The sequence below is a fragment of the Taudactylus pleione genome, unplaced genomic scaffold (genome assembly GCF_031769625.1).
Source record: "Taudactylus pleione unplaced genomic scaffold, aTauple2 ptg000092l, whole genome shotgun sequence".
Lineage (NCBI taxonomy): Eukaryota > Metazoa > Chordata > Amphibia > Anura > Myobatrachidae > Taudactylus > Taudactylus pleione.
This window is the reverse complement of record NW_028284494.1, coordinates 17,903,811-18,340,580: the sequence shown is the minus strand read 5'-3', so window position 1 is coordinate 18,340,580 and position 436,770 is coordinate 17,903,811. Positions and strand designations below refer to the sequence as shown.

The 436,770-nt window shown below is 45.6% G+C and overlaps 1 protein-coding gene across 1 annotated transcript; it reads left to right on the top strand.

Moving 5' to 3' along the window:
• The first annotated feature begins 47,950 nt into the window (after positions 1-47,950).
• GHR (growth hormone receptor) lies at positions 47,951-390,089 on the top strand. The gene is made up of 16 exons (XM_088469447.1): positions 47,951-48,032; positions 133,550-133,622; positions 218,978-219,044; positions 275,257-275,337; positions 354,973-355,096; positions 356,356-356,513; positions 360,366-360,535; positions 361,271-361,418; positions 365,009-365,095; positions 367,180-367,303; positions 373,002-373,159; positions 375,888-376,066; positions 376,762-376,909; positions 380,711-380,801; positions 381,150-381,219; positions 381,376-390,089. Exons 4-16 carry the CDS (start codon positions 275,268-275,270, stop codon positions 382,324-382,326), a joined length of 2,478 nt encoding a protein of 825 aa, XP_088325573.1. The 5' UTR covers positions 47,951-48,032; positions 133,550-133,622; positions 218,978-219,044; positions 275,257-275,267; the 3' UTR covers positions 382,327-390,089.
• The last annotated feature ends 46,681 nt before the right edge of the window (positions 390,090-436,770 follow it).

Genomic DNA, 436,770 nt, shown 5'->3' with positions numbered 1-436,770 from the left:
CTCCCTCTCCCTCCCTCTCTCTCTCTCTCTCTCTCTCTCTCTCTCTCTCTCTCTCTCTCTCTCTCTGTCTGTTACGTGTTTCCTTCTGCTTACACACAGTTAGACAGATCAGGATGCCGTACTGTATATATATAATATTTATCAAGGTGATTTGTCAAAATGGGACTTGAATAGTGTATGTTTTTAAATAGACAAGGGCTTGATTATAGTAGCAGTTTATGTGACTTGTGTGTTTTAGTTCACATTTTTGCTGACTGATTTTCACTTCAGTACAGATGACTGTATAGTTTGTTTGGTGGTCTGTAAGGCTACTTAATGGTGAAGACAGTGATGTATCTCTTACAGAACCGAGGAGTAAACAAATATTTACACAACCAATATCTTTCCTGTTAGCTAGTATTTGCAGAGTAATCAATATTTACACTACATTTGTAATGTTGCAAAGGATATTTATGAACTAACTGTTCATTAACAGGTAGCCTGTTATGTTTGTACTATACTTTTGTATGCACTTCATGACCTATTATTAGTGTTCACTCTAGGGCAGGGCGCCGGACCTAGAGAAAGGGCACTCCGACGCGCGCACCCAGAAAGGGGGCATGGTCACGAGAAAAAGGGCTTGTCTTTAAGATACGCCCCCCCTATTCACCACTCTTGGGGGCGTATAATAAACAAAAGAAGGACATGCGCTCCTCATTGAGAAAACGTGAACAAAAATAGTCCCATGCAGGTAGAAAACATTTCCCACAGTTCCGATTTCATGAACTAAACAAATCCAATAATAGCAAAGTATTCATCATCCAATGTTTTTTCTCTGTCAGTGTAGTAGATCTTGAAACCTAAAAAAAAAAATAACCACAGAAAAGGTGCTTCTCATAGCATAAAATCCTTTAATCACCATACATATAAACAATACCTGTGCTAACAACGGTGAGCTGTACTGCGTACCAGAAAAGAGTGATAAACAGGCATATCATAAGTAAATTGTATTCTTTGATGTCCAGCCTAGGCATGAGTACCTATACTTGGAATGTCCTTCAGACCACCCTTGTCCGATTACAGTGTAGCTCCTATCCACCACCGACGCCTTTCTCAAGGTGATGTTGTATCTTCTCCCTACCCCATTAAATACCCATAGTCCATCAGGAAGTAATGGAAGGGGGTTCCCCTCCACACTAATACAGCAAAATAGTAAGCTCCCTATTCGACACGTGTAGATAATGTTTCTTAGGTGGAACATAGACTGGGCTCTTGGATTTTGCGCTAAAGAGACAATACTGTTCTGTGTATACTCTTGGGGGGATGCCCGGCACTGACGGACATGCTAGACTACCCCCAAGCATTGCTGTCTCTGTTAATAGAAGCCGGACGCATGCTCCCAGCATCTATTCACTGGCAGTAATCGGTATACCGCAATTTTCCTCACCTGCGGGACACTGCGGCCTGTGGATGGGGACGGCCCCGGCAGGCTGTTTTAGTGGGGCACTGCCAAGGGGTGCAGGGCGCCCCACTAAAACAGGCTAGCGGGAATGCTATATAATGTTTCTACTATACTTTTGTATGCACTTTAAGACCTATTATGGTGGTACTGTATTTTTGTTTGCACTTTGTGGCCTATTAGGTTGGTACCATACTTTTGTGTGCACCATACTTTTGTATGCACTTTATGTCCTATTATGTTGCTACTGTACTTTAATATGCATTTTATGTCCTATCATGTTGGTACTGTACTTTTGTATGCACATTTTACGGCACAATGAACCCCTTGTGGCACCCTATAAAAAAGGATAATAGTAACTATTAACAAATCTGGTCTCTCAATGTTTGTTGGTGTACCCGACAACATATATTTCATCCTAACTATAAGAGTTGCCCGGCTTTGTACAGTGCTTCAGGATATGTTAAAGAACTTTTAAAACCAAGATTTGTTTTCAGGTTTTCTGTGTAGAAATATTTCAGGCATGAAATCCTAGCAGTGGACAAGTTTGCATTTTAAATTATTTCCAGTGTCATTTTGGATCATATTTTGCAGGATGCGGAAAGGGACTTATATACAGTAAATGAAAATCAGTCTGAACATCTTTAAGAGAATAAATGTTGAATGTACTGTGTGCACCCTCTTTTATGTAGGGTGTTCCAGGTTTGTCTTGCTTGAAAGAAGACCTCTGCCCAAGAGCTAAAATGTAATTTTACAGTGTATGTAGTTTATCATGGTAAGATAACATTCGGAGTTACCTTACATCCTTCTTGCACCCATACTGCTAGTATTTAAGCCTCCTGTGTTCTCTGTGATGTGCCTTTGTAGATTAGCACTTGTCTGATACTATGGGCTCGATTCAATTCCTGTTAGGTCGGGGAATGCCCGTTCTCCATCCCCTCGCACCTTAAACAGGGTTTTTAGTCGCGAGAACGGCCATTCTCTGACTAAACTCTCGGCGCGATTCTGGTTGCGCCGCACTAAGGGCAGAAAATAGCATCGCGCCTGTACCTTTGTCATATTTCTGCTCGCATCCCATGAGGGATACGAGAAGAAATCCTTAGTTGGGCTTAGCAGCGTGCTGAATTGAATAGCTGAATTGAGGAGCTCATTCCCGGCGCTATTCAATTCTCGTTGAATTGAATCGAGCCCTATTAGGCTGTAGCAATTGTTGACACTTCTTCCTAAAGGGACAGAGGCCCTGATTCAGAGCCGGACGCTCTGACAGAGCGCTCGCTCTGAATCAGGGCCGTCCTTCTTAATTTTTAGAGCGGCCTCCTGGCCCCTCGTATAGCTGTGGGTGACCACCCACAGCTATAGCGAGCGGTCAGGAAGATGGTCACGATGGTCAAGACCATCGCGACCATCTGGCTTGCGACAAGACCTTTGTGGTAGGGTCTCGTTGCCGCAAGCCCTGGAGTGCTTTCGGCTCTATCAGAGCCGAGAGCACTCCCACTAACATCACTTGTGATGTCAGTGGAGCCGGCCCCAGACGGTAGGCGTTCCCATGAGAACGCCTCCGTCTGGGCAGCCACGCCCACCAAGGGGGCGTGCTGTAACTCACCATCGACAGCACACCCCCTTTGTAGCGAGACCTGGAGCGACGGCTTGCCCGTCACTATCCGTGTCTCGCGAATGCGCATGGCGGAGCCGCCTCCATCGTGCGCATGCGCACTGGCCCAACATCGACCTGCTTGCGAGCTCTCAGCGCTCGCGAGCGGGTCTGAATTAGGCCCAGAGACTGTAATCTGTGTGAAAAGGCAATAGACGGAGATCCGATACGAGTGAGCCGCGCCATGCCTCACACCACGCATCGTGCTTAATATACGACTTTATAACGGTTCCAATGAAATAAAAATACTAATCCTATGTACCTAGGACACTACAGTGTAAGTTACTTTGTATGCGGCAACAATGCTAATAAGACACTAGATTTAGCAAAATATAAAGTCTGGGAATTGATCCTTGTGGAAGAGCATCTAATTTATGCCCAGCGTCTCGTGCTATGTGGCATATAAAATAGTGTTCCCTCTAGGCTGTTCCAGCGGGGCGCTGCGCCCTACCCAATTTGGAAGTACTTGAAATGCGCCCTGCCCTTATGGAGGCGCCCCACCGAAACAGCCATCCACACCCGCAGGCTGCAGTGTCCCGCATGGGGGAAGTTATGTGTTAGAAGTGGAAACACAGAGGGAGTGGTTGGAAAGGTAAAGAGGTGACCCAGGGGTATCCTGTGAGGGCCAGAGGAGTGACGTGTAAGCAGGACGTGTAAGGTTTGCTTCTGGTTTTGAAGTGATAGAGAGGCCCAGTATGGTGAAGTGTCCCCTGTGTATTAGCTGCAAGTAGCCCATTGGTCACTTTAGTGAGTGCAGTCTTTTTGGAGGGTTGAGGGCAGAAGTTGTTTGAGAAGTGTTTAGAGACAGAAGGAAATGATTGCAGAGGGATAATTTGAAGATGTACGGTCAAGCACAGAGGAAGGAGCATAGGCTAATAGATAGACCTCGTAATTGGAAAATGGGGAGAATTAACTGTGAATGAAATGGGCTTGTAAAAGAAGGTCGGCGTGACATGCAGGATGGAGAAGAGCTGTAATGGATGAAGTGGGTGGTGGTGCGGAAGGGAGATTATTATTATTATTACCAGTTACTTGTATAGCACACACAGGGCCTGATTCAGAGCCGGACGCTCTGACCAGAGCGCTCACTCTGAATCAAGGCTCTCCTACCTCAACTTGGAGTGGCCTCTTGGACGCTCGCATAGCTGTGGGTTACCACCCACAGCTTATGCGAGCATCGATGATGATGGCCGCGATGGTCAAGACCATCGCGACCATCGGGCTTGTGACGAGACCCTGCGGTAGGGTCTCGCTGCCGCAAGCCCTGGAGTGCTTTTGGCTCTATCAGAGCCAAAATCACTGCCACTGACATCACTACGGATGTCAGTGGGGCCGGACCCAGACGGTAGGCGTTCCCATGGGAACGCCTCCGTCTGGAAGCCACGCCCCGGCACGCCCACCAAAGGGGGCGTGCTGTCAGTCACCATCGACAGCATGCCCCCTTTCGTGCGAGACCCCGAGCGACGGCTACCCCGTCGCTCGCCGTGTCTCGCGCATGACGGAGCTCCCTCCGTCGTGCGCATGCGCATTAGGGCACCATTGACACGCTTGCGAGCGTCCTGCGCTCGTGAGCAGGTCCGAATTAGGCCCACAGATTTCGCAGCGCTTTACAGAGAATATCTGGATTCACATCAATCCCTGCCCCAGTGGAGCTTACACTCTATGGACCTCATTCAGAGTCGGTCGTAAGTGGCCACTCGGTCGTACACATCCGATGTTTCCAAACCACGCATGCGTACGGTTAGTTGTGCGCATGTGCGTACGAGACCTTGCGATCCAAAATGCTGTTGATCGTACGGCTTACGAGCAGGAAGTGGCTTCCGACAGATGATTGACATGAAAGGCCGTTTGTGGGTGTTGACGGGGGTGGTGGTCTGAAAACGCAGGCGTGCCTCACCGTTTTCAGGGCTTTTTAGGGGCGTATATAAATTACCTGCTACGACCGACATAGAAGGCCGGAAGTAGTAAAACGTCACTCTGCGAGCAGGTTAGAGGCCTGGCTGATCGTACAGCTTGAGGTTGGGTACGTGCTCTCGGAAGCCCTAGAGTACAATCGATACTATCGAATGTTGTTGATGTTAGGATTGATGTTTCTATTTTGAGCCACACAATGCAAGCAGCTAATAATCGTTTGTTGTAGCTAATAACACTGCTAATTGGCTTGTAATTGATTCAGTTGCGTTTGCATTAGCGAATAATAAGAATAAATACATTTCTGGGGTTGGCTTATTCTATGCGTTTTTTTGTTAATTTTTGGTGTAATTTGCACACAACACAAGCGGCCGCAACCATCAGAAGAAAATTAACATACAGCGACTGACTCGATCGCTAGCTGCTATCACTCGCTAGAGGAGGTGCATTGTTCACGTATGGGCGTCACTTTGGTTGCGACCGACCGATTGCTTCCTTTTTCAGTTTTGCGGTCGTTAGGCATACGACCAACTCTGAATAAGGTCCTATGTTCCTTATCACATGCACACACACATACTAGGGTTAATTTATGTTTGGAGCCAATTAACCTACCAGTATATTTTTGGAGTGTGGGAGGAAACCCACGCAAGCACAGGGAGAATATACAAACTCCACACAGTTAGGGACGTGGTGGGTATCGAACCCACAACCTCAGTGCTGTGCGGCAGTAACGCTAACCATTACACCGTCTGTGCTGCCTGAGCTGTGCTGAGCTAGTTAAGCATGGAAAAGATTTCCTCTAGTCAGGGACGCAGCCAGAGGGGAGTACAGGCAGGTCACATGTCACTGTCGGGCCTTGCCCAGGACTCTCCGATATGCTGGGCTGCTCCCAGGCTCCACCTACCCTTTGAATAGATGCCGTGCGCATGCGCACAGCATCTATTCTCCTGCTGCTTACCCACTGCTCTGCTCTTCCAGCAACTCCCCCTTCCCTCCCCCCGCGGTGACACTGCGGCCCATGGGTGGGACAACGGGACAGTCCCAGATAAACAAGACTGTCCGGCTGAATGCTGAACAGTTGGGAGGTATGCATAAGCCATTAGAATGGGTCACAAATGTCCCCATGTACAGCAGCTGAAAGCAGTGCCCATTATCCACCGCTTCCTTCTTTGTTATGGCCCGTGTAGCCAATTAACCGGGACTCATTATAGTACTGCAGATGGCTCAGACGGCAGCGGGACCCTATGTAGTGCATCGGCTGCATCACCGGTAGTTCCGCCCCTGATCGTGTTTGATTTCGAAACGTAATCATTGGGCATTTCTGAAACGATTTATGCTCTAAATCACAAATTTACCTATTAGCGTATTTGTCTATTGAGATGAGATGGTGATACTGAGCGATTTCTGGCTCGTACGAGATCAGTCGATTTGCTTGTTTACAATAGACTCTTCTGATAAATCGAAGCATGAATCCGCTGAGTGTCAGCATCTGATTCAAAGGTCTGTGCAAGCTTAAGGGGTCTATTTTCTAAGCAGTGTTAGGAGACAGAGTGAAAAGTGATAAGGTGCCAGCCAATCAGCTCCCAGCTGTCATTTTTCAAACACAGCCTGTGAGATGACAGTTGGGAGCTGATTGGCTGGCACCTTATTACTTTCTTATCACTTTTCACTCTGTTTCCTAACACTGCTTAGTAAATAGACCCCTTTGTCTTTAAAAGAGTATATAAAGCGTAACCAAACATTGTGTCCATTACATGGACTTGTATACATATTACAGATTTACTAAGAATCATGTTGTCAAACATGATCAAAATCACACCAAAATCGCAGCACAATGCACAAAATCAATAGACCTGCCTGTGAGCGGTGCACAGATCACACAGGCTTTTTGTGTTTAAAAGAGTAAATAAATGGTTAATTTGATAAAAAAATATTGTGTGTTGTCCCCTGCCCCCAAAAGCAGTACTGGACCTCTGAGCCTGGTCTGGTACTGGAAAATTGTGGAGGCGCGGGGTCCCCCCGTTTTTCCCATAAACAGCACTGGGCTGAGCCAAGGAGACGCACAGCATGGGGTCCCCCAGCCAAAAATGTAAAACCAGCTCCAAACTGGTCAGCCCAGGGCTGGAAATCTTCTTAAAAAAAAAAAAAAAAATAGGCTCCCTCTCCCAAGGATCAACCAGCACCCAGAGCGCTTCCCTACACACCTGGAGGTGGTGAGCACGGGGGTAATGTGTTAAAGATGTAATATTGTTCTTTACAGTAGAACTACAGATCCTAGCAGGCCTTCCCCAGGATGCAGGCACTTGGAGAACCACAAGTGCCAGCATGCCCGAACATTAAGGGCGCTCTGGCACCTATAGTTCTACTGTAAAGAAAATTATTCAAAAACGACGAGACACGCGCACACAGAATGTTTTAAACCTTGATTACACCCACTTACACACGGTTTCTATCTCAGCATCCGCTGATTGGCCGAGAGCGTCCAACTGTACTATACGATGTTTGGTCCAATGGTGTATTGCGCCGAATTGGTGTGTTAAGTCATGTTTCACCTGTGATTTGCCGTTTGCCATTTATTATTAAATCTCTGATTTGCAAAATCCCCCCCCAAAAAACAACAAATCGACCAAAAATGAATCTCAGTAAAGTTAATCCTTAAGGGTAAATTAACTAAAGTGAGAACTTTTAGAATTGGAGATGTTGCTCATAGCAACCAATCAGATTCTACATAACATTTAACTAGCACCTTCTAGAAGATAATAGCTAGAATCTGATTGGTTGCTATGGGCAACATCTTCACTTCTAAAAACTCTCACTTTAGTAAATTTACCACTTAGGTATTCAGTTGGGTGTGAAAAGTCAGTTTCTGCGAAAAAGTTTCGCTGGTGACGTCATTTCGCAAGTGAAAACTTTTACCCGTATTCAATTCCAAAGACTTTTCGCTGGTGCGGAAAGTCAATGCATTGGAATAGGCGAAAAAAAAGATTTGCCTATGAAACCTGTCAAAAAAAGTACAGAATTGGAGTTTTGGGGTGCAAACTTGTGGATACCACCCAGCACCCTTGGGACAGCCCCCCAAAGGTAAGCTGTGTCAAAAAAGTAAAAAAACCCCCAAAACTTAAGAACACCCCAAAAAAATACTTTCATTTTGGGGAGTGGAAAAAAGCCAAAGTTGGGGGACAAACTTAAAATCTAGCAAAATATACTCCAGAGGGGTCCCCAAGTATGCCCCAGGTGTTTTTAACATTGCAGGTGTTTGCGGCAGGTGGATTTTTAAAGTTTTTTAAAACTTCACTTTAGCATCTTCAAAATATGCTAGCACCCATTTTCATGTACCCCAAATTTGCTGAGACTACTTATTTCCTGCAAAAACACTGCTAAATGCTATTCTTCACCACGTATGCAAAGACGCTAATTACCCCAAATACCTTCAGTAGGGCTATTCGGGGTTATCTATAGTGATCCCCAATGACAGTGCATCTTTTAGGGGGTGTCAGGCTGATTTCCCCAAAACCTGAACGGACTTTTCGCTAGTTTTGAATTCGCCGGGTTCCCTCTTCGCTGTTTTGAAATTAAATAGGGGGATAAGCGTGTAAGAGCGCGATACTTTTCCGCATACAAAACCAGCGATGCCGGCGGAAACTCTGGCAAGCGAAAGTCCGGGACTTTTCGCGCTTAATAGAATACCCCCCCTTAGAGTTGGGGTTTGGATCGCTGAGACTTTGTGTGGTGGCTAGAACAGCCTTATCTAAGTCAGAGGTTAGAGTGCTGTGCTAGAAAGAGACAGCTAGGACAGGACAAGGTAGTTACAGTAGAGAGGAGTGGGATTACAATCCAATGCTCAATAGAATCGAAGCGAGGACATTTACCGTAGATGTCGCTGTCTTCTTGTGGCTTTTGCTGTTAAAAATATAATAAATTTGATGAGTACGTATGAAATATTTATAATGTATAAGGAAGTCACTATTTTTGAATTCTGTGGAATCATCACACATATTAAAATACTTGCACCAATAATCAATGAATGTACCCGTCACCGAAACATACAATAGTAGGAGCAGATATGTTATGAACAGATGCCTCATGCCCAGGGCTGGCCCTAGCCCAAATTTTTTGGTAAGTGAGTTTTTTGGCGCCCCCCCTATGCAGTGCCCGCGGTAGTGGTCCCCCCTGTGCAGTGCCCCTTGTGCCCCCATTAGAAAGCTTATATAGTGCCCCCAGTAGTGGTCCCCCCTTGTAGTGCCCCTAGTAGTAATCCCCCCTCTTGTAGTGCCCCTGGTAGCCCCCCCTTGTAGTAGTCCCCCCATTGTTCTGCCCCCAGTGGAGGTTCCCCCCCATGTAGTGCCTCCAGTAGTAATCCCCCTTCAAGTGCCCCCAGTAGTAATCCTCCCTTCAAGTACCCCCAGTAGTAATCCCCCCTTCAAGAACCCCCAGTAGTAATCACCCCTTCAAGTACCCCCAGTAGTAATCCCCCCTTCAAGTACCCCCAGTAGTAATCCCCCTTCAAGTACCCCCAGTAGTAATCACCCCTTCAAGTACCCCCAGTAGTAATCTCCCCTTCAAGTGCCCCCAGTAGTAATCACCCCTTGTAGCCCCCCCAGTAGAGAGACACGTAATAAAAAAAAAACACTTACTGCTCCCGCCGCCGCTATCAGCTACTCCCGACCATTCTCCAGGGCCGCTTTGCATTATGGAAGAGACTTCAGGACGTCATGAAGTCTCTCCCATTACCCACTGCGGGAGCCGGAAGATGGCTCCCGCAGTGGGAGCAGCAGCAGCCGATGAGAGTCTGACAGACTCTGCTCAGCTGCTGAAACAGACACACAGCTGCCGGCACCGGCGGCTGTGTGTTTGGCACTGTGTAGCGCTGACCGAACTCCGTCCGGTCAGCGCTACACGCGCGCTGCAGCTGTGTCACAGAGACACAGTCTGCACCGCGGTAAGCCACTGATAAATCTGCATGGTCGCGGCCGTGGCGCCCTTCACTATGTGGCGCCTTACGCGGCCACGTACCACGCGTAACCATAGAACCGGCCCTGCTCATGCCTCAGTGAGATCTCTGGTTCTCAGTGAATAGATAGTTGGAATTCTAATTAATATTGGTTCAGCACACACAGTCCTGCTGCCTCTGTGTAAGCGATAAGAGCACTCTTACAGATTTCCATCAGGATCACTGTAGCGTGTAACTGATCACTATGTAGCTGAGAGTTCACCTGTTAAAGTGACAACTAGATGGGTCTGTTATTGGTCTGTGCACTGTTTCAAAGCGAGTGTAGTAGGTATTAATGGCCAGCGATTCAAATCCCAGCAGCGGCAGCCCGGCAAGGGTGAAGATCCTGATCGTCCAAGGTAAGTATTCTCTAACCTAATTTTACCCCCTAACCCTCCCTTAGCGGTGCCTAACCCTAGCCTCCCCCCTAAGTGCCTAACCCTAATCCCCCCTCTAAGTTCCTAAACCTAACCCCCCTTCCCCGCTGCCTAAACCTAAGTCCCCCGGGGGGGTGCCTAACCCTAACCTCCCCCGGGGCTGCCTAACCCTAACCTCCCCCCGGGGGTGCCTAACCCTAAACCCCTTCCCCTAGCCTAAACCTAACCCTCCCGGGGGGGTACCTACCCCTAAGTCCCCCCGGGAGCCCTAAACCTAACCCTCCCCCCCCCGCGGCTGTCCGCGCCCGGCTTACCTTCATTCGGTATGCCGGGCATCGGTCTTTCGGCTTATGGTTAATGACAGGCATCAAGTTTTCGATGCCTGTCATTAGTACCACGCCGGGATTAGAGAGTCTAGAAGCCGGCGGTTGGCATTTAGACCGTCGGCTTCCAGACTACATCCCTTTCAAATCATTTCTGCCGCCTGTTTCTATGGCATTTAGTTTCACGTACTTCCAATTTGGCTGTGTTTAGCTATTCTGCTAAGTGATGACATATGTTAGAGGGCTGTTATTGCAGAATAAACATGGTGTTATGTAGAAAGGCTTGCAGTATATACATTCAAGTAAGGCAGGAGCTTTGTCCCGTAAAATAAGATCGTTATCTCTGTAAGCCTTTAGGTAATGAAAATACCAGCTCTTGTATTGGGGACTTGGTATGTCTTGGTGGCGCTATCTAGGCTTACACTTACAATAAATGTCTAGTTAACAGAATTCTTTTTTTATTGCTTGATATAGAGTGTATCAGTCAAGCTGGCCTTGTAAATTGCTGTATCTCTGAATTCATCTGAACAATCCTTTCACAGTCTCATATTCTTGAAGCACGCACTATTGACTTTCAGGTGCTGAGCTTTTCACATATACTTACAGTATCTAGCGATCCATCTGACAGGTCGTAGACATTTTCGAAGGGGTCTTTTATTTAAAATATGCTCGCGGCTTTTCAGTTTTGCGTTGATATAGTCATAATATGTTCTTTGTTATTTAATACATTGGCAGGATTAACCTCTTTTTGACCACAATATTTTTTTTACTTAGACTTACTACTACCTAGGAAAATATATTCCTAGGGTGCCCCTTCTGACTATCCAGACAAAACTGGGAAATTAATAAAGCTCACAATCTTACAATGGCGGGGGAGGAGGGACATAAGCGGTTGAAAGACGCAATCTCTGTGTGATTTATACTTTGGCTATAACTTATCTTATAGATACAACCAGAAACTAGGGTCTCCCTGATTGGCTGTGTCTTATCTTGGAGATAAGACGCAAGCCCTTATTGGCTGTCCAGATGTTAACTAGCCAACCTTTCCTAACTTTAATTGATTGTGTTGCTGGTGCTCTTTGGAGCAAGTCCTGTAAAATGTATTATTTAATTTTTTTTATTTTTTTTTCAATTTGTACATTATCAAGCCAGGAATGAGGGAACATAAGTGTTAAGTTAGGCATTTTCTTGTCTGGTGGGATATATTTTAATATACAAAAAATGGGCAATATTTTTTAAGATATGATTAATGTAATATAATGTAATTTTATTTGAAAGGGGAAATATTTTATTATTATTTAGGAATAAGGCACTAATTAATACCTAATATAATAATTAATATTATAAGAGGGCACAATATGGATTATTATTACTTTGGTGCTCACAGCTGCCCTGCTACCCCCTTGAGGACTGAGGGCCTGATTCAGCAAGGAACGCACGTTAGCAGACGCACGCACCTGTCCGCTGCGAGAATATGCTAATCAATGCATACGCACGGAGACCGCAGCACAAGATGCAGGCGCCCAGCCCCATATTAAGCCGCCCATCTCCCTTTACTCACAGCCTGATCAGTACGCAAGATAGCGTAAACATCGGTAACATCGAGAACCATCGGAGACATTAGCATAATAGTGGTTGACCTGACCTGCCGCAGGATTGTGGGCGCTTCCTGTGTACAATATATAGATAAAAAGAGAGCGCTTGAAATAATCAATATTTAATAAAGCATATAATAATTTAAACAACCATCAGTTGTAAAAAATACAATACATATGGCCAATACAACACAATAGAAAAGTTGTATTGGCCATATGTATTGTATTTTTTACAACTGGTGGTTGTTTAAATTATTATATGCTTTATTAAATATTGATTATTTCAAGCGCTCTCTTTTTATCTATATATTGTTTCATCATTTGTTGTGTGGGGTGCTTCCAAACACCCCTTTTTGAGGGTATACAATCGGGAAACTGGCTGCCTTAATACCTCAGGCGGCTTCCCGAGTGTCATATCCCGGCGAGGGTGAAATGCTGGGCGTCTAGATGTAGACACCTGACATTTCCCCGACGCCGGGAGATAGGCGCCCGGCATCCCGATCAAAGGGATGCCGGGCGCCGCGAGCGGACAGCCGCAGGGGGAAGGGTTAGGTTTAGGGCACCCGAGGGGGACTTAGGGTTAGGCACCCACCGGGAGGGTTAGGCTAGGGGGAGGGAGGGTTAGGCACCCTCGGGGGAGACTTAGGGTTAAGCACCCCCCAGGGGACTTAGGTTTAGGCTGCGGAGAAGGGGGGGGTTAGGGTTAGGCACTTAGAGGGGGGATTAGGGTTAGGCACATGGGGGGGAGGTTAGGGTTAGGCACCCCTAAGGAGGGTTAGGCTGTTAGGTTAGTTTATACTTACCTTAGGGACGATCGGGATTTCCAGCGCTGTTGGGCTTCCGCTGCCGGGCTCTGCTCATCTGACGGCCAGGCGCTGCCGGGAATCGAATCAATTCCCTTTTGAGAGCTGCTATATGGCTGTTTATAGGAATTTATGGTGCGCCTGATATATGCTTTTTGGAGTATTTTTTGGTTTCCTGTGTACAGCTTACGGTATTGCTGCGTATGCCGCCACACTGCCTTAGTTATGCACGCCCCTATAACGGCATTATAACACCTGTGTTCGCCTGACCACCCCCTGTCACCACCCACAAATGGCACTTCCTGTCAGTCAATATCGGTAGGTTCTGCGTACATACTGCGTGTAATCTGTGTACCTTAACCCAATCACACTGGCTAGTTTGCGCACGACCAAGTGCGTCTGTTCTCTCCTGTGCGTTCCTTGCTGAATCAGGACCTGAATCCGATGCTGGATTTCAGGATCCATTAGTTATTGTTTTTTTTTTTTTGTTTGTTTTTCACAAGTTGACAGGCCAAGTACCTGTCATTTTTTTATTATATTCAGTGACTTGTATTCGAAACATTAGAAAAATTGGTACGGCAACTTGCAGTGACTCGTGTTTAAAATGGCGGTTTTCCATTAATTTTGTCTGCATCATATACGGCGAATCGCATATCACTGGAAAATCACTAGAAAACTTAAGTGTATCCAAAATGTGAGGTTATTACATTCCACCCTTGGTATACTCTACAATGTTCTGTTCCATCATGGGTAACACAGCTTCCATATTGAGAAATGGGCGGATGGTTTTGGGCATTCGGCCATAGCATTTATTTAATCAACACCGCCAGATTTGTGAGAACCTGGACTGCATGTTGTGTAGGCGGATATTGATGTAGGAACAGGTCTATTACGATGATCTGGTGATGAAACCGTGAGTTCACAGAGTCAACTAAAATCTGACTTGTGCATACCTAGTAAAATATGAGATTTAAAGACCAGAACGTATAGGGAGTGACATGATATCACCAGATCAGATACCTAACAGCTGAGCTCTAACCCAACCTAGTCTGTTCTGGAGATGACCGGAAAGCACAGGTGGACAGGACATATCCCAGCATTCCTTCCCATCGTTGTCTGTCCAGAACATCGATTGAGAGATTTTTCAGAAGCCACACAAGTTAGAATGGGTTAGGTACACACAATGCCGGCAGTCAGAATCGATGGTGGAAATCCTGATGCTTGCAAGTAATTTAACCCTTCTCCTAACCCACCTTTCCCGCAGCCTAAGCCTAAAGGCCCCCATACACGGTGCGATTCAAAGTTGGTAAGATGAGTTGTACGATTGCCCTTGAAATTCTTCCCTTGAAATTTTTCATAAGATGTGGTCAAATGGTGTGCGATTGATCGTTCCGATCATAGGATAAGATGCATAGAAGTGTATCACATTGTACTCAAAACTATCTGATCTGCGATACAACTAGAGGACGGCGGGGACGCGCATCAGGGTCGCAGAACACACAAAATACACCTATTTTCACACGATTGGTCTGTCCAACCTGTCGTAACTGGCCATATTGTGGAAGACATTGTCCCGTGTATGGGCACCTTAACCCTCCCCTCCTGCAGCCTAACCCTAACCCTCTCCCTAGTACCTAACCCCAACCCTAATACTTACTGTCGAGATCGCAGCCGTCAGGATTCTGGAATCTGGCATCAGGATTCTGAGCGCTGGGATGCAGACTACATCTGGTCAGAATGGCACCTGGGATAGGTGTAGTGCAGGAATGGCCACTCTAGACCAGAATGCCAACCTAAGCTTCTTTTGGGAATCTCCTAAAAAAAAGAACAGAAGGGACAGACAGGAAAGGGTGCCCGCTCCAGCTGATCAGCAGCCTATTCCATCATCGCACCAGATTCCCCAGTCCCTACAGCTTAAGGCCCCCATACATCAGCAATTGATTGCAGCAATCGTGCAATTTGCAATCGATTGTGTATAAAAATCTTTCCCTTTTTCAATCGATTGCAGATTGCAGATTTGCCACAATCGATTGAAACAGGGATTTTTATACACAATCGATTGCAAATTGCACGATTGCTGCAATCAATTGCTGATGTATGGGGGCCTTTACTAGTGAAATATTCCTGCTTCTTCCTGCAGCAACTAATAAGCAACACCTGTTGTCTGGGCTTTAAGAGACTGGCTCTCCCTGCAATCAGTGCCAGATGATTAATGAGCTTCATGCTACACATATACAGTTCTAGTGATCCACAGACCCAGTCGGCTCCTGTTATTTTGCAATTCTTGGTGCTGGACCCTGCTTGTCTGCACTTTGTGTTCTCCATATCAGATCCTGTGTTACTGTGACCTTGCATCCAGTGTTCAGCAAGTTCCCGATGTCTTCCTGAATTTCCTGGCATAGCTTTTCTCCTCCGTTCCTGGATTCAGTCCTTATCAACAGACCTGTCATTTGCCTGAACTGCTTCCAGTCTCCCGCCTACATCAACTGCTGCTGTTTACAGTCATTCCATTCTAGTTTCTACATTACTTGTTGATCACCTGTTGCCACTGTCCTGGGCTGCTTGGCCATTCCTGATTCCTTCCTAGTTCCTGCTGGAATTCCCATATGGGGTCATGGCCAGTGGCACCCTATTATAAATGTATTCCCAGTTCTCACTTCTGCTTCTACAATAGACTCCAATTTTGATTTACCACTCTGGTCTGAGAACTCCTCAACCACTGTCAACCTCCTCAACCCCCATCCAGGACCTAAATTCAAATAGTTTTTCCTCTGAGACTCCTCGTGGAGGCAGACAGCGAACCTTCCTTATAAGTTTACATTGATGCCTGTCAAGGTCATCTTTGTTTCTGTCATAGTGGTTTTGTCTTATCCCAGTGGGTCTACTCACAACCTTTTATTTTCCCATCAGTCCTTTCCTTGAGTGTGCAGTTTGCCCCGAGTCATGCTGGTTGTACGCACTGGGAGGCTTCTAAGATAAATGTCTCCTCTTAGGAACTGTCTATGGTAGACAGGAGGATTATCAGACCTTCTAAAGAGGACATAATGTTAAAAGATTTAAGGGGTGAATCATCTTTGCAAGTTTTCCCAGGTATTTGGGAGTCAAAGAAGCATATCCGCACGAGTTCATTATTGCTGGAAATATATTTTAAAGCAGATGGGACTCCTAAATTATATCCATCCCTCGCTTCTCGTAATGGCAGACTTTAAAATCAGAATGCCCTATGAAAAAAACAAAGTCAGGACTATGGTTGAATAATACGGATGTGCCCACATACATCTATCCTCTGTGTGATACAAGTCGCGCCACACATAACGCGGGAGCTCAGTGTGACTCGGTAGCGCCAAGCGTCTTTTCGTTCATCTTTTTACCTTCAAATGTGTCTTATTCATACAAAGATGCGAATAGGTAGCACAAGCAGTTTCTGCTGATTAAAATCATGTATCTGCCTGCGAAACGCTATCTTACAGTGTCAGCGGCTGTAACACGGCAGCGTAGTGTTTAGCATGCAGATACACCCGCAGACGCACAGAGAAAAAGTGTGGGTTTTTAGAAGTGGAGATGTTGCCTATAGCAACCAATCAGATTTTACTTTTAATTTATCTAGTATCTTCTAGAAGATAACAGCTAGAATCTGATTGGTTGCTATGGGCAACATCTCCACTTCTAAAAACCCGCACTTTAGTAAATATACCCCAAGGTGGTTATCCTGGTTACACATATGCAGGTCCCCTGAAACACTGTCCGGAATATCAGTAATATAGCCCTTCTTGTTAAGCTGCCTTGGCAATATTCTATTGATAATTTTTTACGATAGGTGACTTTAAAAACTCTGCCATATTCCCATCTTAATAAATGGGCCCCTATTTCTTCAAAAAGGTATGTTTTTGTAATATTATCTACTGTATATCATCAAAAAGACTGTTATTTTATCATGATCATTTGATTATTAACCCGTGTTTTACCACTGTTCGGATACACATACAGATGCCATTTTCAATGCATAATTTTATTTACTTTTATTATACTTTTGGTTTTCAGACTGTCACTTTTTACAAATATAAAATGAGGGGAATAGAAAAGGAAGCGCGTTGGGGCCAGGAGGGTCACCAGGGAGATACATAAAAGCCATAAACCTAGTTTACCTGTATACATTAACATATACCTCCTAACTGTCCCGAATCCAGCGGGCCGCAGTGTTCCCGCGGTGGGGGGGAGTTGGGGAGAGCACAAACCGCTTCTCTGCATAGCAGAGCAACGGGTGTGCAGAAGGAGAGCATCTGTTCTCATGTGTAAGGACTGCCTGGGGGCATCCCAGCATCTCGGAGAGTGCTGGGCACGCCCCAAAGTGACGAAAACGGGGGAAGCCACGAGGCTTTGCCCCGTTTTCCATAGGCTACGCCCACTTTCCCCATAAGCCACGCCCCTTTTCGGCCTCCTTGAGGTCTGGAAATGTTGGGAGGTATGCATTAAGGAGTCTATTTACTAAGCTGCCATTTATCGCGGTGAGAAGGGCCCTCCTGCTTCACCTGCTAACACTGCGAAGCAGGAGCTGGCTACCGCAGTTATTACCAATAATAGACCCGCCGAGGAGGGTGAATGATGAGTCACCCCCTCGGCGGTGTAAGCAGCACAGTAAATGTCTCCGGAGTCCCGACTCGAGCAGCAGGAAGCAGAGAGGAGTTTTTTTCTTTTCTTTTTTTTCAACAAACTTTAATATCTAACGGCCAGAGTAACACAGCTCAAGTCCTGCTTCGCCAGTGAGGAGAAGCAGATACCGGCAGCTCCAGGAGACGATATCAGCGCTGGAGAAGACACCCTACGGTAAGTGCCCTCTCCCCTTAGTAATAGCTGTTGTAGGCTGCACTTAGCCTTGGCAGGCTGCAGGCAGAGAGAATCCCTTTAGTACATACTGAGAAGCGGTATGCACAGAGATCTTCTCTGCCTTTAGTGTTTTTACCCCCTTTTCTCCTCTTAGTAAATAGACCCCTAAGGCCTATCATTCACTAAGAACCAGTGATATTACTAAGGGGGAGATGTATCAAACCTTGGAGAGAGATAAAGAACCAACCAACCAGCTTCTAACAAATTTTTCAAACTAAGGGGTAGCTGTACTAATCCTTGGGGAGAGATGTATCAAATGTCCGTGAGAGATAAATTGGAGAGAGGTAAAGGGCCCGTTTCAGACCCAGTCACAAGGCTGCGTTCGCACGCAGCCTGTCGAGGCGAAAGTATGCTAATGATCCCCATAAGCAATGTAACAGCAGCACAAAAAGTAGACACCCAACACTACATTATGCCGCGACTTCCCTTTACTTAAGTTCTCGCAAGACAGCGAAAACATCAGTAACATCGAGAACCATCGGACCCACACGCACAAGTTGTGGTTGACCTGACCCTACCTCAGACATTGTTAATGTTTGTGTGTGTAACTAGACGTTAGGATGAGCCGGTTTGTGTACGCGCAAGGCGATGCATGCGCAGAATGCATACATCGACAAGCTGCGTGCGAATGGAGCCTTGCAACTGGGTCTGAATCAGGCCCAAAGTACTAACTAATCAGCTCCTAACTGTTAGTTTACAGGATGTGTTTGATAATGACAGGAGCTGATTGATTGGTACTTTATCTCTCTGCACTTTTTCTCTCTCCAAGGCTTAGTACATCTACACAATCTGTAAAGTGGCCGGTAGAAGTTGATTGGTAGGTACCTTATCTCCAAGCTTTGATACATTTCCCACTAAGGGGGGTATTCAAGTCGGCTGCGAAAAGCCGTTATCATCGATAATTTATCGCTGATGACGTAATTTTCGCATGTTTCAATTATCGCCATATTCAATTTCAAAGACTTCGCATGTGCGAAAAGTCTTTGTTAAAAAACGGGGATAAGTTTGCACCATTTTTGGGGTATAAAGTAATAAAAAGTAGCCTGCACACCTTGTAATGCCCCCCAAAGGTTTTCTATGTCAAAAAAATGTATGCGGCAGGTGTTTTCTAGCATGCGGGCGGTAGCGGCAGGTGCATTTTTGAAGAGATTAAAAAAAAATGATTTTAGGGACTTAAAAAAATGCTTGCACCCTTTTTCATGTACCCCAAATTTGATGGGACTAGTTATTCCCCCCCCCCCAAAAAAAAGCCTAATTGCTATTCTTCATCACTTCTTCTAAAGCCGCATTTATGCACCTGCCGCGGCTATTAAAAACCCTGACTACTTTCAGCAGCCCAAATCGGGGGTACCCATAGTGATCCCCCATGTCAGGACATCATTTGGGGGGTGACGGCATGATTTCCCAAAAAAACTGCCATGACTTTTCGAAACTTACCTTTCCGCCAGGTCCCGCTTTCGCCGAATTCTAATTGAATGCGGGGATAAGCAAGCACAAGCCCGATACTTTATCCCTGCAAAAAACATCGATGAGGGTGAAAAGTCTGACCTCTGACTTTTCGCCCCATATTGAATATGGCCCTTTGTCATGCTGTGGCCTTATTGATGTCTCTGATTCCTGATACTTTAGCTGGCTTCATTTGCTTGTATAAGGTATATCCTCTATACTGGGCCTCAGGGACATAACTGAATTCTAGAATGCTTTGGGGGAAATGTATCAAACGGAGAAGATGCCACCAGCAACCAATCAGCTTCTACCTATCATTTTCTAGAATGTACTTAATACATTCTAGCTAGAATCTGATTGGTTGCTATGGGTAGCTACTTCTCCACTGTTTAAGAGTCTCCCCTTTGTGTTGTATATCGGGGAAGTACCCCAGTAATGTCACCGCTATAGGGCCGAATTCAATCAGAGGCGAAAAGTCCAGTTTTGCGAAAAGTGCCTGTTTGGACGTGATGTTTTCTCGATGCTTGTCCCCGATTTTCACCCTATTCAATTCAAAAACAGGCGAAAACTGCAGATATTCGAGTATAGTGAATAGCGAAACTAGCGAAAAATGGGGAAATCAGTCTGTACCCCATAAAAACTGACCCTGGGAATCAATATAGAAGAGTATTATTAGCCCTAATAAAAGTATTAATACCCTTTTCAGACAGAAAATGGCAAAAAATACGGATTTTTCCTGACTTTTGCATACCGGGTTGTTTTGCCATTCTTTGTCTGTACCCCCCTTCAGACAGAACCCCCCTTAAGACAGAAGAGCAAATTACCGGGTCTAAAATTTCAACCCGGTAATTTGCTGATTTACACGTGTATTTCTTCTGTCTGAAAAGATCAACCCGGGTCTAAATTCCCGTGTCTCCGACCCTGGTAAATTCCTGGGTCGAAGTCCCGGGAATTTAGACCCGGGTGTACCCTTTCATACAGAAAAAGGTCCTGTGTAAATCACCAAATGACTGGGTTGAAATGTTTAACCCGGTAATTTGGAGTTCTGTCTGAAAGGGGTATTAATGATCTTATATTGAGTCAAAGGGCTGTTATATGTATATTTGCATAAGTGTGGAAAAATTATATAAAGCAATGTTTTTCAAGAAAAATTAGTACCGTAGTTAATTTTGGGGTACATGTAAATGGGTGCTAGTATATTTTGGTGTCTCAAAAGTAAAGATTTAAAAAATCTAAAAAATACACCTGCTGCAGCCTCCTGCAATCTTAAAAACACCTGTCTCAACCAAAATACCAGGCCCACTACTTTTTACCCATTTACCAACACTTTTTACATTTTTGCCCCAAAAATGACAAGCCGTTTTTAGGGTGTTTTATTTTTTTTTATTTTTTTGCCTAATTAGTTATTGGGAGGGTTGTCCAAAGGGTTCTGAATCAAGTCCCCACATTTGTACCCCAAAATACAGATTTTTCCATCTAATTTCGCCTGCCTCTGGGTGGAGAAACTTATTTTTTCATTTATTATTTGTCTATTTTTGCCTATGGAGTTTTCGCGCAGGCGAAAACGTCCTGGAATTGAATAGGACGATTCTTTGGAAACAGGCGAAAACCGTGCAGCTTTTTGCCTCTAATTGAATGCGCCCCTTATAGTGGTCTGCATTTGGATTGAGCATGTCGGGAAAAGATACACTTTCATTTCAGTTTTCATTTACATTTGAGTTCATTTTTTTACTTTTTGCATCAGTTTTACTCCTTCATACTATGTGATAATATATTCATATGCAAATATATGTTTATGACAGAAATAGATTCCATTATTTTATGCATAAAGTATGATTTTATTTTTGCTCCACTCAGTGTTGTCATGGAATAAATCAAAGAAAAAATAGATTATCAGCAGCTAGAATTGAGTGTACAGACATGGCAAAAATGGCCAAAAGTTTTGAGAATGACACAAGTGTTGGTTTTCACAAAGTGTGCTGCTTCAATTTTTATGATGGCAATTTGCATATACCCCAGAATATCATGAAGAGTGATCAGATCAATTGCAATTAATTTCAAAGTCCCTCTTTGCGATGACAATGAACTTAGAGCCTGATTCAGACCCGCTCGCCCGATGCGTTCGCTCGCCTGATGCGTACGCAAATTCAGCAGGGCAGGCAATCGCACGGCAAGGCATGCCACTATGTCTTGGCGTACGATCGCTTTGTGTATGCCGACGCCTACCAGTCAGTCTAAAGACGCCCACTTGACGTCATCTCCAGGAAGTGTATGCAGGCATCGGGTACCATCGGATGCGATCGCAGCTCTTGTGGCTGACCATACCCTACCGGAAGCACTGCGAGCACTTCAGTGTAAAAACCAGCGAGGTGACGTGTACTATGACGCTGCCTCTAAATTATGCACGCCTCTGAAACGGCGTTGAGATGCTCAGGCACATCTGTATTCACATCTGCACTCCCCCGTTTCTACCAGCCAGCCCGTCACCACCCACAAATGGCTTCTCCTGTCACTCACTCTGCTAGGCAGTCTGTGCGCAGCAAGTGAACGCTACCCGATCTCTGGCACTGGTACGCGCACTGCGATGTGTACGCATGCGCACAAGGCAAAATATGGCTGGCTGCGGGCGAACGCTTCCTAGCGAGCGGGTCTGAATCGGGCCCTTAATCCCAAAAACAACATATCCACTGCATTTCAGCCATGTCACAAAAGGACCAGCTGACATCATGTCAGTGATTCTCTCGTTAACACAGGTGAGAGTGTTGATGATTATAAGGCTGGAGATCACCCTGTCATGCTGATTGAGTTAGAATAACAGACTTGAAGCTTTAAAAGGAGGGTGGTGCTTGAAATCATTGTTTTTCCTCTGTTAACCGGTTACCTGCAAGGAAACACGTGCAGTCATCATTGCTTGCACAAAAAGGGCTTCACAGGCAAGGATATTGCTGCTAGTAAGATTGCACCTAAATCAACCATTTATCAGATCATCAAGAACCTCAAGGAGAGAGGTTCAATAGTTGTGAAGAAGGCTTCAGGGCGCCCAAGAATGTCCAACAAACGCCAGAACCGTCTCCTAAAGTTGATTCAGCTGCGGGATCGGGGCTCCACCAGTGCAAAGCTTGTTCAGTGAATGGCAGTAGGCAGGTGTGAGTGCATCTGCACGCACAGTGAGGCGAAGACTTTTGGAGGATGGCCTGGTGTCAAGAAGGGCAGCAAAGACGCCACTTATCTCCTGCAAAAACATCAGGGACAGACTGATATTCTGCAAAAGGTACAGGGATTGGACTGCAGAGGACTGGGGTAAAGTTATTTTCTCTGAAGTATCCCCTTTCAGATTGTTTGGAGCATCTGGAAAAACACTTGTCCGGAGAAGGAAAGGTGAGCGCTACGATCAGTCCTGTGTCATGCCAACAGTAAAGCATCCTGAGACCATTCATGTGTGGGGTTGCTTCTCAGCCAAGAGAGTGGGCTCACTCACAATTTTGCCTAAGAACACAGCCATGAATTAAGAATGGTATCAAAACCTCCTACAAGATCAACTTTTCCGAAACATCTAAGAACAGTTTGGTGGTGAACAGTGCCTTTTCCAGCATGATAGAGCACCTTGCCATAAGGCAAAAGTGATAACTAAGTGGCTCGGGGAACAAAACATCAAAATTTTGGGTCCATGGCCAGGAAACTCCCCAGACCTTAATTCCATTGAGAACTTGTGGTAAATCCTCAAGAGGTGGATGGACAAACAAAAACCCACAAATTCTGACAAACTTCAAGCATTGATTAGGCAAGAATGGGCGGCCATCAGTCAGTATGTGGCCCAGAAGATGATTGACAGCATGCCAGGGAGAATTGCAGAGGTCTTGAAAAAGAAGGGTCAACACTGCAAATTTTGACACTTTGCATAAACTTAATGTAATTGTCAATAAAATCATTTGACACTTATGAAATGCCTGTAATTTTACTTCAGTATACCATAGTAACATCTGACAAAAAGGTCTAAAAACACTGAAGCAGAAAAACTTTGTGAAAACCAATACTTGTGTCATTCTCAAAACTTTTGGCCATAGCTGTAGAGGGTAAATTTTCTCTCAGAGAATAGTCATGTCATATTTCATATACAGTAGACTGTTGTTTATTATAATAAATCTAACATCTTGCTGCGAGACGCTGTACAAGTATGCTTTCCATTCTTTAAAAGGATGGTTATATAATGTAGAAAAAAATAAATTACTGAAATACCGTAAAACTAATATTTTAGTTGTGTTTATTTTGAGACTGTGTATTATATAAACTGAAAACCATTTAGAGGTTGTGTAATTGCAGGTTATAAGATTACAGCATTTTACTTAAATATGTATTTTGTACAGTATAAACAGCTGAAACACTACATGGGAACGGTTGGAAGAAATATATATATATATATATATATAGATATATGTCAGGCTTAATCCACGGTACTCAACCATCTGGGGTGCCCTTGGTATGTGACGACACCATCTACATAAAAAGTATCATACAAACTCGGCACTCAGTTGCTTTTCAAACTGCAACTCCTTTGAATACAGGGAATGTTGGTTCCAAAATATTGCAATAAGCCAGGACTCATATTCATGTTTAAAATGTATGCAAGCTTGAGCCAAAGGTGGCAGACCAAGATCATTTATCTGAGGATCAGTGTAGGGACTGGCCAGATGGGAATGACCGTGAAGTGGTGGTCAGCTTAACAAATTATTGCAATATTTTGGAACCAACATTTCCTGTATTCAAAGGAGTTGCAGTTTGAAAAGCAAGTGAGTGCCGAGTTTGTATGATATATTTATATATATATATAATATATATATATATATATATATATGTATATATAATAATCTTGTTCACTCTAGGTTTGGCGTGGGGCAGGGCGCCGGACTGTAGTGGGCTTTAGCGTGCCCCAAGGTGTGTGTGGCTGAGAAGGGGCTGTGGCCACGAGAAAAGGGGGGCATTTCTTTAAGGTACGCCACCTTTTCATCACTTTTGGGGACGCGCCCGTCACTTACGAACGTGCCGGGCTGCCCCCAAACTCTCCCCTATCTGTGAATATGTGCACTGCATCTATTCATTGGCGGTGAGCACTGCAACACAATTTTTCCCACCCGGCATGTTGTTTGACCATATGATGTCAGATAAAATATATATAACATTAACGCTAGGCTAATTTAGCGGGACGCCGCGCCCTGCCCAATTTCAAAAGGGCAGGATGCGTCCTGCCCTTTTGGAGGCGCCCAGCTAAAACAGCCTAGCAGGAACGCTATATATATTTTGTCGGGCATCATATGGTCGAACTGTGGGGCTGATGTAGGCTACTGTAGAATCGGACTCAAGTTATATAAAAACACAGACATAAATTACGTCCTGAAAAAAATATGCATTTTGTGTGGAATCGGTATTTGATGCCGGTGGCTGAATAGCCGCCAAATCAAATACCAACAGCGGAACACCGATGGAGCTAATTCCTGACTGGTGCTGGTAAGTACCCTAACCCACCCCTAACCCTCCCTTAGTGGTGCCTAACCCTAACCTCCCCTCGTTAGTGTCTAAACCTAACCCCCCTCCTCGCACCCTAAACCTAACCCTCCCGGGAGGTGCCTATCCCTATCCCCCCCTTTCCCTACCCGAACCCTAAGTCCCCCCGGGGGTCCCTAAACCTAACCCTCTGCCCCCCCCTCTCCCCGCGGCTAGACGCTAAGAAACCCGGCATAGCTTCGTTCGATATGCCGGGTGTTGGGTTTTTCTATTGGGGCTAAAATCCTGACGCCTATCTTTAGTCCCATGTCAGGGTGTCAGTGCCGGTATCCTGACTGCATCCCTTTTGTGTAATATGTAAGATGTCTGTATCTGTGCATATTATGTAACATGCATATTATTCGCAATATATGCTAATCTCATAAGATATCCTAAAAATGTAAGATACCTTTTAAGCATGTGAATGCTATTGGCATATCATTTCCCATGTCTCACTTCAGGCTGCGGAAAATCCCTGCTGTACAAATGAAATTATACGCCTCTTCTACTTTATGTGCCGCCACCATATGACACAAGTCCTCAAAGTTCAGTTAGGCTTTTTTGTTTATTTCTATTTTATTTGCTACCGGGGCCGATGAGGATTCCTCCTGCACCACAGCTGCTAGATGAATGAGGATTGCCTGCGTAAAGAGTATTTGTACATAGGTGTGTGGGGTTTATGGAGCTCATTCAGAGTCGGTCATGAGCGCTGAGCGCTCACGACCGACTCGATGTTGCCCCACAGCGCAAGCGCATGACGGAGCCGGCTCCGTCGTGCGCATGCGCGAGACCCGGCTAACGAAGGGTGATCCGTCATTAGGGGTCACGCCGTAGACGGGGCGAGCTGTCGCTGTTGAGTGACAGCTCGCCCCATTTTCTGGGCGGGCCAGAGGCGTGCCTGGCCAAACGGAGGCGTTCCAGTAGGAACGCTTGCCGTTTGGGGGCGGCCCCACTGACGACATCAGTGATGTCAGTGGGGAGCTTCCTGCTCGATCAGAGCAGGAAGCTCCCTGGGGCTTAAGGTTGATGAGACCCTACCTTAGGGTCTCGTCGTAAGCCCCGATGGTCGCGATGGTCTTGACCATCACGACCATCACCCTTGTCGGTCGTTAGAGCTGTGGGTGTTAACCCACAGCCTAACGACCGTCATGGAGGTGGCCGTTCAGGATGCAAGCGGCCGCCCTGTTTCAGAACGACCGCTTGCATCCGACGACCGCCTCTGAATGAGGCCCTATGTTTTTTACAGAATTTGTCCATGCTTCATAAGCAAGCCCTAAGAGTCATACTGTACTGGTATTTGTCGTTCTGACAACCATGGGTATACTGACATTTGAGGTACTACAACCAAGCGCCAGGCCAGCATATCAAAACACTTTAAGGTTTCCAGGGCGTGCTGGGATCAGTAGTGCAACATGAAAAATACTACAGTATGTATCCTAATTTAACCCACTCCACCGCACCAGGGGGAGAAGATAGCCCTAGTGCTTTCAGTAAGGGGCTGTTTTTCTTTCTAGGGGGTTCTCATTATTTTGAGGAGCCAATCCTCGCTAGGGAATATAAATCCATGCTGGCCAGCAAAGGGATTGCTGGCACTATGGATCTGTTTCAGAAATAGACACAATGCCAATATTTTTGCAGTTCAGTCGGTAATCTTCACATGCGTATGCGTCAAGTAAGGATTTAATCACAAATTGATTGACAGACAGGGACAGTTTGTGGGCGTCAATGGGAGGTGGTGGCGATTCAAATGCAGGCGTGTCGCAACTGTTTACGGGTTATGTCTCAGCCTGTGACTGTGATCCTGAAGGCAGTAAAAATGGCTCTGGCATCTCACTTCCTGCGAGCATGGCATTATTTAGAAGGACAGTAATCAACTGATCTGCGACTAATGCTGAGTCTTTGTATGCAGTCACTTGGATTTGCAATGCCGACAACAGGCGCTTTAATGCAAATCCAGGCGGCTGTGACATTTGCATATTTTCGCACAGCCGCTGTAGCCGTATTTGCTCATATCTGCACGGCTGGCAGCCTAGCATTGTTTTTACTATTTTTTTGGGTTTTGTGATTTATTTATATTTCAATTTATGTATTGATTTTGTTATCTTTTTAGGCCGGTGTTATGCCGCGTATCCACTAGGCAATTTAAATGAGCAATTGAATGATTACGACATCATAATCGTTCAATCGCTCATTAATCGTGCGTTAACCATGCACTATAATGTCGGAAACTACCAGCGATGCGCTCTCCCGCTGGTCGTTTCCGACATCAATCATCGCCTGAACATGCAGGTCAATCTGCCGATGACGACAGATTGGGTATGTTCGGGGATGCGGGAGGGTGCTTGCACTGAACTACATATCGTTCAGTGTAGGCACTGCACATTATGAGGAACGACTGTACGATTGCAATGTTGTAATCCTACTGTCGTTCCTCTATCTGCTAGTGGATACGCACCTTTAGGTCCGTGCTGATGATCATAATCATCAGACTGTATCTTGAGCCCGCACAGAAGCAGCGGCAACAGATACGACTCCTAAGAGGCATGTCTGCGCATCCTTTTAACCCTGCAAAGTACCCTCACATTGCTTATAAAGTACGCAGAACATCCTTATTGTACTCGGCTACACTAGCCCGCCCCTTCCCACAAAAGTTCCGCCCCTCTAAGCATGAGTATGGAAAAGCACATTTTGCATTTAGAAGACATACATCCAACTCAGCGTCATCACCTACTGTATACCTCTCCAGCTTGAAGAGCACGGTGTTTTGAAGTAGTGAATGGGAAACACAGTGGGACTAAGTTGCGTTAAAAGATTGGTCCCATTTAACCACCTCCCCCTGCTCTGCCCCTGCTGGTAGTTTCTTGGTGGACAACTGACAGATCCTCGGGATAAATGACGACATGGAGCAGCAGCTGGGGCACTGGCTACATGACTGCATTAACCAGTCGCCGGGGCTCTGGCTATTTCTGCAAACTTCCATTCCTCTCCTCCTGCATTGCAAAGCCAGCATTGCCGATGTTTACGGAGTTGAGCGACTATCGGAAAAATCGTTGCACATTATCGATGCCGCTCGCAGTGAGAATTTCATTTGTAAGTGTGGCGCAACCGCTTCAGGGGTGTGTTACTAGCTGTGCCTGCCCTCCTTTATGCTCCGGCGCCTTAGTTTCCGCGGTCATTCTGCGCGACCCAAGGGTTATATGGTAGGCCGATTACCAAAGGATCTGCGACCGATGCAACGCCTTTGTGCGCTGTCACTTGGATCTGCTAAACTGTTCGTGGGCGTCTCAATACATCTCCTGGCGTCTGTGGCATTTGCGTATTTTCGCACAGGAGATGCGTACCAATTCGCGGCTGCGGTGACATGAGCGTACAACGCTGAATGAGGCCCCATGTCCCCATATTTATAAACAGGGAGATAAAACAGATTTGATAAATTCATACTTTGTGTAATAAGAAGTAATTGAGCATCGCAGCGCTGTACAGCTCATAGCCCTCTGATCCGAGCAGCAAATTAAAAGCAGATGACGACGCCTCACCAGATAACTCTAGACACCAAGATCTCTCTTGTAATGTGCCAGCGCAATCAATTAAAAATTCATTATAGTCTAATCAACGCGAATAAAACTAGAACACAATTTATTACTCTGTTTTTTTTTTTTTTTAAATTACAGTCTTTATTGTAGTATAATTAGGTGCGTTATGTTAATTTTATACTATAATTGCCTTTTTGAAAGAAGACTATATAATTTGCCCGAGCACCAGTAATTGTCACCAGGCGGTGGGGAGGGAAGGCTGCCTGCCCAAACCCTTCCCTTCCCTCCTGGTACCAATAAAATCTAAATAATATTTTACTGTAATGTCAAAATGACTTGGCAACAGGACAAAAATCTACACTAAGGTAATAAAAAGCTTCCACAGTGGTGTATTTATCAGATGCTACTAATCAGAAAGAGTTACGGCATCCTATAACTGAATATATTGTACTGAGATATCGGTCAGTAACACAGTATCCCCCCGTCTGAGAGATTATTTAAAATGTATCGCTCGGAAACAGCATGAGGCAATATCTCGTTTTCCATGGTAATCTGACCCTTGAATGGAACCATTCTGCCTTTGTTATTAAAGAGAGGTTTATAGAGAAGCAAGGATTTCAATGCACGATTTATTGACCTTTTGTCGGACAATTGAAGAAGACGTGCAATTATTAGGCTGCATGAATGGATCGCTGTTTCGATGTGTCCATTTGTGTGTGTTACACCTAGCAATGCCATTGTATTTATAGCCCTGCTAATTGTTTTCCTGAACAGGAAGCTCAGCATGAATAACATGGGGAAGCGTTGTAGGTGGGGGACACAGTTCGAATTCCTTAGAGGATAATGGACCCATTAGTGTTTATCTCCGCTGCATCCCTGGCAGCTACAGCCATGGATTCCTCTTGTACAATGAACTGTATTAGTCGCAGCGTACATCATCTATGGTTTGACATTTCATGTCAAATCAAAGCTCTAGATGTCTATTAGAGCATAGTGGGATGACGTGAGCAGACCTGTTATTGTGGCTTGATTGGATAATGTCACCACTAAGTACGGGGAGGTAACAGTTTGCATCAGGGGTATTAACATGCCGCCCTCCAGCTGATGTGGAACTACACATCCCAGCATGCCTTAATAGCAGAACTGTGGCAGGGCATGCTGGGGTGTGTAGTTACACAGCAGCTGGAGGACTGCATGATGAATACCCCTTGTTTACTTCATTCCAGGTTATATTAAAGGAAACAATCACTATACAAATGCAAAAAATTGTACCTTTTTTTAGTACTTGAGATGCTTTTGCTGTTTACTGTTGTGTTGCAATAAACACAAGTAGTGTAAAAGTGTGGTATGAAACTTTAACCCTTTAATGACTATGGGAGAATAAAAGAGGGTAATTCCCCTCACAGGGATGTGGTCCTTATGTAGACAATCACAATGTCGACAGTCAAAAGGTCAACACCAGAATGTCAACATGGTTAAAATGTCAACACTCACAAAATGGTGACATGTAAAATGTTGACGCAGTCAAAATGTTAACAGTAAACATTTTAGGGTTTAGGATGACATTTTTGTTCGACATTATGTACCTGTTGGCATTTTGAACATGTAGCTATTTTGTCAGTGTCAACATTTTGCAAGTCGACATTATGACCGACGACATTTTGAATGTTAACAAATGAATGACCAGCTGGAGGGGTCAATACAAACAATAACAGATAGGGACTTACCTTCTCCAAGATCCTACCTGGTTGGGGTGATCTGCGGACTGTGCACCTCCTATCCCGCCAGAATCCAACATCATGGTGTTGGCGTGTGTGGTACGACCTCCATCTTACTGGAGTGGCCTAGCTGATATCCTGGGGCTTCCTTCAGCACCTTCTGCTATCACCTCCACTGAGGGCTCTTGACAGATGCTACTGCAGTTGGGCATGTCCTCCGGAGTCTGGGTGCTCCGCTCTGCTCCCCACTAACCACTCTGCTTCCTGTCTAGGACTGTTTTCAGACTGCTATTACCATTACCTGCTGTGGGTTCCTCTTTTGCCACGCCGGCTGGTGTGTCCTGGTGTGCCTCCTACTCTGCAACCCCATGGCAGAGGCTGCTTGACTGGACTGGTCCCAGGTGTTTCTCTTCAGCTCTGGAGACCCCTGAATGTCTGGGCTGCCTGCCCTGCTTAGACTCTCCTCATGTGCTCCTCACCTGCTCGTGAGATGCCCTTGGGTTGCTGCCTGGACTTCTACAGTGATCTGCTGTCTCCTTGTGTCCCAGGTACTGTTCATTCCCCCGGAGTGCTTTGGTGCAGTACACTTGAACCCTTGGCTGTAGGGGATCCTTTGCACAGGGTTTCCTCACTCTGCCGGCGCTCTGCACTTGGACCCTGGGGTGCTACCCCTCATTTTCTACGGCCCTGTACTTTCCCCATACTTTCCTGTCCAAGTGACCGTGCCTGTGTTGAATTTGCGGCTTCTCCAACACTAGGTGACCTTTGCTACTAGTGGGGTGTTGGCCCCCCTTTTCCACACTCCATGTATCTGTTAGAGTGCCTGCTGGATGTTATCTGTACAGCCTGGTAGAATGCGTCTGGATATTCCCTCGGAGTCCCTACCCCCACGGCTCTCGCCGTTACCTCTCCCCGCTTCCTTTTAGGTGCTCTAATGTTTCTCTATTGTTAAACCTGTCTTCACAGTGTATGTGTATTATTCTGTGTGTCTCTATGCCTGATATGTAACATTAATCTGTTTCGGGGGCCTTTCCATATATCCTACCCCTGAACATGGACAAATATATGGGCAAGACCCCTGTGGGGAGGGTGGGTAATGGAGCTGCGGCCAAACCCCAAGACCCGCTGACTGTTCCTGAGTCTCCCCCTCCCCTCTTTTTACCGGATTCTCTTGTCCCAGCTTCAGTAGACTCCCTGGTCATCCGTATGGCTGAGGAGAACGCCAGAGTAACTTCCCTCATGATGAAGCCTCAAATTGAGCAGAAGTTTGATGGTATTCAGGCAGCTATTGCCACTGCCATGGCAAAGTTGCATTCTAATAATAAACATATTGTCTCCCTTGAGTCTGTGATGAGTGACCTGGAGGACTGTAATGTCTCCCATCGAAACACAGTTGCTTCCCAGGGACAGCTTGTTGCCTCTCTAACTGGTAAACTAGACCATTTGGTAAATCCTAATAGATCAACAACTTGCAGTATATTAGTATACCTGAATCTATTAAGGGGCCGGATCATGCCTCTGTACTTGTGTCTGTTCAGTTACCTATTTAAATACTGAGTGGAAAGAGTTTGTTTATGATAATTTTTATCATTGGGACGACTCTGTACTATTTTGGGAAACTTTTAAGGCCATAATGCGGCCTAAATACATGGCCATATATTGGCTTATCAGTCCATGAGGAAGCGTGACTTTCAGGTTGCTGGGGCAATAAGGCAGGCAGAGTTTTAGCTAATGTCGCCAAGGCCTTTCGTCTTAGGTCTTATGTTCAATCTATAATAGACCCCTGTGTACTACAGGCGTGCAATATCTGACGCCTTCTACAATCCTTGCCCAATATCATTCTCACTATCAGACATTGTACATGGTCAGTCCTGAATGCTCTGCCCTTTGCTGTTCTCTACTGCAGGAGGCATGTCTCTCAAAGCTCACTAGTTCCCAGCCTGACATCTTGTAAGTGGAGGTTGCCTCAATAATAAAGCCCCGGGTCCTGAAAGTTTTGGATGGAGTACTTTAAAATCTGGAAACCTCACCTTGTTCCTCTCTAATCTATGTGTTAAATTACATAAGGATTTGCTTCCCTTCCCGTGGTTTAATGAGAACTAAAGTATCCTGCTGCCAACCCAATAAGAACCCTGACTGGATTTCCTCCTACCATCCCATCACCTTATTGAACCATGATTTAAAAAATGTGGCTAAAATTATTGCAAAGTATATTGCCGCATCTCCTCAAGTGCCACCAGTTGGGCTTCACCCGTGGTAGGCCTTCAAAGGGGGTCGGGCTGGGCTTGCAGCTACTGTATATTGGCCGCCTCATCCTGCTGAAAGGAAATATCTGATAGGCTTCTCAGCTTAGAAGCAAAAAAAGTATTTATGCTCCCAGTCAGCGTGCATACATGTGTCTGATCCTGACAATTTGCTGCATGCCCCTTTGATGATAATGAAGAGATTTTAATAATTATTTCAAATTACAGTACAGAATGTTTTTGTTTTTTTGAACTATAAAGGTTTATGTTTTTCCTGCCAGACTGTTTCACAGGCACAGCCTGTGCTAATTTGACTGCTAATTTTGACTGTGTTTGTGCGTTATATGTGTTCGGCTTTTATTAAATAATGCAAACCAGTTTGTTTCTGTTTTTACTAAAATAGTGTAATAAATCAGATTAGTGGTTCTTCAGATTGATCATGTAGCCGGCTTCACAAATCCAAATGTCTGAGTGCTGCGGATATCTGCCAGTGCCGGAGAGCCAGATCAGCTGTTCTGTGCGCAATTGTTATATGTAAATGGGGCTTATTTAGACTTGACGTACGTCAATTTGTTTTATATTGCTTTGTGTGCATAAGATATGCAGATCCCAACAGGCTGTGCATACCAAAAATGTGCCCTTAATAATATATAATTATATATATATAGTATATGAACATCCATGGGCCAGGAGTGGACAAGCAGTGGCGTATCTATAATGAGTGCAGGGTGCACACAGGCATCTGGGTCTAGGGAAGCCCAAACCACATAATGTTTTTAATACTTTTTAAAATACTTACCCACACGTGGTCCCGCGGCAGCAGCAGGGGGCTGCATATGGGCCCCCTCCTCACTTAGGGGTCTATTTACTAAGGGGCATTTTAGCGTGGTGTAAAAGCCGCTCCTGCTTCGCCTGCATACCGCTGCAAAGCAGGAGCTGGTTACCAGCGTTGTTACTAATAATAGACTTACCGAGGAGGGTGACCGTTAAGTCGCCCCCTCGGCGGTGTAAGCAGCATAGTAGAGACACAGGACTCACCAGGTCTCCGGAGTTCCATGAAGAGGAAGCAGAGGGCCTGATTCAGAGCCGCTCGTAAGTGGCCGCTCGTTCGCTCCGAGCGCTGTTCGCACATCTGCGCATGCGTATGGGTCGTAATAATGCGCATGCACCAACCAGTCATTGCGGTCAGAAATCGAGCGCTCGCAAAATAGCGAGTGCCTGCTAATTTGAGTGACAGGATGAGGCGTTTGTGGGTGGTAACAGGGGAAGGTGCTTGAAAACGGGGAGTGGTGATCCGAACACAGGCGTGCCAAAAGGTCAAAACGGGCGTTTTAAGGGTGTGCATAATTAACAAAGCAACGTCATCGACCACGTCACTTGGTTGTTTCTTAGCCTGAACTGTTCGCATGATTGCGGTAGGAAAATCCTACCACAAGCACTGCGAGCAGTTCAGATGCCTTTCGATGTACTCGATTAATCAAATAAATAGCGGAGATGACGTAGGATGCGAGCGGCCAGGGGGCGTCTTTACAAAATAGCGAGCGCATGTTTCGTTCGCTCGCTCAGACATAGAGGCGTCAACAGACTGCAAAGAGCGAGCACTCAGTTTAAATAGCCGGCCCCTTTTTCTGAACGAGCGAGCGCAAATAGCGTCCGGCTCTGAATCAGGCCCAGAGATCCTTTTTTTTTTCCAACAAACTTTGTTGACAAATGTCCAAAATTACGCAGCTCAAGTCCTGCTTCTACAGGAGGCGGTATCAGCGCCGGAGCAGACACCCGACGGTAATGGCCCTCTCCTCTTAGTAACGCCTGGGACACTTAGCGCTGCCATATGTGTCTATGGCAGCGCTAAGTGACCCAGGTTCAATGCGAAATTGTAGGCTGCACTTAGCACTGGTAGGCTGCATGCAATGAAGGTGTGTTCATGTAATTGCAACATCATTGGATCTTATTTATAGGGTCTATGTACTAAGCCTTGGATAGAGATAAAGTATCAACCAATCAGCTCCTAACTGTCACTTTACTGACTGTGTCTAAAAAAAAATTACTCGGGACTCTTCAAGGAGACAGGGAGATTGCTGCTATTTCATGGAGTCTCCCTGACAATCAGGGAGAGTTGGCAAGTATCCGCTGCTGCGCGCTTCACTTCTGTTCTGGTTGCTAGGCAACGGCTTCTCCTCTGTGACAGGAAATAGCAAAGGGACTGCCTCTTTGATCATGTGATTTAGGGGACAGAACCTCTAGACTCTCTCCTATTGGTTCTCCAAGTTTTAAAAAAATCGATGGAGGTAATTAGGTTTAGAACTTGCATGGAATTCTATCTAATTCATCATTCCTCCTCTCCATCAGTTTCTATTCTGAAAAGCTGTCAATTTTGAGAAGACAGCTTTTCAGAAAATAGATATTTTTCCCTATCTACTCTAACTTACCGCAGCTGTAATCAGTGCTGCGCATGTATCGTTACATTCACAAGAGTGGCACATGCGCAGCACTGATTCTAGCTGCGGCAATTCTGTCCCACCCCCCCTCTTCGCTCCTCTCTCCCACCTACCTGTCCGCCTGTCACAGGCTGCAGCCGCGGACACCGAACCGCCCGTCTGAGGATTTTTTTTTTTTTTTAACTTTGCTGTGTTCTGCCGGGTGAACACACAGTCTGTGTCAGAGCAGCAGCAGGAGCCGGAGGAGGGATCAGGCAGCGACGGAGGGAGCCGAGGAGGACCTGCTCACGCTGAAAGCAGGTTAATATAACCCGCTATACACCACCTGAGAGTGGCGTACAGTAACACCATCAAATTCCGAAAATACATAATTTTCAAAATTTGATGAATAGATTTCCATATATCTGCCTCCAGCCATATACGTCATCTACTCCGTAGTACCCAGAGACAACTAGGGCCTGATTCTGAGGTGCTCGCAGTACTTATGTTTGCGCAGTTGAGAGATCATTGGCTACTACTCATGTGCGAAGTCTAAAAAACCCTTATAGCGCACCCGTGACGCAATGTGTGCGATAATGTATGCGTTTGCGTACAACGTCACTATGAGAGGGTGTCTACGATCCATGGGCGTCTCAGGGTGGAGACTTGGAGGTGACCTAAAGTAATAGCAAAAAGAGACGGTGGCATGGGCGTGTTATGGCAGTGTTATGGGCGTTTCGGTGTGCATCTGCGTTCTCTTTCGTAGCACCTCTTAGTTACAAGGGAGGCTGTGCGCCAGGCAGATCCGGTTTATAATGGGGGCGACAAGGGCTGTCGTCCTTGGGCCCCCACACATAGAGGGCCCCCACACAGTGATCCCAAAGAGTACATTAATGGAGGGCAGGACAGCATTTCGCTGCCTGCGCTCCAGTTCACCTCCGTGGCTCAGTAGTTTGGTGCGCCGGTCCCTGCCCCCGTCTTCAGCTGCAGCGGCCAGAGAGCATATCGTCAGAGAGGCCACAGCAGCACACACCCCTTCACAGACTCCGAGCTCTGGGATGGCCGCAGTTCTTGCCGCTCGGGGCTGATGACAGAAGTGCCCCTAGGCTCTGAAGTGCTTCTGCCACTGCTGCTGCTCTACTTCAGTGGTCAGGTGCCGGGCTCGGCGGAGGAAATGGACTTGCTGGACTGATGAAGAAGAGGAGATGGAGATCCTCTGCAGTGCTCCACCCACTAACCAGTAAGTACACTGACATATCGGGGCAGTGCCTGCTGCAGCTCTCCTGCATACAGACCCCCAGCCAGACTCACCACACTGGGGGCCCCCACAAGTTTGTTGTTGCCCTGGGCCCCCACAAACCTCAGTCCGGCCCTGGCGCCAGGCACTTAGGGAATCGATGTTGCACTTATGGTGGAGTGATCAGTTCCACCAACGCAGTTGGGCATTGCTAAGATATGCAAAGTGGGCGCCGTTGGCTTACCACAGTTCATCACATGGAAGTACACAAGAGTAATGCTCAAGCTGACATTCGTATATTTTTGCTCTTGCTTGAGAAATCGCAGCTGCGCATGAGCTGCTCGCACCTCTGGATCAGACCTAAAGGTGCGTATACACGGTGCTATTTTTTAAATGATATTGCCGTTTTCGACGGATTGGAATGACAAATAATTTCAAAAGTGGCGTGTCTAGACACGATGCCGATGCGATTGGTCGTTGGTCATGGGCTGTGATCTATTGAACATGCAGAAAGAGCACGACCAGTCTTTCACGATTTGGCACACATCGTTCTGGGTATACGCATGATGAACGATTTCACGGATGACAAACGATTTGACGTCCGTTTTCATGGACCTGTGAGTTTGTTTGCGACCCATTTATATCGTTTGATCATTTGTACAATCGCTCCATACTGTATTTCTGCACAATATCGTTTGTCCGGGGGTGTTCAGGAGTTCAAGGGAAATCGTTAACAAGATCTTATCATGGCCTAAATGTGTACGTAGCTTAAGGGTACATATACACCAGGACGATATCGGCACGACAAATCGTGTATATCGCCTATTGTGCATGCACAATTGCTCGCTCCCACTGGTTGCATGCGTTATCGTGTGATTGGTTGTGCTGCAATACATATTAATGAAGGACGCAACAAGTAATCGTTCCATCGTTCATTAAATTGTGCAGTGTGTACCGGCAATTATGCGATGTCCAAGGTGAAGGCATATCGCCCTGAACATCGGCATGATTGCCGTTCGTTAGGTGTGTACCCAGCCTCTCTACTACTAGGAGCTGAAGATCTGTGGTTATCCCTGAAGATCTGGGGCTATCCAGGCAGGGGCAGAACTATGGGAGACAATGGAGGCGCCTGCCGCCGGGCTCCAGCTCTGAATGGGCACCTCCTCCATTGCCCACAATATATTCACCCCACTTAGGGCTGTAACTATGTACCCGGAGTGTACTGTCTCAGCTGCTGCCTTCATCTATCTATAGACTGCATGCAAATTGCTACATTACAGTGTCAGCGGCTGTGACAGAGGTGGGGGGGGGCACCAGACTATAACTTGCCTCCGGGCATCTGGGATGAATTTACTCCACTGTATCCGGGGGTTATCTGGAGTTGTCCGGGGGGGTTATCTGGGGTATCTGTAAGCATACAGCGCTCTATGGGAAGGACAGGGACCTCATGCTGCTGCTGAGGGTTTATTTAGCTTGCTCAATTTAAAGTTAATTCATAACAGAATTTTACTGTATTTAGGAATTTATATGTATGATTATTATATTTCTATACCAGTGGTTTCCATTCTTTTTTCATGCCACTGTCCCCAGTCCCACTGAGGAACATAATAATAACACAAAACAGTAATGATTAATTTAAAATGATTCAAAATCCAATCCACGGCATTGGTAAAGAGGATTTACCACCCACTGTGGGAACTACTGCTCTATATCCAGCACTTCTATGAACAGGTAAATTAACAAGCCTGTCTTATTAACATTAACACATGTACTCTCAGGGGAGCACCACCACATGAGTGACTATTCTCTATGCACAGGGCCGAAACTAGGGTTTTAGTCAGACAGTAATTTGGCTCCACCCCCCCCGGTAAGTCCCCCATAGTAATGCCCCCTGCAGCAGTGCCCCCATTGTAATGCCCCCTTCAGCAGTGCACCTATAGTAATGCCCCTGTACTAGTGGCCATATGGTATGTCCCCATAGTAATGCCCCTGTAGAGCCCCCTGGTAAAGCCACCTGTAGTGCCCCCTGGTAATGCCCCTGTAGGTAATGCCACTGTAGTCCCCCTGTAGAGCCCCCTGGTAATGCCACCTGTAGTGCCTCCTGATGATGCCCCTGTTGAGCCACCTGGTAATGCCCCTGTAGAGCCCCATGGTAATGCCCCTGTGGAGCCCCCTGGTAATGTCCCTTTAGAGCCCCCTGGTGATGTCCCTGTAGTGCCCCCTGGTAATGCCCCTGTAGAGCCCCCTGGTAATGCCCCTGTAGGTAATGCCACTGTAGTCCTCCTGTAGTGCCCCCTGTTAATGCCCTCGTAGTGCCACATACACACACACAAAAAAAATACTTACCTTAAACCCCGCTCCTGTGACTGCCGCCGTCGGGTCCGCCCGGCTGCTTCTCGGAACTATGGGAGAGACGTCATTACATTTCTCCCATAGTGCCTGTGGGGAGAGCCGGAAGCTGGAGTTCAGGAGAGAACTCCAGCCTCCGGCTAGCACGGCGCTGCAGAGAAGGAGCGGGGTGCCTGCTGGTAATAACATCTCAGCGGGTATCCGGCTTGGAGTCTCCCTGCGGCGCTGGGCTGGAGGACACTGACACCCCGGGTGCAGCGACGCACCCGGTGCACGTGCACCTCCAGCCCCCCCCCCCCTAGTTGCGGCCCATTTATGCATAATAGTAATTTCCACTGCAATTGTGGATAACTATTGCACTATTATATATACATTGCTATACATTTCGGATCAGTTCCAAACCACCTGTGCTCAGGTCTCCCAGCTTTTCCCTGATTTCCTTGTAAACCTAAAATTTAGTCAGGGCTTGACAAATGTTTCTAAAATCTAGGAGCCAGGATGAAAGTGTAGGAGCCATACCCGGGCACCTAACCCCCATGGTCACACCACTAACAGGGTACCCCAGGTAAACCACCCTCCCACAGCCACATTACTGAGCAGCTAACCCCCTCTCCAGGCAACCAACCCCCAGAAAAACCACCCCTCCACAGCCAAAAAACCCCAGGCAAGCAAAGCCACCGCTGGAAGTGGCCGAACTAGAGAGTGGTGGGCCCAGGTGCAACAATATGCTTTGGGCCCCATATACAGTGCCCCATTAACTGCCCCTTATACAGTGCCCCCAGAAGTGGTTCCCCCCTATGCATTGCCCCCAGTACTAGTCCCCAATATGCATTGCCCCCAGTAGTAGTCCCCCCTATACAGTGCCCCCAGTAGTAGTCCCCACTATGCATTGCCACTAGTAGCGCCCCCCCTATAAAGTGCCCTAGTTCTCACCTCAAGAATCAGGATGATGATCGATGACTGTCTTGACAGTCACACAAAGCCAGGAGGAGCAGCCGCTGCCCAGCCAGCCCTGCATCACCGAGCCGGCTCCCACGCGCCCGCTGCCCGCCTGACAGTGACTCCAGCTCCACTCCAGTCTCTGGCGCAGGCACAGCAGTCAGCGCAGCTGCCTCTCTCCCCTCACGTCTTTGACACCGGTGCCGCCCTTGTTCAGCGCCGTCCCCAAGCCACCGTGGGGGCTGCAGGGACAGTAGTTACGCTACTGGGCGGCAGGGGGTTGCTGAAAATCTGGTCGCCATGGCCACCTGGCCCCCGGGTTTTGTCGAGCCCTGCTGTAAGTGCCTGTATACAGACTGCTAATATGCATAATAATGTAAATTAGGGGGGCACTATTATTTATAAACACTTTTTTTCCTCATGCAGACTGAAGTGATGAACGCAGAACTCACTATTTGTTATAATATAATATTATTGTTCAGAGATTATCCCAATATGAGCATTGTGTGAAACCTATGGACATTCTCTAGTTATACTATATAGATAGGGCCTAATTCTGAAAGTGGCCTCAATTCCAGTCGCTTTTCTCGTACGTAAATAAATGTGTATTTCCGTCTGTCGCAAAATCACCCCATCTCTCCACGAAAACAGTCTTCACCATCATGAACACACATTTGCGCCCGCCCTATCGTTGTTGCAGGAGGTACGATGAAAAGCTCCATGATCTCTGCATTACGCTTATCTCTGTACAGCCCGCAATTCCGTCAGCGCGCCCACCACATGCCCATAACACAGTGTTTATAATGATAAATTTTGCAGGAGTTATCGCATTTACTAGATTCGCTTCTGATCTATATATGGATCGTTAATGCTTTTAAATCTCAAGACCATAAATCTCTTTACTTGCAAATTGTTATCTTCACTTGCAGCCTACAATACAATATACTCTGCACAGCACTGTAATTCTGCGAACAGTAATTGTCTCACTTACCCTGTATCACACACCTGCAACGATTCTATTTAATCCTGATTGGATAAGTACATACTGCAGATAGAGAATGCATCGTGAATTCCTCTCCATCGTGTAGAAATGCTTTCTTTTCTGTAATATACAATACAGCTGCCGGTGGTACCATTATCAACCTCTACTTTGCTCATTTATTGGATCATTGTTATTGCAAATGTTTATGATATATATGCTATGCGGCCAAATTTGCTATTATACAAAAAAAGGCTTGTGGGGGCCAGACGGAGCCTAAACCACACACACACAAGCTACATGGAGCATATCCACCCCTTCTCTGTGTTCAGCACAATCCATGCTGCTGCATACAGCGCAGAGCAGCTCCCAAGGCCACACATCAGTGATCAGGACGTGATATGTCACGTGACGCTGATATGGGGACTCGTTACCGCACTGCACCGTGGGCCTCATTCAGACCCGCTCGCAAGCGGGTCGATGGTGGGGCATTGCGCACGTGCCGCGCGTGTGCGCAAGCCCCGTAGCGAGTGAGAAATTCACTCGCTCCGGGGCTCGCTACAAACGGGGCGGCTGTCAATGTTGATCAACAGCTCGCCCCGTTTTGTGTAGGCGGGGAGGGGGGGTGGCTGGTCAAACGGAGGCGTTCCTGAAGGAACGCCTGCCATTTGTGGGCGGCCCTACTGACATCACGAGTGATGTCAGTAGTGAGCTTCCCTGCTCTATTTGAGCAGGAAGCTCACTGGGGCTTGCGGCAGACGAGACCCTACCACAAGGGATAATCGCGACCATCACCTGGCCGCTCGCAAAAGCTGTGGGTAGTCACCCACAGCTTAGCGAGCGGCCAGGAGGCCGGGTTGAAAAAAAAAAAAGGGGCTGCCCTGACTCAGAGCGGGCTGAATGAGGTCCTGTATTCAGCAACACTGACTGTGCTGCCACATTCAGAACACAGAGCCGCAGCAGCTGAGCCCCCATCCGGGAACAGGTGCCCCTGGACACTTGTTCTCGGCGGGGTTCACACCGACCCTGTGTGGGGGCCCCTCTGTTTGGAGGAGCCTGGGGCAACCTCCCCCGTCGCCCTGCTCTTAATCTGGCCCTGCCCTCCCCAGACTATTGCAGGTAATGCATAGCTATGATACAGTAGCAGCTTACTTCCTGGAAGAGAGGACAATTCTCCCAGAAATGCATTTGCATGGAGACAAAGTGGGGACAGATACAGTACATGGACGAAGGATGAGACAGAAATGGGAAGGAGGGGTCAGTGGAGTGAGGGGTGGGCAAGAGAGGAGTTGGGACCCTTCTTACATTATGCGGGGGGCCAGGAACTGTGGAGGAAGGAGGAGGGGGGGCTGCACACGTTAAGCAGTGCAGCCTGTGTAAATAATCACTTGCTGCCTCTCTAACGATATAGGCAGCGCGCCTTTCATTTGATTATAAGGACTCACTAGCAGAAAAATTTTCTTTGAGTGGCGGAAATAAAAGTCGATCTAATGTGGACTCCTCTCATATTAAGAATCTGCGGTTCGGTGCAATCTACATAAGTACTTTCTTAATTAAGTTTTGGGGTTTATTTAATTTGTAATTTATTCTCCTGTTCTCTTGGGATGATTAAGGGTTTTTTTATAATTCAGAGCATAATGCATTCAGGGGTCTAGTTACTAAGCAATGTTAGGAGACAGAGTGAAAAGTGATAAGGTGCCAGCCAATCAGCTCCTAACTGCCATCTCACGGGCTGTGTTTGAAAAATGACAGTTGGGAGCTGATTGTCTGGCACCTTATCACTTTTAACTCTGTCTCCTAACACTGCTTAGTAACTAGACCCCAAAATCTTGGTGATCTTATCTGTGTTTATGACAAGAATCATAAAAATAAAAAATAATACATATATATTAAACAAACAATAGAGGTGCTAAAAGTGCAAAAAGGAAAATGTGTTTATAATGCGATGCCCTGAGCCACCCAACCAAAGCAATCCAGGGGACCCACGCCCCAAAAACTCTATTGTTTGTTTAATATATATGTATTATTTTGAAACCTATTTTTCACCTTCTTATATATGCAGCAGCAGCTGCTCTTATCTATCTTACACTTCACCTTCTCTCATTAGAGTGATGCCCTGGGGTGGCTCAGCTGGACCTGTTTGGGGGTTTCCTGCGCTCTGGATTTCAACCCTAGTATGTTAGGGCATACTTGCCTACCTTTGAAAAAGCATTTCAGGCAGATTGGGAAAGCACCACCTATGAGCGTGGCGTTAAAGTGGACTTGTACTGATACATCTGAGAAGCGTGTCATAACATTGATTTACATCCAAATGTAAATGAGCCCCAAAGCAGTTAGTAAGATCTACATGTTGATGAAAACACACTGATACTTTTCAGAAAATGCATGTAGCTATAGGGATCATTGTGCCTTATAACCACTACAGGGAAATGATACTAATGATCACATTTGAATGTATATATCTTTGTGTTTTTTTTATATAACAGCTTCATAATGAGGGTAAGGTGCAATCAGGGAGATTGCTAGACTCTTCAGGGAGACAGGGAGATTGCTACTATTTCAGGGAGTCTCCCTGACAATCAGGGAGAGTTGGCAAGTATGTGTTAGGGACCTACCCTCAGAGGTTACCTGGGCGCGGTGGGTAGGCCCATAACCATGGCCATGATTATGCTAAAACCTCTATGTATTGCTAAATTCTATTGCATAATGTATTATATATAATTAGTAATGTTGGAGTTGTGCACCTGTACTTTTTCTTCTTGTGTTTTCAACATTTACAGCAGGTCTGACCAGCCGCAGACTCTGCAAGAGCTCTCAAGCTGCGTTTGCAATCGCAGTAGCTAATTTATGCACGAGCAGTCTGCGTTTCTCTGACCACTCCCCTGTCACCTCCCCCGAAACGCTGACATCCTGTCACTCACTCTGCGATGGGTTCCTCTGTGCATTCGTAATCGCAGTGAGATCACTGCGCACGTACAGTATGGCTCAAGGCCCCCATACATCAGAGATTGATTGCAGCAATCGTGCAATTTGCAATCGATTGTGTATAAAAATCTTTCCCTTTTTCAATCGATTGTGGCAAGTCTGCAATCTGTAATCGATTGAAAAAGGGAAAGCTGGCTGACAGGGTACAATGGCAAGGGCAAGCTGGCTGACAGGGTACAATGGCAAGCTGGCTGACAGGGTACAATGGTACAATTGTTAATGCCTTAAGATACACAGCAGATATCTGGCCAGGTATTGCAGACATCCCTGAGGTAATGCAGCGGCATGTCCTCATTACTTGCTGTAGAAGCCATTCACAAGGCACCAGCACGGTCACACGTGTACACATTCAGGTGATAAGGAATGGACTTTGGAATTTACTTGCTAAGCATTCCCTTTTTGCAAGCTGGCTCTTTTGCCACTGACAGGAATCCTTAAATAAATAATCACATGTGAAATTTGACTTTACATAATGGTAATCAGTGTAAATGTCTGTGATTATACTGAAACAGCACTGTCGTTATAGTAATGAGTTCCTCTACTTTGCATTCTGTGTTTCCATTTCACATTTAGACCTAACTATACTATAAGATCTACATTGGTTCATTGGCTTCAAACCTTAACAACCTACTTAACTTAAACTACAAATAAAGACACAGACACCATAGCTTGGCTAAAAAGGTCACAGCTTTTATTTAATGATTAAATTAATTAACCTAACCAGGGTGCAAATAGACGCTGCAATCTAAGTTCTAGCTTTCACCTCGCTCACATACTCGGGGGACGACTAACACTCCCCCCTCTAGGCGCACTAACGATATGAGGGTCCCACTTCCTTCCTGGGCCAATCCGAGGCGCTTCCGTACAAAAGCGCCCGGGTCCCCTTGCACGGAGCAGGACAAATTCACAAAGGACATCGAGGGCAAGTGCCCCCACAAAGTTATCTTGCGCCACATAAAGCCACTGAGCTGCAACTTACTCTTGCCAGTCTGCGACTTCCCTATGGGAAAAATCAAGGTTAATGTGACACAACAGAACAAAAGGGTGGGATGGTGGGTTGTCAGAATCTTGCAAAAGAGGCTGATTAATGCAAAACAGGCCAATATATACTGGCTATCTAGCCACTCCCACCAGTCCTATCATTGACCCCTGTAACCAGCTGACTCAATCTCCCAACTACCCTAAGTTACCCAGCAACAAGGCTGTCATCAAAACAGCCAATCGGCAAAAAAACAGTATTCTTACATATGCTTAAACCTATTCAGCTTTTGTCTATTATTACCATGCCACTCCATTCACTGTTAGAGTGTCAGTTTCCAATGACCATAGAGGTCAACTTTTAAAAAATTTCTCCTGTTGATTCCCGTGTCCGAGATGTGTGGGTATCACTGGGGGCATGATGCTGTAATTGTGTCATGCTATTCAAAGCCACGGTTTGTGGCATTGCTCTCTGGAGGGTGAGGCCATGTGATTAGTGTGAATCACATCATCAAACCCCAGGCTGCTCCCTTATCTTAGGAAGTAGTGGCATGCGGGAGTCTGGGAGAGCTCCTCAAAATTTGTGACTTTCCCTTTGATGTGTGAGCTCAACTGCTAGGTGCAGACCACCGCCGTGACCCTAGGTGTCGAACTGCAGGGCGGCTGTAAGTTTCTATACAATGAGGTGCTGCCACAAGTAAGGGGATGTAGTCAGCATCTCGGCGTGCGGAATACAGATGGGCGAAATACCGGCGCCGAAATCCTGACAGCTTCGTGATCCTGGCACCAGAATCCCAACCAACGGTATCCCGAAGGTAAGTATCGGGCATTAAGGGGAGGGTTAGACACTAGGGGGGAGGGTTAGGTTCAGAGTGCGGGGAGTGGGAGGTTAGGTTTACCCACTAGGGGGGAGGTTAGGTTTAGACATCGGGGAGGGAGTGTTAGGTTTAGTGTGTGGGGAGGGGGAGGTTAGGTTTAGGCACTAGGGGGGAGGTAAAGGTTAGGGGTGAGGGTTAGTCTTACTTCTTTCCTTATGGGTGTCAGGATGCCGCTGTCGGTATTCTGACCAGGGGCATACCGACCACCTGGATCTCATCCCCAGCCCCATGTAAGAGTGCAGATCCTCCCTCTAGGAGAACTATGATCGCGGTGTGCTGCCCAGACACTGCCTGTTCAGCTGTCAGCGCTTCCACATTAGTGGAAGTGAAAGCCACCTAACACCAAAGTGCTGATAGCTGAACAGGCAGTGGCCGGGTAGATCCAATCGTGGGTGGCCTATGGGTATTACAGAGACGGAGAAAAAATTGGTCCATCAGGAAGGGGTTTCTGGGTACTCAGAAACCCCCCTGCTTGCGCCACTGTACAGTTCTATGGAACCCTTGTATGGTGTTTGAAAAATGACAGTTAGGAGCTACATGGTTAGAGCACCATTTAAAATGAGTAACAAGTGAGAATATCACTCGTTGATAAATCTGCGCTTATGTTCCATGAATTGACACTGGAAATGCTATAGATTAAAGGGGTTTATACTTTTCCCCTTTTTGAGCTGCTGGTGGCTGTTTTTTTTATTTTTATAGAGACTTATGGGTGATGTTTTCTGACATGTCTACGGTATGTGTGCTTTACAATGCCTGCGGTTAGAGACGTTTTTTAATTCTTGCCTTAGTCATGTATCTGCAATGCACGTAGTTAATGTCAGGTGTATGATTTATGTGAACACTAAAAATGTATACAAAATATTGACTTACATGTGTATGGTATGTCCGATTACTCTAAAAAATTGTAAATGTACAATAGATTTAGTGGCATTTAAAAAAAAATCTAGTACAGTACATAGCACAGTACAGGTCAGATAAGTGCAATGAGATGTATTAAAAGGGTATTGATTAGTAGGGATTGCAGCATAGGGATACACATGAATCAGACGCCCAGGTCTTGATTGTAACCCCTCAGGCCACGTCTTAGATATACGGTATAAAATAATTAAATGCATTCTTCAGGTAATTACAAACTATGGACCTCATTCAGACCCGCTCGCCAGATGCGATCGCTCGCATCCAGCGTATGCAAATTTGTCAAAGTGACGCCATGGGAAGCGATCGCTCACCAAGGCATAAGCACACCCACTTTGGCTGTGCAAGCGATCGCTCTGTGTATGCAGACACCCATTAGCATATGTAGAGACGCCCACTAGTGCACATCATCTCCAGGAAGTGTATTAAAACATTGGTACATCGAAGAACATCGGTAGTGGTCGCAGCGCTTGTGGTTGCCTTACCCTACCGCAAGCACTGCGAGGACTTCAGTGTAAAAAACAGGCATGTGACGTGTACTAAAACGCTGCCTGTTAATTATGCACGCCTTAAAAACGGCGTTGAAACACTCGGGCACGCCTGCGTTCACACCTCCACTCCCCCGTTATTAGTGTCCTGCCCCTGTTACCACCCACAAACGGCCTCTCCTGTCACTCATTACACTGGGCTGTCTTTGCTTGGCGAGTGAGCGGGCTGTGATCGCACAGAGTAGTTCGTGCACGTGCAGAACGAAGCATGCGCGTTCGCAAAACCATCGGGCCGCTTGCGAGCGCACAGCGCTCGCGAGCGGCTCTGAATGAGGTCCTATGGCTGGTTCTATTATGCTGCTTATCCTTTGCTGGAGGTTATGTGACCCTAAACACACCCTCACTTCCAACATCAGCACAGACACAAATAAGTAGGGAAGAACCTACCTGTCCCCTGTTCAATACAGCCATCTTTGGCTTAAGGGAACGTGGCTTATCCACAAGTGCCTCCCTGTGCAGCACTGAATCACTTCCTGCCTTCTGACTACTGCTGAACGGTGTTTTACAAACCGCAGGAATCAGGGGTTGGAACAGTGGGCCTGATACAGCAAGGAACGTAATATAGCGTATGCACGCAGTTCAATGCAATAGTATACTAATCCATAGCGATCGCAGTGCCACCACAGCACTACATAAGGACTCCCACTTTACTTTACACGCACATCCGTAATGGCTAGCAAGACTGCAAAAAACATCGGTACAATTGAGTACCATCGGACCCATACTTTCTTAGTTCAGCGCAGAGCTATGAGACCTCAGGCTGCGTATGGTATCGCAATGGATCATTTATGCACGCCCATGCAGCGGCGTTGAAATGCACTGTCACGCCTGCGTTCGGCCAACCACCCCCCCCGTCACCACCCACAAACGGCACTTCCTGTCAATCACTCTGCGATGTGCCTGTCTGCGATGTGCCTGTGTCCCGATCGCAATGACTGGTTCGCACACGTGCACTGTGATGCGTGCGCAGAATGCAACAATTACATGCCTATAAGCAACTGCGTTCCTTGCTTAATCAGGCCCAATGTCCTGAATGGGATTTTTGATTTTCTTGAACAACCCTGGGCAATGTTGTTTTTATGTTGTATGAATTGTATTTATCTATATAATGGAAAGCATTCTGTGTCTAAATGTAATTATAAATGTTATTTTGCTCAGCTTTCTGTAAACTATTGTGTCTGCAAGTGGCTGGTAGAAGTGCTCTCACCAATCTCTCATCGCTGCTCCCCAGTCATGTGAAGTAAGTGAACTGATTCGTTTAATTCCTGTTTTACAGAACAATCACTGGTTTGAGCTTGTCCTGAAGGAGTAACATAAATGACACCGGCAAGTGCGGGTGAAACGGAGCCCGGCTGCAGTATGTACAGTCCAGTCACTTTCTTCTTTTCCTCTGCCGTAGATTCCTCTCATCAGAAATGCTATGTAATGTCTTATATGTTAGTTTGTTGTCTGTTAGACTAAAGACCAATGGCCTAAAACAGAGGTGGGCAACCTGTCTTCATGTGGTTGCGATAATAGCACCAAAGCTTCATCTCCCCGTCTACCTTGTGGCAGGTTAATGATTATTCTCTTTACTACGGGAATTCTTAAACATCCTGGGCCGCATTCAGAGTTGCACGCTATCGCAGTTGCGACTGCAACTTCTTGCGTAGTTGCAGCGACGGTAATATGCGAATGGTAGTTTCAACCTTCCCCTAGTGTACTAGTGATCACCGTAGAGTTCGAGCACTGAGACGCCCACTTTCAATGCCCGTGGACGGTACAGCTCCTCCAGTGGTTCAGTACTATCCACAATCGGCGCACCATGGCATGCATTAGCGCGTGCATAATCATCGACACTTGCATCTGCCTGTGGCAGGCGCAGGGTCTCCTTCTGAACTCTGTATAAACATGGCCTCTTCGGCAGCGTCTCTGCGACAGAGAACACATCCACGTTCACTGACACCCCCATAGCGCGTCCCTGAGATGGGCTTTTTTTGCACACACTTCATGCCAGCTCCAAGTCACCACACAGGAACGCCCAGAGCTTTGCCTCGCTGTTCCTGATGTCAGCGATCCGCTACGTAACAGCACATTTGTGCATACACAAAGGGTAGCGCATGCACGCAAGGGTTTGCAGTATTTTTCATGCATGCGCAGTAGCAAATAATAATCGCTCGAATTCGCCAATATCGGCATTGCGTTAAGTTTGCGTTCACCTCAGAATGAGGCCCTATGTAAGAGTAGGCAACTGTGATATAAAACAGGTTTAGACTTAATTACAGCATGTTCTGCCAATCACACATTCTTAAAGATATGGCAATGGACAGTAAGTAACCTCTAGATAGAGTTGTTAGCAATTTCAACGTGAAGACAATAGTTGTAGAACATTTCCGTTTTTCGGCAGGTTGGCATGTTAGGAGGGAGGTGCTTCTCTACCTGACAACTTAGTAGCTTTGATGTGTGCTTCATGCAAAATGGGTGGTGCCATTGATGTCACAGTAGCTCAAATGACTGCATTCTCAGCTTTTTCACCAGATAACATCAGGTCATAGTGATGAACATTTGGGAGGAGCTACAGCTCTCTATAATGTAGGGGGGAGGTAATGATTTTTTTATGTATTGAACCTTCATAGCCCATATGTGAAAATTTAAATTTTGAGGCTTAGGGTGTTATTTAGAGAGGCATGAAAATCCCGGTGCGACCACCATCTCAAACTCATCGCTTTGTGTGCGCAGTGCAGCTTTGGCGCATGTGCAGTAGCCATTAATCGCTCCACTGCATCTGACATCAACCTCAGAATCAGGTTGTTTGTGATCTGCTGTACAATTCAGTTCCATTGTTATTGATGTAGTGCTCGGTCTAGCAGTAACTTTTGTACCATTTGGTCATTTGCATACAGATGTGTATAAGAAAATGTCTTAAGGGTGGACATACGCTGTGATTTTCTGTCCCTCAATATATCAGTCAGGTAGTAGTTCCTCTGACCTAAAACCCTTAACAGCTTCCATATCAGGAGCGTAGAAGTAACCTGCGGCTTGTCACGGGAGTGCTCTAATTATTCTAAGGCTGTTTAACACACTGTACCCATGGAACCACTATTGGGATATATGGCCTGATTCAGAGGTTGCAAAGCCGTTCCCTGGTGTACATCCGTGAGTATGAAGGACTGAGACGCCCACTATGGGATTAATACAGCGCTATGACAGGTGCAGGTTTTCCATCTGCGCATGGACGGACCATCTCTGCGTGTGCGCAAAGCCTTCTCCCTGTCACCGCCCTGCACTTTTCCAAAATAATTCTATTACTGTGCATCGCAAGAGCGCCTTAAAGCACTCTGTGTAACACATGTGACGTAGAAGTTTTTAGGGATTTTCACGCACGCATAAGAGCAATAAGTTGCACAACTCCATGAACATCTGCTTTGAATCAGGACCATGATATCCAATTGATTGATGAGGAAGTCCTGTTTAGCCAGAATTAGGGCCTGTTTTTGTATCGATCTTGCTAAATATTATTGGCAGTGATCTGAGAATGGGGAAGCCTATTTATCAAGCATCGAGGTGGCACAAGTACCATCTCAAGATGAATTTAACAGATTTTTAGTTGCAGGTCGCTCTATAATGGATAGGGCTATTGCCGTGCCTCTGAGATAAGACATATTGGGGAATTCAATTCAGGGCGATGATGAATAGCCGCGGGAGGGAGCTCCCACAGCTATTCAGTTCAATGCGCTGTGTGCCTTGTCGGGAAGCAGGTAAGTCAGAGAATGCCAGTTCTCGCGACTTAACCTGTGTGTTAAGACGCAGTAACCAGTATTCTTCAACTAAAGTGCCGGGCGCACGGCTGTTAGCGCCGCACTAAGCTGGCAAACAGCTGCACGCCCGGCACTTTTGTCGGACCTCTCCTCACATCCCCAGGGAGGGTGCGAGAGGAAATCCTTCAGCCGCCCAAACAGCGCGGTATATTGAATAGCTGCGGGAGCTCCTTCCCGCGGCTATTCTACATCACACTGAATTGAATTCCCCCCATTGAGGTCTATGTATCAAGCAGTGAAAAGCATGGAGAAGTGGACCAGTGGAGACGTTGCCCATAGCAACCAATCAGCTCCTACCTATTATTTTATAGACTGTACTTGATAAATGCTACTTCAAAGCTGATTGGTTGCTATGGGGAACTTCTCCACTGGTTCACTTTTCCTCGCTTTTCACTGCTTGATAGATAAACCCCATAATTTCCTATGGAGAAAAAAAACTGGTAGATATAGCATATATTCTATCTGCTGCTATAAATGTTTAATCCTTGATTTGATTTTGGTTGTATTAGCAGTGAGCATTTTGTAACCTCAGAGAACAGGGTAATCCAGAGGGATAAGTACTGTAATACCCCTTTTACACCTAAATTCCGGGTCTGACCCGGAGTTGGAACAGGGTTCCAATCCGGATCAGATTCGGAATTTAACAGGCGCCGACCCAGGACATTCCCGAGTCAGTGCCATTCACACCGGAGTCGGGTCTGCATAGAGCCGGCTTTTCCGGCGTTGAAGTGGACGCTTGGAGATGACGCCATCTCCGAGCGCCACTGAAGCCGGATCAATCGGCCGGCATGCGGCGCGGTCCAGGTCATCGTGACCCGGAGTGCGCTGTTCACACTGCAGGGTTTAACGGGTTACTCCCGTGTTAAACCCTGCAAGTTACCTGGGTTGGATTGCCGAGTCACTACCCGGCGAACCAACCCCCTCCGGGCTAACCCTGCAATAACCCGGGTTTTAGCTCCGGTGTAAAAAGGGGTATAACTCTTGTCACTATGGGTAGCGTTTGATGTGGCAGCTGAGAGATATTGTTGCTAAATCTTGTCCAAGTCATTGTTATCTAGCAGAGACATAAGATGCCACTTACTGCTGCGATAATGTTCTTTTGAATAACTCTACCCCATAGAGATCGTTTTCAAACAGCACCTAGGCATGATAAAGATTACAGCCAGCCAACTAATTATCTGGTTTCAGACACCGCAGGGTGTTTACATAGTAATTGAGTTTGCTCTTGAAACAATTGTATTGCATCTTTACAAAGAGATAAAATCCCTTTACAGCATTAATAGAATACAGGCTGACTTGTTTGTATATAACCATGTAGTGGGTAATAGGGCTTGAATGTGGTGAATCCTGTGTTGTCTGATTCATATTTTCATGCTACAGTATATGCTAGTAAAGAGTATACAATGTTGAGCACTGCTCCATTATTAAGGGTTAAAGGTTAACTCCACACTGTAAATGCATATATATATATATATATTTATCCCTATCCACCTTTGCAGTGCAGCAGCCGCTCCATATCTGTATGCTTAGGCTTGGTGGTCCTCATCATCATTAATCAATGTGCCCTTGCACCACCATATGCTGATAGGTATATACCCGCTCATCTACACTTCTGCCCTCCTCTGCATCTCATTAGTAACCTACTGTTTGTACTTATTTTCTCTTAACCTAATTTGTGTTACTCTGGTTACAAATTGAAAATTCTAATTGGATGTTTATGTCCAGGCGATTAAATTTTTGGATGCTAGTGCTAATAGTATCTAAGTAATCTTGTGGCGCCCTGAGTGTTGGTTTATTTAGATATTCTGTCTCTTTTGTGTGTTCGTTATTATTTGAGGTTTTTCATTCATTAACAAACTAATGTCAATAAATATATTCTGAGAAACTAGATTGTCTGTGTAGTAGGACTTGACTTGAGTGTAGCAATTGCTCATTTGCAGTAGATCCTTGGTTATAGGCCTAAATGGCCTGATTCACAGGTGGAAGCTAATTCAGCAGCGTCTGCAGGAAATATGTTACTTGTGCAAAGTTTTTTCTCTTTGACTTCTCGGTAATTAAAAGCTAGATTTAGGTTTAGGCGTCCCGGTGGGAGTTAATGTTAGGCCTCGGCCAGGGGGGAGGTTAGGGTTAGGCTTCGGGCAGAGGGGGGTAGGTTCAGGCTTGGGGGGGGTTAGGGTTAGGCACTAAGGGGGGAGGGTTAGGGTTAGGCACTAAGGGGGGAGGGTTAGGGTTAGGCACTAAGGGGGGAGGGTTAGGTTTAGGCACTTACAGGGAGGGTTAGGGTCAAGGGGTAAATAGGACAGGGGAACATCACTTACCGTTCCCCTGTCGGGATTTGAAGCATTGAGATGCCGCTGTCAATGTACTGACAGACGGCATACCGTCCATTGGTACTTCATACCGATTCCTCCTAGACAACATATAGGATTGGGCCCCCCTTTCCCTCTAAACTGGTCAAAAAGAGCACTTAACAACTGATTACTGTAATCCAGGCCCCTGCCAAAGATCAGTGTCCAGGAAAACCCTTTTTGACCCTCTATTACAGTGGTGTCAAACTCGGGCCTTTCAGCTTTTGTGGGACTACATGTCCCAGCATGCCCTGCCACAGTTTAAGCATGCCCTAATAGCAAAACTGTGGCACAGCATGCTGGGATGTGTAGTTCCACTGCAGCTGGAGGGCCCAAGTTTGATACCACTGCTCTATGACATCATTGTGTCACTCCTGAGGTTAGGAATCGGTAGGAACAGGCGCGAGAGGCTGAAGAGGAGACTTGAGAGGCGTGGATGAAACTGGGTGGCTTGAGCCAGGACTTCCTCATGTATGATGTGAAGAGTTATATGAACTGTAGAGGATGATGGGTTCAAAGGCGAGGATGGTAAAGTAAATGTCTTTATTGAATAGCAGGTTGGAATGGGAACAGGATATATGAAGAGATAGGAAGTTGGTTGGTTAGGATGCGCATCGTGGTGGAGTGGGGTAAGGGGATGTGTGGTTGGGAACATCTGGGGTGGGGGGAGGAGGGACGGGGGCTGGTGCTGCAACGTGCAAGTAGGGAACCTGGTCCTACTATAGGTTGGCTATATATGAAATGGTTGACGTGTGCTCCTGGGTAATGTGTAGGGAGGGGGAGGAGGGGATGGGGAGAGGGAAATGGTGGGGGGAGGATTGGGCAGTCGGTGTGTATTGTGGTGGATGTTTTGTGGTGGGTTGTGCATGACAACAGAATCCTGGGTGAGTGGGTATAGGTGATATATTTATTACATTTGTGTTTAATTGTGTGGACACAAGTTCCTTCCTTTTTCTGGAGACACAGTGCTCCTCGCGAATTCGTTGTCTCTGGATAGTTCGTGGGGGCGTGTGCTGCCCGATGGTGGTGATCTGGTGCAATCCACAGTATGGGGGTTGGGTGGACTCTTTGAGGGGGCTCCTTACCATGCTGTCCTTACTACTGCATGTACCCCTGCTGGACCTATGGTCTATAGTCTTGTGAACTGGGATGCTCTATTGTTGGTGGTTGGGGGGTGTCCCCAATGGCGATGTCCCGCACTGTTACGGTGAGGTAGTTGGTACCTACCGATAGGTGCTCGTCTTCTGTGGCAGGGAGCGGCTTCCTCAAAGTCCAGTTGGGGCCAGATGTTCTGTTGGGCTGACGTGGGCTGTCCACGTGCCCGTGGGTGCAGGGCAGGGGTGACCCGCTGGCTGTATGTACCAGTAGGTGCTCAACTTCTGTGGCAGGGAGCGGCTTCTTCTAAGTCCATTTGGGGCCAGATGTTCTGTTGGGCTGACGTGGGTGCAGGGCAGGGGTGACCCACTGGCTGTATGCATTCGCACTGTGTAGGTGCCATGGCGGTAGCTGCGGCGTCATGGGTGCCGGCTGTGTGTGGCGAACTCGACCCAGCACTGGTTGGGGACTTGCCCATGCTGATGCTGGCACGGCTACGTGGGTTGCACGCTGATGAGGGTGCAGCCGTGTGTGAGAGGTGCCAGTGTCCGTGGAGGTGTGCCGCTGTTGCTGCTTGCGATGTGAGTGACCCGGAAGTAATTCTGGGTGCCGCTGGTGAGGTGCGCGAGCAGGCGGGTGATGTGTGGAACAAAGTTCAAGAGTTCAGTGGTAAGTATTCTTTGGTGCAGGTGTGGAATTCTCCGATGCGTTGCAGCCCTTTGGCCTTTCTCAAGGAGTTACTGAGCTGTTCTGAGGGTTGGCTATTTAACAGCAGAGTCCTGGACTGTGGATTGGTCAGCTGTCGTCTTTGGGCCAATCAGAGGTGTGTGGGAGTGTTGAGTTTGGCAGTGTGGATTGGTGTGGGTGGCAGATGTCTAATCAGGTGGTGTGGATGTGTGGGCATGTGCGGGGCTGCTTGAGGACTGTGGATTCAATCATAAGTGTAGGTGTGGGTGACTATTCTCGAATCGGGAAGTGTGGATATGTGTGTGTGGAGCTGATGGGGGCCATGGATGGTGTAACGTGTGTAGGGGCGTGTCTGAACGATAACATGGGTTGGCATGCAGTGGTATGTGTCGGAGTAAGGAGAAGCCGATGGGGGCCATGGGTGGTGTCACGTTTGTGGGGGCGTGTCTGAGCGGTGACGTAGGTTGGCATGTCGTGGTGTGTGTCGGGGTAAGGGGAAGTGTTGGTGTGCTTGGTTGCGGGGCTGTGGGTTACGACGGGTATGTGGAGATTGTGATAGTGCCATGAATCGGGTGGCTTTGATGGCGGGTATGTGCCAGGTGGGCGGAGTGGTCGGTGGGCGGCGGTGTCGCTAGGGCGACTGGCATGGTGTGAGTTGATATGTATGTGGGCGTGGGGTTTTATTGTGGTGGTTGCTTTAGGTGTGTGACGTGTTTAAGGAGACGTGGTGGCGGGTTTGTCCGTGCTGTTGGGGGTTCGTATGTGTGCCCTATCGGTGTCTATGTGGAGTATGCTGCCAGGTGGTATCTGTCGTTTGTGATGGAATATGGGCATGCTTGTTTCGTCTGTTATGTGGGTCTAGTTGTATTGTGTCTGTAGTGGTGGTGTACAATTGGGGTTCAGGTGGTGTCTGTGGTTGTGACTGATCGTGTGTTTGCGTGGTGTGCTGAGCTGTGATGGTTAAATAGTCTGTATGGTGGCTGTTCTGGGGTGCTTGGGATCATTGGTGTAGTGTCTGGGTTTGGTTGTGGTATCTTAATGTGTGGAGTGGTGTTGCCAGGGTTGTGGGAGGTTATGTGGTGCCCTGGGGGTAGTGGTGTTAGTGGTGGTGGTTAGTCACGGGGTGTGCTGATTGTGAGTGAGTGGTGTGTTTGGTGATGGTGTGTCTGGTGGTGTGGTTGGTGATGGCGGCTGGTGGTGTTGGTGATGGTGGGTGGCAGGTGTTGTGTTCCTCTGGATCGATGTGTTGTTGATGATAACAAGTGGAGGGTTTGTGGTGTGTTTATTTGGAGATGACTGACTGGATTTCATTATCAATGTTAAGGCCGTGTGGTGTGAAAGTGCGCAATGTGAACATCCACTTAAGTTCTTCTTTGTTGAGTAGTTTGATAATGTCGCCTCCTCTCCAGCTTTTTTTTATGGTTTTGATGCCTGTGAATTTTAAATCTTTTGGGTTGCTCTGGTGTTTATCCTGGAAGTGTATTGGGACGTTGTGGTTGTCGGATTTGTTTGAAATGTTCCTGAGGTGTTCTGCAACTCTGTTTTTCAGTGGCCTAATTGTCCTGCCTACATATTGTCGGTTGCATGTGCATTGTAGTTCATGTGGCTGGTGTTGCAGAAGATGTGTTCTTGGATAGTGTATTCTTTGCCTGTGTTAGTTGAAGTGAAGGTGATGGTTGGTTGGTGCTTCTGTACCCTAGAGTTCGGCAAGTGCTGCAGGTGCCGCAGTGTTAGAATCCCTTGTTCACAGATTGGTTACTTAATGTCATTTGCTTGAGGGTGGGCGGAGGGATGTGGAGTGAGACTAGTTTGTTTTTATGTCTGGTGCCTTTCTGTAGATTATTTTGGGTCGTGATGGTAGTGTTTCTGCAAGTATGTCGTCTTTTAGGAGTATGTTCCAATGTTTGTGTATGATTTGTTTGATTCGTGTTGCGCTGGTGTTGTACTGTGTGATGAAGGGGATTGTATCTGTCATGTGGTCATCTTTGTTTATTTTGTATGTGAGTAGTGGTTTTCTGTCCTCATTCCCTATCTTTTGTAGTGTGTTCTGCAACGAGTCTGTGTCATATTTTTTCTCTGTGAATTGTTGTTTCAGTATTTCCCCTTGTTCGTAGTAGTCTGCAAGTTTTGTGCAGTTCCGTCTTATGCTTTGAAGTGACCTAGTGGTATGTTGCGGAGCCAGTTGGGGTGGTGACCACTGTCAGACAAGATGAAGCTCTTGACGTCAACTTGCTTGTGGTATGTTTATGTTTGGATCTGTTGTTATTCGATGAAGATATGTAGGTCGAGGAAGTTGACGTCTGATTGGCTGTATTGAGATGTGAATTTGAGATTTCTGTCATTGTTGTTGATGTATGTTAGAAAGTCTTTGAGGGTGTCTAAGAGTCCTTGCCAGATGTAGAAAATGTTGTCTATGTACCTTGTCCATAGTACTAGATGTGCTTCCCAGTTATGTCCCGACCAGATGTGTGAGTATTCCCATCTGCTCATGAAGAGGGTGGCATAACTGGGGGCAAATCTAGTCCCCATCACTGTCCCAGTCTTCTGTCTGTAGTAGTCACCGTCGAATCAGAATAATTGTGTGTTAGTATGTAGTTTATACTTGTCAGGATGAATTGGGTCTGTCGGGGGTCTAGTGTGTGGTCTTTGTTTAGGAAGTGTTGTATGCTTTCAAGTCCCTGTGCGTGGTCGATGATGGTGTATAGTGATGTGACGTCGCTGGTTACCAGCCAGTGGTCATCACCCCAAGTGACTCCTTCCAGTGTTTTGAGTATGTGTGTAGTGTCTTGTAAGTATGATTGTTGTTTTTTGATGTATGGTTGTAGTATGTGGTCTATGTACTGTGAAAGATTAGCTGTCATGAAGTTGATGCCGGATATGATGGGTCTGCCGGGGGGGTTGGTGGTGTCTTTGTGTATTTTGGGGAATGATGGGGTGTGGGTTGTGTATGAAATCGTGTTCTTGTTTTCTCAGAATGCCGTCTCTGAGGCCTGTTTGGAGTATGTTGTTGAGTCTGTTGTGAAATATATGGGTTGGGTCCTGTTTCAGTGTCTCGTATGTTTGTTCGTCTTGTAGTAGTCTCTGTGAATTCGCAATGTAGTCTGCTTAGTTGAGCAGGACTATTCCTCCGCCATTGTCTGCTGGTTTGATTATGAGGTCCTGGTTTTGTTGTCGTTTTTTCAGTGCCTTTTGTTCGTCTGTGATCAAGTTTTTGATGTGGTTCTTCTTCGGTGTGGGTATCTTATTGATATCGTCCATGACTAGTGTTTCGAAGGTGTGGATTAGGTAGCTTTTCAGGTGGCTGGGGTAGAATTTGGATGGTGGTTTTAGCTGGGTGTGTTTGTAGCTGTCAGGTGTGGGTGGTGGCTTGGTGGCTGGGTGTGACATGAAGTATTTCTTGAGTGTTAGTCGTCTTATGAACCTGTCTACGTCAAGGTATGCTTCGAATTTATCCAGTTCTTTGTGGGGGGCAAATTTTAGTCCTTTGTTGAGCAGTGATAAGCCAGCAACACCACTCCACACAATAAGACACCATGACCAAACCCAGACACTACACCAATGATCCCAAGCACCCGAGATCAGCCACCATACAGACTATTTAACCAACACAACTCAGCACACCATGCAAACATGTGATCAGTCACAACCACAGTCACCACCTGAACCCCAATTGTATACCACCACTACAGACACAACACATCACAGACGACAGACACCACCTGGCAGCACACTCCACATAGACACTGATAGGGCACACATACGACCCAACTGCACTGACAAACCCGCCACCATGTCTCCTTAAACACGTCACACACCTAAAGCAACCCCCACAATAAAACCCCACACCCACATACATATGAACTCACACCATGCCAGTCGCCTTAGCGACACCGCCGCCCACCGACCACTCCGCCCACCTAGCACATACCCGCCATCAAAGCCACCCGATTCATGGCACTATCACAATGCCCATATACCCGTCGTAACCCACAGCCCTGCAACCAAGCACACCAACACTTCCCCTTACCCCAACAAACACACCACGACATGCCAACCTACATCACCGCTCAGACATGCCCCACAAACGTCACACCACCCATGGCCCCCATCGGCTTCCCCTTACTCCGACACATACCACTACATGCCAATCCACGTTATCGTTCAGACACGCCCCCACGCACGTTACACCATCCATGGACCCCATCAGCTCCACACACACATATCCACACTTCCCGATCCGAGAGCAGTCACCCACACCTACACTTATGATTGAATCCACAGTCCTCAAGCAGCCCCGCACACGCCCACACATCCACACCGCCTGATTGGACATCTGCCACCCACACCAATCCACACAAATTAACTCAACACTCCCACACGCCTCTGATTGGCCCAAAGACGACAGCTGACCAATCAACAGCCCAGAACTCTGCTGTTAAATAGCCAGCCCTCAGAACAGCTCAGTAACTCCTTGAGAAAGGCCAACGGGCTGCAACGTGTCGGAGACTTCCACACCTGCACCAAAGAATACTTACCTCTGAACTCTTGAACTTTGTTCCACGCATCACCCGCCTGCTCGCGCACCTCACCAGCGGCACCCAGAATTACTTCCAGGTCCCTCACACCCGCGAGCAGCAGCAGCGGCACACCCCCACGGACACCGGCACCTCTCACACACGGCTGCACCCCCACCAGCGTACAACCCAAGCAGCCGTGCCAGCATCAGCGCGTGCAACACCCCAAACCAGTGGTGGGTCGAGTTCGCCACACACAGCCGGCACCCATGATGCCGCAGCTACCGTCGTGGCACCTACACAGGGCGAACACATACAGCCAGCGGGTCACAAACTATCCAGAGACAACGAATTCCCGAGGAGCACTGTGCCTCCAGACAAAGGAAGGAACTTGTGTCCACACAATTAAACCCGAATTGAATAAATATATCACCTATACCCACTCACCTAGCGTTCTATTGTCATTCGCACCCCACCACAAAACATCCACCACAATACACACTGACTGCCCAACCCTCCCCCCACCATTTCCCTCTCCCTATCCCCTCCTCCCCCTCCCTACACATTACCCAGGAGCGCACGTCAACCATTCCATATATGAAAATATAGGCAGAATTGGAGTGGGACCGATGATGCTGTATTGAGAGCTGGATCGGTTTGAGACCGATATTGATGAATTGAAGAACTTGATCGGTTTGAGACAGATATTGATGAATTGAAGAACTTGATCGGTTTGAGACTGATGTTGATGAATTCAAGAGTTGATCGGTTTCAGACCGATGTTGATGAATTGAAGAACTTGATCTGAGACCGATGTTGAATATATATCGGATGAGATCGATGTTTGAGGATATTGGATGGAACCGGTATTTGGAGATATCAGATGGGCCGATGTTTGGAGATATCGGATGGGACCAGTATTTGGAGATATCGTTTATAACTGCTGGAGGAATAATAGAAACAAGTCTCTGTGGTAAACCAGACTGGAGTGTTAGATAGAATGAAGACTTGTAACCAGACTTGGAACTGGAATCACACGGACTGGAACCGTTCAGACACAATGTGGTACCGGGGAGCTCAGCACTGAGCTGTAACTTCAGCAGAAATGACGTTGTACTGGCAACAGAGGCCAGTCAGGAAATGGAATTTATAGGGGAGGATCCCCAGGGATTGGATGCTGTGATCAGCTGGTCTGGGAGCAGCACTCTGAGGGGTAAATTTATTAAGAATCAAGATGTCTCGATTTTCAAAGTGATTTATCTCGCTGGTACTCGCCAAAATTCGGGTAATTTAATCCCTTTTTTTTTTTTGCAAATTTACCAACAAGCGATTTGAGGCTTAACGAGTTGGCCAATGGTGAAGCAGAACGAGATATCTCTCCCGAGTAACTCGTTTTGCAGGAGATTACTCACCCGAGATTACAGTGTTTTCTCTCTGCAAATCTCTCCCAAGCTAAGCAGCCTGTACATATCAGTGAGATATGTAAATTTGCAAGCAGGAAAAAAAATCAATAAATCACCCGAGATGGTCATCTCGACCTATCTCGATTCTTAGTAAATTTACCCCTGAGTGTAAGAAGAGCATCAGGTGACGGCCTGATTCACTACGGATCGCTACTGGGATCACGGCTGCTATTATGCACGCAGTCTGGCTGCGATGATATGCTAATCCATTGCGATCGCTATGACGTCGCAGCACTACATAGGGACGCCCACCTTACTTTACACATATCCGTAATGTTTAGCAAGACTACGAAACCTTCGGTAACATCGAGTACCATCGCAGCCTGACGCACACTTGCACAAGCTCTGACCGTACTCAGAAATTGCTAACCTCATTGCACGCATTGAGCACTTGAGCTGTGAATGGCATCGCAGTGGTTAATTTATGCATGCCACTGCAACGGCGTTCAAACGCACTGGCACGCTTGCATTTCGACGACCACCCCGCCCTTCACCTCCCCTAAACAGCACTTCCTGTCAATCACTCTGCGATGCTCTGTGTAGTCTCTCTGCGATTGCAATCCCGATCACAGTGGCTAGTTTACGCACGCGCACTGTGATGCATACACACGTGCAGAACGCAACAATCAACGATTGCGTGTGTAATCGCAGTTGCGATCCGTAATGAATCAGGCTCAGAGTCCAACATAGTTGCGCCCATACTGTTGTTTAGGAGGAAACTCTGGCATGCAGCTTGTATACCATCATGCTGGGAAGACACGTTGTGAGCAAGGGACTGTGGAGAGCCATCTCCATGCTCAGTGACAGAACACTGAGCGGACGGGCTAAGAATAGATCTTAGCACCAGCCAGGAGCGATGTGCAGCGTGAGCAGACCTCTGTGCTATCCGGGAGTGATGCACAGTGCGAGCGGACCTCAGCGCTAGCCTGGACAGGCACCGGAGAAGTAAGAAAATGGTTTTTAGGGCCGTACACACAGAGTGGACCACAGTGATGGGTGCTTTCAGGTGCCAAATGGCAACAGATGGTATTACTACAGATTGGTCCAGTCCAGTGACCAACCTAATGCACTGATTGGCTACATGTTGGTAAAGTCCTGTTTCCATCCAAATGCATTGATTGGCTACAAGTTGGTTCAATGCTGTGTCCATCTTAATGCACTGATTGTCTACAGGTTGGTCCGGTCCTGTGACCATCCTAATATACTGATTGGCTACTGGTTGGTAAAGTCCTGTTACCATCCTAATGCACTGATTGGCTACAGGTAAGCACTCCTCCTATACACAGATGGTGTAATGGTTAGCGTTACTGCCTCACAGCAATAAGGTCATGGGTTCAATTCCCACCATGGCCCTAACTGTGTGGAGTTTGTATATTCTCCCTGTGCTTGTGTGGGTTTCCGGTTTCCTCCCACACTCCAAAAATATACTGGTAGGTTTATTGGCTCCCAACAAAATTAACTCTAGTGTGTGGGCATGTGATAGGGAACATTGAGCCTGATTCAGAGCCGGACGCTCTGAAAGAGCGCTCGCTCTGAAAACCAGAGCGATTTTTTGTGCAGCCTCCCGGCCGCTCGCTTAGCTGTGGGTGACCACCCACAGCTATTGCGAGCGGCCAGGTGATGGTCGCGATGGTCTCGTCCATCGCGACCATCGGGGCTTGCGACGAGACCCTTCTGGTAGGGTCTCGTTCCCTCAAGCCCTAGTGAGCTTTCGGCTCTATCAGAGCCGGATGCTCACCCACTGACATCACTCGTGATGTCAGTGGGGCCGCCCCCAAACGGCAGGCGTTCCTTTGGGAATGCCTCCGTTTGGCCAGCCACCCCTCCTGCCCACCTCCAAAACGGGGCAAGCTGTCAATCAAAATCGACAGCTGCCCCGCTTTGGTGCAAGACCCGTAGCGACTGAGCGCCCGTCGCTAGCCGGGTCTCACGCATGCGCACGTCGGAGCTGGCTCCGGCGTGCGCATGCGCAGTGGCCAAACATCGACCCACTCGCAAGCGCCTTCGCGCTTGCGAGCAGGTCTAAAGCAGGCCCATAGATTGTAAGCTCCACTGGGGCAGGGATTGATGTGAATGGCCAAATATTCTCTCTCTAAAGTGCTGCAGAATATGTGTGCGCTATATAAATAATAAATAAATAAATAATAAGTACACTATACAGCTAAAGGTGGCATGCAAGTTTAGGGATCTATTTAATGAGTAGCAAACTGTCTTGCTGCAGGATTTAGAGTGACAATTTTATTAATGGCAGTCCAGTCCAGTGACCAACCTAATGCACTGATTGTCTACAGGTTGGTAAAGTCCTGTGACCATCCTAATGCACTAATTGGCTACAAGTTGGTTCAGTACTGTGACCATCCTAATGTATTGATTGGCTACATGTTGGTTAAATCCTGTTTCCATCTGGATGCACTGATTGTCTAGAGCAGGGGTGGCCAACCCGCGGCTCCAATCCTGCTCGCGGCTCGGCAGACCCCTAGTAGTATTGAGAATGCTGGTCTCTGAAGCGATCAGAGACTAAAGAAGCCTCTGATCGCTACAGAGGCTAGCGTTCCCAGTAATGCAGTGCGCGAGTGACGTCATCCAGTTAGATCCAGCAGGCAGCGAAATCGACAGCAGAAGCGGCGGCGGGACTCGGGAGCCCTGACGACGTGGAGCGTTGCCTGCATGAAGACAGGCAAGTTTCTTCATAGGGGTGTGGGCGGGAAGGGGGAGCTAGTACAGGGGGGCACTACATTAGGTGGCACAACTACAAGGAGCATTACAGAAGGGGCACAACCATTGGGGGCATTGCTTAATGGGCACAGCTACAGGGGGCATTTCAGAAGTGGCACAACTACTGGAGGACATTGCATAATGAGCACAGCTGCAGGGGGTATTGCATAAGATCCACTACTACTGGGGGCATTGCTTGATGGGCATAACTACAAGGGGCATTGCAGAAGGGGCACAACTACTGGGGGCATTGCCTAATGGGCACAGCTACAGGGGGCATTGCATAAGGGCCACAACTACTGGGGGCACTGCTTAATGGGCACAATTAGGGGGCATTGCAGAAAGGGAGAAACTACTGGGGGCATTGCATAATGGGCACAGCTACAGGGGGCATTGCATAAGGGTCACAACTACAGGGGGCATTGCATAATGGGCACAGTTACGGGGTGCATTGCATAAGGGTCACGACTACTGGGGGCATTGCATAATGGGCACAACAACAGGGGACAATGCATAATGGCCACAACTACTGGGGCATTGCTTAATGGGCACTGCTACAAGGGGCATTGCATAAGGGGCACAACTACAGGGGGAATTGCATAAGGGCCACAACTACTGGGGGCATTGCTTAATGGGCACAACTACAGGGGGCATTGCATAAGGGCCACAACTACTGGGGGCATTGCTTAATGGGCACAACTACAGGGGGCATTGCTTAATGGGCACAACTACAGGAGGACATTGCTTAATGGGCACAACTACAGGAGGACATTGCTTAATGGGCACAACTACAGGAGGCACTGCATATGGGGCACAACTACAGGGGGCATTGCTTAATGGGCACAACTACAGGGGGCACTGCATGTGGGGCACAACTACAGGGAGCATTGCTTAATGGACACAACTACAGGGGGGCACTGCATATGGGGCACAACTGCAGGGGACATTGCATATGGGGCCTTTCTCAATGCATTTTATGTGGTTCTGGATTGTTTCTGTGTATTTTAAGTGTATTTTATGTGGATCTGGCTTGTTTCTGTGTATTTTATGTGAACGTGGCTATTTCAATGTTTTCTATGTTGCTCTGGCTTTTTCTTTCACTTCAACAGTGAAAAAATTATATTGGGCACTTTATGTAAATTGTGTATTTTCAATGTGCTGTGCTCGCCCATCAGCGTGACTAAAACTGGGGTGTGACACAAGGTTATTTTTTCTGCAAATGTCATATCAAAGGCATGCGCACAAAAATGGGGCGTGGCCTTGTGACAGCTAGACCACGCCCCATTTTTGTCAGCGTGCTTGCGATCGGCTCCTTAACTTGACCACAGACATTTTTTGGCTCTTTGCCTCTGACTGGTTGGCCACCCCTGGCCTAGAGGTTGGTCCAGTGCTGTGACCATCCTAATGTTAATGTACTGATTGGCTTCATGTTGGTAAAGTCCTGTGACCATCCTAATGCACTGATTGTCTACAGCAGGGACGGGGAACCTCAGGCACGGGGGCCGTATAAGGCCCCCGAAATCATTTGGTCTGGACCTCTGAGCTTTTTTCTGTTAGCCTCATCTGGCTAGCAGGGTGTCTATGATGGCACCCTGCAGCCAGAATCTATGCTGCAGTGCCGCCTGGAGAGTCCTAATGACACTTCAGACGGTCATACCGCTGCCCTTACATTGCTGTAATCACCGTTGATTGTGGCCCCGCCCACGTGTGACATCACACTGAGGGGGCATGGCCTGCATCGGGCCCACAAATAATGTTATTATTATTATTATTATTATTATCCTTTATTTATATGGCTCCACAAAGGTTCCGCAGCGCCTTACACAGTACATAAATGAGCACACAAGAAAAACAGTTAATAGTAATACAAAACAATGCAGGACAAGGACATGGTTTATAAACATAGCTGCATTACACAAGCAACAGGGGCTCAGCAACCAAGTGTTAGGTGCCAATTAGGGAGTTAGGAGCAAATGAAACTATAAGTAGTGATAGGAGAAGCACATGAGGGATGAGGGCCCTGCTCGTGAGAGCTTATATTCTAAAGGTGAGGGGCAGACAGACAGGGGCGACACAGATGGGGTAGAAAGTGAGGAAGGAGCATGGAGCAGTAGGTTAGGATATGTGCTACATTGAAATAGCCATGTTCACATAAAATACACAGAAATATATCAAAATGACCCTCGGCAGAAAAAAAAGGTTCCCCACCCCTGGTCTACAGGTTGGTCCAGTGCTGTGACCATCCTAATGTTAATTTACTGATTGTCTACATGTTGGTAAAGTCCTGTGACCATCCTAATGCACTGATTGGCTACAGGTTGGTCCAGTACCATGACCATCCTAATGTACTGATTGGCTACATATTGGTAAACTCCTGTGACCATTCTAATGCACTGATTGGCTACAGGTATGCACTCCCCCTATACACTATACAGCTAAAGGTGGCATGCAAATGTAGGGATCTATTAAACGCTCTATGGTCAGATCACCCAACACACTCATCACACACACCAGGTCATATCCTATAGCTAAAAATAAAGAGACAGACACAGTGCATTGCCGGGAACGGTTCAGCTTTTTATTGTAACTAACAATAAGAACCTAATTAAATGAAAATAACTTTTTATTTAACTAATGAAAATACTTATCCTTCTAAAGATAAAATGGTGGCAGGGATCTGAACGGCCTAGCACAGTGGTGTCAAACTCGGGCCCTTCAGCTTTTGTGGGACTACATATCCCAGCATGCCCTAATAGCAAAACTGTGGCACTGCATGCTGGGATGTGTAGTTCCAATGCAGCTGGAGGGCCCAAGTTTGACACCACTGGCCTAGCACATGGCAAATCTTGGAAAATAAATACATTTACTGAAAAATAACAAAAAACGGGCCTAATTCAGCCCGACATAACTTAGACTCCCGGGACCCACTGGCCCCTTCCAGTGCAAGTCGCAGAGGTCTTCGGCCTCCTGCTCGACCTTGCGGGGACTACAACTTGGGGAGCCACCTCTGCAGCCAAGAATGACAGGGCCCACCTGGACCGTTGGTTATCCCAAATCCTCCTCAAGTCGTCGTCGCACCAACCCAGCTGCACAGGTAACACCCCAGGGCATGAAAACACACATAACCACACTACATAACCCAAAGGCCGTTCAGAACCAGGCCACCCAAACTTAACGCTGAAACCAAACCAAAATTAAACTAGGGTGGGAGGGTGGGCAAATTCCAGAAAAAGAGAGTCTCTTCACACAGAAACAGGGCTGCCATCAGAGATTATTGGGCCCGGGACTCACACAATAAGCAGGCTCCCCCCCCTGAGTCCACCCCCCCCCCTTCCCCGGGCAGTTTGTCAGAGGTGGGTGTTGTTGTGGATAATGTACATAAACCAGTTTAAAAAATATATCAAAGTTTGGGCAGTGGGGGTGGGTGTTAACATGTCAATCTATAGTATACAATAGAAGTGATGGTGATAGGGCATGGTGAGGGTGGGAGAGCAGGGTGAGGGTGGGAGAGAGGGTGAGAAAGCAGGGTGAGGGTGGGAGAGCAAGGTGAGGGTGGGAGAGCACGGTGAGAGTGGGAAAACACGTGGGAGAGAAGGTGGGAGAGCAGGGTGAGGGTGGGAGAGCAGGGTAAGGGTGGGAGAGCAGGGTGAGGGTGGGAGAGCAGGGTGTAGGTGGGAGAGCAGGGTGAGGGTGGGAGTGCAGGGTGAGGGTGGGAGAGCAGGTGAGAGAGCAGGGTGAGGGTGGTGGAGCAGGGTGGGAGAGCAGGGTGAGGGTGGGAGAGTAGGGTGAAGGTGGGAGAGCAGGGTGAGGGTGGGAGAGCAGGGTGTAGGTGGGAGAGCAGGGTGAGGGTGGGAGAGCAGGGTGTTGGTGGGAGAGCTGGGTGTAGGTGGGAGAGCAGGGTGAGGGTGGGAGAGCAGGGTGTAGGTGGGAGAGCAGGGTGAGGGTGGGAGAGCAGGGTGTAGGTGGCAGAGCAGGGTGAGGATGGGAGAGCAGGGTGAAGGTGGGAGAGCTGGGTGAGGGTGGGAAAGCAGGGTGAGGGTGGGAGAGCAGGATGAGGGTGGGAGAGCTGGGTGTAGGTGGGAGAGCAGAGTGAGGGTGGGAGAGCAGGGTGTAAGTGGGAGAGCTGGGTGAGGGTGGGAAAGCAGGGTGAAGGTGGGAGACCAGGAGGCTCTGTACCTGGTCTGTCTATACCACAGGAATAGCTGGATATGAAGTGGGATCCCCCGCAGCCTTTCCTGCCCATCTGAGCTCTTCACCATCACGCGGCAGCGGATGCAGACTGATTCTCCCCCTGTCACTTCTGCTCTCTCCCCAGCCACTGCTGCTGCTGTTCCTCCCTCTCCCCTGGCTGTTCTCTTCCCGGAAGGCTGCCCTCTCTCAGCTGGCTGGCGGTTGCCAGACTGCGGCTTCTGTTTAAAGCTCTCTGCTGCCGCTAACACTCTCTCCTGGACAGAGAGAGGGGCCTGGGTAACAGCAGTATTTTGAATTCGAAGCCGGCCGCTACTGCGGCGGCTCCTGATTTGCTTGCGGCACCACTTACCATATACCGTCGGCGCTTATCAACTCTGCTACCTTCCGGGCCTCCTTTCTGCCCAGCCCGGGACTTTAGGCCCGGCAGTCCCCCCCTGATGGCGGCCCTGCACAGAACTACCCATAAAACCTGTAAAATCCACCCACTCATTCCAAATCTAGCAACTCATTGGCCCATGCTCTCACCAAAACCACTCCCCCTTAACACACTACCCTTAATGTTCCCTGAGTGTGCTGAGTGACAGACCAGAGGTTTATGTCACTCCCATCATATAAGATGCCTAATGAGTAGCAAATGATCTTGCTGCAGGATTTAGAGCGCTGATTTTATTAAATGCAGAGCCAGCAATGTTTTGTTTTTAATAAAATCACCGCATTAAGGGCCTGATTCAGAGCCGGACGCTATTTGCAGTCGTTTGTTCTGAAAAAAGGGGTGGCTATTCAAATGAACCGTTCGCTCTTTGCGGTCTGTTCACGCCTCTATGTCTGAACGAGCGAACAAAACTTGCGGTCGTTTTTTTGGAAACTACGCCCCCTGGCCGCTCGCATCCTACTTCATGTCCGCTATTTATTAGATTAATCGAGTACATCGGCCAGCGTATGAACTGCTCGCTATTCTTGTGGTTGTTTTTTCCTACCGCAATCTTGCGAGCAGTTCTGACTGTAAAATAACCCAGTGACGTGGTCAATGACGCTGCTGTATTAATTATGCACACCCATAAAACGCCCGTTTTGACCTTTAAGCACGCCTGCGTTCTGATCTCCACTCCCTGTTTTCAAGCACCTTCCCCTGTTACCACCCACATACGCCTCCTCCTGGCACTCAAAATAGCAGGCATTCGCTATTTAGCGAACAAACGATTTTCGGCCGCACTGGTTCGCGCATGCGTATTACGATCCGTATGCATGCGCAGTTGGGCAAACATCGCTCGGAACGAATGAGCGGCCGCTTACGAGCGGCTCTGAATCAGGCCCTAAATCCTGCTGCAAAAATCACAGTAAATTCTGTGATTTTGACAAATTGCATCTCATTAAATAAACTCCTATATTTTTGAAACCCAATTACTTTAGTGATCATTCTTAGAAATATGTAATTAAATATAGAACATATATGTTATCCCTTTGGGAAAGCAATTAATGTACATCATGTGCTGTCAATAGCGTATAAAACTAGATTGTCACGGACAGCTTCCCCGCAACCCCATTTGAACTGCGCTGGAATATTTAGCTTGGGTAAACTCACTTTGGCTTGGAAGTGGATCTACATTTTCCCTGCATAACCGCACTCTTCTTTCTTGGACTGTGCAAAGCCTCCATTCTGGTGGGATTATTAAATATGGTTTTGTTCTATGCCCAGTTCCAAGATGTGAAAGAACTCTCTCAAGCAGAAATATTATCTTTTCCATGGTTAGAAGTGGAATAAAATCTTTTCTGTACACTTCAGGTCTCATCTAGTAACTTTGTTCAATCATGTTTCAAAGCAGCCAGTATCTGATAATTAAGTGTTTAGTTATAATACATTAGGCGCCATTACGGAGCTACTTTTGTTACTGCGCGCTCACCACGATTTAGTAGTTACAATTAGATTTTACCTCTCTATTGTGACAGTCGGCAGGAGGTAATTTACAATGTGGTCCTTTTGTATTTATGTAACATTGTAGCTGTAATTGGGTTTGTTCACATTTTCTCAATATTGTGGGAGAATTTGTTTTATTCAGAACCTACTGATGAAAGCGATGATGTTGTGAAAAATACATTTGGGAGACAATCTCACTCATTGCTAAAATATTTATGTTCACATTTACGGAAATATAATTATTAACTAAGAAATGTTTATAATAAAATATAAAAAATTTTTTTTCATGACTCAGGCAATATTTGATATCTAGAATTGTTTTGGAAATTGCAAACTTTTAATTTATGGGGGGATTTTCTTTTTCCCCCTCTAAATCAGGGGTGAGGAGCCTTTTTTCTGCCGAGGGCCATTTTGATATATATAAGATTATTCACGGGCCTGGTGCAGACCATACCCCCTCTCCACATGATGTTACAAGGGGCGGCACCACAATCACTGGTGATTACAGCAATGCCCGGAGCATCCCGAGGATGCTCCGGGGAGCTGTAAGGGCAGATGTGTGACCATCTGAAGCATTCTAAGGCAGCACTGCTGCATAGATTCTGGCTGCAGGGTGCCACTCTAGGCACCCTGCTAGCCAGATGAGGCTAGCAGAGAAAAGCTCACAGGGCCAGACCAAATGACTCCATGGGCCTTATACGGCCCCCAAGCAGGAGGTTCCCCATCCCTGATCTAAAGCATGAAGGTTGCTTTAACATAGTATGGTTTGCTTAAAGGTACATCTCCACTTAGTAGATCGTTCTATTAAGCTTCTCATTCCTTCACTTCCAAGAGGAAAGAAAGAAATAAAAAGACATATATAAATATATATATATATATATATATATACGCCATTGTGGGTGGCACTCACATGTAGTAGAAAAACGGCAGGTGCCCTCCGGAGAAGCTCCGCTGCGGGGGCTCCAATATACGTACGTACCGGCGGCACTCGGTGCAGATAAATAGCCACTCAGACAGCAGATATATGAATCAACGTTTCGATGTTACACCATCGTCATCAGGATATCAAAAAGACATGAAACAGTGCACTTACTTATACCCCCACCACCTAACACGCCTGGAAGCAGCTTCCGGGTCCGTCCCGGTGGCGCCCACAGATGACGTCACCAACGCGACCCGTTACCATAGGTTCTAAGCAATAAACAAACACATACATATATTCATGGTTATGGACAAGGAGGCTAATACATGGTTACTGGTATCATAATAACGATATACCGATCTCATCAAAGATGCAAAAAACTTTACACCATACTTGAAAACAATATTAGCTAAACATAGTACATTGAATATCGTAATAATCGTAACCCGATGTCAGCATTAAACCCAGAGCATGCATATTGGATGAATTTCTTATAGTCCTGGTTAAAATTAACATATTCCAAAGACAAACATTTATAACAGACAAAGACACAAGTACTGTAAAAGCCAATCGAAAATTAGTATCAATTAGCATCACCTATGAAGAGTCCACTGCAGAATAGTAAAAAGTCAACTCTGTAGCCAATCGGAATCTAAACGTGCCAAGTACAAAATTGCTAATAAGCATAAACAGCAAGGCATTGAAAACATATGTCAAAACTAGTTATAAAGCAAATGACCATATCTGTTATTGATAGACAGAATCTTAACGCTAATATCGTAATCCATAGCGTCTCACAGAAAACAATGTAAGCCCAGGTTGTCATTTAGCCCCTTAGGAGACAAAGTACCAAGTCTAAAAATCCACTGTGATTCACACTGCAACAGCCTCTTAGAACGATCTCCCCCACGAGTAAGAGGTGGGATATGATCTATTAAAATATAGCGCAATGCTGAAATATTGTGCCCAGCCTGTAAGAAGTGCCTAGCAACCGGTTGGTCGCTAGCGCCCGTACTGATGGCCGCTCGGATGGCTGACCTGTGCAATGCCATACGCTCACGTAGGGTTCTGTCAGTTTTGCCGACATACCCTAACCCACAAGGGCAGGTAATAAGGTAGATAACATATTTGGTCGTACAACCCAATCTGTATCTAATGCTATACCGTTTGCCACTATGTGGATTGACAAACGAATCCCCAGTTGTCAAATATCTACAAGTTAGGCAATTAAGACACTTGAAGCATCCATTTTTTAACCTCATGAAATTACGTTCATCGTTTTTCTTTCTGTCTGGGCCGCTGCCAACATCGCTTTTAACCACCCAATCATGGATATTCTTGCCACGTGTGTAGCAGGACATAATCATAGTATCAATAAGATTAAGGTCAGAATCATTCTGTACTATAGGCCAAAGCTGTTTTGACAGTCTGCTAATAATAGGGCTGAAAGTATTGTAATGATTGACCCAAGGCATATGTTTATTATGATTAGAGGTCGTTTTAGGACGCAATAACTGTTCGCGTGGAATACTCATGGCTTTGTCTTTGGCCACCAACAGGGAATCCTTATGGTAACCACGAGACAGAAACCTACTAACCATTTCATCCATTCTATTACTCGCTGTTTCAATGTCATTACAAATGCGTTTGGCTCTCACAAATTGTGAATAGGGCAGGCCATATTTTAAAGGTTTAGGGTGGAAACTATCGGCATGAAGCAAGGAATTTCTGTCAGTAGGTTTACTGTATAGAGATGTACCAACAATACCATCATGGTGATGCACCTCCACATCCAAAAAAGTGACACGTTCTGCTTGAATATTGTAAGTAAATTTAATAGGACTCTCACCATTATTGTGTCCCTCTATGAACTCAATAAATTTGTTGCGAGTACCCGTCCAAATTATGAATATGTCATCTATATATCGAGTATATAGGTGTATACGCTCCGAAATGAAAGGTAAGGAAAAGAAGATGTTACATTCTTCCATAAACATGTATGCATTGGCGTACGATGGGGCCACATTCGACCCCATCGCACATCCAATGCGTTGCAAATACAGTTTGCCCGCATAGGTAAAGTAGTTGCATGTAAGAATCATATTCAAAAGTTGGACTACCAATTCAATATCAGGACCACTATATAAGGGATTACCCTCAATTAGCTTACGTACTGCCTCAATGCCAGAATCGTTAGGTATGATCGTATAGAGGTTGGAAATATCTATACTACATAATAGGCTGTTAGATGGAATATCCCCAATGGCCAAAAGCTTGTTCAAAAAGGAGGTGGTGTTCATCAGGAAGTCTGGATGTCCAGTTACACAGGGTTGTAACAAGGTATCCAAGTATACGGAGACACATTGAAACAATGACCCCCGTGCCGAAATAATCGGCCGTCCGGGGGGATTGTCAAGGCTTTTATGTACCTTGGGTAATGTATACATAATCGGAATGATAGGATATTTAGGCACAAGAGAATCACAGAGTTCCTGAGAAATAATCCCACGATCAACAGCATGTTGCAGACACAATAACAATTCACCCCTAAATCGTACAGTTGGATCGGAATCTAGTGGCAAATATACATTAGAGTCACTGAGTTGTCTCACAATTTCAGCATGATACATAGCAACATCCTGTACCACTATCGACCCGCCTTTGTCGGCAGGTCGTATAACAATGTCATCATAATTCGATAGTGCCTTCAAAGCTCTAAATTCATTGGTGCTTAGATTATGGTGGATCCGAGCTTTAGAAGAGGACAGGGCCTTGTTAACCTCTTTATCGATCATATTGATGAAGGTTTTTATCGATGGATTATTAGAAAGGGGATCATAAGTGGATCTCTTGGATAATTTTTTCACTGACATAGGAATATCAGATGGTTCCACATCGATGGTTTGTTTTCTAGAGCCACTGTATTTCTCATGTAGCCGCAGTTTGCGGGATAATTTATATTTCTCCACTTCCCAAGAAAAATAGTCAAATTTGACCGTCGGCACAAAAGATAAGCCCCTTGACAGTACCTGAGTTTCTATGTCAGTCAAAGGATGGCTGGATAAGTTGAATATTACCGCTTCTTCAGAAGAGGGGGTCTCCCTGGACGTCTCCTTCCTCGACCATTGTCTTCCACGGCGTGTAAAGCGTCGGCGGGATCTCGCGGCTGCCTGCGGGTACGTACCCCTAAAGGGAGATGAGCAGAAGTGTTTGGTACACGGGGGCCAGTATCAGAATCACTGGTAGTGACGGCGTCCTGTGAAAGGTCAGAGTCAGGCAGAAAACGTCTTGGACCTCTTCGCCTAGGTCTTTCCAACTGTCGCTGTCCCCCACTAATCCAAAGGTACACACGATTCTGTTCATAATCATTGATAACTTTAGCCTTTTTTAATTTTTTGAACTGGATCAACTCCCTCCTATATGTACCTAACTGAGTGGTTAATTTATCATGCCAGTTAGTCCCATCATCCGTTTCAAGTGCATCCTTGTGGGCTATTTCAAAAGCAGATATTTTGTCACGGATAAGCTGTAACTCACGTGTAGCCTCCTCTATAACAAGCAATATTAAGTCAAAGCTGCACTTGTTCAAGATAGCAATCCAGCGTTTACAAAAAGATACATTATGGCGGCCGATGGTCGGGCAGTTCTTTACACGGAACCCACGTGGGATGTGTTTTTCTTTGTAATATTCACTGAGGGTGACACCATGATAAAAATAGTCAATTTCCCTCTGTTTCAGTTTAAGTAAATCACGATATAACTGATCAGGGGACTTAGTACTCAATTCATCAAATGGTTCTTTAAATAAAATAAATTCAGCTTCAGAGTCAGTGAAAGAAAGCACTTGGCCTTGTGTCAATACAGCCAGGTTTAAAGCCTCACATAATTCCTCGTCCATATTCAAACGACCTTCAGCCATGTTCAAAAATAAAAAGAACACAGCATGAAAAAAAGACATAAAACGGTGCAAGAGTAAATGGTCAATCGTAATGGGTGCCTGTTCCCTGAGTCAATCCCAATCTGCCACAAAGGAAGGACTCATACGTACGCCATTGTGGGTGGCACTCACATGTAGTGACAAGGATCTCATTAACCGGTGTAAAAGTTCCAAATGACAGGTTTATTTCTCCACAGCTTTCCAAGACATGCAGTTCTTAGCAGAATGTCAGGTTACAGGCAAGTCATAGGTTATACCAAAAAATATATACTTGTGGATACTTGTTAATGTATCTGTGCTGACATCTGGTGGAAAATAAGGACATATTAAACTTGGTTCTAGCATAGTTACTTGTGAGCTGGATATTTCAGCTGACAACGGTCAATTCAATTTGAATTCATAATAGTGGGAGCTCACACACCTGCCTCCCTCATATTCTCTGGGGAAAAAAGTAAATAATAATAATGCTTAAGTACAACCTTATTAAAAGTTCAGGAATAAATATTCATATTTAGGGTTCAGCATATATTTTCCCACCCAAAATCTTTAACTGACAATAGTCATATTTTATTCTTTTGATTATCACAAGTTAGCAGGTTGCTGTATGTGGAAGCATGTTCCTATACCTTTTTAATTATTTGGTACATGAAAGAAAACCATTAGGCCTGAGAAAACCTCAGGATATCCTGGAAATCATCACTACAAAATTGTGCAGAAAATTGCATTTGGTTGAATGAATTGCATGAGTGGCTTTTATCACTTATTATGTTTTCTTTAGTACAGGGACATTCAGCAGAGACGCCTGTATTCTCTCCCTACATTTGCTTATTGGGAGACCATGCAAATTTCTGCAGATAGACAAGTTGCACAATCATGCAAAACATTTATATGTGAAAAGCATAAATGGGAAATTGGAAGCAATTGGGGAGTTTAACACTGACACTGCTTTTATACCTAAATTCCGGGTCTGACCTGGAGGTTGGAACATGGTTCCAAACCGGATCAGACCCGGAGTTTAGCCGGCGCTGAACCAGGAAATTCCCAAGTCAGCGCCGTTCACACCGGAGCCGGATCTGCAGTGACCGGGCTCTTCTAGAGTGGAAGTGGACGGTTGGAGATAATGTTATCTACAAGCGCCACTGAAGCCGGCCAACGGTCGGTATGCGGCGCGCTCCAGGTCATCGTGACCCGGATTGCGCCGTTTACACTGCAGGGTTTCACGGGTCATTCCCTTGTTAAACCCTGCTAGTGACCTGGGTTGGATTGCCGGGTCACACCACCCGGGAATCCAACCCTGTCCTCTTTTACACCAAGGAGCTACCCGGGTTAACCCTGCAATAACCCGGGTTGGTTTTAGCTCTGGGGTAAAAGAAGTATGATATAGATCTAGGCCGTGTCAAGTTTTCCTCCAAAAAAGCAAATATGCCGCGGCCGCTCGGCACTGTGGGAGTGACGGAGTGTTGCGGAGGCCTGCCTCGGATCTGTGATCTGCATGCACAGTGCATACAGCACAGAGAGGCTCCCGAGTCCCCTCATCAGCGTCATGTGACACATCACATCCTGCGCTGTGCATGCAGACTACAGAGCCAGAAGGACCAGCCCCGGGTACCAAATATAATAGGTACACCACCGGCCTGCTGTACAGAGTAATTCACGTAAGACAGTCCTTGCAATTCTTATTGACATTGACATAGGAAGCGCATAGGAACCCCCCCGGGAGGGTTAGGGTTAGGCTAGGGGGAGGGAGGGTTAGGGTTAGGCACCCCCCCGGGGACTTAGGTTTAGGCAGCGGGGAAGAGGGGGTTAGGGTTAGGCACTTAGAGGGGGGATTAGGGTTAGGCACCCCTAAGGGAGGGTTAGGGTTCCGGGGGTTAGTTTATACTTACCTTAGCGATGATCGGGATTTCCAGCGCTGTCGGGCTTCCGCTGCCGGGAACTCTGCTTTTGTCGGCCATGCGCTGCCGGGAATCGAACCGCCGGCGGTATTTAATACCGATTCCGTTACATACACTCTTTTCTCAACTAGAATGGCATACAGATAGGAATATTTAAGTTCCCTAATGGATAAAGTCTGGCATGATAATCTTACCTAACTACTGTATACTACAAACCCTTCACTACAGGAACTGCGCTAAGTGATTTTAAAGCCATAGGTTCAGAACTTTCATTAGCACCACATGCTCTGTCCGGTCATATTGCTGTACTTCGGAAGCCCAAATTATCGCCCCATCATCCGGCTTAATGAAATCCTTAAGATCTATACCAAATTATTAACCAGTCGTTTACAACCCTTAATCCCTAGTTTAGCCCATGAAGATTAAGTGGGATTTGTTAAGGAACAGTCAGCATGAAATCACCATCAGCCCTGTATATTTATAAGACGCTACAGGTTCCGTTGCGCCAGACAGACAACTTACAGATTCAGAATACATGAAGACAATATATAGTAATAACAATATAATATCAGAGGCATTACAAGAATAATAAACAAGTAAGCATATTAAACTTAATCACCATGATGTTGAAGGCTCCGTTATGCGGGTGAAGTGGAGTCCGCAGTAGCTGTAATGGATGCACATCGCACAAATTAATAGACTTGGGGCAAAATATAATAGTCCGTGATTTGCAGGAGCTGTTGGGATTCTAACGGGGTAATTACTAGATTTAAAGTGCCAATTATTTTAAACGCAGACCCCCTATAAGGCTGTGAACAAAAATCATCAAGTCCGAGGTACCGGAAGTGCAGCATGTAGCCGCACTTATGCCGCGAGCCGACTTGCGTCTACCTGGATTCCCCCTATGTTTTCATCATTTTAATTATTTTATTTATTCTCGGTTAACAGAAAACAAAGCTCTGTTGACAGTTCAATGATGGCATACTACTTGAAAGAACACGACAATATTAAGTGAGTCACACCATAAAACTATTAAATCATTTTAAACACAACAACATAAAATGATTTATAATACAACCATATGTTCGGCTGAGAATATTGTCTTTCAGAGATCAGATTCTGTACTGCATTCACTTCACTTTTCGTGTATTTTTAGCCCCTGGTGACCGATTCGTCCATATAGACAATCATCAAGAAACACATAGGCTTCTACTGTTTATTGGGAATGAATTACAATGTAACACGATCAGCTTGTACTGCTGGCACTCAGTTCAGTGATGTGGTCATACAGCGCTGCTAAAGGTGTTTATTGCATGGACAAGGACTTTGTCCTTAAGTTATCTGTGCGTTCGGGTTAGCAAACACAAAGCTATAACCCACTGGCTTTATGATGTATTTGTGATGTGCCTGGTTTAGGAGACAGAACAGTTTTTCCAACTATAAGTTCAAGAAATAAAAACTGTGTTCCTGTCACCTACCTGCGTGCAGTCTAATCCATTCAATTCTCACTACCCAGTTTCTGATAGCTTGATGGAGCAGACGCCAAGCTCAGAATTCAGTAAAAAATTATCCCAGCTTAACTGAGGTTTAAATAAGGTTATACAGATGTTTCCTCACGCGTCCTTGCTGCAGTCTTTTTTGTGTGCTTACTTGATGAAGTGTGTCAAAGTGATAGTGCGATGCGACTAGGACGCCCCAGAAGACTGTGTTGATTAATTTGATATGTGACACTTGTATATCTGTGTGCGACTGAGTCTCTCATTCAGCATGCAATGTTCTACCATGCCAGTTCCGTTTTCAGTCTCAGTAGCACACAGATATACAAGTGTAACCATGTCAAATTAATCAGCACAGTCTGCTTGTGCATCCTAGTCGAATTGCATTGCGATTTAGACGCATTTTCAGTCAAAAAAGATGCCCAGTGTTAGCAGAGTAGCACAGGACCTGAAGTCGTGCTGCATGGCGTATTGAGACTAGGGGGGTCATTCAGACCCGTTCGTTAGCGCCGATGCGCTTGGACCGGGTCGATGGCCCCCCACAGAGCATGCACACAACGGCGCCAGCACCGTCGTGCGCATGTGTGAGACCCGCTACAACCGACAGCGCCGGTCGTAGCGGGTCTCGATCCAAAGGGGGCGAGCTGTCGATGTTGATTGACAGCTCGCCCCGTTTGGAAGGCGGGCCATGGGGGGGGGAATCCTCCCCCATTGGGGCGTTCCCATGGGAATGCCTACCATTTGGGGGCGACCCCACTGACATCACTAGTGATGTCAGTGGAGAGCTTCCGGCTCAGACAGAGCCGAAAGCTCTCCGGGGCTTACGACAAGGGAGACCCTACCCTAGGGTCTCGTCGTAAGCCCCGATGGTTGCGATGGTATTGCACCGTGTATGGGCCGCTTAAGTCCCAGCAATTCACAGATCTGTGCTAGAATCAAATTGTCCTCTCTGACATGTTTCCAGGTAATTTAGTCATACTGATGTTGTTTTTTTAAAACACAATATGGAGGTAGGTATTATTTTTTGTTAAGAAAGTATATATTTTTGTATTATGGGGGAAATTACAAAAGGTATTGTTGGAAAAAAATAACATTAAATGATGAACATGTGGGAGAGACCTGTGCAGTTTCCTTCATTCACCGTACAGGAAAATACAAACAATTTCTCTGCTTTGCACAATTTCATATATAATAATATCTCAATACGTCACGATCTTTCAGCGGGACAGTCCCAATTTTACTGTCTCCCCATCCCTCAATTATCACACTTGTCTCGATTTGCGGGATGTTGTGAGGTATTTTCCCTACCGCATGCAGTGGGCACAGCAATAAAATGTTGTTTTTGCTAAGTATGCCATTTGGGGATGGCCAAGGCCAGCGTGCCACAACCGTGCCATCTGTCCTGTTTAGGAATCTCCCAGTGTTGGAGGGCATGCATATTTCAAGAGATATATATTGGGCCTGATTCTGACGAAATCCAGATATTGACACAACAGGTCGGTATTAATTTCGTATGCGTCTAAGTAGCTAAAGAGCTGCACAGCGCAGAGAGTCACTGTACCGGTCTCAGAAATGTATTGGGTGGTGACTGGGAGGTGGCTATTTAGATGCACAGAGATACCGTCAAACGGACGTGTTATGGGAATGTTGCGGGTGTGTTGGACAACTGGTAGCTTACTTAATTGCTTACAGTACGTTGGAGGCCATTGGTGGTCATAGAATGTCTTTTGTCATCGTAAAATAAAAAAGAAACCCTTAGCACATATATTTTATGTATTGCACAGAATCCAAAAAGTTTGTTGATTTTGTGAATTCATTCATATTGTGTTGTAAATCAGTGCATGTGCTATGTGTATAGATTCTTTCATAGTGTTGTGTTTAAAGTATTTTATAGTGTTATGTTGTAAATCCTTCCATATGGTTGTATTATAAATCATTTTATGTTGTTGTGTTTAAATGATTTAATAGTTTTACGGTGTGAATCACTTAATATATATCGTATTCTTTCACATAGCATGCCTTCATTGAACTGTCTACTTAAAATAATTGCCGCTTTAAATCGAGCAATTACCCCGTTAGAATCCCACCAGCTCCTGCACATTATATTTTGTCCCAAGTCTTCAAATTTTTGCAATGTGCAACCATTACGGCCATTGCGGAACCCACTTCACCCACATCACTGTGATTGTGTTTCAAATTGTAACTCTTTTATAGCCACCACCACCACCCCCCCTTCCCCAGTTGCCTGGCACTAACGCATGGTATGCAATTGGAGTGCTTCACCTGTGTTCCCCGTTTGCATGGAGGAAGCCTGCTCTGCTGATGCGCAGAATGGATTTCCTGCTCCGGCCTCCTGGGAGTGACCGCCGACATCACTCTCCCAAGTCGTGCCATCAGAATTCTGGACGAACGGCACTCCGGGGCGCATGCGAATAAACCAAAAGTGCAAGGGGGGGGGGGCTTAGTTCCTATCCGAGCACAAATATTCTGATCTCTGCGTGTGCAGAGATCACCCGCAGCAGGGGGGGCTGATGATCAGTAGTATATACAGCGAGTCATGGGGATAGGGGGCACTAATACAGTGAGGGCCCATTGGCGCTGGGGGTGGGCTCTGCCACTGGGATCAATTACCAGTAGGGGGTGAGGGGTGATAATGCTGGGGATCTTTTGTCACTTGGGTAAGGGGGTAGTGGCTATTTCTACTGGGGGTGGAAAGTGATATAACAGTGGACACGGAATGGGGGAGGTTACAAAACACCCCTTAGGTTTGTTTGTTTTTTTAAATAAAATATTTTTCTATATTTTTTTAAATACATTTGCCACATTATTCAATAATAATAATAATCATAATAATAATATAATAATAATCATAATAATAATAATAATATAATAATAATAATAATCATAATAATATAATAATAATTATAATAATAATATAATAATAATAATAATAATAATAATAATAATAATAATAATAATAATAATAATAAAAAAAAAAAAGACAATATCTAACCGTTTTTTTGGTGAAACATTTTTTTGTCAGTTAAGTGGTAAAAGCATAGGGACTTAGACAACTGGAAAACAACAGCCTGCTTTAGCCTAAAATAATTCTTGGGTGTATTAGGTTCAGTTTTACAAGGTAACATTCTTATTGATGTTAAATGTAATGGAACAAAAGCTTTGTGCATAAACAAAGATCAGAAAATGACCGGCGTCACTTGTGTCTACTCCAAGTTACAAAGCTTACAGATGCAGAACGTGTCCAAATGTGTTCAACTATGTTTCAAGTAGTGTGGAAAATAAAACTGTCTAAACCCTGAAATCAGTCAGAGAACAAGGAGAATTAAAATTAAACACATAAGTGAAATGCACAGAAGCGAGTCCATTACGATTTCAAGTTCAGGAATAAAAGAATTTGTAATTTAAGATGTTTCTGAGTAAAGTATTCTAATGTGGACTCTTTGTTGCCTGAACAGTATGTTTGCAGGTTATATTCAAAATATATGTAATTATATATCATACAGTATATTATATATCATTATTTTACAGTAAATAGTTATCATTCCATGTTAAAATTACATAGAAATTATCCATCCTGCCCTTTAATTTTTGTCTTTGTTCTGCAGTCATTTATTTATCTATTTTTACCCCAAAACAACTTATTTTAATAACCTAGTGCAAACCAGATCTTCGTTTTCACATGTCTGATTAGACAAAAAATAAATGACATCTAATGGGTTGTTAATGGCTAATGTACATTTTTGATCTGTACAACTTATCATTAATTAAAACTACTTTATGTGAACGTGTGAGCTATTAAAAGATATGTTTTCAAAATGAATTCTTTTAATTTAATATTTACTTTTATAACTTAATGAGCATTATTTAACGCCTCGGCATTCTTCAGAGCCAAATTTATACTTGATCAGACGGGGTGTAGTAGGTATCGGCCGGCGGTTCAAATCCCGACAGCGGCAGCCCTACAATGGTCAAGGTCCTGATTGTCCCTAAGGTAAGTATCGCTAACTTAATTCCCCCCCCCTAACCCTAACCACCCCTTGGGGTGCCTAACCCTAACCTCCCCCCAAAGTGATTAACCCTAATCCCCCCTCTAAGTGCCTACACCTAACCTCCCCTTCCCCACAGCCTAAACCTAAATCCCCGTGGGGGTTGCCAAACCCTAACCTCCCCTTCCCCTAGCCTAAACCTAACCCTCCTGGGGGGGTGCCTAACCCTAAGTCCCCCCGGGAGCCCTAAACCTACCGCCCCCAGCGCGGCTGTCCGCGCCCGGCTTACCTTTGTTCGGTATGCCGGGCGTTGTTCTTCCGGCATATGGTTAATGACTGGCGTCGAGTTTTCAACGCCTGTCATTAGTACCACGTCGGGATTAGAAAGTCTGGAAGCCGGCGGTCGGCATTTAAACCATCGGCTTCCAGGCTACATCCCATCAGATGGTAAATGGTAACAGACCAGTTTACCCCCGAGTACGTGGTTTCAGGCATCAAGAGAAAAAAAAAATTGATGAGCCCTGGTATATGTCTTAATGTACAGTATATGGTGCTGGATAGGCTATTGTTTGCTATTCTAATTATGTTCTTTTGCCATGCATATCCTAACCTTGTTGTGCTAATGCCACACCTGCTCTAACCCTTTGCTTGTTGTACACTTGCTGTAACCTTATGTTAGTGGCACACCTGCTCTAACCAGGGGCGTTTCATGAGAGGAGGGAGCCCGTGTGCAGTCTCCGTCACAGGCCCCCTCCTCTCAGTCTGGCAGCTGGCATGCGCCGTACTGACAGTCTACAGTGCATGCTCAGGTCAACGGGAAAATAGCCAAAGCGGGCATTTTCCAGGCGCTTTTACAGAGCTCACACCGGCGCCGATGTGGGACTCCGGAGAGGTAAGTATAATTTAGGTGCAAGGCGTGCGGCGTTGGCCCCCCTGGTCCCAGGGGCACGTGTGCACCGCACACCCTGCACCCATTATAAATACTCCCCTGGCTCTAATCCTGTGCTTGTTCTGCACTTGCTCTAACCCTATGTTAGTGCCACACCTACCGTGCTAATTTTACACTTTAATCTTCTGCTAGTGCTACACCTACTCTTACCATGTGCTAGGGCACAGGTTCTCAAACTTTGTCTTCAGGACCCCAAATACTGCATACTTTCCAGGTCTCCTCACAGAATCACAAGTTAAATAATTAGCTCCGCCTGTGGTTCTTTTAAAATGTGTCAGTGAGTACTGACTACTCCTCTGCACCTGCTGGGTGACGTGGAACACATGACCTGTGTGGGGTCCTGAGGACGGAGTTTGAGAACCACTGCACTAGTTCTATGGTGACTCTAACTTGATGCTAGTTTTACACCTGTGCAGGAACTACACCCACTCTAACCCTGTGCTAGTGCTGTGCCTACTCTAACCCTGTGCTAGTGCTGTGCTTACTCTAACCCTGTGCTAGTGCTATGCCTACTCTAACCCTATGCTAGTGCTATGCCTACTCTTACACTTTGCTAATGCTACACCTACTCTAACCCTGTGCTAGTGCTATACCTACTCTTACACTCTGCTAGTGCTACACCTACTCTAACCCTGTGCTAGTGCTGTGCTTACTCTAACCCTGTGCTAGTGCTATGCCTACTCTAACCCTGTGCTAGTGCTATACCTACTCTTACACTCTGCTAGTGCTACACCTACTCTAACCCTGTGCTAGTGCTATACCTACTCTTACACTCTGCTAGTGCTACACCTACTCTAACTCTGTGCAGGTGCTATGATTATTCTAACGCTGTGCTAGTGCTATGCCTACTTTAACCCTAGGTTAGTGCTATGCCTACTCTAACCCTGCGCTAGTGCTATGCCTACTCTAACCCTGTGCAGGTGCTATGCCTACTCTTACACTCTGCTAGTGTTATGCCTACTCTAACAATGTGCTAGTGCTATGCCTACTCTAACCCTGTGCAGGTGCTATGCCTACTCTTACACTCTGCTAATTCTACACCTACTCTAACCCTGTGCTAGTGCTCTACCTACTCTTACACTCTGCTAGTGCTACACCTACTCTAGCCCTGTGCTAGTGCTATACCTACTCTTACACTCTGCTAGTGCTACACCTACTCTAACTCTGTGCAGGTGCTATGATTATTCTAACGCTGTGCTAGTGCTATGCCTACTTTAACCCTAGGTTAGTGCTATGCCTACTCTAACCCTGCACTAGTGCTATGCCTACTCTAACCCTGTGCAGGTGCTATGCCTACTCTTACACTCTGCTAGTGTTATGCCTACTCTAACAATGTGCTAGTGCTATGCCTACTCTAACCCTGTGCAGGTGCTATACCTACTCTTACACTCTGCTAGTGCTACACCTACTCTAACCCTGTGCTAGTGCTGTGCTTAATGTAACCCTGTGCTAGTGCTATGCCTACTCTAACCCTATGCTAGTGCTATGCCTACTCTTACACTCTGCTAATGCTACACCTACTCTAACCCTGTGCTAGTGCTATACCTACTCTTACACTCTGCTAGTGCTACACCTACTCTAACCCTGTGCAGGTGCTATGATTTCTAATGCTGTGCTAGTGCTATGCCTACTCTAACCCTGTGCTAGTGCTATGCCTACTCTAACACTGTGCAGGTGCTATGCCTACTCTTACACTCTGCTAGTGCTACACCTACTCTAACCCTGTGCAGGTGCTATGATTTCTAATGCTGTGCTAGTGCTGTGCCTACTCTAACCCTGTGCTAGTGCTATGCCTACTCTAACACTGTGCAGGTGCTATGCCTACTCTTACACTCTGCTAGTGCTACACCTACTCTAACCCTGTGCTAGTGCTGTGCTTACTCTAACCCTGTGCTAGTGCTATGCCTACTCTAACCCTGTGCTAGTGCTGTGCCTACTCTAACCCTGTGCTAGTGCTATACCTACTCTTACACTCTGCTAGTGCTACACCTACTCTAACTCTGTGCATTTGCTATGATTATTCTAACGCTGTGCTAGTGCTATGCCTACTCTAACCCTGTGCTAGTGCTATGCCTACTCTAACCCTGTGCCAGTGCTACACCTACTCTAACCCTGTGCTAGTGCTATGCCTACTCTAACCCTGTGCTAGTGCTATGCCTACTCTAACCCTGTGCTAGTGCTATGCCTACTCTAACCCTGTGCTAGTGCTGTGCCTACTCTAACCCTGTGCTAGTGCTATACCTACTCTTACACTCTGCTAGGGCTACACCTACTCTAACCCTGTGCTAGTGCTATACCTACTCTTACACTCTGCTAGTGCTACACCTACTCTAACCCTGTGCAGGTGCTATGATTATTCTAATGCTGTGCTAGTGCTATGCCTACTCTAACCCTGTGCTAGTGCTATGCCTACTCTAACACTGTGCAGGTGCTATGCCTACTCTTACACTCTGCTAGTGCTACACCTACTCTAACCCTGTGCAGGTGCTATGATTTCTAATGCTGTGCTAGTGCTATGCCTACTCTAACCCTGTGCTAGTGCTATGCCTACTCTAACCCTGTGCTAGTGCTGTGCCTACTCTAACCCTGTGCTAGTGCTATGCCTACTCTAACCCTGTGCAGGTGCTATGCCTACTCTTACACTCTGCTAGTGCTACACCTACTCTAACCCTGTGCTAGTGCTATACCTACTCTTACACTCTGCTAGTGCTACACCTACTCTAACCCTGTGCAGGTACTATGATTATTCTAACACTGTGCTAGTGCTATGCCTACTCTAACCCTGTGCTAGTGCTATGCCTACTCTAACCCTGTGCCAGTGCTACACCTACTCTAACCCTGTGTAGGTGCTATGATTATTCTAATGCTGTGCTAGTGTTATGCCTAATCTAACCCTGAGCAGGTGCTATGCCTACTCTAACCCTGTGCAGGTGCTATGATTATTCTAACGCTGTGCTAGTGCTATGCCTAATCTAACCCTGTGCTAGTGCTATGCCTACTCTAACCCTGTGCCAGTGCTACACCTACTCTAACCCTGTGCTAGTGCTATGCCTACTCTAACCCTGTGCTAGTGCTATGCCTACTCTAACCCTGTGCTAGTGCTATGCCTACTCTAACCCTGTGCTAGTGCTGTGCCTACTCTAACCCTGTGCTAGTGCTATACCTACTCTTACACTCTGCTAGTGCTACACCTACTCTAACCCTGTGCAGGTGCTATGATTATTCTAATGCTGTGCTAGTGCTATGCCTACTCTAACCCTGTGCTAGTGCTATGCCTACTCTAACCCTGTGCTAGTGCTGTGCCTACTCTAACCCTGTGCTAGTGCTATGCCTACTCTAACCCTGTGCAGGTGCTATGCCTACTCTTACACTCTGCTAGTGCTACACCTACTCTACCCTGTGCTTGTGTTATGCCTACTCTAACCATGTGCTAGTGCTATGCCTACTCTAACCCTGTGCAGCTGCTATGCCTACTCTTACACTCTGCTAGTGCTACACCTACTCTAACCCTGTGCTAGTGCTATACCTACTCTTACACTCTGCTAGTGCTACACCTACTCTAACCCTGTGCAGGTACTATGATTATTCTAACACTGTGCTAGTGCTATGCCTACTCTAACCCTGTGCTAGTGCTATGCCTACTCTAACCCTGTGCCAGTGCTACACCTACTCTAACCCTGTGTAGGTGCTATGATTATTCTAATGCTGTGCTAGTGCTATGCCTACTCTAACCCTATGCAGGTGCTATGATTATTCTAACGCTGTGCTAGTGTTATGCCTAATCTAACCCTGAGCAGGTGCTATGCCTACTCTAACCCTGTGCTTGTGCTGTGTTTACTCTAACCCTGTGATTGTGCTATGCCTAGTGTTGTGCCTACTCTAATCCTGTACTAGTGTTGTGCCTACTCTAACCCTGTGCTAGTGTTGTGCCTACTCTAGCCCATAATTGCCAATAATCTGGCTACCCCCTATGCCTACTCTATCCCTGTGCTAGAGCTATGCCTATTCTAACCCTGTACTAATGCTACATCTACTATAATAGTGTTCTAGTGCTAAACCAACTGTAACCTGTTCTAGCGCTATTCCTACTCTAATCCTGTTCTACTGCAACACCCAGGGGTGAATTAAACTGATATGGAGCAAATGGAAGTGTTTATATTATTTTCATTTGATCCAAAACAGGGACAGTGTATAAGGATGGTCATGGTAATTTTGGCATAAAGATCGGACATATGTTTTTAATTTAATATGAGAATAGAGCACAAATACACAAAAACATGTTATTGGCTAAGTCCCTTTCTGCGGCACTTGTCTGTATTCCCTCTACTCCAAATGTATATTGATTTATACCATATATTTATGCAGCTCTGAGGTTCAGCTCTTACCACTACCACCTAAGTACATTTCTTTATAATCTTTCCTAGTGTTAAAACAGTGAATTTTATCAAGTTATCATTATTAAAAATTGCAGTGTTATATTGGAGTCGTGGCTAGCAAAAATAAGATAATCTATGTAGCCTACATACACTGTGTGGCCACAATGAAAGTTTCCCTATGCATAGATGCCTGTAGCTCTAGTAAGTGGGATGCAGTGTATAAACCGGGGGACTAAATGCCGCCGGTCTATATCCTGACACAAGAAGCCCGACGGGGGACTTCAGATAGGCGAAGGACGACAGCCCAAATGAGGTAAGTCCGGGGCATTAGCCACGTAGGGGGAGGGTTAGGTTTAGGGAGTGTAGAGGGGTTAGGTTTTGGGGGTGAAGGTTAGGGGTAACCACCCCTATGAGGGAGGGTTAGGCACCCCTGGGGGTTGTTTAGGGTCAGGCACCCCCCCCCCGGGAGGGCTAGGTTTAGGGTGCGAGAAGGGGGGGTTAGGTTTAGGCACCCCCGGGAGTTTTAGGATTAGGCACCCCTAAGGGAGGGTTAGGTGGGAGAGGGGAGGGTTAGGGTACTTACCAGCCGGCGTCAGGATCTCCTGCTGTCAGGCTTCTCGTATCGGGATTTGAACCGCCGCCGGTATTACATACTGATTCCTAGTAAGTATACTGTGAAAGGGGATGTAGTTAGCAGACCGGTGGACGGGATGCCGCCGTTCTAAATCCCGACGGTGCAAGCCCGACGCGGGACTTAAGATAGGCATCGAAATACCGACGCCGGAATCTAGACAGACTACATCCCGATCAAGGTAAGCCGGGGCATCTTAGTTGTTAGTATAATTACCCAACTCCTGTCGGGAAAGTGAACTGACCTGAAATTATAATTGAAGAATCAAAAAAAGTGCGCACTGCACTTAGGAGAGCAAGAAATTTGCAGAAATCAATTTTGAAATGTAATTTTCGGTATCTCTTAGTTACTCATTTGTTGGTATCTTTTCGTGCATTTACATTGTAAAGTGCTGTATTTTCCCATATTTTAGAACAATTTCTTTTTCATCTTTATCCCAATGCCTTGAATAGTATACTTACAAAATTTGGTGGCATTCCGCCTATTACCTAGAGCTTTAGACAGCTCTGAATAGGCAAACTTGAATTATGGCCATGATGTACATGAATATGTATATGTACATATACAGTATATGTGTCTATCATCAAGTGGATGTCACATGGTTCTCTTATCAGCTCTTGTTATTACTCTCTGGTTCATAATCATTGTTAATTAAATATAATCCTATTGATTTCGCACCTTTGCCAAAGAGATGGGCAGCTTGTAGGTGCTTCATTTGCTATTCGAATTTAATCCGGCTGGGGCTGCAGCGGCTGGGCCCAGAGTCCACGGGGGCCCTGCTGCACTGCCAGTAGTTATGGCGCTGAATAGCGTGATTGTCATATGTTTATATTTAAACCAAATATTGGTGCATCTATGACGCTTTAAGTTGAATATTCATCAAATCTGATTTTCTCATTACATTTCTATAACACTGGTCATTGCATTATTCAAAAAAAAAAAAAGTGAATTTGAACAAGTTACCATGCTGATTCTGACGTTGCAGTCAGTGCTGTTTAATAGTGGGGACATGGTTAGCACAGAACAATATACTGTGTAAGTAATGTAGGACGGAGTGCATTTCATATGCAAGGAGTTCATTAAACAGCCGAGCCTGTGGGTGTCGGCCTCTGGTAAAGAAGGGGCTAGTTGTTTAGTGCGATAGTGTTGTGGGGTGGGGTTAGGTTTGGTTAGCCTATCGGATTGGGCAGGGGGCAGGGTTAGGTTTGGTCAGCCTATCGGATTAAGCAGGGGGTGGGTTTTTTCAGTGCTATTTCAGAGTTGCAGCTTGGCAGCCATTTTATACAAATGTCTCTGGTCGGCTGTTTCCCGCCCTCCCTCCCTAATTCATTGAGTTGTTTTGGTGTCGGCTTTTCTTGTGGCGGGAAAGAACGGTAGCAGTCGCCATCTGTCTTTGGAGCTTGAGGTGCTCTCCCTTCCGATACATGGCTTAGGCTGATTCTACCCTACTGGGGTCAGCGGCAACCTCCTAACCAGGTGGACCTCACGTTGTGTCATTGGGGTGCGAGGTGGATACCTTGGGCGTGGTAATGGGCTGGTTGCTCGTCTCCCATTTAGAAGATGGGTGTGAGTACGCAGTTGGTGATCTTGCATTGTGGGGCCGTTCTTTCTGCGCCTCCATACTTTGTCTGTCTTTCTTCTTCTATTAGTTAGTTCAGTTATAAATTAATTAAATAGTTTCATTAGTGTAAAAATAAATAAAGCTGACCTTCCTTTCCCCTTATACAAGTCTCTGTGTCATTATTTCATTATGATTATGGTTTATGGTTTACCCTGCACTGTTAGGAGGGAACACTCATCAGGCGATGGGGAGTTTAGTAGCCTGCATATGTCAATGTGAGATTAATGTACATACTGTACGTATGGCTGCATCCCTTCATGTGGATGTCATATGATTCGCAATCCGCGCTCTGTTCTCGTTTTCCTTTACTGTTTAAATAACTGGAAAATGAGTACAATTCTATTTATTTCATAGGTTTGTAAAGAACAGGGGTCAGCTGCTGCTCATCTTGAAGATCTTGTATGTACTGACTAAACAACTCCTGCTATAGAAGTCAATGTTATGCTGGCCTAGGGGTATATTTAGTATGAGTTTATAGAAGTGGAGCTGTTGCCCATAGCAACCAATCAGATTCTAGCTATTAACTTCTAGAAGGTGCTAGATAAATGGTAAGTAATTATTGCTTCCTATGGGCAACACCTCCACATCTAAAAACCGTCACTTTAGTAAGTATACCCCCTGGAGTGCTAATTAAAGGAATTAAAAATCTGTCTTTATTGAGTGCTGCCAACAGCTGGAATGGCAGGTAATACAGATATGACTGTGCATTAGCTGTGCAAAATATGAACAATAGAGATGACTCCTATGGTTTCAGATTAAAGTTTGGCTGACTGATGATCATTGATGTCTATTCAGGTGCGTAGCTGTCAGTTATTTAAGGGCTTACACATGGGGGTGATCTTCATGCGGCTGATTCTGAGTTTCATGCATCTGCAGCCACTTTAGCATTGGTTGGTCTGCAACTTTATGCTAATGCTATCAGCCCTTCCACTGGTGTACAGCCGTGCGTCTGACTGTGCAATGACTAAGGCACCCAGTTTGTGCGTCTTTAGAAGCTGTAATACTGCTTGGTACGCCACCATCAGTCGCACCATCAAATCTTGCACCAGCCCTGTGTTAGGCGTAGATTATCCATCTGAGCATGGTCTCTGATGTGGGCCATTAAGCGCCTGTGTACGCAACCACTTGAGTGGCACGACCATAACACGCCCTTAAGACGGACCATCTTTGTGCGTCTGAATAGCCACCGCCCAGGAGCGCCCAGCACATTTCCAATACATTTGTGATACCGTGCGTCTCAAACGCAACTGCGCCTCTGTTGGTAAACACTATGGGGCGCTTGCGCCGTATGAGTTATTTAAAGATTTTAGACCAGTAGCAAAAAAATTGCACAAACTCCGTAAACATCAGCCTGACGTGAGACTCCGAATCAGCCCCCTTGTGTCCTGCATGCACTACTTGGTGAATGCAGCTTTAACGCCACTTCAAATAGGGATCATTGATCCCTATGGAGAAGACGCTCACAGGACACAAGAGCATTCAGGGTGAACGGTGGATGGTGTGGAATTACACATCCCCGCATGCCATGCCACAGTTTGGAATGATTTAACGGCAAAGCTATAGCAGGGCATGCTGGAATATGTAGTACCACAGCAGCTCGAGTCTCACACATTGCATACCCCAGTTCTAATACTTTGCATCCATGAACTGTACTATAAGGGGTTCATTTACGAAGAATCGAGTTTGGGAGAGTTTGCAAACTCTGGAGAGTTTGGGCTTTTTTTCCCACTCTTACTAATGTCAAACTCGGGTGAAAGATCTCCTTTGCTACGGGAAAATACTGGAGAGTTAGCAAACTCTCTTCAATTCACCATCGGCTAAACTCGAGAACCTTTTCTCTAGTGAAGATAGGATTCGGGAATTTACCAAGCAGAGAGTTTCTAAATTCTTATGAGAAGGGAAAACTCTCCAGTAAAAACTTGTGAAAAAAATTCACCTGCCTGTGATCTGCGAGTTTGGCAGAAACATACACAGATCACTGTGATCCATGTATGTTTCTGCCAGTAAATAGGTTAGAAACGGGTTAAATGTTAATAAAAAAAATGACATAGGCTTTTTTACAGCATAGAACACAAGCAGCCTTCATATATCTCACTGATATGTGCAGGCTGCTTGCTCAGGAGAGTTAGGAAGAGAGAAGACACTGCAATCTAATTTCCTGCAAAACCTGCTACTCGGGGGAGAAATCTCGTTCTACTTCACCATCGGCCATCTCACTCTCAGCTAAACTCACTTCTTGGTAAATTTGAGAGTTTCAGGAGCCTCAGATCACCAGAGTTTCAGTGAAGCTAATCGAGTAATAAAAAAAGCCAACTCTCCAAGACTCGATTCTTAGTAAATTTACCCCTAAGTGTATTCTCTATGGGCTCTATTTATTAACATTATTTTTACTAAAATAAAGTGAAAAGGGGTGTTTTCACACCCGTTTCACATTATTTTAGTTTCACCTGTAGTTATTACAGGGCAATTGGAGTAGAATTAGTAAAATTCTACTCCAACCCCTAGTATCACTTATTTTTAGTAAAGCAGATCGCATTTCCCATAATTGTAATGGGAAATGTGATCCGACCATAGTTACTAAAAATAAATTGTAAAAAAATACCGGGGGAAGCCTTGTGATAATAACGCCACCTGGAGGTGGCGTTATCCAGGGTCTCCCCCTGATACCGGGCTCCCACTCTGCTCTAACGGGGAGAGCTGAGGCGGGAGCCGGTACCAGTAATCAGCTATGTGGTCTAAACAGACCGCAAGCTGATTGCTGTAAAAAAAAGAAAAAAAAAATTGAAACATTTTTTTTTTACTTACCTGACCCCAGGGACCGGTGATCGGGCCTCCGGTGATGGCTCCTCTCCGGTCAGCTGGTCTCCCATAGTGCCCTGCTGCCCGGTCATCAGGTGATCGGGTCCCAGTGCAGTATGGGAGATCACCTGATCGGGAAGCCCGGAGAAGATCACCGGAGGCCAGGAGGATGCAGGTAAGTGTAATGAAGGGAGGGGGGGGGTCGCGGGGGGGGAGGGGGGGTCGCGGTGCTCCGCGATCGTGGGGGGGCGGGGCTTAGCGTCGGTAGGGGTAGCAGCGACGGTGGGTCGGCGCATGCGCGGGCTCTTAGTCGCGGTATTTTTTCCGAAAATACCGTGACTAGTGTGCGGATGGGATCCGCACGGACAGAGCTTTATCGCAAGCTCTGTCCCTGCAAGGGATTTATAGTAAATCCCTGTGATATTGCCTGAATTCGCAATGCAAATCCACTCGGTAATATCACACTACAATCCGCATTCAATATGCGGATTGTAGTAAATAGAGCCCTATATCACTCAGAAAATCCTATTTGAACAGTCGGTTAAGTTGCGTTCGCCGTGCAGAGAATACGGTTGTGACTGATCATACCATGCGCAGGTATCCTAAGGCAGCAGGTAAGTTTCTTGCTACATAGGTATTATTTTTACCTTTGTGGTAGATCTTCTAGTGATGAGCGTTATAGTATATATGTTGTATTGTTTATGTTTAGGCTGAGTTGTGTAAGGGGTGAGAAATGCTGAATGCTACTGGATCAGATAATGGATGTGAGATCGTAAAGGGAAGTTTCAGTGATGAATGGATCTGTACAGAAGCACTGTACTAAAGTGGATTTGGTTTTCCTTACTACAGTGATGTGAATGTGTAATTCCACACTCTGTCCTTTATGAATAAATGCAGTGTACAGATAGGCTGAGTAACTATGTGCTTCTTCACCTCCCCTGGGATCTGTTTCAGATGTACCACGGTCTTGGCATCCATTCAGGTTTGGAATTTTTGCTGAACAAAATTGATTTATGGTCACCCATTCCGAGTATCCCAATGTGACATCTGGTTACACAAGGGCACGGCTGTCCTGCTGATCTCTTCTACTTTGGATACGTTTCATGATCCTTTGCACAGTTATTGTTCTGCTCTTTCCTTGTACTGTACATATATTCTTGGAAATGAGAGCATCCGGGTGCCACAATAGCTGGGGCAAAGATACATTGATCAATCTGCCCAATATAAGCCTCCTGCCCCATCAGTACTGTGTCACACGTAGCTGCACTTCTCCTGGTGTTCTGGTTTTCTCATTTTATGCCTCTGCTTGTCCATCTGGTTTTGAGGATTCTTCTCATTTTTGCATTGACAGCTTAATGTGTTGCGTTGACGTTAGTGCAATTTGCCGCACTGTATCTTTCGTCTGGTAATATACTTCCCGCTCAGTGTATCAAATACTCACGAAAGACCCATGAAAAAAAAAAAATGCGAGGTTTGATTTGTTTTTGTACATTTTTAGCTGTCTTTCATTGTATTTAAAAACATTAAACTCATTTATGCGATAGAACTAGAATGGCAGGTTTAAAAACATCGTATGGGGGGAGTTACCAAAACTTGGAGAGTGATAAAATGGAGAGAGATAAAGTTCCAACCAATCCGCTCCTGACTGTCACTTTACAGGCTACGGAGCCTATTTATCAACGAGCTTTATCATACACAGTGAGTTTTAAAACTCATTGAGCCGTATTCAGTTTGAGCCAAGCCGCGATACTTTTTCACGGCCCAGACTTTTTGCCTGTTTTGTAGGCGGAAAAGTATCGCGTGCGTGCCCGCTTTACCCCGTATTCAATTTGAAAGTACGCGAAAACGGGACCCGGCGAAACTTGAACAGGTGGAAAGTACTGTCAGAATTGGGGAAGTCAGCCTGACACCCCCCAAAAGATGCTCTGACATGGGGGTTTACTATGGTACCCCCCGATTTCGCTTGTTGAAGGTATTTGGTGTTTTTAAACGGGCTCAATAGCTGCTAAATAGCATTTTTCTATTCAGGAGTATTTTTTGCAGAAAATAACTTTTCCCAGCAAATTTGGGGTACTTGAAAATGGGGGTCAGCATATTTAAAAGTTGCTAAAGTGAAGTTGAAAAAATCGTGAAAAATCCACCTGCCGCAAACACCTACAATCCAATAAACAATTGGGGCATACTTGGGGACCCCCACAGAGTCAAGTTTGCTAGTTTTTAACTTTGCACCCCAACTTTTTTTTTTCGCCCCCTTTTTCAAAGTAATTTTTTGAGCTGTTCTTAAGTTTTTTGTTTTTTTTTTGACACAGTTTACCTTTGGGGGACTGTCTGAAGGCTGCACAGGGGTTCCTGCAATGTTGCACCCCAAAACCCCAATTCTGCACTTTTTTCCACCTGCTATTCATACTTTTTTCATACTACAAAACTTTTTCGCCTACTACATTGCATTGACTTTTCGCCTAGGCGGAAAGTCTTTCAAATTGAATACGGGGTAAAAGCAAAACAGGCGAAAATGTATCGCGGATCCAGACTTTTCGCCTCAAATTGAATACGGGCCATTGCGTATGATGAATGGTGCTCAAACCAATCAGCTCCCATCTGATTTTTTTCAAACAGATGACAGGAGGAGCTGATTGGCTGGAGCACCAGCCGTTTCTGGAGAGTAGACAGGTATGGTACGAGGAGACATCTGTAACAACAATGCTTTCTTTCTACTTCAGGGTCCATAGGGTATCCACAGGATACCTTGGGGTATAGGTGTGACGTCAGTCGCAGGGCACCAAAGAGTTAAGCTTTCAGCCTCCCAGGATGCACTAGGTCCCCCTCCTATACCCCGCCCCCGAGCCAAGGCACCTCAGTTTAGTTTGGTGCCCGGCCGGAGTCGGGTGCACCTGTTGGAGTGGGGGCTAGAAGAGCCCCTGAAGCTTATTCTTCATGCAGCTGTGGCTGCACAACTGGATGAACAGCATGGACAGTCAGTCCTGACGTCCATGCTGTCTTCCCTACACCCCGCCGGTACCAGAACGGTACTGATCCGGGGATGCTGGTGGGCGTCTGGGGTCACAGCTAGCGGTGACCCCAGATGCTCCGGACCATGGCCGGATTCAAGGGGGACAGAGGTAAGCAGCGGGGTCCCGCGGTGGGTCCCCGCTGATCACATGGTCCTAAGTCCCCAGGCAGGGGGCTCCCTGGGGACTGGCTGCAGCGTGGAGCCAGGCGACCAACCTGCGCTTCCACTACCCCCTGGGACAGCGGACCGCAGCAGAGCGGTAGCGCTGCGGCGTCCCAGGGGTTAAATGCATGCCAGGGGAGCGCGCCTTCCCTGTCTCACAGCCGGCGCCTCCCCCGCTGCACACAGCCCTCTCTGCATGCTGCCGACTGGTCCTGTGGCAGCGCTCCTCCCCCAGGCCAGCCTCCTCTCTGCTCCTCGGCGGCCATCTTCTCCAGAACGCATGGTGAACGCTGCTGGAAGCGCTGGAAGGAAGCATCGTGGTCTGGGTCCCCCCGCATACCTCTCCTCCGCTGTGGTCAGGTCTGTGTATGCAGCGCTGTGTCCTACCAGGCCCTGTGTCTGTGTAGTTGAGTGATCAGCGCTGTTAGTGCAGGAATTGTTATTTTTCTGCATTGTATGTGACTGTGCTAGCGCTGCTGCCTGTAATCTTTTCTTCTCTAAACTGTCAGCTTTATTACTGTCCCTGTTCTTTCTGCTAAAGCCCTTGCGGTGCGGTGCTGCAGGGTGGTCTCTCGCCTATTTAATACTTAATTGGTGAGAGAGGTCACATACGTGGTGCCATCATGTCTGAAAGTGATTTTCCCCTCCGGCTACAGTGTACCACGTGCAAAGTACCGTTAGCGGAGGGGGAGGGTAGCGCGGAGGGCCTTTGCCAGCAGTGTTTGTCCATGGCGCGGCCTATTACGGTTACAGCACCGGTACAGGAGCCGCCCTGGGCTTGTTTCGCTCAGGCGTTAACAGCTTTAGTGGGCCAGTTAGCTCCGCAGCCCGCGTTTACTCCGATGGGTTTGTCCCAGCAGTCTGTGGTGTCGTCACCCATGCAGGGGTTCCCACGACAATTGGTGGTACCCCACAGTCTCCCTATTTCCCCGCTCCCGGGTTCTCAGGAGCCAGCGTGGGTTAACTCCCTGACGAGTTCTGTACAGCACTTGTCGGATGTGTTGCAAGGGGGGTCTGTGATGCGGTCTCATAAAAGGCCGGTGGCGTCTCTGTCCGCTCCTTATGAGGATGACGAAGGGACGTCTGATGATGGGGAGATTCTAGATCCTTACGATCAGGAACCTCTCCATACTAAGGACGCTGATGCTAAGTCCAAAGTATATATTCCTGGACTTATTCGGGCGGTCCGCACAGCCTTGGTGATTGAGGACGAAGTTCCCCCAGCGGCTAAATCTAAGTATGCCTTTTTCAAAGATGTGAAGGGCGATGCCACAGTCTTTCCTCTTTCGGGTCAGTTGGTGGACCATTTAGAGGAGGCGTGGAAACAACCTGGCAAAAGATACCAGCCGCAGAGACGCCTGGCGGTGGCTTATCCGTTCGCGGATAATTATTTTGCGAAGTGGGAATCCCCTCCACAGGTGGATTCTCACGTGACCCGTCTTGTCCGTAGTGCCACATTGCCGATGCCATCCATGTCCTCCCTTAAGGATGCTACGGACCGCAAGGTAGAAATCTGCCTGAAGTCCGCTTATTCCCTTGCAGGGGGGGCAGCACGGCCGGCTATGGCCATTTGCTGGGTTGCCAGAGCGATGGAGCGCTGGGCGGATTCATTAGAGGCTTCTTTTGAATCCGACTGTCCGGCCGATCAGGCGGAGTTGATTGGCAATCTCCGTGATTCGGCCACCTACATCAACGAGGCGGCTCTAGACATTAGTACTCTGGTGTCTAGAATTTCTTCAGCAGCGGTAGCTGCTCGTCGCACCTTGTGGCTGCGATCCTGGAAGGCGGACGCAGATTCCAAGAAAGGTCTGGAAGCGTTGCCGTTTACCGGAGAAGTTCTCTTCGGTCCGGATCTGGATAAGATTGTGGCCACGCTGGCGGCAGCCAAATCTGCCTGTCTCCCGTCGGCCGCTGCTCCTTCTGGTTCGGGACCATCGTCCTTTCGGTCATCTAGGGCCCAGGGCAGGCCCAAACCACAGTCGTTTCCTCGACAGGCTGGCCCTAAGAAATCGGTCAAGCCCCGGAAGCAGGCATGGAGTACCAGACGTCCGGCCCCCAAGCCAGATGACAAGCCTGCGGCCTGACGGTCCGGGCCTCCCTTTGGGGGATCCCAGGGTGGGAGGCCGCCTGCTACAGTTCGCCCAGTGTTGGTCGACCACTACGACAGACACTTGGGTTCTGGAGGTGGTTTCCCACGGATACGCCCTCTCCTTCCGGCACAGACCCCCGGCTCGCTTCTTCACCACGGGTCTCCCATCAGACCGGAACAAGGCTACGGAGCTGTGGAAGGTATTGCACACTATGCTCCAGGCTGGAGTTATAGTGGCGGTTCCATTCTCCCAGAGGGGCCAGGGTTTCTATTCAAATCTATTTTTGGTACAGAAACCCAATGGGTCATATCGTCCGATTCTCAACCTCAAAGCACTCAACAAGTCTTTGCGGGTCCCGAAGTTTCGGATGGAGACCCTACGGTCCATCATTCTGGCGCTGGAACCTGGGGACTACTTGGTGTCATTGGACATACAGGACGCTTACCTGCATGTCCCTATTCTTTGGCGCCATCAACAGTTCCTCAGGTTTGCAATCAGCAGCGACCACTTCCAGTTTCGGGCGTTACCTTTTGGCCTGGCAACAGCACCACGTGTTTTCACCAAGGTGATGGCGGTCATGGCGGCTTCTCTGCGGCTGCAGGGAGTCCGCATGTTGCCGTATTTGGACGACCTGTTATTGGTGGCAGGATCTCTAGAGCTCCTGTTACGCCACTTGGACCTGACCATTGCACTGCTGCAACGGCACGGCTGGCTAATCAACTGGCAGAAGTCCACTCTAATCCCGTCTCGGAGGATTCTGCATCTTGGAGCCTTATTGGACTCAGGACAGCAAAGGATCTTCGTGACGGAGGACAAGATCTCTGCTTTACAGTCAAGGGTGCGCAGTTGTCTGCACAGCCGCCGGGTGTCCTTACACTCGGCGATGAGGTTACTGGGCTCCATGGTGTCGGTGTTCGACATGGTGGAATACGCCCAGTTTCACTCCAGACCTCTGCAGAACCTGATCCTGTCCAAGTGGAACGGGCTGACTCAGTCTCTGAAGTCCCAGACGATTGTGCTCACCCAGGAGGTTCGCCTGTCCCTTACGTGGTGGTTACAGACGACCCACCTCAACAAGGGACGTCCGTTCTGGGTTCCAAATTGGGTCCTGTTGACAACGGACGCCAGTCTTCGGGGCTGGGGAGCAGTTTCGGGTCCACACTTGTTCCAGGGCAGGTGGACGCCGACAGAAGCGGAGCTTCCAATAAATATCTTGGAACTCCGTGCGGTCTTCAATGCTCTCCAGCAGGCACAGCGGTTTCTCCAGGGTCGCCCGGTGCAGGTCCAGTCGGACAACGCTACCACCGTGGCCTACATAAACAGGCAAGGAGGAACTCGCAGTCGGGCGGCTCTCGTAGAGGTCTCTCGGATCCTGGTTTGGGCGGAGCGCAATCTTCCGGCCATATCAGCGGTCTTCATCCCGGGAGTGCTCAACTGGGAGGCGGACTTTCTAAGTCGCCAGGACGTTCATCCGGGGGAATGGTCCCTGCACCCGGACGTTTTTCAACTACTGGTGGACAGGTGGGGTCTTCCAGAAATCGACCTCATGGCGTCCCGGCACAACAACAAGTTGCCGGTGTACGGGTCTCGCACAAGAGACGAAGGGGCGTCTCTGGTGGATGCTCTGTCCGTCCGGTGGACGTTCCGGTTCGCATACCTGTTCCCTCCGGTCTCCCTTCTTCCACGGGTAATCCGGAAATTCAAACAGGAAGGAGGGACGCTCCTGTTGATAGCTCCCGCGTGGCCCAGACGGCACTGGTTCTCAGACCTTCAGGGTCTGTCCGTGGACATTCCTCTGCGGTTGCCGCTACGACCGGACCTTCTGTCTCAGGGTCCTTGCCTTCACCCGGACCTGACTTGGCTGTCTTTGACGGCGTGGCTGTTGAGATGGCCATGCTGAGGTCCCGGGGGTTTTCCAGCTCTGTGGTGCGTACCATGTTGCGAGCTCGGAAACCGTCTTCCGCGAGGATATACCATCGCGTGTGGCATACGTTCTTCCAGTGGTGTCGACCGAGAGGTTATGCACCACGGGAGTTTCGTCTGTCTCGGATTCTCGCCTTCCTGCAAGCGGGACTAGATCATGGGCTTCGCCTTGCTTCTTTGAAGGTACAGGTTTCGGCCCTATCTGTCTGGTTTCACCGTAGGATTGCTACAATCCCGGATGTGCGCACCTTTATGCAGGGTGTTCTCCGCATTCAGCCGCCCTTTGTTCCACCTGTGGCGCCTTGGGATTTGGCTGTGGTCCTGAGGGCTCTCCAAGGACCGCCGTTTGAACCACTGGGCTCAGTGGATCTTAAATGGCTAACAGCTAAGACTGTTTTCCTTCTGGCCATTGCTTCGGCCAGACGTGTTTCTGAGTTAGGGGCTCTTTCTTGTAGACCCCCTTTCTTGTTTTTTTATGGGAACAGGGCAGTGCTCCGCACTCGGCCCGAGTTTCTTCCCAAAGTTGTTTCCCAGTTTCATATTAACGAGGAAATAGTTGTTCCGGCCTTTAACTCACCGGGTCTTTCCGTGGGTGAGGCCTCTTTGGATGTTGTGCGGGCCTTAAGGACTTATGTTGACCGCACTTCTTCGTTTAGGAAGTCGGACGCTTTGTTTGTCCTCTTTGGCTTCCGTAAAAAGGGTTGGCCTGCTTCAAAGCAAACTTTGGCAGCCTGGATCCGTATGGCTATTTCTGAATCTTATCTTCATGAAGGCCTACCGGTCCCTCCTTCTCTGAAGGCTCATTCCACTAGGTCTGTGGGTCCTTCGTGGGCAGCTCGACGTGGTGCCTCGGCAGTTCAGATCTGCAAGGCTGCTACGTGGTCTTCTGTCCATACCTTCGTGAGGTATTACAGGTTTGACACCTTCGCCTCTCAGGATGCTTCCTTCGGGCGGCGGATTCTCCTTTCTGCACAGGAGCGTCCCCACCCTTAAAGGATACTGCTTTGGGACATCCCCAAGGTATCCTGTGGATACCCTATGGACCCTGAAGTAGAAAATATGAGATATGGTAAGAACTTACCCTTGTTATCTCTATTTCTACGAAGTCCATAGGGTTCCACAGGACTCCCGCCCTGTCGCACCTGTGCTGCAGATGGGCTTTGCTCTGGTCACCGGTTTTCCGTCTCCCTCTGGTGAGAATGTGATTCTTGTATGTGTCCAGATCTTTGTTCTCTCTCTTCCTTCTCCTCCTCCGGCCTATGGCTTGTTAATTAACTGAGGTGCCTTGGCTCGGGGGCGGGGTATAGGAGGGGGACCTAGTGCATCCTGGGAGGCTGAAAGCTTAACTCTTTGGTGCCCTGCGACTGACGTCACACCTATACCCCAAGGTATCCTGTGGAACCCTATGGACTTCGTAGAAATAGAGATAACAAGGGTAAGTTCTTACCATATCTCATATTTTTCTGGTTCCAGTACATCTAAAGGTGCGTACACACTGTACGAGATCTATGAATGATACGATATCGTTCAAAGCAATCATTTTTATGTGCAGTGAACGACCAACGATGCGCGCTCCTGCTTGAACGATAACGATATCTACGATCGTCCATACATGCAGGCCAACTTGCACGCTATTGTCAACTTTGCATGTTCAGAGATGTGGCAGGATGACTTCACTGAAAGATATCTTGCAAGTGGTTGGTGGTACAGATCGTACATTGTGTATGCAGCTTAACTGTGGCTTTCCTGTGGATCATCAGCAGAAGTCAGGGAGAGAACCCCATGAAGAGACATTTAGGGATTACTTTACCCTTCGCTCAGGTGGCAGTGTTCAATCTAGGATTTTTTTTTTGGAGAAGGGGGGTGCAGATCACTGAAAAGGGCACATTTAAAGTTTGCGTTGCTGAAGCTGAAAAATACAGTTCTAGTATTACTGTATGTATATGTAATATTTTAACTCTTCCTTTCAACTTTCTCGTTCTATACTCATTTATTGATGTATGTTTGTGTTTTTCCCATAAGAAACTATAAGAAGTCAATTAAGCACCATGTATGTAATTTAAGCGGTTTTCTTTAGGCTACATACGATTTAGGGAAATTCTACAAAATATAGTTTTATTTTTATTTTTTTGTAAGAACTACTTTTTTTAACAGCAAATCCTACTAATTATACAAAATGACAGGCAAGCCCCAAATAACTTGTCCTAATTGTATAAGCTTTACGGTTACAATGAAATAGCGATTTAAATGCTGTGTTGCACAGAACTGCCCGCAATTCTAACATGCCCTACAGGAGTTCCACCAATGAATATTACGCCACACACTACTGCCCACAGCTTATAATATGCCAGCAAACGTTATTAATCCTACAGTAAAGGCCAAGCATCTGTCACAAGCTGCTTATCATAAGAAGTAAAACAAAGTTTTACCTAACACCCTGTCCCCAGAGCAGCTGAAGGTGGCACTGAGAGAAACCAGAGGAGGGAAGAATAACGGGAGAAAGAGCAGGTAATAGGGATAGACAGAGAAGAGGAAACATTGGGGGACAACAGGGAACATAGAGGGGAAGATGCAGAAAACAGAGCGAGATAGAAGGTAATTCAGTGGGGAAGAGCAGAGACAAGGCGGGATGAGGGCAGGTCAGAAGAAAACATGGTGCATACACACGGGACGATCCACCGCAAGTATTCAAGTGTGCTTAGGGAATTATCTGGCAATACACCTGACTCCTCCACAGATGCCTTCACACACAGAACATCACCATGCCAAGCCACACCCTACGCGTTTCGACATACAGACTTTGTCAGGGGGATGGCTTGGCGTCATCAAAAGATTGTTTAAATAGTTCCAGGCGGCCGATCGATAACTTTTCTCACGTCTCATTATGCAGCAATACCAGCCTTTTGCATAATCAAACCCGGCTCGTGCAATCATGATTATCTTGCACTCTGAACATACTAATTCGTACAATATCTCACAATGCTATATATATATCAATGTGTATCACATATCAATAACTATTTACATTTCAAGGATGCAATACTAAGGGCTAAATGTAATAGCCTGCGAGCTTGAGCCGCTGCCGGAATACATGCGAGTATGCCCTTATTTTTAAAACAGCAAGCATGCTAAAGGCCAAACAAAGCTGGTTTAGCCTTTAACATGCTTGCTGCTTTAAAATAGTGGCATACTCGCATGTATTCCCGCAGCGGCGCCGGATCGCTGGCTATTACTTATAGCCCCAAGTCTCTTATATTAAAACACATCATGTACATAAGACACATAAATAAATTTTTGCAAAAATAACAATACATTCTTAAAAGTCTGAAAAAAAAGAGAACAATTGTTACTTTATAGTATATAAAGAAAGTGTATAATCTTCCCACTTCCCTGCAATAAACAAAAAAAACATTAAAAAATTTAAAAGAATCTTAAAAAAGTCTCAGATGATACTCGCTGGAAGTAACAGGTAAAAATTAACCATTTAGCGACTAATAAAACAGCAATGTCTAACTTATATATTTCTAAAATTATCTAAGCTATCTATTATATGTATATTAGTCCTGCATGGTTGTTACTTGGAGACATTTTTGCATTCTCTTCTTATGAAATTATTTTGGCTGATGAACAATTGTACACACATAGGGCCTGATTCAGAGCCACTCGTAAGCGGCCGCTCGTTCGTTCCGAGCGATGTTAGCCCAACTGCGCATGCGTACGGATCGTTATACGCATGCGCGAACCAGTCAGTGCGGCCGAAATTCATGTGCTCGCAAAATAGCGAATGCCTGCTATTTTGAGTGACAGAAAGAGGCGTATGTGGGTGGTAACAGGGGAAGGTGCTTGAAAATGGGGAGTGGAAATCAGAACGCAGGCGTGCTTAAAGGTTAAAACGGGCGTTTTATGGGTGTGTCATTGACCACGTCACTGGGTTATTTTATAGTCAGAACTGCTCGCAAAATTGTGGTAGCAAACACCAACCACAAGAATAGCGAGCAGTTCATACCCTTGTCGATGTACTCGATTAATCTAATAAATAGCGGACATGACGTAGGATGCGAGCGGCCAGGGGGCGTATTTTTCCAAAAAACTAACGCAAGTTTTGCTCGCTCGTTCAGACATAGAGGCGTGAACAGACCGCAAACAGCGAATGGTTCATTTGAATAGCCACCCCTTGTTTTAGAACGAACAACCGCAAATAGCGAGTGGCTCTGAATGAGGGCCATAATCTGCTCTGGAATTCTTTTGGTTTCAGAACAAAATAATCTGGATCTTTTGGAAAACCTAATTTCACCCAGCTTTTAGAAGTGTACAGTGCAGTCAAAATCTTGATGCTGTAGTGATCCTTCTTATTTATAATTACAATGTGACACTCATTCATTCATACTAACATATCATTGGTTTGCTGGCAGCAGGGGAGGGCAGGAAAATGACGGGACGGAAACTAAGAAAAGTGGCTAAATGGCAAAGGCCCTAATATGTAGTTTCAGCTATTTTATTTTTTACTAGCACCAGGATGTGTAAAATACACCTCAACGTCACATAAAAGAAAATTAATATACACACAGCAAATTACAGTTGACCACAGTAGGCTTTTTAGGTCTTAAAGTTTGTACCAGCATGTACAGAAGTGTCCTCCTAAATCCGTCCTCAATACGACATGCCTGGCGTGAGTAAGACGCCAGGTCCTGGGCAACTCAGCTAGTGTTGGGCGTCTTTATTTGCAGAAAATGCGTCTTAGGCCCGTATTCAATTAGTTTTGCATCTGCGATACAGTTTCGCCTGCGCGACTTTCCACCTACATCGCGTGTTTTGGATGCGGAAACTTACTGTGCGCACCCCCGCTATTCGCAGTATTCAATTCCAAACCACGCGAAAACGGCAAGCTGCGAAGTCAGAACAGGCGGAAAGTGCTGTCAGAATTGGGGAAATCAGTCTGGACCCCACAAAAATATGCACTAACATTGGGGATCAATGTAGATGTGCCCGAATAGCCCTATTAAAACTGTTTGGTGTAGGTAAGTTGTTTCAATAGCTTCTTATTAGCTTCTTTGCACAAGTGGTGAAGAACGGCATTATGCAGTATTTTTTGTTGAAAATAAGTAGTCCTGTCAAATTTGGGGTACTTGAAAATGGGTGCAGGCATATTTTAAAGTCCCTAAAGTGAAGTAAAAAAAAAAGTGAAAAATGCACCTGTTGCAAGCGCCTGCAATCAAAGAAACACTTGGTCCATCCTTGCAGACCCCCCAAAAGTCTATTTCGCTAGTTTTTATGCTTATCCCCCCACTTTGTACTTTTTTCGCTCCCAAAAAGAAAGTACTTTTTTGGGGTGTTCTTAACTTTTTATTTTTTAGGGATTTTTTGACGCAGTTGTCATTTGGGGGCTGTCCCAAGGGTTCTGGGTAGTTTCCCCACCTTTGCACCCCACAATAAAAATGTTGCTCTTCTTTTCTCCTGCTATTCAGAGGCGAATCTTTTTCGCCTATTACATTGCATTGAGTTTTGGAGTGCGCAAAAACCATTTGGAATCGAATACGGAGGTAAGTTTCCGACATGCGAAAAGCCGAGATCGGCGATACTTTTCCGTGGATCTCAGCTTTTCGCTTCTAATTGAATACGGGCCTTAGTTGCAATGCGGTGCAATGAGGACGCACCAGGAGACTGTGCTGATTCATTTGATATGCGACACTTGTATATCTGTGTGCGAGTGAGTCTGTAAAGGGAACTTGGTCTGGAAAAAATTAGCATCGTAGCACTTCGCATGCTGATTAAGAGACTCAGGTGCACACTGAGGGTCTCATTCAGACCCACTCGCAAGCGCCTGAGTGCTCGCAAGCGGGTCGATGTTTGGCTGTGCGCATGCGCAGCGGCCGCACTGCGTGTGCGCAAGCCCCAGAGCGAGAGAGAAATTCTCTCACTCCATGGCTCACTACAAAAGGGGCGGCTGTCGATGTTGATCGGCAGCTTGACCCATTTTGTAGGCATGGCAGTGGGGGTGGTTCACAAACGGAGGCGTTCCCAAGCGAACGTATTAGAGCCGAAAGCTCTTTGGGGCTTGCGGCAAACGAGACCCTACCACAAGGGTGTCGTCGCAAGCCCCGATAGTCGCGATGGTCTTGACCATCGCGACCATCATCCTGGCTGCTCGTTAAGGCTGTGGGTGGTAACCCACAGCCTAGCGAGCGGCCAGGAGGCTGGATAATTTTTTAGATGCGACCGCCCTCATTCAGAGCGAGCACTCACATTTTGCGAGCGGCTCTGAATGAGGTCCTGAGTCTTTGCTACCGACTGTGCAGAGGAGGTGCCATATTTCCGCCCCTCTCTTTGGAGGGGGTCAGTGCCAGAGTCGCAGAACATTTGCTGCACAAATGAAATGAAAGGAAACACATCTTTTACAAATCAGAGACTTTGGCATAGAAAGTGTTATTTTGATTTAGTCATGATGCATAGTAGATAACTTTTTCAAAATGACCGTAGAGCTCTTAATTACTCCCCTTAAATGAAATAAAGGCACATATAGAGCATACTGGGCTGCCGCTTCAGGCCACCATGTTGGCGATGTGGGGTGTGTGGCCCGGCCAAGTGGGTGACGCAGGGGGTGTGATGGTACAATTGTACAATTGCACCATGGTGGGCCGCTACATCTGTACAATGTCTCATTTACCGGCATTGTAAAGTGGGGGTGACTCAGCACGAATTGCGTCAACAAGCTGATCGGGACACACAGATTATGTGGGAGGCGTCGGGCGGTCACAGGCAATCGGTGGGGGGACTTGACTACACCAAGATTTGAGAGCTTCCCTGATTTTACGGGAGTGTAGGCAAGAATGACGTACTGTACATGGACAGTGGGAGCACAAATATTGGGGGTGCTAGAGCAGCCACAAAGCTAGCTCCTATGCCATGATGATAACGCATGGTTCCCTGACCAACTACAAAGAGAGCACAGGAAATATGATGCTGACACATGCGTGGGACATGGCACCTAATATTTATGCTTTTTATTTTTACTTAATAGAGAAACTCAAGGTACCTGCATGTTGACCCCCTGGGCATCTCCCCGATCAAACTATACCCCAAACCATTACTTATTACAGAATCTGAGTAATAGCAGAGTACAGCATGATCATTTATATCAGAGACATGTAAATACTTTCCGTTTTAGAACCATATGTTTGATTTCTTTGTGGACAACCCAGCCTTAGTGGTTCCACTACAAGTCTTTGTCAGAGAAGCCACTATTCCTTGTCTTGCACAAATGAGAGCTTACAAGCACAAAACATCTGTGTGCAGCTACTGTAGGTGTATGGCATTGGGTATCTGGATGTACAATTTCTATTAAGCAGGAGTTGCTGGATACATATATGCCCAACATGGACATATACGGAACAACTTGCCAGCCTTTGCCTAAAGTAAAGTAATTGAGACAAAACGTCACTATCTCTATATATAAAATAAAATCCCTGGTTTAGGGGTCTGCCTGTTCATTCGGGATAATCTCTTGAACCACTGGACAGATTTTGATGGAGTTTTCACTATTCTATACAGCATTTGGTCGAGAAAGGTTTAGGTGTATGACCATTCATCTGTGACAAATGGGAGCCGAGCAGTGATGATATTAGTGAAGCAAAGTCACAGAAACAAATCTTGCACCAAGCTGCTGTATAGAAGCCGGACAGGGTGCTGAAACAGCAAAACAGCATCTGAAACTTAGGCTTGGAATGAAGCAAGTCACAGAAAAATCTGTTGTGCTGCAGGGCCAAGGACTGCGCTCTGATTGGCTCTCTGAGACAGAGCCAATCAGAGATAGCAATGTGCCCTGTTACTTAACAGCAGCCTAGAAAGGGGAGGGAGACAGAGAGTGAGAGACAGCCTCCAACAAACCCATGAAGATGCCCTGATGCAGACACAGTAGCCAAGAAGAAGCCAGGGGAGGCATAGCTGTCAGGAATCTAGAAAAAAAAACAGCCATCAGAACACCGTAGTATGATTTCCATTAGATGATGGAAAATATCGGGCCTCCACCATCAAGTGATAAAAACATTGATGGTTAGTAGCCATCGGATTCCAATGTTCATTCCTATGCTGAACCTGCTGACGGACTCCGGCCACCACTCCTCCCCCATGAAGTGCTCCCTCTCCAGTGTGATGTCCCAGTTCAGCCACATGCCCTCGGTAAACAGGAGGCACCTCCGATGGAAGTCAGTGCTGTTCTCGGACAGGGGCCACCATGGTGAGGAAGCTCAACAGGAAGCCCAGGTAATACAGGGTACAAATAGGACATTGCTCATCGCCATGTTTGGCAGTTGGGGAGGGGTGCGCATGGAGGCTGCTGAAATATGCACAGGTGCCCCAGCCCCGGGAACATGCTGCTGATGATGCTTATGGTAGCCTCAATACAAATCTCTTATTCATTAGCCTCCTGCCCTTCACAGCAAGTCCCGAGTGGCCGAGCTCCAGCCAGCTGCAGGGAGGTGACTCTGGTGAGATGCAGGATGTTGTGGTGAGACGCAGGGGACTGTGGTGACATGACGTAGGTTGTTATGACATGCAGGAGGTTTGGCAAGATGAAATTGCTCCCATGCAAAGCCGGGGCAGGTCGCTAGTTTGGTAATAATACATTTGAAATAACTGAAGTTTTTGCTTACCTAGATATGTGCATTATACTTTCCTTTACCTTTTTACAACAAGGCACCATGCTGGTAGGTGCATTTCTTACAGAGCAGTCAGACGTGTACACTTGGCCTGCATAAATGCTCTCTGCAGAATGGTGGATTTATGTTAGGGGCAGGGCCAGTGATGTCACAGCTCCTAAACTGCAGAGTCAACTTTCTCTTTTAAGATGATCATTGAGCTGTTTCAGAGTCGTACACAAGTCGGCCGCATTAGTGTTCAAGAAATTTAAATGCAACACCTGTGTGGCTCCTCCGCTAACCTATAAATCCGCTTGTGAAAGTATCCGTCATCACTATCATTGTGGATTTGCACCAGCCCTGGTCGGTGCAAGAGAACCATCTGAGATCCGACAAGTCTCTGTTTATGATCCGCTATGAATAGTCCCCAATCTGGACTACATGGCCCCGGACACGCCCTCAGAACACATAGCAGGCGCAGTCTGAAAACAGTCCACAAAACACCCACACTAGGCACCCGTAGACTAAAGTCCACTGGTCCAAGTATATTCCATTCTTATGTATATGCATGAGAATATTTGCTGAATGTATGCCAGACTCTTAATACAACACAAAGTGGAATGTTTGCAGATTTACATCAGCTGACAGATAGCTCGTGATTCTGGGCTGTAGTCCAGTGCTAAACCGACTTTTATATCATCATGAACAGTTTAAACCGAAAACATACTAATAAATATTATATGGAAAGATGACTTTACGAGATTCCTGATTGGTTAGTGTTAAAATGTGGTTGTGTTTGGTGTTTCGTGAAATCATAGTCAAGTTCTCAACTCAACAACTGCTTATCCCGTGTCATAAGGACTGTACATTACTATACATTACCTTCTACATTTATAACCTATAAGGGGAAAAAATAAATTACTAGCAATTTTCTTTCTATTATTCTTTGGGAAATGGTCACGCATGTGAGATTTTCTTGTGGTATACTTACAATTTTTGAGCACATCCTGTCCAAAAATAGCCCAGTTAGAACCACACTTAACACATTAAGTGCTCAGGATTATACATATTTACCCCTCTCCAAAATGTGAGTTCTCTTGTATGCCATAATATCTTAGTTAATGTCACCTATAAAATATATTTAAAAACCATAACCATTACTGTATAGTGTGTCCATACACAGGAAGTTGTCGGTAAAATTATACCCAATTACTGTTTAGTAGGTCGTTTGTTAGTAAGCATAAAGCTAATAAGCAGTCATAACTTTTCTGTTAGTTCACCGTACACATAAATCCTTTTATTATAACACACCTCAAGGGGTGTCCTATGTTGGATGCTTACCACTCTGGATATATAAAAAGCAGCTGTATAAGTGAAGGGTGTGAACCTTCTAGGTATAAAAAAAGATAAAAACAAACTAAAGAATACAGCGCTCAAACTACAGAAAATACATACGACTTTGTAAGCATAAAAAACATATATTTAATGAGACTAAAAAAGTATAAGACTATCTTGTAAACATATTACAAATACCTGAAAATACAACAAGTACAATCTCGCACCAAAAATAAATATATCAGTATATAAGTTACATATACATATGCGTTTTGCCGATAGCTGCTTTATCAAGTCAGTGACAAATCAAGGCCTTGATAAAGCAGCTATCGGCGAAACGCGCGTCGGCATCCACGCTGTCGCCGGTCTGAGGCACAATTGAATGCCAAACACGTTACAAGCACTAAATATTATGCATATGTAAAACCCAGCATTTGGGAATTGTTTGTTTTGGGGAATGAGCGCTACAGCCCTGTGGCTTCAATAGTAAGCTGAGGTGACATAACGAAACACTGTATGCCCATGGGGAGTTGGTGAAGACATGAGTGTGTATATGATAACACAGACTATATGTATTTAACAGCCAATACTATAGCACTAAATACTGAGACTGATAAATGAATACTTAATCTGTGGGAAAGTTCACTATTGGACTACATAGTATCTGCAATGTATCTTTATTGAGGAATGTTGCTCCCTTGTTGCAAGTATAAAAAACAACAAATGCCAGCAGCTTGAGAACGCTGATACTCAGAATTCACATTACATGTGCATGTACATTGTATGTACTGATTGCTGGATGAAAGCTAATTCATATTGGGATTATTAATAATACCAATATAACACTGCAGAACCTGAGAAAACATACCAATAGTAAATTATAAACTATTTTTCTCACACACATCTCATAAAATAGGAACCAAATAAATATATGTTGGTATCATATTAACAGTATTTCCTATACACACTACCCAAGTTATAACTATTGTTTAGGTGCAGCCATATGTCACATAAACATACTGCAGTAATATTGATACAGCGATTATTTTTAACAAGCTACACATTATAAGCATTGGGTATTATACTAAATACGTGTAAACGACCGACGACAGGTGGTATTTTAAATCACTTTATATCATTTTATTACATATGTATACACACCTTCTTTATACTCTTTTATTTTAATCATATTTTGCCTTTATTTTTGGACCTAGCTACTATTTTAATAAATAAGAATAAAAGTTATATTTTAATTATATGAACCCAAAGTTACGAAAGGATATCAGGGTATTTAAATCCCATTAGTGCACCAGATAAAATCTTATCTTTTCTTGTGTTTTTTCAATATTACAAATACCGATTGAAAGGGTTGGAATAGCAGCAATATTTGTTAATGAATATCCCAGGGTGGAGTCCCAAATATAAGTCTCCAGGTTATTGTCCTTACGTACCTCTAAGGAGTTAAGTATAAGTATAGCCAGACCAAAAGAAAATGGAGATGGTTTACCAGCCCATAGTAGGTCTCATCAGGTTTTAGCAAGATGTCCTTGCAGAGGGTTGTATTGTTATCCTGGAGCCCTGGGCTGGATAGGAGCACTTGAAAAGCGAATAGGTCTTGGCTGTTTTAAAGTGCAGTGCAGGGATATCCAATCCTGGTGGCTGGCTGGGTATTGTAGTCTTTGCTTAACGCGTTTCGCTGAGTAGCTCTGAATTTCCCAAAACGGGGGCATGTCGTCGCCGTTGCTGGGGAGAGAAGAAGCCAGGATCTCCGTTAGCTGACGGAGATTTCCTGGCCTCTTCCTCTAAACTTTGGCGGACGCCTGCGGGACCACATGGGTCACCGCCGCGGGCCCATGGTACGCAGATTAACTGTTGCTGTGTTGGACAACGCTAAGTAATGCACAGGAGGTGTGATGCCTCCTGCTGCATTACCATATCTGCAAGGATCACAATTGCAAAGCTGCCTGGGTGCATACATCATATATCTATAGCCTGCGTGCACACATCATATATCTATAGCCTGCATGCATACATCATATATCTATAGCCTGCATGCATACATCATATATCTATAGCCTGCCTGCATACATTATATATCTATAGCCTGCCTGCATACATCATATATCTATAGCCTGCCTGCATACATAATATATCTATAGCCTGCCTGCATGCATCATATATCTATAGCCTGCGTGCACACATCATATATCTATAGCCTGCTTGTATACATCATATATCTATAGCCTGCTTGCATACATCATATATCTATAGCTTGCGTGCATACATCATATATCTATAGCCTGCGTGCACACATCATATATCTATAGCCTGCGTGCACACATTATATATCTATAGCCTGTGTGCATACATCATATATCTATAGCTTGCATGCAGCTTTGCAATTACGATTCTTGCAGAATCCGGCCCAATGCCTTTCCGACGGGACCGACATAATATGTGCAGCACACACTATTCCGGGAGCCAATCAGATGGGTTTTAGACGGACCACTGGTCCCTGGTGCTGCATACACACTGCACAATTATCGTCCCTATCTTATAGATATAACCATGTAGGGACGAGTATCGCATAGTGTGTATACCCACCTTAAGAGATATGAGATTGTTTCCACAGCTGCTTAAAGGACTATTCGTTCAAAAGCGCAACGGAATTTGCTGCGCTATATAAGAAACTTAATAAATAAATTAAATAAATAAATAAAACACAATTTGCATTATTTGAAAGTTCTTTTTGAGAACCCTCTATCACAACATGGTAGAAACTGTGTCATTTTATTAATTGGACGACATCAGGGATATTTGCAGTTTCACTTTCATATCAGCCAAAAATCAATGCCAGGATACATGTTGTACTGGCTCACGTAATAACACTTAGAATCGATATCACTGTTTTGTCTGTTTATTATTTACCCCCCTGCTACAATTATTCATTGATAAAAAAAATTATAATTATTAAATGAAAAACGTGTTGTTCTTGGTACTGAGCTAATGAGCATAATATCTTGCTCGTAATATTTAATTACCTTGTTTGTTCATTGTTCAGATAAATTCAACTACTGTACAAAAGGTCAGATAAGTTTTCCAACAACATATTACTCATATTCTAATATATACCGTAGATACTCATTCCGTAGATGAATCGATCTTTGAAGAACCCGTAAAGTATATATGTAAAATCAAGTAAATAATAAATAAGTAAAAAGAAATCTAAATCAAACAGCATTACTCTTAGTTGTGTCTCTGACTATTTCGGCTTTGGGTGTACGATATGCCTCTTTTCTGTCTGATGTGTTTTCCACAAAGAGCCTTAACCGTCATAATATTGGGGAAGTATGTCTGTCACTGAAAGTGCTTTGAAGCCGAAGGGCATCCCAGTAATAATATTATATAAAATAGACAATTCTGTTTCTTCCTGCCAGCAATCTCCAGCTATGTGCCCTCTCACCCCGTCCACCCCACTGGTCATATGGGAGAATTCTTAGGGCGGCCGGGCATTACCTACAACCCGACACGACTTCTCCCAGTAGCCCTCAAATGTTCTCTGGACAATATCAGTAATGATACAACATAACCCTGTGTGTATGAGTTTTACTGATGTATGGTGTTTGTAGCTTTGTATTATACACTGATATTTATGTTCAGACTCCCATATATGTTTTGAGTGTAAGATAGTATAAAGTTTCCTCTTTAATAATTTTGAAATGTTCTGATTTCCACTCACTGGGTTAGATCTGCTAAAACAAACATGTAATAATAGGCATTTTTACATAAATGGAAATTATCGGATGCCACTATATTTGCATAAAAGTATATGTTTCCTACATCTCTGATTCATTTTATTAAAGAATAATGCTTCAAGTTCATAGAGATAGTTTAGGTCAGGAGATTAGCACAAAACGGACCTTGGATATTGAAAAGAAAAAGATGAGTAATTATTAAGCAAGTAATAAATTAGTCAGCGTTAAGAGCAGAGGGACTTGTCTGTGTGTGAGATTAAGGGGCCTATTTACTAAGCAGTGTTAGGAGACAGCGTGAAAAGTGATAAGAAAGTGATAAAGTGCCAGCCAATCAGCTCCCAACTGTCATCTCACAGGCTGTGTTTGAAAAATGACAGTTGGGAGCTGATTGGCTGGAACCTTATCACTTTCTTATCACTTTTCACTCTGTCTCCTAACACTGCTTAGTAAACAGACCCCTAAATCTCAGGTACTAAGAGTACTTAGCACAAATACCTGCTCTGAGTACTGAACATGCCTCGGCCCAACACAAATGTATTTAGATTTAAATATCAAACGACAGAATGAATGCTGTGATAACTGGCAGTTGTCATTTTTCTCTGTTTGTACAGGTTTCTGAATGTGGGAATAGGGACAGCTGTTTTGAGTTTGCTCCTAGGCCAACATTCACATGAATGAGACAGAATACTATTTCATGAATCCCTGTTTGACAAAAACCACAACAATTGGTAGTTGTTAATTTTGTGGAACCTTTTCTGTATTCCAGTCGCAAGCAATATATCTTTCCCTTTGCGCATGCGTCCCGATGGTTATCGCCTGGGCACCCAGACTGAAATTGCCTGGAGATCCATGCAAGTTTGATGGGAGTTTCTGGGGGTGTAACTGAGGGATGGCTAACAGGCATGGGCATGTTGCAGGCATGATAGTGCCAGAGACTGTGTCTAAAGAAACAGGAGTCCATTGTCTCTCAGACATTCAATGACTGCCATATGCAGGTGCAATGTCCGATGATCAACCGATAGTGCGTCTTTGTATGCACATCAGCAAATTTGTGCCGCAGACGATCAAAAGTCACAGCCACTAATGCAACTGCATAAACCTCTGAATTACCCCGACATTGTTTTGCTAATTTTATTGATTTCACTTTAATTTATTTTAACAGATTTTTATTTATTGTCATAGATATGAATTTATTTAAACATTCCTGTTAAGTACTTTGATTTTATGTATGGAAATATTTGTTAAGCTCTGTGCCTTTAGAGAGTGATGGCTTCTGCGCCATCTGCAAGTGCCCATTGTGGTACTCTCCATTACTGCTGAAGCTTCCGTGTGGGCGTGATGATTAATTAGAGGCACGATGTGCAGTACATACATTATACTTCCCTCTCCGGAGTCCGACACTGCACGAATCACTGGGAGATTGGCGCAGGCGCAATGTTCCCAAAGACCTGTGCACAGTACCAAAGTCTACTCTGCAACTGTGCCAGCGAGAGAGGGGTCGGTAGAGGGTCCTATACGGAGACTACACAAAGGCCCCCTCCTCTCTAGAACCGCCCCTGCCACATGGCAAAATGTGGTGGGTTTTTTGCATTTTTTAAAACAAGTTAAGTGCCATAGGGTCCCTTGTCACTACTGTTGGCAATGTTAACTACCTTGGCCCCTTTGCTGACCACTTTATTTTCCTGCCTGCCTGCTACTTTATTTGTGAATATCAGGGGTATGCACTTAAGACCTGCCACAAACCGAATACTGGTGCTTACTTTATTATATAAGGTTTTATTAGGTGTGGGAACCATACTGGCAGCACCCAGGTGTTCAAGAGTGGGTTACTGGTTCTGGGTGTTAACATTTGTTTGTGTAGACATCTACACATTTGGAGATTCTCAGCGATGGATCGAAATGAGATGTACATTGTCATCAGCAGCACCGTGCACCATTTGTGATGGCTCTGTGTGATGGCTCTGTGTGATGACTATGTGTGATGGCCATGTGTGATGGCCATGTGTGATGGCCATGTGTGATGGCTCTGTGTGATGGCTCTGTGTGATGGCTATGTGTGATGGCTCTGTGTGATGACTAAGTGTGATGGCTATGTGTGATGGCTATGTGTGATGGCTATGTGTGATGGCTATGTGTGATGGCTATGTGTGATGGCCACGTGTGATGGCCACGTGTGATGGCCACGTGTGATGGCTCTGTGTGATGGCCATGTGTGATGGCCATGTGTGATGGCCATGTGTGATGGCTATGTGTGATGGCTATGTGTGATGGCCCTGTGTGATGACCCTGTGTGATGACCCTGTGTGATGACCCTGTGTGATGGCTCTGTGTGATGACCCTGTGTGATGACCCTGTGTGATGGCTATGTGTGATGGCTATGTGTGATGGCTATGTGTGATGGCCATGTGTGATGACCATGTGTGATGGCTCTGTGTGATGGCTCTGTGTGATGACTATGTGTGATGGCTATGTGTGATGGCCATGTGTGATGGCCATGTGTGATGGCCATGTGTGATGGCCATGTCTGATGACTATGTGTGATGACTATGTGTGATGGCTATGTGTGATGGCTCTGTGTGATGGGCTCTGTGTGATGGCCACGTGTGATGGCCCTGTGTGATGGCTCTGTGTGATGGCTATGTGTGATGGCTCTGTGTGATGACTAAGTGTGATGGCTATGTGTGATGGCTATGTGTGATGGCTATGTGTGATGGCTATGTGTGATGGCCACGTGTGATGGCCACGTGTGATGGCCACGTGTGATGGCTCTGTGTGATGGCTCTGTGTGATGGCTCTGTGTGATGGCTATGTGTGATGGCTATGTGTGATGGCTATGCGATGCCATTTTTAATCTATGAAGGGCTGTGAAAATGTGTCCAAATGAAGAACAACTGGCAGGGTGTATCTCCTTCCATGAGCATTACTTTTAATGACCATCGCTCAAGCACTACAAGACTTCCAAGCTGGAATGCTAGTAATACCTACATGCAAAATGTAGCACTAACATTCCACTCAGATGTATGGACAAATGACATACCAGAGTTAATATCACTGTAGAACTACAAAGAAACAGTTTCAGACTTTGACCTGTAACTCTTATAGCATTTACTAAAGATTGGTTTGACCTTCAAAAAAAGAGTCTGCCGTTGGTTTCTAAACTCCTATCCCCCCAATGAACCATCTCCAGTTTTAATGCAAGGATCTGTTTTAAAGTTAGGGATTTCATGAGGCTTCTATAGTTTAAAAAATATGGGACTGTTTTGACTGGTCAGAGCATGAGAGCTGCTGCATTCTGACCAATCAGAGTGGTCCTATTCATTCTTATGAGAGTGTCTGCAAATTAACTTTCAGGCCCCAATGAAGAACGAGCCCTGGCGGCAAATGGTCTGAGGCTGGTTTGAAACCATAGTAGAGGTCCCCCCCCCCCCTTACTGCTGTTCTCCCCATTCTGATTCCACCAGCCCTCGCCAGTGGAATCGGTATGAAATTCCCGGCAACGCCTGGCCGACAGATGAGCAGAGCCCGGCAGCGGAAGCCCGACAGCGCTGGAAATCCTGATCGTCCCTAAGGTAAGTATAAACTAACCTAACCCCCTAACCCTCCTTAGGGGTGCCTAACCCTAACCTCCCCCCCAAGTGCCTAAGCCTAACCCCCCCTTCCCCGCTGCCTAAACCTAAGTTCCCTGGGGGGTGTCTAACCCTAAGCCCCCCCCGGGGGTGCCTAACCCTCCCTCCCCCTAGCCTAACCCTAACACTCCCAGGGGGGTGCCTAACCCTAAGTCCCCCCCGGGTGCCCTAAACCTAACCCTCCCCCCCCCGCGGCTGTCCACTCGCGGCGCCTGGCATCCCTTCGATCGGGGTGCCGGGCGCCGGTCTCCCGGCGTCAGGGAAATGTCAGGCGTCTACATCTAGACGCCCGGCATTTCACCCTCGCCGGGATATGACAGTCGGGAAGCCAGCTGCCGGTATTAAGGCAGCCGGTTTCCCGATTGTATACCGGCTAGTCAAGTCTAGTCCTGCTGTTGTACCCCTACATTTTTCTACTACCATCCTTAGCTTTAAGGTTTAAGGCTGCTTATACAAACACATCTGCCTGAGGCAGATCATTCATTTGGGATGGGTTCTAAACCCGCCCCATAGTAAATCAGGGTTTTCTATAACAGGGAAAACATTTTGATATATATAACGTTATTTTTGGGCCTGGTGCAGGCCACACCCCCTCTGTGTGATGTCACACATGGGTGGGGTCACAATCGCCAGTGATTACAGCAATCCCCGGAGCATTCTGAGGATGCTACGGGGAGCTGTAAGGGCAGCGGTGTGACCGTCTGAAGCGTCCTAAGGACGCTCCAGGCGGCTCTGTTGCATAGATTCTGGCTGCAGGGTGTCATTCTTGGCATCCTGCTAGCCAAATGAGGCTAGCAGAAAAAAGCTCCGAGGGCCAGACCAAATGATTCCGGGGGCCTTATACGGCCCACGGGCCTGAGGTTCCCCATCCCTGCTTTAAAGGTTGATTACATTTTATGTGATAAGTGGTATTGTTATCCTTATGCAAAAATAGTTCACCATTTTGCACTCAAAGTTGCGGCTAAATATATGAAAGTGCCTCATGCCTACAGGAAAATCATTGGACACTAGCAAACGTTTTGCGGGCAGCATTGAGCACAGCTGAGTCCCCAGCTGTTATTTTGGAAACTACTGACAGCTATTGTGGAACCGCGTGTTGCAGCATACCCAGGCTGGCTTTCACTCAGAGTGCATGCTGGCACTTGTTGTACCACAGTTCATTGCACATGAGCAAAACTAACTTGCGTAATAAATTGTTTGTTTGATGGGTAAATATATCGTAAGCACGAAAAGTCCTCCCTTTGGTTTCCGTAGCATGAAAAGCTGAAGATTCATATGGTGTGAGGCTAAAAATGGGTCCAGTTTTCATCTGAAGCCTTATCATGCTGGAAAATTGGGATGTGAGTAGACCCCGATAATTAGACGTTTCTAGCTGCAATGCAAAAATAGAAATAAATGTAAACAACATTAAAATAAATATAGACTGCGCACTTAAGTAAAAAAAAAAAAATACTGTCACACGAGAAGTACAATGGAGAGAGATCTAGAATTCAGTAAGAAGGTAAGTTCAGTAGTTCAATGCTCTGCAGAGACTGCAAGAAAATAGTACGCGTAGGATCAGTCAAGGATGTACTCTGCTGTCTGAGTCAGAAATAACTTGCTAATGCAGAAGGCAGATGAAGGGTGACACGAATGTTACATGGCAGTCAGTCATATCATGGCACGACAAATAGTGGTATGCCAACAGGTGTATCAGAGCACAGAGCCCCCACCTGACAGTGTCACAGAAGGGATTTAGAAGAAGACAACAAGTCTCTGCTATCCATTACGAGCAACCAGCAAAGCTTATAGGCGGCACAGGAACACAAACACTGGTCAGGTGAGGGGTGGAAAAGGAAGGGGGGTCCAGTCTGACATCTTCCTCTTTGTTTATGGGATGTCTCAAAATCAGCTTGAGCTATTACATACAACTTGAATATTAGGACGGAGTGCATTTCATATGCAAGGAGTTAAAAGTAAACACCCGAGCCTTTGGGTGTCGGCCTCTAGACAAGAAGGGGCTAGTTGTTTAGTGAGGCAGTGTTGTGGGGTGGGGTTAGGTATGGTCAGCCTATAGGATTGGCAGAGGGTGGGTCAGTGCTATTTCAGAGTTGCAGCTTGGCAGCCATTTTATAGAAATGTCTCTGGTCGGCTGTTTCCCGCCCTCCCTCCCTTATTCATTGAGTTGTTTGGTGTCGGCTTTTCTTGTGGCGGGAAAGAACGGTAGCAGTCGCCATCTGTCTTTGGAGCTTGAAGTGCTCTCCCTTCCAATACATGGCTTAGGCTGATTCTACCCTACTGGGGTCAGCAGCAACCACCTAACCAGGTGGGCCTCACGTCGTGTCATTGGGGTGGGAGGTGGATACCTTGGGCGTGGTAATGGGCTGGTTGCTCGTCTCCCATGTAGAAGATGGGTGTGAGTACGCAGTTGGTGATCTTGCATTGTGGGGCCGTTCTTTCTGCGTCACCATACTTTGTCTGTCTTTCTTTATTCTTCCATTAGTTAGTTCAGTTATACATTAAATAGTTTAATTAGTTTAAAATTATATACTGTAAGTCTCTGTGTCATTATTTCATTATGACTATGGTTGATAATTTAACCTGCACTGTTAGGAGAGAACACTCATCAGGCGATGGGGAGTTTATTGGTGGTAACATAGGACACCACTGTGTGAGTTCAGGTTATACAACTGCTTGTGGTTGTATTTGCACCAGTTACCTGGCACACGTTGTCCTAAATTAGTCCTGTCAGTGACTGGGGTGGGGAGTATGGATCAAACCTTTTGAAGAGGACAAATGGAGAAGTTCTCCTTAGCAACCAACTTCTATCTATCTATCTAATATCTATCTATCTATCTATCTATCTATCTATCTATCTATCTTATATCTATCTTTCTACTTCAGGGTCCATAGGGTATCCACAGGATACCTTGGGGTATAGGTGTGACGTCAGTCGCAGGGCACCAAAGAGTTAAGCTTTCAGCCTCCCAGGATGCACTAGGTCCCCCTCCTATACCCCGCCCCCGGGCCAAGGCACCTCAGTTTAGTTTGGTGCCCGGCCGGAGTCGGGTGCACCTGTTGGAGTGGGGGCTAGAAGAGCCCCTGAAGCTTATTCTTCATGCAGCTGTGGCTGCACAACTGGATGAACAGCATGGACAGTCAGTCCTGACGTCCATGCTGTCTTCCCTACACCCCGCCGGTACCAGAACGCCGGTACTGATCCGGGGATGCTGGTGGGCGTCTGGGGTCACAGCTAGCGGTGACCCCAGATGCTCCGGACCATGGCCGGATTCAAGGGGGACAGAGGTAAGCAGCGGGGTCCCGCGGTGGGTCCCCGCTGATCACATGGTCCTAAGTCCCCAGGCAGGGGGCTCCCTGGGGACTGGCTGCAGCGTGGAGCCAGGCGACCAACCTGCGCTTCCACTACCCCCTGGGACAGCGGACCGCAGCAGAGCGGTAGCGCTGCGGCGTCCCAGGGGTTAAATGCATGCCAGGGGAGCGCGCCTTCCCTGTCTCACAGCCGGCGCCTCCCCCGCTGCACACAGCCCTCTCTGCATGCTGCCGACTGGTCCTGTGGCAGCGCTCCTCCCCCAGGCCAGCCTCCTCTCTGCTCCTCGGCGGCCATCTTCTCCAGAACGCATGGTGAACGCTGCTGGAAGCGCTGGACGGAAGCATCGTGGTCTGGGTCCCCCCGCATACCTCTCCTCCGCTGTGGTCAGGTCTGTGTATGCAGCGCTGTGTCCTACCAGGCCCTGTGTCTGTGTAGTTGAGTGATCAGCGCTGTTAGTGCAGGAATTGTTATTTTTCTGCATTGTATGTGACTGTGCTAGCGCTGCTGCCTGTAATCTTTTCTTCTCTAAACTGTCAGCTTTATTACTGTCCCTGTTCTTTCTGCTAAAGCCCTTGCGGTGCGGTGCTGCAGGGTGGTCTCTCGCCTATTTAATACTTAATTGGTGAGAGAGGTCACATACGTGGTGCCATCATGTCTGAAAGTGATTTTCCCCTCCGGCTACAGTGTACCACGTGCAAAGTACCGTTAGCTGAGGGGGAGGGTAGCGCGGAGGGCCTTTGCCGGCAGTGTTTGTCCATGGCGCGGCCTATTACGGTTACAGCACCGGTACAGGAGCCGCCCTGGGCTTGTTTCGCTCAGGCGTTAACAGCTTTAGTGGGCCAGTTAGCTCCGCAGCCCGCGTTTACTCCGATGGGTTTGTCCCAGCAGTCTGTGGTGTCGTCACCCATGCAGGGGTTCCCACGACAATTGGTGGTACCCCACAGTCTCCCTATTTCCCCGCTCCCGGGTTCTCAGGAGCCAGCGTGGGTTAACTCCCTGACGAGTTCTGTACAGCACTTGTCGGATGTGTTGCAAGGGGAGTCTGTGATGCGGTCTCATAAAAGGCCGGTGGCGTCTCTGTCCGCTCCTTATGAGGATGACGAAGGGACGTCTGATGATGGGGAGATTCTAGATCCTTACGATCAGGAACCTCTCCATACTAAGGACGCTGATGCTAAGTCCAAAGTATATATTCCTGGACTTATTCGGGCGGTCCGCACAGCCTTGGTGATTGAGGACGAAGTTCCCCCAGCGGCTAAATCTAAGTATGCCTTTTTCAAAGAAGTGAAGGGCGATGCCACAGTCTTTCCTCTTTCGGGTCAGTTGGTGGACCATTTAGAGGAGGCGTGGAAACAACCTGGCAAAAGATACCAGCCGCAGAGACGCCTGGCGGTGGCTTATCCGTTCGCGGATAATTATTTTGCGAAGTGGGAATCCCCTCCACAGGTGGATTCTCACGTGACCCATCTTGTCCGTAGTGCCACATTGCCGATGCCATCCATGTCCTCCCTTAAGGATGCTACGGACCGCAAGGTAGAAATCTGCCTGAAATCCGCTTATTCCCTTGCAGGGGGGGCAGCACGGCCGGCTATGGCCATTTGCTGGGTTGCCAGAGCGATGGAGCGCTGGGCGGATTCATTAGAGGCTTCTTTTGAATCCGACTGTCCGGCCGATCAGGCGGAGTTGATTGGCAATCTCCGTGATTCGGCCACCTACATCAACGAGGCGGCTCTAGACATTAGTACTCTGGTGTCTAGAATTTCTTCAGCAGCGGTAGCTGCTCGTCGCACCTTGTGGCTGCGATCCTGGAAGGCGGACGCAGATTCCAAGAAAGGTCTGGAAGCGTTGCCGTTTACCGGAGAAGTTCTCTTCGGTCCGGATCTGGATAAGATTGTGGCCACGCTGGCGGCAGCCAAATCTGCCTGTCTCCCGTCGGCCGCTGCTCCTTCTGGTTCGGGACCATCGTCCTTTCGGTCATCTAGGGCCCAGGGCAGGCCCAAACCACAGTCGTTTCCTCGACAGGCTGGCCCTAAGAAATCGGTCAAGCCCCGGAAGCAGGCATGGAGTACCAGACGTCCGGCCCCCAAGCCAGATGACAAGCCTGCGGCCTGACGGTCCGGGCCTCCCTTTGGGGGATCCCAGGGTGGGAGGCCGCCTGCTACAGTTCGCCCAGTGTTGGTCGACCACTACGACAGACACTTGGGTTCTGGAGGTGGTTTCCCACGGATACGCCCTCTCCTTCCGGCACAGACCCCCGGCTCGCTTCTTCACCACGGGTCTCCCATCAGACCGGAACAAGGCTACGGAGCTGCGGAAGGTATTGCACACTATGCTCCAGGCTGGAGTTATAGTGGCGGTTCCATTCTCCCAGAGGGGCCAGGGTTTCTATTCAAATCTATTTTTGGTACAGAAACCCAATGGGTCATATCGTCCGATTCTCAACCTCAAAGCACTCAACAAGTCTTTGCGGGTCCCGAAGTTTCGGATGGAGACCCTACGGTCCATCATTCTGGCGCTGGAACCTGGGGACTACTTGGTGTCATTGGACATACAGGACGCTTACCTGCATGTCCCTATTCTTTGGCGCCATCAACAGTTCCTCAGGTTTGCAATCAGCAGCGACCACTTCCAGTTTCGGGCGTTACCTTTTGGCCTGGCAACAGCACCACGTGTTTTCACCAAGGTGATGGCGGTCATGGCGGCTTCTCTGCGGCTGCAGGGAGTCCGCATGTTGCCGTATTTGGACGACCTGTTATTGGTGGCAGGATCTCTAGAGCTCCTGTTACGCCACTTGGACCTGACCATTGCACTGCTGCAACGGCACGGCTGGCTAATCAACTGGCAGAAGTCCACTCTAATCCCGTCTCGGAGGATTCTGCATCTTGGAGCCTTATTGGACTCAGGACAGCAAAGGATCTTCGTGACGGAGGACAAGATCTCTGCTTTACAGTCAAGGGTGCGCAGTTGTCTGCACAGCCGCCGGGTGTCCTTACACTCGGCGATGAGGTTACTGGGCTCCATGGTGTCGGTGTTCGACATGGTGGAATACGCCCAGTTTCACTCCAGACCTCTGCAGCACCTGATCCTGTCCAAGTGGAACGGGCTGACTCAGTCTCTGAAGTCCCAGACGATTGTGCTCACCCAGGAGGTTCGCCTGTCCCTTACGTGGTGGTTACAGACGACCCACCTCAACAAGGGACGTCCGTTCTGGGTTCCAAATTGGGTCCTGTTGACAACGGACGCCAGTCTTCGGGGCTGGGGAGCAGTTTCGGGTCCACACTTGTTCCAGGGCAGGTGGACGCCGACAGAAGCGGAGCTTCCAATAAATATCTTGGAACTCCGTGCGGTCTTCAATGCTCTCCAGCAGGCACAGCGGTTTCTCCAGGGTCGCCCGGTGCAGGTCCAGTCGGACAACGCTACCACCGTGGCCTACATAAACAGGCAAGGAGGAACTCGCAGTCGGGCGGCTCTCGTAGAGGTCTCTCGGATCCTGGTTTGGGCGGAGCGCAATCTTCCGGCCATATCAGCGGTCGTCATCCCGGGAGTGCTCAACTGGGAGGCGGACTTTCTAAGTCGCCAGGACGTTCATCCGGGGGAATGGTCCCTGCACCCGGACGTTTTTCAACTACTGGTGGACAGGTGGGGTCTTCCAGAAATCGACCTCATGGCGTCCCGGCACAACAACAAGTTGCCGGTGTACGGGTCTCGCACAAGAGACGAAGGGGCGTCTCTGGTGGATGCTCTGTCCGTCCGGTGGACGTTCCGGTTCGCATACCTGTTCCCTCCGGTCTCCCTTCTTCCACGGGTAATCCGGAAATTCAAACAGGAAGGAGGGACGCTCCTGTTGATAGCTCCCGCGTGGCCCAGACGGCACTGGTTCTCAGACCTTCAGGGTCTGTCCGTGGACATTCCTCTGCGGTTGCCGCTACGACCGGACCTTCTGTCTCGGGGTCCTTGCCTTCACCCGGACCTGACTCGGCTGTCTTTGACGGCGTGGCTGTTGAGATGGCCATGCTGAGGTCCCGGGGGTTTTCCAGCTCTGTGGTGCGTACCATGTTGCGAGCTCGGAATCCGTCTTCCGCGAGGATATACCATCGCGTGTGGCATACGTTCTTCCAGTGGTGTCGACCGAGAGGTTATGCACCACGGGAGTTTCGTCTGTCTCGGATTCTCGCCTTCCTGCAAGCGGGACTAGATCATGGGCTTCGCCTTGCTTCTTTGAAGGTACAGGTTTCGGCCCTATCTGTCTGGTTTCACCGTAGGATTGCTACAATCCCGGATGTGCGCACCTTTATGCAGGGTGTTCTCCGCATTCAGCCGCCCTTTGTTCCACCTGTGGCGCCTTGGGATTTGGCTGTGGTCCTGAGGGCTCTCCAAGGACCGCCGTTTGAACCACTGGGCTCAGTGGATCTTAAATGGCTAACAGCTAAGACTGTTTTCCTTCTGGCCATTGCTTCGGCCAGACGTGTTTCTGAGTTAGGGGCTCTTTCTTGTAGACCCCCTTTCTTGGTTTCTTATGGGAACAGGGCAGTGCTCCGCACTCGGCCCGAGTTTCTTCCCAAAGTTGTTTCCCAGTTTCATATTAACGAGGAAATAGTTGTTCCGGCCTTTAACTCACCGGGTCTTTCCGTGGGTGAGGCCTCTTTGGATGTTGTGCGGGCCTTAAGGACTTATGTTGACCGCACTTCTTCGTTTAGGAAGTCGGACGCTTTGTTTGTCCTCTTTGGCTTCCGTAAAAAGGGTTGGCCTGCTTCAAAGCAAACTTTGGCAGCCTGGATCCGTATGGCTATTTCTGAAGCTTATCTTCATGAAGGCCTACTGGTCCCTCCTTCTCTGAAGGCTCATTCCACTAGGTCTGTGGGTCCTTCGTGGGCAGCTCGACGTGGTGCCTCGGCAGTTCAGATCTGCAAGGCTGCTACGTGGTCTTCTGTCCATACCTTCGTGAGGTATTACAGGTTTGACACCTTCGCCTCTCAGGATGCTTCCTTCGGGCGGCGGATTCTCCTTTCTGCACAGGAGCGTCCCCACCCTTAAAGGATACTGCTTTGGGACATCCCCAAGGTATCCTGTGGATACCCTATGGACCCTGAAGTAGAAAATATGAGATATGGTAAGAACTTACCCTTGTTATCTCTATTTCTACGAAGTCCATAGGGTTCCACAGGACTCCCGCCCTGTCGCACCTGTGCTGCAGATGGGCTTTGCTCTGGTCACCGGTTTTCCGTCTCCCTCTGGTGAGAATGTGATTCTTGTATGTGTCCAGATCTTTGTTCTCTCTCTTCCTTCTCCTCCTCCGGCCTATGGCTTGGTAACTAACTGAGGTGCCTTGGCCCGGGGGCGGGGTATAGGAGGGGGACCTAGTGCATCCTGGGAGGCTGAAAGCTTAACTCTTTGGTGCCCTGCGACTGACGTCACACCTATACCCCAAGGTATCCTGTGGAACCCTATGGACTTCGTAGAAATAGAGATAACAAGGGTAAGTTCTTACCATATCTCATATTATTTATCTATCTATGGCCCGTATTCAATTGTAGCCGAGCCGCGTTAAGTTACTTAACGCCGACTTTGCCTGTTTTGTAGGCGTTAAAGTATCGCGTGCGTGCACGCTTTACTCCATATTCAATTTCAAAGTACGCGTAAACGGCACCCGGAGATACTGTAACAAGCGGAAAGTACTGTCATTTTTGGGGAAATCAGCCTGTCACCCCCCAAATGATGCTTTGACGTGGGGGTTCACTATGGTACCCCCCGATTTGGCTTGCTGAAGGTATTTGGTGTTTTTAAATGGCCTCAATAGCTGCTAAATAGCGTTTTTCTATACCTGATGCAGAATAGTTAGTAGGAGTATTTTTTCCAAAAAATAAGTTATCCCAGCAAATTTGGGGTACTTGAAAATGGGGTCTGCATATTTAAAGTTGCTAAAGTAAAGTTGAAATAATCGTGAAAAATCCACCTGCCGCAAACATCTGCAATCAAAAAAACACCTGGAGCATACTTGGGGACCCCCCCAGAGTCAAGTTCGCTAGTTTTTAACTTTGTACCCCAATATTTTTTTTTTGCGCCTCTTTTTTCAAAGTAAATTTTTGGGGTGTCCTTAAGTTTTTTGAAATTTTTTTTTTACACAGACTACCTTTGGGAGACTGTCTGAAGGCTGCACGGGCGCTCCCGAAACGTTGCACCCCAAAACCCCAATTCTGCACTTTTTTCCACCTGCCATTCATAGGCGATACTCTACCGCCTATTACATTGCATTTACTTTCCGCCTGGGCGGAAAGTCTTTGAAATTGAACACGGGGTAAAGCAAAGCAGGCGATAATGACGTCATTGGCGGTAACTTAACGCGGATCCGGACTTAACGCTTCAAATTGAATATGTCACTATCTATCTATATTATCTAGTTATCTATCTATCTCATATCTAACTATCTATCTGTCTATCTATCTATCTATCTATCTATCTATCTATCTATCTATCTATCATTTATCTAGTACAATCTATAAAATGATCGCTAGCAGCTGATTGGATGCTATGGGAAACTTCCCCTAAAAGGTATGATACATCTCCCTCAAAGTCTTCTTTGTCCCCAGATCTCAGACCCAGCAGCAGTTCTAGAAAATGCTAAGCCCAGGTGCAAAAATACATCTTCCCCCGCTACCTCACCTCCATGCCAAAGCAGATTCCCAGGTCATATAAACAAGAAATCTGACCAATGATCTCTGCAAGAGTCCCCAGGCTGCAGGACAGCAGATGGGACGATGCAATAACGACCGTGGGGAAGAACGAATCGGGCATACACACTATATGATGTGTATGATATATAGTTATGATCCTTGTCAAAATGATATATTATATGATACATCGTCAGGGCCGGTTCTAGACACTGTGGAGCCCAGGGCGAAAGTCCCAGTTGTGCCCCTCCAGCCAAAAAAAAAAAGTTTTATCGATTGTGTTCCTGTGGTTTCCCGGAAGGGGGGTGTGACCAATCATGGAGGGAGCGTGTCCTTGCGAAACACCCCCAATTTATCACACTTAGGTACACAAATGTCTAGAAACAAAAACAAGATACACATACTTACTGTTGGTACATATATAAACAGAGACACGCTCATATACAGATACCAGATACACATATACATAGCTAAATATATACATACACTCATATCCATAGGTATACATATATTCATATACAGTTACAGATTTGCACAACAACACATACCACAGTCTCACAATGCCCATTCCGGGCTGTCTTTTCAATCCCAGGATTGAGTTGGTCAATAAAAATATTTTTTTCCTACGTGCCTGTGCTGGGCCATGAATGTTATTTTATTTCTGTGGTGTTAGGGCTCAGCCGGGGCCTCCCAATACCACTGGTGCTAAAAAAAAAAAATATCATTCATGGCCCAGCACAGGCCTACAGGAAAAAAATAAATCTTTAATGGCCCCTGGCCGGGCCTCAACAGTCCGCAACAGGAATAAATGAACATTTGTGGCCAACCCTGGCTCCAGGGCTTCCAGCCCCCCCTTTCCCCATACCACAGCACAGGAGGCCCATGATGAATTTGCAAATATAATATACATCATCCTCAGAGAGAAGACTTACCCAGGCCAGTACTGTATGTACGACTCGTCTCACTCTCCAGTCCACTCTAGACCAGTCTCCTCCAAACCAGCAGCCAGGCAGCAAGGGGTGCTCCAGCCAGACTGACAGTCAGTCACTGTGTGGGGGTGCAGCAGCAGGGCTCCTTCCTTGGGGGTGGTCCAGCAGAAGCAGGGCTACTTCCCTCCCTCCCTTCTCCCGAACAGTTTGTCACTGGCTGCCTGACGCCGCACTACCCCCCACAGCCATGCCGTTCAGTCCTCCTCTGCTTAAGACTCTGCACGCCTGTGTCAGCACTCCACTGTCCAGTGGCGTATCTATAATGGGTGCAGTGTGTGCGGGGCACACGGCCACCCCGGGTCCATGGGGGCCCCGCACCGCACACACTGCACCCATTATTTTTTTAAACGTACCTGTCCGTGGTCCCGCGTCGGGTCTCAGCGCTGCTCAGAACACCAGAAAATGGCCGCCGGGGCCATTTTCCCAATGTTCTGCGCATGCACAATAAACTCCGGCCACGCTCTAGTGCACGGAGTCTACTAAGGCTCCGGTGGCTGGTCAGCCGCGTCAGTCGGCTGCCAGCCACCAGGGAGAGAGGAGAGGGCCCAGCACGGTGAGTGCACACGGGCCCCCTCCTCTCTTAAGACGCCCCTGCCGCTGTCTAATATGCAGCCTGCGGGTGGGCACCGGTGAAGGAGGACAGGCGACTTGGGGCTGCACTGTGAGACGCTGCGCGACCTCTGACGGCACGCCGCAGCGCCGCGCACAGCCGGGCAGCGTTTGAGCCGAGTGCTCACGAGTCAGGACTCAGCGCTGCCCGGCAATAAAGACATTCTTCTTTATTTTTTTTATATATTGGGACGCAGCGGCGCCCTCCAGGGGTCGACGCTCCAGGCAACGGCCCTGTTAGCCCGCCCCTAGAACCGTCCCTGTACATCGTATAGTGTGTACCAAGCTTTACTCTCTCACTCACTCTCGGCAGCCTTTCTAGATCTTGCGGTTGCATCATTGGCTACAATGTAGCGGTTCCCACCACAGACTTCAATGGAGATTTCCCACCATTGAAGTTTATGGGGAAGACAGGCTAACCACGCACAGCCAATCAGCGGGCAACTCCTACGGAGGCGCCCGCTGATTGGCTGGTGGCTCCTGCAATAACTGGGCACACGTGGGTCCCTGTCATTCGCGCGGAGGAAGGGTATGTGTTTCCTCCTGTTGGTTCTGATTTGGGACTTTGTGGTTTGTTATTTTTAACCCCCTGAATACCTGCATAGAACGAAGAGGACGTGATCCACGCATAGGAAATGATGAGCATGGATTTTTTTCAGGTATACGTGGAATTCTACATGGAGAAGTGGACGCAAATGGCTACAGGAATACTAGGTGAGTATGTGTGATAGTGAGTGTGTATGTGAGTGTGCATGTATGTTTAAATAAAATGGTACTGTCACGGTGTATGTGTCTTGTTTTTTAATATTTCTTTTGCAGTAGAACTACAGGAACCAGCGGGCCCATAATGCCCCACATGCTGGGCATCTTTGCGATTTCTCAGACAGTAATATGTGCGAGTGAAGCACTGGACCTCTATTACATTGCCCGAGTTCTATCTTTAGAATGGAAAATATATGTATGCGAGATGCTTTTTTGCAAGTTATAGTAAAGCCCGAAAAATGCGAGTGTTACTATAGTCGCACACTATTACATTTGCAAGTGAGTAAAAAAATAGAGTTTAGTGCTAAACTCGCATTTTTAACAAATTCGCACTCTATTACATTTGGTCCCTAGTGTCTATCCGCAATATGGCATGAGATGCCCGGCGCGACTGTGACGCTCCACAAGGAGTAGCGCACCATATATTTCTTTAAATGTTACTGTGCTGACTGGTTGGTGGGGTTCATGCCTTGTTATGGGGTTCATGCCTTGTTAGGCCTCATTCTCATTAGCTTCAATCCTGTGAGCGCTTTTTAACACGTATAATGCATGAAGCAGCCTTTTCCGTACAACAACGGTGTAACAGCATAAACATTAGTATCATCGACGCACATCGGGCAGTAACGCAGTATGTAAGTCAAGTCTGACCAGCTGCAAACACTGCAAGTCTACTGACATGCAGAGAGCTCTCATGCTACACAGGAGAGATCGCAGTGACTAATGTATGCACGCCTACAAAACAGCGTTTAACCGGCCAGACGCGCCTGCGTTTTTCTAACCCCCCCCCGTTTCCACCCCCAAACGCTGACTACCACTACCTGTCACTCACTTTGCGAGTGGGAACTCTGTGCATGCGTGAATTTGCCACACGTGCGCAGTGCAGCATTCACACATGCACATTAACCAACAGTCGCTCAATCTGCGTGAAAATCGCCATAGCGTCCGTCTCTGAATCTGTCCCTTTGACACATCCGATGGAAAGGAAAATTATTCAGTTAGAATTACAATTGTGTATAAAGCATGAATGCAGCTGAAATCCATAGATCCACAGGTAAAAAAAAATCCCTCTACGAGCTTTAAAAGCTTTTCTAGATATAAGACTCCACGTTGTAAGTGTTTTGCTTTGTGAAGTGCTGCTGGCATATTTCTCTGCTTTGTACCTTAGGATGTGCAGAAAAATAACCCTTCTAAGTATTTCAGTCTCTTTCTCATATAATATTCAGAAAACATTTGCTGGGAGTTTTATGACATGTCAGACATGTTAAGGTGAGGAGGCGTGTTACTATCACACTTGCTGTGACGCCACCGTAAATGTTTTCACTTGCACGGGGGGTTTGGAGAGAACTGCTGGGATTAGCAGAGTTGTTTTCATTATTCCGTGTATTTTGAAGGATACATGATGCAGCCGGAACAAGCGTGTTGTCTAGTATCTCATGATATAAACACGCTACTGGTTTATATTTCTTGGCTCTGTTTATTAGTATGCCTATAGCTTCAAGTTCAGTGTCAGTGTTTGTTTTTGTTTTTTTGTACAATGATGCCATTCAATCCAGAGGGCTGCCCTGAAGAATTATGAGCCCCCCTGAGATATTTTGATCCTTGGCCCCACCTCTTTGAGAGATATAAATATACGTCTGATTAATAAAATCAAGATTACAACTTTATTAAGGTTTTTAGGAGGAATAAAACGAACAAATGCAACAAAATATAACATTTTTAAACTATGGGGTCAATCCAATGGTTTGCGAAGGGTGCGATTTGCCGTTGCCACCGCGTTAAAACGCGGGCAATGGCACGGCATTTTGCGGCCTGCTCCGAGCCCGAATTTGCCGTGCGACAAGTGCGGCTGTTGTCGCGATGGCTCGCCCCCGCGAGATCATCACAGACAATTGGATTGAGCTCTGTGTGTTATTCTCACATGGGTGGTAAGATATGAGCTCGGCACTCCCAGTTACAGTAGGTCAGGAGATCCGCTGTACACTGTAGATAGAAGTGTGACGTTTTTTGTACCGTAAAAAAAAAAAGTTTATAGAAATTGTATGAAGTAGCAGAACTGTATATCTGTGGTGCGTTGGTGCAGTGATCTTTACAGGAGCCATGTGTAAATTATTCTGGGACCCAAAGAATATAACTATATCAACAGCCGCTGGGCCCTTTCAGGATCCCCTGACATGAATGCCCTCCCCCTAACCTCTCAGGGGGCCCTGACAGCCTACTCCAACCAGTTTTATATGATCATTCATTACTCCTCATACAATAATCAGCTGTTAGTTATACTGCTACAGTACATCATTTTACCATTATATTAATGGCTTTCAATAATTCTGGCTAAATAGGCACGCTTCCCCCTTTGTACTCTTTCTGATAGTTCCTGCTCTTCATAGAATTCCACCGTTACCAGATTACAGGATACTCTGAGCAGGGGAAAGAGCTGGTTAGCGAGAACTGTATGAGGGATTCAAGGCGGGATGTATATTGTATCGCATATTTTGTATCATACATCACGCCCCTTATTGCATGTATAGCGGCATTTATGCATGAATACTCTTCTGATAAGAGCTGCCTCTCGCGATGTGATGACGTCGAGCTTTATGACCCAGGAGTCATATTGTGCATGTGCATGGCAGTCGGCCAGCGCATATGTAAGCAGTGGGATTGGGGGGGCGGAGAGAGATCCCTCTTTGGGAACTTGTTGAGGAAAGAAAGAAGGCCACGGGCTTTCCGGAGCTTGACACATATGTGGATTGCGTCAGTCCTCCGAAAACGGCAGTTTTTGGAGGTGTGACCACATCTTAGTGTTAGTATATCCCGCCGATAAACTGACACTCAGGGAGATAGGTATCATGCCTTGGAGACTAATAAAGTGGAGAAGTTGCCCAAGGCAACCAATCAGCACAGTCTATGAAATGACAGTTAGAAGCTGATTGGCTGCTTTTGGCAACTGCTCTGCTTCATCTTTCTCCAAGGTGAGTCACTCTGCTAAAGATCCCCAGCACAGAACCAGCTAGAAGCGGGCAGCAGTCTCGTGAAACGTGTAGCAAAGTTTATGCAGTTTATCACATGCTGTACCGGACGATCAAGACACGTTTGTATTAATGCCATACTATGAATCTACAATAAATTATTTATTTCATAGAGGTGGTATAGACTATTCAATTGGGGGAACTTGCCCCGGAAAGGACATTGTTTGCATTTGGATTCTGTTGGAGAATCTTTGGAATGTTCTTCTACTTTCAAGGCAGCAGAAACCACCAATTGTTTGGACCTAATTCCCCAAGTGGGTAGGGCGTTGGTCCGCCTATTTCCACTTTTTGTTTATGGATAATATAAGAAAAATGGTCTCTAGTTTGTAAACTTTCACAAGCAGGGCCCTCACTACGCTCTGTCTTAAGTCTGCACCTTCTCCATAAAACTGCTATATCTTTGTTCTATTTCTCTATGTACGACTTGTTTTTCTACACCAAATTTGGCATGATGGTGTAGTTTGACCAGAATTAGGTTTTTGGCTATGTTTGAAGTTTATCAGGGCCATGGAGGTTTGTCATGTTGTGGAGTCTCTGATTTGAAATTTTGGTTTAAGCAATTTCGCTCAGGATGTCTTCCAGTGCCTAGATCTGCACTGATCTGAAGGCACTGTCTGATATGTACCAGTAGGGGGCAGGCAGAGCTCCAAAGGAAGAGTAGTGAGTCAGAGGATCAACTGTCACACTGCACCTGCACTGACAGTTACTCATTTCCTCCAAGCACATTTACATATGTCATGGTCTCCAATATTGATTTGCAATGTAAAAAATGAAGGCCGCATATGTACTTCAAGGTCTATTCTTTAACTCGAGCAAAGCCGGGTATCCCAGCTATTAAAAATAATTTCAATTCATTTTAGACAGATTTATATTGTCATATCCTATAAAACGATCTTGTCATCACATTTCGAAATACACTGTCTTACATTTGTTGAGAAGCATCATACAGTTTACAGATGTTATAGTTTGTTAAATGCCATATAATATGCTGGTACTATATAAGTAACAGTTAATAATAATAATAATTAATAATAAATAATAGACAAGTGGAGAAGCTCCCATAGCAGCCAATCATTTTCTTACTCTTATTTATCAATTACAGTGTATAAATGATAGCTATTAGCTGATTGGTTCCTTTGGTAAACTTCCCCCCTGAGTTTTATTTACAGGACAGTGCCACAGAGTGTAGGTGATATTGGGCTCTATTCATAAAGATGTGCGGTACAGATTTGTTACTTATTACTATAGATCACATCAGGGAAGGTTAGGATAAGGGAGAGGGGGAGAGTTAGCACACCGACCAACATGTGTCGGTATGCTAACCCTGTCCGGATATCGGAGTCGGGATTCTGACCACTGGGATCCTGCGCGCCGGCATCCCATACCCAACCCTGTTAGAACATATGGATGTTTAAAATTTGATTAAGATGATGCTTCTCTCTCAGCACAAAGAATATTGTGATATAAACCTCACAACTAGGAGTGTTTGCCTTGACTGAGAGTTATGTTTTCCATCATAGACAATCTGTGAAATACGGCATATGAAATATATCCATCTGACTATTTTTATGGCTCTATCTATTGGATATCTGTTACTGACTTTTATTTTCTCTCACTGCAGATTCTGACACTGTTCCTCAAAATACTTCCCCACATGTCTCCTGGAACCCTGTGTAGAGTCCAGAGAACTGGAGGTAAGATTTGTGCACAATACACCGTTTTGTCATTATAACTAATACTAATATAAATGGCGAGTAATGATGTCACTATTGACCACTGCACACTTTCCAAGTCCTGATTCTTGATAGTGGCCTTCAAAAGGTGCCACTCAAACTGGGCATGGTTTTGTCAGACAAGGCTGTGTAGATTCTAGTTTGTATTTCTATTATTAAGTAGCATCCATTGTTTTATAAAATACAACTATGGACCTGATTCAGAGTAAATCTCAGATGGTGGCCGATCGGCGCATGCACAGCCCCCCCTAAGCTGTAGCATGATTGACATGCTGTACAATGGTGTTGGGCCGGTGCTGCAGAGCAGCAAAACTCACTGGGAGTGATCCCATGCTGCGTCCTGGGAGTGATCCCATGCTGCGTCCTGGGAGTGGTCCCATGCTGCGTCCTCGAAGCGATCCCATGCTGCGTCCTGGGAGTGATCCCATGCTGCGTCCTTGGAGTGATCCCATGCTGCGTCCTTGGAGTGATCCCATGCTGCGTCCTGGGAGTGATCCCATGCTGCGTCCCTTGGAGTGATCCCATGATGCGTCCCTGGAGTGATCCCATGTTGCGTCCTGGGAGGGATCCCATGCTGCGTCCTGGGAGCGATCCCATACTGCGTCCTCGGAGCGATCCCATGCTGCGTCCTCGGAGCGATCCCATGTTGCGTCCTCGGAGCGATCCCATGTTGCGTCCTCGGAGCTATCCCATGCTGCGTCCTCGGAGCGATCCCATGTTGCGTCCTGGGAGCGATCCCATGCTGCGTCCTGGGAGCGATCCCATGCTGCGTCCTGGGAGTGATCCCATGCTGCGTCCTCGGAGTGATCCCATGCTGCGTCCCTGGAGTGATCCCATGCTACATTACTGTTTTGCTTGTGTTGTTTTGTTAATGCTTTATTCTATACAAATTATTCACAATAGGACAGTTGCACATATTTGAATAGTTAACCGACTATCATATTACACATGTGATGCCTATTTTATGTCATAGTTTAGCCTAATATGTGGGGCAACCTGAGATATTGCATATTTAACTTTAACACTGTGGTATCCTATGTGATAGTGTACGCCGAGACACCTGTGAACTTACATGTGCAATTTATGCATTCTATTGTTGAACTACAGTACAGGCTATTGAACCCAGGTCATATATTTCCTGTTGTACGAACATTTTTTTCCCCAAACGTCTCCTATCTATACTGCGAATGCACTAATGACAGGGAATAACCTATAATATACATCTGGGGCAGTGTTATCGATCCTGTGTACAGATTTATGCATTAATTACTACCCTAACCATTGATATAGGGGAATTTCTATTACTGTACTATATGATGGTTTATGCTTTAACATCTGCCTAAGCACTCTTTGGGCAAAATTTACTAAGCGTCGGGTTCTAAACCCAGGCGGTTTCATGGCGGGTTCTAAACTCCCGGTGGTTTAGTGGCGGTTTGACAGCGGTTTCTAAATGAAACCAAAATGACTGACTAGTAATTTATCCCTATCCCTGTTCTACTCTATGCTAAAATGTGTTTTGACGGCGATTGTGCAGTGGTTTTGGCCATAGTAAATCTGCGAATAGCAAAACTGCTGCCAAACCGCCACCAAACCGCCGGGGTTTAGAACCCGCCACTTAGTAAATTTCGCCCTTTGACTTAATATCATACCTGCCGACATTCTGGCTGCTCCTTCCGGGAGGGAGCAGCCAGATCGGCAGGACGGGGTGGGCGTGGCCGAGACAAGGGGGAGTGGCCGGTCGGGTGACGTCACTTGTGCGCGTGGCGGGGGCAGAGTCACGCGATCGCGTCAGTTTGGCCGCACCCCCGCTACACAATGCCGATAAAATAGGCATTGTGCAGCAGGGGGCGGGGCCAAAATGACGCGAATCACGTCACCGGCCTCCCCCGCTGTGGGGGTTACAGGGGTTATAGCGGGGGGGATAGGAGGGGTGAGCGGCAGCCGGGAGAATTGCCTGCCTTCCCGGGAGGTCGGGAGCGGCACCCGATTTTCGGGAGGCTCCCGACCAAATCGGGAGGGTAGGCAAGTATGCTTAATATATACAATCTTGTTTTTTAAGTGATTTACCTCTGATATCCACCCTGTGGGCCTGATTCTGAGATTTCCGCTAATGCATTCGCACCTGCGTCTCTCCTGACCTCTCATGCTGCGAAGGAGATTGCTATGGCTAATTTACACGCACCCATGATACGCCGTTTGAACGGTCAGACACGCTTGCGTTTCCATAGCCACCCCCCCTCCTTTACCTCCCCCAAATGCTTATTAGCTGTCACTCACTATGCGAGTGAAACCTCTGTGCGAGCATAGTCGCAGACCCTGCACGTGCGCAGTGTGGATTTCCCGCCAAAAAAATCACTGAATCGCTTATCAGTGTATAAACCAACAACAGTTCAACAGTTTGTTCTTTAAGCCTTTGACAGTGTTTTTGATCTCACACTCGTGTACAAATCACTATCTTTAACTAATGATTTTGTGGATCTAATGATACACCACCAAGTTAATTATGGCTATGGTGTGTTTCTTAAACCTTTGATCAATATAACAATACATACAGTTTGCAGGTATTTAGTAACAGTTTGTTACTTCATTGATTTTTTGATAGAGAACCTCTGGTCTAAAGCAGAACAATTTTGTTCTTTGTATTGTCAAATTATTTCTCATTGTATTGGAACGGATGATGCTTTTATTTTATAAACTGCCAACTATGGGGTTTATTTACTGAAAGTCGGTTTGGGATTTTTGGGTGATTTTCCGTCGGTTATGCAAACCGACCATTTACTAAAGGCAAAACCGTCAGAAAACCATCCAAAAGCCCAGCTTTAGGAGATCATCGCACTAACAATTGATTATTTAACATAGAGCAGAATATGATTATTTAACATAGAGCAGAAAAGGATCTGTAGGTTTTACAAACAACCAAAACCCAAGTGTAGAACGACGGAAAACCCGCCGTATCAAACAATAGACCTGCCTGAGGCAGGCGAGTTTGGGAGAAACACTGCACAAATGTTAAAATTTAAATAAAAAATCCATACCCCTTCCCCCCAAATCAGTTACCAGCCCCGAACCTTTCAGTCTGGGCTGGTACTGGAAAGGCAGGGCGTGGGGTTCCCAGCATTTTCCAATAACTAGCATCAGGCTGAACCAGCCAGGGGGATAATGCCATATCAGGGAGAACACACAGCATGGGGTCCCCCTGCCATCACATTAACCAGACCCAAACTGGTCAGCCCAGGGCTGGAATTCCTCAGAAAGCTGCACCCCCAAAATAAAATGGGGTTCCCCATCCTGAGGAAAAATCAGCCCTGGACTGAAAGCCCAAGGCTATTCCCCGCACCACTGATGGTGGTGGGCGCGGGATTAATTGTTAAATAAAAGATAATGTTATTGTCTGTTACAGGGGCCTGCCCTGGCATGCCGGAACTTGTGGAACAACAAATTACCAGCATGTTACCGGATATTAAGGGCCTGCTGGCACCTGTACTTCACCTTTCAAGAAAATATTAAAATAACCACTAGTCTTGGACACCGACTACTGTAATCTTTTATTACAGAAACACACACACATTCCAAATAAACCATTTACATACTTACCAAATCATAGGATGGTCTCCTCTTCGTTCTATGTAGACATCCAATGATCTTTGTAAAATAACAAAACAACAACTGTACCCCACGGACACGCACTGTACTCTGTCACTGGGGGACACTGTACACTGTCACACGGGTACAGTCTGGAAAGTGATCTGTGCAGTGCTTCTCCCAAATTCGCCTGCCTGAGGCCGGTCTGTTGTTTGGATTAGGATTGCCGTTGTTTTACGGTTGATTTTTTACTTCTATTTCTTCTTCGGGGTCCATGGGGTCCACAGCCATTACGTTGGGGTATGAATCCCGGTCACCAAACAGTTAATACAACCGAGCTCTCTGCTCCCAGGATGCACCGGGTCCCTCCTGATATACCCCACCCCCTGCCTCAGGCAGCCAGTTCTTCCTGTTTGGTGTGTACACCACATAGACAGTGGGACTGCAGGAGCAGTCCCGTAGACGAGTAAAAAAAAAGAGAGCGTTTTACTCTCCATCTATGCTGAGCTGTCCTGGAAGCAGCCTCGCGTCTGATTGGAGATGCACCGACCACCCGCTACAACTACCTCCTCCGACGCTGCACCGCTAGCCTTGGCAAGGTTAGGGCTTCGGCAGGGACTCTCATGCCCTGGACCGCATCCGGATCAAAGGGGATGGCAGGTAAGCGGGTGGTTGTGGCGGGTCACCGACGCCGGGACCACGTGGTGGTCCGGCCTCCGGTGGTGAGACTGGCCGGAGGTTAGCTGCAGTCAGGGGCAGAACAGCCTGTCGCCTACACTCAACCGCCGGGATGTGATGTTCCTGACAAGTCGGGGCTTGTGGCGGCGGCCATGTCAGTTTACCGAGCAGGTCCAAGCCGCATAGGGGAGGTCCGCTTCCTCAGCGGTCCCTCCCCCAATCCACACGCTAGTCCAGTCTACTGGCGCAGCACGGTGGGTTGCTCCTCCCAGCCTCCATATAGGACAGCCAGCATGTATGTCAGTTGCTTTCTGAACGCTGCTCCTTCAGGACGCTGGGCAGTCTCCCTGTATACCTTTCCGAGGGTCAGCCCTCGGCGAGATTTCCACCTAAAAAGGCGAGACCCAGAAAGCCCTGGCAGAACAAGCATCCAGGTTCGAGAGTCCAGGATTAACCAGTGGCCTGATGGGACGGGCCTCCCTCTGGGGGAATCCCAGGGTGGGGGGCCAACTGCTTCGGTTCTCAGAGCCCTGGCACCTCACGATGGAGGAAGCCTGGGTTCGAGGACTCATCTCCCGAGGGTACGTCTTGACGTTTTGGAGGACTCCTTCTCAGAGATTTTTTTGTATAAACCCACAGGAGGAGTCAGAAAGGGATTTGGCCCTTCAGAAGGCAATTCTTGCGTTACTAGCATTGGAGGTAGTGGTTCCGGTCCCAGAGAATCAGTTCTGAGAGGGGTTTTACTCCAATCTGTTCTTGGTTCAAAAACCGAACGGGTCATAACCGGCCCATTCTAAATTGAGATAGCTCAACAAATTTATTCGAGCCCCCGGTTTCAGGATGGAAACATTGCGATCGATTGTGTTGGCAATGGAGCAAGGGGACTATATGGTATCCTTGGATATACAGGATGCCTACCTCCACATACCAATCACACAGGCTCATCAAAAATGTCTTCGTTTTGCGGTGGGGGGGGAACATTTTCAGTTCCAGGCCCTACCTTTTGGCCTGTCCACAGCCCCTTGGGTGTTCACCAAGGTGATGGCGGTGATGATGGCATGCCTCAGACGCCAGGGCGTCAGAATCTTGCCTTACTTGGATGATCTCCTGTTGCTAGGGCAGTCCCCGCAGCAGTTACAGGATCATTTGGGACTGACAGTATCATGTCTGTACAGTCACGGCTGGATCATAAACTGGAAAAAGTCGTCACCCTGTCCGGTACAACAGATGTGTCACTTGGGAGCAAGATTGGACTCCTTGGTGCAGAATATATATCTGCCGGAGGAGAAGATTCTTGCCTTACAATCGGGAATACGCAGATTGCTCCGCAACACACCGATATCTGTTCTAGTGGCCATGCAGGTCCTGGGATCGATGGTGGCCACTTTCAGGATGGTGGAATACGCTCAAGTCCACTCCAGACCACTGCAGCAATTAATTTTGTCTAGCTGGAACAAGGATTACCGCACGATCAGGTCTCAGTTGCTGCGTCTCTCTCCAGAGATGCGTTTGTCCCTGTCCTGGTGGTTGTAGACAAAGCATCTTAGGCAGGGTCGTCCCTTTTGGGTGTTGGATTGGACGTTGCTCAAAACCGACGCCAGTCTTCAGGGTTGGGGGGCGATGACGGGGTCACACACTTTCCAAGGAAAGTGGTCAGTGGCGGAAAGCCGGCTACCGATAAACATCCTGGAACTAAGGGGGCCATTCAGACCCGCTCGCGAGCGGCAGTACGCTCGCAAGCGGGTCGATGTTCCCCACTGCGCATGCGCACGATGGAGGGAGCTCCGTCGTGCGCATGCGCAAGACCCGGGGAGCGACGGGCTTTCCATCGCTCCGGGTCTTGCACCAAAGGGGGCGTGCTGTCGATGTTGGTTGACAGCACGCCCCCTTTGGTGGGTGTGCCGGGGGCGTGCCTGCCAGATGGAGGCGTTCCCATGGGAACGCCTACCGTCTGAAGCCGGCCCCACTGACATCACTAGTGATGTCAGTGGGAGTGATTTTGGCTCTGATAGAGCCAAAATCACTCCAGGGCTTGTGGCAGAGAGACCATTGCGACCATCTTTTTGACCGCTCGCATATGCTGTGGGTGGTCACCCACAGCTATACGAGCGGCCAGGAGGCCGCTCCATTTTCATGGAGGAGGGCCCTGATTCAGAGCGAGCTATATTCAAAGCTTTAGTTCAGGCTCAGGAAATCCTAAAGGACAGGCCGGTGCAGATACAGTCAGACAATCGCACCGCAGTTGCCTACCTAAATCATCAGGGGGGCACATGGAGTCGGGCTGCATTGGCAGAGGTATCAAAAGTCCCGGTGTGGGCAGAGGGTCATCTTCCCAAGATATCTGCCGTGTTCATTCCGGGGGTCCTGAATTGAGAGGCCGACTTTCTCAGTCAGCAGGAGATAAATGCAGGAGAGTGGGCCCTACATCCACAGGTTTTTCGGAACCTCGTGGACAGGTGGGGTCTACCAGAAATAGAACTTATGGCGTCAAGAAGGAACAACAAGGTTCCCAGGTATGGATCCTGGACCAGAGGTCCTGATTCAGAGCCGGACGCTCTGACGAGAGCGCTCGCTCTGAATCAGGGCCATCCTATTTAAATTTGGAGCGGCCTTTTGGACGCTCGCATAGCTGTGGGTTACCACCCACAGCTTATGTGAGCGTCCATGATGATGGTCGCGATGGTCAAGACCATCGCGACCAACGGGCTTGCGACGAGACCCTGCGGTAGGGTCTCGGTGACCGCAAGCCCTGGAGTCATTTTGGCTCTATCAGAGCCAAAATCACTCCCACTGACATCACTAGTGATGTCAGTGGGGCCGGCCCCAGACGGTAGGCGTTCCCATGGGAACGCCTCCGTCTGGGCAGCCACGCCCCAGCACGCCCACCAAAGGGGGCGTGCTGTCAATCACCATCGACAGCACGCCCCCTTTGGTGCGAGACCCGGAGTGACAGCTTGGCTGTCGCTATCCGGGTCTCGTGCATGCGCACGACGGAGCTCCCTCCGTCGTGCGCATGCGCATTTGGGTACCATCGACCTGCTTGCGAGCGTCCTGCGCTCGTGAGCGGGTCTGATTGAGATCCGAGAGCCGAGTTTGTAGACGCACTGGCAGTAAAGTGGTGTTACAAGCTGGTATATCTATTCCCCCCGTTTGCTCTTCTTCCCAGAATCGTCAGAAAGACCAAACAAGAGGGCAGTACCGTAATATTAATAGCTCCAGCGTGGCCGAGACGGCACTGGTTCACAGATCTACAGTCTCTCTCCATAGACACTCCATGGCCTCTGCCTTTGAGACCGGATCTGTTGCTACAGGGTCCCTGCTGGTACCCGGATCTTCATTGGCTATCTTTTACGGCATGGCTCTTGAGGCCTCCGTCTTGAGGAAGAAGGGGTTTTCCGAGTCTGTTATACGGACGATGCTGAAGGCACAGAAACCATCCTCAGCTCGCATATACTATAGAATTTGGCATACTTTCTTTCAGTGGTGTGAACTGAAAAGGTATGACCCAGAGAAATTTCTGATCTCCAGAGTGCTTGATTTTCTTCAAAGCAGTCTGGAAAAGGGGTTCCGCCTGGCCTCTTTGAGGGTACAGGTGTCTGCTCTTTCGGTCTGGTTCCAACATAAAATTGCTCTGAGCCCAGATATAAGGGCCTTTTTTCAGGGGGTGTTGAGGATTGAGCCTCCCTTCGTTCCCCCGGTTGTTCCGGGGGTTTTACAGGCTCCTCCGTTCGAGCCTTTAAATTCAATAGACATCAAGTGGCTAACAGCGAAGACAGTATTTCTTCTTGCTATAGCATCTGCACGCAGAGTGTCGGATTTAGCTGCACTTTCCTTCCGTGCTCCGTTCTTGGTGTTTCATCAAAATAGAGCAGTACTACGTACTAGGGAGGGTTACCTTCCCAAAGTAGTGGCTAAATTTCATATTAATGAAGAAATAGTATTTCCAGCGTTTCAGGGCGCTAGTCTCTCAACATGAGAGGCTTCCCTGGATGTGGTCCGTGCATTGAGAATTTATGTGAAACGCACAAGAAAAAGAAGGACATCTGATTCACTCTTTGTGCTTTATGGTTGTCATAAGCGTGGCTGGCCAGCCAATAAACAGACACTGGCCAGGTGGATTCGCATGGCAATTTCATTGGCTTATACACAGGCTGTCATGCGGGTGCCAGATTCAGTAAAGGCACATTCTACTAGGGCGGTAGGTCCGTCGTTGGCGGCCCGTCGGGGTGCTTCTGCTGAGCAATTATGCAGGGCGGCCACATTGTCTTCCATCCATACCTTTTTCAAATTTTATGCCTTTGACACATTTGCCTCTCAGGATGCCTCCTTCGGGCGTAGGATTCTCCTCTCTTCTGAGAGTCAGAAGCGTCCCCGCCCGTAGGGTTAGTGCTTTGGGATATCCCCAAAGTAATGGCTGTGTACCCCATGGACCCCGAAGATGAAAATAAGAGTTATGGTATGACATACCTTTGTTAACTCTTTTTCTTCAAGGTCCATGGGGTCCGCAGGACACCCACCCAGACGCACCTATAGTTCCAGGGGGGGTTCCGGAAAATGTATTCTCTTGAGGTCTGGACTCTTGAGTATGGGTTTCTTCTTTCTTACCCTTTGTTTTGTCTCTGCCTGCTTGAGCTTGATAATGAACTGGCTACCTGAGGCAGGGGGTGGGGTATATGAGGAGGGACCCGGTGCATCCTGGGAGCAGAGAGCTTGTTTGTATTAACTGTTTGGTGACCGGGATTCATACCCCAACGTAATGGCTGTGGACCCCATGGACCTCGAAGAAAAAGAGTTAACAAAAGTATGTCATACCATAACTCTTTCTTTTGTCAGCAGACAAAAACTTGAGACCGAGATGTCAGGTTTCAACTGAGGCTGAAACCCGACATATGGTAAATACTTTTTTTTTTTTTTTAAGATAGCAACAGGTCATCGATAATGGTCGCTTTCCATCGGGTTTGGTTTAGAACCAAAACCGATGCTTAGTAAATTTACCCCTATATATACTGGTATATTGATGTAAACCAATTGACTGTTGTTTCCGTTGTAACACGGACAACATTATATGTTTACAATTTTTTAAGTATTTTATTAGGATTCTCCCTGGAAAGTAACTCTATATTTGGATACTTTTTAAAGCAGTCTTTAGGTTCAATACTACTGATGAAGCATATTAGCTGGCTAAGTGCTTGGTATTTACTATTATTGGGCCTGATTCAGTGTTGTACGAAACTCGATGGTTTGTGTATAATACTGACTGTGAGAGACCTGCGCATGCCTAGGATCTGTACTGTGCAATTGCAGATCTCCCTCTGCGAGATCGCTCACAGTTCCCCCAAGCCGAAGCTTGAACGTCAGGCTGCGACCTTTTGGGGACAGAGATTTTCTGGCCACAGCTACAGAGCTTTAAAGGACATTCTGAATAACCGCACAGCTCCTGAGGCTGCAAGGAAAAATCAGCGAAACGTGCAGAGTTGCAGGACCTAGTTGAATAGGTCTGGGCAGTCAATTAGCGGAGTGAGAAACCATCACTGAGGAGCTTAGAATAATTCCCTACTAGGCTCCTCAGTGATGTTCTGGTTCCTCACTCCATATATATCGGCAGATACTGGCAAATTACACTCTACACTCTATGGGGTCTATTTACTAAGCAGTGTTAGGCGACAGAGTGAAAAGTGATAAGGTGCCAGCCAATCATCTCCTAACTTCCATCTCACAGGCTGTGTTTGAAAAATGACAGTTGGGAGCTGATTGGCTAGCAACTTATCACTTTCTTATCACTTTTCACTCTTGTCTCCTAACACTGCTTAGTAAATAGACCCCTATATGTTAGCAATTAAATACTTTTCTAAGAAAATGAAACGTGCATGTGCACTTTACAGTATACTGTCTCCTCGGTGGTTATAAAATATGGCCCGGAGATTTGTTGCAATTTTGCTAAGCAATCTTCTAAGCACTACAGTATCTTCATTCATCTCTGTAAATGCAGGATAAGCAGGAGCGACTGGAAAATGTTTTTTTTTCCCTCTAAAAATCCCTCATGATGCAGGATAAGCCGCCAAAGACTTCCGCTGCACATTGTGAGGAGCACTGTAAGCCCTTTAGAGGGGTATTCAGTATGAAACGTAACCTTCGCTGTCGAAGTTTACGTTTCATATCGGGGCTTTTACCTGCGTTAAAGTATCGGGCGCGCGCCCGCTTATCCCCGTATTCAATATGAAACTAACGAAAATGGGAGCCTGCAAAGTGGGATTTGCGTAAAGTTACGAAATTTTCCTTAAAAAAATGGTAGGACCCCCCTAAAGTTGTAAAAACGTGGGGGATCACTATGGGTACACCCGTTTTAGCCTTTAAATGAAAGTCGGGGATTTAAATAGCCGTAGCAGGTGTTTTTTCCCGACATTGAAGAAGTGTTGCAGAAGAGCACTTAGGTTATTTTTTTCATTTTTTTAAGTGGTCCCATCAAATTTGGGGTACATGAAAATGGGTACTAGCATATTTTTATGTCCCTAAAGTAAGTTTTTAAAAATTCTGCAATTGTGCACCTGCTGCTATAAATCTATTCTAGAAAACACCTGCCGCATACTTGCAGAATAGCCCTGAACCTATTTCCCTATTGTTAAACACTTTTTTCCTGTTTGTTTTTTTTTCACCCCAATTTTTTAATTAATTTTTTGGGGTGTCCCTATTTTTTTTTAAAAAACTTTTTTTGACACAGTTCTTTTTTAAATGTCATTCCCATATTGAATACCCCTGTTAGTCTCCACATTCTGTTATACTGTCACTGATTTGTATAATGTAACAGTGCCGGACAGTGGGGGAGACGGAGCATGTGTAAAGCAGGGACATGCAAGCTAGACAAAATAAATGCAGACGTGAAAGCAAAGCACTGCTCACAAGACAACTTACAAAGTAGTGGGAAAGCACAGACAATGTAACTCACGATTCTGTCTGTTACTGACCTCGTGCACTAGATTAATGTGTCTTCTGTCTGTATAGACAGTTGAACAAACAATATAACTGTATTTTTTTGTGTGCTACAGGCAGTGCCGTAGCAGGGCACCAATGCGCTCTGGGCTCACCCTCCTGCCACACACAGACCACCCTGCACATGTGATACCATGAAGTCATGGAAGAGGGGCAGGGGACAGGAAACTGAGCCCCTGGTGCCTCCCATGCCAAAATCAGGTGCCACAGGGTGCCGCCTCCCCAGCCTTAGACCTTGTATGGCATGCTCGCACACCGCTAGTTACAGCCCTGGTTAAAGGTACAGATACGCCAGGCGTTGCAAGACATCCGGTGCGGCTGAGCCGCTCCTTGAGGAGTAGCGTTGCAATTTATTTTTTAATTTAGCTTTTTATTCGCATCACAGATGCAGCAGAACGCCACTCACGGCGCACTGGAGACGCCAGGCTGCGACTTTACCCGCACAGGAATTAGTTTTAAACACACAGAAAGGCCCGTATTCAATCAGTTTCGCGTACGCGATTAAGTTTCGCATGACAGACTTTTCGTCTACATCGCGTATTTTAGCCCGATGAAACTTATTGTGCGCGTACCTGCGGTTCGCCCTATTCAATTCCAAAAGATGCAAAAAACGGAGACACGCAAAGTCAGAACAGGCGAAAAGTGGTGTCAGAATCAGGGAAATCAGCCTGAACCCCCCAAAAATATGCAGAAACATTGGGGATCAATGTAGTGCCCGATTAGCCCTAATACAACTGTTTGGGGTACTTAAGTTCGCACAATTGCCACTAATTAGCGTATTTGCACAATTGGTGAAGAATGGCATAAAGCAGGACTTTTTGGAGAAATTAAGTAGTCCTGACAAATTTGGGGTACATGAAAATGGGTGCAGGCATATTTAAATGTCTCTAAAGTGCAGTTTTAATAATTCGAATTTACACCATCATAAAAGCACCTGCAATCCCCAAAAACACTTGACCCCCTTCTTAGAGCACCCCCAGAACCTTATTTCGCTAGCTTGCGAACTTGTCCCCCACTTTATGCTTTTTCGACTCCAAATTTAAAGTACTTTTTTTGGGGTGTTCCTCTTTTTTTTTTTTTTTTTTGACGCGGTTATGCGTTGGGGACTGCCCCAAGGGTGTTGAGTGGTTTCCCCACCGTTGTACCTCAAAACAAAAATGTTGCACTTATTTTCTCCTGCTATTCAGAGTTGAATTTTTTTCGCCTATTACATTGCATTCACTTTCCGCATACGCGAAAAGCGGATGGAATTGAATACGGAGATAAGTTTCCGTCTAGCGAAAAGTCGCAATCTGCGATACTTTTTCACGGATCTCGGCTTTTCGCTTCTAATTGAATAGGGCCCAAAGTCGCAGATAAAGACCAACAGAACTTGGCGTGAGAAAAAACTGCGTCTGCTGCATCGTAGCGCTTCGTATACCGATTTAGACTCGTTTGCACACAGAGGGGGAGATGGATGGCAGAGTGGACAGAAGGGGGAGATGGATGGCAGAGGACAGGAGGGGGAGATGGATGGCAGAGAGGACAGGAGGGGGAGATGGGTGGCAGAGAGGACAGGAGGGGGAGATGGGTGGCAGAGAGGACAGGAGGGGGAGATGGATGGTAGAGAGGACAGGAGGGGGAGATGGATGGCAAAGAGGACAGGAGGAGGAGATGGATGGCAGAGAGAACAGAAGGGGGAGATGGATGGCAGAGAGGACAGGAGGAGGAGATGGATGGCAGAGAGGACAGGAGGTGGAGATGGTTGGCAGAGAGGACAGGAGGGGGAGAAAGATGGCAGAGCGGACAGGAGGGGGAGATGGATGGCAGAGAGGACAGGAGGGGGAGATGGATGGCAGAGAGGGCAGGAGGGGAAGATGGGTGGCAGAGAGGACAGGAGGGGAAGATGGGTGGCAAAGAGGACAGGAGGGGGGAGATGGATGGCAGAGAGGACAGGAGGGGGAGATGGATGGCAGAGAGGACAGGAGGAGGAGAAAGCTGGCAGTGCATACAGGAGGGGGAGATGGGTGGCAAAGAGGACAGGAGGGAAGAGATGGGTGGCAGAGAGGACAGGAGGGGGAGATGGGTGGCAAAGAGGACAGGAGGGAGGAGATGGGTGGCAAAGAGGACAGGAGAGGGGAGATGGATGGCAGAGAGGACAGGAGGAGAAGATGGGTGGCAGAGAAGACAGGAGGGGGAGATGGGTGGCAGAGAGGACAGGAGGGGGAGAAAGATGGCAGAGCATACATTAGGGGGAGATGGGTGGCAAAGAGGACAGGAGGGAGGAGATGGGTGTCAGAGAGGACAGGAGGGGGAGATGGGTGGCAAAGAGGACAGGAGGAGGAGATGGGTGGCAGAGCGTATAGAAGGGGGAGATGGATTACAGAGCATAGAGGAGGGGAAGATGGGTGGCAGAGAGGACAGGAGGGGGAGATGGATGGCAGAGAGGACAGGAGGGGGAGATAGATGGCAGAGCGTACAGGAGGGGAAGATGGGTGGCAGAGAGGACAGGAGGGAGGAGATGGGTGGCAGAGAGGACAGGAGGGGGAGATGGGTGGCAAAGAGGACAGGAGGGAGGAGATGGGTGGCAAAGAGGACAGGAGGGAGGAGATGGGTGGCAAAGTGGACAGGAGGGGGAGATGGATGGCAGAGAGGACAGGAGGGGAATATGGGTGGCAGAGAAGACAGGAGGGGGAGATGGGTGGCAGAGAGGACAGGAGGGGGAGAAAGATGGCAGAGCATACAGGAGGGGGAGATGGGTGGCAAAGAGGACAGGAGGGAGGATATGGGTGGCAGAGAGGACAGGAGGGGGAGATGGGTGGCAAAGAGGACAGGAGGGGGAGATGGGTGGCAGAGCGGATAGAAGGGGGAGATGGATTACAGAGCGTAGAGGAGGGGACGATGGGTGGCAGAGAGGACAAGAGGGGAAGATGGATGGCAGAGAGGACAGGAGGGGGAGATGGATGGCAGAGAGGACAGGAGGGGGAGATAGATGGCAGAGCGTACAGGAGGGGAAGATAGCTGGCAGAGAGTACAGGAGGGGGAGATGGATGGCAGAGAGGACAGAAGGGGGAGATTAATGGCAAAGAGGACAGGAGGGGGAGATGGATGGCAGAGAGGACAGGAGGGGGAGATAGATGGCAGCACGTACAGGAGGGGAAGATGGGTGGCAGAGAGGACAGGAGGGGGAGATGGGTGGCAGAGAGGACAGGAGGGAGGAGATGGGTTGTAGAGAGGATAGAAGGGGGAGATGGATGACAGAGCGTAGAGGAGGGGAAGATGGGTGGCAGAGAGGAAAGAAGGGGGAGATTAATGGCAATTTTTTACTATATCGTCAGATTGGCCTGCATGTACGGACGACAAAAGACATTGTTAATGACCCACGGGAACGCACATCGTTGGTTGTTCATTGCATACACACTGAAAGATACGCACGATATATCGTTGAACGATATCGTTATCGTCCATATCGTTCATAAAAATTGTCTAGTGTGCATGTGGCTTTACACTTCCCGCTGGTGGGATTGGAGAGCTCTCAATACTTAAATACAATCAGGGTGCCGAGAGGTGGGAGCGGGTACTATTTACCCGGGCTTCCTGAGGGGCCCGGCGGATGCCCGGGTCCGGCGCCGCCCCCCTCCCCCCCCTCCCTCACAGCAGCCCAGCATACAAGGCTGCAGGCTTGTGTTAACCCTATAGTCACATAATAAATTCCTCAGGCATTAACTCCGAAGCAACAGGGACAAGATTGCATAAAATAGTACAGGGAGGCAGAGAGTTTATCAGCAGATGTACAGGAGCAATTACCATTACCTAAACTATGATTCCTCTGGGTCCAATACAACTGATACATTAAATGTAGCAGGTGGGGGAGTTTCTCTCTCTCTCTCTCTCTCTTATAGTAATTGACTGACGCACTGTACACTTACTATTCTGAATCATTCATCCACAGAAAAATAGATGGAGTTTAGGTTAATGGCTCTTCAGCTGTAGCAGTAGAGAAATGGGGACTTGTGCAGAGTTGGACCATTTTACATGAAAATACAGGCGTAAATTGTGTCTAGAAAAAAAAGTTACAATTATATTTGCTCTGCAGCAATAACATAGGCACCAGGAGAAAACCTGCAACATAGACACTAGGTGTACACCAGGAGGAAACAGTAACATAGGCACCAGGAGGACACAGTAACATAGGCACCAGGAGGACACAGTAACATAGGCACCAGGTGTACACTAGGAGGAAACAGTAACATAGGCACCAGGTGTACACCAGGAGGACACAGTAACATAGGCACCAGGTGTATACCAGGAGGAAACAGTAACATAGGCACCAGGTGTACACCAGGAGGACACAGTAACATAGGCATCAGGTGTATACCAGGAGGAAACAGTAACATAGGCACCAGGTGAACACCAGGAGGACACAGTAACATAGACACCAGGTGTATACCATGAGGAAACAGTAACATAGGCACCAGGTGTATACCATGAGGAAACAGTAACATAGGCACCAGGTGAACACTAGGAGGACACAGTAACATAGACACCAGGTGTACACCAGGAGGAAACAGTAACTTAGGCACCAGGTGTACACCAGGAGGACACAGTAACAGGCACCAGGTGTACACCAAAAGGACACAGTAACATAGGCACCAGGTGTACACTAGGAGGAAACAGTAACATAGGCACCAGGTGTACACCAGGAGGAAACAGTAACATAGGTACCAGGTGTATACCATGAGGAAACAGTAACATAGGCATCAGGTGTATACCATGAGGAAACAGTAACATAGACACCAGGTGTACACTAGGAGGAAACAGTAACATAGACACCAGGTGTATACCAGGAGGAAACAGTAACATAGGCACCAGGTGAACACCATGAGGAAACAGTAACATAGGCACCAGGTGTATACCATGAGGAAACAGTAACATAGGCACCAGGTGTACACTAGGAGGAAACAGTAACAGGCACCAAGTGTACACCAGGAGGACACAGTAACATAGGCAATAGGTGTATACCATGAGGAAACAGCAACATAGGCACCAGGTGTACACCAGGAGGAAACAGTGACATAGGCACCAGGAGGAAACAGTAACATAGGCACCAGGTGTACAGTAGGAGGAAACAGTAACATAGGCACCAGGTGTATACCATGAGGAAACAGTAACATAGGCACCTGGTGTATACCATGAGGAAAGAGTAACATAGGCACCAGGTGTACACCAGGAGGAAACAGTAACATAGGCACCAGGTGTACACCAGGAGGAAACAGTAACATAGGCACCAGGTGTACACCATGAGGAAACAGTAACATAGGCACCAGGTGTACAGCAAGAGGAAACAGTAACATAGGCACTAGGTGTACACTGGGAGGAAACAGTATCATATGCACTCCAGGAGGAAACAGTAACATAGGCACCAGGTGTACACTAGGAGGAAACAGCAACATAGGAACCAGGTCTATACCAAGAGGGAACAGTAAGATATGCACCAGGTGTACACCAGAAGGAAACCGTAACATAGGCACCAGGTGTACACCAGGAGGACACAGTAACATAGGCACTAGGTGTACACCAGGAGGAAACAGTAACATATGCACTCTGTGTATACCAGGAGGAAACAGTAACATAGGAACCAGGTCTATACCAAGAGGGAACAGTAAGATATGCACCAGGTGTACACCAGAAGGAAACCGTAACATAGGCACCAGGTGTACACCAGGAGGACACAGTAACATAGGCACTAGGTGTACACTGGTTGGAAACAGTAACATAGGCACCAGAGCCGTAACTAGACTTTTTGGTGCTCTGTGCCAGAAAGAGCATTGGCACCCCCTTCATTTTTCAAAGGGACATAATGCACCCAAAAAAGGGGAATGGACTCACGGGGAAGGGCCAGGGAAGAGATAGGGGAGGCCAGGAGATGCTGGGGATGAAATAATGGTTATCTACAAGTGAGAATGATAATAAACAGAAATTTGACAGGAGGAAACAGTAACATAGGCACCAGGTGTACACTAGGAGGAAACAGTAACATAGGCACTAGGTTTTACCATGAGGAAACAGTAGCATAGGCACCAGGTGTACACTAGGAGGAAACATTAACATAGGCACTAGGTGAACACCAGAAGGAAACAGTAACATAGGCACCAGGTGAACACCATGAGGAAACAGTACCATATGTACCAGGTGTACACCAGGAGGAAACAGTAACAAATGCACTGTGTGTATACCAGGAGGAAACAGTACCATAGGCACTCTGTGTATACCAGGAGGAAACAGTAACACCCCTTCCTTGCAATGGTATTCCCTGATTGAAAAAAATATTTTTTTTCCAAAAATGTCCTTACATTTTTTTTTCTAATTATAAATTATCAAATGATGTTAATAATAGCTATTTGTCCCTTATTCTTATATTTTTTATTAACAAATCTACGTATTTGTTAATAAAAAATATACTGAATTTGTTTTAAATAGCTATTATTGACATAATCTGATAATAAAAACATGACTTTATTGGAGGACTTTTTTGAATAAAAAAATATTAGCCAGTGGTTGAGAGTAGGGAGTCATAATATGTGCCTGAATCTGCATACGGATTTAAGTGTCTTATTTGTTCACATGTACAGTATATAAATGTGTATTTTTCACACAAAAAGCACATACGCCTACTTAAGCCATATGTTGTGTACTATGTACTTCCATATGTGAAAGGGAAATTTTACAAACCATGTTTCCCGTGAGAAATCTGCATTATCTTACTGGGAATACTTCTTGTAACATTTTTCATATTTTTTTGCAAAATTCCCAAAAAGCTTTACAATAAACATATGGGGGAGATGTATCAAACTGTGGAAACATGGGGCAGTGAAGACGTTGCCCATAGCAACCAATCAGCCTCTACCTATCATTTTATAGACTGTACTTTACTGCTAGTTGAAAGCTGATTGGTTGCTATGGGCAACTTCTCCACCTGGCCCAATTCTCCACTAGTTTTTACTGCTGGAGACATCAGCCCCAAGGTTTGAATGAAAGAGCTCGATATCACCACATGGTGGTTGTTGGTGGTACAGCAGTTTTTTTTTCAACCTTAAAGTATCATATTATCGACAAAATGACCATTCTAATTACATAATTGTAGTTTGAGGGTATATACTTTTTTGGAGAAGTGGATAACATTTGCATACAAATTATATACATCAAAAAAGTTTTCACCGTGACTTTTACTTTTCAACATATGGTTGATTTTGAAAAAAGGTCTTAAAGTGTAAGTAACACACAATTGGAGATTTTACAGTATATTGAACGTATTAGGGATTACAATATGTGTGACATACTGAATTGTTTAAGAAACTCTGTATAGTGTCCTATCTGTCCTAGTCCTATCTTGGCAGTTTCTATAATATAAGTGTTATGCAAAACTTCTCTACCACTTGCTGTAGAGTTTTATTACCATGCTCTTTCCCCTATACAGAGCCCTAGGAACTGCTTCATATGGCCAGTTTTCCCTATACCCTGTCATTTCTGATGTGGGTTTGCTGGTCAAAATTAATTTATTTTTATTTTTTAATAAAATCTGTGTCGAAGATTGTAGTGTGCCAATACATATGTAGATTCACAATTTTCCTATTTGATTCTGTCTGGATCTTTCATATTCTATTTGGCAACTATTTCAGACCACTATTCAACAATTAAACAATGTTGCAATATCCTGTGCTAACATTGTATTTTATTTTGTTGAACAATCCAGCCTCTTAACCTGCTGAAATTATATGCACTTTATTTCCTATACTAAAAGAACAAAGGTATATACTTCTTTTTGAATAAATTAATTTGATATGTAATTTAATAAAAGTTATATTTTAATTATATACAACATTTATATGATTTGTGCACCTTTACATTGTACTTTTTTGCTCATTTTTGGACACATGACTATGACTGTATGTCAGCATATGGGTGTAATTAGGTGGGTCCCCAGTCATGGACATATACAGTGTATTGTAAGTCGGATACTTCAGCATCCGTGTGTGTCTTTTGCCGGAATTATTTCTATAATATTATGCAAATACTGCTACACGCCCCTCCCTAGGTACATCCGTGCACCTGCATTTGCAGGAACTGAGACGCCCACTTGGTGCTTCTTTAGACTCCCAATACACTTTTTAAATGTCTCTGACACGGTGCACCTCTCATGCACCTGCATCACAACTCTGGCTCTTCGTGTACGGAATCTGGTCGCATGCGCAGTGCCAATGAGATGTATCGTTCCCGCTAGGCTGTATCAATGGGACACCGTGCCCTGCCGAAAGCACCCTGCCCTCCGGCAGGTCGCCCCGCTGAAACAGCCTGCGCGGGTTCTGTCCCCTCCCGCGGGCCGCATTGGGAAATCGGCGGTGCAGTAGTCCGTAGCGCTTGGGGGCTGCCCACTATGTCCGTAAGTGCCGGGCACGCCCCCAAGAGTGACGGAAAGGGGATGCGTCATAAAGACACGCCCCCTTTTCATTGGCCACATCCCCTTTTTGGGCGCACGGCAGAAGTGCCCTTTCTCTAAGTCCGGCGCACTATAGATGCATGCGCAGAACAAAAAAAACACGCCACAGAGTCCATCCTCGCCGATGCTTTCAAATCAGTCAGGCCCTTTATCTAGGAAAATGGCTACCGGCAGTCAGAGAGAAGGTGGCGGCTCTCACAGGTTGATACAATATTTATATCAGCTCCCATACTCTGGACAAGTCCTCAAACACTTATTTTATTCATTTCTGATTTAACTTAACTGATTTCTTCCTGTTTCTGGAACTAGTTATAAGTTTGAAAATGATACAAACAAAAAAAACATGCTGGTGCTGCGTACCGCTGACTGCCGCCAGGATAAACCGTACCGAATAGTTATTGTCCCTATTTCTGGTACCACCACCATTATCAAAAGCCCAACACCAGTCAGAATCCCGGCACCAGCATCCCGACAGTAAGTATTGGGGTGAAGGGGAGGCTTAGGGATTAGGGTTAGGCACTAGGGGGAGTGATAGGTTTAGGCTGCGAGGATAGGGGGTTTACGCTTAGGGTACCAGGGAAGGAGAGTTAGGTTTGGGTACTTACCGCCGGGTGTTGGTATCCTAACCCTGTCGGGATTCTGACCCCCCGGGATCCTGAGCACCGGGACTTCATACTCAATCTCCCCATTACAGTGGCCATTTCCTGTGTGCCCAAACCAAGTATCAGTCTGTCGATATATTGAAGTTGTCTTGCATACATTTTTTTTTTTTTTAGTTAGTTTATCCCAAATAAACTTTGCATGACTGCTGGTGTGTTTACCTACACTAAACACAAAATTACAACAAACAATTGCAAACGTTTTAGTTTATCTCAAACAAACTTTGCATGACTGCTGGTGTGTTTACCTACACTAAACACAAAATTAAAACAAACAATTGCAAACTTTGTTGGAGAAAAATGGTTCTGGGTAAATACATTGTCTCTGGGCAATGTTCACCACTTTAAAACAGCTGCAGAACAGGGGATGAGGGGTGGAGGAGGAGGTCCAGTGAGACGTCATAATATCTGCGATTGTGGCTTCTCATTGGTCTCCCAGCTCACCCTCCATTAAAATGTCACACTGCACCGGGTTTCAGTTGGGACCGTGAGCCTGGGGGACACAAAGCAGCACAGAGCCACTATAATTTCCTGTTCACACTCCCTAGGTGGTACTATAGCTTTAAAATAGTGTGCTGGCTCCTACAGATGTGTCCTCATACACCTCGCCTCAAAATGCCATGCAGCGCGAGACACCTGGCATGAGTGAGCCTCCAGGTCCCGTGCAATTCTACTTGCGCCCAGAGCCGTAACTACACTTTTTGGTGCCCTGTGCCAGAGAGAGCATTGGCCAAATAGGGACATACAGTAAGACAAAACATCCAAAAAAAGGGCCATGACCTCATGGGGAAGGGCCAAGGAAGAGATAGGGGAGGCCAGGACATGCTGGGGATAAATAGGGACATAATATAGTGCACCTGAGAGAGGGCCATGACCTCATGGGGAAGGGCAAGGGAAGAGATAGGGGAGGCCAGGAGATGCTGGGGATAAAAGAAGAGGAATCTACAAGTGAGAATGATAATTAACAGAAAATTGACAGGCCTGAACAGCGCCCCCTGCCCTGCGGTATGGCAGGTCGCACTACCCTAGTTACGGCCCTGCTTGCGCCGAGCAAGGACATACCAGAAGACTGCACTGATTCATTTGATATGTGACACTTGTATATCTCTGCACGTCTGAGGCTGTAAATTAAGCACAGTGAACTTGGGGCCTGATTCAGATCCGCTCGCAAGCGGCCGCTCGTTCGCTCCGAGCGATGTTCGCTCATCTGCGCATGCGTATGGGTTTTAGTATGCATGCGCGAACCAGTCAGTGCGGTCGAAAATCGTGTGCTCGCAAAATAGGGAATGCCTGCTAATTTGAGTGACAGGATGAGGCGTTTGTGGGTGGTAACAGGGGAAGGTGCTTGAAAACGGGGAGTGGAGATCCGAACGCAGGCGTGCCAAACGGTCAAAACGGGCGTTTAATGGGAGTGCATAATTAACAAAGCAGCGTCATTGACCACGTCACTTGGTTGTCTTTTAGCCTGAACTGCTCGCATGATTGCGGTAGGAAAATCCAACCACAAGCACTGCGAGCAGTTCATACGCCTTTCGATGTACTCGATTAATCAAATAAATAGCGGAGATGCCGTATGATGCGAGCGGCCAGGGGGCTTTTTTTCCAAAATAGTGAGCGCATGTTTTGTTTGCTCGTTCAGACATAGAGGCGTCAACAGACCGCAAAGAGCGAGCGCTTAATTTAAATAGCCAGACCCTTTTTTCTGAACGAGCGTCCGCAAATAGGTCCTTGGTGTGGAAAAAAAAGTCACATCCGTTGCTATTTAGCATTTCATATACAGATTCAAACTCCATTGCACACAGATAAACAAGTGTCACATATAAAATGAATCAGTGCAATCTCCTCGCATTTTGGGGCAAAAAAGACGCTCGGCGCAATCAGAGTCGCGCAGGACCTTGTGCGCTGAGAGGAGCTGTTTGTTGTGACTGCAGCGACAGTGTATGAGGACACCTCTGTAGGTTAGGTTGACTGGCTCCTAAATTCTACACTTTTCTCTTTTTTTACTGCTAGTTTAAATATTTTATTATTATTTATCACATTTAAATATAAAGACCCAAATGGAAAAAAAAAAACCTCTTTAAAAAACATAGGTTAGATACACTCATTACTCTAGACATAACTTTATATTTGTCGAAAAGGTGCCTGTGCTTTTGGGCAACTAAACGGAATTGTTAATATGTAACGGTTTGGGCTTTTTGTATTGATCAGTTCTGCAAGGTTCCATTGCAGTTGTGTTTTCAACAGATTGAGGCCGAAATATAAACTGAGCAGTTGGAAACTCATTCTACACATACTTAAATTGGAATATTTACTAAAGGGGGGGATTTTTAGAAGTGGAGATGTTGCCCATAACAGCCAATCAGATTCTTGCTATTATCTCCTAGAAGGTGCTAGATAAATGATAAGTAGAATCTGATTGGTTACTATGGGCAACATCTCCACTTCTAAAAACCCGCACTTTAGTAAATATACCCCATCAATGGAAAAGTAGGATAACCCATCCTCACGACCACATGGGTCACAATTCTTCTGTAGATTTGTACAGCTCTACGTTCATCAACAACTTTAACCAGGGCCATTACTAGGGATGCGCAACTGTTGCTGCTGCACCCGCCCCCTCAACGGAGCCACCTATCGTTGCCCCAGGGAACCAACGCCGCTGGACTTGGTAAGATGGAGCTGGGCTCTGGCGTAATGTGACATGCAGAATGTCGACATGTTGTCAGTCGACATACACTTTATAGACAAAAGTAATTGGACACTGACAGCAAATAGATCAACAAGATTTTAGTGATGTCGGTACTTTGTAGGCCCACCACGTGCAGTGATTACTGCAGACACTCTTCTTGGCAAACTGTCCACAAGGTCCTGGACAACAGCTGGTGGTATGTTTTTGCCTTAAGTACAGTGACCAACTTTGACACTGAGGAAGGTCGAGTTGGCCTAGAATACACCAGTTACAGAATTTTCTGTGTACCAGTCCAGCGTCACCCTGGAAACATGACAGGTGGCATTGTCATCCTGATAAAAACATTTGTTGTTTCCATACAACTGCAAGAACATGGGCCTCCCTATGTAGTGTTCTTGTCAAAACTGCTACATTAGTGGCCATTTGGAACTTGTGTGCAATGGTGTGCATGGGACCATTTCGCTTGAGCTGGGGTGTCCAATCACTTTTGTCTACATAGTTTTTTTACAGGGTCAATATAATATTGACATGGTGACTATCAACCCTCTATGCAGAACCCTGTACTTTTGGTATCTTTACTATGAAAAATTCTAAACTGTAACAAATATATATATATATATATATACATATATATATATATGTCAATGTAACAAACCCTCAATGTGCTAATGATCATACACTTATAGAAGAAATAACACTCAAATAAATATATCGCTGCTCCTCTTGTGCGATCCTTGCCAGCCAATGGATCTAAGGAAGATACAAACAACAAGAATTGAAGGCGCTGATAGTGTAGTAACCTGTTTGGTTATTATGGTAAGTATTGTGCGTACATTAAATAAGAATATTTAAGCTTATCTCAATTCCACTTTGATTGATGGTATGATGAATCAAGACCCAATACTTCTTTAAAGCCTCCAATATCGGAATGCAGCCCATCACCAAAAACAAGATCAGAAAAAACTGATATTAATGAAATAACGAGGGAATAGCTCACACCTGTCCATGAAATAGCTTTTGAGTTGATAGTTCCATTACTTTTGGCCCCTTAAAAAGTGGGAGGCACATATAGAAACCGTTGTAATACCTACACCGTTGATTTGGATGTAATTATTATTATTATTATTATTATTATTATTATTATCCTTTATTTATATGGCACCACAAGGGTTCCGCAGCGCCTTACATAGTACATAAACATAGTGCACAAACATAGTACATAAACATAGTACATAAACATAGTACATAAACGGTTGAGCAGAACAAGAAAACAGTGTCATACAGTTTAAGACACTACAAGACAAGTACATGGTATATAAACACTGCTGCAACAGAAGCAGGATGGCAAAAGTCACGGGTTAGGTGCTTTTGAGTATAGAGCAGATAATATAAGTAAAGAAAGGATAAGCACAAGAGGAAAGAGGGCCCTGCTCGTGAGAGCTTACATTCTAGAGGGGATGGGCAAACAGACAGGGGTGACACGGATGGGGTAGACAGTGAGCATGGGACAGAGGGTTAGGCTGACAGATGGCTGGATTCCTATTTTACAGTAGGTGTGGAAGTCATTTGAATTAAGATTTACGCCACTGACATTCTACTTTAAGAGGCAGTTTTTGTAGGTGTCTGTGGAAAGCCATGGCTGTTATATCAGTTTACGTGAAGTCTGACGGGTAGCTGAAGCCACTTCATGAAGGGCTATTTAGAGAGTTTGGTTAACGTGTGAACCAGCAGTCTCAGGTAAATGTAGAAATTGGTGAAAGTAGTTATTGTAAAGAGATGTTCAGATGTAAAATAATAAGTTGTGAATTCTATAAGGCACAATTACCCTCAAATTAAATCTGAAAGTCTGCAGTTAAAGCACATCTTGTTTGTTTCATTTCAAAGCCATTGTGGTGGTGAATAGAGGCCAAAATATTACAATTCTGTCAATGTCCCAATATTTATGCACCTGACTGTACATATTCACTAGTATATGAATTTGAATCAGGATGATTTTCTCAGAAGCCTCGTCCTGTGGCTGCATGTTCAAGTTGAGATATTTATTACATGTCTTAGTGTCAAATCAGTACATAATACGGTAGCCGATGTAGTTAGTGTTATGTATGAGGAAGATATGTTGCTGGTTCTTATTGTACACCACCTTAGAAAAAAGAGACAACACTTCAGGAAACCTTTCCGATGAGCCTCGAGTCCCATCCTTGTTGCTAATCTCCAGTAAGTGTGAATAGTAAGATCCCTCTCATAATCTCCTCACTTTAATATACGCGAGGCAGCTGGGGTTGTGATCACATAACCATAACTTGTAATGGCATCTACAGAACTGAGGGCTTGACGATTTTCAGTAATCAGAGCCAAGAACCATTACAGGGATCTGCTTTGTACAAATAAACAACACAGCTCATAAAAGAGTTCATATGCAGGCGTCTTACAGCGGATAGTAGCGTTTTCCCCTACATCACAGTATTAAAGAGCCATGCACACTAAGGAACATTAATCCATGTTTGATTCCTAATAAGCTCATAGACCTATTCTTGATTGTGGAGCAGTTAACTAAAATATAAATGTCGGAAAGGCGGATGGCACTAGAAAAAAAAACACGATGATGGTTGACAATGCTGAATGACTTCGATTTTATTCAACATTTACAATTATAAAGTAAAAATGGTCAATTTTTAATTTAATTTGTAAATGTTTAATACAATCAGGGTCCAATTCCCAATTATATTGTTGTAAATAAAAAAAGAATGTTTTATGTGGTAGCTGTGTATAAAACTTGTGGTAGTAGGAACTTTTGTGTGATTAGAAGAACCCAAACTCTAGGGGGACTATTTACTAAAGGTCAATTTTAACAACTTTAATAATTTTAAAATAGATCTAAATCAATCAATATCGATGTTGTTTTTATAAGGCTAAATCACACATTTACTAATACTTAAAAAAAAAAAAAATGTCTGTTAGTAAAAATATGTTATTTAGTCCCAGAAACACAATATAAATTTTGATCGATTTAGATCTGTTTTAAATTGATTAAATTTGACATTTAGTAAATATCTCTCTAATGTAGATTTACTATAAAATGAAACATTGAGGTATTGAGTTTGGGTTTACTAAGTAGATATGTGAGTCATGCTACCGATGTGTCCTCAATGACCTATCCCTTTTGGGCCATATGGCGCGAGACACCTAGCGCATTTCCCGTGTTGCATACTTTTTCCTCAATTTTGCTACTTTTTACTCAACTTTGCTATTTTTTCTTTAATGTTGCGTCTATAGCTGGGTACACATTATGTGATTTTGCCCAATGATGCTAATGTCTAGAATTAATCAGACCAACCAAAATGATCCTAAAAACGTCCGATATACAGAGTATACACTACCCAATAATAGTTTAGTTCCAAACAATCCTTTCTATTCCAAATCGTCTCGCCGATATAGTGTATCAGTGTACTATACACTAGCCATTGGCTGAGGTCCATACACTGGACGCGAGCAAAACTACGTGAACGACATAGTGAGTGCAGCCCTCAATCATCGGGAGCCGATACTACCACTTTTTGACTAACTACCTATCACAGAAGAAATATCAACTAAATGTAATTTATAAACCATTGTCTATTATTTAATGTACATATGAGCTTAAAATCATTTCAAATAGTTTTTTTATATATATATATTTTGTTACGATTTTGCTAACGTATAGTTGGTTCCACTAATCTTTAATATTGTATGTGCCACTGATCTGCAGCATGACCCACTGAGGTGTAGTATGACCCACTGCCCTGTAGTATGACCCACTGATCTGCTGTATGACCCACTGACCTGTAGCATGATCCACTGCCCTGTAGTATGATCCACGGACCTGTAGTATGACCCACTGCCCTCTAGTGTGACCCACTGACATGTAGTATGACCCACTGACATTTAGTATGAGCCATTGCCCTGTAGTATGATCCACTGCCCTGTAGTATGACCCACTGATCTGCTGTATGACCCACTGACCTGTAGTATGATCCACTGACCTGTAGTATGATCCACTGCCCTGTAGTATTACCCACTGATCTGCTGTATGACCCACTGACCTGTAGTATGTATCACTGTCCTGTAGTATGAACCACTGCCCTGTAGTATGACCCACTGATCTGCTGTATGACCCACTGATCTGCTGTATGACCCACTGAGGTGTAGTATGACCCACTGCCCTGTAGTATGACCCACTGATCTGCTGTATGACCCACTGACCTGTAGCATGATCCACTGACCTGTAGTATGACCCACTGCCCTCTAGTATGACCCACTGACATTTAGTATGAGCCATTGCCCTGTAGTATGATCCACTGCCCTGTAGTATGACCCACTGATCTGCTGTATGACCCACTGACCTGTAGTATGATCCACTGCCCTGTAGTATTACCCACTGATCTGCTGTATGACCCACTGACCTGTAGTATGTATCACTGTCCTGTAGTATGATCCACTGCCCTGTAGTATGACCCACTGATCTGCTGTATGATCCACTGCCCTGTAGTATGATCCACTGCCCTGTAGTGTGACCCACTAACCTGCAGTATGCCTCAGATGGAAAAGATTGAGTTCTGCGTTAATTGTATAGGCTGTCTAATTACTATATTTTATGGCACACATAACACTGTACAATAAATAAATTAGGGATGAGCGGGTTCGGTTCCCTGAGAACCGAACCCACCCGAACTTCGGGGATCCGGGGCGATCCGAGCCCAAGCTCGGATCTCCCTGTCTGCCCCGGATCCCTCTCCCGAGGCAAAACCTCGAGATCTGCTGTCGGATCTCGAGGTTTTGCCTCGAGCGGCCATTTAAAAAAAAATGCCTTTGCCTTTAATGGGCAAAGTGCTGATTGGCTGACAGAGCCGTCTGTCACGGCTCTCAGCCAATCAGCATTATGGTGCTCATTTGCATGTAGCACGGACTCGTGAGATCCGTGCTACATGCATCTGTGTGATTGACAGTGACACAGAGCACAGATGGGTCAGTGAGACCCGTCTGTGCTGCTGTGTATTTCAATGACACAGATGCACGCACGGACCAGGAGATCCGTGCTACTTGCATCTGTGTCATTGACACAGAGCACTAACGGGTCCGTGAGACCCGTCTGTGCTGCTGTGGTAAATAAAAAAAAAAAAACCTGTGTAAAAAGAGAAAAAAATGGCGTCCTCCCCCCCCAAAAAAGAGCAACCAGCCCCGGGCATTAGTGACCCAGTGCTGGGTGTGCTTAAATACAGGGGACAAACGACATAGGGGTCCCCTGTACTTAAACACAACCAGCACCGGGCTAGTCAGAACCAGAGCTGGTTGCCAAAATACGGGGGACAAACGACGTAGGGGTCCCCCGTATTCTGCGCAACCAGCTCTGGGCTCTGATCCGGTCCTGGTTCTGGAAATACAGGGGAAAAAAATGAGTAGGGTTCCCCTGTATGTTCCAGAACCAGCACTGGACTTTTTCTAGCGGGGGGCTGATGCCACAGCCAGGGGAGCCCTTTCACCGGGCCCCCCAGCCGCAGCATCAGCCCTGACCGCTAGTCAGCCCAGGCCGGGGATCCCTGGAGAGCTGGGGACCCCCCCAATAAAGGGGTCACCCTCTCCAGGGCACCCCAGGCCCAGGCTGATAGCCCGGGGCTATCCCCGCCACCCCTGGTGGCGGTGGGTGGCGGGTTGATTGTGTGGTGTGGTGTAAATAAAGAATATCAAACATTGTCTTTACAAGTAGAACTGCAAGTCCCAGCAAGCCTGCCCCGCATGCTGGTACTTGGAAAACCACAAGTACCAGCATGCAGGGCATTAAGGGCCCACTAGTACCTGTAGTTCACCTGTAAAAAAATGTTTAAAAAAAACACAGGACACACACACCGTGACAGTATAAGTTTATTAAACATACATACACACACACACACACACACACATGTACACATACTCACCTATGTAACCCTGTAGCATCGGTCCACTTGTCCGGTAAAGTATCCATAGGGGACCTGTGAAAAAAAACATACTCACCATCTCCTATGCGAGGTTCTGTCCTCTTCGTTCCAAAGTAGGCATCCCCGGACTTGGCAAAAAAAAAAAAACGAAAACGCGATCCACGAACTTAGTACCGTTCTATAGAACGGTACTTCCCGAATGAGAGCTTAGCGGCGGGGTATCACCATGGAAACCCCGCTGCTAAGCGTTCATTGGCTGAGAGAGGCCATCTCCCGTCTCTCAGCCAATGAACGGCTCCCTCCATTGTAGTCAATGCTGGGAGCCGCAAGGTTATTAAAGTTTACCCTGCGGTTCCCACCATTGACTACAATGGAGGGAGCCGTTCATTGGCTGAGAGACGGGAGATGACCTCTCTCAGCCAATGAACGCTTAGCAGCGGGGTTTCCATGGTGATACCCCGCCGCTAAGCTCTCATTCGGGAAGTACCGTTCTATAGAACGGTACTAAGTTCGTGGATCGCGTTTTCGTTTTTTTTTTTTGCCAAGTCCGGGGATGCCTACTTTGGAACGAAGAGGACAGAACCTCGCATAGGAGATGGTGAGTATGTTTTTTTTCACAGGTCCCCTAGGGATACTTTACCGGACAAGTGGACCGATGCTACAGGTTACATAGGTGAGTATGTGTACATGTGTGTGTGTGTATGTATGTTTAATAAACTTATACTGTCACGGTGTGTGTGTCCTGTGTTTTTTTAAACATTTTTTTTACAGGTGAACTACAGGTACTAGTGGGCCCTTAATGCCCTGCATGCTGGTACTTGTGGTTCTCCAAGTACCAGCATGCGGGGCAGGCTAGCTGGGACTTGCAGTTCTACTTGTAAAGACAATGTTTGATATTCTTTATTTACACCACACCACACAATCAACCCGCCACCCACCGCCACCAGGGGTGGCGGGGATAGCCCCGGGCTATCAGCCTGGGCCTGGGGTGCCCTGGAGAGGGTGACCCCTTTATTGGGGGGGTCCCCAGCTCTCCAGGGATCCCCGGCCTGGGCTGACTAGCGGTCAGGGTTGATGCTGCGGCTGGGGGGCCCGGTGAAAGGGCTCCCCTGGCTGTGGCATCAGCCCCCCGCTAGAAAAAGTCCAGTGCTGGTTCTGGAACATACAGGGGAACCCTACTCATTTTTTGTCCCCTATATTTCCAGAACCAGGACCGGATCAGAGCCCAGAGCTGGTTGCGCAGAATACAGGGGACCCCTACGTCGTTTGGCCCCCGTATTTTGGCAACCAGCGCTGGTTCTGACTAGCCCGGTACTGGTTGTGCTTAAGTACAGGGGACCCTTACGTCGTTTGTCCCCTGTATTTAAGCACACCCAGCACTGGGTTACTAATGCCCGGGGCTGGTTGCTCTTTTTTGGGGGGGTGCACGCCATTTTTTTCTTTTTTTACACAGGTTTTTTTTTTTTTTTTTTTACCACAGCAGCACAGACGGGTCTCACGGACCTGTCATTGCTCTGTGCCAATCACACAGATGCATGTAGCACGGATCTCCCGGGTTCGTGCTACATGCAAATGGGCACCATAACGCTGATTGGCTTCCTGTCTGCCACTGCAGTGCCACTCCTAGATGGGCCACGTGTTTGTGCCGCCCCCTTGTGTCGCTTAGCATAGTCATCCAGCTTCCTCGGTACAACCTTTTGGCCTAAAAACAATATTGTGAGGTGTGAGGTGTTCAGAATAGAGTGGAAATGAGTGGAAATTAATGTTATTGGGGTTATTAATAGCGTAGGAACAAAAAAAGGCCCATTTATGTGATTTTAGCGGGTTTTTTTTATTTTTTAAGAAAAAATCCAGATCCAAAACACAAAACCCAGAACCCAAAACACGGAAGGGTGGTTTTGGCAAAACCAATCCAGATCCAAAACACGAAGAAAGATCCAGATCCAAAACCAAAACACAAAACACGAAAAGTGTCCGGTGCACACCCCTAAAATAAATACTTTTAATTTGTTTCCTTTCTAAAAAAAAATAGTCATACTTTATTAATTTGAGGTCAAGAGAAATAAATATGACTTCTGAATGTTTTTATTAGCTCTAGTTTTTGAGCTGCACTACATTACTTGTGCGATATGTATTTCAGCAATATAGTCATAGTGAAAAGCAATTTTAAAATAATCTGATATTTTCTTGATACAACAAAAAAAAGATGTTCAAGTCAATCAATCGCAAATAAGAACACAAATCAATCCAACATACAGCAACAGAAAGTACTATCATACTGTATAGTGACCTATTTAGGAGGGTGTTTTCTCTTTGCTTGTCACTTGTCCTCTTCTTCTGGGACATCTCTTGTCACTGTCCAACAGTAGCCAGCAAGCATAGAAGTGATCGGCCTACACTGATATCTTCCTTCCATTGCTGACATGTCTTGGTGGAATCGCTCACCGTGCTCGTCACTCACTGCACCGCAGCTGTTAGGGAAGGAGTCCTGATGAGAGTCCAGAAAGTGGATTTTGAGTGACGTTGCAGCCTAATTGATGATACTTGTCTAGAAGGTTGTTCACAATCTCAACATAGTTTTCAGCTCTTCTGTTCCCCAAGAAGCCATGCACGACACTTATACAGGCTTCCCAAGCCGCTTTCTCATTAACCTGAAGTTTTCATCTTTAAGAAGTTGGTGAATTTGCAGACAAACAAAGATTCCTTCGTTAATTTAGTATCACTCAGAAGTGGAAATTTTCCTCTCAGGTACCTGAAAGCTTCTCCATCTTTGTTCATCCCTTTTACAAAGTTCTTCATAAGTCCGAGTTTGATGTGTTAAAGGAGGCAGAAGAATTTTGCTTTGTTCAACCAGAGGACTGCGATGGACATTTTTTTCCATGGTCTACAATGGTGACATAGCCTACAATGACTCAGCATTGCTGTATTCAGGTTTGCCACCTATATATTCTCTAAATGCCAAAATTCTCTAGTATTTAACAATATATCCCTACATCATCCATCATAAATGGGCTATCTCCCAACCGAGAGCTAAGAGTTTTAAATGTCATATTCGCTCTTCGTATTCTGCAATCAATTATTAGTAACTATTATCACCTCAGAAACATTTTCACTGTTGCACAGTGTAATTATTAACCTTTACATAGAGCTTTTCTATTACACAGTACATTACAGATACTAATAGGGCATGCGCAGAACTGCTGTCTGTTGTACTAGAGAGTTTTTAAGTTCTATTGAATCCTAATTGCAAATTTGTATTTTGCAAGTAAATCAAATGGTTACAGACATGGGTGTAGATATCCTGCTAACCCTACAGCAACCGAGGACCTCTCTTCCCAATCTCTTCCCAATCTCTTCAAAGTCATGGACCAGTATAGCTGCTTGTCTGGCTGTAATATCAATATTACTGGGGCAGGGAGTCCATGCTCGATGCGCCAGAGATCCAAAAAATGACCAGAAAAAGTAGGGCCGTATTATTTATAAGGCTGTCTAGGCTAAAGGCTAGGGGCTCCGCAGGCCGAGGGGCCCCGCAGGGGGAAGGTGTAATCAGCTGATGTTTGTTTTTGAGACAATGTGTGTGTTTCGCGGGAGAGACAGCGAACCAATAATGTGCTAGCTTCAGGGTTGTTGCGCCTCCATGAGAGGACACATGACCGCTGCCATCACTGCTGCTATTGCCGCCACTACCTGGAGGAAGTTTTCTCTCCTACTGCTCAGCACAAACAGGGACAGGGGATTCCGCAGGACTTGCAGGGATTCCAGCTGCCCACTAGAGAACCACCACCGAGCGCAGAGCAAGGACACCCCAGCATAGGGGAGGAGCAAACTGGATTGAAGATCCAGAGTGCACACACCAGAACGGACACTGCAGCCTACATAGTGCAAGAACACACACACATCCAAAACCCTGACGACCACCTTCAGAGGGAGACATATGGTGTGCATACCATATGGGAAGAGGCCTCCCCAACAAGGGTCATTTAACACATCCCATTCACAGCGTGTGACTGCACTCAGTAGATGCTACGCTGCAGACACTGCACAAGGAGATATCACCATTATTTGCAATATGGATGGTGGAATACCCTAAAGGAGCCAGCTTATCTCGCCAACAACCTCCCTGACAACGGTCTTTCCACAGTGGACATTATTCATAATTTAATGATAATTTAATGTACGTTTCAGTGGGATTGTCCGTTTTTAGTACTCTAATAAACAGAAACTCACTCTATACTGAATCAAGTCACTCTATTATTGCTATCACTTTCTGTATAATATTCTCAGACAACTCGTTCCTTTGCTTTCTCCGGTCCATGCTCAGTGTGGTGCACACCATGATACCAAAACAGCAGTGACTACTTTTCTCCATTTAAATAGGCTAAATGACAGATTAGAAGATTGAAGACACGTGATGCTAATTGAAGAATATGATCAGTTTGAACTGTCGCTATAATCCAATTCTTTATCTTTTTTAAGGGGTCCCAACAAATCTGTCCAGACCGATTTACAGTATATTTGGAGAATAAACAATAATTTCTCTCTTTTTACAGTCTCTTTGCTTTATTCTATGACATACCAAAGGCATGCAGGTATGCATGAAACAATAGCTTTTAATGTAATCACTTTTCAGGAGGAAATGAAGCATTGTTTCAATGGGGGCGATTCAAATAAGTTCACTGTTGATAGCGCCAGGAAGGAGTTCCCGAAGCTATTCAATTCAGTGATCTGTTCGGCCGACTAAAGGATTTCTTCTCGCACCCTCCTGAGGGTGCGAGCAGAAAACCGACTAAAGAGCCGGCCATGAGGCTATTTGCTGGGTTATTGTGGCGCTGTTCACCGCGCATTTAATGGAATCGCCCCAAATATGTGGTAAGGGAACCAACAAATTTGTCCACGTCTTTATATCCACATTGTTCAGCATTAAATTGGGATTCCACTAGTAACAAATAAACTTCCCATTCCATTATAGACAGCTCCAGCTCCTACCACACCTGAGAGGCGCTTGGTTATTTTGGGATTCTGATCTTTGTCCTCCATTATCATTTGCCAAAGGCGAGGTCTATCCTGAATATGGGTGGCGGCTTTTGAGTGGAAAGACCAATCGGAAGCCACAAGCACGGTCATTGCATCTTCTGATTGGTCATCCCACTAATCACACCCCCATCTGCAGCCATATTAAAGTGGTGAACGAAAGTATGCAACACTGTAGGCAGTAATACAGCTTTAAGTATAAACCCTTTAATTCTTCTATATAATTTCAGCTCAATAATAATATGAGATATGGTAAGAACTTACCCTTGTTATCTCTATTTCTACGAAGTCCATAGGGTTCCACAGGATACCTTGGGGTATAGGTGTGACGTCAGTCGCAGGGCACCAAAGAGTTAAGCTTTCAGCCTCCCAGGATGCACTAGGTCCCCCTCCTATACCCCGCCCCCGGGCCAAGGCACCTCAGTTAGTTACCAAGCCATAGGCCGGAGGAGGAGAAGGAAGAGAGAGAACAAAGATCTGGACACATACAAGAATCACATTCTCACCAGAGGGAGACGGAAAACCGGTGACCAGAGCAAAGCCCATCTGCAGCACAGGTGCGACAGGGCGGGAGTCCTGTGGAACCCTATGGACTTCGTAGAAATAGAGATAACAAGGGTAAGTTCTTACCATATCTCATATTTTCTACTTCAGGGTCCATAGGGTATCCACAGGATACCTTGGGGATGTCCCAAAGCAGTATCCTTTAAGGGTGGGGACGCTCCTGTGCAGAAAGGAGAATCCGCCGCCCGAAGGAAGCATCCTGAGAGGCGAAGGTGTCAAACCTGTAATACCTCACGAAGGTATGGACAGAAGACCACGTAGCAGCCTTGCAGATCTGAACTGCCGAGGCACCACGTCGAGCTGCCCACGAAGGACCCACAGACCTAGTGGAATGAGCCTTCAGAGAAGGAGGGACCGGTAGGCCTTCATGAAGATAAGCTTCAGAAATAGCCATACGGATCCAGGCTGCCAAAGTTTGCTTTGAAGCAGGCCAACCCTTTTTACGGAAGCCATAGAGGACAAACAAAGCGTCCGACTTCCTAAACGAAGAAGTGCGGTCAACATAAGTCCTTAAGGCCCGCACAACATCCAAAGAGGCCTCACCCACGGAAAGACCCGGTGAGTTAAAGGCCGGAACAACTATTTCCTCGTTAACATGAAACTGGGAAACAACTTTGGGAAGAAACTCGGGCCGAGTGCGGAGCACTGCCCTGTTCCCATAAAAAACCAAGAAAGGGGGTCTACAAGAAAGAGCCCCTAACTCAGAAACACGTCTGGCCGAAGCAATGGCCAGAAGGAAAACAGTCTTAGCTGGTAGCCATTTAAGATCCACTGAGCCCAGTGGTTCAAACGGCGGTCCTTGGAGAGCCCTCAGGACCACAGCCAAATCCCAAGGCGCCACAGGTGGAACAAAGGGCGGCTGAATGCGGAGAACACCCTGCATAAAGGTGCGCACATCCGGGATTGTAGCAATCCTACGGTGAAACCATACAGATAGGGCCGAAACCTGTACCTTCAAAGAAGCAAGGCGAAGCCCATGATCTAGTCCCGCTTGCAGGAAGGCGAGAATCCGAGACAGACGAAACTCCCGCGGTGCATAACCTCTCGGTCGACACCACTGGAAGAACGTATGCCACACGCGATGGTATATCCTCGCGGAAGACGGTTTCCGAGCTCGTAACATGGTACGCACCACAGAGCTGGAAAACCCCCGGGACCTCAGCATGGCCGTCTCAACAGCCACGCCGTCAAAGACAGCCGAGTCAGGTCCGGGTGAAGGCAAGGACCCTGAGACAGAAGGTCCGGTCGTAGCGGCAACCGCAGAGGAATGTCCACGGACAGACCCTGAAGGTCTGAGAACCAGTGCCGTCTGGGCCACGCGGGAGCTATCAACAGGAGCGTCCCTCCTTCCTGTTTGAATTTCCGGATTACCCGTGGAAGAAGGGAGACCGGAGGGAACAGGTATGCGAACCGGAACGTCCACCGGACGGACAGAGCATCCACCAGAGACGCCCCTTCGTCTCTTGTGCGAGACCCGTACACCGGCAACTTGTTGTTGTGCCGGGACGCCATGAGGTCGATTTCTGGAAGACCCCACCTGTCCACCAGTAGTTGAAAAACGTCCGGGTGCAGGGACCATTCCCCCGGATGAACGTCCTGGCGACTTAGAAAGTCCGCCTCCCAATTTAGCACTCCCGGGATGAAGACCGCTGATATGGCCGGAAGATTGCGCTCCGCCCAAACCAGGATCCGAGAGACCTCTACGAGAGCCGCCCGACTGCGAGTTCCTCCTTGCCTGTTTATGTAGGCCACGGTGGTAGCGTTGTCCGACTGGACCTGCACCGGGCGACCCTGGAGAAACCGCTGTGCCTGCTGGAGAGCATTGAAGACCGCACGGAGTTCCAAGATATTTATTGGAAGCTCCGCTTCTGTCGGCGTCCACCTGCCCTGGAACAAGTGTGGACCCGAAACTGCTCCCCAGCCCCGAAGACTGGCGTCCGTTTAGAGAAGAAAAGTTACAGGCAGCAGCGCTAGCACAGTCACATACAATGCAGAGAAATAACAATTCCTGCACTAACAGCGCTGATCACTCAACTACACAGACACAGGGCCTGGTAGGACACAGCGCTGCATACACAGACCTGACCACAGCGGAGGAGAGGTATGCGGGGGGACCCAGACCACGATGCTTCCGTCCAGCGCTTCCAGCAGCGTTCACCATGCGTTCTGGAGAAGATGGCCGCCGAGGAGCAGAGAGGAGGCTGGCCTGGGGGAGGAGCGCTGCCACAGGACCAGTCGGCAGCATGCAGAGAGGGCTGTGTGCAGCGGGGGAGGCGCCGGCTGTGAGACAGGGAAGGCGCGCTCCCCTGGCATGCATTTAACCCCTGGGACGCCGCAGCGCTACCGCTCTGCTGCGGTCCGCTGTCCCAGGGGGTAGTGGAAGCGCAGGTTGGTCGCCTGGCTCCACGCTGCAGCCAGTCCCCAGGGAGCCCCCTGCCTGGGGACTTAGGACCATGTGATCAGCGGGGACCCACCGCGGGACCCCGCTGCTTACCTCTGTCCCCCTTGAATCCGGCCATGGTCCGGAGCATCTGGGGTCACCGCTAGCTGTGACCCCAGACGCCCACCAGCATCCCCGGATCAGTACCGGCGTTCTGGTACCGGCGGGGTGTAGGGAAGACAGCATGGACGTCAGGACTGACTGTCCATGCTGTTCATCCAGATGTGCAGCCACAGCTGCATGAAGAATAAGCTTCAGGGGCTCTTCTAGCCCCCACTCCAACAGGTGCACCCGACTCCGGCCGGGCACCAAACTAAACTGAGGTGCCTTGGCCCGGGGGCGGGGTATAGGAGGGGGACCTAGTGCATCCTGGGAGGCTGAAAGCTTAACTCTTTGGTGCCCTGCGACTGACGTCACACCTATACCCCAAGGTATCCTGTGGATACCCTATGGACCCTGAAGTAGAAACACAGCCTTTGATAGATATTCACGTCATTTAATGATATTACTCACCCTTTAAGTTTACACCGTACCGGGCAACTGTGTAATATCGGTAGTTGTCAACTTTGAAAAACTGCAGTGATAATTTATTCTAATAACAGTATATTTCACACATGAAACAAGATTGATTTAATCAAAGTGAACATTATAACATTATAAACTGGTTCCACTGGTTGATCTGGTAAGACTACACTACTGGAATGTGTAATAATGTACATGTCATACATAACACTTTAGTAGTTGCGGAAGAAGCTCATTAAGGAAATTTTTCTCACAAATGCTTTGTGTGTTCAGGTAGTATTTTTTGGCAGGACGACAGTGAGTATTGTAAAACAGTATTGCTTCGGGCTAAGTATTAGCAATGCTATAAGAAAGAAAATAGTATGGCACTCAGTAAAACCGTCATTTAATAATATGGTTGAAACAACCATGAAATCCATAGTTTATTGTTATATAAGATATACTGTGGACTTTGTCATGATTGAATTAGTGGCATTATACATATATATTATATGCTGATATAAAGCACCCGTTATGTATTATTATTATTATTGTGAATCTTTCTGCATGTGCAAATGTTATGGTTGTTGCTTTTTTGGATTGATTTTTTTTTTTTTTATTTGTCAAAGGAATTAGGCCCTCATTCAGAGGCGGTCGGAGGATGCAAGCGGTCGCTCAGAAACTGGGCGGCCGCTTGCATCCTGACCGGCCGTCTCTGTTTCGGTCGTTAGGCTGTGGGTTAACACCCACAGCTCTAACGACCGCTAGGGTGATGGTCGCGATGGTCAAGGACCATCGCGACCATCGGGGCTTACGACGAGACCCTAGGGTAGGGTCTCACTTGTCGTAAGCCCCGGAGAGCTTCTGGCTCTGTCAGAGCCGGAAGCTCTCCACTGACATCACTAGTGCCACCCCCCCGGCCCGCCTTGCAAACGGGGCAAGCTGTCAATCAACATCGACAGCTCACCCCCTTTGGAAAGAGACCTGCTACGACCGGCGCTGTCGGTCGTAGCGGGTCTCACGCATGCGCACGAAGGAGCCGGCTTCCTGGTGCGCATGCGCACTAGACAAACATCGAGGCGGTCGTAGACCGTACGGCCGCCTCTGAATAAAGCCCTTAGTGTGGTTTTAATATAAGGTCCCCATATAGGGGAGGTGGCCAATTACCCCAATGGCCACTTTCACTTGTGTAGATGAAGGTGCCCATACATCAGCGACTGTTTGTCGCGATCCGGCGATGCAATGGGAAATGCCGGCATTTCCAGTTGGAAACATCGACCTCCCACCATCGATGTTCTGCGATCCGTCGCCAGATCGCAGACATTTGACATGTTAAATGTCCGCGATTTGACAATTGCAATAATTTTTTGATCGCGATCGTCAAATCGCCGAAATCCAACATGTTGGATTTCTGCGATCCTGCGATGCCGGTTGCAGCATCGCGATCGCGGCAATCCGTCGCAGATGTATGGGGCCCATTAGTCATGACAGTGACAGCCAATCCAGGCTTAGTTAACTTCTTGAACTGGTACTTTAGTGTCTTTCATGCCATTTGGAAAACATTCATGGTTCAGCCAAAGTTAACTGCTGTGTAAAGATAATAACCCGTCTTTTCTTCTTGAAAATCAGCTATAAAACGTTTGTTGTTCCTCTCCTTTGAAAAAGATACCCACCCAAAACTAACAGCATTGTTTTGGGCAGAGTACAAGGAGCTAAAATGAAACAGAGTTCTTACCGTTCTTAGGAGGATATGGATCAAGATACCGTATATACTCGAGTATAAGTCGACCCGAATATAAGCCGAGGTACCTAATTTTACCACAAAAAAACTGGGAAAACTTATTGACTCGAGTATAAGCCTAGGGTGGGAAATGCAGCAGCTACTGGTAGTAATCCCTCCCCTGGTAGTGCCCCCAGTAGCAATATCCCCCCTGGTAGTGCCCCCAGTATTAATCCCCCCCTGGTAGTGCCCCCAGTAGAATCCCCCCCTGGTACTGCCCCCAGTATTAATCCCCCCCTGGTACTACCCCAGTAGTAATACGCCCCTGGTACTGCCTCCAGTAGTAATATTCCCCCTCTGGTAGTGCCCCCAGTAGTAATACCCCCCCGGTAGTGCCCCTAATAGTAATACCCCCCCCTGGTAGTGCCCCCAGCAGCAATATCCCCCCTGGTAGTGCCCCCAGTATTAATACCCCACTGGTAGTGCCCCCAGTAGTAGCCCCCCCCTGGTACTGCCCCCAGTAGTAGCCCCCCCAGTAGAGAGAGATGTAATAAATAAATAAAAAACCACTTACCTGAAACCCCGCTCCTTGTCCCGACGCTGCTACTGGCTCCTCCGGCCGCTTTGCATTATGGGAGAGGCGTCGTCATGACGTCTCTCATCCGCTACATATTTGCTACAAATAAAATGTAAGAAACAGTTTCACCATAATTTTCACTTTTTTTTTCCGGTAATGAGTCACTTTCGTCATTTTTGTCGGAAGTTTTTATATTTCATGGGAAGTGAGAGGGAATTGTATATGTGTCATTCTCATATCGTGAAATTTACCTGATGTTTACCGTTTTATTTTTATTTTTAACGGCAGCTACTGCTGACGTTAATTGGATCAGACCTTCTATAATCTATCAGTAGACTGATGTTAATTTGTACATAATGAACAATCATATAATTAATAATAATGAAATGACCATTGTCTTGTAATATCTGATGAAAGAGTTCACAAAATATGAACTATGGGCCTGATTCAGAATCGGACGCAATTAGCGCTCGCTCGTCCTGAAAATAGGGGTGGCTATTCAAATGAACCGTTCGCTGTTTGCGGTCTGTGCACGCCTCTAAGTCTGAACGAGCGAACAAAACTTGCGGTCGTTTTTTTGGCAACTACGCCCCCTGGCCGCTCGCATCCTACGTCATGTCCGCTATTTATTAGATTAATCGAGTACATCGAACAGGGTATGAGCTGCTCGCTATTCTTGTGGTTGGTTTTTGCTACCACAATTTTGCGAGCAGTTCTGGCTTAAAAAAAACCAGTGACGTGGTCAATGACGCTGCTGTTTTAATTATGCACACCCATAAAACGCCCATTTTGACCTTTAAGCACGCCTGCGATCGGATCTCCACTCCCCGTTTTCAAGCACCTTCCCCTGTTACCACCCACATACGCATCATTCTGTCACTCAAATTAGCAGGCATTCGCTATTTTGCGAGCACATGAATTTCGGCCGCACTGACTCGTTCGCGCATGCGTATAACGATCCGTACACATGCGCAGTTGGGCAAACATGGCTCGGAGCAAACGAGCTGCCGCTTACGAGTGGCTCTGAATCAGGCCCTATGTTTCTATGGTGAAGTACATGTACTGCAGCATAAACCTTATTACCAGGAAGAGGGAGGGGACTAATGATCTAATAGAATTGGGATCATTAGTTCCCCCCCTTTCAGTGTCTTCTTGATTTTCCCTCCAATTTCCCATCTCCTCACTTCTCCTTGGTAACAAGGTATGTGCTGTATTTATTTCACCATGGAAACATCCTGCTTTCCCGCCTTATTCTACTGAAGATTATTCCGTCAGGAGGGGAAACCATCTGTCCAGTCTGCAGCATGCATAAAGGTGCGTATCCACTAGCAGATAGTGGAACGACAGTATGATTACAACATTGTAATCGTACAGTCGTTCCTCATCCCCTGTAGTGCCTACACAGAGCGATATGTCATTCAGTGTAGGCACCCTCCCTCATCCCTGAACATGGCCTATTTGTCGTTATCGGCAGATTGACCAGCAAGTACAGGCGATAATTGTTGTCAAAAACGACCGGCAGGAGTGCGTATCTCTGGTCGACATTTTCATGCCCGATTCATGCACGATTAATGAGCGATTGCACGATTACAATGTCGTAATCGTGCAATCGCTCATTAATATCTGCTAATGGATCCGCGACTTAAGACTCCAGCATCGATGCACCACGCATGTCCAATACACAGTCAGAGCATGCACAATTCATTTTTCTTTATCAGAATCTTAAAACTATACTGCGCAGTACTTTTTTCTTTATTGGAATCTTAAAACTAAACTGCGCAGTACTTTTTTCTTTATCGGATCTTAAAACTAAACTGCGCAGTACTTTTTTCTTTATCGGATCTTAAAACTAAACAGAGCAGTACTTTTATCTTTATTGAAATCTTAAAACTAAACTGCGCAGTACTTTTATCTTTATTGAAATCTTAAAACTAAACTGCGCAGTACTTTTTTCTTTATTGCAATCTTAAAACTAAACAGCGCAGTACTTTTTTCTTTATCGGATCTTAAAACTAAACTGCGCAGTACTTCTTTCTTTATCGGATCTTAAAACTATACTGCGCAGTACTTTTTTCTTTATTGAAATCTTAAAACTAAACTGCGCAGTACTTTTTTCTTTATCGGAATCTTAAAACTAAACTGCGCAGTACTTTTTTCTTTATTGAAATCTTAAAACTAAACAGCGCAGTACTTTTTTCTTTATTGAAATCTTAAAACTATACTGCGCAGTACTTTTTTCTTTATTGAAATCTTAAAACTAAACTGCGCAGTACTTTTTTCTTTATTGAAATCTTAAAACTAAACAGCGCAGTACTTTTTTCTTTATCGGAATCTTAAAACTAAACAGCGCAGTACTTTTTTCTTTATTGAAATCTTAAAACTAAACTGCGCAGTACTTTTTTCTTTATTGAAATCTTAAAACTAAACAGCGCAGTACTTTTTTCTTTATCGGATCTTAAAACTAAACTGCGCAGTACTTTTTTCTTTATTGAAATCTTAAAACTAAACTGCGCAGTAATTTTTTCTTTATTGGTATCTTAAAACTAAACTGCGCAGTACTTTTTTCTTTATTGGAATCTCAAAACTAAACAGCGCAGTACTTTTTTCTTTATCGGATCTTAAAACTAAACAGCGCAGTACTTTTTTCTTTATTGAAATCTTAAAACTAAACTGCGCAGTACTTTTTTCTTTATTGGAATCTTAAAACTATACTGCGCAGTACTTTTTATCGTATTTCAAGGTGTTTTTTGTGTTCTTATTCCCACCGAAATACATATACTTGATATATATGACAATCATTTTTACAAAATTTAGTCTAAATTTACACGATGTTTGGCGGAAAGAGTAGGGAATTCACCACATTTTTTGATACATATCCCCCTGACTATGATAAACTCAATTTGTCTAATAATTCTACATTGAATTGAAACAAGCGAGTTGTCGATGCCCCTCCCCTGTGCATTTACATTTATGTAAATAAGAATGATCATAGCAGGTGAGTTCAGGCTTTAGTTTGACTCTTTGTACTCCATTAATAAGTACATTTAAGTATTGCCTGTGAGCACCTAAACTGCAACCGCATAGATGCCCGAGATTTTACGGCTTTGTTGACAATATATAGGATTTTCACGATAATTAATATTCAAATATCTGTATTTGTCCAGAATCTGTAGTACATTTGTTTCATGCATAGCCATACAGTTGACATGTCCACTCTAAACAGTCATTACATATATAGAACCTCTTTAAAAGTAGCTTGTTGGCTGCCACTGACCCATACTAGTGAGACACTGAAGATTTCCTAACCAGCGTTGATATGTGCATGTGATCACAATCTCATAGAGGATGATCATTGTCCATTTCAGCATCTGATTGTTGGCTTAGGGCAACTCCTCCACTTTATCTCTCTCCAAGCTTATGGAGCATACACACGGTCACATTATGGAGCATACACACGGTCACATTATGGAGCATACACACGGTCAAATTATGGAGCATACACACGGTCACATTATGGTGCATACACACGGTCACATTATGGAGCATACACCCGGTCACATTATGGAGCATACACACGGTCACATTATGGAGCATACACACGGTCACATTATGGTGCATACACACGGTCACATTATGGAGCATACACACGGTCACATTATGGAGCATACACACGGTCACATTATGGAGCATACACACGGTCACATTATGGTGCATACACACGGTCACATTATGGTGCATACACACGGTCACATTATGGTGCATACACACGGTCAGATTTTTCTTCAGATCTGAACGATAACGATTTAAAAAATCGTTCAATCGTTCATATCTGAAGGAAAATCTGACATATCTGTCAGATGAACGATGTGCGTTACGATGGTCAGATAACGATATCTGACATCTGATGTGTTTGCAGTCAGACTTGGACGATTCCATTCATTTTGATGCAGTCAAAAATTGTTCAATCGTTCAAATCGTTCAAATCTTTGGTAAAATCGTTCAGATTGTTCAAATCGTTCAATCTTTTATCTGACAGATCTGTGAAATCTGACAAATCTGACCGTTGTATGCACCATTAGATACACCTCCCCCTTACAGTTCCTTCTGAACTGCAACTGCCAGTGTGCTAACCCAAATCACAAGCCTATCTGCCGACAGTTCAGATGGGCACAATTAAGCCACAACCTGGTCTGCCTAAAGCATGTCCTGATCCACCCATACTTTGCCTATATGATGCTGAAAATCAGGATTATGGGACCCATTTATCAACGAATGTTATCATACGTAACGAGTTTTAAAACTTGATGTCTATGATAAATGGTGCTCAAGCCAATCAGCTCCCAACTCTCATTTTGCAAACAGATGACAGTTAGGAGCTGAATGGCTGGAGCACCATTTATCATACACAACGAGTTTTAAAACTTTATTGCATATGATAAAACTCCCCAAACCTGGACAGTATGTTATCGAAAGGTGAACAAACTTGCTGTCACCCAACCAGTCAGAGTCTGCCATTTTTCTGGTGCAGGGCAGGACCATATTGCCAACTCTCCCTCCCTGAAATAGTAGCAATCTCCCTGACTCCCTGAAGAGTCTAGCAATCTCCCTGATTGCACCTTGCCCCCATTATGAAACTGTTATATTAAAAAAAAAAAATACAGAGATATATACATTCAAACGGGATCATTAGTATCATTTCCCTGTATTGGTTATAAGGCACAATGATCCCTATGGATCATTGCATTTTCTGAAAAGTATCAGTGTGTTTTCTTCAACACGTAGATCTTACGAACTGTTTTGGGGCTTGTTTACATTTGGATGTAAGTCAGTATTATGACACGCCTCTCAGATGTAGCAGGACACGCCCACTTTACCACCGTGCTCATAGGTGTTGCTGTCACAATCTCCCAGAAATGCTTTTTCAAAAGTAGGCAAGTATGGGTAGGACCTGGAGCATGATAGGCTGACATGTTTGTTCATGGGTTAGTTGCTTCCCAAAGTAGATTAGAATATTTTAAGCAGTGTAGAGAACCATGCCTATGCACAGAAGTGGTTTTGGATGGATGCACACATGCCACAAACCAAGGATTATGTCAGTAAAATGGTTTTAAGTAAATGGGAAAATTGGCAGATGAGAAAGAACTTTTATTCCACTTGACCTTCTAATTTTATGCTGCTCTCTTTATCCTGGTGTATTATTTATTCACCGTGTGTCACGATGAGATTTATGTATTGCAGAATATACTGTAGTCTAGTTTGTAATAAATTACACAGCACAGATCCAAGATGGTATAAAGTTTCCAAGGATATCAGTTGCCACGTAACATTCAGCTGAGCACATTTGATGCATTAAGAAATGCAATGCAAGGCTCAAGCCCACACATACCAGCCTTTATTATATTCTGATTCAAAAACACTATTTAGAAAAAAAAAACAAACAAACATATATATTATATGGGTCATTTCGACTTTTGGACATGTACTATTGTACGGTAGTGGTAGTCCACCACCATACTTTTAAGATGGTTCCTTTCTACTCTGGCTTCGTATTTTCTGCTTTTTAGACATCTCGCAGATGCCAGTTTTTTGGTTCTTACAATGACCTGGTTATAGAGTAATACGTGTCATCTCTAGGAAGCAGGCCCTCTGGGTCGTATAGTAGTATGTATTTCGCAGGATTTAGCAAAAGCTTTAATATTACTAAAATCTAGGATGATATTTTTTATGTAAAGGTAATGGAAAGCTATAAGCCCCTTAGCAAAATAAAATCCAAAAGCAAAAACATATACATTTATGCCTAAACTTTATTACTAATAAGTAGAGATATGGGTCGGGAAGTAACAGGGGTCCGAGTTTTTTCGCAACTACAAAATCACACCTTCTCACACATTTGGAAGGTGCGCGTTTGTCCCTAAACTCGCAATTGTAATAGGGTGCAAGTTTAAGAGTCTCAGTTTGACTGCAGGTAAACTCGCACCTTGTAATGCGACTTTCATTACAAGGTGCGAGTAAAAACGAAGCATGCACAGATCAGTGAGATCCGTGTATACTTCTTAATTGAAAAAAGCTAGCAAACTGTAAAAAAATATATATATTTTTTTTAAATAACGTGGGGTTGCCCCCTAAAAGCACAACCAGCACTGGGCTTTTCTAAGCTGGTCCGGATTGTGAAAATATGGTGGGGAACACGTAGAGGCCCCCCCCCTATTTTCATCAACCAGCACCAGGCTCAGTGAGCCAGTCCTGGTTGTGGAAATACAGGGGATAAAATAAGTAGAGGTCCCCCTGTATTAGTCACAACCAGCACCAGACTCTTTCTAGAGGGGGTGTAATGTCACAGCCGTGGCCCTAGCCAAAGTATTAGCACCCCACTCTCCCCGGCACCCCTTGGCGGTGGGAAAGTCATTATTCACCACAGTGATCTACTCACAATGATATGTAACCCACCTGTCTCTCCTAAATCTTTCCTGTTGTTGAACTTTAATATAAACTACTCCATATCGGTGGCGTTAAAATTAGCTGCTCCTGAGCCCATTGCCTACAGCCTGAAACTTGTGTTCCCATATACATGGCACACTTCCCAACGACAGTACCTGGGGCTTATCATGACTACAGATGTGCCCTCATACATCATTGCTGCAGCCGCGCCAACCAGCCCCTCTCCGCGCACCAGGTCCCATGCGACTCTTCAAGGCGTCTTTTTTTTTTTTTTCGGAAAATGCGATGCGACTAGTCAGAAGACTGCGCTGCTTCATTTAATATGTGACACTCTATCTAGTTATTATTTTTATAATAGTAATAATAATAATATATTTGTTCATTTAGTTTACTGCCAACATATATAAACTTTTTCCAATCTTTTTATTTGACTGTTGATTGTCCCAGCACGAAAAGCGGCTTAGTGCTGCCATGGTTGCTATGCAGTGTTGGGAAACAGTCCGAAAGGGTGTAAAACTTATGATTTATAGGGTGAGTCGCCAGTGAGCTGAAGACTATAATCTTTACAAGCTGTTTCACGCAAAAGCCATAAAATGTAAGTGAGGTTTTGCACTTAACATTTGACACTACTCAGATGCTGGATGAGGTAGCAGTATAAAGGTACACTTTCATTTTCATTTATTAGTATATTAAGAAGTTACTCGCAAGCCACATATTTGTGGATTCATGTATTTTATTTTATTAGTAGTTTTTATGTTACATTTCCTATGGTCTTGAAATACTATGTTATCATTACGTTATATATTGTCGCCGATGATTAGCGCTACTTCCGAGGCTGATGATGCTACAGCAATACATTTAGACCATGCACATATAGCTCCAATATTTAATTTCCCACTAAATAAATTGCTTTTTCCTTATTCTGAAAAGCAAATAGATTTTATTTTTAGCATAGCTACTTTTGTGCATTATTCTAGAACTGCAGACTGAGGTCCTGATTTAGAGATGCACGCTATTACAGCTGCCACTTTATGCTAATGCCGCAGCAGATGGAATTGACACAGAGACGCCCACCGGCTGTGGAGCTAATCCGCTGCAGTGCGCATTAAGACGCACCATCGGCCGCATATCGGTCCCACCATCGGAGATTGCACCAGCCCTGTGGAGGAGCATTATCTCCATCTGTACATGACTATAGGTATCAGTGCAAATGCGGCAAAAGGGTGACACGCCCACCACAGCCCTGCATCTGGTTAGCCACACCCCTGTTATTACAAGCCAAACTCGCACACTCAAATCACCCTGGGGGTGATGTATTATAGCTTCTTTATCGAGGCGAAGCAGGAAGCACTAACGATGAGATGTATGAACATCTCATCGGCCGGAGTGGGGGAGAGTTAACTCCCCCCTCCGGTGATCCCCGCTAGAGACCACAGCGCATCAGCCTAGACCTGGCCGGCTCCACTGAGCATGCGCTGTCCCTGCTGTAGGGATAGGCATACCTGCCGACATTCTGGCTGCTCCTTCCGGGAGGGAGCAGCCAGATCGGCAGGACGGGGTGGGCGTGGCCGAGACAAGGGGGAGTGGCCGGTCGGGTGACGGCACTTGTAGGCGTGGAGGGGCGGAGTCACGCGATCGCGGCAGTTTGGCCCCGCCCCCGCTACACAATGCCGATAAAATAGGCATTGTGCAGCAGGGGGCGGGGCCAAAATGACGCGAATCGCGTCACCGCCCCCCCCCCCCCGCTGCGGGGGTTGCAGGGGTTATAGCGGGGGGGATGGGAGGGGTGAGCGGCAGCTGGGAGAATTGCCTGCCTTCCCGGGAGGTCGGGAGCGGCACCTGATATTCGGGAGGCTCCCGACCAAATCGGGAGGGTAGGCAAGTATGGGGATAGGGCATCGCCAGGCTGTAGCTGTCGATAGCGACAGCTGCGGACAGAACGGTCAGGCGAACAGACCGTTCATACATTGCCCAGGCTATCTACAAGATAGCAGCGCCGATAATGACATGGCGCTGTAGATCATACATCGAGGAGAAGCGATATTAGTGCACATAACAGCCACTCAGCTCCCAACTGTTATTTTTCAAACACAGCCTGTGAGATGGCAGTTAGGAGCTGATTGGCTGGCACCTTGTCATTTTTCCGTCTCCTAACACTGCTTAGTAAATAGACCCCCTAGTATTGTATTTAGTGTAAAAGATAAACATTCTCTTTGAGATAAGACTGCTCTTGTTACTATGTATTCCTACATTTTCAACATTATTAATAATATATGATAGCATAGAATATCGATCTTAAGTTGTAAGGGTCACTGGCTTACTGTTCATACAACTAGGCATTTCAACGGCTGCACTTTTCATTTTGGCTGGAAGATTTTAAAGTTGCTTCTAATGTGCAGCAAATTCCTTAGTCTGCAAAAGTGGACAAATACTCCCTAATGATTTATGCAAGTTGATCACTAAAGGCCTGTGTCTGATTCAGATGCAAATCTAAATGTGGACTGATCTTGCAGCTATCAGAAAACTGCGCCTGAGCTGTAGAAGACAGTCGCAGATCGCACATGTGCCGCACACCGCATACAGAGCCATACACAGATGCAGACTGAATGGGTGGGCCCATCCATGGATCACTGATGGGCATTTCTGGGTGGCAGCTGGGCAGCTACCATGCGAGTGCACGGAACAGATGTCACTCATAGGAGTGTTTGGCAGTGTCGTAGGCATCTACACTGATTTTCGTGCTCGTTTTGCATCCAGCATGGAGTGGGCGTGTCCTGATACTAGTGGTGACGGACGGCTGTGGCCAGGAAAAGCAGTGGGAAGAGGTGGATTAACAATTGGGTGGACTGGGCTCCCACACACACTGGGGCCCCCTACACATAACTACATCACAACATGGGGGACACTGTTGCATATGGGTGTGATATAAGAGATAGACAGTAATTAGATAGACACCAGATGTTAGACAGTCAATAGTTAGACAGGGACAAAAGGTCGACATGGACAAAAGTCAGACACACTAAAGTTCGACATATAAGAAGGTCGACTGTACAAAAGGTCGACAGGGTCAAAAGTTCGACATGAAAATGTCCCTGTCTAACTATTGACTGTATAACATTTGGTGTCTATCTAGACATTGTCTCACTAATTACTGTCTGTCTATAGTCCGGAACACGTTGCATATGTGAACTGTGGTTTCTGTGTGGCATAATGTGAAGTTGACCAGTGTAATCTAGCAAAGTAGTTTTGTCGCTTCCAGTTGTATTATTTATGCAAATAAGATGCACATTTTGAGCTCGGGACCTGGCGCGCGGAGAGGGGCTGTTTGGCGTGACTGATGTCAGTCTAGAAACACGCATCTGTACATGTCTGAAACCACTGTCATTTCCAATCCAATCACATTTGTTTGCATTTAAGGGACTGCAAAATCTCCACTATAGAGTCTCCATATGAAATAGTGACTTACTGTATAGTATTCGGATCTGTTGAGTAATGTAAATATCCTTCAAGTGCGCAAATATCTCCTGTGTTATTAAACAAACCTGGAAATATTGCATAACACAGCTGGAACCATAGAACCCTGGGGTAACTGTGATGTTTTCGAAATGTAGTCCTGATGAAAAATGAACCAGTCACTATGGCAATGACAGAACAGTCGCTGGCAACCATGACTGTCCATCATCATTTATTGCTTCCTTGACTGGTTCTGGGAAAATCTTTTCCCCTTGAGCACTACTGTGGTCATCAGCCAGCTGGGAGTAGCTGTGTGTCTGGTATTTTTATATTTTATGGCATCATGCTCTCTGCTTTTCTGACATAGATAAATGAATGCATGGAGGTAAATTGAGTTTCCTTCATGGACACCCCTTGAGCTCAGGTGTAGCTACATACACACTGCATGGCAAACGCAGGGCCGTAACTAGGGTGGTGCGACATGTGCCATGGCGCAGGACAGGGGCCGCTGCTTGGGCCTGTCAATTTTCTGTTTATAATAATTCTCATTTATAGTTTCCGTTTCTTTTATACCCGGCATCTCCTGGCCGCCCCTATCTCCTCCCTGGCCGATTCTGTTTAGCCCCCGACCCAAGCACTTTCAGTCACATGCTCTTATTTAACACACAAATTTCAAAATACTGTAAAACCCAGGATTCAAACCTACCACCTTATACTTAGAGCTATTTGCCCCACCATTTTTGGTGGCGGTCCATGAGGCCACACCCCTTTTTCGGACGCGCGGCTTATGTCTATATTTGAAACTTAGGTTTGAGGGGCGCCAATGATCTTCCTTGCCCAGGACACCAAAATATCCAGTTACGGCTCTTGGCAAACGCATGTCACATGTACAGTAGTGGTACTGGCATTTTGGGCCTGATTCAGAGCCGGACGCTATTTGCGCTCGCTCGTTCAGAAAAAGGGGCTGGCTATTTAAATGAACCGTTCGCTCTTTGCGGTCTGTTCACGCCTCTATGTCTGAACGAACAAACAAAACTTGCGAACGTAATTTTGAAAAAAATGCCCCCTCGCCGCTCGCATCATACGTCATGTCTGCTATTTATTAGATTAATCGAGTACATCGAAAGGCGTCTGAACTGCTCGCTATTCTTGTGGTTGGTTTTTCCTACCACAATCTTGCGAGCAGTTCTGACTATAAAATAACCCAGTGACGTGGTCAATGACGCTGCTGTATTAATTATGCACACCCATAAAACGCCCGTTTTGACCTTTAAGCACGCCTGCGTTCGGATCTCCACTCCCCGTTTTCATGCACCTTCCCCTGTTACCACCCACATACGCCTCCTCCTGTCACTCAAAATAGCAGGCATTCGCTATTTAGCGAACAAACGATTTTCGGCCGCACTGACTGGTTCACGCATGCGTATTAAAATCCGTACGTATGCGCAGTTGGGCAAACATCGCTCGGAACGAACGAGCGGCCGCTTACGAGCGGCTCTGAATCAGGCCCTTTGTTAAAATCCTTAACTGACATAAAGGCAAGCAAACATTGTAACAAAACAATGAGGAAGGCAAGTCAGATGCTTGGCTGCATAGGGAGAGGAATCAGTAGCAGAAAGAAGTGATAATACCTCTGTATAGATCATTGGTACGTCCTCATCTCGAATACTGTGTTCAGTTCTGGAGGTAAATATCTCCAGAAGGATATTAATACATTAGAGACTGTACAAAGAAGGGCAACTAAAATTGTGCAAGGTCTACACCACAAAACATACCAGGAAAGACTAAAATATCTTAATATGTATAGTTTGGAGCAAAGAAGGGAAAGGGGGGACATGATAGAAACGTTCAAATATATAACACGGTAAAGGAAGGAGACATTCTTCAAAGATAGAGAAGTATTAGAACAAGAGGACATGCTCTGTAATTGGTAGGTTCAGGGGAAATTTGAGGAAAAATGACTTTACAGAAAGGGTAGTGGACAAGTGGAATAGCCTCCCATCAGAGGTGGTAGAGGCTAAGACAGTAGAGCAATTTAAACATGCATGGGATAGACATAAGGATATCCTTCAGAAGAAGTAAGGATCAATGAGGGTTGAGGTAACAATATGTTTAAAAATGGGGCAGACTAGCTGGGCCAAGTGGTTGTTATCTGCCGTTAATGCTATGTTTTTATGACATGACAGTCATTTGTATACAGTATTACACAATAATCAGGGGGGCTGATCATCGAACCATATTGCAAATGTTTCTTGCACAACATTAGTTGTTTTGCACAATACAAAACTGGCTGAACCCCAGATAGATGTTTACCTCAGTTTTCTGGGGAACTTTTGTACAGGAAGTGTAAACAGAAAAATGGCCATTAAGTCAATGAGGATATTTCATGAGGTAGAAAGTAACACGACATGACTCGTGTCTAAAAATGGAAACACTTTATATTATAAAGGTCTGTTAATTTGATTAAGTACATCTTTATTTTGTCTGTAGTCATATAACCTAATAAAAGGAGATTGGAAAGTATATGGTCAGTGGATGTTTTGGGTGTATTATATGTTAGATATTGGCTTTCAGTCATGTCTTTGGTAGGCTCAGCAACACCACAGTGTTTATTTAAGCAGAGGTTTGTAGGGAAGGTTTAATATCAAGGGCAGCTAAACGTGTGTGAGATTTTATGTTCCCTTTATGTGCTGTTTGTCTTTAGTCCTTAACATTGTGAGCCAGACAGTATATTGTTCTGATTTTATTTTGTGTACAAAGATGCCTCAATGTATATTAATGTCGAAGAATCATTCTTCGGGCCATTTACGGAGTATCTCAGGGTGCAGTTCAGAGTTGTACGCTATGCTGATGTTTTTCCATTTGCAGCGATTGCCAATAAGCTGCGCACGCGTCTCAGTCGGATGGCGCATGTTCCAAGGTACATTACTGTAGTTGCTCATTGCGTCTATTCAGTTGCTGTGTGATTTACAATCAGGAAGCTATTGGGGAAGGTTACAGGGAGTGGTGGCAAAGAAATGCGATGCCGTATGCAGTAAACATGGCTCCGGCGTCCCAGCACGCAGGGCCATTCAGCGCGTCCATAGGGTTACTCAGGAGGCCGATTATCGAAGGATCTGCGTCCGATGCTGCATCTCTGTACGCAGATGCTTGGATTTGTGAAGTCTCAGGTGGACGCCTCAATATATTCCTCAGCGTCTGCGACATTTGCATATTTTGGTACAGCAGCTGCGTACCTATGGCAGGTGCAGATTTTCCAGGGTATATGTAATAACCTGCGGGCTGCAGGCATCGACGAGACCCATGCAAGATTGCTCAATGTTTTAAAGTAGCGGGACTCTATCTCCGTGCAGTGGCGGTTCAAGGCACGGACTAGCAAGGCCGCCGCCCGGAGCGCCATAGCCTAAAGAGTGCAGCCCTGCCTGAACGAACCATCGCCTGGCTCTGGAAAATCCCGCCCCCCTCCCTCCCGTTGGTGATTGGGTATACCCTAGGGGAGGTAAAGGGCGCGGTAGGACGGCGCTGGGCATAGAGAAGCCTGGCCCCGGCCCTGTCTCTGTGCATCTGGTTAGCCACCTCCCAGCAACGCCCAGCACATTACCGTGTGTCTCAATCGCATAAGCGCCTTTATGCGTACAATCTATGTAATGCATGGGCCATTGGAGATTTTAGGGATTTTTACATGAGCAGTAGAAAAAAATTTTTTGACTGTGTGAACATGGGGGACTCTGTATCAGACCCATAGTGAGGACGGCATATACAAAAATAATACAGTACTGACGCACTCCATAAAATGGAGACTTGCCCCACACAGGTATAAATTAGATTAGAGGACCATGGGGACAGCGCTCGTCAGAGACAGTTTGCAGTTGACATACGCTGGGGCCGATACCAAAGTATCACTTATGCCTTTGGGTAGGTGAATCTTTTGTTGTGAGCGAATGTTTATATTTTGGCTGCTAAGTCCTCTGCAAAAGAAACGAAAAACACATGACATCTGTGTTACACATGGATGCTCTAAAAATGATTTATCATCGCTGTCACTTTTTATTTATTTTTGAAAAAAAAAAAAATCTCAACCTATTAATTGTCTAAGATGGCCAGAACTGTTCTGCTGCCCTTCGTTTACACTCAATATTGTTGTTTTTACTATTTCTCTTTCTTTTTCCCCACGCTGTGTCCAATCTAAACCCTGTCCAGCCCATAAGTAAAAAGCAGGCAGACAGTTCTGTTTAAATATAATGTTTCACTAAGTTTCATGACAGTAATGTGGAACTCTTGTTATCTGTTTACCTCATTGCATTGTTACGTTGATCTGGGTTGCCGCAGGGCAGACGGGCAAAGTCATGGCAACATCCGCGTTTACCTTAGATCCCCTGCTGTGGCAGACACTTATCAGATGGTACAGTTTGTCTGCTAATAGGTTCCTATGCCAAGTTCAAGGAGATCATTACATGCGGTGCCCTCTTGCTTTTTATTACGGCCACATTTGAACAAGGTTACCTGTGCTTGAAAGGCTTACACAACCAATGGTGACCAATTGTAACAGTTTGTTTGGTGTAGCAAAGTTAGTTAACTGCTTGTAAAGCATAAATAACTTAAAGGTGTGTACTTGTGTATGTAAAATGAAAGCATTAAATACAGGAGAGTCCTGGGAATGTAGGATATATAGGGGGAGTGGTATGATTCCTTCTAAAGAGAACAAGTAAAGGTGTTGCCCATAGCAACCAATCAGATTACAGCTGTCATTTTATAGAATGTACTAAATTATTACCAGAAACTGATTGGTGCTTTGGCCAGCACCTTCACTGTACCTCTTTAGAAAATTTGATACATCTCCCCCTTTATCCTTATCACTGGCATTAACAATCACATGATGTGGCAACAGGTATATGGTGGAGGGGTGAATATAGTGCACTCCACTGGCTTCACTTGCAGTGACTGTGAGTGAATGGAGCATTCAGCTGCCAAAAGACGCTGATGCACCACCTCCGAATCCAACCACAGGCACAAATGTAAGTGGGTTCCATGCACAAACCCCTTTTTGTATACTTTTACCAGCTTTAAAAACCACTAGTTACAGGCCCTTAGTTCACAGTGGGCCTGATGCTAAGCGCTCGCAAGCGGGTCGATGTTGCCCAAGTGCGCATGCGCACGAAGGAGGCGGCTCCGTCGTGCGCATTCGCGAGACCCGAATAACGACGGCCAAGCCACCGTTATGGGTCTCGCACCAAAGGGGGTGTGCTGTCGATGGTGATTGACGGCCCCACTGACATCACTAGTGATGTCAGTGGGAGTGCTTTTGGTTCTGATAGAGCCAAAAGCACTCCAGGGCTTGCGGCAGCGAGACCCTACCGCAAGGCTCTCGTCGCAAGCCCAATGGTCGCGATGGTCAAGACATCATTTTGGCCGCTCGCTATAGCTGCGGGTGGTCACCCACAGCTATGCGAGCGGCCAGGAGGCCGCTCCAAACAGTAAGAGGTACGGCCCTGATTCAGAGCGAGCGCTCTGTCAGAGCGTCCTGCTCTAAATCAGGGCCAGCGTGCTGTATTAGAGTTATCCTGGACTCCTCCTTCACCTTCAAACTACACATTCAGTCCCTCTTGCAGTCCTGCCGTTTCCATCTCAAAAATATTTCCAAGATCAGACCCTTTCTCACCCTGGATGCTACTAAAACTCTCATCCAACTCACTGTCATCTCCACATCTCCAGATTGGACTACTGTAACTTCCTCCTATCTGGCCTCCTAGACTCCCACCTCTCTCCAGTCCAATCTGTCCTCAATGCTGCTGCTCTGGCTCTGCTCATCTTCCTCTCCAAACATTCTACATCTACCTCCCCTCTCCTACAAGCCCTCCACTGGCTCCCCTTCCCCTTCAGAACCCAATTCAAGGTTCTTACTCTCACTTACTTCCGCCTGCCCACTTCGCTCAACAAATGCACGCCGCCTCTCCTGCCAACTAATTACTTCCTCCCACTCCCACCTCCGTGCTGCTCCCTACGGCTGGAACTCTCTCCTTCTCCCTATCAGTCTCTCCACCTCTCCTCTACAAATCTTCAAACAGGCTCTCAAGACCCACTTCTTCATCTTAGCCTTCCAGCTCTTATCCTAACCCACTGCTACATTCTCCTTCCTACCCTATCTGTGTCACGGCTGTTTGTCTGCCCCTCCCCTTTAGAATGTAAGCTCTCACGAGCAGGACCCTCTTCCCTCATGTGCTTCTCATTATTTATCCTTTCATCTACTCCTTACTCCCCACAAGGGCACCTAACACTTAGTTGCTTGCGCCCTGTTGCTTATATGAGAGTTATGATCGCAAATGCAGCAATGTGTATAAACCATGTTTTTGTCCTGCATTGTATTTTATTGCAAGTCATTCGTTTCTTGTTCACTTATTTGTTTATGTACTCTGTAAGGCACTGTGGAACATTTGTGGCACCATATAAATAAAGGATAATAATAATTACAGTTTCTAGGGGGTAGAGTCTGTGCCTCTTTAGATTCAGGAGGTAAAGGGACGTATGTACTTATTACAGTAATGTTATTACAGGGTAATGATAGGTTTACTCTAAGTAATACCATCTTTCTAGAGAGTGACAAATAAATAATTTTGTATTTGATGAATATTTATTTTTTCTAATGCAAATCCCTTGTGTACCCCCTGCTGTATGTCAAGGACAATACTTCGTAAACACAATTTTGTAAATCTATATACAGTACAGTATGGTATGTTCTCATTCCCTCTCCGTGACATTTCACCTATATTTACTGTATCATTCCTCGTGCCAGGGAGATCCTAAAGAAGTTATGCCTCATTTGGAAGTTGGTGGAAACTTTCATGATGTTTATCTCTATTAACCCTTTCATGATCTCAAGTACTTTCTAACCTAATGACAATTATGTTTTTGTGCTGCATTGGATTGTAGCAGACATGCCGACATCCTGTCTATCCCCCCTGACAGGGGCGTGGTGCAGCCAAGTGGGTGGTGGGGCACTGTGCCACAATTGCATGATCATGGCCCCCGCCTCAGCTTTTTGTGACCACAATACAGTACTGATTTTTTTTGTGACCTCCATATTATACTGTGTTTTTTTATCATCATACAATGTTGAGAGCATTTTTGTAACCTCCATACAACACTGAGAGCATTTTCTAGCTAACATAGAATACTGAGAACTTTTTTTGTGACCTCCATACTATACTGAGAGCTTTTTTTGTGACCGCCATACAATAAATACTGGGAGCAGTTTAGAGCCACAATATAATAAATGCTGAGCACTTTTTTTGTGACCTCCATCCTACACTGAGAGCTTTTTTGTACCACCATACAACACTGAGAGCATTTTCTGACTACCATAGAATACTGAGACCTTTTTTGTAACCACTAGACAATACTGAGCATTTTTTTGACAACCATACAATAAATACTGTGAGCATTTTTCTGACTGCCATACAATACTAAGAGCATTTTTCTGACCACCATACAATACTGAGAGCACTTTTCTGACTGCCATTGAATAAATACTGAGATTTTTGTGACTGCCATACAGTATATACTGAGAGTATTTTTGAGACTGTAATACAGTAAATACAGAAAGCATTTTTCAGACCGCCATACAATAAATACTGAGAGCATTTTTGTGACCGCCATACAATAAATACTGAGAGTATTTTTGTGACTGCCATACAATAAATACTGAGAGCCTTTTGGGGCCGCCATACAATAAATACTGTGGAGCATATTTCTGACCGCTGTACAATACCGAGCATTTTTCTGACCTCCATACAATACTGAGAGCATATTTGTGACCACAATACAACCTCACTATTAAAAAACCTCTAGCCCATGGCCTCATTACAGCACATTATGTGGTAGTCATGTGACTGTCTGTGCTGTGGCCAGCCTGCCCAGACCAGGAAGCTGGAGCAAAGTGCAGGGCTAGCGGTGGCTGCGGATGGTAAGATCATGTAGATGAAGAATTTTTCTGACCACCATAAAATACTGAGAGCATTTTTCTGACCACCATACAATACTGAGAGAATTTTTCTGACCACCATAAAATACTGAGAGCATTTTTCTGACCACCATACAATACTGAGAGAATTTTTCTAACCGCCATAGAATAAATAGTGAGAGCATTTTTGTGACCGCCATACAGTAAATACTGAGAGTATGAAGGATGTCTCTTTAATTTTGGTTGTAGACAAACCCAGTGGCGGTTGGGTTTATACAGCAAGTTTCATCTGTGCTCCCTTCAGCATTCACCCTACATTTTTCCCCATTTCCTAATGTGAACAGTTCTTGGGATCCTCATAGGGATCAATGGGCCTGATTCAGAGCCGGACGTTCTTTGAGAGCACTCTAAATCAGGGCGTCCCTGTTTTTTTTTTAAATATGGCCTCCTGGCCGCTCGCTAAGCTGTGGGTGACCACCCACAGCTTTAGCGAGCGGCCAGGTGATGGTCGCGATGGTCACGACCATCGCAACCATCGGGGCTTGCGACGAGTCCCTTGTGGTAGGGTCTCATTCCTGCAAGCCCCAGTGAACTTTCGGCTCTAATAGAGCCGAAAGTTCACCCACTGACATCACATGATGTCAGTGGGGCCACCCCCAAACGGCAGGCGTTCCTTCTAGAACACCTCCATTTGGCCAGCCACCCCCCCTGCCCGCCTCCAAAACGGGGCAAGCTGTCAATCACAATCGACAGCTGCCCCGCTTTGTTGCGAGACCCATAGTGACGGAGCGCCCATCGCTGGCCGGGTCTCGCGCATGCGCACGCCGGAGCTGGCTCCGGCGTGCGCATGCGCAGTGGGGGACCACCCACAGGTTTTGCGAGCGGCCAGGTGATGGTCGCAACCATCGGGCTTGCGATGAGACCCTTGTGGAAGGGTCTCGTTCCCGCAAGCCCCAGTCAGCTTCCTGTTCTATCACGAGTGATGTCAGTAGGGCCGCCCTCAAACGGCAGACGTTCCTTCAGGAACGCCTCCGTTTCACCAGTCACCCCCCCCTTTGCCCCCTACAAAACGGGGCAAGCTGTCGATCAACATCGTTTGTAGCGAGCCCCGGAGCGAGTGAATTTCTCACTCGCTCCGGGGCTTGCACATGCGCACTCCGCACGTGCGCAGTGCCCCACCATTGAGAGAGCTTGCGAGCGGGTCTGAATCAGGCCCAGAATTTACACTTCAGTGAAAAGATTAGAAGCTGAGATCTGTGTTATTTTTAATGCTTATTATGATAATGGTCTTTTTTTATTTTAATCATTTACTGTATTATAAAACTATCACATGAAAAAGGTTGGTTATTTTATTCTATGCACACACAGAACAACTTCACGTTTTCTAACTGAGGTGTCCTGGGAACGGTGGGGTTTATAGGTTGGCTCATAATTATGCAGCACAGTTAGCGCAATCATCTGATGGTTGCCAGGGCCATCAAGAAATACGGCGGGCAAAGGTCATAAGGAAGGGGCATGGCCAAATCCAGGAGGTGTGCTTATGCCCCCTCTGAAAACAACAACTAAAAATACTATACGCGCTGTCTCAAAGGGGGACATTTGGGCCTCCTAGCAAGCCCCTTGACAAGCTTAGGCCCGGGTAATTACAGTAGTACTCTCTCCCATCTCCTTCGGCCCCACTTATGGCTATAAATGCAGTAAGGTTCTGGTTAGCCCCTATCTGCATCCTCAGCCTGTCCCAATTGGCATCTAAACATTGTAAAGTTGAACCATAGAGGTAGTCAGTTTGTGGCTATTTATTCCTTTCTTCCCTTCCTACATTATTTAGGCAGTTAGGACTTTTGTCCTGATTGCCAAGGCTGTCATGGCAACATAGGGGTGATTTTAGGGAGGATTTGAGGGTTGAAGGTGATGTAACACCACTCGCAGCATGACCTTACTATGCCCTCCTTTCCTGGTACACAGCAGTGCACCCCCACTATCCCATTCTCCAACTTCGGTCAAATTGCGAGGGGTATTATAATACACTAATGTTGGAAATGTACTAATAGAATGTGAATAGAGCATTTATGGGTACTTTATATTCCCTTAATATTAGACGGCTGAACCTTTTTTGATTATATCTAGCAAAATCGGGTCTATTCAATTGAGCATATTCATGTACAGTATATTTATGATCAATCTACTGTAATTTCCATTGCTGAGCAGAGGACGGTAGCAGAAATACAGATGCATCAGTGTTTATTGTCACAAGATAAATTTTCAGAGTGGAAAAGCCACAAAGCATATTTGTTTAATGACCGTTCAACGGGAACCCAACCATTGAGTTCATAATTGTAGAGATCCCACTTTAATAATAAGAGCTTTGTGTTGCACAGCTGGACAAAAAATTAAAATTGTAGCCACCAGGAAAGTTGGTAAATCTCTGGCCTTAGGGGGTGAGTGATGTGCAGCATGTGTGCTGGGAAGACTGTGTTGCCTGTAATGTACATTATACTGTGTGCATTTTGGGAACCTACAGAGTCTCAGAATCCAGCACGTTTGCTCTGTGCTGCAGTTTGGAATAGCTGGAAATGGAAAATTAATATATTATTTCCAGTCTTATTTTGCTTGTTTTTGTTTTGTTTAAATAAAGTTCAATCGGAGGGAACATCATATGTATTGACTGATAACATTATCGTTCTGGAGTAGTTAGCACCCTTTAGCTTCTGTAATGCCACTTAAATAGAGCTTCTTCTCAACACCCTCTTATTCCTGTCGGCACCAGGGAACCTGAGCTGTGTAGGAATATATGGTATTAGGTGCCTTTCTTTATAATTGCATTAACCTTTCCCTCCCTTTGTGAAAGACTTAGGGGGTCATTCAGACCCACTCGCAAGCGGCAGTACGCTCGCAAGTGGGTCGATGTTCCCCACTGCGCATGCGCACGACGGAGGGAACTGCGTCGTGCGCATGCGCGAGACCCAGACTGCGACAGCCAAGCTGTCGCTCCAGGTCTCGCACCAAAGGGGGCGTGCTGTCGATGGTGACTGACAGCACGCCCCCTTTGGTGGGCGTGCCGGGGGCGTGCCTGCCAGACGGAGGCGTTCCCATGGGAACGCCTACCGTCTGAAGCCGGCTCCACTGACATCACTAGTGATGTCAGTGGGAGTGATTTTGGCTCTGATAGAGCCAAAATCACTCCAGGACTTGTGGCTGGGAAATCCTACCGCAGGGTTTCCGTCGCAAGTCCGAACATCTTTTTGGACGCTCGTATATGCTGTGGGTGGTCACCCACAGCTATACGAGCGTCCAGGAGGACGCTCCATTTTAATGGAGGAGGGCCCTGATTCAGAGCAAGCGCTCTGGTCAGAGCGTCCGGCTCTGAATCAGGCCCTTAGTTCATTTTGTCCAAACGAAGCCAGGATTCCACTTTCTGTGCAGTTTCTTTATTCTCAGCCGGTATATGTAATAAGAAAGATCATTCATTCATTATATGTGTATAACATAACAGGAAGCGATATTGCATGTCTCTAACATAGTAAATAGCTAATTCAGTTTAATTTAATTTCCTCCCACAAACCACAGTTCTACATAGGTGTGATGGTATTTATAGTCATATTTTCCATCTTGCAGTGCACTGGTGGTAATTACCCTTACTGCAGGGCGCAAGCAGGATTATATTCCACCTCTGCCATTACTGGGACCTGGTGGTTGCACACACATACTGTACACAGTGGTTATCTGGGCTCATCTTCCGACCGTATTTATTAACATGGCCTTTTATGGGAGGTAGTGGAAATCCCGACTGTCGGGATGCCGGTGCGGGAATCATGACACCAGTCAGAATCCCGGTGCCGGCATCCTGACAGAAAGTAGTGAGGTTAGGGGGAGGGTTAGGGTTAGACACTAGGGTGTGAGTGTTAGGGTTAGGCACTAGGGGGAGTGTTAGGGTTAGGCACTAGGGGGAGGGTTAGGGTTAGGCACTAGGGTGGGAGTGTTAGGCACTAGGGGGAGGCTTAGGGTTAGGCACTAGGGGGAGGGTTAGGGTTAGGCACTAGGTTGGGAGGGTTAGGCACTAGGGGGAGGGTTAGGCACTAGGTTGGGAGGGTTAGGGTTAGGCACTAGGTTGGGAGGGTTAGGGTTAGGCACTATGGGGAGTGTTAGGGTTAGGCACTAGGGGGAGTGTTAGGGTTAGGCACTAGGGGGAGGGTTAGGGTTAGGCACTAGGTTGGGAGGGTTAGGGTTAGGCACTATGGGGAGGGTTAGCGTTAGGCTCTAGGGTGGAAGTGTTAGGGTTAGGTACTAGGGGAAGGGTTAGGGTTAGGTACTACGGGGAGGGTTAAGGTTAGGCATTAGGGGGAGGGTTAGGGTTAGGCACTAGGGTGGGAGTGTTAGGGTTAGGCACTAGGGTTAGGGTTAGGCACTAGGGTGGGAGTGTTAGGGTTAGGCACTAGGGGGAGGGTTAGGGTTAGGCACTAGGGTGGGAGTGTTAGGGTTAGGCACTAGTGGCAGGGTTAGGGTTAGGCACTAGGGGGAATGTTAGGGTTAGGCACTAGGGGGAGGGTTAGGGTTAGACACTAGGGTGGGAGTGTTAGGGTTAGGCACTAGGGGGAGGGTTAGGGTTAGGCACTAGGGGGAGGGTTAGGGTTAGGCACTAGGGTGGGAGTGTTAGGGTTAGGCACTAGGGGGAGGGTTAGGGTTAGGCACTAGGTTGGGAGGGTTAGGGTTAGGCACTAGGGGGAGGGTTAGAGTTAGGCACTAGGTTGGGAGGGTTAGGGTTAGGCACTATGGGGAGTGTTAGGGTTAGGCACTAGGGGGAGTGTTAGGGTTAGGCACTAGGGGGAATGTTAGGGTTAGGCACTAGGGGGAGGGTTAGGGTTAGACACTAGGGTGGGAGTGTTAAGGTTAGGCACTAGGGGGAGGGTTAGGGTTAGGCACTAGGGGGAGGGTTAGGGTTAGGCACTAGGGTGGGAGTGTTAGGGTTAGGCACTAGGGGGAGGGTTAGGGTTAGGCACTAGGTTGGGAGGGTTAGGGTTAGGCACTAGGGGGAGGGTTAGAGTTAGGCACTAGGTTGGGAGGGTTAGGGTTAGGCACTATGGGGAGTGTTAGGGTTAGGCACTAGGGGGAGTGTTAGGGTTAGGCACTAGGGGGAGGGTTAGGCACTAGGTTGGGAGGGTTAGGGTTAGGCACTATGGGGAGGGTTAGCGTTAGGCTCTAGGGTGGAAGTGTTAGGGGTAGGTACTAGGGGAAGGGTTAGGGTTAGGTACAACGGGGAGGGTTAAGGTTAGGCATTAGGGGGAGAGTTAGGGCTAGGCACTAGGGTGGGAGTGTTAGGGTTAGGCACTAGGGGGAGGGTTAGGCACTAGGGGGAGGGTTAGGGTTAGGCACTAGGGTGGGAGTGTTAGGGTTAGGCACTAGGGGGAGGGTTAGGGTTAGGCACTAGGTTGGGAGGGTTAGGGTTAGGCACTATGGGGAGGGTTAGCGTTAGGCTCTAGGGTGGAAGTGTTAGGGTTAGGTACTAGGGGAAGCGTTAGGGTTAGGTACTACGGGGAGAGTTAAGGTTAGGCATTAGGGGGAGGGTTAAGGCTAGGCTCTAGGGTGGGAGTGTTAGGGTTAGGTACTAGGGGAAGGGTTAGGGTTAGTTACTACGGGCATGGTTAGGGTTAGGCACTAGGGGGAGGGTTAGGGTTAGGCACTAGGGTGGGAGTGTTAGGGTTAGGCACTAGGGGGAGGGTTAGGGTTAGGCACTAGGGGGAGTGTTAGGGTTAGGCACTAGGGGGAGGGTTAGGGTTAGGAACTAGGGTGGGAGTGTTAGGGTTAGGCACTAGGGGGAGGGTTAGGGTTAGGCACTAGGGTGGGAGTGTTAGGGTTAGGCACTAGGGGGAGGGTTAGGGTTAGGCACTAGGGGGAGGGTTAGGGTTAGACACTAGGGTGGGTGTGTTAGGGTTAGGCATTAGGAGGAGTGTTAGGGTTAGACACTAGGGGGTGAGAGGTTTAGGCATTAGGGGGGGAGGGTTAGATATAGCCACTAGGTGGGAGGATAAGTTTAGGTTGCAGGAAGGGAGGGTTCCCACACACTTAACGATATCGTTCAGTACCAAGACCCTCCCTTATCCCTGAACATATCGTCAGGTTGACCTGCATGAACGACATCTTCAACGACCCGCGGGAGCGCGCATCGTTGGACGTTCACCGCGTACACACTGTACGATATTAGATGCGCTTAACGATATCGTTCAAATCGTCCAACTTATCGTCTAGTGTGTACGCAGCTTTAGGCAAAATTCAGTATGTCAGTTTGCTTTAATATCAACTTATTATTGTGTCCTCATATATCTAGCCTCAATACGCCATGTGGCGCAAGACGCCTGGCGGGAGTGAGCCCCTAGGTGCCGTATGACTGTGCTAGCATAGGGCATCTTTTTCGCCTGAAATGCTTCTTCTTTGCAATGTGATGAAACTAGGATGCACTGGAGACTGAGCTGATTAATTTGATATGAGACATTTCTATATCTTTTTGCGACTGACTATATGAAGCAAAACGTAACTTGGTGTGGAAAAAAAACACAGCCGCTGCTTCGTAGCACTTTGTATACAGATTCAAACTCAGTCACACACAGATGTATAAGTGTCACATATCAAGTTAATCAGCACAGTCTTCTGGTGAATTCTAGTTGCAACTACTATAAGACACATTTTAGGGCGGGAAAAAACGGGTGCTAGCATAATCGCACGGGATCTGACGCCAAGAGAGGCTGTTTGGCGTGACTGCAGCTAAAATTTATTAGGACACATCTGTAGTTTCAGGTACCTGATACACTCTGTTTTTCTGCCAAACTATATAATATACACTAGTGGGTAAAGGTTCAACTTCCGTGAATCAGCGCAATCTTGATGATTTAAGGCTGAAGATTTAAAGAGGCAATAATTTAAAATGCAAAGCTTTAATCACCAAGATTGCACCGGTTGCCGGAACTCGTGTCCTATTACATATACCCCAAGGGGTCTATTACACGGGATGTAGTCAGGATGCCGACGGTTGACACGCCGACCGCCAGAATCCCTACACTGAAACCCCGGCATGGGACTAAAGTTAGGCGTCTAAATACCGACGCCTATCATTAGCTCCACATCGAAATCCCGACGCCCGGCATTCCAAATGTAGGCTAGCCACAATGGAGGGTTAGGGTTATGGGGGGGAAGAGGGGAGAGTTAAATATACTTACGAGCCTGCATTGGTATTTTCATCTGTCGGGCTTCTCTCATCGGGATTTGAACCAGCGGCTTGTAAGCTGTCGGTATTTCATACCCAACCCCTATTACACATTCATATGAAGAACAATGGTGACATATATTTTAGTTAAATATTTCACATTATATAGAACAGCAGTAAATAGACATAGTGATAATAAAATTGGGTTAAAGCTCATTAACAGTATTACAATGAACACAGTTATGCGTGCTGCTAAATTCCTTTTTCTTAGTCAGTAATACTTGGTTTCATCACTTCAGTGGCTATAGTGTAGATTGGACACTTTCCAGCTGTTTGTACCATTCTTTATGCATCTTTTATTCTATTTCCCATTTTATTAAGATTTTCGAATTAACTATAATAAGAGACAAGAAAGAAGACTTTGGCCCTGATTCAGACCCACTCGCGAGCGGCTGTCCGCTCGCAAGTGGGTCGATGTTATGCACTGAGCATGCGCACGATGGAGGGAGCTCCGTCGTGCGCATGCGCCAGACGCGACGAGCGAAGGAAAGTCCTTCGCTCGTTGTGTCTGATCAAAGGGGGCGTGCTGTTGATGTTGATTGACAGCACGCCCCCTTTGGTGGGCGTGCCGGGGGCGTGCCTCCCTGACGGGGGCGTTCCCACGGGAACGCCTCCCGTCAGAAGCCGGCCCACTGACATCACTAGTGATGTCAGTGGGAGTGATTTTGGCTCTGATAGAGCCAAAATCACTCCGGAGCTTGCGGTTGATGGTCCATCGCGGCCATCAAAATGCACGCTCGTATAGGCTGTGGGTGGTGACCCACAGCTATACGAGCGTCCAGGAGGACGCTCCATTTTCATGGAGGGCGGCCCTCATTCAGAGCGTGCGCTCTGCTCAGAGTGTACGGCTCTGAATGAGGGCCTCTATTTTATAATGAAGTGGGTAAGGAGGGTGGTTCAGGGGAGGGTGTAATTTATTTAAATAGACAAATGTTTTAACCTTTGCATTTGTGTCTATTAACTAATTTATATTATACTGTATGATAGTCAAGTGTCTTAAGTATCATTCATTATACAGTGGCCACTGAAATGGAATGACTGAGCCAGTACCCAGAGTCCAGGGAGCCGCCGTGCTATTTGTGGCAGAGATGGCGGTCTTTTTGGAGGTGGATTGTTTTATAACCATTATAAAGAATGGGGAAGCTCCATACATGCATTAAAGCTTTTTGTTTTCCCCACTCACCTCATTTTTATTAAGCTTCTGAGACCAGTAGGTTTACTTTTGGTGATTTTCATGGTCACTTACTAGCTTCACAATACCTGACACAGCAGAAATTATATACATGGTGATATCTGCATACAGTCAGGTGCATAAATATTGGGACATTGACAGAATTTACATATTTTGGCCTCTTCACCACCACAATGGCTTTGAGATTAAACAAACAAGATGTGCTTTAACTGCAGACTTTCCGATTTAATTTGAGGGTAATTACATCCAAATCAGGTGAACGGTGTAGGAATTCCAACGGTTTCTATATGTGCCTCCCACTTTTTAAGGGGCCAAAAGTAATGGGACTATCAACTCAAAAGCTATTTCATGGACAAGTGTGGGCTATTCCCTCATTATTTCATTATCAATTAAGCAGGTAAAAGATCTGGAGTTGATTCTAGGTGTGACATTTGCATTTGGAATCAGTTGCTGTCGACTCTCAATATGAGATCCAAAGAGCTGTCACTATCAGTGAAACAAGCCATCATTAGGCTGAAAAATCAAAACAAACCCATCAGAGAGATAGCAAAAACATTAGGTGTGGCCAAATCAACTGTTTGGAACATTCTTAAAAAGAAAGAACGCACCGGAGAGCTCAGCAACACCAAAAGACCCGGAAGACCACGGAAAACAACTGTGGTGGATGACAGAAGAATTATTTCCCTGGTGAAGAAAAACCCCTTCACAACAGTTGGCCAAATCAAGAACACTCTCCAGGAAGTAGGTGTATATGTGTCAAAGTCAACAATCAAGAGAAGACTTCACAAGAGTGAATATAGAGGGTTCACCACAAGATGTAAACCATTGGTGAGCCTCAAAAACAGGAAAACATGTAAAAAAAGCCATTACAGTTCTGGAACAACATCCTATGGACAGATGAGACAAAGATCAACTTGTACCAGAGTAATGCGAAGAGAAGAGTATGGAGAAGGAAAGGAACTGCTCATGATCCAAAACATACCACCTCATCAGTGAAGCATGGTGGTGGTAGTGTCATGGCATGGGCATGTATGGCTGCCAATGTAACTGGTTCCCTTGTATTTATTGATGATGTGACTGCTGACAAAAGCAGCAGAATGAATTCTGAAGTGTTTCGGGCAATATTATATGCTCATATTCAGTCAAATGCTTCAGAACTCATTGGACGGCGCTTCATAGTACAGATGGACAATGACCTGAAGCATACTGCAAAAGCAACTAAAGAGTTTTTTAAGGCTAAAAAGTGGAATGTTATGCAATGGACAAGTAAATCCCCTGACCTGAATCTGATTGAGCATGCATTTCACTTGATGAAGACAAAACTGAAGGGAAAATGTCCCAAGAACAAGCAGGAACTGAAGACATTTGCAGTAGAGGCCTGGCAGAACATCACCAGGGATGAAACCCAGCATCTGGTGATGTCTATGCGTTCCAGACTTCAGGCTGTAATTGCCTGCAAAGGATTTGCAACAAAGTATTAAAAAGTGAAAGTTAGATTTAGGATTGTTTGGTTTGTCCCATTACTTTTGGCCCCTTAAAAAGTGGGAGGCACATATAGAAACCATTGTAATTCCTACACCGTTCACCTGATTTGGATGTAATTACCCTCAAATTAAATCTGAAAGTCTGCAGTTAAAGCACATCTTGTTTGTTTCATTTCAAAGTCATTGTGGTGGTGAATAGAGGCCAAAATATGAAAATTCTGTCAATGTCCCAATATTTATGGACCTAACTGTATATCCCAAGATTATATTACTCCTTAATGACTACAGTTAGGTCTGATACTTTGTAACATCAAATGCTATAATGTGTGCAGAGAGCTGTGATTGTGAGAGGAACAAGGATTTGCCATATACTGACAGATTGTTGTTGCTATGATGTTAGAGAGCAGGCTCCATCAGAGAGGAATTCCCGCAGCGGAAGTACGTAATCAGGAATTTTGGGCACTCTGCCATTAACCATTTGTGCTCGCTATCCAGTATGATTTACAGATTGTGAGGACTCTGCAATGTAAGAGACAGTGGCCTTGGATTATAAAAAGAAAACTTTGTGTGTAGGTTGTAATGTACTGTAGCTGAGAGTGTTTTTAGAGATTTGTGTGGCATGAGGTTTTTGATGCTTAAGTTGCCCCCCCCCCCAAAAAAAAAGCAGAATGCATTACGCTTTTTCCATATACAGAGCTGTGTTTGACCACTCATTTGTTTTCTTACTGTCCATGCACCCTTGAAGTTCCCAGCAGTGTGTGGACACAATACAACAACATAGAGATTGGGGTGTACACTATAAGACATACAGATGAGGGGAAAGGGAAGGCACAATACCTGAGACGTGGGGATCTGACGGGCCTTAAAAGGGGCACATGAGAAACACCTGGGCCTGGGGAGCCTATTTTTACATGTTCTTCACCCCTCCTGTTAAAAGCTGGCTACTCCATGCTTGGTAGGGCCTTAACTAACTCTACACCTGTTGCTGTTAATTTGCCCCCAATCTTCTCCTCACATCAAGATGCTGATATATGCAGCCATATCCTCACTAACACCCGTGGGCTGGTCACTTCCTCTCACGAGATCAGCGCCTGTAATACTTCAGTATGTGCTTCTGTTAATATTATGGCCATTTAGTTGGCTACTGGCTAATATCTTAATGCTTAATATCATATTTTAGGGACCCGCGGACAAACAGGAGACGGAGAACAATTATAAAAGGTGTTTTGAGCCTAGCTACAGTAATGGAGTTGTAGTTTCAAAATCGAAAGTATAGGGAGATACAGTATTTTGCAGTGTATAACAAGGGCCATTTTTGGGTGTAAATGTCCTAAGTTTGATCTGATGTATGTGACGCTTTTATATGTAATGAGCAGGATAGTCCTGGTGAATGCATTCAAATGGTGTTACTGTATGTATGTTTTAGATGATCTGAGCAAGATGCCTGTCTATAACATGCCCCATGAAGTGGAGTACATACATCTATCTTATATATCAGTGGGCCTAGGCATGATTTATATGCTGCTGGTGTTTGGGTCGGAGAAGGGTGGCATTTCAGGAAATGGGGGGTGTTGGCCCCGTTTTCCAGGGTCTGCGTCCTTGAGCCATACTTGTCTACTTTTGAAAAAGCATTTCAGGGAGATTGTGAAAGCGTGTCATAAACCTGACTTACATCCACATTTAAACGAGCCCAAAAGCCTGGGGTTCCCAACCACGGTCCTCAAGGCACACTAACAGTCCAGGTTTTAAGGATAGCCATAGTTGAGCACAGGTGACTTAATTAGTACCTTAGTTATTTTGATTTAACCATCTGGTCTTAAGCATGGATATCACTAAAACCAGGACTGTTAGTGTGCCTTGAGGACCGAGGTTGGGAATCACTGCCAAAAGCAGTTAGTAAGATCTTTTTGTTGATGAAAACACACTGATGCATTTCAGAATATCTATGTAGCCATAGGGATCATTGTGCCTTATACCCAATGCAGGGAAATTATACTATTGATCCCATTTCAGTGTATATATCTATATTTTTTTATATGTATAACAGCTTCATAATAAGGCTAAGGTGCAATCAGGGTGATTACTAGAGTCTACAGGGAGTCAGGGAGATTGCTACTATGTCAGGGAGTCTCCCTGACAATCGGGGAGAGTTGGCAAGTTCACTGGCCCCGTCAGCGTGATTTTGCAGGACATCCTGATTAATGTCGGATGTCCAATGTTCACACAGATGATCCAGTGCTGCATTTTCAGATGCAGCAGCGATCAGAGAAGCTGGCAGTGGGCATCTTGTGTCCTGCGGCTATCGCGTAATTTCGACCTGCACGCAGTGGTGGCGAAATTAGCATACATCTCTGAATCAGGCCCTGTGCTCCTTGTGGCGCTCCGAAGTAAAGCCAGAGGACATTGAGCAATACTTAACAGACTGTAATTAATAATTCTCTGTTATACTATTAATTTGCACCAATCATGTGTTTTATTGTACTTTTTAATACGTTTTTAATTGTTTTGCTGAATATAACTGGTCTGTAAACAATATCTGATTTTATTATTCTCTCATTTTCTTTCTCGTTAACGCTATCGCTCTTACATGTGTTAAAAATATTACTAAAAAGTTGTCTGTCACACATTGGTTTGCTGCTTCTATTGGCCGTTAAATCCCTTGTTAAAGTGTCACCAGGGAGACCTTGGGAAGGTATATATACACAATACTGTGCAAACTTTTTGCCATGGTGTATGACCCATGACATGGAACTGTCTTCCACAACCTCACCTTTGTAGCAGAGTTTGGCTGTCCCTCACCCAGTTTTAAGCCTCCTACACAGCTGTTTCTGTTAATGATTGTGTTGCAAACTACATATGAAATAATGATCATTATCACCTGTGTTGTGTGATTGGTTAATCATATACACCTGACTATAATCCTACAAAATATCTGACTTTGTGTAAGCGTACCTAGAAGAATTGAGGTTCTTTTGAAGGCAAAGAGTGGTCACACCAAATATTGGTTTGATTTAGACTTATCTTCTGTTCAATCACTTTGTATTTTGATAATTGATAATATTAAACTATTAGCACCTATTTTTGAAAGCATTCTTACTTTGCAGCATTTTTCCACACCTTCCTAAAACTTTTGCATATATATATATATATATATATATATATATGAATTATTAATAATAATATGAATTATTGCTACTGAAGGCACCCTTGCTGTTGTATCATTCTGCGAGTGCCGATCCAGACACCTTCGACGCGTATATATATAATGCTTGTAGTTATGGACCCAGCATCTGTCGGGTCAAATTCTGCCGGCTGCTGCCCCCATCTCACTCACCACTTCCCAGCCCGCTCCACCCCACTCTCTGCCTGGTCTCCACCCTCTTCCTTCCGCCTTTCTCGCGTCCCACTCCCCGTTCCCTCTCATCCTGTTACTAATACTTCTCTCCCAGTGCGTGCATCCATGTCACATTTATTGTGCACTGTGCGCACACTGTGAGCTGAGTCGCACACTGTGCATGTTAGGTGTAAAGAGCAATCACCACGGCCATGGAAACATTCATGATGACCTAATTTAACTCAGGCACTAATTTTAAAATAATATATAACACAACTGGAATACAGCTGACAAGTCATACAGACAATTAGCCTATTCACTAACATTAATCGGCCCTGTGGAGAAATATAGATATTAAGGTCTTGAGAGTTATGTGTCATGTCGATATGTAAGTTATAAGTCTGCCTCACACCTATCTATAGAATGTTATTTCCACTATGATTTAGGAACTGTTTATAGATTAATTGATTACTGTGTACACAGATGAGTAGGAAGTTTCATTAGCATGCTAGTATGCTCATCAAGCCAGGATGCCCAATTTAAATGTACATTCACTTACGGTAACTTTGTCACCAGGACACTGCAATTATCTGACAAGACATGTAGATTGCATAGCCATCTGGCCACTTAGTTGTGATTTGATATAGGCAGGTCAAAAGCCTCATAATCTTTCATCTGGTTTATGACATAAAATTGATATTTCAATGATAGATGGAAGCTTGGAAAATCATATACGAATAGCTGAAATCAATACGCAGGCTGGGTGTAATTGGTAAATCACTCAGAAGTATAGGTTCAGAGAAGGGAGGGATCTAACCTTTCACCCATCACAGACGCATCATATTTACACTAATATTATAACTTAAATAAGAAAAATTAATGTGAACACCCTATATCTTAGGTAATAATTACACAGAAGAAGTTATGCCCAATTATTTGGATTTAGGTTAAAAGTGACTTGGGCAGTCCTGGGATGGTCACAGATTTAATTAGCCAGTCAGCAGATACTTGGTTATGACACCTCAAGGGTGGGGGCACAGGGGATAAAAGGTATTGGAGTTTTTTGTTCTGTGTTCAGACTGAGGGATCAATTTCTGCATTGAAGTTTGTTACCTGCATTTTCCTTCCATTCCTCTTAGACAGATTTATCTTCACTCTGTAAGTCTATTTCTATTTGAAATTGCAACAACCTGTAACTTTGTGACCGTTGTCTTAAAAATTTTTGATTTAAGCATTGTACGCCTTTTTGTAAATAAAGTAGAATTCTAATTCATATATGCTCCAAACCCCAGTCTGTGAGGAGGCTAATAGACTGTTACGCTATAACCGTTGTTAACTGCTAGAAGCATCGGGTAGACAAGCTAACTGCATGGTAGCCTGCGCAGTTATTATGCTGTAACTGTAATTCATTGCTAGCAAGGAGCTAACAACTAACTACGTGGGAGTTGTGTCGTTGAGCCTATGCAATTGTGTTGTAGAGTGTTTTGGGGACCTGCGGCTCTTTGTAATTGTCACAGACGGTGGCAGTAGAAGAAGTGTGATACCATTGACGTATTAAAATTATGGCGCTCTGGTCACAGTCAGATACTATTAGGGATACTTACTGGGGTCCCGGACAGGCCCACTATACATGCAGAAACGCTATTTTCTGCATGTTTTATGTAAAATGGTTATTTGTTAATAACTGAAAGTTTTTGAAGTTTGCTTTCCGAGAATCAACGCCACCTTCAGGTGGTGCTGATTGATGGTGCCCCCGCTCCTTCCAATGGGAAGAAGTTCTGGGGTTGCAAAGAGGGATCCGAGTGGATTCATCCACAGCCTCTGCACAATGCAACCGTTTGCTGTACGCATGCGTGAACTCAGGTCACACATGCACAGAAGGCCGGCACTGCTCACGTAAGAGGCCAGGGATCTGTGTCTGTCCACGTAGACCCTGGCCTCATGCATCCCGGAAAACGGGGGCGACGCGCCCCCGTTTCCGGGATCGGTGACCAGACACGCCCTCGCTCCGCCCCCCGAATGCCGCAGCATGCTTCAGCTTGGGGGGTCTTGTGAGCGAGATCGCAGGTCCTGCGCAGGCCCCTAACAATCGGAAATGTACGTTCATCGTTCAGATGAACGTACATCTCTGAATCAGGCCATAGTTATTTAATTAAACTGCATATGGCAAATACTGTGTTACTGTATCTATTTTTGGACAGTATTGCAATGGTGTTGCAGTGTTATTTGTTATATTAATAAATCTTGAAGGTGCATCTCAAACACCTGACTTGACTATTTTCTCCGTTGGCTGGCTACAGAAATGAACAGGTACTGACCATTGCTTTCCCCACTTAGAGCAAATGAAGTGTGATTATGTTACAATAAAGAAAAAAAAATCTGAGACTCCATTTGTAACAGATACTCACAGGGACACAAATATAAATAGGGCAGTTCCTGCAAGATGTTACACTTTAACACATGAATTGATTTATCTCTCTTACTTTTTAAAAGATTCATGAAACCACTAATACCGGGTAAGCAATGTCCGGTACTCCAGCTTCTGTTGAACTACATACCCCATCATGTCAATAGCTGTAGCATGTTTTAACAGCATAACTGTGGCAGGCCATGCTGGGATGTGTAGTTCCACTGCAGCTGGAGTGCCGCAAGTTGCCTACCCCTGCACTAACACAAGGATAGGTCTGTGTCAGGTTACTTTTGGAAGGGGAGGGATGGGGTTGGGAAGACCAGTTTACCACCAGCCCTCCCTGCTATACCCCTGGTCATTTACTCTGCATTATTTTTGTTTTAAACACTTCTCCTTTAAGAAAAAAAAAGTGTTTGAGATGCGCCTAAAAGATTTGTCTATTTTCTCATTTATTATCACGTACAGATATTTTATTAGTCTGCATTTTATGTGTACACGGTACACCCACGCATCTGCTGAATTCCACTTCACTGGTTATCAATACATATTACTGCTAACACAAATCTAATGAAATATGTGCATAACTTGGATTCTTTTGTATGCATTATTCAGATAAGGGAACCAAAGTAATATACAAATCAATTTACTTCTCTCATTATTTATTTCCATCATATAGATGTCTCTATACTTTAAGTACTTTTCCTGATTTTGTATGTTATCTGCATTCTAGCTGTATATAATTTCACTTATAGGGGCCTATTCATCATCAGTGGCCAGCCGATAATTAAGTATCCAACTCGCCGCAAGTTGCGGCGATGGATACTTAAGTACAGGAGCTATTCATTACTGCTCCGGTGCGGGGACGGCTGCACTGAAAAGTGCACAGTCAAAGGTTGCGATGAGGCGGCATAGAGATAGGCAGGAGCGAGGTGCCAGGAATCAGCGCCATCTAGAGATGGCATTGATTCTTGGAAGCAAACTCCGAAAATGTTCAGATTTCAGAGTTTGCTGAATATTAGGCGGCCCTATCGGGTCCCTAACAATGAATGGGCCCGTTAAATAAAACATGCGGAAACTAGCATTTCCGCACATGTAACGGGCCCATTATGGATTATGAATAGGCCCCATAGTGTACTATAGTAGGTCATTGGGATCAGTACAGTATTTTTGTTGCAGAGGAATTGTTGCGAGGCAAGGCATGGGTCACTCGTATATGTGACCTATGGGCCTCGCAATACCGATATTTCCGTAGATTGAGCGATTTCTAGCCATTGTGCATGCGTGAAACCTGTACTGCGCACGCGCATCGATTGGTATGCGATTACGCTCGCACAGAGGTTTCACTCTCAAAGTGAGCGACAGGAAGTCAGCGTTTTGAGGAGGTATCGGGGGTGAACAGGTAAACGCAGGCGTGTCTGACCATTTACACGCCATTCCATAAATTAACCATTGCGATCTTCTCAGAATTAAAGTTTTTTTTCAGTGTCTCAGGAGAGACGCAGTGTTTGTGGCTGGTCAGACTTTCTGCATGCTAGACCTGCGTCGATGTTCCTGATATTTGCGCTGTTCTGCGTCATCGGATGGATATGAGAAGGCAGCAGCGGGTGTCCCTATGCTCGGCCAAGCTTTGGAAGACATTAGCATATTTTCGCAATTGCGATCTATGAGAGGTTGTAGTTGCGATTGCATTAGCGTAAATCTCCGAATAGGGTCCCCTGTCTTTTGCCTTTTTACCCAGGTTAGTGTCTGAGTCACGCACAGAACTACATGAAATGCCAGCGTCCTTATTCAGGGAAGCTGTGCACTGTACTTTTGTCTCATTAGTGGTGTACATAAAATGCATGTTTTGTGAAGACATCTGTGGCGGGGCGCTCGGCTCAAGTGCACCAGCAAGGAAGCGCACATTTGCCGGTACCCTGATGATGATGGCTTGCCGTACACAGCTGTATACGCTGCCGGTGCAAAGGCATAAACATCTGAGCATGCGTACAGATCTTCTCACAAATACGCAATTTTTCCGTGTTTATTTCCCCAGTATTATACATTTCACTACAAACTCAGCATCAGCTGAAAAATGCACAATACTGTATGTAAGAAATCTTGTTAGTTACAAATAAAAGCCCATTATCTCCAGTGGAAAGATGAAGACAGTCAGTAACTCGCGTCTCTCAGGGGAACCAGAATGATACAGTGGCAGTAGGTTAATACTGCAATAAGGTTGGGGGCAATTCTGGAAGAACATCGGTAGTAAAGCTAGAATACCATTGGGGAAAATGCAGTGTGACATTAAGGGCAATGCTAGTATAACATTGGTGACAATGTTGATATAGCATTAGGACAATGCTAATTTATTACCAGTTATTTATATTGGCTGTGGCCTGAGGGCCGTAGAACAAGATGCGGCCTTTGGGCCGAGTAGCAACCTTGGCAGGCTGTGGTGGTCTGAAGATGGACCTGTGCCGCTGGGTTAACACAAGCAGTGGTACGCTGGATTGCGTACTTTGGATGCTGGATTGCGGCCTGTGCTGCCGGGTTGACACAAGCAGCTGGACGCAGAACTGCGCACTCTAGGACATTGAGTACAGTCTGTGCCACCTGGATGACACAAACGGCTGAGCGTGAATTTGCAGACACAAGCGACAGGTAGTAGATATGCAGACCGCGCCGCCTAGATGACACAAGCGGCAGGTAGTAGATATTCAGACCGTGCCGCCTAGATGACACAAGCGGCAGGTAGTAGATATGCGGACTGTGCCGCCTAGATGACACAAGCGGCAGGTAGTAGATATGCGGACTGTGCCGCCTAGATGACACAAGCGGCAGATAGTAGATATGTGGACTGTGCCGCATGGATGACACAAGCGGCAGGTAATAGATATGCGGACTGTGCCACCTAGATGACACAAGCGGCAGGTAGTAGATATGCGGACTGTGCCGCCTAGATGACACAAGCGGCAGGTAGTAGATATGCGGACTGTAACGCCTAGATGACACAAGCGGCAGGTAGTAGATATGCGGACTGTGCCGCCTAGATGACACAAGCGGCAGGTAGTAGATATGCGGACTGTGCCGCCTAGATGACACAAGCGACAGGTAGTAGATATGCGGACTGTGCCGCCTAGATGACACAAGCGGCAGGTAGTAGATATGCGGACTGTGCCGCCTAGATGACACAAGCGGCAGGTAGTAGATATGCGGACTGTGCCGCCTAGATGACACAAGCGGCAGGTAGTACATATGCGGACTGTGCCGCCTAGATGACACAAGCGACAGGTAGTAGATATGCGGACTGTGCCGCCTGGATGACACAAGCGGCAAGTAGTAGATATGTGGACTGTGCCGCCTGGATGACACAAGCGGCAGGTAGTAGATATGTGGACTGTGCCGCATGGATGACACAAGCGGCAGGTAATAGATATGCGGACTGTGCCACCTGGATGACACAAGCGGCAGGTAGTAGATATGCGGACTGTGCCGCCTGGATAACACAAGTGGCAGGTAGTAGATATGCGGACTGTGCCGCCTAGATGACACAAGTGGCAGGTAGTAGATATGCGGAGTGTGCCGCCTAGATGACACAAGCGGCAGGTAGTAGATATGCGGACTGTGCCGCCTAGATGACACAAGCGACAGGTAGTAGATATGCGGACTGTGCTGCCTGGATGACACAAGCGGCAGGTAGTAGATAAGTAGATATGTGGACTGTGCCGCCTAGATGACACAAGCGGCAGCTAGTAGATATGCTGACTGTGCCGCCTGGATGACACAATCGGCAGGTAGTAGATATGCTGACTGTGCCGCCTGGATGACACAAGCGGCAGGTAGTAGATATGCTGACTGTGCCGCCTGGATGACACAAGCGGCAGGTAATAGATATGCGGACTGTGCCACCTGGATGACACAATCGGCAGGTAGTAGATATGCGGTCTGTGCCGCCTAGATGACACAAGTGGCAGGTAGTAGATATGCAGACTGTGCCTCCTAGATGACACAAGCGGCAAGTAGTAGATATGCGGACTGTGCCGCCTAGATGACACAAGCGGCAGGTAGTAGATATGCGGACTGTGCCACCTGGATGACACAAACGGCAGGTAACAGAAGCAGACAGTAGGACTAGGTACTCAACTGCATTACAGGAAACAACACCAAAACCGGAAACACGTGAAACGCTATCACCAGCATCAGAGCAGCGTTCGCACCAGAAGGAAATAGATGCAGGAGTGACTCCAGAAAGATCCCGGAATGAAGGACAGGAGGTAGGAGGAGTTTCAGCGAACACACACCCGATGTTCGTCTTGTCCTGCATTCACAGTGCGGCGCTTGGGACAAAGGCACCCCAACAGTTCAGGTTTTACAGGTTTCCATGGTTAAGCTCAGGTGGTTAAATCAAATTGACTGAGGTACTAATTAAGTCACCTGTGACCAAGCATGGATATCCTTAAATCCTGGACTGTTATGGTGCCTTGAGTTTGGAAACCTCTGGTTTAGAGGCAAAGAACACCATGGTCCAAAGTTGGACAATGCTGGTATAACTTCTGGACAATGCTGGAATAACACTGCTCAATTATGAATCAAATAAGCAAAAATAACCTCATCTCATACAATACATCATCTATATTTTCCCTTTTAAACCTAAGTTACATTAATATGGTTCATACTTCAAGCAGAATAACTGGTTTTGTACACGACTTCATCAAGAGAAAAATGACTATTTATTCAACAAATTCTTAAGTCATGAATGTTTCTATAGAGGTGACATAAGCTTGTTGCCAAAACGCAGTCCTGAAGAGAACCCCTATAAGCAGGGAAGCTCAACTATGTAAACCGGAGTTGCCAGGGAAACCCCCTTATATTGCTGTTATTCAGAGGTGACAGAACAGCTGCGTAAATCACGTTTCATGTAAACACGTTTTTTCTTTCTTTGGAATTTTCCAACTTTGAAACTACAGGTATATATTACACCTCATGGGAGACGCTGATTCATACTTAAAGGCAGATATGAATACTGACTGTAAAACGATGGCAAACCCACCCAAATAATAGACCTGCCTGCTTCAGATGAGTTTGGGTAAAGCACTGCACAGATCACTATAATCTGTGGAGGCTTTGTTAAAAAATCAGTACAATATATTAGATGTTGATAAATGTATTAATAGGTGTTGATAAATGTATTAACAAATGAAATAACAGTATGGGACGTTTGTATGTGTATCTTATAATAAACAAAACGATATATTGAGCAACGTTTCGGGGTGCAACCGCCCTTTCTGAGAAAGGGGGTTGCACCCCGAAATGTTGCTCAATATATAATTTTGATTATTGCAAGCCTCCATGCGCTGTTCTTATTTGTGGCTGCATGATTCTTTGGACTAGAGCACCAGAGCCTGTTAACAACTATTGGGAGTGCCGACTGCATTACTATATATATATATATATATATATATATATATATATATATATATATATATATATAGTATATATTTATTTGAAATTTTATTAAATTTGATTTCAACGAGATATCAGCAGAGACAAGATCCTGAAGTGTCAAACTAGACCTCTCTGATATTAAGGGGCATATGTATCAAAGCTTGATGTGAGATAAAAATGTGAAATATATATCGCCAACCAATCAGCTCCAAACTATCATTTCTTAAACACAGCCTGCAAAATGTAAGTTAGAAGCTGATTGGTTGGTGATATATATCTCACAATTTTATTTCACATCAAGCTTTGATACATATGCCTCTAAGATATTAACTACATTATGAAAACATTGAAGCCTTTGACATCTCCCAATCGGCTGTGAGCCAGCATTGTACACGGTATACTGTACTACTAGGAGGGAGATCAGCCAGGAGACGTGTAGCTAGAAATGTGATACATCCTCCCAGTGTTTGGCAGCTGTTCACCTTTATGCTTTGTGTAATGCAGCAAGATAAATGCAGATATAACATTGGCATTCTACTATCTACTGGGTTAACTTTTTGCACTTACTAAATATAGAGCAATGTTATTATAACCTTATTATAAGTCATTCTCTGCAGCTTGAACTTACTTGGCAACAGAGTCAACACGTCTAATGAATGAATTCCGTGCTATTTGCCTCTGTCTGTTACATGTTTAGATTATAAACTGTGAAGGTTAGGAAGACCTTTCATCTGTATAACGAAGGAAACTTCCAATTATATTCTCAGTTTAACCCTCTGGATGAGAGCTAGCATTCACACTGAGCAGTATCCTTGTCCGTAGCTGGTGCCTGCAGTCTGATAGCGAGGCTAGCTTTGTCTATACATTGGGTATGAGTGCCAAGTGACTAGACCAGTTTCCAAATTGGCAACGCTTGGCTTTACGGCTGTATTCTAGGAGGCACAATTGGATTAGTCAGATGACGACTGCCAGGGCCGTAGCTAGGGTAGTGTGGCCGGTGCCATCGCACAGGGCACCACAGGTCAGAGAGGCGCCAATGCTCTTTCTGGCACAGGGCACCAAAAAGTCTAGTTACGGCTCTGACGACTGCATACAGTCGGATCACAGTCATCATCTGTCCGCATTTTCTACCAGTCGACTGTGATCAGATGTTCATCGGTGGAAATTGTTTTGGTCCCACATGCAATTATTACAACCTGAATTGGTTGCGAGGTTCAGAATACAAAGAGCTTGCTGACCCCGGGACACTTTAGTACTTTTTTCTCTGCTTCATTATGCTTTTTACTGTGAGGTGATCAGCCTCTCTCTCTCTCTAGGGTATATATATATATATTTATTAAACAACATTAAACATTATTTAAAAACAGCAGTATTCGGAGGATTTCCGCTATAATTATCAGAGGTTATGCATTTAAAGGGCATCCGCTGTGGTCTTTTCTATTGATCGCATGTGCCGTCCCCATAGGTTTGTATGAAGACTTCGATACAGATGTGTCCACATACATCTAGTCTCCTTGTGCGTTAAACAGCCCTTCTAGTCATGCCATGCTTAGGCGCAACTCAGTAGCGCCAAGCTTTTTTTCGTGCAACTTTTTAGCGTATTAATCACAAAGTGATGTGAATGGAACACATAAGCAGCTTATGCTGATTGAACGGATATGCGGCATGCCTATATTCTGTGTGCGACTTTGGGTGTATCTGCAGGCGAAACGCTACGTTACAGTGTCACAGCCACTGACACTATGACATAGCATTTCGCATTGCAGATACACCCGCAGTCGCGCACAGAATATAGGCATGCCGCATATCAGTTTAATCAGCAGAAGCTGCCTGTGCGTCCTTATATGCTTTGCGAATAAGACGTATTTGAAGGGAAAAAGTCGCTCGCGTGTAAAACGACTTGTAGCACTTGGAGGATAGTTGTATGTAGATACATCTGTTTGGCAAAATGTATCAAGCGAACTTGCTGCCAGATAACTGACACCAACTCATGATGGCAAAAGCATAGCCTATAAACTACAATATCACATTTTTTTAGGTTTGTGTGTGCGACTTTATGCTAAAGCCTCTACAAACCCTGCCTGTTGTACATCCTTGCGTCCACATGTGCAAAGACTGAGACGCCCACTTTCAGTGCCCGTAGACACTGAAATATCGCTTGGCGCATCGTTAAACGATAGCGTCAAAAGACACAAACATTGGCGCCACTTCATGGGACACATTCCTGTTGACCCTTTGACCTCATGGCTATAACTTAAAAAATGGTTGTGTGTCACTCATGTCCTGGGCCATACGACTGACTCATTTTTACAGTGTAACATCAACAATACAATTAACAGTAATCAAGAAATACAGATGCAACACATTTATTGGGGTTGGATGATACACTAGTGCTGGCAGAACACATTAATATTGAAAATTAATAACAGTTACAACTTAAATGAACAAATAAAGAGATTGGCTCTTAAGCTGGGTACACACTACGCGATCTTTTGCGCGATATATCGTTCCGACGTGGATGAGAACGATATATATCGTGCGGAACGCACAGTGCGTACGCCCGATGACGCGGGTCATTCAATGCATCATCTGTGCAGCACAGTAGATGGGACGATGCGATGCTGCTACATGCAGCATGTAACTACACATCGCGCCGTCATCCACCGTAGCTCCAATGTATGGTTAATTCATTCAAATTCAGCTGCTTATCTTATATCATGGGGTTTGTGAACACCCATTAAACAGACTAAGGGCCTGATTCAGACCCACTCACGAGCGGCTGTCCGCTCGCAAGTGGGTCGATGTTATGCACTGAGCATGCGCACGACGGAGGGAGCTCCGTCGTGCGCATGCGCCAGACGCGACGAGCGAAGGAAAGTCCTTCGCTCGTTGTGTCCGATCAAAGGGGGTGTGCTGTCAATGTTGATTGACAGCACGCCCCCTTTGGTGGGCGTGCCGGGGGGCGTGCCTCCCTGACGGGGGCGTTCCCACGGGAACGCCTCCCGTCAGAAGCCGGCCCACTGACATCACTAGTGATGTCAGTGGGAGTGATTTTGGCTCTGATAGAGCCAAAATCACTTCGGAGCTTGCGGTTGAAAACCTCAACCGCAGGCTCCGGCTCGCAATTTCGATGGTCGCGATGGTCTCGACCATCGTGGCCATCACAAAGCACGCTCGTATAGCCTGTGGGTGGTGACCCACAGCTATACGAGCGTCCAGGAGGACGCTCCATGAAAATGGAGCCCGGCCCTCATTCAGAGCGTGCGCTCTGCTCAGAGCGTACGGCTCTGAATGAGGGCCTAAATCAGGATAAACTCAATAAGACTTCGCTATTAATAAAACACCTCTAAAGTGTGAAGTGGCAGAAAATAAGTAGCAGTCAAGGCTCCGTTTATCATGTTTTATAATTAACGGAGCCGTGGCTGCTACTTATATTCTGCCACTTCAGAATTTAGAGGTTTTTTATTAATAGCGCAGTCTTACTGAGATTATCCTGATCGCATCGTACCATCCCTGGGAACACACATCGCGTAGTGTGTACCCAGTTTTACAATACAACTTTAACCAATTTAACGCTTCCATGAGACTAATCCACCACTAACTGCAATGCTCATTAAGTAGCTCTCTCTCCTACTAACCATTATACTGTATGTACTGTAATTAAAGGTAATTCCAGGTAATTACGACCTTAGGAAGTGGTAGAGCAGTAAAGCAGTGTTAGCGTCACAGGGATTTTATATTTGCTTTTTGTTTTCCACAAATCTGCCATTTGAGTTCCTCAATTTGCAAAGGGTCTACTAGCTGTAACAGTATGACCTGCAAGAAAATGAAATAGCCATAAAACTTGATATACTGTATAAATAAGCACTCGTGTTTCCCCAACCTGCCAGACCCCACACTTTTTTGCTTTGCGCCAGCATAAGTCACTGTGTTCTCTGGACAAATCTCTATATAGAGCGGTTTGTCCTGTTTGACTCCACAAGGTGGCCCCTTAGCAAAACTTCGCTATGGGCCCCATGCCCTTATTGCCACGCGGGCACCCACTGCCCAAGCGTCATTCAGAAGAGTATTCCACTCTGTTCTTTTAGGAGCGGTGCCCAGGTCTTTGGTGAAGGCTTGGGGCAACTTTGATGGAGGGAGTACCTGGCCACTGCCCCCTGCACTCACATTTGTTCCACCACTATGACTTCCCATCATCAGAGCCATGCTGGAGCATGGATAAAGCCGGATGAGGAATACTAGCTCCGATATTTTCACACTAGTGTTTAAAGTCTATTCAATTTTTTTCTTATGTTATAGCCATTACATGATTGGTCAAAGGGTTAGCAAGGATGTCTCCTCTGGGCATGCTTGAAATAATAGCTTGACCCTCGCCAGGTTCTCCCTGGCCACTGACTATGAGGGGTATATTTAATAAAGTGCAGGTTTTTAGAAGTGGAGATGTTGCCCATAGCAACCAATCGGATTCTAGCTATTATCTTCTAGAAGGTGCTAGATAAATGTTAAGTAGAATCTGATTGGTTGCTATGGGCAATATCTCCACTTCTAAAAACCCACATTTTAGCAAATATACCCCTGAGAGTGGGTTGGATCTAAAATGGACTGTGAGCGTTTTAAAACGAAGTGAAAACAGTGCTGAACTGCAGACCAACATTAGCGTTTGGTTACATTTTTGGGCTAACGTTAAAGTTGTTTTTACTTTCCACACGTGAGCTAGAGATTTCAGCTCACATGTATTAATTCAGTTATAAAAGATAGTATAGACCACAGGTTCTCGAACTCGGTCCTCAGGACCCCAAACAGTGCATGTTTTGCAGGTCTCCTCACATAATTACTAGTGAAATAGTGAGCTGCACCTGTAGATATTTTAAAATGTGTCAGTGAGTAATGAATACACCTGTGCACCTGCTGGGTGAGCTGTAAAACGTGAACTGCGTGGGGTCCTGAGGACCGAGTTTGAGAACCACTGGTATAGACTGTTAGTTTTATTTCTGCTCTTAATGCATGCAGTATGATTGTCTTCAGTGAAACAGCTTAGGTACTGTATGTAAGGAGAGAGTTGCAATAGTCAATGTACGCGAATATGGGCTGAATTCAATTAGCCGTTAGGACCAGCAAAATAACGTCTGTCAGCCTCGCGGGATGCGTATGGGGCTGATCTCTGCTTGCAGCCTATGGAGGTCCGAACAGTGACCAGCCTACCATAACTGCGCTTATAAGCCGGCAGCAGCGTCTAGTTGAATCGGCCACTATTAGTACAGAAATTAAGGTTTTTGCAGCGTCTTGTGTGAGATACTGGAGTGTTTCTTTTATGTATATAGTGGGATTTGGAAATAGAATGGATGTGGGTAGAAAAGCCTGAGGGGTTGGGTTTTTGTTGTTAGCAGAAATAGTGATGTAATGTACAGATGTGTCCTTATAAACTGTTGCTGTAGTCTCTGCAAATAGCCCCTCTGGGCACGCCAGGTCCCGGGTGAAGCGACCGCATTGAGCATCATGCTCAAAATGTGCATCTTATTAGCATACAGAAATAAACTGGGAGCAACAAAAGTTACATTGCTGGCTGGCACTGATCAATTTGATTTGCAGCATCTGTGTAGAAATGAGTCCAAATCTGTGTAAAGGCCTCCATACATCAGAGATTGATTGCAACAATCGTGCAATTTGCAATCGATTGTGTATAAAAATCTTTCCATTTTTCAATCGATTGTGGAAATTCTGCAATCGATTGAAAAAGGGAAAGATTTTTATACACAATCGATTGCAAATTGCACGATTGTTGCAATCAATCTCTGATGTATGGGGGCCTTAAGAAGAAGAAACAATGCCCCGTACTCCAGTTTCCTCACACTCTCCACAAAAATTATTGGTAGGTTAATTGGCTACCAACTAAAAAAAAAAATAACCCTAGTGTGTAAGCACATGTTGTAGGGAATATAGGGCCTGATTCAGAGCCGCTCGCAAAAAGCGAGCGCTCGCTCTGAATCAGGGCAGCCGCTTTGTTTTAAAAAACCCGGCCTCCTGGCTGCTCGCTAAGCGGTGGGTGACCACCCACAGCTTCAGCGAGCGGCCAGGTGATGGTTGCGACCATCGCGACCATCAGGGATTGCGACGAGACCCTTGTGGTAGAGTCTCGTCTGCCGCAAGCCCCAGTGAGCTTCCGGCTCTATTAGATGTCAGTAGGGCCGCCCACAAACGGCTGGCGTTCCTTCAGGAACGCTGGCGGCTGAATAGCCACCAGATCAAATACCGACAGCGGAACCCCGACGGACCTAATTCCCAACTGGGGCTGGTAGGTAAAGTTTGTGTTCAAGATTCATGACGTATCATTACTACGTAGATTATATCTTCTTTCTAGGATTGTGTGGTCCATTTTAGGAGATCTATTGCTTTGATCTCCTATATATCCCCCCCCCCCCCTCATCTATATAAAGTTCCCAGCTGTGCTGATGAGTTTTGTATCACGTAATGGGAAGATTATGTAATTTGCTTTTTTTTTTTTTTGTTCTTACAGGACAGTGATCTCGCCTTGAAAGTGCCAGACTATCCAAACAGTGTTATCTCCAGTCTGTGGATGTAGGGTAAGCATTACTTTTCACACATTGGCACATGTCTTGTGTGGTGAGTTAGCAAAAAGAAATTACCAAATAATTTGAGATGTACTTTGAATGTCTCATAGCACTGTATACTAGGGGAACACATGGGATATTTGTCAGCCTTGCGGATAACTACTGGGGAAGAATCTGTTATAGTGTCACCACATCCACAATGTAACTAATGAAAGTTTACATGGTTTATTAAAACTACAGAGGATTTAATTTTGTTCAATGGTAAAAATTCCTTAAAAAAAAAAGTAACGATTTCCAAAAGGGGTATACTTTTATAGCAACTATAATATATCGTGGCAAATTAAGGGACTTACCATGTGTATTTGGTAGAGGTTTTGGTCTCACTCCTGCTGGCTGATCTCAGGGAGGGGCTTCAATCAGACAACTCAAATAGCACACCTGGGCTGGTCAGCTTTATATAAGTAAAGGCCCCCATACATCAGAGATGGATTGCAGCAATCGTGCAATTTGCAATCGATCGTGTAGAAAAATCTTTCCCTTTTTCAATCGATTGTGGCTATTCTGCAATCTGAAATCGATTGAAAAAGGGAAAGATTTTTATATACAATCGATTGCAAATTGCACGATTGCTGCAATCCATCTCTGATGTATGGGGGCCTTTAGTAGGGAGCTGTCAACCTCATTGCGACAAATGCACGGGTTTATTATCAGTTACTTAGGTTAGAGCTGGAGTGGAGCTTAGGGTTTATAAAGCTGATATTGTACTGTGGGTGGGGCAATCAATGCTGGATAAGCTGGCCAACCTAAAAGAGAGGTGAGCGGTATTAGCTTAGTGCAAGGGATCGCCAAGGAGAAAATGTTTATTTTCCACAAATTGTTTGCCATCCTGACAAATAAAACAGACTCTTATAATAAAAAAATTACTTTGTAAGGGTCATCTTGAAGGTGTCAGTGTCACAGTATGTACAGTGGCTTGTAAAAATGGTCAACCCCCTAAAAAGTCAACAGATTTGTCTATATTACAAAGGACGCTTACATAGATTGTTCCAGACTATATTTTTATTGCGAACTAGTAGGCTCTTAATGTAAACTTTCAAACTCATATTTTGTTATTTTTCTGCTGGTTTAAAAACAAAAACTGAAAAAAAATGCTGCTTGCACAAGTATTCAATTAATGTGCTGTAGAAGCTTCAAGTTTATGCAAGATATTGCCCTAACAATTGGCTTTCAATTGGCCTCTAAGGGGTAAATTTACTAAGAATCGAGAATGGTTGAGTTTCGTTTTTTCTTAATCTCGATTAGCATAGCCGAATCTCGGGTGATTTTCCAGTTTTTCATCTCGCAGATTTACTAAGAAGTGAGTTTAGCTGAAAGTGAGTTGGCCGATGGTGAAGCAGATCGAGATATCTCCCCCGAGTTGCAAGTGAAGATGAGATTACTCACCTGAGATTGCAGTGTTTTCTCTCTGCAAATCTCTCCCAAGCTAGCATCCTGCACATATCACTGAGATATGTGCTGGCTGCTTGTTTGTGAGGACCTGTAAGAAACGGGTTAAATGTTATTACAAAAAAATTACATAGGGTCCCCCCCTAAAGCATAACCAGCCCGGACTTGCCAGCCAGTCCTGGTTCTTAAAATTACGGGGAACAAAATGTGTAGGGTTCCACAGTAATTTAAGAACCAGCACCAGGCAGCAGGGCCAGACCTGGTTTTAAATATAGGGTGAAAAAAATTTGCGTGAGGTTCCCCTTATATATAAAACCAGCTCCAGACCCTTTGTAGCGGGGGACTTATGCCACAGCCAGGGAGCCCTTTCATTGGGCCCCCAGCCGCAGCATCAGCCCTGACCGCTAGTCAGCCCAGGCCAGGGATCCCTGGGGAGTTGGGGACCCCCCCAATAAAGGGGTCCCCCTCTCCAGGGCACCCTTGGCCTAGGCTGCTAGCCCGGGGCTATCCCCGCCATCCCTGGGCGGTTGGTGGCAGGTTGATAGTGTAGGTGTAGTGTAATAATAGAGAAGTTTTTACATTGTCTTTACAGTAGAACTGCAGGTCCCAGCAAGCCTTCTCCGCATGCTGGTACTTGGAGAACCACAAGTACCAGCATGCAGGGCATTAAGGGCCCGCTGGTACGTGTAGTTCACCTGTAAAGAAATGTGTCAAAAAGCACAAGACACACACACAATGAAAATAAAGTTTTATTACATACATACATACACACTCACACATACTTACCTGCTGTCAGATGTTCACATCCCCTTGTCACCGTAAAGTATCCTATGGAAGTACCTGAAAGAAAGAACCAATACTCACCTTTTGTCCTACGTTTTTCTCCGCAGAAAACCAATAAGGCCCACGGACACACACTGTAACGACACGCTTCAGCATGTTGTTACAGTATGCGAAAGACAGCTCATGGGAATGAGCTGTCATTAGTACCGGGCCGCGAGCCAATCAGCGGCGGCTTCACATTAGCGGCCGCTCATTGGCTGAGACCCACGTGGGTCCCAGCCAATGAGCGGCTCCTCCATTGAAGTCAATGGTGGAAACCGCAAAGTAAACTTTAGTTACCCTGCAGCTCTCCATTGACTTCAATGGAGGAGCCGCTCATTGGCTGGGTTCACGTGGGTCCCAGCCAATGAGCGGCCGTACATTTAAAGCGGCCGCTGATTGGCCAGTGGGCCGTGAGAAAAAACAGATGATTACGATCATCTGTCAGTTCGCGTAGTGTAAGTATATTCAACAGCATATACTTACACATGTCCGCTCTGGTTCGGGTAAGTCGTTTTGTTTATTTTGCAAAGACCCTGGATGCTACAGAGACCAGCGCCAGGATGGAGGTGAGTATATGATATTTTTTTGCGGGCCATTCCACACGGATTCTACATTGGAGAAGAGGACAGACACATATGGTGGAAGGTAAGTATGTGTGATAGATGGATGTGTGTAATAAATCTATACTATCTATATATAAGGTGTGTATGTTGTGTTTTTTTTTACACATTTCCTTACAGGTGAACTACAGGTACCAGCGGGCCCTTAATGCCACGCATGCTGGTACTTGTGGTTCTCCAAGGACCAGCAAGCGGGGGAGGCTTGCTGGGACCTGTAGTTCCACTATAAAGACAATATTGTTAATTCTTATTTTTACACACTACATACACTATAAACCTGCCACCCACCGCCCAGAGGTAGCGGGGATAGCCCCGGGCTATCAGCCTGGGCCAGGGGTGCCCTGGAGAGGGGAACCCTTCATTGGGGGGTCCCCAACTCCCCAGGGATCTCTGGCCTGGGCTGACTAGCGGTCATGACTGATGCTGCGGCTGGGGAGCCCAGTGAAAGGGCTCCCCTGGCTGTGGCATCAGCCCCCCACTAGAAAGGGTCCGGTGCTGGTTTCAATTATATGGGGACACCTAAGCAATTTTTTCCCCCCTATAATTAAAACCAGGATTGGCCCTGCAGCCTGGTGCTGGTACCTAATTTACGGTGGAAACCTACTCGTTTTTCCCCCGTAATTTTAGGTACCAGGACAGGCTGACAAGTCCAGGGCTGGTTAGCCTTTTTTTGGGGGGGGGACCCTATGTCTTTTTTTTTTACATTTCCCCTATTTAAAACATTTACAGGCAGAAACATACACAAATCACAATGATTTGTGTATGTTTCACCCAAACTCGCAGCCTTGGAGGTGTTTAAAAATTCAATTTGTGGGAGAGTTCGCAGGCACTCACCCGAGATTGTCATCTCGATTCTTGGTAAATTTGCGAGCTGTATCTTTTAGGTGACAAGTACTTCCGAGTTTGCCCGATGGTGATAAGATTCGAGTTTGCTATCTCACCCGAGTTTTATGAGTGAGATGAGAGAAATCTCTCTCTAACTCACCCGACTTTGCATTTAGTCCATTTAAAAGTTGAAAATCATGCATAAACTCTCCTGAGATGATCATCTCGACTTAGCTCGATTCTTCATAAATTTACCCAAAACTGTGAATCATTACAAAAGGTAAACTTTTATGGATAAAGGTCTTCCTAATTCAGATAGCACTGATCATACTGATAATCTGAAGGAATGCTGTGAAAATGAAGACCAAAGAACATTCTAAGAAAATGAAAGATACAATTATAGACATGTACAAGATAGGAAAATGCTATCAAGTGAGCACTATTGGAGCAATTGTAATGAAGCTGCACCATATCACCCTGCCTAGCCAAGGCCGTTCTTCAAATCTCAGCATCAGAGCAAGAAGGAGCCATAGAGAGGCCAGCTATCATTTTGAAGTAGCTGCAGAGTTCAGTGGCTGAGACTGTAGTGAAAATACAAGTATGTCCTTATTTACTGTGGTTTCAGTCGCGCCAAATAGCCCCTCTCGGCGCACCAAGTCCCATGCAACTTGGCCGTACCAAGCATCTTTTTCACTCAAAATGTGCATCTTATTCACATCAATAAAACAACCGGAAGCAGCAGAACTGCGTGGCTAGCGTACATTGGGCCTGATTCAGCAAGGATCGCAACTGCGATTCCGCACGCAATTGGCCGATTGTTGCGTTTTGTGCATGCGTATGCATTGCAGTGCGTGTGCGCGAACACTGCACTGCGATTGGGACTGCGATTGCAGTGACTACGCAGACCCATCGCAGAGTGATTGACAGGAAGTACCGTTTGGAGGCGGTGACGGGGGTTGGTCGGCGAAATGCAGGCGCGGCAGTGCGTTTGAATGCCGTAGCATGGGCGTGCATACATTTTCCACTGCGATGCCTTATACAGCTTGTGTACTCACTGTGTGCGGCGAAGTTAGCAATTAATGAGTAAGGTCAGAGCTTGTGCAAGTGTGCGTGAGGCTGCGATGGTACTCAACGTTACCGATGGTTTCGCAGTCTTGCTAAACATTACGGATGTGTGTAAGGTAAAGTGGGCGTCCTTATGTTGTGCTGCAACAGCATAGCGATCGCAGTGGAGTAGCATATCTTCGCAGTGAGACTGCCTGCATAATCACAGCCGCGATCGCAGTTGCGATCCTTGCTGAATCAGGCCCTTTCACCACTATGGTGTGGGACATTTGTACAACTGTGTGTGATTGAGTCTGGATCTGCGTAAAAAAGGCTCCAAACAGTTGCAGCTCCTAAACTCATCCGCAGACGGTCCCGGCACCTGTGCAGTGGATCTGGCATGCGCAAGTCAGAGCGTCTCAGTCTTTTTGCCGTATGGCATGAAGACGCAGAGTGAATGAGAACACATCTGTACATCAGTTAACCCTATCAAGAGCTCTGCTGACAACTGGCAGGAGAGAATGCTAGACAACCTGCTCCAGTTGGCTAGAAGACTAAAGCTTGGGAGAAAGTTTACCTTTCGGCAGGACAATGATCCTAAGAGTAAGGCCAAAGCAACACTGACCTGGTTGAACAACAAAATGGCAAAAGTTCTACAATGGCCGTTTCAAAGTTCTGGGGCTATATTTACGAAGCAGTGGCTTACAAAAGTCGCCACTTTGTAAATATAGCCCCTAATCTCAATCCAATTGGGAATCTGTAGCACTATTTTAAAATTGCAGTCCACAAGTGTCATCCAACCAACCTGAAAAGCCTGGAGAGTATCTGCAAGGAAGAATGGGCAAAAATCACTCCCATAAAGTCTGCAAACCTGGTTGAAACTTACATTGACAAATTTAAAGCTGCTATGGCAGCAAAATGTGGTTCTACCAAGTATTAGACTGCAGGGTATCAATACTTATGCAAACATATTTGAAGTACTTTGAAAAAGTACCTTGAGAGCCTACTGGTTCACATACTGTTTGGAGCAATCAGCATGTTATTTATTATACATTCAAATCTGTTGACTTGTTTGGGGCTGAATACTTTTGCAAGACACTGTATTTATATTAGGGATGTGCAGGCTCGGTTTTACCCTTTCACTACATAGGTATATAAAACAGCCTTAATAGAACACTAGCTATATATACATATATATATATATAGAGAGAGAGAGAGAGAGAGAGAGAGAAGTACCTATTTATATTATTTATATCTTCTGAATCAGGAAGCTGCATTAGTTCTTGAGAATTGGGTAATTGTACACTTTTGGCTGCAAGTACTATTAACTTTTAATCAATGACAATTGGGGTTTGTGTACACTAATAACACCAGTGTAACACCAGTAAATAATTGTCTTGCGTTTTGAACGCTGTAGTTGTTGGTGTCTCAGAGATTGTGTCAACAGGAGCACTACATGGGAGCATTATATCCTTCTGGTATTCTGGCATGGTTGCCAAGACCAGAGGAAGCCTGTCATCAGTCATTGTGTGGATGGGTGGGGCTCTGAACTCTCCTTCCACCTGTCGCTCCATCTTAGCCAAATTATTGAAGGAAAGTGACTGCGCTAACCAGTATCTTCCTATTGATCCAATCGGTCACACTCCTACTAGGTTGCCTGCGCCAGGCTGGACTTGCATCATCAGCACTTTACAAAACTTCGTGTGCAGCCTAGGAGGGAAGGGCCACCAGGAATGGCCACAATGTGGCCCAGGTTTCTTCTCACCGTTCATGGGTTCAAGTGCTGCTGCTAACGGAGGTGGAATTTTACTCAACAATCTTTAACAAAACAGTCAGTTCTTTAATTTTCCCCATAAATTCTAGATTTATTTATGCCATGACTGCTCTCTTTGAGAATGATACCTTAAATCAGTGGTTCTCAAACTCGGTCCCCTCAGGACCCCACACAGGTCACGTTTTCCAGGTCACACAGCAGGTGCACAGGTGTATTCATTACTCACCGACCCATTTTAAAAGACCCACAGGTGGAGCTAATTATTCACTTGTGATTCTGTGAGGAGCCCTGGAAAACATGCACTGTTTGGGGTCCTGAGGACCGAGTTTGAGAACCTGTGCCTTAAATCATCGAAATGTTGCAGTACATGGACTCTGCAAATCTGACAACAATCTATAGATGTATTTCGGCAGTGGGCAAATAATGACTAGCCTGTATAATCTAGTACACCGTCAGAGTGTATACTGTACATTTCAGCTGCTGTACAGCTGGGTTGCAGCTATACAGTACCTAGTAAAGTAATATTTTGTCCTGAACTGGCGGCAGGGCAGTACTAAATTGCACAGCACGCTGTCACGCTGCACTTGCCTTAGATTCACACAGCGCTGATAAATGATGAGTCTGAGCAACAACAAACTATAATATGACAGAACAGTTACACTTCTTTATGGGTTTTATTTACAATGAGCCATAAACCTTTAGCACTCGCTAAGGAGGAACAATAAGAATTGCTTATTTCAACAAATTTCATTTAAACTGCAGCTGTTTAAGACTGAATAAAAGCGTAACTATTAGTACAAATCAGTCTGCATCTAAGGAGTTATGTGCTCCATTCTGTATTTAGGAAACAGCTCAGTTTACTGCTGTTTGTGACTGCATTGCTTACGCCATCAATAGATGCCATTAGCAGTACGGTCCCTATTGCAGGCAGTGGGTACCCATCGAAGCCTTCCAGGCTTTGCGGAGTCCCTACTGGGTAAAAGTGCAACGCACATGCGCAGATGGTCATCGCGATGCTTATTAGTCAGCAGCAGAGGCGTAACTAAGGGGAGTCGAGCAGGGCGTGTGCCCTGGGCGCCGTAGGACCAGAGCTAGGCTTCCCTGCACCCACCGCCAGTCCTTTGCTGCACAACTGAGACCTTCCCTCCCCCTGAGTGCTTACCCAATAGCGCCAGGAGGGGGGTGGGAGGCGGGCAGTCTCAGGCTGTGCAGTAACACACACATCGCCGCCAGTGAGGCAGCGATGTGTGTGTTAACCAGCAGCCATTGAGAGTCTAGGGGCACTAAATAGGGAGGAAAACTACAGGGGGCACTGGATAGGGGGCATCACTGCTGGGGGCCTGCATAAGGGGGACCACTACTGGGGGCACTGCATAGGGGGGGGGACTACTGCTGGGGGCAGTACATAAAGGAGCACTGCATAAGGGGGACCACTACTGGGTGCACTTAATAGGGGGGGGCACTACATAAGGGAGACCACTACTGGGGTACTGAATAAGGGGAACTAATGCGGGGCTGCATAAGAGGGACCACTACTGGGGGCATTGCATACTAGGGGTACTGTATAAGGGACACTACTGGGGTAAAGGTTGCATATGGAAAGGAAAGTTCAGAGTGATGATAAAGGGGTGTGTCATGTAGGGTCAGTAGGAGGAGACTGCTCCGGATTATGTCTCTGGGCGGAGGGCAGGGGGAAATGACCGAATCTTAAACTTCAGGACTTCGGGAGCAGTGGGCTGCACAGATGAAACACATCAGCAGGGGATAGCAGACAGCAGGTAATAAGGCGCCAACAAGAAGAGGCAGCTGAACATCTTACAACTTCTATCCTTCACACCGAAACTCCTGCTGCCTCTGGTTGTGATGCCGATCTCCCAGAGTGATGCCACTGTACTGAGCCGCCTGTGTCTTCCCACGGGGAGCATGCTCCTGTCTGGCTGTGAGAGGCAGCGAGCGCTCCCTCCCTGGTGCACATTTCTGTTGCAGTCTACCAGATATTTCACACAGCTGGACCCCCTTATATACCGTACAGTACACCAGCCCGGGGACCCTCTCGCACTTACTGGAGACCATGCAGCCCAGTACAGAGCAGCCTGCGGGACCGGGCGAGGAAAAGAGGTCTGAGCAGAAGATAGAGCTGCATAGATGGGATAAGAGTGGTGTGGATGGGGGAAGGAGACAGTGTGGTGTGGATGGGGGAGATAGAAAGGCGTGGAGAGGGGGGAAGATTAAACAGTACAGAGAGGGGGGGAGACAAGTGATGTAGATGAGTGGAAAACAGTGGTGCCGATAGGTGGGAGAAACAAAGTGATGCAGATGGGTGGAAAACAGTGGTGCGGATGGGGGGGAAACAACAGCACAAATAGGGGGGAAGACAGAGTGGCACGGTTTGAGGTGACAGAGTGACATGGATGGTGGGTACAGAGTTATGCTGGAAGACAGAGCAGCGCAGATGGGTAAAGATAGATTTGTGCGGATGAGAGAATACAGACTAGCATAAATGGGAGAACACAACAGTAGGGATCGGGAAGACATATTTGTGTGGATGGGGAGGAAGACAGTGGTAGGGGTTGGGGGGGAAGACAGTGTGGCATGGTTGGGGGGGGACAGAGCGGTGCAGAGTGTGGAAGAAAGAGTGGCACAGATGAGGGGAAGACAGAGCGGCGTGGTTGGGGAGAAGGCAATGGTGCAGATGGAAGGAAACAGAGTGGCACGGATGCAGGAAGACAGGGCTGCGTGGATGGGGAAAGACAGATTTGCGCATGTGGCGGGAGGAGACAGTGACACAGTTGGGGGGGGCAGAGTGGTGCAGATGAGGGAGAGAGATTGGCACAGACGAGGGGGAGACAGAGCGGCGTGGCTGGGGGGAAGGCAGTGGTGCAGATTGAAGGAAACAGAGTGGCATAGATGCTGGAAGACAGGGCGGCGAGGATGGGGAAAGACAGATTGGTGCAGATGAGGGCATGCAGACTAGCACAGTTGGGAGACCACACAGCAGTAGGGATTGGGGAAGTTATAGCAGCATGGAGGCGTATACGGGAAGAAAGTGTACATGCATAGACAGAGTATAATAGTTTTAGCAATTAGGGAGCTGAATGTGTATTCAGAATGAGATGGATGTACAGTATGAAGTGAGAAGGATGTTGGAACCCAGTGGGATTGTTGTCGTGACTGAATGGGAAGATTGTGGGCACCAAGTGGGATGTGTGTGCCACATAACGGCTTATACCTCCATCATTTTGTGAGTGACAGCAATCTCACTGTGAGAGTTAACCACAGGGTGTGATGGCACAGGGTGTGATGGAATCTGCAGTTAACTACAGGATGTGATGGCACACCATATCTGTATTGCACAAGGAACACCCCCATTAAGGCATCAACCTTAATGATCGGAATTTCATTGCTTTTTTGAGTTTGAGTGGCAGAAATTCAGTAGGTTTTGTGAAATTTCAGATCATGTCTAATGAAGCCTTAATAGGACATGTGAAACCGTAAAGTTTTTTGTATATGGAATTTGTTTATAATAAAACTGCTGCAGTCATACTCCAATGTCATGCAGTGTGTTTGGATGAGGGGGGGGGATTTTATCAGTTAAAAAATAAAATAAATGCAACTTCCCCAGTTATGTGCCTAGTATAACAGGTTGGGAACGGCATTCCAGCAGTCAGAATACCAACAGATATTTGTAATTATTATAACCATAATCCTCCCCTCCTGCAGCCTAACCCTAAATCTCCCCTCCCATAGCCTAAGCTAGCCTAACCCTCCACCTAGTGCCTAAGCCTAACCCTAATACTCACCGTCAGGGTGTCAGTGGTCGGGATTCTGGAGCCGGGATTCAGAATGCTGTAGGGATTGCGGCACTGAGCTTTGACCGCCGGCATCCCGACCGCTGGGATGCCGACTACATTCCGGTATAACTTATCTCCTTGACACCACTTCTTTCTCTTCATTTGCCGGATAAAGGCCCTCATTCAGAGCCGTACGCTCTGAGCAGAGCGCACGCTCTGAATGAGGGCCGCCCTCCATAATTATGGAGCGTCCTCCTGGACGCTCGTATAGCTGTGGGTCACCACCCACAGCCTATACGAGCGTGCAGTTTGATGGCCGCGATGGTCGTGACCATCGCGACCATCGAAACTGCGAACCGGAGCCTGCGGTTGAGGTTTTCAACCACAAGGCCCGGAGTGATTTTGGCTCTATCAGAGCCAAAATCACTCCCACTGACATCACTAGTGATGTCAGTGGGCCGGCTTCTGATGGTAGGCGTTCCCTTGGGAACGCCCCCGTCAGGGAGGCACGCCCCCGGCATGCCCACCAAAGGGGGCGTGCTGTCAATCAACATCGACAGCACGCCCCCTTTGATCAGACACAACGAGCGAAGGAAAGTCCTTCGCTCGTCGCGTCTGGCGCATGCGCATGACGGAGCTCCCTCCGTCGTGCGCATGCTCAGTGCAGACCATCGACCCACTTGCGAGCGGACAGCCGCTCGCGAGTGGGTCTGAATCAGGCCCAAAGTTCACAGTATGTGATACTAAAAGGGAGTTACAGTAGTAAAATGCAGTCGTATTCTACTACCATCATGTCTATGAGTAATGACTCGCACCCAGTGATCAGGGCATGTTGGGAAGGTTCTGCACTTGCCCATATTTAATAGAAAATTGATCCATCCTCGGCGATGTTGAATTTTGGGGGGAGGGACTATGTAGCAAAGATCATTTGTTGGGACATCAGCTGCGAAAAGAGGCTTTCCCGGTGACCATCTTGGAAGTGAAGTGGTAGCTATCGCTATAACTTAACAACATTTCTGGCAACTGTGCAGGGGAGTGTCATTTGACAAAAACCTATGTAGGATGACACAACTACGGGAGAAGGGATCAGAAGATCTCTGTCCTGGGGGCAATGCCTCCACAGGCACAAAGCAGATAACACCTATTACTGTATGAAATGTTATAGAATTGTATCATGATAATGTTCTATGCACAGGTTATGTTGGGGGTGTAGTGTCCTATGTCTGTATATAGTGTAATAGAACTGTATTATGATCATGGCCAGTAGTAAGGACATGTTGGTGGTGTAGTGTCCTATGCCTGTATAGAGTGTAATATAATAGTATTATGATCATGTACAATTGTCAGGTCATGTTGTGGGTGTAGTGTCCTATGCCTGTATAGAGTGTAATATAATAGTATTATGGTCATGTACAGTAGTCAGGCCATGTTGGGGGTGTAGTGTTCTATGCCTGTATAGTGTGTAATATAATAGTATTCTGATCATGTACAGTGGTCAGGTCATGTTAGGGGTGTAGTGTCCTATGCCTGTATAGAGTGTAATATAATAGTATTATGGTCATGTCCAGTGGTCAGGCCATGTTGGGGGTGTAGTGTCCTATGCCTGTATATACTGTAATAGAACTGTATTATGATCATGGCCAGTAGTCAGGACATGTTGGTGGTGTAGTGTCCTATGCCTGTATAGAGTGTAATATAATAGTATCATGGTCATGTACAGTGGTCAGGCCATGTTGGGTGTGTAGTGTCCTATGCCTGTATATAGTGTCATAGATGTGTATTATGATCATGTATAGTAGTCAGGACATGTTGGTGGTGTAGTGTCCTATGTCTGTATATAGTGTAATAGAACTGTATTGTTATCATGTCCAGTGGTCAGGCCATGTTGCGGGTGTAGAGTCCTATGCCTGTATAGAGTGTAATATAATAGTATTATTATCATGTCCAGTGGTCAGGCCAAGTTGGGGGTGTAGTGTCCTATGCCTGTATAGAGTGTAATATAATAGTATTATGGTCATGTGTAGTGGTCAGGTCATGTTGGGGGTGTAGTGTCCTATACCTGTATAGAGTGTAATATAATAGTATTATGGTCATGTCCAGTGGTCAGGCTATGTTGGGTAAGTGTAGTGTCCTATGCCTGTATATAGTGTAGTAGATGTGTATTATGATCATGTACAGTGGTCAGGTTATGTTGGGGGTGTAGTGTCCTATGCCTGTATAGAGTGTAATATAATAGTATTATGGTCATGTGTAGTGGTCAGGTCATGTTGGGGGTGTAGTGTCCTATACCTGTATAGAGTGTAATATAATAGTATTATGGTCATGTCCAGTGGTCAGGCTATGTTGGGTAAGTGTAGTGTCCTATGCCTGTATATAGTGTAGTAGATGTGTATTACGGTCATGTACAGTGGTCAGGCCATGTTGGGGGTGTAGTGTCCTATGCCTGTATAGAGTGTAATATAATAGTATTATGGTCATGTCCAGTGGTCAGGCTATGTTGGGTAAGTGTAGTGTCCTATGCCTGTATATAGTGTAGTAGATGTGTATTATGATCATGTACAGTGGTCAGGTTATGTTGGGGGTGTAGTGTCCTATGCCTGTATAGAGTGTAATATAATAGTATTATGGTCATGTGTAGTGGTCAGGTCATGTTGGGGGTGTAGTGTCCTATACCTGTATAGAGTGTAATATAATAGTATTATGGTCATGTCCAGTGGTCAGGCTATGTTGGGTAAGTGTAGTGTCCTATGCCTGTATATAGTGTAGTAGATGTGTATTACGGTCATGTACAGTGGTCAGGCCATGTTGGGGGTGTAGTGTCCTATGCCTGTATAGAGTGTAATATAATAGTATTATGGTCATGTCCAGTGGTCAGGCTATGTTGGGTAAGTGTAGTGTCCTATGCCTGTATATAGTGTAGTAGATGTGTATTATGATCATGTACAGTGGTCAGGTTATGTTGGGGGTGTAGTGTCCTATGCCTGTATAGAGTGTAATATAATAGTATTATGGTCATGTCCAGTGGTCAGGCTATGTTGGGTAAGTGTAGTGTCCTATACCTGTATAGAGTGTAGTAGATGTGTATTATGGTCATGTACAGTGGTCAGGCCATGTTGGGGGTGTAGTGTCCTATGCCTGTATAGAGTGTAATATAATAGTATTATGGTCATGTCCAGTGGTCAGGCTATGTTGGGTAAGTGTAGTGTCCTATGCCTGTATATAGTGTAGTAGATGTATATTATGATCATGTACAGTGGTCAGGTTATGTTGGGGGTGTAGTGTCCTATGCCTGTATAGAGTGTAATATAATAGTATTATGGTCATGTCCAGTGGTCAGGCTATGTTGGGTAAGTGTAGTGTCCTATGCCTGTATATAGTGTAGTAGATGTGTATTATGGTCATGTACAGTGGTCAGGCCATGTTGGGGGTGTAGTGTCCTATGCCTGTATAGAGTGTAATATAATAGTATTATGGTCATGTCCAGTGGTCAGGCTATGTTGGGTAAGTGTAGTGTCCTATGCCTGTATATAGTGTAGTAGATGTGTATTATGGTCATGTACAGTGGTCAGGCCATGTTGGGTAAGTGTAGTGTCCTACTGTATGTCTATTTACTGTGATACGCTCACATAACATGCGCTGTCACTTGTCCTGTCTAGATTCACATGTCTTTGAATTTAGTTATCAAATAATGTCAAGCAGTCTGCAGCTATGAATTATACTTAGTAAATCACCTTACACTACCTGTAACAATAAAATTACCAACTCTACTTTATTGTGTTGTTAAGATTCACAGTTATGTGGTGCTAAAGATTAACTAATGTACAGAACCTTCACATCTAAATCACAAAGCTATTCGTAATAAACGTGATAAACAACCTGACAATGGATACGTGTGAACAGGAAATATGGAGGAAAATGTGACAGACCCAGCTCCATTCTCCATACAGGCCCCGATCTCATGGTTCACACTAAGGAGCATATTTTTCACAATCTGGATGGGATGTGATTACATCACCTGAATTCCCAATGAGATATTTGAATAAATCACATGGGTGTATCAAAGATCGCCTGCAGGTTTACAGCTTGCGAGAAAGTTCTGTCCCTGCGAATCCTCACCCTGTACTTCTCAGGGTATTAGTCACAAAAAATACCCTCAGACTGTGCTGCCAGCTCACACCCGCCCCCACGACCGCCCTCCATCCGTCCCTCCCCACGATATCCCCTTCACTTTACTTACCTGTACGGTGATCTGTGATCTTCTCCGTAACCCTGCATTACGCCATCTCCGGTTAGCGTTATTATGGTAGGATTCCCTCCCGGTATTTTTTTACAATTTATTTTAGTAAATCTGAAACAGTTTGCATTTGCCATTAAAAGTATAGAAAATGCTTTCTGCTTACTAAAAGAATGCTCATTTAATTGCTTGGAGTCGGTTTTTATTCTGTTTATTAGGAAAACTGCTCCAAAAGATTTTTGATACATTTAAGTGATGCTAAAATAATGTGAAAAGAGTGTGAAGACAGCCGTTTTCACATTATTTTAGTACAAATAATTTAAATAATTATTATAATTGTATTTATGATAGTATCTGGTTTTAGCGCTGTCCTTTCTTCTATTGTTTACCTTTGTCTAGCTTACTTTACATATGCTGAACTGGAATTGAGCCCTATATATTTAATAGTTATACTTGGAGGCACTCCACCCAAAATTAACTTTTAGTTGGGCACTAAGTTATTAAATAAACGGTACTGCTTACCTGGGGTGCAGTGTTGCATCGGCTCAGCCCTGCTGCCCTCTTGCTTGTTTCATATTAATGGCAGTGGCCCTCCACATGAATTCTTGGGCATGGTGGGGTGGGACATCAGCAACACTGTTGGGGGATTTATCAAACCTTCTGATGGAGGTGTTGCCCATAGTAACTAATTAGACTGTAATGGTCATTTATTTAGTAAATTCTATAAAGTGATACATTGATACCAGGTCCATGTTGGGGGTGTAGTGTCCTATGTCTGTATAGTGTATTATAGAAGGTATTATGATCATACTCAGTGGTCAGGTCATGTTGGGAGTGTAGTGTCCTAGTGTTCATTCTAGCAACATGCACCTGTCACCATCCGTGCAGTTCCCCTATCCTGCCTGTGGTGTCGCTCTCTGCTCTGGTGCTTCTAGGACACTGATTCAACGCACTGCTGAGATACAGACCAGAGTGTGCTAGAAGCACCAGAGCAGAGAGTGACACCCCAAGCAGGAAAGCGGAACTGCACAGGTTGTGACAGGTGCAGGGTGCTAAAATGGTCATGTCTAGTGGTCAGGTCATGTTGGGGGTGTAGTGTCCTATGCCTGTGTAGTATGTAATAGAACAGTATGATGATCATGACCAGTGGTCAAGTCATGTAGGTGGTGTAGTGACTGTGTCCTATGTCTGTATAGTGTGTAATAGAACTGTATTATGATCATATCCAGTGGTCAAGTCATGTTGGAGATGTAGTGTCCTATGCCTGTATATATTAGTGTGTATTAGAACTGTATTATGATCGTGCCTAGTGGTCAGGTCATGTTGGGAGTAATAGTGTCCTATGTCTGTATAGTGTGTAATAGAACTGTATAATGTCAATGACCAGTGGTCAGGTCATGTTGGGGGTGTGTAATAGAACGAGATTTCGATGCCTGTCATTAGTCCCCTGCCGGGATTTGACAGTCGGGAAGCCGGCGGTCGGCATTTCGACAGTCGGCTTCCTGACTGCATCCCAACTGAACTTACACTATAGCTGTAGGTCTGGCTGGAAATGTAGATTATCTGTACATTTTCAATAAGACTGAGCTATGGAAACTGATAAAAAGGGTAAATTACAACCTTTTAGGCACAGAGCCAGCTATTCATGTATAGTACGTGTAATTTACATTGTTCTTTGCTTAATAAGGTTGTTTCACAGAAATATGTGACTGTGGTGTAGTACACATGACAGCTAAGTGGCTGATCACCCAGCACAAGCCCCTAATGCGTCTGTGCAAATAACTAATTATACTCTAGAAAACGAGCAACATGTGTGTTCTGCACCAGTTATGTAAAGCATAAACTGGAACATCACTCTGAGCCAATGAACATAAATGATGGGATATCATATAACACAGGTTAGTAATGTTTATTTTTTAGCTAAGAATATTTTACAATATTTGATCTACATGATATGTGGGGTCCTGTCCGCCTTCAGTGCATGTTTGTTGTTGGTTGTGGTGCACTGATTGGTTGTATTGATTGTGGCCGACCTTTTTTGTTTGGCACCATACAGTTCTTTAACCCCCTTCTAGTATTAACTAAAGTCATACTTTCTTGACTTTGGCAAGTCTGAATCCGGAACAGGAGGAGGAAGGCGGGTGGGGTGGAGGCGGAGCACCGTTATATGCATAATCACGGCTCCGCCCCCTTGTTGGTTTGCAAGTAATAATGTCTTTTTAACACTTGTGTCAGGGCTGCAATGACGCGTTTCATAGCAAATCGAGTCCTCATCACCCGCATCCCGCCCACTTCACGGTTGTCCGGCGGGATGTGGGGGAGTTGCCCACTTTACTGGAAGCCGGAAATGACTCCCCCAAAATTCGGGACTCCCAAAACTTCCGGAAGAGTGGGCAAGTTTGATTTAAGTTTATATTTTGTTGTCATCTATTCACCTGCTGCTCCGCTATGCAAAGCAGTGGTGAGACAGTGCTCCCCCAACCTTTCTTCCCCCACAGGCACCAGGGTTACTTCTCTGAAACCCTGGTAACTGCACTTCATTTTTTAAGTGCATTTGTTATGGGTATACGTTCAGGAAGCCGGCGGATGGAATGCCGACCGCCGGCTTCCAGACATTGTTATCCCGACTAGGGACGAATGACAGGCGTCTAAATCTAGACGCCTGTCATTTGACAGACGTCGGGAGACCGGCGCCCGGCATCCCGATCGAGCGGATGCCGGGCACCACAGCGGACAGCCGCGCGGGGGGGGGGGGTTAGGTTTAGGGCTCCCGGGGTGGACTTAGGGTTAGGCACACCCCCGGGAGGATAGGGTTAGGCTAGGTGGAGGGAGGGCTAGGGTTAGGCAGCCCCCCGGGAGGGGGAGGGAGGGTTGGGTTAGGCACCCCCGGGGGGGGGGAGGTTAGGGTTAGGCACCCCCCAGTTTAGGCGGCGGGGAAGGGGGAGTTAGGTTTAGGCACTTAGAGGGGGGATTAGGGTTAGGCACTGGTGGGGGAGGTTAGGGTTAGGCACCCTAAAGGAGGGTTAGGGGGTAGATTAGTTTAGTCAATACTTACCTAGGGACGATCGGGATTTCTTCCTCTGTCGGCCAGGCGCTGTCGGGATTTGAACCGCCGGCAAGGGGTCCAGTGGTAAATCATACCGATTCCTTTGTTATGTGTTCCAGTTGGAGAGTGGGGCGGATTCAGAGCTGTACATTATCGTACAGTCGATGCAACTCTTGTACGCAGTGACTGCGCAATAATATGCTAATGCCGCAGGAGGCATCTTGTGTAGATGTAGTTCGTTGTTTGAATTGAATAGCTGTTAAAAATACTATATTATTAAAGACATTTATAGCCATAGCCAATAATGCAAGTTTTTAGAGGTTTGGCCGATTACCGCATATGCACCAAGCTCCAGAACGCGATACATTCCAGAGCTTAAATGCGGTGGGCAATACCATCTTTAGATGCCGTTACCCAATAGAAGCCTATGGGCTTCTATTTGCATTTCCCCCTGAGAGGATTTCAATTGGATCCCTCCCAGCATGCTCCATGGCGCATGGGTCACTTGATGCATGCACAGAAGGACTCCTGGGTCCAAAACCCTTCTATGGCAAAGGACAGCTCTTACCGAGAGAGCTTCCTTTTGCGATTGCCTTCAAGCATACGGCGTTAATAAACACTGTGGCGGGATGCATCTCATGCAGAATGCAATGCGTCATGCATCCCGCCCTTTATAGCTTAACATTTTTAAGAACCTCAAATGCAAAACTAATTCATGATGGTTACGCAGTGTGAGGCCCTAGGTCAGGGGCATCCTAACTTTTTTCTTGCAGTGACATATTAAAAAAAAATTACTTTGACCTGAGGGCTAAACAATTTTGTTCATAAGGAAAAGATTTTCATCCCTAAAAGAATGAGTATATGTCACAGTGTATTGCCCCTAGTTTACATTACGTCCCCAGTTGACAAGAAGTGACCAGTTCTTATGCACAGATATTTCCTAGTAGGCAGTATGGATAGGAGAGTTGGCAGTATGAATACAAGAATGGGTAGTGGGGGCAGATACCTACTATGGTGCTGCGCTGGGCTGTATAGCTGTCAACAATAACAGGCTGTTGGTCTGTGCCCCACGCCACTGCCAGGCTGTCCCATTTCGGCCCTGGAAGTAACCTCCGCTAAGTACTCACCTGCATATGGCCACTCAAGTGTCCAATCTAAGGTCAGTGGGCCGGGATGGAGCAAGTGGGCATTTGGCCCTTACGCCTTGGTTTGGACGCCCCTGCCCTAGATGCTACCAACTGTTGTAGCAAAGCCTAAATTAATTACATTTAAAAAAAAAAATACATGAAATGTGTAAGTAGTGTTTCTGTGATTTTTGTTTCCTTATAAATACTTTTGTTACCTTCTTTTCTACAAATGTTAAGTAACATATGTAAATGTATTTGGGGTGCTATTGTGATAAACTTGCTTAGCTAAAAATGAATAATATCTATAGACTGCATTAAAACACTGCCATCCGGTGGGCACAGCTATGTAGCTATAATCAGTCAATGAATAGATGTAATGGTGTCTCACTAGACTCTTATTTACAGCAATTTGTTTTTCTTCATATTGGTTTAAACTTCAAAGTCTTTATACCCCAGACAGCATTCCAAAGTCCTGCCGTGTTTCCTGCCTTAGCTAAACTAAGTAAACCTTCAGGAAGCTTGGAGGTTGCAGATAAGAGCTAGTCCTGATTTTCGTGGTGTATTGGAGCGTAGTAGTTCTGTACGGAGGAATGGATTTACCATGAACATAAATAACATTCTCCTGCCTGTTACCCTGGAGGTACCATTTGTTAGCATGTGGTCTCCTCCAGTAACACATTTCCAATTACATTTGTTTACATAAGATATATAAGGATGGATTTTAATTAATTAATCAATCAATCCCACCACAGCCCTAAAGGCCCCCATACATCAGCAATCTGAAAACTACAATTGAACAATTTGAAGATTTATTGCTCGATTTTAGGATTTCCCAATCTAGCAATCTGCGCCCATACATTACATATCTCTTTCAGTGATTTGCAGATCGATTGCAGCAAACATAGGCCCTGATTCAGAGCGGGACGCTCTGACCAGAGCGCTCGCTCTGAATCAGGGCCCTCCTCCATTAATACGGAGCGTCCTCCTGGACGCTCGTATAGCTGTGGGTCACCACCCACAGCATATACGAGCGTGCAAATAGATGGTCGCGATGGTCTTGACCATCGCGACCATCAGAATTGCGAGGGAAACCCTGTGGTCGGGTTTCCCAGCCGCAAGGCCAGGAGTGATTTTGGCTCTATCAGAGCCAAAATCACTCCCACTGACATCACTAGTGATGTCAGTGGGGCCGGCTTCAGACGGTAGGCGTCCCCATGGGAACGCCTCCGTCTGGCAGGCACGCCCGCGGAACGCCCACCAAAGGGGGCGTGCTGTCAATCAACATCGACAGCACGCCCCCTTTGGTGCGAGACCCGGAGCGATGGAAAGTCCTTCGCTCGCCGGGTCTCGCGCATGCGCACGACGGAGCTCCCTCTGTCGTGCGCATGCGCATTGGGGACCATCGACCCACTTGCGAGCGTACTGCCGCTCGCGAGTGGGTCTGAATGACCCCCACAGATCTGACAATCTTGAAAGGCCCATCATTTTACTGACAATGGTCTGCAAACCTGCTGATCATGCCCATACACTACCAATCTACAGCCACCAATCCATCTGTGAAATCCAACATGTTGGACAATCTGATTTACCAATTCCAATCACTTTTTGGTTGCAATCTGCGATCTGTGAAGCCCATACATTGCAGATTTTTTTATACAATCGATTGCAAATTGCAGAATTGCCACAATCGATTGCTGATGTATGGGGGCCTTTGCTCTGTGGAGTTTGTATATTCTCCCTGTGCCTGCGCGGGTTTCCTCCGCGTACTCCGGTTTCCTCCCACACTTCAAAAATATACTGGTAGGTTAATTGGCTCCCAACACAAAAAATTAACCTTAGTGTGTATGTGTTTCCGCATGTGATAGGGAATATAGGGCCTGATTCAGACCCACTCGCGAGCGGCTGTCCGCTCGCAAGTGGGTCGATGTTATGGACTGAGCATGCGCACGACGGAGGGAGCTCCGTCGTGCGCATGCGCCAGACGCGACGAGCGAAGGAAAGTCCTTCGCTCGTTGTGTCTGATCAAAGGGGGCGTGCTGTCAATGTTGATTGACAGCACGCCCCCTTTGGTGGGCGTGCCGGGGCCGTGCCTCCCTGACGGGGGCGTTCCCACGGGAACGCCTCCCGTCAGAAGCCGGCCCACTGACATCACTAGTGATATCAGTGGGAGTGATTTTGGCTCTGATAGAGCCAAAATCACTCCGGAGCTTGCGGTTGAAAACCTCAACCGCAGGCTCCGGCTCGCAAATTCGATGGTCGCGATGGTCTCGACCATCGCGACCATCACAATGCACGCTCGTATAGCCTGTGGGTGGTGACCCACAGCTATACGAGCGTCCAGGAGGACGCTCCATGAAATTGGAGCCCGGCCCTCATTCAGAGCGTGCGCTCTGCTCAGAGCGTGCGCTTTGCTCAGAGCGTACGGCTCTGAATGAGGGCCATAGATTGTAGTCTCCACTGGGGCAGGGTCTGATGTGAATGGCCAAATATTCTCTGTAAAGCGCTGCGGAATATATGTGTGCTATATAAATAACTGGTAATAAATAATAAATAAATAAATAATTTTCAATTAAAAAAAAATAAAAAATCCTGGCTCGGGAAAAGCTTTTTACCCTGGTTAATAAATCATTCTAAAGCTTAAGTCAACATTCTTTTTACCAACTGTTGCTTATTCACCTTGTTTGTAGTCTTCCTCTGCTGACTCTTTTTGGATATGAGGTGGGACTACCTGCAAAGGGAGTGGGATTAACAACAAACCCCAAGGGGTCAATTCAGATAGGAGCGAGTTTGGGAAAGCGAGTGGAACTCACATACCTCATACATCGCACAAATGCATGCACCCAAGAAATGCGAGATTCAATTAGAAATGTCAATTCACGTTTACCGCTGCGAGGTTGCGTAACTTTTCTACAAACTGCAACCTGGGAGGTACATAAGAAAATGGGGAAACCATCCTGTACTCCAAAAAAAGTGACAAGTGACATACAGATTTGTCCTCATACAGGGGGTCATTCAGACCCGGTCGTTAGCGCCGATGCGCTCGGACCGTGTCGATGGCCCCCCACAGAGCATGCGCACGACGGCGCCGGCGCCATCGTGCGCATGCGTGAGATCCGCTACGACCGACAGCGCCGGTCGTAGCGGGTCTCGATCCAAAGGGGGCAAGCTGTCGATGTTGATTGACAGCTCGCCCCGTTTGGAAGGCGGGCCGGGGGGGTGGCAGCCCAAACGGGGGGGTTCCCATGGGAACGCCTACCTTTTGGGGGCGGCCCCACTGACATCACTAGTGATCACTAGTGATGTCAGTGGAGAGCTTCCGGCTCAGACAGAGCTGAAAGCTCTCCGGGGCTTACGACAAGGGAGACCCTACCCTAGGGTCTCGTCGTAAGCCTCGATGGTCGTGGCTTAGGCGGTCGTAAGGCTGTGGGTGTTAACCCACAGCCTTACCACCGCAAAGGAGGACGTCTTGAAAATTCAAGAGGTCCTCCCCTCATTCAGACCGACCGCATGCTCTGTGCGACCGGCTCTGAATGAGGTCCACAGTCTATCTGCTGTTGCGCCAAACAAGCCTTGATGCGCCAGGTCCTGTGTGACTCTGCTAGCGCCAGGCGTCTTTTTTTTCTCATATCATATTTTTTCACATGAAAATGCGTCTTGCAAATGATATGTGGCAAGGACGCACCAGGAGACTGTGCTGATTAATTTGATAACGACACTTGTATATCTGTGTGCGATTGAGTCATTGGATCTGTATACAGAGTGCTAAGATGCAGCGGCCGCAGCTTTTTTCCACGCTGATCAAATTAATCAGCACAGTCTCCTGGTGCGTCCTCGTACACTGCATTGTGACTAAGGCACCCGGCGCTAGCAGAGTCGCACGGAACCTGGCGGCTTTCTCATGCCAGGCATCTTGTGCCACATGTCGTATTCAGACTAGTTGTATGAGGACACATCTGTAGCAGGACCATGTAGAAGGCTGATTAGTGGCCATAAGTAAAGGGTATACAGGCAGGAAGCCGATGGTTGAAATGCCGACCGACGGTTTCTCGACTGTCTAATCCCAACAGGGGACTAATGACAGGCCTCGAAATACCGATGCCTATCATTATCCCTACGCCGGGAGCCCGACGCCCGGCATACTGAACAAAGGTAAGCCGGGCAGCGGGTGTGGACAACCGCGGGTTAGGTTTCAGGGCTCCCGGGGGCACTTTGGGTATCCTAACCCCCCGGGAGGGTTAGGATTATGCTGCGGGGGAGGGGGGCTTAGGTCTAGGCACTTACAGGGGGAAGTAGGGTTAGGCACTAGGGGGGAGGTTAGGGTTAGGCACCCCTAAGGTAGGGTTAGGTGTAGTCACTATACTTACCAATTGTTATTTTCACTCCTGCCGGTCTTCTGTGTCGGGATTTACGCCCGGCGGTCATTCATACTGATCCCAAGTAAAGTACTGGAGGTTTTTAAAAGGTGTCAAATGGCAGAATTTTGCACTTTTTATTTATGGTTGAAAAGTGATAGCAAGCGTTTTTCTGTCTATAAAGTAATTTTTCAGTGTTATTATATACATTTTGTAAAAAGCTTGAATACCTTTTCCCTCTGATCTGCTAGTTCAGAACCCCTCTCCCATCAATACAACACTCAACATACCTGTCCCTCATCATTTACACCTGCACATACCTGCCCCACATCATTTATACCTCCACATACCTGACCTACATCATTTACACCTCCACATATCTGCCCCACATCATTTACACCTCCACATACCTGTCCCACATCATTTACACCTCCACATAACCTGCCTCACATCATTTACACCTCCACATACCTGTCCCACATTATTTACACCTCCACATACCTGTCTCACATAATTTACACCTCCACATACCTGTCCCACATTATTTACACCTGCACATACCTGTCCCACATCATTTACATCTCCACATACCTGCCCCACATCATTTACACCTCCACATACCTGCCCCACATCATTTACACCTCCACATACCTGCCCACATCATTTACACCTCCACATACCTGTCCCACATCATTTACACCTCCACATATCAGTCTCACATTATTTACACCTCCACATATCAGTCCCACATCTTTTACACCTCCACATACCTCTCCCACATCATTTACACCTCCACATACCTGTCCCACATCATTTCCACATTCACATATCAGTCCCACATCATTTACACCTCAACATACCTGCCCCACATCATTTACACATCCACATACCTGCCCCACATCATTTACACCTCCACATACCTGCCCCACATCATTTACACCTCCACATATCTGCCCCACATCATTTCCACATACCTGCCCCACATCATTTACACCTCCAAATACCTGCCCTGCATCATTAACACCTCCAAATACTTGTCCCACTTCATTTACACTTCCACATACCTGTCCCACACCATTTGAACCTCCACCTACCTCTCCCACATCATTTACACCTCCACATACCTGTCCTACATCATTTACACCTCCACATACATGTCCTACATCATTTACACCTCCACATACAGTACCTGTCCCACATACTTTACACCTCCACATACCTGTCCTACATCATTTACACCTCCACCTACCTGTCCTACATCATTTACACCTCCACATACCTGTCCCGCATCATTTACACCTCCACATCCCTGTCCGGCATCATTTACACATACATGCTCCACATAATTTACACCTTAGTGTAACATTGGGGCTATTGACACTGTTGCTTGACGCACTTCTCTCCCCTATCCTTTCTTTCTTTCTCCTGCCCTGAACAGGCCACTTCCCAATACAATGCCTCCCCTACTTCTTCTCTTGATTCTGTGCTCTGGCGCTCACTACTCATCCCTGTAGGTCCACACCTAAACACTGGCATTCCATATGTACCAGACACCTGCAAAGGTGTTCAGAGCGACAGTGGAGAAAATAACGCTCTACGGCAGATTTTCTCCACTACAAATTTATGCTTTCATCCTACAGTGCTGTCCTTTCCCTCTCTAAACAGTCATATTTCAAAAAACCTCATCTCCTCCCAGCCCTCAAACTACCAGCATCTCTTCCCCACTTTCAACTCCCTCCTCTGGCCACCCCCTCCTTGCTTCCCCTCCTCAGTCTCTGACCTTGACTTTGCCACCTACTTTACATCTAAAATTGACTCCATACGTCAGTATATTATATCCCACCACACCCTCAGCACTCCTCTTTCTCCTTACCCTGACCACACCTCCCCATCCATCTTACTGACTTTTACATCTTTCTCCCCTGTATCTGGAGGGGAATTCATGGCCGTCATCCGATCCTCCCCCCTTTCCACCTCCCCCTTGACCCTATCGCTTCCCGTCTCCTCCGCTACCTTTCTTCCTTTACCTGTTCCCATCTTGTCCACCTCCTCAATCTCTCTCTTTCATCTGGCTCTGTCCCTTCTGCATTCAAACATGTCCTTGTCTCCACATTCTTAAAAAAACCTACCCTTGATCCTAACACTCTCTCAAACTACTGACCCATTTCTCTCTTCTCTTTTGTCTCCAAATTCCTTGAGCGTGTTGTCTACAACAACCTTTCCTTCCTGCTACTTCCTGCTTGACCCATTTCAGTCAGGCTTCCATTCACAGAAGCTGCTCTTACAAAAGTCAGCAATGACCTCCTTGCTGCCAAATCTAAGGGCCACTATCTGCTTATTCTCCTTGACCTCTCTGCTGTTTTTTACACTGTAGACTACCATCTCCTCATGCAGATCCTTCACTCCCTTGGTCTACATGATATTGCCCTCTCCTGGCTATCCTCCTACCTCTCTGACCGTTCCTTCTCTGTCTCCTCTCATGTATCCTCTTCCCCCCCATTTCAACTTATGGCAGGTGTTCCCCAAGGTTCTGTTCTTGGACCTCTCCTATTCTCCCTCTATACATCTTCTTTAGGTGAACTCATCAGCTCTATTGGCCTCCACTATCATCTCCTTGGTGATGATACTCAGATCTACTTTTCCTCCCCTGACCTCACCTACCCGCATGACCCCATTGCCCACAATATAATTATTTATTAGTGGCACAACTATCTCCTCTAGCCCCCAAGTGTGCTGTCTTGGAGTTATCCTTGACTCCCTCTCCTACAAACCACACATTCTGTATCTCTCACAGTTCTGCCGCTTCCATCTCAAAAATATTTCCAGGATCAGGCCCTTTCTCACCCTGGAGGCAGCTAAGACCCTCCCCAACTCACTGGTCATCTCCAGATTGGAATATTGCAACTTCCTCTTATCTGGCCTCCTAGACTCCCGCCTCTCTCCACTCCAATCTGTCCTCAATGCTGCTGCTCGGCTCATCTTCCTCTCCAAACGTTATACATCTGTCTCCCCTCTCCTACAAGCACTACACTGGCTCCCCTTACCTTTCAGAACCCAATTCAAGGTTCTTACACTCACTTACAAAGCCCTCACCCAATCCTCTCCCACTTACATCTCTAATCACATCTCACGTCACACTCCTGCCCTCCCACTTCGCTCAACAAATGCATGCCGCCTCTCTTGCTAACTTATTACTTCTTCTAACTCCAGCCCCCAGGATTTTGCCCATGCTGCTCCCTACCTCTGGAACTCTCTCCCTCTCCCTATCAGACTCTCCACCTCGCTACATATCTTCAAACGAGCTCTCAAGACCCACTACTTCATCAAAGCCTTCCAGCTCTCATTCTAACCTACTGCTCCATGCTTCTTCATCACTGTCTACCCCATCTGTGTCACCCCTATCTGTCTGCCCCTCCCCATTAGAATGTAAGCTCTCACGAGCAGGGCCCTCTTCCCTCTTGTGCTTCTCCTTCCCTTGCTCATACGATCATCTACTCCAAACTCAGATAATGTCCACATACTATTGTGCAGCTCTTTACATGGAATATTCATTTACATCAGTCCTTGCCCCAACGCAGATTACTGTATACATTCCCATCACACAAACTAATTAGAGTTAATGTTGTTGGTATGCAAATAACCAGGTGTGGCGCGGAAACCGGTGCCAACAACCAGGGCAAAAGCTCTGCAAGTCAGCAATGCTAACCTCTGTGCCACCATACCACACACTTAATCAAGTTAGCTTCAAAGTTCAGGATCCCGGTGGTCAGAATGCCGACACTGGCATCCCGACAGGGTTAGGATACTGAGACCTGTAGGTAAGTATCCTAACCCTCCCCCTAACCATCCCTCCCTGCAGCCTAAACCTATCCCTCCCACCTGCAGCCTAAACCTAACCTCCCCCCTAGTGCCTAACCCTAACCCTGCTTCTTGTACCTAACCCTCCCCATAACCCTACTACTTACCGTCAGGATGGCGACGGTCAGGATGCCGGTGCCGGAATTCTGAGCATCGGCATCCCGACAGCCGGGATTTCAATTGCCTCCCGTTAGAATATATGGCTACAGTATTTAGCAATATAGTCTATTTCCTGCTTATCAAATGTTATACAGTACATAGCCATATGTGAAACTGTCTATACTTTGTAGAGCCATTTTATTAAATATACATATAAGACAGGTTTACTGTATATTGGACAAAAGGCGGGCTGTGATACTAGACGCACAAGTGCATGTGGAATGCAGAGCAATGTATCCATGCCTTCAGCTTGTCTAAACATGCTGTATTTGTACAGTATGTGCAAGCCATTCATCAATTCCCAGCTGCCTATGATGTTTATTAGGGGGAGATGTATCAAACTTTTAAGAGTGATAAAGAGGAGAAATTGCCTATAGCAACCAATCAGGCAACTTCACCGCTTTACCTATAGATATATCTGTCCCATCTGTCTGGTGGGTAAGGAAAATCTGGTCCCTTTTCCAGTTTTTGGGAGCAAATTATCGAATCCTGCCTGTCTATACCTTCTAACAATATTTCTTCCTATACCTTCTAAAATTGTCGCTATTCAGCGTAATGATTCACACAAGAAATAATTGCTTTCAGACTTTGAGTGTGGTTCCAAAGCACAAAAAGATATTATTCAATATAAAAACAGATGGTTACATGCTGTGATCTAAAGATAATTAGCGCAAATAAATCATACAGACCCAAGGTACAGTTGTTACATACGCATACGCTCTGGACCCAGATACCGGCATCAGCAATAGAAACTTCCGTCAACAGCACAGCAAGAAGACTCAAGACTGTGTTCAGAGAGCACACATATATACTCTTACAGGGATAGGCAATACAATAGAACAGATTGACATGATTCCATTGGTTCTCCTTCATGGTGCTTCTGGTACAGGATAGTTAATAGGTCAATTCAAATGGACACAAGTCAGCCTGCAACAGCCTTTTGTGTCCTTTTTCCCGCTGCATGCTAATCTAAGCTGGTAACATTTTAATATTTTAACTTTCTATAGTCCATAGTTTGCGGACGCATGTTCCTATCTTCTCACCGATGATACCAGAAATCTGTTGAGACACAGTGGATCAGTACAACACCAAACACGGTCTGCTTACCATGTACTAAACCTTAGATATCAAATAATCTTTATTTCACAACATTAATAATTACTGAATAAACCTCTTTAATGCTAGGGAACCTTTCATGTAAGTGTGCAGTGTGTAAGTATTGGGGAATTGGGAAAAGATGCTAGTTAGCGCTGTGCGGCTATGTGTTTTGCGGAGTACACCATGGTACGTGTTTTGCAGGGATAATCATTTTATATGTTTTAGTGACTGTCTGTATTTGTATGGTGAGGACTTTTAACTTCTTTCTATTGCGTGGGAATCACATAACGCTAAATAATAGCATCGCCATATGTACTTACAATGGCATGATTCACTAAAATGGCGCTGGGCGGCCAGTCGCAAAATGGCGTCTTGTTGCCATTCGCAAAATGGCGTCGCCCCGATCTAATTTTAAACCGACTCTGTCTCAGCCAATTATCCGGCTTCGACAAAATTTCTATTGTTGTTTTCCTCCATACATTGCTAGATTTTCCTTCCCACCAGACAGATTGGACAGATATATCTCTAGGTGTGTACACAGCCTTAGGATTATTCAATTACCCCAATAGTAACATATATTTATTTATTACCAGTTATTTATATAGCGCACACATAGTCTGCAGCTCTTTACAGAGAATATTTGGCAATTCACACCAGATGTCTTTCTAACTAGCGGTCAAGGATTCCTGGTACTTGAAGCTGAGAGTGTGAGCTGCAGAAGACGCCATTCACATTAGACGCTGAGGTTGCTGTGTTGGGGGTTTTGTAGGATAGAAGAGCTACAGTAAATCAGAAGACAGTGACATTATAGAAAAACTCTCCGATCATTTTTTTAGATGAAATCACCTCGGGGGTCCAAGCTGGTTTCATCACAAACATAAAAAGCAAATAATTCAATGGTGCACACACAGATTGCCTTTTGCCTCCAGTTATTATTATTATTATTATGTAACTGACTATAACATGGGATAGAAGAAGGTTCTGCGAAAGCAGATCGCCCAATTAAACACACATGGAGTAGAATGCCTTAAAACGCGGTTACAGTATTATCCAAAGACAGTGTTTGCTCAGTGAGGCCAAGGGGCACGCACTGTTTGGTTGAATCTTTGCTCTTTAGTACTTGGGATGAAACACAGATGACAGAGAATGTTTTACGAGAGATACTGTGGATCTGGGGAATATAACCGCTGTGATTCTTGGACTCGAGCTGGCTGCAAATTCCAAGGTTATATTTTTTATGTCTCTCTATATATTGCAGTTATTTCTTAGTTGTCTTAAACATTAAAAAGCCTGTTTGTTCTATATGTATTTTAATCTCGGGGCGCTTGGCTCAGTTTAGTTTCCTGAAATTGGTTAGGCATTTGGAGACGTGCGTGTGTTAGTTATTGTCACACAGTGGGGATTATGTGCAGTTTACTGATCTCTGGTGTAAATGAATAAATGTAAATGTGTTATCAGGTAAGCCCAGGCACGCATATGTGTACTGACGTGTTTGGTCTCATTCTTTTCTAAATTGACATGGTACTTAAATGCTGGGCATTTGTAAATGTTTATACAATTAATTTTTCAGAGGTATTAGAGTTTGTAGATGTGATCAATGATGTGAAATCTGTGAATCTATACCAAGGTGGGGTACCAAAATTGTTTTTTTTCTGGGATCTCCTAGGGGTGGGCAATAAGCGGTAGAACTACACATCCCAGCATTCCCTGCCAGTTTTGCTATTTGTCCATCCTACAACTGTTGCAAAGCATGCTGGGATTTGTAGTTCAGCAACAGCCGGAGGGACGCTAATTGCCCACCCCTGCGGCCTAAACACTGCCACTTGGGGTGTTAGACAAAAAAAGAGAGGTTGAACTTACCTGGAATAAATTATAGTTGTATGACAGTGGTAAAGATATTGGGGAGTGTTGTTCAAGGCAAGTTTCACCCCCCTGCTTGGTATTCGGCTGCCTGAGGTTAGGAAGAAATCTTGATCTGGATGTGATCACAGTTAAGGGGCTGACGGGACTAATTCTGATTTTAGTTTCACTAATCTTATTAGCTGTTGGATATGACCTAAGCAATAAGCTCCCCCCTGCGAGAGTTCTCACCGGCCATTCTTAGTGCCCGTTACTGTATCACCGTCATCCTATTAATTATGCTGCGTACACACTAGACCAGGCTTGGCCAACCTGTGGCTCTCCAGTTGTTGTGAAACTACAAGTCCCAGCATGCCTTGCAACAGTTTTAGCATTCCCTAATAGCAAAACTGTAGCAGGGCATGCTGGGACTTGTAGTTTCACAACAGCTGGAGAGCCACAGGTTGGCCAGGCCTGCACTAGACGATATGCTCCATGAGCGATATCGTCTAGTGTTTCCCCTGCAGTGCCGTGCTCAATATCGTTAACGATATCGTTCAGTGCCGGCTCCCTCCCTCAGCCCTGAACATGCACAGCCTGACGATATCGTTGGTTATTCACCGTGTACACACTGGACGATATTGGACGCGATGAACAATAACGATATAATTATTGTTCAAATCGTCCAACTCATCATCTAGTGCAGTGATTTTCAACCTTTTCAACTTGAGGTACACTACGCAAGATTTAAAAATTGCCAAGGCACACTACTTGTCGATGCGGTGTGCATGACCAATGAAAAAACATACACATTGGGTTCCTCAGGAACAAAACACAGTACAGTACAGGTGCGCTGAGCTGACCGCCACGGCACACTTGACAACCTTTCACGGCACACTAGTGCAGGCTTGCCTACCCTCCCGATTTGGTCGGGAGCCTCCCGAATATCGGGTGCCGCTCCCGACGACCCCCCGGAAAGGCAGGCAAGCCTCCCGGCTGCCGCCTACCCCCCCAGACTACTAGTAAAAACCCCCGCTGCCGGGGGACCTGATGACGCGATTCACGCTGAATCGCGTCATCGTGGCTCCGTCCCCTACTTCACAATGCCTTTTTCCGGCATTGTGAAGAGGGGACGGGGCCACGATGACGCGATCGTGCAGCCCCGCCCCCCGGCCCCACCCCCAAAACGGCATCATAGCCCGGCCACGCCCCCCACACAATGCAGGCATTCAGCTCCCTCCCGGAAGGAGGGAGCTGAATGTCGGCAAGTATGCACTAGTGTGCTGCGGCACAGTGGTGGAAAAGCGCGGCTTTAGCATTAAGGCGGAAGGGTAAATTAACCCTTTCACTGGAACTGTCTTTCTAAGTTTAGTCCCAATTGGAACTGCGTCAGTCCACTTCATTTAAAAGCTAATAGCAAACAGTAAAGATGGTAAAACGAGCAGTAAATTAGATGAGATGGAAGGTCTAAAGAGTGCGATCAAATGTGACAACAGACCAATGGATGTGAGCTTGCGAGTAGTGCCCTCCGACTTATGTGTCTGTCTGTTAGTACCCGGGTCTCTATATCAAAATGAGAAAAGCCCCAAATCCGCCAAAACGTGGCGATAGGAATATTACTGTGTATGACAAAATGCTTTATTATGTAAAGACAGGCTTTTTTTAACATGGAAATACATAAAAACTATCGATATTTTTTATATTTTGTAAATATTTCCAAAGGATACACGTGAGCTGGCCATCCAGGTCACGTATATATCACGTAGGTCACGTATGTCCAAATGCCGCCAGACTGGCCTGGCAAAGCTGTAAGGTAACGCTTTGCACTCATGGCCACTGGTGCTCAGGATTTAACGGTAACACATGGTACTAGAAGTTGTTTTGTATCACTGCAGTAAGCATCGGCATAAAGCCAGCCCTACACCATTTCTGCCAGTCTTGTCTTTGTTACTGTGTTCTTCCTAATCATAAAGTGCCACAGAGTATGCTGGTGTTATACATGTTAGTAACTAAATAAATGCTTAGTGATAACATATTCATATGCGCATGCTATGTGCCTTTGGGGCCTATTCATAATAATTAAAAATTCGACGCAGCCAATTAGGTTTAGAACTCGCATGGAGTTCTACCTAATTACTGGAGGAATTCATCATTCCTCCTCCCCATAACTATCTATTCCGTAAAGCTGTCATTTTTGTGATGACAGCTTTTCAGGAACTAGATACTTTTCCCTGCCTGCTCTACCTTAGCTCAGCTGTAATCAGTGCTGCGCATGCGCCGTAACGTTCACAAAATCGGCGCATGCGCAGCACCGCCTGCAGCTGCGGTAACTCTGTGTCCCCCCCAACCCCCTCCCCTGCACTCATCTCCTGTCCCCCACCTACGTGGCCGCTGCAGCCATGGACCCCGACCTCCCGTCTGAAGAGAAGAAAACAGTAAAGTAAAAAAAATATACTGAATATGTATATATATAATTATTTGATTTTTTTTTTCAAAACTTTACTGTGTTCTGCCGGGAGAGCACGGTCGGAGCAGTAGCCGGAACCAGAGGAGAGACCAGGGAGCGATCCGGAGGAGGACCTGTCCAGCTGAAAGCAGGTAAGTGTAACCCGCTATACGCCACCTGGGAGTGGCGGATAGTAACATAAATTCCGAAAATTCATCATTTTCAGAATTTGATGAATAGCCTAATTTCTACATCCCCACACTAATGTACTAATGTATGGGGAGTGTGGAAATTAATGCAGTTGGACTTAACCAGGAGATATCAGTGATATCGCCTGTGTTAAGTGTGTTAATGAATACTAAAATAACGGTAATTAAGGAAAATGTCCTTAAAACCGTTATTTTAGTGTTGATGAATAGGCCCCTATGAGTCCCTGATGTAGCTCAACTACTTTGTACATCAGAGCATAAAGTTGAACAATGTTGGACATGTATATAGCATGTTACCGTGCGTTTAAAATTATTAGATCTACCCTGATGTAACTCCTTCCCCTGCAAATATGCCTTCTGCCCGTTATTCCATAGCGTAGCACCTGCTAGTCCATAGAGTAGTACTGAGTATTGGGGAGTGCGCGTCCAAAATAAACACAGTTTAGATGTAATCAGTGATACAGACCGTGTTAATCTGTCATTGAGAACTCAGCAGCTCTTTTATGACTCACAGAAAGGAATAATTGCTACATCCAAACCATTGAAGTGAATGCAAACATTTAAAGGATATTGGGGGTCATTCAGACCCACTCGCGAGCGGCAGTACGCTCGCAAGTGGGTCGATGGTCCCCACTGCGCATGCGTACGACGGAGGGAGCTCCGTCGTGCGCATGCGCGAGACCCGGCGAGCGACGGGCTTTCCATCGCTCGGGGTCTCGCACCAAAGGGGGCGTGCTGTCGATGTTGATTGACAGCACGCCCCCTTTGGTGGGCGTGCCGGGGGCGTGCCTGCCAGACGGAGGCGTTCCCATGGGAACGCCTACCGTCTGAAGCCGGCCCCACTGACATCACTAGTGATGTCAGTGGGAGTGATTTTGGCTCTGATAGAGCCAAAATCACTCCTGGCCTTGCGGCTGGGAAACCCGACCGCAGGGTTTCCCTCGCAAGTCGGATGGTCGTGATGGTCAAGACCATCTTGACCATCTTCTTGGACGCTCGTATATGCTGTGGGTGGTGACCCACAGCTATACGAGCGTCCAGGAGGAAGCTCCATTTTAATGGAGGAGGGCCCTGATTCAGAGCGAGCGCTCTGGTCAGAGCGTCCGGCTCTGAATCAGGGCCATTATGTTTTATATTCTACTTATTCTATAAATGACAAGGGTGGGATGAACTAACACTAAAATGCAGTGAAACCTCTGAAAACTGCTGTTTTCTGGGGTTTTGACGCAATCTTCATGTATCTCCGGAGATTGTGCCTGTTATGCAACACCATCTATAGACATAATTATGGCCAAAAATATTTGTAAAACAACTTATATAAAACAAGCCTCAAGAGGAATATACATATAGGTCCTGATTCAGAGCCGCTCGCTAGATGCGATCGTTCGCACGATGTGTATGCAAATTGCGTAGGTGGTGCTATCGCACAACAATGCATTAGCACGCCCAGTATCTCTTAGCGAGCGATCACATAGTGTATGCAGACACCCACCATCCTGTCTTAAGACGCCCACTTGTGCACGTCATGTCCAGGAAGTGTATGCAACCATCAGTACATCGGATGCTATCGCAGCGCTTGATGTTGACCATACCCTGCCGCAAGCACTTCAGTGTAAGAACAAGCCAGGTGACGTGTACTATGACGCTGTCTTATAATTATGCACACCTCTAAAACGCAGTTGAGATGCTCAGGCCTGTGTTTACACCTCCACTCCCCCATTTTTAATGGCCAGCCCCTGTTACCACCTACAAACGCTTCCCCTGTCACTCACTCTGCTGGGCTGTCTATGCGCAGCGAGCGAACGCATTGTGAACCTTCGCTAAGGTACGCGCATGCGCACACTGCATATATGATGTAGTATTCATCTTAGTGAGCAGGTCTGAATGAGCTCCATAGTCCACTATGCCTTTAGAAATCCGTTGTAATACGGGGATACACTTTGTAAAATAGCGTAAACAAATATCCAAGTAAGCAAAGTAATGATCAGTGAGCCCAAATGCCGGCTTTATGCTCAACCTCCTCAACGGATTTCTAAAATATAAAAACATTAAATATTTTTGCCCATAATTAAGTGGTTTTATTACTGTATTTAAGGTGTAATGTATACCCTACTAAATATGTCATATTAAATTAAATTGTAACTTTTTATTTAGCGCTCCCTTGTGTATTTTTATTTTCGTTGTTTATTTATGCCCTCATTTAGTGCCGCTCGCTCTGAATGAGGGCGGCTGCTTTTGTTTAGAAAGGCGGCCTCCTGGCCGCTCGCTAAGCTGTGGGTTACCACCCACAGCTTTAGCGAGTGACCAGGTGATGGTCGAGACCATCGCGACCATCGGGGCTTGCGACGAGACCCTTGTGATAGGGTCTCGTCTACCGCAAGCCCCAGGTAGCTTCCTGCTCTAACAGAGCAGGAAGCTCCCTACTGACATCACTGCTGATGTCCGTGGTGCCGCCCCCAAACGGCAGGCGTTCCTTCAGGAACACCTCCGTTTGTCCGAGCCACCCCCCCACACCGCCTACAAAACGGGGCAAGCTGTCGATCAACATCGACAGCCGCCCCTTTTGTAGCGAGCCCCGGAGCAAGAGAATTTCTCTCACGTGGTGCGTGCGCAGCGCCCCACCATCGACCCGCTTGCGAGCGCATAGGCGCTTGCAAGCGGGTCTGAACGAGGGCCTTAGTGTCTCCAGAACCTTTTTGGGAGCAGCAATACGGATGTAATATAAATATATTTAATTTTGCACCTGATTTAGATATCTATTTATATCTGTGTGTTATATAGACCCGCCTACTCTCCCGAAATGACCGGGAGGCTCCTGAAAATCGGGTGGCACTCCCGGGCCACCCAGAAAAGGAGTCAAGTCTGCCCAGATCCTTGAGCTTATTTCCGCAATGAGTACCAGCAGAGGGATCCGAAGGAATATCTTTCCGCCCCACGGCTTACGCGTTCCAGACTTCAGGCTGTAATTGCCTGCAAAGGTTTTGCAACAAAGTATTAAAAAGTGAAAGTTAGATTTAGGATTGTTTAGTTTGTCCCATTACTTTTGGCCCCTTAAAAAGAGGGAGGCACATATAGAAACCGTTGTAATTCCTACACCGTTCACCTGATTTGGATGTATTTACCCTCAAATTAAATCTGAATGTCTGCAGTTAAAGCACATCTTGTTTGTTTCATTTCAAAGCCATTGTGGTGGTGAATAGAGGCCAAAATATGAAAGTTCTGTCAATGTCCCAATATTTATGCACCTCACTGTGTGTGTGTATATATATATATATATATATATATATATATACGGGTTGCGTATGAAATGCCGATGGCTGGGAAGCTGACTAAATCCCGAAGCCGCAAGCCCAAACGCTAAAGATCCCGACTGGGGCGGTGACTACGTGCACCTCTAAATCAGGCCCTTACTATCGTATCAGAATAGCTAGTATATTCCAGTATATATGATAGCCAGTGTATGCCAATAGTTTGGGTATGAAATGTCGACAGTAATAGAATTTCGACATTTCATCTTGGTGACTAACCTGCTCCTGGCCGCTTCAGTGGTTCTACCGGTTCCCGGTGGTCACGTGACCATAACTTCCAAGTCAGAGCTCCGTTCTGGTTAGTATTTCTCCGCTATCCCTAACACTCCCTCTAGTTCCCAACCCTAACCTCCCCCCCGCAATCTAACCCTAACCTCCCCCCACAACCTCCTCATACAACCTAACCCTAAGGGGTAAATTACTAAGATTCGTGTTGGTCCAATCGCAATCTCGGGGGAAAATATAGTTTTTCACCAACACGGAAATTTACTATTGGGTTTTTTTTTTATTTAGGGGGGTGAATTCGGCCGTGTTAATCCCGCAAATTCTGCATTTTTTTTCACTAGAAATAAATACACCATCGATTCAATTCGGAAATACTTTTCATTCACTTCAGCATAACACAGGAATTTACCGTTTTTCGTTTTGTTCTACTCGGCTGTTTTTTGCAGGCAAATCGGGGAGTAAATACAAGTTGCAAATAGACCACCTCCTGAGCTGCGAGTTTCCCTGAAATATACACAGATCAGTGTGATTTGTGAATGTTTCAGCTTGGAAACGGTGAGTAAGTGGTTAAACAATTTAAAAAACAATACGTAGGGTCCCCCCCAAAAGACATAACCAGCTCTGGGCTGCTCAGCCAGTCCTGGTTCCTAAAAATACGGGGGCAAAAATGAGTAGGGTCCCCCCGTATTTTAGGAACCAGCACCAGGCTGCTGGCCAGTCCTGGTTTTAAAAATAGGGGGGGTAAAATTGTGTAGCGGTGCTCCTATATGTAAACCAGCACCGGACCAAAATCCAACCGGGGCTTGTTATGCCTTTTGGGGGGAGGGGGGGCTACGCTATTTTTAAAATCATTTTAACCCATTAAATTACACTAACACAAGTAACCTGCACATATTTCATTGATATGTGCAGGCAGCTTGTTCAGGAGCGAAACTAGTGCAGTAAACTTGGGGGTTTACCATGGACATGATATATAATCCATATATATTTAAAGACTTGACAATTTTTGCCAGTTTATTCCACCAAGCCATTCTCAATAAGCTATTTGTGGTAAAGGATTAGCAAACTAACCATGTGATCTAAATTCATTATTGCATCTACATATCTGCTCATCCTTATTACTTGTTTGAACATCCCTGTTAGTTTATAGTTCTCATTTGCATATAATGGCTCTTGGAAGGAAGATGTAATTTGGAATGGTGTCAGTAATACAGCACAGCACCAGTTGTTGTGCAGCGATCACCTCATGTAAGAATGAAGAAATGCCTGCTGTGCTGTAGGACACACTACAATGAGGTAAGGAGAGAGGAATGTGGCTTGGGATTTGTCAGAAATAAATACACCTCATATTGAACGCAAATATAGATGATTGTCTCTCTAAATGTACAGAGCTGCCTGCCCCTCACCAGAAATCTGTTTACCAGGTTGCAGTATCGACTGGCTGATGTGTCAGCACCCCCCCTGTTTTAGTCATTCCGGTCCCGGACATGCGGACTGCCCCCGGTGACCAGTCTGTTTGCAGTGCCGGCTCCTTCACTGTGTCAGGGGCCGAGTGCTGCATGTAATGCTACAGTGCAGCACCCGGCTCCTGTCGCTAAGGAACAGTCGGCACTTTGGTGTCACCCCTCGGTGGGTGACACCCGGACCGGCATGCACCCGCTTTGTGATGCCACTGTGATGGAGCCATCTTTACTGCGTACGGGATCGCAGTCGCAGGCTGAGAAATGACTTGAAAACGGTTGCAAGACATCTGCGTTTGACATGGAAAGTGGGAGCCTCAGGGCTTACAATGTGCGGCACTCGCAATTACGAAAGGGGAAGGCTGAGACTAGCATTTGCATATTATCGCAGCTGCTAATCCGAAATAAACCGCAGCCTTTTACATTTTGGACTTAAACTTGCTGGAAAGCAAGCTGCCAATTAGCAAATAAACCCCTCTGACTGCGATGTATTAAAGTCCGACTCTGCAAAATCTTGTTTTACCGCGTCCGATACAGGGCCTGATTCAGCAATCATCACAATTGCAAAGCCGCACGCAGGCAGCTTTGCAGTTGCGATTCTTGCAATAATGCAAATGCAGCAGGAGATGTATGACATCCTCGGCTGCAACTGCAATCCCAGCACTGCGACGGAGCTCTGGATTTGAACCCTAGTATGTTACGGACCTACCCGAAAGAGGTTACCTGGATATGGTGGGTAGGCCCATAACCTTGGCCATGATTATGCTAAAAACCTCTATTGATTGCAAAATTTTATTGCATTTATATATATTACTAATAATTTGGAGTTGTGCACCTGAGATTTGTCTGTTTCTGTGCCTGCAATTAGTCTCATCAGGTAGCACCTCCCATCATATATATAGTCAGGCTGTGCAGTCCAGAAATCTTTCCCAGAGGCATTCAAGGGCTTGCGTTCGATTGAACAGGACCCATTCTGCACACTCGCAGAATGGGTCCTGAGCACGCGCACATTCCCGGTAATCGGGAATCTGCGTTCAGCAGTGCATTTGCTTACCTTCTGGATAAAGCCCACAGTTTATAATTAAGTAATGTAATATTTCCTGAACTGAGAACCACAACACGGAAGCCCAGAATAAGAGATATTGCTAGGACTCAAAGCACTTTTTACATTTCCCAATGTAGAAAAGGCAGTGAATAAAATAATGATATCAACAAATTATTCACTGAACTGAGGGCCTGATTCAGAGCCGGACGCTATTTGCGGTAGTTCGTCCAGAAAACAGGGGTGGCTATTCAAATGAACCGTTCGCTCTTTGCGGTCTGTTCACGCCTCTATGTCTGAATGAGCGAACAAAACTTGCGGTCGTTAAAATACGCCCCCTGGCCTCTCGCATCCTACGTCATGTCCGCTATTTAGATTAATCGAGTACATCGACCAGCGTATGAACTGCTCGCTATTCTTGTGGTTGGTTTTTGCTACAACAATCTTGCCAGCAGTTCTGGCTATAAAATAACCAAGTGACGTGGTCAATGACGCTGCTGTGTTAATTATGCACACCCTTAAAACGTCCGTTTTGACCTTTAAGCACGCCTGCGTTCGGATCTCCACTCCCCGTTTTCAAGCACCTTCCCCTGTTACCACCCACAGACGCCTCATTCTGTCACTCAAAATAGCAGGCATTCGCTATTTAGCGAACAAACGATTTTCGGCCGCACTGACTGGTTCGCGCATGCGTATTAAAATCCGTATGCATGCGCAGTTGGGCAAACATCGCTCGGAGCGAACGAGCGGCCGCTTACGAGCGGCTCTGAATCAGGCCATGAGGCCCTGATTCAGAGCCGGAAGCTCTGACAGAGCGCTCGCTCTGAATCAGGGCCAGCCCTCTTGTTTTTTAGAGCGGCCTCCTGGCCGCTCGCATAGCTGTGGGTGACCACCACAGCTAGAGCGAGCGGCCAGGAAGATGGTCGCTATGGTCAAGACCATCGCGACCATCGGGCTTGCGATGAGACCCTTGTGGTAGGGTCTCGTTTCCGCAAGCCACAGAGAAATTTCGGCTCTAACAGAGCCGAAAGCTCTCCCACTGACATCACTTGTGATGTCTGTGGGGCCGGCCCCAGACGGTAGGTGTTCTCATGGGAACGTCGCTGTCTGGGCAGCCACCCCCCCGGCCCACCCACCAAAGGGGGCGTGCTGTCACTCAACATCGACAGCACGCCCCCTTTGCTGCGAGACCCGGAGCGACGGCTTGCCTGTCGCTATCCGGGTCTCGCGCATGCGCAAGACGGAGCCGGCTCCATCGTGCGCATGTGCTCTGGGCCGCTCAGCGCTTGCGACCGGGTCTGAATCAGGCCCTGTGAACAGATCAAAAGCTGGAAAGTTAATGCGGTTTGTGTTATATGGGCATGCTGGGACTTTTAGTTCCATAATGGCACAGCTGGGCTTATCAATAATAAAGTTTCAAATAAAAGTCTACTGACTCTACCAAAAGCAACTTCACCAGGGGACTTTTTCCCCAACCAAACTACAGTATTTGGTTGGAATTATCATAATTAATATTAAATACATGAATTAATTTATAAATACAGATGTGTCCTTATACATTATGGCTGCAGTCACGTCAAACAGCCTCTCTCGGCGTACCAGGTCCCGTGTGACTCTACTTAAGCCAAACGTCTTTCTTGCTTCTTTTTCGCCTGAAAATGCTTCTTAGTTATAATGTGATGCGGCTCAGGCGCACCAGGAGACTGTGCTGATTAATTTAATATGCAGTACTTGTGTATCTGTATGTGCCTGAGTCCAAATCTGTATGCAAAGTGCCACAATGCAGCGGCCTCAGCTTTTATTCCACGCCAAGTTCCGTTGTGCTTCATTTACAGACACCGATGCACACAGATATACTGTACAAGTGTTGCATATCAAATTAATCAGTTCATTCTCCTGGTGTGTCTTAGTCACATTACAGAGGATAGGTATGCTGGGACTTGTGGTTTCACAACAGCTGGAGAGCCACAGATTGGCACTAGACAATATATTGTTTAGAGCCGATCAACATGTCGCGCCAGCCATCTTTTAGTGTGTACACCCAATTCATCTTTCTACTACAGATACTAGGGTGGATCCAAAAGTCGGTGTCCTGATTTAAGGGCCTGATTCAGAGCCGGACGCTCTGACCAGAGCGCTCGCTCTGAATCAGGGCCCTCCTCTATTAAAATGGAGCGTCCTCCTGGACGCTCGTATAGCTGTGGGTCACCACCCACAGCATTTACGAGCGTCCAAAAAGATGGTCGCGATGGTCTTGACCATCGCGACCATCGGACTTGCGACGGAGACCCTGCGGTAGGGTCTCCCTGCCACAAGCCCTGGAGTGATTTTGGCTCTCAGAGCCAAAATCACTCCCACTGACATCACTAGTGCTGTCAGTGGGGCCGGCTTCAGACGGTAGGCGTTCCCATGGGAACACCTCCGTCTGGCAGGCACGCCACAGGCACGCCCAACAAAGGGGGCGTGCTGTCAGTCACCATCGACAGCACGCCCCTTTTGGTGCGAGACCCAGAGCGACAGCTTGGCTGTCGCAGTCCGGGTCTCGCGCATGCGCACAACGGAGGTCCCTCCGTCGTGCGCACGCGCAGTGGGGAACATCGACCCACTTGCGAGCGTACTGCCGCTTGCGAGTGGGTCTGAATGACCCCCTAAGTTCAAATGGCATTTATTTTCAACATAGTCTCCATTTACAGTACTTCAATCCACTTCTCCCATCGATGCTCCAACCTCTTGATTCCATTCAGGAAAAAGTCCTGTGATTGGTCCTCACACCAATCCTGTACAACAGTCATGTCATCGTCATAAATTGCAAAAGTCTTCCCACCATTGTGTTCCTTGACGTCAGTGTGATGTCAGTAGCGTCATCTTCTTCATTTGCAGATATTTAATGATGGCTCGAATTTCAGTTTTCTCCATTATTCAGTATTCTCCATTTTTCAACTTTTAGTGATGTTGTACCTTTAATTATTCAATATCTGCAAAAATAATAGAAGAATTGTGCTGTAATTTTCCACCGTGTTCTACTAAGACCTCTAGTACATACATACAGAAAATTAACACGGGGCGACATCTACTACTACTACGCCCGGACATGGATTTTCGATCCACCCTTGTATATTGCATCGGCCATGCTGCACGGCAGATGCGATATATCATAAAAGTATCTCGTTAATATTGTGTAGTGTGGTTGGATTGCAAGGCTGCGATAGCACGCAGCCAGGCGCATGCATTGCAGTGCCCGAACCGGCCGCTGCAATCGGGAAGCGATCACAGTGAGCACGCAGTCCCATCGCTTAGTGATTGACGTGTTTGGGGGCGGTCGGCGGAACGCAGGCGTGCCTGTGCATTTGCACGCCGTTATAGGGGAGTGCATAACTAAACCCCTGCGATTGCATGTGCTGGCAGAGATCTAGATGGCGACAGAAAGTATAGCAGCTTGTGCGGGAGGTCATGGTCAACCACAACTGTGCGAATGATTCCGATGTTACCGATGTTTTTGCTGACTTGTGGATGCATGTCATGGGAAGTGGAGGGCTTTATACAGTGATGGGCGTCTTGGTATAGCGCTGCAGTTACCGTGCAATTGCGTTCATTAGCATATTTTCACTGCGAGCGGGTGCGTGCGAACGCAATCTTGCGATCCAACCTGAATAAGGCCCTGTGTATGGACAATCTGACAGTGTATACAGAGACACGATTAGAAGCTCATGATCATTCGGATAGGAACGCTGATGTTCGATATCGCGTGCTCTCAATCGTTAGGTGAATCATCAGGTCAGTCAGTCAGTCGGCAGTTACATCGTACAAGTGTATACTCCACTTATTTCAAAGCACAGCTTTTACGACAAGTTCACTAATTGTCTCCTGTGTCAACAGTTCACTGCTCATTATTCCAGTCTCCAAAACACCAACGAATTATTGGCCGTACACTTTTTACTAGAAAATAATAAGCTTTACATAATAAGATTTAGGTTTAATCTTTTAAAGTAGCATTTAATTGGTCTATTTATTACTTTGGCACATGCTTAGGAAAATAATTTGGTTTAATACCATAGGTAATTTGTCATGCAGTAATCATGCTGGAACAGTGTAGATTGTGGATCGGTGTTCTACATACAGTATTAGCTTATTATTCAAAACAAAACACCGGGCAAATTGTTAGAGAGCAGTGTGCTCTGGCTCTGTCTCCTCTTTCTACTACACATGCTGGTTACTAGGACCCAGAGTCAGAGGGAGGTGAGACCTCCATCCTGATGAAGTCACCGCTGGACTACTGTTCATGTGCAGCTGGTGCCATCTTTATTGTGTAGAGTGTCACAGTATTGTGCAGTACTTAGCGCCTGAGGTAAGACACCTAAATACTAACCTGCATTACCACTATTCTGCTCCCCGCTGATGTTATCAATAAACCCAGCATCCTGGACTCTCTGTGTGGCCTTACAGTCACTTACTGCCTGACACCCATTGTGACCATTAGGCTATATGGCAGTGGCCATTTTCCCTGGTGATTTGTTTATGTGCGAGAGAAAAATAATTTGGAAAATGGCCACCATGCCATTTTCCTGTAGACCTGCGCATGGGGGGCCATGGATGGAGGGGGCCATGGATGGAGGCTGCACACGGACCCCCCCCCTCACTTAATGTGCCTTTTGGGGTACTGTAGGTGCCTTGCAACTACCTGAGACTAATTTGCAGCATACTTGCCTACTTTTGAAAGCTAGTTTCAGGGAGATTATAATCAGTGATAGAATGTGCCGCGCGTGCCGTTGAGGGGTCATGTCATGCTCCGCCCAAAGGGTGTGTCTAGCTCCACCTATGGGTGTATTTATTGCCACTCAGGGGTGTTTCCTGCAGTGTAATTTCCCCCTTAGCCCCAACTCTCTAGATCCGTCCATCCCCAGCAATAGTGTTATCAACCCCTGAGCCCCCAATCTCCATACGTCTCTGCCTCCCCCCTTCTCCACCTGTTTTCTGAGTCCCATACTGACAGTGTGTATATGTCAGCACCACGGACTCCTGCCTCTAAATTGTGTGCACTGCCTATGGGTCTTGTTTTAACACTTCTGACAATATCTCACACAAACATGTACACCACTGTGGCACATAGCACAGCTTTAGTACTATGCAGCATTTCCTGAAAAAAATAACCCAAATATGCTATCCATGGTTAGTCAGCATCCATCCTATGCCACTCAGCATCTGTTAGGTCTGTATTACCCAGCACTGTACCACCTGTCACAGCATGCAGGACAGCACCCCAATAGTGTCACCCAACACAGCACCCCCTCTCTTTCACTCAGCACACCTCCACCTCTGTCACTCTCTCCCCCTCTAGCACCCAGCACAGCCCCCCCCCTATGTCACCCAGCACAGCTCCCCGTCTGTCACTCTCTCCCCCTCTAGCACCCAGCACAGCCCCCCCTATGTCACCCAGCACAGCTCCCCCTCTGTTACTCTCTCCCCCTCTAGCACCCAGCACAGCCCCCCCCCGTCACCCAGCACAGCTCCCCCTCTGTTACTCTCTCCCCCTCTAGCACCCAGCACAGCTCCTCCTGTCTCCCAGCTCAGCTCCTCCTGTCTCCCAGCACAACTCCTCCTCTGTCACCCTCTCCCCCTCTAGCACCCAGCACAGCTCCTCCTCTGTCACTCTCTCCCCCTCTAGCACCCAGCACAGCTCCTCCTGTCTCCCAGCTCAGCTCCTCCTGTCTCCCAGCACAGCTCCTCCTCTCTCACCCTCTCCCCCTCTAGCACCCAGCACAGCTCCTCCTGTCTCCCAGCTCAGCTCCTCCTGTCTCCCAGCACAGCTCCTCCTCTGTCACTCTCTCCCCCTCTAGCACCCAGCACAGCTCCTCCTGTCTCCCAGCTCAGCTCCTCCTGTCTCCCAGCACAGCTCCTCCTCTCTAACCCTCTCCCCCTCTAGCACCCAGCACAGCTCCTCCTGTCTCCCAGCACAGCTCCTCCTCTGTCACTCACTCCCCCTCTGTCACCCAGCACAGCCACCCTCTGTCACATAGCACAGCTCCCCCTCTGTCACACACTCCCCCTCTGTCACCCGGCACAGCTCCCAATCTGTCACTCACTACCCCCTGTCACCCAGCACAGCCCCCCCTGTCATCAGTACAGCCCCCCCCTTCTGTCAGCCAGCACAGCCCCTCCTCTGTCACCCAGCACAGCCCCCCTCTATCACCCAGTACAGCCCCCCTCTGTCAACCAACACAGCTCCCATTCTGTCACCCAGCACAGGTCACCTTTTGTCACATAGCACAGCTCCCCCTCTGTCACCCAGCACAGCTCCTCCTCTGTCACTCACTCCTCCTTTGTCACCCAGCACAGCTCCCACTCTGTCACCCAGTATAGCACCCCGTGTCACCCAGCACAGCAACCGCTCTCTGTCACCCAGCAATGCTCCCCCTCTGTCACCCAGTACAGCTTCCCTTCTGTCACCCAGCACCAATTGTGACCACCAACTCTGTAGCAGGCCCATAGTGTCCTTTTTCCTGGGTAGGGGAGACAAAGTTAAATGTCCAAGATGACAAGAAGTTTACTCTTTTATTTAAAGCTGGTACACACTTAACAATGTATTGTACCCAGCAATGCGACGGACGACTGCACCGCCGACGGACCAACGTAATAGGGCTGCCGGCACACATTATACGATCCGGTGCCCGACCGCCTGATACGTCAGCACTAGCCGCATCCCGTAACTGCATTTATCCATCCAGGGTTAATAAGTTCTGAGATGAAGAAGCGGCGTCATTTCAGTGAGTTTGCCACTAAGTTTACACTTCTTTTTTCGGGTTCCTGGTTAGTCAGTCAGTGCTGGGGAAACTAATACAGGTAGTTAGATGCAGTGGCTAAGGATAGTTAGAAATTATGGAAAAGTTAATTAGTTACCAGATTTAATGTTAGGACCAAACAGTAGAGAATTGTTTTAAATTTTGACTTGTCAAATACAATGATTAAAAAACCCTCTCTAAGCATATAAACTAATTCCTAAGTAGCCCAAACTAAACAACAGTAATTTAAACCTAACGTATGGCTGGCTACTGTCTTCGTGCACAGCACCATATTAATAACACAAGCATTGGACACTATGAATAGTTATGAAGAGACGCTATGAATAGTTATGAAGTACTGCAACTAGCTTTTGTCATCTCAATCTCAAGCATGCTCGCTGTTGTCGGTTACCAGCGAGCAGCACAAGTTCCTTTCTGTTCTGAGACATGTCAGATGCTAGAACAGAATTGAAGAGAAATAACTGCCTCCAGCTGTCTCCATATAGGGAAATGTGCCAAAAGATTGACCGGCCGCAGGGAATGAGAACCTGGAATGATTGTATAATTATGCTCTGGTCCGTTATATGTTGTACGAATATCAAAAGTGACTTCTAATACCCAAGAAGGTCAGGGAAGCTGTACCTGAGATACACGTTTCCTTGTAAGCTGAATTAAAGTGCTGTTTGCATTCATGTACAGTATGTGGGCTAGAGACATTATAACCCCAATTCCCCTCACAAGTGTTATATAGGGCTAGGGGCCTGATTCAGACCCGTTCGCTATCTGCGTACACTCGCTAGATGCATATGCAAATTTGTCAAATTGACGCCACGGGAAGTGATCGCTCGCCAAGGCATAAGCATGCCCACCATGTCTTAGCGAGTGGCCACTTTGTGTTTTGTGTATGCGTACGCCCAATCACAAAGGCAGAGCCGTCCACCAGCACACGTCATCTCCAGGAAGTGTATTAAAACATTGGTACATCGAGCACCATCGGATGTGAACGCAGTGCTTGAGGTAGCTTTACCCTACCGCAAGCATCGCAAGGAAATCAGTGTAAAAAAAAGGCAAGTGACGTGTACTATGACGCTACCTGTTAATTATGCACGCCTCTAAAACGGCGTTGAAACACCCAGGCACGTCTGCGTTCGCATCTCCAACCCCCCGTTATTAGTGTCCTGCCCCTGTTACCACCCACAAACGGCCTCTCCTGTCACTCATTACCCTGGGCTGCCTTTGCTGGGCGAGCAAATGGGTTGCGATCACAGTGTGTAGTTCGTGCACGCGCAGAATGAAGCGTGCACATGCACGTACAGAGAACATCGGTCCGCTAGCGAACGCACAGCGCGAGCGAGCGGCTCTGAATCGGGCCCTAGGTATACTAGGATTTATTTTATCCACACTTATGGACCAATTACTCTATCTACAGATTATATAAAATTACTAGTTTTTGCCCTTACTGGTAACATCTGCCCATATACTGTACACAACTTGTCTATTGACAGCATGTTACAAGATCTCCGGTAGTGTTGGAACATAAAATCAATGGTGAAAATAACAGGATATCTGTGATGTTAATGACTGGAGAATCTATCCTCCCTTTAACTGCCCTTGTTTTTCTGACTCACAAATGACAGGTTCATGTATCATGTCACATATCAATTATTTCATGTTGCCGTAGCAACACCCATTACTGAGTGCTGTCACTTATGGTTTAGTAAACCACAGATCACAAAATAAACCCAATCCAGCTACACATAGAGGAGGTCTAATTACAGGATGCAGTACTCTGAGGAGTAGGGAGCAGTGAGTACAATGTGCATTTTAAATCATCCTATCTTATTGAAGGAAGTGTATGCATTAATATAGATCCCAGGAACTCCTCTCTTGGAGGAAAACCATCCTGTTATTATTAGTCATACACTTCCCAGGCATCATTGCCAATTAGTCTCAGAGAGCCAGCATCTGTTTAGTGGATAATCGTGCAGAAAAGGGCTCTTGAGATTTTGCTCTTCTCACACGTTAATGACCTCCAATTCATTACGGGCCTGCTTCTCGCCCTTGTGAACTTTTATGTGCAGGTTATTCTTTAGCCTTTGTGGTAAAAAAATTAAAATAAAATATATGTGTAAATCTATATGTCTATCAATCAAGTATGACAATATAGGGCCACAGAGATGGAGGCTACTGCGTCCGCTCATACGTCTGTTGCTGGGAGTCGCGGCTGCGGTAATAGGCAAATGCTGGTATCAGCCCTCCCCTGGGGTAGTAGCCTGCGTCTGTGTGTGGAAGCACTGAGGCTCACAGTGTCTCTGCGCGCTGTAACATCACTGGTGAATCTTTGGACACCGCCATTGGCACACCAACGGCATTTGCACCAGGCTTACGGCAGGTGGAGCTTCTCTGTCTGACTATGGACTCTGTCGCTGAGACTGTGTGCCTGGGAGCGCAGCCGCTTACACTGTCGCACAGCGACACTCACATAACACGAGACAGAATTTTATTGCGTTCTCTTCAGGTCACCTCTCAGGAACGCCCATCACTTTGCCACCCCATTTTTTATACCGTCTATCCCGATGGCAACAGCAGCTTTGTGCGACGGAACCTAACGCCTCTAGTAGACCATCAGTGGCTTTGTGCTGATTTTGCGATGCGTATAAGGCGCAAACTTTAAAAGAAAATTACGGTACACGTCCCCTCTCTGAGGCTCCATACTTGCCTACCCTCCCGATTTGGTTGGGAGCCTCCCGAAAATCGGGTGCCGCTCCCGACCTCCCAGGAAGGCAGGCAATCCTCCCAGCTTCGGCCCACCCCTCCTATCCCCCCGCAATAACCCCTGCAACCCCCCACAGCGGGGGGACCATTGACGCGATTTGCGTCATTTTGGCCCCGCCCCCTGCTTCACAATGCCTATATTATCCGCATTGTGTAGCGGGGGCGGGGCAAACTGACGCGATCGTCTGGCCCCGCCCCTGACACGCACACAAGTGACTGACGCCCGACCACTCCCCCTTGTCCCGGCCACACACCCCCCGTCCTGCTGATCTGGCTGCTCCCTCCCGGAAGGAGCAACAGGAAAGTCGGCAGATATGCTCTGAGCATCTCAGCCGCGCCAGGTGTCTGGTGCCATATGGGGTATAGGTGCTAGATATATAAGGAAACATCTGTAGATCGGATTGAAAATGCCTAAATGACTCTGCATCTCCCATCATTGCATACGTTAATTTTCAGAGCAAGATTTGCATTATACAAATTAAATTGGAATTTTGATTTCCATCCTGATGTGATTTATAGCATCTATAACTATTTTCCTATTATACGTGTGATGGCAGCCTCGCAAACGTTTTGTATAATTTTCCGACCCGTACTAGAAAATACTTATGATATATACCGTAGAATCTGATTGGCGCTATAGATTACAACACATTGGCACCACCTGTCTAAATAATCCCCAATATATCAAACTCCTATATTCTGTATCCAGTCGACTTGTAGAGATTCAGAAGGGTTGACATTCAGAATGTCAACACTAGAATGTCAACAATCAATATGTATTAGGTTGACGTGGTTAAGATGTCGACACATTCAGAATGACGACATGTACCATGTTGACAGCAACATGTCGGCATATGGGTTTTTGTTGATGGTTAGGGTTATGCTAAAATATCCAAAAAAACATGTCGACATTTTGGTATAGACATGTTAAACGTAAACATTCTGAATGTGTCGACATTTTAACCTTAATACATGTCTAAATATTGATTTTCGACCTAATAACCATGTCGACATTCTGACTGTCAGCATTCAGCATTCAGAATCATGTGAAACACTACATTATAGTGTTACAGCAATTGTTACAGCCACTGACCCTTTAACGGAGCATTTCACCTTTGAAGGTAAAAAGACGCTACCGAGTCACGCCACGCCATGGCACAACTAGAAGGGCTGTTTAACGCACCAGGATGCTAGATGTATGTGGACCCATCTGTATCATTACAAGTAATGTCCTGTAGGAGAGAAGAGCCAGGTCTGCAAAACATTACATTTGACTGACTGACATAATTGAATTGTCTGAACATGTGCAACCAATGTAAAATTGCTTTCACTACACGGAAAACGTGCTTTGAATGTAAAGAAACATCAGTATACCATTAACGATACATAAAGTCTTATTTATTTCAGAAAGGGCACAAAAGTCATCGTAGCTGATTTGTTCGGTAATCTCATTCATTTAATTTGTAAATATATACCCAGCATGCATTGTTGCAGCCAACAGTGGTTTTCTGGTAATGTACTATGAGCCTTAATCAGAGCTGTACGCTAATGCCGCTGGCACTGCATCTGTGTATGTGCTGATGTGCGAAAATATGCAAAATGCCGCAGACACCGGGAGATGTAACGAGTTTCCCACCTGCAGCTTTGTCAATCCCAGCATCTGCGTACAAAGGGGGCGATCCATCTTAGGACGGAATTGCAGAGATGCGCGCAGGCAGCTTCGCCATTCCGTCCTTGCTATTATATTAATGCAGCAGGAGGTGTCAAGCCTCCTGCATGGATTAATGATCTGAGCTGCGTCCACGGATGCGCCATCGAGTCATCTGCGCGATCCTGGGCCGGATGAGTGACTATGGAGTCACGCAGGCTGGCCATCGTAAATGTCCAAAAGAGGCCAGGAAATATCTGTCTGTCAAGGGAGATCCCGGTCTCTTCCCTCCTCCCCAACGTCTAAGACACGCCTCAGTTTTGTAATACGGAGGCCGTCGCCGCCCTCCAAACGGCAGCAGATCGTCAATCACTGGCAGTCTTGTTGCCACTATGCGTCCGATCACGCAGGACCCGTTCTGCACATGCGCAGAATGGGTCCTGTGCACGCGCAGATTCCCGACTATCAGGAACCTGCGTACAGCAGTGGACAGCTGGAGATGCAGCATCTGTCACAGATCTTTCGATTATCAACGTCCTGAGTGAGCCTATGGTCCCGCAGAATGGCCGGAGATATATTTCTAGCATGTCATTGATGATGTAATAAAGCTTTAGAAGTACAGTGGAGAATATAAAATGGATAGCATGTGCTTCAGATTATCTATACAAATACATAGATTAATATGTACAGTAATGCAGTTTTGTAGGTTAGATTATAATGTACAGATGTTTCCTTATACATCTTTGGGAAGCAGTCGGGAAGCCGGCGGACGCAATGTCGACCGCCGGCTTCCCGACTGCTTAATCCCGGCAAGGGTTAAATGACAGGCGTCGAAATCCCAACGCCTGTCATTTTACCTATGCTGGGAGACCGGCGCCCGACATCCCGATCGAAGGGATGCCGGGCGCCGCCACAGACAGCAGCGGTGGGGGGAGGGTTAGGTTTAGGGCTCCTGGGGGGGACTTAGGGTTAGGCACCCCCCCGGGAGGTTAGGGTTAGGCTAGAGAAAGGAGGGGCTAGGGTTAGGCACACCCGGGGGGAGGTTAGGGTTAGGCACCCCACCGGGGGACTTAGGTGCAGGCGTCGGGGAAGGTGGGGTTAGGTTTAGGCACTTAGAGGGGGGATTAGGGTTAGGCACCCTAAAGGAGGGTTAGGGTTAGGGGGGGAATTATATTAGTTATACTTACCTCTCTAGATGATCGGGATTTCCTCCTGTGTCGGACAGACGCTGTCAGGATATGCGGCCGGCGGTAAATCATATTGATTCCACATCTTTGCCCCCTCCCCACAGACCCGCGATTCCCGTTTTTATCTCCCCCATTCTGCCCACTTCACTATGAAGTAGACGGATGTGGGAGATCCGGCCACTCATCCCGGGGTGCGGGGGGCTACCTGAAAAATCGGGAGTCTCTTGCAACTTTCGAGAGAGTAGGTAAGTATGGTCTGTGTCCCTTTCCTTTTAAAACTTATCAGGGACTTTTAGCTTATATCTAGTTCAACGGGGAGGGTGCGTTATCCTATGTGGAATCAACTCCTTGGTTCTATTTCGGTTCCATTCCATTAGTGTGACCACGGCATGTTACCTACAGGTTGAATTATCATTGGCCACAGTGCTGGATTAACAAAAGGGCAGCTGGGGCGGTCGCCCAGGGCCCACACACACTTAGGGGGCCTCCACACATAGCTACATCACCAGCGTGGGGGCATTGTGGCACAATGCGAACTGGGATTTCTGTGTGGCACAATTTGAAGTGAGGGCATTACAGTGTTTCTAACACGTGTTGTGTTGTATACACATTATACTTTATAATAACATCGCCAGCATGATAATTTTATGGGTAGGGCCCCCCAGAAGTTAGTTGCCCTGGGGCCCCCACAAGCCTTCATCCGGGACAAAGATGCATAATTTATTATCTCTGTAAAGCATTACAATAAGACATTATTTATCAGGGCAATGTATCGAAACAGTATTGCAAGGACATGTGATCTGTTAGGAGCCAATCTCTACGCAATTACTTTACTTCTGGGTGCGAACATTTAGCCTATAGGCTACAATGGATTATCCCGTCAAAATATGGTATTAATTATCGGGAGGTAAAATGCGGGTAGCAGTGGCGACTCTAGGCACGGGCTAGCAGGGACGTCGCCTGGAGCCCAGCCCTTCTCCCTCTACCTGAGCTTGCCACCGGCTGGTTTTAGTGGAAAATGTCGGCCCCCACCCTCCCGCTGCCGTTATTGGGTAAGCGCACAGGGGGAGGGAAGGGGCAAGGCTGTGCTGTACAGGACGGCACTGGGCACAGGGAAGCCTAGTGCCGGTCCTGGTGGGAAGCTAAACTTTTCGGAGCGTGATACATTTGCCGATATAGCAGTCCCCTTAGAACCCTGTGGGGACTGCTCTGCTTTTCTAGACCCAATTGAAGAACAGCTGGGGTTTTATTTCTCTAGAAATTATATGAGCTGCCATACCTTCTTAGAATAGCTATCTAGATAAGTAGGGAACTCGAAGGGTAGAATAATAATCCAGGATTCCAGTAAAACATATTCAGCTCCTACAGGAACTCTGTCATTTTCTATGGTTGCCCAGCCTGCAGTTTGTTCAACTCTTTTATAGAAAGCAGACAATGGTTTACGCAGGATAACGGTGCTTCTCTGTCTTGCAGCAAGGCAGTCAGAGCTTATGTGATTGACTTAGTAAGGCACCACAGTAACAGAAATACTCTGCGCCTGATTCAGACCCGGACGCTATTTGCGGCCGCTCGCTCTCAAAAAGGGGCCGGATATTTAAATTGAGCACTCGCTCTTTGCGGTGTGAGGACGCCTCTATGTCTGTGTGAGCGTCCGCTAAATGCGCTCGCTATTTTTTCAAGACACCCCTATGCCGTTCGCAAATCATGTCATCTCCTGTTTTTATTAGATTAATCGGGAACATCGAACGGCATCTGAACTGCTCGCAGCGCTTGAGGTAGGAATTACTTCCCGCAATCACTGCGAGCAGTTCAGGCTAAAAGACAACCAAGTGACGTGATCGATGACGTTCCTTTGCTAATTATACACTCCCATTAAACGCCCATTAAATCGCACAACCACTCCCCCGTTTTCAAGCACCTTCCCCCGTTACCACCCACAAACGGCACATTCTGTCACTCAAAATAGCAGCCCCTCTGTGTTTTACGAGCGCACGATTTCTGACTGCAATGATTGGTTTGCACATGCGCATTGCGAACCATACGTATGCGCAGTTGCGCGACCATCGCTCAGAGCGAACGAGCGGCCGCTTACGAGCGGGTCTAAATCAGGCCCTCTGTGCGGATTGCATACTGATGGATTTATACAGAGTGGTGGATGCTGCCCAAGATCAGAATTAGGAGGCGCGCTGTTCAGGGACCTTGGAGGCATGAGGGCTTCATAAATATTATTCTAAATATAAGAATATCTCACTATTCCACATTTCTGCCAACTAGATTTGGCTGATATACGTTAAAATATTAAATATTTGAAAACTTCAGTTCTTACTGTTGTATTTGTGTCAAGACCCATATTACAGAGTTGTAGAAAACATGTTGTGCAATGACTTATTTTGCACTGGAACATATTATACTCATATCACTCATGTGCTTGCCATATGCTATTAAAAGACCTATATTAATAACATCATACGTAAGTGAAAATGAAGGCATGCTCTAAAGGTGCAATCGATATTATGCAAGCGTTGCCTGGCCCTTTAAACAAGCCAGGTAACGCACTGGCCTCTACCAGTATTAGAAAACATGGAATTAATTATTCCTTTATGTCTCAGTTAAAAATTAAAATTGATTCAAAACATCTTGTATTTACATATTGCTCTGTTCTTTAAATGTTCTTTAAATGTAATAATTTTTTTATATGCAAGTATATTTATTTCAACAATTGTAATTGGACCTTGTAATTAGTTTCCTTTTTAAGCCCAGTAATACACTGAATATAATGAAGAATAATAAAGAAATGCTTTCATACAGTATAACGTGTGTTTAGCAATGGACCACCTTTAATTAATTTATGCGTTACTGACAGCTATGAGGTGTCAGATGAAGAATTGTGCGTGAAGCCTATCTTGCATGTATTAGTATTGTGCATGTATTAGTATTGTGCATGTATTGTTATTGTGCATGTATTGTTATTGTGCATGTATTAGTATTGTGCATGTATTGGTATTGTGCCTGTATTGGTATTGTGCCTGTATTGGTATTGTGCATGTATTAGTATTGTGCATGTATTAGTATTGTGCCTGTATTAGTATTGTGCATGTATTGTTATTGTGCATGTATTGTTATTGTGCATGTATTGGTATTGTGCATGTATTAGTATTGTGCATGTATTGTTATTGTGCATGTATTGTTATTGTGCATGTATTAGTATTGTGCATGTATTGGTATTGTGCCTGTATTGGTATTGTGCATGTATTAGTATTGTGCCTGTATTAGTATTGTGCCTGTATTAGTATTGTGCATGTATTAGTATTGTGCATGTATTGTTATTGTGCATGTATTGTTATTGTGCATGTATTAGTATTGTGCATGTATTGTTATTGTGCATGTATTGGTATTGTGCATGTATTGGTATTGTGCATGTATTAGTATTGTGCATGTATTAGTATTGTGCCTGTATTGTTATTGTGCATGTATTGGTATTGTGCCTGTATTGGTATTGGTATTGTGCATGCTTCCGAACTGTTTATAAGCAAATACGGGAAATGCAGAATCACCCACAAATAAGCTGCATTTTGACTGAGTAGGTGGAACTGGGCTCTAACAGGCCGTTCTGTTGTAGGCTAAATGCAGAGAGGGCATATTGAGGTAATTGGCAGCTTTGCGTACGCGTAAATACACCTGTTTCCAGGGGATGTAGTTACGTTGTCGACGGACAGGATGATGGCTGTTGAAATCCTGGTGTTGGAATCCTGACCCGGGACTAAACATAGGCGCCTAAATTCTGACGCCAGTTTAGATACAGACTCCGGAATCCCAACAGCCGGCATCCTGATTGTATGTATAGCGAGGTCGGGTTAGGTGTTATCCGTGTTTTAGGTTTAGGCACCACGGGGCAGTTAGGGTTAGGCTCCAGGGGGGAAGGTTAGGGTTAGGCTATGGACGGTGGAGTTTAGTTTTAGGCACCACTTGGGGGGGGGGGTTAGTGTTATGCACTAAGTGGAGAGGGCTAGGTTCAGGCACCAAGGGTGGAGGGTTAGTTTTAGGCACTATTGGGGAGGGTTAGGGTGTGAAGTGGGAGGGTTAGGGTGCAAGAAAGGAGGGTTAGGGTTAGAGGCAGAAGGGGGGGGTTAGCATAGCTACTTACGACTGTCGGGATACTGAGCATCGGGATGCTGCTGTCGGTATTTTGATAGCTGGCATCCCGACTGCCGGTATTTCATACCCAACCCCTCATGCAGAGATGAACTCAGGTTGGATGTAATTGCTCCCGCACTGCGTCCAACTTCCGTTCATCTCTGCATGAGCCCTAAGATGTTTCTGGACTGCATTAAGGGGGGGGGGATTCAATTAGCCACGATAACCCGTTTTCGCTTGTAAAAGTGAAATGCAGATATTAAAATTTTGTCCTATTAAAGGAGTCGCTCAGTGTTCAGTATATAAAGCTGTTATATTGAGTTGAATCTAAAGCTGGGTTGACGGGTTGCAAGCAATCGTATGCCCAATGTGTCAGGCTTGACATCACAACTGGGCAGGCATTTAAATTTGCGATCAGCAGGTTGCCCGTACACACCAGCGGGTGCACCGATATATATGCAGATATATTGCCCATCTGCTGTGCTGCGCAGCCGATGCGATTATGTCTGTGAATGACGTCGCTCACAGGAATATCGGGGTACACACCCGCTGATGCGCTCGCAATATATATGCCCCTGCGTTTTCCTGTGGCGGGTGTCAGTATCCTAACCCTGTCAGAATGCCGCCGTCGGGATTCTGACCGATGGGATCCCAAGTGCTGGCATCCTGTACCCAACCCCAACAAAATACTAATTTTTGCTATTTAAAATGTAAATGTATCAATGACTTTATTTGAATAAATGATTGAAAATGAGTCTTTAGAAAAATAAATACATTATTATAAAGAGGTCTGTAGTACGATGCCAGGGGTTGCACAGTAATCGGTATAGTCAGCGCCAACATTATTGAAATGAAAAAAAAAATTTTCATTCAGTCTCAGTGCTCCTTATACAGTATGTACTGTACATTATTGCTCCTTATACTGTTTGTACTGTACATTATTGCTTTAGTGATTGTTGTTGTGTTCTGTTTGCAGCTCCCAGCGGTATGTCTCTCTGGCTACTCCTGTCAGCTCTGGCACTGGCCAGTCCAGGTGGCTTCATCTCTGCAAGTGAAGGTAAGTCCTGCTGTTTGTATTATTCAGTAAGAAATGCACTGAGCACCACATGATAAATTATAATGCAGCCTGTATCTTATGATTTATAGCCTGCTTTGTAGCACGTGTCCTCCCCAGCTGCAGGCGGCTTATTTTGTTTTTAGTCACCGTACAATGTTGACCTATAACTGAAGTTGCTACGACCTACATGAGTATAAACTGCCTAAATCAGCGCCTGGGGTAGTTTGGGTCATAACGTATTGTATGGGTGAGCTGTATTCTTCTTCTAATCCATATGTAGCATTCTCTATGACTCATTTCTGATTAAATCCCACCACCACCCTTGATCCATTTAAATGTTTGCCTTTTTTAGGCGATTATATTACTTTATATAAGGACTATGGCGCTGATTTAGAGGTGGACGCTAATAGCAGAGCCGCGGCCTCTTTGTACTCAACGGCTGTGCTAAAATATGCAAAAGCTGCAGGAGGCATCTTGTGTAAAAAGACGCCCACTCCAGGTTTGTGATCCGCTGCTGCGTCCAAAGACTAAAGCTGGCCACACATCTAAAGATTATCTGTCCAACCAGCCAACTAGTTGATTGGTTGGAATGAAAATCTGGTAAGGAATGAAAGCAAATGACAATCAGCAATTTGCTCCCAAACGCCGTAAAATGGACGAAACATGTTGTTTGAACAAATAGTTTAGATCAAACATTTAACAAACTTGTCTGAATGACCATTTTCATCTGTTTTCTTGCATTTAGGAGCAAATTGCTGATCATCAGTTACTCCCATCCGTTACCAGATTTTCATTCCAACCAATCAACAAGTTGGCTGGTTGGATGTAAGTTGGTCTAGTGTGTGGCCAGCTTAAGCCTCTGATCAGCTGCAAGAGCATCGCCGGGCCATTAGACATCTGAGTAACCTGGACATTGCTCAGGATGTACAGCAAATCTTTGTGGTCTCTGCCAGTGCATCTATGTCCAAGGACGCAGCCACTGGCTTTGGCACGCCCCTGTTTTCTGGAACGCTCCCCGTCGACGCTCCCATATTGCAGCTTGTCAGTCAAGCTGCGGCTTTAGAGGCACTACGACCAGATCTGCACGTCCGCAGTGTAGCTACTGCGCAGATCTAAAATAAATCAGAGATTTGCGCGAATATCAATTCAATGTAACTTCAACGGAAATCTGTGACTCAGCCCCTGTGTACGGTTACTGAGTTCTGACCGGGGTAAATTACTGTGCTGTTCGGGAATACTACACCCTCCACTATCTAACTCCTTGTATATTCCTTCCCACTTGTCTCCACTCTCCTACTTGTATTAAGACACAACCCCCTCACATGCAGCATTACCCTAACTCACACCAATCTTATCTACTGTCCCTCTGTGTCCGGGAGACTCCTGAATTTTCGGGGAGTACCCACCAACTCCCAGAAGAGTGGGTCACCCTCCCACGTCACACCCACTTCCTAGAGAAATGAGCTGGACAGGGGGCAGGATGATGAGATTTTTGGCTAATCTGCGCCGTCTGCGTGATGTCATGATTTTCAGCATTGCGTAGCAGAGGGCAGGCATGATGTCACAATTTGCATTGACTGCCAGTCAGGCTTTGGCTACCTGGAAGTCGGCAAGTAAGACTTGCACAGTTGTACCACTGGACAGGTTTAGGCATTCTGCAAGAGATGCTGTGAATATTCTAATGGGCTGAATGGTTCAAAGCTGAGGGCATCCTAGACCAGCTGAAGATTGGATATAGGGGACTGTCCCTTCATCCTGCAGTTGGCACATTCATCCCGATTTGTGGAAAGTTGTGAGTTCTTTTGTTTTCATAGTGAGCTGATGCTGCACACAGCAGAGGGAGTTAATTGAAAGGTGTCTTAGTAGTAGGAAAGGACTAGAACATCAGAAGTCCTAAGCACGCCTAGTGGGAGAGGGGTCCCATAACATGCCGTGGCCGTAGGTCTGCTCGTTGTTCTATAGTGGGCTGTGGTCGTCATGTCATGATTTGGAGTTTTCAGTTGTTTGGTGCTATGACTATTACAAAGAAAATATTAAAGTGCTACTGTATTTAATCACACAGCGGTCCTGATTCAGACCCGTTCACTAGGCTGCAAATACCGCGATCGCTAGCAAGACATTAGCACGCCCACTTTGTCAAGCCGTGCGATCGCGGTATGTATTTAGACGCCCACCAGCCTGACACAAGATGGCCACTGTCCCTTCGTGACATATGTCATCTCCATGAAGAGTATTAAACAATCGGTAACATCGAGTAACATCGGACCCATACGCAGCACTCGTGGCTGACCATACCCTACCGCAAGCACTGCGAGTGCTGCTGTGTGTAATTCAGCCATGTGACGTGTATGCTGACGCTGCATCTTGATTATGCACGCCCCTGAAATGGCGTTTAGACGTACAGACACGCCTGCGTTTGCACCACCACACCCCCGTTACCATCGACAACCCCCTGTCACCACCAACAAACGGCACGTCCTGTCACTCATGCTAGCGAAGCATCTGTACACAGGGTCCAAACGCTTCTCGATCACATGAACTACTTTGCGCACTGCGTCTTGTACCAAACATCGTTAGGCTTTGTGGAACGCAGCCTAACGAATGGGTCTGAATCAGGCCCTGTATACAGTATATGGCTATAACTAATTACTGGGCTTTGTTGCCTTCCATAAAACAAGACGCGATCACCAATTAATCTGCGACACATGAAGAAAGGGATGATTTGACCTTCTTGTGCGTAATTGTATTTCTTAGATCCTTGCAATACCACTGCAAGGGTGCGAATACAACTACATGATCAAACAGGAAACATAGCAGTGGGCTATAGAGATTCAAGGTCTCTAAGGAACGGAGTTATTTGTTATAATGAGTCGCACATTCTTCCAGCACTATCATTTGAAGCATGCGGCTATGTATTAATAGGAAGAGCTCCGTACGACAGGTTATACTGACCTGAGTTACCAATCACTGAAGGTTAAATGTGAGGCTTTTTTATTTCTATTGTATGTTTACTGAGAGCTGAAATGTTTATATATAGAAGAGTTTTGTTCTCTTTTTTTTTTTAAATCAGAATATCTACATAGAAATATCTGCATATGATAAAATTAGTTATTAAGTAAATTACTCAGATTTTAGGGGTCTATTTACTAAGCCTTGGATGGAGATAAGGTACCAACCAATCAGATCCTAACTGCCATGTCACAGGCTGTGTTTGAAAAATGACAGGAGCTGATTGGCTGGTACTTGATGTCCGTTCACTTAGCTCCAACCAAGGCTTAGTACATAGACCCACACCCTAGAACATTGTTAAAGAAGCCTTTCAGACTTTATGAGTATTAAGCTAAGGCCTAGATTTATTAGGCTGACTAATGTACCATCAAGTCCCTGAATGCTTTATATTACATTTCCCTTTTGTTAGAAGGCCACAGATGGATCTCTCAGCCACAGATCTTTCCAAGTCATGGAAAAGCTTTCCTAGTGTGCCGGGTCTAAAGCACCACATCCATAAAACTACAACTCCCATGAGGCAATAGGAGCTCTCACCACAATCCACACGCCCTCTGCTATCGGAGACTAATGTGGGCCTGTTATCAGTGAAGCTGATGTAGAAGTCACAGTGGTTTGTCGCTAGGCGGCCTGAGTTGGTGTTGATAAATGCTGAGGATCTCTTTTGCATGTTATAAAAGTGGGGACTGGCAGCAATCCCATGGGTTTTTTTTTTAATTATTTGACATAAATCACTGTGGCAGGATACAAGGAGCATATTAATAATTACCATCTTCCCTTGAGTTGTTTTTTTTTTTTTTTTTTTTCTGGCTGCTGACAATGCCTTTAATTCTGCATGTCGTCATGGGCTGCTAACCCAACCACAGTCAAGTGGTACATGATATGGGGAGAGATGCACAGGGGGGGGGATTCCGGCGAGCCTTTTGTATTTTTAAAACGGCAACAATTTCAAAGTCTTTTACATTATTGATATTTTCAAAATACAGGCAGACTGGCCGGAATTGCACTCTGAGGACCTCATTCAGAGTCGGTCGTTGCGGCCGCACGGTCGTAGGGGAAAAGGGGCCGGATATGCAAATGATGCACTTGCAAGTTGCGTCCTTAAGATCAGATCGTTAGCTGGCTGACCAAGGGGAGGATGCGGCCGTAAGCCAAAAAATACGCCCCCTTCTCGTACGCATTACACGTCATCTCCGGCCATATAAAGATTAATCGAGACCATCGGTAACCATCGGAACTGGTCGTAGAGCTTAAGGTTGACCATACCCTCTCTTAAGCACTACGATCAGGTCAGTGTACAAACCACCCATGTCACGTGTGCCATGACACTACTTTGTTAATTATGCACTCCCATAAAACGCAGTTCGCATAATTAGGCACGCCTGCGTTCAGATCTCCACTCCCCCGTTTTCAAGCACCTTCCCCTGTTACCACCCACAAACGCCTCATTCTGTCACTCTAACTACCGACCTGGCTGTGTTCAAGGAGAAAGAAATTTCTGATCGTAGCAGCTAGTTTGCGCACGCGCATTGCGAACTTTACGCATGCGCAGTTTAACGAACATCGGTGGCGTACGACCGTGCGGCCGCAACGACCGACTCTGAATGAGGTCCTGATTCCTTTAATGGTGAATGCAGTGGTGGACGTTTGTCAGTACAGATTCAAATCCCCAACAGTTGCCATATTTTGATATTGTTTTAACTTTTAATTGTGATTTACAGCTGTTTTTGGACCTTCCATAACAAGTCTGCCTCTTTAATCATTATTTTCTCAACATTAGAAAACCCTTCTGCTTGGAAATAATACTCTCACCCAGATCATGTGACTGCTGGCTGTCGGTTATAAATATGTGTTTCTCCTTGATCTGTTACAATGATATGGTGAAGCTTTTACGCGTGACAAAGAACCAGACCATGGTGTCCAAAACATAACGCTTCATTAAAATACACAGAGGAAGAGAACAGCATTCCACCACGCCTGTAGCATTATGTTATAGCTACTGTACATTTATGCCAATTAATTGGTGACATCAATTTCACTGTAAAAAAAAGGCTCTGTTACTGCTTTGTGCCGTTTATCAAAAGGTTATCACCAGAGAAATCACAGAGTTCGCCGACCTTAACCCACTTGCCAGGAAGTAAATAAGCCCCTCCCATGATCCACCCAATCATGCGGAAATCCACACAACTACGGCCATATTATCGAGGTCTGCAAATCGGGGACAGTTAGGAACACTTGGGAGTTATACCAATACACAAATGGAGAGCAAATAAATTGTACAGACAACATTTAGCAACAAAAATGTTTTATGTACATTTCCTTTGTGGTTGTTTAGCTTTTTCATAATTCACCTTTTAGGACTGCGGTGGCGGCTCCAGGCGTGGGGCTGCAGCCAAGTACATAATTCAAATATGGTCACACCAACTGCTAGTGAGTCCCGGCAACGTTTGGGGTGGCAGTTGTTGTGACTCCCCTATTTGAATTCTGTGAATATCCCATGCAAGTAGTGAATATAGGGCCTGATGCAGCTTTGGGAATAAAGTAAGATAGAGCAAGTAACTGTGAACCTGGACAAACCATGTTGCAATGCAAGGGGTGCAAATACATTTTTTTTTTTTTTGCATGCAGGGTAAATACTGGCTGCTTTTGCATGTAGTCCACAAATGCTCTACAGTTTTATTTTTACACTGCAATTTAGATTTGGACATGGCCCTCCCAAATCTAAATCTCCCTGCACATTTTAAATCTGCCCCACCTGCAGCGCAGCATGGTTTTACCAAGATGCACAGTTACTATACTTGCTATATCTTACTCTAGCCCCAAAGCTGAATCATGCCCATAACCATAATCATGCTCGCTATACTTGTGACAAAGTTTCTCAAGGTACCCAGTGCCAGATTAAGGTCCAGATGGGCCTGGAGCTGAAATTTATGAAGGGCCTATTGTATGCTGCCGCAGGGGTGTGACCAACGATGCGGGGGGCATGGCCTGTATGTTGTGGAGTGGTCTAGCGCCTACCTTCAACCACCCCAATGACCCTCCCCACTTTGCATATATATTTGTGCCCCCACCACATACATTTTGGTAGGCCGATAGTTGTCACCTATCACACAACCTTTGTGTAGGCACAGGTGTAATTATTGCTGCCTGTACTACACTACCTTGCCCACCACCCACTGAATACATTTTGCCCATCAATCAATGCTATAAACACCAAACCTCTTACCCACTACCTCTTGCGGGAGACCATCCCGCAAACACTGAAGTACCCATCATTCACTATCGCTCACTGACCCCATATTTCACCATCTGTGATCCCTCTCACCACCACTCCCTGACCCTGATGCTGACACACTGATATACCTCTCATAACAGACTCACAAATACCCCTCACTCACATCATACCCTCACCACATTACAGACACATATATACCCATCACTCACATCATTCCCTCACCACATTACAGACACAAATACCCCTCACTCACATCATTCCCTCACCACATTACAGACACACATATACCCCTCACTCACATCATTCCCTCACCACATTACAGACACAAATACCCCTCACTCACATCATTCCCTCACCACATTACAGGCACACATATACCCCTCACTCACATCATTCCCTCACCACATTACAGACACAAATACCCCTCACTCACATCATTCCCTCACCACATTACAGACACACATATACCCCTCACTCACATCATTCCCTCACCACATTACAGACACAAATACCCCTCACTCACATCATTCCCTCACCACATTACAGACACACAAATACCCCTCACTCACATCATTCCCTCACCACATTACAGACACACAAATACCCCTCACTCACATCATTCCCTCACCACATTACAGACACACATATACCCCTCACTCACATCATTCCCTCACCACATTACAGACACACAAATACCCCTCACTCACATCATTCCCTCACCACATTACAGACACACAAATACCCCTCACTCACATCATTCCCTCACCACATTACAGACACACAAATACCCCTCACTCACATCATTCCCTCACCACATTACAGACACACATATACCCCTCACTCACATCATTCCCTCACCACATTACAGACACACATATACCCCTCATTCACATCATTCCCTCACCACATTACAGACACAAATACCCCTCACTCACATCATTCCCTCACCACATTACAGACACACATATACCCCTCATTCACATCATTCCCTCACCACATTACAGACACAAATACCCCTCACTCACATCATTCCCTCACCACATTACAGACAGAAATACTGTTTTCAAAGTCTGACATAAAAAGAAAAACACCAAAAATTTTTTTTATAACATTCTCATTTCTTAAATGAAATTGTCCTACCTCTCAGTGGGCCCGTTGTTATTCACACCTCTTCCCGCAGAAGCTGTTTTTCTATCACTGACCTGGGATACAGGTGGTTTTAGAGGTGGTTCACAAAATGCAAGCCCCAATTTTCCTTCTCAGAGTTTATATAGGATAGACAGCATTTATTCTAATATTACTATTGCAGTCATAATGTACATTTTATTTAGATTATTCTTTCCATCCTTAACTTTTTTCTTTGTGTTGTCCTCTGTCCTTTGATATGTCTGCTTGTACCCCTCTTGGTCTTTATGTTCTGTATTATTTGCCCCCACCTCCCATACCTGTATGTGTTGCACTAAGCTTCCCACCTTACCTGTATGTCCTGTGTTGTGCTACCCCCTCATCTGTATGTCCTGTGTTGTGCTACCCCCTCATCTGTATGTCCTGTGTTGTGCTACCCCCCTCATCTGTATGTTCTGTGTGTTGCTACCTCCTCATCTGTATGTCCTGTGTTGTGCTACCCCCTCATCTGTATGTTCTGTGTTGTGCTACCCCCTCATCTGTATGTCCTGTGTTGTGCTACCCCCTCATCTGTATGTCCTGTGTTGTGCTACCCCCTCATCTGTATGTCCCGTGTTGTGCTACCTGTGTCCATTATTATGCCCCCAATCTGTGTCCATTTGCATGTGCCATACCCCCTCTGTGTCTATTATTATGCCCTCCCCCTATATCCATTATGTTCCCCCTCTGTGTTATTCCCCCTTCTGTGTCCATTAGTATGTGCCATCACCCCGTGTCCATTATTATGCCTCCCTGTGTCCATTATTATGTCCACCCCTATATTATTTATTATTCCCCCTCTATGTTCATTAGTATGTGCCATCCTCCTCTGTGTCCATTATTATGCCCCCCTGTGTCCATTATTATGTCCCCCTGTGTCCATTATTATGTCCCCTCTGTTATTTATTATTCCCCCCTCTGTGTACATTAGTATGTGCCATCCCCCTGTGTCCGTTATTATGCCTCCCATCTGTGTGCATTATTATGTCCTTCCCCCTCTGTGGCCATTAGTATGCCCCAACCCCCCTCTGTGTTCATTATTATGTTCCCTCCTGTGTTCTTTATTATGCCCCCCCAGTGTCCATTAATATGTGCTTCACCTCCTCTGTATCCGTTATTATGTGTGTGTCCCCTGTGTCCATTATTATGCCCCCCTGTATCTATTATGTCCCCATCTGTGTGCATTATTATGTCCTTTCCCCCTCTGTGTCCATTACTATGTACCACCCCCCTCATGTCCATAATTATGTTCCCCCTCTATGTTCTTTATAATGCCTTACCTGTCTATTAGTATGTGCCACCCCCGTAATCATTTTCATGTGCCTCCCAGTATCCATTACTATGCCCCCTTCTGTGTTTATCATTATGTCCCCCTATCTGTCTGCATTATGTCCTTCCTCCCTCTGTATCCATTAGTATGAACCCCTCTCTGTCTCCATTATGGTGTTCCTCCCCCATCTCTGCACCCATCTGCTTCCTCCCCTCCCCCCTCTCTGCACTCCCCTCCCCCATAGTTCACTTACCTTCTTCTCTCTTGTCTGTTCCTCTGCCTCGGCTCCTCTTCCAAGCTTACACCTTCGGCTTCCAAGGGTCTTCTACCCACTGGCACTGCACTGACAGGAAGGTCAGGTGCTGTTGGTGTCAGGTGCGGTGCGTCTCCTCCTTATTCCACCATTGTGTCAATGGCAGCACACATCCATGAGACCCGTCGCGGCGGCGCTTATGTGACGTCACGCAGCGTGACATCACATGGCAAAGAGGAGAGGAGGAGCTGAGGCACACTACGCGGCGCAGGCAGGGATTGTGAAGCAGAGCCTTCTACTGCGCCGCTCTATACATTTTTGTAAGGCAGCCAGGACTAGGATTTCCCGGGTGGTGTGGAAGGGCAGGACGTCGGCCGGTCGCTTGTTCCGACAGGAAAAAAAAATTGTTCCTGTCTCCAGCGGATCCTCCTTGGTGGTGTGGGCCTATTTTCATGGGAGGGCCTGGAGCTGCAGCTCCACCCGCCCCATTGTTAATCCGGCCCTGAAGGTACCTTCCAACTTAGAGTAAATAGGCTGTGACTGATCACATGAGATTAGTGTCAGAGTTTGCTGCCCACACCAGTAGATAATTTAAAGACTGTCTAAAGCATTTTAGCAGGGGTGCCAGAGATTAATACCCCATGGCATTACTTCCAAATTTCTGAGGCTGGGCATGGTGGCGTGACAGTGGCCTGATGTGGGCGTGACTGCAGTATAGTAGGTGTGGCCACCCCCACAGCGGAGGCACATGTAGTAGCATGGGAAAAGAGAAACACCTCCCAACTTGTCATAAAATGGGATGAATCGGGACAGTAACTCTGAAATCAAGACTGTCCCTCCGATTTGGGGGCAGTTGGGAGGTATGCCATTGCATTCACAATATACTGGCACTCATAAAACAGACACTTTGGGCTAAGTGGCGGCTTTTGCAAACCAATGATTCTCTGCATCGTAATTTAAATACGGCAAAAGCCACCACTTCGTAAATCTAGCCCTTTGTTTAAAATCCAAAATTAAGAGTACCATTCATTTTATTTAACAATACCCCTAACACACACACACGCACACGCGCACATACACACACACACACACGATTTGTCAGTCAGTTTGCAGAGCAGAGGGGTAAAGATAGAATAAAGATGTCAAGACAGGAATTGAAAAGGTGCAAGAGAGGGTGAAAGATCTTATTTTTTTTTACCTGAGGCCAGATTCATTGATGGTTGGTCCTGGTGATAGAGACTGGGCCCCAGCAAGCAAGGCCGGCCATGATAATCCCTGTAATGGCAGGGACCTAGGTGGCCTAATGGGTGATCTGGCCCTGCAGAGAGGGAAGAGCACAATATTGATTAATAATTGATTTCTGTAACAACTGTACAATTAGGAGTTTACAGGCTGCACTGTTATTCCCAGGTATTCCATAACTATGGGTGTTGCAGATAAGAAATAGTTATTAGATGTATTTTGGTATGCTGGGCATTTTCACACGCTGGAGAATCACATCAACTATGAATTGATTATTTTTCTATTAAATGCCAACGGAATTCTAATGCTATCCACAGGCCGCATCTTTTCTCTCTGTTATTACTGTTTCACGCTGCTGACCTGCCCTTTAATCTGTTTTTCTTTGTAACAGAGCTTTTAATATCATTTTATTAATAGAGTCATTGCCGCTGGGGGGAAACATGCATACAAGGAGGACCCTAAATAGCCAGAAGTGTATGTAGGGATCGCCCCTCATTCTGCATGCCTGCAACCCAAGGACATACTTCCTCACTTTTTGGATCTTACTCCTGCCAAGATGTCCCTGAGGGGATGTCCAAGGACAAGTGCGAGGGTGTGATAATGTGAAGGAATCCCAAATAAATTGCAATGCAAAAGTGTAAGAGTTGCGTGAACTTCCGCCACCTTAGTACCAGTGCTTTTGTTAAACGAAAGTTTTCAGTATTTCTGCCAAACTACTGCTTGTCCATGGCGTAGATCACAGGTTCTCAAACTCAGTCCTCAGGACCCCAAACAGTGCATGTTTTCCAGGTCTCCTCACATATTTACTAGTGAAACAGTTAGCTGCACCTGTGGATCTTTTAAAATATGTCAGTGACTAATGAATACACCTGTGCACCTGCTGGGTGACCTGCAAAAAGTGAACTGTGTGGGGTCCTGAGGACCGAGTTTGAGAACCACTGGCTTAGATTAATCATGAGGGTACGAGGACATTGGGGAATGTTGATGTTACATATACTGTAGCACTTTTTTAGTGAAGTGACTTGTTGCATGGCCTGGAGTGCGCTTGGTATTGTGCATATGACGGATCACATTATGTCTAATGGAAATGGACATGTACTTCTGCATAACAGATTATGCACCTAAAAATTTTGGGCAATTAATAAATCTCTAGAATAATGAAAGCAAAACTGCCGTAAAAGATTTCTTTCTAACCAAACCTGAAACGGTTCACTAATATCAATTAGTTTTACAGAAAAAAAGTACTAATCTATAGTACACATTCATACATGGTTACACAAACTGGCTAAAACAAACCCAACACCCATATAAAGAGGCAGCTGTCACTGTGGCAGGTGACATAGCTGAAACTGTTACTTTGCGTGTCAGCAGGTAACCTACAAAGCCCTCAGCCACTTTTCTCCGCCATACAGATGTTTTGTCATACACTACTGCGCAATCGCGCCAAACAGTCCTTATCAGCGAACCAGGTCCTGTGCGACTCAGTAAAATATCTAAGTCCAATGTCACTGCAACTGCTACACTATAACCTTCTGCTATTTGGGGTCTATCCCTTCTTTGTAAACTTCAGGCCCTATATTCACTGCTCCTGGTTGGACCTTACAGTAGCTTGCGAGGCCCTGGGAAGGATTCTGCTGCTGTGTAATGAAATATGTCCCTGTTTTCCATGCAGAGAGATGTGCACATTCTGTGATAATGATGTCTTTGACCTCAAAGGTGGAATTGTTATTTTTTTGTGAATTTGCCAAACATACTTTGCAGGGAAATACAGTGAATAGCTGAAATGTTTCCTGCTAGGGAAATACACGTCATTGTGCCAAAATGTGAACCGCAGATGGAAATACCCTAGGCACTAGAACCCCCTTTCCGTGCCTTCCTGCCTGACAGGCCATAAGGACAAACACTAGGGGCTATATATAATAGCTTACGATCTTCAGCCGCTGGGGGGATTTATGCAAGTCTCCCTGTATTTTTAAAGTGGCAATCATTGTAAAGGCTGAACCAAGCTGGTTGAGCCTTCAAAATGATTGCCACTTTAAAAATATGGGGAGACTTGCATAAATCCCTGCAGCGGCTGCAGATTGCAAGCTACTACATTTAGCCCTAGGGGGTCTGATTCAATCCAGCACTAAAACAAAAAAAAAGTTTTCATTTGCACAGCAGAAACATCTCAATCAAAGTTTGTTCCACTGTATGTAGCCTGATGTTTCATATAGTTCAATGGAATTGCCTATTGAGGAATTGCTGCCAACTGTTCCATGCATGTTCTGGCAGCCAATGGCAGGACTCCCCTATCAGGCAATGTCTGCCAGTGTATGTTAGGAGGATACACAGCTGAGGTGCATCACAGGCTACTTGATCAGTTAAGGTCTTGCTCACATCAGCCAATCAGAACCTACCTACTGTATCATCAATCTAATACATTCCATAAAATCACAGCTATGGGCAAAACGGCCACTTGTCCTCTTTAGAACGTTTGATAAAACTCCCATTAAGGGACATATGTAACGTTATTCGCAAAAGAGAACTGTAATATTCAGACTTTTAACGCCTCTGAATTAGATATTTTTTTTGCCATATGTATCAGTGTTGAGCTGGCTTTAATGAAAATGCAACTTGAGCAACACTGTATGAGGACACACGTGTATGTCCTCTCCTTGCTGGAGAAATATTATATTGAGTACTCACTGACAGCCGTGGAAGTGTTAGTCATAAAAAATATCTTATAATATTTATATTTATGTTGCATACATAATAATGTCTACGCCATATATATTTTGAATGCGATTTTATTTATTTGTTTTATGCAGTTCTACAATAAAATATTTTTGCAAAAAAAATAATATATATATATATATATATATATATATCAGAGCCGTAACTAGACTTTTTCGTGTCCTGTGCCAGAAAGAGCATTGGCGCCCCCCTCATTCTTCAAAAGGACATAATGCACCCAAAAATGGCTAATGGCCTCATGGGGAAGGACCAGGGAAGAGATAGGAGAGACCAGGAGATGCTGGGGATGAAATAAGAGGAAGCTACAAGTGAGAATGATAATAAACAGAAATTTGACAGGCCCAAACAGCGCCCCCTGACCTGTGGTGCCCTGTGCCATGGCATCGGCCGCACTACCCTAGCTACGGCCCTGATATATATATATATATATATCTTATTTAATGTAACTGTTTAAGCCTAATAGGATAAAGGTGTAAAACTATTTTCAAACATATCACCAATGTGCGACTGATGTTATTTTTAACATTATTTTCATATAATATTTATGTTAAAATAAGCTTTCCTTAGATTGTGAGATTTCCTATCATCAGTAACAGCAGTAAATATGTGAGTGTATTGGAGAGGAGAGATGACACATCAGCAAGTATGAGCGAAGCATTGTTATCTAAGTGAGCTGCAGGTACAATACATGTCAGCTTGTCTAGTAAAGTATACACTTAGGGGCGTTTCTAGAGAGGAGGGGGCCGTGTGCAGTCTCCGACAAGGGCCCCCTCCTCTCCACCCGGCAGCCGGCATTGCACTCAGCTGTGCGCGGCCAGCACCGGAGTTATAGACTTTGAGCACTAGAGTGTGCCCAGAGTCTATAATGTATGCACACGGTCACCGGGAAAATAGCCGCGGCGGCCATTTTCCCTGTACTGCGCATGCCCAAACGACGGGAAAATGGCCGTCGGGCCCATTTTCCAGTCGTTTTACAGCGCCGGACCTCCGTGCCGACGTGGGACTCCGGAGAGGTAAGTAATATTATGGGTGCAGAGTGTGCGGTGTGGGGCCCCCCTGGACCCAGGGGCCCGTGTTCCCTGCACACCCTGCACCCATTATAGATACGCCCCTGTATACATGTGTATTACTGGTATATGTGTTGGTTGCAGAGTATGTGTATGTGTGTAAAGGTGCATATCCATTAGGTGACCTGAAAGTCTGAACGCTACCTTCAGGTCGCCGAGGTGCGGTGCCCGCACTGAACGTCATTCAGTGAAGGAGCCCGACCTCCTATCTCTGAACATGTCGAACCTGACGAGCGTCGTCAGGTTGATGGGCATGTTCGGTAGACATTCGGGGTTGGCAAGGACCCAGCGTGCACGTTCACAAAGTCCGGTAATGGATAGGCCCTTTAAGATTTTTTTTTCCTTTAAAGCTCAGTGGCAGGCACCAATGTGATGACATTTTTGTCAGCCCACTCCCATTCTACCCCTCCCTGCCCTGTGCCCTCTCTGCTATTTACTGACTGTTCCTCCCGGCCTCTCCTGATGATCTCTCCCATCTCCATCACATGCCCACTCTCACTACACATGATGGGACAGACCACCCTGGATGATTATATAACTAAAGTGATGAACAAGGGTTTGGCTGAGCTATTTATCCAAAACTGGTACCTTCATGGATGGCGGAATGCTATTTTTGTGATCTCCTGATCCATAGAGGCACCAAACCCGGAGCTAGGGGATGCTCGGGGTTATATTTCAGCATGCTGAAGATTTGAATCACCCAGCAGTAGAAGACAATGTAATACATGCTACATCTGTATGTGTGGGCCACTTTATGACTCAAAAACACAAAAATTTAAAAAACAAGTGCAGTCAGCTGTTCTATGTTAGCTTATTATTATCATTAATTTATTACCAGTTATTTATATAGCGCACACATATTCCGCAGCGCTTTACAGAGAATAGCTTGTCACCTTAATAACTTAATGCGACATTTCTCTGTCATTTTGTCAAGATCCATTATATATGTTGGCCTATATATGTATTTGTAAGCATTTTTATTTACCTTACTGAGAATATCGATTCTGTAATTCTATCCCCTTTTACCAGAACTTTATACATTTCATTATTTATTTCCATGCATGACATGTAATGACAATTCTTAAGCTGCAAAGTGCCTCCAGAGTTCCTACCGACATTGTTAGTTTTATTTTCTAATCTTTCAGAGATCAGAACTTGTTTGACTTGTTTTTGTTGTTTTTTTGTGCTTTTTGCTAGGCCGCTTGTGATTACAGCAGAGACATATTTCGAAGTCCACCCCCTTCTGTCCTCCCCCCTCCCTCCTCCATCACTCCCCTCTTCTATCAGTGCATTTTCTCTCTCTTCTTGACTCTCTCCCTCCTTCTATCTTTCCTAGTCTGAATCCCTTTCTCACTTCTCTCTCCACCTCTCTTTCTCTCTCCACCCTTCTCCCCCCCACTCTCTCTGTCCCCACATAGGTTGCCTACCTCTGATATAGTACATAGCCACCTGTCCATATTATATAAAATCAGATATACAAATTACAGACCCCAGCAGGGGCAGACTCTAGCACAGGGCTAAACCGCCCCTTGCTGTCTACATATATAACATTATGTAGACAGCAAGTCGGCATCCCGACTGTCTAATCCCGGCAAATGTCTAATGACCGGCGTTGAAATCCCGACGACCTGTCATTAGACCAACGCCGGGAGCCCGACACCCGGCTTACCGATCGAAAGTAAGCTGGGTGCCGGCCGCGGACAGCCGCACTAGGGGGAGGGTTAGGTTAGGGTCTCCAGGGGGGGACTTAGGGTTAGGCACCCCCCCAGGAGGTTAGGGCTAGGGGAAGGGGGGTTAGGATTAGGCACCCCCGGGGAGAGGATAGGGTTAGGCACCCCCCCCTGGGAGACTTAGGGTTAGGCTGCGGGGAAGGGGATGTTAGGTTTAGGCACTTGGGGGGGAGGTTAGGGTTAGGCACCCCTATGGGAGGGTTAGGGTTGAGGGGGGGAGGTTAGGTTAGTAAATACAAAAAATACTAACTATGATCTTCACTGCCGGTCCTCCGCTTTCGAGATTTGAACCTCCGGCCATGCGGGCAGCGGTAAATCATACTGATTCCCAACAAACACCTGTGCAGCAGAATAGTCACTCATAAAATGAAGTGTATATATATTCCTAGAGTATGGAGTTAACAGTGTTAATGCAAAACTATTTTTTGTTTTCCAACTTATGATCATTATTGTGTGCTATAATTACTAAGGCAGAACCACCCTTGACCCAATTCTAAAATAATATGTAAAATGCATATATTAAGCTAAAAATACATATGCAAAAATGAAAAATAATCATTGTAAAAGTAACCAGCGTAAATGAGTGCAGCGCTGTCCTGCCCCCGTGTGCTGCTTTGTATATTTAGGATCTGAGTTAGCCAGATTGGGTCAGATGAGGACAGGGACAGAATTATCTAGGAAGAGGTCCAAGAACATGGAACAACTTGCAAACTAGGAGCCATGCTCCAAAACCAATCCCTCCGTAGTGCAAGAGCAACAAAACACGTCGCGGCTTTGGTTTTTTTTTTTTTTATATGTTACTTGGTCAATTTCAGCTTTTGCTTGCAGAGATATATTGTGCGTTAAAATCAGTTATACGATAAATACAGGTCATTGAAGCCAACACAATGAAACTGTTGTTAAATATAACTATTGTCTGCTTCTCTTGTAAGGTTTTCAGGTCTTCCCATCTACCTGTATTCCTGTAGTACAGGATGGAAAGACAAACTGCTTTTCTCAGGATACTGGTGGTTATTGCTCAAAAGCTTTGATATTTAAGATGCCACCCTGCAATTATAAATGTAACTCAATCTACTTTGTTCCCCCAAATATTCTCAATAAAATGGATTGCAAATACTTGTTAGAATAGCTGTTTTGTATGCATATAAAAGTAGGTGTTAGAGATGCTGAATAGTTTGGAAATGGCATAAATAAAAGCAGCAGTCATTTATATTCTGAAACTAGCGACCCGTCCTGGCTTCGCACGGCAGCAATTTTATCTCGCAACAGCCCCCTGTGTCTCATAACAACCTATGCCATGTCACCACAGTCCCCTGCATCTCACCTCAACCGCCTGCTTCTCACTCCTCCCTTCTGCATCTCACCAGTGTCACCACAATCCCTACTGCTGCTGTCCTGCAGCTGACTGGGGCCCGGCCACTGGGATGTGCTGGGAAGAGCAGGAGGATCATGGATGAGAGATTTGTATTGCAGCTACTGTAAGCATGATCAGCAGCATGTGCCCTGGACTGGGGCACCTGTGAATATTTCCGCAGCCTCCATGCACACCCCTCCCCAGCTGCCAAACATGGAGATGAGCAATGTCCTCTTTGCACAATGTACCCTGAATTTCCTGGGCTTCCTGTTGAGCTTCCTCACCATGGTGCCATTGTTCGAGAACAGTGCTGACTTCCTTGGGAGGTGCCTCCTGCTCACTGAGGGTGTGTGGATGAGCGGGAACATCACACTAGAGAGGGAGCACATCACGGTGGAGAAGTGTTGGTCGGAGTCCACCTGCAGGTTCAACATTGGAATGGTTACTAACCATCAATGTTTTCATTCCAATGGTAGTGTTTTTACCATTTGATGGTGGTGGTCCAATGTTTGTCACCATCGAATGGAAGTCATTCAATGGTGTTCCGATTATTTTTTTTTTCCTAATAGCTATGCCACCCATGTCCCCTTCTTAGCTACTGTGTCTGAATCAGGGCATCTTCATGGGTTCATTGGAGGCTGTCTCTCACTCTGTGTCTGCATCAGATATGACCCTGCTCAGTCCCAGACTCCCCTCTCTAGGCTACTGCTAAGCAACAGGGCACATTGCTATCTCTGATTGGCTCACTGTCTTTTGCTGTTTCAGCACCCTGGTCAGCTACTATACAGCAGCTTGTTGCAAGATTTTTTACTGTGAGTTTGCTTAACTAAAATCGTCACTGCTCGGGCTCCCTTTTGTCACAGATGACTAGTTCATACACCTAAACCTTCCTCGACCAATTCTGTATAGAATAGTGAAGACTCCATCAAAATCCGTCCAGTGGTTCAAGAGATTAGCCCGAACAGAGATTTAACTAATGTGTCACTGAAGTCCTTGACGTTATTGGCGTCTTGATGATGCTAACGTCATGTACACAAATAATTACGCATCCCTATTCTGCAGAATCGTAGAGGAGACCAACTAGAGTTGACTCTGCTGCTATGAGGGAATCGGTGTGTAATGCCGGCTGTCGGAATGCCTCCTGTCAATATACCGACAGCGGCATCCCGATGGTCGGGTAAGTATACTTACTCTCCCCTTAACCCTCCCTTCTTGTAGACTAACCCTAAGCCTCCCCACCCCGCACCCTAACCCTCCCCTTTAGTGCCTAAACCTAAGTCTATCCCCCTTCTTGCCTAAACCTAACCCTCCCCCCTTAGTGCCTAACCCTAAACCTCCCCAGTGATGCCTAACCCCCCCCCCCTCACACCCTAACCTCTCTAAGCTTCCTAAACTCCCACGACTAACCCTAAGGGCGCCCTGGACATACCTCGTTTGGTCTGGAATCCAGCATCGGGATTAAGATAGGCGTTGGTATTTCGACACCTATTTTACATCCCGTCCACCGGTCTGATAACTACATCCCGCTGTGAGAGCAGGTTACCTTATTGGAAAACCATTTACAAGCTGTATAAGAATGGTTTAATGTTTTATTATTCACAGACATTAGTGACATTTGGGAATTAATTTATGATATAAAAATTCCAAGTTTGATTCCCCAAAAAATACCTATAAGTGGTATATTCACTAAGGTGAGAGTTTTTAGAAGTGGAGATGTTGCCCATAGCAACCAATCAGATTCTTCTTATCATTTATATAGCACCTTCTAGAAGATAATAGCTAGACTCTCATTGGTTGCTATGGGCAACAACTCCACTTCTAAAAAAAACCACTTTAGTAAATACAGATGTGTCCTCATACATCTAGCTTCAATACGCCATGCAGCACGACTTGCTTGGTGTGAGTGAGCCGCCAGGTCCCGTGCTACTCTGCTAGCGGACAGTAGAGCAAACATGTCATACAGATGTGTCCTCATACATCATTGTTGCAGTCACGCCAAACAGCCCCTCTCGTCGCGCCAGATCCCGTGCGACTCTATTTTTTGAGGAAAATGGTGGTGCACCAGGAGACTGTGCTGATTAATTTGATATGCGACACTTGTATATCTGTGTGCGACATTCGTGAGGAACACCTTGAGAGGAGCCGCGTTGAAGCGTCCGTCGTGCCTCACAGACAGACTATGACTGAGAGTCACAAACTCTGTGAGGGACTCTTGAGAAATTGAAAGTGGGAGACTCGGCGATGTGCCCGGTCTGATTGTGTGGTCACACTTACTCCTGCAGGACCAGGTTACAGTTATATCATCAATCTCTGATATTTTTTTACATCATGTAATTACACATTAGCTTCTTCTGTGTTGGTTGATGCTGCTGTGCTGTGAATTTGGTTGGTGCTGTGCTAAGTGCTGAACATATGAAGATGCCTTCATAAGGTAACTTTTCGTTGCTAATTGATTGTAAAAATAATTTTCTAGCTTATTGACTGATTTTTTATTTTATTTTATAAAAAGGGGAACATTTTTAATAGGTTTTGTACCAAATTTGTAACTTGTAAAAAGATAAATAATTTTATGTAGTTTTCCCGAACTGCATACTACAGCAGCTCAGAGCAGAAGGTAGACACAACTGAGGGAGTTCCTGGCTCTTGCTTCAAAAGTGCTTGAATGGAACAGGAATCTTTCTTGTGCTACACTTATCACTTACCTCTGGAACTCTCTCCCTCTTAATATCAGACTATCCACCTCTCTACAAAATTGAAAATGTATTCCTTCATCAAAGCCTTCCAGCTCTCATCCTGACCTACTGCTCCATGCTCACTGTCTCTCCCCTTCTCTCCACGTTGTGTCACCCCTGTCTGTCTCTCCCCCCCCCCCTATTTTAGACTGTACACTCTCACAAGCAGGACCCTCTTCCCTCATATGCTTTTCCTTCCCTTGCTACTACCACCATATCCTCCCCACTACCTACAACGGCACCCAACATTTGGGTTCTACCACCCTGCTGCTTATCCAGTTTTATGACAGCTGATGCAGCAATGTTTATAAACAATGTCCATGTTCTGCAATGTTCTGTACTGTATGTCACTATCGTTCCTGTGTTATCTGTTAGTACAGTTTGTGTTTTTGTACTTTGCATGGAGCTGCGGACCGATTGTGGCGCCATAAAAATAAAGGTTAATAATAATGCCTTAATGGAATGCATTGTCCTGAGATATGTTATTTTTTGGTAAGGCAGGTGGGGACCCCCAAGAAAATGTTCTCCCTGGGCTCCACTTGGCCTAGAACCGGCCCTGTCCGCTTTCAGTGTCTGACTTTTGCTAATTGCAAAAAGTACAGGCAGTCCCTGGAGCAGGTGTTTACTTCTACTTAAGGGATAGGTTTACTTACCAATCCCGGGTGAGGGATCGCCGGGAATTAGCGTGGAAAAACACCGGGCTTTGAATCCCGGGATTTTCAGGATTAAGCTGCATACATTCTTTTAAACCCGGGGGCAGCGCTGAGCACTAGTTCCATCGGCTCAGACGATGCGCCCCGGGCCCTCCTATGGGGGCAGCCCGTCCCTTATACAGCTGCGCGCGATCTCCCACTTTGGAGGAGTCTGTTGTGGGCGGCTATATTAAGCGGAGGCCTGGCTTACTACTCCCTGAACCTGGTCCCTGTCGTCTGAGGCCAGCAGCGCACTGGAACCAGTGTGGCCTTAGGGGAGGAAGACTGGAGGAACAGAGAGGACTGACTGGCTGCCTGGTGTGAGAGTCAGTGGGAGCCTGCCAGACAGTTTAAGACTACAGTACAGCTGTACAGGGTGTTAAGTGAATGTAAGAGACACAGTGTCTCACACACTGTCTGTCAAACACAACTTGTTTTTTGTTAGTGTGTAGTACAGAACAATAATATTTCATTGCTCAACTCAATCCTGGGCACAGAACTATACGGTTACCAGTGGCAAATATATATGGCTGCTTAACACTACAGATTACCCAAATGTTTACGCTCTTGCGCACTGCTGCACCAGAAAACGCGATGTGCAGTTCCCAGGCCTCAGTATGGACATGCATATCCGTCACTAACCTATTAATCACACAATATGGCAGGTCACTGCCTCTCACAAGATCAGCAAATATGTTTCCAAAATACTCTGTGCCGCCGTGATTATTGTGATCATTTGATTTAATAGAGATTGCTCTGTTCCCGACAGAATAGTTAAATGCACCCTGGAAACCACCAGGATCTGCTGTTATCAACCACACACCAGATGGAATTACAGATAACTTTCAGTATTACAAGCACAAGCATATTAAATTCCTCCACTGTTTATTCAACATTAAGTTTAGGTGATAAGACTAGGTGGTGTGAGTCTTTATTTGGAAATAAACTATCTGTCTGGCAGTTTATGAAGGCGGCAGGTTTAATATTCACAAAATGAGTTCATTCATTATAGGTATCTGTCTGTTGGCAGATAATATTTACAGTATTTCTAACACATGGCCTAAAGACCTCAACAAGCATATCATGCTAGGACCTAGGTCTATCTGTCACTACCAATGCATTTAGGGTAGTGTTGTTCCAGTCTTTACAACATAGAGCCTGATACAGAGATCCCATTGAGACTGTATTTGTGTGCAGAGACCGCTCAAAATATGCAGAAGTCGTAGCCGCCGGGATTTGTATTGAGACTTCCACCGGCAACTTCGCAGACACGCCACTTAAATACACAGTCGCAACCATCGGACACACACCGGTAGATCATCGAACTTCGGAGTAACTCTAAGGTTGCGCAGAATGGCCGACGTAACACAGGTCCTGCGTGATCTCATGCTTCTGCCTGATTGAAAGACAGAGGCGTTTACGAGGCGGGAACGGCCTGCATTCCCGGAAAAGGGGGCGTGTTGCCCCCGTTTTCCGGGAGTGATGAGGCCAGAATCTGTGTCCGTGGACGCAGATTCCTGGCCTCGCATGCTGGCCAGCCTGCGTAAGCTGATCCTTACTCAGCTGCCTGGCGCCGACCAATGGCCGCGATGGTGATCCCATGCTGCGACCTCGGTTGCAGCGCTGGGATCGCAGATGCAGCAGGCGGTGTCAGACACCTCCTGCTGCATTTGCATATTAGCAAAGACAGAATTGCACAGCTGCTTCTATGCTGCTTTGTAATTTTGTCCTCTGCTGAATCAAGGCCCTAGGACGCCAGAACGTCAACAACCGCATACGGGAGCACAGTCGCAGGCTGTGACAGGCATTCAAAACTCTCGCAACACGCCTGTGCTTTAGTTGCCACTGCCCCTTTACCTCCCCTAGCCGGTCCCTGCCTGTCAATCACTTGTCGAATAAATCCTCTCTGCAATCGACAACGGTAATCCATCAGGAGGCATGTGCCATGCGACTCCGACACATATGCAGTCATTAAAATTCGTCCAGTTATTGGGTTTGCGTCCATCTCTGAATCAGACTCTTAGTCATCTATGTAATGATACCAGGCGGTATATTTACTAAGGTGCAGGTTTTTAGAAGTGTAGTTATTGTCCAAAGCAACCAATCAGATTCTACTTATCATTTATCTAGCACCTTCTAGAAGATAATAGCTAGAATTTGATTGGTTGCTATGGGCAACATCTAAACTTCTAAAAACCCGCACTTTAGTAAATACACATGTGTCCTCATACATTTAGCCTCAATACGCCATGCAGCACAGCTTGCTTAGTGTGAGTGTCCTGCCAGGTCCCGTGCTACTCTGCTAGCATCGGGCATCTTTTTTTTTTTCGAAAATGCTTGCAGGAAGTAGGTGGCATCCAGCGTCAATTTGCAGCCTACTTTTCTGGGCCTCCGGGAGATCCACCCGAGATTCTGGGGAGTAGGTAAGTATAACATATGTATAAGTAGCATGTCAAATCGCTGCTGATGCAGAACATGTCTTGTGTGTTTTGATACTACTCATGCTCCGGAATCGAGCATACACAAGTACGGGCGCTGCAGAGATGTACACACTTCAGTTTATATAGGTTCCAATAATTATGCTTCACTATAACTCAGCGTTTTTAAAGAGCATCTCACACACTCTACTCCCTCCGCCACCATTATCTGTATGGCAGAGCCTATTTGGCGCATCAAACAGCATGGAGCGAAGATTGCAGTCAGCAGGACTGGATGGATGTTTGGAACTGCCTGTGATGAAGGTGTGTGGTGGATGTTCCCCTGATTGGTCAGGAGCTGCAACCCATCCAATCCAGTGCCTTGTAAATAGGGATGGACATCGATGGTCGATGTTTGTCGACCATTGATGTTTTTCTTGTGCTGTTAGTGATTTACCATTCGATGGTGGCATTCAGATGTTTGCCGCCATCAAATGGTAATGATTCGATGGTGTTGTGAGGGTTACTTTTATTTATTTTTTTATGCTGAGAGCTGCGCTGTCCCTGCCTGCAGCTATCAGCATTGGGCATCTTGCCCCGCCCTTGATTCCACCCGCCCTGCCCCCAGTTTTGTCCCTTGCCAGCCGTAAAATAGGGCTATTGCGCCTGCGCAAGAAGGTTCTTTTGCGTATGCCGATATCAAATAAAAAGTTTTTTCATCTGATACTTTTGATGCGATGTTTACTTACCATCGCATCGAAAGTTTGATGGTGGAAGCCCAGCCATCATTTGATGGTGGGCTTCCGATGTCCATCCCTACTTGTAAACCGAGGGAGACTGAGCCCAACAGCACTAAAAAAAAAAATCTACAAAGTTGGGATTGTTGGGGATGCTCTGCGACGTGCACGTCATCAGTGTGCCCCACTCTGTCGGTCCTGCATGGGCGGCGGCCTGCACCCCTGGGGAGTTCTTTGTACATACACACTGAGCTGCACAGATTTGTTGCATGTGTGACTGCTGTATGTACAGTACATTTATCATCCTATACATATTCTGTGTACAATATCCTGAATAAACCTGTGACCCTGGCTAAGCGCTATCCGAAGGAACTACCATCAATTATCCACCCGATCATCTTTGAGTAGTTATTACTTGATCATCCTGCCTACACAAAAATTTGCAATAAACGTGAATTAAATAAATGTAGAATTTGAAGACTAAATTAAACACATTTTTATTTGACACAACCACTCCGTACAGTCTCATGCCAATAGAACTCAATTCCGTTAGGGCAACACATGCCATTTTTTCTGAGTACACGAAGGCAGCGACATGCCCCCAAAACGATCGCTACACGTCTACTATTTCATCGATATTACCTCGTTATCTCCCCCAAACAGTTTCTGCCTGTCAATCATTGCGAATAAATCCTGTCTGCGACGACGGTAACCTGAAGCATGCGCAAATGCTACTCTGACGCATGAGCAGATTACCGATAATCGTTCAATTGCAGTAATATCAAAATGGCGTCCATATCTGAATCAGCCCCAGAATCTATTGTATAGACCGATTGCTGGGTCTGGCATTCTGTCGCGGCTCTTCCATAATATAATGTGTATCAGCTCTCGCGTCGCCACATGTTTATAAAACCACGTTGTAAAGGTTAATCGGATTAGCCTCTGAAGAAGCGGCCTGCGAGGTGTGCAACTAATAAGGCAAGCGGCTGAGCCAGACATATCCGCTGAAATCACTAGGAAAGATTTCTTCTATTTGAACAAACCTTCCCAGCAGTCTCCCATGGCGACGTGAGTGCGGACGCTCTCCTTTAATTTCCCCAGTTGCAGCAGCAACTTTGTTATAATGTAAAGTGTAATTGAACATATACAGTAGCAATCCCCAAAACTAATAGCTAAAGACACATCCAGCTAATAGCTAAATGTTTTCTAGTGTGTTAAAGGTCTAAAGGTGCATACACACTAGACGATATGCTCCCTGAGCGATATCGTCTAGTGTGTCCCCGGCAGGCTGTGCTCAATGTCGTTCATGACATTGAGCACAGCCGCTGAACGATATCATTAGCGATATCGTTCAGCGCCGGGCTCTCTCACCCATTCCCTGACATGCAGCAACCTGACGAGGTCGTCAGGTTGGCCTGCATGTCAGCCCGATGAACGAGGATGACGAACGACCCGCGGGAACGCGCGTCGTCGTCATCGTTCATCTTTTTTGTGTTAAACATGGACGATAAAGTGGACGACTGAACGATAACGATATCGTTATCGTTCAGTCGTCCACTTTAATCGCCCAGTGTGTACGCACCATTAGAAAGTAATTCACTCCTTTGTGTTTTTAGCTGCAGTCATGTTTGCTTTAGTCACTTGGTGCTCAATGTTTAGTTTCGTTATTTTAACCGTGATGACAAGTTCCGGTGTGACATTGTTCTGGGACACCAAAAACATGTTGTATCATACTTTGCCTACTTCTGAAAAAGCATTTCAGGGAAATTGTGAAAGCAACACCTATTGGTGCATACACACGGTCAGATCTGTCAGATGAACGATTGAACGATTTTTACCAACGATTTGAAGGATTTTACAAACGTTTGAACGATTTCAGACAGTAAATGAATGAAATCGTCCAAATCTGACTGCAAACACATCAGATGTCAGATATCGTTATCTGACATCAGATATGAACGATTGAACGATTCTAAACAATTTTATATATGGTTTTAGAGTTGAACTGCAGTTAATTTTTTCATATTTTCAATAAAACAATAATATATTTGTCATTTTCACAGCCTATGTTTTTTATATAGTGATTAGCGCAGACACCTTTGTATTTTTTTGTTTCTTTTTGAGGGTGATTTGCAGGTATCCCTCTGGTGTCAGCAGCAAGTCTCTATATTAGACAACACCTGAGTGATAAGCGTACCAGTTTTTCTTTCTCCCGTTATAGTTCAGATCTGACACAAAATCTGACCGTGTGTATGCACCATGTGAGCGCGGGAGTAAAGTGGCCGTGTACTTGGAGGCATGCCATGAAATTGACATCTATACAAATGTAAACGAGCCCCAAAGCAGTTAGTAAGATCTATTTGTTGATAAAAACACACAGGGCCTGATTCAGAGCCGGACGCTATTTGCGCTCGCTCGTTCAGAAAAAGGGGCTGGCTATTTAAATTGAGAGCTCGCTCTTTGCGGTCTGTTGACGCCTCTATGTCTGAGAGAGCGTCCGAAACATGCGCTCGCTATTTTGTAAAGACGCCCCTTGGCCGCTCACATGTTACGTCATCTCCGCTTTTTATTTGATTAATCGAGTACATCGAAAGGCGTATGAACTGCTTGCTATTCTTGTGATAGCATTTTCCTACCGCAATCATGCGAGCAGTTCAGGCTAAAAGACAACCAAGTGACGTGGCCGATGACATTGCTTTGTTAATTATGCACACCCTTAAAACGCCCGTTTTGACCGTTTGGCACACCTGCGTTCGGATCTCCACTCCCCGTTTTCAAGCACCTTCCCCTGTTACCACCCACAAACGCCTCATCCTGTCACTCAAATTAGCAGGCACTCGCTATTTTGCAAGCACACGATTTCCGCCCGCACTGACTGGTTGGCGCATGCGCATTACAACCCATACGCATTCGCAGACGTGCGAACATCGCTCGGAGCGAACGAGCGGCCGCTTACGAGCAGCTCTGAATCAGGCCCTGAGGGCGGAATGTACTAAGCATCGCATCCGTGATGTGGTACATCCCGACCCTTATCGTGTACGTGCCGGCGTTAATTACACCGGTATGTATGTATTTAGAAATGCGATTAAATTCACAAAGGACAGCTCTCCCGATAAGAGCTGTCCTTTATGATAGACTTAGATAGAGGGACTTCCGAGTTTAATATCCAGAAGTCCTTCTGCGCATGCACAGAATGTGACGCGCCGCCTCAGGGGACACTGGGAGGGAGGGACGTAACTAGGTATTTGAAGGCCCCATAGCAAAAGTTTGTAAGGGCCCCATATGTACCACCCAGTGGGGAGAAATTTGTATTACATATGTAACTGTGACAAGGAAGATGGGCCCCCTCAGCTCTGGGCCCCATAGCAGCTGCACCCCCTGCACGATTGGATCCCTCCCAGAAGAATTGCGAATAGAAGTCCATATGCTTCTATTTAGATGGCGTTCCCCACGAGGTCCAAGCTCTGAAATGTATTGCATGCTGGAGCTTGGTGCATATGGAATTGCGGCCAAAACTACGCTTTGTACATCCGGCCCTGATACTCTTCAGGGCTTGTTCATTTAGTGTGTACTACTATAAGGGGAGCTAATAACAGAGGCTGGGACCCCACTTAGGGTGGGTACAGACTAGAACGACTGGCAATCTTGCCGATGGTTGGGGCGATTACACTTCGTCTCATCCTTCATTAAACTACACAGGCCCACATGCGACATCGTGTTATTGGCCGTGCAGCACCCCTGGTGGTGGTGGGTGCAGGGGTAATGGCTTAAATATAGTAATAATAGTGTTCTTTACAGTGGGACTACAGATCCCAGCAAGCCTGCCCCTGCTGGCACCTGTTTCCCCCACTATATAAAAAAAAAAGACATGACACAGACACTGCATGTTTTAACACCGTGTTACACACTCACTCACCCACCCACCCGCTCTCACACTAGATACTTACCTGCTCCCTGGCGCTGATCAGCCCTCTTGTCCATGTAGAATCTGGTCTTCTTAAAATAACAAACCGATTGGCCCGAAGCCCACGGAAAGCTATACGGTCTGTACAGTATAGTGCTACCTGACTGACAGTTTGCCCTCGTGGTTTCCTGCACACTAACCATGATTGGCTAAGAGTCCCAGCTGCTCTTGGCCAATCAGCGGACGGTTTATACGAGTTATTAAAAGCGATTGGTAGATATATCTGTACCCGGTCTCCGCAGTTGTCTCATTGGCTCTAGGTGGGAGGGGTCAAAATTCAGACCAACTGCCGTTACGTGCCAACGTGAGGATATTATTTGTATCACCCCTCAGCTATATATTTATATAGATTCTCCTGGATAAAGACCTCCTAGGGCAAGATGTACTAACACTAAAATGTGGGGATTCCTGCATTTGCGATATGTACCACGCGTTGCCTAATGGACGCCTATGGGCTTCTTTTCGGAACTTTCCCTGAAGGGGATCCAATACGATCCCTCCCATGGTCTCTGCGACTCGCACATGCGCAAAAGGACTTCCAGGACCATATGTGTGTCAACCTTTTGCACTGTCGACCTTTTGTCAGTTGACCTTTTGTACCTGTCGACCTTTTGCCCCTGTTGACCTATTCATTGTCGACCTTCTTACAGTGGATCCTTTACCCAGCTGAGCTTCTTCTGAGGCTTTAGGTTCTAGGGCCTGATTCAGACCCACTCGCGGGCGCATAGCGCTCCCAAGCGGGTCGATGGTCGGCCAGTGAGAACTTCACTCGCTCCGGGGCTCTCTACAAAATGGGGCACCTGTCGATGTTGATCGACAGCTCGCCCCGTTTTGTAGGCGGGGAGGGGGGCTGCTGGACAGACGGAGGCGTTCCCGAAGGAACGCCTGCCGTTTGTGGGCGGCCCTATTAACCTCATTCGTGATGTCAGTAGTGAACTTCCTGCTCTGAGCAGGAAGTTCACTCGGGTTTACGGGAGCAGAGACCCTACCACAAGGGTCTCGTCACAGGCCCGAAGGTCGCGATAATCGCGACCATCTCCAGGTCGCTGGCAAAAGCTGTGGGTGGTCACCCACAGCTATGCGAGCGGCCTGGAGGGCGGATTTTTTTATTTTAAAAATCAGCCCTGATTCAGAGCGAGCGCTGGCAAATAGCGAGCGCCTCTGAATCAGGCCCCTAGTTCATTGCACAATATGAGGTTGCTATAAGCAAATGGAAAATAACCAGCAATAAAGTTTGGCACTCGTCATGCAGGTCATAGTATTTGTTGTTTTGAAGTAAATGTAATTTGGATTATCTTCTCAAATATGTTAAATATGTTACATTTCATCACATGAAAAAAAAAAGAAAGAACTTGGCTTCTTACACTGACCTGGCCGGTAACTGTGTCCAGTTGTTGTTCTGAGAAAAAACTATAGCGTGAAAACAATATGTTAAAATGCAAATTGCCCCAGTTTATGTATAAGACTGATTGTGTAACATATACTGGCATATTGTGCACAGAAAATGGGTATTATTTCCATAGCTGTGTTGATTATAGGCATAATATTGATATAAGCAGTGCAAGATTATAGTAAGGCTGTTTTAGCAGTAGCCAAAAACTGAAAACTCAGTTGTGTAAGCATGAGCTAGGTGTTAGGAGCTTTTATGTATTATCATTTAACTTGGGGAGAGGTCTTTAGTGTTTATTATTACAGCATACAGATGTGTCCTTATTCACCAAACGTCTATACCCCATTCGACTGAGGGCCTGATTCAGAGCCGGTCGCTATTAGCGCTCGCTCGTTCAGAAAAAGGGGGTGGCTATTCAAATGAACCGTTCGCTCTTTGCGGTCGTTTTTTGGATAAAATCGCCCCCTGGCCGCTCGCATCATACGTCATGTCCGCTATTTATTAGATTAATCGAGTACATCGACCAGCGTATGAACTGCTCGCTATTCTTGTGGTTGGTTTTTCCTACCACAAATTTGCGAGCAGTTCTGACTATAAGATAACCCGGTGACGTGGTCAGTGACGCTGCTGTATTAATTATGCACACCCATAAAACGCCCGTTTTGACCTTTAAGCACGCCTGCGTTCTGATCTCCACTCCCCGTTTTCAAGCACCTTCCCCTGTTACCACCCACATACGCCTCCTCCTGTCACTCATATTAGCAGGCTTTCGCTATTTAGCGAACAAACGAATTTCGGCCGCACTGACTGGTTCGCGCATGCGTATTACGATCCGTACGCATGCGCAGTTGGGCAAACATCGCTCGGAACGAACGAGCGGCCGCTTACGAGCGGCTCTGAATCAGGCCCTTAGTCCCATCGCAGACGCAGCAAAACCCCACTCACAGTGTACTAGAGAGGCCGGGCTGCGGCTTTACCCGCACAGGAATTAGTGCTAAACGCATACGAAGTTGCGGATGAATCACAACGAAACTTGGCTTGAAGAAAAGCTGCAGCTGATCGCATCTGAGCCCTTTGTAAACAGATTGAGACTCCATCGCACACTGATGTACAAATGTTAAGATGCTGAGCAGGCCTGTCTTCTAAAATGTCTGATTTTGGAATTGGTAATGTTGGTAAATATTTTACAGTAATGAAGTTTCAACATTCTGCGCCACTAGCCCAATCTACCACTGTATTGTGTCAGGGGTTAATGGCCCTGCTTCTCTGTGTAGACTGAGCTGGGTGGGGCTTGGTTATCTGGTTGCGCCACCTATTGTTCCTGCTAGGCTGATTTAGCAGGACCCTGCCTGATTTTAAAACGGCAAAATGTGCGCTGACATTTTAGCAGCACCTCGCTAAACCATCTCGCCTCGAACCTTCCCCACCTGCGGGCTGCCCCCTGGCTGCCTGTCTTCAGCGTGACTGGCAGGTGGCACTTCCAATAGGAAGCCACCTCCAGTCACAGTGAAGCCAGTGCAGCTCACTGAACAGTGGAGGATTTTACTGGGGGGGGGGGGGGGGGCTGTAGCCTTCCAGCCCCTAGGTAAGATCCGCCACTGGTTATAACATGCAAAAGAAAACTTTATACTTAAAATGTAAGCGGGTAAAATGATCCGTCACCACACAGTGCTCTCCTCCTTTGGCACCACTTGTATCTGAATAGTCCGCTGCTGCTACAAGTTAATTTATAGCAAATTGCTAGTCTTTTGTACAGTGTCAGTAAAATTGCTGACATTTGCACAGAGCTGTTTGAGCTGACACTTTAATGCAGAGCGTAACATAGTTGCAAACTTGCATTACAAACCAGTATGTCATTAAAATCTTAGTTGCTCACTTACGTAAGTGACCGTTGCCCACATACAGATCTCTGGATTCTCGCATATTGCCTATGTGTAGTCTGTGGTTTGATAACTTAAGCTGTGAATTCAGGGATTAGCACACTGTAGCTTAATGTTGTCACTGGTTTTACGGCGTGACCTTTGGTTATAGAGCAGGGTTTCAGATGGATATCAGGTGCTAAATGTATATTTAGTGTCTGTGTTTCCAAATATAGAGGCTTTCTGCAAACTCAGTTGTTTTGTCCTGTTAAATCATTTAATCTGTAAAGCTGGGTACACACTATAGATCTGTCATCTGCCGTGTATAACCCATCTTTAGACATTGGAGCTGACAGAAATCCTGTCCTGATTAATTATCAGTAATAGAGGAAGGTAGAAAGGACCCATTAGGATTTATATATATGTATCTATACAGACAATTACCTGAGTAATAAAGGGGTCTAGATACTAAGCCTTGGAGAGAGATAAAGCTGACGGCGATAAAGTACCAACCAACCAGCTCCTGTCATTTTTCACACACAGCCTGCAAAATGACAATTTATCTCTCTCCAAGGGGGAGATGCACTAACCTCGGAGAGGGATAAAGTACCAACCAATCAGCTCCTAAAGGCGCACATCCACTTGCCGACTAGTGAAGGACTGAACGATATCGTTATCGTTGAGTCGTTCATTAAACTGTGCAGTGCCCACACTGAACGATATATCGTTCAGTGTAGGCACCCTCCCTCATCCCTGAACATGGTCAATCTGTCGTTATCGGCAGATTGACCGGCATATTTAGCCGATGATTAATGTCGGAAACGACAAGCGGGAATGCGCATCGCTGGTCGTTTCTGACATTTGAGTGCCCGATTCCTGCACGAACAATGAGCGATTGAACGATAACAATATCGTTCAATCGCTCATTAATATCGCCTAATGGATGTGTCCCTTAATTGTCACTCCCAAAGTGTCTTAAGTCAGGGGTTGATATAAAATGACCACTCGTTAACAAGCCACTATTTAATAAGATCTTCTTAATCGATCACTACTTTAAAAAAACACCTTTTTTTATAACAGTCTTTTTTCTTACCATGGCCAATTATGTGTTATTGTGTATTTCCTTCCCACACCATAAAAACTAAATTAATTTGTAGGAAGTGACAAAAAGAGCACTTATACTATGTAAGTAAAAAAAAAAAATATATAAAGCAACTCTCAATCCTATTATCCGCAAGTTCGTTCACAGAGCGAGTAATTGTGGGTATTATGTCACATTTAAGGGGTCTATCCATTAGTAGATCTTTCTCTGCGATGAAAGACAAAAGATTTATCCCTTGAAAACTCCTGGGGCTGCGGTGACAGATATCTTTACCTCCCATAGGACTGCATACAAAATTCTAAAATCTGCTCGCCAGGGGCACGATCAGGCTGCTAGGGGTGCAAGTTGCGGTGTTCTTACCGGCATTTTCCACAACATTACAACAGCAACTCTCCCCCATCGCACCTAATGGGATTAGCCCCATAAAGTGATAGACTTGCAACAAGTAACACCAGCTCTCCCACTCTTCCGATATAGTAGAGGTAGACATCATATAACACAGTGATAGGCATCCTACAGTAATACACTACAGGGGCCAAATATGGCAGCTCTCCAACCTTGAAACGGGCTGCGCATTACTTTTATTTCAGTAGTAAGATCAATTAACATATTTAATCAATGAAAGTGATGGCTATCTGTAATAACACATCAGCAGGCCATTTACATAATCTTTTAAAGCTATAACAATCAAAAATGACAAAAAATGTGTAAGGCGTTGGGGCCTGCAAATGAGGAGTTGGAGGCCAGCATGTTGCCCATCACAGATATAACAGCATTTGCAAAGTCACATTTCCCAGACAACAGTACCAGCCTGGGTCTTGCAAAGCCTGCTGGGAAATATAATTTTACAATGACAGGTTACTTAATCCTGATGTGTGACAATGAATGTGACAGTTTACAGCACGGGATGGGACAGATTCTGAAACTAAATAATAATTTCTTACAGTACTTGCTATTTGATTTAACCCCAATACATTGTCAATGATACCGTATGCCTGTGTGAGGGAATATTCACAATATAATGCTAGAGATCTATGCAGAGGGGAATTTGTCTTTTGCTGTTGCAGGAATATTGATTCTATAACTTTTAATTTATTCCGCGTTTACCTCAAAGTCATTAAATTTATTAGGTCTATCCCAGAGCTATGTGGTGCCCGAGGGTAATAATGGCAGCGCTGTGAGTTGTGGTGGTGCTGAGAATGTTACTAGTATATCCTAGGGATGCATCAGTAAGATTAATGAAAGCTCCCATATCTTATGAGCAGTCAGTTATCACAGTGCTCGTAAATCATGATGTGTGTGCAGTCTTATTTCCCCGTGCAGATAACAAATCATGCTGCATTTGTCCCTGAAACGCTATATTATTTTATGTCTGTCCAAGTCAAATATTGATCTTTCTTCATCCTACTTCAAGAGGTGATATTTCTTCTGCGGTATCCCGTAACTTCCTCATCAGCGGACTTGCTTAATAATGCATTAAAGAGAACCAAATTTATTATTTCTGATGTATCTTCTCCCAGGGATGTTCTAATATTTCTAGAAATTCAACATTTCTCTGATCCCATTTCTTTTCCAATACAATATTTAGTGGTTTCAGTATTTTAATCCCAGTGCACGTCTTTATCCATTCAAATCCTGTCATTTATGTACATTTTAAAAGTTAACTAGGACTTCTATCGCCCTCTCTCATAAAAAAAAAAACAAGAATAAAAAATAAAACTCCTAGTGAAGTGCTGCTAATTTGTGGTCAAAATTAATATTCTGCCTCTTTCACCGTCAGTGATGTCACTTCCTCCTAGTTAGGCTGATTTTATGTAATGGCTCCTTACACTGTATTAAGACAAAATTCGTCATTTAAAATATGTAATAAAGATTTACCTAGCTCAGAGGTGTCGAGCTGGTGGCCAATGGATTTGGCGTAGCTGCTTACAGTAATCATACATCTTATTAGTTGAATGATAGTTGAATATGTTTCTCCTCTGGGTTGTAGCATTAAGTGGCAAAAAGAAAATGCTATGTTTAGCTAGTAACACAATGAAACAACAAAGTTTTGCCAATTTTTAGTATCTACACAAAGTGGCAGCAACCATTTTGTGGGAGGAACCTGGTTTGTGAGACTGCAGTCTACAATGTCTGTATAAATAATCCACAAAATGACTGTTCCTTTAATAGAATCCAGAAAGTCCATTACTGGCTGCTTCCATGAATAGACAACAATAGTCCATAAAATGGCTGCCAAAGCGATGTCACTAGGGGAAAAAATGTATCAAGCATTCTTAAGAGTAGATAAGTTTTCCATAGCAACCAATCAGCTGCTAGCTATCATTTTATAGAATGTACTTGGTAAATTCTAGATAGAAGCTGATTGGTTTCTATGAAAAACTTCTCTATTTGCCCACTTCTCCACACTAGAAGGTTTGATACATTTCCCCCTAGCTCCTAGTAAAATCGTAGGTTACATTATGAATATTGGTGAAGTACTCTGTCATAAAGTATATGGTCTACTTAGAAATCTGTATTCTTTTATTTATACTGAAGAGTTCCCTTATAATACTAATTTGTTGCTACAATGCTGTGATACAGGTGTCTCCATTTATGCCACCAGTGTGGTTTCATGTGTAGCTGTTTTACTTTGCAGCCAATACCTCTGAATTGTTACTATTGTGCTTTCTCCACAGTCACCGTGACAGATATCCTCCCACTGTTTTGAGATTATTGTTGCACAATCACTATTGAATGACTTGCATAATCCAAAACAGCACAGATTTAATGCTGGAGGGTCACAGCAGGCCCAGAACTGGACAACATTACACTAGAAATAAAAGTAAATGTAACTGATTGAGTATAACAATGGGTATTAGTAAAACATTTGGTTATGATGGAAGAAAAACATGGGAGAGAAGCATGTGGGGCACTCTGGCTGTATAAATCAGGCATTTAAAGGCATAGCAATGCCTTTTTAAAAATCGTGGATATGCAAATTAGCACTGGGATGAAGGTGTTCGTAGGTAATACAGTGCATGTGACAATGCTTTTTTATAATTTTGTGCCTATTTTGGGACGATTTTGGGTTCTATTGAGGGTGAATAGAACACATTTAGAACTATAAACCAATGTACCATCGAAATCAGAATGGAACCCAAAATTGATTGTTAGTAAATTATCTGTTTTGAATAGAAACACACTGGTCCATTTTGTGGGGATGTTAGTTCTATTTTGGTAAATTTTAATGGGAACCAAAATCAACTTTTAGTAAATGTACCCCTTGGCCTGCACACACATACACTCCAACAAGTGTTCTCTTTATGTTGCTTGCCGCAGAGAGGCTTTGAGAACACTCTTTGAACACTTACCCGAGACCTTAACTGCATGTGAAATGCAAACATGTTTAACATGCTGATGTACATTGCATTTCTACTGGCATTCGGGGGGTCATTTTAGATTGTCTGTGCTAACTTTCCTTGGTGGATAGCGGGTATAGCTTCTTCCCACGTACCCTGTATTTCATACAGCCGCCAATGAGGTGCACAGAGCTTATGTACAGTCCAGGAATGGTTGGTTAGTCCAGGGTGTATGGCTGGCTACTTAATTACCAGGGCTTTGCCATTATGTTGATAAGTAGACTGGGGATTGCTGCCATTTAAGGCTTATTTGTTACAATAGTCTCACAAGATCCTGATACCTCCCCTTTACTCATCGCACACAGACTCCACCGGAAATCACATTATTACAGGGTTTGGTCTATTTTGTCAATGGCTAGAATGTCAACATCCATCATGTCAACATAATAATGTTGACATGTAACTAACAATATCAAGGATTAGCAGTGCAGCCATGCTGCTGTTTCGGTGGTAATTACCCTTCCCCGAAACCCGGCGGCTGCGGATCTTGTTCCGGCTGTTACAGCAGGTTGTGGTTAGTGACGCAAAACTGTGGTTGCAGCGCTAAGTATGTCCCTAAACCTATTGTCTGCATTTTTCAAAATGTCGGCATTTCACAGTCATTTTTAAAATGTCCACATTGTACTGCCGACATTTTGACCATCGACACCGCATCCCTTATTATAGATTTTTTAGATTTATTTTATCCCTTTGAATGAGTGTCAAGAAAAGACTCTACACTTGCGATCACAGCGATAGTAAGTTACTTCATTAATTGTTCAAATCATTTTTTTTTTCATTATTGTGGACAACTTATAATGAAGGAATAGCATTATTAGTTTTAACAATGATAACAAATAATTAAAAAAAAAATACAATTATAAAATTAGAGAGAGACAGGACAAACCAGGTGTAAATATTGACTGACGCTGCCTGTTGTCTCTAAAACTGCTGCGTGCTCAGACATTTTACAGCCCATATTAGTTAAATAGTCCTGCTAATTCTCACTACTTCCGAATGCAGTGTTGACTTATTAAATACATGTTTAATAATTTATGATACTATGTCATTGTACGTGGGAATGATGCCTGATTTAACTGCCTCCAAATCGAGGCAATATACAAGAACGCATGTTCATGCGCTGCAAAATAATACATTATTACCAGCTATAATACATTAAATATATTCATGCGAGAGTAGTTCGGCAATTTGCAGATTATGTTTAAACAAATGGGAATAATAACTATTAGTGCACAGAGGATGGTGTGTTGTTCAGTCTATCTGAATAGGCTTTGTTTAGAATATCTATGGCACCGTTAGATCCTCTGTTTTTACAATTTAGTATCTAGAACAAATATTCAATCCTGAGCCATTGACTCACTCTTCCTAATTATCACTTGCGTTAAAAAATATAGTTGTTTTTTTCTTTAACAAGCCTGCTTGTCTCTTAAGTGGAGAGTACTGAGTTCTATGGCGAATTAGCAAGCCATGCAAGGATTTTCAGAACAACACATTAATAATGAATCTAATTTATTATAAACATTTTGAAGTGTAAGCTGCTAGCTGGGCATGTTCCCAATTTGCTGATGTTAAGTATCAGATGAACATGCATTAAACAGAGGTTATTTATTGTTGGTAATACTGTGTGGGAGGATGTGCATAAAAAAAAAATCACTGTTCGTTTGATTTAGGCTCTTTTATTACATGACCTACTAGTACTTTATCCAAATCAAGTGAGGTAGACAGAGCCAAACCTTAAGCAGCGGAGGAACACAAGAGGCTGACTTCACTCTTACACCAAGACAAGCCCCAGCACAAGTAAGAGGAGGCTTATTGGAAAACACACTGGACAATATCAAAATAAGCCCTACTTAAATATATGGTAGTAAAAATCTAAAAGTCTACATTTGGTGGATGCAAATGTTCCTCCTAAGGGTGTGAAAAGGGCTAAAATGTTTCCTCCCCCTGTGCAATGTCCTGCCTGACTGTCTCATCGTGGCTGCAACACAGTTCAATATTCAAATAGGAGAGTCACACCAGCTGTCACCCAAAGTGCTGCCAAACATCACTGGCAATTGGTGTGTCTCCCCTATTTGACTATTGGACTGTGCTGCAGCCCCACAACTGGAGCCGCCACTAGTCGTATGCTCCTGACGTGGCTTATGAGGCAGACAGCACTGCAAAGGGGTAAAATGTGTTATCACAGATTCCTCAATAGCTCTTACGCCACAGCTGAGAGAGGGTAACGTGTTAGTACAGGTGTGAGGAAAGGAATGTGTTATTACATAGGTAATAGAGGGGAATGTGTTACTACACCGGTGAGGGAAAGGAATGTCAAATATGTTACTACGGGATGAGGGAAGGGAATGTGTTACGTCATGCGTGAGGGAAGGGAATGTGTTATTACAGAGGTGAGGGAGCGCAAAGTGTTACTACAGGGGTGAGCTGTGGTGATGTGTTATTACAGAGGTGAGGAACATATTTACACTATTCGATGAGGAAAATGTAAATGTAGTACAGGTGGCAGGGGGCAATTACCACATAGCTGCTCTTGTTTTTATAGATATGGGCTGCCACGATTGGGGCTTTTCTCTTAAATAAACACGAGGCTTTTGTACAGGAAAACAAAAACATGATTATACTGTAGGAGAAATCGGTCACAGTTCTACAACTCTTCCCCTTAAATAGACCCATTTTACTTAGCCTATTAATCTGCTGGTGATATCATTATTGAAGCAAGAGACTACTGAATTGGCTGGATGCATTATTATGAATGTTGGTTGAACCTACAAAATGGCTGCCTCGTAAAGGGTCAAAGATCTTTGGAGTACAGAGCCATAAGACAATCCCTCCTTAAAATGAGTTCAGCTCAGAAAAGTCAGCTCTCGTCTCGCTGTAATAATATCTGGGATAAAATACCCTATATACACAGTAATTTATGTTGGGGAGTTGTTTATATATAGAAGAGTTGTCAAAAGTAGGATAACTTCTTAAAAGAAAATGATTAATAATTCCAAGAATACACAATGAAATCATGGTGTCAAAAAGGCCACTTAGGGTCCTGTCTTGATAACGTCTTCTACTATTGTAGTGGGCAAAAACAATTTGTGAATAACTTTGTCATAACACAGCCTGAGAGATTTTTTTAACTATTGATGTACTAATTGGGGCTAAGGCCATAGCCTTGGATTGGCTGGTTGGACTGCAGGGGCTAAAGCAGGGTACACACTTGGAGATATTAATGAGCGATTGAACAATTACGACATCGTAATTGTTCAATCGCTCATTAATTGTGCACAAATCGTGCACTATAATGTCGGAAATGACCAGCGATGCGCGCTCCCGGTGGTCGTTTCCGACATCTATCATCGCCTGACAGATTGGCCATGTTCAGGGATGAGGGAGGGTGCTTACACTGAACAACTGATCGTTCAGTGTAGGCACTACAGGGGATCGGGAACGACTGTACGATTACAATGTCGTAATCGTACTGTCTTTCCTAATCACCAAGTGTGTACGCTGCTTTAGGCTATAACTTTTATAGACTGGTTGGGCTGCTTGGACTTAGGCTGCGTACACACCTAAAGATATATCTGTCCAATGTGTCTGGTGGGATGGAAAATCTGGTAATGTATGGGAGCAAATAACAATAGAAATTTACTCCCAAGCACTGGAAAAGTAACCAGATTTTCCTTCCCACCAGACAGATTGAACAGCTATATCTATAGGTGTGTACGCAGCCTAAGGCTATAACCTTTGATAGGCTGGTTGGGCTGATTAGGGCTAAGGCTATAACCTTTGATAAGCTGATTGGGGGCAAAGGCTGTAGCCATTGATAGACTGATTGGTGCTAAAGCGTCTTTAGTAAGCTGGTTGTGCTGTTTGGTGCTAAGACAACAGACTGAATTGCCTTGTTTATGTTCAGCTCTAAAATTGATCCACTGAAAGTCAATTAAGGCTTCTTGGCAACTGAGACATGGATATGTACAGTAGAATGCATACTATAGTTACTAACGTATGCCATGTATACAGGTTGAGTCTCCCATATCCGAATATTCAGAAATATGGAATAATTTTGGTATGACTGAGATAATGAAACCATTGATTTTTGATGGTTCAATGTACACAAACTTTGTATAAGGCACAAATTATTAAAAAAATACTGTATAAAACTACCTTCAGGCTGTGTGTATAAGGTGTATATGAAACATAAATGCATTTTATGTATGTACACAAACTTTGCTTGAGCCACAAAATTATTGAAATATTGTATAAAATGATCTGCAGGCTGTGTGTATAAGGTGTATATAACACATAAATGCATTCTGTGTGTATATTGGGGTCCCATTCCCAAGATATTTCATTATGATATGACAGAATATTCCGTTATCCAAAATACCCCTGGTCCCAAGCATTTTGGATATGGGAGACTCAACCTGTACTCGCAATAGCCTAAGTGCCTCCCTGTCTTCCTACCCTTGAGATAATATTGCTAGGGGATAACTTCAGGCTTATTTGATAAAGCAGGCAAAATGTGTACATACAGATATTCAGCGAGAGCGTGTACTTTGCATACAGTACAGTAAATAATACAGTACTAATATTTAACCAGTACAAATAGTGTCATCCTCAATAATCTTCCAAATTGTAGTTTGTTCACAACAGTTACATTTCAATAAGAAGCAGCATAACAGCATTATTCCATATTCTGCCATTTAAACATGACTAACAGCGTATTCATTACATGTATGACATATGATTGTTTCCTGAGCCAATTCCCATATAAACATAATAATCTATTTTCGGACAGAAATTAAAGCTATATTATCATATTACACTCCTGCTGTCCATGGTTGCTATGTAAGACTTAACATCTGTGAGTTATTGTCCACAGTTTTGCCATGCGATGCAAAAATATTAAAATTTTCCTTTTATATAATTTGCTGTAAGGGTTCCTGTCTCCTATTAAATCTAATTGTCTCTGATGTTAATGATTTAGAGTATGTTGTTATAAATTAATTCTAATTTAGTCATTTAGAAGCACAAAATATCCACGAGAGAGTGCACAATTGGCTTGAGGTCCGCCTTGTGCCTCAATTAGCCGCCTGGTATCAAGGTGCATGTCTTTGCAGAGCAATATGGCAGTATTTGTGGCAGAACAAAAGTGTGCACCAGCTGAACGGAGCAGTTTGCACCAATAATGGCTTACCTATTTTTCAGCATTGTTCAACTACATTTTTACACATGTTAAATGTCCTTCTTAAAAACAGTTTGTATTCTCTAGGTCTTACACATTGGGCTCGACGCGAATTGTATAGCGCCGGGAGGGAGCTCCCAGAGCTATTCAATTCAGCGCGCTGCTAAGGACTTCTCGCAACACCCCTGGGGTGCGAGCAGAAATCCGTCAAAACTCCAGGCGCGATTCTTTTTTCTGCCCGTAGCACTGCAGAAACAGCACTGCGCCGGGCAGTTTAGTCGGAGAATGCAGGTTCTTGCGACTAAACGCCATGTTTTAAGGTGCAAGGGGCGCAAGAACCGGCATTCTCCGACAATACAGCACATTGAATTGAATAGGTCCAGGAGCTCCCTCCTGGCGCTATTCAATTCGTGTTGAATTGAATCAAGCCCATAGGGGCATATTCAATTAGTTTGCCCCGCGGCTAATTGTCGCACTGATACGATTCATTTAGGGGGAATTCCTATCGCGCGAGTCCCCACAGTCGGACTTTACCACGCACCTCAATTCTGTTGGCAATACGTGGCAGTTATGGGTTTGTTTTTGTTTTTATTTAGAATGGGTAGTCCAAAGGGGGATGACATTTAAAATGGACCTATCATCAGTACAAGTAACTTATGTGAACCCTGCATACTTTTCTAATTAGTTAACCAGTTTTCAAACACATTTTGCATCAATTACTGAGCTCCTCATGACAGACGTCTGAACAGATGGACTGAAGATGGTCAGCACTAGGCTTGGTAGCAAACACTACAGAAAAGAAGAAAGATCCTTGGACAAGTAACATAAACTAGAAAGACGGGTGCTTTATTGGTAGATCTACAGTATGAACATGATTATTGGGAGCACACTCTTCCCATCGAAGAAGATGGACCCAGTCTTCCTGATTAGCAGACACTCTACCTATCAAAGAAGATGGACCAGTCTTCCAGATGAGTAGACACTTTACCCAAAGATAGACCCAGTCTTCCGGATGAGCAGACACTTTACCCAAAGATGGACCCAGTCTTCCGGATGAGCAGACACTTTACCCATCAAACAAGATGGACCCAGTCTTCCGGATGAGCAGAGACTCTACCCGTCGAAGAAGATGGACCCAGTCTTCCTGATGAGCAGACACTCTACCCGTCAAAGAAGGTGGACCCAGTATTTCCTGATGAGCAGACACTCTACCCGTCAAAGAAGATGGACCCAGTCTTCCTGATGAGCAGACACTCTGCCCATCAAAGAAGAAGGACCCAGTCTTCCTGATGAGCAGACACTCTACCTATCAAAGAAGATGGACCCAGTCTTCCGGATGAGCAGACACTTTACCCAAATATGGACCCAGTCTTCCGGATGAGCAGACACTCTACCCATCAAAGAAGATTGACCCAGTCTTTCTCATGAGCAGACACTCTACCTATCAAAGAAGATGGACCCAGTCTTGCGGATGAACAGAGACACTATACCCATCAAAGAAGATGGACCCAGTCTTCCTGATGAGCAGGCACTCTACGTATCAATGAATATGGGCCCAGTCTTCTGGTGAGTAGACACTACCCATCAAAGAAGATTATTCTACCCATCAGAGAAGATGGACCAGTCTTCCAGAAGCACATGGCTATTTCTTTTGCAGCATTTGCGACTGCACCTTATGATAATGCTGCGGGCGATCTTCACAAAACTGAGACACCTACTTGCAGCATCTGTAGGTGCTGTATTTCTGTCTTGTAGCATCTTTAGATCGGTTGCATCATCAGCGCCTGCACCAGCCCTATGAGTATGGCCTCATGTGTGAGGGGTTCAGTGTCTTTGGATGCAACTGCTTTCACGACATGGCCATGACACGCCCGCGTCAGCTTAGCCACACCCCTGTTACCTTCCAGGTATTCCCACTAAAATCAGGCTGTGTACTGCGTTTCCGAGCGGTAACAATTGGGAAGCTTGCATTGTGCAACTCAGACACATGCACAGTCTTCCAACATTGGTCACTAAACATTGCTTATTATTTCAAGGTTTTCCTTACTGCAAGATGTCAGGCAAATTTAAGTATCCAAGAAAGCACTCTGGCACAAAGATCATCAGCCACAAAAGTTTTCTCTGGGGGAATTGTAGACAGAAATGGAAGCCATGGAAAGAACTTGAGTAGAACCTAAAGTTTTGATTTCAATTATTGCTATCAAAATAACATGATAGTCCTACATATAGAGAATACCTGGGTTAGTGGGTGCAAAAACATGTCTCAAAATATTTGAGTTTACACACCTACGGTCTGTCATGTTATGCTGGGTACACACTTGGCGACATACCAAGCTGGCCCTCCAGCACAGCCGATGCCGAGATATCTGGAAGACATATTGGTGCATCTGCAGTTGTGCTGTCAGCCCAGGAATATGGAGCGGCCGATTGGTAAGTGTGTATAACTTACCAATCGGTCGCTCTGACAGCGGTCGTCTAAATGTGTACCCAGCATTAAAGTCACGAAATGTAAACATGACAACTTTAAGAATACAGGGTCTGATTCTGAATCGCTCGCAGGTCTGACTGCGGCCGCATTGTCAGTGTGAATGGATTGCTAAACGTCCTCGTGTGTGCCCCTATATGATCGCACAACCCCACTTCAGCAGCCAACATTATTATAACCTACCCCATGCTAGGTGCAGAAGGTCCGACTAAATTTGGTGTCTGGAATGAATGCGCATGTCTCAGAATATTGCATAAACTCTGGCTACACTCCCACGAAACACCCACCAGACGGCTCTGAGGTGCGTTTAAATTTTTTTGCCATCCACTTGCCACTCAGAAGCTCCCGTTTAGCTTCCGCAGAGGAACGGCAGAGATCCATACGGCTCTGAAACATACGGACCTTTGCAAAGATGCATGCGCAGCAAGCAAGATGTGGCCACATACGAAGTCACGTGCGACTCAGAATTCAGGGCTACAATGTCCGGGGGCGTTGTCCGTCAGGTGCTTTGATTGCTAGAGTTTATAACATTCCATCGCTTCCTTGCTGAGAGACTGAGCGGAAGCGGGAACGCTCCTCTGCTGTCACTTATTTGGCATTGAAGAGGCTGCAATGTTTTCTGGCAGTAATTGTTATTTTTATAACGCTGTAAAACATTTGAAATTACTTTTTTTTTTTTTTCTTCACACACGTAGATGGAGCCTGTTTAATGGGTATAGACAGAAAGGTGGAATGATTTACAGTACAGTGGTTGTAGGAAAAAAAGTTCCAGCACCTCTCTGAAAATATCCTGTCTTATGAAAAAGACAGCTTACATTTAAAGGAATGTATGTCCTGATTCAGAGCCGGACGCTCTGACAGAGCGCTCGCTCTGAATCAGGGCCGTCCTTCTTAATTTTTAGAGCGGCCTCCTGGCCGCTCGTATAGCTGTGGGTGACCACCCACAGATATAGCGAGCGGCCAGGAAGATGGTCGCGATGGTCAAGAACATCGCGACCATCGGGCTTGCGACGAGACCCTTGTGGTAGGGTCTCATCGCCGCAAGCCCTGGAGTGCTTTCGGCTCTATCAGAGCCGAAGGCACTCCCACTGACATCACTTGTGAATGCCTCTGACATCCCATGGGAACGCCTCCGTCTGGGCAGCCACGCCCCAGGCACACCCACCGAAGGGGGCGTGCTGTCACTCACCATCGACAGCACGCCCCCTTTGGTACGAGACCCGGAGCGATGGCTTAGGCAGCGGGGAAGGGGGGTTAGATTTAGGCACTTAGAAGGGGGGGTAGGGTTAGGCACAGGGGGGAGGTTAAGGTTAGGCACCCCTAAGGGAGGGTTAGGGTAATACATATCACACCCGATTTAAAGGGTTTATCAATCTACAGGTTTGCCGCCTGATTTAAAGTGGTAAAGGCCACACATAGCGAGCGTGTATTGCCTGAAATGCACTTGCCCCTTTAAATCATACTTGCCTACCCTCTCAGAATGGCTGGGAGGCTTCCGAAAATTGCTTGGTGCTCCCGGCCATCTGGAAAAGAAGGCAAGTCTCCCGTACCCCCCACTAGCCACCCCACCCTTGCCAGCCGGTAACAACCCCCCGCAGCCGCCTACTTACAGAGCACAAGTGGGCGGGTTCCAGTGGGGCAGATGATGCAATTTGCGCTGAATTGCATCATTGTAGCCCCGCCCCAGCTATATAATGCCTGTGATCTCGGCACTGTATAGCAGAGGGTGGGGCCACATCACCACGCCCCCCCGCACAGCCCATCTCCCTCTAGGCCGCCCTGGATGCCCCCTCCCGGAGGAGGGGGGCAAAAAAGTCATCATGTGTGCTTTAAATCTCGCAGGAAAATGCCTTAAGCATTGAACCCCTGGCGGCCAAGATACGGGAAAACCCTGATATCAAAGGTATCTCTATTCTAAATAAGGAATACAAACTTTCACTATATGCGGACAACGTATTGCTGACCTTCTCATCTCCCCGGACATCACTTCCCAAGCTGGAGGCTGAAGTAGCTTTGTATGGTACATATTCTGGGTACAAAATAAATAGGTCAAAATCAGAGGCATTGGCATTCCACCTTTCCTCCTCTGTTTCCAAATTACTGGAACTTCATTTTGGTTACCTCTGGGGGCCGAAGTCTCTTACTTACCTTGGTATCCAGATAACAAAACTGTATGACCAGTTGTATGTAGCTAACTATATCCCTCTCTTACAATCCATCAAAGTGTATTTGGCCAGATGGGCTCCCCTCTGTGTTTCCTGGACTGGACGTATTAATTCTGTTACAATTAACATTTTACCTAGAATGCTTTGTTTGTTTCAAACAATCCGAATTGCCCTTCCATCTATATTTTTACGCAACATTCAGTCACTATGTGGTACTTTCATATGGCAGGGTAAAAGACCCTGGACTCGCAGAGTTTGTCTGGCTAAGTCTTCTATTAACGGGGGATTAGGCCTCCCTATCTTTGAATATTATTATTTTGCTGCACAGCTTAGCCACATTAGGTCTTGGCATCTAAACCCTGGACATAAAAAATGGGTGGATATTGAAAGCGATTTGATCAGAGACCAAAGGGTGGGTTTTCTACCATGGCTCCCTCCACATCTGAGACCAGCCTCGGTGCATACGGTTCCATGTGTTAAGGCCACATTGAGTATTTGGGATAGGGTGAATAAACGATTGGACTTAACCTTGTACCCATCCCCATTGACACCCCTTTGGAGACATTCTCGGTTCCCTTTGGGGTGTGTGGGCCCTTACTCGCGCCCCTGGGTAGCTGTGGGTGTCATAGAGTCTTACATGTTGTTGGGGATTTTGCCCCTCGAACTTTTGAGGAACTGAGCGAAAAATCTGGCCTACAACCGACATACCATTTTGCATATTTACAGATCACTAGTTTTATCAACTCCCTCAGTAAATCACGTTCCCTCAGGGAACTCAGCTCCTTTGTGCGCCTCTGAACTTACAACCCTGGTCGTAAAGGTACTATTTCTATTCTATATTCCCTACTAGCTGGGTCCCCCACTGAATTGAAAGAGCCATTTGAACTAGCATGGGAGACTGACCTGGGTAGGAATCTGGATGAAGAGGAATGGTCAGATATTCGTCAGTTGGTCTCTAAGATGTCCATTAACACCAACCTTAAAGAAACTGCTTACAAACTTTATACCAGATGGTCCCTGAAAAACTTAATTCCATCTACCCATTGACATCAGACCTTTGTTGGCGTCAGTGTGGATATAAAGGCTCCTATTTCCGCATTTGGTGGGACTGTCCGCTGATTTCAATGTACTGGGATGAAGTCATGTCGTTGTTAGGTAATATTTTTAACTCTGCCCCTATTAAGGATCCATTACGTGTCTTGCTATGTAAACTATTTCCTGACACTTCTAAACCCTATAACAGACTATGTGGTCATGTATTTAACGCTGCAAAAATCTTGATTGCGACTAACTGGGAAAAAAACGCATTCGCCCCCCCATTCCTGCATTACTCAATAGAATCTGGTACACTGCTTCCATGGAATATATCACTGCTCTCCTCCATGACAAAATGCCAAATTTCATGGAGTATGGGCCCCCTGGTACTCTCACTTTAATAGGACCTTCCAGGTCTGGTTTGACCCTCATTTTGTACTTTTGAATCTGTTCTAGTTATTTATTTTTTATTATTATTTTAAAATAAAGAGATTAAAAAAAAAAAAAAAAAAAAATCTTGCAGGAAAACCTCAGATTGATAAATAAACCCGAGAGCAGCTCGTGTGAGGCTACTTTTGACTGAGACTGTGCATACATAACCCTAATGGCTGATCTTTGTAGACATAGTTAAAATGTAGAGATTGTGAAGTAGTAACTATTGCATTTTTCAGCTATATGACCCCTGTTAATTATTAATCTCCAACACGGGGCTATATATTGTTCAATGTATAGAAAAGTACAAAATGTTTTGTTTGCAGTGTTTGATTTACAGAAATGTTCCAGAACATACATCGGAACATGTTAATGTTTAACTGGTTTAATGTGTATTCCTAAAAGGTGAGGTTTATATCGTGCTTTGGCTTTCACTGAAGCTGACACACAATGGGTTTATTTGCTAACATTGCATATAAGTGCAACATGAGCACTGAAGCATCTAAGCTTTTATGCAGGATGTCTTATCCCTTATGCAAGTTAGATGATAAAATGAAGTGCATGGGCCCTGATTCAGACCCACTCGCGAGCGGCTGTCCGCTCGCAAGTGGGTCGATGTTCTGCACTGAGCATGCGCACGACGGAGGGAGCTCCGTCGTGCGCATGCGCCAGACGCGACGAGCGAAGGAAAGTCCTTCGCTCGTTGTGTCTGATCAAAGGGGGCGTGCTGTCGATGTTGATTGACAGCATGCCCCCTTTGGTGGGCGTGCCGGGGGCGTGCCTCCCTGACGGGGGCGTTCCCACGGGAACGCCTCCCGTCAGAAGCCGGCCCACTGACATCACTAGTGATGTCAGTGGGAGTGATTTTGGCTCTGATAGAGCCAAAATCACTCCGGAGCTTGCGGTTGAAAACCTCAACCGCAGGCTCCGGCTCGCAGTTTCGATGGTCGCGATGGTCACGACCATCGCGGCCATCAAACTGCACGCTCGTATAGGCTGTGGGTGGTGACCCACAGCTATACGAGTGTCCAGGAGGACGCTCCATTTTTATGGAGGGCGGCCCTCATTCAGAGCGTGCGCTCTGCTCAGAGCGTACGGCTCTGAATGAGGGCCATGGTTTGCTGGAGAAAATCTAAATAGTGCATATTTGCACCCAGATACTGCATGTTGCAATACTAGGGGTATTCCGTGCAGGGAAAATATTGGCTGCACATAGTGCACAGTTACAAGAATACAGCCCCTCCCAACACTACATCTGTCTGTACATTTTATATTTGACCCCACCCCTTGCCAAAGTGCAATTCTGGAGCTGATTCTGAGTCACACTGAGTGCCAATATTCACGCAAATGACAATGTTTTTCAACAGCGCATGCGTCTAAGGGGTCTATCCACTAAGCCTTGGAGAGAGAAACAGCGCATAGTGATAAAGTACCAACCAATCGGCTCCAAACTGTCATGCTACTGGCTGTGTATGAAAAATGTCAGTTCGGAGCTGATTGGTTATCACTTTTCACTCCTAACACTGCTTAGTAAATAGACCCCTTTATCTTTCTCCACTTTATCTTTCTCCAAGGCAGTGAATTGACCCCCTAAGACTGTACTCCAGGAACGGGCTTGTGGAGGTACAGTATCAGCATAAAGTCACATATGCAAATGGAAGGCTGGCAAAAGTCGCCCGCACGGCCGCCAACTCAGAAGTAGCCCCTCTAACCGGATTTACTCCTAAACCTAAGAGGTATATTTATGAAACGGTAAATTCATGAGAGAATTTTTTTCAACAAGGATCTTGGCAATACGTATACCTCTGTGACACTTGTTCTGTTTTGCCATCTCTGGATGGTGATAACAGATGAAATGAATAAGAAAGTACTATATTATCTGAAAAAAAAAGCATTTTTCTTCCTCAATCAATAGTTTTTACATTTTTATTTTATTTTTCAATATTTAAAATCTATTTTTAATGACACTGCGCAACAGTGAAAATGTTTCCAAAGGGATAAATAGTTACTTCTAATTGATTTCAGCATGCGAAGAGCAAATATAACATTTAAAACTCTCAGTTAGCTCTCGGTATTGTGTTATATACTAGGGCATTTCGGCATCTAGAGAATATATGAGCCTCGTATAGACTGGCAAACCTAAACAAAAAGTAGATGGGTCTTCAAGGCGTAACTTAAGGTGTGCAGCCACCCCTACAAACAAGAGAACCACCTATTCTCAAACAATAAACAATATAGCAAAGGAAATGCTAGGTCCTTGTAGGCCATGCTTTGTCCATCACAGTTCTTCGAAACAATATTCTTCTGTCCCCTTTACACATAAAACTCCGACTTATGAAGAATTTTGTAAAGGGGATGAGCAAAGATGGAGAAGCTTTCAAGTACCTGAGATAAAAATTTAACTTCTGGGTGATGCTAAAGTTTAGGAAGGAATCTTTGTTTGTCTGAAGATTCGTCAACTTCTTAAGGATAGAAATTCCTCCAGGTTAATGAGAAAGCAGCTTGGGAAGCCTGTATAGGTGTTGTGCATAGCTTCTTGGGTAACAGAAGAGCTGGAAATTATGTTGAGATTGTGAACAACCTTCTAGACAAGTATCATCAATTAATCTGCAACGTCGCTCAAAGTCCACTTTCTGGACTCTCATCTGGTCTTCTTCCCTGACACCTGCGGTGCAGTGAGTGACGAGCACGATGAGCGATTCCACCAAGGCATGTCAGCAATGGAAGGAAGATATCAGTGTAGCTGGGACACTTCTATGGTTACTGTTGGACAGTGACACGAGACGCCCCAGAAGAGGAGGACAAGTGACAAGCAAAGAGAAAACACCCTCCTAATTAGGCCACTATATGATAGTACTTTCGGTTGCTGTATGTTGTATTGATTTGTGTTCTTATTTGCGATGGATTGAATTGAAACATCTGTTATTTATGTTGTAACAAGTATATATCAGATTATTTTAAAATTGCTTTTCACTATGGGCCTGATTGATTAGCGATCGCAACTGCGATAACGCACGCAATCGGACGATTGTTGCGTTATGCATATAAATCGCAGTGCGCGTGTGCGAAGACTCCACTTCAATCAGGACTTCGATTTATTAATGAAGTACATATAGCACAAGTAGTGTAACTCAAACACTAGCGCTAATAACAACTCTCTGAAGTTTTATTTGTTTTTCTTGATCTCAAATTATTTTTAGAAAGGAAACAAATTAAAAGTATTTCTTTGTGTTATTTTTTAATTCAAGTTTGGCCTTACTTTGTGCATGAGTGAACCGGCTATCTACAGTAGGTCACGCATGATTAGCAGACTGTTGGCAGATATGTTGTGGGGAAACATTGTGGGGTCTGCAGTTGTACATACAAAAATTTTCCTTGTGATTTGTAACTTTTCTTTACATTTATTTTATTTGCTGTTTGTTGTCGGCTCTGGATTTGGAAGCCACCCTAAAGGGACCTATCCATTACACAACCTGAAAAACTTAACGTCTAGTGTTCAGTCCTTCAGGTTGCCGGATGCGGTGCCCACACTGAATGGCATTCACTGAACGTCATTCAATGCAGGAGACCAACCTTCCTATCTGCTAACATGTGGAACCTGACGAGCATCGTCATGTTGACCAGCATGTTCGGCAGATAGTCGGGGTCGGCAAGGACCCAGCATGCACGCACATTGCTGATCCTTGCCGGCTATTCATTAGACGACTTTCTGAACGATGTGTCCAAAACCTCCTGGTTTTGGTCGGATCATTTAAAAAGTCATCTAATGGATAGGCCCCTTAAGGGTGGTTGTGACATGATCCTAACAAACAAACAATACCACGATGCAATAAGTATTCTATTACTATTGCAAGGATTACAGAAATATCAAAATTAGGCACCACAAAGGATGACCAACAATTTTCTGCCACCTAATTTCTGTATTTTTATTACATCAGTCCACAAATTAGCACAAACTTCCCATTCAATCTGGCGCAGTGCCGAAGCCAGAAATTATCACAGCCAGGTTATACTGTACATGATTTTACTGAGCTCCCTCCTCCAGGAAGTCAGGCATTTCTGGAATGTATATATCTGGATATATGGTGATGTACATACATGTGATGTACATACAGATCCTGCCTCAGATAACGAGTAAAGGCTTTCACTCTCCAATACAGTTCCAAAAATTGGAACACAATTAGCGAGGATTATTTGCTAACCTTGCTGAAAGGTGCAGATCAGGGAGAAATTCATAGCAACTAGCCAACAATTCGATTTTATTTATCTAGTTGTACATTGAAAGAAAATGTCTGGTTGATTGCTGTGCCTCGGGGGCAGAGGGACACCTTTGAGCAGGATTGTAAATAATCCTCAGTGCGTAATTATTATTTATAATAACCAGGTAAACTAACCCTCAGGGTGTAATTAATATTTCTAATAAGATGATTCATTTATAGCCTTAAAAGCCCCCAAACATCTGCCGGCCATTTCCCTGATTCTTTTAATCTGCCTGGATCCGTTGGTCGGAAATGCCTATCATCGGCCATCAATGATCACCGATCTGTTGGGGAATTGCTCAATTTGCTGGTCGTGATGGTCAACTCAGGGCAAACCAACATGTTGGATGTCACCAATGTCCTGACGTCTGGGGATCAGGGAATTGGCCCAATACTGTAAATCATAGATGTATGGGGGCCTTAAGGCAGTGCTTCCAAAATCCAGTCTTCGGAACACACTAAGGGGTATATTTACTACAGTGCGGGTTTTTAGAAGTTGCCCATAGCAACCAATCAGATTCTACTTAACGCTTATCTATAACCTTATAGAAGATAATAGCTAGAATCTGATTGGTTGCCATGGGCGACATCTCCACTGCTAAAACTCTCACTTTAGTAAATATACCCCTAAGGGTCTGATACTGAGTTGGGTGTAAAGCATTTGCAACCTGGCATTTGCCATGTGAAAGGAGTGTCACTGTGGACTTGGACAAATATTGCAATACAAGGGGTGCAAGTACATTTATTATTTTTGCATGCAGGGTAAATACTGCCTGCTTTTTGCATGTAGCCCACAAATGCTGGTCAGCTTTTATACACTGCAGTGTAGATTTGAGTGGAGTCACAAGGGAGTGCGGGCCGCACCCGGGTGTCACCTGCCGAGGGGTGTCACCAAGGTGCAGACTCCCCCTCAGTGACAGGAGTTGGGTGCTGCACTGTAGTATTAGGTGCAGCACTCGGTTCCTGACACTGTGAGGGAGCCGGCATTGTAACCACAAGGCAGTCTGCACCTCCTGCACCCCTCCCCCCCCGGGCTCTCCCAGTAAGAAGCGCGGGACCACGGGGGTTCGGGCTGCGTGGCCACTCATTTTACATCTCCCCACCTGTAGTGCAGCATGGTTTTTCCAAGATTCACAGTTAAGCTGCCCATACGTCTGCAACGGATTGTCGCGATGAAGCAATGCGATGGGAAATGCCGGCGTTTGCGGTTGGAAACGCCGACCGCCCACCATCGATGTTCAGCGATCCATTAAATGTCCCCGATTAGACAATCACGATAATTTTTTCATCGCGATCATCAAATCAGGAAAATACATCCTGCGATGCCGGGTTGCAGCATTGTGGCAATCCGTCGCAGATGTATGGGTATCTTTACTCACTCTTTTCTGGTTTGCTCCCACCTCAGGATCAGGTCCTTAAGCTGGCCACACACTAGACCAACTTACATCCAACCAGCCAACTTGTTGATTGGTTGGAATGAAAATCTGGTAAGGAATCGGAGTAACTGATGATCAGCAATTTGCTCCTAAATGCCAGAAAACAGATGAAAATGGTCGGTCAGACAAGTTTGTTAAATGTTTGATCTAAACAATTTGTTCAAACAACAGTTTTTGTCCATTTTCCGGCGTTTGGGAGCAAATTGCTGATTGTCATTTGCATTCATACCTTACCAGATTTTCATTCCAACCAATCAACAAGTTGGCTGGTTGGATGTAAGTTGGTCTAGTGTGTGGCCAGCTTAAGGGTACTGAATTCATTACTGACTGACACATTCTTAAAAGATCTACAGATTCTTCTAACAATCTCACTTGTGCTTCTATGAGGATAGCTGAAAAACATGCACTGGATTTGAGAGGCACCATGCTACATCATGAGACTTAGGAGCTCTGTCACTTTATATGTGGAGTTAAACAGCTGTGGGTTATGACAGTCCTAATAGCAATGTAAGGGACTGTACTTGTACACATACTTAAAATATTTATCTATTATAGTAACTAGTCCGCTAAGCATTTCAATAAAATTATATATACAGTATATACACACACGCACAAACACACTGATCATCCATAACATGAAAACCACCTGCCTAATATTGTGTAGGTTCCTCTCATGCCACCAAAACAGCTCTGACCCGTCAAGGCATGAACTCCACAAGACCTCTGGCGGTGTCCTGTGGTATCTGGCATCAAGACGTTAGCAGCAGATCTTTTAAGTCCTGTAAGGTGTGAGGTGGGGCCTCCATGGCTCGGACTTGTTTTTCCAGCACATCCCACAGATGCTCCATCTGATTGAGATCTGGGGAATTTGGAGGCCAAGTCAATATCTTTGTCATGTTCCCCAAACCATTCCAAAACAATGTTTGCAGTGTGGCATGGAGCATTATTCTGCTGAAAGACGTCACTGCCATCAGGGAATACTGTTGCCATAAAGGGGTGTGCTTGGTCTGCAACAATGTTTAATTGTCAAAGTAACATCCACATGAATGGTAGAATCCAAGGTTTCCCAGCAGAACATTGCCCAGAGCACAACGCTGCCAGGATGCACTATGGGAAGAAGGCTTGCCAGGCAAACAACACACGCGCACTTGGCCTTCCAAATGATGTAAAACAAACCTGATTTATCAGACCAGGACACATTCTTCCATTGCTCCAAGGTCCAGTTTTAACGCTTACTTGCCCATTGTATTATTATTATTTATTTATATAGCGCCACAAGTGTACCGCAGCACCTTACAAAGTACATAAACAAATAGGTGACCAGTGACTTACAGTACAATACAATACAATGCAGGACAAGGACATGGATAATATACATTGCTACATTAGCGACCGTAACATCCACATAAGCAGCAGAGCATGAGCAGCCAAGTGTTAGGTGCCCAGGTGGGGAGTAAGAAGTAGATGAAAGTGAAGTAGAGAGAAGTACAAGAGGGTAGAGGGCCCTGCTTGTAAGAGCTTACATTCTAAAAGGGAGGGGCAGACAAACAGGTGTGACACAGATGGGGTAGAAGGGGAGGAAGAAACAAGTAGCAACAAGTTAGGAAGAAAGCTGGAAGGCTTTAATGAAGTAGTGGGTCTTGAGACCCCGTTTGAATGATTGTGGAGAGTCCATTGTAGGCACTTTTGGTGGACAAGGGTGAGCATGGACACTCTGACCCCCATAGACACCTTTCTATCATAACCAGCATTAACTTTTTTCATGCTAAAGTAGCTTCTCTGGAAAAGAGACCAGATGGGCTAGCTCTGCACTCCACGTGCATCCTTGAGCTTTGGGCAACCAGGACCCTCTCGCCGTTTCACCAGTTGTCCTTCCTTGGACCACTTGTTTTACTGCACGTGGGAATACCAGGAACACCCCACAAGACCTGCTGTCTTGGATCTGACCCAGTTGTCTAGCCATCACATTTTTGGCCCTTCAAAGTCGCTCAGATCCTTACACTTTTTTCCCATGTTTCCTTCTTCCAATACATCAACTTCAAGAACTGAGTGTTCACTTTCTGCCTAATGTATCCCACCCCTGGCCAGGTGCCATTGTAACCAAATAATCAATGTTATTCACTTTACATCATGGCTGATCGGTGTAAATGCAGTGGTGATTTTTGCCAAATGCTTAGTGCACGAGACACCGTATAATGCAAAAATATAGGACTGATCTTTACTGGGGCCGACTTTCATACTTTCTACACTTGATTTGTTACTGGCAGGCTGCAGTATAGTTCACATTTTCAAACCCTTTATTATGAACAGGGGCTTGCATTTTATTATGAATGGGGGCATATTTAAACATAATAAGTGGTTACTTTTTTAAAAATGACACCTTATTAAAAACATGACCATAGTTTAACTTGAAAGGGATGAATCATGATTAGATTAAGCTTACATATTCACCTTGACCAGTTTATAATGTTACCTATAGTCTAATCTTTTATGAAAGAATAAGAAACATTGGCCCTGATTCAGAGCCGGACGCTCTGACCAGAGCGCTCGCTCTGAATCAGGGCCCTCCTCCATTAAAATGGAGCGTCCTCCTGGACGCTCATATAGCTGTGGGTCACCACCCACAGCATATACGAGCGTCCAACAAGATCGTGTGGTTGGGTTTCTCAACCACAAGCCCTGGAGTGATTTTGGCTCTATCAGAGCCAAAATCACTCCCACTGACATCACTAGTGATGTCAGTGGGGCCGGCTTCAGACGGTAGGCGTTCCCATGGGAACGCCTCCGTCTGGCCACCACGCCCCCAGCACGCCCACCAAAGGGGGCATGCTGTCAATCAACATCGACAGCACGCCCCCTTTGGTGCGAGACCTGGAGCGTTGGAAAGTCCTTCGCTTGCCGGGTCTCACGCATGCGCACGACGGAGCTCCCTCCGTCGTGCGCATGCGCAGTGGGGAACATCGACCCACTTGCGAGCGTACTGCCGCTCGCGAGTGGGTCTGAATGACCCCCCTTATTTACAATGCGTTTTGACCTTATTCTAAAGCAATATCGTATACAACCAAACACAGGTATTTTTAATCAAAGACAACATTTTTGTTCAAGAATATACCCTATTCCCAGTGGGAGCTGCACAGCTGGTGCAACACTGCCCTCTAGAGGTAAAACAGGGAGGTGCACAATGACCCTGTGTCATTCCTTATTGACTTCCGACAGCTACCGCACCAGACTGATCACTGACTTCTAACATTCTGTTCAAACACACTATTTACACATACATAAAAACCAACAAGCGTCTGCTGACTATACCATCAGGCTACAACGAAACATAGCAAAATGTGTCATTATTCTCTTTGCTAAGGTACAGGTATAAATACAAGAATTGTATTTGCTAAAGAACACCAGTAAAAATTTAATATTTGTAGTCGGTAACAATATAGCAAGTCATTATTTGCGGAATGTTTCTGAAACACAGCGTTTTATTTATAGAACTATTACCATTCCTATAGCTGACGGCTGCTAGTGCCTCAGGCAGTGTCGCTTTAAGTAGAAGGAAGGGGATTTACTGCGGCTGCCATTGTTACATGTATGCAGGAATTGATTGAGCTACAACATGAGGGCCTTTGAAGACCGGATTTTCCATGGCATATGTCAGCTTGAAATGTGGAATTTTATTGATCGCACTATTATATTGTAAAGTTCTGAAAACCTCATTCTCAGGACTAGGGGGTACATTTACTAATGTGCAGGTGTTGCCCATAGCTACCAATCAGATTCTAGGTGATGCTAGATAAATAAGTAGAATCTAATTGGTTGCTATGGGCAACACCTCCATTTCTAAAAACACACACTTTAGTAAATATACCCCTAGGTCTTTAGTGACTTTGCCTACAAAGCCTTCTGCTGCATATAGTTTACCTGTCCTGTAAATGGTGATAGAGCTATTGACTCTACACAGTCATTAAAGGGATATCCATCTTTGGACATCCCCTGCTGTTTAGGGTTCTCACCTGCCATAAGTGTACCTCTTGGGTACCACATCTTACTACTTTGGATACTGACCGGGAGACCCATATAGTACTGCCCCTCCTGTCCTAGCTACTCAAAGAAAATCTGGGCCTGCCTATAATTTCTACTACCAGCCAGACATTGACGGCAGTGTCCTTCATGTCTCCAGCTACAGGTATTCAGGAAATTGGACTCAAGGCTGCAGTTGACCATGTGGTCTAGTCTAGTGGTCATTAGATGCGAGCTGCAGTAGGCTGATTTATGATTAATGCTCCTACATAGGCTGCAAGCGGAAATCAGCCGATAGAGAGAGAGGGACATCTTAGCTAGCGTAGGTGCAAAGCATGCAAATGATATGGGGTCCAGTGGTGAGGAGTGAGTGCTGGCTTCCCCCAACCAAGGGCCATGCACCCATCCCTGAGGCTCCATGCTCTCTGCTGTAAAGCAGTTTGGAGTCCTCTCCTGAGTGGCTCATGAGCACACCAGACGCACATGCACAGAATTTAAGTGTATGTGGGAGGAGCTTTATATGTATGTGGGCGGAACTTTATATGTATGTGGGAGGAGCTTCCGATGTCTTTGATGCAGTTATTTGTTTAACAGAGCTGCTGTTTAAATTGGGCATAACACTGAAATGTATTCCACTTCTATGGATCTGCAGATTTCAATGTTGGAATTCATATTTTTTTTTTACCCCAAAACATCCTTAGCCGCAGTATAATGATAGTTAATGATAATGACTGCCGTCATAAAATGTGTTCTGCAAATTTACACAACACTGATTTTATTATCAGCTGCTGTTAATTTAGCACACATTAAGACACATTAAAGAGTCAGCCAAACCACTGTTTGGAAGGACTATAAAATAAAGCCTGTGCATTATTGAGCTGAATAATAGATATAAAATAAATAGAGTGTTTATACTAAATATGTCCACTATGCTTTCGTTTGGGATGTGAGAATTATGACAGTTCAGCCAAAATCACAACTGTGGGAAGGTACATGTGTGTAGATGGGATGTAGTTATGCCTTTCTGAATCCATACACAGGAATCCCGGCAAGGGACTCAACATACAGTAGGCGTAGAAATACCGACGCCTATGTTAATCCTGACGCCTGGACGTCGTGTTAGGTTTAGGGACCCCCGGGGGGACTTAGGGTTAGGCACCCCCCACAGGGAAGGTTAGGGTTAGGCTAGGGGAACTGGGGCTTAGGTTTAGGCGCTAGTGGTGAGAGATTAGTGTTAGGCACCCCCCGGGAAGGATAGGTTTATGGTTCGGAAGGGGGGGAGTTAGGTTTAGGCACCCCTAGGGGGAGGTTAGGGTTAGGCACTAGGGGGGAGGTAAGGCTTAGGCACCCCCAGGGAGAGTTAGGGGGGGGTAGGGAAAGTATACTTACTCGCGCTGTCAGGATTTTGAACCATCGGGCTGCTGGCATCGGGATTGGAACCGCTGGTCTGTAGTCCGTTGGTCATTCATACTGATTCCGTGTAGATTGCTTGTTTCATACGCAGGTAGGGGCCTATAATGTCACTAGAACTCAAATAACTGCTTTTTACTATGAAGGTAGAATTAAATTTTGTGGGGGCCCCAGGGCAACTAACTTGTGGGGGCCCCTACCAATAAAATTTACATTATAGTAGGCTGGCTGGTGATATTGTTAAAAAATATGCGTAAATACCCCCAGCACCACAATGTGTTAAACACACTGTAATGCCCTCAGTTCACATTATGCCACACAGAAACCCCAGTTCACATATTCCACCGTGCCCCTCACACTGGTGATGTAGATACATGTGGGGCACCAGTTTGACAGCCGACTGCCCTGTTGTTAATTTGGCATTTTCTAACATTATTTTTATGTATCAATGAGTGTAACACTCAGTCCATTTAAGTGGATCAGCTCCCATACCACCCAACCATCCCAATTTCCACGAGACAGTCCCGGTAGGACGAAACTTTCTCACTGTCCTGCAATCTGCATTTGTCTCCATTTGCCGGAGCTTGAGAGGTATTACCGAGCCTCATGCAGCAGAGGCAGGGTAAATAATGGTGATTTTATGCTAAGCACGTCCATCGGGTGGGTTAGAGTGCGATCTTTGAGGCATACTTGCCAACTCTTCCTGATTGTCAGGGAGACTCCCTAAAGTAGTAGCAATTTCCCTGACTCCCGGAAGAGTCTAGCAATCTCCCTGATTGTACCTTACCCCCATTAGCTGTTATATACTTGGAAATATAGAGCTATACACAGTCAAATGGGATCATTAGTATAATTTCCCTGCATTGATTATAAGGCACAATGATCCCTATGGTTACATGTATTTTCCGAGAAGTATCAGTGTGTATTCATCAACAAGTAGATCTTACTAACTGCTTTGGGGCTCATTTACATTTGGATGTAAGTCAGGTTTATGACACGCCGCTCAGATATAGCAGTACACGTCCACTTACCGCCGCGTCATCGGTGTTGCTGTCACAATTTCCCTGAAATGCTTTTTCAAAAGTGGGCAAGTACGGTTTGAGGGCTGTATCTTGCTATCTGCTTTGTCCTGTTAGGTTGAAAAGAGATGAAGTATGTATTGTTCATTGATGCTCTATATAGAAAACCTAAACAGTTAAGAGATATACTCAATGGTTTTGCCCCATGGCAAAAATTATGGAGAGGAAGCCCAGAAACGGTGGTCCATCTGCTAATTGTTTCTATGGGCCTGATTCAGAGTTGTACGCAAACCCGTACATTCTTCTAAACTAATTTAATCATTCTTGTAAACTAATATAAAGTTTTACAGAATTCTTGTAAATTAATATAAAGGATTCTAAACTAAGCATAAAGGACCTTATTCAGAGTTGGTCGCGAGCGCCGAGCGCTCGCAACCGACTCGATGTTGGTCCACAGGGCATGCGCACGACGGAGACTGCTCCGTCGTGCGCATGCGCGAGCCCCCGCTAACGACGGATGACACGTCGTTAGCGGGCTCGAAGCAGACAGAGCGAGCTGTCGATGTTGATTGACAGCTCGCTCTGTTTGCTGGGCGGGCAGGGGGCGTGCCCGGCCAAACGGAGGCGTTCCTTTCGGAACGCTTGCCGTTTTGTGGGCGTCCCCACTGACTCCCTGGGGCTTAAGTTTGACGAGACCCTACCCTAAGGTCTTGTCGTAAGCCCCAATGGTCGCGATGGTCTTGACCATCGCGACCATCTCCCTTAGCGGTCGTTAGAGCTGTGGGTGTTAACCCACAGCCTAACGACCAACATGGAGACGGACGTTCAGGATGCAAGAGGCCGCCCTGTTTCTGAGCGACCGCTTGCATCCTACGACCGCCTCTGAATGAGGCCCAAAGTCCTGTGCGAGCTCTACAGAGAAACATTGCTGCACCCAATTCCCATTTTTTTGTCATACTGCAATTTATACAGAGACAAGATAAGTGTCTGTGAATATTAACACTGTAAAGAACATTGTAGGTATCTTTTAGATACTAGAGCACAATGTATAACAATAGAATGTATTGTCTGATTCCTCATACAATTAGAGACACTGCCGACTTATACAAGTGTGTGTATAATGAGCTTGTCATGGGACAAGAAAGACCATTGTACAGTAATTGTGTTATGTGAGATTTAAGAACAGATGTTTAACTATTCCCTTACAAAAGCTAATGCCTGATTTATTCCTCTTTATAGAAAATGTGCTGCACATACTGTAGATGCAACTGAACTGATGCTAGGCTTAAGGTCAGTGAGACAGCTTTACAAGAAATGAGGACTAATGTCTCATGTCCTTTTAGTTGGTTACCTCTTACATGAAACTAGTGGTCAAAGTGAGAATTCTGAAGTGGGTGTATGGAAAATCTAAGGTGCTTATGCACGCACCTTATGCCGGAAATGGGTGTGGCCACATTTTAAAAGGGGACGTGTCCTTAAGACGCGTTCCCTTTTCATCGGTGTAGTGTACCATATCGTAGTACCCCTTATACACATTATGCCGCACAATAATAGTGCCCCTAATAACACTTTATGCCATGCAGTAGTAGTGCCCCTTATAACACATTATGTCACACAGTAATGCCCCTTACACATTTTGCCACACAGTAATGCCCCTTACACATTATGCCACACAGTAATGCCCTTTACAAGTGATCTGTAGCACAAATTATGCCACTCAACAATAATGAACGTTACACATGTCGCCACATTGTATTGCCCCATATAACATTAAAGCCCCCCTGCAGCCTCTTATGCCCCCCTCCTGCCCCCCCCCCCTCCCCCCTGCAGCCTCTTGTCCACCCCTGCAGACACTTTCCTCTACCTTGTGTCCCTCCTGTAGCCTCAGTCTTATGTATTTATTTCCTGGAGAAACAGCAGCACTGTGACTACACCTCCGTCATTTCAAAAATGTCGCTGTCCGCGTGCCAATTGGAGCTTGCTGACCAGCGGCCAATCAGGCGGCTCCTGATTGGCTGCCAGACCACGAGCTCCTATTGGCTCACGGACCAGCACCAGATCTTCGGCAGATGGCTCGCGGACCATCTGGCGGGCAGCTCAGTGCTTGAATTGCCGGTATACCATATCATTGTATCCCAGCACACTGCAAGCACTGCATGAGACTTTAAAATAATTTAAAAATGATACATTTCTATAATATTTTTCAAGTGCCAATGGAATATTGGAAAATGAACGATAAGCTCCGGCCAAATAAATTCAGAAAGACCTCCCTGCATCTGGCAGATCTGTAGCATTGCCATAACACTCCCCCTGAGAAATATATCTCTGAATCCACTGACACAGATATATATATAGCTCAATATATAATGTATTGATATAGCTGAGTGAATACATGGTACTGAGGGCCTGATTCAGACCCGGTCGCAAGTGCTGAGCGCTCGCAACTGGGTCGATGGTGGCCCAGAGCGCATGCGCACAATGGGCAATCCATCGCTCCGGGTCTCGCACCAAAGGGGGCGGGCTGTCAATGTTGAGTGACAGCACGCCCCCTTTGGTGGGCGGGCCAGGGGGGGGTGGCAGCCCAGACCGAGGCGTTCCCATGAGAACGCTTACCGTTTGGGGGCGGCCCCACTGACATCACAAGTGATGTCAGTGGGAGAGCTTTCGGCTCTGTTTGAGCCGAAAGCTCTCTGGGGCTTGCGGCCACGAGAGCGTCCGGCTCTGAATCAGGGCCTGAGTGTTCCATTCACAATTCAATAGGTTGTTGAGCCCTGGAGAAATGAAACTGAAATGAGTCTGGCAGGAACTGTGGTGTTACAGATATGGGGGCTGGGGAGATGTCTCATTTATAATAAATCATCGCCGATTCCGACTTTTCGCAGCCTAATTGAATACCCCCCATAGTTGTTACTGCGATACTGCATCATGTCCTATCCTTGTTCTGGCTTTTTGTAGGAAGCTGGAAATCCTGTCTGTCTGTGTGTTCTGTATCATGTGCTCACTAATTACTAGCTGTCCGTGTCAGTCTGCTTCCTGTCTGTGTTCCTGTCGTGCCAGAGTTCACCTGTCTGCCATGTTGCTCCAGACACACCTCAGCCTGCATTTCATCTCCGCTCTCAAGCTCTCGGCTGTCATAGCCGCACCACGGCCCGCAATGCCGCATCATAGCCTGCATCTCATCTCGGCCATCACAGCCGCACCACGGCCCGCAAGACCGCATCATAGCTTGCATCTCATCTCGGCTGTCATAGCCGCACCACGGTCTGCAAGGCCGCATCGTTTAGGTTCCACTTGCACCCCAGCCCTCAAGGCCGCACCTTGAACTTTGTTACTTCAGCCACTAGTCCTTGTCTGCATTTTGTCTGTGTAGTTCTTATTTGTCTAGTTCTTGTATGTATCTTGCCTGTCCAGTCCTTGTGTGTTTTTCTGTCAGTCTTGTCATAGTCCATTCTAGTCTAATCTAGTCTTGTCTTGATATCCTGCAATATCAGAGTCCTGGTCATTCCTGCTGTGCAGCCTTAGTTTGTCCTCTCGCTTCTTGCCTGACCACCCAGCTGCACCATTGTCCCTAGACATCCCTGAGACCTATCATCTGCCGCTGCTGGAGTATCCTGTCACTCACATCAGTCCCTGTACTTATCACCTGCAACTTCACTCCAGCTAGTACCAGTACAGGAAGGACTGCCACTCCTCAGCCGTGTTTCCTGTCAGCAGTCCTGCAGTCTCTCATTGGTTGTGCAAGCCTCTACTGCTGGAGGCGTAAATCCAGGCGGCCACCTAAGTACCGGTGTGTAAATAAATCACTAAGGGAACAGCAGGTGGCTGTTATTGGTAGCAGATCCTCTCCCTGGATCTAGAGGTCTTACACAACCGTGCGAGAACCATAACAGGCGAATTGCAGAGGTCTTGAAAAAGAAAGGTCAACACTGCAAATATTGACTCTTTGCATAAACTTAATGTAATTGTCAAAAAAAGCCTTTGACACTTATGAAATGCTTGTAATTTTACTTCAGTAAACCATAGTAACATCTCACAAAAAGGTCTAAAAACACTGAAGCAGCAAACTTTGTGAAAACCAATACTTGTGTCATTCTCAAAACTTTTGGCCATGGCTGTATTGTTGGACCAATTTCACATTGGTTGAAGTGTCTAGAAATTTTATTTTCAGAGAAAAAATGTCTCCCATGAAAAGTACATTGGTATGTGGGTTCCAAGGTAGGCATGTTAATGCGCCTAGTCCGTACTTTGCAAGAAAAGCTACAGAACCACCCAGCTCTTCCTTTAAGAAGTTGTAGTTTTATAACCCTATAGATGCTGTCATCTTTGCTCAAAAATTCAGGTGCATACCTGTAAACGGGCGCATTGTTGTAAGAGAGAACAGAACCAAACTTGCACCATGCTTTTTTATGTTTGTACTTTCATAAATAACCATTTTTGATGGTGTAAGTATTCTTTAAAAAGTATGTATATGTGTGTGTATACACATGCATAGCTCCACTGTTGGAAATTAGAGGGCGTGACTTAGCGGCAAGGGGGCATGGCCTTCAAGGATATACAGTACCCGCTAGCCACGCCCCTGTTTTTCTTCAGCCTTCAGCTTCTTCCAGAGCTGGCACAGTGTGTGTGGATGATGTGTGTATGCAGACCTACAGTGTCAGTGTCCCCCTCCAAACTGCCCTCGCTCCTTGGGACACTGCAGCCCACGGTCCTAAAAGCAGGACTGTCACGCTGAAATCGGGACAGTTGGGGGGTATTCCATTGTATATAGTACAAAATAAAACATGGGAACTCCTACACACCAATTACACCATTAACACTCCAAGCTGTACTTGATAAAAGCAGTGGTTAGATACAGACAGGTAGAGTGTATCTAATGTAGGGGTGGGCAATAAAGAGCTGGAGGGCCGCTTATTGCCCACCCCTGAATGGGTAATTGAATGTGTCAGAGGCTCATCATTACCCATCGCTAAAACCTTGTCAACCCAACATTTCTAGGAGAGACATCTCTGTTGCTAATATAGATCCAGCCGACATTCGAGTCACTCATTTGAGGAACTATTTTATGTAAATATTATCTGTTCATTTTATATATTATTTTTATTATACTGTTTGTTCTACTTATGAAATTGTATTAAATTGGCCATAAACCTCCATGCCTACAACACAAATATTGTAAGATCACTGCTCCTGCGTGAGACCCAACAAATAAAAAATATTGACCCTCTCAGCTTAAATGTTAGAAGATTCCCACGGGCTACTCAGAAGCTGCTATCACATTTATTACACATGTATCATATCATTGCTGTGATTGGGAGGACAGACAAAGTGACCTACAGACAGCTCGGGAGATGGAATGTTTATCATCCATAGAGAGCTTTCCGACACTTTGGGGAAATAACGCACATTTCTGAGCTCATCAACTTGTTCCATGTCAAAGGTTATTTACTTCTATCACATTCCCTGAGTTGGTCTGTTTATGTTTATCCTCAGTAGTGAGTGAAAAGTTCTCTTTTTTTCAGTGGATAGATAACATAGATGTACTAAGCCGTGGAGAGCGATAAAGTACCAACCAATTAGCTCCTAACTGCACACTTGCCGACTTTTAGGCTGTACCCTCCGGGAGGGGGCAGCCAGGGCAGCGCAGAAGGAGCGTGGCGGCATCATAGGTGGGAGGGTGGCGATCTCGTCATTCTGGCCCCTGTATACAGAGATTACCGGCATTGCAAGGCTACGATGACGCAATTCAGCGCTAATCGCATAATTGGCCCCTTTCGGACCTCCCACTTTCGAACGTTAAATGGGAAGGGGGGGTGCACAGGTAAGTGGGGGGGGGTGAACGGAGCGTAGACAGCCGGACCGGGAGACTTGCCCTCTCTTGCGGGGGCCCGGGAGCACCACACAATTTTTGGGAGCCTCCTGGCTATTGCGGGAGAGTGGGCAAGTGTGCTTAACTGTCATTTTTCAAACCGCTTGTACACTGACAGTTAGGAGCTGATTGGTTGGTACTTTATCTCTCTCCACCTTTTTGCTTTCCAAAGGCTTAATACATTTCACCAAGTGTGTATTCCAGACACTTTGTAAGGGATAAAGGGTTGAAGAAATAATCGTTTTCCACATTGCCCTAGTTAAATCTCTGTATCACGCTAAATAATGTACAGTAAACATATTTGTAAGAAAAAAAGGAAACATGCATAATTGATAAGATATTGCAAACGGATATTGCAAACGGATAATCTGTGAATGTATCGCTGATGTTGCTAATAGTAATGATTGCTGTAAACGCGCTAGTTTTTATCTATTACCATTCAATGTTTTATAGTGCCAGCGTAGTCCTTACAGTTAGGAAAACATATTAGTAAAATAATAATGGGTATTAACAGACAGACAAAGAGGTAGGAGGGCCTTGCTTGGAAGTTTATAATCTATAGATTCTAAAGAAGTTTCACACATGAGGTTAAATGCCACCGATTGCATATCAGTCTATACAGATTGCATGTGCAAAAAAATTCTGGGGGCTATATGATCCTGTATTGTTGGCCTGGGGTCAGCGGGATCTGCATACTGTACTTGCCAACTCTCCCTGAATGTCAGGGAGACTCCCTGAAATAGTAACAATCTCCCTGACTCCCTGAAGAGTCTAGCAATCTCCCTGATTGCACCTTACCACCATTATGTTATATACTATATATACCAGTTAGATTACAAAAACAGTAGGCAAGTATGGGGATGTGTGACTGTAGAAAGAGAACATATGTAAGTTTTGTATGAACTGTGAAGAGCGGTTTTAATCAGGTAGAATAGCTTAGGGAGGCTAGGTGGGTGGTTTGGGAATTTGATAAGCTGCCTGAAGCGGTGAGAGTCAGGAAACACTTGGAGGTTTGGAGATGAGAAGAAAATCTTTTTGTATGAGTGAAGGTGAGCAGAGAGGCTTGTTGTACGAGTGCGGACATCCCACAGAGGGAAATTGTCCTGTAATCAGGAATGGGAGCAGGTAATCGGCAAAGACATTTCTAAGAGAAAGTTTCTTGTTCTCCTTTATGACTTTGGAAGCCCAGCTGTTGTGGAACTACAATTCCCAGCATGCCGTTGAGTTGCACATGAGCTGTAGACCCTCAGGTTGCCCCTCTTTGTGGTAAGGTATTAGACACAATGCGAGAACGATTTATTTAGCAGCGTTGCCCCCTCTGTTCCTATGCAAATCCCCTGACCTTTCGTTTTGTTTATATCTCATCCTTCATTCCAATAAAAGATGTATAATGACTTTGCTCTTTCTCACTTAACCCTGCGGATACCAAGCAGGAACATTGTGTGCGGATCATGTTTTATTCCCTTGGGTAAGGTTACTGTGAAATTCTTTTTAGGCATTTAGTTATAACTATGCCAGCGCTTGTCTCTTCCTCAGACAGTGTGTATAAAAGTCGTTAGGGAACATCTAAGGGTGACAGAAGGTCTGAAGACTGAGCAAATGAATATAAATATTGAATATGTGTTAAATATTAATATCCAAAAAATGAGATTTCAGTGAAAGCTATGGGGACCTCACTTAATGTGTATGTAAGTCTGACTATGTGCAGCCTTAAAGGGTATCTGCACCCAAAATGTACAAGTCACTGTTTTCTGTGGGGGGAAATTGTGTAAATAACAAACACAATTGGTATGACATAGGAGCTACTGGTATGATATAGGAGCTACTGGTATGATATAGAAGCTACTGGTATGATATAGAAGCTACTGGTATGATATAGAAGCTACTGGTATGACATAGGAGCTACTGGTATGATATAGAAGCTACTGGTATGACATAGGAGCTACTGGTATGACATAGGAGCTACTGGTATGACATAGGAGCTACTGGTATGACATAGGAGCTACTGGTATGATATAGGAGCTACTGGTATGATATAGAAGCTACTGGTATGACATAGAAGCTACTGGTATGACATAGGAGCTACTGGTATGATATAGAAGCTACTGGTATGATATAGAAGCTACTGGTATGATATAGAAGCTACTGGTATGACATAGGAGCTACTGGTATGACATAGGAGCTACTGGTATGACATAGGAGCTACTGGTATGATATAGAAGCTACTGGTATGATATAGAAGCTACTGGTATGATGTAGAAGCTACTGGTATGACATAGGAGCTACTGGTATGATATAGAAGCTACTGGTATGACATAGAAGCTACTGGTATGATATAGAAGCTACTGGTATGACATAGGAGCTACTGGTATGATATAGAAGCTACTGGTATGACATAGGAGCTACTGGTATGATATAGAAGCTACTGGTATGATATTGAAGCTACTGGTATGATATAGGAGCTACTGGTATGATATAGAAGCTACTGGTATGACATAGGAGCTACTGGTATGACATAGGAGCTACTGGTATGACATAGGAGCTACTGGTATGACATAGGAGCTACTGGTATGATATAGAAGCTACTGGTATGACATAGGAGCTACTGGTATGATATAGAAGCTACTGGTATGATATAGAAGCTACTGGTATGATATAGAAGCTACTGGTATGACATAGGAGCTACTGGTATGATATAGAAGCTACTGGTATGATATAGAAGCTACTGGTATGATATAGAAGCTACTGGTATGACATAGAAGCTACTGGTATGATATAGAAGCTACTGGTATGACATAGGAGCTACTGGTATGATATAGAAGCTACTGGTATGACATAGGAGCTACTGGTATGATATAGAAGCTACTGGTATGATATAGAAGCTACTGGTATGATATAGAAGCTACTGGTATGACATAGGAGCTACTGGTATGATATAGAAGCTACTGGTATGACATAGGAGCTACTGGTATGACATAGGAGCTACTGGTATGACATAGGAGCTACTGGTATGACATAGGAGCTACTGGTATGACATAGGAGCTACTGGTATGATATAGAAGCTACTGGTATGATATAGAAGCTACTGGTATGATATAGAAGCTACTGGTATGACATAGGAGCTACTGGTATGATATAGAAGCTACTGGTATGATATAGAAGCTACTGGTATGATATAGGAGCTACTGGTATGACATAGGAGCTACTGGTATGATATAGAAGCTACTGGTATGATATAGAAGCTACTGGTATGACATAGGAGCTACTGGTATGATATAGAAGCTACTGGTATGGCATAGGAGCTACTGGTATGATATAGAAGCTACTGGTATGACATAGGAGCTACTGGTATGATATAGAAGCTACTGGTATGATATAGGAGCTACTGGTATGATATAGAAGCTACTGGTATGATATAGAAGCTACTGGTATGATATAGAAGCTACTGGTATGATATAGGAGCTACTGGTATGACATAGGAGCTACTGGTATGATATAGAAGCTACTGGTATGACATAGGAGCTACTGGTATGATATAGAAGCTACTGGTATGACATAGGAGCTACTGGTATGATATAGAAGCTACTGGTATGACATAGGAGCTACTGGTATGACATAGGAGATACTGGTATGACATAGGAGCTACTGGTATGATATAGAAGCTACTGGTATGACATAGGAGCTACTGGTATGACATAGGAGATACTGGTATGATGACATAGAACCGCTGCTATTTGCAGTGATTTCAGGTTACAGCTGGGAGAGGAGATGCAGCTGGTGACTGAGGGGGCGGGTCCAAGTGCTTTGTGTTAATAAGCCCTGCCCGCCGTCGCATCATAATCCTGCAAATCATGGGGGTCTAGCAAGAGGGGAACGAGCCAAATAAGATTGAATCGCATGATATTGGCCTCACCCCCTCCCTCCAAATCCACAGTTCTTGTGATTACACTCCCTTTCCAGCCCACTTCACTGGGAAGTGGGTAGGATGCATGGGATCCACCCACTCGCTGGGGTCCGGGAGACTGCCCAAAAAAATCCAGATTGTCCCAGACCTTTTGGGAAAGTAGGTAAGTATAGGTTACAGTTGCTGCAGTGAATAGAATATAAAACTGAACATAATCAAACAGAATTACATGGCAGGAGAGGGTGTTTCGCAAAGGTGCAAAATTCTTGCAAGACAATCTGCTTTGTTGCGATACCGCAATCAGTGGTGATGTGTGAAGCCAGATAGCATCACTGATTGAATTGCTCTGTTCAGAGAGAGCTGGAGAGCAATGTTCTGCCGTGAGTTTGAAACCCAGGCAGAACAAGGGGAATTTTACACGGAACACTCAGGGACACTTGGCCAGAGAATGTGCTCAGAGTGCCTCAGCCAATTGCAGAATGGGGCGAGAACGACATAAAATAGTTTGGATGACTTTGCTCATCTCTAATCATGACAATATGAGTTAGACTTACAGAGCCAGATGTTTGGCTGCTGTGATGTGTGTCGGATGATACTTATGAAATCGGATGCACTGGTAACTGTGCAAACTAGATTTTAAACCAAATGAAACTCATAAAATGATGTTATTTTACTATTATGCTTGACAAATTGAAAGCATAGCGTGATTAATATGGGTCAACGCTTTTATTGCATTTACTTGCAGCATACATCATAAATGCCTTTCTTTGTTTTTTTAAAGGAGAACTCCACCACAAACAAAACAATCCATTATTGGGTTTCTCCTGTCTCTCTAGTAGCAGAAAGGTGGGGTCCTGTAATTTATACTGTAAAATAGGGGCTCCAGTCATTCACACAAATGGTTCTCACATAGGGGTAAGCCGATTGAATGAGTTAAGGAGGTATCTGACTGGGTGTCTAGTATGCGTCAAAAATGTGTAACATTGTTAATCCTCTCTGCTTTCCTTTATCCTACTTTCCTCAAGCAACTGAAGGATGAACCAAAAACAGCACCGATGTGGATGTTGTTCTTGTTACAGGTGTGGCAGGATTTAGCTGCATTTGGGTGGAGTTTTCCTTTAATAGGTGTGATTTTTTTTTTCTTTTTTCTTAAATATTATTATTATTATTATTATTATTATATATTTAAATCGTTTCAATTATTATTATTATTTGTTTATTTTTAAAAAGGAAGAAAATTCTAACTCCATAGCTTTGAAGTAATTTGTGTGATTAAAGCATTTTGGTTTTTCTGTAAATTTTTTATTTATTTTTTTACGCTACTTTGCTGTTTCGTTTTTAAGACATATTGATAATCCCCAGCAGCGAAATAGCTTCTCTTTTAATCTTGCACACATCAGTAAAGCAACACTTGCACATAGTAGGTCTATTTATTTATTTTTATTGTTTAAACTATCAAGTTAAGTACCTTTTTAAGAATTTTTCCAGAGATTTCCTTCTACAAATCATTATCTCCTGTTTAAAGTTTCTCTGGAGTTTATAAAATATGTCTGCCAGTTACGCAGACACTACCAGCATGTAGAGTGGATACAGAGGATGGGGGAGTATTTGACAATACACATAGAAAACAGAGCACAAAGGGGCACTACATCATCTGACTGTGGTTGCCATGGTAGTTCATAACACTCTGTAGAATTCTAATCTTTAGTAGCAGCCTAAAGAAACAAGCTAAGGAGAAATTCTAAATATCAAGATTCTACTTACCGCCAGCCACAGTGATTTGTGGTGGTGGAAAGAACACACCTCAATTTTTCATGTGTTTGCTGCTTTAACAATAACACAGATCTCAGTTCAAACAAAAAAAGCCATTTTCCTACTGATGATCCTGATGTTTAATACTGATATACTGTAAAGATGTTATATAAGATTTAGATATGGGCAGCACAAAGGTTAGCATTGCTGCCTTACAGCACTGGGTTCATGAGTTTTATTCCTCACCGGGGCAACATCTGTGTGGAGTTTGCATGTTTGTGCGTGGTAAAAAAAAAAAGATCCCTGTATTTTCTATGTTTGCATTCCTTGTAGAGTGCAACAAAGCATGACATACCGGGCCCAATTCTGAGCAAGACGCAGCTCGTTGTCTGGCTGCAAAGAGCGAGTTTTAGCAAACTGCGCATGCGTGGAAGCAAATTAATGCATTTTTGCATATCCCTGTCTCTTTTTACATGAAATGGGCGTTTCTGGGCGGCAGCTGGTCAGAATTGCTGCCGTTTTACGGCAGAGATCTGTCTTGTGGGATTCTCATGGGTGTCTAGTTATACTTCCGTGCTATTCTGATGACGCGCACCATGGAGGGGAGCCTGTCCCTGACCAATCTCTTGCACCTACACGGGGCTGGGGGCAAGTGCCGATAATAATGATGACTGTTACTAATGACGACTGTTGCAGCTGTGGAGGGAAAGCAATTTCTCTAGCAGCAAGATGGTGGCACTGTTGCTATTTCTGTCTATCATTTATCTTTTCTTATTCTGTTGAGTCAGATCTACTTTGTATATCATACTCATCGTATAGTGTGTAAGTCCGAAACGTCGTTCATCACATCGTCCCATCTATTATAATGAACGCCGCGGTGCTGTTACATGCAGCATGTAACTATACATTGCGCTGTCATGCACCAGATCGTGCAGTGTTTGCAGCAAGCGCAATGTATCGTTACATCACATCACACCGTCGCTGGGTACACACATCGTATAGTGTGCACCCAGCTTTACCCTGTTAGTCCTCATAAAGGGGGAGATGTAGCAAACCTTGGAGATAATGTACCAACCAATCAGCTCCTCTCACTTTACAGGCTGCGTTTGAAAACTGACAGGAGGTGATTGATTAGTACTTTATCTCTTTCCAAGGCTTAGTACATAGACCCCTTTGTGTATGGTATGCTGCAGTGTTTGCACACTTGGTTGCCGTGGAGATCTGGCCTGCATTTGGAGTGGCCAATTATAAAGGACCTTTTCAAACTTAGAACCATGATATAGGGAAATAAACAACTGTAAAATACAGGAAACAACTGGGCTACGGTAAGCAGGACATATCCATATATATGACATTACAGCAGTACTTTGAGGTTATGGAGTGTCTTCAGGAACCTTTTCAGTTAGGACATTTTATATTTTCCTTTTTAAGTTCCCATGCTTAAATATTTTAGTTTATTGTGTTATAAACTAGTGCTGTTTGTTAGCAGTATGTTTGTATCTAGAATCTACTAAGCATATAAACAATCCCATATCCTATGGCTGTTTGTCTCCAAACAAAGAATAGTTTTAATTTGCAATTTCAACAATTCTAGGCCGGATGTATGTTTTATGTTTCATTTTCTAAACATGAAAGGATAAAATACTCTTTTAAGTTAGAAGATTTACCTGGAATGTCCAGTAAGCTGTGGACCAGCAAAATCAGTTGTCTTAGGGAGCAATGCATTTTACAAGTAGTATCAAGGAGCATTGGCAGCAGGTAATGTTCTAGGTGCCATCAGATCTTACTACTTGTGATCAGCCGTCCAAATAGTCAGCAAGGACGTAAGTATAATTATAGCAGCCTATCCAACGGCTGTGGATAAAAGAAAAAAACAATTGTAATTACTTGCATTTAAGCAAGAACTGGGTACTTGTTAATTATACAGTCTCCACACTTGAAACAGAAGAATTGACATGAATTTGGCCGCCTGCTGTACTGGAGATTTGGCTATCCGCAACCCTGTTTTTTTTGCAGGGAAGCCAACAAAATCTAAAAGGAAACTAGGCACCTGCAGAGCACATCCTCCATGTCAAGTGCTGCCCCCCCATATAACTAACAAGTACCAAGACATTGTACATACTGTAGTTCAGCCATCTGTGTCATAATGATAAATCTGTATTATTATTAAAGAAGGTGATGCACCCTTCAAAGGTTGGTATTCGTACGTTTCACCTCTTGATCACAGAAACGGCCCTGCTAGTTCTATGAGAGTCTAAAAAATGCATGTAACACCACATTTTTATTTTATTACTGTTTTTAATAATTTTTATTATTTCAGCGTATGTTTTATGTTACCCATGCTTCATACTATTCACAACTTAATAGTGCACAAACCAAAAAACACAATAGTGATATTAGGGAAATCTACTGTAGATGTAAGGAGATATGATTTTCTATGACATTCTTACTGATCAGCTGCCGTAAGCTGGGTACACACTAGACGATATGTCGTTAGATCCCGCGGATCGGAGCAACATATCCTGTACATTGTCTAGTGTGTACCCATGATTTGCGCTCTACCGCGGGTTGTTAGCGATGCGGAGCGTACCCCCCCCCGTGGGACCTGGTATTGGCAAGTGTGTATGCACTTACTGCATGCTGGGTCCCATCACCCTCGATATCGGGCTGGGCACACATCGTCTAATGTGTACCAAGCTTTACACTTAAGGGGGAGAGTTATCAAAGCTTGGAGAGAAAATAAAGTACCAACCAATCAGCTTATAAGTGTCATTTTAAAGGCTACCGCATTTATGTATGAAGCAGTAAAAAGTGTGGAGAAGTGGACTGGTGGAGAAGTTGCCCATAGCAACCAATCAGCTTCTGCCTATTACTTTATAGACTGTACTTGACAAATGGTACTTCAAAGCCGATTAGTTGCTATAGGCAACTTCTCCACTTGTCCATTCCTCCAAGCTTTTCACCACTTGATACATAAACCCTTCAGTTTGAAAAATGACAGGAGCTGCTTGGTTGGTACTTCATTTCTCTCCAAACTTGATAAATTTCCCCCTTAATGTTTAATATTTACCAGAACAAGCTGTTATGTGTCAGTGAAAATTCACATATCTAGACCCTCTGCCCCCATGTTATGGAACTGTGACGGCTGATATAATGTAATCAGACACCCAGGTTGCACGCTGAGCTGGAGTATACTGCAGCTGGATTGTAGGTTTCTTGGCTGGATCCTGGTCCGTCTCTCCAGAAAGCTGAAAGCAGATTATTTCAGAGTATTATAATACAGAGCTCTCTAGATCTACTGCAAGTGGAGGAGCACGGTGTCACATACACTGCTCCAGCATGTCACCACCGTCTACATTACAAGCATGATTGCTCTGCTCTCAGACCTTGTCAGACATGTCAAGTGCTGCTTTATGAGTGGATCCAATTCATAGCTATAGATTTAAGCTCTCATCTAACTTCTTTGCAAAGTTTCCAGTATCTTAATGTCATTTCAAGGACTCCAAAATTACTCTACCAGACTTGAGAAAATTGTACTCTATTAAATTATTAGATTTTTATTCAGTCTGAGAATCGCATATTATAAAGAAGAGAAGTTGTACTGTCTAATCTTAATAAGCAGGAATAATGACAAATCATATTTTCAATACTTGGGATTGCAAGACTTCCACTATTCCAAACCTAATGTATAAAGAGCGCGGTGATGAGCTACTGTGTCAATGAGAATGATACCCCTTCCTCCCATATTATTATAATCATTTATTTCTATGGCCCCAGAATGGGACTGCAGCACCTTACATAGGCAGAGGCAATGTAAACAGATTGGGTATGGGATACTGGTGCTCAGGATCCCGGGGTCAGAGTCCCAAATTTGGCATTCTAAAGTATCCTAAACTCCCTCTACCCCTAACCCTCTCTCCCCACTGCCTAAACCTAAGCTCCTCTCCCCCCCTAGTGCCTAACCCTCCCCCGAACCCCATTAATTACCGTCGGGATGCCAGTGCCAGGATTCTGACTGGTGGCGAGATTCCGGCACCGGTATTCTGGGCACCGGCATCCTGACAGCCGGGATTATGACTACATCCCATGCAGACAAGACCAGACTAAAACCGATGAATCGGCGCAATATAGGTGCTATATCGTGCCGTGTATGGACACTATATCGTACCTGATATCGTGCTGCGCGCTCCCGCGGGATCGTACTTCGCATCCCCAGACCTTCCCGCAGGTTCATGAGATCTGGGATGCGATGTACGATCCCATTCAGGTGGAGGAGGGGAGAGCCGGCATGTCGCGCAGTCAGCGGTGACTGCCCTGGGAAGGCATGATCCGTCGGCAATGTTAAGAACATTGCAGAACACGGGAAACAAACCATTGCTATATCAGCAGTCATAATACCCACAAAAGCAGCGCCAGCTTAACCCAAAGGTTCGGTGCCACTGTTGGCAGTGGGAGATGATGATGGTATAAGTGAGGGAGATAAAAGCACATGAGGGCCCTGCTCGTGAGAACTTGCAATCGGTACATCCAATGATCTTTGTAGCAGGAATCAGAGACCACAGGATGTGATCCCAGCATCTAGGACATCGCAGTGGATTGAGGGCTTGATTCAGACCCGCTCTCGAGCGCTATGCGCCGGCTCCATCGTGAGACCCATATAGCGACGGGCAAACCGTCGCTTTCCGGGTCTCGTACCATAGGAGGCGTGATGTCAATGTTGAGTGACAGCATGCCCCCTTTGGTGGGCAGGCCGGAGGCGTGGCTGCCTAGACGGAGGCGTTCCCATGGGAACGCCTACCGTCTGGGGCCGGCCCCACTGACATCTGTTTGAGCCGAAAGCATTCTTGGGCTTGCGGCAACGAAACCCTACCACAAGGGGCTCGTCGCAAGCCCGATGGTCGCGATGGTCTTGACCATCGCGACCATCATCATGGCCGCTCGCTATAGCTGTGGGTGGTCACCCACAGCTATGCGAGCGGCCAGGAGGCCGTTCTGAAAAACCAGAGGGCCAGCCCTAATTCAGAGCGAGCGCTCTGTCAGAGTGTCCGGCTTTGAATCAGGCCCTGAGATTGATCCTGGAATTAAGAAATGGTTGACAACTTTTCAGTGCATTGTGCTCTTCTTTTATAGTAATGTGAAAATGATCATATGCCTCTCTTTTTGGGAAGATGTATCAAACTTTGGAGAGATATAACCTGGGGAGAAATAAAGTACCAACCAATCAGCTTCTAACTCTCATTTTTGAAATACAGCCTGTAAAATGACAGTTAGGAGTTGATTGGTACTTTATCTCTCTCCAAGGTTTGATACATCTCCCCCTCTATGAGGACTGACAGGGTAAAGCTGGATACACACTAAACGATGTGCTCACCAAGCGACGGTGTGATGATATATCGTGTGAGCCGTACGTACTGTACGATCCGGTGTATGATGGCGCGATGTATCATTACATGCTGCATGCCACAGCACTGTGTCGTTTGTTACATCGGCCATCAGCTGTGCATAACAGCATATGGGACGATGCGATAAACAACCATCTTTAACAACGGATTGGATGTACAGACTGTACGATGTGTACGATATATCGTTCCAGTCCGTCTCAGAATGATATTTGGTACGCTATATCGTATATAGGGCCTGATTCAGAGCCGGACGCTCTGACCAGAGCGCTCGCTCTGAATCAGGGCCGGCCTTGCTTAAAATGGAGCGGCCTCCCGACAGTACGCCCCCTTTGGTACGAGACCCCGAGCGACGGCTTCCCCGTCGCTCGCCGGGTCTCGCGCATGCGCACGACGGAGGCGACCTCCGTCGTGTGCATGCACATTTGTGTAACATCGACCCGCTTGCGAGCATACAGCGCTCGCGACCGGGTCTGAATGAGACCCATAGTGTACCCAGTTTTAGATGAGAACTGACTCACCAGAGAAAGAAAAGATAAATAATCCATAGACAGAAATAGCAACAGTGCCACCATCTGGCTGCTGGAGAAATTGCTTTCCCTGATGTTGCTAAAAATACTATTGCAACATTAATCAATAAGTGTTGCAAAGTGTTCTCAATATCGGATCATCTTGTTCTTTCTTGTGTCTTTTTATTGCCTTGGTGCACACAGGGTAGAGGGTAATAATTCAGCCCAGAGTGTGGTTTAGAGATTCCATCCAAATGTAATATTTGCCCGATAGCACCAAAATGCAATGCTGTATTTTTCCACCACATTCAGAGGGAGAGAAGGGATTCTGTGTATGAAGGTCAATAACTCATTGTTTACACTGTCAGTAAACAGTGAACTCCCTTAAACTGAAGGCTGGAGCATTCTTTCCTGTTCAGAATGTGTCCAACTGAATTCTCTTGGCAGGGACTGCTTGGCTCAACTCTTGCCTTCTCCCTTCCTGTGTACTAGAGTCACAGTTGAATATAGATTTGTGCTGTATGTATGATACATTACAATTAACAAACTACTCCCCTCAGTGATTTTGGTATTGTTTTTTCCTTTAACTGTGCACTGTATGACGGAATGTTAAAGAAAATGATCTTAACTAAATATTTATCACAGAAAAATAATAAGTATATGATATTGGTCGTAACCAATGTACTGTAAAAAGTAATTATATTGCTATAAACGCTTAGGAGTCGATTCGGTTAGGTGCGAGTCGTCTCGCGGCGCGATTAAGTGCGGCCATATGCTGCATTTACGGTCGTTCTGAACTCAGAGATTTTTGTTCACAGCTCCATGGGACAGTGTACTAAAATACGCAAGTCCGGGGTGAGATAAGTTGCCGGCGTTTCCAGTGGCACTTTGACCCCCCTCTTAATTGAATCGACCCCTTATAGTCAGGACAGGCTGCATATCTGAATTCCAGCAAGGCAGCTCCTTTTGTCACATTTTATAACTGGTGCCAGATGTTATAACTGAGACGTCAGTCAGTGGGAGTGTCAATTATACAATTGACACTAGCAGCTACCATATCAGTCTTAAAAAATATTTATATAAATAAACTATAACGTATTTTGGTTTGTTGGTTTTGCTTTTGATAAAAGCAATAATTACCAAATTAATTTTATTTAAATATATCTTATTGGTGTTATTTTTCTTGTCAGTATTCTGCAATAATTCCTGGTAGACAATGTATTGTAAGAATAATGTTTGATCGCTTGAGATTTGCGCTAAATTGTTTCCAACCCTTTAAAGATTAATATGAAAAACAGATGTTTTGAATGTTTTTTCTTTCCAGTACTCGTTCTCAGAACCGAAATGTGATTGGCAGATGAAAGTTGGCTGAACTTTCATCTGCCAATCACATTTCAGTTATACTGTACCACATGATACAGGCAGGTAGCATGTTCTTCAGGCTGTCAATAAACTTAAATGAGTTTTGTCATGCAGGGTATGCAGTTATGTAAATCTCAGATAGGACATTCTATGAACATTAATAAAATTATTAATATATACTTATGATATTCATAAGACAGTTGTAATTGGTGCCTCTTCATAAATACTCAAACGAAACACGCATCTGGGGAACCTCAGGGAACCCTTTAGTGCACAAGGGGAACCCCTATTGGCTGACCACCACGATCAGCAACATCCTGAACCACAGAAATACTCTCGGATAAACAATAGTGTATAATCCTGAATGAACAGGACATTGATCTGATCAGGTGGTCACCGACGCTACAAGCAAAGGGTATTTATTCCCTGATAAATAAAAATTCTTCTAATATTTTCACCATCTGTCTGACTATGGTGCCATGATTGCCATGTCTGACTTACCATAACTGGGAACTGAGACATTAGATATACATTGATCTCCCTTAAGTCAGTTTTTTACTAACTGGACCTAATTTTGGCCAGACTAAATGTTGTTTTGTTCTATGTTTTGTGTACAGATGTCTTTTGATATTAAGTGTGGAATTATTATTATTATTTTTTAGTGCAAACTATTAAAAGCTAAATTTTAAATTTAACTGAGTAGGTCGAGTGCCCCATAAAAAGAGAATACCTCTTCTTTTCTTTGTTTTTGTGAATGATAGGTTGTTGGGCAGCTGTGACTTGTGAGTGACATGTTGTTGGACAGGGATGACATGTGATGTGATTGACACGTTGTTGGACAGGGATGACGTGAGTGACACGTTCTTGGAGAGGAGTGGCATGTGAATGACACATTGGACAGGAATGACATGTGAGTGATAGGTTGGGCAGCTGTGACATGTGAGTGACACTTTGTTGGACAGGGATGACATGTGAGTGACATGTTGTTGGACAGGGATGACGTCAGTGATGGGTTGGTGGGCACTGGTGACATGTGAGTGACAGGTTGTTGAACAGGGATGACATGAATGATATGTTGTTGGGCAGTGGTAACAAGTGAATGAAGAGCAGATGTGGAGGATCTGGGGGTGTTTAGTACATTATCCAGCTACATAACACCCTTTAATTACAGTATGTTAAAAAAAAAATTGTTTGTTTACACTTCATTGGCTCCGAGTCCTAAAAGCATAGTTTCGATTTTGCTGTGGCAGCTCCCCCCATGCCGCAAGGCCACGCCCCTTTTTGGACATGCCACACCTCCTATACATTGACAGATTCATAGACAGGGGTCACGCCAGTGATGTCACAGTATCTTACATGACGGCAGCCGTAGCTTTTCAACTTGTTTGATATCCTATCAGGACAATATCCTAGAGATGTGGGATCAGCTTCAGCTGTCTGGTGTGGAGTTGGGAAATAATGCTTAATGTTTTGACAGCTTTGAAGTGTCAGATTAATACTGAATGGATCTGACCCTCTATGGTTTGTGTTTCTGCTCTGCTTCATCATATGTCAGTGGTGACACTAGCTCCCGGCAAAGTGGCATTCACATTTCTTTCAGCTGGGACCACAAAGCTTATGCGGAACCCCTGATGTGCTCAATTCCCCCGCCACCACTGTCTAGGCTGCTTTTTGCTCCCATATGGTAGCACTCTATCTGTGCCTGTCTGAAAAAAAAAGGCCGCTATGAGGAGCAAGGAGCGTGCAGCAGGCATCGCAGGTCATGTGATAGTACTGATTTTTTAGTTTTATGTGGAATTATTCTTCTAATAAAATAAACAACTGGCTGGGGAATTTTCAAACATTCTTCTGCAAGTGAAGTGACGCTGGAATACACATTATAATGCTGAAAAATGTTGTCATTTTATTTGTGCTTTAACCAATATTCAATAGGTACTAATGAAATCATGGAAGCATGATGCACAAAATGGCTACCGCCACTGTGTGTGAAGGTGAATAATCAGCTTTCTGCCTATGTTGAAAGCCTCATTAAGTAAAGCTTGTTCTGTTCATTTTCAGATACATCAGAATGGCCCCGAATCACAGAGTGCCGCTCCCCACATATAGAAACATTTACATGCCATTGGAGCTATGGAGATTTTCACAACCTTTCAGGACTGATAAAGCTGCAATACAAGAGAAGGTACAGTCCAGCTACATTTGTCCAATGTTTTTTTTAACTGCCCCAGGGCCAGAGCCTCAGTGCACATTTGCCGCAATACTGCTGCAGCTCCGTACGCAGTGTGAGGGAAGCCGCAGCCTGAGTGACAGGGCCACTGCCGCTTGAGAGGATATGGGGACCGATGCACAAAATGGTGCCCTGTCGCCTCCACTTAGTGGGAGTGACTGCTTTGGCAGTGGAGATGTAGTGGCCGCTCTGAGTAACAAGTTACAAGATGGCCGATGCCTGACTGTTGGTGAGCTGATGCTGCGTCTCGGGACGCAGGCACCGGATCACAGAAGCCATCAGTGGGGGTCTCTTCACACAAGACGCCTCCTGCGGCTTTTGCGTATTTTCGCACATCCGCTGCGTACAAAGACGCAGGGGCTGTACTATTATAGCATCCATCCCTGAATCAAGCCAATAGTCTCACATTACATCGATTGTCAAAATAGCCATCTGGTCCCCACAACCTGCTGGAAAATACCACACACTAACTCGCGTTCTCTTTTTATACATCCCGTTAAATAACTGACAGACAGCGCACTTTTTGTGTATATCTCTCTTAAAATGCAATCCTGCTCATTTAGGGCCATATTTATCAATCATTGGGTTTCAGACCCGATAATTGTAATTTCTTAGCTCCGCTATTTGCAGCAATAAGAAATTACATACCACACAACCTCACACCTCTTTCATGACCCCTGCGCATGCATGGTTTACTGACCACGCGTGTGTGCGCCAGCGATTGCCAGGGAAAAGCTTAGCAAAATGTAGCCCATAAGCTGCAAGGGGCTAACGCCATCTTCAGATGGCATTAGCTGTGGGGGCCACTCTCCGGAATGCGAAGCTTGGTATATTGTATCTGACAGCTTCACAACCTCCATGGAAACCTATGGGTGCTGCGGTTCCTGTCTGCAATGGAGGGGCATGTCCGATATGGATATCTCTGCTGATGACCCTCCATGGTACATCAGAGAGATACGGGTGTTTTCAGGGAGTATCCGGCAAATATTATTTAATATATAGGCCCTTTACAGAGACCATTATAAGAGACCATCATTAATGGTTACCTAACATGTTTAATAATACGTACAAAGCAATTTGGAATTGTATTATTTTGTTAAACCGTTTGTCCCAGCGTGCTTATCTATACTTGGACTTTTCATGACAAAAAAACTCACATCTGCACTGAATAATAATATGTTAATATGTTTAGAACATATGTATTGTCTCCTCAGTGACACGAACTGGACTGACTGTCCCGACAATGTGTCTGCTGGAGAGAATAGCTGCTACTTCAGTAAAGCCCACACGTCCGACATGTCTGATTATTACATCCGCCTCGTGGGTGAAAATGTTACGTTTGATGAACGCTACTTCAGTACCAATGAAACTGGTAAGCCTCTATTTACACTTGTTACTCTCACTGTAATAAATAAGACATTGTAGTGAGCAAAGTGGTTACCTAGGTCTGGTATGAGTCTTACGGTCTCCACAAAAAGAAGCACAAATGTGAGAGACGCTGAATTCAAAAACATTTGGTGGAACAAATGCCACATTTTCTGTATTCACATTAACGGTGCACAAACACTGCAGGGGATGTTGCACCAAAGCAGTGATTCCATTGGAGCAGGTCATTCATTAGCAAGCATGCCCGTAAATGTAGAAGACCTTTAGCCTTTGGGGGAATTCAGTCCAGCATTGATGGACGCAATGTGCCATTCTGGAACGGCACTTCACGTCCATCTACCTGGCAGGGTTTGTCTCGCACTACTTAGAGAAAACCGCTATGTTGATAGCACAGTATACTGTATGGCTGATAGGCAGCTGAGTACTGCGGCTTTGTGTGAATTCATCTTGGTTTTGGGCCACCAATATGTGCTGCCAAATTGAACAGTGTTACCATAGTTCGCTTTCACAGTTAACTACATTGAAAAAACTACAGATGTGTCCACATACATCTAACCTCCATGCGCTACAAGTCACGTTAAACATAAAGTGTGAGCGATGTGCGACTCTGTAATGCCGAGCGTCTTTTCATACGACTTTCTATCTTAAAATGCATCTTATTCGCACAGCGATGTGAATAGATAGCACAAGCAGCTTATGCTGATTAAAATGATATGTGGCATGCCTATATTCTGTGTGCAACTGCGGCTCTATCTGTATGCAAAATGCTACGTTGCAGTGTCAGAGGCTGTGACACTGTAACGTAGCGTTTCATATGCAGATACACCCGCAGTCACTCACAGAATATAGGCATGCCGCATATCATTTTATTCAGCAGAAGTGGCTTGTGCTAACTATTCGCATCGTTGTGCGAATGAGATTTTATAAAAACTCATATGAAAAGACGCTCGGCGCTACCAAGTCACACCATGGCATGGCACAATTAGAAGGGTTGTTTAATGCGCAAGGAAGTAAGATGTACGTGGACACCTCTATATAAATATAAATAAGTGCACATATTTTCTATTTAGTTGTGAACTGTTGGATGAGAGTAAGCCACTGGTCTCCTCCTCTCTGTAGCAGTGATCCCTGCAGGATGATGTCACTGCGTGTACGACCCAGCGAATGCCACTATTTTAAGGTGCCTACACTGTGGCCGATGCCGACGCATTGGAACGACAGATTGTGTAAAAAATGCCCAAATGGTGAGTCCCCACTCACGATCATGATGCGATGCGCCTCCCCGCTGGTCGCACATCGCATCTTAAGATCTGCCGTGCTGTACGGCAGATCTGACAATCTAGGACACGATGCACTGGAAAAAGTCTGGATGCAGGAGAGATCGTTTGAAGATTGGACTCCAAATCGTGTGCAGAGCTGCCGGGGAGAGTTTCGAGGGAAATCATGCACGATGTTGGATCGTCAGCAAGTCTGTAAGTGTGTAGGCACCATTAGAGTGCCACAGTACTGTGACTACCGCTATTGGCTACTGTGACTACCGCTGTTAACCATGTGTATACAGCTGCATACTCTATATGTACTGCTGTTACCTTGTGTTACCGCTGTTCCTAATAAACCCAGCATCCTGATTAAGGACATCTGAGTGGACTGACCATCCATCTCAAATTCCCTGATACCTGTTGCAAACTACATTGGTGCCACCAATAGGTTATACTAATATATGAGCCTGCAGTATTTCCAAACAGAACATTTAGACTCCCCACCCCCAGACTCTCCATTCTTTATACAGTATATCAACTCTACACTTGTTTTATGAGATTGGGTGCATTCATGCAATTAATACACTCATCTAATTTGCTCTCCAGGCCTGCGGTTTTACACCTTCATAAATTACTTTATTGCAGATAAAAACCTTTGTTTATTATTGACTAGTTGTTTTTTTTCCTTAAGATGACTCTTGGATGTGTTTCATGCTCATGGAAAGTATCAGTGTAATAATGATGCATTTGGCCTGCAGCCTTTCCTGCATTCTATCCATTGAATACTGTATTTTGTAAAACAGAGAACATGACATCTACAGTAATGTACAATCCATACGCAATCATGGGTTACCCAGCTACTTACATGGTATGTAGATGGTTTCCTGATTGCTTGGCTTAGATGATATTCCTCATATACAAATGTGTCCACATACATCTCGCCTCCTTGCGCGTTAAACAGCCCCTCTAGTGCGACTCGGTAGCGCTGAGCGTCTTTTTGTGCAACTTTTTCCCTTAAAATGCATCTTATTCGCAAGTGATGCGAATAAGACACAGAGCGGCTTATGCTGATTAGATATGTGCTACTGCGGCTGTATCTGCATGTGAAATGCTACGTTACAGTGTCACAGTTACTGACACTGTAACGTAGCATTTTGCACACAGAATATAGGCATGACGTATATCATTTTAATCAGAGTAAGCTGCTAGTGCGTCCTATTGGCATCACTTTTTGTATAAGACACATTTTAAGGGAAAAAGTTGCATAAAAAAGACATTCGGCACTACTAGATCTCACGGCGCTCACGTGTTATGTGTAACGCGACTTGTAGCTCACGGAGGATAGATGTCGCACGCTCTGTGCTACAAGTTGTGCCACGGCATGGCGCGATTAGACGGGTTGTTTAACGCCCAAGGAGGCTAGATGTATGGGGACACATCTATAGCTTGCTGCTCTGTGAGTAATAGAGCAGGTATGACCATCTGTGAGTAAAACCACTGGTTCACCTGTCGATGGTTTCATACTATTGAAGTTACCCACCATCAGGCAAGCTGAGAGCCGCAGCGGGCTCGGGTAATAGGGGGCGTGGCCTTATCGCGGGAGGTGTGGCCACGCTCCCTTCCCCCAAAAAAGATTTGCACGCTGGGGAGGGGGGCGCTCTGGGCCCCCTCAGCCCTGCTCAAAGCCAGGGGGGGCGCGATCAGTGTGATCACTCCCCTCCACAGGCATAGGAGACTGCTGTGGCTGCCGCTCAGCAGCCACGTGCAGTCCCCACTGAGCTGGGCTGCTGTGAGGGGGGGGGGGCGGCGCCGGACCCAGGCCCCCTGCCGGGCCCCTCAGGAAGCCCTGGCCCCGGTAATCTGTACCCGCTCCCCCCCATCTCGGCGCCCCTGCCCACCATTGGTGCCATCGATGGTTAACCCACCAATGACCATCCCTATCCAGTGTCATTAACACTCATGCAGTGCCACCACATGGAGCACCGGCTGCTGCATGTCATTTTATGGCTGGGAGAGGCGCTGACTATGATGTCACTGCGTAGCGCCATTATATTAGACTAATGCAAGCAGAGAATTTCACCACAACCACCCTCTTCCTAAGGGTAAGAGAAGGAGGAGCTGGGGGCATTCTGATGAAGGTTGCGCTGCCTAGGATGCCAACACTCCTCCTGACAGCCCTGCACTTGCCACAGAGCAGGGAGAAATTATAAATTGCCCACTGGGGGCATTTACAAAACATATGTACAGGTGACGGGTGCTGTAACAAATGGCAACAAACCAAAATCTGCAACTCTCCTAGCTTAGTTTAGAATAAGAAACCAAATGTTTGATTTGTGAAAATGGGTTAAACACATTTCTCTCATGGGCCGGTTTTTATAAATGTCTGCCGATTATGAAGTGCATTCACATTCTCTAGAACAAGTGATTGGGAACAATCCTTCACTAAGGGTCACAGGCCCTGCTGCATTACAAAAAACACAGATATTCTAATTTACATGCAAGTTGCTCAATGCTGCATCCTCCTCAATGTGTTATGTCCTAATGGTTTTATTTTTCAAACACTGGTCTTGTGTTCTCAGTGGAAGACGATTCCCCGACTGCCCTAAACTGGTCTATTGAGGATATCAGCACAAATCTTTTATACATGGACATCCGGTTAACGTGGGAGCTTCCACCCTCATCCAGCAGTCCGATGCCGTTAGAATGTGAAGTGCAAATAAAGGAGACAAGTGAACCCCAGTGGAAGCCGGTAAGACCTAAATCTCACCGTCCTCTATAACCTCTTTCTGGTTACTGTCATCTAATTCTCTGCTCTTCTAATGTTGCGCCCAGGTAACACTACCAGCTGCGACCACTATCATACTTCTTCCCATAGACAGATCATACGAGAACTATCTATCCCAGCATATTATTCTGCCTAACCGGCTCTTCCTCTCAAATCTCTTCTCTATGAGAATGAATGGAACATTCTTGTGTCACCTCTTTCCTCTGCTCTTACTACTCTCTCTCGGTGCCTTCCTTCCCATCACACTCCTTCTCTCCATGTCTCTCCTTATGCTGATACCTCACCACGCTCCTCTCTCCCTGCTGATATCGCTCTTTTGAACCCTGTTCCTAGTTGTCTCCTTTTTATCCTTTCTTTCCCTAATCACCCCACAGTCATTCATGCCGCTTCTCCCTATTGCTCTTCCTCCTGCACATTGGGCAGTAATGCTGCGAAGAAGTCACCTAACACTGACGCGCCAACTGGTGGTGCACGCTCCTGTACATAGAGGAGCAATGCTGTGAACAAAACACCTGGAGGGCAGTGTAACGTAATTACTAAGAGTCACACTGCCAGCACATTTGAGAATCTGCCAGCTGTTGCCCCTTCATGTTAGTGGCTGCCACTCAGTATGGGGGCACCAAGGTGACAGTTGAAACACTGAAATAGAATTCAGACTGGTGAACAGTTAGGTGTGACTTTATTATTTCTTTGTTTTAGTATGATGTAGTGTCCGCCACGTATTTACCAGTGTACAGCCTGAGGATCGGAGAGGAGCATTTGTTCCGGGTCCGATGCAGACATCGAGGAAATGACAAATTTGGAAGATACAGTGATGTCTTAGTGATCCCAGATTTTACTTCAAGAGGTAAGTATCAGCTATGAGTCTGCTTTTTACTAAAGTCAGTACGGTTTAACGATTATTAACACGCGTGCCCCGTAATAATCACAATGAATGTTATAGTTTTCTCCAATCTGTGATGGTTAGAAGAATCACTGGGAGCATGGGGTCTATGCAAGCAGCAGTGACAAGCCCTGTTTCACCAAACACTTCAGAATACAGGGCTTTATACTGCTTCCTCGTATTCAAAAAGGGGTATTTCATGGAGAAATCTAAAGCTGGGTACACCTAAAATATATATCTGCAGATCGATGGTTGTTCATACACAGTGAACAACTGTCATCTGGCCGTGGGTCCCGTTGGACTGAGGTCACGTCGCGTCCCCCCTCCCTGTGGCTGACCGCCCGTACACACAGCACGATGAGCATATATCTGCCACCGGCTGTGCAGCACAGCCAATGCAATATATCTGTCAACGACGTCGTTCACAGTCATATATCGTTAGTACACACTGGCCGTCGCACAGACAATATATTGGCCAATCAATTGATCAGCCAATATATCTGCCAGTGTGTACCCAGCATAATATTTCTCCAGCGGATCGCCTGATTAGTGTAAATATCACATCCCCCATACACCGGTATGTGGAGAGAGATTCAGAGAAGAACTTCACTTCTCTATTTAATTTCTCCATCTGGAGATGGCAAAATGAACTGAAGTTTACCTCTGTCACTCCGCCCCATTGTGTCCATTGTCTATCCTCCATGTGACGTGGGTGGACGCTGGAAACATTCAGTCAGAATTTAAAAGCATAAGGGTAAAACAAATCATTAATAAGATTAAAAAAAGAAAAGCACATAAGGCTATCAAAGTCCACTTATATCTAAATGCATAAACAGGATATGGCAGGTAGAAGACCTTCAGACAGAATACAAATGTGCACATACATGTGTGTCCTCATACACATAAAACACTTCTTCTTATAATTAGCAAAATATGGCCCCCATTAATCAACGAAGGCAAATACCAGAGGAATTATTCGTTTATTATCACTGTGATACAAACGAAAAATCCACTGGTATTTCCCAATACTTACCCCTCCGGCGAGGTTCCATGAAGTCCTCCTCCTCTGCGAGGTCCTAACGCTGCCAGCGACGGGGCTCCAGTGTTATGCACACGAGCAACGGTCAATCTGCGCATGTGCATGACACGGGGAACCGGCAGGGCCTGGAAGGCTTTGCTTGAAGCCGGAAGGGCAGCACCGGGTAACCATTGTCCTCAATGGGGGCCGCATTGCTCTCGCCATCTAAAGATGGCGAGAACGATGCTGTGACAAACAGCGATAATCTTAGATTAATGCTGTTTGTTAAATCCAGAAATGAGGACATAGGGGGTCATACAGACCCGCTCGCGAGCAGCAGAACGCTCGCAAGCGGGTCGATGTTCCCCACTGCGCATGCGCACGACGGAGGGAGCTCTGTCGTGCGCATGCGCGAGACCCGGGGAGCGACGGGCTTTCCATCGCTCCGGGTCTCGCACCAAAGGGGGCGTGCTGTCGATGTTGATTGACAGCACGCCCCCTTTGGTGGGCGTACCGGGGGCGTGCCTGCCAGACGGAGGCGTTCCCATGGGAACACCTACCGTCTGAAGCCGGCCCCACTGACATCACTAGTGATGTCAGTGGGAGTGATTTTGGCTCTGATACAGCCAAAATCACTCCAGGGCTTGTGGCAGGGAGACCCTACCGCAGGGTCTCCATCGCAAGTCCGATGGTCAAGACCATCGCGACCATCATTATGGCCACTCGCATATGCTGTGGGTGGTCACCCACAGCTATGCGAGCGGCCAGGAGGCCGCTCCATTTTCATGGAGGAGGGCCCTGATTCAGAGCGAGCGCTCTGGTCAGAGCGTTCAGCTCTGAATCAGGCCCATAATCCCTTTAGCGAGGGTTTTTTTGGCCTCATTCTATACCTACCATCCTCATCTCGGAGACCAATAAATCTCTCTGTTCCATATTCCTGTTAGAACTGTTGGCATCAATTTTCTGCATAATCTCTTGAGCCCTGGAAAGGAAAGAGATAAAGGGTTTGCACATGTTTTAAATAATGAATTAGCATTTGGGCAACTAGACTAACTAGCTAAACCCATTGGTTAGACAAACTCTCTAGTAGACCAAATTTTACAAGTACCTGAAGAAGTAATCCCACCTTTATATTGAGTTCCCACCTTCTTACTCTCTTCTGCCTGATATATGGTTGTCCTTCCTTGTGAGAAGTGTGCAGCCAGCTGAGCATATTTTTGCCTTGCTTCCTGCTCCCATAATCACGCCATTTTAGGGTCTTAGTGACAGAAGCTATCTCACTTGGACTATTGTGTCAGCTGCCTTGAAACTGCGAGAAGTGGAATAATCCTTGACCTATAAAGGCCAGTGGAGATGTCAGTGCATCAGTGTGACTAGCAGTGGGGGTCATATCCACCTCGAATTCCACTATAGATATGCCAGCTTGACAGTTAAATATTTCATGCCAGTATTAGTGAGTGACATGTCCACTGGTCAGCTAACAAGCTCCACCCAGAAGGAATGCACAAAAGATAACAGAAGGCTGAAGTTAAGCTTGAAGGCATCTAAACCCCAAAGGCTGTAGTAAATATGATCTGTGCTTGTGCCAAGTAACTGGTTGTGCAAGGTTTATAAAGGTGCTTGAGGTACGGCGTGATTGACAGCATGTAGGGTACCAATTATTTTTGGTGAGGTCTGTGTGTGTTTGTGTGAAGGGGGGCGATTGGATTGTTGTTTCTGTTTGGTCATCTGCTGTTAGGGTGGTGGTAAAGAACGGCAGTTGAAAGCTATTAGAATCTTTTATTATATTTAAGTGTGCTCTTCTTTAATTGGTCGATGATAATGATCCCTACTGGCTTTCTGCAACATCACCCTGCTGGGCGGGTTCACCGTCAGAAGCTTTAATGGAGGGTGTTCACCAATGAGTGGGAGTGAATAAGTTAATTTGAAATTTATGAATTGGCCGTTCTTTTCTTCTCCGCCATACTCTTGTATCACTCCATAAAAATGTTACCACTACGGCAAGCTGCTGTCTGTTGTTTTTTTAAAGTTTGTTTTACAGCATTTATATTAGTTGTATTATACTTTATCAGTTCAGAATAACTGTAAAGCAATATACTGCAATAAACCTATATCTAAAACTGGGTACACACTTGTTGACATATCAGTCGTTTTGATAACGAATGATATATCTCAAGTGCATCGGTGGGTGTGTACGTCATTCGTAGACATATGTTGGCCCTGCAGCATAGTCGATGCCGATATAACTCGCAGATATATCGCTAGATCTTGCTGACACGTCAATCGCCCGTACACTGGCCGCAGGAACCTACCGACACTGAGATAACAACTGGGCAGTCAAATTTAAATGCCCAACCAGTTGTGATGTCAGGCCAGACATATCGATGGCCAATTGGTAAGTGTGTATACTGTAGCTTGCCAAATCAGCTACTCTGTTGGCGCTACAGCCGGACAGCCGCTGGTTCATTCAAGTGTGTACCCAGCATCCGTTTTTCCTTGGTTAATTATTTATTTATTTTGCTTTCTTGTCTTTCAGCTTATCCCACTTCGAACCCACAAAAACCCCTAAGCTCCATGGTTGTCAATACCACGCAGCCACTACAGAAGGAAGTGAAAAAGACATGTAATATTACTACAATGTTTCATGTTTTTATATAATTAAAGAGACATCACTAACGTACCTCACACCAATCCAGATGTTTATGGCAGTTTGCATATATAGGAGGAGAAGAGCATCATTTAATTTGCCACCTCTGCAGAATGTTTTCCACGTTTACCTACAACATCGGGATTGGGAAATATATCTAATTCCCAGAGATAGGTTAATCTAACACGTGTAGGGGCTAACTCTAGATATAGATAATTAATTGAGTTGTTTACATTTTTCCCCCTAATGATAATTAAAACATTTACTCTGATTGTGTTAAATCATGTCACTCTTTACTTGGGGGCTGCCTACCCCTGGGGACAGCTTAGGTTAGTGGACAGTTCTGCCTAAGCACATGTTATATTGGGATGTAGTTATGATCCCGGCAGTTGGGATGCCAGTGCTCAGAATGTCGGTGCTGGAATCCCAACACCAGTCAGAATTCCGCCACCAGCGTCTATTGACATCCTGACGGTAAGTATGAGGGGTAGGGTTATCACTAGGGGGAGAAATAGGGTTAGGCTGAGGGGGGGGGTTAGGGTTAGGCAGCGGGTAGGGGAAGTTTAGGTTTAGGCTGCCGGAGGGGAGGTTTAGGTTGCGGGGTGTGGGGGGGAGGTTAGGTTTAGGGGTAGGGATAGTGTTAGGATATTTACCTGCAGGTGTCGGCATTCTCACCTAGTCGGGATTCTGGCGCCGACATCCCATACCCAGCCTGTTATATTTAATGAAGCCAAGAGAGTGCAGTGAGGCTATGGCAAATGTAGCAAACAGAAGTAAAGGTTTGTACATGGCCTTCAAAATATGTAACTCAGCCACCATTCCTTAGATAGTGAGGTTCCGCAGCTCAAAGGTCATAACTGAAATAAATATTTCATACATCTACAGATGTGTCCTCATACATCTAGCCTCCTTGCTCGCTAAACAGCCCTTCTAATCGTGCCATGCCGTGGCATGACTCGGTAGCACCGAGCGTCTTTTTGTGCGACTTTTATCTTCACATGCGTCTTATTCACACAGTGAATAGGACACACAAGCAGCTTCTGCTGATTAAAATGATATGCAGCATGCCTATGTTCTGTGTACGTCTGCGGGTGTATCTGCATGCGAAACGCTACGTTACAGTGTTACAGCCGCTGACACTGTAACGTAGGGTTTCGCATGCAGATACACCCGCAGACGCACAGAGTATATAGGCATGCTGCATATCATTTTAGTCATTGTGTGTCCTATGCACATCACTGTGCGAATAAGACGCATTTGAAGGAAAAAAGTCGCACGGAAGACGTTCAACGCTACCAAGGCACACAGAGCTCCCACGTTGTGTGTCGCGACTTGTAGCACATGTATGATAGCTGTATGTGGACACATCTGTGACTTGTTTCTGCTAAAAGGTAAATATGTTTGGTTTCCTGTACCGTCTAAACTAGGGGTTGACAATTAGTGGCCCTCCAGCTGTTGTAGAACTACACATCCCAGCATGCTCTGCCACGGCTTTGCTATTTGGCCATGCTAAAACTATTGCAAGGCATGGTGGGATTTGTAGTTCAGCAGCAGCTGGAGGGCCCCCTATTTCCCATCCTTGGCCTAAACACTTAGAGCGTTTATAAAGATGGGTAGTGACTAATTACAACATAGCTGCAAATCGTGGCAGTTTTGAGAGAAATGGATCCCAGATAGAATCTGCCAAATAGTAGCCATTCGCTCTGTGTATGATTTGTAAAGCACGGGCAATGCTATTTATAATAGTGTGTGTGGATTTATGAGAAGGTAGAAGACATGAAAAGCTCGAATACATCATCTAATGTATCTAATACACTCAGGGGAGCACAGATTAGTAGTATCAGTCCCCTTTGGATTCCTGATTGATCCCCTATCTAACCCGTTCCTGGTGCCGTCGCAAATCGTTCCTGGTGCCGTTGCCCCACTAGATCCATTGTCTAAACAGTTTTTACAGAGATCATAGAGTAGTTTTATTGTCCTAAAAATAAAGTCGCATACAGTATTGTATTTTTTTTTTGTAACTCAACTTTATTAACTTGCGCATGTTTGTTCTGTTTTAGATCTTCCTGGGAGGCCCAGTATAACCCACTGTCGCTCTCTACAGCAGGAAACATTCACATGCTATTGGACTAATGGAGGATTTCACAATCTATCAGGGCTGATTAAGCTGCAGTATATAAAACGGTAATTTTCCTTTTTCACTAATATACAAATATTGTATAAATACAGTATTTTATCATAGTCATCATAGTAACCTTCATTCAGTAGAGCAAGTTAGTGTGCATTGCCCATTTATAACTAGGAAATGCCTTAATAAATATATGTTTACTTCCTAATATTTAGCCTGCTCTGTGTTTGGTTTCACTTTAAAATAATCTATAATCCATAATCTATAGGTAGTCTTTAAAGGAATTGTCCTCTTTTGAATAACCACACTTCATTAACGCCTGCCCTTCCCTTATGTAACAAATAGGATGTGCTCTACCCCCGGGACCAACCCCTTTACCTGAACTGGAAAGCTGACACATACCATGAGCTCACAGCCCAGGAGCATTAAAAGAAGATTTATCAAACCTTCTAAAGAGTACAAGTGGAGGTGAAGCCCATAGCGACCAATCAGCTTCCAGCTATCATTTATGTAGTTCATTCTATAAAATGATAGCTATAATAGAATTGGTTGCTGTTTGGAGGTGCACCTGGAACTAGGGAATGGGGCCACAGCTGAAGAGGGGTTGTATAAATGTTGGCAACTTCTTTAAATTATCTTTTTGATGTTCTGGCTTTTCTTGTGGCTTTTGTGTCCATTGTGCTCACTAATTTCCATTTTGTCAGCAGTTAGTTTTATTAGCAGCACAAAAATAAACAAAACCTAAAAGTAAATCCCGGCCTGTCCGGCTCTAACTAAACAAATAACTCCTTGTCTCAGAGTGGAAGGACCTAACATCCCTCTCACAATACAAGTATTTGGCACAGCATTTACATTCCGTAATCACAGTGTCTCTCAACAAGCTCTGACTTGTTGCCCAGACAGTGAGAGACTGACCACAGAGATTGACACACCAGTTGTCAGCCTCTCACAGGTGGTCTGGCAATCAATACTGTTTGACAACCCTTTTTAGAGTTTTTGTCACACATTCCCTCTCCTGTTTCAACCTGTCTAGAAGAACACCTGTAGCCCCTAAGCAAAAGACATGGGACAAAGCATCTGCATTGACCATTTAGCTTCCTGGGCTATTCTCTACTGAAATCTTACATTGGTCTCTTTATTCTCAACCATCCACTTCAACGGAGCATGATCCTTAATTAATCAAAATGTTTGCCCCAGATGGTAGACCCTCAGTGTTTCTAATGCTCACTTAATTGCCAATGCTTATTTTTCTAGAGTGGCATATTTTCATTCATGTATATTCAATGTCTTACTAAGGGGCGTATTCAATTAGAGGCAAAAAGTCAGAATCCGCGGAAAAGTATCGCGGGTGACGTCATTTCGCCAGGCGAAAACTTATCCCCGTATTCAATTACAAAGACTTTTCGCGTACGCGAAAAGTCAATGCAATATAAACGACAGAAAAGTTTCACCTATGAATAGCAGGTGGACAAAAGTGCAGAATTGCGGTTTTGGGGTGCAAACTTCGGGAAACCACCCTGCACCCTTGGGACAGTCCCCAAAAGATAAACTGTGTCCAAAAATTTTTTTAAAAGACTTTAGAACACTCCAAAAAAATACTTTCATTTTGGGTACGAAAAAGTGCAAAGTCGGGGGACAAACTTAAAAACTAGCTAAATAGACTTCTGGGGGGTCTCCAAGTATGGTGCAGGTGTTTTTTGTTTGCAGGTGCTTGCAGCAGGTGTATTTTTTACTTAATTTAAAACTTCACTTTAGCAACTTAAAAATATGCTAGCACCCATTTTCAAGTACCCTGAATTTGCTGGGAGTAGTTCTTTTCTCAAAAAAATCTTGGCCCTGATTCAGAGCCGCTCGCAAAAAGCGAGCGCTCGCTCTCAATCAGGACAGCCGTTTGTTTTTTTAAAACCGGCCTCCTGGCCGCTCTCTAAGCTGTGGGTGTCTGGTGATGTCAGTAGGGCTGCCCACAAACGGCAGGCGTTCCTTCAGGAATGCCTCCGTTTGTCCAGCCATCCCCCTCTCCCCGCCTACAAAACGGGGCTAGCTGTCGATTAACATCGGCAGCCGCCCCGTTTTGCTGCGAGCCCCGGAGCGAGTGATTTCTCGCTCGCTCCGGGGCTCACGCGTGCGCACTGCCTGGCCATCGACCCGCTTGCGAGCACATAGCGCTTGCGAGCGGTCTGAATCAGGCCCATTGGTTATTGCTATTTTTCACCACTTGTGTTAATGCGCTAATTGGTACCAATTGTCACAACTTAAGTACCCCAAATACCTTCATTAGGGCTAATTGGCGGCATCTATAGTGATCCCCAATGTTAGTGCATCTTTTGGGGGTGTCAGGCTGAGTTCCCCATTTTTGAAAGGACTTTTCACCTGTTTCAGTTTCGTCGGGTGCCGTTTTCGCATCCTTTCTAATTGAATACGGGGAATAGCGGGAGCGTGCCCGATACTTTTCCGCATGCAAAACACGCGATATAGGCGAAAAGTCCGGCATGCGAAAAAGTATTGCGGGTGCGAAACTAATTGATTACGGCCCTAAATAAGAGGATGCTCTTCACCATTTTCGAGACAACACAGCACCTACAGATTGTGGCTGATCGCGCCACAAACATGCCTGCGAATTGCACTATGTGCGACGCTACGCTATAGCACGTCCCCGATCATGGGAGTGCATCTCCATTGAAAGCTATGGAGACACTGTAGCGCGTCCCAGATCTCGGGAGTGCGTCTCCATTGAAACCTATGGAGATACAAATGCGAGTCTCCGATCGCGGGAGTCCCTCTCGCACCACGCATGGCGTGAGACGCTGCGCTACAGACAAGGATGCAGTTGTCCACTTGTCTGGATGACAATTTCACTTTTTTGTTACATTTTTTTTCATTAAAGCGTTGTACAAACAATTGTCCAATAAACAGAATGAACACAATAATTATTATTACAAAGCAGAATATTTTTGACAGAGGATTAAAAGGAAATTAGCTGAACAATGTACTTTTAACAAACGTTACCTTGGACAATTTTTCAAGGGTAATAAAATCGTAGATTGTTGTTCCATGTTTGAATAAAAACGCAATTACCCAGACATTGTATAACAGCACTTATAACTCATAGAAAAGTAGAACAATAAATAGAAAAGAGAAAAAAAATAAAAAATTATAATTACTCTTTAATAATAATAATTACTCCCCCCAGAGGCACAACAGCCCCCGAATACCACTCGCCCCATAAGGCTTATCAAGCATTGGTAGGAGCAATTTCTATTGGGGGATCATTATCCAGGATACGTAGTAGATACCAAGATGTGTTTTTAATACAACCATGTATTTGACGTTTTATATTCAGAGACAGAGTAGATATATGGCTCTCCCACATGATGACAAATTCACTTTTAAAGTCAGGTGTCATCAAAAGTGGACTGAAGAGCCTTTTCTGGTTCAGGATTCCACTTAACCATAACTGATTGACTTTGTATGGTTAAGTCAGAGGGACAGCAATGGTGGCAAGATTGGATACAAATCTTCTATAATACCCTAATTTTGTATTGCATCAATTTTATTAAGTTGGGGCTTTATCAAACATCTGCCTATGGTGCATCCAAGATACTTCACCTCTTCCATCCCTAAACAGCACTTTTTTTGGGTTGGAGGTCAATCCTGCTTCACGAATGGTCCAACACTGCTTGTACCTTGGTTAAGTAAGACTACTTATCAGGACTATGGATGTTTACATTATCAAGATAAGCAGAGACATACTGTCTATAGGGCCTTAGAATTTTATCTATTAGTCTCTGAAAGGTGGTGGGTATTGGAACAGACCCTCTGATGCAGAAAATAGCTGTATTTTATTTTGCTTTGTCTGTCAATGGTACTTAATAGTACGAAGTGGTAAAGTATCGTAATGTTCCCAGCCTTTCAATAAGTTCATCCACACAAGGCATTGGGTAGGCATCAAACTAATGGTGCATACACACAGGACGATTGACAACGATAACAATATTGTTGAACGAACTCCCGGGTGTGCTGGATGATCGATATCGATCATCCAGCACACCATGAACCCACCAACGATGGCCAATGACCCGCGATCAACGATCGTGGGTCTGTATAGTAATCTGGTCGATATCGACCAGGTTGACCTGCTTGCACAGGTGAAGGACGATATCATTATCGTCCATGTGTGCCCGCGCATCGCAGGATCGTTGGCCACCAAAAAATGCATGATATGAAAGATAGCGATATGATTGATATCGTTCATATCGTCCATTTTAATCGTACTGTGGGTACGCACCATTAGAGACACTATATTTCTGAAAATGAATGCAGAAGCATAAGCTCCCATTGGGTTTTGGAATGAGTACAATGGGACTTGACCACTCACTATGTGATTCTTCAATTGTAGCTAATTTCAAAATTTTTTACATTTGTTTAGACACCGATTCCCGATTCCCGTTGGGCTTCTGGTATTCCATAGGGCTTTAGGTTATCCTTAACCCCTGGTTCAGTGATTGTCATGTTTAATGACTCTTGTTTTATCAGGTATTTCAGAATATAAATCTCTATTTGTTATGAGAAATTATTTAGCCTTATGCTGTTGAATAGGTGAGAGGGTTTTGGCTTTTGTTTCTTTAGGAAAAACAGGTACTGTGGTATCTGGAGGGACCGGATTGCCTGACAGAGTTACGCTATCCTTCCAAGGTTTTATAATTTTACATGGTAGATTTGTTCTGACTTTCTTTTTCCAGGCTGGCACACCTTATTATTAACCCTACCTTCCCATTTCGGCAAGAATTTACTTTCTACCGTGGGAACCAAAATAAGGACTTTGGACCTCATTCAGAGTCTCTCGCAAGCGATGTGCGCTTGCAAGCATCCCGATGGTTTGCGAATGCGCATGCTTTATTCAGCGCGTGCGCAAACTACTCTGTGCGATCGCAGCCCGCTCGCCCAGCAAAGACAGCCCAGTGAAATGAGTGACAGGAGAGGCCGTTTGTGGGTGGTAACAGGGGCAGGACACTAATAACGGGGGAGTGGCGGTGAAAACGCAGGCGTGCCTGAGTGTTTCAACGCCGTTTTTAAGGCGTGCATAATTAACAGGCAGTGTCATAGTACACGTTATATGCCTGTTTTACACTGAAATCCTCGCAGTGCTTGTGGCAGGGTAAGGCAACCACAAGCGCTGCGATCGCTACCGATGGTTCTCGATGTACCAATGTTTTAATACACTTCCTGGAGATGACGTGCGCTAGTGGGCGTCTCAACATAGGCTAATGGGTGTCTGCATATACAGAGCAATCACTCGCACTGCCAAAGTGGGTGTGCTTATGCCATGGCGAGCGATCGCTTCCCATGTCGTCACTTTGAAAAATTTGCATACGCTGGATGCGAGACTCTGAATGAGGTCCATTGTTTCTATTTTGGTGCAACCGTCAGATCTTGGTCTATGTGTGTATATATATATATATATATATATATATATATATATATATAATAGAAGGAAAAAAATACTGCGGCACTCTGGGATTTAGGAGGTTCAATTACAGCTGTATTTCAAATTGCATAACAAGCAGACAACGTTTCAGGGTCACAGAGCCCCTTTGTCAAGGTGTATAAAAATATATATATATATATGTATATATGTATATATATAAGTGAGTTATATTTTACTTATAGTATAACAGGCACAATGTATTTTTATGTTTATGTGACATATTTTGTGTAGTATTTGTATATAAAACCATATGTATTCCCTCTCTCCAGTGGCTTGAATTGGACTGACTGTCCCGACAGTGTGTCTGCTGGAGAAAATAGCTGCTATTTCAGTGTAAATCACACATCTGTTTGGGTGGTATATCAGGTCCGCCTTGTCAGTGAAAATGTCACTTTTGATGAATACTCCTTTACTGTTGATGAAATTGGTAAGTTTCTATCCAATAAATCACTCTAATAAGATATTATACTAAAAAAATACTTGTATATAAAATATGCTATAAAACTTATATGATTCTTCTTTCGGATAAAAAAAAAAAAGATGCTGGCATGAAGGGGTGTAACTAGACCTTTGACGGCCCCATAGCAACATTATGAAGGTGCCCCCATGCTTCTTCCTCTAACCACAGCGGTTGTTAATTGTATGCCCCATAGTAGTGTCCTACTTCATTTTATGCCCTATAGTAGTGCCCTACTTCATTGTATGCCCTATAGTAGTGCCCTACTTCATTTTATGCCCTATAGTAGTGCCCTACTTCATTGTATGCCCTATAGTAGTGCCCTACTTCATTTTATGCCCTATAGTAGTGCCCTACTTCATTTTATGCCCTGTAGTAGTGCCCTACTTCATTTTATTCCCTGTAGTAGTGCCCTAGTTCACATTATGCCACATTGTAATGCCTAAAATGAGTGCCCCAGAAAAAAGAGCCCTTCCTTTCCCTCTTTCTTGTTCACATTGTAATGCCCCCAGTTCACATTATGCCAGACTGCACACAGTTCACATTATGCCACGCAGTGCCCCCATTTCATATTATGCCACAGTACCACTGCTACTGAGCTCAACTAGACAACTCTACTACCGCTCTCATGTATGCTGCTGCTGCCCAAGATCCATTGTAAGGCTAGTACAAAGGCTAGTTTGCAAACTACTTTCTACAAAGTAATGCATTCAATACACTGTATCGAATACACTACTATTTCGGCAAGTAGTTTGTACACTGTCCCTTTCTGGAGTATATTCATAGAGTGTACTTAATAAAGGGATCCTGGGTATACATCACGGTGCAGGTGAGGTGGGCCCCAGCAACAGGCCCCCTAAGCTTCCAGCGCCCCATAACAATGGCGCCCGCATGTGTCCACTATAGTTAACCCCCTGCGGGCATGATTATGGGACACTTTATTAAAAGATTTTTAATGCCATTCAATTGTTTGCCATTTATTATATACCTGTAGTATTTATTATATGTAGTAGTGGGATAATTGTGCTTTGGATCCAGTGTTGCCTAACAAAATACAGTATATATATATATATATATATATATATATATATATATAGTATATATTGTAGAATTCATACAGTTTGGATCTGCAGTAACATATGCAGTCAATGGAAATACACAAAAAATTAATTGCATGCGCTATCTACAGAAGCAACTCAGACGTAGGACATTGTTAACCCTAACATTCAAAAAGTCTTTTGAAGATGAAAAGTAAAGTCTTGCGGCTCCTTATTTTCAATATGTGATGAATCTGAAGATGACTTAGAAAAGGACAAATATACCCTTTTGTACTAAATCCTGCTGCCTTACAGAATACGACTTACTAAAAGATTTCTTTGGACCAGGCATATCATATATTGAGCCTCATTCAGAGGTGCGCGCTATTGCTGCCGCGACTGTGTCCTTTGCCGCGGTGCGACTGCGTCTTTCTGCTAGCGCTGCAGATGATGTTGGTATTGGTACTGAGACGTCCGCTAGCTGCGGCGCTAATCCGTCACTGTGTATATTAGGATGCACCACCAGTCACATCATCGATCATGACACCAGCAGCCCGATGTAGGCGCAATATATCCAACTGAACATGGCCGTCTGCGTCAGTGCAACTGCGTCAGTGCAACCACAACACACCCGTGTCTTTTTAGCTACCCCCCTGTTACCCAGCTCTTTCACCCAAATATATTTTACCTAGAGCGGAAACCTTTGGGACGCATGCGCAGGCTGAAAACATCGGCCGCTGGCGTTCAGCGTCGATGTTACATGTGCCTCTGATTCAGGCCCATTGTCGGAAAACTGCTCCTCCTTCCACCATAGATATCAGAATCCGGTCACATACATCATTCAGGTATATGCAAAAAAGAAACACATGTGGCTTCTACTGTATGGTGCAGTACCCTTTATTACAAATAAGAATAAAATTGTTAAACGTAATAAGAAACCCACAGTACCTACCCCTGTAGGGGTGCATGTAGGTGCCTATCGAACTTCAGATGATAGATTGCATATCAAGAAATGGAGACACAAGATGTTATACACCGGGCATCGGTCCCCTCTGGAGCAGTTGACCAATAGTTGTTCAGCTTCAGCACCCTCCACTTACTCCAGGATTTCTGACCAATGCATTTCGATACATACTGGTCAATACAATTAGCCACCAAGGGTGCAATTTGCCGTTGCAACGGCGTTAAAACGCCGGCAACGGAACGGCACCTCGCACCCTTCGAGGCCTGCTCTGAGCCTGAATTCGCAGAATTTTGCTCGCAGCCCAAAATTCTGCGAATCCAAGCTGCCGTAAAGTGCGGCCATTGCCGCAATGACTCGCACCAACGAGATCATCGCGGGTAATAGGATCGTCTTTATCAAGATAAAGTACATGGAGGGTGCTGATCATCCAGTGGGGGTTATTACTGTGTTGTTGTTGGACTTGGGCTTCTCAGATATGCAAAGCATGAATGGGGATAGAGGAAGAAGTTGCAGTACTGACGTTTTCACTCTAGAAATGATTTTCAGCGCATCCCAGGTATCTATATGTATAGTCGCGTGAAAGAGAGTTTTTGATAATTGGAATCAATTAGACTAGACACAATCAGGCTTCATTACTGCCAGCCCTGCTGAATTTAATCATCACTTATATAAAAACTAGTATTCTTTGTGTTTTCAGTGCGACCAGATCCCCCAATCTCTCTAAACTGGACAGTTCTCAATATCAGTGAGACTCAACTGCATATGGACGTCCAGTTATTCTGGAAACCTCCGGCCTCAGCGGATGTTAGCAGTGGATGGATCTCGCTGGAATATGAAGTGCAAATAAAAATAGCAAATGAAACCGCATGGAAACCGGTAAGGACTGGTTCCCCGTCTTTTATGTCTATAGAACCCATAAAAGAGATGACATACAGCTATAGCGGGATACAGTCAATATCCCGAAACATGGGATGCCGGTGCTTAGAATGCAGGGACCAGAATCCCGACACCTGTCAGAATCCTGGGATTGGCATCCGGAAGGTAAGTAGCAGGGTTATGAGAAGGGTTAGGGGTTAGCGTTAGGCACTAGGGGGAGCGTTCAGGTTGGACAGTAGGGTGGGAGGATTAGGTTTAGGGTGCGGGGAGGGGGAGGTTAGGTCTAGGCACTACGGGGGGGGGGAGGTTAGGTTTAGGCACCGGGGAGGGAGGGTTAGGGAGAAGGGGAGGGTTAGGATACGGACCGACAAGTGTCGGTATCCTAACCCTGCCTGAGAGCCGGCATCACATACCCAACCTGCTATAGCAACCACTACATTGCTAGTATAATGGTCTGTCTATGGGCTACCCAATCATTCAGTCCAGATTTGGCACTTTCCACAAGTGAATTGTAAGTCCTATGTCCTAAGTCCTATGTCCTAAGTCCTATAATAAGTCCTATGAGATGACCTGGATACATTTGACTTTTACACCGTACAACATTTTTCATGTTTTGCCGCCCAAAGGAAAATGATTTAAAAAAATGGTGTACTCTCAGCCTTCTACAATGTGACTCCATTTTTTTCTTGTGTTAGTACGATATAGTGTCCAGCACATACTTATCGGTGTATGGTCTGAAGACAGGAAAGGAATATTTGGTCAGGCTCCGGTGCAGGCAGCGGGGGAATGACAATTTTGGAGATTATAGTGATGTAATAGTGATCACAGTTGTTACATCAGTGGGTAAGTATCAGTCATTAACCTGATTTTTAATAGTACAAAGACATTTCCTTTGTATTTATCAGACTGCATGCAATACCTTTTATAACACATGGACTAAGCCTTGGGGAGAGATAAAGGGGAGAGAGATAAAGTACCAACCAATCAGCTCCTGTCAATTTACAGGCTGTGTTTGAAAAAATGACAGTTAGGATCTGATTGGTTGGTACTTTATCGGTCTCCATCTCTCTCCAAAGCTTAGTCCATCCAAGAAAATGATGTGCTTTAACCCATAACAACCAATCAGATATCAGCTCTCAGTAGCCTAGGATAAAGAGCCTAACAAAATCTAATATATGATTGGTTAAATAACCTGTTCATCTTGCCGTATTTCTAAAATAAGTTATTTTGTGTTATTCAACCATTTTGATTTATCACAACATAATTATTACACCTTCGGAACATTAAAACAAGACACAAGTACATTGTCAAACCTGAGGCAAAACAGATTCCCCAAAACCATTTGCCAGTTTAACCATACAGGGGAGGGGAGATTCCTTACTGGCCCCATAAGTGTCTATTTGGTTAATTCCCTGGATCAAGCACACTAAACACTTAATTTGCTCATTACAGCTATTGCCAACATTCCTTGTAAGCATCCAATGCATTCTTTTATTACATCCAGAGGCGGATTGGAATGGAGAACCAGAATATCTGGAAAAAGCCTCTGTGTTTCTCTCCTCCTCTTCCCCGTTTCATTCCATCTCTTACTTCCTGTTCTGTCTTTTCCCCATATCTCTTTCTTTCCTCCACTATTTCTCTACTCGCTCTGATATTCTCCCTCCTGTTTCTCTCATCCCACTACTTTTTCTCTACTTGTGGTTCCCTGGTTGGAGCACAAGCTCCATACACTGACTCTGCCACCGCTGCTCCTGGCTATTGGCACTCTGAAATGCCTGCTAGCCGGAGCAGATGACAGCTTCCTGTTTGTGTTCCACAGTGGAAGGCAAATCCAGGAAGCGCGATAGCCGGCACAGGCATATATAGGTATTACGAACAAAACTGGCTGCGCTCAATTAATCACACTTGATATGTATATTATAAACCATACTTAAGTAGGAAGTGTAAAAATATTTTTAATAAGACAATCTCCTACACAAATATAAAATATTCAGAGCCTAAGTGGAACATGTAAGTGTTCCTACTATAAAATTACATACATACATATACAAAACATGTAATTAGTATCAGAAAAAAGAGATTTGATGGGTGTAATCAATTTTCCTGGTTAGATTGTTACCAGGTAAAGGAAAATATATATAGGTATTAGCCTGTGCCAGCAGCCGGTGTTAGCCGGCCTGGCAGGCAATGTAAGCCGGCCTGACAGAGGGGAGCTTTGAAGCAGCCCAGCGGGAACTTTCCCGCTGTCCCGGTGGACATAATCCGCCCCTAATTACATCCCATGATCCTGCCATAAGTACCTCACTCAGCAGTGACTTCCACAGTATACAATAGATACTCTCACCATGAAAAATAATCCTTTTGCTACCAAAAACTAAGGCCCTGATTCAGAGCCGGACGCACTGACAGAGCACTTGCTCTGAATCAGGGCGTCTTTTTTTTTTTTTATGGAGCGGCCTCTTGGCCGCTCGCATTGCTGTGGGTTGCCACCCACAGCCAATTCAAGCGGCCAGGATGACCATCGCGACCATCGTGCTTGCAACGAGACCCTTGTGGTAGGGTCTCGGGGCCGAAAGCCCCAGAGAGCTTTCGGCTCTAACAGAGCCGAAAGCTCTCCCACTGACATCACTTGTGATGTCAGTGGGGCCGCCCCCAAACGGTAGGCTTTCTTATGGAAACGCCTCCGTCTGGGCAGCCACCCCCCCCGGCCCGTCCACCAAAGGGGGCGTGCTGTCACTCAACATCGACAGCACGCCCCCTTTGGTGCGAGACCCGGAGCGACGGATTGCCCGCCGCTATCCGGGTCTCGCGCATGCGCACGACGGAGCCGGCTCCGTCGTGCGCATGCTCTCTGGGTCACCATCGACCCGGTTGCGAGCGCTCAGCACTTGCGACCGGGTCTGAATCAGGCCCTAAGTTCCACTGTCCTAGATGTAATAAGCTCATCAGACAAGTATCTGAATTGTTCTGTAACATATGTGTAGACATAATTTAGGTTGCTTCGTTTTGTCAGAGGGCCTGATTCAGCAAGGAACGCACATTAGCAGACGCACGCACCTGTCGAATGCGGGAATATGCTAATCAATGCATACTCACGGAGACCGCAGCACCAGATGAAGACGCCCAGCCCCATATCAAGCCACCCATCTCCCTTTAGTACGCAAGGTAGCATAAATATCGGTAACATCGAGAACCATCGGACCCATACGCACAATAGTGGTTGACCTGACCTGCCGCACGTTTTTAGCCGCTTCCTGTGTACAGCTTACGGTATGGCTGCGTATGCCGCCGCACTGCCTTAATTATGCACGCCGCTATAATGGCGTTACAATGCCTGTGTTCGCCTGACCACCCCCCGTCACCACCCACAAACAGCACTTCCTGTCAGTCAGTATCGGAAGGGCCTGCGTACACACTTCGTGTAGACTGCGTACCATAAACCGATCGCACTGGCTGGTTCGCACACAAGCAGTGCGATGCATACGCATGTCTAGTTCAAAAACATCGGCAAAGTGCGTGCGTTCTCTCCTTTGCGTCTCTTGCTGAACCAGATTTACCAATTCCAATGTATCAAACTTTTTATTATAATTTAATTGCTTCATTATTATTTTTTTTATTTATAAAGTAGCTATCTCTAAATGCTTTTAAAGTTTGTTACATTATGTCTTTGCTATACACACTTTGCCCAAACTGTACTGCACTTTCAGGATGCCGTCTAACAAGTGATTTACAGTATACTATTGAAAATTATATTGCCTCTTGTGCATCTATATCTTGTTTTATGCATTCCTGGATTATATTCTTAGCTATTGCAGCAGCTGGGAGCCACTGGGTTATGCACAGGGGTGCCAAGAGGGGTGTGGGGGAACGACAACTGATTACCGGGATTGTTGGAGGGGCCCGGGGGTCAGCTGCTTGGGGAGGAAGTGGCCACACCACCTGGGTTTGGCCATGCTCCTTCCCCCCACCCCAGTACCTAGACCCCATCCATATCTCAGTAATCCTGGTTCTGCTACTCAGTTTATTGCGTATTGTCTCCTAGAATACCCAAGTCCTTTTCCATTTCTGATTTCCTCCATTGCATCCCATTTAAAGTACAGCTAGCACAATTATTAACATGGCCTAAATGCATTATCTGCCATTTCTCTGCCTACCTAAATGGAGTGCCTCAGTGAATGGGTGCTACACCAGTGTAGTTCGTGGCAATAAATTGTGTTGGAGGGTGTGAGGGGGTGCAAAAGGGCAGCCTAATTCTTCAAAAACTCTAGATAATCCTCTGGGGTGTGGCCATGCCTCTATTAGAAGATTGCCACGCCCCCTCTCCTGATTGGTCCAAAGTTAGGAGGTATTATATTATGCCCTGATAGCTGACTTTATTATTAAGATATAATATATATGGTTTACATTTCAGTAGATGGCTCGGTTCAAAAAGTCCAAAACACAGAATCCCCATATAGATAGTGATATAACAGTATGACCTTCAGCGAATGATTTAGGTTCAGCCCTTAAAATAGCTGTTGCAAGGTTATTTATTATTCTTATTTATATTAACTTGAATTTAGTCTGTAATCAGTATTTAAAGACAATGATCAGACACACATATATACATACGCACACTTATATAAAATCATGTTTTTGTTACAGAGCCACAGGTTATGTGGTCCCTGTTTATAATCATCGGATTGTTTTCCGCCGTGCTGGTTCTGGGCTTTATCCTATTCTGTAAAAAGAAAAGGTAAGTTCTATATGCTAATCACTTTATCCGTGATACTTGGAATAATGTAATGGCATGACCTCACCCTGGATATTAGAAGTGAGCGGTTGTATAAAGTAAAAATTTATTGTCATTTTTTCTATAAACCCCTGGGCAGTATAACATCTACAACCAAACCTTTAGCGAGGACCATTACAAACCTTTCTTAATTTATTCACTTTTACAGTGAGTTGTGTCTGGTTGTCCACATCTGCTGGAAGACAATCGGTGGACATATTTATCGGTGACTTGTCAAGTTATTTTAATTTTATGCATAGTGGTGCATGCCTTGTAGCATTTATAAGTCAGTGTTTTCCGTTTGTTTCGCAGATTGAAGATGTTGATTCTTCCACCAGTTCCTGTTCCAAAGATTATAGGGATTGACCCTGTTCTACTACAAGTAAGTATGGCATTCCTTATATACCCCAACACGGGATGGGCAGAATTACCCCACCTTTTCACTGTTGTGAGCCAGGAAAAATGTAATGATCCAATTGACCTGTTCTGCTTCCACTACCATGTGTATTCATGAAATTATTTTGTTTCTATTGTACAGAAAGGAAAACTGGATGAACTCAACTCTATACTTGCCAGTCATGACAATTATAAGCAACAGCTGTGCATTGACGACACATGGGTTGAGTTTATCGAGCTTGACCTTGATGAACAGGATGAGAAGAATGAAGGCGCTGATACTGACCGACTTTTGGGAGAGGAATACCCTAAGTCCCATAGCTGCTTGGGTGTAAAAGACGACGACTCAGGCCGGGCCAGCTGTTGTGAACCTGATATTCCCGAAACTGATTTCAGCAACAGCGACACATGTGATGGAACCTCGGATACTGGGCAACCTCAAAGTACAAAAGACAACCAAGCAGACCTTCTGTGCCTTAGTGAGAAATCAAGTTATGGAGAAGTGCCTACAAGTTCTCAAATGCCAAATACAGAAAAGAAGAGCACAAAACCAGAAGGTGCAGAAGTTTGTCCCTTTCCCTTTAATGAGACCGTAAATACCCCTTCTGCAAAGCAAATAAGCAGCAGCGGATCCAAGCCAGGTATGGATTTCTATGCTCTTGTAAGTGATATTACACCAGCAGGGAGACTTCTCCTCTCACCTGGGCAAAGGTTGAGGATGGAAAATGAAGAATGCAGTGACCCCGCCATCCAGCATCCCACCAACCTCAACACGGACAACTCTTATATCTGTGAGGCGGCAGTGTCGGCATTTTGTGCTGTGAATTTCCCTACAGATGCCTCACGAAATGTTCAACAGAGTCCTAATGTTGACAGCTACTTCACCCCAGAAAGCCTTACAGTTGCCGCAATGAGCGCTCACGTGGCAGACAAGCCTTCAAGTTATGAGACGCCTGTGGCTGAATATACCTCTGTTCACATAGTAAACTTACCGCAAAACCTTGTGCTTAACACTACTGCTCCGCCAGGCAAGGAACGTGTTACACCATGTGGCTACATGTTCACAGAGCAAGTGAACAAAGTGATGTTATAATACATATTTGTTTCCTTTTCAAATTGTACTCAACCAAAAAAAACAACAACAAAAAAACATTGTCTACGAGCTTTTATATGTTTTATCGTGTTAAAGCTTAAACTAATATATTCATTGTAAAAAAAAAACAGAAACGCCAGAATGTTTATCAAATGATTTCATTTTTGTAATAAATTGTAGCGTAGAGTAGCTTGTTTTTAGTTTCAGTTAGATATTCTTCTTGTGGCGCCAGCCAGGTTTAGGCAAGACCTTAAATCTACGGTCCCCACAGGATCGTGTAAGTTGCGTCTCTGCAACAGTCAAGGCAGTAGGGTTTGCCTTTCATCATGTCAAAGAGATTGTCGAAAAAGGGGATAGCTCCCGGCTATTCAGGCATGGTCCCTAAAGTAGCCCTGCTTGGAACTCCTGACATTATTTGTACTGGGCTTTTGCCTTGTCTGTCTTGAAATTTACAAAACTGTAACTGTAGACAGGAGTGGCGACTTTTGTAATCGCCTGCCACATAGGATGCAAGTCCATATCAATGGTTGTCCAAACATGGACAGTGCTTTTAAGTGTTGGATGTTTTTGTTCAATGAAATCGGGGTTTACAGAACGATGGAAAATACAGTTGCCATTTGCATGATGCACTATGCCAATTATTACATTTGGGGTTGAATACAAAAAGAATGTGAACGGACCAGGTTTGTTATGAACGAAAAAAACATTAAACTAAAGCCGATATATTTTCTCTTGAAATTGAAAGCATGAATTATATTATGTAAGGCTGCATGTTTTATAAGCTGTGTCACATGACTGTTGCGCAAATGTAGCCCCTGATTTCATAAGGGCCAGTCCGTACCCCAAAAATTATATTCAGCATATATTTCTTACCATCGGAAGCCTTTAACTTCTGATCACTGTGCTCTTTGTATATAAACAGATAAAAAATATAGAAGATATAAGAAACTGCTATTTTCATAATATATGACCTATAAAAGACATTTTCATTGAAGCATCAAGTCATATTTCTTAATTCTAGCTTTTACAGTTTTCATGGCCCATTTATCAGTTTGATATATTAAGCAGTGAAAAGGGTGGAGAAATGGACCAGTGGAGGTGTTTCCCGTAGCAACCAATCAGCTCCGGGTAGCATTTATCAAGTACTTTCTAAAAATGATAGGTAGAAGGTTATTAGTTGCTCCGGTAACTTCTCCACTGGTCCACTCCTCCACTGTTTACACTGCTTGATAAATGTTCCTATGGTGTACAAATCTTAAATGACAGAGATTGGCCGATTTGTGGCTTGCCAGTTGATAGTAATCTATATTACCTATATTACCCACGATGGTCAGCCAGGATATGATGGGAGATATATTTCGGGAAAAACCCGCCCATGAATCAGGACTAATGGGGGCATCAGGATATGTAGTTAAGTCAACAAAGGAGTCACAATTAATTGGAAATGTTGCATTATTTTACCCCCCCAATAATGTGATGATTTGCAAGTTATTGCAATTAACTATTCAGATCTCTTCTGGCAGAAAAATAAGAAAAGTGATTTCTAACCTATGTACTTATGTGCTGGAGCTTAAAGCTAGCACATATCACATACAACCTAGTTTGGATTGATAACGGTCTCAGATCTGACATCCACCATTTTCCTTTTTACTGCAATAGATTACCAGGCATCATTGGGTCTGATTCAGCTGCAGACGCAAATCTGCGATTTCTGCAGATCGGGCAAATATTTGCCATTGTGCATGCGTGTAAGTCACACTGCGCACGCTTCGCTTTGCAATTACGTATGCACATAGTTATCATTTGCAAAGCAAATGTCATGTGGTCAGCGTTTGGGGGAGGTAACGTGGGGGGGTGGTTAGCGGAACACAGGCGTGTCTGACCGTTTAAATGCCGTTCCGTGGGCGTGCATAAATTAGCCATTGCGATTGCTTTCACAGCAAAGAGCTCTCTGCGTGCGAGGAGAGTGGCTGTATTTGAGACAGGTCAGACCTGCTGCAATGGCCGCCCGATCTGCGTCGATGTTACCAATGTTTATGCAGGTACGACACGTAGGACGAAGATGAGCAGGCAGCAGTGGGCGACCCTATGTCCGGGTAAGCTTTTTGACTAATAGCATGTTTTCGCAGTTGCATTCTATGTGGGATAGTGGCTGCGATCGCATTGGCGTCCTCTGATAAATCAGGCCCATTGTTCATACTTTATAACAATGTTTACTACCATAAAGCACAGCAGAAACATTTAACAACATGGTTTACATATCAATTTGTTTGGAATCAAAAGGTATGTTAAAAATTAGATTGGAAGATAACGGTTATAATTGAGTAGGTCTTCTCTTTTATTTCATTACACTACATTTAATACATGCGTATTATGCCGTTTCATGAATATAGTATTGGTTAATTGGGGAGTGTATTTGGGACATAGGGAGAAAAGGGTTGTGATACAAAATATCAACAGTGAGAATGTCATCATTCAGAATGCCGACGCGGGCGGTTTGCCGACATGGATGTTGACATGGTCACAATGTCAACATTGTGCATTTCATCATTAAATATTTATACTGTTAAAGCCCTAAACCTAACTGCAGCCTAACCCTAAATGTAACTATAAACCTAACTGCAGCCTAACCCTAAAAAAGGTAACCATAAACCTAACTGCAGCGTAAACCTAAAGGTAACAACCATGAACCTAACTGCAGCCCAACCCTAAAGGTTACCATAAACCTAACTGCAGCCCAACCCTAAAGGTTACCATAAACCTAACTGCAGCCTAACCCTAAATGTAACACTAAACCTAACTGCAGCCTAACCCTAAATGTAACCATAAACCTAACTGCAGCCTAAGGCTAAATGTAACCATAAACCTAACTGCAGCCTAACCCTAAATGTAACACTAAACCTAACGGCAGCCTAACCCTAAATGTAACCATAAACCTAACTGCAGCCTAACCCTAAAGGTAACCATAAACCTAACTGCAATAACCCTAAAGGTAACCATAAACCTAACTGCAGCCTAAGGCTAAATGTAACACTAAACCTAACGGCAGCCTAAGGCTAAAGGTAACCATAAACCTAACTGCAGCCTAACCCTAAAGGTAACCATAAACCTAACTGCAGCCTAACCCTAAAGGTAACCATAAACCTAACTGCAGCCTAACCCTAAATGTAACCATGAACCTAACTGCAGCCTAACCCTAAATGTAATCATAAACCTAATTGTAGCCTAACCCTAAATGTAACCATAAACCTAACTGCAGCCTAACCCTAAATGTAACCATAAACCTAACAGCAGCCTAAGGCTAAATGTAACCATAAACCTAACTGCAGCCTAACCCTAAATGTAACCATAAACCTAACTGCAGCCTAAGGCTAAATGTAACCATAAACCTAACTGCAGCCTAACCCTAAATGTAACACTAAACCTAACGGCAGCCTAACCCTAAATGTAACACTAAACCTAACGGTAGCCTAACCCTAAATGTAACCATAGACCTGACTGCTAACCCTAAATGTAACACTAAACCTAACGGTAGCCTAACCCTAAATGTAACCATAAACCTAACTGCTAACCCTAAATGGAACCATAAACCCAACTGTAGCCTAACCCTAAATGGAACACTAAACCTAACTGCAGCCTAAGTCTAAATGTAACACTAAACCTAACAGCAGCCAATCCCCAAATGTAACCATAAACCTAACGGTAGCCTAACCCTAAATGTAACACTAAACCTAACGATAGCCTAACCCTAAATGTAACCATAAACCTAACTGCTAACCCTAAATGTAACACTAAACCTAACTGCTAGCTCTAAATGGAACCATAAACCTAACTGTAGCCTAACCCTAAATGTAACACTAAACCTAACTGCAGCCTAAGTCTAAATGTAACCATAAACCTAACTGCAGCCTAACCCTAAATGTAACACTAAACCTAACTGTAGCCTAACCCTAAATGTAACCATAAACCTAACGGTAGCCTAACCCTAAATATAACACTAAACCTAACGATAGCCTAACCCTAAATGTAACCATAAACCTAACTGCAGCCTAACCCTAAATGTAACACTAAACCTAACGATAGCCTAACCCTAAATGTAACCATAAACCTAACAGCAGCCTAAGTCTAAATGTAACACTAAACCTAACGATAGCCTAACCCTAAATGTAACCATAAACCTAACTGCAGCCTAACCCTAAATGTAACCATAAACCTAACAGCAGCCTAAGTCTAAATGTAACACTAAACCTAACTGCAGCCTAAGTCTAAATGTAATAGTTGATAACGGTCTCAACACTAAATACATATGTCCATGTTGACATTATGTCCATATCAAAATAATGGCTACATATCAGATAGAAGAGCATTTAAAAGAGCGAGGCAATTAGTGACCAGCACTTTTTCAGTCTGCATCTCATTTTATCATTTCTTAGGGATTGCTTTTGCACAATTTGTATTTTCACTAAACTTGATGCCTAGGCCAAATATTTCTCAGTATCAGAAACGAATGCCAGTTACCCACTGACGTTAAAAGCCATGTTTTCATTCATGTCTTCTAACACCTGTGAATCGACCCTGTTGGTTCCAGCGACACCTATACCCACCTCTGCATGTGCTTGCGGTATCAAGTAGCATTGACACGGCACTGGCCGCAGGTGTCAACGCTGGTGGCCACTTCATGTCTCATTTTTTCGCAAAAGGTGATCGCATTGTCACTGCCGATTGGATAACGTCAGTGGGTCACTGGCCAAACACTACATTGAATATGCAGGTTATGTGTACTTTGTAAGACACGCAAATGCGCAGGGAATTTAGTTACATGTTTAATGTTGTTAGTAATATATTCTGATTGGGAGTAAAAAGAAGCCTTTATATATTTCCTTTTCCATTCCTGCTAGTTTGGGGAAGGTTTCAGAGACGTGACTTGTCAGTAGAGTAGAATGGTTGTGTATATTTAATTCAGTTACTAGATAAAGTGTTAAGTGCAGGTGTGGTGTAGCCGACACTATGGTGGTGTTTCACGTGAAAGGCAATGCAAGGATAGTCAGTGAATTTTATATTGCGGGTAAGTCAATGACTCTCATTCGACTTGGTACTACAGTTCCCATCAGTACTGATCAATGCCAATACAAGTGTCGCAGCGAAGGCAGCCATTTTGTGGGCTGAACATGCAGCTTATTAATTCACAAGTGCCTCAAGGATTTTAATCAGGCCGCCTGAATACTAGTCATGAAGTGCCTCAGTGACGTCTCTAGTGAAGTGAATATTGTTCAGCCCACAATATGTTGTTTTATATATGGTGTGCAGTTTGCAGGAGTAGGATGGGAACTGTAGTCCATAAATATATGGAATGCCAGGTACTGCTATGCCGACATTGGAAATGCATTACAAAAATGAGAATCATGCTTTAATTATATTAGGCTAACTAGCGTTACATACCACGTAGCCTGGCACAATACAGGTCGCTATGTATGTATACGAGAAGTTACTTAAAACACTTCAGCCAGCATTACAAATGATATATTATAAAATATATATATATATATGTATGATAAAAATGTTGCCTTTAAGGTAGAAATGGTAAATAGCTACTAATTTACTGCTGAGTCTCTCTTACAGCTAAATTATTTAGTGGTATAATAAGATTTATTAATTCTGGACACTAATAAGGAATCTATTCAAATGAAATGTCTCACTGGATGTTTTCTGCTTGTATAACATTGCAGCTTTTAGGTTATTTGTTTTAGATATCTCCCAAGCACAATTATTAAAGGGGAAAAATAGCTTTATACATATCAAACACATTAGTAAATCAAGGCCAGAATTAAGTATGCAGTATTTGGTATGGATGTTTTCGATAACTCTTCTATCTGTCACTACTACTATGGCTGGTCATATAGGTCATTACATAACCAACCAAAGCTACTGTAAGTTACTCTGTAGCCATTGTTGTGCCAATAAGTGATACTTTTATATATACATTGTGCAATTCCCCGAACCCCCGACGGCGTTTGATGATCAGTGTGATCTGTCGGGGAATCCAGGAAATTCTGCAGGTTAAAAATCCCTAATTTGGCAATCCCAATAATATTTTGGTCGGGATCGGCAAATCAGAGAAATCCAAAAACTTTTGATCACCCGAGCCAGGCATCGGGGGATTGGGGATTTGCAGTAATCAGTTGCAGATGCATGGGCCCCTTTAGTCAATGTAGTTCTCTAAAATGATACTTTAATTTCTTACTAGGTTTTCTAAAATGGCAGACCAATTTTGTGCCACTGTTTGTATCTATTATAATTGCACTCCCATTTAAATTTCTTGGTATCCTGTTTTGTCTTATCCACAAACAAACAACGTATAACACAGGTTCTCAAACTCGGTCCTTAGGTCCTCAAACAGTGCATGTTTTCCAGGTCTCCTTACAGAATCACAAGTGAAATAATTAGCTCCACCTGTGGATCTTTTAAAATGTATCAGTGTGTAATGACTACACCTGTGCACCTGCTGGGTGACCTGGAAAACGTGAACTGTGTGGGGTCCCAAGTACCGAGTTTGAGAACTCTGCTGTATAACATCAGATTTAAAATAAACATGTTTTGCTCACAATGAGGATTTGAGGATGGCAGGTTCGTAATTGTGAAATGGCCAGGCAGACTCTTCTTCATGTTGGTATGATGTCTCAGCACAGTTCCACATGCCCAGTCTAAGGTACGGGGTATGTCATCCCACACCTCCTGCCTGCTATGAAAAGGAGTGTGCTCTGCTTTTGAGCAACAGCACTCCCACAGGCCCTACTTATAAGGACTGTTTACTACTGATCTACAATTCTAACACAGCAGTAACAACAACAGGGCTATTAATCTTTTCTTGGTGGTTATCATGGTGCACTCAAGAAAAAAAAAACTTTATTCTTGCTCGGGCACAAGAATAAATCCAGTGGGGACAAACAACCATGAACAAGGTCCACCAGATTTGGGGGGAGGGTTTTCTTCTCATTTTGACCACTTAAAGATAATTATAAGCTTAACAAAAAAGCTAATTTATTAAACACATTTTAATAATGGCAATAAGCCAATTTATTGTATTATTTTTTTTTGTTTCATTTAAATAATGATTAGTTCTCTACTTTTAAAAACAACATTTGCAGTACTGTTTGTTCTATGTATAAATATACAAATAACTTTTTTAAGTGCCAATTTGTTCCTTTTAATGTTAATTAATTAATGTTTATTGTGTTTATTTTATCCAACATCATTGATAGTTGCAAACAAAGTTGTGTTGTCTTTCATATTTCCACATTTCAGTTTTGCTAAAGATAGTAAGTTTTCTATCTAAATATACCATTTTACAATATGATTTAAAAAAAAAACAAATAGCAGCCAACTACAAATAAATGTTTACAAACCTCTATAACTCATCCACAAAACTTTAAATATAAAAATATAATTGTAAATGACCAGAAAGGAAGGTTATCATAATTAGTATAAAATAACAAGCAAGAAAATAACCTTTGAGCATTTCTATTGCATAGATCATCATAGATAATATATATTGCATTATAATGAAAAAAAAAAAAAAAACAGCCAAAAATAGCTAAATACCTCAGTCAATTTCCGAATGTCAGTTTGGTACTTTTCTGGTTACACAAGTCATTATAAGCCATTCAAATGTATATTTCCATTTATATTTGATGTACATCATTGTTATATCTGTGTTTGCTTTTTTTTTTCTTTCAGACTTAAATAAATTTATTTTCTTGAAAGTGTATTATCCAGAGTGTTGTTTCTTATTAAAAAAAAAAAGTATCAGAAAAATAAATTCTGCAATTTTAAATCAAACCTATGATGTAATTTATGTTGTGCTCTTTAGGCCGGAATTAAAGGTTGATTTGAATCAATTTGTGCCGTGTAAAAATGTCACTTGCATACAATTTGTTGCATTGCACATATGCACAATTTAGGCTCATATTTTAAATTGAGTCTTTGTTTTTGGAGAGGCATATTATGACGCTCACATGTGGGATACAGTGAATGCATGGAAACCCAAGTCAACCAAGTCCTTTACAGATGCAGAAAACTCTCTTAGACAAATATTTAACAGATACATGTTGACTTTTTACCCAGGCCACATGAGAGATGCTGAAGGTGTAAGCCAAGGTGTGTAAGCCAAGACAAAATATAGTGAAATAATGAAAATATTTATTCATAATAATGTTTCACATGATATTGTAACTAAACATTATCAAAATTATTTATAATTTTATAGTATAACAGAAATTTCAGATTAAGTTTGGCTTTCATCAATTTGTCCTTTGGTGCATATCACTGCTTCACATAATTTGGACATCAAGACACCATTTGTAAAATTTCATTGCCATTGCACAAACTTTTCTGTCTAATTCATCCCAGTTTCTCAATGGGATTGAGATCAGGTGACTGAGGAGGGCATGTCATAATTTGTAGAACTTTCTACTTTTCTTTACTTTTCAAATAATTGATACACAGTTTAGATGTGTGTTTCGGGTCATTATCTTGTTGTATGATGAACCCCTTTCCAATATTTCGAGTTCCACTTGGTACAGTGTGTTTTACAAAAATACTATGGTATCATTTCTTATTCATAGTTTATGTTATTGAACTAAATCTCCAACCTTTCCTCCACCAAAACCACCCCAAATCATGACAAGACCACCACCATGTTTAACTGTATGACTTATACAATTGTCTAACACATGTTCTCCGACCACTCTTCCAATATACTGATGTCATCTGGTTTCCGAAAATGTAAAATTTTGACTCGTCGGTCAAAATACTTTTTTCCAGTGTCCAATACTGGTGGTCTTTGGCCCATCGAAGGCGTTCTACTTTATTTACGTACCTCAACAATGGTTTTCTGCAAGCTATGTGACCATTTAGACATACAATATGTAGACATCTTTTAACTGTATCAACTAATATTGGAGTTTGTCTAATTTTATTGAGTTCTTTGTGATTGCAGTTGCTGGGAGTCTTTTTTTTTTGGTTACTCATTACAATAATGTATTTATCTTCCCTTTTTGATGTACACCTTGGTCATCCAGAACGTTTTTTAGTCACGGTTGTACGTGTTTCTTTGTATCAAGCTAATGTATACGTTATTACTCTAGACTATGAAATTTTTTTCTTTTGAAGCAATTTGTTGATGCGTATAACCTTCTTTAGAAAGAGTTTGAATGTTGCCACGCAATTCAAGTGAATACTAGCGTGTTTTCTTCATTTTGTTGTTATGGTTATTATTATTGATTTTAACACTGTAAAAAAAGGAAATTAAAATTATAAAAGTAAGATATAAAATATGAAATTGATAAAATATATTTTATATAAAAAATATTTAATAAAATTAATCAACATACATACCAGATTTATTAATAACCAGCTCTAAATTACGTAAGGGTTTTTCACACCCTTTTCACATTATTTTAGTTTCACCTAAATTTACTAAAGGGCAATTGGAGTAGAATTTGTATAATTATACTCCAAGCCCTAATTATCACATATATTTAGTAAATAGATCCCATTTCCCATAATTGTAATGGGAAATGCGATCTGCCTGAGATTTACTAAAAATAAATTGTGAAAAAGTACCAGGGGAAGCCCTGTGATAATAACGCCACCTGGAGATGGTGCTATCCAGGCTTTCCCTTGGTTACTGGACTCCTGCTCTGCTCTAACAGGCAGAGCAGAGCCCGGAGCCATCCCTGGTGATCACCTGTGTGGTCTAAATGGACCACAAGCTGATCACTGCTAAAAAAAAAAATAGTAAAAAAAAAACCTTAATCCAGGACCGGTGATCAGTGTTCCGGTGATGTCCTCCCTCCGGTCAACTGGTCTCCCAGCTCCTGCACTGTGACCCTGGTCAGCTGCTGCATTAAACAGCTGACCGGGTCACAGTGCAGGATGGGAGACCAGCTGACTGGGGCCTTGGATGGAGGACATCACCGGAGCAGCGATGACCTGCCCGGAGGTAAGTAAAAGTAAGGGTGGGTCACGGAAGTGGATGGCCGTGAGGGGGGATGAGGGGTGGCCGTGAGGGATTGAGGGGGGGGGGGAGGGGGATAGCGGTGGCCGGTCTACAGATGTGCAGAACCTTGTCACTGTATTTTTTCAAAAAAATACAGTGATAAGGCTTCGCAGAGACAGAGCTTTATCGCAAGCTCTGTCCCTGCAAGAGATTTCTAATAAATCCCAGTGATATTACCTGAATTCTCAATGTGAAGTCAGTCGGAAATATCACACTACAATCTGCATTTTAATGCAGATTGTAGTAAATAGAGCCCATTGAGATAGATTCCAGCCATATAACATGAGAGGGAAGTTTAGAGACCAGAATTACCTAACTGAGAACTTTCTACCGCAACCCCCCACCTCATTATGCATTTTATGTAATTCTATGTCAGTGATCAATCATCTTTAATTTTTAATTTTTTACATTTTATTTTCATACTGTTTCCGCATTATATTTGGTATTTGATAGATATAGATTATATATCTATCTATATATATTGTGACCTTCAGTCGGGTTAGGGGTCCCTCTCCTGGGGTAGAAGGACTCCTTTCTTACACACACAGCAGCCAGGAAACAGCACACCAGTCTGGATGCGAGTACAAGCTGGTCGGCGCCAGTCTTTATTGTACAATGTCAGAAATTACATAAAGAAAACATAAACATAAATCCTAGCCCTGTCTGGGCTCTAACTTCACAAGTGATTTCCCTCACTACAATAACCTGGCAGGGCCTAATGCCCTCACCAGCAACAAAAGCACAGCATAGTCCTCACAACTAGGTTTCCCAGGGTCTCTGAGCAAACTCCCTGTGTGCTCCCCAGGTGAGACACTCAGCCCTAAACAAACTAAGCATATGTTGGCCATTCTCAGCTGGAAGCCCTAATGAGCCTGTTACCAAGCTGAAAGGCCCAAAACCTGGAGTGGCCGTGGGTGGAGCCCTTCCTCTCACCCACAACTCCCATTACCTAAACCGGCTTTTCAAAAAGCCGAGACTCAAGCCTGCTACACTGCAGACTTTCCTCTGGGGATTTTAAACACATAGGACAGGAATCTGGGATAAATGTCCCTGTCACAGACCACTTTACCAGTGATCCTCAGGGCTGCCATCAGAAATCGTGGGGCCCGGTACTGACAAAATAGGCAGGGCCCCCCTGGGGGATGGTGCAGAGGTGGGCGGAGCTGTGTATAATGTGGGTGGAGTTACACTGGGGGGTGGGACGTCAATTGGTGATTAAACCAATTTAAAAATTCTCAAAGTTTGGGGTCGGGAAGGAAGGATGGACATGGGGACACACGGCTGGGAAGCCTGGACTGGGAGGGCACAGAAAAGGCTGAACTGGGGGTGCACAGAGCAGGGAAGGCTGGACCTTAATTGGTGGGCACAGGGCAGGGAAAGATGGCTGGACTAGAGGGGGGCAAGGCAGGGAAGGCTAGGTGTACTAGTGGGGAGGCACAGGGCAGGACTGGGAAGGGGGGGACAAGGCAAAAAAGACTGGCTGGATTAGAGGGCACAGGGCAGGGAACGATGGCTGGTTTAGGCTGAGCACAGGGCAGGGAAGGCTGGCTGGACTGGGGGGGGCACAAGGCAGAGAAGGCTGTCTGGACAAGGGGAGCACAGGGCAGGCAAAGGCTGGCTGGAGTAGGGGGTTTGGGTAGAGAAGGCTAGCTGCACTAGGTGGAGGGGCATACGGCAGGGACTCTGAGTCCTACCTTGCTTCTCAGCGTCAGTGGGCCCGGCCCCGGGAGACAGCGGTGCAGATATACAGCAGCCTGGGAGAGACAGCGCAGCGCTGCCGGCGGTATTTCAAATATGGCGTTGGCCGCGAGCCAATCACAGCTCGCGTACCAGCAGCCAATCAGGAGCAGCCATTGAGGCCACTCCTGATTGGCCGCCGGTCCGCGAGCTGTAATGCTCGCGGCTTGTGACATGTTTCAAATCCCGCCGGCAGCGCTGCGCTGTCTCTCCCAGGCTGCCGAAGCCTGATTCATATTATCTGCCCTGCTGTCACCGGGCCCCCGCTCTGTCCGGGCCCGGGACTCCAGGCCCGGCAGACCCCCCCTGATGGCGGCCCTGGTGATCCTATCACAATATATATATATATATATATATATATATATATACACATATAGCCAGAAGAAACCAGAAAAAACTGGTATACCAGCACATCAATATTCAATGCAAAAAAGTTTTTATAACTCCATTTCAAAAAAGATTTTCATATGGTTTTCATAAGATTTTCATTTCAATTCATTTCATTATCAATGGTTTTGCTGCTATCCAATAAAGTTGTTCTGTCGAGCTGTATACATTTCTGTACAGCTTCTCGAATTTAATTTGGATCGTAGCCCCGATTGACAAATTTCTTGCCCATCTCATTTAAAGCATTTAATAATTGATTTCCATTGGAAGTTATGTGGACCACACGGAGAAGTTGTGAATAAGGTAAACCTCTCTTTAAGAGGTAAAGGATGAAATCTATCTGTGGACAAAAGAGTGTTTTTGTCGGTTATCTTAGAGAAGACAGAAGTCTCTACTACACCAGTTGACACATCTACATTCACATCTAGATAGCGAATTGTCTCTGTGCTGAAACTGATGGTGAATTTAATAGCCATGTATTAAACTTATTGCTGTGATCACATAGCTGCAACATCACTTCCGGCTATTTGACACGCATCTCCGTTGGACCGCTCGAGTCACTTCCGGGTCCCCGTTGGACGTGGTGGACAGCACGGCCATGCATTATAGAGCTATTTGATACTAAGGTGAGTTACACAGGTGTCTGGGGTTATTTGATTGACCAGATGCGATGCATTAATAATGGTATAAATGGGACGTAGGTTCAGTGTTGGTTATGCCCCAGGAGGAAGGTGCCGGAGGGCGCCGAAACAGCTGTCGGGCCTCATACCACTATGCTGCTATATCGGTTCACGATACACAGTTACTTATAAGTACTTTTTGCTGAAATGCACTTTTCTAGCACTTTTGTACTTTATGTGAACTGATACTATGTCAAATTTATCTATGAAAATCTTTTTTGAAATGTTTGTTCTGTGTTTTACCATATAATGTAGCCGAATCTGGGGTCATCAACCACATGCGCCTGATTCTCTCTAACTATATTACTTAAAATAGCCATGTATCAAACTTATTGCTGTGATCACATAGCCAGAACATCACTTCCGGCTATTTGACACGCAAGCTCCATTGGACCGCTCGCGTCACTTCCGGGTCCCCGTTGGACGCGGTGGACAGCACGGCCATGGATTATAGATCTATTTGATACTAAGGTGAGTTACACAGGTGTCTGGGGTTATTTGATTGACCAGGTGCGATGCATTAATAATGGTATAAATGGGCCATAGGTTCAGTGTTGGTCATGCCCCAGGAGGAAGGTGCCGGAGGGCGCCGAAACAGCTGTCGGGGCCTCATACCACTATGCTGCTATATCGGTTCCCGATGCACAGTTATTGATAAGTACACTTTTTGCTGAAATGCACTTTTCTAGCACTTTTGCACTTTATGTGAACTGATATAGGGCCTGATTCAGACCCACTCGCGAGCGGCTGTCCGCTCGCAAGTGGGTCGATGTTATGCACTGAGCATGCGCACGACGGAGGGAGCTCCGTCGTGCGCATGCGCCAGACGCGACGAGCGAAGGAAAGTCCTTCGCTCGTTGTGTCCGATCAAAGCGGGCGTGCTGTCAATGTTGATTGACAGCACGCCCCCTTTGGTGGGCGTGCCGGGGGCGTGCCTCCCTGACGGGGGCGTTCCCACGGGAACGCCTCCCGTCAGAAGCCGGCCCACTGACATCACTAGTGATGTCAGTGGGAGTGATTTTGGCTCTGATAGAGCCAAAATCACTCCGGAGCTTGCGGTTGAAAACCTCAACCGCAGGCTCCGGCTCGCAAATTCGATGGTCGCGATGGTCTCGACCATCGCGGCCATCACAAAGCACGCTCGTATAGCCTGTGGGTGGTGACCCACAGCTATACGAGCGTCCAGGAGGACGCTCCATGAAAATGGAGCCCGGCCCTCATTCAGAGCGTGCGCTCTGCTCAGAGCGTACGGCTCTGAATGAGGGCCATAATGTCAAATTTATCTATGAAAATCTTTTTTGAAATGGAGTTATAAAACCTTTTTTTGCATTGAATATTGGTGTGCTGGTGTACCAGTTCTCTCTGGTTTCTTCTGGCTATACATAATATATGACCAAGCACCCAGAATGCAAATGATATTGTTTGAGTGTGCAGGACTTGCAAAATTTTCTCTATATACATATATATATATATATATATATATATATATATATACAGTATATACAGTCAGGTGTATAAATATTGGGACATTGACAGAATTTTCATATTTTGTCCTCTATTCACCACCACAATGGCTTTGAAATTAAACAAACAAGATGTGCTTTAACTGCAGAATTTCAGATTTAATTTGAGGGTAATTACATCCAAATCAGGTGAACGGTGTAGGATTTACAACGGTTTCTATATGTGCCTCCCACTTTTAAAGGGGCGTCTTTACAAAATAGCGAGCGCATGTTTCGTTCGCTCGCTCAGACATAGAGGCGTCAACAGACCGCAAAGAGCAAGCGCTCAATTTAAATAGCCGGCCCCTTTTTCTGAACGAGCGTCCGCAAATAGCGTCCGGCTCTGAATCAGGCCCTAAGTTTGTCAATGGGTGCCATGTGTGAGCATGACCTTTCTAAAACTGTACTGGAAGAGGAGCCTCCTTCCACAACTTGTGCATCCTCTGCAAATTTGGGGATGAGCAGCACAAGTCAACATGCTGACATAGAAATTGAGGAAGTGCAACAGGATGATGATGTTGATGATGAGAATGATGAGGATGTTGTTTGTTAAATCATGCCCGAGTGGAAACAGTTGTAGACCATGATAAGTAAAAGCCCATAGTCATGCTTGGGCATAAAACAAAAAAATCCACTTCTTATGTGTGGAATCATTTCTACTCAAATCCGGACAACAATTGTCGAGCCATCTGTACACTTTGTCACGCCAGAAGAAGTAGAGGTAGGGACCTTAACCATTCCATCTAGGAACCATCCAAAGTGTTTTCAAAATTCAGAAACTTTGGCTAAAAAAGTCAAGCAGTCTGGCATCAGCTAACTCCATTCTCTCTGCTAGATCCAAGCACCTGGCATCTTCACCACCAACACCTTCATCAACAATATCCTCAATCATGATTGGAACTAGTCCTGCATCCAATTTGATAAGGCTAACTTAGTCCTCCCCTATCCTGGATTCCTCTGAAGAATCCTTGAGCACTACGCCTGCTGCTGTTGCTACTGGGAGTGGATCTTCATCCCAGAAGGGGACCAGGAAGACTACTAGTAGTAGTTAAAAAAAATTGACTGTTAAACAATCCTTTGCAAGGGGGGAGCAAGTATGACAGCAGTCACCCTGTTGCACAGCGGATCACTGACACCATAACATCTATGCTGGTAGTAGATGTGTGTCCGATATCTGCCATAAGTGCAGTGGGTTTTAGACAGTTAATTTAGGTCCTGTGTCCCTGCTACCAAATCCCATCTTGGTTCCACTTCACTAGAAAAGCAATTCCCAGCCTGTACCTGGACATTAATAAAAACTTAATTAGTGTCCTCCAAAATGCCATTGTACCCAATGTCCACTTAACCACAGATATGTGGACAAGTGAAACAGGGCACATGCAAGATTGCATGACTGTAACAGCCAACTGGTTGGGTGTATTGCTTTTAGCGACACCAACAGCAGCAGCATCTAAGAAACAGTAGCTCATTCAAATATAGACTACTCTGTGTAGCACTGGTTTCACTAAGAGGCATACAACTGACAACCTCTTAGAAAAACAGGGAAGTCATTGCAAAGAATAGGGCGGGTTACAGCGGATACGTTCCAGAGGCAGGCATGGTAGTTAGGGTGGGTACTGTATTGTGAGGCCAGGGAGTAGTCTGGTTAGTCAATCGCCACCACCAGAGCCAGTTCCTGGAGCACAAGCTCTATACACTCTGCCACCGCTGGGGCCAGGATGAGTGTACAAGTAGTTCAGGGGTAGGATGTGAGTAGCAGTAGCAGGATACAGGAGGCAGGACAGGAGTAGTAGTGTGGAGGAGCAGGATGGGAGAAGTAATAGTGGGAAGCAGGGGGTTGGATGGGAGTAGTAGTAGTGCAGATCAGGGGCATGATGGAAAAGTAGTGGGAAATGGGGGCAGCATGGGTGTAGTAGTAATGTGGGGCAGGGGTCACGCTGGGAATAGTAGTAGTTAGGGGCAAATAGTAGAAAGCAGGGACAAGATGTGATTAGTAGTGGGGACTAGGGGGCAGGGTGCGAGTAGTAATGTGGAGAAGGAGGCAGGCTGGGAATAGTAGTAGTTAGGAGCAGGATGGGAATAATAGTGGAAAGCAGGGGCAGCATGGGAGTAGAAGTGTGGAGCAGGGGGCAGGCTGGGAGTTGTAGTAGTTAGGATCAGATTGGGAGTAATAGTGGAAAGCCGGGGCAGGATGGTGGTATTAGTGTGGAGCAGGGGGCAGGGTGGGAGTAGCAGTGTACAGCAGGAGGCAGGGTGGGTGTAGTAGTGTGGAGCAGGGGGTAGGCTGGGAAAAGTAGTAGAGGCAGAATGAGAATAAAAGTGGAAAGCAGGCGCAGGGTGGGAGTAATAGTGGAAAGCAGGATGGTGGTATTAGGGTGGGAGTAATAGTGTGGAGTGGGGGCAGGGTGGGAGTAGTAGTTAGGAGCAGGGGGCAAGCTGGGAATAGCAGTAGTTCGGGGCAGGATGGGAGTAATAGTGTGGAGTGGTGGCAGGGTTAAAGTAGTGGTGGGAAAGGAATAAGCAGGCAGGATAGGAGTGGAAGGAACTCGCTGGGAAGAAGAAAGCTGAACATGAATCACTTCCACTCTGGGGTCACCTTCTCCCTGCATGGGTCCCGATCGCCATCCCTCTCTCGCGCTGATAGGAGCCAGTTTGCACAGCTAGAGTGAGTGGAAAGATCCTGCCACTCATGTCCCGCTCCTACTCTACACAGCTGTAGCCTGCACATGCCTCCCTCAGCCCCGATCATTCCATAGAGACAGGTGGGCTGACAGTGAGTGGCTAAAGGGGATCTATCCGCAACCCTGAGGGAGAGGACACCGCACAGTGATGGTGGAGCCTGGAGATTTCTGTTTACATTCCACAGTGGAACGCAAATCCTGGAAGCGCGGCAGCTGGCAAGCAGTGTCGGCCAGCCCAGCAGAGGGGTTCAAGGGACCGGCCCAGCAGGATTTTTCCCACTTTCCCGTGCCCCAATCCGCCCCTGCTTCATGCTGCTGTTCTGATCTCATAATGTAATCTGAAATGTGTCCACTATGACAGAGGTCCCCATTACAGTCCAAGTTTTAAGGATATTCATGCTTGAGTCCAGATGGTTAAATCAAATTGACTGAGGTACTAATTAGGTCACTTGTTCTTGAGCATGGATATTCTTAAAACATGGACTGTACTGGCAACTTGGTAACCTCTGCACTACAATAATGTGTAATGCCCTTGTATAGAGGCATCAAAATGGGTGGCAGTGGCAAACGCAGGATTTCTAGAGTGAGTGGCCAGTCTATGAAGAGGGCTTAATTAGCTCTTAACCAACTTTAATATGCATCATACAAAGTGTATTGTGTGTCATAATTCCAGCATATACTGGACCAGTGATCACAGTAAGCCATTAGATGTGGCAGTAGGGCCATCTTGCCTGAGCTGAATGTTTTTTATTTCAGATGTAGGCACCATTCCAGAGCATTAGAGCAAGTCCGGGATACTGAAGGCGTAGCAGTAGAACCTAGCACTGCCCTGGACATATATGTACACACTGGTCTCCTTATGCAGTGGATAGTGTATTATTATACTGTATGGTATTAATAATTAACCCTATTGATGGTCTATAACAGTGCACCCCTAACAGGGCATGTTTTCCAGATCTCCTAGTTGGTGCACATGTGTATTTATTACTGGCTGACACATGTTAAAGATCCACAGGTTGTGCTAATTATTTTATTTGTGATACTGAGAAGAACATACAGCACTAGTAAAATTCTATATTACTATTTATATTGTGGTCATGGTATGGTGTGGGCTGGGGAGGGGAGTTTCCAGGCAACTGGAACCCACCCTGCGTTTGCCTATAGGTGGTGACACCTGGTATGGCACATACTGACTCCTCTGCTTTGTGCCTTTTTAGGGGCGTGACCACATGCTGGGGGCTTGCCCGGCACTATGGGAGCTGCTGGAAAGAGCACAGTGTCTCTCCCAGCACAGAGCTGCAGCGCTGTTCGGTGACACCATCCGAGGGGGAAACACAAAATAGTAGAGCAGCTTTGCTATTTTGGTGCCACCCCACTTCCCCCTAGTGACGCCGTTGCCCTTATAGGTCCCTTAAACTATCTTTCCCATCACATACCTACACACTATAGTTTAAATGCCAAAGAAGACTAGCATATGATCACAAAAGGAAAAAAAATGGATTATCGGGACTGCATCTGCTGCAGCCCCTAGAGGCAAAGTGAAAAAAAAGGGGGTGGGGGGAGTGACTTCACATTGGAAGTGCTTTCGGGTTCGGTGTCGGCACCCGTACTGCATGGCAATCAGCCTGTACATGCATCAGTGGAGGCCAACGGAGTGGGAACTGAAGCAATAGTTGCAAAGAAGTAGCCCATAGTCTACTATGGGCTAATGTATTCTTCAGAGGTGTCAGCAGCCAGGGTCAAGGTTCGGAATGCTTCTCATTCTGGAGCCTGGTAAATCTGACATTTTAGCAAGTATCGAGATGGCTTATACGGTCCAAAATTGTGGGGTCCACAGCAGAAATCAGAAGTATCTGCTGTAGTCACTCCTTCTTGGAAGCCAGGTTGGTGCAGTAGAGCGCGTGATGGCAGCATAAGTGGGCGGTCCGGGGGCTTGGTGAAGTGATCACATCCTTGCTGCCCCGACCCCCACTTTACAATTATCGGCATATTAAACAAGGGGACGGGGCTACAATGACACAATTTAGTGCAAATTGCGTCATCAGCCCTCCAGGACCGCACACTTTTGCTTGATAAGTGAATGCGACCGGGTGTGAGTGCGTGAGGGGGGCACAGGGGGGGAGAAACTTGCCTTCTCTTCCAGGGGGCCGGGAGCACCACCCAATCCTCCAGAGGCTCCCGGACGTTGCGGGAGAGTAGGCAGTTAAGTCTTACATGCTAGGGAAAACTAGAAAACTATTCTTTGGACTGCGCTTTAGTGTTTAATAACTGAATTGTCTTAGTTGTTTATACAGATTGGTTTAGATTTTATATATATATATATATATATATATATGTTATGTATATACTGTATGTGTGTGTTATGTGTGTGTATGTATGTGTGTGTTTTATGTATGTGTGTGTTATGTATAAATGTGTTGTGTGTATGTATGTGTGTGTGTTATGTATATATGTGTTATGTATTTGTGTGTTGTATATGTGTGTGTGTTATGTATATATGTGTTATGTGTGTGATGTATCTGTGTGTTATGTATATATGTGTGTGTGTTATGTATGTGTGTGTTATGTACAGTGCTTCTGGAAAGTATTCACAACGCTTTACTTTTTCCACATTTTGTTATGTTACAGCCTTATTCCAGCATGGAATAAATTAATTTCTGTCCTCAAAATTCTACACACAATAATAATGACAACGTGTAAAAAGTTTATTTGAGATTTTTGCTAATTTTATGCAAAAAAAAAGAAATCACATGTACATAAGTATTCATGGCCTTTGCCATGAAGCTCAAAATTGAGCTCAGGTGCATCCTGTTTCCACTGATCAGCCTTGAGATGTTCCTACAGCTTAATTGGAGTCCACCTTTGGTAAATGCAGTTGATTGGACATGATTTTGAAAGGCATACACCTGTCTATATACGGTCCCACACTTGACAGTGCATGTCAGAGCACAGACCAAGCATGAAGTCCAAGGAATTGTCTGTAGATCTCCGAGACAGGATTGTCTCGAGGCACAAATCTGGGGAAGGGTACAGAAAAATATCTGCTGCTTTGAAGGTCCCAATGAGCACAGTGGCCTCTATCATCCATAAATGGAAGAAGTTCGGATCCACCAGGAATCTTCCTAGAGTTGGCCGACCATCTAAACTGAGCGATCGGGGGAGAGGAGCCCTAGTCAGGGAGGTGACCAAGAACCTGATAGTCACTCTGTAAGAGCTACAGCATTCCTCTGTGTAGAGAGGAGAACCTTCCAGAAGGACAACCATCTCTGCAGCAATCCACCAATCAGGCCTGAATGGTAGAGTGGCCAGATGGAAGCCACTCCTTAGTAAAAAGCACATGGCAGCCCGCCTGGAGTTTTCCAAAATGCACCTGAAGGACTCTCAAACCATGATGAGACAAAGATTGAACTCTTTGGCGTCATTGCCAGGCATTATGTTTGGAGGAAACCAGGCACCGCTCATCACCAGGCCAATACCATCCCTACAGTGAAGCATGGTGGTGGCAGCATCATGCTGTGGGGATGTTTTTCAGTGGCAGGAACTGGGAGACTAGTCAGGATAGAGGGAAAGATGAATGCAGCAATATACAGAGACATGCTGGATGAAAACCTGCTCCAGAGCGCTCTTGACCTCAGATTGGGGCGACGGTTCATCTTTCAGCATTACAACGACCCTAAGCACACAGCCAAGATATCAAAGGAGTGGCTTCAGGACAACTCTGAATGTCCTTGAGTGGCCCAGCCAGAGCCCAGACTTGAATCTAATTGAACATCTCTGGAGAGATCTGAAAAGAGCTGTGCACCGACGCTTCCCATGCAACCTGATGGAGTTGAGAGGTGCTGCAAAGAGGAATGGGCGAAACTGCCCAAAGATAGGTTGCCAAGCTTGTGGCATCATATTTAAAAAGACTTGAGGCTGTAATTGCTGCCAAAGGTGCATCAACAAAGTATTGTGCAAAGGCTGTGAATACTTATGTACATGTGATTTCTTAGTTGTTTTTTTTTTATTAAATTTACAAAAATCGCAAAAAAAATTTTTATACGTTGTCATTATGGGGTATTGTGTGTAGAATTTTGAGGACAATAATTAATTTATTCTATTTTGGAATAAGTCTGTAACATAACAAAATGTGGAAAAATTGAAGCGTTGTGAATACTTTCCGGATTCACTGCATATGTGTGTGTTATGTATATATGTTATGTATGTGTGTGTTGTGTGTGATGTATGTGTGTGTTATGTATATGTGTGTGTGGGAAAGGGGGGGATCCTTTAGTGTGGCATTTGCAGAAATGAACGCAATGTCTATACTTTACGTGACACAATGTACTGCATGGATACATTTATGGTTTCACTGTGTTTGGGGAACAGAGGTCTGTGTGTTTATGGGGCTCCTTTGATATATATTAGGTTGTATATGCAGTATATGTGTTACAGAGATGTCGTTAGGCTGGCAGTACCGGTATCTGAGTAGAGTGCAATGTCCAGAAACAGAGCAATTTTGTACAATAATGTATTCTGTATCAATTATTGTTCTCGGGTAATGCTTATTTCGGTTGATAGAGTTCCCACTGGTAGACCAAAACTGTTGAAATAACAGTCTAAAGTCGGTAAATGAGTTTGGGACGATTCAAATGTTTTTTGGGGGCCCTGTGCAGCAATTCAATTGTTGCTCCAATCAGCCATGCATACCACGGACGCCTATTATTTCTGCTCACCCCCTACTGATTAGCACAAAAAATGAGAGTCCGGCGCCGGAACAAACATTTGCATATTGCACTGTCTACAGTGTCGGGCGATATGCAAATACCGGCTTCAAAAAAATATTTTAATTATCCCCTTTGTGTATTATATTTTCAGGCACCACAGAAACTCACTTTGGGGGCAGGACTATAAGTGGGAGGAGCAATCATTAGAAAGGAGAGGACTCAGTATTAATTCTTAAACCGCCCCCCCCTAAAAGTAAAGTCTAAATCCGCCACTGCTTGGTCCATAGTACCAAATGCTGCAGAGAGATCCAGAAGGATTAAGACAGTCACCTCTGTCTCTTGCCATCAGAAGATCATTAAGCTCACATACCAGGGCTGTTTCTGTGCTATGTCTTCTCCTGAATCAAATAATCAAATAAAATCTGTCCATGTCAGCTATGTTCTGCAGTACACCTAAATTATAATAAATACAGCAGTGTAGAAGTCTTTAAGATTATCAGATTCAAATGTTTTAACATCTTTTAGGACATGGAGACACAGCATTATTGCTTTCCATCTGGCCCTGGCCCCACTGCAGTGCTCTCTGGAGCCATAACAGCACTTGAAATGGGGACCACTGATCCTTATTGAAAATAGACATTCTGGGGCTGATTCAGCGTTGAACATAAAGCCCGTCTGCATACCTTATCTTACGTGAATCTGCACTGCGCCTGCTGAGAAAATGAGCGCATGCAATTGTGTGAATGCAGAGTCAAACGAATTGTGATGGTATCTATACTCACAATCAGGGAGGCAGAACGTGGGTGAGAAGGTGTACTATCATCAGGGGCATTTCTAGAGAGGAGGGGGCCCATGTGCAGTCTCCAACCCGGGCCCCCTCCTCTCTGTCCGGCGGCCAGCAGCAAACTGAGCTGTTTGCGGCCAGCGCCGGAGTTATAGACTCTGGGCACTAGAGTGCGCCCAGAGTCTATAGAGTATGCGCAGGTCACCGGGAAAATGGCCGCGGCGCATGCGCAAACGACTATTTTCCACTAGTTTTTACAGCACCAAACCCCCGCGCCAACGTGGGACTCCGGAGAGGTAAGTAATACTATGGTGCAGGGTGTGTAGTGCGGGGCCCCCCTGGACCCATTATAGTTACGCCCCTGACTCTCATGTAGGTACAATTCAGCAAGAATGTGCTCAGAAAAAAGCTGCCCAGATGAATATGCAAGCATGTACATACGCCTGTTAGGAGGTGTATATCTTGCACCTAGTAGGTGCTAGTACACACTGATGATGATTTTTATGAAAACAGACGCATATGCTTCCCAGGCATGTTACACTTTGATAGGTTTGGGAAGGAGATGTGGATGGGCATTCGAAAAGGATAATATTGGTGATATAAATAATTATAAATATTTGTTCATTTCATTTTAAGAAATTATTACTGTGTACACTCAAATTTAGCATTCTTTATTTTTCTTAAAAACATATAGAAGACACTTTATAAAAAATAAAAAAGTTGTGTTAGACTTTATAGAGTAACACCTATATAACACACATTACATTACATCTGCTAAAGTTACTATACAAAATGAATCCATGAACATGTTTTAGGGCTCTTTTTACTACAATCCGCATTTGTAATGCAGATTGTAGTGTGATATTATCGACTGAATTTGCATTGCGAATTCAGGCAATATCACAGGGATTTACTACAAATCCCTTGCAGGGACAGAGCTTGCGAGAAAGCTCTGTCCCTGAGAATCCCCTCCGCACCCTAGCCACCGCTGCTACCCCCTGGTGCTAAGCCCCGCCCCCGACACTAAGCCCTGCCCACCGTGATCGCGGACCCCCCCCGCAACCCCTCCCCCTCCCTTAATAGCACTTACCTGCAGTCATCGGTGCTCCGGTGATGTCTTCCTTGCCTCCGGTCAGCTGATTTCCCATACTGCACTGGGACCCGATCACCTGATGACCGGACCGCAGTGCAGCATGGGAGACCAGCTGACCGGAGGGGGTTTATCACCGGAGCCCCGACCACCGGTCCCTGGAGTGAATTTTTAAATTTTTTTTGCAGTGTATCAGCTTGCGGTCTGTTTAGACCACACAGCTGATCACTGGGGCCGGCTCCCGGCTCTGCTCTGCCTTTTAGAGCAGAGTAGGAGTCCGGTAACCGGGGGTGACCCTGGATAACGCCACCTCCAGGTGGCGTAATTATCACAGGGCTTTCTCCGGTATTTTTTTACAATTTATTTTTAGTAACTTTGGTCAGATCACATTTCCCATTACAATTATGGCAAATGCGATCTGCTTACTAAAAATAAGTGATACTTAGGGGTTGGAGTAGAATTTTACGAATTCTACTCCAATTGCTCTGTAATAACTATAGGTGATACTAAAATAATGTGAAAAGGGTGTGAAAACACCCTTTTTCGCTTTATTTTAGTAAAAATAATGTTAATAAATAGAGCCCTTAATGTCTCATTTCTTGATCCTGATAATTTTTTCCCATATTTTCCTATGTTTTACCTCTGTGGTGTTTGTTCCAGCTAGTGCTGAGGTCTGTCCGCACTGTGGGCCTGATTCAGAGCCGGACGCTCTGACCAGAGCGCTCGCTCTGAATCAGGGCCCTCCTACCTTAAAATGGAGCGGCCTCTTGGACGCTCGCATAGCTGTGGGTTACCACCCACAGCTTATGCGAGCGTCCATGATGATGGTCGCGATGGTCAAGACCATCGCGACCATCGGGCTTGCGACGAGACCCTGGCTATCAGAGCCAAAATCATTCCCACTGACATCACTAGTGATGTCAGTGGGGCCGGACCCAGACGGCAGGTGTTCCCATGGGAACACCTCCATCTGGCAGCCACGCCCACCAAAGGGGGCGTGCTGTCACTCACCATCGACAGCACGCCCCCTTTGGTGCGAGACCCATAACGACAGCTTGGCTGTCGCTATGTGGGTCTCGCGCATGCGCACGACGGAGCTCCCTCCATCATGCGCATGCACATTAGGGCACCATCGACCCGCTTGCGAGCGTCCTGCGCTCGCGAGCGGGTCTGAATTAGGCTCTGTGACCGCACATCATTCCCGGATGATGCAGAAGTCTGCCTCCACTGCACATCACATCCAGCTGGCTATGAGTTCTGGGCCCGATCCAGACCCAGTCGCGAGGCTGCGTTCGCACGTACCTGCTTGGTGCGAAAGTATGCCCATTAATGCAATCACACGGCAACCGCAGCACTATACCAAGACGCCCATCACTGTATAAAGCCTGCCCTCTTCCCGTGACATGCATCCACAAGTCAGCAAACACATCGGTAACATCGAGTAACATCGGAACCATTCGCACCGATGGTGGTTGACTTAACCCTGCCGCACAAGCTGCTAAACTTCCTGTTGCTTGCTAGACCTCTGCCAGCGTAAGTTATCGCAGGGGCTTAATTATGCACACTCCTGTAACGGTGTTCAAAACGCACAGGCACGTCTGTGTTTCTTTGACCACCCCTCGTCATCACCCTCAAACAGTCACTTCATGTCAATCACTGTGTGAAGATTCTGCGTGCTTACTGTGATTGCTTCCCGATCGCAGTGGCCGGTTCGCGCACACGCACTGCGATGCATACGCATGCGCAGATTGCAAACATCGGCTGGCTAAGTGCAAACGCAGCCTTGCGACCGGGTATGAATCGGGTTCTCTGTCCACACTATCCCTGCTTTGTCCTTTCTGTGTGTTTACCCAGCATGCTAACACTCATGCTGCACATGACATTGCAGCGGTCATGTGGTGTTTTTGTTTACATCACATGACCGGAGAGATCGGGAAATCACTACTCCAGAGGGTAATAATAATTACTTCTATATTATATTACATTATATTATATATTAGATAATTTGGTTCTTTCCCTTGGTGAAATTAGAACCCATATAATAGATCTGCCTCTTTTGTACAAAATTTCTACTTGTGTAATCATGAATTAGAGAAAGGCGAGAATCAACTTTCCCTCATGTGTGCTAATCGGCAGCCATACAGTATTGGCCACAGTATAAATATCTAGCTTTGGAACACCTCAAATCACCTTTGATAAAGTTGTGGGGAGCACAGTGAAACACGTTAGTGGACTGCACCTCTGAAACCTACCATTTGACTAGGATATTTAAGAAACGGCTTAATACCTGAACCTCCGGATTGCTTTTCAACACGATTTATAAGTGCACTTACTCTCTGCCCACAAGATTGAAGGTGTCCACAACCAAAGGTTTGCAGACTTCAAAGGATCCTCTATTCCCAGCTACATGCGCAATGCTATCCGCTAATATACAGGACCCTATGCCGGACGGACGGTAATTATAACCATCTCATGTTGGACATCCTTTCTAGAGGCTATATTTCCAATTGGAGGTTACTATAGGAACAGGACATACTTCAACAGTCAATTATCCATTACACAGTGGACTGATCAGGGGTGATGATATTCATAACTTAACATATTTTAAATACAGTTTGCTAGAACCATCTAGTATTTTATACTATAATTATGTATACTCTGTAATAAATAGATTTAATTTATTTTTACCAATTGTTATATATTAGCATCATCCTTTCCTCAAAAGTGCTCTCATTGTATATATGTTTTTCTAATTGGTATTTGGGGACCTTTTATCTCCATTTTATAACAGCTGCTTCAGAAACGCAGCCCTGTTTAGTGCCTGTATTAGGAATTTAATTATTCCTATTTCTATTCTGTATAATGCAAAATAACCTTTGCATTATGTTATGTTATAAACTGACCTCCTACAGTGTTATGAATTATTGCTGCATGGTCATAAGCCGGCACAGGGGGTGCTAATTCTGCACTTCCCCCTCCGCCGGGTCATGGACTACCCCGTCCCCCTCTCCCATCGGGTCACACACTACTCTCCTGGCCTCCCAGGTGAGTAGTGTATGTCCCAGAAGGAGGGTGGAAGGGGGTCGGAGTAGTCCATGAACCGGCCGAGGGGAAGTGCTTCTGCGCACACCTATGTACGTGGCACACAAGCATGTATAGCAAAGCCTGTTTTTAAAGGCACATGGGACAAGAGTTGCAATACAATCCTCATCAGGAGCATCCAATTGAATTTCCGTAAATGGTATAGTAATATAACTAAATTGTCTTATGCAGCTCTCCCTAATTTGGGTTTATTGTTATACTCTCATTTTTACAGGTGGCAGTGTTTTTTTGTGTTTGATTTTTTTTTTTTTTTTAAATCCAAATATAGTCTTTGAAGCATCAGGTGTCTATACTTCACAGCCCTGACCATCAATACCATAGTTACCATACCTGTAGTATTTGCCACTATAAAAGTATTATTGACAGGTACATGCACAGTGTAGCATTTAGATGAAGCTCATACTCTCTCTGTCCATCTCTATTTCAGAACTACAGTATTCTTAATGTAGCAATTTCAAATGAAGCTGGAAAAGCAGAGCACTTTTATATCTCACTGCTTATATTGGCCTTGTCACACAGTAACACAAATATAATTGCAACTGGAGAGGTTTTTTCTATTACTCCTTCACATTTGTCTGAAATGCTATTGTCAACAATTAAAACCATCTTGAGTAGTTAAAGTGCTCCTGTGGTTTTTATTCATTGAAATTAATTTCATATTGCAGCAATTGGATGTTATGCTTTAAATGAGGAGTTAAAGACGTCTGTTTGTCACCACTCTAAAGCCAGGTACACACTAGACGATATGTTGTCTGATTGGGCAGATCAGATGACATATTGTCCACATTGGGCAATGTATACCCACACTTCGTCAGTGATATCACAGGTCCAATGGACGATATCGTCAGTGGGGGTCATGCTGCCGAATGCAGCATGGGCCCCGCTGTTGCACCATCTCTCCTGGCATCTGCAAGTGTGTATGCAGGGCCGGATTAACGGGGGGCAACAGGGGCGATCGTCCCTGGGCCCCCACACATTAAGGGCCCTCACACCCATTGGGGTTAAAGTGGACCGGAGGAGACGGAGGAGACGGAACCAGTGAGCTCCAGCTTCCGGCTCATGCAGTGCACTATGGCAGAGACGTCATGACGTCTCTGCCATAGAGCAGAGGAGCAGCCGAGCGGACTGCAGCGGACGCGGGGATTAGCTTAAAGTAAGTATGAGCTTTATTTTATTTTTTTTATAGTGCAAGCGGCCTACTGGGGGCATTACTGGCGGGGGGCATTACTACAGGGGACATTACTCGGGGGGGGGAGCATTACACCTGGGGTATTACTACTGGGGGCATTACTGGTGGGGGGCATTACTACTGGGGGCATTACTCAGGGGGGAGCATTACTCGGGGAGGGGGGAGGCATTACTACTGGGGGCATTACTTGGGGGGGCATTACTACTGGGGGGGGAATTACTACTGGGGGCATTACTCGGGGGGCAGGCATTACTCGGAGGCAGGGGCATTACTACTGGGGGCATTAATCAGGGGGCATTACTATTGGGGGCTCTACTAGAGATGGAGCATTAGTATTGGGGGCACTAATAGAGGGGCATTACTACTGGGGGCATTTCTACAGAGTGCTCTACTAAAGGGGGAATGACTACTGGGGCATTACTATTGGGGACACAACTACATGGGTATTACTACTGGGGGATTTATACAGGGGACATTACTACTAGGGCATTACTATTGGGCACATGCCCAATTACTACTGGGGGGCATTACTATTTGGGGCACAACTACAGGGGTATTACTACTCTGGGCATTTATACAGAGGGCATTACTACAGGGGGCACTACTAATGGGAGTATTTCATAGGGGCACTGCATAAGGGGCACTACCACTGTGGGCACTGCATACGGGGCACTACCACTGTGGGCACTGACACTACTGGGGGCTCTGCATAAGGTCCCCATTGCGCATACCCCCAGTTTGTAACATTTAATAGGGGCCCCCACATGTTTGTTGCCCAGGGGCCCCCACAGACCTTAATCCGGCCCTGTGTGTATGCACTTGCCGATGCTAGCACCTCCACCGGGACACACCGCACGATACATCGGCCAGCTACACATGGTTAAGTGTGTAGCCAGCATTAGGCGACTGACATGTTCAGCAATGAAGTAGCCATCTACAATGTTTATTTTCCTGAGCTGTTCCTAGCACTGTTTTCAGAACTCAATACCACTGACCCAGAGGAAGGCAAGATTCAGCCAACAAGAGTTTATATTTATTACCGGACCAAGAGAAGGGGAATTGTGTTGTTTTGTTTTATGCAGCCTGTTTTTATTGAGATAATAAAGTTGCAACGGAATGAGCAAGCAGGGAGCAAATATTAGGTAGGTAGCATAAAGAAACAGTATAGTTCCACACCTACAGTAATAGAAAGTTAACCACTTAAGGCCAAATTCAATTATCTTCTAAGTTAGGATTCGTTGCGATGCAATGCTCTGGGCTATTCAATTACAGCCCACAGATGGCACTTAACGCAGATTTCTGTTCACCTCCTCCTCGGATTCGAACAAAAATCCTGGCTCTCTGCCCTTATCACGGCCGCCGCGAACATGTTAACCTATAGCTACTTGTACTTATACTAGAATATTTGGGTTAACACACGTGTTAGCAGCATGCTTACCGTGTGAGGAAAATTACTTCTAATTGAATAGCTCAAGGCTACATCCCTTTTTCTCATGCAGGAACATCGAGGATAATTGAATTCGCCCCTTAATTGGCTAATATTTTTTACAAACATGTCCCCAAAAATTTTAAAAATAAATGATCAAATTTACGTAAATAGTTATTTAAACCGGATTCATAATATTGTAAATAAAAAAAAAGAAAAGTATATTATGTGAATAATAGCTATTTAAACCCAATTCAGTATAATTTTATTAAGTGTTAATACAGTTATATCAAATAAGGGTTAAATAGCTTTTATTAACATAATTTGAAAAATCAACAGTTTTGGTAAATTATTTGGATTGCCTCCCTTCTGAAGCCTGACCAGCTGATGGGGGCTGAGGAGAGGCGGCAACTGAGAGGCCGGCCGCTTGGGCAGCTGCTGACAGGTGGATCTGATACGGTTGAATCAGAAGCGGCCGTGACAGGGAAAACCCAGCTTGCAGCTGCGACCAGGTCATGGAAGTGATTATTATTATTTATTATTTATTACTAGTTATTTATATAGCGCACACATATTCGAGGCACTTTTACAAAGAATATTTGGCCATTCACATCAGTCCCTGCCCAAGTGGAGCTTACACTCTATATTCCCTATCACATGCGCACACACATACACACTAGGGTTAATTTGTGTCGGGAGCCAATTAACCTACCAGTATATTTTTGGAGTGTGGGAGGAAACCGGAGTACCCGGAGGAAACCCACGTAAGCACAGGGAGAATATACAAACTCCGCACAGATAGGGATGTGGTGGGAATCTAACCCATGACCTCAGTGCTGTGAGGCAGTAATGCTAACCATTACACCGTCTGTGCTGCCCAACAGTAAAAACAGTGTGTAAACTGCATCAATATCATCTGAAGTAAATAAAAATAGAGAGAGGAGGTATCCAAAGCAGAGAGAAAGGATCCACTGTCATTTATAAGTACTGGATACCACTGTAAACATTGCTGGTGGAGGGTACCTGGTGACTGACTGCATCAATGAATGGGTTATGAAGCGTGTGGACTGTTCATAATCTACAGGGAGGAAGACGTGACTAGAGTACCTCTATGGCAGAGCCGTAACTAGACTTTTTGGTGCCCTGTGCCAGAGAAAGCATTGGCGACCCTTCCTCCCCCCCTATCTTTTAAATAGGGACATAAAGATAGAGTACCACAGGGAAGGGCCAGGGAAGAGATAGGGGAGGCCAGGAGATGCTGGGGATAAAAGAAGAGGAAGCTACAAGTGAGAATTGACAGGTCCAAACAGAGCCCCCTGCCCTGCGGTGCCCTGTGCCATGGCACTGGTCGCACTACCATAGTTACAGCCTTGCTCTATGGTAAGGGGTTGCATCTACAGAGGGAGAGTTCCTTCCGGGTCTTTTTGTGTCAGATTCAGTCAACCCTAGCCAATTATATCTTGTTCTCATAAATTCCTGTTGTGTTCTGATCTTTTTTTTTTTTTTTTTTAAATATCTCAGTCCTGGCCTGAGAAAATTAGGTATTTGTATGCGCACAAGTGCCAAATGAGGGGCTTTTTGACATTTTCAAACCTTTACAACATGAGAAATAAATGAGACTCTTAGGGGTAAATTTACTAAAGTGACAGTTTTTAGAAGTGGAGATGTTGTCCATAGCAACCAATCAGATTTTGCTTAACATTTAACTAGCACCTTTTAGAAGATAATAGCTAGAATCTGATTGGTTACTCTCACTTTAGTAAATTTACCCCCTATAGTATGAAATGTGTATAGAGTATAAAAGTAACTGGTAAGGATACTTGATTTAGATCACTTGACATGGAATGACTGGTGTAAAAAGTATTCTGGGCAAGTGAGCAATTGATAGCAACTTCAAAGAAACTTACCTAAATGCTTATAGTGGTCACCAAGAATCATGGCTGAAAGTTATTTCTAAAAGTCCTAATCTATGTATACAACAATTTTGTATTCCAACAATGTGCACAAAGGTTATTCCTGTTCATCATTTTTACACATAAAATAGATAAGCGGAAATGAGACACTAATATAAAGAAAAATAAACTACCAATAAACATAATTTTACTTTTAATTCATGGCAGGCAACCATAACGATTACAAAACCTTGGAAAGAGTGATGATTAAAAACTGGTGAATCCTCAATATAGATATCGTATAGTAAAATATTCTGGTGTAAAACCTTAGATATAGACAAAATAAAGCTTTGAACTGAAAGCCATCTCACATCCGACTTTCCATTTGTGATGAAATAACACTTTGTAAATGGGGAATATGGAAAATTGTTATGTGTGCAAATTACACATTCAAATGTTGTGTTTATTTTTTTGTTTAACTTTGCATTAACATGACAGATACACTGCTTGATTTTTTTTGTATAATCTGTTTTTATTAAGTAGCAGCAGTGCAATACAGAATGGTAAGTAATACAGATTACAAAGCCACAGACACTGTTTAACATAACGAAATAAAAAGAAAATATTTAGTTCTCAATTAAACTGGTAATATAGGGCTCCATTTACTAACGAGTTCTACTTGCAATGATAATTTTCATTATGGGTCACTGCGTTATTTTTCATTTTTTAATGTGTATTTATTAAAAAAACACATCCTAGGTGCGAGCGCTAATGAAGATTGCCCCTGTTAGTGCTATTTTCCTATGCAGATGGCGCTGACTATTTTTTTTCTCCAACTTCTATTCTTTGGACATGCGCAGTGAGGGTTACGTCCAGGGCATGCGCTGTGGTGGGGCAGGGTGTGGGGTTCCCATCGGCTCAGTGCATGGATGCACTGTACCACTATGACCCCTGCATGGCAGCGGCAGCAACCTTCCTTTCAAGCCCAGCACACAGTGTTGTTTACTGGGCTGGAGAGACAGGCTGCTGCCGCTGTCTCGCAGGGATGGAGACAGCCGAGTGCTGCTGCGGGAGGGTGGAAGGGGGAGCCGCTGGCTACTGATGGATAGAGGGCGCCGGGTGGATGTGCACTCTACGGGGGAAAGAGAGAGAGAGAAGGGTCAGGTGCCGGACACTGCACGCTCCACGCGGCAGGGAGAAAGAGAGAGGGCTCAGGTGCCGGGTGCTGTACGCTCCAAGCAGCAGGGAGAGAGAGAGAGGGCTCAGGTGCCGGGTACTGTACACTCCACACGGCAGGGAGAGAGAGAGGGCTCAGGTGCCGGATACTGTACACTCCACGTGGCAGGGAGAGAGAGAGAGGGCTCAGGTGCCGGACACTGCACGCTCCACGTGGCTGGGAGAGAGAGAGGGCTCAGGTGCCGGGTGCTGTACGCTCCAAGCAGCAGGGAGAGAGAGAGGGCTCAGGTGCCGGGTACTGTACACTCCACATGGCAGGGAGAGAGAGAGAGGGCTCAGGTGCCAGATACTGTATGCTCCACGTGGCAGGGAGAGAGAGAGGGCTCAGGTGCCAGATACTGTACACTCCACACGGCAGGGAGAGAGAGAGGGCTCAGGTGCCGGATACTGTACACTCCACACGGCAGGGAGAGAGAGAGGGCTCAGGTGCCGGATACTGTACACTCCACACGGCAGGGAGAGAGAGAGGGCTCAGGTGCCGGATACTGTACGCTCCACGCGGCAGGGAGAGAGAGAGAGGGCTCAGGTGCCGGGTACTGTACACTCCACGCGGCAGGGAGAGAGAGAGGGCTCAGGTGCCGGATACTGTACACTCCATGTGGCAGGGAGAGAGAGAGGTCTCAGGTGCCGGGTGCTGTACACTCCATGCGGCAGGGAGAGAGAGGGCTCAGGTGATGGGTGCTGTACACTCCACATGGCAGGGAGAGAGAGAGAGGGCTCAGGTGCCGGGTGCTGTACACTCCACGCGGCAGGGAGAGAGAGAGAGGGCTCAGGTGCCGGGTGCTGTACACTCCACGCGGCAGGGAAAGAGAGAGAGAAGGGTCAGGTGCCGGATACTGTACACTCCACGCGGCAGGGAGGAGAGAGAGGGCTCAGGTGCCGGGTACTGTACACTCCACGCGGCAGGGAGAGAGAGAGGGCTCCGGTGCCGGATACTGTACGCTCCACGTGGCAGGGAGAAAGAGAGAGGGCTCAGGTGCCAGGTACTGTACACTCCACGCGGCAGGGAGAGAGAGAGATAGAGAGGGCTCAGGTGCCGGATACTGTACACTCCACACGGCAGGGAGAGAGAGAGGGCTCAGGTGCCGGATACTGTACGCTCCACGCGGCAGGGAGAGAGAGAGAGGGCTCAGGTGCCGGGTACTGTACACTCCACGCGGCAGGGAAAGAGAGAGAGAGGGCTCAGGTGCCGGATACTGTACACTCCAAGTGGCAGGGAGAGAGAGAGAAGGGTCAGGTGCCGGGTGCTTTACACTCCACGCGGCAGGGAGAGAGAGAGGGCTCAGGTGCCGGATACTGTACACTCCACACGGCAGGGAGAGAGAGAGAGGGCTCAGGTGCCAGATACTGTACACTCCACGTGGCAGGGAGAGAGAGAGAAGGCTCAGGTGCCGGGTGCTTTACACTCCACGCGGCAGGGAGAGAGAGAGAGAGAGGGCTCAGGTGCCGGATACTGTACACTCCACGCAGCAGGGAGAGAGAGAGAGGGCTCAGGTGCCGGATACTGTACACTCCACGCGGCAGGGAGAGAGAGAGAGAGGGCTCAGGTGCCGGATACTGTACGCTCCACGCGGCAGGGAGAGAGAGAGAAGGCGCAGGTGCCGGATACTGTACACTCCACGTGGCAGGGAGAGAGAGAGAAGGGTCAGGTGCTGGGTGCTTTACACTCCACGCGGCAGGGAGAGAGAGAGAAGGCTCAGGTGCCGGGTGCTTTACACTCCACGCGGCAGGGAGAGAGAGAGAGAGGGCTCAGGTGCCGGATACTGTACACTCCAAGTGGCAGGGAGAGAGAGAGAGGGCTCAGGTGCCGGATACTGTACACTCCACGCGGCAGGGAGGGAGAGAGAAGGCTCAGGTGCCGGATCCTGTACACTCCACGCGGCAGGGAGAGAGAGAGAGAGAGGGCTCAGGTGCCGGGTGCTTTACACTCCAGGGGGGGGGAGGGAGGAGAGAGGGGGAGGGTGCCGGGTGCTGTACACTGATTGGATGGGACGGACCACAGCGCTTGTGAGCGTTGTTTATCAGAAGCCAGCACCTGGCGAGTTCATTTAAGGAAAACGAATCTTAAGTTATTATTGCCGTTCCTTAGTAAATAAAGGTTGCCATTTGTTCTCATGATAAAACGCTAACAAATAGCGCTATTATGCCCAAACCCTAAACGTGCATTACTAAATAGGACGGAGTGTTGTTTTTCATGTGCAACAAGTTTTAACAGCTGAAACTCTTTTGTAAATGGAACCCATAGAGATTTATTCAGTCTGTCTGAAACAGACTCGTAAAGTGCGATCGCAAACCCATACGCAATTTTAGGATTGATTCAGTGGCAGTCATATACATAAATATTGAGCTGCAACTCTTTCCCCTTGTTTGTGGCTCCCTCCCCTTGTTGGTGGCTCCTTCCCCTTGTTTGTGGCTCCTTCCCCTTGTTCTTGGCTCCTTCCCCTTGTTTGTAGCTCTTTCCCCTTGTTTGTGCCTCCTTCCCCTTGTTTGTGGCTACTTCCCCTTGTTGGTGGCTCCTTCCCCTTGTTTGTGGCTCCTTCCCCTTGTTTGTGGCTCCCTCCCCTTGTTTGTGGCTCCTTCCCCTTGTTTGTGGCTCCCTCCTCTTGTTTGTGGCTCCCTCCCCTTGTTGGTGGCTCCTTCCCCTTGTTTGTGGCTCCTTCCCCTTGTTGGTGGCTCCTTCCCCTTGTTTGTAGCTCTTTCCCCTTGTTTGTGCCTCCTTCCCCTTGTTTGTGGCTACTTCCCCTTGTTGGTGGCTCCTTCCCCTTGTTTGTGGCTCCTTCCCCTTGTTTGTGGCTCCCTCCCCTTGTTTGTGGCTCCTTCCCCTTGTTTGTGGCTCCCTCCTCTTGTTTGTGGCTCCTTCCCCTTGTTGGTACCTGGCAGAGATGAGACTGCAGTGTAACTGGTGGTGGTGTTCCTGTGTGCATCTCCAAAGTACACAATGCAATTACATTACAATTTATGGCCGTATATAGCAAATATTACATGCCCAAGTGCAATGGATACTGTAACATATGCAAATAGTATTTTTATTTTTTTGCCAACAGTTTAGAACATATGTGCAGGCATCCTACTATTGAGTGTGAAGGATTTTTCTGTGTATATAATGAGGGTTTATTGCAATGTAAAACTGTTGCACTAGTTTTAGAGGTTTTTCAATAAATAGGTGCGTTTTCACCATTTGCAACCAATCATACACATTCATTGTTATTAACAATGATCTCTATATGTGCTTTTTTTTGCAGTTCATTTTAGTTGCACATCCACATTACGTACTTATTGTACTTTCACTACGACTACACGTCCACTACTCCACACCCATCGCATCCTTGGTCTCAGCCCCTTAGTTGGATATAGGGGATGGGTACAGGATGCCGACGCTCGGGATCCCACCTCCCCATGCTTATGCTGTGTGTAACACTGTGTATGCCCTGGTCTGACATCAAAGGATATTATATAATAGATCCTTACTTTAGGGGGAAAAGGTCTGTATCTTAAACAGTAAATCACACAATATAAACTAATGGTAGTTGACTGCGCCTCTCAATACTCTACTAGTGTGTGTATGTGTATATATATTTATTGGTAGTCGAAACTGGCATTATACACACATATATATATATATATATATATATATAATATATTATATATAAGTCCAGTATAGCCCGCACTCACTGCAGCCAATGTCAGCCCAAAGGGGTGCACCTCAATGTAACCACATGGAGCATCCAGGGTCCATACCTTTGTAGAAAAATAAAGTAGCGAGGTCACTCACCATAATTAAGCAAATTTAAGTCCAGTATATTCACACACCACCAGTGGACTTTACAGCTATATGACACTGGTGGTATGTGAATAAACTGGACTTAAATTTGCTTAATTATGGTGAGTACCCTCGCTACTTTATTTTTCTATATATTATATATGATAGACAGATATATAATTATAGATATGTGTGTATAATTATAGATACTGTAGAGATAAATAGATTTTATATATATATATATATATATATATATATACACAAATAATGATAGATGCTGTAGATAGATACTGTAGATAAAGATATATAGATAAATGGTTAGTGTACCCCATGTTATTTTTATACTATTCAACTATACAGTATATTGATATCAAAATATTCAATATATAAAAAACAAAACACACATAAAATAGAAATCCTAAAACTGCCTTTTTCCTTGTACCCTTAGGTGACAGTTTATCTTGATGTTAACCAGCCCCCCAGACATAGAAGCTCCCTGGAGTAATCCGTGATGAGCAGGCAGACACTGCCCACCGAGACATGCTCCAGCCTTGACGCCCCCCTTCCTGGTGTGATCCGCCGCAGGGGGAGGGGCTGAGCATCAGACGGCCATTCACAGCCTGCTAATGGGGGGTGGGGGGGTGTTCGCTGCCTGTGGTCGGGGGTGTGGGGCATCGGACGGCCCCTCGCAGCCTGCTGTAGCAGCTAAAAGAAATCCTGGCTACAGCAGCACAGCACAGATGCTATGGGCCTAGAGTTGTAGCTCCATCCGCCCCATTGTTAATCCAGCCCTGGATATATCATCCTGTCGTGGATCAGAACGTTATATTGTACGAATCTTAAGGTGTGTACACCCGAACAATCGTTCAGCGCAGTGTCCCATCTACTGTTCTAGACAGCAGATGGGACGATGCAATATTACGCCATTGTATACATCGATCGCGTAGTGTGTACAGCACGCACAATGTATGGGTATATTGCGTAATTCCGTCACTTGATACACACATCGTTTAATGTGTACCCAGCTTAACTCACCTGTGCATAATTACAGAAATCCACAAAACATGACCTGTTGGGGGTATTTGAGGAGTGGAGTTTAGAATAATCATTCATCCCTGTGCATTGAAATTTTCGAATTCCCCCTGTGCCCTCCTTTATTGTAGGCGGCACGTGAGTAGCCTCTGGCACTCACATGCGCAGGTCTCTGGAAACATGGTGGTGTCTGCACCATGTTGCCTGTGATTTTTGTACTGCACAGGTGCAGATCTCCAGGAAAAATATCCCGGTGATTAGTACTGAGCCACCGCGGGACTCCGGAGAGGGGACTATAATACATGGGTGCATGGTGTGCGGTGCGACTCCCAATGGACCTAGGGGCACCACACACCTGGCACCCATTAGATAATGCCACTGCCCAATTAGGTTGCTTACATTAAGGGCCTTATTCAGAGTCAGTTTGAAAAGCTATTTTAAGTAGTCATTTTTCACATTGCACATATGCACAGTTTTGCAGTCTGCATTTTTTTTCAGTCATATATGTGGGATGCGGTCAATATCCCGACTGCAGGGAATCCGGCGGTCAGAATGCAGGTGCTGGAATCCTGACACCTGTTAGAAACGCACCCCCCACTCCCGCAGCTAACGGCTAAGGGCGCCCCGCTTACTTTCAATCGGGATGCCGTCTGTCTGGGTGTTGGTGTCGGTGTGTAGGTTGGATTCGGGATTAAACCGTCTGTTTATTCCCGTGTCGGGATTCCGACGCCGGGATTTCAACAGGCAGCATCTCGGCCGTCGGTATTTTGACTGCATCCGAACACACCTCTTGCTGCGGCACACAATAGGCCCTTAATAAATTTTAGCTCCAGGCACTCCTGGACCTTAATCTGGCAATGGATATACGTACGATGGATCATATACTGTGTACCCAGCTTTAAACTTTTTTGCTGGGTCAGTAATTAACCAACCTGTTTCCACTGACAGAAATCCTCAAAACATGACCTGTTGGAGGTAATTGAGGTTAGATGTTGAGTACCACTGTTCTAAGTGGTTAGCAATATTACAATGATTTTCCCTTTTCACTGCTTTGCAAGTTATCATCAAGTTACATTCGCTAATATTCACTTCCTGATTTATCAATCTTTAATGCCTCGCTGTCTTAACATTTATACTTTGTATTACTGCTATTGATACACTAAGATTGCTATCAGTCATTTATAACAATGCATTGTTTAACAATCACACTCCATATTGCATAATTTATCACCAAATAACATTAATTCGTATGGATTAATAATGTTTACTATACATACTGTATATCACATAATTCAAATAGATGGCCCAATTAGCTTATACAGTATAATAGTATGGATATACTGTATGTATGCATGCATACACAAATATATATATATATATATATATATATATATATCTCCGGAGCCGCCTGTGACTATCTTCCCCAGCCGGAGTGCCTACCCTGGTGTCCCCATGGGCTTCCCTATTTGTGGCCTTCTACAGCATATGCCTGCGGCTATTTCCCAGCCGGCTACTGCTCTCCTACTGCCGTTGGCACTCCTGGTCTCCATAGAAGCGGTGCCACTCATTGCTGTCCCCTCTGCCTGTGGCTGCCTTACCTCTGCTGCGGAGGATCCGTGCTGCTCTCGGCAGATCCAGGCAGCCCTCCCTACACTGCCTGACTTCTGCAGCTGGTGGTGTTTGGGGCCATGTGAACAGATGTCTCTCACCAGTTTGGTAACTGGGTCCCTGTGCTGCGGAAAGCTACTGTTCACCTACCACTTTCAAGTCTTCTCTCTCCTGTACTAAGCTCTGAAAAGTGATAAAGTGGAGAGAGATAAATGACCAGCCACTCAGCTCCCAACTGTCATGTTACAGGCTGTGTTTGAAAAATTATAGTTGGGAGCTGATTGGCTGGTGGTTTATCACTCTACACTTTATCACTTTTCAGAGCTTAGTACATCTGCTGCAGGGACCAGGGTGAGTCACTGCATCACTCCTCCTCATTATTGAGGGAGAGTGCCGTCACTGAACGATATCTTTAACGACATTGAGCCCGGTACTGCAGGAGAAACACTTAACGATATCACTCAAGGAGCATATTGTTAAGTGTGTATCCGCCTTAAGTTCTAAGAGTGCCGCCTGTCCTGGATTATATATATTGACAGGCAGGGTTCGTAACTAGGGTGGTGTGACATGTGCCACTGCACAGGGCACCGCAGGGAAGGGGGTGCTATTCCGGCTTGTCAATTTTCTGTTTACAATCATTCTCACTCTTCCACTTCTTTTATCCCGGACATCTCCTGGGCCCCTATCTCCTAAATGGAATCCTCAATGCAGCCAATGGATTCACACTGTATTTGGCAGTGACACCTGGACAACAGTGAATCAATTTGATTGGTACCCCTTCATCATCGTATGGGACAAATCAGATTTGTCATGGCATTTCCCCATGAGGCCATGTCCCTTTTTTGGGTATGCATCTTATGTCCCTATTTTAAAAATAGGGAGGGAGGGCGCCGGTGGTATTTCTGGCACAGGGCACCAAAAAAGTCTTGTTACAGCTCTGTTGACTGGATTAACCACCCTGCGATTGCCAGGTGGGTGGGCGAGTATTACACCCTGACCTGAAGCAGGCTCAATGAGGGAGTATCCCACCCCTCAACAGACCCACCCCCATTAGGGCTGCTTCCAGGCGATGGGGGCCCTGTCTATTTTTTTAGTCTTGGGCCCCACAATTTCAGATGGCAGCCCTGCCAGGGAGGGAGGGTTAGGTTTAGGGTGCGGGGAGGGGGAGGTTAGGTTTAGGCACTAGGGGGGAGGTTAGTCATAGGCACTGGAGAGAGCGTTAGGTTTAGGGCAGGGGCGTCTTAAGAGAGGAGGGGGACCGTGTGCATTCCCCGGCCGGGGCCCCGTCCTCTCTCCCCAGCGGCCGGCAGCTAACTGGTCGGCCACCTCAGCATCAGTAGACCCTGGGCACTAGAGTGTGCCCAGAGTCTACTGTACATGCAGATCGCTGGAAAATGGTGTGCCTGCCATTTTCCCAGTGATTTCCTCACTGCACATGTGCAAAACCCCCGGAAAAATGGCCGCGGAGCCATTGTCCAGTGTTTTGAACAGCGCCGAGACACCCAACATGGGACCATTATAGATATACCCCTTGTTTCGGGTACAGAGAGGGGGAGGTTAGGTTTAGGCACTAGGGGGAGGTTAGGTTTAGGTACCAGGGAGGAAGGGTTAGGGGAGGGGTTAGTGCTACTATACTTAAGTATGGGTGTTGGGATTCTGACTGTCGGTGATGCAGCTGTCGGTATTCTGAACAGCAGCATCCCGACCGCTGGGAATCCATACCCAACCCGTTTCCTCCCCCTGTGCAATTCCTTCCATGACATAAGCAACCACTAAGCAGGGATTTTTTTGTAATTCGACTCGTTAAGGGGGTTAAAAGCGGTAAAATGTTTTCTCTCACCCGAGGTGATTGGGCTGCAACATGTTCCAAGTTCTGTGGGACTGTAAGCTCATTGGGTCGAGTGGCAGCTTCAGAAGTGGGGCTGCAGCACAGTCCAATATTCAAATAGGGGAGCCACACAAACTGCCAGTGATGTTTGGCAGCATTTGGGGTGACAGTTGGTGTGGCTCCCCTATTTGAATATTGGACTCCGCCTCAGCCCTACCTCTGGAGTCATCACTGCTATGGACGTAACAGTTTGACTAGGTTTTTCCATTTGGATACTTAACTTGCTTTGTATTTGTAATGATCATTTATAACAATGCCTTGTTTAACAATCACACTCCATATTGCATAATTTATCACCAAATAACATTAATTCGTATGGATTAATAATGTTTACTATACATACTGTATATCACATAATTCAAATAGATGGCTCAATTAGCTTATACAGTATAATAGTATGGATATACTGTATGTATGCATATATATATATATATATATATATATATATATATTTGTGTATCTCCGGAGCCGCCTGTGACTATCTTCCCCAGCCGGAGTGCCTGCCCTGGTGTCCCCATGGGCTTCACTATTTGTGGCCTTCTACAGCATATGCCTGCGGCTATTTCCCAGCCGGCTGCAGCTCTCCTCCTGCCGTTGGCACTCCTGGTCTCCATAGAAGCTGTGCCGCTCATTGCTGTCCCCTCTGCCTGTGGCTGCCTTACCTCTGCTGCGGAGGATCCGTGCTGCTCTCGGCAGATCCGGGCAGCCCTCCCTACACTGCCTGACTTCTGCAGCTGGTGGTGTTTGGGGCCATGTGAACAGATGTCTCTCACCAGTTTGGTAACTGGGTCCCTGTGCTGCGGAAAGCTACTGTTCACCTACCACTTTCAAGTCTTCTCTCTCCTGTACTAAGCTCTGAAAAGTGATAAAGTGGAGAGAGATAAATGACCAGCCACTCAGCTCCCAACTGTCATGTTACAGGCTGTTTGAAAAATTATAGTTGGGAGCTGATTGGCTGGTGGTTTATCACTCTACACGTTATCACTTTTCAGAGCTTAGTACATCTGCTGCAGGGACCAGGGTGAGTCACTGCATCACTCCTCCTCATTATTGAGGGAGAGTGCCGTCACTGAACGATATCTTTAACGATATCGTTCACTGAACGATATCGTTAACGATATTGTTCATTGTGAATGCTCAATGTCGTTAACGACATTGAGCCCGGTACTGCAGGAGAAACACTTAACGATATCACTCAAGGAGCATATTGTTAAGTGTGTATCCGCCTTAAGTTCTAAGAGTGCCGCCTGTCCTGGATTATATATATTGACAGGCAGGGTTTGTAACTAGGGTGGTGTGACATGTGCCACTGCACAGGGCACCGCAGGGAAGGGGGTGCTATTCCGGCTTGTCAATTTTCTGTTTACAATCATTCTCACTCTTCCACTTCTTTTATCCCGGACATCTCCTGGGCCCCTATCTCCTAAATGGAATCCTCAATGCAGCCAATGGATTCACACTGTATTTGGCAGTGACACCTGGACAACAGTGAATCAATTTGATTGGTACCCCTTCATCATCGTATGGGACAAATCAGATTTGTCATGGCATTTCCCCATGAGGCCATGTCCCTTTTTTGGGTGTGCGTCTTATGTCCCTATTTTAAAAATAGGGAGGGAGGGCGCCAGTGGTCTTTCTGGCACAAGGCACCAAAAAAATCTTGTTACAGCTCTGTTGACTGGATTAACCACCCTGCGATTGCCAGGTGGGTGGGCGAGTATTACACCCTGACCTGAAGCAGGCTCAATGAGGGAGTATCCCACCCCCTCAACAGACCCACCCCCATTAGGGCTGCTTCCAGGCGATGGGGGCCCTGTCTATTTTTTTAGTCTCGGGCCCCACAATTTCAGATGGCAGCCCTGCCAGGGAGGGAGGGTTAGGTTTAGGGTGCGGGGAGGGGGAGGTTAGGTTTAGGCACTAGGGGGGAGGTTAGGCATAGGCACTGGGGAGGGAGCGTTAGGTTTAGGGCAGGGGCGTCTTAAGAGAGGAGGGGGACCATGTGCATTCCCCGGCCTGGGCCCCGTCCTCTCTCCCCAGCGGCCGGCAGCTGACTGGTCGGCCACCTCAGCATCAGTAGACTCTGTGCCCAAAGTCTACTGTACATGCAGGTCGCTGGAAAATGGCATGCCTGCCACTTTCCCAGTGATTTCCTCACTGCACATGCGCTAAACGCCAGAAAAATGGCCACGGGCGCCATTTTACAGTGTTTTGAACAGCGCTGAGACACCCAACATGGGACCATTATAGATATACCCCTGGTTTCGGGTACAGAGAGGGGGAGGTTAGGTTTAGGCACTAGGGGGAGGTTAGGTTTAGGTACCAGGGAGGAAGGGTTAGGGGAGGGGTTAGTGCTACTATACTTAAGTATGGGTGTTGGGATTCTGACTGTCGGTGATGCAGCTGTCGGTATTCTGAACAGCAGCATCCCGACCGCTGGGAATCCATACCCAACCCGTTTCCTCCCCCTGTGCAATTCCTTCCATGACGTAAGCAACCACTAAGCAGGGATTTTTTTGTAATTCGACTCGTTAAGGGGGTTAAAAGCGGTAAAATGTTTTCTCTCACCCGAGGTGATTGGGCTGCAACATGTTCCAAGTTCTGTGGGACTGTAAGCTCATTGGGTCGAGTGGCAGCTTCAGAAGTGGGGCTGCAGCACAGTCCAATATTCAAATAGGGGAGCCACACAAACTGCCAGTGATGTTTGGCAGCATTTGGGGTGACAGTTGGTGTGGCTCCCCTATTTGAATATTGGAGGAAGGGTTAGGGGAGGGGTTAGTGCTACTATACTTAAGTATGGGTGTCGGGATTCTGGGCCTGATTCAGAGCCGCTCGTAAGCGGCCGCTCGTCCGCTCAGAGCGATGTTCGCACATCTGCGCATGCGTATGGGTTGTAATGCGTATGGGTTGTAATGCGCATGCGCCAACCAGTCAGTGCGGTCGGAAATCGTGTGCTCGCAAAATAGCGAATGCCTGCTAATTTGAAGATGAGGCGTTTGTGGGTGATAACAGGGGAAGGTGCTTGAAAACGGGGAGTGGCGATCCGAACGCAGGCGTGCCAAACGGTCAAAACGGGCGTTTTAAGGGTGTGCATAATTAACAAGGCAGCGTCATCGACCACATCACTTGGTTGTCTTTTAGCCTGAACTGCTCGCATGATTGCAGTAGGAAAAAGCTACCACAAGAATAGCGAGCAGTTCATACGCCTTTCGATGTACTCCATTAATCTAATAAATAGCGGAGATGACGTATGATGTGAGCGGCCATGGGGCATCTTTACAAAATAGCGAGTGCATGTTTCGTTTGCTCGTTCAGACATAGAGGCGTCAACAGACCGCAAAGAGCAACCGCTCTATTTAAATATCCGGCCCCTTTTTCAGAACGACCGTCCGCAAATATCGTCCGACTCTGAATCAGGCCCTCTGACTGTGGGGGATGCAGCTGTCGGTATTCTGAACAGCGGCATCCCGACCGCTGGGGATCCAGCATTTGGGGTGACAGTTGGTGTGGCTCCCCTATTTGAATATTGGACTCCGCCTCAGCCCTACCTCTGGAGTCATCACTGCTATGGATGTAACAGTTTGACTAGGTTTTTCCATTTGGATACTTAACTTGCTTTGTATTTGTATTTTTCATTTTCTTGAACATGGCAATTGAGTGTTTCAATGTTAAAAGGGAGATTGTGCCTCACACCATTGTCCCCATCACAGGAGACGGAGTCTACCTGTTCCAGTCCCTCTCTTATCTCATGTATGATACTCAGCTAATGGCTTGGGAGATGAGTGAACTAATTGTGAAGCATGTGGTGGACAACTGGGAGGAGTTCTCCATCATGCCCCACAACAGCCAGAGCAGTTCTATAAACACAAATGGTATGCAGCTGAGTAGGGCGCCATATAGTGGAGGGCAACCTGGCTGCGACCATACTAATTTATTATTTAACAGAAGGCAGCCAGAGGCTGAGCTCATGGCGGGCAGCCTGTGTGCGCTGTGCTTGTAATGGGCGGGCCCTTGCTCGTAAGGAGCAACGTGACATCATGATGTCATGTCACAAGCACAAACAGGGTTGGGGCTGGACGTGGCACTGGAGGAGAGTGGGAGGGAGCCACAGTCCACATTCGAGGAAGGATTGGCGGCCATATTCCTGCTGCCAGTGCTGCAGTGACAGAACAGCCCGCCAGGGCCACCCGTGAAGTTAAGGTGGGCACAGTCAGAGATGGAGCGTTACATCCAGGTCGGCTTTTTAATTACGCTGAGTGCACTGAAGAAGGGAACGCCAAGGAGAGGGAATGCCTCCTGGCCGGGAATCTCCCCCGCCGCTGTGTCTTTTTGATTTTCTGCTGGCTGCTCTTCTGTTGGGATAGAGGCCAGTAGGGCCTGGGGGCAGAGTGGCATTTCCCCTCCAGGCCGGTGCAATTTTGGATCTTTGGAAATAGCTGCAAGGCACTAAAAGCCTTCAGATGCCCTCTTCATGCCTTGCATCGGGAGGCAAATAAAAGGATGCACCCAACTGCTCAAACTATGCGTTATACTATATCAATGGTGATATAGTATTGATAATAGGTGACTGCTGTGTGTGTGTGTGTGACATTTAGTGAGTGTTGTGTTTGAGGCAATGAGTGACTGCTGTGTATGAGAGAAAATGGGTGACTTCTGTGTGTGAGAGAGAATGGGTGACTGCTGTGTGTGAGAGAGAATGGGTGACTGCTGTGTGTGAGAGAGAGAATGGGTGACTGCTGTGTGTGAGAGAGAGAATGGGTGACTGCTGTGTGTGAGAGAGAATGGGTGACTGCTGTGTGTGAGTGAGAATGGGTGACTGCTGTGTGTGAGAGAGAATGGGTGACTGCTGTGAGACAGAATGGGTGACTGCTGTCTGTGAGTGAGAATGGGTGACTGCTGTGTGAGTCAGAATCGGTGACTGCTGTGTGTGAGTGAGAATGGGTGACTGCTGTGTGAGTGAGAATGGGTGACTGCTGTGTGTGTGAGAGAGAATGGGTGATTGCTGTGTGTGAGACAGAATGGGTGACTGCTGTGTATGAGAGAGAATGGGTGACCGCTGTGTGTGAGTGAGAATGGGTGACTGCTGTGTGTGAGAGAGAATGGGTGACTGCTGTGAGACAGAATGGGTGACTGCTGTGTGTCAGAGAGAATGGGTGACTGCTGTGTGTCAGAGAGAATAAGTGACTGCTGTGTGTGTGAGAGAATGGGTGACTGCTATGTGTGAGAGAATGGGTGACTGCTATGTGTGAGAGAATGGGTGACTGCTATGTGTGAGAGAATGGGTGACTGCTGTGTGTGAGAGAATGGGTGACTGTGTGTGTGGGTGTGTATGAGAATGGGTGCTGTGTGTGTGGGTGTGTGTGAGAGAGAATAGGTGACTGCTGTGTGAGTGAGAATGGGTGACTGCTGTGTATGTGAGTGAGAATGGGTGACTGCTGTGTATGTGAGAGAGAATGGGTGATTGCTGTGTGTGAGACAGAATGGGTGACTGCTGTGTGTGAGTGAGAATGTGTGACTGCTGTGTGTCAGTGAGAATGGGTGACTGCTGTGTGTCAGTGAGAATGGGTGATTGCTGTGAGACAGAATGGGTGACTGCTGTGTGTGAGTGAGAATGGGTGACTGCTGTGTATGAGACAGAATGGGTGACTGCTGTGTGTGAGTGAGAATGGGTGACTGCTGTGTGTGAGAGAGAATGGGTGACTGCTGAGAGACAGAATGGGTGACTGCTGTGTGTGAGTGAGAATGGGTGACTGCTGTGTGAGTGAGAATGGGTGACTGCTGTGTGTGTGAGAGAGAATGGGTGATTGCTGTGTGTGAGACAGAATGGGTGACTGCTGTGTGTGAGTGAGAATGGGTGACTGCTGTGTGTGTGAGAGAGAATGGGTGATTGCTGTGTGTGAGACAGAATGGGTGACTGCTGTGTGTGAGTGAGAATGGGTGACTGCTGTGTGTGAGAGAGAATGGGTGACTGCTGAGAGACAGAATGGGTGACTGCTGTGTGTGAGTGAGAATGGGTGACTGCTGTGTGAGTGAGAATGGGTGACTGCTGTGTGTGTGAGAGAGAATGGGTGATTGCTGTGTGTAAGACAGAATGGGTGACTGCTGTGTGTGAGTGAGAATGGGTGACTGCTGTGTGTGTGAGAGAGAATGGGTGATTGCTGTGTGTGAGACAGAATGGGTGACTGCTGTGTGTCAGTGAGAATGGGTGACTGCTGTGTGTCAGTGAGAATGGGTGACTGCTGTGAGACAGAATGGGTGACTGCTGTGTGTGAGTGAGAATGGGTGACTGCTGTGTATGAGAGAGAATGGGTGACTGCTGTGTGTGAGTGAGAATGGGTGACTGCTGTGTGTGAGAGAGAATGGGTGACTGCTGTGAGACAGAATGGGTGACTGCTGTGTGTGAGTGAGAATGGGTGACTGCTGTGTGAGTCAGAATGGGTGACTGCTGTGTGGGAGTGAGAATGGGTGACTGCTGTGTGAGTCAGAATCGGTGACTGCTGTGTGTGAGAGAGAATGGGTGACTGCTGTGTGTGTAAGAGAATGGGTGACTGCTGTGTGTGAGAGAATGGGTGACTTTTGTGTGTGTGTGAATGGGTGACTTTTGTGTATGTGGGCATGTGTGTGAGAGAGAATGGGTCACTGCTGTGTATGAGAGAGAATGGGTGACCGCTGTGTGTGAGTGAGAATGGGTGACTGCTGTGTGTGAGAGAGAATGGGTGACTGCTGTGAGACAGAATGGGTGACTGCTGTGTGTGAGAGAGAATGGGAGACTGCTGTGTGTGAGAGAGAATAAGTGACTGCTGTGTGTGAGAGAGAATAAGTGACTGCTGTGTGAGAGAATGGGTGACTGCTGTGTATGAGAATGGGTGACTGCTGTGTGTGTGAGAGAAAGGGTGACTGCTGTGTGTGAGAGAGAATGGGTGACTGCTGTGTGTCAGAGAGAATGGGTGACTGCTGTGTGTCAGAGAGAATAAGTGACTGCTGTGTGTGTGAGAGAATGGGTGACTGCTATGTGTGAGAGAATGGGTGACTGCTATGCGTGAGAGACTGGGTGACTGCTATGTGTGAGAGAATGGGTGACTGCTATGTGTGAGAGAATGGGTGACTGCTGTGTGTGAGTGAGAATGGGTGACTGCTGTGTGTGAGTGAGAATGGGTGACTGCTGTGTGAGAGTGAGAATGGGTGACTGCTGTGTATGAGACAGAATGGGTGACTGCTGTGTGTGAGTGAGAATGTATGACTGCTGTGTGTCAGTGAGAATGGGTGACTGCTGTGTGTCAGTGACAATGGGTGACTGCTGTGAGACAGAATGGGTGACTGCTGTGTGTGAGTGACAATGGGTGACTGCTGTGTATGAGAGAGAATGGGTGACTGCTGTGTGTGAGTGAGAATGGGTGACTACTGTGTGTGAGTGAGAATGGGTGACTGCTGTGTATGAGACAGAATGGGTGACTGCTGTGTGTGAGTGAGAATGGGTGACTGCTGTGTGTGAGAGAGAATGGGTGACTGCTGTGAGACAGAATGGGTGACTGCTGTGTGTGAGTGAAAATGGGTGACTGCTGTGTGAGTGAGAATGGGTGACTGCTGTGTGTGTGAGAGAGAATGGGTGATTGCTGTGTGTGAGACAGAATGGGTGACTGCTGTGTGTGAGTGAGAATGGGTGACTGCTGTGTGTCAGTGAGAATGGGTGACTGCTGTGTGTCAGTGAGAATGGGTGACTGCTGTGAGACAGAATGGGTGACTGCTGTGTGTGAGTGAGAATGGGTGACTGCTGTGTATGAGAGAGAATGGGTGACTGCTGTGTGTGAGTGAGAATGGGTGACTGCTGTGTGTGAGTGAGAATGGGTGACTGCTGTGTATGAGACAGAATGGGTGACTGCTGTGTGTGAGTGAGAATGGGTGACTGCTGTGTGTGAGAGAGAATGGGTGACTGCTGTGAGACTGAATGGGTGACTGCTGTGTGTGAGTGAGAATGGGTAACTGCTGTGTGAGTGAGAATGGGTGACTGCTCTGTGTGTGAGAGAGAATCGGTGATTGCTGTGTGTGAAACAGAATGGGTGACTGCTGTGTGTGAGTGAGAATGGGTGACTGCTGTGTGTCAGTGAGAATGGGTGACTGCTGTGTGTCAGTGAGAATGGGTGACTGCTGTGAGACAGAATGGGTGACTGCTGTGTGTGAGAGAGAATGGGTGACTGCTGTGTGTGAGTGAGAATGGGTGACTGCTGTGTGTGAGAGAGAATGGGTGACTGCTGTGAGACAGAATGGGTGACTGCTGTGTGTGAGTGAGAATGGGTGACTGCTGTGTGAGTCAGAATGGGTGACTGCTGTGTGTGAGTGAGAATGGGTGACTGCTGTGTGAGAGTGAGAATGGGTGACTGCTGTGTATGAGACAGAATGGGTGACTGCTGTGTGTGAGTGAGAATGGGTGACTGCTGTGTGTGAGAGAGAATGGGTGACTGCTGTGAGACAGAATGGGTGACTGCTGTGAGACAGAATGGGTGACTGCTGTGTGTGAGTGAGAATGGGTGACTGCTGTGTGAGTGAGAATGGGTGACTGCTGTGAGACAGAATGGGTGACTGCTGTGTGTGAGAGAGAATGGGTGACTGCTGTGTGTGAGTGAGAATGGGTGACTGCTGTGTGTGAGAGAGAATGTGTGACTGCTGTGAGACAGAATGGGTGACTGCTGTGTTTGAGTGAGAATGGGTGACTGCTGTGTGAGTCAGAATGGGTGACTGCTGTGTGTGAGTGAGAATGGGTGACTGCTGTGTGAGTCAGAATCGGTGACTGCTGTGTGTGAGAGAATGGGTGACTGCTGTGTGTGTAAGAGAATGGGTGACTGCTGTGTGTGAGAGAATGGGTGACTTTTGTGTGTGGGTGAATGGGTGACTTTTGTGTATGTGGGCATGTGTGTGAGAGAGAATGGGTGACTGCTGTGTGTGAGAGAGAGAATGGGTGACTGCTGTGTGTGAGAGAGAATGGGTGACTGCTATGTGTGAGATAGAATGGGTGACTGCTGTGTGTGAGAGAGTATGGGTGACTGCTGTGTGTGAGAGAGAATAAGTGACTGCTGTGTGAGTGAGAATGGGTGACTGCTGTGTGTGTGAGAGAGAATGGGTGATTGCTGTGTGTGAGACAGAATGGGTGACTGCTGTGTGTGAGAGTGAGAATGGGTGACTGCTGTGTGAGTCAGAATGGGTGACTGCTGTGTGTGAGTGAGAATGGGTGACTGCTGTGTGAGAGTGAGAATGGGTGACTGCTGTGTATGAGACAGAATGGGTGACTGCTGTGTGTGAGTGAGAATGGGTGACTGCTGTGTGTGAGAGAGAATGGGTGACTGCTGTGAGACAGAATGGGTGACTGCTGTGAGACAGAATGGGTGACTGCTGTGTGTGAGTGAGAATGGGTGACTGCTGTGTGAGTGAGAATGGGTGACTGCTGTGAGACAGAATGGGTGACTGCTGTGTGTGAGAGAGAATGGGTGACTGCTGTGTGTGAGTGAGAATGGGTGACTGCTGTGTGTGAGAGAGAATGTGTGACTGCTGTGAGACAGAATGGGTGACTGCTGTGTTTGAGTGAGAATGGGTGACTGCTGTGTGAGTCAGAATGGGTGACTGCTGTGTGTGAGTGAGAATGGGTGACTGCTGTGTGAGTCAGAATCGGTGACTGCTGTGTGTGAGAGAATGGGTGACTGCTGTGTGTGTAAGAGAATGGGTGACTGCTGTGTGTGAGAGAATGGGTGACTTTTGTGTGTGGGTGAATGGGTGACTTTTGTGTATGTGGGCATGTGTGTGAGAGAGAATGGGTGACTGCTGTGTGTGAGAGAGAGAATGGGTGACTGCTGTGTGTGAGAGAGAATGGGTGACTGCTATGTGTGAGATAGAATGGGTGACTGCTGTGTGTGAGAGAGTATGGGTGACTGCTGTGTGTGAGAGAGAATAAGTGACTGCTGTGTGAGTGAGAATGGGTGACTGCTGTGTGTGTGAGAGAGAATGGGTGATTGCTGTGTGTGAGACAGAATGGGTGACTGCTGTGTGTGAGAGAGAGAATGGGTGACTGCTGTGTGTGAGAGAGAATGGGTGACCGCTGTGTGTGAGTGAGAATGGGTGACTGCTGTGTGTGAGAGAGAATAAGTGACTGCTGTGTGTGAGAGAGAATAAGTGACTGCTGTGTGAGAGAATGGGTGACTGCTGTGTGTGAGAATGGGTGACTGCTGTGTGTGTGAGAGAATGGGTGACTGCTGTGTGTGAGAGAGAATGGGTGACTGCTGTGTGTGAGAGAGAATAAGTGACTGCTGTGTGTGAGAGAATAAGTGACTGCTGTGTGAGAGAATGGGTGACTGCTGTGTGTGAGAATGGGTGACTGCTGTGTGTGTGTGAGAATGGGTGATTGCTGTGTGTGAGACAGAATGGGTGACTGCTGTGTGTGAGAGAAAATGGGTGACTGCTGTGTGTGAGAGAGAATAAGTGACTGCTGTGTGTGAGAGAGAATAAGTGACTGCTGTGTGAGAGAATGGGTGACTGCTGTGTATGAGAATGGGTGACTGCTGTGTGTGAGAGAGAATGGGTGACTGCTGTGTGTCAGAGAGAATGGGTGACTGCTGTGTGTGAGTGACAATGGGTGACTGCTGTGTATGAGAGAGAATGGGTGACTGCTGTGTGTGAGTGAGAATGGGTGACTGCTGTGTGTGAGTGAGAATGGGTGACCGCTGTTTATGAGACAGAATGGGTGACTGCTGTGTGTGAGAGAGAATGGGTGACTGCTGTGTGTGAGAGAGAATGGGTGACTGCTGTGAGACAGAATGGGTGACTGCTGTGTGTGAGTGAAAATGGGTGACTGCTGTGTGAGTGAGAATGGGTGACTGCTGTGTGTGTGAGAGAGAATGGGTGATTGCTGTGTGTGAGACAGAATGGGTGACTGCTGTGTGTGAGTGAGAATGGGTGACTGCTGTGTGTCAGTGAGAATGGGTGACTGCTGTGTGTGAGTGAGAATGGGTGACTGCTGTGAGACAGAATGGGTGACTGCTGTGTGTGAGTGAGAATGGGTGACTGCTGTGTATGAGAGAGAATGGGTGACTGCTGTGTGTGAGTGAGAATGGGTGACTGCTGTGTGTGAGTGAGAATGGGTGACTGCTGTGTATGAGACAGAATGGGTGACTGCTGTGTGTGAGTGAGAATGGGTGACTGCTGTGTGTGAGAGAGAATGGGTGACTGCTGTGAGACAGAATGGGTGACTGCTGTGTGTGAGTGAGAATGGGTGACTGCTGTGTGTGAGTGAGAATGGGTGACTGCTGTGTATGAGTGAAAATGGGTGACTGCTGTGTGAGTGAGAATGGGTGACTGCTGTGTGTGTGAGAGAGAATGGGTGATTGCTGTGTGTGAGACAGAATGGGTGACTGCTGTGTGTGAGTGAGAATGGGTGACTGCTGTGTGTCAGTGAGAATGGGTGACTGCTGTGTGTCAGTGAGAATGGGTGACTGCTGTGAGACAGAATGGGTGACTGCTGTGTGTGAGAGAGAATGGGTGACTGCTGTGTGTGAGTGAGAATGGGTGACTGCTGTGTGTGAGTGAGAATGGGTGACTGCTGTGTGAGTCAGAATGGGTGACTGCTGTGTGTGAGTGAGAATGGGTGACTGCTGTGTGTGAGTGAGAATGGGTGACTGCTGTGTATGAGAGAGAATGGGTGACTGCTGTGTGTGAGTGAGAATGGGTGACTGCTGTGTGTGAGAGAGAATGGGTGACTGCTGTGAGACAGAATGGGTGACTGCTGTGTGTGAGTGAGAATGGGTGACTGCTGTGTGAGTGAGAATGGGTGACTGCTGTGAGACAGAATGGGTGACTGCTGTGTGTGAGAGAGAATGGGTGACTGCTGTGTGTGAGTGAGAATGGGTGACTGCTGTGTGTGAGAGAGAATGGGTGACTGCTGTGAGACAGAATGGGTGACTGCTGTGTGTCAGTGAGAATGGGTGACTGCTGTGTGAGTCAGACTGGGTGACTGCTGTGTGTGAGTGAGAATGGGTGACTGCTGTGTGAGTCAGAATCGGTGACTGCTGTGTGTGAGAGAGAATGGGTGACTGCTGTGTGTGTAAGAGAATGGGTGACTGCTGTGTGTGAGAGAATGGGTGACTTTTGTGTGTGGGTGAATGGGTGACTTTTGTGTATGTGGGCATGTGTGTGAGAGAGAATGGGTGACTGCTGTGTGTCAGTGAGAATGGGTGACTGCTGTGTGGGAGAGAGTATGGGTGACTGCTGTGTGTGAGAGAGAATAAGTGACTGCTGTGTGTGTGAGAGAATGGGTGACTGCTATGTGTGAGAGAATGGGTGACTGCTATGTGTGAGAGAATGGGTGACTGCTGTGTGTGAGAGAGAATGGGTGACTGTTGTGTGTGTGGGTGTGTGTGAGAGAGAATAGGTGACTGCTGTGTGAGTGAGAATGGGTGACTGCTGTGTGTGTGGGTGTGTGTGAGAGAGAATAGGTGACTGCTGTGTGAGAGAGAATGGGTGACTGCTGTGTGTGAGAGAGAGAATGGGTGACTGCTGTGTGTGAGAGAGAATGGGTGACTGCTATGTGTGAGAGAGAATGGGTGACTGCTGTGTGTGAGAGAGTATGGGTGACTGCTGTGTGTGAGAGAGAATAAGTGACTGCTGTGTGAGTGAGAATGGGTGACTGCTGTGTGTGTGAGAGAGAATGGGTGATTGCTGTGTGTGAGACAGAATGGGTGACTGCTGTGTGTGAGAGAGAGAATGGGTGACTGCTGTGTGTGAGACAGAATGGGTGACTGCTGTGTGTGAGTGAGAATGGGTGACTGCTGTGTGTGAGTGAGAATGGGTGACTGCTGTGTGAGTGAGAATGGGTGACTGCTGTGAGACAGAATGGGTGACTGCTGTGTGTGAGAGAGAATGGGTGACTGCTGTGTGTGAGTGAGAATGGGTGACTGCTGTGTGTGAGAGAGAATGGGTGACTGCTGTGAGACAGAATGGGTGACTGCTGTGTGTGAGTGAGAATGGGTGACTGCTGTGTGAGTCAGAATGGGTGACTGCTGTGTGTGAGTGAGAATGGGTGACTGCTGTGTGAGTCAGAATCGGTGACTGCTGTGTGTGAGAGAGAATGGGTGACTGCTGTGTGTGTAAGAGAATGGGTGACTGCTGTGTGTGAGAGAATGGGTGACTTTTGTGTGTGGGTGAATGGGTGACTTTTGTGTATGTGGGCATGTGTGTGAGAGAGAATGGGTGACTGCTGTGTGTGAGTGAATGGGTGACTTTTGTGTATGTGGGCATATGTCTGAGAGAGAATGGGTCACTGCTGTGTGTGAGTGAATGGGTGACTTTTGTGTATGTGGGCATGTGTGTGAGAGAGAATGGGTCACTGCTGTGGTGGACAGTGGGTGACAGCTGTATATGTGTGTGAGAGAGAATGGATAACTAATGTGTGTGAGGTGTGAGACGATGTCTGACTTGTGTGTGTGTGTGACAATGGATGACTGTCCCATTGTGTACATTCGGTCACACAAACATATACTGAGGTTCAATCTTTTTGGACTGTTGTCTGTGGGAGGAAACCTGAGCACCATAGGAAACCCCCGCCCCGGTCACACGGGGAAGGATCTGCACAGTTGGTCAGCACAAGTCTAAATAATGTCTATTATTTGCATTATGCTACAAAAAGCAGTTACTTAGTTTTAGCTAGAGTGCA

Coding starts and splice junctions, on each gene's coding strand:
- GHR (XM_088469447.1), top strand. CDS start 275,268: ATGTCTCTCTGGCTACTCCTGTCAGCTCTGGCACTGGCCAGTCCAGGT. Junction 360,536..361,270: donor GTGAACCCCAGTGGAAGCCG/GTAAGACCTAAA, acceptor TCTTTGTTTTAG/TATGATGTAGTGTCCGCCAC. Junction 373,160..375,887: donor CTTTACTGTTGATGAAATTG/GTAAGTTTCTAT, acceptor TTGTGTTTTCAG/TGCGACCAGATCCCCCAATC.